This window comes from Onychomys torridus, chromosome 1 (assembly GCF_903995425.1).
Source record: "Onychomys torridus chromosome 1, mOncTor1.1, whole genome shotgun sequence".
Lineage (NCBI taxonomy): Eukaryota > Metazoa > Chordata > Mammalia > Rodentia > Cricetidae > Onychomys > Onychomys torridus.
Genome location: NC_050443.1, coordinates 87,334,565 through 87,863,164, shown reverse-complemented (window position 1 = coordinate 87,863,164; position 528,600 = coordinate 87,334,565). Strand labels below are relative to the sequence as shown.

The 528,600-nt window shown below is 44.3% G+C and overlaps 9 protein-coding genes, 2 non-coding genes and 2 pseudogenes across 26 annotated transcripts; 8 read left to right on the top strand and 5 right to left on the bottom strand.

Annotated features, from left to right (window-relative positions):
• The first annotated feature begins 6,968 nt into the window (after nucleotides 1–6,968).
• LOC118576781 lies at nucleotides 6,969–7,478 on the top strand (annotated as a pseudogene).
• A 24,897-nt stretch (nucleotides 7,479–32,375) lies between these two features.
• On the top strand, nucleotides 32,376–99,296 carry Scube2 (signal peptide, CUB domain and EGF like domain containing 2). The gene is given in 24 exon segments (XM_036190417.1): nucleotides 32,376–32,512; nucleotides 33,702–33,824; nucleotides 40,865–40,990; nucleotides 45,977–46,111; nucleotides 51,446–51,571; nucleotides 53,151–53,267; nucleotides 53,381–53,470; nucleotides 58,005–58,121; nucleotides 59,108–59,230; nucleotides 63,276–63,392; nucleotides 64,585–64,707; nucleotides 65,152–65,268; nucleotides 65,511–65,597; nucleotides 67,381–67,485; nucleotides 72,121–72,276; nucleotides 72,655–72,680; nucleotides 72,682–72,862; nucleotides 85,203–85,373; nucleotides 86,852–87,019; nucleotides 87,564–87,725; nucleotides 89,851–90,048; nucleotides 92,098–92,250; nucleotides 96,389–96,468; nucleotides 97,683–99,296. Coding segments are annotated over 24 exon segments (3,072 nt in total). The 5' UTR covers nucleotides 32,376–32,394; the 3' UTR covers nucleotides 97,836–99,296.
• Nucleotides 99,297–115,020: 15,724 nt separating this feature from the next.
• Nrip3 (nuclear receptor interacting protein 3) lies at nucleotides 115,021–137,515 on the top strand. The gene is made up of 7 exons (XM_036176537.1): nucleotides 115,021–115,307; nucleotides 131,899–132,060; nucleotides 132,614–132,696; nucleotides 134,209–134,348; nucleotides 136,036–136,088; nucleotides 136,192–136,286; nucleotides 136,737–137,515. The coding sequence occupies exons 1-7, from the start codon at nucleotides 115,134–115,136 to the stop codon at nucleotides 136,750–136,752; spliced, it is 723 nt and encodes a 240-aa protein (XP_036032430.1). The 5' UTR covers nucleotides 115,021–115,133; the 3' UTR covers nucleotides 136,753–137,515.
• Nucleotides 137,516–145,552: 8,037 nt separating this feature from the next.
• Nucleotides 145,553–162,421, top strand: Tmem9b (TMEM9 domain family member B). Of its 2 annotated transcripts, none has more exons than XM_036175263.1 (5): nucleotides 145,553–145,607; nucleotides 148,093–148,184; nucleotides 152,811–152,919; nucleotides 155,154–155,288; nucleotides 161,261–162,421. In XM_036175263.1, the coding sequence occupies exons 3-5, from the start codon at nucleotides 152,836–152,838 to the stop codon at nucleotides 161,414–161,416; spliced, it is 375 nt and encodes a 124-aa protein (XP_036031156.1). In that variant the 5' UTR covers nucleotides 145,553–145,607; nucleotides 148,093–148,184; nucleotides 152,811–152,835; the 3' UTR covers nucleotides 161,417–162,421. The 2 variants fall into 2 exon arrangements, with proteins under 2 accessions (XP_036031156.1, XP_036031150.1); XM_036175257.1 differs by lacking the exon at nucleotides 145,553–145,607 and adding an exon at nucleotides 145,919–146,137.
• Nucleotides 162,422–165,702: 3,281 nt separating this feature from the next.
• Nucleotides 165,703–169,830, top strand: Ascl3 (achaete-scute family bHLH transcription factor 3). Its single transcript, XM_036181354.1, has 2 exons — nucleotides 165,703–165,749; nucleotides 169,167–169,830. The coding sequence occupies exon 2, from the start codon at nucleotides 169,179–169,181 to the stop codon at nucleotides 169,725–169,727; it is 549 nt and encodes a 182-aa protein (XP_036037247.1). The 5' UTR covers nucleotides 165,703–165,749; nucleotides 169,167–169,178; the 3' UTR covers nucleotides 169,728–169,830.
• A 2,700-nt stretch (nucleotides 169,831–172,530) lies between these two features.
• Nucleotides 172,531–183,346, top strand: C1H11orf16 (chromosome 1 C11orf16 homolog). Its single transcript, XM_036177230.1, is given in 6 exon segments — nucleotides 172,531–172,571; nucleotides 173,050–173,231; nucleotides 174,555–174,711; nucleotides 177,669–177,903; nucleotides 179,111–179,746; nucleotides 183,156–183,346. Coding segments are annotated over 5 exon segments (1,383 nt in total). The 5' UTR covers nucleotides 172,531–172,571; nucleotides 173,050–173,067.
• Nucleotides 183,347–184,390: 1,044 nt separating this feature from the next.
• On the bottom strand, nucleotides 184,391–195,545 carry Akip1 (A-kinase interacting protein 1). Of its 4 annotated transcripts, none has more exons than XM_036176731.1 (6): nucleotides 195,454–195,542; nucleotides 195,042–195,266; nucleotides 194,185–194,265; nucleotides 191,755–191,868; nucleotides 187,196–187,276; nucleotides 184,391–184,837 (listed from the first exon to the last, which is right to left on the bottom strand). In XM_036176731.1, the coding sequence occupies exons 1-6, from the start codon at nucleotides 195,469–195,471 to the stop codon at nucleotides 184,694–184,696; spliced, it is 663 nt and encodes a 220-aa protein (XP_036032624.1). In that variant the 5' UTR covers nucleotides 195,472–195,542; the 3' UTR covers nucleotides 184,391–184,693. The 4 variants fall into 4 exon arrangements, with proteins under 4 accessions (XP_036032624.1, XP_036032630.1, XP_036032640.1 ...); XM_036176737.1 differs by having other exon boundaries at nucleotides 195,413–195,458; XM_036176747.1 differs by lacking the exon at nucleotides 187,196–187,276 and having other exon boundaries at nucleotides 195,454–195,545.
• LOC118586567 lies at nucleotides 189,303–190,657 on the bottom strand (annotated as a pseudogene).
• A 41,131-nt stretch (nucleotides 195,546–236,676) lies between the features above and the next one.
• Nucleotides 236,677–394,725, top strand: Dennd2b (DENN domain containing 2B). Of its 10 annotated transcripts, none has more exons than XM_036188888.1 (22): nucleotides 236,677–236,732; nucleotides 288,895–288,983; nucleotides 337,348–337,452; nucleotides 353,357–354,613; nucleotides 360,006–360,142; nucleotides 369,991–370,142; nucleotides 372,861–373,076; nucleotides 373,971–374,067; nucleotides 374,970–375,014; nucleotides 376,173–376,357; nucleotides 377,156–377,265; nucleotides 377,492–377,561; nucleotides 380,012–380,023; nucleotides 380,650–380,727; nucleotides 381,255–381,395; nucleotides 385,092–385,240; nucleotides 389,825–390,002; nucleotides 390,240–390,281; nucleotides 391,384–391,495; nucleotides 391,923–392,162; nucleotides 393,533–393,619; nucleotides 393,997–394,725. In XM_036188888.1, the coding sequence occupies exons 3-22, from the start codon at nucleotides 337,373–337,375 to the stop codon at nucleotides 394,029–394,031; spliced, it is 3,423 nt and encodes a 1,140-aa protein (XP_036044781.1). In that variant the 5' UTR covers nucleotides 236,677–236,732; nucleotides 288,895–288,983; nucleotides 337,348–337,372; the 3' UTR covers nucleotides 394,032–394,725. The 10 variants fall into 10 exon arrangements, with proteins under 10 accessions (XP_036044781.1, XP_036044807.1, XP_036044769.1 ...); XM_036188891.1 differs by lacking the exon at nucleotides 236,677–236,732 and adding an exon at nucleotides 236,903–237,059; XM_036188914.1 differs by lacking the exon at nucleotides 380,012–380,023.
• Nucleotides 394,726–399,863: 5,138 nt separating this feature from the next.
• Rpl27a (ribosomal protein L27a) lies at nucleotides 399,864–402,389 on the bottom strand. Of its 2 annotated transcripts, XM_036176780.1 has the most exons (5): nucleotides 402,295–402,389; nucleotides 401,874–401,937; nucleotides 401,471–401,546; nucleotides 400,763–400,937; nucleotides 399,864–400,036 (listed from the first exon to the last, which is right to left on the bottom strand). In XM_036176780.1, the coding sequence occupies exons 1-5, from the start codon at nucleotides 402,295–402,297 to the stop codon at nucleotides 399,878–399,880; spliced, it is 477 nt and encodes a 158-aa protein (XP_036032673.1). In that variant the 5' UTR covers nucleotides 402,298–402,389; the 3' UTR covers nucleotides 399,864–399,877. The 2 variants fall into 2 exon arrangements, with proteins under 2 accessions (XP_036032673.1, XP_036032676.1); XM_036176783.1 differs by lacking the exon at nucleotides 402,295–402,389 and having other exon boundaries at nucleotides 401,471–401,562; nucleotides 401,874–401,939.
• LOC118576924 lies at nucleotides 400,157–400,287 on the bottom strand. Its single transcript, XR_004944116.1, has one exon. It is a non-coding gene; the product is annotated as a small nucleolar RNA SNORA3/SNORA45 family (small nucleolar RNA).
• Nucleotides 401,185–401,314, bottom strand: LOC118576925. The gene has a single exon (XR_004944117.1). It is a non-coding gene; the product is annotated as a small nucleolar RNA SNORA3/SNORA45 family (small nucleolar RNA).
• An 11,764-nt stretch (nucleotides 402,390–414,153) lies between the features above and the next one.
• Nucleotides 414,154–468,491, top strand: Trim66 (tripartite motif containing 66). 2 transcript variants are annotated; one of them, XM_036197009.1, is made up of 20 exons: nucleotides 414,154–414,450; nucleotides 434,657–434,760; nucleotides 436,172–436,319; nucleotides 437,190–437,322; nucleotides 437,734–437,850; nucleotides 438,950–439,064; nucleotides 439,576–439,722; nucleotides 442,470–442,587; nucleotides 444,207–445,114; nucleotides 447,463–447,624; nucleotides 459,259–459,777; nucleotides 459,914–460,106; nucleotides 461,565–461,625; nucleotides 462,059–462,233; nucleotides 462,534–462,823; nucleotides 463,162–463,288; nucleotides 464,028–464,102; nucleotides 464,428–464,580; nucleotides 464,978–465,196; nucleotides 466,128–468,491. In XM_036197009.1, the coding sequence occupies exons 1-20, from the start codon at nucleotides 414,231–414,233 to the stop codon at nucleotides 466,185–466,187; spliced, it is 4,044 nt and encodes a 1,347-aa protein (XP_036052902.1). In that variant the 5' UTR covers nucleotides 414,154–414,230; the 3' UTR covers nucleotides 466,188–468,491. The 2 variants fall into 2 exon arrangements, with proteins under 2 accessions (XP_036052902.1, XP_036052911.1); XM_036197018.1 differs by lacking the exon at nucleotides 414,154–414,450 and adding an exon at nucleotides 426,351–426,375.
• Nucleotides 468,492–528,600: the final 60,109 nt, after the last annotated feature.

The following is a 528,600-nucleotide window of genomic DNA, read 5'->3' as shown; positions in this document are numbered from 1 at the left end:
GAGGCACCTGCTATGATGTCTTCCCCAACTTTGTCGTTTTCAGATTATGGCTCTGCAGTTTCTTAGAGTTTGGCAGACACCAGGGCCATCCCTGTGTCTGTGAGCTTCTGCAGGGCAGAGAGGACTCCAGCACATTTCCGTTTTCTTTCTGGCAGCTGGGGAATGCACAAGGGATGTTTTTGCAATAGATAAAGAAAAGGAGGCTTCAGGAGAGCCCCACTGTGGTGTCTTGCCAGCAGGGGGCATGAGCGGGCTGCATATTGAAACCTCAGTTCCTTTGCTCCTAGGGGAGGGAAAGAGAGGAGAGGGTGGCTCATGTCTTCAGAGTACAAAAGGAGAATTTCTGGCTCCCTAAGAAGGGTAGCATGAGGCTCAGCTGTATGTGTGCATGTTGTGAACCTAAGCCAGACACACCTAAAACCAGGAACTTTACAGACACACTCTGCAAAGTGAGTGTAGATTATCCCAGGTTTGGGAGGAGACCAAGGCCTGGAAAAGTTGAATTCCTTGCCCAAGGCCACATAGCCCATAAGTAGTTTGTGGTTATCAGAGCAGTCTCAACCCTAGTTCGTGGTTTTCCCTCCTGACAGCTAGTCCCTTGTTTGAGTGAGCGCTACATGCTTTATGATTTTAGAGAGACCTGCCCTAACTGACCCGGTCAGTCCCTTCGCTTCTCCTGCCTCTGCTTACAAGCATTACACTAATTATTTGTTCATTCTGAGTGTCAGCTTTATGAAGGTGAGACTTGATTTACTTTGTTCACTAAATTGTGCCTGGCAATATGGTAGGAACCTAGTAAGTATTTGGAATAAATGATTTCATTGGTCATAGGCTTCAGACCAAGGGCAAGCTGCATAATTCCTCCAAACCTCAGAAACAGAAACAGGCCAATAATAATGTCTGCATTCTAGGGATGCTATAAAGGTTAAATAAGTCAGGCATGGACCAGTGACATGGCTCAGCAGTAAAGGCATTTGCTGCTGGTGATCTGGGGCCCATATGGTAGGAGAAAACTGATTCCTGCTAATTATCCTCTGATCTCCACACGTGCCCTATGGCATGCTCTGTATGCACATGTGCGCACACAGTAAATGTAATAAAAGGAAATGTCAGGTGTGTGCCAGTGTCTACTGTTGCTAATACCTTGTGTTACATCCAGTCTTTTCCTGGTATAGAGATGACTGAAACCCAGAGGCAAATGGTGGTGAGAATGTGACTTTAGGGAGGATTAGAATTCACTGTGAGATCTGCTCTGGGTAGCAGGTTACCAGGGGAGTAGTCCTGGCACGCTGAGAGAACAGTGGGAGCAAAGAGGCATGAGAGGGCCAGTGGGCTGGAAGCTTGGAGCAGTCGAGAGGTCAGCCTGACCTGGGGAGGAGTGCACGTTTGTGGGCCCCATAGCCACAAGGTCAGAGACAGTGGCCAAGAGGTATGGAAGGGCACCCATCAAATGGATGCTCCACATCTGTGGACTGATGTGGAATTCCCACGTGCTGAAAACCAGTCACAACACGGACTGACGTTCTCAGCATGCGTTTCCACCCCACGAATGTTCCTGCTCTTGGTCCTCCTTGTTTCACACTGAACTGAGAAGTGGAAACTCAAGCCCTGAATGCTGCTGCAGAGCTGGGTGTCAGGAGCGGGGAGTGTGTGTCTGCCCATCAGGAGGTCACAGGACTCAGGAAAGAAGCATCTTAAGGGAGAAAGGTTTATTCAGTTCAAGTTATAGTTATCCTGGTGGGGAGGTAAGGCAACAGGAGCTTGAAGCAACTAGTTATCCGCAGTAAAGAGCAGAGAGGGAGGGAGGGAGGGAGGAATGGATGGATGGATGGACGGATGGACAGATGGCAGGGCTCAGCTTACTCCTTTTCATTCAGTACAGGATCCAGTCCATGAAGTGGTGCCACTCACATTATCGGTGAGTTTTCATGTCTCAACTCAAGTAAGATAGTCCTTCACAGGCCAGCTTAAAATATCATTCCTCACAGACGGTCTTCCCAGATGATTCTAGATTTCGTCAAGTTCACAGTTAAAACTCGGAATCACAATTCTTTATCCTCTCTCAGCTCTTAGGAGCTAATAATGTGAGCCAGTGCTCACACTGTGTGACCCCTGATGAATGTGGGACAGGCCTAACTTGGGACAACTGAGTAACAGGCTGTGGTTCTGCATAGCAACTGGAATTCGGCTGTGAGTTTCAGTGAGGGAGTTGGTGGCCTGGGTCGGCCCGAGCAGAGAGGGCTGCTGAGAAGGTAGGTGTGAATATGTTTCCTAAATTAGGGCTTTGCTGCTGCTTCTAACAGCTGATTCTGCTGTGACTGTCTCTTTCTACTGTGTTTTTATCATCCCTGGAATAAGGAGGGACATAAGAGAGCAGCCACAGCCACTGGCTCTAGACTTCAAGGACTCTTGAGTCAGTTGTATCCTGCATGGGGCCCAGTCAGGACCTGTAGCAGCTCTGGGTAAGAATGGATCCCGTTCACCCAGCACACAGCCCTGCCTGCCTCAGCATCTGTGCCTGCTCTCATCCCATGCTGTTCACACGCCAAGATTTCTGGGTAAGTGAATAAGCAGATGGACTCAGTGAAGTACTAAAAAATGGGCGCCTTGTCATCCCACACAGGTCACTCCACACCTCTGCCAGCCCCAACTGCATGTCCCTGTCCCAGTGGTCTCCCTCCTTAAAACTGCTAGACAGTTTTTAAAAACATTTTTAAATTAATTAATTAGGGTCTGGAGAGGTGGCTTAGCAGTTAAGAGCACTTGTTGCTCAGGCAGAGGGTCCAGGTTCTGTTTCCAGCACCCACATGGTGGCTTACAACCATCCAGTTCCATGGGATCCCACACCCTTCTGACCTTCACAGGCACCGGGCACGCACATAGCACACATATATAGATGCAGGCAAGCAGAATACTCACTACATAAAATAATTCTCTAAAACTGAATTTATTTTGTATGCGTGTGAGGGCACAGATGCCGCTTGTGCATGTGGAAATCAGATGGTGGCAGCTGTGAGTGGGTAGGCTTTGGTATGTGGGAACTGCGCCGCTGGTCCAGCCCAAAGGCTGTCACCAATGCTGATCTTGCGCTCAGTGTGCCCGCTCCAGGATGGCTGGCTGTAGCAGGAATCTTAAAGGTACTTGTTAATAAAATCAAATCTGAGCCAGGTATTGGGGTGAATGCTGGAAGATCAGAGAAGCAGAACATGCCACAGCTACCTCACCTCGCCAGTTCCTCAGCTGATCCTCTTTCCTCAGACTGGAAGCCTCTGAGTCCTCATCCAGAATGAATCTCAGCTGAACTGTTGCTCAAAAGCCTGAAAGCTTAACCAGCCAAATGCTTCTAGTTTCTGGTCTTCATGCCTTATATACCTTTCTGGTTTTGCCGTCACTCCCTAGGATTGATTAAAGGCTCGATTTCTGGGATTAAAGACGTGAGTCACCATACTTGGCTGTGTCCTTGAACAGATGGATTTCTGCCTCTGGAATGCTAGGATTAAAGGCATGTGCTACCACTGCCTATCCTCTATGTTTAATATTGTGGCTGTTCTGTCTCTGACCCCAGATAAACTTATTAGGGAGCACAATATTTCGGGGAACACAATACCACCACAGCTGGGCTACTCAGTTCTCAGTCCTCTTTGTGGCCCTGCTCTCTGGTGGGTGTTAATGTGTGAAACAAAAACCCCACATTCTGTGCCCTCTTTAGTGTCACCCCATGTGCCTCTCTACCAGATCTTCCTGTCAGAAACCTTTCAGACCTTTTCCTTCCCGACCCCTGACTATCCTGGGATCTGAAAGTGATAACCTGTGGGGATATATTGTGTACCCTAATAAACTTGCCTGAGGATCAGAGGACAGAGCCAACCACTAGATTAGACAGAGGCCAGGCAGTGGTGACACACACCTTTAATCCTGTCACTCAGAGGCAGAGTCTGGATCTCTGTGAGTTCAAGGCCACACTGGGCTACATGAGACTGATCCAGTATAGGAGAGAAACAGAGCCAGGCAGTGGTGGCACACACCTTTAATCCCAGCACATGAGATCTCATGCCTTTGCTTGAGAAGCACACATGCCTTTAATTCCAGGAAGTGATATGCAGGGCAAAGAAAGGTTTATAAGGTGAGAGGAAGCAGGAATTCACTTTCTTTTGGCTGAGGATTTCATAGAGTTAAGAACTAGTGGCTGGCTGTTCTGCTTCTCTGATCTTTCAGCTTTCACCCTCATATCTGTCTCTGTATTATTATTATTATTATTATTATTATTATTATTATTATTAAAAGACCATCTAGGATTCGAACAACAATAACCCTTGTTCAAAGTCGGGATCATGGAGCTTACCAGCCCTGACCCAGGGATGTGAGAAATCTCCTGTGTGCTTCTTGCTGTGTGAGAAGGTGCACAGCAGCAGCTCTGTGTGCTGGAGAGGTCTTGTCTTGTCTTTCAGGATGACCAGCCACTGTCCATTTTGGGCCCTCTACCCATCAGTAAACAAGCTTCAGCAACAGTTGTACTTGGCAAGTCTGAGTTACCCAGTCCATACAGGCAGTTCTGGAAATCCTGTCACTTTATGGTTGAGCCTGTCATCAAAAGGAGGGCCTATTCTTAAAAATCTCCTGCCACAGATGGCCCAGCTTCACTCTAGGTCCCAGGAGCTCTGTCTAGTGCCTTGCTGTGGTTTGCAGAGAGGTCTGTGTTGAATCTCTCACATTTGCTACTTCCAGCACATAGGGCTTGTTACATCTTAGGAGCCCAGTGCCAAGCCCTTTGCCCAGCCTCCTGAAGGTCTCTTCCATTTAGGGCAGCTTTCTGTGTTACCAGAGAATTCCTAGGGGTGGGATGTGCCCTCCAGAATACAAGGAGGCTTGCTTCCTTTCTAGAAGATGCAAGAGGATTCAATTTATCTCTCACTTCTTTTTATTTTTTAAATTTTTTTAAAATTTAATTTGCTGCCAAGGATTGAACTCCAGGTCTAGACTCTAGAGTATGTTCAGTGTATACTCAATCAGTTTCACTGTTCACTATGGCTTTTACCTTGAAGGGTATTCTGGCAGAGTGTGACCCCTGGCTGCCTAAAACTTCTGTACATGTCTTATCTCCTCCAGTGGAAAAAGAAGTTTTGACAAAAAGACAACAGTCATTTGATTTGGCACCAGAGCTGTGTTTAACTCTCTTGGCTTCAGGCATCATCCAGAGAGGTTGTGGCCATTTGGACGGCCTACAGAACACCAGATACCATCCTATTGGTTACATCATGTGATTGGGCAGGAAAGGCAAGTGGCACCCAGTTTCTCAGAGCTGTTTTCAAGACTCGTGCTCCCCTGTGAAGATGCAGGCACCTGCTGCTTCTGCAAAGCTTCCCAGTTAAGAGGTGACACCCAAGAGAACTACATCTTCCCCATTGAGCCCGAAAAGTCACAGAAGGTTTCCTGGAGAAGAGTGACATGTTCTGGTTAGCGTTTCGAGGAAGGATGTGAACATTCCAGGTAGGGGTCAAAGAAGGTAAATGTTTGTGGAGGGAGTTGGAGGATTCCAGAGTTGAGAGGCCGAGGCTTAGTTGGCTTGGATGTGGGGTAAGCAAATGAGTCCCCTGCCGGTGTGTCATCAAACTGTTTTGAACTTCAGTTCTTATGCTGTCAAAAGGAAGGTTGGGGCTGGCTGACTTTGGAGAAGCCCCAGGAACTGAGGGCACGTTCTTCCCTTTCACTGACCCTGAAAGTAAGCCGACGGTTTCTGAGTTTCCTTCCGGGTGGAGCAAATAGGCCCTGAAAACTTCCCCCTGGCCCTCTAGGGTCCCAGGGATCTCAGCTTCCTGAAGGCTTATTATAGGGTCTGACCTTTAACTCAGACTGGACAGTTGCAGCAGCCTTGGAACTCCAGGACTAATTCCCCTGAACCTGCACAAAGTTCTCCTAGGCTGCCTACAGCAGCCCTAACTATCCCTTGACCAAACTTTCCATCTTGCTTCAAACTTTTCTTCCTGATCAATTCTCTGTCCTCAGGAAGTGGCCCATTCTTCCCCACCCTTCAGCTCACTCTGGCCAGGCAGCTCTGTACTCTTGGTGAGGTCATCAGCTAGAATCGAAGCCAAGAATTCACTAGGGGCAGGCCTTCCAGTAAGCTGTTAGAGGCTGGGAGATGGCCCTTGGGTAAAGTGCTTGCTGCCCAAGCATGAGGACCTGAGCTCAGGTCTCTAGAACACACGTAAGCTGTATGTGGTGTGTGTGTGTGTGTGTGGTGTGTGTGTGTGTAATCCCAGGGCAGCGCCCCTAAAATGAGATGTGAGGTGGGAAGAGTGAGACCCTGGAGGTTTTGTGGGCCAGCTAGCCTGGCATAGGCGATAAGAGACCTCTCAAACTGACGGTCTGACTGAGAATGGCCCCATAGGCTCCTGTGTTTGGTCCTCAGTGGGACAGTTTGGGAATGATCAGGTGTCACCTTATTGGAGGAGGTGTGTCACTGGGGGTGGGCTTTGGGGCTTCAGATGTAACCTCTCAACTGCTGCTCCAGCACCATGCCTGCTGCCATGCTTTTTGCCACAATGATCATGGACTCACCTCTACAACTAAGGAAGACTCCAACAAAATGCTTTCTTTTATAAGAAGCCGTGGTCATAGTGTCTTTTCTCAGCACAGTAACCTTAACTAAGACACAAACCACACAGAAGGCAGGGACCTACACCGGACTCACATATGAACACATGCACATTAAAACAAAACAAACAGAGCCAGGTGGTGGTGGTGGTGGCGGCGGCGGCGGTGGCGGTGGTGGCGGCGGCAGCGCTCGCCTTTATCCCAGCACTCGGGAGGCAGAGGCAGGCAGATCTCTGAGTTCAAGGCCAGCCTGGTCTACAGAGCGAGTTCCAAAGCTACATAGAGAAACCCTGTCTCAAAAAACCAACCCACCAAACAAACAAACAACATTTACAAAGATCACTTGTGTCTTTTGGCGGAGAGTTCCCGCAGCAATGGCGAGTTAGTCACAAGGCATCCAGCAGCTGCTGCAGGCCGAGAAGCAGGCGGCTGAGAAGGTGTCTGGGACCCGCAAGTAAAAGAATCAGAGGCTGAAGCAGGCCAAAGAAGCAGCCCAGGCTGAGTGAACAGTACCGTCTGCAGAAGGAGGAGTTCCAAGGCTAAGGAGGCTGCACCACTGGGGTCCCATGGCAGTGGTAGTGGTGAGGTGGAGAGGGAGACCCAGGAGAAGATGACCAGCAGAACAGGGATGAGGTCCTGGATAACTTTTGTGTGCGATATCCGGCCAGAAATCCATGAAAACTCGTGCAGAAAGGGACTGGAGGTGGAAGCACCTGGTTGGTGCATGGGCATGCAAGATGCCGGAACAGAGCTCTTGTTCCGTTCTGGAAGGCATTCAGTTTCCCTATGCTGTTGGAGGTCCCTTCACTTGTTGAGAGTATCGAATCTAGCTTTTAGTACATATTAGTAAGTACCTGAAGTTCCATCTTTTTATCTGGTGTGTCTTTAAGGAGTGTATGTTTCCTGTGTGTTTGTGCAAGCAGCAGGTATCGTTTACTAGTCTAGTAGGGAAAAAAAACAAACCAATTCTTTGAAGAGAGAGAGAGAGAGAGTAAATTGTTTCTTTCTACTTTCTTAAAGGTCAAGGGCATTATCTATGAAAAAGTAGTAATAGCATTTGTAACTCCCGTGAAGCAGCAGCCAGCCTTACAGTAGTCCATTCTGGCTAATTTAGGACAGTGGATATGCTTGTTCAGGCTGCTGTTAGTGTATCTTAACCCAAATTACTAGATGCTAGGACACAGGAACTTGTTACGTGTTATTTGGTTTGCTTGTAATCATTTAAAAGTAAAACTTTGTCTTGCCTTTCAAAAAAAAAAAAAAAGAAAAGAAAAGAAAAAACATCTCTTGCAAGACTCTAAAAACCACTCTTGACTCTTGCGGGGCTAGAGAGATGGCTCAGAGGTTAAGAGCACTGACTGCTCTTCCAGAGGTCCTGAGTTCAATTCCCAGCACCCACATGGTGGCTCACAACCATCTGTAATGAGATCTGGCGCCCTCTTCTGTATACATAATAAATAAATAAATCTTAAAAAAAACAAATAAAAAAACAAAAAACCACCACTCTTGCCTGGCCTTTGTTTGCATTTGGGAGTTGGGGGACCCTCTGGTGAGGCTGGGAATTGAGTGGTCTGGGCTGCAGTTGAGGCCCTGGCCATTCGCATTGCAAAGCTCAAGCTTAAACCATCCTGACACTGAGTTTGTACAACTTTGTTAGCACAAAGCCACCAGAAGGTTAAGCGAACACTGCTGCTCTCTTTTATTCACAAAATATGGTACTGGGTTTGCAGCTATAAGTGAGTCTTTGAGGGTGTTCTTTATTTATTAATGTTAATGAATCCAAGGGTGGGCATTACTCTGAGACCTGAGTCAGTGAAGCTTTATCTCAGCCTGTTGTGGAACCCACACAGCCTGGCCTATCTGTTCTCCATGTCCTTTTATGTATGAAATAGCACTTCAACCCAAAGACAAAAGGATGAGCCAGTAAAAGGTCTCTGTTTTCATTGGGGTTTCTGTTGTTACAAAGAAACAAAGCCGCTTGAGGAGGAAAGGGTTTATTTTGCTCACAGTTCCATGTAACAGTCCATCATCAAAAACTGAAGACAGGAGCTCACATAGGGCAGAAAGCTGGAGGTAGGAGCTGATGCAGAGGCCCTGGAGGAGTGAGAGATGAAGAAGCATCATGGAGAGAGAAGTGTGAGGTGAAAGAATGAGTGAGTAAAATGCAATAGATAGATTAATGCTTGTTCCTAATTACCCTCAGGTAGAAAGTTAACTACCCCTCGCTACTCTGACGCATTCCTTTCATTGCCCTGAATGGATCATGGGAGCTGGTCTCTCCCAGTCAGGATAGTGCTGCTTAACTGGCTTGCTCCTCAGGGCTTGCTCAGCCTGTTTGCTTATAGAACCCAGGACCACCAGCTAAAGGGTGGACCCACCCACAATGGGTTGGACCCTCCCACATCAGTCACTGATGAAGAGAATGCCTTACAGGCTTGCCTACAGCCCAACCTTATGGAGGCGTTTCTCAGCTGAGGCTCCCTCTCTCAGACGACTTTAGCTTGTGTCAGGTTGACATAAAACCAGCCAGCACAGTCTCCAAAAATAAGCAAAGCAAATTAGGTAAGAAAATGAAATACAGGGCTGGAGAGATGGCTCAGCAGTGGAGAGCTCTTGCCAATCTTCCAGAGGACCCAGGTTGAATTCTCAGTACCTATGTGGAGATTCACAACCATCTGAAACTCCAGGTCCAAGAGACCTGACTTCCTTTTCTGGCCTCTGTGGGCACCAAGCATACACATGATTCACAGACAAACATGTAGGTAAAACATCCATATACCTAAAATCAAACAAACAAACAAAAAAACAAAAAAAAAAACTTTATTAAAGAAGAAAAAAGACTCCCAGGTAAGTAAAGAATCTAAAATGTCTATTTGCAGAGCATGTGGTTTGTGGTTGTTTAGTTTTAGTTTTCTGAGATAGGATCCCATGGAACCTAGTCTGGCCTCAAATGAGCTGGGATTACAGATGTGCTCCATCACAGCTGGTGAAGTGGCTCAAAGGTTAAGAGCACTTAACTACATTTCCAGAGGACCCTGGTTTGGTTCCCAGCACCATCATTGGGTAGCTCACAACCACCTGTACCTCCAGTTCTAAGTAATCTGACACCCTTCCTGTGGGATAATGCTCTTGTGCACTGTAAAGATTTGTCACTTGAACTGGTTTAATAAAACACTGACTGGCCAGTAGCCAGGCAGGAAGAATAGGTGGGGTGACCAGACTAGGAGAATTCTGGGAAGAAGGAGGGCAGAGTTAGAGAGTGGCCAGCCAGATGCAGAGGAGGCAAGATGAGAATGTCACACTGAGAAAAGGTACCAAGCCATGTGGCTAAACATAGATAAGAATTATGGGTTAATTTAAGTGTTAGAGCTAGTTAGTAATAATCCTGAGCTACTGGCTGAGCATTTATAAGTAATATTAAGCCTTGGAGTCAATTATTTGGGAAGCAGCTGCCAGGTATTTGGGAGTAGGCAGGTGGGAAAGAAACTTCTGCCTACATACCCTACTTTTTACCTACTGAGCCATCTTCTAGCCTCTGTGGGTACTACATGCACATGGTGTGCATAAATACATGGAGGCACACACATAACCCCAAACAGGTGTGCAATACCACAGCTAATGTTATGATGTGATCTTGTATGTAGAGAATTCCAAATGATCTACTAAAGACTATTATTAGGGGGCTGGAGAGATGGCTCAGAAGTTAAGAGCACTGACTGCTCTTCCAGAGGTCCTGAGTTCAATTCCCAGCCACCACATGGTGGCTCACAACCATCTATAATGAGATCTGGTGTCCTCTTGTGGCCTGCAGTCATACATGCTGTATATATAAGAAATAAATCTAAAAAAGAAAAAGACTATTATTTATTGGTGAAATTATTAAGGCCACTCCACGTAGTTAAAAGGGAGGTTTATTTTGTGGGGTAACTTACAAATGAAGGGGTAGGTTGCAGGGTCTGGCAAAGGTATAGTGCAGTCCGGCGGTGTTCTCTGGGGAACTCTGCTCGGTCTACCTCCAGCATCCAGGGTCTGGAACCAAGAGAGAGACCTCCTCTCGATCCTCGGTCTTCCGCTTCCTCCTCCGCCCTGCCTTGTGGGCGTGACCATTACCGAAGCCTCAATGGGGGTTGGAACTTCCAGGCCAATGCTGGGATGGCTATCCACTACAATTATTAGGACAAATAAGAGAGCTAAGTAAGGTTTCAAGATTAGTATACAAAAATAAATTATATTTTTACACAATAGCAACAAACACACTACAAATTAAGTTCCATTTATAATAGCATCCAAAAGAATAAAATGCTTAGGGAATCTCTAGAAAAAAAATACAGTATGTATACTCTAAAAACCACAAAAGATCATTGTGAGATAGGAAAAGACCTTGTTAATAGCCCATGTTCATGGATCAGAAGACTTAGTATTGGTAAGATATTACCCAACTAAGCTATATAGTCAAGGCAGTCTCTATTACAGTCCCATCCAGGGGCCAGCAGATGGATCAGTAAGTAAAAGCATTAGGTACACAAGTCTGATAAGTCAATTCTGACCCCCAGGACCCACATTAAAAACTGGATGTGGGGTGTCCACTGTAACCCCAGCACTGCTATGATGAGATGGGAGGTGGAGACAGAAGACTCTCCCAGTGAGGCTGGAATACAGCTCAGGGGCAGCAAGATGGAAACTACTGAGGTCCTTTGACTTCAGTATGCACATCATGACACCAGTGTGCTCACAGTGTCTCCCCAGTACAGTCCAATCTGACTTCTTTGTATAAACAATGAGCCAATCTTGGGCACTGGAGAGATGGCTCAGCAGTTAAGAGCACTGGCTGCTCTTCCAGAGGACCTGGGTTCAATTCCCAGCACCCATATGGCAGTTCACAACTGTCTGTTCCAGGGGCTCCAAAACCCTCACACAGATATACATACAAGCAAAAAACAATGCACATGAAATAAAAGTAAATAAATTTTAAAAAAGAAAAAGCCAGTCTTAAAACTCATGTGAAAATCAAGAGATGTAGACTAGCCAAAGCAAACCTGTAAAAGACTAAAGTTGAAATACTTGAATTTCCTCATTCTAAAACTTACTAATCAAGTTAGTGTAGTATTGGCATAAGAATAGACATACAGATATGTGAAATAAAACTGAGTCTAGAAATAAATTGCCATGTTAATGGTCAATTTTTGGCCAACGTGCCAAGAGAGTACAGTGTGGGGAAGATAAAGTTTACAACAATGGGTGCCAGGACAGCTGGTTGGTTACCCCATGCAAAAGAATACAGTTAGGTGTTAGGGATTTAGCTCAGTGGTAGAGCACTTGCCTCGCAAGCGCAAGGCCCTGGGTTCGATCCTCAGTTCAAAAAAAAAAAAAATACAGTTGGGTCGTAACTCACAACACAAATAAAAATCAACTCAAGATGGATTGAAGATCTACCTGTAATAGCTAGTGTTATAAAATTCCTGGGAAAAATGTAGTCGTAAGATTTTGTGACCTAGGATTAGACAATAATCTTAGCTATGCTATCCAAAACACAAACAAAAAAAATTTTTTTTCAAATTTTAAAATCTTATCCTTCAAAGGATTGTTGTTAAAGGGACAATCCACAGAATAGTACAAAATATTTCTAAATCATATATCTGACATAAGACCAATATCCATAATATATGAAGATCTTACACAACTTAATAAGACAATCCAGTTTAAAAATGGATAAAGAGTTCTTTCTAGGGGGTGGGGATTTAGCTCAGTGGTAGAGTGCTTGCCTAGCAAGCACAAGGCCCTGGGTTCGATCCTCAGCTTCCAAAAAAAAAAAAAAAAAGTTCTTTCTAAGCCCGTACTCTATAAGGACAAGGCCATGTTCAGCTCGAGAGCCAATATTGTGAAGTTGAACGGCAAGAAGCTGGATTAGAGTCTGGCATCTCTTGGGCACTGCTTGAGCTGGAGATGAACTCAGATCTCAATGGCCAAGGACATTGAAGCTGGTGGCTGAAAAGCTATCATAATTTTTGTACAGGTTCCTCAGCTGAAATCTTTCCAGAAAATCAAAGTATAGCTTGTGAATTGGAGAAAAAGTTGAGTGGGAAGCACATAGTCTTATACCTCAGAGGAGGATTCTGCCCAAGTCAACTCAGAAGAACCATATAAAAGATAAACAAAAACAAGTCGGGTGTGGTGGCACACATTTTTAATCCGGGCACTCAGGAGGACCTCTGTGAGTTCGAGGCCAGCCTGGTCTACAGAGTGAGTTCCAGGATGGTCAGGACTATTACGTAGAGAAACCCTGTTTCAATACCCCCAACCCCCCAAAAAGCCAGAAGCCACACCCTGACAGCAGTGCATGATGCCATCCTTGAGGATTTGGTCTTCCCAAGTGAAATTGTGAGGAAGAGGATCTGTGTGGATCTGGATGGCAGCCGGCTCCTAAAGGTTCATAAGAACAAGTGGAACATTAGGTTGAAACTTCTGGCACGTGTGCGTGTGTGTGTGTGTGTGTGTGTGTGTGTGTGTGTGTGTGTGTGTGTGTGTGTGTGTATAAGAAGCTCACAGGCAGTTGAGGATGTAGCTGAGTGGTAGACTGCTTGCCTAGCATGTGCAAAGCCCTAGGTTCAAGGCCCAATATAGCAAAAACAAAACCTATAGAGGCAAAAAATCCAGCCATATCTGTTCTTTATATCAAGATGATTTAACATGATCCAGGTATGGTGGTGCATGCCTTTAAGCTCAACACTTGGATCTCTTGTGAGTTCAAGGCCAGCATGATTTACCCAGAGAGTTCCAGGCCAGCCTGAGTACATCATGAGACCATGCCTTATAAAAAAAAAAAAAAAGACAAAAACATCTCTCATTTATGGGCAGTTGGTGCTCTTAACCATTGAGCTGAGAAGACCCAGGTTCAATTCCCAGCACCCACATGGCAACTCAAAACTGTGTAACTACAAGATCTGACTCCCTCACACAGACATACGTGCAGGCAAAACACTAATGCACTTAAAATAAAAGTAAATAATTTTAAAGAAGCAGCAGCAGCTTGTGGGCAAGGATTTTAATTTTGAATTCACAGAGTTCAGTTGTAAAGAAAATGACTGAATGAACACATTCATAGTTTGAAAAAGTGGGTAAAGACGGGCTGGAGAGATAGCTCAGTGGTTAAAGTGCTTACCACATTTGCAGACAACCTGGGTTCAATACCCAGCACCTACATGGCATCTCACAACCATCTGTAACTCTAGCTCCAGAGGACCCGATGGCCTGTAGTCACAGCTACTACAGGGGAAGCAGAGGCAGGATTGCTTAAGCCTGAGAGTTTGAGGCAGCTAACTGGGATTGTTATTCAGTGGTAGAGCATGTGCTTAGTACTCTTGTGGCTCTGGGTTTGAATCCTAGGCCCCCCCCCCCCCCAAAAAAAAAGAAAAGGAAAGGAAAAATGGAGCAGCAAAGATAGATAAATGTGTTCCTGGCAAGGGTGCAGAGAAATAGAAGCCTTCAGTGCACATCAGTGCAGCAGTCAAAAGGTTAAACATTAAGCATTAGTAAATGACCCAGAAATTCTATCCCCAGGTATCCATCCAGGAGAAATGAAAATGTACATTAACAGAAAGGCTGGACATGAAAGTTTATAGCAGATTGTTCCAAAGGTGGGAACAGACTAAAAGTGTGGTTAACACACTGCTGTTTGACCAATAGTCAGCACACACGTTAGCTGTGTGTTAAACACATTGCATACTGGATGGCACTCAGAGGTAAAGAGAACATGTGTATTGTGACTGCATTTGTCTGAATTGTCCAAAATAGACACATCTGCAGGGTCAGAAAGTAAGAGTTTGTAGGGCTGAGAACCAACAGAGAGTAACAATTATTCTCTGGACACAGGGTTTCTTTGGGGGATAGTGAAAATATTCTGAAGGCAATCTTGACAGTTGGCACAACTCTGTAAATATACTAAGACCGTTGAGTTGCAGTCTAAGTTGGTGAACTCTATGGTGTGTGAATTGTATCTCAATAAAACTGTTATTTATATATTTTGTTTAAGTCAGGAACAAGAGGCACAGCTCAGTGGAAGAGCACATGTTTAACATGTGTGGAGCCTGGCTTTGATCCTCAGCACTGCAGAAACAGAGCAAATGTCATCAATTCCTAAATCCAGTTTTACAGCCTAAAGTCCAGTTCATTCCCTTCAAGTAGAACATTATTCTGAGAGGGTCCTTAAGATGCAGGACAATCTGTACTGAAGCCCACAAATCCCAGAACAAAGTGGGATGAGCTGGATACCTTCCTCCAGGGGATATTCCTTTAGGATGGGGTCCAGCATCTGCCTGACCCAAGGAAGGTTCAGGGACTGTTGTGTTCCCAGCTCTGTTCCTGGGAAAGAGATGGAGTGGTGGAAACATTCTTCTTCACCTCCAGGCAGTAAAACAAGCCTGGTGTTTAAAACAGAGCAAACTAGAGACAAAACCTTGGAGAGAATGTTCCATCATGCTTCCAGCTGTCTCCACAGTTACATTGTCACACAATAACAACAAATGCCTTATGCAGGAAAGACTTAAACTAAATATATCCTTGTACCTCCCTACAGGTATTGTCCAATGTCCTCCAAGCTAGGTCATGTGATCAGTCCTGGTCCAGCACAAACAGGCAGGGCTCTGATGTGTTCTTGAAGGTCTTCACCGGTTCTCCCTTTAACATACATTGGCTCTGCTTCCTAGCTACCAGCACTTCTGATTTGCAGGCTCTGGGACCACCACCATGCATGGCTTAACTCTTATCCCAAAGCTCTTTGTTAATTACTCACAGTGGTTCTACAACCCTTTTACACCCTCATTGCTGCAGAGAGCAGCTGGAGAGTTGGCTGTCCTCTGGTCTAAGGAGCTGTGGCCCGAGAACGGCCATTTTCCAATTCTGTTCAAAGATGAGTTATCTTTTGGTCATGTCTTTACATATTTGAGAAAGGAAGCAAGCGCTCTTGGGTCATAAAGATGCTCATCCCAGGCTAGAGAGATAGTTTAGAGGTTAAGAGCATTGACTGCTCTTCCAGAGGTCCTGAGTTCAATTCCCAGCAACCACATGGTGGCACACAACCATCTATAACGAGATCTGGTGCCCTCTTCTGGTGTGCAGACATACATACAAACAGAACATTGTATACATAATAAACAAATAAATCTTAAAAAAATGATGCTCATCCCATTTATGAGGGCTTTGTCTCTATGACCTCATCTTAGTGACTTTTCTGTTGCAGTGATAAGACACCAGGACCAAGGCACTTATAGAAGAGTTTATTAGGGGTTTACTGTACCAGCCTATTTCTCTTGACTCACCAACCAGCTCCCAAATCATGATATGAAGACTTCTTATTAGTTAAGAATGTGCAGCCTAACTTAGGCTCATTTCTGGTTAGCTCTTTTTTTTTTTTGAGCTGAGGATCGAACCCAGGGCCTTGCCCTTGCTAGGCAAGTGCTCTACTACTGAGCTAAATCCCCAACCTGGCTAGCTCTTTTAACTTAAATAAATCTGTTTATCTACTTTTTGCCTCAGTTTTTGTTTTTGTTTTTGTTTTAACCTTTTCTTTCTGTGTGTCCTACTTTTCCTGCTTCTTCCGTGTCTGTCTGTCTGTCTGTCTGGCAGCTGCCTGGCTTCTTGCCCCAGGTGTGTCCCTCTCTTTGTGCCTCATCCTCTCTTTCTTCTTGAGCCTAGATTTCTTCTATTTATTCTCTCTGCCTGTCAGGCCCACCTGTTCCTCTTCTGCCTGGCTACTGGCCATTCAGCTTTTTATTAGACCAATCAGGTGCCTTAGGCAGGCAAGGTGAAACAAATGCAACACATCTTTACATAGTTAAACACACATCATTCCATAGTTAAACAAATGCAGCATAAACAAACATAACACACCTTTATCCAGGTAAAGCAATATTCTACAGCAGTTTACACTTTCAGAAGGTTGGAGTGCATCTCCACCATGTCAGGGAGCATGGCAGCAGGCAGGCAGGTATGGCACTGGAGCAGTAGCTGAGAATTTACATTTTGATCTACAAGCATGAGCCAGAGAGCTAACTGGGAATGGTATTGACTTTTAAAACCTGAAAGCCCACCTCCAATGACACACCTCCTCCAACATCTCCTAGCCAAATAGTTCCACCTACTGGGGACCAAGCATTCAAGTATATGAGCCTATGGAGGCCTGTTCTCATTCAAACCACAACAACTGGTTACTCCCAAAGAATGTCCCCTGTATCATCACATTAGGGAGTAGGCTTTTAACATATGAGCTTGGGTGGGACACAGGTATTTAATAATAAAATACAAGTCTAGGGCCAAGGAGATGGCTCATCCAGTAGAACAGGATGCTGTGACCCTTTAATACAGTTCCTCATATTATGGTGACTCCAACCACAAAGTTATTTTTCATCGGTTGGGCAATGGTGGTGCATGCACTCAGCACTCAGGAGGCAGAGGCAGGCGGATCTCTGTGAGTTTGAGGCCAGCCTGATTTGCCACCCCTGTGAAAGGGTCATTCGACCCCAAAGGGGTTGAGAACCACTGAGTAGGAGCACTTCTTGTGCCAGCTCGATGACCTGAATTCAACCCCCAGATCCTACAGTGGAAGGAGAGAACCAACTCCCAGGAAATCGTCCTCTGCCATTCGCAAAAGCACGTCCACATTGTCATCATCCATATCTGGGAGGTAATCCCTCCTTTGCATCCACAGTGGCCCACTGTCAGATGACACTCCTTTAACTATCAGCTCAGAGAGGTACTGAACCAAAGCCGCTTTTTGCGAAGGGGTTCATCGGCCCTAGGGGATCACTCAGAATAAATTAGTTCTTATATAAATTGTAGCTTTAAAAAATGTGTTGCTTTTTTTTTTTTTTTCCCCATGCTGGGGATCCAAACTAAGACATCTCTCATGTATGCAAGCAGTCAGCTACCAAGCCACATCCCAGGCCTCTCACCTTTACAGCATTTCCTGTTCTCCCATGGAGAGCAGTCAGCCCTGACTTCTCTCCTCCAGCTGTTCTCTTCTTACATTTCTATGAGGAGTAGGTGGTAATTCTCAAAGCTGGTTAGAAAGGATTCGTAGAGGAAGAAAACAGACGAAGGGATGTTGAGAAGCTGGCGAGGGTATGAGGAAAGACATGCCACGTGGTTTCTCAGAGGGCCACTGCTTCACGCCGAAGCTTTCATCCAGTCAGGTAGGTATTGCGCACAGCATCCTTGCTGGCTCTGCGGATAAGGATAGAAACGGAAGTAAGTGGCCCTGGCCCTATACCTAAGAAGGCATGGTAAGTGGAAATAGTAACGGCGCTGGTAACGATGGCTGACATGATTGTCCTGGTGATTTTTTTGTGAGCTTGGCACATGCTCAGGTCATTTAAGAAGAGGGAACCTCAGCCGAGGAAATACCTCCATCAGAATGGCCTGTAGGCAAACTTATGGAACATTTTCATAATAAATGATGGATGTGAGAGGGCCCAGTCCACTGTGAGTGGCTCCATCCCTGGACAGGTGGTCCTAGGTTATATAAGGAAGCCAATTGAACTGGCCGTGGTGACATGTGCCTTTAAGCCCAGCACTCAGAAGGCAGAGGCAAGAGGATTTTGAAGCCAGCCTGGAATGAGTTCCAAGAGAGCCAGGGCTACATGGAGAAACCCTGTTTCAAAAACCAAAAAAAAAAAAAAAAAAAAAAAACAAGGAAGAAGGCCAGCAAGTGGATTGAGCAATCCACTAAGCAGTGTTCTTCCATGGCCTCTGCTTCAGCTACTGCTTCCAGGTTCCTGCCTTGAGCTCCTGCCCTGACTTCTGCCCTGACTTCCTTTTATGCTGGACCATAGCTGTAACTTGAAACAAACCCTTTCCTACCCAGGCTGCTTTTGGTCATGGTGTTGATCACAGCAACAGGAAGCTGATTGGACAGTGATGGAGCACTAACCCACAAGCATGGATCCTAGTATTTTACACAAAATACTCACTTGCTTCTATCAACTATCATCCCTGCTCTTTGTAGGTGGGAAAACTAAGGCCTGGTGGGAAGTAAACAGGCTTGCCACACTGCTGACAAATGGCAGAGCTAGTGAGGGAGGGGCCCCTTGGAGAAGGCAGCCAGTGAACTGTATGAATACCAATTCCATGACACTGTTATGCGGATGTCCAGGGGATCACGGAGCTTACTTATTTCTTGGCACAGACAAAAACTGAACATCTGGGCAAGACAGAAGAAAGGGCTATCCTTGTTCTGGGCCTGGGCAGGTAATATCAATAGCGGGGAAGAGGAAGGTGTCCTGATTAGCTGGGATACAGTCCTACCTTAATTGCCTGGTCACCTGCTCCTTTGTAGTCCTGCTCTTGACGTACACAGGTTGGATCAGCAGCCCGTGGAATACGGGGCTTGTGGTAGTCTGTATATCTGAGGTGGTGCCCGTGACTTTCCTCCTTGCCTGGGGGGAAGCAGAAGGTTGCAGGGAGTCTTGGTGCTGAAGGAGGGTTAGTGGGAAGTCAGCAGAAAGCCGGAAATCTGAGAGTGGCTTCTTATCGTGGGAGACGGGAGATGAAATGTCAGGGAGGCAAGGCAAGTATCCAGATAGGACCCATAGGAAAAAGCAGAGGATCCAGGGCCCTATAAAATACCCACATCTGTTGCCAGTATCTGTTTATCCCCAAAGGGATAAAGTGGTTGGCTACTTTCCGTTCCCCTGGGGCTTGGTCTTCTGTCTTTACCTGTTCAATTTTTTGTTTGTTTGTTTTTTGTCCTGGGGCTGGGAATGGAACTCAGGTCCTCGGCAAGGTCAGTGGGGACTCTTTAACTTCTGAATCATGTCTCCAGCCCCTAAAAGATTTCTTGACAATCTTTTGGGTATGGTAAGATTTTCCTTCTGGGAAAAGGAGATTCCACAAGGGAGGTCACCTACTGTATAGAAGAAAACGAAAAATGTTTAAAAATGTGGTAGTTCGTAGTTCGGTGGCAGGTAGGGACCCAGTGGATGCAGGGTGGGTCCTTGGGCGGAAGTGAGGGGACTGATCTCCCGTAATGAGAAGCAGGTTTGAGAGAAGATTGTCCAGTGAGACACTTCCTGAAATAGCTGCTGCCAGGGCATGTACGGGGTGCTCCTGCTGATTTTAAGTTGGCTACAGCACCACGTGGAGCTGCGGCGCCTCGGGTAAGATGTTCTTTGGGGAGGGGACCCAGGAAAGGGGGCAGCGTGCCACATTTGGGTTAACTGAGGACAAAGGGAACAGCTGCAGAGAGTGGGGTGCCAGGGAAACGCAGGAAGAGGAAGGAGAAGCAAACTTGAGCATGAACCAGGAAACTTAGTGCAAGGCGGGGGAGGGCCTTGGAGTGTGCGCACTATATGGGATGTATACTTGCCAAAGGATGATCTGAAAGTCTGGAGGACTTGAGGACTCAAGGACAGCAGACAAATGAGCTACAGGCGAGCACAAAGAGAGAAGGAAAAATCCCCACATCCACCACGAGGACAGTAACTTGAATAACTCCAAACATTTTAGCGCATATTTTCTGCACATCTTTTGGCCCCCTCAGGTTCTCTCTCCCTCTCCGCACGCCCCCAGGGACTTGAAGTCCTGATCCTCTTGCCTCCACCAAGTACTAGGATTACAGGTGTGCACCACCATGCCCAGTTTATGTAGTGCTGGGATCAAACCCAGGGCTTAGTGCATGCTAGGCGAATGCATCTCTGGCCTCACCAGACTTTTTCCTATGTATACATATACTTCCATATCTAACTTAAAATTCTATCTCTGTGTGTGTGTGTGGGGGGGGGGAGTCTGGAGCATGGGCAGGTGCCACAGCCAGTATTTTGGGAATCAGTTCTCTCCTTCTATGAGTTCTGGGGAGTAAACACAGATTATCAGGCTTGGCAAATTTTTTAAAAGCTTGAGCTTGTGTGTGTGTGTGTGTGTGTGTGTGTGTGTGTGTGTGTGTGTGTGTGTGCGCACATGTGTAGGGGTGCCCTTGGAGGCCAGAAGAAAGTGTCAGACCCCTGGAGCTGGAGTTACATTCAGTTTGAGCACCTGATAGCTGTGTTGGGAGCAGAACTCCTGTCCTCATTAAGCACCCTTAGCTCCAGCCCTGCACCGTCTGACTTTGAAGTGAGATTTAACCTGTACATTTGCAATCTGCCCTTTCGACCTCACGTACTATATGCGCATCTTTCCATTTCAACAAACACTCATCTTTGGCCATATTTTCAGGGGTGTATAGAAAAAATCATAATTAAAAATCAAAATGAAAGAAAACGGTTTTACTGGCCCTGAATGGGGAGCTTACGGAAGTGGGGGTCCTTGCAGGCCTTACAGGGTGGAACTTTCCTTCCCCGGAGAGAATTGTCTCCCCACTCTTTCTGGGCCAAAAGGAACTGGCAACTTTAATTTGATACTGCAGTCTGTGCACGGAGCAGTGACTCACCAGGAAGGTGCCTTCCCCGGATAGTCCTGGCCGATCACTGTTACCAAGATCTTAGGGAACAGGTCCTGACTTTAGCTCAGACTGTGCCCAAGGTCATCTGTGTACCTTCAGTTCTTTGAATCTTTCAGTTATCCTACTTCCCACTTGTGTTAGCTTGAATACATACATAGATACATATATATATGAGAGAGAGAGAGAGAGTGTGTGTGTGTGGGGGGGGTTAGGTGTGAGTATGGGTGTGGGTGTATGTGAGAGAGTGTGTGTGGGGTGTATGTGTGTGTACATGAACCTGTGGAGGTCAGAGGATAATTTATGGGAGTTAGATGGGACTCAGGTCATCAGGCTTACACAGCAAGTGTTTTTACCTGCTGAGCTATCTCCTGGGTCTGAGATTTCTTTTGTTGTGTTTTTCTTTGGTTTGTTTTTTTGAGATAAGGTCTCACTGTGTAGCTCTAGCTGGCTTGAGATTTTCTGTGTACAGGCTGGCTTCAGACTCACAGAGATCCACGTGTCTCTGCCTCCCAGATGCTGGGGTGTGCACCACCACCCCCAACTTGTTTTGTTTTGAGCTTCTACGGTGCTGGGACGAACCGTCCTCCATAGGTGCCTGGATTCGGCAGCTGGTCCCCAGTCGCTGGTGCTGACTGCGGAGGTCTGAGAGTCAGCCTTGCTGGAGGAAGGACATCACTGGCGGTGGGTTTTGCTGTCTCTGCTTCCCATTGGTGGTTGAGGAGTGAGCTTTCAGCTCTCTGTCTTGGCTTTTATGCCTGCCACTCACTGTCACACTTCCCAGCCAGGATGGATTCTCACCCCCTGGAGCTGTAAGCCCAAGTAGACACTTCTATACACGGTCTTGGTCATGGAGTTTTATCATAGCAACCGAAAAGTAACAGTCTCACCCTATAACCCAGGCTGGCGTTGAACTCACAGAAATCTTCCGTTACAGGCTTGAGCTGTCTGTGTGTGGGTTTCTACCTATCGTATTTCCCGTGGTATGTAGAAGTTCAGCTGTGGTCTGATCGAGCCTGATTCTATTCTCTGAGATGCTGGAGGCCATCCTCGTGATAGACTTTGTCCTCAGGTTAACTTCACTCAGGGTGACAAGATGAAGTCAGGGCTCACAGAGCAGGAATGAGAGGGAAGTCCCAGCAAGATTCTCGAGGTTCATCGTGATCCTTCTGGTTTTGTTATCATGTCTGTTCTTGGGCCACTTGTGTGGCTGGAAGGACAGAACGCACTGGTTTGTCTAGTGTCCAGGCTCGGAGTGGTTTTCTAACGTGACGGTGAGAGAGACAGAGGTAAATGAGAGTCTGGGCTTTGTTAGGAAGACAGAGCGGGTGTCCCTGCAAAGCAACCGAACACTCACCACATCTCCACAGAGCACAGCTGGTGAAGGGCTCCACTGGTCTGGAAGCCTTTCCAGCACACACAGCGATTGGTCAGGATTGTCCAAGGCTTCCATGAGAGCTTGGTACAGGGATGCCTTTCTGCACTGCACAGCATGAGAGGCAAAACCACAGCGTTTCCAGGTTCCCTTGAACCTTGGTTTTTGGATGTGACTCCCTTTCTGCTGGTGAAATGTACTCAGGTGAGATGTAAAAGGTGAGGCATGTGCTGTTTTCTGACTCTTCCGATTTTGTTTGTTCCCTAGCGGGGTTGTTGATGAGCCACTGTAGGCTGCAGAAAAGCCGTGCTGGGACGAGGCGCAAGTCTTTAGAGGTTCAGGTTTTATTTTTTTCCCCCAATTTTTATTGTGTTTTGGGAAAGGGTCTATGTAGCCCTGGCTGGCATGGAACTTGCTGTGTAGACCAGGCTAGTCTCTAACTTAAAGATCCCCCTGCTTCTCCCTCCCTGCTTGGGCTAAAGGGCATGCACCACCACACCTGGCCTAATATGGCTGAGGTAACATGGCTAGCAAGTACAAGTTCAAACTTACTGTTATGATGCTCACTGGGTGAGCTCTTGAAGTTTGTCCACTGGCTGCTGATGTGGTAGTAGCTTCCATGGTGGGTCCAATTCTGTATCTTTAGGGATTCTTCCAGAAGGTCCAGCCTAGAGCTCCATCCTTCAGCTCTGTTCATCAGTATTCAGTCCTCTCTACCACTGCCTGTCTGCTTTAAATATCAAGAGCCTTTTGGTTTCCTGTGCTGAGACCTCACAGGCAGATGCCTTCTGGGATCTGGTCAGAGCTGGTTATCTCCCCAAGCCCCACGTTTCCTAATTACACTGTGCCATAGGTAGATTAATAATCATTTCTTCCCAACAAGCTGGGGCAAGTGTCTGTTCTCTGGCACAATGTGACAAAAGGGATTGCTGTGTGGTGCAGGCTGGGCTTCTGCAGGACCTGGCGGGCTTCTGTGGGTCCTGGCTCTGCTGAGGTGGAAATTCCTTTGACTGATGTCTTCTAGGTGCCAAAGCCTACATCCACCTCAGCCCAGCTCACTGCAAACCTCAAAAAACAAGGATGCTTATCCTCAGTCTACATCTGGGGAAACTGAGTCTCAAAGAGGTTAAAGTAACCTACTCAAGATGTCCCAGATAATAAATGACAGGATTAGAGTTAACATCCAGGTCTGTTTGCATCCTCTGCCTAAGCTCATTTGCATTAAAAATGTCTTCTCACTTTCATTATGAAGGTGATGCATATTCATTAGGGAAGTGTTGATAACCTGCCTTTGCTGTCATGGCTGCAAATTGGAAGCAGAAGCAACTCCCCCCCCCCCCCCCCACCCTTCATTTTTACTCTCACATGAAGTGGAGAAGGAAGCCACCCTTTACAAAACTGCACTGGTCTGTGGATCTTTAGAGGGAAGAAAACCGTGTCTGCTCATCTTTATTGAGGATGTGGGTAGTCACTAAAGGTTGACCACCACTGTGGAGGTTGGGATCTCCTGTGATGATGGAAGGAAGCCATGAGGAACTGCCATGGAGGGCTCATGTCCAAGGCCTCCCACCCAGAGTACCAAAGGAGCCTCTTCGATGATCACCATTAGGAGGACCCCCTGCACTCCCCCCTCCCATCCCCTACCCCCATCTCCCAGTCCCTCCCTTCATCCCCAGAGGGATTGGGATGCCACAGTCCAGGAGCTGGTACATCAGAGGTGGCAGGAACACTGGGGGCTGAGGGGAGGTGGGAGGTCAGCTTTGCCATCAGAGAGCAGTGACGTCTATGTCCTGGGGTCACTGTCCCAAGATCCTGTGCAGGGCCTCTCCAAAGGATAAAACAAGGGCTCACTCCTTGATTTCCTCTTGGCCTCACAGGACAGTTTGTTATCAACCCTGCAGCTCTTCAGCACATGGAAACATCTCCAGCTCTTTTTCTTGCCCCTCTAGTAGACATGCTCAGAAATAGCTCTAGACAAATGTGGTTCTTTCCCCCTCTGAGGCTGACTTCATGTTCAACCACTTTCTACTCCTAAGGAAGTTTGTTTCCCAGTCAGGTCTAAGTGGAGGGCTTCTATTTCCTGTCCCTTCGCTTAGTGCCCGGGTGTGTCTCAAGCTTCCAATCTGATGTGCTGCTGTCTTAGTCCTAATGGGTCCAGCAGAGCCTGGAATGTGGAAGGGGGTTCTGGAAGTCTCTGAATCCTGTGTGTGTGTGTGTGTGTGTGTGTGTGTGTGTGTGTGTGTGTGTGTGTGTGTGTTCGCCAGGAGAGGCTGTCTGATCACCTAGAGCTGGAGTTAAAGGTAGTTGTGAGCCATCCAACATGTGTTGGGTACCAAACTCTGGTCTACAAAGAGCACTAATCATTCTTAACTAGCCCTCTAGCCATCTCTCCAACTCTGCAAACCACTCCCCGCTCCCATGCCCACCTTTTCTTTAACAGCTTCAAACTGACAGTGTTGTTAAGGATGATCTTGAACTTCCTGTCTCTGCCTACTGAGTGGTGGGACTATGGGCGAGCTTCACCACACTTGGGGTATGCACTTCTGGGGATCAAATCCAGGGTTTCTTGCCTGCTAGACAAGCATTCTACCAACTGAGTCACATCATCAGATACAGGAGCAACTTTCCTAATAAAGATCTGTACGTAATTGTGGAGACCTCACTGCTCTGTCACACAAGCTCAGTTTCTTTTTTTGTTTGTTTGTTTTTTTTGAGACAGGGTTTCTCTGTGTAGCTTTGGGCCTTCCCTGGATCTCCCTTGGTAAACCAGGCTGGCCTTGAACTCACAAAGATCCGCCTGCCTCTGCCTCCCGAGTGCTGGGATTATAGGCGTGTGCCACCACCGCCTGGCTTTTTTTTTTTTTTTTTTTTTGGTCAGTTTCTGAAAGAAGAAATGTGAACTCCATTTTCTTTTCCCTTGAGCACTGAGATAAATAATTGACAAACTGGCTTTGCATTCACCTATTAATAAATGAAAGGCACTGACAGCGACCTGTAATGAAATTGCAAAACAGACTGACAGATAATTGCAAGGAATAGCCGCTCACACCTTTCCTTGTTATCTTATTAATTGGCTCTGAGAGGTAATTAAAAAAAGATTGCACCATTTCTTATGTGATGATTTTTATCTCATAAAATCACACTGACCAGGCGAGAGAGTTTTGATGCTTAGTATTTTCCCATAAGCTGTAGGCAATATTCTATTCAGGCTCAATCTGTCTGGGAGGATAATTCACCATGACTTCGTCAATAATTCTAAGACTACAGGAGAAAGTCAACGTGTCACTCTATGGCTGCAAGTGAATCACGGCTCATTGGGTAAGATGATTGGCACCAAGCAGGCTGACCTGAGTTCAATTCCCGGGACTTACATGGTGGAAAGAGAGCAGACTCCACATGTTGGCACCAATCCCCACACAAAATAAATACTTTTTCAAAAGAAAAGTCCCCTGTGAAGAGCACTGTGGTTCTCAACAGGGGCTGGGAGCAGGGCTCCACTCCATTCGGGGCTTATGGAATAAAAAATACCACCATTCTGGCCTTCCTGCCCTTTCTCCTCCTCCTCATCTTTCTTTTACCTTCTGGTGAACCAGTGAGTTTACTGGGCTTACTTCAGGAACATGGATAAGAGATGACTTCCAGAAAGGTGGGTGACCCCAAACTGCTGCATTGCCACACAGTCCTGCAGTGCTCCAGATAGGGACCTTGTGTCACAGAGTCCCACTGCCAGTTAACTTGCCTCCTGCTTTTGTGCTGATAGTCTCCTTGTCAGCAACTGGGAAGTGTAGAGAGATAATCACCCGGTCTCCTCCTATCCTCTGCCAATTGCCTTCTTCATATCTCACCCATCTTTCTAGAGTCTTCATGCATATATTTGCAAGCAAGTACAAATATGGGCTTTTGTTCTACTTCCTTCCACTTGCAAAAGGTCACAAACTGCACATAATGTTCTGTATCTTTTCCATTTATGGGCATGAGAGCTCTCCATATTAAAACACAGAAAGTTTTCCTTTCCATTTGTACGGCTGTATAATGCTCTATGTTCTTCATGTTTGTTATGTTTAATTGTTTATTTATTGGGAGAGCACGTGTGCTGCAGTATGCATGCCATGGTACACATGTGGAGGTCAGAGGACCGTTTGTGGGAGTTGGGTCTCTTGTTCCATTATGATGTGTATCTCAGGGGTGGAACTCAGACCATCAGACTTGGTTGCAAGTGCCCTTAGTACACAAGCCTTCTCATTGGCCCCTAATGCTCTGTTTTATGGGTGCCATATCATTTATGTTTTTTTATATGTGGTCCAGAAAATAATCTATGATAGCCATAGTTTTGGTTTTGAATGAGTGAATTTAATGAGGATATAGTAAGCCAAAGTAAAAGAATAAATAGCAAATGATAGATAGCTGATAGATAGATAGATAGATGATAGATAGATAGATGGATAGATACCATCAAATTGGTAATCAAAACATCCAGCAGAAGTCACTTGAGAAATGATGGCATCATCAAATTGGGTGCTCAAGACATCCAGCGAAATCTGGGGAAGTTGAGGCAGTCAGCTGGAGTTCCTGACTGAGCTTTCAGCTGAGCTTCCCTGCCGCAGGGGCCTTTATGTCATGGGACAAACAGCTGTAACCTCTGTTGAAGACTGTCACCTTCTAGCTGTTCTCAAGACACAGTGTTTTTACTCTTGGGCTGTTTGCCTCTTTCCCTCCTCATCCTAGAGGGACCCTAGAGGACACCCTGAGATAAATGTGTAGATCTGAAATGGGGGTGGGGGGCATGACCTCACCTCCAGAGCCCACTTCTCAGTGCTCAGACAGGGCATGACAGTTTGCCACGTGCTGTACAAGTGTCAAGTTAACCATTAAAGCTAACTAGGCCAGAGGCCTACCTGCGCACACAAGGCCCTGGGTTCCATCTCTGGGATAACTAAACAAACAATGATACGTGATAGGGTCTGTCATCTTTGTGATAGTATTTGTATCTAAGAATATGTTCTATTTGGGTTATGCTTTAGAAAGTTCCTTCACACAGGTCTTGAATATTATCTGCTAGGTTTATTTCCAGGTACTGAATATTATTTCTTATTATTATGGTTTTTAAAAAATCTATGGAGAGGATTCTGTAGTTTTCCCACTAAAAATCTTTCTATGCATCATGATTATTTACAAAGGCGCATTTCATAATATTGAACCATTCTTGCACCCCGAAATAATACTCCACTTATCATGATGCTGGATTCCCTTTGGTTTTTGAGACAGGGTTTCCTGTAGTCTAGGCTGGCCTCAAACTATGTAGCCAGAGAGTCAGAGACGTCCTTGAACCCCTGATCCTCCTGCCTCTTCCTCCCAAGGGCTGTAATTACTGGAGTGTAGCAACATACCTGGATTGATGCTGGATTCTGGTTGCTTTTTTTCTTTTCATAGGGTTTTACTTTACTTATTTACAAGGTCTAGCCTAGAACTTGCTGTGCACACCAGGCTGGCCTTTAACTCACAGAGATCTGCTTACCTGTCATTAAAAGCAAGTGCCACCATGACTGGATGGTTTCTTTCTTTCTTTCTTTCTTTCTTTCTTTTTAAAATTTATTATTTTTATTTTATGTGCATGTATGTATGTATGTATGTATGTATGTATGTATGTATGTATGTGTGCATGTATGCCTGAACATATGTGTATACTTGCAGGTGCCAGAGGAAGTCAGAAGAAGGTGGCCAGATTCTCTGGAACTGGAATTACAGAGGTTGTGAGCTGCCTCGTGTGGGTGCTTGTAACGGAATCTGGGTCCTCTGCAGGAACAGGAAGTGCTCTTAACCTCTGAGCCATCTCTCTTGCCCCTGGTTGTGAATTTTTTATTAAGGATTTTTAATTAATGGCCATCAGCGACATTGATATGACTGGCTTTTTTCTGTATAGTATCACTGAGTTTTGGTATAAAATAGGAAGAACTTGAAGGTGTCCGCCCTGCTCTGCTGTGCTGTATCACACACACACAGGTTCCTTAACTTCCCCACTGCAGCTCCGGGGGAATAGGAACTCTCGGGGCCTGTCTGTTTCTTCCATACAGACAGGCCATCATTGCTTCTCTCCTGAGACCAGCTCTGTGCATGTGGCTTTTTGCTGTTTAGAAGTCTTAGACTTCTCTTTTGTGTTGTGTCATGCTAGCCTATGATTCCTTCACTCCTCATTTCATTGCACAGGATCGATGCTTTTTTTTACGTGAGGGGAATAAAGGCAGCTTGTATTTAACTACTTTTTTCCCTTAGGAAACTGTGTTTACTCTTTCAATAAACCTTTACTGAAAGCCTGTCGTGTTCCTGACCTAGCTGAGCTTGAGAAATACAGAATAAATCAGTTAACACCAGCTCTTAGGGAGCTCCAAGTCAAGCTGGGAGAGCAGCCAGGGACTCTTACTTACACTTATGACAGTGTGGTGGCTGCAGTGGCTGTGGGGAGGCAGAGGTACCTAGGTCAGCCAGGAAGGGGCTTTGTTAAAGCTGACTCTAGAGCTGGGTGTGGTGGCTCATCCCTGAAGACCTCAACGCTTGGGAATTAGAAGCAAGAGGTGTTCAAGTTCATTCTAAGCTACATAGGGACTCTGAGGCCAATCTGGGCTACCTAAAACTATGTATATATATCTCATGATGGGCTGGTTTAAGGGTGCATCCTGGGGAGTCAGACAGAAAGGTTCCACATTTGGTGTTACACTTCCTTGTGGCCATCTTGAAACTGCTAATAATTTCATCTTCAACAACTGAGGGTTTTGTTTTGTTTTAGATAGGGTATCATTATTAAACCCAGGCTGCTTTCAAAAACACAGTCCTGTGGCCTCATCTCCCTGAGTGCTGGGATTACAGGTAAACACCATGACATTTGGCCACATTGGTGCTTTGTAAGTGAAGTCTGGTGGAATGATAGTGCACAGACATGGGTGGCTGAGATACCTGGACAAGAGTCATCGCTTCTGGGCTCAGGGTTGTTTGTCTGGCACTTGTGCATGCCTTGGGCTGAATGCACAGCATTGGGGGGCTCTTGGGCCCATGCTGTCTGAACCAGAGGCTGTGGAAACAGCAGCAGGGCCACAGAAGAAAGGGAATCTGGATGGGGGCAGTATGGAGCCTTCCCTTGGGTGTCTGCACCAATATGAACTCTCTGGTCTGAGCCCCAAGACAGGCGCTGTGGGCACTCTGACCAGAAATAACTAATAACTCATTACAAAACAAAGCAAACTCATGGACCAAGTTAGGATCGGTGATGTCTACAACTCCCACAGCCCTGCAAATGTGTGCACACTTAGAACTTGGCCTGCAGCTAAGGGACACTTGAGTCTGGAGGTTTATGTTGTGGAATCGAGGGAATGAGTGAACTTAGGAAGAGCATTCCAAGAAGACAGTAGAGAAGGGCTTCTCAGCTAGGTAAGGGGAAGGTTGGGAGTCTGGGAAAGCTCTGAGGGGGCCCATCCCCTCAGAAGCCACTCTGTAACAGAAAAAGATGGGCAAAGCTGCCCACGATGCCACATTTCACCCAGTTATAGGACACTTACGCCCTCTCCAGAAAAGCCAGAATGCTACATACTGTCTGGGCCACCTGTCCCTTCAGGCCTGGTTCATGGCCTGTAGCCTGCAGGAGGGGAGGTGACCAGGGAGAAGTCTCAGTTCAGACACAGTGCCGTGGGGACCTCAGCTAGACAACAGAGCAGAAAGCAGCTAGGGCAGGGCCAATCAGGTTGCTGGAGACACCAGCAGTGGTGACATTTAAACATCTCCCCCCCCCCACCTTGCCCCCTATGGAAATTCGAAGTCATAAACCATATTGACTTTAATCTCCAGTGTCAGAAAGGTTGCCCAGGAGTCTGGGAGCTGACCAACTAAAAACAGGTTAGTGTGGGGGCCAGAGCAAACAAAACCGGATTTAGAGCAATTTTTGACATCTGAGCCAGGAGTGTGTTTTTTCAGGAACCATAACAAACAAACAAACAAAAAAGACTGTCTTAGGCAAAAAGCACCAGGCCGGATCATTATGAATCTGTATTCCTGTTGATGCACAAACTTAGCTTGGGGCAGGGTGGGAGACAAACCACAACTGTCTTCTTTACCAGCCACAGGGGCTGGAGGAGGCTCCTTAGACTTTAATGGGCAGCTTTATGTATTTATGTGCTTTACTGGAGCTAAAGAGTGCTGGGCCACACAATGGGAGGTTTTGAGTTGGATTTTCAGGAAAAATAACTTTGATCGTTTCAAAAGCAGTGAAGCCTGATGCACGGGAGAAAAGAAGGCGGTAATTTATGGCCACCATTAAAGACACAAAGACAAAGGCTGGAGGAACGTTTCACTAAGTGAAGATTTACAAATGTGTTAAACAAAACAAAACACCACCCTTCAAACTAGAAAGAGCCAAGTGTCTCTCTCAGCACCAAACACAAAAGGAGTGGGAGGGAGGAGCCAGAGCCAGAGAAAGGGTGGAACCTGACAGCCTGCACTGGAGAGGTTAAAGAGAAAACACAGAGATGGTCTTTTCTCAGTCCCCATCCAGCAGCAGAATACATAACACTCCCAAGGAGACAGGCTCAGCCTGGGCCCTGCACTGACACCAGGGCTGGGGTGGCAGACACAGAGCAAAGGTGGGAAGCTAAGGGTGGTAGCCAGAGCCCCAAGAAGAGCTGTGTGCTCCTTCCTGTGCTTGAGCGAGGTGGGGGTTTTGATGAGTCGTTCTATCAAGGAACTAGTGTGCAGTGAGTATATTTAGACATATGTCCACACACACAGAGGATGTATGTAAATATTCACAGGAGAAAATGGAATAAGAACCATTCCGAGAAACCCAGATAAGAACATTCATATCTCTGCATATGGCCATCTGTTTCATCTAGAGCGGTGGTTCTCAACCTTCCCAATGCTGCCACCCTTTAATACTGTTCCTCATGTTGAGGTGACCCCAACCATAAAATTATTTTTGTTGCTATTTCATAATTGTAATTTTGCTACTGTTATGAATTGTAATATAAATACCTGTATTTCCAATGGTCATAGGCAATCCCTGTGAAAGGTCATTTGACTCCCTAGGGAGGTCTCAACCCACATGTTGAGAACTCCTGATTTAACATCTGTTTCTGGAATGATGCTGATTGTAGTGGCCTCGGCCACCTGTGCCTGGAAAAAGATGGGAAGGCCTGGCTGGGAGGAACAGGTGGTAGGCATTGCTTCTATTTGCAGCTCCCCAAATCTGATGTTTTTGAGTTCCTGTGGTCATAGATGCCACCTATGCCCTAGACAAAGTTGGGAGCTCTGCTCTCTGTGGTGGGCCACTCTTGACCTCTGGACCCTTTTTTCTTTCATTTCCTTGCTGTTGAGATACACTTAACTAGATTGAAGTAAGGAAACATTCTCTGAAGTGACTTTGAGCCCAGCTGTGTGTCAGAGAGACAGAGACAGACAGACAGGCAGACAGACAGGGTTCTCATAGTGGCTGAGATATCAGAGAGGCCTGACTTTATAAAGCCCGGCGCAGCTGAGTGTGTTGGACTGGGCAAAGCAACTGGGTTCACTCGCCCCACTCATACATGTCCTTGTCCTGAATTCTCCCAACAGGGTGTGTGGAACCCCAAGAAGGTGTTGTTGGAGGGGTGCTGGGCCTGGGATCCACTGTCCCATCGTGTGGGGACTCAGCGGGGACACTCTCCGGGTGTCCCGTGACTCTTTCAGGCTGGAAGGACCCGGTCAAGTTGGAGGGCGCTCCAGACAGAGGAGCGGAGGCTCAGGGAGCGCCGGGCGCTGCTGACAGCAGCTCGGGCCACGGCGGCCGCGCCCCCTCCGCCCCGGGCCGGGGAGGGGCCAGGCGGGCGGGGCGGCACCGAGGACCGTGTGAAAATGAGGCCGGGGCTCGGGGGCGGGCGGGGTTGGGGGTGTCGGCGGGCGCGGAGGCCGGGAGCCCGCACACGCCTCCCCGTGCCGCCGCCGCCGCCGCCGGCTCGCCGCCGCTCCGCGCGCTGCGGCTGCCATGGGGGTCGCGGGCCGCGGTCGGCCTGGGGCGACCCGAGCGCTGCTGCTGCTGCTGCTGCTGCTGCTGGCCACCGCCGTCCCTTCCGGCCGGGGCCGCGCCGACCGGCCGCTGGAGGGTGAGTGTGCAGCCGCGGGGCGCACCTGGCATGTCGCAGGGCAGGGTCTCCCGGGTCCCCTTGCGTGGTCCCCTGGCCACGGGAGCCCTCACCGGTCGTCCCCACCGTCGAGGAAGCCAGAGGCTCCTGCTCCGGGCTGTTGACTTCTCCCACCCTTCTCCCGTACCTGTCGTTTTCAGGGTCTCCCCAGAGTGCCTGCTGGCCAGATTGTCGCTGCCTGAATCTGGGGTTCAGCTCCCCCTTGTGTAGATAGGGAAACTGAGGGTCGGGTTCGTGGCCATTTGGCCCCCTTTTCTCCTTTGCGGCTGATAAGTCCTGCCCACTCCAGGATGAGCAACGGTTCAACAGCTACTGTGCCAAGACCAGGAATGTCCCTAAACCTCCCGGTTTGGAGCAGCCATAGATTAGGACTCAGGGCAGTCTCCTCTGATCGGACTTAAAAATTCTTCCAAAACTCTTTCGTTTTTATCTTCATATCCTAGAGTGGTGTCGCCCCCGGAAATGCTTTGGCTATAGTGGGTTTGAGAGAACTGGCAGCGTTGGGGCTGGAGCCTCAGGGACATCATTCCTGCATTGCATGGAGGCCTGAGAGCTCAGGATACAGTTTGCTCAGAGACCAGGAAAACTTTTAGCCCCACATCCCAAACTCTGAGAAAGCTGAGAGACAGCTTTCTTGGCCGTCTTCCGGAACTTTCCAGGCAGCCCTGCTGGTTGCTCTTCTCCTCTAGCAGGCAGTCTACTATATACTCATGTGCCAGGCACGGTGCTGGCTTAGCATCAAGGACCAGGCTCAGTTGTTAGGGCACTGTGGAGAGGTGGGTGAGAGCGGACAGCGACAACCCTGCATATGGTGGGTGTGCTAGGAATGAGCTAAATATATGGGAGCATGTGGTGGGGATGTCTACCCAACCTTAAGGATCATGGGTCGCTTCCAAGAGGAGGCAGATCTGAACTGAATCGTGGAGGCCAGTAAGGGATGCTTGGGTGAGTCCTCTTAGAACAGTGCATCTGGAGATGGGCCTGGACACGGTGTGGTTTATCCCGGGGTGTCCTAGCAGTCCTCGTACTCCTTTGGAGGAGTAGAGTGCGGTGGCGGGCGGGGGGGGGGGGGGGGGCGTGTAACACTAGAGAGAGCCAAGATCACTCACAACTTGGAAACTGTACCAGGTGCTTGCTGTGTTATTTGCAGATGTGGATGAGTGTGCCCAAGGGCTAGATGACTGCCATGCTGATGCGCTGTGTCAGAACACACCCACCTCCTACAAGTGCGCTTGCAAGCCTGGCTACAAAGGGGAGGGCAGGCAGTGTGATGGTAAGTGACTGGGGGTCCTCCCTGCTGCCCCTCGGCTCTCCTAGCTCATGTTGGCTAAATGAGCACTTCTACCTAGAGTAACTGGCACCTGCTCTTGGAAACGATTTTCAGATCCTCAAAGAGCTGGGACATTAGTTCCTCCCCAGAGTTGATTTCAGTTTTATCTGGCTCCAAAACGCCCTTTTGTGTAGCCTCTGGAAAAGGAAATGCGGTGCTTTGCTATCTTTTGGTTCTACTTACCAGGAGAGCCAGACTTTCAGAGCTTCGAGGATCCTGCTTCCCAGGAGACTAGACCAGAGTTCTGCCTTCTGCTGTCTTTGGAGGATCCATCCTGTCTGTGGTTTTGGGCTGACTGATTGGGACCTACTAGACTTTAGAATTATACCCAGGCATTGCCTTATTCCAATGGCAAATTCACTCTGGAAAGATATGTGCAGGGGGAGATTTTAGCTCTTTAGTGCTCCAGACCTGAAGTCCTGAAGTCTGGACTCTGCCCACTAGGGATTAGTTCAGTGTCTGAACCTAAGCTCACAACTGGATGGAAACTACTCTCATAAGAGGAAGCAGAATGCTAGCCTGGGACAGGGCTCTTCAGGGAACTTTGGGCCACTTCCATTGCTCATTTTATGGATGGAAACACTGAAGACAGGGACTTGGGGCCATAAACACATGATTAGCCTGTGGGCAAAAGTCACACCCTCATCCCCTCTCTGTCCCTGGCCTTTCATACTCAGTCTGCAGCTGCCTCTGGTTGGACAAGACATCCCTATAAAACTAATGAAAGGTATCTGAGTTCCATCTGATGCTTCTTCCTGCCACTGGACCCAACCTTGATGAGCGTATTCGGGGCCTCTTTCACCGAGAGGTTTGAAACTCTTCACAACTTGCACTTAACTCCTGGTGGGAGTTGATCTGAGCGGCTGCAGGAACAAAATCTACATAGTGAGTTATAAAGATTTGTCTAAGCGCTTGGAGGACCGCATTAACTTCTTCAGGCAGGAGAAAACTTAATGCCTGTCTATTTGGGTGGGATTTGATGACCTAGTATTCGTGTTTTGATGTTTCAAATGACCCTATCTCGTCCTGTGACCTCTGAGAAGTCCAGTTCTTTGTGTTGAAACAGTATATAACATCCAGAGGTACCTGATGTGTGTGATATATACTCATTCTTGGGTTTTGCTATTCTTGTTTTGATTTTGAATTTTTTTTTTTTTTTTTTGAGACATGGCCTCAGATATACAACCAAGGCTCATCCTCCTGACTCTGCCTTCCAAGTGCTGGGATTATAGGTGTGTACCATCACACCCAGCTGTATTTTCCTATTTATTTATTTATACTTATAAAAGATTTACTTTTTATTTTATATATATATGTGTGTGCTTTGTCTTCATGTATATCTGCATCTTATTTTATGTATGTGAGTGTCTATCCAGAAGAAGATATCAGATCCTATAGGATTACAGTTTTAGACAGGTATAAGCCACCATGTGGGTGCTGGGAACTGAACCCAGCACCTCTGGGAGAGCAGCCAGTGCTCTTAACCACTGAGCCATCTCTCCAGCCCCCTACTTATTTACATTTTTAATCATGTGTTTGCATGTGTCTGTATATAGGTATGTTTATGTGAGGGCAGGTGTTCTTGGAGACTGGAGGCGTCAGATCCTCTGGAGCTGGAGTTATAGGCAGTTGTTAAGCCCAGTCATGAGTGCTGGAAACTTAACTCTCATCCTTTATAAGAGCAGTATACATTTTAACTGCTGAGCCACCTCTCCAGCCCTATTTTTCTTTTACTTTTTTAAAATTTGATGTTTTTCTTTTTTCTTTTTCTTTTCTTTTCTTTTTAAAAGATTTATTTATTTATTATGTATACAGTGTTGTGTCTGCACACCAGAAAAGGGCATTAGATCTCGTTCTAGATGGTTGTGAGCCACCATGTGGTTGCTGGGAATTGAACTCAGGACCTCTGGAAGAGCAGCCAGTGCTCTTAACCTCTGAGCCATCTCTCCAGCCCGGTTTTTTGTTTTTTTTTTTTTTTTTTTTTTTTTAGGAGAATTTTTCATTTAGAAATACTTTTAGACCAGAAAGGTTGCAAAACCATGCAAAGCTCATGGGTGCTTTTCGCTCATCTTAGCCCAATGTTATCAGCTTATAAAAGCAAAATATAGTCACCCTAACCAGGAAATTAACAGTGGCACAATGTCATTAAAACACAAACAAACTGTAAACACCATTCAGATTTCATCAGAGTTCCCTGATGTACGGTTTGTGCTCCAGAACCCGATTCCAGGTCCCGACCCACAGAGCCAGCATCTGTGTCTCTTGTGTTTGCAGCTTGGTCTTTTTTTGTCCCACACATCAACTTTTTTTGAGACAGGGTCTCATGTAGCTCAGGCTGGCCTTGAACTTTCTGTGTAGCTGAAGAGATGATGCCCTCCAATTCCTGGTCATCCTGCCTCCACCTCCTACGTTCTGGGTCTACAGGCGTTGCACACCACCCCTAGCTTAAATAATCCTGGAGGTTGAACTCAGAGTCTCATGCATGCCAGGCCAGCACTCTTCCAACTGAGCTATATCTCCAGCCCTGACATCAACACTTTAAAAGAGGTTTGTTTATTTTATATGTATGTGCACCACACATATGCAAGAGCCATGGAGGCTTGAAGGGGTGTCTGACCCCCTGGAGTCACAGGTGATTGTGAGCTGCCTGATGTGGGTGCTGAGAACTGAACCTGGGTCCTCTGCAAGAGCAGCAAGTGCTCGTAACTGCTGAGTCATCTCTCCAGTGCCAACACTGACATTCTGATGAACACTCTTACATTCATTTGCCTTCATTTAGAGGCAAAGAATTGATAGAGCTTGGCATGGTGGCTGAGACAGGAGGATTGCCTTTGCTGTACACTGAATTTAACATAAGCCAGAAGGAAATGTCTGTCTTCTCATCATATGATCTGGTGGCATTTCAGTAAGGCTGTCACAGAAATACCACAGTTACCATTCCAGTGAACCACATCATTGCTGTATGTTCTCACTATGTCCCATTCGGGGGATGCTAATCATGATCCCCTGGTTTAAGATGGTGTCTGGTGAGCTGGGCATGATGGTGCCTCCCTTTAATCATAAATATGCAGGAGGCAAAAGTGGGTGGATCTCTGAGTTCAAGGCCAGCCTGGTCTACAGAGTAAGTTCTGGGACAGCCAGGGCTACCCAGAGAAACCCTGTCTCAAAAACAAAACAAAACAAAACAACAACAACAACAACAACAACAACAACAACAATGATGCCTGCTGCCTTTTTACTGCTCTCCCCCATTTATAGAGGAAGCATATTTGGGGGAGCCAATGCCCTACTTGCCCCTCAAGTCTTTGTTCACTGATGTTAGCATCTGACTATAGAGCCTGTCTGTAGTAGCTATCACTGTGGTGTGCCCCTCCTTGAAACTTTGCTCTGCACCCCCTTATGCTCTCCAAACTGGGGTTCTTTAAGGAAGATCTGCCCTTCTTGCTCACTTATCCATTCCTTCGTCTATTTCACTGTATGTGTACTTTTGCATATTGGCTTTATAACATTTATTTTCAAGTTGTTCCAGCTCCAGCCATTGGATGCTCCTGCTCACTGTTGTCTGTGCCATTTTTTTACATTTTTTTTGAATTCCCTAATATTGTATTGTAAGCTCCTCCACACCTCCCTTATGTTTTCTGCTTGCCCTGGGATCAGCCACTTCCCACAGTGAGCTCTGGTCCCTTTGATGGAAAAGGGTAAGAATATACAGAACCCAGGTCCTGAGCACATGGCATCCTCAGGGGTGTTATTGTTCCTGGGGTTCCTCAGGGCACCAGCTAGGATGTCCAGGCATATGTGCTGCTTATTCATTTCACTGTTGTGTTTTTCTGAGACAGGGTCTCTCTATTATATACTCCTGGCTGTCCTGAAACTTGCTATGTAGACCAGACTGGGCTTAAACTTCTAGAGATCCACCTATCTGCCTCCCAGTGTTGGGATTACAGGCATACATCGTCTCGCCTGGCTTATCTATTCTTTGTTCTTATTCTTCTGCATATATATTAAAAACTATGGGTAGCACTGGCATTTTGAACTCTGTATTAGTGCCATGTTACTCCATCCTTCTTCGCTTGTGGCTTTTTCTTCCCACAGAAAGAAGTCCAGCTCTTACTGTTGTGATGTATTTACCTTTGTTCAACCCTAGCAGATACATATTTGCAGGATTACTGATGCATGCCCTCGTGAGTTTCACTAGCCACAGTATTTACTAACTAGAGTACAATACACAGAAGTTCATGCTTTTATGACACCCAGTCTGGTTGCTTTTCAGTTATCTAGGTTAGTACTTTACTGATTTGTCCTGTTTATGTTTTAATTCATAATATATTTGTTTCTTTGTTTCTGTGTGTATCTCACTTATCTATTCACATCCCTCCTGATCCCTGCACCTCCTGGTTATTTGTTTATATTACGAACATAAACGTCACGGCATTTCTAAGAGTCAAAGCTGTACCAAATTAGTACCCTCAAACAGATGCTATGCCTTCCTGTTCCCCTCACCCTGTCCTGTGACTCCTCTTTCTACCCCCTCCCCTCACACCTGGAGTTTCCTGTTCATTCTTCCTTTATGTCTTTTATACAGATAAGCAAATAGACACCTCTTTTCTTTTCTTTCTTTCTTTTTTTCTGAGACAGGATTTCTCTGTGTAGCTTTGGAGCCTGTCTTGGAACTTGCTCTGTAGACCAGGCGGGCCTTGAACTTACAGAGATCTGCCTGCCTCTGCCTCTCAAGAGCAGGATTAAAGGCATGTGCCACCCGGTTGCCTATTTTCTTATTAACAACTTTTCAGATGCATCATGTATATACCATAAATTTCACCAGTTTTATATATACAAATCAAAGGTTTGTAATAAATTGAGTTGTGCAGCCATACATACAGAATTTTCAAATATTTTACTTTCTCAGTAAGATCCACTATGCACACTTCATTCCCAGCCTCCCCCAGCAACAGCTAACCAATAATCTACTTCCAGGTACCTTCACAGTCTCAGCTGCAGCTAACCAGCAACCTATTTCCAGTACCCTTCCTGCATGAACTCCTTGTATTTGGATTATTTCTCTCAGAGTGCTGCTTTTGAAACAGTGTCATCCTGTAGTCCGTAGCCACTCTTCATTCCTTGTACAGATCTACCATGAGCTTTGTTCTTGAGACAGAGTCTTGCTATATGAACCAGGCTGTCCTCAGACTCGCCTTGCAGCCCATGCTGGCTTCAAGCTTGTAACCGCCTGTCTTTCCCCTTTTATGAAAATGGAGTTTTCTCTCACACAATAATTCTGATTACAGTTTCCCCTCCCTCTATTCCTCCCAGTTCCTCCCCACCTCCCATCTGAATCCACTCCCTTTCTGTCCCTCATTAGAAAGCAAACAGACTTTTTAAGGACAATAGTAAAATAAAATAAGAATGAACACGTCGGAACAAGCAGAAGAAAAGAACCCAAGAGAAACAGATACAGATGCAGAGACCCACTCATTCCCACACTCCAGAATCCCATAAAACACAAAACTGGAAGCCATCATATATACTCAAAGGACCTTTAGGGAGAGAGAGAGAGAGAGAGAGAGAGAGAGAGAGAGAGAGAGAGAGAAGATAAAGTTTTTTAAAAAAGCCCTTTCATGACATTATGAGACAAGGAATCTCCAAGGATGTCATTGAGTTCATTTTCTGTTGGCCATCTACTGCTGGGCTTGCAGCCCACGTTTAAGAGTGGTTTGTTTCCCAGTGAGATTCCCCTGAGGAAACTAAATTTTCATTTACAAATATCAATTGGAGATAGCTTCTGGGTTAGGGGTGGGAAATATGTCCATGTCTCTTTTCAGCTCTAGGACCCCATCTGGTGTAGACCCATCGCAGTCTCTGTGAGAGCATATGTGTGTTGATCCTGTTGGTTTAGAGGGTCTTGTTTCCTTGGTGTCCTCTATCCCCTCTGGCTCTTATACTCTTTCTGCCCCCTCTTCTGCAGGGTTCCCCAAGCCCTGAGGGAGGGATTTAACGGAGACATTCCACTTAGGGCTGAGTGGTCCAAGGTCTGTCATCCTCCACATAGTGTCTGGCTGTGGGTATCTGTATTCGGTTTCCCACTTAGTTCTGTTCCATGAGCTCCTTATTCTCAGGCTGCTGTCTTAAGGACAGCTTTTTAGTAAGTTCCTCTGGATGTTTCCAAACAGTCTTAGCTCTTCTGAGTCTCTTCATTCCCACAGAAACTTTATGCATATTGAATTTTTGTATGCATGTATGTTTTGATGTTGTCTTGAATTTAACATATTCTAGGCATTCTTTTGCATTTAATAGTATATTCTATTAATTATTCAAGTCATTTCATAGAGACCATCTTCATTCTCTTTAAGAGCTACATAGTACCATATTAAGTGAATGTACCATGACTTAGGGTTCCTATTGCTGTGATGAAACACATTGACCAAAAACATTTGAGGAGGAAAGGGTTTGTTTGGCTTACACTTCCATATCATAGTCCATCACTGAAGGAAGTCAGAGGAGGAACTCAAGCAGGGCAGGATCCCGGAGGCAGGAGCTGATGCAGAGGCCATGGAGGGGTGCTGCTTACTGGCTTGCTCAACATGGCTTGCTCAGCCTGCTTTCTTACAGAACCCAGGAACAGGGATGGCACCACCCCCAATGGGCTGGGCCCTCCCCTATCAATCACTAATTAAGAAAATTCCTTACAGATGACCTCAATTTTTCTCAACTAAGATTCCCTCCTTCCAGATAACTCTAGTTGTGCGTCAAGTGACAAGGCCAGCCAGCACATACCACATCCATTAAACTAATCTCCTAATCTGAACTTTTGGGTTGCTTCTAGTATTTTGTAATTTCACACAGTAAACAATGAATGATTAGTGCTTGTTTCTGTTTCTGTTTGGGTGGGTTCTAAGAAGTGAGATGGCTGGCTGGTAGGTAAATGCATACATATGTCTCCCAAAGAAACAGCAACCAGTGGCTCACTCTGTTTTATTTTCCAGATGTGGATGAATGTGACAATGAGCTCAATGGGGGCTGTGTCCACGACTGCTTAAATATTCCAGGCAACTATCGCTGCACCTGTTCCGATGGCTTCATGTTGGCTCATGACGGTCATAACTGTCTTGGTAAGGAAAACATTTGGCCATGGCAGTTTTCCTCTCCCCATCCCCCTTCTTTCTGAAAACTTACCTGAGATACGTTCCAGTCAGCAGATGCTTGCCCCGCGTGCACAAAGCCCTGCGTTCCATCTCCAATGTTGCAAAACCAGGCATGGTGGTGCATGTCTGTGATCCTGGTACTCAGGAGATAGAGGCAGGAAGATCAAAAATTCAAGATCATCCTTAGCTACATAGCAAGCTTAAGGCCAGCCTGGCTACATGAGACCCTGAATACACATTTTAAAAAGATAAAAAGGGATCAAAGGATCAGGGACATGTAGGTTTTGGTCTCTTAGATAACAGTCTATGTGACAGAGAACTGGGTAGGTAAATTGCTTCAGTCCAAGGAGATGGGTGGACATTGCCATTACCTTTTATTGCCTTTCTGACATTGACTTCCTGCTGTTCACACCTTAGGTGTTCCATTGAAAGGATCCTAACTATCCCAACTTTAAGTACTATGTCTTATTCTTGCCTCAGATATGTTTTGGGTCACATCCAGGAAGATCCCCATGCTTTTTATTCTTTATTGAAAGACAAAAGCTTTCTGTGAGCATCCTCCATGACTTCCACAAAGCAGAAATAACTCACTGACACTTCCCCCTGAAATGAAGACTGCGGAGTGTTCCCACCAGTTCTGCATGTGAGCACTCGGTCAGAATCTAGAAGTTCCAGTGGATGGGGCAAAGTTGCATGGTCTGGGATGATGCAGCACACCAGGCAGGCCATTTTGCTTTGCTAGACTCACACTATCAGCTCTGCAGGAGGGCATTATGCTGATGACCCTTCCTGGGGCTGACTGCAGGCCAACTAAGGGGTAACTTGACCCTGGCTCTGTCTCTGGGGGACAGATATTCAGATCTTCCTTTATGGTGTGGTAGGAATGACCACTTGATCAAATGTTTCGAGTTTAGCTTAAAGAGCCCTAGAAGTGCCAGGGAGTTGGCACAACTGGCAAAGTTCCCACTGCGCAAGTTTGAGGACTTGAGTTCAGATCCCCAGCAGCTGGGCATACTTGCAATCCTGGCACTGGGGAGGCAGAGTCGGGCAGATCCCTGGAGCTCATTGACCGGATGGCCCAACCCAGTTAATGAGCTCCATGTCCAGTGAGAGACCTTGACTCAAAAATGTAAGTTGGAGAGCACCTGAGGAAGACACTTGACATTGAGTTCTGACCTCACACACATACACACATGCAGACACCCACATGAACATCCCTTCCTTTCTCTCTAAGTCCAGACTGAACTGTGTTTGAAAGGTTGGGCTCTGGAGTGTGGGAGAGAAGGAGAACGTTCCATTTGGGATTCAGCCCTGATATGAGATTTCAGTATTACCTGGTGTGGGCCTTTCTTGTCTGTGCCCATGAGAGAGGCCAGGCTTTGGGTGTATAGGCCATGTGGGCTTCCAGCCTGCAGCTTTCAGTCAGACATTGTGGGTGGCTAGGGGAGTAAAAACTCCTCCTAAGCAGGCAGCACCTCAAAAGAATACACTGAGAACCCTGAGAGCAGAAATAAGTCACAATGAGTTTAAAATTCAGACGAGTCAGTTGGTGGGACAACACACACTCTAGGGTTCTGTTGTTATTGTTGGTTTGTTCAGAGGAAGATTTCCCTTTTGGTTTGCCAAAAGTGTCATTTTGAGGGTTGGTATCTGCTAGCTGACCTGGTCATCACTGTGGGGTGGGAGCTCCCTGTTCAACAGGCTGAACAATCCAAGGCCTAACAATGTCAGCCAAGGCTGAGCAGGGCTTTCTAAACACAAGCATGCCCACAGATTTCCAGGCCTAGAGTCTTACCTTAGCCAATAACAGATGGCTCAGTAGAATGTCCTTGTCATCTACCTGGGGTCTCTTCATGGGTTCTGACAAACATCTACTTCTGTAGAGACCACAAGTGTCTACTGAGCCTGTATGCAAAGGCTAAAGATTCCTTAAGGGAAGGTGGTAGAGGATTGGGGATATAGCTCAGTTTGGAGAGCTTTCTTTTTAATTTTTAAATTTTTATGTGCATTGGTATTTTACCTCTATGTATGTCTATGTGAGGGTGTCAGGACAGGAGTTATAGACATCTGCCATGTGGGTGCTGGGAATTGAACTGTGGTTTTCTGGAAGAGTAGCCAGAGCTCTCAACCTCTGAGCCATCTCTCTAGCCCTTTGGTAGAATGTTTGTTTAGCCTGCACAAATCCCTGGGCTCAATTTCCAAGCACCCTATAAAACAGATAGAGTGGTGCACATCTGTCATCTCAGGTTTCTAGAGGCAGAGGCAGGAGGATCAGGAGTTCAAGGTTATCCTTAGGTACATAGTGAATTTGAGGCCAGCCTGGGCTACATGAGACCCCGTCTTAAAGAAGAAGAGAAGAAGGAGAAGCAAGAAGAGAGGGCGGAAGAAGAAAGACCCGAGTGAATGCTGGAGGAGTTAGGACCAGCACCCAGAGGGACCTCTTCAGGCCCACCCACTTTGTGACCAAAGGCTTTGTGGCAAGAAAGAGCTCAAAACCCAGATACGTCTGGAGTGGCAGGTTCCTGTGTTTTCTGGGGTGATTCCTTCCCTGTGGCCAGCCCCCTAAACACATTAGCTACAAATCCACCAGGCAGCATGCAGAGCACAAACACCTCTCAGCTTTGACACAACCTCCGGCTCCGGCTCCGTAGTCGGGGAAACAATACAACCCTTCTCTGCAGCCCACCCACCTGACTCAGTCCTGTGTATGCAAATTATGTCATGGCTAGTTGGCTTTGTAGCAGCGGTTCTTCTGAGAGGTGTAACAGGCACCACTGCCCGGGCCTCACAGAGTCCAGCATCATTGATGTCTCCAGAGGATGTAGCCGGGCATGTGGAGGCTGCTACAAGGCAGTCTGAAGATACCCACTAGCTCCTGACCCGGACTTGTCATCTGAACACATACTGTATTTATTCCATCTCAGAGTGTCACCCAGCTACACACCACATTGTTGACTGTCTGGAGAGAAGACGTAGTAAAGTGACACATGGAATGGGGGGCTGTTGTGGCTCAGAAGAGCTCACCTTCAGGCATGCAGGAAGATAGGCCTCTCTGGTTCACCCTGAGCCCTCGCTGCAGAATGCCTAGACCAGGTGTCCCAGTACGGGCTTCTGTTCTGGAATGTGCTTCCTTCACTCTTTGGCATAGGCAGGGCAAGTTTGTTAGGCTTCAGGGGATGGCTACAGTCCCATCAGTTTAGGAGAACGTTGCTCGGCAGTGTAGGAGGACCCGTGCCTGGAAGATCTGAAGCTTGAAACTAGATAACAGACATTTAAATGTGAGTTTTCTGGTTACAGATACACCCAGGACTCAGTGATAGGCACATGACATATTCAGTTGGGGAAGATTTTTTTTTTAAATCAGCTTTTTTTCTTGAAACTTTGTGATATCTTAGGTACTTTTGAAAGTTTTCTTCTTGGCTCTGGTCATCTGCGCTCTGTTGTTTGGTGCTGATCCATTGACATGACATTATGTCCAGTCTATATGAATACTATTTCATATGATATTGTATTATATTATATAACAAAAGTCTGTATCTGCCAGGAGTGCACATGTAGTGGGAACCCACAGAGAGTACTGAGGAGGCTCAGTGCAGCTGTGCCAGGGTCTCAGCCATAGTGGAAGGAATGTTCCCTAAGGGGTGAGTTGCAGGAACAGGTCAAGGGAGCCTTCCTTCCTTCCTGGCAGGGCCTTCCCAGGTTCTGGGGACTCCTCATGACTCCTCTGCATCTTCCCTGCCCCTGGCACTGTCCAGAATTCTCCACATGGCTTGTGCCATTCTGCTTTCCCACACTTCTGGCTTCCCTCCATTCACACTTCCACAAGTGAAGGTGTTCGAAGCTGTGTTCACACCACCCCACAGTGTTCTCTGCCCACTATCCCTCTGCTCCCTCATGCTGCTGGGCGCTCACACTTCAGCGTGTTACAATGTCTCTTTCTACCCTGGGGGAAGGGATTACCCTGTCTTTGAGACCAGTGTCGGTCTTTCTAGAAACCTCCTTCCTGTCCTCTAGGGAGTACTGAAAAAGTGACACCATCCTGGGGGCATCTTGTCTACCCAGCAGTTTTCTATTCCTGCCTCTCCAGCTTCCCAAGGGCAGCTGCTCTGCTCTGCTTCCTCCCACAGTACCTATGGGCTTGGGCGGTCGTGGGTACACACATGTGCTAGACCCTAGGCTTTCCCTCTTCCCCTCCACCCTACAGCCACCTGAGATTTCCCATTGAGGGGGCCTGACTGTGTCGCCACACTCCAGTGCTTCCCAACCGCCTCCCAAGGAAAACAGAAGTTTCTTGACATTTCAGACCCAGCAGCACTGTGACCTTAATCTATCTTCCTGAATGTATCTCCTGTGACTTCCCTCCACGTCTCCCAGGCTCCAGCCAAATGGAATGACTCACTGCTATCCAATATACTCAGAGCTTCCCAGCCTCTGTGCAAGGGGAGGGCTCTGGCACTGCAGCCTGAAATCTCTTTTCTCCAGGTTTATAACTGAAAGAATCCTCAGGGCCATCCCTTATCGGCTCTTCCCATAAAGGCCACACTGATAACATGCAATCAGTCACATGCCACCTCCCTGCTCTCCCCTGATCCACCCTTCCTGTTATCTTAGGATCCACTGTACGTTGTCTTTGTTTCTCCTGAAGGCATTCTCAGGAAGCTAAGCATCATCTTGCCCATCTAGCACTGTGCTTTAGAAAGTGAAGGTGTTCCATGGTTTTTATGAACTGATTATTTTGTGTTTGTCTCGGGGGCTTGTCTAAGTGAGCCTCAGACCCATGGACGCACGAGGACTGGGGGAATCAACCATAGCCTCTTTGGGCTGTAGCTTTCTGAGAGTTTCTACAAAACAGGGACAAGAGGGAGTCTCTTAGCAGGAATCCCAGAGCCCCCTGGCTGGGCGAGGTTTTTGAAACTGCTGTGAAAGCGACTCTTGATCCATCTCTCCCTCCAGATGTGGACGAATGCCTGGAGAACAATGGTGGCTGCCAGCACACCTGCATCAACGTCATGGGGAGCTATGAGTGTCGCTGCAAAGAAGGTTTCTTTTTGAGTGACAATCAGCACACTTGCATTCACCGCTCTGAAGGTACCTTAGTGTGGCTGAGGGTGGGAGGCAGGGTCTTATCAGAGTCCCCACCCCCGTCATACACGGTCAGGGAAGCAGAGTGCTAGGAAGTTTTGGAGGCTGGGGACAAGTCCAGAATGCACTGCTAGAGAGACATGGCAAGCTCTGTTACCTTCATCTTCATCACCTAGCAACTGGAAGTCTGTGGGATCCCTGAGGTCCTTGCAAACTTTCACACCCTCTGATCCTAATCTCTAAATAGAGTGCATTTCAAACACCAGAACTTGGTTCTGGAGAAATAAGGAGTATTATTTGCCAAGTTTTTCAAAAGGATGCTGCAAACCACAGTACCAGTACAAGCCTGCCCCTTTCTCTGAGCTGGGAGTGGGGGCAGGAGTGGGAGCTGCATCCCCCACCAGGACTAGCCTCTTGCAGCCTCAAGCCACATCTGGCCCTTCCTTCCCTGAGTTTTGAGTTTCTTGTATCCTACGCTTCTAGGGCTCTGTGGGGGTGTGAGGGGTGGGAGAGGGGTGAGACCCCCTCTCTGGACTGGGGGCTCTCCATGTTGCCTTCCTCTCACCCATTCAGCTGTTACCACTCTCTGATGCGCCCCCCCCCCCCTCACACTCTGAGCTGCTTGGAGCTTGGGCCTTTTATTAGTACTGTTCTTAAATTCCTATGCCTTTGAGAGTCTTGGGAGGGAGAGTAGCGAGGGCAAAAGTCATCTGTTTATTCTCTGCTTCTTCTTAGGCCAACGGCACATCTTAGTGGCTGCATTTCTCTGCTGTCGCATCTGACTATTTTTAGATTTAGGAGTCCAAATATTAGACAACTCACTTTAGCATATGATGCTTATGGAGTCCCACATCTTAAGAGTGAAGGTCCTGGGTTCGATCCTCAGCTACACATACAAAAAAAAAAAAAAAGAGTGAAGTCTCTTTAAAAGTTCTTTCCTTTATTTAATTACAGACTCATACGTTTATTGTTTATCATGGCTTTAGTGGACTTTTCACAGGTTTCTTCCTGGAAGAGGATTTTGCCCCATTTCCCAGGACCGGTGCAGTGCATTCGGTTAACCTGACTAGAATGCTTGTCAGAGAAGCCGTAGGGAAGTTCACGGCTGTTGTCTGTCACCCTAGTCTACTCATTCTCAAGGCTCAGTCGGGGAGAGTCAGAGACACTCTTCTGACTTCTTCTCACCTTCGGCGTGGCCCTTGAAGGGTGGTGATGGCTTCTTTCTTCCTGCTGGGGTCTCTGGATCCTGGTGGCATTGAATGAAGTTTCACAGGAAGTCAGAACAACATGGGACTCATTTAAGGAGTCAGGCAGAGTGTGATGGGAATCTCAGAGCACCTCGCCTTCCAGTTGCTCAAAGCTGCTTCCAGGGAAGCTGCTCTGACTTTCTCCTCTGGTGGCTGGGGAGGGAGACAATGACCTGCTGGTAAAGCCATTGCCTCCCTCCCCAGGATAGACTCCGCCCACCCACAGCAGCTTGCAGGGCTTCTGGTCTCCTACTTAGACTGTGTTCCAGACCCCTGGCTCAGCCTCCTCTCCCTTCCTACCAGCCCCTAGACTGATTTGAGATCCAGGTTTCTCAGAGCAGAGGTAAACACCAAGGCAACTCGTTCTGTGAGCTGTTTTAGAATTCTAACCCTTCCACAACTCAGACATTCTTGGATCCCCTGATGAGTACTTAACATGAACATATAGATGTCTGGAAGTAAAACCCAAATCCAAGAATTGTCTTTGTGGTCTGGAAGCACTCTGATTTTCTGTTGTGTTTCAACCTGACTGCTGGGCAAACTCCTGCCAGTTTGAACCAGCAGGTTACAGAGGTTTGCAATGGTGACTCCCTTCCTCTCTAGGATTTCATTCTTCAGCTAAATGACCTCTAAAAAAATCTTAGGACTCCCTCCTCCAAGAGGAGATTGTATACAAACAGACTCTAAAATTCACCATGGAAAGTGGGTAAGAGAAAGTTAATGTCACAGGCAAGTATTTTCTATTGATACTGTTTTTTAAAAAAATATATAATTATTTACTAAGTATTTTTCAACAAGGAGAACTAGTAGCTGATTTTGATGGAAACTCAAGCTACTACATTTTTGTTTAAAATCTTTAGAAAGCCCAAAGCTGTGGTAAAGAGAACGTGTGTTTTCACCCATGTAATGAAGGGTAGGCTGGAGAGAAACATCACCCTCAGCCCGCCTTTGTTCCTATTCAGGGGTGCTCAGGCTCTCAAATGAGCATTTCTCTTTTGTCTTGTCTGCTCTGAGGACATTTGGACAGTGTACTGATGCCCTGGCCAAGCTGCTGGGAGACATCGGGGCCATAAGGAAGAGTATGCGTATTTCTCATTTTACATAATATTTTCTGTCACATTCTCAAAGAATATCCTTATTTTTATAATTATTATTATTAATTATTATTGTTGTTGTTATTTTTCATGACAAGGTTTCTCTGTGTTGCCCTGGCTGTCCTAGAACTCACTCTGTAGACTAGGCTGGCTCCTTATTCTAAGTTTCCAGAAATATCCTAAAGTGGAAGCCTGGCAAGGGAGCAAAAGTTTGGGGTATCTCCAGGGTTTCTGAACATCATCCCTTTTGGTGAATCCTTACCTTTAGACGTGACTATCAGACCAGGTCCTAAGAGAGTTAGAGCCCTGGCTGGGCTTCCTGGTTTGAACCAGATCCATCTGCCTCCTCTAGCCATGGCCATGTTTTGAGTTGGGGTGCTGGGAAATGCTTGGGGGGGGTCACCTCTTGAAAAGCCACCTGCCCTTTTAGAGTCGTCTCAGTTCTCACCTCTCAGTGGCTTCGGGTCCAGTTTGCTATGAGGGGACACCAGCGGCAGCGTCTCTGTGTATCTGGATGGCTTCTGGTCTTTCTTATAAAAAATATTTCTTGTATAAATGAACCGCTCTGGGGCAGCAAAGGTCACTTTGCAAATGGCTTAGGCACATAAACAGAGTAAAATATCCAGAAGGTGAAGGGAAGTTGTTGGGGATCGACTTTCTATGGGTTCCTACCACCGTATTTTGAGCACTGTTAACAATTACCTGCAAGTATCACCCAGACTCAATGACTCAACCGCTCCACTGACCCAAAGACAAACACAAGACTTGCTGGGTCTTTTGGGGGAGGGAAGGCCACTCCCTCCATGGGCAGCTCTCACCTCCTGTGCCATTTCAGTACCGGGGCGTGAATGACATCTTCATAAAGGACCAGCCAGAGCGGAGAGAGCTTTGCAGCAACCAAGGGCAAACTTCTTTCTGTGCTACTTGACAGCGGCCCTTGGCAGGGGCGATGAATCCCAGCAGCATGCAGCAGATTGTGTGCAGGGGCATGCAGCTCAGAACTGTCAGACGAAAACCAAGGTGGTCTTTGGACAGACCCAAGAGAGTAGAGGATGCCCTAACTGCTGTGTCGTCTTTTGAAATAGAAATGTCTTTGGAAGTAGCTGTTCCCCATAGACATAGAGAGGAGACTCACTTACTTCACTAGAGTCTATTGGCTGTGGCTTTAGGGGCAGAATACAGAATAGTGTTCAGTCCTAGCGAAGCTGAATAAAACCTTCCAGAACTCAAGTTTAAAAACAGTCCTCCTAAGTCTAGAATTAGAAAGTCTCATGGGCTCTCTAAGCACTGAGAACCAAAACCCCTCTCTTAGGGATGTTTCTGAGTTGTACTGCACAAATGCCAAGAAACAACATGTGTGAACATCCCTGCTAATACAGTCCTGACGGAGAAGACATCTTGAGCATAGCTTGGCTTTGGTACCTAGGCAGCAAGGTCTCAGTGAACTGGTTTCCTAACGAGGCAGGCCGCTGATAACCCACACAGGTGCTGCTTCTGCTGTCCTACGTCATTTAGATCAATGATTCTCAACCCCCTTGACAAACCTCTACCTCCAAAAATATTTACATTATGATTCACAACAGTAGCAAAATTATAATTACGAAGTAGCACCGAAAACAATTCTATGGTTGGGGGTCACCACAACATGAGGAACTATATTAAAGGGTCGCAGCATTAGGAAGGTTGAGAACTGCTGCTTTAGATGTCTGTTAAACCAAGGATCCAGCTCCCCGATACATCCTCCTTCCCACCACCATCAGCACAGACTGGGTCTGATGGACTCTTACAGAGCAGCTAACTTCATTATCAGCAGCTAAAGGAGCCCACATGCATGAAATCCCCCTTCTCCTCCAATTCTCTTTGTTGTTGTATCATGCTCTCTCTGAAAGGCATACTGCTCCGAGCATGTGGAGGGAGGGGCCAAGAGAAAAACTGAGGGTCACTTAAGAGAGGCCTCTAGGCAGCCGTCTGAGTACTCCTGATGAAGGAATGTAGATATATAACAGACATAAAAATCTGGATACTGCTTTCTGGGATGGAGGCACCACCTTATTGGGAAGGCTCCTTTCCTTTATTTTTGAAGGATTATTTTATGTGTATGAGTGTTTTGCCTGCATATATGCCAGTGACAATGTGCATACCTGGTGCCCACAGAGGCCAGAAAATGATGCTGGATCCTCTGGAACTGGAGTTACAGATGGCTGTAAGTCATCATGTAGAAACTGGGAATTGAACCCAGGTCCTCTGGAACTGAAGTTAGAGATGGCTGTGAGTCATCATGTAGAAACTGGGAATTGAACCCAGGTTCTCTGGAACTGGAGTTACAGATGGCTGTGAGTCATCATGTAGAAACTGGGAATTGAACCCGGGTCCTCTGGAAGAGCAGCCAGTGCTCTTAACAGCAGAGCCATCTCTCCAGCCTCAGCGTCTCTTCTTTAGGAAAATTGAGGCATTCTATCTCTTAGGTGACAAAAGAAATCTTTCACGTCTCTGTTAATTGTCCTAGCCTGATTTTAATACATATCCATTGTGTTTATTGTGTGTGCATGTGTGTTTGTGTGCACTCCTGTGTATACCCACAGGCCGTTGTACATGTGTGAAGATCGGAGGACGACTTGTGGGGATTGGTTCTCTCCTACTGTGTAGGTGTCAGGGATAAAACCCAATTGGTCAGGCTTGGTGGTGCCTTTTACCCACTGAGCCATCTCACCAGCCAGATATAGTCTTTAAAACAGTGTGGCTGGGGTTATGTAGGGTGGCACATGCCTATAAACCCAGTACTTGGGAGGTAGAGGCAGGAGCATCATGAGTTTTAGCTAAGTCTGAACTACATGAGGAGTTCAAGACTGGCCTGGCCTACAAAGCAAGACTCTGTCTCAAAACAGAAAACTCAATAAAATATGGGACAGTAGAGACCCAGGAGGGCAAGCCTCTGGCCTTCCCCACTGTCCACCCTTGCAGCTCTCCAGTGTCAGCTGCCACATGCTGTTGTTTTACAGAGGGCCTGAGCTGCATGAACAAGGATCATGGCTGTAGTCACCTCTGCAAGGAGGCCCCGAGGGGCGGCATTGCCTGTGAATGCAGGCCTGGTTTTGAGCTGGCTAAGAACCAGAGAGACTGTATCTGTAAGTATGAACTGTCACTCAGCTGAGGTCAGAAGAACAACCATTAGGCACAGCCACAACTCAGGGACGCAAGAACAACTCGTACGAGTACTTCTTGCCTTCCACCTGGTTCTAGGGGTTGAACTCAGGTCACCAGACTCAGTGACAGGTGCCTGTGCCCTGTGGGCTCACACCAGGCCAAAAGAATCTCTCTTTCTTCCTTCCTTCCTTTCTTCCTTCCTTCCTTTCTTTCTTTCTCCCTCTCTCTCTCTCTCTCTCTCTCTCTCTCTCTCTCTCTCTCTCTCCCTCCCTCCCTCCCTCTCTCTCTCTCTCTCTCTCTCTCTCTCTCTCTCTCTCTCTTTCTTTCTCCTTTTTTGAAACAGGGTTTCTTTGTGTAGTATTGGCTGTCCTGGATCTCACTCTGTAGCCCAGGCTGGCCTCGAACTCACAGAAATCCATCTGCCTCTGCCTCCCAAGTGCTGGGATGAAAGGCATGTGCCACCACTACTCAGCTCTTTTTTTCCTCTTTTTAAATTAAACATCTTTAAGATTCCACTGCTTAAATACTGTTTGTCATAACACTTGAAGAATTTTTTTTAAAGCCACATTCCTGTGACCCCAGCACTTTGAAGGTAGAGGAGGAGGATCAGGAGTTTAAAGTCATTCTTGGATACTTGGCTATAGAATGAGTTGGATGGCATCCTAGGCTACATGAGACCCTATCTCAAAAGACCACAAAAAGAGGGGGAACATAACCCAGAATCACATAAACCTTGTTGATACAAGGTTTTTCTGTGTAGTTTTGGAGCCTGTCCCGGATCTTGCTCTGTAGACCAGGCTGGCCTCGAACTCACAGAGATCCCCCTAGCTCTGCCTCCCGAGTGCTGGGATTAAAGGCATGCACCACCACAGCCTGACGTCTTCATAGTTCTTGGTTGATGTTGCATTCACTGTGTGCAAAGAGTTGCCATTTCCTATGATTACCTTCCCTTGTAACGAAACCAGATGAACTTTGACGAGAGCTCCCCTGACATAGATGCGCAAATTAAATACTGTCAGTTGGTCCCAGACGTAGTGCTAGAGAATTTCCCAGAAGCCCTGAGTACAGCAGGGGTGACAGGCACACTTCACCAGAGAGGGAAGCAGTCGTCTAGAATTACTTGGCATAACTCCCCCTAGGTCGTGAATTGCTTCCCCACCCCAGCCTCCCATCTCCCTCTCTGTATCGCTTTGCTCAAGCCTTGCTTTGGTACTCCTGTGACACGGTGCCATTGCATAGACAGATGCGGACAGTGTCGGAATGGAAGGTCTGTCTGTCTCTGTGTTGAGTGTCAGACGTACACTAGGTGCTCAGACACCTGCAGAGTATAAACCCATTTTGGGGGGAAGCACGGTGGTACACACCTCTAATCTCAGCACTTGGGAAGTAGAAGCAGGTGGATTTCTGTGAGTTCAAGGGCAGCTAGGGCTACATAGTGAGTTACACAGGCCAGCTTCATAGTGAGACCCTGTCTCTAAAAGTAAAAAGTTCTTTGGAAACAAATCCAGCCCTGGTTGTGGAAACCTCAGTGCTTTACACATTGACTCCTTTTGATCTCAGTGACTTGTAACCATGGAAACGGTGGGTGTCAGCACTCCTGTGAAGATACAGCTGAAGGCCCCGAGTGTAGCTGCCATCCACGGTATAGGTTGCACACTGATGGGAAGAGCTGCCTTGGTGAGTGATTTTCCCTCATGGGGGAGGGGGTGGGAGGGTTTGCCTCAGCCTGTCCTCCCCTCCCCCAAACTGGATCTTTCAGCCTGACAATTGTGGCTTGGCTTCTCTTGTAGAGCAAGAGGGCACCATCCTGGAGGGGCCAGAGAGCAATGCCACGTCAGCGGCAGACGGAGATAAACGGGTGAAACGGCGGCTGCTCATGGGTACGCCACCCTCTCTGCCCCGCGGCCTGTGCCACCCTCTCTGCCCCGCGGCCTGTCGTTGTCCCATCCCTCTCTAGCTCATTGCATCAGGCCTGAGCTCAGAGCCCACGTGACCCAAGGCCAACCGCGCTGGGATGAGCAGCTTCTCTGAAGCCGGGATATGTTTTTTCTTGACCCAAAACTGTCCCTTAGTCATAGTCCAAGACCCCTGGGACTGCGCCAAGTCATTAGAATAATCAGGTTAATGTCCTAGCACTGCCCAACTAGCTGTGAGATGCGGCAAACCTCTCTGAGACTCTCCCTGTCTGTAGGTCTCTCTTTAAGATGGATGTAAGGGTGGGTTCAGTCAGAGTGCTTACCTAACAAGTGCAAAGTCCTGGGTTTGACCCTCACCACAGCATAAACTGAGCTTGATGTCCCGTGACTATAGTCCTACTCAGGACGTGGAGGCAGGAGGATAAGAAGTTCAAGGTCACCTTGCTTACATAGTAGTAATAAATGTAAGGTAGGCACAGGGGCACATACCTTTAATCCCAGACTTGGGAGACAGAGGCAGGCAAATTTTTGTGAGATGGAGGCTATCCTGGTCTACACAATGAGTTCCAGTAGTCAGGGCTACATAGTGAGACACCCCCCCCCCCACCTGAGCAATAAAGAAAAGTAAATAGGATGTAATAAAATCTATTAGGGTTATCAGGGAATTCAACTAAGATAATAGTAAGAGGTCTTCAAGATGGCTCAGTAGGAATGGATGCTTGCTGTCAAGCCTGATGACCTGAGTTTGATCCTGGGACCTCCATGGTGGAAGGAGAGAATGGATTCCCACAAGTTGTCCTCTGACCTCCACACATGTGCTGTGGCACATGCACACTACACACATACATAAATAAATAAACATAATAGATTTTTTTAAAGATAATAATATGCAGAAGTGCCCAGAGTCCGTCCAGTCTGAGGGATGCAGTGGGTGGCCATGGAATGCCAACTCTCTTCTTTCTGATTAACTGTAATGACAGAGCGTTCTGGGCAACCTCCAGCTTAGCATGGCAATTTATCTGTCTTTGTGCCCACCAGCCTTCCATCTCTGACTCAGCCAATGTCAGTGCTAGAGGGGCTGAATGGAAAAGAGTGGCTCTTGGCTGGGGACATGAGACAGCTGGCCCACAGCCCCAACAGTCAAGCTAGAGATGAGAGAGAAGAAGCAGTAGCGTGGGGATGGGGCCAGACAGATCTTTTGACACGTTATAATGGAGAGTTTGGCTTGGCTTAACTAAAACTGCCCATCTAATAGCTCCTGGCTTTACTAGTCACGTAAGATATTGACCAACCGTTGGTCACCAAGCAGGGGACTGTTCTGATCTCTTACTGCTTAATTTTCTTTTCTTTCTTCCTTTGTGCATGTATGTGTGCATACACACCACTCACCCTTGAACACAAGCATGGAGGCCAGAGCCATATGTTGGGTATTCTCCTCTAGCACAGTCTGCTTTATATTTTGAGACAGGGTTCTCTAACTGAACCAGAGCTCACCAAGATTTGGCTAGACTGGCTGACCACTGAGTTCCTCAGAGCTACCTGTTTCCTCCCAAATAAAGAGTGCTAGGGATTCAAACTCAGGTGTGTGTGCGCGCACACACACACACACACACACACACACACACACACACACTCCTCTCATGCCTTTAATATAGCTTATCGAAATTGAAGTCACTATTAAGTATTTACGTTACTGTGAGCATCTGCACACAATTTGCCCACGTCCTGTAATGCACACTGTCATTTTATGCTTTCTTTGGTTGCAAGTAGGAGAGCTGTTTTCTAAGAACCACCCACCAGTTCCTTTTCCTTTGGGAGTCTTTGGCAGGGCTTTCTAAAGCTCTTCCCAGTGTGTTCAGAGGCAGCAGCACGTCTCGGCTCCATTCTCTTCTCTGGCCCTCAGTCTCTTCTGAGGCTGCCCGCTGCTGCTGCCCCCCGCTGTGGAGCCCACTCCTGGCCTGCAGCTCTGTCAGCTGCGCCTTTCCCAGGGGCCCTAGGAACCCCCTTTGCTGATCTCCTGTTTTGGCACTTCATATTGTGGATGAGATAAAGGTTTCTAAAAAACCTCATGTCCCTCAAAGTGCCTTTATGTGCATTCTCCCTTCAGCCTTTATGGAGAATTTGGCTCATTATAGAATTCAGAGTTGGAGAGAATATTCTGTCGTCAGAATTTTGACACCAGTGCTCATTGCTTTCATCTTGTCCTGCCCCATCCTCCTTCCCCACCCTCCACCCCCATCTCATGTAGCCCAGGCTGGCCTCGAACTCACCAGAGCTAAGGATGACCTTGAACTTCTGCTTCCACCCCAGGTGCTGGGATTACACGTGCCACAATCTATGCCTTGCTGGGGTTAGATCCCAGGGCTTCATGCATGCTGAACAAACCCTCACCCAGCTGAGCCACATCCCCAGCTCTCTCTGTCTTACTCTTGATCCAGTGTGTGATACCTGTAAGAGCTTCACGCTGGACGTTTTCAGGGTCTTTTCTTTGTCCTCGGCGGTCTGAGATTTCAGATGATGTCCGCTTTGGTGCGCTCTCTGCTCGCTAGGTCTTTGAGCTGCTCTGGCTGCTTCTTGCCCCTGTTCTTTGCCTGCTGACAGTACTAACTCCGGGATCCTCTAATTTTCTTCTCTCTTCTCCATATCTTTTGTTTCACTTTCTAGATTTCTCGTTTTTTCCACCTTCTAATCTTCCTGCGAGATTCTTTTTTAAAAATTTCTACTTTCTTGTTTTTTTCCAGCATTTACTTTGGTCTTTGTTATAGGGGCCTGCTCGTATTTCATGAATGCTTCCCTTGCCCCCCTGAAGAAATTGTATTTTACTCTCTCTTTTTCCCCATATTATCTTCTTTAAAATGACTATTATTTCTAATTGTGTGTATATGCATGTGAGTACAGATGCCTGCAGAGGCTGGAGGCCAGAGGCATCTATCCCTCCCAACCCCCCACCTGGGGTTGGAGTTAGAGGCAGTTGTGAGCCACTCAGTGTGGGTACTGGGAATTGAACTCAGGTCCTCTGCAAGAGTTTGGTGCACTTTTAACCACTAAGCCATGTCTCCAAGTCCCTTCCTCTGTTATCTTTGTTTTCTCGAAGTTTCTTTTTTTTGTTGTTGTTCGATTTGGTATATATCTAAAATCTTAAATATCCTAAATATTTGGTAATCCTTGACTGGTTTTTCATATTTGATAGAGACACTAAAAAGCCAGTTGGATCTTATATTGATTGATGGGCTTTGTATTTGTGTGACCTCACATCTGAAGTCTTTCCATTTGGGCGAGTTGGTTTAGCATCTGAGGAATCCTTTAGTCTCTTGCTTGGGTATAGAAGCTTAGCTCCCAGCATTCCTGACTGAGTCTGGGCGTGTGGGTTTAACAATCCGTCTTTCCAGGCACAGACTTTCATCTCATCATCTGTGCCTGCCTTTCCTCCTCTGTGATTGCGGATGCACTCATGGGTCTGACTTCCCAGAGTGTGGACTGCAGTGTGGACTGACTGTAGCTGGGACCTGGGTGTCACCTGGCTATCTGGAAATAAGAGCTTGGTGGTGGGAGTGAGATATGGGGGCTGGGGTGGGTGTGGGGTACTGTTTCTTAGACGGACACTTCTTTCTTTTAACTCCATCCTCACCTCTGCTTCCAGAAGAGCTTCCCATCTCTAAGTCCTGGCCTTCCTGGATTCTGGGGTTCATATGTCTTTGCCCCTGTCAGTAGCCCCTCTGCAGACCTGAGGGATTCACTTCCTACTCCACTGACACAATGCTTCCTAATAGTTGACATCTCTTTTGTCTTCGCTTCCGTTTCCCTTGTCCTTGAGGAGCTGCACGTTTAAACACTTAGTCTCAGTGTAGTGAAATTTTGAGAGTATAGCTATCTGCTTAATTAGCACTAAGCTCATTCCCCTAGGCCTTCACATGAGGTAGCTATGGAAGTTTCTGGACATTTGGGTGCTAAATTGAATGTTGACTAGTACTTGCCTGTCACTGAGAAGTGAAGAACTTCTGGAGTTCATTTTCAGTAGTTATGACAGGCCTTTTCAGAGAGAGACTTGTGAGTACATTGGCATTTGCGAGGACAAAGTCATTAGTGGGTAGCTAGAAAATGGTGGGGATGGGGGATAGGCCCATCACGCAGATGAAAGAGAAGCTTCTGGAATAAGAAAGGAATATCCTCTTTTGCCATGTTCAGCACGCAATCTAGCATGCCAGGTTGAGTGGTCATACTTAGCAGGCTGTTGGCTATGGGTCACCAGGAAGCTGTGGTGGGTGGAGAATGTTTCTACAGGTTGGGAGGTATCGTCATCCCTCTGGTCACCAGTTTTCAGAGCAGCCTTTCTTGAAGAACAGGAGAAACAGCAGCGGCCATCCCTCTGTCTCACCTGCAGGTGGCAGAGGCTTGGGGGTGACCGTGAGCACCCCTCTCTGCTTTCAGGGTTGTCAAACAGTAATATCTGTATCAGCACTCCTTTAGGAAGCTAACTGCCCTTCCCACCTCTCGTCAGAAACATGTGCTGTCAACAATGGAGGCTGTGATCGCACCTGTAAGGACACGTCAACAGGTGTTCACTGCAGTTGTCCCGTTGGATTCACTCTCCAGTTGGATGGGAAGACATGTAAAGGTAGCCTTCACTTGTCCTGGAGTGGAGGGATTGTGGGGCTGGGGGCCTGGGTGGAGGGAGCCCTGCACTGCTGATGTGTGGGATAGAGGTAGTTCTGTCCTTCTACACCATTTGAGTGCTTCCAGGTTTGCTTATGATTCATATTGATGGGAGCTTTTCTTCCCTGGCCTAGTGGACGGTTATAATTGAGTAAGCTTAATTAGAAATGACTTAATTACACTAACTGTCGAGAAGGTCAGCCTCTGCAAGCATCAGATAATCCATTTCAGACAAGTGGCCTTATTAGCAAAAGGCAGTTCATGGAACATTCATTGGTAGCAGATAAGATCAACTTATCATAAATAATAGCCTTAAGATTACTATGTAAATAACGGCCGAGATTATTATCCAGGGCACTTAAGGAATAACTGTACCATTAACTTTTAGTAATGAAGACAGACCCTAATGACTTGCTGGTCTTTCATGGGCAAGAGTACAAAGAGTTTGTTAGTTCTTTAGCACGGATAAAAAGATAGATAAACTGGTTATGAGATGAAACTGGGGAAAGATAAGGTGAAGTATCAGGAATCATTAAAAACGTTGAGACCATTTGCTCATTGTGTAATTTGCCAAAACAAAAGCTCTTGTCCCTTACAGATTTAGTCATTAGGCTAGAATAGAAAGTATACTAATGGGGGTTGTCTCGTCTTTGGAGAACATTAGAGGATGAGAATAAAATAAAACATGATGTCACCACTCCCTTGCAGGCCTTCTTTCCTTAATGCTTTCAATGGCATGGAAAGTCAAAATTGTTACTGGGAGAGGGACTAGTCTTTCAGCCAGAAAGGAAAATGCTTGTAAGATTGAAACCATCAGTGAATATGCTTAAGTGCTGTTGTGGGTCTGTTTCTTTCTGAGGATAAGCGACACACACAACAGCAGTTTGGGGACCAGGGGAAAGCCTGGCAGCTATTGCTCTCTGGTTCCCCAGCGCTTGCCTGTTACAGATATCGATGAGTGCCAGACCCGGAATGGAGGTTGTAATCATTTCTGCAAAAACACCGTGGGCAGTTTTGACTGCAGCTGCAAACAAGGATTTAAATTACTAACAGATGAGAAGTCTTGCCAAGGTATGTGCTGAAACGGTAGCTGAGGTGTGTAGGGAGCCCCTGGGTGCGACAGAGAAGGTGTGAGGGAGCCCTGGTTTTGGTAGAGACCGGCTAACCCTGCTCCTGATAGAGTCATGGATTCTAGTCTCCAACCTGGATGTCACTTGCTTTATCTTTCGTTGAGTGAAAACATGGGTGTAGCTCACATATGTTTTGGAAGCTAAGCTTTCAGCATCAGAGAATACCTTAGAAAGTCCATCAGGTCTGACTACAGTTGAGCACGCTGCTAGAAAGGGAGCAGAACACATGATACAAGCAGAGTCACAGCCGGGGCTTGAGATTAGAGGTCATTTTCCTTTTCTAAAATTTATTTTACTGCAATTGAATATTGGACAAAAGTTGGTGGCAAACATCTGTAGATTTGGATAATACTTTTTCCTAGCAAAAAGTTGAGGTCAGTTCATCCAGAAGCAGCTGGTCTCTTCTAGCCCTTACAGTGGATGACTACTCTTTGGTACTTTGAGGTGAGCGGGAAGGGGGTGAGTGGAAGAAATCCTGCTTGGCTCATAGGAAGATTATAGACCCAATCCCTTTTATTTTCTTTCTTTTACTTAAAGACTTACTTTTTTATTTTTAAATATGTGTATGTGTGTGGGTGGGTACATGTAAGTTGCCCACAGAGGCCAGAGGCATCAGATCCCCTGGAGCTGGACTTACAGGTAGTTATGAGCCACCTGGTGTGTGCTGGGAGCTAAACTCCACCCAGTCTTCTGTAAGAGTGGTATATGCTCTTAATGCTGATCCATCTCTTCAGCTCCTAGGGACTCCCTTTCAACTGCATCCTTCCCACATAAGGTGAGCAGCAGTGGTCAGTGTTAACAACTGATTTAGGACAAGCATCATTCCTGTTTTAAATGAACAGCTTTCATGCCTTATTAGTATGTAAGAAGAAAGTCTCAGGAAAGATATAGTCTTATTCCATTTCTGGGAATAAGGACTGCCTTACTTATCTTAGGCATCTCAGCATCCGGGGCTCATTGAGGGGTGGAGGTATAATTCAGTTGGCAGATGCTTGCCTAGTATGCACAAAGACCTGTGATGGACTTCCAGCACTGCATTAACCCTACATGGGGGTGTCACACCCCTAATCACTTGTACTAGGGAGGGAGAAGCAGGAGGACCAGAGTTTCAAAGCTCTCCTTGGCTACATGTCAAATTTGAGATCAGTCAGGCTAGAAACCCAGGCAAAACAGACAAACAAACAAACAAAACCACAAAATCCTCAAACCAAAGCCCAGCACTGTATAAAAATCAGAATATACAATGTAACACTGGGAGCTGGGAGATGGCTCAGCAGGCAAACTGCTTGCCATTTAAGTAGGAGGACCTGGGTTTGGTCTCCAACACCCACCTACAAAGCTGAGTGTGGTGGTATGTGCCTCTAATTCCAGTCCTGGGAGGCAGAGACAGGAAAACACATACAGCTCAATGGCCAGCTAGTTTGGCAGAATCAGCAAGTTTCAGGTTCAGTGAGAAAGCTTGCCTCAAAAAATAAAGTGGGAAGCAATTGAGGAAGCCACTGATGTTGGCCTCTGGCCTTTATACTGTGCACACACAAATGAACACATACATACATACAAGACAAAAGATGTAACAATTGAAAAAAAAAAGACACTTTACAGAGTAAGCTAGGTATTTCTTCCCTTTGTTCCCAATACAAAATTTGCCTGGCAGTTCAAATCTGTTCTCCTTTAAATTCAGTGAGTTAATTCTAGATAATTATTTTGTGGTTTTTCTTTGGTTTGACTTGGAAAGCAAATTTGCTGTTCCATACAATGTTTCTTAATGTATAGGGCAAGAAATATGTTTAAGCTGTGTAAACACATTAAAAAAGAATTAGGAAAGTGATCTCATTATTTTTGGCAAAGCAGACATCCACAGCCAGCAGCCAAAGCCAGCTACTGAATGAAGGCACTTTATCAGCAACTGGCTGAAGTTGGAAACAGATCTCACAGGATGGGCATCAAGTCTCAGGGAAGAAACTGACTTTTTCTTATTTTCCATCCATTGCTCTTGGTAGAACAAATATTTGCATAGAGTGAATTTGCTGAAGAAACTGTTGGGATTGCTGGGAAAACCCAGGGAAGAAGGGCTTTGCAAGAATTTGCCCTTGTGTGTTCTGCGTTTTCATTTTTCTTGATCCATGAACCCCTGCCCTGTTTACTGTTATTATTTTGAGTGGAATCAGGTCCTGATTGGCCTGGAAACTGCCTAAGCTTAGGCTGACCTTGAACTCATGGTGATCCTACTGCCTTGGCCTCCCAAGTACAGGCACATACTACCACATCTGGCTAACATGTTTGCCTTTTATTACTATAGCTTTTCATGGCATGTTGGGTATAGAAAAAGTGTTCCAGTCAAATGATGTGGTTGTCATCTACTACGTGTGACCCAGGTTTATATATTTGCAGGCACCAGTTAAAATCATCCCAAGAGTTCTGGGAATGAGATGGAATAAACAGGATGAGGTCAATACATGCAGCTTCCAGAGGCCGGTTTGCATGGCCCCGCATGCTGCTAGGGATATATCTCCACTGAGCCAGGGACAGAGAGGGCACTGGGAAGAGTAACATGTTAATCCTCTACCATAGAAGAGTAACAAAACCAAGAGATTTTCCAAGTAGATCCAATCTATGCCTTAACCAACCTGATTTCAGCATCTTTCATAGAAAATCCCTGAGGGTATGAGTGTTGATGCAGAGGGCATTAAGACACAGATCCACTGGCCTGTTGGGGGCAGGAGAGTAATTCTGCAAAGATGAGAAAGAGGTAGAAACCAGAACTGTCTCCAATTAAAGCATTTTCTCACTTTGTTTCACCATTTACAAACAAAAACAGAAAAATAATAATGAATAGCTAGCACTTATTATTTATAGACTAGGTTATGAATATTTTTAGGTATCTTATTTGCCTTCATATATGTTAGTTTGCTTTCTATTGCTGTGACAAAACACTGTGATCAAAAGCAACATGGGGAGGAATGGGTTTATTTGGCTCTCATGTCTTATCATGGCCCATCATTGAGGGAATCAGGACAGGAACTCGAGCAAGGCAGGAACCTGCAGGCAGGAACTGAGGCAGAGGCCATGGACAGATACTACTTACTAGCTTGCTCTCCATGGCTTGCTTAGCTAGCTTTCTTTCTTTAACTTTATTTATTTATTTTTATTTTATGAGCACTGGTATTTTGTCTGTATGTATGTGTGAGGATGCTGGATCCCCTGGAACTGGAGTTACAGACAGTTGTGAGCTGCCATGTGGGTGTTGGGAACTGAACCAGGGTTCTCTGGCAGAGCAGCAAGTGCTCTTAACCACTGAGCCATCTCTCTAGCCCCTCAGCTAGCTTTCTTATACTACTCTGGATCACCTGCCCAGGGATGACACTACCCACAGTGGGCTGGATCCTCTTACCTTAGTTATTTATTAATCAAGAAAATGCTCCACAGACTTGTCTACCAGCCAGTCTTATAGAGACATTTTTTCAATTGGAGTCCCTCTTCTTAAGTGACCCCAGCTTGTGTCAAGTTGACAAAAACTAAAAAACCCACAATTTATATAACTTAAATTTCTCAGCCCTGCAAATAAGCATGAATGAGAGGGATCACACAAACTTCAAAGCAAGTATAGTTTACAGTAGAAATTACAACCAAGGGATTGGAGAGATGACCTGGTTCAGTTCCCAGCACCCACATGACAGCTCAAAACTGTCTATAACTCCAGTTCCAGGGAACCTGACACCCTCACATGGACATAGATGCAGGCAAAATGCTAATGCACATAAAAATAAGTATTTTAAAAAAAGAATTTACAACCAAGGAACCTGGGAATGACTATAGTTAAGATGGGCTCCTCAACACATTCTTTGATACAAATGAGCAAAGTGGTGGGTTGATCAGTTTCCCTTACCTGTGTTGTTTTGAAGTTAGTCATCAAGTCGTGATTGCTACAAATACCTCTACTCACACGGCAGAGTGGGCATCAGCTCCCCTCTCTTTGATAATTACAGATGTGGATGAATGCTCGTTGGAAAGGACCTGTGACCACAGCTGCATCAACTACCCTGGCACATTTGTTTGTACCTGCAACAGAGGGTACACACTCTATGGCTTCACCCACTGTGGAGGTGAGTGGACTGGCCCTCTATGGGGAGCCTGAGCCTGGGAGCAGGGCCACAGTTGAGGTTTATCTTCCCTCGACTAGGACAAAGGGTACATTCTTGGGCAGTGGCAACAAGAAAAGAATCTGTTAAAAGGAATATGCTAATATTTACCACGTGAGCACATCAGGTATGGAGCGGGGCCCTGAGCTCTGTCAGCCATGGACTCATCAGTGAACTGACTTGTGCTTGTACGTAGAGAATGGGAGTCTTGCAGGAGCTGAGACAATATCCCATTCTTCCCAGCAGAAGATAATGTTGCTGTCTTCAGAGAGGCTTGGCAGCAAACCTCTAGTTCTGCTCTGCCTGAGCACTGGCTGCAAAGCCTTGCTTCAAGCCCTATGGTTGAGGCTTGGATCCAGAAGGTGACATTGACTCTCTCTTCATCCTGTGCCCAATTAACAGTCTATGCTCGTGTCTCACACCCTTATGGTCAAGTAGACTGTGGTATACTACTTTCCTGGCAGTCAGAAGTCATTGAGAATAGATCTAGACTCCAGAACAACTTGTCTAAGGTCACCATGGTGATTCTAGGTGGGACTGGGGACCACGGGCTGGAACACTTCCTGCCTATCTTCGTGCCCTGTGTTTGAAAAGAACTGATAGTGGTGTTTTGGTGGAGGTGAGAGTGTCTCCCTTCTCTCTGCCCACACATTCTTGGCAATTCTGAAAGCATACCCCCACCTTACCCCATCCATCATGAGACCCAATGAGATACCCCTTGAACACAGATGTCAGCCTAGTTAGGAGCTACCTTCTAGCTTGGGTTCAGTCCTAAGTTATTGGAGACAGGTAAGTGCACACAATTTTTCTTCTCTCAACTATGGAAACAGTCAAGTAGGGAGTCTTAATTCTGTTTGTCTCCCTTGGTATGTAGCCCAGAGGATGGTGGAGTTTCAAGTTCAAAGCCTAGGCAGGGTCCGAGTTTGGATATCTGACAGTGGTGTGTTCCCTTCTGAGTGTTCCTGTCAATGGCTAAAACCTCCTGACCAAGGCTCAAGGCAGTGAGGAATAGAGTGCAGTCTGCAGGTGCCAAGTACATGTCCCTGAAAACGACTGTCTGTCAACCACATGACTCATCTACTGCTTCTTCCTCAAGGGGGAGGTGTCAGCCCTTGATGTACTGTTGTGACAGGGGACCATTTTTTTTGTTCCACAGACACTGATGAGTGCAGTGTCGACAATGGAGGCTGCCAGCACGTTTGTGTCAACACAGTGGGTGGCTATGAGTGCCAGTGCCATCCAGGGTTCAAGCTGCACTGGAATAAAAAAGACTGTGTGGGTAAGAGGCTCCATCCTTCCATAGTTCACATGTGGCTACAGGCTCACCCCGAGTCAGAGGTTTGAGACTCTGTATGTTCCCCTACCCCACTGGGCTCAAAGTACACCTTTCCCATTGGCTCTTCCTCCCGGAAGCGGCAGCGGCCGGTCTTTAACAAGTCCAAAAAACAGGAGATACTTTGCAGGCTCATTGACAGTTACCTCTGCGCTTCTGCATAGATTGGAGCTTCCTTCTGTTTCATGGTTGCTTCTCTGCATGAAGAGCAGACAGAGGCCTCCTTGACCTCAGTGGGAGGCGGGACTTGAGCCAGCCCGGTGAGGCAGGGGAGGGAGGTCAGCTCTGCCTTCTTTTCTTAGGGCCTTCTGTGCACTGCCTCTTCATCACACTTAGGTACTTCTGTGCATGCGTCTTTTACCTCAAGTATCTGTGTTTTGTCCTGTCTAGATGTGAAGGGCTTCCTGCCCACTAGCATGACACCCCGTGTGTCCCTGCACTGTGGTAAGAGTGGTGGAGGAGACAGGTGCCTCCTCCGATGTCACTCTGGCACTCACCTCTCTTCAGGTGAGTGGCATAAGTCCCTGGGAAGGTTCTCATGGCAGGGCCTGTAGGTTTAGATGTGCTCAAAGGGCTTCTTGGTTCTGGACCAGATACTTCGTGACACCAGAGGCCCTTGCTTTGAGAGCCCATGTCCTGGGTATTTTTCTAGTGGCCTGTGTGGAGTGGGGTGGGGTGACTTTAGCTGCTCCCAGGATAGCCTGTCATCTTGCTTATGCGTTTTGACAATTCCACATTCTATCTGTTAGGACTGCAAGAGGCCTACTCTGTCACCTGCGGCTCTTCCTCTTCTCTCAGAAGCAGACAGCAAAAACCAAATGACTCTGATTTTGGGGGTAATTACCAAACTGCGTTCTTGCAGTGGCTCATTGCATTCAATAGCTTCTCCCAATGGGGTGCTGCTCATGGGGGTGGCTTTGTCTGCTCTTTTCTTACTGGATGCTGTGAGCATGTTACTGGGTGTTCTTGCCCACAGCTCTGGGGTCTGATCTCTGACTTACCTGTGGAAACCATACTTACTGAGTGTTCCCTGTGTACTTGAAGGTCCTGCTCCACCTGGGCGGGTCACCATATTGGCAAGAGGTCCACAGAGCTCTGGAGAAAACAGTTTCATGGATCCCAAATTCTTTCTCTCCCAGAGTACTTTAAAAGCCCAGTAGGTGCCATGCCGGGGACATAGGACATTGGTGGAGGTGGCATGGACAGAATAGGGGAGGTGGGATTCTGTCTCAAGAAAGAGACCTGAACCTATTTCAATAGTTTGCTACAGTACTAGGAATAAGAGTCCCGTGTTTTCTGGAGGCCTCATCATCCCAGATAAGGACACATTTGTCATTTTGTTACAAAACTGTCCAAATTGAGAACCACATTATATCTTGACTATATTGTCTAGATTATAAAGATGTCGAGTTTGAAATCTCAAGCAAGATGGTAGTTAAGAAGTTAAATTACTCCAGTGACTGTATGCTATAGTCCACGGACTAGGCTATTTAATCCACTTGAAACTCTGCATTAAATACTGGAGGCAGGTCTCACTTTGTAACCCAGGCTACCCTGGAACATATTATGTAGTTCAGGATGACCTTGAATTCATGACAGTCCTGCCTCAGCTGTCCAAGTGTTGGGATTATAGGAGTGAGTTTACCACACTTGGCTGCATCGATTTTATATTATCCTTATTAACCAAAGAAAGCAAGGCACTGAGGGGCGGAAGAACTTACTCAAAGTGACTCAGATGACTAGAGGGGCCAGGGTTTGAACTCAAGCACTTTAAGTCTGGAGTCTTAAGTGCTGCTCTTTGCTGCCCGTTCTGGTGGATGTTAGGACCAAGCCAGAGGAGACAACACAGTCTTGTTCACCAAATCCCCCAGTGGTAATTCCTTGGTCGTCTGGGGTGCTCTAAGCATTGGCAAGCAAATAGCTAACCGTCCTTCCTATGTACCAGGCAACCAGCTAAACATTTATTTTTGCCATTATCTCATTTACTCCTTAACAACATCCTGGTAAAACAGGTGTTTAACTGTGTGCATTTAACACCTGAGGAATCTGAGGTGGGGAAGATTAAGGATCAGGATGAAGTTTTCACAGATCAGAGGGCTTTCATTAGAGGCAGGGGCTCCAGCCCAACATATGGTTAAGATCAATTTGGGGAGAACAGAAATCTGCACTCACTCCATCCCAGACTCCAGAAGTGGTAACCACATCTAATGGCAGCCCCCTCAGCCCTGTCCTCTCCAGGAAGCCACACATAGAAGAGACTCCTTCAACAATCTTATCCACATTTGAGCGGGAGGATACCTGCCCTCCTTCTCAGGAAGACACAAAAATGACCTCATCTTTCATCTGACTATGGAGACTGTTGGGGGCCCTTCCTCTGTTACATTTGAACATTGGCTCCATCTTTCCCTTGAGATAAGTTTAACTCTAAGGAGGCTCCAGGTGAACCTGTGCATATTAACAAACACTTCATGATCCAAACCTTTATTGGGTTCATCTCAAGGGTTAGAGGGGTTCATGGGCTGTAGCACATGGTGAGACCCAGCCAGTAGGAGCTTGCCAGCAGGGTGTTCTCTTCCTTTGCCTATGAAGGTAATTTCTTTTACTTATCTCTTTCTGAAGATGTCGTCACCGTCAGGACAAGTGTAACCTTTAAGCTAAATGAAAGCAAGTGTAGTTTGCAAAAGGTCAAGCTGTCTCCTGAGGGCCTGCGAGCAGTACTACCAGGTATGGAATCAGATGGCTGGTGCAGGGAGCTTGCCTGCATGATGGGTAAGGGACCTGTGACCAACTGGCTGGAAATGGCTGTCCCGGTGATGCAAGCACATGGCAGATGACACGGAGCCATTCAGAATCTGCAGGGACTTTCTTCTCTAGGAGGAGAGCCTGCCCTAACCCCTGTGCAGTTCTGGGGTTATGCCTCAGGAGATCCTTTGTGAGGTCACTGTTGAAGCTCTAGGGAAACTTGGGAGTTCATACGAGTCGTGGGCTTGAGAGGAATCAGCCACTTGTGATGACATTGGGTTAAAGTTCCTGATCTTAGAGTTTGGTTGAAGCATGAGTTCTGAAAAAAGGGGGCTGATTTGGAAATGATAACATGGGTGAACAAGGGAGAATATCCAGTGTTCTTGCTGCTCCAGTGTTTGGAAACTCTGCCTCCCCCCGGGGGTGGGGTGGGGTGGGAATAGTAGAACAGATGTCATCCAAGGATGGCTGGGCTTATTCAAACAAGCAAACTGACTGCTGTCTTCTCTAGCTTCCCTTTCCATCAGAACCTCAGAGAACGCTTCTGGAGTTTAAGATAAATCAAGACAGGTTAGGAAGGTTTTATTCCTCCGGTCTACCCTGGAACAGATGAACCTAAAGCTCATGCTGGCTATTTTTACTGCCTATGGTGAACAGCCGAAATGCATTTTCACTGCCTTCTGGTGAACAGTTGAGATGCATTTTGGTGCCTCCATTGACGGGACATGTACTCCTATTAACTATGTGTATTCAAAGAATGTTAATGACATAAGAAGGTGTTTTGTTATATGGCTGAGGTTGTATGCCTTTAGCCCCAGCACTCAGGGTTAGGAGGCAGAGGCAGGCAGGCAGATTGCTGAGTTTGAGGCTAGCCTAGTCTACAGAGCAAGTTTCAGGACAGCCAAAGCTACACAGAGAGATCCTGTCTCCCAAAACAAAAACAAACAAACAAAAAAGAGATAGAAAGGTGGACAGTAGAATTCTATATGTCTAATTAATCAAAATTGTATATAAATAAAGTTAAGGGGAAAAAGCTCTAGTAAGTTGACTACATCATTAGTCATTATGTCTGAGTAGGAGAATGGTGAGTGATTTTGATTTTTTCTTCTGTATTTTTCATATTCTCCTTTCATATTTACACTTTTCTAACTTTTATTAAATTTGTTCTTTTAAAATTTCATACATGTAAATAGTGCATCCTGATGACTGATACCTCTCCACCATCTTTTACTTCCTTCCCATCCCTATCCCTTCTCCCCTTCCCTATGAGTCAGTTTCCCACATTCATGCCTTTTCATTTGGCTTTGTGACCAACTGAATTTAACCAGGGCCATTTGTATGCCCATAGGTTTGGACTAACCATTGGAAGCTATTGGGTATGTCAGTAGGTACACAGAGAACGGCTGTTGTTCTCTCAGAATCTGTCAGGACACAGTTCCGTGGGGGTGGGTGGAGATAGGGCCCCATGAATCCCTTTGAGATCCACAATTGGCTGTTGGCAGGCTCATTGGGAGTAGCTGCAGCTGCTGTGAGATCTTGATGGCTGTGTCATGGCCAGAAGACAGTACTCCACAGCCCTTCTCCCTGTCTTCCGGCTCTTCATTCCCTTTTCTGAGCTGTTCCTTGGGCCTTAACAGGGGTGGTATGAATGTCCTGTTTAGGGCTGAGTCAATTTTTTGCACTTTTAAAGTATTTTTTATTTTAATTTTTTTAAATTTTACTTTATGTGTACAGGTGTTTTGACTTCATGTGTATCTTTGTTGCCACATGTGTGCCTGGTATCCAAGGAGGCCAGAAGAGGGAGTCTGATCTCTTGGAACTAGAATTACAAGCAGTTCTGAGCCACCCTGTGGGTGTTGGGAATCAAACCTGGGTCCTCTAAAAGAATAGCCAGTGCTCTTAGTCACTAAGGTATCTCTCCAGCCCTGGTATTACTTGTTGTTGTTGTTGTTATTATTATTATTATTATTATTATTATTATTATTAATTTTTTTTCAAGACAGGGTTTCTCTGTGTAGCTTTGCACCTTTCCTGGAACTCACTTTGTAGCCCAGGCTGGCCTCAAACTCACAGAGATTCGCCTGCCTCTGCCTCCTGAGTGCTGGAATTAAAGGCATGCATCACCACCGTCTGGCGTGGTATTACTTGTTTTTAAAGATTTATTTTAATTTTTAATTATGTGTACATGTGTGTGAGTGTGGTGCCTGCCAAGTCCAGACGGGTCAGCTCTCTCTGGAGCTGGAGTTGTAGAAGTTGGAAGCCACCCAATGTGGGTGTTGAGAATCAAACTCTGGGCCTCTGCAGGAACAGTATGAGCTCTTTTTTTATTTTTTAAGATTTATTTATTTATTCATTCATTCCTTTATTTATTTATTTATTATGTATACAGTGTTCTGCCTGCAAGTCAGAAGAGGGTGCCATATCTCATTACAAATGGTTGTGAGCTACCATGTGGTGGCTGGGAATTGAACTCAGGACCTCTGGAAGAACAGCCAGTGCTTTTAACCGCTGAGCCATCTCTCCAGCCCCACAGTATGAGCTCTTAACCATACTGTGGTATGAGCAATCTCTCCAGCCCAGGAAAATATTATTAAAAAAACTAGATTTGGTCTGGAGTTTACTTAATAGATTGGACCAGTGTGAAGTAAGATGTTACTAGGAGGGACCAAGTGGAGGGTATGCAAGAAGTCTACTTTTCATCAATTTTTCTGTAAATCTAAACTTACTTCAAAATACAAAGTGTTAAGCTAAACATGGTGACTCGTACTTGTAATCCCAGCATTTGGAAAGCTGGGGCATGTGAATGTTGTGAGTTCAAAGTTATCTCTGAGTACATAGTGAATTCTAGGTCAGCCTGAAACACAGAGTAAAATTTGTATAAACACAAAATAAATAGATAAAAATAGTGTTAGGGCCAGTGAGAAGTCTCAGCAGTGAAGGAGCCTGCTGCCAAGCCTGAGTTTGATCCCCAGGACCCACACATACAGTAGAAGGAGAGGACTGACCTGCAAGTTGTGCTCGGACCTCCCACATGGCACATGTGAGCTGTGACATGTGTGCAACCACAACATAAATGTAACCACAAATAAATAAATAATGTAAAAGTGGTTTTAATATAGATATGGGCCGGGCAGTGGTGGTGCACACCTTTAATCTCAGCACTCGGGAGACAGAGGCAGGCAAATCTGAGATGGAGGCCAGCCTGGTCTACAAAGCAAGTTCCAGGGCTACACAGAGAAACCCTGTCTTGGAAACACACACACACACACACACACACACACACACACACAAATTGAAAGGAAAACAAGTTCAAATTGAACATCTATTTAAGCTTTGAGGTTAGCTCTTTAAAAATGTAGAACAGGACTGAAGAGATGGTTTCAATTCAGAGCGCTCACTGGCAGCTCTTCTAGAGGACCCAGGTTCAGTTCCTGGCACCCATGTTGGGCAACTCACTGCCTATAATTCGAGCTCCAAGGCATCTGATGCCCTCTTCTTGCCTCCTTAGGCACCTGCACATATGTGGCCTATAGACACACATAAATAAAAATAAAAACACTTTTTAAAACTATAAAAAATATATTTTGGGGGAAAAATATAGGTAGAAAATGAATTTGTCTCTTCCTCTGGTCCTGATGGTCTATTGCTTTGTAATTAAAGACTATATATAGCACAGATAGCCTTTAGTTCAATACAGTCAGTTTTAAAAGAGATGCAAATAGATTTTGTGGCTATGTGGTCCTGCTCTGTAGTTTGGTTCGGTTCAGCTTTGTCTATTGAGTCAACAGATTCATCAGAAGCCCTGGGCAGAGGGGACACCACAAAAATCAAGAATAGGGATATACAAAGCCTGTCTCCTTTTTTGTTTGTTTTGTGTTGTTTTGTTTTGTTTTTAAGGCAGGGCTTCTCTGTGTAGCCCCCGACTGTCCTAGAACTCACTCTGTAGCCCAGGCTGGCCTCGAACTCAAGAGACCCACCTGCCTCTGCCTTCCAAGCGCTGGTATGGTATGGCTGGCATGGGCCAGCACCACCTGGCTGCAAAGCCTGACCTAGAGCAAGCATTCCACTGTCACCCCACATGGTTGCACGGTACTGTTTGGTTCTGTTGACTCTTTGTGCCGTTTGGTGTCGGTGGTTGTTTAAGATGAGACATCACTGTTGATGTCCGTTCTGTGTTTCCCTTTGGGATGGAGCTGCACGAAGGTCAGGTGGACAGGAAGCATGGGTTGGTTTCCTTTCATCCCCTGTTCGGAGCTTCAGCGTCAGGCCATCTCAGTCTAGCTTTGAGAATGCCCACGACCTTAGCTAACCATCATCAAAAATACAAAACACCCCCCAGGCCCCTGGTTCTTGTTCTCTGCATTTATGTGGCTGGCCAGTGGGAGACACCCAGCCTGTACCCGTGAGAAGAGTGTTCAAGAATTAGACTGTAAAGTTACATAGCAATGAAGATGTCCCGGGGCTCCAGGCTAGGGGCTGGCAATGGCTCTGCCTGTGGAGTGAATCACACAGTCCCTAGAGAGTTGTAATGAAATGTTTACTGAGCCCCAGCGAATGCTCAGCTCAGTGATCTATCCGCCAGGACGTGGCTTCCGATCGTTTCGTTTCTTCATACAGAGAGGCACAGCTCAGTAAAAGAGAGCTTCCAGTATGCAAACCTTACATGCAGTTCTGGCGAGCAAGTCCCGGGAACCCTTGGCCGACTGAACGCCCCCAAGGAAATATTTATCACGGTTGAGTTTGAACTGGAAACTTACAAAAAGGAGGTGACAGGTTGGTCTGAAAGCTATCTGCAACGCCAGGCTTCTCAGGACTCATTCCTTCTCTCTTTGCCTTTCATTTCCCATCATTCTTGGCGGGGGAGGGGAGGGGCAGAAACTAGTGTAAGCCCTCAAGTATCTCCTGTTTGATGTCACCCTCATAAATTACACTAAATTGGTTTAGAACCTGATGGAGAGTCTTTTTTCCCTTCCACTTCATAAAACTCAAAGCTACCATTTGGGTCCCCAAAATTTGTGTTTGAATTAAATGCTGCCCAGCCTGCTAGGTTCCCAGCTCCAGGGGACTTGGGGTGTTGGTGGGTCTAGCCTGGACATCCTTACTGCAGCCTGAGGATCTGCCCCCATGCTGCTGTCACCCCTGTTTCCACAGCTTCCTGCAATCTGAGCTGCATAGTAAAAGCGGACCGAGAAGCGGCTGCGGAAAGCCATCCGCACGCTCAAGAAGGCTGCCCACAGGGAACAGTTCCGCTTGCAGCTCTCAGGCCTGGACCTCAATATAGCTAAAAAGCCCCTCAGAGCATCCGAACAGCAGGAGGAGACCTGTGGAGTGGGTCAGGGCCAAGAAGAAAACCAGTGTGGTAAGTAGCCCAAGGTGTGATGACTGACAGATCTGCCTGGAGCGTTAGACATGTGAACAAGGGAGCCAGTGAGACCTGGGCCATCCTTCCTTCTCTGGGCTCACTCCAGAGAACACCAGGGAGGCCTTTTCTCCTCTGTTAGCTGCTGTGTATTTACCAGCCCTGGCGCTCCCCAGGAGCTGAGGTGTAGCTTACCTGTCTTCTCCTCATATCTGGCAGTGTTTGTGGAACTCAAGGACAGAAAAGCAAATGTAGGCTTGGCCATGCTGCCTGGCTAGTGTGAGCCTTCACACACTCTGTTGTTACAGCCTCTGTAGTTACTACTCTTTGGCTTGGCCCCTGGTGGTAATGAATGAACTCATTTCTGTCTGTGGTTTTGAGCGAATGCAAAGCTAGAGGCCATGTAGGTGGTGCCTTGGAGACACCTGGGCTTCGGGCTGGGGCTTCAAGCAGTGTCAGGTCCATGACATGTTGTTGGTCTAAGTGTGTGTGTGTGTGTGTGTGTGTGTGTGTGTGTGTGTGTGTGTGTGTGTGTGTTTCAGAGCAAATATCAGTCCTAAATCCAGCAAGAGACTCCAGGGTGGTCAGATGTGAGATCTGTTCTGTGCAATTATAAGAGAGACGGTCTGAGAAGCCTCACAGAGGAAAGTTGGGGTCTCCTTTTATAGGGATAAGTGTGATTGATTTGGTTCTTATCTGCTAGGAACGTAACCTTGCCCCAGCTCCCTTGATCTAGCGGTAATCTTACTGGGCAGGGACCAGCATCTCCTACAGGCCACAAAATGAATGCTGAGGTCTATGTTCTCTTGCTGAAAATCTCATTGGTGGGAGATACCTTGGGCCAGCAAAGCACCTACCATGTGAACACAAGGACCAGAATTTGATCCCTGGCACTCATGTTAAAAGCCAGGCTTGGTGGTACACATTTGTAATCCCAGTGCTGGAGAGGCAGAGACAGAATCACTGGAGCTTGCTGGCCAGCCAGCCTTGCCTAATTGGAAAGCCCCAGGTTGTCTTTTGACCTCCACATGTATGCACATGCATGTACAAGCACACATGCACATATACACTCCACATATACTCTGTGCATGCCCCAAAATAATAATGATAATAGTTTTTTTCCCCTAAAGATTGAATTTACAGTCTAATTGAAAAGCTTGTTTTCACTCTTATATAAGGTGAAGTTCAGTGACCAGGTTCCCCCAAGAAGAAGAAGCAGGTGTCTGTTCTGAAGGGTCAGGAGACTCTTAGGCCCAAACAATGGAGCTTAGGTATAGGGGTAGGATGTTGGTGTTTCTGTATGGGCATGGCTGAAGCCAGCTGAGTTCTGGAGAACTTTCACCAAGAGCCACAGCTCCAAACTGCTGCTTCGCCAAAGCTTAGGGAACTCTGAAAGTAACTGCTCACAAGGGGCCAGTTCCCAGATGGTCTTGACTCTTATTCCAGCTGATTTTCTTAAAAAGAAAAGAGGGCAATAAACCCAGCTGGCTGGCTTCTCACTTGGACTCCTCAGAGTTCCAGTCTCCATACCAAATTAGTGACAAGAGCTGGCTGTGGTGGCCCTGCTTTCTAGGGTGAGTGCAATGAACTCTCAGGCAAGCAGCCAGGCAGGTCCTCTTTCTGGCCTCTCGGAGCTGAATTGCAGCCCCTCCCTTCCCAGGCCTGTTTCGGTAGGACTGTGGGTTCATCAGGGAGACTTTGTGAAGAGTCAGGAACTCAGGAAGATTAGTGTCAAGGTCTGCGGACCCTCAGGGATCATGTTAGCAGTACTGGGTGTGCAAAGTCCAGGAGGAGGAACGGCCTTCCTAACACAGGTCTCCGGGGCACAAACCTGTGGTGGACACCAATAGAGTTAAATTGTTATGGTATGCAAATGTGTCCCTGACATGTCTATCAGCTAAATTTGTTTGGGTTTGTTTCCTTTTTTTTTTTTTTGAGACAGGATTTCTCTGTGTAATTTCCTGGCTGTCCTGGAATTCTCTCTGTGGACCAGGCTGGCCTTGAACTCACAGAGATCCACCTGCCTCTGCCTTTTGAGTGCTGGGATTAAAGGTGTTCTCCACCACTGCCTGATATGGGTTGGTTTCTTAAAGAGGCAGTGTGTTTTCCCAAAAGCTTTCTCTAACACTAAAAGTAAATTTCATATCCAACATGGGGCCAAGTCAGTCAACAGTGTTGAAGATTGTCCTGTGGGAAGAACACAGCACAGGCATGGTCAGGGAGGGAAGATGTGGGTACAAAGAAGGGTCAGGTGTACTAACTAGAAAGGACTTGGGAGGCTGTGAGATGGCTCAGCAGGAAAAGGCACTTGTAGCCAAGACCAGTGACCTGACTTTGATCTGGGATCCACTTGGTGGAAGTAGAGAATTCCTAAAAGTTGCCCAGGCTTATTGGTATTTTTGAACTCTAGTTGGCACATACAGTGGAGACAAGCCTAGGAATGTCCCTGGTTCTTTTTAGAAAATGTTTTCAGCTTCTGTTATTATTGTTCTTGTTGCTATAAGGAAACACTGGAGATTGGGTATCTTTACAAAGAAAAAGGTTTATTTTGGCTTATGATTCTGTATATCTGATGTAAAAGGTCAGGGAAGGCCCCCTTGCAAAGTCTGATGGTGCATACACACAAAGGGAAGAGAAAGAAAACTTGGGGATGCTTGGAAGTGTTTCAGGCAAAAGAATAAGAAGTAAAACAAGCCGGGCAGTGGTGACGCATGCCTTTAATCCCAGCACTTGGGAGGCAGAGGCAGGCGGATCTCTGTGAGTTCGAGGCCAGCCTGGTCTCCAAAGCAAGTTCCAGGAAAGGTGCAAAGCTACACAGAGAAACCCTGTCTTGAAAAACCTTAAAAAAAAAAAAAAAAGAAAGAAAGAAAGAAAGAAAGAAAGAAAGAAAAGAAAAGAAGTAAAACAAAAACCCCTATGGGTATCAGAAGGATGGTGAGGGCTGGGGGGCTGGAGGGCTGGGGGAATGACCTCAGGGCAGTAGCAGAAGCCCAGTTCAATCCAGGACAGAAGTCAGCAGGCTTTCCTACCCATTGTTCTAGGGCTCAGTCCAGTGCCTTACACACTCTCCTCTTCCAGCCTGTATCTAAGATAGCAGTATCTGTCAGCCCTGGTCCATGAGTAGATGTTGGCATGATTCCTAATTTTCCTTTTACAAACAGAGCTACTGTGGATAGCCTTCTTTGTGCAAACACCAATATTCTCAAAAGCTAGATTTCTGGAAGTGTAACTGCAAAATCAAGGACATGCATTTGTAAAAATTGGCAGATACTGCCAACTTACCCTACCAAATCCCCCTCAACGCGCACTGCCTCCAGCACTGCATGAGAGTGTTTAGTGCCCACATCCTCACGTACATGAACTATTTATCATTGGTCCTTTTAATCTTTGCAAACCCAATAAGTGAAAATAATAATAAAATCAATAACTGTTTTGATCAGTAAGAACATACAAATACGCAGTCTTTAATTATATTTCTTCTAAGAACATTTATAGGTTTTGTCTAGTTACATTAAATTGTCTTCCCAATATCATTAAAAAAATTAGTCAGGCATGGTGGTGCACAGCTTTAATCTTAGTACTTAGGAGGCAGAGACAAGCTGTTCTCTGTGAGTTGAGGCCAGCCTGGTCTACTTAGCTAGTTCTGGAATATCCAGGGCTACATAGTGAGACCATATCTTGAAGCAAAACAATAAATAAAAAAAAATTAAAATAAAATTTAGGGCTGACAAGATGGTTCCATGGGTGTCTTAGTTAGGGTTTCTATTACTGTGAAGAGATACCATGTCCATGGCAACTCTTATAAAGGAAAACATTTAATTGGGGCTGGCTTGCAGTTTTAGAGGTTTAGTCCATTATTTTCATGGCGGCTTGCAGGCAGACATGGTGTTGGAGAGGGAGCTGAGAGTTCTACATCTTGATCTGCAGGCAGCGGGAAGTGAAGTAGGTCTTACGCTGGGCGTGGCTTGAGCATGTAAGACCTCAAAGCCTGCCTCCACAGTGACACATTTCCTCCAACAAGGCTACACCTACTCCAACAAGGCCACATCTTCTAATAGTGCCACTTCTTATGGCCAAGCATTCCCACACATGAGTCTGTGGGGGCCCTTCCTGTTCACCCCACCATAATGGGTAAAGGCATTTGCCACTAAATGTGATCTGAGTTCAATCCCCAAGTTCCACGTGGTGGAAGGATAGAACTAGCTCCCACAAGTTGTCCTCTGTCTTCCACATATGCTGGGGCACGTGCATGCACACACACATAAAATACTTTAAACTTTTTAAAAAATAAAATTTAAAGTCACAAGTTACACCAAAGAAAAGATTCACTTCTGATCAAATAGAAAAACTTTCTCATTGTCATTTTGTACATGGTGATGAATTTGTGAATTTGGCATTTGGGGACAGCCTGTTCTTTAAGTAACCTTTATACCATCTGTGATCAATTTTAGCAAGATGTCAGAAAAGAAAAGCAGTTCTGGGGCTGGAGACATGACTGAGTCAGTAAAGTGCGTGCCGTACAACCATGAGAATATGTGTTTGTATCCTCTGCAACCATATGAAAAGCGTGGTCTGTGCCTGTAATCCCTGTGCTGGGAAAACAGAATGAGGAGTCACTGGAGAGCACTGGCCATCCAGTCTAGCTTAATGAGTGAGCTCCAGGTCTCAGTGGGAAATCCCGTCCCAAAAACTAAGGTGTAGAGCAATTGACAAAGATACATACATACACCCAACATACATGTACACAATGAACACATGCATAGATGTACATACAGAAATAAATACAAATAAGTAGGAAAGCAGTTCTATTTTACAAACTACAGATACCTGGGTTGAGACGATAGCTCATGGCAGAGTCTTTTGTTGAGCATGTGTGAGGCCCTGGGGTGGATCTTGGGGGGCTGGAGAGGTGGCTCAGCAGTTAAGAGCACTGCCTGATCTTTCAGAGGACCTGGATTTGATTCTAGCACCACACAGTGGCTCATGATTGTCTGCAACTCTGGTCCCAGGGTATGCACATGGTTCACAGACACACATGCAGTCAAAATACCCATACACATTAAATAAATAAATAATCTTAAAAAAAATAAATGTGTTTGATAAAACAGACATGGTGGTACATGCTTGTAACCCCAGAATTCAGGAGGCTGAGGCAAGAAGATTAAGAAGTTTGAGGCCAGCTAGATCTATATAGAGAGACTTTGTTTCAACAATAGCAAGAACATAATTTAGTAAATTATTGGCATTTATCAATTTCTTACAATGTGTTCAGTATTATGCTGAGTGCTTTGCCTACAATCCCTATAAGTCCACATTACGTCCTCTTATAGATGAGTAGAAGGCTTGCTGAGTGATGGAGTAGACAGTAGATGAGTGAGGGACAGCTGTGGTTTAGAGTATTAACAGCCGGGAGAGGAGAGACCACTTATTGAAAGAGTAAAGCCAGAGGCCTGAGAGAGAAAGCCCGTGGCCCTGGACCAGTGTCATTTCCAGGCAGAGGTATTGTATTATTTATTCTTCTTGCTGTCGTGACAAAATACTTGACAGAAAACAGTTGTCAAAAGGAAGAGTTGCTTTTGGCTCAGTCTGAGGATGCAGTCCATTGTGGTGGCAGGGACATAATGCAGCTGTTGCTTCGAGTCTACAGTTGGGAGCAGAAAGGGATCAACATTGATACTCAGCTCACTTTCTTCTGCTTATTCTGGGACCCCAGTGCAGAAGATGGTGCCACCCACAGCTAAGATGGGCCTTCCCTCTTGGTTTAATATCTCAGGAAACAATCTCAGTGACATATTCAAAGGTGTCTTTAGGTGATTGCAAATTCTGTCAAGTTTTCTTAGCTGACCTCTGCTTTAAATACCACTCTAGAGACTGGGCAGATGGCTCAGTGGGTAAGAGTACTTGCTTTGAAAGCAAGAGGACTTGAGTTCAAATCTCTAGCACCCACATAGAAGCTGGGCATGGCTACATATTACATAGCCCTAGTGTTGGAAAGTAGAACCAAGCAGAGCACAGGAGCTCACAGGACATCCAGGGTGGCTGCAGGTTCAGTGAGAGACCCTGCCTCAAAAAACAAGGGGAGAGTGCTAGAGGAAGATACCTGACATCCATCTCGAACCTCCACATGTGTGGGCACAGATGTGTACACATACATGAATGTGCAAACCATGTTCTCGGTAAGTAAATAGATAGATACATTAAATAAATACCACTATTTAGTGGTAACTCCCTAACTGCCCTATCCAGCTATAGGTCTGTCTGTCTGTCTGTCTTTCTCTCTCTCTCATACTCCCCACTTCCTTTCTTTCTATGGTTTAAGTGTGTATCTTTCTCTGTTTCTTTAATATATATTTGAATTTATGACTGTTTTCTGGTACTACTAGCTAATATAAGCAATAAATGATAAAAGACAGAATAAGACAAAGATTAAATAAACATAATTTGAACTGGCTTTCCTCTTCAGGTATACTCTTTCCAACGTGGCAAGGTTCACTGTTGATTGTACTGGTGTAAATCCATTTCTAAAGCAGACTTTTCATTTGTTGCTAATGCTTTGTGTGAACACCTGCCAGATTGGATTGATGCATGACTCTTTGTCTTGTGATACGCTTGATCAAGAGCTAGTGATATTGGTAGAAGATGTGTCTACCCCAGCATGTTCCTGTCTTGTCTGATGCCATTAGTAAACCTTCGGTGCGGATGGACTCGAAGGAATCATCCACAGCTGCTTTCTGTGACTTTATGGTGGCCAATCACTTTGTTTGAAACTATATATTATAATCAATTAAGTCTATTTGACTAGGCACAGTTAAACCATAATTCCTCAAAATGTATGGCAAGAAGTGAGTCTATCAGTCTCTCTATACACCCAGGGTTGTGGAATGCCCACAATTCTCTTTTCTTAGAGACTCGGAAGACCAACCCCACAACTGTCTCAAGGCTTTTGGACAGGTAGATTAACTGAGGGACCAGTCATATACCATATTCATAACCATTGGAGGCTTGTTTCTTATTTAATAGGGAGAAATGAATATACAGATATCTGAGAATGTTTTCCTTACCCCTCTGAGTCATCTAGTAAGCCCCCAAAGTGCAGTATGTGCCTCAGAGAGCACAGAGAGCTTAGCCAGTACCCCTGAGGATCAACACTTACTGTTTCCTCCTCCTTCCCAAACAAACCTGCCTTTCCTCTCCTCAGGAACTGGCCCTTCTCTTTACACAGTGGCTTAAACCCAAAGCTGGAATCTGCCTGGTGTCTCACCTGCTGTACTCCCCACCCCTCCACTGGTAAATCCTGTGAGCCCTACCTGCAGGAAGGCTCCTGAGCCCAGTTCGCTGTCACTGCTGGCTGGCTTCCAAACCACCTCCTTTCCCCTGTCTGTCCTCACAGGCTCTGAGTGTTCTCCTTCCCCTTCCGGACCTCAATCTGTTCTCATACAGCAGCCAAAAGATGGCTTAGAGACAGAAATTCTGTCACATTGCCTGGCGGTTCAGGACCTCTACACACTGTAAATCTCCTTTCCTTATCATGGCCTTTAAGACCCCATCCAACCTGCCTTGCTTGTTTTGTATTGTTTGGTTGTTTTGTTTGTTTGTTTGTTTGTTTTTCAGTGTTTCACTATGTAGCTCAGGCTGGCCTTGAACTCACAATGATCTTCCTGACTCAGCCTCCCAAGTGTTAGGATTATAGGTGTATTCTCTTTATTTAAAAGAGATAGGATCTCACTGTGTAGTACAGGTTGGCCTCAAACCTGTAAATTATCCTGTTCCAGCCTCTTAAAATACATCTCCACTCACCTTGCCCCTTTCCTCCTATTCCTGTGACACAGGCCTTCTGTACTGGACAGTCTCATAGCCAGATTGTTCCCTCCCAGAACAGTCTTTCCTAGCCACCTACTGACATGCACACACGCAGACACTGGCTCACAGCACACTGCTTACTTTGTATTACCATGCCACTGTTTGGCACGCTGCTGTGCATTCTTTTGCTTATTGTTAATAGTCTCCATGAGAACAAGGGCTCTATGAGGGTAAGGTCATATCTGTCTGCCTCCCCGCTGTACCTCCAGCTCCTAGAATAACCCTAGACACACAGTTCTTGTTTGCTATCATTATTAAATGAAGACACGAATGATTCTTCGTGAACTCCACCAAAGGAGAGGGCTGGCAAGATGACTTAGTGGGTGAAGGTGCCTGTTGACTTGAGTTCGGTCCCTGGAACCCACAGGTGAGAACTAACTGCCACTAGTAGGCCTGTGCCCCGCCCCCTAAAACACACACAAAATAAGTAAAACGTAAAAAGAGTTAAGAAGACAGAAAGAAACCCTAAGGACAGGTGACGGTATACAAAGAGACCAAGCATGGGTCCGGTAGGTGGGTGGGTGGGGGATTTAGATCGAGGGCCAAAAAGCTACTCTGAAGGAAGCGAAATTTTGGCTTCACTTAACTGGACATGAAGAGAACATAATACACACTTGGGTCCCCAGCAAGGAAGGCACCCAGCTGGGCTCATTTCTGGGCCTCATCCATGACTATGTTTTTAGGCAGCAACCTGACTGTACCTCAAAATCCTACAAAGACAATGAAGAAGCAATTCTTCAGACCAAGGAGTTGCTGTGCCCTGTTATCCTGTGGTACCCTTTTAAAGGAGGCTCTAACCAGGATCCTGAGGCCACTGCACTGCCTTGGGACTCTTGGGACTTGCCTCTTAGCTGGGTGGGACAAAGCAGCCACCCCAGGATACCTTGGGAATCCGCATGGGCTGCTTGTGGCTCTCCTTCAGAAGTCAAGACTCAATCCTTCAGACAACGGAGAGTGGCCTCTTTTATTAGGTTCACCCTCTTAGCTGCAGAGAGACCATAGTGTTTGCCCATAGCCTGAAATACTCAAAGGCCAAGGAGCTGAAAAGAGGGCAAGCCTTTAGGCCTCTTTGTCACCATTAATCCTGGTCCCTGCTGGTTTCCACCCTTTTGCATCAGAAAGGCTTTCTGGTATTTTTTTTTTCTTCTTTTTTTTCTTCTTCTTCTTCTTTTTTAAGAGGAGGAGAAACAGCTGTGTGGGATTTGAGAATAGGATTTTAATGGTCACTGACAGTACACAAAAGCTCTACTGTGATGGTGAAGTGTTCTGGGGGCAATGGCCTCCTTTGTCTGAGGGCAGCAACACAAGCAGGCCACTCAAGGGGAAGAGAAGCAACCCGGACCTGTGATTGAGGTCCCATCCAGCACACAGGCACAGCACTGTTCCCAGGCAGCCATCCTGACAGTCAGGGTTTCACTCTGTTTACCCCATGGAAGAAGCAAATGTATGTGGAAGGTATGTGCATGAATTCTTTCCCTAGGTCTTTCTGTATAGAAACTGACTGGCTAGATGGGGTTGTTTATGTGAAGCAGGCCTCTCACTGTGGGGAGAAAGAAACAAGACCTTCTTGACCACAGGGCAACCCTTTGATCAGTTAAGAAATCCCAGGTGATATGGGATGATATGAGGCCTCTTCAAGTGGAACCTTGGCAAGGGTTGGGGGTTGGGTAAATAGCTCCAAGGTGGACAGTCCTGTGTCCATTCGGGTACCCTGTTCAGTGAGACATAGGTCTAGGCCTGAACATGGGCATTGCATTTTCCTCCAGAGGAGCCAATGGTGACAGTCATGTTGATCTGTCTCTATGTGAGGGTTGACAGTGCTGCTGGGGTCACAGTTATTACCTGGATATCTGCCAACAGATCTTCCTCCAATGGAAATGGCTCAGGCCAGAGGCACTCTGGTCAGGCTAGCATTGATTTGCTTCTGCTAGACTTCATGACAACTTAGCTGGAGAAATCCATAAAAAAGTTATTTTCTTATTTACTGGCCCACTATAGACACTGGAATGGACAGGTGAGATACAGCATGATACCTGAATGTCTTGTCTGTAACTTGGCTTAGCTTTTCATGAGACATGGGTTAGAAGCAATGTGGTTGTAGAAACCATCATGCAATGAGGCTGTGTGTAGAGGGTGAGTCTGAAATAGGAACTCTGCCACAGATATATGCATCCAGTTCATTATAATATTGAGTGCCAAGGAAGCATGGTAGGTTCGCATTTAAGATTTCAGTTATAACAAGATTACAAACTCCTTGGGAGCTGGAGAGAGGGCTCAGTGGTTAAGAGCACTAGCTGCTCTTCCAGAAGACCCAGATTTGATTCATAGCACCCACATGGTAGTAACAACCATTTGTTACTCCAGTTTCAGGGGACCTGACACCTCCTTTTGGCTTCTATAAGCATGAGGCACACACATGGTGCACAAATATACATAAAGGCAAAACATCCATATACATAAAATGAAAATAAAACTTTTTGAAAAAAAAATCACAAACTCATATAAAAGCAGCCCACAAATATTTTAAGACAAAAATGCAAACAATACCAAAAGATGTTAAGATTTAAATGTAAGTGTAGATTCTATTGGTTGAGTACTGTAGAAATGATACCTAGAATATTGCATAGCCTCATTCTGATAAAAATAAAACCTCATTTTAAACAATATTTTTGAGAGAATAATGAAAAGTGGGTAATAAATTATTTTTGTTAGTTTGTTTTTGAGACTAGGTTTTACTATGTAGGCCTTAAACAATATTTTTGAGAGAATAATGAAAAGTGGGTAATAAATGATTTTTGTTAGTTTGTTTTTGAGACTAGGTTTTACTATGTAGGCCTTGAACTTGCTGTGCAGACCAGGTTGGCCTTGAACTCACAGAGATCGGTCTGTCTCTGCCTCCCGAGAGTTGGGATATCGAGCACTGAATGTTTTGATTACCGATGATAGATTTATTTAACCCTAAGATCCCATACACAAACTGCACTTCTAGGATAGGGTGGAGATAAACACCCCCCTTAGACAGTTGAGGAGTGTAGTAGTCAGCTTGGTCCTGTGGTTCTTCTATTTCCTGGAAAGTTTAAGTTTTAAAAAGAACATTTCTGTTCTAGTCAGACCCTCAGCTGCTTAACAAAGCCTGAGCTTCTTCTGTCTCCTCTTGTGGGAAGTTACCTTTTCCTCTCCTAAGTCAGGGTTCAAGGTGCTAACCATTGCACCAGAGAAATACCCTCTCTTAGAGCCAAGGATCTAAACCTTGCCAAAGATGTATTCTACATAATAGCTGTGAGTCTCTGGACCAAGTTATTCCTAGGCTCTGTTTCTGTTAATCAGAGCTAGTGACATCATCTGCTCTCCAGGGTTATGCTAAGGAATACATGGCATATTGCAGGTGTCTTGTATGGTGTCGTGTACACAGTAGGTACTTAATGTCAGAAAGGCTATTTAGGGAGCTATAAGGATGATGTTTAACTGTTGAAATAGGAAGCCAAATTGGGTATATTTACTTCACTTTCATGCAGTACAACAGGGCATAAATTCTGATTTAACTAGCACCATCAGAATCTCTAATTAACTAGCAATCAGAAGCACAGTCGTGAATTTTCTTATTGCTTATTCTTTCTGAAACATTTACAAGGGCTTATGCTTTGGAATGCATTTTATTGTGCATCTGAAGTATGCTGTTTTATGAGACCCTCAAGATCTTACCCACATAGTGACTGAAGGAGGAGCTTTAGAAAACACAGCTTCTGATGGGATTCCTCCTTCCAGATCGTCCCTCACCCACCCAAGAATAAAATCCCAAAGTCTGGAATTCAGGAACTCCTTTGATCTATCCCCAGATCTCTTTCCTTTTCTTCCACTATGCCATGCAAGAACCCCCGGGAGGGCCCATTTCTACTGGGAGATCCTCTTCATCCTTCAAGGCTTGACTCATGTGACTTCCTCTAGGAAGTCTTGCAGGATCCTGCCAGGCAGGATTCAGAACACCTTCCTCAGGCCTGGACCTGTATGGAACTCAGTGGTAGAGTGTTTGACTAGCATGTGTGAGGCTGTGGGCCCAATCCCTAATTCTTTCAGGTGAAATATACACATACACACACACATACAGAATGAGTAATTTTCACCTTTATACTCCCTTGATCACCCTGTAAACTAGGACAACCCAGAAGTTAAACAAACAAGTAAGCAAAAAAGCAAAGCAAAACAAACAAATAAACAAAAACCCCCAACATTTCATCATTAAGTGCTTCTGCTACAAAATAAGTAAGGTTCCTATGGTCCCGACTACCTGGTCTAGGGATATACAGACCCTATAGAACAGGGGTCAGGAGTGGGGAACCCAGAGACAATGCACACTCTGTCTTTAAGGGATTTGCATAGGGAGTGTGGTCCATCTTCATCTCAACACCTTCACCTCTAGTGCTCACATCGTGCTCCCTCAGCCTCTGTCTCACACTGATCAGATTGTTCCCCTTTTGGCTAGTCAGTTGCAGGGCTGGGACATATTACGATGGATCACAGGAACGCTGCATTTTATGTCCAAATGGAACCTTCCAAAATGAGGAAGGACAAGTCACTTGTGAGCCATGCCCAACACCAGAAAATCTTGGGACCTTGAAAGTCTCAGAAGCCTGGAATGCATCTGCATGTGGAGGTAAGGATTCTGCTGTCCCTTCTTACTCCTCCAATCCCCAGAGTCATTGTTCAGACTAAGGCCGGTGCCCCCCAAAGACTAAATGATGCACACTAGACCTTGGTCTTTCCACAAGCAGAGACCATGTTGGGTTCATTATTAGTTCTCCAGTGCTTGGGTTGGCACCTGACACACCAGGCTGATGCCCACACGAGCAAATGAACGAAGGTGGGGACCCAGCTCAGTTGGTATAGTTTGAACTCCAGAACTGCATTAACCATGCATAGCAGTGGACATTTGTAATCCAAGTACTTGGGTGGTGGAGGCAGGATGATCAGGAGTTCAAGGTTATCTTTGACTACATAGTGAGTTTGAGGCCAGCCTGGGCTACATGAGACCCTGTCTCAAAGATAAAAACAAAAAGATGGGGATGATATTGGCAGAACAATATAAATGTTACATTTATGTGCTTTCTTCACTCTGTAAACATGTACACTGGAGACCTCAGCCATCTCTTGGCCCAGAGGGTTCTGGTTAAATGAAATGGGTCACAAAACAAAACCAAGACACATGAACCTAGAAAAGGGACAGGTAGTGATGAGGGGGCATTAATAGGGGTGAGACAGAGAGAAACATGGATCAGAAGAGAGTAATTAGAGTACACTGGATACATGCCGATACAAAATTAATTAATAAAAAAATAATAGAAAAATCCCAAAATAGCTCAAATAAATAAATATAAATAAAAACAAATAAAAATAAATCAAATCCAAAAATAAACCCCAAATCCCACAAATAAACAGAAAATAGGATGTGGGTAGGGTCGTAGACTCTATACAGCATCTTGCTAACGGCATACTGCTTCCTAAAGAACAGAGCTTCTGTGTCTTTCATTAATGGCTGCCTCCTTCCCTAATCTTGAGAGGAAGAAAGGAACCATGCTTAAAGTCAGTGTCGCTGGCTCCTTCTGCCCATGTGGGGTGAATTAGTTGGTTTAGTAGACTGACTGAGGTAGACCAGGGCATACCTTGGTGAAGGAGATGCAGTGGAGTAAATGGTGGGATGGGAGACTCTTGAAGTCCGTTCATGCAGTTTCTAAGTGAGGTTGGGCTTCTGTGTCTAATCACAGATTGACTCAACAGCAGAGACTGTTTCATGCCCCTTACTCCATTCCCACCCCCAATGCTACCCCATTAAAGGGATCCCTGGGTAGTGTGCAGGCCAGGCTCCACACATATTAGGCCTTTCTCATACTAGAAGCAGATAGCATGGCCTCTTGGTGTCCATTTTTGTGCTGGGCTCTGTAGGCCTGTGTGTAAACCTCAGGCACTTGCCCACCTCCAAAGGATCCTGGCAAGACTGGCCAGGTGCTTCTCACTGACGTGTGAGCTGAAGTCAGCATGGGATATAAGGCTTCACAAAGGCCATTACTTCTTCAGAGAGGTGGGGAATGGCCTTCCTAGGGAGCCTCACTCACCCTGGGCCATGACTCCCTGTAGGCCTGTGTCAACCGGGTGAATATTCAGCAGATGGATTTGCCCCTTGCCAGCTCTGTGCCCTGGGTACCTTTCAGCCTGATGAGGGCCGTACATCATGCCTCCCATGTGGAGGAGGTCTTCCCACTAAACACCTGGGAGCCACTTCCTTCCAGGATTGTGAAACCAGAGGTGAGTACTTGCCCCTTTCTGGAACTCCACTTCTCTGCTGAGTTCTGCAGGGTCCAGTGAAGATGTGACCCAGTCTGGGCTACCCCTATGGCAGGGCTTTAGATGTCTCCAGCCACTTAGGCTGCTCACATTAGGTCTGATGATTGGGCAGCAATGAGCAGGTTTTACAAACAGACCTCCTGAGCTCCACCCTGCTAGTCCTCCTTTATCTTAGTGTCTGGGCCTAACTGCCCCCCCCCAGCACCCCATTCAGTCCTACCAGCCCCCTCCAGATTCCCACTTCCCTGCCTCTCCCAAGGGAAGCCAAAGTCAGCCTTAGCCTGCACCCTACATGTTCCCACCCCGAAGATTTAAGAGGTGACTACTGCTGCTGGCCACGTGCATTCGCGTGCATTTGGAGGTTATTAACCCCTCTTACTTTGGCTATTGAGGGAATCAAGTGTTAATTAATCCCAGCTTGCCCGGAAAGCAGTATTTTATTTAGGCATAATAATTTATTTCATAAACCTTGAAGCATTTGATTAAAAACTCTTTTTCTTCACAGTTCAATGTTCGCCTGGGCATTTCTACAACACTACCACACACCGATGTATTCGTTGTCCACTGGGGACATACCAGCCTGCATTTGGAAAAAATAACTGTGTTTCCTGCCCGGGCAATACTACCACTGACTTTGATGGCTCTACCAACATAACACAGTGTAAAAGTAGGCTTTTGGGGGGGTGGGGATTTAGCTCAGTGGTAGAGTGCTTACCTAGCAAGTACAAGGCCCTGGGTTCGGTCCTTAGCTCCAACAAAAACAACAACAACAAATCAAAAAAAGAAAAAAAGTAGGCTTTTCTCTAAGGTGTCCCACAGGCTGGATTAGAGGGCAAGACTAGACTTGGGGGTGTGGGGAGGCAGCTGGGGTTCCAGTTTCATTCAGGGTTATGTGTGTGATGTTAGCCCCACTCATAGGTAAGTGGACTAGTGCCAAGGGAGAGAGAGAGGCTGCAGGGTCTTGGCTGTTAAAACGGGAGCTCTAGCTATGACCCAGAAGTACTGACCTTTTTTATATGTGTGGGGCAGGGGATTGAACCAAGTGCTTAAAACACTGCACCCTCTCCCCCTAAGCCCCACTTCAGCTCCTTCTCTACACTTACAACTGTCCTTTCCCTGGAAGATAATTTTAGTTGAGCCTAGCTCAACATTGCATTGTCTTAGGGCCTGTCCCGTTCCTAGTATCCTGCTAAGTCAGCCTGGCCAAGCTGCCGGGAGCCAGGCTGTAGGGCTGCAGAAGGAGCAAGTGATTGGTCTGTGGAGGAAAGGTCTTTGGAGAGCATGGAAGGAGGATGGGGCACATAGGAGAGAGCTTCATGTTCCAGACAGCCTCAGGGAAGCCAAGGCTTAGGCAAGTGAAAAGCCTTCTGGGAGCAGACTTCTGAATCTGAGCATAGCAGAGCTGGCAGGTCAGTAAAAGGAGGCCTTGGATGCTCCACTAAGGAGTGCGATTTGTAGTGTCAGCCATGGGAACTGAACCATGTAAGGGCTTGCTAAGGTGGGTTTTTCCTGCATTACCTGCTATATGAAATTCTACAGTAAAGGCCCAAAGTAAAGCTCATCTAATAGTGACTGCCATCCAGTCTGATGAGGAAGCCTCCCCAAACTGGAGAAGCTTGGGGTTGAGAGAAGCATCGAACCAGTGGAGTTTTATGGTTAAAAGGTTATCTAGCTTTCTCTCCTAGGTTGTTTTGTTTGTTTGTTTGTTTGTTGTGTTTTGTTTTCATTTCAGTAGAGGAGATTGAACCTAGGGCCTTGTGCATGTGAGGTAAGCATTTTACCACTGAGCTACAGCCCTAGCCCTAAATGTCTTCTCTGTCTCAATGTAGCTGTAACCATAGACAGTGACATTGAATACATGCTTCAACAGTGGTCTCACTACCGTCCATGAGAGCCTCATCTGTTGGTAGACTAGACTTTGGGAAGACTCATAGTGTTGGGAAAAAGTTCCTCATACCAAGATGACTCAATTGCTAGTCTTCCCACTCTCTGCGCCTTGACTGTCCATCAGGAGCCCCAAGTCACAGTTTCTCGGGCAACAGTGGATTCCATGACTCTCCATTCTCTCTTTTCTGTCAGAAGAAAAGCCTAGTTATTATTATTATTATTATTATTATTATTATTATTATTATTATTATTTTACTACTGCTAACAACAAGTTATAGTTTGAGAAGAAAATCACCCACCCCCATGTCTCTTGTACGGGTTTACCTAACAGTATTAAACAGTAAGTCCCCTGAGGAACTCCTGACTATGTCTGTATCTGAGCCCCAGATCTCTGGGCGACATGGGTAGAGTTGAGGTAGTGAGCATGTACCCATGAGCTCTTTTCCTCTGATGCCAGATGTAAACATTCTGCATGTCCAAGTGCATCCAACAGTTAACTGAAATTTCCTTTGCCACTGAAAAGTAAAATGTGGCTTTAAACAGGAGGAAGCGTGAAAGAGAAATTGTTTTATCTTCATCAAAGGTCTTGGTTAAATATTCTCTACTGAGCTGTGAGCTGTGTTCTGAGTTCAGTGTTATGTCCCTCTGATAAATAGAATTGTAAACAAAATAGCAAAGATTAAAAGTGCCGACCTTGGTGTCTTCAGGCTAGCAAGGTGGGCTGCTTTGGGAAGTCCATGCTGCTCGGCTCCCACAGAGGAGACCATGAGCACTACAGAATACACAGTCTCTAGGTGGCATCACTTCCTTGCATCAGGGAGTCTACGGTTCTCAGCTACCCTTGGGGTGTCTATAATAGCAATGCCAGTGTTTTGCCCTCCTAACTCATGGCACTTCCTTTCCAGACAGAAAGTGTGGAGGAGAGCTGGGGGACTTCACAGGATATATCGAATCCCCAAACTACCCTGGGAACTATCCCGCCAACTCGGAGTGCACCTGGACCATCAACCCACCCCCTAAACGTCGTATCCTGATTGTGGTCCCTGAGATCTTCCTGCCCATAGAAGATGAATGTGGTGACTACCTGGTGATGCGGAAAACCTGTGCGTCTCTCCCTGGGCTTCCCTCCCCTCCCAAGGCAGCCTGGGAAACCTGATGACCCCCCCCCCCAACTACTCCGAGATTTAAATGTGAAGAGCAGGTCTAGTAGATTCTTTCCTTTGTAGTAGAACAGAGATGGGACATGAGTTTATAGCCAAGTGGGGCTGGTTTGACATTGTTCACTCTAGGTAGCAACATATAGTTTAGGGACTGTCCAAGGCCAAAGGCATGGTGCAGCCAGAAAGGAAGGTCCCTCCTGTTATCCTGACTACTCAGTCTCTGGTGTCTGTAAAGGGATGCTACCATCAATGCAGCTTGATGACAGAGTGGAGAGCAGGCTCAGTCCCAGATTCACCTCCTTCTGGGTCTGTGATCTTGGGTGGACATTGGGAGCTTCTCACTGTAGTCTTCTCGGGGACGGGGATTGGAGAAACGGCAGCCACTGCCTGTAGGGTTGTTAGGACTAAAAGAGTTCAAGTTGCAGAGTGCTTGGGAGAGCCGTGTGCTTCCTTTCCTTCCTTCCTTCCTTCCTTCTTTGAAATTTACTGGTACATACTACTTTTATAAAATAATGGGTTTTATTATGGCATTTTCACACATGTATATGATATATTTTGATCATATTCTCCTTCCATGACCCTCTTGTGTCTCCCTCCAATAATTTCCTTCCTCTTCCCAATTAGTCTCTCTTCTGTGTTTGCCTTTGGGGAGGAAGTTGTTTGTTGTTGTTTTGTTGTTGTTGTTGTTTGTTTGTTTTTGGTGTTTTTTGTTTGTTTGTTTTTTTAGACAAGGTTTCTCTGTGTAGCTTTGGAGCCTGTCCTGGAACTCACTCTGTAGCCCAGGCTGGCCTCAAACTCACAGAGATCTGCCTGCCTCTGCCTCCTGAGTGCTGGGATTAAAGGCGTGCGCCACCACCACCTGGCCACAAGACGTTATTTACAGAGCCACGGGCACCTTTCCATTGACTACGCCCTAAAGCAAACGTCTCTTTTCCATGCCACCAATAACTGTACAGATCATGGAGCAGGGGCACTGGGAGGTGGTACAATCATGAGCTCGTCCCCTCTCCAAAACAGAATATTGATAAGCTCAGTCTTACACAGACGCTGTGAGTTCAAGAGCGTAATGACCATCATTAGTGGTTAAAATGCCTGAAGCCAGATGAGGGTTTGAATGCTGTCCTTACCACATACTGGCTGGGGCCCTGGACCACAAGTCCTTATTGTAACAGAGGTAATAATTGGTCAGGCTCTATGGTTTTCAGAGGAATCAATGAGATCAAGCCCGTAAAATGCTTAGTGTACTACCAGAGAGCTACAATAAGTAGGGGTGGGTGACTCTTGCTGGGTTTCAGCAACTAGGTCTGGACGTGGGCCATCTCTCCACTCCTACTATGGATGGGATAGCCTGGGCTGTGGCTGTTTGTCTGCTGAGGGTAGTGGGGCTTAGCCTTTCCTTGGGGTTAAGTATAATCCCCCAGTGGGAACTTCTCTATTTCCAGGGCTTTCTATTGTTAGGATGAGCCTCTCTCTCTCTCTCTCTCTCTCTGTGTGTGTGTGTGTGTGTGTGTGTGTGTGTGTGTGTGTGTGAGTGAGAGAGAGAGAGAGAGAGAGAGAGAGAGAGAGAGAGAGAGAGAGAGAATGCATGTATGCACTTGTAGGTACTTGTGGAAGCTGGAGGATAACCTCAGCTGTCATCCCTCAGCTGTCATCCATTTTGGTTTTTGAGACAGGTTCTCTCACTAGCCTGGTACTTATCAAGTAGTCTAGAGTGGCTGGGCAGCAAAACCTCAGGGTCCACATGTCTCAGCTATCTCATGACTACTCTATCTGGCTTCAAAACAAAACAAAAAACAAAACATGGATTCTGGATATCAAACTCAGGTCCTCACGTTTGCAAGACAAGCACTTTACCAAGGGAGCCGTCTCCCCGACCAAGAGTTCTTGAGCTGAACTTACTGTGAGGGTTAAGTGTTTTCCAAGACCAGCATTTCCTGACTGCTGGCTCCATGACACCTCTTGAACCCCACCCCCTCCAACTTCCCTTGGCAGCTTCATCCAATTCTGTGACCACATATGAAACCTGCCAGACCTACGAACGCCCCATCGCCTTCACCTCCAGGTCAAAGAAGCTCTGGATTCAGTTCAAGTCCAATGAAGGGAACAGCGCCCGAGGATTCCAGATCCCCTATGTGACATACGATGGTAAGCAAGTGCAGCCCGTGGCAGGCGAGGTGTGGCTCTGCTTTGAACTGAAGGAATTGGCTTCTGAGCTAGCGGGCAGATGCTAACAAGCACACCCACTCAGCCAGCCAGCCAGGGTGAGGCAAAAGGACATGGCTGACTCACTGGGGCCACATTGTAAACAGATATTTGGGGACACTTACTGTAGGAATGAAAGAGAATGGTTTAGAAAAGACAGGGAAAGTGAATAGAGTCAGGTGTGAGAACATGGGCTCCTTCGGGACTTTGTGTTGGTGATTTAGCATCTCTGTCTTATTTTCTTCAGTTCCATTGGTGATCGAACCCAGGGCTTCTAACTCTGAGATATACCTCTAGTCAAACTGGATTCTCTCTCTCTCTCTCTCTCTCTCTCTCTCTCTCTCTCTCTCTCTCTCTTCTTTGAGACAGGGTTTCTCAGTGTAGCACTGACTGTCCTAGAACTCACTCTGTAGACCAGGCTGGCCTTGAACTCACAGAGCTATGCCTGCCTCTGCCTCCCAAGTGCTAGATCAAAGGCATGCGCTACCACGCGTGCAAGCCATATTTTCTTAGTGAGTGATAAAGAAAATCCTTCGAATGAACATTAAAAGTTCAACATGGACAGTTCCTGGCAGATAGTAATTGCTCAAATTTATTAATTTTATTAATATTTTTAAAGTTGTGACATTTATTAGACAGCTCCTGAGAAGGGGAAGAGGTTTAACTCCAGGTCTTGGGCCTGTTTTTGACTCTGTGATCTTGGGCAAGTCAGGTGATGTTTCTGGATCCTCTGATCCCTGGAGACCTACTTAGACTGAGACTTAGTCAACAAGTATTTATAGTGACCAGAACACAAAGGTGTGTATTTCGTCATAGATACTTTCACAGGGTGCATAGAAACAAAGCACTGTTAGTGCAGAGGGAAAAGGCAGTGGCTATTCTGGATAGGCTTGAAGAGAAGAACACTTTTACGAGGTTCGGGTCTTGAAAGAATATGTAAATTGGGCTGGGACATAAATAGAGAGGAAGAACATCCAGGAAGAGGCCAAAGGATAGAGCACCTGGCAAAACTGGGGTCTGATTTGGCCAGTGGGTAGGGCGCACAAGAGGATATGTGAGGGTGGGGTAGGCAGTGAGTAGCCTTGAATGTCAAGCTCAGGAGAGTAGACTTAATTTTATAGGGAGCTATTAAAGAATTTTAGGGAAAGAGACAACATCATCCTTGGCTTTCCTAAACTCACTTTCCACATTTATTTCTAACAAGTGACCAGACTAGACTCATTCTGTCCTAAAGTTGCCTCAACAATGTGCAATGGCCAGGGCCAGGGCTCTTGGAATCTTACTCCTGGGACTCTGCTGAAGGAGACACTGAGTCTAGTTCCTGCCTGGAAGCAGATGTCCAACAAGCTCTCCTGTCCAAAGTCAGGGAGGAAAGCAAGCCGACTCTAAGGCTTGGGCAAATGTTATCAAGGCATTGAGACATTTTCACATGTCACAATTTATTCTGCCTTTGTGACATATTAAATATCCCCCTTTAAAAATAATTAACTATTTTATTTTATGTACATTGGTGTTTTGCCTGCATGTATGACTGTGTGAGGGTGTCGGATCCTCTGCAAGTGGAGTTACGGACAGCTGTGAGCTAGGATTTAAACCTGGATCCTTTGGAAGAACAGCAATTACTCTTAACCTATGAACAGTCTCTTTAGCCCTCTAAATGTCCCTTTTTTAAAAATTTGTTTTTATGTGCATTGGGGTAAGGATGTCAGATGCCCTGGAAATGGAGATACAGACAGTTGTGAGTTGCCATGTGGGTGCTGGGAATTGAACCCAAGTCCTTTGGAAGGGCAGCCAATGCTGTTAACTTCTGAGCCATCTCTCCAGCCCCCCCCCCCCAAATGTCCCCTTTTTTAATTGAACAAATATGAAAACAAGGGCTGGTGATGTAGCTCAGTTGGTAGATTATTTGCATGACATGTATGAAGCCCACGCTCAGTTTCCCATCACTGTATAAGCTGGGTATGGTGGCACTTGAAATCCTAGCAGAAGCTGGCGGGGATGGGTGGGTGCAGGTGATAACTGCAGATGACATTCTGGAGAAGGGTAACCAAGAGTCATGGTGACAGGCATTGGGCATTCCTGGGCACCAGGTATGCACCACAGTGCCTCTTATGGGGCACATTCCTCATGGCCACCTCATGAATTGGACCCAGTCACTTTTGATGTTACAGATGAGCCCACTCAGGCTTGGAGATTTAAATAGTTGACCTGAGATCATGACATGGCAAAGTTGCAGAACTGGAATGACCCAGGTCTAGTGACTCCAGAGACTGAGTTCTTACCTATGAGCTTCTCTGTGTTTTGAAAGGCAGAAGGAGGACAGGAAACACAGGAGCTCTTAGAAACAGTGTGTGTGTGTGTGTGTGTGTGTGTGTGTGTGTGTGTGTGTGTTTTAAAGACAACATTTTGGAAGCATTTGGTATAATGGCAAAGCACAGTCTAGTTTTCTGTTACACCACAGTGCACAACAACCAGAAGCCAGTCCTCTGAGGTCTAGACACTGAACAAGAGTGCAAAACTAAAACTAAAATAAGCAGGCATGGTGGCACATGCCTGTAGTCCAGCACTTGACGGGTAGAGGCGGGAGGGTCAGCTTTGGTTACATAGCAATTTTAAGGCCAGCCTGGACTACATTAGGCCCCCTTTTTTAATAAAGAAAAACAAATAAAACTTATTCCCTTGATTTTGTTTATTGATTTGTTGTTGATGTGTTTGTTTTGAAACAGGGTCCTATAGCTCACAAAGTCACCTGGTAGGCCAAGCTGGCCTTGAACTTGTGCACTTACATTATACATTCATTAGAATGTAAGAGTGAGGACAAAGGTGCCGCATCAGTAGTAGTAATGATAGTGCGCACGTATCAAATACTAATTGTGCAGTGATGGTGTTCCATCACCATCTCTGGACTGAAGAAACTTCTTGGGAGTGCTTCCAATACCCTTCTACGGATGCTCTTATAATTCATGTGGCTTCTTAGCACATGGTATGCATGCAAAAAGGCGATTTTTGATGTGTCTTGGCTTTGGAGAAGACTGTGCTCTGCATATGCTTATTTGAGTTATAACTATGGGAAGCAAGCTAGACTTCAAAGTGGGGTGAGATTACATTTGGAGAAGGAATACATGTGCACTGCATTTAATGTGTAGCCAGGACCAAAGAAGTGATTAATGAGGAAGCAAAAAGGCCGTTCATCTTTCTCAGAGTGTCAAGTTCTCCATCCCCAACCCTATTCCACCTAAAGAGAAATCTTTCTTGGTGCTCAGAAGTTTGCTCACCTTATACATTGCAAGGACAGGAAGATAGTGGGGTGGGCAGGTGTTAGAGAGGGAAAGAAAAGCCCGGATGAGCTCAGAGTGGAGGGAGCATGGGTAGGAGCAGTCCAAGACCCTCCTACAGGAAAAAAGGCAGACAGAGGAGCGCTGAGACTCCCCAGGAAGCAGCCAGTGAGACAGCAGGAAAACCAAAGTGCAGAGTTTTCTAGATGATGAGAGAGGAACTGGATGAAGGAAGAGGGTGACCAGCCAGGTCAATGCTACCAATGGGAAGTGAGAACCAGCATTGGACTTTGGGACACACAGCATGAAGCTCATTGCTGAGCTCAGTGGGCAGTTTTGGAGGGTGCTTGGGACGAAACTGAGCACAGTGCGTTTAGGAGAAGACAAGCCCAATTGGAAACTGAGAGCCGACCCTGCTCTGGGAACAACAGGGGAGAGAGATGGGAGGTGGCAACTGGCAGGAAAGATGAAATTAAACGAAGCATCCTTCAGATCAGTTTTCGTGCTGATGGGAACTAGCAGAAAGGTTTCTGTGGAGGGGAAAGTGTAGACTTGCTGGCTGAAGTGCCCTTGACTTGGGAAGGGAAGGTGCAGCTGGTCGGGGAGGCAGACGATGGGTCTTGACTAGAGGCACAGAAGGCTCCTCTGAGGGGAGAGGAGGGAGGCAGGGCAGATGCCAGCTGAGAATGGAAAGTTCTCTGAGAGCAGCCACTGAAGGGGGACTTCCCAGGGCTTATAAAAGACAAAAGTGTGGGTTTGGAAATAATTAAACAGTAAGAAGCAAAACGTGTCCTTTATTTCAACAGAAGACTACCAGGAACTCATTGAAGACATAGTTCGAGATGGCAGGCTCTATGCCTCTGAGAACCACCAGGAAATATTGAAGGTGAGTACCAGCCTCAGCAGACAGAAAGGTAACTATGAACTCCTCACATACAGCTCTTCCTTCCAGACACTGAACCTATGGGGACCAAAGTCCTCTCCATCCTTCCCGTCTTTAGTGGTTTGTTCGTTTGTTTGTTTGTTTTCATTTTTTAAGACAGAGTTTCTCTATGTAACAGCCCTGGCTGTCCTGGAACTAGCTCTGTAGACCAGGCTGGCCTTAAACTCACAGAGATTCTCCTACCTCTGCCTCGCGAGCACTGGGATTAAAGGCGTGCGCCACCACTGCCTGGCTTCTTTAATTTTTAAAAAATATATATAACCATTAGTGTTTATATATATATATATATCATATATTTGAGAATATCATATATATACAATGTATTTTGATCTTATCTATACTTCCCCCTGACTCCTGCCAGACCCTGCTCAAAGTATTCCCTTCCTAATTTCATGTTTTTGCTCTTTTTTAAAAAATAACCCACTGAGTCCAATTAATCTAACTGTAGCACTTACAATTAGTGTATGCACATGGTTGTAGGGTCAGCCACTGGAGTATGGGTAACTTGTGAAGGACCGCAACTCTAAAGAGAACTGCGTCTCTCTCCTCCAGCAGCCATCAACTGCCAATAGCTCCTCAGTTAAGGGTGGGCTTTGTGAGCTCTTCACCCACCCAGCCTGGGGTTTTGGCTTCCTCTCGTATTGAATGTCTTCTGCTGGCAAACCTAGCTGCAGGGTTCATGCATTCAGTGGCTCTCCTTACACTGGGCATTTGTGGAGGGGCAGGTGTGTGTGGGGTGCTTGCTTAAAAATCCAAGTCATGGACATATAGTGTTTTTATGTTCAACTTGAATAGTGAAAGACCTTTGCCTCCTAGTTTATGAACTCAAAGCCCACCACATTTCAGATACTTGTGAGTAATTAATAGCAAAGACTTGCTTATCACTAACCCTAAACTGTTTTCCAAATTTTGATGTTGTATCTCATATGGTTGAGAAAAGACAGTTTTCATATGTCAAGTTTTAGTAATGCATCCTTATTATTAACAATTAAGAAAAATTAAAACTGGAAAGAAGATAAAAATCAGGGGAAACAATTTCACAAAGTATTTTCTAGCTAGTGAACTTCCCGTTGATAGTGAGTCATTATGATTCCATTGGCAAAGTGCCAGAAGGTTTGAGTGTTTTGGCCTGGTAACAAAAATTCTGTTCTCTTCAGGATAAGAAACTGATCAAGGCTCTGTTTGATGTCCTGGCACACCCCCAGAACTATTTCAAGTACACAGCCCAGGAGTCCCGAGAGATGTTTCCAAGATCTTTCATCCGATTGCTGCGTTCCAAAGTGGCAAGGTTTCTGAGGCCTTACAAATGACTCTTCCCACGTGCCACTCAGAACAGTGTCTTACTGTGGCCTCAGTGGGCTGAAGCCATCTACCCTCCACATGCCAGCAAGCCATCGGATTATCATCATGCCCAGTATCAGTGACTCCTAACAGTTCAGTTTTTATAGATAATACAGACATCTTGGTAAACTGAACTTGGGTTTTCTTTCCCAGCTTCAGGTGGCTTTGAGTAGCACCAGCTTCTCACTGTGTGGGCATGTGTCCTGGATGTGTCTGGGGCTGGCTGAACTGGCCTCCTTTTGGGTTCTCACTTCTCTGATGGTCTGTAGTGGAAAGGAGGCAACAGAAGGACCACTCTGGCTGCAGTTCCATGTCCTCCAGGCCAGTCCTCTCCCAGGGAACATCTGTACTCATGCAGAGGTGACCAGGCCGAACAGACAAGCAGGAGGCAAAGACAAGCAAGCACTCCAGGAGCCACCCAGGTCCTCTGAGTCATGGGAGGATCCCGATCCTCTCAGCCTCTGAGATGCCAGTTTAATCCTAAATGTGTTGAGTTCTAAGCAGTGATAATTTTTTAAAAAGACTAGAAAGAATTAGAAATAAAAAGGCAAGTGTAGCCCTTCTGGAGACATCAATAGTGCGTGCACACACAGCAAATGCAGAGGGGCCTGGTTGTAGTAGCATCCCTCAGGCCTTCCCACACACAGAGCACTGTGCTAGGGCTTGGAGAACTCCTGGGTGTGATTTTGGTGGATGACAGTTATCCATCATCATGGAAAGGAGACTTCATCATTCATCAGTTCAAGGTCAGCACTGGCAGGCTCCCTGAAGTGCCAGTAGTGACTGGCACAAAGTGCCTTCCCTTTTCATTCTCCCAGAGTGAAACAGTCTGAGATGAAGTGGCATCATGTAGGATACTGTCATTCTCTGATGATGGGCCACACACCTGTTCTCAGGCCACACAGTTAAGTCACTTTGGTTTGCATAGTGGGACCGTATAGTGATTCCCCTTCCACATGAACTTTGCTTTGCAATATTACTGAGCTTTTAAGCATTTTAATCTCTACCCCCCGCCCCTGGCAGGCAAAAACCTCTTTACAGTGGATGAAGGAAAGATCCTGTTGCACTAGAGTTGTAGCTTATCGGTAGAGTCCTTGCCGAAGATGTACAAGGCCCTGGGCTTGGCCCTCAATACCACTTTCTCCTCCAAAAGAATCCTGTCAATCAAGCTACTATCTCCCTAGTGGATGGACTGACTACACATAGCCATAGGGTTTTATTCTTTCTGTGGCAATTATAGCACATCATTCTGTATACCAAAGTACTAAAAAAATGTTTAATAAGTTAAAAAAAAAAACAGAATATTTCATTATTATTAGACTTGTTTTTCCACCTCAATGTTGTTTTTAATCTATTGATAACATTGACTTTTTTGAGGGGGAGACAGCGTCTTACTATATAGCCCTGGTTAACCTGGAATCTATATGTAGACCAAGCTGGCCCCAAACTCACAGAACTTCACCTGCTTCTACCTCCCAAGTACTAGGATTGAAGATGTGTGCCACCATATCCAGAGACATTGGCATTTTTAAAGCTCTAATGAACTTTTAATTTTTATTTGGATGAAATTTCTCTTCAAGATTTTGTACATCTTGCTAGGCACAGTGACACCTGTAATCCCAGCACTCAGGAAGTACAAGCAGGAGGATTAGGAGTTCAAGCTCACCCTCAGCTACATAGGGGGTTTGAGGCCAGTCTGGGATACAAGAGATCTTTTCTCAAAAAAAAAAAAAAAGTTTTTAAACATATTCAGTTAAAAAAATCATTAAGGGGTTAGAGAGATGGCTCATCAGTTAAGAGCACTTGCTGCTCTTGCAGAGGGCCCAGGTCTAGTTCTTAGCACCCACTCTAGGCAACTTACAACTGTCTATAACTCCATTTCCAGATGATCTGCCACCCTCTTCTGGCCTCTCTGGGCACCACATGCATATGGTGCACATATACCCACACACATACAGACACAATTTAAAAATAATAAATCTTTGTTTTTAATGTTTAAAAATTTTAGGCCAGGTGGTGGCGGCGGCACACCCCTTTAATCCCAGCACTCAGGAGGCAAAGCCAGGTGGATCTCTGTGAGTTCAAGGCCAGCCTGGTCTACAGAGCAAGATCCAGGACAGGCACCAAAACTACACAGAGAAACCTTGTCTCAAAAAAAAACAAAAAAACAAAACAAACAAACAAAAATGTGTATGGGTATTTTGTTTGCATGTATGCCTGTGCACCACATGCACACTTGGCCCAAAGAAGCCAAAAGAGGGTGCTGGGTTCACTGGGACTGGAGTTACAGATGACTGACTTTAAGCCAATATGTGGGTGCTGAGAATCAAACCCTAGTCCTCTGGAAAATCAGTCAGTTCTTTTAACTGTTTGCTAGCTCTACAGCCTCTAATGAATTTTATTTTATTTTATTTTTTTGAGACAGGGTCTCATGTATCTCTGACTGGCCTGGAACTGGCTATGTAGATTTGGTTGGCCTTGAACTCACTTACCTGCTCCTGCCTCCTGAGTGCTAGGACTGAAAGTGTGCACCACCATACCTGGATATAAAATAAATCTTTTAAAAATCATTAAAATGAATTTGATATGCTACGGTTTGACCTATATTTCTGAGTTTGACCACAAAGTGGAAATTCAGAGTTCACCTGAGTTGGTGACCCACCTGATCAGGAGGACGGGAGGGCTGAGCCTACTAACTTGGTGTTCGTGAGAGCACATTGTGTTGCCTTTCTAGAAGGCTGGGGGTGGGTGTAACTGGAGGGTTGGCAGGAGGCTGCATGGAACCACTGGCTTTGAAGTATCTTCCAGAAACAGACCCCCCACCAGAGCTGTGTTTCTGGTACAAGTGTGAGCCCCCGATATCCTCCAGGAGCTGATCCCCCCACCCCCACCAGAGCTGTGTTTCTGGTACATGTGTGATCCATTCAGTAGAAACTCTTCAAGTTTCTACTTTAGACATATCAGCCACCCTGAGAGATTCTGTGGCCCTGCTGGGAAGCTGTCTGGCTAGTCAGGCAGTTGGCTACCTACTAAGTCAACCCACATTGCATATCCAATCTGTGCCAGGTACTATTTTAGGCCCTAGAGATTAATCAAGGAGCTCAGTAATAAGGTAGATAGGGTCTTATGTAGCAGGAATCTTAAATGGTCTTATTAATAAAATCAAGCCTGAAGCCAGGTATTGGGGTGAACGCTGGAAGATCAGAGAAGCAGAACAAGCCACAGCTTCATCACCTCACCAATTCCTCAGCTGATCCTATTTCCTCAGACTGGAAGCTTCACAGTCCTCATCCAGAAGGAATCTCAGCTGAACTGCTACTCACAGCCTGAAAGCTTAACCAGCCAAAAGCTTCTAGTTTCTGGTCTTCACGCCTTATATACCTTTCTACTTTCTGCCATCACTCCCTGGGATTAAAGGCGTGTGTCACCATGCCTGGCTGTTTCCAATGTGGTCTTGAACTCACAGAGATCCAGAGGGATTTCTGCCTCTGGAATGCTAGGATTAAAGGTGTGAGTGCCACCATTTTCTAGCCTCTGTATCTAGTGTCTGTTCTGTTCTTTGACCCCAGGTAAGTTTATTAGGGTGTACAATATTTTGGGGAACACAATACCCCACAGTCTTAACCCTCATAGAGCTTATATTTTAGAAGGAAGAGAATGAACTTGAATTGGCTAGTGGTAAGTGCTATGTTATAAACTAAAACAATGGCTCTGTGGCTACCTTAGGTTTGGGGACTAGCCTCTATGGGGATGTGACTTCTCAACTGAAAACTACATGATAAGGAGCCAGCCTGGGGAAACTAGGGAGAAGAGCATTCCAGAGAGAGGCACCCCAAGGTCAGAGGTATATAGGCAGGGACATGTCTGTGCATGAAGTCTAGTCAGAAGGCAAGTGGCATTTGACCAGGCCAGAGAACCACATATGGGCCAGATTCCATCAGCTGTGGGATCAGGAGGAGAGATTTGGGTTTAATTCCAAATACCCTTTGAAGTCTGTGGTGGAGTTAAGCAGAGAAATGGGGTGGCTTATATTTGAGAGTGTGTGTGTGTGTGTGTGTGTGTGTGTGCGTGTGTGTGTGCGCGCGCAAGCGCGCCTTCATGCTCACAGTTTTACACACGTGTGTATGTGGTGGTCAGAGGGCAATTTTTGATGTCATTCTCGGGAGCTGTCCACCTTGTTTGCTATGACCAGGACTCTCACCAAGTATGCTAGGGTGCCATGAGCCCAGGGGTCCACCTGCCACGCATGGGATTACAAGCACACACCGAGACACCCAGCTTATCTTTTCTTACAAGGACTCTGGGGATGGAACTCAGGTCCTATGCTCACACAGCAAGTACTTTACCCTCTGACCCACCTCAGCACCCCAGGCTTATGTTTTTAAAAGGTACCATGGACTCCTAGGTGGATGGCTTTGAGGAAGCAGGACCAGAAACTGTATAGGAGGCTGATACCACAGAGCAGGCACTCATCTGGGGGGAGGAGGGAGGGCTCCAAAGTTGAGTGTCCACCTTCCTGCCACTGGAGCTGGTTCTGTGGGTGAGTTCTGAGTAGGCGTGGGAGTCTGGGGGTCCCACCTTCCAGCTGTGGGTATTGTAATGCATCCACCCACAGCCGCCTTGCCTCTGGATCCAGTGACAGTCTCCTCTATTTCCAATGCTAATGAGAGCCTGTCTTTTCACACCAACAGATGATTACCTTCCCCTGGGGGAAATTGCTTCCTCTGAATCATCCTCTGAGCTGTTAAGTGCAATGCCTACAGGCATTTGCTGGATTTAAGTTTGCAGATGATTCTCACGTGGCATGTGGGCACCTGAGAAAGCCAAAGGCTGAATGCAAGAAGTAAGGTTTCATTTGCCCTTGGGTAGAACTTTGCAGGAAGACTGGTCAGCCTGTGCACTCAGCGACCCTCCTCCAGGCCCAGCCACAATCTTCTTAACCCAGAAGAGATGTCATTGTGTAGGACTGTATGCATCTGTTTCCTGCTCCACACAGAGGTGGGTCCTGAGAGCTTTGCCCAGGTCTACACCACTTCTCAGGAGCATCTGAGAGGCAAATGGAACAACTGAGGCTAAATGGTTCCTTGTTAAGTAGAGGGAGCCTTCTTACTCATAGCTAGCTATAAGCTGTCCCCAAAGCTGATCCTGGAAGAGACCAGAGGAACTCATCCTTAGGAATTAGAGGCCACCACTAGTCCTCCTTTCTGTGACCTGTGACACAGGGGTGTGTGAACTCCTAGCATCCCATCATGTCCTTTCTCTAGGTATTCATATCAGCCTGCAGGAAACAGACTGGTGGCCCAGCAGGGCTATTCCAACAATTAAAGGCAGAGACTATAGCCACAAAGACATAATAATCTGGACATGGTAGCTCACACATGTAATCCCAGCACTTGGGAAGGCAGCCATGTTGCTGTCATTTGGAGGCCTGCCTGGGCACATAGCAACCACCAGACTGGCCAAGGCTACAGAGCAGGACTCTGAAAAATAAGACACAAGTATCTATCTGTCAAGGATCTCCTCAAACAGCACATTAGGAACAAAATAGATTTAGAAAATGAAACCACTTTAATTTACAGGCAACTTGTTCTAGTGAATTAAAGCAATACAAATTAAGCCCGTTTACCACAATGATAACAGTGCAGTATTACTTGGTTTTCAGTTTCCCAGGGAAATGCAACTACAGTCCTTAGTTACTATACTACTTCGTTGCATATTTGCTTATTCACTAATTTATGCAATGCATATTTACTGAGGGCTCAGTAAGTACTAGGCATCATAGGAGCTAGGGGTACAGCACTGAACAAAATAAATCTCTATCCTTGGTGAATTGAGAGTCCAGTGGAGAAAGGCAGAAACCAAACAAACATACAGGCAAGTGGTGGTAAGGGTTGGAGATGGGCAATGAATGAGTTTGTAATGGTTATTTTCATTAGGATAAGCTAATCATTGGAGTCATGAGTCCAGGCCCACCAAGGGCACTGGCTCCTCAAACTAAACCTGGCAGCATTGCCCTGGCAAGCTCCTTTATTTACCCAGCAAGAATTTAGCATTGTGTGGACACACCAGGCTAACCATAGCACCAAGTTAACAAGCAAGTCCTGGAACTAGTGCCACCTAGTGGTTAAAAAAGAGTTGACCTGTGTTTCAGTTGCTCATGCTATTTGCCTGAGAATTTACATGCCTAAAATTCAAAATAAAATACTACCAAATGGGGCTCTGAAGGTCAGGGCTGATCTTTGATAAATGACTGACCACATGCTGAATTGCTATAGACCACAGAGAGTATTGGTTTAGAGCCCCACTCTGCCTGGCCTAATAATTAGTCATCTGTTTAGGTGATTTTAAGTTATCAACGATACTGTCAACCCCCACCCACCCACACCATCGCTACTCATTCTTTTTTATGGTGTTGGCATTAGGGTAGGCTGAATAATATATATTGCTGAGTTGGTGAGGAATAGAAATTGAAAGAGGAGGCTACAGAGAGGGCTCTGTGGTTAAGAACACTTGCTGCTCTTGCATAGGACCAGAATTCAATTCTCAACACCCATGTCTGGCTGCTCACTCCAGGGGTTCTGATATCCTCTTCCGGTTTCCAACGGTACTCACACACAGGTGCATGTACTCAACAGACACATCTATGCATAATTTAAATCATTTTTAAAAACTGAGGAGTGTCTTAGTTTGGGTTTAATTGCTGTGAAAAGACACCATGACCACAGCAGCTCTTACAAAGAAAACATTTGATTGAGGTGGTGGCTTACAGTTTTAGAGGTTCAGTGTATTATCATCATGATGGGGAGCATAGCAGCCTGCAGGCAGATGTGGTGCTGGCTACATCTTGACCAGAAGGCAACAGGAAGTCGACTGACTGTCACACTGAGGGCAGCTTGAGCAAAGAGACCTCAAAGCCTGCCTGAACAATGACACACCTCCTCCAACAAGGCCACACCTCCTCCAACAAGGCCACACCTCCTAATGGTGCCGCTCCCTTTTGAGGGGCGTTTTCTTTCAAGCAACCACAAAGAGTAATTTGTAATCTTGCCTAATGTGAAGCATCTGCGGCTCTAGGCGCTAAGACATCCCTAGCTTGGATTGTTCTCTTATCTCAAAATATTTTCCAAGACTGAAGGGTAATTCTGAGCTACAGTCTGGTGTCTTTTGTCTCTTCCCTGTGTTATGGTTCAAACTTGAAACAGCTTCCCAGGTTCGGGTGTTGAGTGTTGGTCTTCAACTGGTGCACTATTTTAGGAGGTACAGTCTTGGAGGAAGTGGGTCCTCCAAGGAATATGCCCTTGGGGGTCTCTCCAGTCCTTTCCTTGCTTGTTGATACCTGTCTGTCCCTAGGTGAACAGCCCCTTCCTTGCTCCACACACGCCCTTCACCATGACGTTCTGCCTCACAATGGGTCCAGAGACACAGAGCCAAGTAACTATGATGTGATCCCTGCACGCCAGGAGCAGGACGATTCCTCCCTCCGTTGAGTGCTGTGATGGCTGCTCTTGGCTGTCAACTTGACCACATCTGGAATGAACTAAAACCCAGTGTTGTAGGAATTTAGCAGAGACATTAGAATGAGTAGTTGTTTTCTAGAAGTACTTTGACCTTGAAGAATCACTGTGGTAAACAGTAAAGAATTTTTGTGGAAAATAGTGATTTTCCTGCCCTGTGATTTGTAGAATTGTTTTTCTGTAGGGGTGTTGTAGTCTCTGGTACACTTGAGACTCTTGGATTATTGTGTATTGCAAACGATACACAATAAGTCATGAGGGCATGTGAAGCTTTCCTTTAGAGAGACATACAGATTAGATAGGACCTTGCTATGAGGAAATACTTTACCCAAGAAACAACTTTGTGTAACAACCAATAAATACACCTTTATATGGCTGTTTGGAGTTCAGTTCAGTTCATCAGAGGCTGAACCTTCCTGCTGCCACATAGGCCTTAAAATTTCATCTTGGAGTGACCTCTTTCTTCAACCAAACCATGCGACACAGAACACCCCAACACCCAAGCAGCTGGACACATCTTCCAGGGACTTTTTCTTAATTAAATCATTCGAAGTGGGAAGATCCAATTTTAATCTGAATTTTTTGAGGCGGGAAGATCCTCCTTTAATCCAGATCTTTTGAGGTGGGAAGATCTACCTTTAATCTGGGCCACACCTTCTTCTGGCAGCCTACATAAGATCATGGCAGAAGGAAGCTTGCTCTCTGCCTGCTTGCCCTTGATCTTGCTGGTAAGTCCATTCCTTCTCTGGCATTAGCACCTACTTCTTCAGGATTCCAATGTGCACTCAAGGCCAGCAGAGACACCTGAACAACTACTGGATCCCTGGACCCTCCAAGGGAAGACAACCATTGTTGAATCACAGCCTGGGAGCCACTCTAATAAATCTGTCTGTGTCTGCGTCTCTCTACACACACATTCACACACACTCATTCTATAAGTTCTAGTCCTCTAGAACTCTGATGAACACAGTTGCCTTCCTTGGGAAGTTGGTCCCAGCAATTAGAAGTCTGACTAATACTCCCTACAAAATTCCTGAGGCAGAAACACAAACCTGCCTCAAAGGTGAGCTTTGATGCTGACTTTGCCCTGTAACCTGACTGGAGGTGGAAAAATTGAATAGCTCCTGAGCAGAAACTGGGACTGATGCCACAGGAAGGGTAGTCACGTGTGACCAAGCACACACAGCAGAAGAGCAGGGTGCTAACAAGAAGAGCTTTGGTGACCCTGGCCACGCCTGCTGTCTCTGTGGCCTCATATATGATGACCAGTTATCACAGGCACAGGTGCGGATGTAGCTGGTGTGTGATGCCCAAACAGGGTACAAAATTGAAGACAATGTAGCAAGATGCTGATGGTGGTAGAGAGCCAACCAGAGTGATGGTTCCAGGTGACTTAGCTTGAGGAAGGCAGCTTTGAGCAGCTGCATCACACATGTGGGTATGAGAGTAAGACGCCAATAAACCTTCAGTCAGGACTTCCTAAGAGGAACTAGTGTGACTCAAGAAACACCAGTCACCCGGCAGCAGCTCTCTCAGTGTTCTTCGTGTGCTTTTCCGAGAGTCTGTCCTGTATGCTGGTCACACAGAAACGTTCCTCCTCCAAGGCTTAACTTTCAACATGTTCATCCTCAACTCCCCTTCTGTCCACTGATGTTCCTGGATTGCTAGTCCAGTTATACTCATCAGCTGTGCGGCCTTATGCAAGTTATAAACAACTTAGGCCAGCAAGATGGGGACCTCAGTGTGGATCTCCAGCCCGTATAAAAGGCTAGGCATGGGAGCTGGGAGACTGTGCCTATAATCCCATAGCTGGGAGGGAGAGACTGGAAGATTCCAGGGGCTTGCTGGCCAGCCAGTCTAGCCAATCAGTGAGCTCCAGGTTCAGTGAGAAAGCAAGAGAGGAAGACAGCCAGTATCAATTTCTGGCCTCCACACATGTCCACTCAGGTGTGTGCACACATGCACACACACACACACACACACACACACACACACACACATACACACACACACAGAGACTACACACAAAAGGTAGGAACAAGTCCAATGTTCATCAGTCATGAAGAACAAAACAAGACATGTCTACACAATGGTTTATAATTTGGCCACAAAAAAAGCACTGGTGTGTTACAAAATAGATGAACTATGAAAACATTATACTAATTAGGAGAAGCTAGTCACAAGAGACCAATCATTGTGTGGTTCCAGATATATGAAATGTCCAGAATAGGTAAATCCATGAAGACAGAAGTAGATTACAGGTTTTCTAGGGCAGGTAATTTGGGAGAAAATGTGGAATGATCAATAATGGGTATGGAGTTTCTTTGGGAGTGATGGTGATACAGCTCTGTTAAGATATTGGACACACCTCTATGTGCATCTGTGAGGATGTTTCCAGACAGGTTTAACCAAGGAGTTAAACATTCACCTACCCTGAATGTGGGTGGCACCATCCCATAGATTGGGGCCCTGAATAAAAAGGAAAACATGAGAGAGTGAGCTGAGCACCAGTACTCACCTCTCTGCTTCCTGGGCTTCCAGGATGTGAGGAGCCCTGCTGCATGCTCCTGAAGCTGCAAACTCTGCCATGTTTCCCCTGCCAAGGTAGACTCTACCCTCATAAACTATGATCCAAAATAAACCTTTCTTCCTTAAATGGCTTTCACTGGGAATTTAGTCACAGCACAGAAAAGAGCAATGGACATAGAGGATTGTATTTTTGTTGTTGTTTTTTCGAGACAGGGTTTCTCTGTATAGTTTTGGTGCCTGTCCTGGATCTCGCTCTGTAGACCAGGCTGGCCTTGAACTCACAGAGATCCGCCTGGCTCTGCCTCCCGAGTGCTGGGATTAAAGGCGTGTGCCACCACCGCCCTGTGGGGATTGTATTCTTTAGGACAGAGAAAGCTGTGCAAACATCCTAGATTAAAGAAGCTGAGGAGACATGACCTTGGGTACCTCCTGTACTAGAGGAAAATGTTATAAAGAACTTTACTACATCCCCTGACAAAAATGGAACATGAATAATTTAGATAAAAATATTATATCAATGTAAATTTATGAAGTTTCTGTCTGTAGTGTGGTTACATGAGAGAAAAGTCCCTCTCCATCTTTTCTAGTTTTAGAGATGCAGCCTCACTACTATTGAACTTTCTGTGTAGCCCAGGTTGACCCCTAACACACTCTCCCCTCTCCCTTTCTCTCTGTACAGGGCCTCACTCACTATATAGCTCTACCTGTCCTAGAACTCACTCTGTAGACTAGGCTGGTCTGAACTCACAGAAATCCACCTCCCTCTGCTTCTTTAGTGCTGGCATTAAAGACATGAGCTACCATGCCAGGGCTGGCCTCTAATTCTCAATCCTCCTGTTTTAGCCTTCCAAGTAGGAGGTAGATTGTAGGTGGATACCACCATAGTTGTATTTTTGGTAAATAGGCAATGTCGAGTTAGTGGTAAAAGGTCATACGTTATGTAATTTGTCCTTCAATGTTTCAAGAAAAAAGGTGCATGTGTAATAAAATTTTAGTAACAGGTAACCTGGGGGAAGGACATTCAGGTATTCTTTGTAGCATTTTATGCTTGTGACTTGAAAATTTGGAATTGTTCATATTTTTTTTTTTTTTTTTGAGTAGCCAGGAATGGGTCTATAAATGTAGTAGAGCACTTACTTGCCTAGCATGCTCAAAGCCCTGGGATCAGATCCTAAAATAAAGTGGGGGTGCTGAGGGGGAAGTTAGCTAGGAATGACTTTTTCCTCTCTGGACAATGCAGAACTGAGCATGAAAGTAGGTCAGAGTGAATTCTCTCTCTCTCTCTCTCTCTCTCTCTCTCTCTCTGTACATATTGACATTTCTGGGAGTCTACTTGTGATGCACAGAGTTCCTCATCTTTCTGCTGTTTGCCCCCAGGCCCTGTGGCCTGTCACCATCTTTTCCTGACAGCATGCTTAAAAGAGGGAGGTGGAACCTGAGGTGGGTATGATTACAGGCTGAGCTGCACACTCTGGCTGTCCACCAGTGAGCAGACAGGCCATGCCTAGGATTCACTGGATTCTGAGAGGTCTGTGGTTTTCATAGGTCTTCCACCCTGTGCTATTTCCCCTCAGAAGGGCCACTCATTGTGTGTCTGGATTCTGTGTGTTGAAGATGGGGAGGAAAAGAAATGGGGCTTATATTTATTGAGAGTCCACTCTGGGCCAGGCCTCTGTGCTCCACAAAACTACACAGACTCTACAAGATGGGTCTACTGAAGCTCAAACACTTCTGCAGCACGTCCCGTGTTCCACAGCAGGCAGGGGGCAGAACTGAACCTAAAGCCAAGCCTAGATGCTTCCCTTCCTGACCTTCAAAATGAACCACTGGCGAGGCGGCGGTGGTGCATGCCTTTAATCCCAGCACTTGGGAGGCAGAGGCAAGTGGATTTCTGTGAGTTCAAGGCCAGCCTGGTCTACAGAGCGAGATCCAGGACAGGCACAAAACTACACAGGGAAACCCTGTCTCAAAAAACAAAACAAAACAAAACAAACAAACAAAAAACAACAACAACAACAACAACAAAATGGACCACTGCTTTGATGCGGAGGTATGTCTATCTGTTTGTCTGTCTGCCTCTCTGCCCCCCTCTTGCTGTCTATCTGATGTGAGGTCAAAATCTGCCCCCATCTCAGGAAATGAAACCAAATCATTGCTGACAGGAACAGAACAAAAAGGCTCAGCAGACTTTGGAAAGCAGCTGCAAGGCTGCCATCAGCTCTGTATTTTGAGTCTGTCTCTGAAGGGACAAAAACAAAACCAAAAAAAAAACCAAAAAAAAAAAAAAAAAAAAACCAAAACCAAAACCCTGTTTCTGCTTTAACCTGCCAAAGTAGAAAAGGTCTCCAAGGCTAGATAGAGCCAAGACATCCCGGCACACACCTTGTAGCTACAGAGGACAAATGTGTGAGGACTCTGCCTGCCACAAGAGTGGTAAGGACACCCAGGAGGGAGCTTGCTCTGTTCCTAGCTCTAAGCGTAGGTCTGGTGACCTAAGATTGCTCCAGGAAGTGAGAAAGAGGCTTCCCAGCCTCAGCTCTCATCTGGTGTTCCATTCTCAAAGGCTTCTTGGTCGGCTGAAGAGTCAAAGAGGATTTCTGGAAGAGGAGACTGTAAGCCAGGAACTGTTGACAAGTAAGGCAGGAGCCGCCTGCGTGGCCAGACAGCAGCAGCTCAGGAGAAAGCAGGGCTGAAATGGATAATACCATGTAGCCCGTAGATCCAGCCATGCCTGAGGCCCTGGCATCTCTATGAAAGGAAAGTCTGAGTTTTTGTTTAAGAAAGTTACAATTTTTTTCACTATAAGAATAACATAAAAGTGGGGGCTGGAGAGATGGCTCAGTGGTTAAGAGCACTGGCTGCTCTTCCAGAGGACCTGGGTCAATTCCTGGTACCCACAGAACAGCTCAATCATCTGTAATTCCAGTTCCAGAAGATCTGACCCCATTTTCTGGCCTCCTCAGTTATTTCATGTACATGTTACATAGACATACATGTAGGCACAACATCCATACACACAAAATAAAAATAATTTTTTTTTAAAGAGAAAGAACATTAGAAACACCTTAGCAAAACAGTACTGGCCTGTTTGCTATGAGTTTTAGGTACAGATCCTCTGCAACAGCCAAGGTGGGGTGCAGAGAACTTTAGATGGGGGTACTATTGCTATAATGCAACACCATGATCAAAAGCAAGTTGAGGAAGAAGGGTTTATTTGGCTTACACTTCCACATCATAGTCCATCTCTGAAGGAAGTCAGGACAGGACAGACACTCAAGCAGGGCTGGAACCAGAAGACAGGAGCTGATGCAGAAGCCATGGAGGGGTGCTGCTTACTGGCTTATTCCCCATGGCTTGCTCAGCCTACTTTCTTATAGAACCCAGGACCACCAACAGCCCAGGGATGAAACCACCCACAATGGGCTGCACCCTCTCCCATCAATCACTAACTAAGGAAATGCCTTACAGCCGAAATATGGAGGCATTTTCTCAATTGAAGTTCCCTCCTTTCCAGTGGCTCCAGGTATATATCAGGTTGATATATACTGGCCTGCACACACGGGAAATCCAGAATCCAGAGACACTGGGAGAAGAAGAGAGCTGGCCAGTCTCTGCCTCAGGAGGTCTCAAACCCAAAGATCAAGGAAGATTTTTCAGGTCTGATTTATGTGCCTGGAGTTTTATAAGAAGCATTAGTCAGGCCCATTCATATCATAGCAGCCTATGGATTTTCTTGAGGTTGTCCCAATTAATAATAATATTTCCCTTTTTCTGGGCTCTTTGTACAAGCCAATATGTTATTTGGATAATTTCATGTGATCCTCACAGCAGCCCTGATAGGTAGAGATGGTCCTAGCACCATTTTCTAGGAACTATTCCATATAGTCCAGAGAATGATCTAGTTTTCAATGAGTGAGTTTATTAAGTTTAGAGTGAGTCAAATAAAAGGACACATAGCAGACAGACAGACAGAAAAACATCACCAAATTGTGTACTCAGAACATCCAGCAGAAATGGACTTCGGGAAGCCAGTTGAGTATTCGGCTGGAGATCCTGATAAAGTCCAGGATGAGTCCATTTGGATGAGGTTTCCTACTTGAGGCTCACATCTAGCAGAAATTGACTGTGGATGTTGAGGCAGTCAGCTGGAGTTCCCAGCTGAGTTTTATCAGTGAACAAGCCTTCTGTGGATGAACTGGCTTCTCTTTCTCACTGTTGGCTTTTATATACCACAGGCTAAACAATAGGAGCATCTTCAGGAAGTCATTTACCTTCCAGCTGGTTTCAAGGACACACAGTGTTTTACTCTGGAGCTGTTCTCCAACCCTTGTCATGGAGTTGGGGGTGGGCAGATCATCTCCAGATAAGAGTCCTTGAAGGACACTTTGAGACAAATATACTTGTTCTGAAGGAGTGGTGTGTGTGGGGGGGCACCTTGTTTCCTGAGCCAGCTTCTTGGTGGGCTCAAGCACATGACAATCTACCAATACATTGAAGAAACCAAATTCTCATAGTCAGGAAGTCATGTAGCTCATTAGTGACAGAGCAATGCTTTAAACTCAGTGTATTACATTCCCAAACCTGTGCTTTTAACTCCTATGTGTTATCCATGGTCTAGAGCTGCAGAGGGTTTTGGCTAGATGAAGAATTAATATCAATCTTTCCTATTGGTGCAGTCCTCAGAGTTTATAATGCAAAATTGAATATGCAATATCACTAAACTGTAGCCATTTTTGTACACATGGAAACAGACTCGGAAGTAGAAAAATGACTTGCTCCGTCATTTGAGAACCGAATATACCACCCAGAGGTGAACCTTCTCAACCTGAGGGTCCAGGCTGAGGTCTGCAGAAACTCAGTGTGTGTGCTGACATAGAGGAAGCAAGCCTCATCACATCAACCATGCATGAGAACAGTGATGGACTCCGTCTGGCAAGGAGGGTCTTTAAGAGGTAAGGGACCAATGGTACCACAGATCCAATTGCATAGCGCAAACCCCGTTACAGCAGTGAGCTCTGAATTCACACAAAGGCTCCCAGCTCCAGCCAGGGCCCACTGATTTTTCAGCAACACTTGATATGGCCAAATTCCAGTTTAACCAGACAGAATCTGCTTCCTGGTGTTCCCAGGGGGAGTCTAGCTATGACAAAAGCTCTTTTCTTCGGTCAGGACATCCTCAGCAATAAAAGGCTGCAAGACTGAACTGAACTGCCTCAAGAATTCCAACTCCTTCCCCAGAGCATCTACCTGCCTGGTTTCTTTCCTGAGGAAAGACGTCCCAATCCAAACCACACGGACCCCCGGTGCTGGGCTGTGCTGACACCCTGCCAAGCTCCAAGGCACCTGTCCTAGAGAGACAAGGCAGGATTGTCTTTCACAGTTCCCTAGCTGACCCACTAGAGGAGCAACCAGGCAGGGACCCAAACAACAGGACAAAGGAACCAGGGCAACCACTCTGGAAGCGTGCCAGAGGAGTGGAAGATGCGCAGCCTCACCTGCTCTCTGCAGGGAAAAGCCCCCTGCCCCGGGGCTTCCTCAAAGCTAGGTGAGCCGCTTTCCTGCAGTCTGTGTGCTCCCAAAACTAGGGCAGGTGTTGAAGGGAGGGCAGAGGTAAATAAGCAGCCCCAGGAGGTCAAGGTCCATTCCAGGTCTGGGAAGGCCAGCACAGGTTCTAAGGATAGACCTCGTAGCTCTGTTTCTTGTTTTCCTTAGACATAGCCTTAACATTTTGCCATGCCTATACTAGTGTTTATTGGTAGCCGTCCAGAGGATTTGATGCTAAGCAATTAGGAGAAAGCACCAAAGTCAGAGACATCCTCTGAAAGAAGCAAAAATCGGTCTAGAAGAAGCACAGATCACCGAAGAGGGTGAGAGGGGACATTCCACTCAGAGGGCCCTCCAAAGGCAAGCCACTGGGCAGCAGGGAGAGAGACTTCTCCACAGCACTGGAAGAAAACTCATGAGGCTGAGGTGCAGAATGCCACCACAGAAGAGGGGCTTTCCGTCAAGAGCAGATGCCTTTCGGGTGCTGATGGTACTTGGGGGATACGTTAGCCAGCCTGAGCAATGGAAAGGAAGGGGTGAGGGACATACGGGAGGCAGATTGGGTGGTTTGGATATTTGCCTGTATAAAGAATGGTGATGCTATCTCATAGCTGCTGTCCTTCACTAAGACGCTGCCTTGTAAGTGTTCATTCTAGTATCTAGCTCACATCCATAAGAGCTCAGTGTCTTACAGTGCTCTCAGGGTGCAGATCTTTCTGATTCATGCCTGCTCCTGTGAGGTGGAGAGAGGTATGGTGATTCCCAAACCTAGAAATGTGATTTGTATTAAGTCCTGTTTCAAGACTCCAACCCAGAAGGAACAGAACACTCCTTTGGGAATGGCTAGAAAGTATGAATGAGTCTCAAAGAAAAACAGCTTTCAATTTTCCCATAAGGATACATTCCACATCCGTCCCCAGAGGTAAAATCGAGCGTCTGCAGAGAAAAGCAGGTGCTTTCTTGGTGTTCTTAAGAGCAGGTGTACTCCCGGCCAGGTGGAGGTTTCAGACCAGACCTGCCTCCCCACCTCTGGTGCTGGTGCCAGGGGGAGGAGGGTCCTCGAAAGGCCCCGTCCAGCCCGCCCTCCTGCCCCCCTCCTCAGTCACGTGGCCCTGTTGGGTGGGGACCGACCTGAAGTTGGAGGAATCCGGAGCTCTCCCAACTTTGAGCTCCGAGGCAGGACTCTGAGAAGCCGAGCATGGCTCAGCTGTCAGTGATCCCCGGATCGGCCGCGGCGTGGACAGGTGAGCTGGGAGTCGGAGGGCGGCGGCTGGAGTGGAAGAGGCTGCTGGAGCACAGGGCGGTCCAGCCCATCCCATGCAGGGCATGCAGGGCAACGCACTCGGGAGAGGGGACAATTGTGCGAAGCGGGCCCCGCGGGACCCTCAGCGCCCCGGGGTCAGTCGGTCCACCGCGGGCTGCCCCTGGCTGGCTTTTTCTTCTGGGTGGGTGATGGAGCGGAGGGAGGTGAATGACGCTAGACACCCCGCCCCCTACCCCCCGCCCCGGGGCGCTGTGCCAGCCACGCCCTTCCCGCGCGCACTGGCTGCTCCCCGTGACGTCACGCTCGGCTATAAAAGGCGCGGGAGCCTTGCTCCCGCGGCGCTGTCAAGGAGCTCGAGGCTGAGGGTGCTCGGGGCGGGGAGACCCGGCCGCCGCCGGGCCGCGGGCGCCTCAGCAATGTTTTACTCAGGACTCCTCACCGAGGGCGGCCGCAAGGAGACCGACATGCGGGAAGCGGCATCCCTGCGGCAGCAGCGCCGGATGAAGCAGGCGGTGCAATTCATCCACAAGGACTCCGCCGACTTGCTACCCCTGGACGGCCTCAAAAAGCTGGGCTCGTCCAAGGACACGGTGAGCTCCCCACCCCCGGTCATGCCTGCCTCCGGCCTCCGGGCCGCTGTTGCCCAGGCCCTCGGGGCCGCTTTCACTGAGTCACCGGCCAGGCCTGTCGCTGCCCGCTCCCTGGCGGGTGCTGAGATGCCCCCTATCTCACATCCCTGAGGACCACGTAGCTTTCCTCGCCTGTTCTCCCTTCCCTGTACAAGGAAGAAAGAGACCCTTCCCTGCTCTACTGCCCTCAGATCTCCTTTCCTCCCGTATATTCGGAATCTCAAATTTGGCTCCCCGGGGCTGGAACCTCACAGCGACGTCTCAGCTCCCACTGCCACCTCGCAGGCTGCGTGGCCAGTCCGGTGTCCCAGACAGAGGTGACTCGTAGTGGGTGATTGAGAAACAGTGGAAAGCGAGGTTTCCTGACAGTTGCTGAATCTAGATGACTTTGGTTGTTTCTACTGCGCCCCGCTCCCTGCCGCCCCAAATCTATTTAGTTTAGTTTTGACCTTAATCTACCTTTGATTTTCTACCCTGAGTGGGGGTGGGGTAGGGTGGGGCGGGCAAGGGCAAAAGGGGTCTAGCTTGAATATTCCCAGAACTTAAACATGTCATCCCTCATCTCTTCCTCTTCTTCAGTCCTCCCTCTAAGAGTGTGTGGAGGGAGGAAGCCCTGATAGCTCCATCTCACAGATGAGCTAATGCATGTACATAGTTGGAGCTGGGGTTGGTGCAGTCTTTTTTATTTCTGGCAGGATTATTCTTGGTATTAAGTAGATGTCCAGGACGTGGGCCAGAATCCAAAGCCATATTGTCCTCTATCTATTGAATAAGGGTGAATGGCTGAGGGATGTGACCTATATTTAATTCTCATGCCTTTCTCACAAATTTATATCTAACTTTGTAGTTTCATCTGGAGTTTGCTTGTACTTTTTTTTTTTTTTTAATGAGATATCAGGGTCTTGCTATATAACCTAGGCTGTCTTGGCCCTCAGTACACAGTACAAGTTGGCCTCTCATTCTGGATCCTCCAGCCTCAGTCTCAGGATGGTAAAGATTATGTAGGCATGCACCACCACCCCCAGCTAGACTGTTTTCTTGTATCTACAATTTTCTTATTATTTGTAAAGAAAATTATGGAAGGTTAATTAAATGTCTTTTACAACAGAAATAAATGTTCTAGATAATCTTTCTAGTATTTTTATATTTTGAGCTTCTGGTACTTAATTTTGAATGTGGTTGTTGGCCCTGGTTCACTGAATTGCTATTCCTGGCCCCAGAATGGCAATGGAGGCTAGTGCTTCTGTTTTTTTTTTTTTTTTTTTTTTCAATAGTTCTAACGATTCATCAATACCAACGATTTTCCCTTCCTGCCATTAGATACCCTCATGGAAGGAAAGAGCTACTGCAGGTAACTTACTCTGTTTTTAAAGCTGTTTTTCGGCTCGAGCCTGGGTCTAGTTGATCTAGTCATGCTAGCCCAGAGTGACGAGTGATTAAAATGTATTCCTATCAGAGAGAACCTTCTCTTGCCTACTTTCACTTTAAAGCATTTTTGATTCATTTGGCAAACTCAGTCCAAATCTCCTCTCCTTCAGACCACATAATCCTATTCAACAAGGTGGGAGGTAGTATGGGAAGAATTAAAATGTGGACTTTTAAAATGCTGGGCTTAAGGCACAGATGTTTGGTTTCCAAGGGTGGCTTGTGGAGTTCCCCGATGAGAATTTCCACAGCACCCTTCTTCCTGAGATTCCTGAGTTCCCCGATACTGCTATGAACTATGTAAGGACAGTTGTCCTGACTCCCTCTGTCACAGCTAAACCACAAGGGGTGGACAGCATAGAGCACAGCTGAAGGCCACAAAGAGGCGGCTTTCAGGGGATAGCCAGGGGTGTGACACACGGCAGGTGACCGTGAACTCTGAGCCATGCTTCACACTTTCTGTACCCCATTTTCATAGTTAATTTTCTTCTTCACTGTTCTCACACCTTTAATGTGCAAGTGATTGAAGGGAGGAACCAGAGCGTATCACAGAAACCAAGGCCGGCTGAGGAGGGAAGGGAGGGCGCTAGTGCTGGGGTGAAGCATACCTGGAACTGACGTGGCAGCCTCAGTGCCACCTCCAAAAGGGTTTTAGAACACTTTTCAACTTTACGGACAAGACAGACCATGCCGACTCCGTTTTCTTCCATGACGTGGAATTTGGAGGGCGTTAAAATTGAACAGTAGTTTTGACTTGAAGTAGTTTTTCAAACAACCCCTGTAGACAAGGGGGCAAAAAAGGGCTGCGAGAGGAGAATACAAATTCAGCTTTTATTGACTCCGGGGCTTGAGCAACGTTAAGTCTGTGGATTATTTTTCATCATACAAGTACCCCATGTTTTAATGATGCATCTAGCTTTCCTGAATTATCTAGTACCTTGTACTGTGCTCTTTCTGTAATGTTTATGGTTTGATATTAACATTTTTGGTTTGGCAGATGGCACCTGTAAGGCAACCAAAGATGGTCATGTTCTCTTGGCCCCAGGATAGTGCCTTTACCCAGTTGCTTTGTGCCTGGAGTTGGCTGCTACAAAGTCTGCCATGGAAATTAATCATATTTCTTATGCCTGGTTCACTTATTTTTATCATTTGATTGTATTGGGATTTTTGCATTAAATTAAGAACTAAAAGCAGATTTATGTGCCGTATTATATTTGACTTTAAAAAACTGATAGAGCAAGGCATTGGTGGCACATGCCTTTAATCCCAACACTTGGGGGGCAGAGGCAGGTGGATCTCTGTGATTTTGAGTCCTGCCTGGTCTACAAAGCAAGTTCCAGGACAGCCAGGGCTACACAAAGAAACCCTGTCTGGAAAAACCAAACCAAGCCAAACAAAACCAACCAACCAAACAAAAAACAACAAATCTGATAGAGCTAGATAAAAGTATTGGTGAAACTATTAAGGCCACTCCACGTAGTTAAAAGGGAGGTTTATTTTGTGGGGTAGCTTACAGATGAAGGGATAGGTTGTAGGGTCTGGGAAAGGTATGGCACAGTCCGGCGGTGTTCTCTGGAGAATTCTGCTCGGTCTACCTCCAGCGTCCAGGAGACAGAACCAAGAGAGACTTCTCCTCTTGATCCTGGGTCTTCTGCTTCCTCCCTCAGCCCCACCTTGTGGGCGTGACCATTATCAAAGCCTCAATGGGGGTTGGAACTTCCAGGCCACTGCTGGGATGGCTACCCACTACATAAAAGCATCCTTATTCTTGGAGTTTTGCTATTGTGATTTTTGTTTGTTTATTTGTTTTGGTAATGAGGAAAGTTCTTTTTGTACTACTACAGACTTTACTTTTTGAAAGCAGTTATGTCATGTGATGATATGCTTAATTTCTTATATGATGTTATTACTGACCTGCTTGGCTATATCCTTCCTTGCCTAGGAGCAGAGGGAGAAATTTTCTTTCTATGTTTGAGTCTGCATATAACCAAATACTTTATCCAAACTAGCTACAGTTAAAGGCCATGGGAGAGATAGTAGAACACAGTTCAGGAAACTGACTTTTAAATACCCAAGGAGAATAGTTCTCTGTCAATTAGAGCGCCTCAGCCTGGGACCCTACAGATTAGCTACCTATAATGCCACAGGTCTAGGACTAGAGAACTTTGTAGCCTTAGAAAAGGAGTTAAATGCAGTATAATACCAGCCTCTGGAAGGGGATTGCGATGGGGAGAGAAGGAGTGGAGCTGGGGGTGGATATGGTCAAGAGACATGTATACATGTATGCAATTATCAATAAATAAATTGCTGTTTTAAAGGAATTACTTTTATGGAGAGAGTGAAGGAGACAAGGGAGTAAAATATGTCAGGAAAGAATGTTCTGGGCAAAAGATACAGCAGGTGCACTAGTCTGGCCATCGGGTGCTGCATATAATTAGAGGATCAAGAGAGGGCCAGTATGGCTAGAGCAGAATGAGCAAGGGGTGTGGTAATAGCAAATAGTAAGACAAACAATGGAGGCTAGTTCTGTTTTTTTCCATGTTGTTAGGTAAGGATCTTACCACTAAACCACATCTCCAGCCTCTGGCATGCATTAAAACAAACAAACAAGCCGGGTAGTGGTGGTACATGCCTGTAATCCCAGCACTCGGGAGGCAGAGGCAGGTGGATCTCTGTGAGTTCAAGGCCAGCCTGGTCTACAGAGTGAGATCCAGGACAGGCTCCAAAGCTACAGAGAAACCCTGTCTCAAAAAACAAAAAAACAAAAAACAAACAAACAAAAAAAACCTTCTGTGGTCACTTTTGCAGAGAATGAACAGAAGCATAAAAATCAGAAGACAAGATAGGAGGCTGTTGCATTATAGATAGAAAGGATGGTAGCTTGGTTAGATTGGAGGTAGTAGAGATGAGAAAAGGATGTAGTTTAGAGGCAGGAGCAACAGCACTTGGAAGGGGGGAATAAGAAAAGAATCAAGAATGTATATGATGCCAGAGAGATGGCTCAGTGCTTAAAAACATTTACGGCTGACTGGGGTTCAATTCCCAGCACCCACATGGTGGCTCATAACCTTCTATAACTCTATTTCCAGGGGATCCAGCTCTTCCCATCTTTGACCTTCCTGAGTGTGAAGACATTTATGCAGGCACAACACTTATGCACATAAAATAAAATAGAAAAAAGAAAGAATGTATATGAGTTGGGTATACTGCCTATAGTTCCAAGCTACTTAAGACTAGACTAGGCAACATAGTGAGACCTATCTCAAAACTTAAACAAAATCAAAACAAGTAGATGGTAGTGCCATTTGCTAAGGTTGCCAGGAAAAAGTAACTAACTGAATGTGGAGCTCAAATATCCTTTATTACTGTTAAAGAAAGCAAAATTTTGGCCTTGAGAGATGGCTCATCAGTTAAAAGCACTGGCTGCTATTCCAGAGGACCCAGGTTTAATTCCTGGCACCCACATGGCAGCTCATAACTGTAATTCCAGTTCCAGTGAATCAGACACCCTCACACAGACATCCATGCAGGTAAAACACCAATGCACGTAAAATAAAAATAAATAAATCTTAAAAGGAAGAGAAAAAAGAAAGCAAGGCTTAGTGAGATTAGTGATATGCAAAAAGTGGTAGTTTGCTAAAAGTAGGAAGCCTTGGTGCAGGGATAATTAAATAGATGAGACTGGGGAGGAGGATGACTGGTACTTAGTAGATCTTGAATGCTAAAGTGAGAATTTTTGTTTAACCCAGCTGACAAGAAAACCATTGTAAGGGGAAGAGATCATGAAGGTAATGTTTTAGGATTACAGATGCTTAGATTTAGCAGTAGAAATACAGAGTAATGTATGAGGAGGCAGAATTTCATTCACCAAGACGGGATAGAGAAGGAAAAACATCCTTTATGGGAAATATGGGTAGGACAAGTTCAGTCTGAAGCCTGTGGAATGTTCAAGTAGGGGGCACAGTTGGGGCTATGGGCCTGAAACTCAAGAGTGAGAGCTATGCTTGAGATAGAGTCCTTATAAAGGTAGTGATTTATGCAATGAAAACAGATAAAATTGCCAATGGCAAATATGTAGAGTGAGAAAAAGGCCAAATATAGAGCACTGAAGAACACTGACATTTTAAAAAGGAACAGAGGTAAAGGAACCAGTAGGCAAAGAACAAACAGAAAGAAGGCCTTAGAAGCTAGCTGAAAGAGACATTCAAGAAAAAAAATGTTGAGCTTATTGCAGAATTTCTGATGACAAATGTATAGAAGAAATCCATTATTAATTAAGTAGCTAAATAGACATATGTTTGTATAATAAACTCAAGTACTTACAGATGATAGCTCCAAGTATGGGCTGGGGAGATGGCTCAGGGTTTATGAACACAAACTGCTTTTCCAGTAGACCTGAGTTTATTTAGCAGTACCCATATTGGGTAGTTACAACCTCCTGTAACTCCAGATCCAGGGGATCCAATGCTCTCTTCTGTTCTCTGAGGGCACTTGCACTCATGTGCACACATTCCCTGCCCTGACACAGACTTATAAATAAGAAAATAAAACAATTTCTAATGAACCAAGTAGGCCAGCTGTGAGGGAAAAGATGTTAAGCAAGTGTATTGGTTATTTTGTTGATGTTGTTGTTGTTACTGTGACAACATGCCTGACTAAAGGAACTTTAGGAAATAATGATTTATTTTGGCTCATGGATTGAGGGGACAGTCCTTCATGGCAGGTAAGGAAGGCATGGCAGTAAGAACCTGAGGCCCTTGGTCCACTGTGTTGCAGTCAAGAAACAGACACACACACATGCACACATACATGCCCGGATGCATGCATATACATATACTTAGATATTAAATCTGGAAAAAAGTGTTGTATATGCAAACAAAACATATTTAGTTTTTGCATGTTCTAGCAGATGCTTCAGTTGTCTAATTGGTTTTCAGTTTTCAATCCTTTTATATTTGACTCTATAAAGATTAGAAAGCTAAATTCTGTTCCAAGGTTTCTTGCAGTGAAGATGGTTGTTGAATTTTATCAATAAGATACAGGAAAAGAAACCTTCTAAGGGAACGTCTAGAAAAACCTTTGCTTTCATGACGAAAGGGATGGATGGCATCAGCATGGTTCCCGCCCTCTTCCCTCTTCTTTTGAATATGGACGTAATACCTGCCTGGATCTAGGGCACCTTGCTTATGACCATGTGGGCATGTGCAAGAGAAATGAAGTTGTTAAATCTGCTGAGTTAATGTAGGCAATGTCCACCTTAAAATCTCCTATTGCTTTAGAAAAATAACTGTAGATGAACAGTCTTATTAAATAAGAAACACAGAGCCAATTGCAGAGTTAAAAGCCCAAGAGGTCAGAGCAGTAGCTGAGAGCTGAGACTTAAAACTGCTTTCTTACCCTTAGCTGCTGCTGTTGTCCTTCCCCTCAGAAAGAGACCTTCTTCCTGTATGTCTGTCCTTTTATCGACTTTCTGTTCTGCCTTCTCATTGGTTGTAAACCCAACCACATGTCCTCCTCATCACTTCCTGTCTGTACAAACCTCCAGGTCTTCTATGGTTGGTATTGAGATTAAAGGTGTGTGTCTCCATGCTGGCTGTATCTTTGAACACACGGAGATCCACCTAGCTCTGCCTCCCAAGTGCTAGAATTAAAGGCGTGTGCCACCACCACCCAGTTTCTGCAATGGCTTGCTATTAGCTCTGTCCCCCAGGCAACTTTATTAACATACAAATAAAATCACATTTCAGTACAAATAAAATATCACCATAAATAACACTCCACTTAAACCTCTGTAAGCGGGTATTTCTTGTGGCTTCAGTATTTCCTATGATATGGGATTACCATATTCCTTTTTTTTTTAAACCCCTTTGTCCATATGTCTTTACTTGCAAGTGTTCATTGCAAAGAATCATTGGTCTGGTTTGAGACCTCTGGTTTCTACTACACTATCAATGTTGGGCCCTCACTGGGACTCCTCTTGGGTATCCTGTTGTTGCCCTGTGTTATAAAGATCCTGCAGCTTTGGGTTTGCAGGTCAGGCCCCTTCATGTGCTCCAGCAGATCATAGATGGGGTGGATGCTGGGGCGGACCAAGTCATAACCCTGGTTTTGGGTCTGGGCAGCTGCAGGGTTGGGCAGCCTGCCACTTCTCCCTTGTCCTCACCACTAGGGTGAGCTCCTCAGCACTGCCCCAGCTAATTTTACTCTTTGCAGCAATGAACAAGAGGCAGGGTCAGTTCTTCTGCCTTTCCACCCTCAGGGTCGGCTCTCCCGTACCTACACCACCAGGGCCAGCTCTACTGTACTGCCTAGGTGAGGTACAGGGGCCACTCTCACAAATGCTGCAGCTGGTGAGGGACAGGGACAGCCCTCCTGCTCCCATGACCCCAGACCAGCTCCTCCACCTGTTATCCATATTTCTAAATAAATGGTAATGTGCCAACTTTTTTCTTCAGAAAAGGTTTCACTATATTGTCTAGACTGACCTTGAACGTGTGATCCTTCTGCTCCAGCCTCCTAATTTGCTGGGATTATAGGCATATATCACCATGCCCAGCTTCCTGATTTTTTTTTTATTTTACTAGTACATACTACTAAATTGATTTTGTTAAAATGGACTAAGATGGACCAGCAATATGGTTCAGCAAGTAAAAGCACTTACAACTGAATCTGATGACCTGAGTTCTATTCTTGGAATCCACATGGTGGAAGGAGAGAACACACTCCTGAAATTTGTCCCTGGCCCCAATATGTATGGTGCAACACATGGGTACAATAGCTAGGCAGTGGTTGTGCATGCATTTAATTCTAGCACTCAGGAGACAGAGTCAGGTGGATCTCTGAATTCGAGGTTGGCCTGGTCTACAGAGCGAGTTTTAGGACAGCCAGGGCTATACAGAGAAACCCTTTCTCAAAAAAGAAAAAAAAAGTTCTCTTTAAATGGGTAAAAATTCCATTCTCTTATTCCTTCACACCATATCCTCTCTTCTGTTATATTAATATTCTAATGAAATATCATTTTGGGACAAATCAGTATTTACTCTTATGACTATGTTCATATTGTTCATATCTGAGACAAATGTACTATGATTTTTCTTTATCATGTATTTTTCAAAAATTAATTCCTTCAAGTTTTTTCCTTTACTTGATTTTCAATATAAAAATGCTTTAAAACTATAGATGATTACAAGTTCATTAAAAAAATTTGAAACTAAAATATAATTATATTATTTCTTCCTTCTCTTTCTTCCCATGTACTCTACCTTTTCCTCTCTCATATTCGTGTCTTCTTTTTCTATGATAAATATATAAATACAACCTTCTCAGTCTGTATAATGTTATTCATAAGTATAGGATTTCAGGACTGACTACTTGGTATTGGTTTTGGGGGGAGCTCTTCCCAGGGAACACTATTTCTTCCATTCACAATTTTCCTTATTTGTCTATAGATTTTTGTTTAGGTTGGGGCTCCATGAGATCTCCCCCTTCCATGTTATCATGTCTGTGGGTGTTGTTCTTGTTCAGGTCTTGTTTAGGCAGCCATGTTGAGATTTCATGGTTGTAGCTTCCCTGACACTCCTAGAAGATGCAATCTCGCAGCAGATTCCCTGCTCCTTAGGGGCAGGAGTTGTGTTATAGATGTATCAGTTAGAGCTGAGCATCACATGATCACTTGGTCTTTGCATTTTGAAGGGTGGTGGTTTTCTGTAATGCTCTCTGTTGCAAAAAGAAGGTTCTGTGATGAGGGGTGAGATATCCAGCTGGACTCTGACACAGGATGTACTCATTTTTATTTTTGAGGCAGAGTCTCATGCAGCCCAGGCTTAGCCTGTACTACTATGTAGCTAAGGCTAACCTTGAACACTTGATCTTCCTGTCTCCTCCTCTTAAGTGTTGGGATTACAGGCATGTGACACCATGCTTGGTCCATTTCTTTCCCTCTTAAAGATCCTTCCCATTTTTTATTTGGTCTGGCTGCTGTTCATCTTATAGGCAAACGTTTTCTCTAATGCTGCTCTCAGAATTTCCTTTGCTGTCCTTCTCAACTGGATCCTTTAAAAATTTTACATCTTTATTTATTTTATGTGTATTTTTTTTACCTATGAGTATTTTGCCTGCATATATGTCTGTGTAGTGTGCATGCCTGGTTCCAGTTGAGGCCAGAAACTGGTGTTAGATCCTCTGGACTTGAGTTACAGAAGGTTGTGAGCTACCACATGGGTGCTAGGAATTGATCCCAGGTCCTCTGAAAGAGCAGCCAAATGCTCTTTCCATTAAGCCAGCTCTCTAGACTCCCTCTATTGGATCCTTTATTTCTTGGATTCCATGCTTTTTGTCTTTTGTCTTCCTCTTTTTGGTTGAGTATCTAAATATTTGTTTTTGTTTTATGTATATGGGTGTTTTATTTGCATGTGTCTGGGCCAATAGAGGCCAGAAAAAGGTGTCAACGTCCTGGATGAAGGCATCCCTGGAGCTGGACTGATAAGAGATTGTGAGCCTCCATGTGGGTGTTGGAAATGAACCTGGTGTCTTCTGGAAGAGCAGCCCATGCTCTTAACCACTGAGCCATCTCTCCAGCCCCACTGTTAGATGTTTGAAGGTATTATTCTATTGTCTATTAGCATCTGTTTTTTACTGTTGGAGAATCTTTACCATTCTGGCTCCCAGTCTTTTGGGTCATATTTTTCTCTTTGGAAACTTTTGGGATTTGTGTCATTTATAATATTCCACACTGATGTGATATCTTTTTGTCTGTTTTCTTTTCCAAGGATATAATATCTTGAGGTAGATTTTTTTCCCCTTCATCATGCTAGGCTGTGCCCTCTGAATCTGTAATTCCACATCCTTCAGTTCTTAGTGTGGTACTCAATACTATTCTATAGCTGATATATACATCTGGAAAGCCAAACTATTAACCAGTCAGAGTCTTTTAAATTGTTCTTACAAAGAGTAAATTTTTAGCATTCTTCCCTACTGTTTGGGTCAAGTGGGAGTCATGCAGATTTTAAACCAGTGGTTTTCAACCTTCCTAATGCTGCACACCTTTAATACAGTTCCTTGTGCTGTGGTGATCATAAGATTATTTAATTGCTATTTCATAACTGTAATTTTGCTACTGTTATGAACTGTAATGTAAGTATTTGATACGCAACCACCCCTGTGAAAGGGTCATTCGACCCCTAAAGTGGTCATGGCCCACATGTTGAAAACCACTGCTTTAAACTATTATGTTTCCATCCCTACTCACACCTCTGATGGCAGAAGGTACAATACCTCTAACTTCTCAGTTTTGCCAGGGTTTTGGGTTGATTGAGAAAACTGCTTTAACATCTAGAACCACTGTACATGTAATAGCTCAAACATAATTCTCTTAATAATAGTACAAGTGGCCTTTGGTATTTGTGGGTTCTGTATCCACAGATTCACCTAACTATAAGATGAAAATATATTAAAAAACTATGTTGGGGAATATTATTTTAAGGTGTGTTCCTTTTGTTTATGTTACATTTGTTAACTCTATGAAGCTGTGTTACTGCGCCTGTCTAAAACACCTGATGGTCTGATAAAGAACTGGCCAATAGCAAGGCAGGAGAGAGGATAGGCGGGGCTGGCAGGCACAGAGAGTATATAGAGGGAGAAATCTGGGAAGAGGGAAAAGAAAAAGGAAGAAGTAGCCAGAGAAGGAGGAGGACCCCTGGGGCCAGCCACCTAAATACACAGCAAGCCATGGAGTAAGAGTAAGATTGTGATGTCTAATTTCTGGAGTTCTTTATCTATTCTGGATATCAGCCCTCTGTCAGATGTGCGGTTGGTGAAGAACTTTTCCCATTCTGTAGGCTGTTGCTTTATCTTGTTGACCATGTCCTTTGCTCTACAAAAGCTTCTCAGTTTCAACAGGTCCCATTGATTGATTGTTTCTCTCAGTGTCTGTGCTACTGGTGTTATATTTAGAATTTATTTGGAAGCTGGGTGGTGCCCCCCCCCCAAAAAAAAGTAAAAAACAAAATACAACAAAACTGTTTATAGGGACTGGAGAAATGGCTTAGCAGTTAAGAGCACTTGCTCTCCAGAGGGCTCAAGTTCGGTTCCCAGTACCCATCTTGGCCAGCTCACAACTGCCTAATAACTTCAGTTTCAGGGGATTTGACACCTTTTCCTGACCTCATGTGTGTGTACATATACACATGCTCACATGTACATACATGCATACACACACACACACACACAATTAAAAATAAATAATTATTTAAAAAATAAAATAAATATTTTCAAAAACAAAACCTCTGAGCTGTAAGTGGTATTGCATACCTGTAATCTCAGCCAGAGGCAGGCAGATCTCTGTGAGTTCCAGGCTAGCCAGAGCTACATAATGTGAGCTCTGTTTAAAAGTAAAAAACTGCTGGGCAGCAGTGGTGCACGCCTTTAATCCCAGCACTCGGATCTCTTTAAATTCAAGGCCAGCCTGGTCTACAGAGCAAGATCCAGAATAGACACCAAAACTACACAGAGAAGCCCTGTCTCGAAAAACCAAAAATAAATAAATAAATAAACAAACAAATAAATAAATAAATAAATGAAATAAATGAAATAAAATAAAATTAAAATTAAAAAAAACTTTTGTTCCAACATGACTGACTTTTTCCTTGGTCTTTATTCTCTAAAGAATATAGTATAACAACTATTTACATTGCCTTATGTATTGTAAGCAATCCAGAGATAGTTAAAATAGAGGGGAGGATATGAGCAGGTTATATGCAAATAATACCGTCATTTTATATAAGGGCCAAGTATCCATGAATCTTGATATCTGCAGAGGATCCTGGGATGAATTCTGAGGGTAAATGTAGTAGTGGAAAAGTTAGCAATACTTTGCATGTATTTCCAGAGACCCAAGTTGGCAGTGACCTCTGAAAAGGTTGTGATGGCAGTCAACTCTGCTAGTCATTCAGAATTAAAAGAATTCATGAAGCAATATCTTCAGGAGCTTTTTATAGGCTAGTCTTAAAGGTATGCGTATCACTTCTACCCACATTCTATCCTCTAGAACTCAGTCACGTGGCTCTGCCAAAAGAAGGGTAGAAAGCATAATCCACTTAACTGCCCAAGATGCAAGGAACTAGGATTTTATCAACCGCTGCCACTCCTGTGGTCTGTGATGTAAAATAGTGTGAAGCACTCAAATTTTCCCTAGTCCGAGCCAGTTATTGTTTAGCTATATGCTGTTTAGTTGTCAAATTTTTCTCAAAATCTATTTTCATTTTCTCTTACTATTTTTTTTGTTATTGTTGTTCTTGTGGGATTTAGGCCTTTCTTTTTCCTTTACTATAATGTTAGGAAAATTTTGATAGGGAGTAAGGTAAATGTCAGCTGTTGTAGCCTCCTAAAATATGTAGGCATGGGGCTGAAATGATGGCTCAATGATTAAGTGAATTGACTGTTCTTGCAGAGGACCCAGGCTGAATTTTCAGTCCTCACATGGTGGTTCACAACCATCTGTAACTCTAATTTCAGAGGATCTGATGGCCTTTTCTGGCTCTGAGCGTACCAGGTATGCACATGGTGCACATACATACATGCAAGCAAAACACTCAAACACATAAAAAATGAATAAATAAGTAAAATTTAAAAATATGTACACATGGGGCTGGAGAGATGGCTCAGTGGTTAAGAGCACTGACTGCTCTTCTAGAGGACCTGGGTTCAATTCCCAGCACTCACATGGCAGCTTATAACTGCCTGTAACTCCAGTTTCTGGGGATCTGACACCTTCATACAGATATACATGTAGGCAAAACACAAATGCACATGAAATAAAAATAAACTGTAAAAAATTATGTAAACTTAAAATGATCAAATATCTAAGTTTTATATGGGTTAGTTGGCTGCTACAAATCTGCTGTGGAAATTAATCATATTTCTTATGTCTGACTCCCTTATTTTATCATTTCATTGTATTGGGATTTTTATATTAGATTAAGAACTGAAATCAGATTTATGAGCCATATTATATTTGACTTAAAAAAACAACTGATAGAGCCAGGCGTTGGCGGTGCACGCCTTTAATCCCAGCACTTGGCAGGCAGAGGAAGGCAGATCTCTGAATTCAAAGCTAGCTTGGTCTACAGAGTGAGTTCCAAGACAGCCAAGACTACAAAGAGAAACACTGTCTGGAAAAACCAAAAGAAAAACAGTAAGTATTCATTGTATGTTTTTGAGTTTTGTGAGGATGTCTTCTTCCCAGGATGTAGGAATGTTGAGTATGCTCTTTAGCTTACAGAGGAAGACTCCAAGGGAAAGAGGAAAATACAGAAGGATGGCTGTACTAGGAATGAATTCAGAATGTTAATGATTAGGTTACTCTGCAAGGTTAAGAATAAGCAGACACTCTTGTGTTCAGCAAGACAGTGTAGAAGGAAGAAGCTTTTTTTTTTTTTTTTGGTTTTTCGAGACAGGGTTTCTCTGTAGTTTTGGATGCTGTCCTGGACTAGCTCTGTAGACCAGGCTGGCCTCAAACTCACAGAGATCTACCTGCTTCTGCCTCTGCCTCCCGAGTGCTGGGATTACAGGCGTGTGCCACCACTGCCCGGTGGAAGAAGTTTTTGATGAGGCTTTGATTATATGGCCCTTAAACTCCCATCTGCAAATTCAGTTTGTCTGGGTACATCTTGCTAAGTGGGACTTGGCAGAAACCACCACTGTGCTTTAGTATGACTCAAGCTGGGATCCATCTTCTTACTGACCAAGAGTAAAGTGAGGAATTGCTTTCTACTGAGGAACAGTGTTCTCTCAGTATTGCATCTTAAAATCCGATGGGGCTAGCGCTTTCCCTAGCCACCCTTACCAAGCTAAGAAACATGCACTGCCTTCATCAGTGCTCCTCCTCTCCCTTCCTTGGGGTGTTAATCTACGTCCTGCTTTGCCAGGACCAGTGGGTTTGGGAATCTATTTCTTCTCCTGACTAGAGGGACAGTGAGTCACAGCTCTGACTCCCTTCTTCCTCTGAAATCTTTAAGATAGCTTATAATAAAGACTTTCCCCGCTATCCTTCCCCAGGAACTCTGGTTCTAGACTTCTAAGAGTAACTTCTTACTCTTTGAATCAGAAGAAGAATGTGGTAGGTTAGAATCTTGGGACTAAGTGCTATCATTTGAGAGTTTTGAAATGTTATTGTAAAGTGGGCACAAGATACATGTGCATAGAAAATTTTCCCAGGTCAAATGACTTAATCTGAGAGAGAGAGAGAGAGAGAGAGAGAGAGAGAGAGAGAGAGAGAGAGAGAATGGGAATGGGAATGGTCTGGAAGCCAGTTTGAGCAGGAATAGAGGAACATTATCTAGAAACTCTACTAAGTTCTACCAAAACTCAGACCTGTCATTCTGTTTCCTAACATTTGGTTCCTGACCCATATATAAAGTCTGTTAAATTCTCTTCTTGGTCAGTGTCTGTCTGTTTTAAGGCCCCACTTTCTTGTTCACTACACTTAGTGGTAGAGTGTTTGACTAGTATGCAAACACTAGTTAGCATACCCTAGGTTAAATCCTCAGTACTGTGGAAAGAGGGTGTTGAGGGACAGAAGACAGGAAAGAGGAAGGGGAATAAGAGAAGAAAAGTAGATAAGTGAATAACATGATAGGCCCAGTATTTTCAAGTGTACAGGTTGTCAGTGAGGACGATTCCTGTGGGGTTTGCCTGGTTCCACAATGTACATGTTAAGTTTACTCAGCCACGAATTACTGTCTTCCAATTCCATCAGCCAAGCTGGTAACTCCACCTTCAGAAGATCCAGGCCCACAAGGCACCTGCAAAATATATTTGAAAAGTAAGACTATATAGGTGTGACATTTAACATAGCAATTAGCAGAGCTTCTAAGTACCTATGACAATGAGCTTTCTATAAGGCACTGACTTCCAGTTGTCCAGGAAAACAGAGATCATTTGTTGTAGAATAAAACTTCTTTCTCCTGACTTGCCCTTGTAAAGGGAGGAAGGCACATCACCAGGGCTCTTCAGTTCTCTTAAGCCATAGTTGGTCCTATCTCCGTGGATTAGTTACTTCTCTATTACTGTGATAAATCACCATGACCAAGGCAATTTATTGAAGGAAGGGTTTATTTGAACTTAGGGTTCCAGGGATAGAGTCCATCACCATCACAGTGGGAAAGTGTGGTGACAGGCAAGCATGGTGTTTGGAGATGGAAGTTGAGAGCTGATGGTTTACATCTTGAACCACAAACAGGAAGCAGAGAGGACACAGTGGGGATATAGCAGGGCTTTGAAATCCTCAAAGCCTCCCCTCATGATATACTTCCTCCCACAAGAACACACCTCCTGGAGGCAGGAACTGAAGCACAGGCCATGGGCGAATTCTGCTTAAAGGCTTGCTCCTCATCGCTTGTTCTGGATGGCTTGTTCAGCCTGCTTTCTTATACATTCCAGGATCACCTTCCCAGGCACAGCACTTCCTGTAGTGGGCTGGGCCTTTCCACAATTGTCAGTCAAGAAAATGCACCACAGGCTTTCCTATGGCCAACTTGATGGGGGCATTTTCTCAACTGAGAGGCCATCTTCTCAGATAATATGGGCTTGTGTCAGGTTGACAAAAACTAAGAAGCACACTCCAGAGTAGTCTATTACATGTTGGTTTATAATACCTGTGCTGACAGTACCAGTGACTGTAGTGGATAGCCATCCCAGCCTTGGCCTGGAAGTTCCAACCCCCACTGAGGCTTTGATAATGGTCATGCCCACAAGGTGGGGCTAAGTGAGGAAGCAGAAAGACCCAGGATCGAGAGGAGAGGCTTCTCTTGGTTCTGGAACCTTGGACACAGGAGGTAGACTGAGCAGAGTTCTCCAGAGAACACTGCCGGCCTGTGCCATACCTTTCCCAGACCCTACAACCTATCCCTTCATTTGTAAGCTACCCCACAAAATAAACCTCCCTTTTAACTACATGGAGTCGTCTTAATAATTTCATCAATAAGTGACATCCTCACCGGGGGAAGAATATGAGGCAAAGTTGGAGCTGTTACATGAGGTTCCTTCACTACTTCTGTGGAGCCGGGGTTGGGGTGTTGGGAGAGGAGGGAGTGGCCTGGCAGTAAGAAGCCTCTGCTTTCTATCCCTCAAGCAACCTCATAACATTCTGCAGAGGCGACTCATGGAAACCAACCTGTCCAAGCTCCGGAGCAGTCGAGTCCCTTGGGCCTCTAAGACCAACAAATTCAATCAGGCAAAGTCTGAAGGGCTAAAGAAGTGTGAAGATGATGACATGATTTTAGTGTCTTGCCAGGTAATGTTTAGGGAACAGCTTTGCTAGAAGTTTCTAGAAAGTAGGATTTGGGTGCCCTTTATAATCCCAATAGTAGACCCTCTCCTCAAAACTTTATAGACAGTGGTTCTTCACATGGAATTAATAAATGAGTTTTAAAGGTCTATATATTAGAAATGCATACAACATTTTATATGTGTGCACATTTGAATGTCAATAAGTACCAACGCTTTTGTCAGATTTACAAAAGAATGTGTGATCTTTTTAAAGAGCTGGGATATAGTTCAGTGGTAGAAAACTCACTTAGCATGTATTTGACCCCCAGAATGATTTTGTTAGAAGATTGTGTATGAAATATTTAGTATATAGAATGAAACTTCCAATGATCCCTATGGGTATCAGCCTTAGAGTTAGCAGGAAAAAGAGCCAATCAAAGACAGATTTAGCAGTGAAGGACAATGGGACAGCACCAACCAACCAGTTGGATGGTTGCTCTCAAACCATGCCTTTCTGCTGCTGCTTCTTGCTCTTTGCTTCTCTAGAGCCTATTAAAGAATATCTTTCCTTTCTATAGTGTGCCGGAAAGGATGTGAAAGCCTTGGTTGACACTGGCTGTCAGTATAATCTCATCTCTTCGGCCTGTGTGGACAGATTGGGGTAAGTAGCCACTTGTGCTGGGTGCATGTCAGATGTAATTGTACTCCTTGTTTGAGTCAGGCTTAAGGTTATAGATGCCTGAATGTACCCACAGAAACACAGAGAAACACTGCAAAGTTTTTATCTAGGCCAGAACCATTTCCTTAATAGATGGAAAATGTGGCAGTTGTCAGACAGTGGAAGAGATCCAGGACACCTCGGGCCTTCTGCTAACTCCCACTTTCTACATTTTGAGCAGATTTGTAGACTGTGGGATGAGAGAGAGAAAACCCAGGGTTCTCCCGCTCCTGGTCAGAGAAAGGCATTCTGTCTTACTGCCGTTTCACTCAACCTTTCCTGTTACTTCTTTCCTTCTTCCTACTCCTCCTTCCAAAGTGCCAGATGGCCCTGAGGTATCTAGCCTAAAATGAACAGAATCAACCTAGTAGTGCTTTCCTTATTTCCCTGTAGACAGTAAATCATTCCTCAGACCAAATCTCTGCAAAGTTATTGAGACAGACCAAGTGGCCTGTTTTGAACTTCATCCAAGACAGGCAAATTCTCAAGTGGGCTTACCCAGGGCTTCATTTGGGTTCTTAATGATAGCATTGCGTACCTTCTACATCTGCCTTGTTCTCACTCCTCATCACTGCTGGGACTCCCTGAAGTTGGCGCTGTGGATTTTGCACATTACTGTTAAGGGTTGGGGTAAAGTAGATTCCAGGACTCAAGTGGGATGAATCTTAAATTTGTTTTTTTTTAAATGTGGTAAAGAGATGAGGTGTGTACAATTTGATGGTTCCAGAAAGACTAATAATGTCCTGATGCATAATTAGGCAGCAGACTGCCATGATTCTGGAGGAATTAATAACCATCTGTAAAACTGCAATTAGTTTTCTTTTGGATAGGCTGTAAAAGAGAGGAAATGGAGGAGAGCCGAAGTATTGGCACAGAAAGTCCATAATTAAGTATTTATCCACCAACCCATAATAGCTTGGGTGCTAGCTATTCTAACCAGCTTATGTAATTGTGTGAGCACTTGCTGCTATTCCTTTCTTTACTTCCCAGCAAAGGCAAGTCAAATTAGTGAGAACTTCCTCCATAATATTCTCTGCTGATAGCAATATCTATGCACTTACCAAATAAATGCCTGTCCCTATTAACCTTATGGCCTAAGACAATCTGATGGGAATAAACTGAAATAGAAAGAGGGGGAAATGGGACCTTGAATGAAGCCTTTTCTAAATTAGGATTAATTTGTCCTCTGATATCTGGTATCCACAGATGGGTAAGAGACACATTAATTAAACTATCTCACACACATATGGGGATGTTATAATGCAAGCAGAATTCTCTGAATGTGTCAACTCCTTTCTTAACAAATGCAGGTAGTGATGTAAGCTTCTTAAAAATAGCATGTTTAAGAAAAAGGGTTGAAGCAAGTACAGGCTAGCTAGCCCAGGAAGTCCCGAGAGAATCCTTATTGTCAATCAGAAACCTTTGCCAATGAGATTATATCTTCCTGTGTTTCAGACTAAAGGACCATGTCAAATCTCACAAGCATGAAGGAGAAAAGCTTTCTCTGCCACGGCATCTCAAAGTAGTAGGCCAGATTGAGCACCTACTGATTACAGTGGGCTCTCTCTGTCTGGATTGCCCAGCAGCTGTGATTGGTGAGTTAAATTGGGGACTAGATCTATAGACTAAACATAAACCTTCCTGAGGTCTCATGCCTGTAACACTGACTTCTTCAAAATCCAAGGTTCATATTTCCTTGGGCTGTATACCTTTGTGTAATTTTACCCTTCCAAATGCTGTAATTACAGTGCCACCATACTTGGCACATTTTTTTTTCAGCCAGGATCTTTCTATATAGTCCTGTCTATCCTAGAGCTCACTATACAAACCAGGCTGGCCTTGACCTCAGAGATTCTCCTGTCCCTTCTCCCTAGTGCTGAGATCAAAGGCATGTACCACCATGCTCAGCTTAGCACATTACTTTAAAATTTTTTCAATATGTATTTACTGGGGGCTGGAGAGATGACTCAGTGGTTTAGAGTATTTCCTGCTCTTGCAGAAGCCTCAGGTTGGAGGTATCTATATAGGATGGCTCACAACCACTTGTGACTCCAGTTCCAAGGTATCGGACACCTTCTGACATCCTCAGGCTCCTGTACACATATGTGGTGCACATACATACACATAAACACTAAGTAAATAAATTTTTAGAAATAGAATGGAGCTAGTGGAATTGCTCAGTGGATTAAGATGCTTGTCATCAAGGATGACAGCCTGAGTTTGATCCCCATAACCTACATGGTAGAAGGAGAAAACTGACTTTTGTAAATTATCCTTTGGCTTCCACATGTGACCCATGGCACAGGTGTTTCCACCCAAATAAATACATGTAACTAGATGTTTTGATAATAAAATTATACTTGATTATATAAGACTATTTTCACACAAGTATATAAATGTACTTTGAGCATATCCCATTTCCCTTTCTTACTCTTCTCTATCCAGTTAGTCCCCATTGTTTCCCTAGACAGCCTCACTACTATTTTATGTTATCTGTTTATATATGATTTTATGTGTCCATATGAAATCTAAGACAAGCAAATGAGAGAAAACATGAAGTATTTGTCTTCTGGGGGCTGACTTAATTTACTTCCAGTGCCTATCTCCAGTTGCATTTATTTTGCTACAGATGATATAGCTTCATTCTTCTTTATGGATAAAAAAATTCCATTGTGCATATTGGCCACAATGGAACAGGTTTTGTCTACATTTACTTATTTACTTGTTTGGGGAGGGGGTATGCTCATGTGACATGACACTTGTATAGAGGTCAGAGGTCAGGTCTTTCCCTCTACCATGTGGATTCCAAGGATTGAATCAGGTCTTCAGACTTGGCAGCAAGCACCTTGCCCACCGAGCAATCTTACCTGCCTGAAGACAGATATTAAAATGTCCCTAAGGGTACTTTTCATTTGGTGAGGGTACCAATCCTCTTCCTCCTCTGACATAAATGCCTAATTACCTACTCTCCCTCTGTGCTTCTCCTATGTTCTCTGTTAGACTATCTGCCTATTTTTTGCTGAAGGCCTCTGTCCTCTAGAGTGAAAAAGACTGGTTTGAATTTTGGCTCTTACCTTCTTTTAATGATCTGAGAAAGTACTCAATAAAAGATATTTATTGGCTAGTTAGCTGGCTGGTTTGTTGGATGGATGGATGGATGGATGGATGGATGGATGGATGGATGGATGGATGGATGGACAGGACAAAAGAACCTAATGGTGACTAGGTTGACATCCAAGCCAGCATGGAAATGTCTCAATCTTACTGTTTTGCTTCCATTAGATGATAATGAAAAAGGCTTGTCACTTGGCCTTCAGACTCTCAGATCCCTGAAGGTAGGCCCAACTCTCCTTTTCCTTTGAAACTTCCTCTCACAGGCAGGCAGGGAATGGAGAGTAGCGTCACTGACAAGTGACCAGTGGTCCTCCTTTGTTTCAGTGTATCATAAATTTGGACAAGCACCGGCTGATCATTGGGAAGACAGACAAAGAAGAAATCCCTTTTGTGGAGACAGTGTCTTTGAATGAAGCCAAGTGAGTACTGAAATTAGTCAGGGAAGTCAAATCCATCTGTCATGAGTGGGGAGTTCTCAGACAGTGCGTGGGATCATGGCCCAAATCTGCCCTTCCCCAGACCAGAGTTCATTGTCCCACAGAACTCTGTAGTTTTCATGTTATGATGCAAAAACGATAGCACACAGAATGGTGGAAGAATCAACAGCTTTTTAAGGTAGAGTATGTGCATGTGAAACAAAATTTCAGTATGTAGCCGAGGCATAGAATGGGGTGTGAAGTGGAAGTGGGGGCATTGAGATGGGGTTTTTGAATATAGCCCAGGCTGGCTTTGAATTCATAGCTTCCTGCCTCAGCCCCTAAGTGCTGGGATTATAAGTGTATGCATGAGAAGTTTTTAAGCCAGTTTATTCGCCTTCAGATTAACTTCTTTGAATTTGCTATCAATTCTTTGTTTCTTTCTCATTTCAGCACTTCAGAAGCATAATTGCAGCCTGGGGAGTGTCTGCACGTGCACACACCAGGTTGACAGACTGAGAAAACTGGGTTTGAACTAAATGCAGTGGCAACTTGCTATGGACTGAGTCCTTCCTTCCCTCCAGTACATCCTGCAGGGGCTTCTTCCCACTCAGACCATTCTAGACTATAGTCTGTGCTTAGAGATCTTGTCCAGTTAATGGCTTAAGGGTTAAACAGCCATTGTTTTTTACTCTTTGAATATTTAATTTACAGACCCTTTGGACACTGCCAGGTCTCATTTGTGGCCTATTTCTCTGCTTATTCCAAGAATTTGCTTTTATTAGTCCAGCGTAGGGCTGCCATGTTCTATTTCCCCACAGATAACACTTGCCTTTTTAATAGTAAAATATATAGTAAATAGGATTCTTTTTAGCTGTTTCAAAGAGTTATATAAACATGTCTTGAAGTTAGACTCTCTTCTAATGAAGTAATTGATTTTTCCAATGTGAACTGATCTGAGAGATGGCTCAGAGAGATCATCTAGTCCAGACATTTCACTTAAACACACAGACAGTCAAGTGAATTGTCTAAACTTACATATTAAGTCAGTAGCAGAAGCCAGCCAGAATCCGGCCTGACATCCAAGCCAAGGCTCTTGTGCTGCTTCTTTTTTCTCAAGCCTTTAGAGGAAGGCAGCAAGGTTAGAGTGCAAAAAAGGGAAGGTACTGGATGTGGGTTCGTGGTGGAGTGCTTGCCTAATGTGCACAAGGTCCTGGGTTCAATCGCCAGCACTAGAGATAGAGAGATGGCTTGGTGATTAAGAGTGCTTGCTGCGTAAGCCTGAAGACTGCCATTTGGATCCCAGTACCCACAGGCTGGGCATAGTCCTACACACACCTGTGACCCCAGAACTGAGGGGGCTGAAGACAGGATAACTGATGGGACTTTCTAGCTGTCGTCCGACCGAGAGAGGGAGAGAAATCGAGAAAGAGAGAGGAAGAGCTCTCTCCCCAGAGACCCTGCCTCTAAGGAACAAGGTAGAGAGTGACAGAGGAACAGAAGATACCCAATGTGAGTGTGCACAGGTGCACAGCTCCACATACGCTCATACAAATTCCTACACTCACCCTCTCATAGACATACCACAGAAGAAAATGAGAGTCGGAGAGAAACAACAGGTACAAAGATGAGACAGTCTCTCACAGGGAACTTAACAAGAGAAAAAAGGAACCACAGATAGGAAGGAATATTAGTTTCGGACATACCATAGACAATCTAATTGTCACTATCAGATACTGATTACCCCTAAGAACCAGTAATAATTTCTGTCTGTCTGGTTACATGTCACAATGATTCAAGTATCTAGAAAGAGAGATAGAAAGGAAGAATAAGATCCAAAGTGGGGCCAGAATAGAAGGGAGGAGACTGAGTACACTCAGTCAGTGGGAAAGCCTATCTGGAAAACTTGCCTGGCATTGAAATAGGGAGTGAAATCTCCAGGCAGGGAATTGAAGATTGGGAAACCCTCAGTACAAGGAAAGGTGTTAAGAACCATTAAGAGCTGGGTGTATTGCATGCCTTTAATCCCAGCACTCAGGAGGCAGAGGCAGAGGCAGAGGCAGAGGCAGAGGCAGAGGCAGAGGCAGAGGCAAGCAGATCTCTGAGTATGAGTTCCAGACCAGTCAGAGAGAGAGTCTTGAAAGACAAATAAACAAAATAAAACAGAACAGCCTTTATAACTGCCCAGGATTTCCTGACCAATCTCAGTGGATTGGGGAAATCATGGGATGGTTGTTGTTTGGTTTTACTAGTGTGTCATCTCAGGCGTAGAGGTACCTATAATGGAACCTCCCTTTCAGTTCAGTTACAGAAGCATTTGACTAAGTCAGAGAACTAACCAACCTGAGTATCCCTTCATGACATTCCTAAGTCTACCCTTGGCTCATAGAAGTTCTCAAACTTTGAATCTTGTCTGGTGTCCCAGCTGTCAGCCTGTCTATGAGCAGCTCCCCTTATGTGGGAGGAATGTGCCCCTTCCACTGAGGCTTCCCAGCACTTCTGCTTATCACTGACACATCAGCCTGCTTCTCATAGGACACAGCTGAAGATGTTGCCCCTTCTTTACCTACTTGAGAGTTCTACCCCAAGCCTTGATGCTTGGCTGCAAGGGAAGCACACTGCAGGCTCCTTCTAGTGTCTTATTTGGATTTCCTGAGTACCCAGTGAGGTCAGGAATTCTCCGGTTCTTGAAAGATGCAATTGATCCTGGCCCTTCTGAGTTCAGCGCTGTACGGCACCAAGATGATTAGATGGCCTTCAGTGTTCCTTCTGGTCCCTGAAAATCAGTCCAAGATTTTTAATGTGGAAATAGAAGCAACTGGGGTGAACTGGACTCCATCTCATAGTTCACTCAGCTCACTCAAATTGTCTGAATTCTTTAACCAAATTATTTTAATCCCCAGGCATAATAGAGACACCTAAAATGCTTCAAGATATTTATAAGTCTTGAGATTCATTAATGCTTGTTTTGTTTTTTGAGACAGGATCTCATTATGTAGCCTTGGCTGGCCTGGAACTCAGTGTGTAGATGAGGCTGGCCTAGAACTCATATAAATCCACCTGCCTCTGCCTCCTGTAATTAATGCTTTTTAAATGCTGCCAAATTAATTACTTTTATAGCTTCTGTCTCCCCAATGTTCACAAGGGGATACTGGCTCTGCTTTTGGGAGCTAGCAAAGTGGGAGGTAAGTGAGTTTTCTTAGTCAGAAATTTAGTGTTTCTAAGGGTGTAAGAAAGTGTCTACCACATCATAGTTCTGAGTTCCTGGAAAGTGGTAGCAGACCTGTCTCATTCCTAAATAGATGACATATCCAAGAAGTTGAAAAACATTACTTTTGGCATTTCTATATCTAATGTGAGGAAGGATTATTTTCTGACTTTCCCTTGTCCTTGCTCTGCACACAGCCCACTAGTTTGATTTTCTGTTCCTTAGCTCACAGCATCTATAGATTGGATTACCTAGCTACCCTTACTCTTCTGTAGTAGAAATGCCTTTTCGGGCTGGGGACATGGAGGAGATGAACTGGATTCCTTCTCCTTCTGTTGCCAGGTCTCTGCATTAGCACTTTATCTGCTCAGTGTTTCTGGCTGTACTGGGCTTCTTTGTGACACCGATATATCAATAAACTGGGACCTTTCCCTCTGTGTGCTTGTCTCATGGTCTCTGTACCAGGGTCCCGACCTGGAGTGGAGGAGCCAGGGCACAGCCTGGCTGCATTGGCTTTCTACTTTAGGCCCTTCTGAGCGCAAGGCTTTGTGGGTTTCAGCTCAACTGCTGCTGCTCCTTCAGCTCTCTCTTAAAGTCTTTGGAATCTCACTAGTGAATCTCACTGAACCTGGCTTTGTGTCTATAAAACAAGTAGAAAAGGGACTGAACTCATAGTAAAGTGAGAATATCCAAAGTAAAGTACAAGAACAATCTGTTATGTTGAACCAACCGGCAGTGTATGAGAGAACAGTTACTTCTAGAAACGGAAGTGTTTATTTGGATAACAAATGAGAGCAGTTTGGTCAGGGAAAGGGTTGAATTAATCTTATTATATAATTGTGTCATTAGTTGGTATTCCAAATAATACATTTTACAGATGATAGAAACTTACCTTCTAAGGATACATATCTTTTTCATTTTTCCACATTTATTTAATTTGTACGTATCTTTAATACTTAAACGTAAGGTTAAGAAGCCAGCAAGCAGGGTGTCTCAACTCTGACAGTGGCTCTCACACTCTAGAACTATGCGCTGCTGCTCAGGAGGTACTGCCGCTCCACCTCAAAGAATTTATGCTTTTTAAATTATCCTAATTATGAAAAATGTCAAAAGTTTACCAGACCAGGCTCTTTAACAATGGATGACAAGATCAATAGTCATAACTGCCTCCAGAAACCTACACAATTATTTAAATAATCTTATCTGTTTTCTCAGAGACTTTTTATTTAAGGTGTAGTGTGTTATAAAAGCCTAGAACACTAGGGTTAGAAAGCCAGGTGTGGTGTTGCAAATTCCAGGGTTTAGGAGGCCGAGGCAGGAGGATTATGAATTCAAAGCCAGCATGAGCAACATAGGAAGACTATCTCAAAAGAGGGAGACTGAAGAAGGCTGAGAGATGGTTCAGCAGTGAAGAGCTCTTGCAGAGAACCAGAGTTTGGTTCCCAGCACCCACATCACTCAGCTTACAACAGCCTATAACTCCAGTCCAGATCTTTTCTGGTTTTTATGGAAACCTGTGCATGCATGTGTACCTATGCATACACACATACACACACACACACACACACACACACACACACACACAGAGAGAGAGAGAGAGAGAGAGAGAGAGAGAGAGAGAGAGAGAAGTGAATGTTTTTTAATGGGGAGAAGACTAGTGCTGGGGATGTAATCAATGGTGGAATGACTAGCATGGATAAAACCCTGGGTTTGATCACCAGCTCTACAGAGTAATAAAAAAGGGGACATGAGGAAGGTAAGGTAAAATTATCCCAGAACAAAAGTTGTATAGTAGGCATGGAGAAATGTCATCAGTGTGAAGGACAATGAGGGATTCTGTGAAGATTCCCTAGTTAAAGTCATAAATAAAACACATGAAGCCCTGAGAGCAATCCCCAGCGCTTGGGAAGAGAAAGGGCAGACTGTCTCATGTGTTTGAATGTTCTGAGACTACGGGATAAATTATCAATACTTGAATGCCAGGTACATTAGCTTTCATGGAGAAAGAGGCTATAGTTAACTGTATTCCCAAGAGAATGCAATCATGTGCTAATTAGGTCAACTATGAATGGTATATATACCTTTATAATAAAATATTTACCTTAATAGTGTGATATAGGTATTAGGATAGAGGACGCAGAAGTCATGTTTTCAAAAAGGTTTGAGAATTAGAATATAAGTGTGTCTTACTTGCTATAATATGAAGTAAAATAATAGCCAGGTGGTGGTAGCGCATACCTGTAATCCCAGCACTTGGGAGGCAGAGGCAAGTAGATCTCTGAGTTTGAAGCCAGCCTGGTATACAGAGTTCCAGGACAGCCAGGGCTACACAGAGAAACCTTGTCTCAAATAAATAAATAGATAGATAAATAATAAACCAAAAAAAGATGTAAAATAATGAAATAATGCCCCCAAACCAACAAATTATGAAGTACTAGTACTAACCTGTAATCCCAGCTACTCAGGAGAGGCTGAGGCAGGAGGATTTCAAATTTATGGCATATCGGGCTACAGAGCACGTTAAGGCCAACCCAGACTATTAGTAGGCCTCATCTCCAAAAGACGATTGGAAGAGCCCTGCACTAATATGAACAAGACCCTAGCTTTAACCCAACTCCCAGCACCACAAACAACAAAAACCACGCTGCTCAGAAATATGGGGCTAAATCTCAGAGATGACAAAAATATAAAGAGATTTGGAGATGAGAAATTGAGTGTAGAGGGCTAGAGCAGACCCTGCTGCTGCTCTTCATTGTAAGTCTCGTGACACTTCATAAATAAAAATTAATGTTGTGCAACTTCTCCTGGGAAACTCAGAAACCCGTCTTGACCCCCAGAGAGGACATCAGTGGAACAAAGAAACAAACTCAAGTCCAGCTGGCCAACCAGTGAGCTTGTGGTGGGGACTCAGAAGCATGGAGGACTTTGGGCAGCTGTATCTGAAATTCCTGGTCCCAGTACAGTGACAACTCACAAAAGCTGTCACTGGCGTCCCAACCCAGGTCATCTTTCTACTACCTATATTCTCCAAGTACTCCACCCCCAAAACTACACCTTCTGGGACAGGATTTGTGCCTCTAGAGGCAGGGAGGGAACAGGAGTCTGGCTAGATTCTGTGAGGTCTTCCTGGGAAGGTCGGGAACAGGTAGTCACAGCTGCTCTGAGTTCAAGATAACAAAGGCTGGGGGACCAGAGAGACAGCTTAGTGGTTAAGAGCACTGGCACCAGTTACAACTGCTGGGTTATCTTAGGAACCCAAGAATTTAGCAGCCACAGTGGCATCAGCAGCTCCAGGAACAGAAGTGACATTCTGGCCCCATGATTACTGGTACTGAAGGGCACCAGTCAGTGATGGCAGGTATGGAAAGGCACACTTGACGTGCTTCACAAAGTGCAGAAAGCCTCATATTTCAGGAGACTAATAAGGGCAAACTGACAGTCATCACTTGGGCTTCCTAATTCTGACTCTAAATCTGGAGACGGCTCCTCTTGCCTTCCTAATCATTGCCCACAGAGAATTTTTTAGGCTTTACTAAGAGATAAGAACTCAGATCTTGTAGAGCACCCTGGCCCTCTTAATCAAGGGGAATGGAGTGGGGGCTTGGGATGTAGCTCAGTAGAAAAGGACTTGCCTAGCATATGTGAGATTCTGGGCTCAATCCCTAGCATGGCAGAAGAAATAACAAAGGGAGTAGGAAAACCTACTTACAGGAAATCCAGGAAACGGGGAGGGAGGAGGACGGGTGCTCACACAAGTATAAACAAGGGCTCTAAAGATCCTGGTCAGAGGTCTTTCCTCCTCTACCTCGGTTCCCCAGGTTCTGCCATTTGCACTTTGGACATCTCAGCCTCATCTCTCAGCATCAGGAAGAAATCAAACAAGGACTCAAGTAAGTACCTGTTATCCCTGTGACAACTAAAGGAATTTCTTCCCCTCCTCTTTTCTCTCCCTGGTCCCCACATGAACGCTTAGGTCTCAGTCTCCAGATCCAAGCATACTAAGACAAAGAGGTTCCTATGCTCACAAGATTTTGGTAGTGGGCGGGAGCACAAAGCCATATGTGAAAACATAACTTTACCATAATGAAGTAAGTTAGGAAAGAGATCTGCAAAACCACAGACATATACACGTGTCAAGGAAGGCTTTCTGGCATTAAAGATCCCCGACCCCCATGAAAGAGTCATACATGTATAAGAGCACAGGGCAAGGGGAGCCGAGCCTTCCGTTCTATTACTGTTAGCTGAAATTTACATTTAGTTTTGGCAGATACACTTCTTCCAAGCCCTCAGCTATACCTGCACTAGCTTCACCCCATCACTGTTCTTTTTAACCTTAAACTAAATCTCCAGTCTATGGTCAATTACACTCCACTAATGGCTGCCACATTCTGCATCCTAGAACAAAAAATTTTCTAGTAGCCATATTGAGTTTTTTTAAAGTAAAATTTAATAATTACTTTAATCCAATATATCCAAAATATTTAAATGTTAGCCCCTATTTAAAATGTTTATCTTATGTGGATGAGTGTTTTGCCAGTATGTATGAATGTGCACCACGGCACAGAGAGCCACTGGAGAACAGGAAAGAGGAAGCAATCCCTCCAGCTGGAGTTACAGAAGGTTTGAGCTGCCATGGGGGTGCTGGAAACCAAACCTCAGTCCTCTGCGAGAGCAGCAGGTGCTCACAACTGCTGAGTCATCTCTCCAGCTCCAACTTCAATCAGTGTTTTAAAATAAAGATATTTTTTTACGTTTTTCTCATGCTGTCTCTGAAATACAGTACACGATTACAGCGTAGTTCAGTTTAGATTACTCACACCTCAAATGCTCAGTTGGCACATGGAGCTCTAAAATCCATACCAAGTATATTTGGTGCATCTTTGCTAAACAGACGAGGCGGTCCTAGCTTGGGGGCTCATGCCTGTAGTCTGCTTGCTATTCAAGATGTTGAGAGGGAAGGATCACTTGAGTCCACAAGCTTGAGACAGCAAAGACAAAGAAGAACGAAATAACCCACCGGCCTGAGACACTGTTGTAATCCTCCTAGTCTCTGCGACTCCCTCAAACCTTTGAAAAGGATTTTGAAGGAGGCGCACAGGAGGGTTCCTATGCTTTATCTCAAGAGTACATACATATTCCTGCCGGGCTGTGGTGGCACACCTTTATCCCAGCACTCAGGAGGCAGAGGCAGGTGGATCTCTGTGAGTTCAAGGCCAGCCTGGGTTACAGAGTGAGTTCCAGGACAGGCACCAAAGCTACACAGAGAAACCCAGTCTCGAACCCCTCCCCCACCCACACACACAAAGAGTACATATTCCTTTTAGATGTCAGATCTACAGCTTCAAGCTGATCCAAACTAGCTAAGTCAGCTTTTAGCAATCAGGTCCACAGTGTCTCACCAACAAATTTCATCCTGACAGCAGGACACCACTTAGAAGGACTTGAATTGTCCCCAGTGTGACAGCATCTTTACAAGAACAGGTGAGAAAGCATCCAGTCCTGCTGATTTCACTCTGGGCTTGTTGCCATTTAGGACTAAAAAGAGCTAAATATTTTGTAATGCTATAGCACCTTGCGTAGGATTTTTACTAACCAGAAAAGGGCCACTTAAAAAAAAAATGGGTATCTTAGGAATAGATTTTGAAATTCATAGAATCTAATCCTCTCTTTTTGAAGAGAAATGATTTCCCTGATGACTTTCAGTAAATCCTTAAAGGTTGTTATGAGCATGCTGTATATAGATATAGATATAGATAAATTAGAGGCACCTAATTTATCCTCTCCAAGGTGCTCCTAAAGTATCAGCAGAAGACAACTCAGAGAGTATGGTCAGCACTCCCCGAACTGAGGGGGTTTAAATAGGCATTGCTTCACCGGAGCATAGCCACTGGATGGATTCACCACCTCCAGTAGTCCTGGGCGGGGGATGCTGCCGGGGCGGTCCATATCTAGCGAAGCCTGTCTTGAGCCAGCCCAGATCCACGGTCTTGGCCCACTTTCCAGCCCCAAACTGCACCAAGGCGGCCAGCCCCTAGTGGAAGCCACACCCACGTGGGCAGCCCACAGCGACCGCTGGGAACCGGCAGGGAGCTGAGTCCAGGAGGCACAGAGCGCAGGTTAGTACCAAAGTCCAGGGACTGAGTGAGCTCCGACCCTCGGCCGCCGGGTGGGCTTCCGAGCTCGGGACGCTCGGCCACTCCCGGCCAGGTCTCCACGCACAGCGCCCTCTCGGCCTCGGCAGCTCCCGGGGATGGGGCTCACCCGGCCTGCAGGACTCGGCCCGCGTGGCCTGTCCCCCGGAGCCGCAGGACTCGGCAGCCCTGGCCGGGGCAGCCCCCAGACCTTAGTGCAGCCCCGTGGCAGCGGCCGCGGCAGGCCCGGCGCACCCGGAACCGTTTCCGGGGCGGAGGCTTTCTCGCAGCTGACCCGGCGCGGACGGTGACGCGCAGGCCCAGGCGGAAGTGCGGGCGGAGGATCCCGAGCCGGATCCCGAGCCGGGCGCGGGGCTCGGGGCTCGCTGGGGCGGCTGGCTCCCGCGATGGCAAGCCTATGGCACGGAGGCCTGCTGCGGCTGGGCTCCGGGCTCAGCCTGTCCTGCCTGGCGCTGTGGGTGCTGCTGTTCGCGCAGCTGACAGGCGCCGCCAAGGTGAGTCCCGCCCCGCCCGGCTCCTGACAGGAGCTCCGCCCCTGCCTCTGGCCTGGCTGAAACTGGGGCTGCCCACTAGCTCCCCACTCCCAGGTTCTCCCAATCCGACAGCCAGATCCCCTGCTTCACAGCCCGGGCCGGCCCTTCCCAGAGCTTCCTAAACCTCAGCCCCTGTCAAGTGCCCGGAGCCGGGTCTGCAACTCCTCCACCTCCTGACATGTCCCTTCCCAGCCCCGACAGACAGCACACACCCGGAACTTGAGCTTTCCAGCCCTGGGAGCTTTGAACTTTCCACCCTTAAACTCAGGCAGCCCACTCCCGCCCTTCACCAGCCCTCAGGCCCCAACCCAAATGATGGGAAACCCTCATCTCCCCGAAGTCTTCCCTACTAAGAACTAGCTCCTCTACACTCATCCCATTTCCTCGCCATGCTGGGGCTTGTTTCTTGTGGCAACCACCCCTCCCCAGGAGGACCTACAGAGTCATCTCACCTGCTTGATACTCTCACTCAGCCCCCCTCCAGGAATGAACACACACACACACACACACACACACACACACACACACACACACACCCCTCCCTCTTCTGATAATTTACTAGGTAAGGGAAGAACAGGCCTAGAAGAGAGGGAGATTATACCCTTTCCCCATGGTGTTTCCTAACCGTTCTGGTCCCCTCATGGTCCCCTCATGTTGTTATCTGGTGCCCCAGAGCTCCCCTGACTCAAGAAAACATGCTCTCTTCCCAGTGAGCTAACTCATCTTGGGGCAAAAGAGAAAGAATTCACGGTGTGGTGGGAAATAGTGACACTGCATTTATAAAATAAGAGGTTTATAATATCTTTAAATATTTAAAGGGCTGAGAAAGACAGGTTACAGGGAAGGCAGGTGGTTTTGGTCAGAGGTTTGTTTTTTTGGTTTTTTTCCCAGTCTTTCTGATGCTACCAAAAATAGGAACAGCAGAAAGTCTCCCAACTTTTGAAATATTGTTGGCACCCTCTGCTTGGATGTCATACCTCACCATTTCATGTAGTGCATCATGATATATGTAATGCAAGTATTTGTCTATCTCTCCTTGATAGGATTTGTTCCAGTAAACAGGAGCCATGCCTCTTGCTTCTCTGAGTAGCCCTCATTGAACAGTGGTTGCTGAATACATTTAGGAGCTGTCAACAGCTCCGCCAGACATTGCTCTGTACCTAGGAGCAGTGGACATGTCTCTCTGGGGACTAATGAGCCACTGCCATCTCAAATAAACAGCCCTTTGCTGAGGAAGCATCCCTTGGATCTATCCGGCATGTAATGGCTGCTTCCTCTGCTTGCTGGAACTCGTTTTGCTAGGAGCTGTCCTCCCTGTTTCCCGGGGGACAGAGGTTAGCACGATTCGGCACGATGCAAGCTACTTCCCCTTCCTCTGCCCTCCGAGCACTGGCTGAGTGCCTCTGGGTCTTCGTCCTGTCTGTAGCCAGTGTAGCCCCTTTTAGCATGCTCCATGCCTTTCTCCCCAGAGGAAAAAGGTTAGAGAAATGAAATGAAAAGAATCCTGGCTTCCACACTTTCGTTGCATTGCAGGTTGAACTGGCCTTATGCATGCTGCATGTGCTTTAAAGCTCTGAGCTGCATCCACTTGCTTATGCGTAATTTTGAATTGGATTCTCCCCAGTCCTTTCATGTCAGCATTTCTCCTTGTAGGCCCCATTATCTGTCAATGACGTGTCTTTCTGGTGGCAGGTAGATGATGACACAACTTGATTATCATGGGTTCATAAATGTGTTTAATAAAGCACAGGTCAGGGCTTGTGGGCTTTAGGGACTTGTGTCTCTCAAAACTAAATCTTTATGATGGTTTTAGAACACCTGTCAAGATACTCAGCAAAGTGTATGTGTCCAGACTTTTTTTTTTTAAGTATTGATGATAATATAACCAACTTATGATGCTTTCATTTTCATTACAGAATTTTGAAGATGTGAGGTGTAAATGTATCTGCCCTCCCTATAAAGAGAATCCTGGGCATATTTATAATAAGAACATATCTCAGAAAGATTGGTAAGTATTTGGGTCAAGAAATCACCTTTCTATGGTTCTTACAGTTAACTCAGAATATCCATACATTTAGTTTTTTAGCAAAAGTGTTAAATTCTCTATCTGGAAAAAATGAGACCCGAGTCCTGAGTGCATGATACAAATCTAAAGGAATACTGCAGCCCAAACAGAAAGCTCTAGGCTGGGAGGTTTCATATGGAGATGGGACTGAGTTTATTGTGCCTAAACTACCAAGGTCTCTTGTGCCCTCTCTTTGGTCAGGGATCTCTTAGTTCTCAGTGAAAGATAAGTTGAGCCTTCTTTATCTGATGTGTAATTTTTAAGCACTTTAAAAAGTGTTGTATGTGTTCATGCACACATGTATGAGTGTCTGGAGACCAGAAGGGGATAGTGGACCCCTGGAGCTAGTGTTATGGGTGCTTGTAAGATGACCAGCGTGGGTGCTGGGCACTGCCCTGGGGTCCTGTTAGCACTCTTAACCACCAAGTCCTCTCTCCAGCTCCTGGCTTATAATTTTTACAAGTCACACAGTTTTTTTCTGGGAGTAGGGGGTTGTTTTGGATTGGAATTTGCTTTTGTTTTTCGTTTTGAGTCGGGATCTATGTAGCCCAGATCAGCCTAGCACTTGTTTTGACAGCAGGCTGGCTTCAGGCTCTTGATCGTCTTGCCTCTACTCCCCAGGCTACGGTTTTTAAGTTTTGATGATATATTGTGCAATATTGGAGAGTATATTTAAAAGTTTCAGAGATTCAGAGATGAATGAGAATGAAGTGTGTGTGTTGGAATGTCCTTCGGTGCGTGGCAGTGGGTTCGGAGAATGATGAGCCTGATCGTTCATCCCTGAGGCGGGCAGGCAGGCAGGCCTATATGACTGACTGCCAGCAGCTTTCTCAGTTTATCCCAGTGGACCTTAAAAAATGACAGAGTTTTCTTATGTGCCTTGAAACAAGAAGCGGCCAGGCTATACAGCAGGACGGATGTCCTTCCCCCAGTGGGACTGTGATGTCACACCACAGTGGAAATTGATGGGGAGTAGCGCCAGATAATGGGTGCTTTGGCGTGTGCCTGATTTCACAGCTCTGTAGTGAGCAGCAATCTGAAAGCAAGATTAAATTTTTCTGTCACGTTTGTTCTGTTTGACTTGGAGCACACTTAGTTGCTCTGGTGCCATTGTTTATTCTTCCCACAATACACATTTAGGTTTAGTCTGTTTAGTGTGTTGTGATCCTGTGATGGTCTGTGTTCCACTTTAAGAGATCTCTATGTTACAAAGTGATTGGAGTTGGGTTTTTGGTTGTTGTTATTGTTTTTTGGTTTTGGAGACAGGGTTTTTCTGTGTAACAGCCCTGGCTCTCTTGGAACTTGATTTGTAGACCAAACCGATCTCAAACTCATAGAGATCTGCCTGCCTCTGCCTCCTGAGTGCTGGGATTAAAGGCATGTGCCACCATGCTGGGCTAATGATTGGAGTATATATATATTTTTTTTCTTTTTTGAGCTGAGGATCGAACCCAGGGCCTTGCGCTTGCTAGGCAAGCGCTCTACCACTGAACTAAATCCCCAACCCAGATTGTAGTATATTTTTAAAGGCTTTGTACCAGCAGGTTACTTTATATGATACATGCAAGCTCAAATTCTTTTTGTACTGGAGATAATATCCAAGGCCTTGTAAGTTCTGGGCAAACATTTCCCCATTGGACAGTATCCCCAGTCCTCAAATACATCTTTAAGTTACCTCTATAATTTTCCCAAAGCTGTTGACCATGTGTACAATTAGTTTGTTTTCTTATCAGTATGTATATTTTCTTATCAGAAATTATGTATATTAGTGGAGTAGCAACTGAACTCACTTTTCAAGTGTTTAACACTAATTTTTGTTGTTAACTTTTTATTATTCTATGATGAGACAGGGCTATATCTTCATTTCTGGCTATAAATTAAAATTAGGAGCTTTGAAAATAAATAGTTGAGGAGCTGGAGAGATGGCTCAGCGGTTAAGGGCACTGGCTGCTCTTCCAGAGGTCCTGAATTCAATTCCCAGCAACCACATGGAAGCTCACAGCTGTCTGTAACTCCAGTTCTGGGGATACAACACCCTCACCCAGGCATACATGCAGGCAAAACACCAATGTACCTGAAATAAAAATAAATAAATTTAAAAAAAGAAAATTGTTGAAAACAAGACAGTAGGATTTTTCTTCCATCTCTTCTACTTTCCCTTACTTGTAAATCTTTTGCTGATGTATGTCCCCATTGACAGTGCAAATTTCTAACCTGTTTGGAAAAACAGGTAAGTTATGGTCTACCAGGATGCTATGACCTGGGTATCCGTGAGTCCCTAAATACACTTTAACCTTTTGTTCTCTGGGCCTTTTGTTTTGCCCAGTTGTTGACTTTAATCCTTCATTGACTTGGGATAGTTGGTTAAAAACAGGGAAAGCTAAGAGTGGTGCTCTGGCTTGTCTTTGGGATCGCCGGCAAAGCTGATTCTTCCTTTAAGCACTAGGTGGGGGTGTTTCCTAGTTGCTGAGAGTGGCTGAGCCATATCTTGGGGCTAGCTCTGTTTATTATGGGTTAGTCAGAAACAGCCTTCCTGCTGCTTCAGCCCTGCACAGCCCTTCCTTCTCCCTCCCCGCCCCCCCCTTTCTCTCCTTTTGCCTGCCTGCCTTTTTTGAAACAGGGTCTCATATATAACCCAGGCCTGCCTGGAACTCTGAATCATCCCACCTCCGCCTTCCAAGTGCTGGGATTATAGGTATATGCCACCGTGTCCGGCTTTTGTTCAAATTAAATTACTTGTTGTAAATACCTGATTTTTTTTATTACTTATATCATTTTGAGCTTTGTTTCTAATGCTGTAGTTCAGAGCAACAGAACATGAAAAGGTGCATTTTGGTAGGTCAAAGAAGGAGTCATCTCAGAACACCAAGTGTGCCCAAGAAGGGTGGCTGGGACAAGATAAGATGCTGACATAGCATGCATTCTCGAGGCAGTCAGAGATGACTAATGAAGACTCTACGCCAAAATGGAAGCAAGGGCTGGCGAGACGGCTCAAGCATGAGCCCGCACCTCACCTACACAGCTGCAGAATGGAAAGGAATCATTCATGACCAGTTCTTAGAAAATGACAGGTTCCTAGAAAAGATATTTTGGTAGCATTTTTTTTTAAAATAAGGTATCTCTATCTTATTTTTTGTATACTTTCAAATTTAGTTTTAATTTATATGTATATAAAATGTGTTTATGTATACTGCATGCATGCAGGTGCCCTTGGAGGTCAAAGGGCATCAAATCTTCTGAAACTGGAGTAATAGGTGGTTGTGAGCTGCCTGATATCAATGCTGGGAACCAAACCCAGGTCTTCTGTAACAACATGAAGTGCTTTTACCTGCTGAGCCATTTCCCCAGCCCCTGGATGTCCTAGAACTTGCTCTGTAGACCAGGCTGGCCGGGGATCTTCCTGTCTCTGCCCCCCAAGTGCTGGGATTAAAAACATGTGCCAGCATGGCTGGCCCAAGAATGTAATTATTTCTCACTGTGGCTTTAGGGATCCACCTTTCAGCATTTCATAATTTGCTCTTCTATTAAATGTAATAAGCCATTCATATGCTATATTGTAGTAATTAAAAATAATGTTGGGTTGGGGATTTAGCTCAGTTGTAGAGCGTTTGCCTAGCAAGCACAAGGCCCTGGGTTCGATCCTCAGCTCAAAAAAAAAAAAATAATAATAATGTTAATTGGGAGCACATACCTTTAATCCCAGCACCTGGGAAGCAGAGGCAGACAGAGCTTGATACCAACCTGGTCTACAGAATGAGTTCCAAGACAGCCAGAGATACATAGAAAACTTTGTCTTGAAAAGCCAAAATAATAATAATATATAATGATGATGATGATGTTGTTGTTAATTGGGATAGGGAAGATGGCCTAGTGGGAAAGAATGTTTGCTGTGTATGATGACCTGAGTTGGAATCTCCAGCACCCACATAAAAAAGCCAGGTGTGGCCATGTGTGCCTGTCACCCCAGAGATGTAGGAAGCAAAGGCAGGGGGATCACTGGGGCTAGCTGCAGTTTCAGGGAGAGACCTTGTCTCCAGGGAACAAGGTGAAGAGTGATATTTGATACTCCTCTCTGGCCTCTGATGTGTGTATTTGCACACACATACATGTACATCACGCTTTTTCTCACACACAAATGAAAATAAAAAATGTGATTAATTCACAAGAGATGGTATTTAAATAATGCCTTATGTCACTTTAAAGCATTTAAAGGAGTTTTGTTTGGTAACTGGGCAATTCTAAATATGACTTGTTTTGGCAAATAGTTTTATATTTTATACAGTTTGGGATTTTCTAGGGCATCTGAAACTGTTAGTAATAGCAACTTGGACATAGACAGTCATTGTCTTTTGGCTTCTTACAGTGTCTTTGGCTTCTTACACTGTTAAATCTTACCAAAATGCTAATACTGAGAGAGGAAATTATTTTACTTTGATTTATTAATTATTCATTTATTATATTATTTCTTTGGGTAAGCTCAAGGATCATTCTGAGTTTCAGGAAAAGTTTTGATCAGAGACAGGAAAATATGAAGCCAGACTTCTGCAGTATTTTGCCCTTGTTTTTCAGTGATTGCCTTCATGTTGTGGAGCCCATGCCTGTGAGGGGGCCTGACGTAGAAGCCTACTGCCTACGCTGTGAGTGCAAATATGAAGAAAGAAGCTCTGTCACAATCAAGGTGAAATATAAATATATTCACATGCACGCATGCATGCACAAACACTTGCGCATGCTCTCCAGAAAAAACAGAAACAGTTGAACTTTCCTAAAAGTAATAATAGACCTGCTCTTGCTTCCTGGATCACTTAGGATATGTTAGACAGACAAGTAAAATGGTTCTAAAATGTGCTATAAATAATTAGCATATTCTGGAAATATATCATAGTTTCTCTCTGGGGCCAGTGAGACAACATTATCAAGTCTTCTTGCCCCCTGCCCTCACAACCCTTTGACTGAATTGTACATTTGGTCACTATCATAAACATGTAACCAGGTCTTCAGGTCCTGAAATGGAGTGTGGATAACTCACCACTGTTAGGTCACTAATGAACTCAGTTACTTTATTATGGTGACGAGTGGTTGTTCTCAGGTGTGTTTGTGTTAAGATTGTGCTTTCCATTCCTTTCCTAAAAAAATAAAATAAAATAAAAACTCAGGAGGCAGAGGCAGGCAGAATTCTGTGAGTTTCAGGACAGACAGTGATGTGTAGAAAGACCCTATCTTGAAAAGAAAAGAAAAGAAGCAAAGAAAAGAAAGAAAGAAGAAAAGGAAAGAAAAAAAGAAGACAAGAAAAGAAAAAGGCCTCATAGTGAATGCAGGGCATCAGTCACAAGCATTTCAGCAGGGCCCAGCCCTGTAGGGAAATCTCATCGTGCCTTGGGTTTGTCATGTTCTGCTCTTGTCTCTCCCTGCCCTTCCTCTTTCCATCAATTTTTAAAAAGATTTACTGATTTTACTTTATGCATATGAGTGTTTTGCTTACATGTATGTCTATGTACCTTGTACATGCCTGATGCCTGTAGAGGTCAGAAGAGGGCATCAGATCCTCTGGCACTGGAGTTATGGATGGTTATCAGCCACCATTTGGATGCTGGGAATTGAGCCTGGGTCCTCTGTAAAGAGCAACAAATGCTCTAAACTTCTGAGCCATCTCTCAAGCCCCCTAAAGTATTATTATTTTATTATTATTTCATATGTATGGATGTTTTGACTGAATGTATTTCTATGCACCACTTGCATGCCTGGTGTTCATGGAGGTCAGAAGAGGGCATCAGACCCCAGGAATTGGAGTTACAGACAGTTATGAGTCTCCATGGGGGTGCTGAGAACTGAACCTGGGTCCTCCAGAAGCAGCCAGTGCTAACTGATGGGCCATCTCTCCAGCTACCTCTTTCTTTTTTGTGGAGCCCAGGGCAGTGTTTAACCACTGAACTGCAGGCCTAGCCCTTATGCTTTTTAACAGACTTTTAAATGTATAATTTATATATCCTAAAATTCTCTCACTTTTATGTAGATAATTTAGTAAATTAAAACATCTTAAATTTCAGTTTTTAAGAGATTTCTGTCCCTGATCCCAAATGGTCACTATTTAACTTTCTACCTGTACACATCTTAATATTTCATGTAAGTAAAGTTATATGTGGCCCTCTGTGACTTTTTATTTTGTTTAACTTGTAGTATGTACCAGGACTTCATGTTATTACTAAATAGTATTCAATTATATGACTGTTATTCAGTTCATGAATATTTAGATTATCTCCATATTTATATTATAATACTTTCATATGTGTCTTTGTATGGATATATGTTTGTTTTTCCCTTGGAAAAATTCCTCAGAGTGGTAAGTTTATGTTTGTTTAAGAGATGGCCAGACAGTTTTCCAAAGTGGTTGCACCATTTTGTCAGCAGTGTGGGAGGGTTTCTCCTCTCTGTGCCTTGGCCAGCTGCTGGTGTTTTCTGTGTTATTATAGCCAGCTGAATGTATGCAGTGCCCTTGGCAGCACATGAATTAATATCCTGAAAAAAAAATCACTGTCCTAACAAGTGTTTTTCATACCTCCACTGACCTGAAGGAGTGGTCTGTTGAAACCCACCTGAGTCATAGTTTCGGCTAGGACACCTTTGGTTGCTCTGACAGTGATACTGCTGAATATCAGCTGCTGTGTTCAGCTGAAGAAAGAAAACAGCTGTGCAGGCCATGCTGGGGAATGATGAGCAGTTGGTGGGGACCCACAAAAAGATCCAAAGGCAAAGCTTTGTTCCCTCCTTTCCTGCTTTGGTGGATTAGTTTGCCTCTCCTGTTGGACTCTGGTTGGCATCCTGTGTGCTGAGTGTCAGTCTTCACGTTACTGTTACCAAACAAACTGAGTTCTCGGCTTGAACAGAGGGTAACTTCTTTTCATTTTCCTTTAGGTTACCATTATAATTTATCTCTCTATTTTGGGCCTTCTACTTCTGTACATGGTATACCTTACCTTAGTTGAGCCAATCCTGAAGAGGCGCCTCTTTGGACACTCACAGCTGTTGCAGAGTGATGATGACGTTGGGGTAAGTTCTGGCCCTGCAGCTGCTCACTGCCAGTCTCTGCCCTCATCTGGGATGAGTGGATGGGTCATAGGTAGATGTTTTCATGGAAGTGCAGGTCCTCACTGAGCTGCTCACTGCCAGTCTCTGCCCTCATCTGGGATGAGTGGATGGGTCATAGGTAGATGTTTTCATGGAAGTGCAGGTCCTCACTGAGCTGCTCACTGCCAGTCTCTGCCCTCATCTGGGATGAGTGGATGGGTCATAGGTAGATGTTTTCATGGAAGTGCAGGTCCTCACTGAGGTGCTGAAATGAGTTCTAACTTTAGTGTGCATCTCTCTATGAAGAAATTGTTCTAGCAAGCCATTATATGCAGCCCACCAGGCATAGCACACAGCACCCCCTGCCCAGCCTTTCAAGGATTACAGGTATCTACAGGCATACTGCTCCACACCTAGCTTACTAAAACACATAGCTATGTTTAAAGAATTCTAAGAGGAGGCTTGGGGAGATGGCTCAGTAGATAAAGGACTTGTTGTGCAAGCATAAAGACCCAAGTTTGAATCTCAGAACCCATGTAAAGCTGGGTGCAGTAGCACATGTCTGTAAACCTAGTGTTCCTACAACAAGATGGGAGGCAGAGAAGGAGAATCCTCAAACTCATGGGCCACTAGCCTGGTGTATGCAGCAGTGACCAACAAAGGGAAGACCCTGCCTCAAACAAAATGGACACCTCAAGTTCTTGTCTGACCTCCACACACATGCTTTGGCATGCCCATGGGTCTACACTACCACACACAGATACATGCACATACACATCATACATATACAAAACAACCATTTTAACTAATAATAAATAACTCCAGGAGTAGATTGGTAGGCTGAGAGAAGGGTAAGTCTGGGTATCTGATATAATAAAATATATAAAAATTTAAAAACAAAAACATGCACAGATAGTCTGGGTATAGTGGTGCATACCTGTGATCCCAAGATTTAGGAGGTAGGAACAGGATGATTAGGAGTTGAAGATCATTCTTGACCACATAGTGAGTTCAGTGACAGCCTAGGCTACTTAAGAACATGTGTCAAATTCAAAATAAATTAAAACAAAACAAAAAAAAGAGGACCAGGGAGAGAGAGAGAGAGAGAGAGAGAGAGAGAGAGAGAGAGAGAGAGAACGCGAGCGCTTAGTGGTTATGAGCATATATTGCTCTTGCAGAGGAGAGGATCTGGGTTTCATTCCCAGCACCCATGCCAAACAGCTCACAACTACCTGTAATTCTAGCTCCAGGGGGCTCTAATGTCTTTGGCCTCCAGTCTCTGCAGGCATGTGCACGTACATATACATAATTAAAAATAATAAATCTTAAACATAATACACACATAAAGCAAACAGTAAGATTAATGCCAGGGAGAACTTGTATATAAGAAGCAGTAGAGTCTCAAATGTTTTCCATTTATATATTCTCAGCCTGACTCTGTAGATACTAGAGTTAAATTATCCTTTGTTGTGAAGAAACCTTGCCTTCAGGAAACCTGGCAGGGGACAGACTCACTACCCGTCGAGAATTACTGACATAAAATGTCTGTCAAAGGCCTCACAGTGTTTCCATTCCTAGCACAGGAGTTTATGCTGACTTTACATATACCCTTATAGCATTAATTACCTGCTGTTGACTCAGAGGCAACGTTAATGTCAAACACGCAGAATGTAAACTGGTGCAGAAATGTGTAGATGTAAACATATACCCTTACAGCATTAATTACCTGCTGTTGACTCAGAGGCAATGTTAATGTCAAACACACAGAATGTAAACTGGTGCAGAAATGTGTAGATGTAAACATGGAGGGCAACACTAATTGATAGGCTCATATGCTTAGTAACCACTTTGCTCATGGGTGATTAGTTCTTCCTGCATGCTGACCATTGGAGAACACTGTCACTAAGAGTCGCAGCTGACTCTGATATTTGTCAAATTGATTCTAGACAGAGAAAGGTTTTCCAAGCAAAGCTGTGAGTTTAACTGGACAAATAGAAGTTAAATATCAGTACATATGAACTGCTTAGCTAACATGGGAGTTCTTCAGTATGTACTTTTTAAAGGTTAACTTTAAAGGCATTTAAATTTTTTCCCAATTTTTTATTCTGTTTTAAGCAGATAAAAGTTATTTCAATTAGTCAAGAGGTTCACTTCAAACAATGGTAGGATTTGTTGTATCATATATCCAGGACACATCATCACTATTATCTAAACATTCCACTAAAGCATGCTTTGTATTCATTGTAATTTTATCAGGTGTAAAAAGAACAAACACATGAAAGTGGAAATCTCTATTTGCATTCTCCCTGTGTCTGTGAGCAGCTAGTCTAATCTTGTTCTGTAGGTGGATTGCAGACTAAAAGGATTAACTGGTTGGTTTAGTCATTTGAGTTTGTCCCTTAGGATTTCCCTTCCCCTGCCTTGAGGAGTAGTGACAGAACTGTGTAACTGAGAGGGCCTCTGATAAAGTACTTCCTTCTTGCTAGTGTTGTTTATGTCCAAATAAACCAATGGTAATAATATTTTATATACAAAATCACTGATGCACCATTTTCCATAGTAATCTACCCGAAACAGTTTGGTGTGTTGGGAAGCTGTGACACCAACTTAGGGTTAGGCACACAGAGTATTGGTGTCTGTGTGTGCTAATTTGTTAAATGACCTTGGGCCAGTTTATTTCCCTATTGGAAATCAAGTACAATGCTACAACTTTAGCTGTTTGCTTTCTTTTTTTATGTTTTCCTCTCTTTCTCCCTCTTACCTCCCACCTCAATCTCTCTCTGCCTCTTGTCTTACTTGTAACCCTGGCTGACCTAGAACTTGCTATATACACCAGGTTGGCCTCAAGCCTGCAGCAGCCCTCCAAGCACTGGGGTGTACATCACCATGCCCAGCTAACTGTCCTCTTTCTTTACCTTCCTTTCTGTGTCTGTGGAACATCTTAGACTTTATAGCATTGTCTTTATTGTTTTCATTTGTGGAGTCAAATAAGAGATTTGCAAAAGATATCACCTAAGTTAAACAAAAGTGAAGGACATTTTAATAAAGAAGACAAGGTTGCCTTATAGAAAGCCGTTGAGGTGGCTCGGCAGTTAAGCGCACTACTCCTGCAGAGGACCCAAGTTCAGTTCCCAGTACCCATGTCCAGTGGCTCACAACTGTGACCCCAGCTTTAGGGGATCTGACACCCTCTGTTGGCCTCTGTGGACACCTGCACTCACGTGCACACGCCTACACACATATACATAATTCAAAACACAGTAAATCTTTAAAAAGTAAAACAAAAAGCTTCTTTGCAGTCCAGAAAGATGGCTCAGTGGGGAAAGGAGCTTCCTGCAGAAGCAAGCCAAGCAGCTGGAGTCAGTTCCTGGATCTCAGCTACCGACGCATAGAGAAAACAGACTCTACAAAGTTCTCCTTTGACACACAAACACAAGAACAAATTAATATTTTAAAAATTAAAGAAGTAAGGGGCTGGAGAGATGGCTCAGCACTGAAGAGCACTGGCTGCTCTTGTAGAGGACATGGGTTCTATTCCCAGTACGCCCATGATGGCTCACAACCATCTTTAACTCCAGACTCAGGGGATCTGACACCCTTTTCTGCCCTAAATGGTCACTGGGTATGAACATGGTGCACAGACATATATGCAGGAAAAACACCCACATACAACAAATAAATACATCTCTAGAAAATGCTTGGGACATGTAGACATAGTAGAAGTGCCTTGCTGTAGAGACACAACCAGGTAAAACCCCAACAGTGACAGCTGTAAGATAGGCAGGTGGTTGTGCATAGAGACACAACCAGGTAACCCCCCGACAGTGTCAGCTGTGATACAGGCAGGTGGTTGTTCATAGAGACACAACTAGGTAACCCCCCGACAGTGTCAGCTATGATACAGGCAGGTGGTTGTGCATAGAGACACAACCAGGTAACCCCCTGACAGTGTTAGCTGTGATACAGGCAGGTGGTTGTGCATAGAGACACAACCAGGTAAAACCCCGACAGTGACAGCTGTGATACAGGCAGGTGGTTGTGGATAACTTTCCATGCCCACTCCTGCTGGCTGCCTACATGCAGCAGAATGGTGTTTCTTCTCTCCTGTCAACAAACCTAACTGAAGAGGCCTGGCCTGTGTTGGAACATCTAGAAACTTTGCTGACATGGGGTTGAGGAAAAACTCAAAGAAAAGGCAAAATAAAAACAGTAAATTACAATTGAAGCTGTTTGTCATGTGGGCAGCTGTGTTGACATCTCATCCATAGGTAGATTAGTGGGGTGGTTTTCTGTGTAATGACTACAAACATCCAGTTGAATCAGTTTATTTTGACAGGAGAATCTGGCTTTGTATGCAAACTAGGGTAACCTTCATTAGCCTCTTTCCTAAGATAGCAATTAACATTGAAGCCGTGGAGCTCACTGCAATGAAAGATGTAAATTTTTGTTGATTAGACATGCTGAAGTAAGCCAGCCCTCACTCTCTATGATAAGAGAAGGCACTAAAACACTGAGCTCTGTTTCACTGCAGAGCAGGGAAGAGAGAAAGCAAGAGAAAGTTCTGGAAAACAGTCCATCAGTGCATACTGAAGGCCTAGAGAGACATTAAGACCAGCCAAGATATGGCCCTGAGAGCTCCTGGCTGCTCTACCGCTCTAGGTGGACATGTCATCAGTTCTGATATAATGGGAGTTGGGAAATGGAAAGACAGAGCTCTCCTCTGCCACAGATGAGCTATTAGGTTTTGATCAATACAGAGGAAAGTCCTACATTAATATCTACATGGAGATAGGAATGTGAAAGCAAGCTTTCTTTTTTTAAAGGGACTACAAGTCATAGCTTTTGAAGGCTTTTTTAAAATTATTTTTATTTTTTTAAGATTTATCTTTTATGTACATCAGGGTTTTACCTGTATGTATGTCTGTGTGAGTATGCCAGATCCCCTGGAACTGGAGCTATAGACAGTTATGAACTGCCATATGGGTGCTGGGAATTGAACCTAGGTCCTTTAGAAGAGCAACCAGTGCTGTTAACCTCTGAGTCATTTCTGCAGCCCTGAAAACAGACTTTCTTAATTGAGGTATAAGTGGTGTATGCCTGAAGTTCTAGTCTTGGGAGTGGGAAGTTGGAGGACCACTAGTTTGAGGTCAGTCTGGACAATATAGTGTTCCAGGCTAGCCTGGGTGACATGATAAGACCATATCTTAAGGGAAAGAAAGACACAAGAAAATGATTAAATTTTTTTAAGGATTTTAAAATTTTTATATGGCTGTGTGTGCACATTTTTGTAGGTATCCTGGGAGGCCAGAAAAGGGTGTCAAATCCCTTGGAGCTGGAGTTATATGCAATTGTGAGCTTTCTTACAGGGGTACTGGGAACTGAACTCAGGTCCTCTGGAGGAGCAGCAAGCATTCTTAATTGCTAAACCATGTCTCTAGTCCCTTTTAAATTTTTAATTGCATTAAGATAATAATTTGTTTATTTAGGGGGCAGAGGTGGGAATGTGGGCACATGCATGCCTCAGGGTATGTGGAGCTCAGAGGACAACTTGAAGGAGTCAGTTCTTTCCAGCCTGTGGGCCCCAGGATCAACTAGGTCAGGCTTGGTGTCAAGTGCCTTTACCTGCTGAGCCATCTCACTGGCCCAAGAAAATAGACGTTATTCTCCCACTAACCAGGAAAGACTTCTCTTTAACGAAAATGATCATCATCATTGACTTGGTGTCTGCTCCTTAAAGAAAATGCCTTTGAAAATGGTGACCTAAGGATGTGTTTCTCATGCACTCCTTATTGCTCCTGTCTCTGGAATCCTCTGCTTCTGTAGCTGAGTTTGTCCTGCTTCTAATAGTTGAAGGGCAGAAGCCCCTGTCCCTAGTCTGGCTCACAGGCTGTCTGTTCTGTGCATGTTTTATGCAGTCCCTACCATCTCTAACAGCTTTCCACCCTGGCTTTCAGGATCACCAGCCTTTTGCAAACGCCCATGACGTGCTGGCCCGCTCTCGCAGCAGAGCCAATGTTCTAAACAAGGTGGAGTATGCACAGCAGCGCTGGAAGCTTCAGGTACAGGAGCAGCGGAAGTCTGTCTTCGACCGACACGTTGTCCTCAGCTAACTGGGAATCGGAATCAAGGTGACTAGAAAAGCCACAGCAGACGACTGGGAAGAACTGACTGGGTGTCTCTGGGTTTTAATGCCCTGTTGTTTTTACACATCCTTGCTGGATGGAGGAAGACTCAAAGTTGGAAGCAGACCCACATGCTTAGTATTTTTTCTTGTTAATGTATTAATAGAGACATTTTTAAAGCACACAGTTCCAAGTCAGCCAGTAAACCTTTTCCTACTTGTGACTTTTACTAATAAAATTAAGCTGCCTGTGCATTATCTTGAAGTCCTGTGCCTGGAACAAGCTCTCTTTCTCAACTGCACACTTCTAACTTGGTTTTCAAGATAGTTTCCAGGGGTGTTTTTCCTTCTGTTTTTCTGTGGTGGGAGAAGGAGGGGAAGCCTTGGGAGTGCTGACAGAGCTGCTCTCAAGTCTCTTTACTAGACAGACTTGTAAATACAGCAGACCTCTATTCCACTCGTTAATATTTCCAGTGTAGCCAGCTCACCAGCGTGCTGGCCTCCCCACATGAACTACACTGACTACATTACTTAAGATTCTGGTTGGCTTGTGGCTGCATTTCTTGGTAAGTGGATCTAAAATGCCTGGCGGCTCTTCACGAAATGCAGACTTGTTTCCTTTGTGCGCTGTGATGTCTGATGCAACACATCCTAGAACAAACTGGCCGTTTGCTAGTTTACTCTAATAACTAAACACAGTCTCGGTGTGTGTGGTCTTCCGCATCTTCTTCTAGTATCTCTAAGGACTTGAACATTTAGAATAAAGACATTTTCTCTTAAGCCCAAGCCTCCCTGGATGAATGGCATACACATACTGGTCAGCATTTCCTGTTGTGCTGAGAGGCAGCTATTTGAACTAATGTGGGCAGCTTTGAACTAGGACTGGAGTTCAGATTGCCTCGCTCTGAGAAGTCTAACAGTTATTGGATAACTGGCTTTTTTCTTCCTACATCCTCTTTGGAATGTAACAATAAAATAATTTTCCAAACCCCTATCAGTGTGTCTGCTGTCCAGCCTTCTCTCCTTCTTGTGCTATGTGATAACCATGGTGATACAGAGACCTTTGGGACCCTGTTGTTTGAAAACATGTTATGCAACCGAATCCTAAAACACTGACCTGTATTACAGGTGTATGGGTGCAGAGAGAAAGATGATGTATTCCTGGGCACACACGCAGTCAGATAAGGTGAGAGGCTTGAATTCATAAGCCAGGCATGGTAGTGCATGCCTATAATCCTAGCACTTGGGAGGCTGAGCAAGAGGGTTTCTTGGAATTCAGTCATCCTGGACTGTGTTATGAGACCATACATACACACATACATTAAAAACATGCATTTATATAACAACTCATAAAGGAGTGCTGATTCTGTGAAGATCTTGGCAATTACAGATTTACAGATACATTAAATTCACATTAACATTGTTACATTAAATTCCTAAGGATGAGAAATAAACCTCAGGGGCTGGGGAGATGGCTCAGTGAGTAGAAAGACTTGCCACACAAACCCAGCTTGAACTCAGATCCCCAGGACCCAGATAGAAAAGCTGTGTGCAGTAGTGTGAGAGGCTGTCCTGCTTATGCTTTCTGTCTCAGACAAGGTGGCTGACACCCACAGGTTGTCCTCTGATCTCCACGTGTATGTGGACCTGCACACACATGAAAGAACCTGGGAAGAAAGGGAACTTCCCCGACCAGATAAAGAATTACAAACTGGATACAGTGGCTTTTCCTGTAAGCCCAGCGTTTGGGAAACTGCAACTGGAGGATTGCCAGGAGTTCAAGGCCAGCATAGGCTACGGGATAGACTAACATCTCAAGGGGAAAAAACTGCAAAAAAATTGTAGCTAATATATACTGGTGAGAAGCTAGAAACCTTCCCCTGAGATCCAGGGGACAAGATGTCCTCTCGTGACACTTGAACACTACCCTGGAAGTCCCAGCTCACGAAATAAAACAAGAGGTACATGGAGTGAGAGGAAAAAGTGACACTGTTTGGAGATGACACTTTTAAGTAGAAAGCCAAACAACAAAACCCTCTGGAACTAATAAATGGTTCCAGCGAGGTTTCAAGATGACAGTATGCAAGAGTCAGGTGCTTTCCTATGTACAAGCGATAAACAAGTGGGATGGAATTGGAAATTTAACAGTACAGCTGGGTCAGGGAGATGACTCGGCAGGTAAATGTGGTTGCCTCCAAGCCTGATGGCCTCAGAATCCCTGGGACCCACTTGGTAAAAGACTGAACCATTCCTACAAGTTGTCCTCTGAGCTCCACAAGTGAATACACACACACACACACACACACACACACACACACACACACACACACACCCCACACACACACATACACACACACACACACACACAACACAACACACACACACACACACACACACACACAATGTTCACGAACTATTTAAAAGGGGAAAGAAGGGGCTGGGGTGTAGCCCAGCTGGCAGAGTGTTTGTCTAGAATGAATGAAGCCCCAGGTTTGGCCCTCAACATAAAAATCAGGTGTGGTAGTACATGCCAGTAATCTCAGCACTTGGGGGATAGATCCAGGAGGATCAGAAGTTCAAGGTCATCCTCAGCTACTTGTCAAGTTTCCCCATTTTTTTTTTTTTTTTAAAAAGACTGGTGACATGGCTCAGTGGCCAAGAGCATTGGGGAGGACCTGGGTACAGTTCCTAGAACACACATGGCAGCTCATAACCACCTGTAACTCCACTTCCAGGGGATCCAATGCCCTCTTCCAGCCTCCACAGGTACCATCTGTGCACATGGTGCACAGACATACATGCAGGCAGACTACCTATGCACATAAAATAAAAAATCTTTTTAAAAAACATGAAAGGGGGAGGGGAACTTTTGAAATACTTATGCTTGTATGTTGTTCTTCTAAATAAAAGAGTGTCTTGTGAAACAAAAGAAAATAAAATGAATATTTAAAATAAGATATAATTTTAATTACAGGTGGGCAGGAGAAAGGTCAGAATCCTCTCTGTGCAACCTAGAAGGAGATGTTCTCCAGGCTTCTTGGAGAAAGCAAACCCCCACCTTGCTTCTTTGTAGTTAAACTAATCATCTGCAGTCTGGACCAGAAAAAACATTGTATTCCATCAGGGAAATGCCACAGGGCCTGGTAGACAGTAACAGCTGCCAGACAAAGACAGAAATCTGCCCACATGTTCTAATATCAGAGGCTGGGGAGATGGCTCTGAAAATCTAATATCTTAAAAGATGTTTACATTTTTATTTATGTCTCTGTGCATTTGTGTGTGGGTATGTGCACCTGAGTGCAGATGCCTATGGAGGCCAGAAGAGGGAGTCAGATCCCCTGGAGCTGGAGTTACAGGTGGTTGTGAACAGCCCAATGTGGGTGCTGGATACTGAACTCAGGTCCTCTGCAAGAGCAGCAAGAGCTCTTAATCACTGAGCCATTTCTCCAGCTTGTGCTGGCTAGTTTTATGTCAACTTGGCACAAGCTGGAGTCACTGGAAAGGAAAGAACCTTCACTGAACCTGAAACTAGTCTGGTGGCTGGTCAGCAAGGCCCACTGATTCTCCTGTCCCCACCTGACCATCCTGAGCACTGAGGTTACAGGGACAAACACAACCACCTTTGGCTTTTTAATGTATATTCTGGGGGATTTGAACTCAGGTCCTTGTGCTTGTGAAGCAAGTGCTCTTACCTGATAAGCCATCTCTCCAGCCCCTTCAAAGCATTTTGAAACAAAATTATGCTTAACTATATTATAGAATTTGTTTTATTCATGACTTGCCAGTTTCTGTTGATTTAAGAAGCAGCAAGAACTTCTCCCCATATATAAAACTAAACACTTGTATTATGCCAATTCCTAGTTTGTTTTAAAGGAAGTTATTTTGACAACACGGCGCTATCAAAGCACCAGCTCTCAGGGTCACGTCACTGTATTGCATTACCCAGAAGACTTCATGCTGCAAAGGTTACACGGACCCTCTTAGTTCTGGTCCATCTGAAAAAATACAGTGTTTGCATATTATGAGACTATTATATTTTTCATAAAAAATTTTCTATAAAACCATATAATCCGGATGAATGGGAGTACCCTCTAAACAAAAGAATCAGACAAGTGTCCAGTTTCATAAGTAAACCTTTCAGCTTAGATTGTCAGGTGCTGTCATAGCTCCATAGTAGGTAGGGGGAAAAAAAAAAAGCTAAACCAGAGCCAGTCGGTTCTGTTTAACTATAAGCTACTTTGCATATTTTCACTAAATGACCACCTATAAATCAGGTTCAGACAGACTCAGCCCCAAATACAGCATCTTGAACTACAAAACAGGTAAGAGACACTTCCCCATAGTGGCCCATGGGGAGACTACAGAACAGCATTTTTAAGAAAAGCCCCAGGCACAGTTGATAAATTTTGTCAATAGGATTATGCTAGTCTCTTAAGAAGTCAATGATGACCCCATAAAACAAAAAGCCCAGATTGTCTGGTGAGGAAATCTGATGAACGGAGGTTCTGGCATCTGGCACCAGCATTGCTGCTGACTTTGAAACTTTATCATAGCCTCTGAGGAGGGAGGAAAGGAGGGCATCTCTAGGCTTCCACCTAGCTCTCACATCTCATGACTAAATTGTATGTGCAATGGTGACTTTATATTTTTTACAACCTAGATTTTTTTAAATTATGAAAGTTGATGTTTTTATGCTCAGTGGAGCATCAAGAATCTCTCAGGATTTTATCATTAAGACTTCATAATTTAGTTCCCAGAAGAGCTCTAAGACAGAAACCTGAGATGTTCCCGAGGTAGGTGTGTTCGTCAGCCATGCGTGTATTTGGAAGCCTGGAACAGCAGCATGAATCTCTTGCTTTCTTTGGAGATAAACTTGTACTCAATTCCCCTCCACACACATCCAGACCCTACTAGGCTTCCTGTCTTCACCCTCTTCATGGCTGCATGCTTTCATCTTCCTAAATTTTATGCTTAAATTCTCTTGCCTGAATGAAAAGCGACCACACTTAAATGCCCCTGCACAGATGGAGGACTTTTTGGAAATCCTCGCTAGAAAAGCCTCGTCATCAGTGTGTCTTCAGACATGCCATGCTCTAGGAATTATTCAAAATCTCATTAAAACTTAGAATCTTAATTACCTGTACTCTATACAAATCACTCAGATTTCATCTGGGTCAAGAGCTAAGGTACTATTTAAATTATTCTTCAGGGTAAAAAAACCATGACTCAAAATAAAATTCTGCCTAAGTGGCTTTGAGGACATCTGCTTTACTTTTGAGGAACCTGACTGTTCTGGTTTCACCTTGTTTGCTGTGATAAAAACACTCTGACCAAAAGCAGCTGAGGGAGGAGAGGACTTATTTCAGCTTACAGTTATAGTCCATCATCCAGGGAAACCAGGGCAGGGACCCAAGGAGCAGGAACTTGAAGCAGTGACCATGGAGGACCACTTGCTTACTGGCTCACTCTCTGACTTGCTGGCTCATAATTAGCTAGCTTTCTTCTGCAGTCCAGGATCATCTGCCCAAGAAATGGCACCACCCACAGTGGGGGTGGGCCCCCAACATCAATTAACAGTCAAGACAATACCCTAGGGGCTGGAGAGATGGTTCAGCTGTTAGGAGCACTTGCTACTCTTGCATAGGACCTGGGTTTGGTTCCCTGCAAAGCTGTCAGGCCACTTGCAACTGCCTGTTACTCTAGTTCCAGAAGATCTGACACCCTCTTCTGGCCTCTATGGACACCAGGCACACATGACATGTGGTGCACATACATACATGCAGGCACTCATACATAAAATAAGAAAAACAAAACAAATAATATCCCAATACCAGCCCACAGGCCAATCAGATGTAGACAATTATTCTTTTGGGTGGCTCTAGGCTGTGTCACGGTGATAAAGCTAACTAGGGCACTGGTATAGTTTCATTTAACTTGTCAGCTGTAGGCAAAAAAGGCCGTTATCAAAACTAAGTGTGCAGGCTACATTCCCCTTTGCCAGCCATTTTGCTTTGCTTTGACACAGAGGCTCATGAATCTCACTAGCCTCCGATGACCTTAGCCTTCTGGTTCACTTGGTGCTGGGGTTTGACTCCAGGGCTGAGCTGCGCGCCCTGTCCCCATTTGCTGGATCTGTGGCTTTGTCATACCTGCCCTTTTCTCTTCGCCTCTAGAATTCCTGGCTTGGGAATTTCCTAACTAGTTTCTTGCCTCAGCAACTTTTTCTTTTTGACAGAATTCTGGCTCCTGTTTAATCTTCCAGAGATTTTTGTCTTCTGTTTGTTATTGTGGGTCATTTGGTCAGTAATTTGGCCGCTCCCACTTCCCGTTCCTCTCTTTTAGTTTGCATTGGCACTGCATCACTCTACTCCCCAGCCTCTTTAGCACACGCTGTTCCAGGCATTCACTCCTTTTCCAGCCAGTTCCACCATGGCCTCCTACAACCCTCCCCATTCTTCCCCTGTGCTCCAGCCCCTGGCCCTTGGCTCCCAGCCCCCAGTCCCCGGCCCCCAACCCTGGGCCCTCAGCCCCCAATCCCTGGCCCCTGGCCCTACGGCAATTTAAGATTCAGTTTCTTATCTTTTCAGAGGCCATGCCTAGGCCTTTTCACAAGGATGGAAACACACTAGAATCTGGTCCTAAAGGCCATTCCTTCCATCACCCAGCAAGGTTTGTAGAGTTCCTGCTATGCTCAGATAGAGAGGATCCAGTGCCAAGTTAGGTTTGGTGCCACATGCCTAGGATCCAGCCTCGGCTCTCTAACAAATGTCAGGCCAGCAAGTACACAGCAAGACCCAGTCTCAAAACCACAAACAGACGGAGAGAGCGGCCCCAGCGTTATCTAGTCTTGTCCATAAACATTTAGCTAGTTTGCTTTGCTTCGCCTCTTTTCTGTGTGCCAAGCCTGTGACTCCCAAAGACACTGGAAAATTACTCCCTGAGGTCGCCCCAGAGCTGTGGATCTGCTGCCCGGGCCCCACAGATAGATCACCTGTGCAGCAATCATAAGCATGCTCAGACCTCAGCAACTGTGCTTTGAAGACACTAATGTTTTGATTCTCCACTGTGGGGTAAATGTTAACTAGGTTTTCTATGAGGTGCAGAGAAAGAGAGGCTCCATAAGCATCCATCTGTGAAGAAAAAGGAAAGCAGGTAATTCTGGGATGAGGCATTGATTTTCAGATGCAAACCTTTTAACCACTGCAGGATAGTCAACACCTCAAGGGGATATAGGAAGCAGGTGAGGCTCGGAGAGGGTTAAGACACTTGCCTGAGGACCCAGAGCAAGGGAAAGGAAAAGTCCAGGTTGAGCCCCTAAAGGATTTCCAGCAGAAACACAAGCACTCCTTCCTTGCCTCCTAGGGAACTAGTTAACAACAGCATCCCTAGAAAATCCACTGAGGCTACTTTATACAGCCAAAGGCAAAAAGGTAGTGGCCATGTAGCTCAATGCACCTACCTTGTTGATCACGTGCAAGGCCCTGGATTCAGTGCCTGCCCTCCCCATCGGGGTGGGTAGGAGAGAGAGAGAGAGAGAGTTAGAGAGAGAGAGAGAGAGAGAGAGAGAGAGAGAGAGAGAGAGAGAGAGAGAGAGAACCTCTGGGGTGCTGGAATTACAAGTCTCAGCCACCACCCCAGTGAACTAAGCAGAAGTCTCTAAGACATGAATCTCGGAGAAAGTACATTAAACCTGCTCTTTCTTAATCTGGCCAAACTGACAAGCACACCTCTATTTCTAGGTGAAAGAGGAAATGATGGACACCAGAAGCTACTCCAGCCCTCCAGACAGGCTCTCCGTCTTCTCCGAGGCTGCCCACTTGCCACTGTCCAGGCCCTTCTACCTAGACCCCATGGTCACTGTCCACCTGTGCCCAGAGGCCCCCGTGCCGAACCCTTACGCAGACGAGCTGCCTCTGCTGTCCTTTTCCAGCGATACTCTGATCATGGACAATTACGGGGACCCGTACGCCTTCCCCTTCCCCATGCCTTACACCAACTACAGGCGCTGTGACTACGCCTATGGGCCGGCCTTCATCCGCAAGAGGAATGAGCGCGAGAGGCAGCGAGTCAAATGTGTGAACGAAGGCTACGCCCGGCTAAGGCGCCACCTGCCCGAGGACTACCTGGAGAAGCGACTCAGCAAAGTGGAGACCCTCAGAGCTGCCATCAAGTACATCAGCTACCTGCAGTCTCTCTTGTACCCGGATGAGACTGAGGCCGAGAGGAACCCTCGAACCACCAGCTGCGGCCCCCTAGACCCCCCCTCTGAGAGTCATTTGAGCTGGCGCCTTCCAAAGTAGGGTCTCCTGCAGCAGCATCCAGTAGATTCTCATACACGCATGTGGTTTGGGGGAGGGGACCATAGTCCTACTACCGACCTTCATTAAATGTTGCTTACCTGGGTTTCAGATGTACTACAGTATCTCAGGCAGACTGAGAATCGCATGCTGGCCTCACTGCTTTAAGAACTCGGAGGGTACAGAGTTCCCAGGGTTCTCTGCACCTCCCACCCCACCCTTCTTACAGCCTTGGCCAAAGGCCCTCTCCAAAGTATGGAAAGGCTGAAGAGTGACGGCTCAGTGATTGTGTCACACTTGGTAAATATTTGTTGATACTATTTTCCTGTCCCAATCCTGTCACCTGTGTCAGGACCACCACTAACTTTGATCCCAGATTCTGCTCTCAACGGGCTCCACCCTCATTTTGAAGTCATTTCTTTATCTTTTTGTGCACGATACGTGTGTGTCCTGTAAGTCAGTGTGTACATACGTGTGAAGTTATTAAAATATTGTTGCTCAAACCGATGACTACCTTGGAATGTACCCACTTCGTTTACTTTGTGGCTTTTTTGTTTCCTTGCTCTTACCATGTAGCTCTGGCTGGATTCTATTTAACTCACAGAGATCAACCTGCCTGTGCTTCCAGAGTCCTAGGATTAACAGCATGTGCCACCGTGCCTGGACGCACTCGGCTTTCATCCCCACAAAAGGGAAATCACAGTCTTGCCAACACACCCTTCTCTCTTTACTCTTCCATTTTAACTTGGAATATTTTCCTACCACCACTGAACCCCTGTGGTCTCCTTCAGTAATCCCTTCTGGCTGCCCCCTACTAGTCTTTTTTAGATAAGAGTTCAAGGCATGTGTCTGGGCCACAGTCATTCTGGTGACTGCAAAACTAGCTTTAGGAGAGCATCATCACTCAAGGCACTTTGAGTTGCCCAGGAAACTCAGCCCCCCCCCCCCAAAATGCCGGGCAGTGGTGGCGCACGTCTGTAATCCCATCACTCAAGAGGCAGAGGCAGGCGGATCTCTGTGAGTTTGAGGCCAACCTGGTATCCAAAGCGAGTTCCAGGAAAGGCACAAAGCTACACAGAGAAACCCTGTCTCCAAAAACAAACAAACAAACAAAACAAAAAGCCCAAACCGTCACTGTCACAACCAACACAGAGAATGTATTCCCTCCTAAACTTCTCTCTCTCTCTCTCTCTCTCTCTCTCTCTCTCTCTCTCTCTCTCTCTCAAGAAGTACAGGGAGCTGGAAAGATGGCTAAGTGGTTAAGAGTACTTGATGCTCTTGCAGAGGACCCAGGTTTGGTTTCCAGCATCTACATCATGGCTCACAACTCTATAACTCCAGTCCAGGGGATCCAAAGCCCTCTTCTGGCCTCTGCAGGCACCAGGCATGCATGTAGTGCACATACATACATGCAGGCAGAACATTCATACACATAAAATAAAGTAAATGAACATTTTAAAAGTCAGTTCAGAATACACTGCGAGGGGGCAGTGGGCTACTTGAACAGAGTGCCTACCTAAGAGACTAGGTCTATCTCTATGACTTTCTCAGGAAGTAGCCACCAGAATCTTTTAGAATTAGATATCTCTTTATTTCTGCACAAAAAGAAGAGAGTCTGTACACAAAATTCCCAGCCACAGTCTTGAGACTCACGCACATGTCCCCGTGTGCTTTCTTGGGTCTTCTCCACTGAGCACCATGACTGCCTGGACATACAAGTCTTTTGTGGATACAGGCATGAGAGCAGAATATGGACTTGTTTATTTTTGGTTTTTTGAGACATGTTTCTCTGTGTAGTCTTGGTGCCTGTCCTGGAACTCCCTTTGTAGACCAGGCTGGTTTAGAACTCAGAGATCTGCCTGTCTCTGCCTCCCGAGTGCTGGGATTAAAGGCATGAACAAAGCACCACTGCCCAGACTTCTCATCATTTTTTAATGATTAATGTGAACTGGCGTTTTGCCTGCATGTGTGCCTGTGTGAGGGTGTCAGGTCTCTGGTACTGTTAATTGTGGAACCATTTCTCCAGCCCCAAGGAATCTGGACTTAATCCTTTGGTCACCAGTCTGTTCCCCATTCTTCTCCAGCTCATATGCTTCTACTTCTTTGGTTACGTGTGTGTGTGTGTGTGTGTGTGTGTGTGTGTGTGTGTGTGTGTGTATGCGTGGACCTGTGGAGGCTAGGTGTCTTCTTCAGTTGCTCTCCCCTTTATTTTATTTTATTTTTTTGAGACAAGATCTCTCATTGAGCCAGAGCTCCACAGTTTGGGTCAGTAGTTGGCCATTAAGCTCTCCCTTCCACTCTAGGGTTGTAAGCGCAGCCAGTGGGTGCTGGGATCCAAACTCAGGTCCCTATGCTCACACAGCAAGCAGTTTACCTTCTGAGCTGCCTCTCTAGCCCCAAGGCTACTTAGTTTTAAACTACCAGGAATGAGAGTCCCTAGGCTACTTAGTAGCTTCCCAATTCAGCCTCCTGCCTTCACTAGGTAGAGGCAGATAAACAGCCCTCAGCCTTTGTAGAGCTCAGCACCCCATGATGGGACTCCCCATAGATCCCTAAGAGGCTCCCACTGTAAGGAAGCAGCCCTTGTGATAAAAGGAGAATACAAAATTTGCCCTGATCCCCCCACTTTACCCCCGAATCTAAGTCTCTCAGTGCTTTGGGTCACCCTCTGCACATGCCCAGGAGCCTCCCATGCCCCAGTGTAGCCTGCTGGATCACATCCATAGCAACCTGCTTGGCAACCTGCCTGGGAACCAAGAGTTGTTGGGCCAAGGCCATGAATGCCAACTGTCAGATGGGGCTGAGACTGTGGCAAGGCTGAAGTCTGGGCTGGATTTGGGGTTTTAGGTAAGTCCCTTGGGAATCAGACCTGTGGCTTTGGGCCATGGTAGACCTAACAACTCTTAGGTGGCTGCTGCTGTCTCTGAATAAGTCCACAAAGGCGATGGCCCTGCGCTAGTCCTGTAGGTGACCAGGTTAGGAGGGGGACTGGTGGCTTTTGGTGGGGGTCAGGTGGCCAGAGCAGGGTGTATAAAAAGAAAGGGCATGCTCCAGGGGTTCTAGCCACTGGGGAGGAGGGAAAGCCCAATGGGAGCTTCTCATGGTTCTTCTCTGGAGTGGTAACCAGCTGTGAGCACGCAGCTTTGCAGGAGGATTAAAGTGGGACTTCCTTAAGTTCCTAGCTTCTGTTCTTTCAGCCCTCCCTAGTTCCTGAGGGACATTCTGAGATAGGTACTCCAAGACAGAAACTCGGGTGTGTGTGGGAACCCTGGGGAGTGTCCTCTGCCGGGCTGAGACAACAACTGTGATCCTGTGTTTGCTCCAGGTGGGTGCTCCGAGGGCCATGCAGCCCTCTACCAGGCCTGAGCTGCCTCTGCCCAAATACTGCAGTGTAGCCACAGCCCGGAAAGCCCCTGACCCAGATGGTGCCGGGCCACCCTGCGACTCCTTCACCTGTCCCTTTGCCACACAGGCACCCTGGCTGCCCATGAACTGCACAATCACCAGGTACCAGCTTCTGTCCTCTGTCCTTCCTTTCTCTTCTGTTCCTGGTTCATTTGAAAGTGCCTCAAATGCCTGGGATTTTCCAGAATGGCATCTTCGGTCAGCTGTCTAAAGTGTGACTATGAGATGGCCATGGAACTTCAGTCTGTAGCAAGTCCCAGGGACCAGTCTGCCTGGGACAGGGACATGCCAGCCCAAATGTTGGTTTCTCTGTGTGGCCCTGGCTGTCCTGGAATTCACTCTGTAGATCAGGCTGGCCTCAAACTCACAGAGATCTGCCTACCCCTGTCTCCTGAGTGCTGGGACTTAAGGAGTGCACCACCACCACCCAGTTTTGTTTTTTGTTTTTTTTCTCCAAGTTAAACATCTTTGTATTCATGCTTGCCCACAAAACAGCTTTTTCAAAAGCCCAGGCCCTCTTGGGCTGGAAAAGAGTGCCCTGCAGTTAAGATTGCATACTCATTCTCATGGAAGAGCTGACTTCAATTCCTAGCACCCACATCAGGCAGCTCACAAACGCCTATAACTTCAGCTCCAGGGAATCTGAACATACACACTTCAAAGAATAAATAACAAATATTTGAAGAAAATAAAAACCCCAAAGACCAGATCCTCCATTCTGCAACTGCCCCAGGCCAGAGGATCCTCAGAATTAGCTTTGCCTTCCACTACTCCTCAGCCTCTTCTGGAGCCCCTCCACTGCCAGCTCCAGCACTTCCACATCCCTCTGACCCCTGGAGCCAAGTTACTTACAGTCTGGCTCCCCTGTTGCTTCGCCATCTCATCCTAGAATCCCATGCTGTCTTTCAAGCATTGATCAACACAAATAGAGAAGCAGATTTTCATTTTGGTTATCCTGAAACAATATGCAGTCCAAAAAATGCCCTCTGTGCCCTTTACTTTCTGCTAACTCCAGAGGTTTAGCTGGTCTTACAGGAAGTCATAGATTTCCACATTCTCCCTGGATTTCTGTTGTGCACACCCTTAACATCCTCATGCAGGGAGTCTCCTCAGATCAGACCCCAAGGCATGTATCTTACTTGTTTTGTTATTTTATTTTATATTCATACATTTATCTAGCTACATACATACATACATACACACATACACACACACATACATATCTACATACTCTATAGCTCACATGTGGCAGTCAGAGGACAACCTATGGGAATCCGTTTTCTTCTTCCACAGTGTGGGGTCTGGGGATTGAACTCACACTGTCAGTCTTGGCGGCAAGCACATTTACCCTCTGAGCCCTTCCTATGGTCTATTGATATTTTTAGGGTTTTGTGCTCACTCCTTGATTTCATTTGCTTCTCCCAGGTATGTCTCTTCTCACCCATGTTCCCACACTGCTGATACACCATGGCAGGGGCTTAGCTGGCTGGGAAGAGTCGGAGATGCTGCTGGCCCCTGGGTCCTGGCCAGGAGGGAACCTGATGACTTTTATTATCTGGCTCAGATAAAGGCTGCTCCAGAGGCAAGTGCTTCTCCCCACACGCTCCTCTGGGTGGCACTGTTGCACCCGATGTGTCTTAGCTGTGTACATTCAGAAGTACATTGGTTTCTTGGCTGAGCTGTTAGGGCTGTGGGGTGAAGTGCTGCAAGATGAGCCACTTGACTAACAGTAACCTACTGTCTGCTTCCCACTCTGAGGCTGTAAGGCAGGCGTTTCAAGTTTGGGTCTTTCTAAGGGCTACAAGGATGAGTTTATTTCCTGCCCCTCTCATAGTTTTTGCTCAAAATCGTGGGGTTTCCTTAGCTTGAACAAGCAGTACCCTGATCTCTGCCTCCCATTTAACATGGTTTTCTCTATTGTTTATTCAAATTTCCTCTCTTTCCCAAATGATTTTTATTTATGTGTATAAGGGGGTTGGATCTCCTAAAGCTGGACCCACTGGTGACTATGAGCTGCCTGATGTGGGTGCTGGGATCTGAACCCAGTTCCTCTACAAGAACAGCAAGTGCCGGGCGGTGATGGCACACGCCTTTAACCCAGCACTCGGGAGGCAGAGGCAGGCAGATCTCTGTGAGTTCGAGGACAGCCTGGGCTACAGAGTGAGTTCCAGGAAAGGTGCAAAGCTACACAGAGAAACCCTGTCTCGAAAAACCAAAAACAAACAACCCCCCACCCCAAAAGAACAGCAAGTGTGCTTAACCACTGAGCGATCCCTCCAGCCCCTCAAATCTCCTCTTTGTATAAAGACAGCAGTTAGAATAAGGGCCTGCCATGCTCACTGTGACCTTAACTAATTATACCTGCAATGGCCGGATTCCTAAGAGGACATCCCATGCCGGGGTACTGGGACAAAGACTTGAATCCATCAACTTGCAGAAAGGAGAACACAGTTTATCCCTTAACAGTGAGAAAAATGTACATCAGTTGTTCAGGAAGATTCAGTGTGTTGAATCATGAGCCTGAGCCTGAAAGAGGAACCTCGATGTACTTCTCACACGTGGGCACTTGCTCTCACATACACAATCTTGTTTTGAAATGCCAGGAGCCAGGCCTGGGCTCCACTTCAGTGGCAACTTACTTGGATCTCTCTGTTTGTCAAAACAGGGTTTCTCTGTGTAGCCCTGGCTGTCCTAGACCTCACTCTGTAGACCAGGCTGGCCTCAAACTCTGAGATCCACCTGCCTCTGCCTCCCAGGTGCTAGGATGAAAGGCATGTGCTCCCAATTAACATTGCTTTTTAATTGCCACAATGTAGCATATGAATGGCTTATCACATTTAACAGAAGAGCAAATCATGAAATGCTGAAAAGTGAACCCCCTAAAGCCACCTGGCTTGGACTTCTCTCTCTTTCTTTTTTCCCCTCAAGACAAGGTTTCTTTGTATAACAGCCCTGGCTGTCCTGGAACTCACTTTGTAGACCAGGCTGGCCTTGAACTCACAGAGATCCACCTGCCTCTGCCTCCCGAGTGCTGGGATTAAAGGTGTGTACCACCACCACCTCCCTGCTTAGAATTCTCTTCATAAAATTCGTTTAATTTTAATCTTATGTCTGTGTGAATGTTAAATGTACCATGTGCGTGTAATGCCAACAGAGGCCAGAAGAGCATTCAGAATCCCCACCCCCCAACCCAGAACTGGAGTTACAAATGGCTGTGAGCTGCCCTGTGGGAGCTGAAAACCAAGAGTAGTAAGTGGCCTTGATCACTGAGCCATCTCTCAGGTCCCAAGTTTTAAATTTTTGACATAGGACCCCATGTATCCCAGGATGCCTCAAACTTTGAACTTGTGATGCTTTTGCCTCTGCCTCTCAGGAGCTGTGATCGTATGTTTCACTACCATGCTTGGCTTATGTAGTGCTGGGATTGAGCCCAGGTCTTCTACATACCAGGTTCGCACTCTCCCAACTAGCTCCGTTCCCAGCTCCAGTACTTTCCTTTCTCGAGTCAGACTTTGTGAATGTGGTTCCATGTGTGTGTGTATGTGCTCATGTGTGTACATGTGCCATGGCATGTGGGTCAGAAGGCAACAGGAGGAGTCAGTTGTCTTGTCTCCTTCCATCGTGTGGGTCCTAGGAATCAAACTCAGGTAGTCAGGTTTGGCTGCAAGCACCTTTCCCCACTGAACCATCTTGCTTGCCCCATCTTTTTGTTTGCTTCGAACAGGGTCTCAGTCTGTAGCTCCAGCTGCCCTGGCACTTGATATGTACCTCAACATGACCTGGAATTCAGTATAAAGCCCAGGCTGCCCCCAAATCAAGAGCAATTCTCCTGCCTCAGTCTCTCTTGTTCTGAGATTATGGGTACGCCACTCTCCATTCCTCTGTTGTATTTCATTCTGCTCCTCTGTTGTATTTCAATTTTTTTTTCTTTTTAGGATTTATTTTATGTGTATGAGTGCTTTGTCTGTGTGGTGGTTTGAAGGAGAATGGCCCCCTCAGGCTCATATGTTTGAATGCTTGGCCCCTAGTTGGTGGAACTGTTTAGGAAAGATGAGAAGGTGTGGCCTTGTTGGAGGAGGTGTGTCACTGGGGTGGGCTTGACGTTTCAAAAGCCTGTCTGTACCATTCTTAGCTCTCTCCACCTTGTTCTTGTGGATCACGATGGAAGCTCTGTTTCTGCTTCAGCACACCCCTGCCTGCTTGCAGCTACGTTCCTCACCACGATGGCCATGGACTCCAACCCTCGGAAACCATGAGCCCAGTAAATACTCCCTTCTGTGACCAAGTTGCCTTGGTCATGGTGTTTTGTCTAAGACAGCCCGATTACATGCATGTGTACCATGTATATATGCCTGGTGGTTACAGAGGCCAGAAGAGGGTGTCAGATCCCCTGGAACTGCAATTGTGGATAGCTGTGAGCCTCCATGTGGGTGCTGGGAACCTAACCATGGTCCTCTGCAAGGGCAGCCAGGGCTCTTGATTACTGAACCATCTCCGTAGGCCCTAATGTCAAATCTTCCTCTATTTCCTTTCCCATAGCTGGAGAGGCGGGGGGCCCTGGTTGTGGAATTTGAGGCTCCCCTTGTCACAGGCCTAAAGCTGCCAGCCCAACAACGGAGAGTGGTATTTCCAGAAGATGTCGTTCAGTTCTCACCATCCGGGCTGCACTCACTGCAACCGGGTGACAAGGTGCTGGCACCCTGGGAACCAGGGCAGCAGCAGTTCGGCCCTGGCACTGTTCTCTTGGGCTTGAAGAAACAAAAAGGCCAAAGAGGTGAGGAAGCTCCTGTGACCCGACATCCCCAGAGGGGCACTGCTGGTCATCATGGCTCCCCAGAGGGGCACTGCTGGTCGTCATGGCTCCCCAGAGGGGCACTGCTGGTCGTCATGGCTCAGCAGTCTCAGAACCACAGCAAACAGAACCCTCACACCTTCCCCGGCACCCTCACCCTGAAGAGGCAGCAGATCCGTAGTCCTATCTTCCAGGATGTGTGATGTTTAGCGTCAGGGAGGGCAGAAATGGCATGTGGCTTGTGTCTGTTATGCTAGCACTTAGGAAGCTGGGCCAGAGGATTGCTGTAAATTTGAAGGCAGCCTACAGAATCAGAGTAATGGGGGCTGGAGAGAGATGGCTCAGTAGTTAACAGCACTGGCTGTCCTTGCAAAGGACCCAGATTCAGTTCCCAGCACTCACATGGAAGCTCACATCCTTCTGGAACTCCAATTCCAGGGGACCCAGTACCCTCTTCTGGCCTCCCTGGGCACCATGTTATGAATGTGGTACACATACATATATCCAGGCAAAGCACTTATACATATAGAACAAAAATTAATAAGAATATTTAGAAAACAATGTAAAACAAGTCAAAAAGACAAAATGCATAAAATAAAATCAAGAGAAACAACTTAGAACTACCATGTTGATTACCCAAACCGTCACATCATCTGATGTCATGTGTCTCTAATTCCAGCACTCAGTGGGCTGAAGCAGGGGGATCATGAATCTGAAGGCAGCGTGGTTACATAATGAGACATATCTCAAAAATGCAAACCAACAAACCCAACGAAGACATTATGTGTGGTGGCGGGGAAAGTATTTTAGTCAAGGGGACTGGTCACTCACCAAGTCCTCCAGAGACTGACCATCCTCTTACACCAGCCAATCAGCACTGCGGTACTTTAGAGAATGATAAAAAGCCTCTGCTGAGGCTGCATTTTGGTTTTGCATGAAACCAGTTCCCTCCAGGTCCTCTTCAGCCTAGGAGGCAGGGAGATGCCAGTAAATCCTCTAGAGCTGGTGGTCAGTGTGGTACAGGAGCAGGGGACATTGCCACAGGCTCTCTGGGCACAGTGGCACATGAAGAGCCAGGAGGAGCAGAGGGATGGGGATGAGGCTTTTGGCTTTGGGGATAGGGAAACCTTTATTCCAAAGAACCAGGAATTATTAAAAAAAAAAAAAAGTCTCCCATTTCTGTTCATAGCATCTAAAGAAGAAGAGATCACTGTTCACTTCTGGAATGGCAAGACAACTAAGGTGCCTCTAGACAGGGCCAGCTATGTGCCTCCCACTGTCTGGAAGAACGCTGTGGAGAGACTAGAAACACCTCACCCCAGGAACTACCACAGTCCTTTTCTTTGGGTACCTCACTGCTCTCAGCTGGGACCTCACACTGGATGCTCCGCACACAAGCCTCCTCTGAACTCTTCCTTCTTATCCCCTCACTGCCTCTCTCATGCCCGCTGCCAGCTTCTGTATCAGAGCTGTTTCTGTGGCTGTCCTTTGGTGGGGCCTAGCTGGTGGCCTCTAACTAGGACCTCAGAGGTCACAACCAGAAAACGCCCAGAGCTGGAGCTGAAGCCCACAGCTCAGCTTCTGCCCCTACAAGGTCCTAAAGAGGAGGCCATAGCAGCGTTCAGCTGCAATATGTCCTCCTCCTCTGAGGAAGAGAATTCTGAGAGTCATCTGGAGATGGGACTTCCTGAGAGACAGATGGTAAGCAGGGCAGTCAACACTGACCCCATCCTTTCTGAGAAGCCGCGGCAGCAATTCGACCCCCGCCAGCCTGAGTGGAGGTACTGGAGGAGAAATGGGCCCGAGCCACCCCCTGGAAAACCAGGTATGTTATACTGGGGTATGGCACTAACTTCCCAGGGAGGGGCTGGGAGCTTTGGGGGTCTCTTGGGAATCTAGTACACTCTGGTGGGCTTGAAAGTAATGTATGGAATACAGGCTGTGGGGGACACTGTCAGATGTGGAGAGTGGTAGCTCCCCCAGGAGAGGACAGATAAGCTTGATCTTTGTGCTCTGATGGGTACCTCTATTTAACACCCTCCTCTTCTTTGAGACAGGGTCTCATGTAACTAAAGACAACCTTGAACTCCTGATCCTCCCACCTCTACCTCCCGAGGGACTGGGATTACAAGCATGTCCTACCATGCCAGGTGTATGTGGTGCTGGGTAGAACCCAGGGCATCATGCATGCCAGGCAAGCACTCTACCGACATCCCTAGCCACATCTTTTTTTCTGTCTCCACTCACCTGCTAACAGGGCACTGACTGCAGGTGTTGATGAGAGTCAAGACCTGAGCAAGTATAGAAACTAGACCTTAAATGTTAGTGATTAGGCTATACTGTCCACATGGGCCCCTTAGTAAGAGGGGGGTGGGCACTGCCTTTTGCTGCTCATTTTATAATAGATAGGCAGCCTCTAGCTTCACCTTGCACTGAGGACTACGAAGCACATCTTGGTAGGTTAGAGGAGATGCATCTTATTCTCTGCCCCATAGTCATCCTATCTAAATTCCCACCAGATTGCAGAAAGAGCAGAAGTCTAGGTGAGGTAACAGAGTTAGTTGCAGGAGGCAGGTGGCCTAGAAAAGATGGCCTGGGTTTCACTTTGGAGGCCTGTTGTCATTGATCTTACATCCACTGAGGAGGGATCTGTGGCAGGCATACTATGCTCTGAGTGTTAAGAACACCAGTATTCAGGGCTTCAGGGCCACTAGACACTATGCAAACTGAGACCCAGTCCTTGTTGGAAGCCATTGGCCTGTTCCTAGAACAGCTACTTAGACAAAATGGACTACTCAGCCCGTGAGTGGCTCACTCTTACCACAGGAATAAGTCTTCAGTTCCAGGAAGCTGAGATCTTATTTCTACTTTCTTGGGTGACTTCTCTAGACCCCAGGGCTGGGTACAAGTCAGTGCAGGCCTAAGTCTACTCAGACTTTTTTTTCAACTAAATAAAATGTGTATGGGTGTTTTACCTGCATGTATGTCTGTGTGTCACATATATGTAGTACCCTCAGAAGCTAGAAAGGACATCAGATTCCCCTGGGAGTGGTTACATACTGTTATGAGCCACCATGCGGATGCTGGGAATTGAACTTAGGTCCTCTGGAAGAGCAGTCAGTGCTCTTAACCTTTGAGCCATCTCTCCAGCCCCCTGCAGTTGTATTTTACAAAAGGCTTTCAGGAATTTCTCTGGCATCAAAGTTGGGGATATTTCCTCCACCCTTGGCAGAAAATAATTAGAAAGACAAGCATCCATTTCTGGTCAGCTGAGAGGAAAGGTCTGGAACTTCTGTTAAAGTGGTCTCTAGGTCTCACTATAGCAAGTCTTGGCAGCAACTGCTTGGAAACAGCTGTTTCTGGGACCCTCCTCCCAGCCAGTGACAGTATAAAGAGAATAGATCCCGAATCTAACATTCATGCTGACTGACTCTTGACTTCCACCACCTCCTGCTGGGCACAGCCTGGAGAAAGAAAGGCTGTACCTACTCTAGTTAAGAAGAACAACAGCAGTTAACCAGAGGGGCTGTGGTGATCAGACAGGGCAGGTTTCTGGGTTTGGTTTCCATTGCTGTGATTTGAAATCTCTAGAGCGGACAGAAACCAGTCAAGGACAAGCAGACTCTCTCCTGTCCTGCGCCCATGCCACCAGCTCCTACCTAAAGCTGTTTAGACCCATGTTCAGTCTCTTTCCCAATTATTGCATTAAAATATATGCAAATCAGTTTTCTTGTCAAAATAAATTCTGGGGCTGGAGAGATAGCTTAGTGGTTTAAGAATGCTTATTGCTTGCCAGGGAGTTGTGGGTGGCACATGCCTTTAATCCCAGCACTTGGGAGGCGGAGGCAGAGGCAGGCAGATCTCTGAGTTCAAGGCCAGGCTGGCCTGGTCTACAGAGTAAGTTCCGGGACAGCCAGGGCTACACAGAGAAACCTGTGCTTATTGTCTTCCTGAGAACCAGAGTTCAGTGGCCAGCATGAACATCAGAAAGCTCACAATCACCTGCTAACTCCAGCTCCAGGGGATATGACACCCTTTTCTGGCCTCCACAGACACCCAAGTACATATGACATACACTCTCATACAGACACACACACACACACACACGCACACACACACACACACACACACACACACACACACACACATATACACATACAAACACACAAATGAATCTTATTTTCTTTTTGAGACAGGGGTTCTCTGTGTAGCCCTGGCTGTCCTGGAACTCACTTTGTAGACCAGGCTGTTCTCAAACTCAAGAGACCAGCCTGACTTTGCCTCCCAAGTGATGGGATTAAAGATGTGTGTCACAGCCGGGCGGTGGTGGTGATTGCCTGTAATCCCAGCACTCGGGAGGCAGAGGCAGGTGGATCTCTGTGAGTTTGAGGCCAGCCTGGTCTACAAAGTGAGTTCCAGGACAGCCTCCAAAGCTACAGAGAAACCCTGTCTCGAAACCCCCGCCCCCCCCCAAAAAAAAAGAAAAAAAAAAGTGTGTGTCACTACTGCCAGGCTAAAAATCAATCTTCAAGAAAATAAAGTAATTCTAATAATTAATCATAAAGAAGAAGAATGTATCTTTTGGGTCCTAGGTGTTTTGTTGCAGTTCAGGAAAAAGATTTAAACTTCTGGAGTAGCCCATGGAGCAACATCAGGAATATTCTAAATCCACACGGAGAATGTTCTAGATGGTGTATGGGAAAGGCCCCTCTCCCGCCAGCTATTTCTTCCTTTTTAGATCTATTCATTAGAAGTCCCATCCCCTGCTGTTTTTTTCTTAGCAGTTTTGACAGGGTCTGGGTCAAACCTAGACTAGCCTGGTTCTAGGATTATAGATGGGAGCCACCATGCAGATGCCACACTGCCTGTCATAGTCAACTGGCAAAGATGACTGATAGGCACAAAGCCAAGTGCCAGCCAGGGCTGGAGACAACAGCAGGTAACAAAGCTTTTTCCTTTCCAGCTTTGCATCCTTGTAAGGAAATGTACTGTTTGGCGGCAAAATAGGATTAGTATTTAATCAGTACTAAGTATCAGCACTCCATCAGACAGTACTTGATGTCAGTCTGTCAAGTTCCAGAGTTTGACCAACAGCCTTCAGCTCTACCTCGTGGTCCTCTGCCCTCCAAACATGGCCTTCTGCATACCCTTACAAGGATACAAAGCTGAAAGGAAAAGACAGGCTGTTACCTCCCATTGTCTGGCACCAGCCCCACTAACTGATCTTGGTTTAGGAACAAGATGTTGCCACAATAAGAAAAAAGACAAGGACAACCAACAGGACAGAATGCCATCTGCAGTTGTGGGGATTACCCAGAAGCTAGTCCTGGAAGCCACCAACAAGAAACCACGGCAGACTCAACCAGAAGCTGAACACAGACGATGAAGCCAGGCCTTAGAACAACCAGAGGAACAATTCCCTTAGTCAAAAAGTCCTGAGCATCTGGGTAAAGCAGAATGCCTGGGCAGGGCATCTAAGGTGCTCCTTAAGTAGTTCTTCCTGGGGTCATATTCTGTTTGAGAATGGTAAAACTATGACCCCTTTCCAGAAAACCACATACCCACTGTTTTGCATATGTCAGAAGATGCAGAGGACCCACAACGTTCATTCCAGGCTTCTGGATGTGCAAGGATCCCTATAAAATGTTTTCCAAGTCAGGCAGTTCACAACCACCTGTCATTCCAGCTCCAGGGGTCAGATCCCCTCTTCTGGACTCTGAGGGTACCTATACTCCAGTACACATACACACATAATTTAAAAATTGGGGCTAGAGTGGCCTTGTTGGTTAAGAGCATTTGTTGCTCTTAAAGAGGACCCAGGTTTGCTCCTAGCACTTATATGGCAGCTAACAACCATCTTCTTCTGGCCTCTGTGGCAAAATACTCATACACATAAAATTAATCTTAAAAGGCAAACTGGGTACTGTGGTTCATGTCTGTAAATCCCAAGGTTTGGGAAGCTGAGGCAGGAAAATTATTCCAAGTGTAAGGCCAGCCTAGGTGTGTGTACTAGGTTGGTCTGCTACTACAGTGTGAGATCCTGTCTCATCTTAAAAATCAAAACAGAAACAAAACAAAAGTCTTTAAAATTACAGTCAGCCTATAAGGCTGGAGATTTTTCTCCTAGAGGAAGTTAAGGATAATGAGGTAAACACTTGAAAAGAGGCTAAAAAGAGCGGCTGACCAAGCCTTACCAGAAGGAGGCTGAGCACAGGCTGCAGGTGAGAATGTCTAATGGCACCTGCTCCCTGAGAGTGCCTGCAGGGAAGCAGCATTTGGAAGACACCTGTTGTGAAGGCCACAGGAGCTGGTGGTCCTGCATTGGAACTTCCTGCCAGGGGCCTGATGAACAGCTTAGGACACCTATCACAAAAGGGGCAGGGTGTGCCCTCTGCTGTCTTCTCATAAAGCCTACATGTACATGGGAAACATTGTATTTTTTTCTTTTTAATACCAATAAAATGAATTCTTTTTAGTTCCAAATCTCTCCCTTTATTATCATAATTAACACTTATTTGGAAAGCCAGTAGTAAGAGCTGTTCAGACAGCACCATTGCATTATTGTTTTCAGGCACACAAGGGTGGGGGACTTCTATAATCAATCTCAAGGTAAAATGAGCTCTGAAAGAGATAGACTCCGGCTCACAAAGGTTGCCCCCTGACAGCCAGCATTAAAAGCAGCATCAATAGATCATTATTAAGACAATTATAAGGTGATTTTATTCTTCTTGCTACCTAAAAAAGAGCAAAATGATGGCAGTGATGGTCAACTTCACACGGGGAAGACCAAGTCCACACTTTGCCCCGAGTCAACTTCGACCACATGAGTCTTCTTGGTTAAAGGGCTGGAGCCCACAGTGACAGAATAGGTCCCTGGATACACTTCTATGTAGAGGTCCTTAGAGATGTCCTCAGCCTGAAAGGAAAAGAGGCAAGGTGGTTTAAAGACTGATCTCTGCCATTGTGTGCCAGAGGTGGGGAGGAATGTGCAGATATGGGGTCCTGCCTTCAAGGCTCAGCTTGGTCACATGATGGCAATGTTGTTTCGATGACTCAGCCTTAATGCTTCTTGCCCTCTTTCTAAATCTGTGGGAATACCTACCCACAAGCAGGCATGTGAAAACTTCGTGAATGAGAAAGTGTTATAGGAACGTGACGGATTATAAAAAGAACACCTGCCAGGTGTGGTTGCTCACATGTTTAATCCCAGCTTTCTGGAGGCAGAGGCAGGCCTGGTCTACATAAGAGTTCCAGGACAGCAGGGCTACATAGAAAGAGAAAGACCTTGATTTGAAAAACAAACCCACATGCACGCACCCAAAGGAAAACCCTAGGTGGATTAGGAGTTAGGCAGAGGGAAAGGCTGCTTGGGAATCAGAAGTAGAAAATGGCACTTATGACTGGCCAGGTCTTTAATCATGCTTTGCCAGACTCCCTTCAGAAAGATGAGGCACTGTTTCTCTCCTAAGCTAATAATATGAATGGACACCTTCTGTCACTGAAGCACTTACTTGGAAGGTGGGTTCTTTTATGTTGTAAAGCCCTGAAAGCTGGAGTTGATGGGACAGTGTTCAGAGCTGAACTGAGTATAAACCATCCTCCAAGGCTAGAGACTTCATACCTGGCTGGAAAGTGGCTCAGGGCAGGTATATTTGCAGGGGATGGGCCTTAGTTCACACGGCAAAAAGGCAAAGTCACAAACCAGGAGAGAGCAGGTAAGAACCAAAGTGCATCTGGACTGAGCTGGGCATAGCGGCACACACCTTTATTCTCAGCACTTGGGAGGAAGAGGCAGGTGAGGATCTCTGTGAGTTCAAAGCCAGCTTGGTCTACCCAGTGAGTTTTAGGATGGCCAGGGCTACATAAAGAAACCCTATCCCAGAGGGGAAAAAATGTATCTGGGTTGCTACTTCATATCTGCTCAATGCTTGGAAAGAACCACGGGCAGAGTTGTCATTTCTTACACCACACAAGGGAGACTAATGAAACTACTGGCCAGAAAATTCTACAGCAGGAATAAGTGATATTTGTACTTTCATGAAATTTCATCCCATGTTGCCTTGATGACAGACTTGAGGTCAACATTTTCAACAGCTACTTTATGTTATCATTCTTCCACTTCTGAAAAACTAAAGGTCCAACACCCTTTAACTGTGTGTGGAAGGTGGTAATGACACTGCTGTTTACCAGAGGACAAGTGTGTAACTAACATACAGGGGCCTCAGAATCCTAGCCAAGGATATGTTCCATTCATTTCCATACAGGCAGCGTTGAGGTTAGCTGTATTTGGGGGGTGGGGTGGGGAGATGGCTCAGCAGTTATGAGCACTTGCTTGTTGTTCTTGTAGAGGATGCAGGTTTGGATCCCAGAACCCAGGCGATGGTGATAACTCACCAAACCTGTAAATCCAGTTCTAGAGAACCTGACAATCTCTTCTAGCCTCTGAGGGTACCAAGCATGCATGTGGTATACATACATACATACATGCAAGTACACACACATGCACATAAAATAAACCTAAAAAAAAAAATCCATCTTCACATTGGAACTCCAGGCCAATCAGAATTACCAAAAGCAGCACTAATGAAGATACCCACAGCTGACAGCTTGCATTTGTACTAGAAGCAAAATTTTTTAGTTGCTAATAACTCTAGAATATCTGAATCCTGGTTAGTAACAAACTCTTTACAAACAAAAAGGGATTTATTGCAGCGACATGTCTAAATTCCTTCCTCGAATTCCAGCTCTCCCAAGTCCCATCAAACTCCCTAGGTTCAAAGACTACTCACTTACTCCTTGGTTCTGAAAGTGAAAAACCCGTATCCATTTCTTTCTTTCTTTCCTTTTTTTTCTCCAAAGAAACATTTCAAATGTTTTGAGACCCAGTATCACCACATGTACACATTCTGGAATTTCAGCAATGGCTGCATTTTACAAGCAGAGGGTCAGGCCCTCCTGCTGCTTCAACAGATGGTGGAATTCTAGCAGGAGCCAATGCCAGCCCAGCTGAGCCTAGGAAGTGAGCTGTGAATACTTAACATTCTTTCCAACCACAACTATGAGCTGAGGCACACAGAGCATCCCTTAAGCCTCCAGTGAAGGAAAACACTAAGAAAACAGAATTTTGCACTGAACCAAAATCTTGTGGACCTTCAGTGTAAACCTCTCAATTTAAAGACACTATAGAGCTCCATACAAATGGAGCCCAACTGGTAACAAGTCAGCCGGCTTACAGAAGGGTAGTGAAGCCGCACACCGGAAGCTCTGTACTCACAGGCCAGGATGCCTCTTGAGAATGCTCTGATGTTTGGTAGATACTTCCTGGACCAACAGATGCCTCTTCTCTGCTGTTTCTCTGTCAAGATAATTATCGATTATGACCTGAGCTTTGACCTTCTGAAAGCAAAGACATTTTCTCTTATCTTATTAGGATTATTTCCTACGCCTTTTCTCATTTGTCACCTGTTATTAATGATCTGTTTGGTACATTTAGAACTATTTTTAGACATGTGTTTTCCATTGTTACTTATCCCTTATGTGAGCTATGGAGTCTGGCAAACTTGAGTTTAAATCCCATGTCCTGTTACTCACTAGCAGGATTCACTTAACTCAGAGCCTTGGTCTGCCTCCTGGATGAAAGGGAAGATTGAAATGCTAAAGTCATGACACCCAACACTTTCATAAACACAGTTTTCTTCTCTGCTTCTCCTAGGAATGGTATTAGCAGGAAACATGGATAAAGCCTTAGAGGTACCACTTTGTACATCACAGGAAAGAGGAATGTTGCTTTGCCATGTATACACACGTCAGTCACTTAAGTTCTCTTAGAGAGATCAGGCCAGGGTGGAAAGGGGATTTCAGGACAACTCAAAGGGTTCTTGCAGCCTGCACTGAGCCCACTCACAGCCCTGTGCTCACTCCTGTCATTTTTGCTAAACCCCTTCACTCTACTACACTAAGATGACTCACAGACCAGAGAAGTCAGGGATTTGATTCTGGATTTAAGTCTGTCAGCTTTGAGAATAATTAAAGGAGTTTAAGAAAACTCAAAACCAAAAAGCCTACTTTCTGTTGAACAAACAGAACCTTGGCTTTTGCACAACACATATTTTTTTTCCTTAAGTTTTACTGAACAATGTAATGCTTTAAATTATGCACAACTTGGATAAAAATAGCTACAATACAATCTAGTATTAGAATCTATTAGTTACAGATCCCATTAGAAAAAAATAAAATAGAACCCACCACAGTTCAACACATAGTTGGGATTCTGTTCTGTCCAAAGTACCCTAATTCAAGTTTTCAATGTACAGAATTTCTGAGGGGCTTTCCTTTTTGAGAGAGCACCTCATGTATCACTGGCTTGCCTTGCAGCCAAGGATGATCCTATTGTCTCCACCTCTGGAGTGCTGGGATCACAAAACGTGCAACCTTGCCCAGTGTCTGTGGTGTTGGGGAGTGATGCCAGGGCTTTGTACATGTACTCTATCGACAGAGCTCCATCTCTGGGAAACTTCAAACATGGCCAATCCAGACAGGTCAATCAGAAGCCTGGGTGTGGAGCACAGGGAGCTGCAGAAGCTCTGGGTAGTTCTAATGTGCAGGCTCAGAAACACAGCAGCAGGTGCCACTAGGTCACATGACAGCAAAATTTAAAGCACTAGCCCCTATACATAAGCTTACAAGTGACAATTACAACCTGATCTGAAATCAAACAGCTCAAGAAAAAACTCTGTTAGATACATTGTCCAATATGGTAGCCATCAGACATATGTGGTTATTCAAACAACAAAATTAAAGTTCAGTTTCTTAGTCTAGCTATTTAAAATTCAAGTGATAAAATTTATGTAAGGCTGGGATACAGCTTGGCTGTGAAATGCTTGGCTGGCATGCACCTAAACCCTGGGTTCCATCCCCAGTACTGTAAAAGAGGAAAAAGGTCCCTGTGTTAATGGCTGCCATATTGGCCATATGGAGAGGACAAAGGACATTTCAGTAACAAGGTGGACAAATACCAATGCTGAGTCAGAGACATCCAAAAGGAGGAAATATTTACAAGATGGCTAAACTATAAAGACACCTGTAGAACAGGGCAAGAGAATGCTTCCACAAAGATGAGGGACATTCACAAATCAAAAGGCAGGAGGTGCTTAATAACTTGATAAGAAAAAAACAAACAAAAAACAAAACAGAAACCAAGGGTTCTGAATCAGGCTTGCTGGGTTATCATGGCGTGGGTGAGCCTGCTCTACGTAAGACTGGGTCTGCACACTGGAGATATTACCTACTATGGGATTACTAAGAGACCGATAGAAAATGGCATGTAAGGAGGCTTTATTATAATGCCTACCATATAGAAATTGAACAATAAATAAATACTGTCAACAATTTCTCAACAAGTTGCTCTAAGTGTGGCATCTTTGGTGGATTGCTAAAAAGTGATTATGCGTAAAGACTTTGCCCCAGTCTTTACACCAGGCCTCAGGACAACTGGGGTGCTTTTCTGCTCCTCATATCCTCTGGGCTGAACACTGGTCATCTTCATCTCCCATGAGTCTGTAACCTTTAAGCTTGACAGATCTCTGCTATCCTGTCCATCCTCAGTGAGCATCTCCTCCACTCTAGCTGGCTCACCAGTGGGCTCACCTTTTCCTTTGGGATCCGTGCATTCAGCTCCACACCGTCTCCTTACCATGAAGTGTTGTCTATTCTGGACTGAGTTGTTCACTCTTAGCTGCATGCCTTCCTCTGAAGTGAGCTCTGATTTCTCCTCTCGCACACTATTGCCTTTTTGTTTGTTTGTTTGTTGTTGTTTTTCGAGACAGGGTTTCTCTGTGTAGCTTTGCGCCTTTCCTGGAACTCGCTCTGTAGACCAGGCTGGCCTTGAACTCACAGAGATCCGCCCGCCTCTGCCTCCCGAGTGCTGGGATTAAAGGCGTGCACCACCACCGCCCGGCCACTATTGCCCTTTCTTGGTCTTCCCTGCTTCCGTTTTAGAGAATCATTCTTCTTACTAGAAGTAACAACCACTGGAGTTAATCACATTCAGAGCCGGCAGCTTGGAGAGCTATGGTTACTCTGGAGGTCTGTGCAAGCCTTCATCAGATCACAAACTTTCAAGAACTGAGCAGTGGCCCGGATCTGTTCTGTAGTTTTCTTACTGGCCTGTAGATAACCTGTATAGACAAATTCTAGCAGAATGCCGAAGGTGTCTGCAACCATGCCTTCCAACATATAAATAGACTGGCCAATCTCGCCCTCTTCTACAAACATCATTGAAAAATATTCGCTACTGGCAGCAAGTAAGGCTTTGTGGGCTCAGAAATGTACATTCTCCACGATTAAAGTAATATCACAGAGAAAGCCTCTCTTCCTCTGGTCCTCAAGGCTAGCCAGGACAGAGTGACTGTGAGTGTCTGAGTGAACAACTAGCTGCCCAGAAGACTCTGTTGTTGTCTCTGCCATTTTCTCCAGACTCTGAAGAGGCTTAAATCTGTGGGGCCGCCCAGTGGGACCCTGCCTAGGCCAGTCCACCTGGCCTCCTAGAGGGCACCCTGCTGGCAGGGCTCCTCGTTGCTCCCCGCCCCCACTGCCAACTGCATGCTGGTTCTCAGCTAGCTTCCTTTGCCACGATTGCCAACCCGAAAGTGGCACAACACATATTAAAAGATATTAATCTTTAATACCATATACTAAAGATATTAACACATATTTAAAGATAGAGTGTGAGCCAGGCTGTGGTGGTGCACACTTCTGATCCCAGCACTCAGGAGGCAGAGGCAGGAGGATTTCTGTGAGTTCAAGGCCAGCCTGGTCTACAGAGTGAGTTCCAAGACAGTCAAGGCTATACAGAAAAACCCTGTCTCAAACAAAACAAAACAATATAAAACAAAACACCCCCAAACCAACCACTAACCAACAAAACAAGACAGAGTGTGTGATAAGGGGCTGCTAGCTCTTATCTTTATAAAAACCAAGGTAGTCTCAGCCACCCTACAGGCTGAAGAAGGATCACTTGAGACCAGTTCAAGATCAGAGTAGGCAGCACAGCAAGACCCTTTCTGAAAAATGAAAAATATTTAACGAGACAACCCCCACTCACATTTCCTTTTCAAAAATTATCAAAGACATAGCAGTATCACTATCTCAGCAAGATATAACTATTAAAAATCTCTTTTCTGGGGGCTGGAAAGATAGTTCAGTAGCTAAGGGCAGAGGACTCATGTTTGGTTCCCAGTGCTCACACTGGGTGGCTCACAACCACTTGTTAACTTCAGCTCCAGTGGACCCAACACCCTCTTCTAGACTTGTTGGGAACCTGCATTTATGTGCACATACTCATACACACATAGGTAGTTAAAAATAAAGTCTTTTTGTTGTTTTTGAGATAGTCAATATGGGCCTGGCTGTCCTGAAATTCTCTGTGTAGACCAGGCTGACTTCAAACTCAAGAAGAGAGAGCTACCTGCCTCTGCCTCCCAAGTGGTGGGATTAAAGGCCTGTGCTGCTACACATGGCTTAAGACAACAACCCTCTTTTGTATTCCTAGATGTATACGGAAATATGTGGTTCTTAAGCCTGCTCAAGAACCTCACAGCCCAGGATCACAGTGTTCAGTTGAAGATCCTACAGTGAAATAACTAATCTTAAGTGTCAGACAAACTCCTATTTTTGTAAGTTCTTGGAGGTTATGAAGTCACACATGTCTGCTGAGCACTAGAATGCTGAGTCACAGAGGTATCTGATGACAAAAAAAATCCCACAGGGACTTACAAATCTCTGTCTCAACCTTGAGAGGCTACAGGCATGGCCTGGAACAATGGAGACCCGTACCTGTTCTTGACCATGTCCTGTGTCTGAGTACTTGTACATTTCTGGAGGCTTCCTTCTGTGATAACGGTAGACGTGGGTTGCCCCTCCTTCTTCTGGCATAGATGAGTAGTATTTCTAGAGAAATAATGTGAAAGAACATTTAAATATTCTGGACAAATTTTCAGAAAGATTCTCTGATACTTGTGCACAGTAAGGTTATGGAAGGAAGCATGAGAAAAAAGGTAAATTACCTGGCCTTTCCACAGGCCTAGGCCTGAGATACTAAGATAAGGAAATTGCATTTGGCATGGTTTTGCTGCCACCTGCTGCCTTTGTAGGGCAAGAATTCTGATGAAGTAAATAAAGGCAGGCAGGATCACATTCTCTGCTAGGTAAAGGTTTTCACATCTTCCATGTCAGATATACTCACCCTTTCATTTCCTCCCCTGACAGAGTCAGAGCAACCATTCTGTGTTTATTTCCAGGTACTCAGACAAGGAAGAAGGAAGAGTGGAGCCATTTCCTTGAGTTGAAGGAGCACAGAAGGCTACAAAACATAAACCTAAAAGCCACGCAGCCTTTTGCCCCAGGGTTCTGCACAGGGGAATAATGGAAAGAGAGAGATCTCTAGTTTAAGAATAATCCAAAAGATCAGAAAAGTCACATTCTTCTTGTTTAGTTCCATCCTCCTCTTCCAAGTTAACCTTAGATTTGCCCTTGACTATGACTAATGAAAATGTCACAAGTTTGTTTGGAACATACTGTAGGGACAGCGTCGAAGGAATGTGACGAGAGGCTGGGGAGAGAACTCAGGACATGGACCTATGACATTTTAAGGCCACTTTAAAATTGTGGAGCCAAACCCAGAACACTTTTCTAAATCTTCAAAAGACCAAGAAGTTATGAAGCACCAGTCAGTAATAGGATTGAAGTGGAACATAGCTGAAAACCTACATGAAGAACACCAGTTTGCTAAGCCTCAAAGACAACTATTATTTGACTGAACCAAGTGTCTAAGTTAACCATTTTATAGTGGAGCTGAAGTTACAGATTGCTCTAATGCCTCCTTAGGACAATTAAAAACATTAAAAATGGTCTCGAAAAAACCAAAAAAAAAAAAAAAAAAAAAAAGGGCTGGAGAGATGGCTCAGCCATTAAAGGCTAGGCTCACAACCAAAAAAACAAAAACAAACAAACAAAAAAATGGTCTCTGAACCCTAGCTCCTTGGTTGAAATCCTATTGAAATCTAAAGAATGTTTGTAAAAGAGAGGGGTTGAGTATGGCAAGTGGATATCTATAATCCCTATACTCAGAAAGTAGAAGCAAGGAGATCAAGAGTTCAAAGTTAGGTAAGTAGCAAGTCTGAGGCCAGCCTGGGCTACTTGAGACCTTATCTTCACCAAAATAGGAAGCCTGGCAGTTTGAGGATCTTAACAGCTGAAGCCTGAAAACACTGCAAAATCAATTCTTTTCCATTTCGCCTATACACCAGTATCCTTAAATCCAGTGCACTTACATGAAAGCCTGGTGTAATTCTGAAAAAATAGGCTGTGTTTTCCTTCAGTGTTGGCTGGTCTGCCTTTAACATCCATCCCCTCAACCTCAGTGTATGGGTGTCAGAACCTAAAATCTGTTTCCTCATTTCAATGACTAAATCTTGCATGGTGTTGTCATAATTTGCTATTCATCTCTCAGTGGAAATCAAAGAAGTCAATAATTAAGCTTGGGGCTTCAGAAATTTGAACTTTACCACGGGAAGCTAAAGAAGAGAACGAGGGGAGCTTCATGTCCAGAAGTGCACTCCTAACTTCTCACTGCTCTGGCCACATGTCTTAGGTGAGTCTTAAGAGCGGCCAACTGGCTAGCTCAAATTTACAGAACATGGTTTGATATTTGGGAAGCAGATTTACCATTAAAAACAGCCAACTGGTTGATCTTTGGGAAGCAGAAACTGCATACCTGCACCTGTTTCACATGGCCATCTCTGTCACCAACACCTGTTTATGAACCCATTGGGACATTCACCATGAACTGGAAACAAACTGAAGGTTAAGACCTAATATACAGGCTTCCAGGTTTTGATTCGACACATTTTGAACACAAAACAACTCAGGAGTGACCCTGAGGATTTTAACCTAATTTCAAAGGGAAAAGGAAACATCTTCAGATTAGATTTAACTGTGGAATTCAGGCTATAAGCACCATATTCTTCCCCTATACAACTAAAAACTCAATGTGGGCAAAGACCTTTTCTGGTTTGTTTACTGCTCTATCTTCAACAACTACAGTTCGGATGAATAAATATTTGTTGGATGAATTCTAACTTGTGTTTACCACCTGGCTTAATTGATTATAATCTGCTCATGAAGGCCTGTAGGTCCCTGGATAGAGGAGTACTGATTGTTCTTAAGCACAGGTCAGGAGCACAGTGTGAGTTCACACCAACTTACCCCACACTGACTTGAAGTATAGTCCATGAATTCAGCCATTGTTCTGAAGGAAGCACTAAGGGTTGGGCGCCTTTCTTCTCTCTATTTGAATAAATGGCAAGTCACAGGTGAAACCTACAATTCTCTACTGGAAAAGGACATCATTGGAGAAATAGCCTTTTTCACTTTTAGGATAGCTTCTGCAAGCTGAAACTGGGAAGAAGGATCTTGCTGAGAAAGAATTCTAACTCAGTAAACTAGATGTGTAATTTAACCAAGAACTAAAATAATAGGTTAGCTGGCCTTACTATCAAGTAGAAGAAAAAAGCTGTTATTGTTGTTTAGGGTTTTTGAGACAGGGTCACATGTACACTAGGCTGGCCTTGAACCTGATCCTCCTGCCCCGATCTCCCAAGTTCTGGCACCATTCTAAGAATTGTATTTACTTATCTAGACAAGGTCTCACTATGTAACCCTAGCTGGCCTAAAACTGGCTATGTAGACCTGGCTAACCTCGAACTCAGAGATCTGAGTCCTGGGTGCTAAGATGAAAGGCGTGCACCACCACACTCCGCAAGAAATTACATTTTAAAAGTAGACAAACAGAATACTACTATCTTTTGTTACTCATAAAAGAATCGGTCACACTACGCAGGTGTACAATCCCTTTAAAACTAGAACTTGAGGTGTTGGCAGGAGTTCAAGACCAGTCTGGGCTACTTGAGACCCCTGTAAAATAATAAAAGTTGTCAAAAGAAGTTTCTAAAGGACTTTTCCACTCTTTGCCCAGATACTTTGCATCTCTTGGACAAGGAGGTTCCCTCTGGCCCAGTGGGAGGCCGAGAATGAATGGGCAGTCCCCCAGCTCGCGCCCTCACCTCTCCTAGGAGGCGCTGGGGACCGGGGACCGACCATCGTTCCTGGTAGGGCTCCTGGCGGTAAAGGACCCCCACGCTGCCTTTGGATCGCTCCGGGGAATGCCAGTTCACTGCCCTTCTCTTGGCGCGCTCCAGCACTTCCCTCCCCAGCCGAGCCGAGCGCTGCAGTGAGCGCCGGTCCACCCCGTTCAGCGTCGCGGCCGCCAGACAGTACTCCATGTCTCCCTGGGCACACACACAGACAGACACCGGCCGTCAGCCGCACCCAGGCCGGGATCCAGGAGGAAGCTTCCCCCGCAACCCCAGCTCTCCCTCCGCCCGCATCGCGCGCTCCAAGCTGGGGACTGGAAGACAGGACCCCAGTCCCTTACACTTCCGCCTCCCGGACCCGGGGTGCGGCCCCTCACCCGACCTGCTTCTCCGGGCGCATGCGCGCAGCGCTCTCCCGAACACGCCTGCGTTCCCTCCGTCGCCCTTTCGCGCCTGTTGCCGGGCTAACTGCTGGGCGCCGTGGGCGGGGCCTGGAGGTGGGCGGGGCCGGGCCCGAGGGGCACGTGGTCGCGGCTGGAACTAGCTCCTGACGCGCGCGGCGACGCGGTGCTTGTTCGAGGTCCGTCCGGCCCCGTCGGGTCAGTGTGAATCCCGGCGCTCGTTGAGCTAAAAAAAAATTGTGAGAATTACTGCAGCGGCTCTTCCGTTCCATGTTCAGGGCTTTCGCCACTCGCAAACCACTTTTGTGTGAGGACGTGATGAGGCTAGCTGAACAACAACTGAGGAGGTAGGGCTGGGAAGGGCGTTCTGTCCGAAGAGCGCTCAGGGCTGGGGATGGAGGCCAGACAGAGGCTTTGGGGCCGTGCGTATGGGGGCCAGTAGACTTCAGGGGATGCCAGAGGAGTGTCTGTGGGGTGTCTCAACATTCCCTCCCCGCGGCTTCGTCAACCCTCCCTTGGAAGGATGGATTCACACAATTTTGATTGTGATTCTTGGTGTTTTTTTTTTTTTTTTCTTTTTTCTTTTTTAAAATGTTTGAGACAGAGTCACTGTGTAGCCCTGGCTGGGCTGGAGACTCACTATGTAGACCAGGCTGGCCCCTAATCTCTTTCTCTTGGGATCTGGACCCACCACCTTTCAAGCATGAATCACATCACTTTAAAGTAAGAAATGGGAAATTTACTTTTCATAACACCACTGGGCTATGGCGACAGCCCGAAGTCTCAGTGCTAGTGACCCAGCAGCACCCGCCGGTAAGCAGCAGGGCATAAATGGGGCAAAAGGCCCACTTTATGGAACACTTCTTATCGGGGTGGGTCCCTTACAGGACACAGAGGAATTCTCAGTCTTTAGGTAGTGTCAATGGATGGGCTTGATGATCCGTGAATTCACCTGATTTAAGTATATAATTCAGTGAATGTTAATAAAATTTCAGAGTTGTACCCATATCATCACAGTCCTGCTTTGGGATATTTTAATGAACTGAAAATGCAATGTTGGGCCTGAGAGGTGATTTGAAAGGGAGCCTCAGGAGAAATGTTTGCTCTACAAGCCTAATTACCTGAGTTTGATTCCTGGAATCTATGTAAAAAGTCAGACGCTGTAGTGTGTGCATCTGTTAACCCGGCTCTTCTACAGTCACATGGGTGGTGAAGACAGGAAATTGGCCTAGAATGCCTGGACTAGCTAGCTTGGAGTATGTGGTCCAGCAATAGCAACAAATAAGACCCTGCCTCAAACAAAGTGGAAAGGTGAGAACCCACTCCCAAAACTTGTCTTCTGACCTCCACACACATTCTTTGCACACATGTGCCACATTCACACACACATAAAAAATAAAGAAAAAAAAGTAGTCTAGTATCCACCATTTATAATCGATTTCTCACTCCTGCTTCTGGATCTAGGTAACCACTATTCTGATTGTTATCTCCATAACTTTGCCTTTTTCTGGCAACTCATAGGAATAGAATCATATGATATGTGGCCCTTTTGGACTAGTCTCTTTCACTTAGATTACTTTGAGGTTCATCTGAGTTGTAGTATATATTAGTACTTCATTATTTTTTGTGGATAAGTAATATTCCACCATATGAATATATTGTATTTTGTTTGTTTATTAATCACTTAGAATTATTTCCAGTTTGAACGCTATTCTGATAATGTATATAAGACTCTACAGATATTCTCATTTCTCTTGAGCAGATGCTTTGATGTGAAATTTTTGAGGGTATTATAAATTTATGTTTACATTATAAGAAACTGCTAAAATATTATTGAAATGGATATACTGTTCTTTTTTCCCCACAACTGATAGTTTTTCCTCATGCATGCTAGCATTTGTTAATTTTTTAAACCTTTTTTTGTTTTGTTTTGTTTTTTTGTTTTTGGTTTGGTTTTTTTGAGACAGTATTTCTCTGTGTGATAGCCCTGGCTGTACTGGGCTCTCTTTGTAGACCATGCTGACATCGAACTCAGAGGTCCACCTGCCTCTGCCCCCTGAGTGCTGGAATTAAAGGCCTGCACCACTACAGCCTGCCATTTGTTGTTTTTTCATTTTTATGTATGTTGGTATTTTGCCTGTATGAATGTGTGGGACCCCCTGGAACAGGAGTTATAGACAGTTGTGAGCTGCCATGTGGGTGCTGGGAATTGAACCTGTGTCCTCTGGAAGAGCAACCAGTGCTCTTAACTGCTGAGCCATCTCTCCGGCCCCCATTTGTTGTTTTTTTAATTATAGTCATTTTACTACTGTTGTGAGTGTGAAGTAGCAGCTCATGGAGGCTTCAGTTAATATTTCCATAATGACTGGTGCTACTATAGCAGTTATTTCTTTTTCTTGTTATTTCTAGCTCTTCCTGTTCCTTCTTTGCTAAAATATCTATCTCTTCATGTCTTTTTTTTTTTTTTTTTTTTTTGGTTTTTCAAGACTGGGTTTCTCTGTGTAGCTTTGCACCTTTCCTGGAACTCACTCTGTAGACCAGGCTTGCCTCGAACTCACAGAGATCCTCCTGGCTCTGCCTCCCGAGTTTTGGGATTAAAGGCGTGTGTCACCACTGCTTGGCCCTTCATCCATTTTTAATATAGTTTGTGTGTCACTTAAAAAATAACGAGTAATAAAAGTTCAAATTCTGAACAAAAGATTATTGGATGTACGGTTTATAATATTTTCTTGTAGTCTATTCTATTTTTCACTTTTTCAGTGCTGGGGATTAAAATTCCCAGGGTCATTTGCGTGCTAGTCAAGTGCTTTATATCCCTAGTGCTTCATTTTCTTTGTGGGTAGGGTGGTGTTGTAAAGTGTGTTCTCTGAGCAAAACAGTCACCATCTTCATCAGATCAGCTGTGATTGCTTGCAAGTGTGCATATATCATGTCTGTGGACTGTTGACATTCCCTCATAGAGGGAATGGGTGAGGATTGTCATTGGACCTTTACCTGGCTCTCCTACAATGCCTCCCAGCAATATGTATGCAGTTATGCCCTAATTGCTTAGGGGCCCAGGTCTCAGGGAGAGGCTTTAGTGTATAGGCTGGGAAAGAAAAAGGGAAGGGCCTCTATCTTGTGGCTTTGAGGAAGCCAACCTCCAGACCTTTCTGGGTGACAGCTTGTGAATCACTCAGGATGCTGCCCATAACCCCTCATCTGTCAATCTGTAAGTAAGCCTAACAAACTCATTGGTTTCCCAGAATGTACTTTGGTGGAATCATATTTTGGTTTGTTGTTGGGACCTTATAAAGAAATTCTTTCAATGGAAGTAATGATCACCTCTCTCTCTCTCTCTCTCTCTCTCTCTCTCTCTCTCTTTCTCTCTCTCGTGTGTGTGTGTGTGTGTGTGTGTGTGTGTGTGTGTGTGTGTGTGTGTGTTGTATGTAGAGGTTATGGGTTGATACTAGATGTCCTTCTCAGTTGAGTTTCATCTTAGTTTCTGAGACAGGATCTTTCAATGAACCTGGAACTTACCAATTTGGCTAGAATAGTTGGCTAACAAGCTCCAGAAACCCTCTTGTCTCTACCTCCCCAGCAACAGATAATGAATGCACACTGCCATGTCCAGCTTTTATGTGGGTGCTGGGCATCTGGGTGGTCCCAACCCAGGTCCCTATGTTTGCCTGCCAAACGTTTTTTCTTATTAAGCCTCTCCTCATCTGCCTTTAATTTTTTTCTTTTAAAAAAGATTTACTGTATTTTATGTGCATTTGAGTGTTTGCCTGCATGGATACATGTGTACAATGTGTGTGCTGGTGACCACAGAGGCTAGAAGAGGACATAATATCCCCTGGAACTGGAGTTATAGACAGTTGTAAACCACCATGTGGATGATGGGAACTGAATTCCAGTCTTCTCCAAGACAGCTAGTGTTCTTAACTAATGAGCCATCTCTCCAGCCCTGCTTTCATTTTCCTTAGAAATGTTTTTTTTTTGAGATTTATTTTATATATATGGGTCTTTTGCCTGCTTGTATGCATGTGCATCAAAGGCATGCAGTACACAGGGAGACCAGTAGAAGACATAGATGTTTCGCCTGCTTGTATGTATGTACATCATATGCTTGTAGTGCCTATGGAAGATACAAGAGGGCATCAGATCCCCTGGGACTGGAGTTACTGACAGTTGTGAGCCTCCAGGTGGGTTCTGGGAATAGAACCTGGGTCCTCTGGGAGAGCAGCAAGTGCTGTTAACCACGGAATCATCTCTCCATACTCTGCCCTTTAATTTTATTAGTGGTGTTTTTTGAAGCACCAAGTCTTAAATTATGATGAAGTCCAGTTTAGTACTTTTTTCTATGGGTTGTGCTTTTGGTATCATATATAATTTTTACCTAATTCAACATTTTTCTTCTGTCTTCTAATATTTAGTTTAATTTGTGTATATGCTATATGAGATATAAATTCATCTCTTTAGATACCATTTGTCTAAGACTATCATTTTTTCATTAGATGGCATTTGTACCATTGTCAAAAGTCACTTGACTATAAGTATACAGAAATTAATTTCTGGTCTTTTAATTCTGTTTCATTGATCCATATGTATGGAATATGCCATACTCTCTTGATTATTGTAAGTTTATGGTAAGTCTAGAAATTGAGAACTATAGAAATAGTATACAAACTATGTTCTGTACTTTCAAAGTTGCTTTGATATTCTAGGTTATTTATATTTCAAAAAATATGTAAAGTTCTACATAAAGACTTCTGGGGTTCTGATAGGAATTGAATTTAATTTTTAGTTCAGTTTGGGGAGAACTACAATCATAACAGTGTTGGAAGGCTAGAGAGATAGCCCAGTGATTATGAAGGTTTGCTTCTCTTCTAGAGGATCTGAGTTTAGTTCCCAGCACCTACCCTGAGGATCTCACCACTGCCTTCTCTTGGCCTCCACAGTCACCTGCTCACACAAATGACACACACACGGGCACATACACATACACATAAATAAAAGTAAATCTTAAGAAAACATATTGGCTGGGTGGTGGTGGTGTACACCTTTAATCCTAGTACTCAGGAGGCAGAGACAGGTGGATCTCTGTGAGTTCAAGGCCAGCCTGGTCTACAGAGTGAGTTCCAGGACAGCCAGGGCTACACGAAGAAACCCTGTCGGGGGTGTGGGGGTGTGGAGGGGAAGAAGAGAAAGAAAGAAATGATATTGGACTTTTGATTCATGAACATAGAATATCTATACATTTATTTCAGTTTTCTTTAGTTTCTTTGTCTTTTTTTTTTTCCTATTAAGGGATTATTGTAGATGTAACGGTCTTATTAAATAAGAAACACAGAGCCAAATGCAGAGTTAAAAGCCTAAGAGGTCAGAGCAGTAGATAAGAGCTGAGACTAAAACTGCCTTCTTACTCCTCTCTCCTTCCCCTGAGAAAGAGATCTACTTCCTGTGTGTCTGTCTTTTTATTGACTTTCTGTTCTGCCTTCTCATTGGTTGTAAACCCAACCACATGACCTCCCTGTCACTGCCTGTCTATACAGACCTCCAGGTCTCTATAGTTGGTATTGAGATTAAAGGCGTGTGTCTCCATGCTGGTTATGGCCTTGAACATACAGACTCTGCTTGCCATGTGATCGGATTAAAGGCATGCGCCACCACTGCCTGGCTTCTGTTATGGGTTGCTATTAGCTCTGACCCCCAGGCAACTTTATTTATTAACATACAAATAAAATCACATTTCAGCACAAATAAAATATCACCACAGATTACTGTGGAGCACAGTTTCAGGGTATTACTGGGAAGTCCTGTCAGCAGGCCATTGAAGCAGCTGCTTATGTTGCATCCACAATCAGGAAGCAGAGAATAATGATTGATAGGGCTTAACACTGGGATCACCATTTTGTCTAAGCCCACCAGTGAGTTGTTTACAAGATAGTGATGAGTTCTGCATTTGAAATTTTGCACCAGGCTGTATTAGACTTCATGCTCCTATACCCTTATTTGGAAAATGTTCTTTCTGCAGCCAATCAGGACCTGACCATCTAGCCTCAAGCTTACTCCTATCCTATTCCTGATAAAGCTCACTTCTGTAACTCTCCCTGGGGCTACATCTCCACCCATCCTGAGTGCAGCCTGGAGGATTTAACAAAAGCCTGCTCAGTACCTGGTTAGCATCTCCAGGCGTATTGTCTTTCAGTGATTGCTGGTATTTAGGTAGCTGTCTCTTTTTATTGAATCTAGGGCCCAGGACCAGGAAATGGTGCCATCTACTCTTAGGGTAGTCTTGTCTCAGTTAACCCAATCAAGACAGTCCCTCACAGAAGCTGTCTCCTAGATGATATATATCCTAGGTGTCTATATTCTGACATGTTGGCAATCAGTATTAACTATCATGGTATTTATATCTTTTATCCCCTTCCTCCCTCCCCATCTCCCTTACTTCCTGCCTTCCTCCTTCCCCCAGCTCCTTACTCGATTTTTTTTTTTTTTTGAGACAAGGTCTTAAATATTCCAGCCTAGTTTCAATCCATCCTTCCTTTCCTTTTCCTTCCTTCCTTCCTTCCTTCCTTCCTTCCTTCCTTCCTTCCTTCCTTCCTTCCCTTCCTCCCTCCCTCCCTCCCTCCCTCATTTATTTATTCATTCATTCATTCATTCATTCATTTATTTATTTATTTTGAGCTAAGGATTGAACCCAGGGCCTTGCACTTGCTAGGAAAGCGCCCTACCACTGAGCTAAATCCCCAATCCCCCTTCCTTATTTTTAAGACAAGGTCTTATTATGTAGCCCTTGATTGGCCTGGACTTTACAATATAGACCTGGCTCCTTTGGAACTCAGAGATCTGCTTGCCTTTGCCTCCCAAGTGCTGGGATGAAAGGTATGAACCACCACGCCCAGCTTGTTTCAGTCTTGAAGCATAGTTGAGAATGACTTTGAATTCAAGATTCTCTTGACATCTCCTAAGTACTTGGATTGCAACTGTGTACCACCAGGCCCGTTCACTCCTGCATTTCTTGTAACAAATGTATTAGATATTTTATGCTAATATGAATGTAATAGTTTTCTGTTTCATTTTCAGGTTATTTATTGCTAGTGTATAGGAATATAGTTGACTTTTTCTCCTGTGACATTAATGAATTTACTAATTAATCCTAGCAGGGGATCTTTGTAGATTCTTTGGTATTTTCTACTGACAAGGGCAGATCATCTGTGCATGAAGAAAATCCGACCTGAGGGCCTGGTAATACACACCTTTAAATTCCAGTTATTTAGGAGTCTGAAACAAGAGGATCATGAATTCAAGGCCAATTTGGACTACATAGGTACCACTGCAAAAAAAAACCAGACAACCAACATTCATTCATTCATTCATTCATTCATTCATTCATAGATTGAGTCTCTCATTTTCCTAGAAGTCAATATGTAGGTCAGACTAGTTTCCTGCTGGTATTAAAGGTGTGTGCCCCTATGCCTGTCTCAATCACAGTGTTTCAGTCAGGATTTTTACCTCATGATACTGGCCATCAATACAGCATTAAACAGAAATGACAGGAGAACCTTGGTTCCTTGTTTGCAATCTTTTATCATTAACTATGTGATGTATGGAGTTTTTGCAGTGCTGAAGATCCTAAATATGGGCCATTGTGCCTTAGGCAGGGACTCTCACCATACTACATACCCCTATGTAGGTCAGGCTGGCCTTAAACTTGCAGTGTAGATCAGACTAGTTTCTAATTTACAGCCTTCCTGTCTTTGCCTCCCAGGTGCTGGGTAACAGGGCTGCATCACCATACCTTGTTTGGTGTTTGGAATTTGGTAGATGCTAGATGCTCTTTGTTAGCTTGAGGAAGTCCTGTTTTGTTACATTTCTTTCTTTTTTTATTCATGAAAGAATGCTGGATTTTGTCAAATGTTATTCTGTGCATTAATTGATGTAGCCATGTAGTTTTATTTTTTATTCTAGCAATATGTTGTATTAGTGTATATTTGGATAGTAAGCCAATTTCTTGTTCCTGGGATAAACCCCACAACACCACCTATAATCTTGTTACATTTTACTGGATTTGGCTTGCTAATATTTGATTGAGAATAATTTGTTTGTATCTTCATGAGGGATTTTGATCTCTCGTTTTCAGCTTTGTGTCTTTGAATTGGTACAAGATTTTGGCCTTGTAGAGTGATTTAGGAAATGTTCTATTTTCTAGAGTCATCTGTGTAGAAATGGTATCATTCTATTTGATTGAAAACATCTATGCCTGAGCTGTTCTTTTGGGAAGATTTTTAATTAATTCAAGTTCTTTACTTGTCTTAGATCTGCTTATATTTTTTGTTCCTTTTTGAGTCAATTCTCATTCTTTCTGTCTGAGAATTTGTCTGTTTCACTTAAGTCGTCTAATTTGTTGACAAAAACTTACAGTATTACAGCATAATCTTTTTCATTTCTTTAAGCTTTGAGTGTGGCTGGCTAGTATGTCTGTTTCTGTTTCTCTCTGTTGAGGCAAGGTCTCTATGTAGCCCTACCTATCCTGTAATTTGCTATGTAGATTAGGCTTGCCTTAAACTCACAGAGATCCACCTGCCACCTGCCTCTGTATTAAAGGTATGTGTCACCACATCCACTTCTTTCTCTTTCTCCCCCTACCCTATAGAGTTTTTCTGTGTATCCCTGGCTGTCCTAGAATTCCTGTAGATCATGCTGGCCTTGAACTCGAGATCCACCTGCCTCTGCCTCTCAAGTGCTGGGATTAAGGTCACGCACCACTAAGCAGGCTCCTATTCTTTTTCATAATGGGGTTACAGGTATGTAGTACTATGTCTGGATCTCCTATATATACATATGTATGTATATACTATATATGTAGTATTTATAAGTTTATAAATATATATTTAATTTTTTTATGTGTATGAATGTTTTACCTATATATATTTCTGGTGTTCTCAGGGGCCAGAAGAGGGCATCAAACCCCCTGGAACAAGAGTTATAGAAGATTGTGAGCTACCACTTAGGTGTTGAGAATTGTATAAGGATCTTTTGGAAGAACAGCCAGTGCTTTTACTACTGAACCATTGTTCTGCTCCTCTCATTTTTTGCATGAATCTAAAGTTTTGTTAATTTTAAAAATCTCCCAAAAGAACCAATTTTTGGTTTCAATTTTTTTTCTATTTCTAATTTCATTGACTTTTATGTAATTGTTATCCTTATTATTCTCTTCCTCCAGCTTTCTTTGGAGTTAGTTTGTCATTTATAGTTTCTTCTTAAAATGGTTTTTATTTTTTTAATTAATGTTTTTTGAGACAGGGTTTCACTTTCTAGCCTTAGATGGCCTAGAACAAGTGTGTGCGTGCGTGTGTGTGTGTGTGTGTGTGTGCGCGCGTGCGTGCGTGCGTGCGTGCGTGTGTGCGTGCGTGCGTGCGTGCGTGTGTGTAGGTAGGTAGGTAGGTAGGTAGGTAGGTGATGTGTACTATGTGCATTTGAATGCAGTGCCTGCAGAGGCCAGAATAGGGCATCAGAGTCTCTGGAGCTGGAGTTACAGGCGATTGTAAGTTACTGAATGTGGATTCTGGTAACTGAACTCTAGTCCTCTGAAAGAGCAATCCTTGCTTTTAACCACTGAGCCATCTCTGTAGCCTTCCTATATATCTTTTTTAAAATAAAAAAAAAAATCAGTTACTTATGTATGTGGGGTGGAGTGGGGTGCAATTTGTAGGAGTCTTTTCTTCTGCCTTGGAGGTTCTGGGCATGGGATCAAATTCAGGTCATCATGCCTCTGTATATCTTTTTTTATTTTTATTTTAATTTTATTTTTTAGTGTCTATTCAAGTTCTTTGACTGTTTTGATTTGTGTGATACTGAATTTTAGTATCTAGTCTAGATATGAATTAGTAAAATAATATGAAGACAGTTTCTCTCATTCTGTGGTTGCCCTTTTACCCTGTTGATAGTATTATTTGATATGTGAGATTTAAGCTTTTTATGAAGTCTATTTTCTCTATCTTACCCTCTGTTCCTGTGCATTGGTTACATGAAAAAATAATCGTTATCAAATTCAGTGTTTTGAAGCTTTTGTCTTGTGTTTTCTTCTAGAAGTTTTATTGCTTTAGGCCTTATACTTAGGTCTTTGATTCATACTGAATTACTTTTTGTATGTGGTATTAGATGAGTCCAGTTTCATTATTGGAACAGTGATGGCTGCTTGCCTTGCATTATAATCCATTTTCTATTACTGCAACAAAATACCTGAGATAATCAGTTCATAAAGATGAAAGATGTATTTTTACTTAGTTCAGTATATAAGGTGATAGCTACCTTGCTTTTGGGCCTGTGGCAAGATCGTACATCATGACAGGCAGTATGTGGAGGAGCAGAGTTTCTTCGTCTCTGAGTGGGTTATGCAAGAAAAGCTAGGATCTTACAATCTGCTATGACTAGAAAGCCTCCTACCGTGTCCTGTACCACTTCTTCCTCATAGCGCCAAGATGGCAACTAAGCCTTTAGCACACAAGCCTTTGATTGACAGTCCTCATCCAAACTGGCTTGTAGAAAATTTTGTTTTCTGCAGAGTTCCTTTGTTTACATTTTTGTGATCAAAAGATACAATAAATTGAGCAGAGATCCCAGTAATTGGAGTAAAGGTCTTTTTTGTCCAAATTGTCTGCCATAAGCTTCATGTAAGCTGTTCCAGGAGTATAGTCACAGCTGCCTGACATGGGTGCGGAGAATGGGCAGCTTCTGCCATGCTGTCAGTTTTACTAGTTTATTGCAATTTTTAAATTATTTTTTTATTTTATAATTTAATTTAATTTTACATATCAGCCATGGGTTCCCCTGGCACCCCCTCCTTCCCCCCAGTCTCCCCCCCCCATTCCCATCTCCTTCAAGGCAAAGACTCCCCTGGGGATTCAGCTCAACCTGGTAGATTCAGTACAGACAGGTCCAGTCCCCTCCTCCCAGGCTGAGCAAAGTGTCCCTGTGTAAGCACCAGGTTCCAAACAGCCAGCTCATGCACTAAGGACAGGTCCCACTGCCTGGGTGCCTCCCAAACAGTTCAAGCTATTCAACTGTCTTACTTATCCAGAAGGCCTGATCCAGTTGGGGGCGCCTCAGCTTTTGATTCATAGTTCATGTGTTTCCATTAATTTGGCTATTTGTCCCTGTGCTTTTTCCAATCTTGGTCTCAACAATTCTCGCTCATACAATCCCTCCTATTTCTCGCCAGTTGGACTCCTGGAGCTCCACCTGAGGCCTGGCTGAGGATCTCTGCATGCACTTCCATCAGTTTTTGGATGAGAGTTCTAGCACGACAGTTAGGGTGTTTGGCCATTTGATCACCAGACTAGGTCAGTTTGGGCTTTCTCTCGACCATTGCCAGTAGTCTACAGTGGAGGTATCTTTGTGGATTTCTGGGGACCTCTCTAGCACTTTGCTTCTTCCTATTCCCATGTAGTCTTCATTTATCATGGTCTCTTATTCCTTGTTCTCCCTCTCTATTCTTGATCCAGCTGGGATCTCCCGCTCCCCTAAGCTCTCTTTCCCTTGAACCTTGCCTTTCATTACCCTCACTCACGTCCAGGTTGTTCATGTAGATCTTATCCATTTCTCTGTCATTGGGTGATCCCTGTGTCTTTCTTAGGGTTCTGTTTTCTAGGTAGCCTCCCTGGAGTTGTGGGTAGCAGTCTAGTCATCTTTGTTTTACATCTAGTATCCTCCTATGAGTGAGTACATACCATGTTTGTCTTTCTGAGTCTGGGTTACCTCACTCAGAATGATTTTTTCTAGATCCTTCTATTTGCCTGAAAACCTCATGATGTCATTGTTTTTCCCTGATGAGTAGTACTCCATTGTGTATATGTACCACATTTTCTTTATCCATTCTTCAGTTGAAGGGCATCTAGGTTGTTTCCAGGTTCTGGCTATTACAAACAATGCTGATATGAACGTAACTGAGCAAATGCCCTTGTAGTATGATTGAACATTCCTTGGGTATATGCCCAAGAGTGGTATAGCTGGGTCTTGGGGGAGATGGATTCCCAATTTTCTAAGAAAGCACCATATTGATTTCCAAAGTGGCTGTACAAGCTTGCATTCCCACCAGCAGTGGAGGAGAGTTCCCCTTGCTCCACATCCTCTCCAGCATAAGCTGTCTTCAGTGTTTTTGATCTTAGCCATTCTGACCAGTGTAAGGTGGTAGATATCTCAGAGTCATTTTGATTTGCATTTCCCAGATAATTAAGGATGTTAAGCAATTCCTTAAATGTCTTTCAGCCATTTGAGCTTCTTCTGTTGAGAATTCTCTATTTAGTTTTATAGCCCATTTCTTAATTGGACTGTTGGGCATTTTGATGTCTAATTTCTGGAGTTCTTTATATATTCTGGATATCAGCCCTCTGTCAGATGTGGGGTTGGTGAAGACCTTTTCCCATTCTGTAGGCTGTCACTTTGTCTTGTTGACCGTGTCTACAAAAGCTTCTCAGTTTCAAGAGGTCCCATTGATTGATTGTTTCTCTCAGTGTCTGTGCTACTAGTGTTATATTTAGGAAGTGATCTCCTATGCCAATGCATTCAAGACTACTTCCTACTTTCTCTTCTATCAGGTTCAGAGTAACTGGATTTATGTTGAGGTCTTTGATCCACTTGGACTTAAGTTTTGTGCACAGTGATAGATATGGATCTATTTGCAGCCTTCTACACGTTGACATCCAGTTATGCCAGCACCATTTGTTGGAGATGCTTTCTTTTTTCCATTGTACAGTTTTGGCTTCTTTGTCAAAAATTATATGTTCATAGGTATGTGAATTAATGTCAGGGTCTTCAATTCGATTCCATTGGTCCACATGTCGGTTTTTATGCCAGAACCAAGCTGTTTTTATTACAATAGCTCTATAGTAGAGCTTGAGGTTGGAGATTGTGATGCCTCCAGAGGTTGTTTTATTGTACAGGATTTTTTGGCTATCCTGGGTTTTTTGTTTTTCCATATGAAGTTGAGTATTATTCTTTCCAGGTCTGTGAAGAATTGTCTTGGTATTTTGATGGGGATTGCATTGAATCTGTAGATTGCTTTTGGTAAGATCCCCATTTTTACTATGCTAATCCTGCCTATCCATGAGCATGGGAGATCTTTCCATTTTCTGACATCTTCTTCAATTTCTTTTTTCAGGGACTTAAAGTTCTTGTCATATAGGTCCTTCACTTGCTTAGTTAGAGTAACCCCAAGGTATTTTATATCATTTGTGGCTATTGTAAAGGGTGATGTATCTCTGATTTCCTTCTCAGCCTGTTTGTCTATTGTATATAGGGGGACTACTGATTTATTGAGTTGATCTTATATCCTGCTATGTTGCTGAAGGTGTTTATAAGCTGTATCAGTTCCTTGGTTGAATTTTTGGGGTCACTCAGGTATGCTATCATGTCATCTGCAAATAGGAAAAGCTTGACTTCTTCCTTTCCAATTTGTATCCCCTTAATCTCCCTATGTTGTCTTATTGCTCTGGCTAGAACTTTAAGTACTATATTGAATAAGTATGGGGAGAGGGGACAGCCTTGCCTTGTTCCTGATTTTAGTGGTATTGCTTTGAGTTTCTCTCCATTTAATTTGACATTGGCTGTTGGCTTGCTGTAGATTGCCTTTATTATGTTTAGGTATGTTCCCTGTATTCCTGATCGCTCTAAGACCTTTATCGTGAAGGGGTGTTGGATTTTGTCAAATGCCTTTTCTGCATCTAGTGAGATGATCATGTGGTTTTTTTCTTTCGAGTTTGTTAATATGGTGTATTACATTGACGGACTTTCATATGTTGAACCACCCTTGCATCCCTGGGATGAAGCCTACTTGATCATGGTGGATAATTGTTTTGATGTGTTCTTGGAGTATGCTTGCCATTATTTTATTGAGTATTTTTGTGTCAATGTTCATGAGGGAGATTGGTCTGTAGTTCTCATTCTTTGTTGCATCTTTGTTGGGTTTAGGAATCAGGGTAATTGTAGCCTCATAGAAGGAGTTTGGTAATATTCCTTCTGCTTCTATCGTGTGGAACAATTTAAAGAGTATTGGTATCAACTCTTTGAAGATCTGGTAGAATTCTGCGCTGAAACCAACTGGTCCTGGGCTTTTTTTGGTTGGGAGACTTTTAATGACTGATTCTATTTCCTTAGAGGTTATTGGACTATTTAAATGGTTTATCTGGTCTTGATTTAACTTAGGTATGTGGTACCTATCCAGAAAATTATCCATTTCTTTTAGATTTTCCAGTTTTGTGGAGTAGAGGTTTTTGAAGTATGACCTGATGATTCTCTGGATTTCCTCATTGTCTGTTGTTATGTCCCCCTTTTCATTTCTGATTTTGTTAATTTGGATGCTCTCTCTCTGTCTTTTGGTTAGTTTGGATAAGGGCTTGTCTATCTTGTTGATCTTCTCAGAGAACCAACTTTTTGTTTCATTAATTTTTTTGTATTTTTTTTTGTTTCTATTTTATTGATTTCAGCTCTCAATTCGATAACTTCCTAGCATCTGTTTGTCCTGGGAGACTTTGCTTCTTCTTGTTCTAGGTCTTTCAGGTGTGCTGTTAAGTCACTAGTGTGAGATTTCTCCAACTTCTTTATGTGGGCATTTAGTGCTATGAATTTCCTTCTTAGCACTGCTTTCATAGTGTCCCATAAGTTTGGGTATATGGTGTATTCATTTTCATTGATATTTAGGAAGTCTTTAATTTCTTTATTTCTTCCTTTACCCATTGGTGATTCAGTTGAGCATTATTCAGTTTCCATGAGATTGTAGGTTTTCTGTCGTTTTTGTTTTTGTTGAAATCTAACTTTAAACCATGGTGGTCTGATAGAATGCAGGAGGTTATTCCAATTGTTTTGTATCTGTTGAGATTTTCTTTGTGGCCAAGTATGTGGTCGATTTTAAAGAAAGTTCCATGGGGTTCTGAGAAGAAGGTATATTCTTTTTTGTTAGGATGGAATGTTCTGTAGATATCAATTAAGTCCATTTGAGTCATAACATCAGTTAAGTCCTTTATTTCTCTGTTAAGTTTCAATTTGGCAAATCTGTCCAGTGGTGAAAGTGGGGTGTTGAAGTCTCCCACTATTAATGTGTGGGGTTTTATATGTTTAGTAATGTTTCTTTTACATATGTGGGTGCCCTTGTGTTTGGGGCATAAATGTTCAGAATTGAAACTTCATCTTGGTGGATCTTTCCTGTGATGAGTATGTAATGTCCTTCTTGATCTCTTTTGATTGATTTTAGTTTGAAGTCTATTTTGCTAGATATTAGGATGGCTACACCCACTTGCTTCTTAAGACCATTTGATTGGAAAGTCTTTTCCCAGCCTTTTATTCTTAGGTAGTATCTATCTTTGAATTTGAGGTGTGTTTCTTGTATGCAGCAGAAAAATGGGTCCTGCTTTCTTATCCATTCTGTTAGCCTGTGTCTTTTTATAGGTGAATTAAGTCCATTGATATTAAAGGATATTAATGACTAGTGATTGTTAATTCCTGTTATTTTTTTCTTTTAGTGGTAGTGTGTGTGTATTTCTCTTCTTTGGGGTTTACTGCTGTGGTGTTATCTATTGCCTATGTTTTCAAGGGTGTATCTGACTTCTTTAGGTTGGAATTTTCCTTCTAGTGCTTTCTGTAGGACTGGGTTTGTGGATAAGTATTGTTTAAATCTGGCTTTGTCTTGGAATGTCTTGTTCACTCCGTCTATGATGATTGAAAGTTTTGCTGAATATATTAGTCTAGGCTGGTATCCATGGTCTCTTAGTATCTGCATTACATTTGTCCAGGTCCTTCTGACTTTCAAAGTCTCCATTGAGAAATCGGGTCTTATTCTGATGGGTTTGTCTTTATAAGTCACTTGGCCCTTTTCCTTTGCTGCTCTTAATATTCTTTCTTTATTCTGTACGTTTAGTTGTTTAATTATTATGTGACGAGGGGATTTTTTGGGGGGGGGTCTAGTTTGTTTGGTGTTCTATAGGCTTCTTGTATCTTCATAGGCACTTCCTTCTTTAAGTTGGGAAAGTTTTCTTCTATGATCTTGTTAAATATATGTTCTGTGCCTTTGAGTTGGTATTCTTCTCCTTCCTCTATCCCTAATATTCGTAGGTTTGGTCTTTTCATGGTGTCCCAAATTTCTTGGACATTTTGCGTCATGACTTTGTTGGCTTTAGTGTTTTCTTTGACTGATGTATCTATTTCTTCTACTGTATCTTCAACACCAGAGATCCTCTCTTCCATCTCTTGCATTCTGTTGGTTATACTTGCATCTGAAGTTCCTGTTCGTTTACTCAGATTTTCTTTTTCCAGCATTCCGTCTGCTTGTGTCTTCTTCATTTTTTCTATTTCCCTTTTCAGGTTTTAGACTGTTTCCCTCATCTGTTTCATTGCTTTTTCTTTCAGGGATTTATTGTTTTCTTCTGCTTTATTTGTCCTCTCCTCTAGTTTTTTTGTTTGTTTGTTTGTTTTTGTTTTTTGAGACAGTGTTTCTCTGTAGCTTTGGAACCTGTCCTGGACTAGCTTTGTAGGCCAGGCTGGCCTCGAACTCACAGAGATCTACCTGCCTCTGCCTCCCGAGTGCTGGGATTACAGGCATGCTCTACCACCGCCTGGCTCCTCTAGTTTTTTATAGCGTTCTTCCCAGTTTTTGTTTGTCTGTTCCTCCACTTTATTTTTTATTTCTTCTATATAAGGCTCTAGCCTCTTCATGATGTTATTCATAAGGTTGTTTTCTTCTGCTTCTTCCATCTTGTGATGTTCAGGTCTAGCTGTTGGAGGAGGGCTAGGTTCTGGTGATGCTGTATTGCTCTTTATTTTGTTGTATGTACTTCTGCCTCGAGGATTTGTTCTTGGTCTTATCAGCACACTTGGTCCAGACAGAGCTGACAGATTCAGGAAGCTCTGGGCTGGATGGGAGCTCTGGTCCAAATGGGAGTGCTAGCCAGATGGGAACTGGGAGGTGGGAGCTGGTCTCTGAGTCTCAGGAAGTGGCTGGGGTCTCGGGCAGATGGGTGTGGGGGCAGGGTGTGGAGATTGCAGGGTCTACCTGCAGTCAGTGAAAAGGGGAACCTTCCTGCGAGACCTGCTGGATGGCCAGAAACTGGGGCCAAGTTGGACAGGTCTTCCCCGGGATGGCTGGTGCCCACGGATGGGACCTAGGGGCAGGCCTCTCTGGGTATGACCCCAGGCACTCACCTCTGGTCCAGATGAGAGTTCCAGGCAGATGGAGGCTGGGGGCTGGTTTCTAAGTCCCAGGAAGTGGCTGGGGTGATGGCAGGGCGTGGAGATTGTAGGGTCTGCAGGGGGTCTTGCAATTTGAATGTAATTGGCCCCCATAAGCTCATAGGGAGTAGCACTATTGGGAGGTGTGGCTTTGTTGGAGTGGGTTTGGCCTTGTTGGAGGAAGTGTGTAACTGTGGGGGTGGGCTTTAAGGTCTCATATATACTCAAGCCATGTCCAGTGTCCAGTGTCTCAGACCACTTTATGTTGCTTGCAGGTCAAGCAAGATGTAGGATGCTCAGTTCCTTCTCCAGCACCATGTGTGTCTTCATGCTACCATGTCCCACCATGATGATAATGGACTAAACCTCTGAAAATGTAAGCCATCCCAATTAAATGTTTTTTCTTTATAAGAGTTGCCGTGGCCTAGTCATTGGGCATAGATATTGCACTGCTTTAATCCCAGCACTTGGGAGGCAGAGGTGGCAGATATCTGTGAGTTCGAGGCCAGTCTGGTCTACAGAGCTATTTCCAGAACTGCCAGGGCAACACAGAGAAACCCTATTTTGAAACCCCCACACCCCAAAAAGAAAACAAAACAAAGAGTTGCCATGGTCATGGTGTCTCTTCACAGCAATAGAAACCCTAACTAAGCCAGGTCTATCCAAGCCTTACCAGGGAAGTAGCAATCCTTCAGTAAACTCCAGAGTTCCAAAAACAGTTGCATCTAACAGATTCTGCTTATGCAGTTATTGAGGAGAAGGGTTCCTGTTGTTTTATACTCTTCTATTGTATCAAAATCTTCCTCTTCCTCATGTTGAGGAGAAACATGGAAAGCTCTACACAAAGTTTCCTGTTGCTCCCCTGTAGTAACTAAGGCAGTGAAGCCCTGCTTTGGTGGATATTTGAAATGATACCTGATGGAATGTGAACAAGGAATATGGGGGAGGATCCTGAAAAAGAGTTAGGCTCAGATTGTTATCTTAGGTGTCTGGAGTATGCTGATGCATAACAGGTACAGAAATGGATCTATTGCATGTAAATCTATTTCTTGGGATATGGGAGTTTTATTTCTTATTGTTTCTAGGAAACATTGGACATGAAGTTGGTTGGAATAGAGGACACTCCTAATGTGAGAAAGGAGACAGTGACTACAGGTGGTTGGGATTGGAGCTGAATAACACAGGTGACTGGTAGAGAAAGCAGAAAAGACCAAGAGACTTTATGGAGGATGCAGATTTCTTTGGTTGGTAGTAGGCCTTCTCAGTCAACCTGTATATTATCATCATCTTTCTGCAGCTAAAGAAAGTAAAAGTAAGTTGCAGCAGAGGAGCTCTTTAGTAAGGTATAGTTGTCAGGTATACTTTCTGGTAGACAATGAGGGCAGACAAAAATGTATTGGAAAAGGTTTTGGAGTAATTTGTTTTGGACCTGATCCTATGAATAACTTCATCTTACGCTACAACCAAATTACTCAACTGGCTTAAGTGTCAGTCCAAACTCAACGTATTTTGAAAATTTTATGGTTATGTAAAAAGTATTAGAAAAAATTACAATTCTATAATGCTAAAGTATTAAGAATTAGGTGTGGTGGCATGTATCTAACCCCAGTATTAAAGAGGCAAAGGTAGGAGGATCATGAGTAGAGACTCTTGAAGGATATATGGATGGAAGGAAGGGAAAAGAAAAAAATGCATAAAGGCAAGGGATTAGGCTCAGTTGGGTAGAGTGCCTAGTCTGCATGAAGATCTGGGTTTGATCCCCAGCACCACACTAAGTGTGGTGGCACATCCCTGTAATCCCAGCACTCAGTAAGTGAAGGCAGGAAGCTCAATTCAAGGTTATTCATGGATATATAGGGAGTTCAGGGCCATCCTGGGCCTGTGACATTGCCTCTTTTCCCCAAATAAGAAAAAAATAAATTTCTTTTTAAATCATTTTATATTGTGGTGGTGGTATATGCCTTTAATCCCAGTACTCAGGAGGCAGAAGCAGTTAGATCTCTGAGTTCAGGGCCAGCCTGGCCTGCAGAGTGTGTTCCAGGGTAGCCAGACCTACACAGAGACACTCTGTCTCAAAACAACAACAATAATAACAAAAATAAAACCCAATTTTTTTTTTTTGAGCTGAGGATCAAACCCAGGGCCTTGTGCTTGCTAGGCAAGCGCTCTACCACTGAGCTAAATCCCCAACCCCCCCAAATTTTTTTTTATATTTATGTGTATGGGTGTTTTGCTTACATGCATGGCTGGTGCATTTAGAGGCCAGAAGAGGTGTCAGATCCCTTGGGACTGGAGTTATAGACTGTTGTAAATCTGTCATGTGATTGCTGGGGATTGCATATTGCTCCTTTTAAAGACCAGCCAGTACTCTTAACAACTGAGCTAGTTCTCCAGTTTAAGAAAAATAATTAAAAAAAAACAACAGGTGTTGTGGCTTATGCCTATAATCTCAGCACTTGAGAAACTGAGGCAGGGGGATAACTGTGAGTTTAAACCCAGCTTGGTCTGCATAGTATAAGTTCTAGGACAGACTAGATTACAGAGTAAGATCCTATCAAAAAATAAAAACATTAAGAACTGCTTCTAACAGTTGGGGATTTAGCTCAGTGGTAGAGCACTTGCCTAGTAAGCACAAGGCCCTGGGTTTGGTCCTCAGCTCTGGAAAAAAGAAAAAAAAAAGGAAAAAAAAAAAGAACTGCTTCTAAAATACAAATTTCTCATAAAGCTATAATGGAAATTACTAGAAAGACAAGATTTAATTTACCATGACATTTTCACAAGACATTTTGACTATATACATGACTGTTGAGCAGTGAGATTCATGTGAAGCCCATGTAGCTGCCATGTGTCCTACAGGTATGTGGTTGTTTGAATAGGTATGGCCCCCATAGACTCATTTGTTTGAATGTTTGGCCCATAGGAAGTGGCACTTTTCAGAGATGTGGCCTTGTTGGAGTAGGTATGACTTTGATGAAGGAAGTGTGTCATTGTTGGGGCAGGCTTTGAGGTCTCAGAAGCTCAAGTCAGTACACTCCCTGCTGCCTAAGGATCAAGATGTAGATCTCAGCTCCTTATCCTGCACCATGTCTGCTTGCATGCCAACATGCTCCCTGACATGACAATAATGGACTAAACCTCTAAAACTGTAAGCCAGCCCCAGTTATATGTTTTCTTTATAAGAGTTGCTGTGGTCATGGTGTCTCTGCACAGCAATAGAAACCCTCACTGAGACAAGGTACCATCATTCAAGCATTCTCAGTGCCTTTTTCTCTTCACCCTCTGTATGATACTGATTAAATCCAGTGTATTTGTTTTGTGAGAAGACAGAATATTTTCACCCCAAAAGATGATAGTCTGTTTACCTTCATCCTCTGAAAGCATTTCCTGCTAGGCAGTTGACACAGAGCTTTGGCACAGCTTCAGGAAACTATTTGCTTCTGTTTACCCCTTACTAGATCCAACTCCCTAGGAACTGGGATGAAGGGGTCTCCTTGAACTCCTTCATATTTAGAACTTCTTCATAGAACATCTCAGCACTGTGCCATGAACCCTGTCTTGAAGGGAAAAGGCATCTGCTTTAGTAATAGGCTAGGGGAAAATGAGTTAATTTGATGGAATGTACTCGAATATTCTATAAGATTTCAGATAAGTCTGGAAGCTCAATTAGGGGCTGGTGAGATAGCTCCGTGGGTAAGGCCCTTACCACCAAGCTTGATGACCTGAGTTTAATTCTCAGGTGACACATGGTAGGAGAGAACTAACTAACTCCTCCAAGTTGTCTTCTGACCTCCAAATGCGCGCGCGCGCACGCGCGCACACACACACACACACACACACACACACACACACACACACACTAAATGTAATTAATAATTTTAAAAGGGGTGATGGTTCAAAGGTTAAAAGAACAACCATCTATGAGATCTAGTGCTCTCTTCTGGTGTGCAAACAAACATGCAGGCAGAACACATATACATAATAAATAAATCTTTAAAAAAATTTTAAAGAAGCCAGGCATGGTGGCATATGCCTTTAATCCCAGTATTCTGGAGGAAGAGACAGGTGGATCTCTATGAGTTCAAGGCTAGCCTGGTCTACATAGAAAGTTCCAGGCCAAACAGGCCTACAGAGTGAGATCTTGTCTCAAAAGACAAAAGGAGAACAAACAGTAGGGACTGTAGAGATGGCTTAGTGCTTAAGAGCACTGATAGCTCTTTCAGAGGCTCCAGCACCCACATGACAATTCACAACCAATAGTAATAATAGTTCCAGGGGACCTGATGCTCTCTTAATGGCCTCTGTGGGCACTTCATGCACATGGTTCACAGACACACTTGCAGGCAAAACACTCATACACATAAAATCAAAATAAATAAATCTTTAAAAAAAGCCAACTTGCCGGGCGGTGGTGGCGCACGCCTTTAATCCCAGCACTCGGGAGGCAGAGCCAGGCGGATCTTTGTGAGTTCGAGGCCAGCCTGGTCTACAGAGCGAGATCCAGGAAAAGGCACAAAGCTACACAGAGAAACCCTGTCTTGAAAAACCAAAAAAAAGAAAAAAAAAAAAAAAAAGCCAACTTGAAAGACAGTGAACTTGAGATACAGAAAGCCACAATCACTTAATACTACTGTTAGTTATGAACAAGTTTCTGTCTTCTTTACATAGTATTGTTAGATAAACTCAGCATTACTTAATTCCTTTATCCTGCTTGAAGCTCTAAAGAAGATTCTCAACTTGGGTAAGCACAGAACTGCAGGTAGCACTGGCTGGGGAGTGTAGTTAGAGTTTTTCTGCCTGGCCCAGTCAGGACAAATCTCTCTCACCCGCCAGTCCCACAGTCGCTCAGACCCAACCAAGAAAGCACACAGAAACTTACATTGTTTACAAACTGTATGACTGTGGCAGGCTTCTTGTTATCTACTTCTTCTATCTTAAATTAACCTATTTCTGTTAGTCTATCTATACTTTGCCACATGGCTTGTGGCTTACCAGTGTCTTTACATGTTGCTTTTCATGGCAGCGGCTGGCAGTGTCTGTCTCTCTGCCTTCCACTTCCCAGAATTCTCTTCTCTCTTGTCCTGCCTATACTTCCTGCCTGGCCACTGGCCAATCAGAACTTTATTTACACAGAGCCATATCCACAGCAGGGGAGGAAGGACGTAAGTCATAGAGATGGAAATGAACAGCATGGGAATAGTGGCAAGAGAAGGAATTTGTTGTGTGGCTTGGGCCAGAGGTCTGATGCCACCCAAATGTTTCAGACTGAGAGTGTATCTGTGGCCCAAACAAGGTCACAGACTAGAAAATCCAGTGGCCTGTGAATGGCAAGAATCAGTGCAAATGTCAGGTCATGGGAAAAAAGTAAAGGATGTAACACAAATACCAGTGGGAAGTAAATGGGAAGAATATATAAATGGCCTCAGTTTAGAGGCTCAGATGTAATTTCTACCATTAGAATCTGGCCCTGGAGCAACCTCAGCCAGGCAGTACTCTTTGGAACCCTTCGAATTTACATGAGATCATGTACACACAAATGGACAGTGGATTACCTGAGCCACTTTAGAAGACAAAAAGAAGTAAGGATTCATGTTACTGTAGTTGCACAGATGGACTTCATTAACGAGAATAAAAGTTTAAAAATATTAAGTAACTTGGGTCCTGAAAGATGACTCAGCAGGTGAAATACTTGGCTGTCAAGCCTGGTGACCTGAGTTTAGTCTCCAGGACCCACATCTGGAAGGTGGTTAACTGACTCCTTCAGGCTGTCCTTGATCTACACACACACACACCTGTACATACATATAAATAAACACACACAGGTTTTTTTTTATAAAAAAGAATTACAGCTCCTTGCTGGGATGTTGGCTAGTGGATAAGAGTGTATGCTTGCATAAGGACAAGAGCCTGAGCTTGAATCCCCAGTATTCATGTTAGGAAAAAAAAAAAAAGACATATATGGTAGTGGGGTGGTAACCCCAGTGCTGTGGGGGAATGGAGACAAGAGGATTGCCAGGGCTTGTTCACTGCCAACCTAGACCTAGTGGTTCAGCAAGAGACTCTGCTTGAAGGAATAAGGCAGAGATGATAAAGCAGAACACACAATATTTTCTTTGGTTCTGTGCACAGACCTTCACATTTCTGTCTCTTTTACCCCTCTCCAAAGACAACCACAACTAAAACAAGAATCTGTCCCTTAGGGTTTTTTTTTGTTTTGTTTTTTGTTTGTTTTAAGGTAGCATCTTACTGTGTTGCTCTGGTTCGGCTGGCCTTGAACTCACAGAGATTCACTTATTTCTGCTTGCTAAGTGCTAGGATTAAAGGCATGTATCATTATGCCCAGCCAACCTCTTAGTTCTTTTGGACATCATACGTCTCTTACATCTTTCTCCTTGTGAGATGTCAGTCATATCTATTTCTTTCACACCCTGAAACTGAAGGCTTCGTGCTTTGAGAGAAACAGAAGGCGGCATAGCTTGTTGAGTGAGGTCTCTAGAGTTCTGCCAGGGATTTAGCAAATCCTGGGTTCCCCCTAGTTCCATTAGTTACCTTGATCTTGTGGGTGGCTGCCTGGTCTGTTTATGACTTTTTACCTTTGACTTGAAGTCCTATTGACTTCTGGATCGCTTGGCCCTGCAGCCATCTGATCATGAGGACTGACTTAACCCAATCCCACAACTCTAATGTACCTCACTTTTTAAGACTTCTATCTGCATAGAGGAAATGGAGACTAGGAAATCCAAAGAAGCAGGATGACACCAGCAGATAACTGAGCTTGGTCCTTTCTGTCAGTCAATAAATTAGTATTAGCATCCTCTTAGGCACTGAACTCACCCTAGACTCCCTACAAAGATTATCATGGAAAGGGCCCTTAAAAATAGGATTTTTGTTGGGCAAAGTGATGCATGCCTTTAATCCCAGCACTTGGGAGGCAGAGCACTCTGAGTTTGAGGCCAGCCAGGGCTATATAGTGAGACCTGTCCAAAAAAAAAAAAATTGTGTGTGTGTGTGTGCGCGTGTGCAGGGATTGGCAGTGTGGCTAAGTTGATAGCGTACTTACCAAGCATACATGAAGCCCTGAGTTCAAGTCTCTAGTACTGCATGTGGTGGCATACATCTATAATCCCAGTATTTAGGTCATTTTTTATATATAGTGAGGCCAGACTGGGCTATGTGAGATGCTTTCTCAAAAAAAAAAAAAAAAAAGTTCACAAATGATAAAAATAATTGAATTGAAGCAGGAAGAAGTGAGGGAATCACTCCCAACTGAGGCAGAGCCCCAACACACCTTTCAGATACAACTACAGCTTTATAGACCTACAGAAATGTCCTAGAAGTATAAGACACAAGGAAATTATTGGCCCATCTAAGGCTTCTGGAAATGGACTGTACACAGGACGAATGGGTTGTAAAAATAATGCATAAGTCAGCCACAAAACATTAATAAAACGTTTAGGTAAGTGAAATTTTGAAGATGATGGAATTTAATTGATAACTTCCTTATAACCTACAGATAATCTCCCCTTTAAAAGGGTTAATTATAGTGGTGATTATGAAGAGAAAAAGCCCATGAGGAAAGTGTGTTAAAGGACTGTGCTCTTTGTTGAGCAAGTTAAAACAAGCGGGTCTGTAAGCAATTATTATCTTCATCAAAATTCTTAGCTCTAATGTTTTGGTTTCAATGGCCCAGCACGTATGCCTTCTCAAACAATTGGATGGATTTAAAACACTTACGAGATGTTTGTGCTTATATCTTAACATAGCATCAGTTCAACAGGAAGGTGGGGAGAGGAAGATTTGGCATTAGGGCTTAGTTTAGTTAAAAAAAAAAAACAACAAAAAACTAAACAAAAAGTCCACAAGGCCTAACCCATGCAGACAAATGATGTTCTTTATTCCGTTTTACAATGCCCATAGCAGCAAAGATCCATACCGATTCAGGGCTGTCTTTTCTTTATTCCTTAATGACTTAACATCTCTGGAAAAAGTGGTCAGCAGCTGGCATGCTTAAGGTGCTTGGGTGTTACCCACTGCTAACATATTCATATGGGGGATACTTTCTAAAAAGATTTCTCTTTGCCTCCCCCCCCTCCTTGGTTTTGCTTTTTATCTTTTCAAAAAACACATGTTCTGTCTTCTAAGTAAATTTTTGGGTGCCTGCTTGGGAGAACAAGAGATTTGAAAACTGAATTAGCACTTTAAATTCTGATTTATATGTGTGCAAGTGACTCTGAAGAATGTGTCTTTGGATTAGATTGGGAAAACTAGAAATATATATACATACGTGTGTATATATACATCTGTATGTATATATATGTTTACATTTCTAATTACATTCTGTGCTTAATGATGGATTACACTGTCAAATATTTCTATTGTATGTCACTTGAAATGCCTATAATTTGGAGCTGGCTAAGAACATGTTCTGCTCTTGCAGAGGACCCGAGTTCCCAGCATTCATGTCAGTTGGTTTACGATTGCCTGTATTCCAGCTTCATGGGATCTGACACCTCTTGGGGCATCTGCCCTTGTGTGCATACTCCTACTCCAGAAACCAACACACATATACAAAGTTAAAGATGATTTTTAAAATCTTAAAAAAAAAGAAATGACAGTAATCTGACAGCTGTAGCTATGGAGTGAATAAGAGGTAGTGGCAAGACATTGAAGGTAGAGCCGATGCTAACAGAAAGGTGACTAGCCTATACTTTCAAGAGGCTTCCAGTGTCTGCTTATTCATAGATTGGGTGACGGTGAACAGTATTGGTGAGCAAGCATCCTGAGATATGAACTATCTCAGAGAATGACTTGTCCACTCTGCCTAGGACAGGAAGAAATCAGAGAAGGCTTGACTAAAGGCTTGACATTTGTATTGAGCCTATTTAGATGTTAACTTTTGTGATATTTTCTGGTAACAAGTCATTATGAGATTGGAGCATAGAATGCTTTAAGCCAGAACAGAGATGTAAAGTTCACAGTGTCTGCTATTTCCAAGTACAGATGCCTCACATAATTGAAAGTTCATGTCTAGAAAATACAAGAGAAAAGTTAGAGCTCTAGAGATAATAGTTTGATAAGATCAATATATTTAACTGAAGATATGTAAACAGATAAAAATGCCTATATGTTTTATAGCCAAAAGAAAAATTTTCTACTTGAAAACTACACAGAAGAGGATTCAGTAATGAAAGACACTGATGAGTGGTTATAGAGCTGGGAAAAGGAGTTGATAGAGAGTCTGGGAGCAAAGAGGTCAAGTAAAGAGCTCAAATGCTAGAGGAAAAAATGAACAAGCCGAGCATTTGGAAAATAAAAACTGGAATAGTTGAAGCCAGGCATGGTACAAGCCTGTAACTGCAGTGCTTTGGAGGTAGAGGAAAGAAGATCAGAAGTTAAATGTTATCCTGTCTACATATGGACTTTGAGACCAGCCTGTGATACACGAGACTCTGTCTCAAATCAAGCAAACAACAACAAACAAAACCAAATTTATAAAACAAAAAGAAAAAGACCTTGGTATCCAGATTACCAAAGACAATGTTTGAAGAGGTACCCAGAGTACACTACATCATCTGGAGCTTCAGAAAAAGACTTCCAAAGACAGAAGTGTATATTATATTCTCAACTGCAGTATTTGAAAGCACACGTATAATTAGTAAAATGACGCATTCTACAATCTGCAGGAACATTGTATTTTTCTCTGTACTTTCTCAGCCAGACTATCAACCCAATGAGTAAATTGATTGAGGTTGTTTTCAGCCTGCAAAGAACAAAATGATATCACTGATCACCCTTCTCAGAAGACTACAGGGAAAGGTACTCAAAGAAATAAGAGGCTCAAACAAGAAAGGGTGCAAGATCCAAGAGATCCAAGAGGTCTTCTATCCCACATACAGATAATTGGGAAGGAATGTTCTGTGAGGAATTCTATATGAAGGAAATTCTATATGAAGGAAAGCTGTTTGTGTCAGGAAGTGGGAGAATGAAGGGCTGTTTTGATGTGGCAGGGAAAAGCTGAGGGAGATTACACTGTCTGTTTTCACTAAAGTGGTGAAGTCAAGATTCCCATTGACATTAAAGAGATGGTTGTTTGTTGTTTTTTTTTTAAACATTTACTTCATTGTAATTTTAACGAGCACCATGTTTATGCAGTGCCTAGAGGCCAGAAGGGGCCATCAGATCTCCTGGAGCTGGAGTTACCTATGGTTGTGAACCTGTGTGGGTACTTAGAGCAATCTCTCCAGCACTCTAGTTAGAAGTTTTGAGAATAGACAGTTGCAGAGCCAGAAGCATCTAAATCACTAGAAGTCAAAGGGTTGTTGAGTAACATTTAATGCTAGGAGGCTTACCTGTCAGTGTCTTTGCATCTTTCTGTGAAGTTTCAGAACCCATTAAGGTTCTTTTGTCAGTCAGACTCTTCCAGTGCCATCTATGAGGAATTGCTTTTTGTTGAGATGCTTTGAAAATGTGCTTCAGCCACACAAATTGACTTATCATCAGCAGAGGATTTATTTCTTCACAGTACTGGAGTATCTATATTGGAAAGCTAAGCCTCAGAGTGAGTGCATCTATTATCGTAAATAACACTTGGTAGTAAAATACACACACACAGAGGGACTTAGAGTAACAGCTTCCTAGGCACCTGCACCTTGGACTTTTTGAACATTTCTCTTAGCTGTCCAAGTCTTCTGTAGTTGAAAGTGGAATGATGAATATGGAAGGAACTATGGATAATATTGATCTTTAGTATTTATTTACTTAGTATTTATCTTTAGGATAGTGTTTATCCTAAAGAAAAAGAAGAAGGAAGGAAAAGAGGAGATTAGGTAAAGTGCTTAGCCTTCCAGGAATCTGAGAATGACCTGGTGTGTCAACCCTGTTTCCCAGAACTTTGGGGAAAAAACTACCCTGAAGTATCATGATAGATGCAGACAAACTGCCATCCGTTTGACTGATGTTTAAATTTCAAAGTCATAACTTACCATGCAGTTGTTAAAGTGAATAGTCTTTTCCTAATCCTTTATTTTAGCATCTGTCATTCCAGCTGTCAGGAGAATAATTAATTTATTAAACTACATGTGTGTTAGGACTGGAGTGATGGCTTAGTGGGTAAGAACATGCATTGCTCTTGCTGAGAACCTTGCTTTGTTTCCAGCACCCAAGTCAGTCAGCTCGTCACTCCAACTTCAAGGGATCAACACCCTTCCCACTCACATGCAGACAGACATAACTAAACCTAAAGAATAAAATCTTAAACTATGTATGTAAATTTGATCATCTCTGGACTCAGAATTTCCTTCATATAGAATTCCTCACAGAACATTCCTTCCCAATTATCTGTATGTGGTTGATATATTTTGCACCCCAATAAACTTATCTGGGGGTCAGAGAACAGAACAGCCACTATATTAAACATAGAGGTTAGGCAGTGGTAGCACACATCTTTAATCCTAATACTAGCATTCCGGAGGCAGAGATCCATCCAGATCTCTGTGAATTCAAGGCCACACTGGAAACAGCCAGGCATGGCGACACACACCTTTAATCCCAGCACTTGAGATCTCATGTCTTTGCTTGGGAAGGACACATGCCTTTAATCCCAGGAAGTGATGGCAGGAAGCAGAAAGGCATATAAGGTGTGAGGACCAGGAACTAGAGGCTTTTAAGCTTTTAGGCTTTTAGCAGCAGTTCAGCTGAGATCCATTTGGATGAGGACTCAGAGGCTTCCAGTTTGAGGAAACAGCATCAGCTGAGAAGTTGGCAAGGTGAGGTTGGCTGTGGCTTGTTCTGCTTCTCTGATCTGTCAGCATTCACCCCAATATCTGGCCCCTGAGTTTTGATTTTTTTTTTTTTTTCTTTTGAGCTGAGGATCGAACCCAGGGCCTTACGCTTGCTGGGCAAGTGCTCTACCACTGAGCTAAATCCCCAACCCGTTTTTTTTTTTTTTTTTTTTTAAACTAATAAAACCATTTAGCAATTCATCTTACATATGTACCTAGATCTCACTTCTAGGAATTCTGATTGGGAAATATGTACTAGATATCCTAAGGACAGTATTGCATTTAAAAGCTGCTCATAGGTTTTCCTCCCAGAAGGCAAATATTTTCTACTTTTTTTTTTTAAGGTTTATTTATTTTTTTACTTTTTTTGGTGTGTGTATGCGTTCATGTGTATGCAAGTGCCCTCAAAGGCCCAAAGACAATGTCAGATACTCTGGAGCTGGAGTTTCAGGCAATTTGAAGTCACCAAATGTAGGTGCTGTGAACTGAACTCTGATTCTCTGAAAGCAAGCACTCTTAGTCTCTGAGCCATCTCTCCAACCCTAAATCTTTTATTCTTTATAGAAGATAAAAAAATAATTAGAAAATGACAGTTCTCTTAGTTCCTATTTTGATGAGCACCAAGGGTTGAGAACTTGCTTTCTTTCTTGCTTGTTTTATTTTATGTGAGACGGTACTAGTAGTAGCCAGGCTGGCCTCTTAACTCAGAGATTACTTACCTCTGGCTCCCGAGTCCTGGGACTAAAGGCTTGCTCCACCATGTGCAGCTGCCACTTTTGTTCCGAACTGATACTTTACATGTATCACAGCAATCCACCTGCCTTAGCTTCCTAAGTGCTGAAATTGCAGCTGTGTCTCATCACATCCAGCTGCTTTAGAAATAAATTTCTTCTCTCTCTCTCTTTTTTTTTTCTTTTCGAGATAGGGTTTCTCTGTAGCTTTGGAGGCTGTCCTGGAACTCGCTTTGTAGACCAGGCTGGACTTGAACTCACAGAGATCCACCTGCCTCTGCCTCCCGAGTGCTGGGATTACAGGCGTGCGCCACCACTGCCCGGCTCATAAATTTTTTCTCAAATCTGAGTGAATGCAAAGCAGATTGGATTAAATAGCACTTGTTAAGGTTATGGAGTCATGGTTTTACCAGATATGACCTTTTATTATTCAGTCAGTTATCAATAAAATACTAGTACTTCAAATCCAACAGCATATGAAAATGACTGTAAACCATTATAAAGCAGTGTTTGTGCCAGGAATGCAAGAATGATCCAATATACAAAAATCAGTAAATATAATGCCTTACATCAAAAGTAAGAATTGAAAACCATATGATTATCCCAATAAACAAAGAAGGGTTAAAAATAAAATTTAACGTTCTTTCATGGTTTAAAAAATAAAGAAGGTGGGCATGGTGGTGCATGCCTTTAATCCCAGTACTCAGGAGGCAGAGCCAGGCGGATCTCTTGAGTTCGAGGCCAGCCTGGTCTACAGAGTGAGTTCTAGGACAACCAGCATTACACAGAGAACCCTGTCTCAGGAAACAAACAAACAAAAACCAAACCAAACCAAACCAAAACTAAAAAACATACACACCCAAAACCCCAACAAAACAAACACTAGAAAACCAAAAACAAAATAAAAAACAAGAACAATCTACTAAGTTTAAGAGAAGTGCCTCAACCTACTAAGAGTTATGTATGATAAACCTCATACTGAATGCAGAAAACCTGAAAATCTCCTCTAGGTAGGTGAAGACTATCCAGCCTTAAGTCTTAGTTAGGGTTACTATTGCTATAATGAAATACGACCAAAGCAACTTGGGGAGGAAAGGGTTTCTTTGGCTTACACTTCTTGTCTCTGTTCACTATCAAAGGAAGTCAGGACAGGAACTCAAACAGCGGGAACCTGGAGGCAGGAGCTGATGAAGAAGTCACGGAGGGCACTGCTTACTGGCTTGTTTCCCTTGTCTTGCGCAGCCTGCTTTCTTATAGAACCCAGGACCACCCCCAGGGATAGCACCACCAACAATGCGTTGAGACCTGCCTCATTTCTTAATTACTTAATTACTATTAAGAAAATGCTCTGCAGGCTTGCCTACAGCCCAATATTATGGAGGCATTTTCTTAATTAAGGGTCCCTCCTCTCCAATGACTTTAGCTTATCAAGTTGACTAAAAACTCTCCAGCACATCAAATGAGCCTCTCTGATCCTGTTCTCATCTCCTATGCATCCATAGCATCTGGCATGTCAGCTCCCCTGTTCTCATAGCTGATCCAACCAACAGCATCATTGAAGTTATCCCAATGCTTTCCTGAAGTGAACTATTGTTACTGTTAGCCTAGTATTTAGAATAAAATACCAGATATTGTAGCACAAAACGTAAGGACCTAGGTGTAATTTAACCTTTTCATGAACTGGTTATTCAAAGAAAACTTTGATTTTCTGTATTACATCTTTGGTATACTTTGAAAGGGGAGAGTGAAAGGTATGAATGGAGTTCTAGCCTTGGAAACTGATTCTGCTGTGGAAAGGGGCTAGAGAAAGCAAAGCAGTTGTTCTCTCATAGATGAAGAAATTAGTAACTTGTCTTAATTTTTTGTAAAACTCTCAAATGTAGTAACACTTGAAAATTATTGAAATCCAAATGAGATTTATTAGGCAAGGTTACCATTAATTCTCTCTCTCTCTCTCTCTCTCTCTCTTTCTCTCTCTGTGTGTGTGTGTGTGTGTGTGTGTGTGCATGCTATAGTTTTTCTATTCTCCTTATTAATAACCCTATAACTTGTTAATTGTAGTAACCAGGATTACCAGTTAATATTTCTTTTGAAATCTTTGTAGAGCTAAATAAAATCTTTCCTTTATCCAGTAGAAAATTTTTAGGCTATGAGAGAAAAATGTGTGCTCTTTGTGCATATCCACATACCAAAAATTTCTTACAGATTTCTACTCTTTGTCAGTCAACACTAACATTATTTGGAAGCAACAGAAATAAAAATCAGGAAGTTATTAACAAGCACATGGAGTGTTTTCATAACCATATCTGCATGCTAACTCACACTGCTTGTTGCAATTTTGTTGTCTGGAATTATACAGAGAAACACCAATAAGTAAATGCATTATCTCAATCATTGTTCTGTTGCTATGAAGAGATGCCATAACCATGGCAACTCTTATAAAGGAAATCATTTAATTGGGGGCTTGCTTTCAGAGGCATTCTCATCATGGTAGGGACCATGATGGCAGGCATGGCAACATGGTGCTGGAGAAATAGCTGAGAGCTACGTCCTGATTCACAGGCAGAGAGAGAAACTGAGTCTGGTGTGAGCTTTTGAAGCTTCAAAAGCCACTCCCAGTGACACACTTCCTCCAACAAGGCCACACCTACTACCAAGGCCACACACCCCTAATTCTTCTAAAATAGTGCTACTCCCTAATGACTAAGCATTCAAATATATGAGCCTGTGGGGCCATTTTGGTATTTTGAGACAGGGTTTCTCTGTGTAACCTTGGGTGCCCTGAAACTTGCTCTGTAGACCAGGTTGGCCTTGAACTCATAAAGATCCACCTGCCTAGGCCTCTGAATGCTGGGATTAAAGTTATGCACCACCACTGCCCAGTCCTAGCGGGGCAGCCATTCTTATTCAAAACACCACATGCAGGATGCAGTTCTGCTAATCCTACAAATTGATTGAGGTAGTGCACCACTCTTTAGCTTTGCCCTAAAATAGTTAGTTACTCTTAATTTTTTTGAGATCATGAACCTCTTTGAGAATATGTTGAAAACTGTGGACCTTTCCTCCTTGAAATGAATTCAATACATATTAACAGTTCTGCATTTTCCCTTGAGCATCTCTTGAAATGAATTCAATACATATTAACAGTTCTGCATTTTCCCTTGAGCATCTCTGGAAGAATACATGTTTTGCAGTGATTTCCCCAAAAGGGGAGAGCTGATGGTCAAGAATGAGAGGAAAGGTTTGGGGAGGGAGATGGCGTAGTGAGTAAAATTCTTGCCATACAAGTGTGAGAGTTTGAGTTCCAAGAACCCATATAAAGCTGGATGCTGTAGCATGCATCTGTTTCTAAGTGTTCCCTATGAGGAGATGGGAAGCTGATAAAGGAGAATCCTTGAAGGCCAGCTAGTTTGACCTATGTAGCAGTAGTGAACAATAAAGAGACCCTGCCTCAAACAAGGTGGAAGGAGAGGACTACTCTGGAGCTAGTCCTGTGACCACAAAGGCACAGTGGCGCATATATACTTGAACACAAATGAACAAGCACATGCATATAAAATTGGGGGGGGGCACTTATTTTCCCCTGTATATTAATTTGTATTGTTTTTTAAAGTGCAATCAGGTATATCTTACCTATATTGTATATAAAAATGCTTTTTAAATCAATGTAAAAAAAGTTTTTCATATAATTTATAGAACAGTATTCTGAATTTCCTATTTCTTGAAATTTAAAAAATGAAATCCTGGCATGGTGAGATTGCTCAGCTAATGCTCAAGTCATTTGCTACCAAGCCTGATGACCTGAGTTAAATCCCTAGAACCCAAATGATACAAAGAGAGAAGGACTCTGGCAAGTTGTCTTCTGACCTCCACATTTGTGCTGTGGCATATGTATACTCACCCACACACATACACAAAAGTAAGTAAGTAAATATTTAAAAAAAAATTAATTAAGCAGTCTTTAATCAGATATACATTTAGTTAGTTTTTCTGGATTACAGGTTAGTATGAAATAGGTAGTTTCAGTAGAGTGGTATAACAATTTCCTCAGAGTTAAAATGGACCTTTTGGAGGGGAACCCCTCCCCCCTTTCTTTTTCTTTTTCTTTTCTTTTCTTTTCTTTTTTTTTTTTTTTTGAGACAGGGTTTCCCTGTGTAGTTTTGGTGCCTGTCCTGGATCTCACTCTGTAACCCGTGCTGGCTTTGAACTCACAGAGATCTGCCTGGCTCTACTTCCTGAGTGCTGGGATTAAAGGTGTGCGCCATCACTGCCCAGCTGGAGGGGAACACTTTAAGACATTGGATGTTCTAAGAGGAGGTGAAAACATTCAGGGAAACTTCTTAAGCTTAGAAAGTAAACAATCCAAAGGCTTCAGGAAGTCCCTGAAATCGATGAGATATACTAGGTTCCTTCCTCTACAAGCACACAAACTGTAAGGATAGCAGAGACATTCTCAAATAAGCTGGAAAAGGCTCAGCCTAACTGAGCTGCCTACAAAAGATACTCTTCAATCTGTGGAGCTACCTGCAAATTGTATAGTGAGCCCCAGGTTTCCAGGTTTTGTCAGCCATGCCCATACTAGGGTGGGCTTTGGTGATGCAGCTGTCTTTGAGTCATTGTTGCCACTGTAAGTAACCCCAGTAAAACTCATTGATTCACCAAGTTAAGACTTGGGTGGTATCCTTAACATGGCTCTATTGATGGTTCTCTTTCTAGGGTGAGATGTTTGTTCAGGTCTCCCCAGAAATAGTGTCATAAGTGACTTACTAGTTCTTTTTGATTCACAAAATCTTGCTGATTCCTCAGTAGTCTATTAAAAAGTTTTGTTAAACATAGGCTTTATTTTTTTTTTTCTTTTAGAGGTAGGATGTAGAGGTAGTTGTGTCCAAATATTCTTGTGAAGGAAAGACTTCATTCTATTTCAATTCATAAAATATTTAATGGTTCCTTTGGAGAAGCTTGTGTGAGTGTGTGGTAATGGTGGGGCTTTCCTAGAAGGAAAATTATGCACTGTACAGCTAACAAAGTTAAAGAGCTTATTGTTTAGCCTAGTGTTGATTGGCCTTGGGGATTCTAAGTTAGCAGGTCTAGGCCAGAGTCTACTTGTGATAACTGCTTAGGTCTGAGTGAGAAACCAGTGACTCCACACATGCCACAGTTCTTGAGGGGCTCGGAAAGAAAGTACAAAGCCAAAGAGAGGACAACAAAGCCTTCCATTAACACTTGTGGGATCCCTTCCTGCCTTAGCCTTCCACTTGGATTATACACATGCACCACTGCATCTGGCTCTCTCTGTACTTGTCAGAGCTCTTTTCTATTTCTAAATTTTTACATGTGAGTGTGGGTGTGTATGTGCTATGGTGGATATGTAGGTGTCAGAGGACATTTTTCAGGAGTCAGCTCTCACCTTCCACTTTTTTGAGGAAGGGTTTTTGCTGGTGTGAAGACTAGATTCCAGTGAAGAAGGGCAGTTCCCATCTCCATGAGTGTTGTGATTACAGATGCATCTGGCTTTTTATTTGGGTTCTGGGGATTGAGTTGGGTTTGTTAGATTTGTATGGCTAGTGCTTTTACTTGCTGAACAATTGTGCAGGGTTTTAACCTATTTTCCAGTGTGTTTGGAATTATGAAGATTTACAGACTTGAGGTTTTGATGCCCACACTGGCCCAGAGTCTTTTTTAATTTTTTGCTTTTTAGATTTTTATTTTATTTAGTCTGCACATGTGTATGTCCACAATACATGGTGCCCACAGAGGTCAGAAGAGAGACATGGATCCCTTGGAACTGAAGTTATCAGTGGTTGTGAATCACCACATGGGTACTTGGAATTGAACCTGGATCCTCTGCAGGAGCAACTAGTGCTCTTAGCCTAAGAGCTAACTGTCCAACCTTTGCCCCAGAGTCTTAAAGCCCATGTGAAAGCCTCAAGGGTAAACATGGGCTGAATTATATGTTTATTTGTTTGTGTCTTTATTCATCTGGAGACAGGGTCTCATACAGAGCTCAGGCTAGCCTTGAATTCACTATATAGCTAAAGAGGAACATGAACTTCTAATCCTCCTGCCTCCACTTCTCACATGCTAGGATTACAGATGTGCATATCACCATACCCAACTTTTATGCAGCAGTGGGAATCAAACCTAGGGCTTCTGGGTTCTAGGCAAGCCCTCTACCAACTAAGCAATATTCCTAGTCATGTTTTTGTTCTTGAGACAGGGTTTCTCTGTGTATCTCTTAGGCTGGCTTTCAACTCACCGCAATCCTCCTACCTCCAGTCAAGCTGATGTAAGTGATGAAATTACAACTATCTCTTATCACATCCACTTGCTTTAGAAATGAATTTCTTCTCAAATCTGGGTGAATGGAAAACAGATTGGATGAAATAGCACTTGTTAAGGTTATGGAGTCATTGTAAGATGAATTGCTAAATGGTCTTATTAATAAAAAACCTGGAGTCAGATATTGGGGTGAAAAACTGAGAGATCAGAGGAATAGGACAAGCCGCAGCCAACCTCACCTCACTGACACCTCAGTCTCCAAAGAGACCCACTTCTTGTATACCCACACCTATATGCCTTTCTGTTCTGCCATCTCATTTCCTCTCTCTGCCCAGCTACATCACTTCCTTTTCCTGCCCAGCTGTCACTTCCTGTCTGTACAGACCTCCAGACCTTTATAGTTAGTGCTGGGATTAAAAGTATGTACCACCACTCCTGGCTGTGTTCCCAGTGTGGCCTTGAACTCACAGAGATCCAGACAGATCTCTGCCTCCAAAATGATAGGATTAAAGGCGTGTGCTACCACTGCCTGGCCTCTATGTTTACTATAGTGGCTGGCTTTTTACTCTGATCCTCAGATCAACTTTATTAGGGTACACAGTATTTTGGGGGACACAATATATCACCACAGAGTCATGGTTAATATTTTTTGTTTGTTTTTATGTTTTTTTGAGGCAAGGTCTCACAGTGTAGCCCTGGCTCACCTAGAACTTGCAGTGTTCATCAGGTTGGTCTCAAATTCAGAGATATTCCCTACCTTCCTAGTGCTGGGACTAAAGGCATGTGCCACTACACCTGGCTTTTTATTTATTTGACGATTATTTTTTTTTTCTTTTTCTTTTTCTTTTTTTGGTGTGTGTATGAGCTGAGGATCGAACCGAGGGCCTTGCGCTTGCTAGGCAAGCGCTCTACCACTGAGCTAAATCCCCAACCCCAATGATTAATATTTTTAAAAACCATTTCCAGATGATTTCAAATAACATTGAAGTTTGGCGGTTTAACTAAAACATTCTTAAATATTAGAAAAGGACTTTGGCTGGGCAGCGGTGGCACTTGGGAGTCAGAGCCAGGTGGATCTCTGTGAGTTTGAGGCTAGCCTGGTCTACAGAGCAAGATCCAGGACAGGCACCAAAACTACACATAGAAACCCTGTTTCAAAAAACAAAAAAACAAAAACAGAAAAGGACTTTGGAGGTGAAGCAGAAAGATGGGAGTTTAAGGTCATCCTCAGTTATATAGCATATTGGAGACTAGCCTGGGTTACATGAAACCCCTGTCTCCAAAACAACCAAACACCTTGCCCCCACCCCCAGATTCCTGAGATACCCCCAAATCTAAACAAAAAACTAAGAAGAAAAGAAAGAATGTTTGGAAACATCTGTCCTAGAAAGCTGAGTCATCTAGGCCCACCATGTCTCCCATTTTCCTGATACAGAGAAACCCAGTTGTTGTACCAGGAAGCACAGCCCCACAGCCAGGCCAATGGGGACATGTGCTAGGGGAAACAACTGCTTCATGAGTACTAGAGCTACAGATCCAAAAGTCTGTCCCTGAAAAGAAAAGCAAAATCAATATGTCAAAGTGAAATGAATGAACCCCAAACCCAGACAACTCACTCTGCTTCAAGTTTCCTTTCTTAAAACAGAAAAAGGACATAAAGCCCATCTCTGTGACATCAAGTTCTGTTTTGGTGTGCAGTAAAATAGTTGAATTTTAAGTCCCTCAGAGTTAAAAAATACAGATACTTAGCTATAAGATGTGTTGCCAGGCATCTGTATGGAACATAACCATGTAATCAAGCTGTATTGTACTTCTCCACACAAAGAGAGCCAAAGCTACTTCGTCTGAAAATTAGAAGACGTTCATTTGCCTGACAGAAGACAGTACAGAGGAAATGGCTTGGAGGCAGAGAAGTAGGAGAGAGGATGAAAGGACTGTATTCATGCTATCCAAATTAGAGTCAGGATGTTTATGCTCAAATCTTGTCTTGGCTCTGTGTTGAGGGCACGAACAACTGGGACATGGGAAAGTGTATCTCTGAAGTCCTTAATTTAGGCACTAAACAGACCAAATTCCTTCCACAAATGCTTCCTATTTTCAGCAGTCTGTGTTCTGGACATACATTGTGATTAAAGTGCACAGCTGGTTAGTGCTAACCACTGCTTCTCTTTTTGCTGCTCGCTCCACCCTATAGCTCTTCTTTCATTCTGTTGTTTAGAAGTGACATGCCTCTACAGGACTGCAGCATGGGAAGTGTTACTATTTGTGTTTCTAGCTGTACTACTACTATTTTTTTTTCTTATGAAGACTTCCTGTGTTGCCCATGTATGTCTCAAACTCTTGACTCCCTGCCTCAGCCTCTTAAGAGGTGCAATCACAGGCATTTCACCATGCTCAGCTTATTTATCTTTTATTCACTCAAACAGCATGAATACATTGTGGACTTATTTCATAGTAGGTACATAGGATGTAATTGTGAGCAAACAATTGGCTCCTGTTCTCAAAGCATACTATCTTCCTAAGAACCTTACACATAATTGGCCTTGTTCATCCAACAAAATGAATATTTGGTTAATGAAAATTAAAAGAAATTCCAGATGTCAGTGTTTCTAATAAATATCTGGCCAATATTAGCTGTTCTCTAATGCTCACATAAGTGGAACTAAGATTCAGGACTATATTTAGAGATTTTTAAGGTATGCTAATTTTCTTCCCAAAAAGCAGGTCTAGCAAAGGCTTTTCTTAGGAATTAAAACAGCTCCACACATGGGCTGGCAAGATGTCTCAGTGGGTAAAAGTGATTGCCCTAAGTTCATTTCTGGAACTTACATAAAAAGCTAGATGTAGGGCTGGATAGATGGCCCAGCGCTTGTAGTGCTTGCTGCTCTTGCAGAGGGCTGCAGTTCAGTTCCCAGCACACATGTGGGGCAGCTCACAACCACCAGTCATTCCAGCTCCAGGGGCTCCAGTGCGCTCCTCTAGACTTCATGAGTACCTGCACTCACTGGTGCACACAGCCACACATAGACACACACATATATGTAACTTCAATAATAGAATATTTTGTAAACCACCAGAGGCAGTAGCAGTTTGTGTCTGAAATCCGAGCCATCCTTCAGGGAGGTCAAAGATCAGGTAGCCTGGAGTACAATATGGCAGAAAGAAAATATAGAGCTTGTCTCAGTAAGTGGAAGAAGAGAACTGCTGAAAGTTGTTCTCTGACCTCCACACACTTTCTGTAGCAAGCATACAATTGTGGCCACACACACACACACACACACACACACACACAGGTCTACGTATGATTTGTAAATTAAATTTCAAAAAGAATGACTCATCATTACCTCTTGCAATTGCTTCAGCACACTTAAGAAGTCCCAGCAGCTAGAAATGAAAATAAGTAATGTCCTGGGTCTCAGTGGAAGAAAGTCTTGATGCCTTCTGTTCAGTTGGCTTTCTCTACAAATCACCCATGGGGAAAATGGGACGTCAGTACAAGTTGTGTTAGTTTTGGAAGTGAGAGACTGATGAGCCTCTTTACAGGGCAGATGGTGTAGCCAGTGGTACAGCTTGTGCTTAGTATGCATGCTTGCGGCCTCAGAACAGTCTCTGTAGCCCCTCCTCCACTACAACTCTGTAGAGCTGCAAGTGGAGTTTGCCAGGAGTAGTAAGCTATGAGCTTGGCTGTTGTCCATCTCCTGTGTCTCTGGTACTCCTCCCTGCTGCCATACAGGTGTTCTTTCTGTGTTTGGGGAAAAATCACCCTAATTTAAGATTGGCGATTAGTGAGGCAAGGCCATCCAAGTGTAGGATCCATGTGTCAGTGAACTCTAGTAGAAACTCACTGATTTTGAGTTTGGTATACAACATATACTGTCTTGTTTAGTTCCACGCAGTGCTTTTGTTGTCCGAAGTGTTTCAGCAGCAGCTGAAATCTTGGGTTTTCCCAGTGTAGAACCAGTTCCACTTACCAGGAATTGATTTATTTTTCACACAGGATGACTGTCACACCAAAGGTAAAGCCTAACAGACAGTCCAGACATCTTCTTTGATGTCAGTATGATGGTGATAAAGAGTTAATACTAGAATTCATGTCTGATATCCTCTTTTGGCAAAGGAACAGTAGTTTTTTTTTTTTTTTTAAATAAATTCAGTTGCCACTAATTGTGTTTGATTGTGAGCAAGTTGAATTATTTCTAGGATGAATCTTAAACTTATTATTTTTGGTGCTTGTCTTGCAGCTGAGTAAATATCTCTTTAGGATATTTGACAATTGATTTGACCTGGGTATTGAAACAGGTCTTGGTTTTAGAGCCTTCTTATATTCAAATACACACATTGGTTCTTTTGAAATGCAACCAGTCAATGTAAAACTATAAAGTGTGTGTGATTATAGACCAAACCCAGAGACTCACAGTGTGCTATACACCAGTCTTAAAATTGTAAATTTTGTTTAGTTTTAGATAAGGTCTCTTTGTGTAGACCTGGCTATCCTGGAACTGGCCATGTAGACTAGACTGTCCTTGAACTGAGTTTGCCTCTGCTTCTCTAGCGCTGGGTTTAAAGGCATGTGCCACTACTCTCCGCCAAAATTATCAATTTGAAATTCTAAATTTTGAAAGTCAATTTTTACTGTTGCTCATCCAAGATCTATTTGAAAGTGATTTATGGGAGGAGACATCAAGTTATATGGCTTTATAGCACCCCACCAAGTAAGTATGGGTCAGTATTGAACGTGACATAGCCTTTTTGAACTGGATTGCTACACTGGGTCAACAATTTTCCATCAAATTCCACTGATAAATAAGACCGTCACCAGTAACTGTTGCTTCATCATTGAATGACATTCTTCTCTACTTTTTGGTTTTGTGTGCACGTAGAGTATTTTAAATTCTCATAATTCCTGTGGAGTTTAGGCTTCACAACCGATCCCTGCAACCCTAGAGCTTTAGTTCTGCTACTGGCTGCAATACCCAGGGTAGCTTCTTTTAATGTCTTTTGGGTTTCGTATGGCTCCTGGGCCCAAAGCCAGCAGAACGGAAAGAGCACTTGGTTTGTTTGAAGGCAAGCCGGCTGTACAGGCAGTTTTTCCCAGACTTTCCCAGCTCCGGCTTTTCATGCATACCAGCAGAGCGGCTTTTTTCCTCCGGTGATTGAAACCATCTGGACTGCAGGGGATCACGTGTGTATGAGAAAATGACATAAAGTTTCTGATTCCCTTGTGCTTCTGCTGCAGATCCAGACAATCCTTGGTCTGATGGTGCGGAGGTGAGGGCGGTGCGGTCTAGGGGCCTGACTTCCCACCCTGGTTTCCCTCCCCCGTCTCTCTCCATCCCCCCCCCCCCCCCCCCCCCCCCCCGCAACATGCAGGCCCCCCATCCCCCGCGTCCGGGAGCACACCCCTCCTCCTGGCTGTAGCAGCCCACCCTTTAGGTCTCCGGTGGAGGCACGCCTCCTCTGGTTCTGCAGCCCGGGGCGCGAATACCCGTCCGCCGCCCGCCCTTTCCACAGGAGCGGCCCCTCCTTCGGGCTGGGCTGTGCGGCGCCGGGGCAGCTCGGGCTGCGCGGAACTCCCGGCCAGCTCGGGCGGTGGAGGTAAGTGGCTCCCGGCCGACCGCAGGAGTCGCCGGCCGGCCGCGCTGCTTCAGGTCCCCACCGGGTGGCGGATAGGACGCGGATTCCTATTCCGCGGCATACGGAGCCCTTCCGCTTTCCCTAATCTGGGCCCAGGCAGGGGCTCCTGCTGCGTGAGTACTTAGCGTTCGGGCCACGGCTTTCTGAGTTGCTGGGGACTGCCCTCCAGGGCGATCGTAGCCAGCCCTGCCTTCCGGTCAGGCCCAGGCTGCGCTGTGTGGGGTGTGGAGCTCCGATCTGAGCCTAGAGTTGTGCAGAACTGCTTAACGCAGGCAGCCTGGGATACAGTTGAGCTGCAATTACCTGAGCCTGTGCAGCTTGAGTGCAGCTGGATGTATGCTCACACACGCACCCACACAGACAAGCTTGCTACTCAAACAAAGGGAATTAACTTTGTTTTCTATCACTTGGACCTGTTAAACAGGGTTTGTTGCTCTATACCTTCATACACTTTCCTGTGTGAACTATCATTGAAGGAACACTCTTCAGCATTTGTGCTGAAAAGCTAGTAGCCAAGTAAAAGTGAAAGGACTGAACGTTTTCTAGTGTTTTTAAAGAAGGGATATTGCAGTGTTCTGAGGAATTTTGTATGAACATAATTTAAAATTGTTTAAATATGGATAAAATAGCTTCCTGGCCAAGTGAAAGAGTGACATTATGCTGCCTCAGTCCAGCTATTGATCTCGTTTCCAAGATGTTTCTGCTTTTGCGTTGCAGGGTCTGGGAAATGGGAAATGGCCAAGATGTTAAGGGCCACAAGGAAAACCCCCAATTGACCACATAAATGCTTTGTTTTGTTTTTGTTTTCTACAAAGGATATTTTTCAAAGGTGGACGCCTTCTTTGATTTTTTTTTTTTGGGGGGGGGGAGCAAGGTCTCATGTAGCTCAGGCTAGCCCTAAACTTATGAGCTTTCTGCCTCCACCTAAGTACTGGGATTACAGGTTTGAAAACATCATGCCCTGCTCCCTTCATGGCTTTTTTTTTTTTTTTTCCTTTCAGAAATAAGAGATTTCTTAAGTATCAGAAATAGTGTAATTCTAGAAAACTTAATCAAAAGGACTGAATTGTCCGTGGTATCCAAATCCCATGCTGAATTAGGAAGACTCCAAGACTCCAGTTTCTATTAAATGCATACTGTGAAGCAAAAGCTGTCTGGATTCTGCTGGCCTGGATGACAGTCTCTAGGAGACTAACAAATTAAGCACTCCTTTTTATTTACTAAGTAAACATTACCTTTCGAAAGACTGTAAAATATGGGGAAGAGATTGATTCAAATAAATATTGGGAGAAAGATACATATTGGAAGTGTTTCCTGTTCCTTAATTGGGCCAGAAAGGAGCCTTTTCTGACAGTTTCAAGGCAACCTTTATCATCAATGTATTTTCTGGTGTGTTTGGTTGTCAGTTTGTGTACTTGTGGAGAAAGGACTGACACAAGGAAATATCTAGTTGATTGACTTATAATAAAGAATTTTAGGTTATCAACTAGAAAATGGCTATGAGGCGGGAGCACTTCCCAGAAGCGGGGTAGTTTGAGTCAGGCCTGGAAGTGTGGTTGTGCAAATGAATGGTGCAGTGTTGCTGGTGGGGTTTTCAAGGGTACAGAGTGGACCATTGGATGGGAACTGGGGAGAAAAGTCAAAAGGAGCAGTGCTCTCTGCCGTGAGCCCTTGGATGCTTTCTAATTCTTCACTGTTAATCTTGTTTTAAGGAGAGGATCGGAGCAGTAGGTAGCCTGATCAAGATGGCACACCAGTCCCTGGCAGAGCTGCCAGGATTTAGCTGCCCAGTTTGCAGACTCTCTTAGTCTCCAGTGCTGCTTCCACAGTGAGCAAGCAATGGGAGGTCCAGCAGCAGGGACTGTGGTCAGCTTGAATTCTGGCTAGAATTTTATCCCACAGACATCATCATGCTTCTAAAGGTTTTGAGGAAAGTAATGATGGCCAGGACAATGTTTTTAGAAGACTTATGTGACATCTATGTACAGGAATGTGATGTCATAGTTCATAATCAGGAAGCTAAAAAGGAAATGTAACCAAAGTATCTGGGTATTTCAGTTTATGCCCCATTGACAGCAAGTACTCTGCAGTTAGTAGCTGGATAACTGGGAAGAAGTTAGTTGCATTGACCACAGGATTGCTGGGAAAAAGAATGAACTGAATGTTGTTAGCTGGCAAACACTGAAATGGAATGTGTGTGGAGCAATTCCACTGGTGGTTTGTCCTGTGTGTGCTGCATGAGTTTTGCAATACTCCAGTGACAGTTTTTTTTTCTTTGACAACTATCCTGAGAGGTGGAGTTCAATGCTCTGATTTAAAAAGCCTTTCCTTGCCTGCCCTCAACATTTTGAGATGTTTTCCATGTATACATTCTCTTACTTCCAATCAAAAATGCTCAATTTTAAAATAAGAAAAACATGAACTGAGATTATCTTTTTTAATGAGACCAGTACCAAACGGGACCAACTTATATCACTTGTGGTTACTGGTGGAACAGTAGGAAGCCTTTGGAGGATTGTTGTGTGGTAATGTAGAAATGATTTAGAGATGTGGAAGGTTCTTCCTATCCCTTAGATTTCTTACCAAGGGATTGTGTTTGTATGTACAGCTACAGAACATAAAGTGTCCTTGAATCCCCAAATTTATAATCAAGCTCTTTGATTCTCCACAGATACTGGACACAGGAAGGGCATCAGTGGATGAAGCTATTTCATTAGACTTTTCCTTGAATAGCCTGGAGTTCTTGCTGTTCCCTCTGTAGACTATAGGTTTTTTTCTTCTGAACTTGTTTTCTTCTGAAGACTTGGATGTTAGGCCAAAGAGTATCAGGTAGTGGGAGGTGGCACAGAAGGTGGAAACTCCCTGGAATCTAGAAGGTGACCCTAGCAAGGACTTCTAGTAATGGAGGACATGGAGCCTGAATCATCTATCTTCTGTAACCAGGCAAGGCTCCCAGTGGTGGGACTGGGACACCAACCCAGCCACAAAACCTTCCATCTGCAATCTGTCCTGCCTACAAGATGTATTGGAGTAATGGTGGCACAGAACTTGTGGGAGTAGCCAACCAATGCCTCCTCCAAGTTGAGGCCCATGCCTGACATTGCCTGGATGTCCAAGAACCAGAGGCTGGATAGCCCAGAGACCTAAGGTAGAACCAAATACAACTGGCAAAAAGAATCATTGAAATAATTCCTAATGATGTTGTGCTATATTCATAGATCAGTGCCTAGTCCAATCATCATCAGAGAAGCTGCTGGGAGTGGATGTTGAGTCCCCACAGCCAGAAAGAGAGTTCAGGCTGGAGGTCTCCATTGGGTCCCTCCTCTCAGATCTGGAGGAATCCTGCAAAAGAGGAGGAAGAGTTGTGTGAGTCAGTGGGGTTGAGGACACTGGGAGAGCATGGCCCTCATAATCAGCTAAGCAGGCTCATGGGGGCTCACAGAGACTGAAGTGACAGTTATGTAGCCTGCGTGGGCCTGTGCTAGGTCCTCTGCGTATAGGTTATGATAGTTGGCTTGGTGTTTGGGGGACTCTCTGTTTGGGAGTGGGGGTGTCTCTGACTCTTTTGCCTGTCTTCGGGACCCTTTTCCTCCTTCTGGCTTGCCTTGCCCGTGAAGGTTTGTGCCTGGTCTTATTGCATCTGTATGGTTGATGTACCTACCTGGAAAGACTGCTCTTTTCTAGGGGGAGATGGGGGTGAGGTGGGGTGTATCTGGGGGAGAGAGGAGTGGAGGGAGGGGAAGCTGCGGTTGAGATGTATTGTATGAGAGAATAATAAATAAAAGTTAAAAAATATAATAAAATGTATTGTAAATAATAAAAAGAGAGGAAAAAGGCTAATATACAAAGAACTAAAAATTCTGACATCAGGAAAACAACCCACTTTAAAAATGGGGTACGGATCTAAACAGCGAATTCTCAAAAGAGCAAACTCAAATGGTTAAGAAACACTTAAAGATATGTTCAACATCTTTAGTCACAGGGGAAATGCAAATCAAAACTACTTTGAGATTTCATCTTACTCCCATCAGAATGGCTAAGATCAGTAAAGCAAATGGCAGCTCATGCTGTTGAGGATGTGGAATAAGGAGAACACTTATCTATTGCTGGTAGGAATGCAAACTTGTACAACCACTACGGAAATCAGTGTGGTGGTTCTTCAGGGAGATAGGAAATTTTTTTTTATTATTATTATTTTTTTATGTAGGCACTTAGTGCTAGAAACTTACTTCTTAGAATCGCCTTCATTGTGTCCCGTAAGTTTGGATATGTTGTGTATCCATTTTCATTCAAATCTAGAAAGTCTTTAATTTATGTCTTGACCCATTTTTCATTCAGTAGTGAGTTGTTCAGTTTCTTCATTGATTGTATTTCTACTTTTAGGTCTTGAACTGTTTGTGTTTTCATAGATTTCTTTAAAGAATTTATTCATTTCTTCTTTCTATCATATTTATAAAGACTATTTTAAGATCTTTTTCTTGTGCTACAGCTATGTTACAATACTTAGAGCCTACTGTGGTAGGGTTGCCAGTCTCTAGTAGAGACATATTGTCTTGGCTATTACTGTGTTTTTACACTGGCCTCTAGGCACCTGGGTATGGGAAGATTGTAATTCTAGGGGCTGATATCTGGTCTTGTTTTTATTAGTTGGGTGTTTTGTTCCTTGGTTTCTGTTGCCCTCTCTGGTTCTTAGGAGAGTGTGGTGGCTGTGTGTTGCCTGGTAGGAAATTCTTCTGGTATTCTGATAGGTGTAGGGGTTCCAGGTAAAATTTGTTTCTAGATATTAGGAGCTGACACTTAGGAATGGTGATGGGCTAGGATGGGAATTGAGGGGATCCACAGGAGGGAGGAAAGCAGGTCAGGTGTTCTACCGGGATCTGCTCAGTTCCCTGGGGATGACCGCAAAGAGTTAGGAGAGGCCAAAGTAGTCTGCTGTAGAGCTACAGGGATGAGACTGGGGGATTACATTTAGAGGAGTGGAAGGACAGTAAAGAGTTGAAGTTCACGTACCTGTTTCGCTGGCCTGCTTGGTTCTCTGGCAGGCTTGGCTGGTGCCTTCTCAGATAATGCGTGATGTGCTAGAGATGGAGAGATGGAGGGTGGAGGTTATGGGGGAGGGGAAGGCTGCAGCAGGTGGTTTGCTACAGAGCTGGGGATGAGACTGGGGATTAGAGTTGGAGAAGAGGAGGAGAAAGAGGTGATGATCTACAGTTAGCTTCCCTGCTTCCCTGGCTGGAGTGCATGAAAGTCATTTAAAAAAAAGTAAAGGTGTTTTCAGCTCTCCATAACCACTTTACCATTAAGAGTCCTTAGCTCTGGAGATCTGAGTTGTTGAATTGCACTTTGAAATGACCAGTACTTCTACAGCCATGACTCAGTTTGGGATCTGGGCCTCTAACATGGTATCTCTCTTAGGGCAGGTCATTTGAAGTAAAAAACCACAAGTTAAAGTTCCAGCTTTGCCATTATTCCCAGGTTTTTGGAATTTGATGTCTGAGGGGTAGCTCAATTTTGTTTTGTTGAGACACCATCTCACTGTGTAGTCCTGGTTGGCTTGGAGCTTGCTGTGTAAACCAAGCTGGTCTTGAACTCTGGGATCACCTGCCTCATGAATGCTGTGATTAAAGGTGTGCACCAGTCCTCAATAGCTTAGTTTTTCAGCCTCTGGACCACAGTTGTCCTTTTAGGACCAGACAGGGGAAGTTATATACAAATGAGCCTCTGGTTCATTCTTCCATTTTGTGTCTTGAATATCCTGAGATCCATTTTGTTTTGTCTTTAGCCTCTGTTTACAGGATAGGAAGGAATACTGTCCAGGTTTCCTCAGAGGGTGGTGATACTCATTGTCAGTCAGTTGGTGAGCTTTTCTTTTCTTTCTTTCTGGTTTTTCTTTGAGACAGTTTCTCTGTAGCTTTGGAGCCTGTCCTGGAACTCGCTTTGTAGACCAGACTGGCCTCGAACTCACAGAGATCCACCTGCCTCTGCCTCCCGAGTGCTGGGATTACAGGCGTGTGCCACCACCGCCCGGCGAGCTTTTCTTAGGAATTCCTGTAAGAACGCTCTACAACTTAGTTCTGAGAATTGGAGGGGTCTCAGAAAGAAGTTTTTTGAAAGTAAGACATACTTGGTTGCATTGTTTGATACCTTGTCTCTTTTCCTTTCCTTTCTTTTCTTTTTGGTTTTTCGAGATAGGGTCTCTCAGTGTAGCCTTGGCTGTCCTGAAATTTGCTCTATAGACCAGGCTGGCGTTCCTCTGCCTCCTGAGTGCTGGCATTAAAGGCATGTATCACTATGCCCAGCATGATACCTTGCTTACACAGTTAACATTTTTATATTTGGTGAGCATTTGTCATTTTTATAACTTATTAGAGAAGTGATTTAAGTTTTCTGAAAGACAGGACTGGGCTGTCCTTTTGATACGCAGATGTAACTGCCTGGTACAGAATTTTGACTCTTTAAAATGACTCTTATCTCCAGATATCCCTAAGTCTTTGTTAAACCCCTTGCTCTCAAGTATTTTAACGGCTTCTCTGGGCAATGTTAAGGTATCCAGATTGACAACACAGATTATCTCCTCATAGTTAGCTAGTTTTCTTTTAGTTTGTTTGTTTATTTGTTTCCACTGTTTTCCCATCTCTCTCCTATGCACAGATGACTGCAGAGAGAACAAACTGTTTTTCCTGGAGCCCAGTGGCTATCACCAAATGTACCATTGTGCTCATCCCTTTTTTTGTCGCCCTCTGGCTAACCAAGCTGAGCTTTCTGTTTTTATGTTTTGCCTTTAGGAGTCTCACTTTTTAGACCTATGATTATGTAATACATTTGTGACTTTGTGTTTTGTTTTATACAGGAAGTCTACATCAAATGTGTTGATGATTAGAGTTTTCAGTTTGGAAGGAGCCTTTGAAATAAAGCATGTCTTCTCTCATCAGTTTAAGCAACTGGGGAGCACATGTAAACTGGAGATGGCCTTTTAAAAACTTAACATCAAAACGATTTTGCCCAAGTCTTTTAGAGCCTTAAAAAGAATCTAGTCTTTGTAAGATTGTGCTGAAAATACCAGACTAGCCTAATTAAGGCCTGTCTATAAGTGTGGGCATTATTTGTTTAAATTAGAATTTAGTATTCTGGAGCAAATATGTTGGAAATGATATGGGCCTATCCTGATAAAGGACAGTGGTTACTAGAATGTGTGTGGCTGTACCCCTGTCAGTTCTCGGAAGAAACTTCTCTGAGTGGGAAGGGTCCATTTTGGCAGCTTTTGTCTGTCTTTGATGTGAAGTTGAGATCTTAGATGTCAATTTATCTAAGGCAATTTTGAATCGAAAGATTTGTTGAATTCACCCCTTTCTTCCTCCTATTCTCCTTTTGGGGGGAGGTCAACTGGAGTAGGGTAGAGGGAATCCTTAATCAGGGAGTCATTGTCAGACACTGGTCTTGAGAGAGGTGTTCTGTTATTGTTGCTTATACACTTTTTCCTCATGTTTATCCTATATTAACTGGATGCTATGGGGGAAAACACTGGGTATCTAGGCATCTGTTTATTAGGTTTTTTTTGTTAAGATTTATTTTATTTTTATTTTATGTGTGTTGGTGTTTTGCCTGCATATACGTCTTTGTGAGGGTTCCAGAGTCCCTGGAACTGGAGTTAAAGACAGTTGTGAGCTGCCATGTGGGAGCTGAGAATTGAACCTGGGTCCTCCAGAAGAGCCAGAGCTCTTAACTGCTGAGCCATCTCTCTGGCCTCCAGTATCTCTTTATTCTTATTGCTCTGAACTTGCTTAGAATTAGGGGTTTGAATGGGCAAAATTAAGAAATGAAGTAGGACCTAGCCTGGTCTTTCATGCCTGACATCTCAAGAGGCTTAAGCAAGTTCAAGGTGAGCCTGAGAAACTTAGTTGAGATATTGTCTCAAAAAAGTGAAAATAAATAAATAAGAGTGGGAAGGGGCTGGAGAGCTGGCTCAGCTGTTAAAGCGCTTGGTCAGGACTGGAGTTGGTATCACAGAAGCCATGCAAATGCCAATTGGGTGTGAAAGCCCTGACTAATTCCAGTGCCAAGAAAGAAAGTGGAGATGAGAATTTCCCTCTAGACTAGATATATTGTGGAGCTCTGGGTTCAAGTGAATGACCCTAAATCCGTGTACAAGGTAGAGAGCACTAAACTGACATCAGCATGAGGTCTCCACACACAACTATAAAAAACTTAAAAACAAGGTGGTAGAGCACTTGCTTAGCATGTGTAGGGCCCTAGGTCAATACTAAGTACCAAATAAGGGAAAACTATGTGGGACATTAATATGGGTGTTAGATACCTCCTTACTTAAATGCTGCTATTGGTAAAGTCACTATTCTGAGCTCCACATGGGTGTTGAGATGACCTGATAAGAAGGCTGAACATGTGGGATTGTATTTTCTGTGACAAATAGGACCTAGTTAGTTATTTTTCCTATTATACATGTTAGGATACATTTACTGTTGCTGGGAAATGCGGTTAGCAGGATATCTTCTCAGAGAGTACTACACTGTGGTTAGTAGTAAGGACTGCCTGGGGGAGCTTCCATACACTGGGTCAAAGTCCAAAGAGAATGGAAGTTCTTTTAAAACTTGTGTCCTTGAACTGGGATAGAGCCCTTACCTAGAATGGACAAAGCCCTGTGTTTGATCCCTAGCACTACATGAATAGGGAATGGTGGTGCACACCTGTGCTCTAAGCACAGCAGAGGTGGAGGTAGAAGGATCAGGAATTCAAGATAATCTTCCACTGCACAGTGAGTTTAAGGTCAGCCTGGAACATATGACTGTTTAAAAAATAATGTATTGGCTGGGTATGACGCATACTTGTAATATTATCACTGAGGAGGCAGAGTGGGAACATCAAGAATTTAAGGCCATAAGCTGGGAAGATAGCTTGCCTTACAAGCATGAAGACCTGAGTTTGATTACTAGAGCCCTCTGTTATTTAAAAAAAAAAAACAAAAAACTATGTGTAGTGGTGTGCATTCTTAATACCAGCACAGAGGAGGTGGAGATAGGCAGATCCCTGGGGCTCACTGGCCAGCCAGACTTACTAATTTCTAGGCTACTGAGAAATCCCATCTCAGAAAAATAGTGTATGGTGCCTGAAGAACAACACCTGAGATTGTCTTCTGTCTTTCACATGCATGTGCACACATGTGAACCCTGTACACACACATACACACACACACACACACACACACACACACACAGACAGAGAGAGAGAGAGAGAGAGAGAGAGAGAGAGAGAGAGAGAGAATGAATATATTTAAGTTACAAATGGATTGAGTTACAAAGCAATCACTTAAACCCTAAAACTAAAAAATAGTGTTCATCTATGGTGGAGAGTGGGCATCTAAACTTTTTGCTTGAGTGGACAGTGGAATCTGTTCATAGAGACCTAGAGGTAAAGAAGAGCCAACTTGCAGAGGAGTAGTGCTTTGTGTTAGCATAGAAAAATGGGAATCTGTAAAGAGTCTCTCTGTCCCACCAGCCAGCTCCCAAATAACAACATGGAGACTTATTAATTATGAAAGCTCGGCCTTAGGTCAGGCTTGTTTTTGACTATCTCTTATAACTTAAGTTAACCCATTTCTATTAATCTACCTGCTGCTACATGGCTCATGACTTTTTTATCTCACCTCCTACATGTCCTGATTCCTCAGCGTCTGGCTGGTGACTCCCCCGTTTTTCTTCCCAGAGCTCTCTCTGTCCAGAAATTCCACCTATACCTCCTTCCTGTCTATTATATTCATCTCTTCATTACACCAATCACAGCAATTCACACGGTGTACAAATATCCCACAACAGGTATCCATTGTGACGATTTTGTTTTGCTATCTCCCCCTCCCCCCCATCTCTCTTTTGACAAGCCACTGCCTTGATTTGGAATAGTATTTAGGACCCACAGTGTTTGTACGGAAAGAGCCTTATGTGTAGTGGGAAAGGTCTGGGGGTGTAGTTCAGTGGCAGAGTGCTTTCCTAGCTGGGTTTGATTCCCAGCTCTGCAAAAAAAGAAAAAGTGTCCCGGGAGATGGGACCTTTTGTTTCAGATGGAGTTTTGTTTTTAAACAAAGTTCTCTCTGTGTGTCTCAATCTGTCTCTGTCTCTCTCTTTGTCTCTCTCTCTGTCTCTCTCTCTCTGTGTGTGTGTGTGTGTGTGTGTGTGTGTGTGTAAGATTCCCTGGAATCAGAGTTACAGGAAGTTGTGAGCCACCTGAAGTGAGTGTTGAGAACTGAACTCATATCCTCTTGAAGAGTAGGAAGTGCTCTTTAACTACTGAGCCATCTCTCCAGTCCTTGTACAGTAGTGTCCAGCTAAATACTTGTCTTTAACAGATCCCCTTAATTGAGTTCTGTGGATTTTTTGAAGGTCATCTCATTTAACCTTTGTAGCAGCAATGAGAAGTTGTTTTGTTTGTTTGTTTATTTGTTTTGTGTGTGTGTGTGTGTGTGTGTGTGTGTGTGTGTGTATGTGATCTCAGATATCCCCAGGGCTTCCCCTATTTCCCTTATGTCAGAGTTTTATCATCTGCAGTTACCTTAAGAATTTGGGCTAGAGCCACATGGCCTGCTTTGGATTATGTGATTCTTGACAAGCTTCTTACTCTCTCTATGCCTTGGTTTCCTCATCTGTAAAATGAGGCAAGAGTAGTACCTACCTTATTAAATTGTGATGAAGCTAACTGATTTTATACAGAAAATATGATATGGCAGCCTTTTGGATGACACACGGGTATCCCTGATCTTCCCATGTCCAATATTTACCTGTACACTATAAAGCTAATCTTTTTCCTTCTGTATTTCATGATATCAGCCATTCCTTTTTTTCTCTGACTATTAGCATCATATTAAAAAGCCCTTCCAGTCTCACTTTCCAGCATGTCCTTAGTTGGGTTTCCTCCTCATTGTCTTGCTGCCTCCAACCCCACTAAAACCTTGGCCTGTTCTGGCTGAACATATGAGCTTTTATGGCTCAGATGTCCTTGAAATTCTGAGGCTCCCCTAAACAAGTTTTGTAAAACATAGCTTAAGGATACTTATTCCTTTTCTTTTTTTTTTTTTATTGAGGAATAGCATGAAGTGCGTAAGTATAAGCTCATAGTAGTGGATCTCAGCGTGTGTGAAGTTCCGCGTAGCTATCATTCAGATCATGAGACAGAGCATTTACAGGACCCCTGCAGGTCCCTCCCACCTCCTCAGAAAGCACATGCATTCCTATCCCTAATTACTCTTCTGTTTCCCCTTGTTTTGCCCTTTCTGACCCTCTGTAAAGGAACCACAGCAGCTCTTTGTGGATTCTTTTTTCACTCAATAGCTCCATCCTTTTCTAAGACTTTCAAATGCTTTTGTCATTTGGCTTTTACTTCAAGTCCTCTGTGCATACATACCCTGCCCTTTCAGCCATGCTGGAATCATGTGTAGAATCAATATGGCTGACTTTTCCTTCCCATTTCTTTTGCATTTGATATTCTTTTGTTGACTTCCTTACCTCTCAAATTCATGGTTCAGCTGCAGGCAGAATGGAGCCCTTCTCTGCACTCTAGAAGCAGGGTTAGTTAGTTGTGTGTTACACATCCTTTTCTTTCACTCATTGCTTTATTGGATGGTGGGTGATTCATGCCTCAAAGATGGGACATTTCATCTATAATTAATTGGTTGAATTAAAAACAAAAAGATTTATTTACTTATTTATTTATTTATTTGTTTGTTTTTTAAAGATTTATTTATTCATTCATTCATTCATTCATTCATTCATTCATTCATTCATTATGTATACAGAAGAGGGTGCCAGATCTTGTTAGGGATGGTTGTGAGCCACCATGTGGTTGCTGGGAATTGAACTCAGGACCTTTGGAAGAGCAGTCGGTGCTCTTAACCTCTGAGCCATCTCTCCAGCCCCTTTGTTTGTTTTTTGAAACATGATTTCTCTGTGTAGTTTTGGTGGCTGTCCTGGATCTTGCTCTGTAGACCAGGCTGGCCTCAAACTCATAGAGATCCGCCTGGCTCTGCCTCCCGAGTGCTAGGATTAAAGGCGTGTGCCACCACTGCCCGGCCCAAAAAAGATTTATTTTTATTTCATGTGTATGAATGTTTTACCTGCATGTATGTATGTGCATCATATGTGTCATGTGTGTGCTTGGTGCCTGAGGAGGCCAGAGGAAGGCATTGGATTCCCTAGAGCTGGAGTTACAGATGGTTATGAGCTGTCAAGTGGGTGCTGGGGAAGGAACTGAGGTCCTTTGTAAGAGCTCTTAACTGCTAATCCATCTCTAGCCCCTAGTTGGTTGAATTTTACATAAGTGGTTAATTCTTTCTAGAAAAATTAGGAAATTAAGACGAAAAACAAAAACTCCAAAATAAAAAGCCTTAATTCACCTATGTCAGTATACAGAGAAAATCATTACTTATACACTTATCAAAATAAATGTACATTCACAAAATGCAAATGTTTACCTACTTTATTTAATCTTTTTATTCATGTTTAGAAATTCCCCTTTCCCCTCAACATACACATTGCTATAGAGATACTGTAATGGTCAGGGATATAGGCCAGTGGTTAAGTGCTTGTCTAGAAAAACTGAGAATAACATCCTTGTGCCTATGTATTTTAATGCTATTCCTCAAATATTTGGGTTACATTTCTAGAAAGAAAGTGGATAGATAAAAAGAATGGATCTTTTTAGAGTTGGTGATGTGACATGTTTAGCTAAATTGTTTTCTGGGAAGTCTTTGACTATTGGTGTGCCCTCTGCTAGGATGAGCGAGAGTGCTTGTTTCTAGCTAGCTAACTGAAAATGATGCACATGGTAAATATTTGCAAGTCAGATCATTTAAATGGTGCTCCATTGTTCTAATTTGAGGTTTTTAAAATTATTACTGTGATAGAATATTCTCTTATATGTTTAATGGCCATTTAATTTCTACAGTATTTCTTTAGTTATTTACATGTTCATGTTTTTTAAATTTAATTTTAATTTGTGTTTTGTGTGTATGTGTGCCCTCAAAGTGTGTGTGCCACATGTGTATGGGTGTCTTTAGAGGCCACAAGAGGATATCAGATCTCCTGGAACTGGCAATATACTTGATGTAATGAAAAAGAATTTACATCCAGTTGACACTATATTACATTAATCAATAGCTGCACTTTTTGCAAACTGTGACTCTGACAGTCCTGAACAAGAAGGGTTTCCTGTTTAAGCTGTAGTAACTTTTCTGACTGTGGATTATCATTCCTTTATTGGCAGATTTTTACAATTCCTCTGATGTGTTTGGGACAACTATCTCAAAGTAATGTGCAGTTTTCCTGCAATTCCTCACTCTCTCCTGATAGGAACTGTAGCCCTTTTCTGCTACCAAATATACTACTTTCACCACCAGATCAGCCACAATGATAGAGAGACTACCTAGGCATCCTCTGCTAACACTGCCCTCCTTCATGGGCCCATAATTTGATTGTGGTTGTCCACTATAATTTCCAAAATCATTGTAGTTCCCACACCACTATAGTTACCTCCACCTAAATTTCCTCCTTCATTGTAACCCTTATCTTCTCCTCCATTACCATATCTGATACCCTGGTTTCTGAATGCTGGCTCATCACCATCAACCTCTGCTACTATAACCGGGACCCTCATCATAGTCTCCTCTACTACTATGACAGGACAACCACCATAGTTTCCTTTACTGCTATAACCAGGGCTACCACCATAGCTTCTACATCATCTCCAAATCCTTTATATTCACCATCAGTATCTCCATAACTATCTCCACTGTTACATCTCCACCATCATAGTCTCTTCTACTACTATAACCAGGGCCACCACCATAGCTGCTACCATTGCCTCCAAATCCATTATATTCACCATTAGTGCCTCTATAACTACCTCTATTGCTCACCTCCACTACCATAATCCTCTCTACTACTGTAACCAAGACCACTGTCATAGCCTGTCGTTAGAGGTTTTTCCTCTTTTCCTCTTTTGGGAGGACTGACCCCCAGCTCCCACATAAATACACAGAGGCTTTATATGTATATACTTGTAAATGCCTGGCCTTAGCTTGGCCTATTTTCTAGTCAGCTTTTCTTAACCTAAATTATCTTGTCTACCTTTTGCCTCTGGGATTTTCCCATTCTTTGACTTCTGTACCTCTTACTCTTAACCCGTGGCTTGCTATGTAGCCGGGTGACTGGCCCCTGATGTCGTCCTCCTTCTCTGGCTGCTGTCTTTCTTCTATATATTCTCTCTGCCTGCCAGCTCTGCTTATCCTTTCTCCTGCCTCACTATTGGCTGTTCAGTTCTTTGTTAGACCATCAGGTGTTTTAGATAGGCAAAGTAGCACAGCTTCACAGAGTTAAACAAATGCAACATAAACAAAAGTAACACACCTTAAAATAATATTCTACAACAGTAGCCTCTTCTACTGTAACCAAAACCACCACCATAGTCCCCTCTGCTACTTTGTCAGGGATACCACCATAGCCTCCTCTCTTACTATAACCAAGACCACCACCATAGCCTCCTCTACTACTGTAACCAAGACCACCACCATAGCCTCCTCTACTACTGTAACCAAGACCACTACTGTAGCTTCCTCTACTACTATGACCAGGATACCACCATAGTTGCCACTATTGCTTCCAAATTTATTTGCTGCCACTACCTCTACCACCATAGCCTTATCTACTAAAAATTTTTTCCATCATCCTTAAAGTTGCCAAATCCATCTTCATGACCTCTCTATGATTCAGCTGACTACATCTTTTATTTCAAAAGGGCCTTTTAAATGTCCCAGTTCTGCCCATTAGAGTGTGGTATTTCTGAGCAAATTGATTCATGATCATCAAAAGTTATAAAAGCAATGACTGTAGCGATACACGCACGCCTTTAATCCTAGCACTAGGGAGGCAGAGACTGGCAGATCTCTGAATTCAATGCTAACGTGATCTACAGAGCAAGTTCCAGGATAGCCAGGGCTATACAGAGAAACCCTATCTTGAAAAACAAAACAAAAGTTACAGAAGCAGTCTCTCAAATTATATTCATCTGTTGGCAAAGTTTTTCGTCAGGACCACAGATGAGCTCTGTCCTGCCAAATAACCACACAAAGACTTATTATTAATTATAAATGCTTGGCCAATAGTTTATGCTTGTTACTAACTAACTCTTACAACTTAAATTAATCCATTTCTATTTATTTACTTGCTGCCACATGGCTCATGGCTAGTTACTTCATTTTGTACATGTCTTGCTTCCTCTGTGACTGACTGGTGACTCCTGACTCTGCCCTTCTTCCCTGACCCCCCCTCCCCATTCTCTCTGCCCTGAAAATCCTGCCTAGCTACTGGCCATTTAGCATTTCTATTAAACCAATCACAGTGACATATATTCACACAGTGTAAAGGAATATTCCACGTTCTTCTGTATCTTCTTTAATACCACCAACAAACATTTTCTTCAATGATGGGCACCAGGCTTTACAGAATTCTCTCTAATAATAGCTCTCTTTGGTTCCACCACACGCCCATCAACCTCCTGAGGTCAGGCACACATTGTTGCATCTACCTCTTCAGTTTAAGAATAAGTCAAAAAAGCCAGGTTGGCATGCCTTTAATCCCAGCTCTTGGAGGCAGAGGCAGGCAGATCTCTGAGTTAAAGGCCAGCCTGGACAATATAATGTGTTTTGGAACAGCCAGGGCTACATAGAGAGACCCTGTCTAAAAGAGGGGGGAAAAAGAGTAAATCACAAAACTATGGCCTTGGAATATTTTGTTTGGGGTTCTCTCATTACCACATAATCCATAAGTGTACATATTTTCTCAAAATGTTCTCTTAAACTATCACATGTAGTTTCAAAGTTCAGACCACCAATAAACAACTTCCTCAACTTCTATGGTTCTTTTGGGTCATGGCCTTTCGTCCCTTGCTGAGGTGACTTTGGCAAGAATCAGGCTGGGGGTTACTACTCCAATATTACCTTAATTTAGAGATCAGGCCTTTTTTTTTTTTTTTTTTTTAATTTCAACTCGAGTTCAATTTGGAATCAAGAGTAAGATGGAAATGTAAAATGGAAAATCATTTTTCTTAACACCAAAACCCCTCTATATCTATCTCTGTTTCTGTTCCTGACTCTCTTTCCCTCTTCCCACTTTTGAGACAAGGTCTCCTATGTTGTCTTACCTGTCCTAGAACTCACTACATACACCAAGCCATACTTGAACCTATTGCTACCCTCCTGCATACTATAATTATAGATATGAGCCTCTTTGCTCAGCTAAGATCAGAGTTCTTTTTATTTATATTCTTCTTATTCTTTTTTATATAGAATTTATTTATTTTTATTTCATGTGCATTGATGTTTCCCCACATGTATATCTGTGTGAAGGTGTCAGATCCCTGGAATTGGGGTTACCTACAGTTGTGAGCTGCCACATGGGTGCTTGGAATTAGACTGTTGTCCTTTGGAAGAGTAGCCAGTGCTCGTAACCTTTGAGCCATCTCTCCAGCCACCCCTCCCCCACTTTTTATAAAATAATTGTATTTTATGTGTATGGATGGGTGCTTTGCCTGTAGGTATGTTTGTTCACCCCTTGAATGCCTGGTGCATATATGGGGAGGCCAGAAGAGAGTATTAGATCCCTTGGAACTGGGTTGATAGATGGTTGTGAGCTGCCATGTCAGTGCTGGGAATCGAAACCTGGTTCTCTGGAAAACAGGTCAGTGTTTTTAACTGTTGTCCAGCCCCCAAAGTTCTTTTTACTTAATTATTTTCATTATAGTTTAATTTCTTTATTTGTGCAGAAAGTGTGGTACAGGGGTCTACCTTAGTGCTCATGTGAAAATTAGAGGACAACTTGAGGGAGCGTTGTTTTCCTTCTACCCTGTAGGTCAGGTGGTCAGGCTTGGTAATAGACATCTTTACCTGTTGGGCCATCTTAATGACCCTCAAAGACCTTGTTAAACAATTTGAAGTAAAAATAAGTTCTCTGAGTTTATGTACAAATGTAGCCTATAAATATACCCCCTGCAGAGCTTGAAGAAATTTGGATTGGGGATTTTGTAACATGTATTGTTTCATTGTTTTATATATATATAAAATGTCGTCACAGTAGTTGCCCATGGTTGTCTTTTTTTTTTTTTTTCCCTCAGGCATCTCTTAAATCTTTTATATTCAAACCAAACCTGTCTATCATTTCAAGACAGTTTTTAGCTATTAAACTTTTAAATATAGATTTGAGGCTACTTGTCCAAAGACATCTTTTGTCTGCAGGGCAGTCCTGGGAGCCGAATTCCTTGTCTTGTTTGTCATCCCATGCATCATTCCTTCAATGTTTCTTTCATTGTAGATTTAACTCTGTAGCTATAATGTTCTTGACTCTTTTGTAGCATCTGCTCTTGATTATCTGTGGATCTAATGTTTCTACCACTTCCTTTTCATTTCCATAGTCTGCTTCATCTCCTTGAGACTCGATATCAGCCATTCTGTGAACTGGTAGTATTTGTGAGGAAGGCATTCTATTTTAGAGATTAACTTTGCCCATAGTTTCTTCTGCATCCCCCCCCCCACATGCCACCTTATTCATTCTTCTAATTTTACCGTTTAATCCTCCTCCCATAGTTTAAGACTATTTTATTTGTACTGTATTGAGATACTTATTCAGACTCACTATATTTTAAAAAATACTTATTTTTATTTTATGAGTGCTTTGCTTTCATGTATGTAAGTGGAATTAATACCTGATGCTCTCAGAGGCCCTGGAACCAGAGTTGTGGGTAGTTGTAAGCTGCTACTATATAGGTTCAGGAAATGGAATTAATGTCTTCTGCCAGAGCAGCAAGTGCTCTTAACTGCTAACTACTGAGCCATCTCTCCAGTCATTCAGGCTGACTACAAAGTAGTTATGGTGAGCTTATTTTGGATGATATGTGGAGCTTTGGGTTTTTTGTTTGTTTGTTTGGGTTTTTTTGTTTTGTTTTGAAAGACAGGGTCTTATGTTGCACAAGGTTGTCCTCAAACTTGTTACATAGTTTAGGCTGGCCTTGAACTCCTAATATTCTTTCTGGTGTTACAGGCAGGAATCATCTTTGCCTAGCTATAATGGTGAGTCTAATTGCAATAAGTGTTATTCTCCCTATTTTGGGAAATAAGTGTGTAAGGGAATCCTGAATTCCATTTTGTTTTTGTTCCGATTAGCTGGAGGGCCTGGGGAGATGACTCAACAAGTAGGAATGCTCTGCAGGCATGAGGAACTGAGTTCAAATATCTGGCACCCATGTAAAAAGCAAAGTGTGACTATGCTAGCCTGTTAAGACGTCAGCGTTGTCGGGGACAGAAAAAGATTTCTGTGACTTATTATCTGCCAGCTTAGCTCTGGGTTCAGTGAGAGACCCAGACACAAAGGAATAAGAGTGATAGAGTGATAGAGCAGGACACTCAACATCCTCCTGTGGCTTCCATGTACAAACAAGGGTGCAGCCCTCAATGTACACACATACTACACACATATACATATATACTCATACACACTCACATATACAAGCAAGTACACACACACACACACACACACACACACACACACACACACACACACACCATTTGCATGAGGGGAAACCCTCCCAGAATGATTTCTCCTAGCATGCTGTTGGCTTCTGAGCGCCACAGTATTTGTTTGGCTTTGTCTCTGCAGAGTTGGCACAGGCTGCAGGCAACCTTCAGGTAGAACAGCATTTGAGAAATGGTTTTGACAACTAAAAAGTGCTTAATAAAAGTGAAACCCCAAGGACTATGAAGGGCCCACAGAGGCTTGGATGTGAGCTTTAAAATATGTAAAAGAGGTGGGCATTTGGGAGAAGATAGCAGTCCTGTAAGCTCTTAGGCATCCTGCACAGTAAGTGTATTAACACTAACTCTATGTGACAGGGAGACATGGAGGACTTAGACCTTGCCTCATTGCCTACAATAAAGAGCTACAGTTGAACACCAAGGTGGGGAGATTCATGAAACATATGAAGACCTTGTGCTATGTATGCAGTGGAAACAATTCTAAGGGCCATAGAAGAAATGGCTGGGAATATAAGGGTGTAAGAAAGCTGCATGGAACATAAGGGATTTGATCTTGGCCTTTGCAGGTCACTATTTGGAGAACTGACATTTGACTTAGTGAGAGAAAGGAAAAGGTGAAGAATATCCTAAAGCACAAAGTGGGACATATTTATAAGCAACATTTGTTACTATATGTAGATTCTGCCTCACTTTCAACAGTGATAATTGTGAGTTTCAAGGAGTGGTGCTCTGCCCAGGGGGCCCATCAATCTCCTGATGTGGGGGATCCAGCCACACTGCCTCGCACTTGCCTCCATGCACCTTGTGGAGTTCTGTCTCCACCAACCTCACTAACTAAAATCAATAATTCCTTGAGTACTGAGGTCACCCATATTGTCCTTAGTTCTTAGCCTCTAGGTCCTTGTACTTCCCAGCTCAGCTTAGAGACTGCCCAGCACTCCTTTCTCTAGATCTAGGCTTCTAGGTTGGAAATCCATAAATGTCAATGCAGACTCTAGGAATAAACTTTGGGCCTTGTTTTCCATGTGTCCTATGCTATTTTTGCCTTTGTTCCTCTGTTGGTCATGATCTGTACCAGAGTCTAGAAGCCATCTCATGTATGTGGGATGATGCATTAATATTAGGTATAGTAAGAATCAAGGCTGGAAATACGGATATTTCCCTCTAATTTTGGAGGGAATTGATTTTGTTCTCAAGGAGAACTATATAGTGTGTTTTTTGTTTTGGGAGACCCCGTATATTTTTAATATTTAATATGATTTATTGAAGGGTTTAAGTTGTTTTCAGTCTCTGCAGATATAATAATAATTAATCATGTATAAACATAATTTAGTATTTTTAATTTTGTTAATGCTGCTATTTTTGTGGGAGAGGGTAATTGGTCCCAGAGAGGGAGGAAAAAAAAATCATGCCTCATCAAGATGGAAGGAGCTGGGGAGAAAGATAAGCAGTTAAGAGCACTTGTTGCTCTTCCAGAGAACTCAACTTTTGTTCCTAGCACTCATATTAGACAGTTCACCACCAGCTCCAGGGGACTGGCACCCCTACAATGTGGCATGCATGCACCCAAATACACACACACACGCACGCACGCACGCACGCACGCACAAATCTTTAAAATAAGATGGAGAAACTTGCCTAAAATAGACTACTAGTCTTCAAATTGGAAAAATTTCCAAGATCCTTGATACTCCTGTGTCTTCCTTCCAAAGTCAATCTGTCTGAGAATTCAGTTGTACCCATGGTGTTTCTTTCTAAAGTCACTCTTCTCCTGCTTTATGAGAAGAAGCCATAGCTATTTCTTATCTTGTATCACTGTTTGCCTGGTCTGTGAAGCCTTCAAGTTAATAAGCAAAGGCACAATCAGAAATGGTCAAGAAAGTGAGTGACTGAGTAAAATCCACCCCTCTCATCTCCCTCTCTTCTTTCCTAATTAGTTCCTCCCTCCCTCCCTCCCTCCCTCCCTCCCTCCTTTCTTTCTTTCTTTCTTTCTTTCTTTCTTTCTTTCTTTCTTTCTTTTCTTTTCTTTTCTTTTCTTTTAAAGACAGGAACAAATATCACTGGCTGGCCTGGAACTCAGTGATCTGCCTGCCTTTGCCTCTGCCTTTCAAATCCTAAGATTAAAGGTGTGTACCATCATAGATGGTTTATAATTCATGCTTTCAACAAAATTTTGAGTTGTTGGCTTGTAGATAATGAAAAATAGTCTTTAATGATAAACCATTGTGTGATTTTGGTGTAACCTTGAATGAGTACAAAGACAGATATTGATATAACAATTTTCTGTTATTACTGTCTAGTTACCTAGGTAAACAGGCTTTCTTATCACTTGCACTAAACTGTGAAAGATAATGAACTTCAGATAAAAATTACCTTTTATGCTTAGTAGTGCCAAGTTATAATATAATTATTTTTTTTACCAGTTGCATAAAAAAGAGAAAATCCAATCCAGAAGAAATAATAAAATACTATATATTTTTAAAACATACACAGCATATGTTTAGAGGGAAATTTAAAACTTTGGGCACAAATAATATATATATATATATATATATATATATATATATATATATATATATATATAAAATTTATATATTATGCATTGCAGAGAAGTTTTATTGGTTGATCAGTGAAAGATTTTGAACCATAAAGGTTAGGATACAATATGAAGGAGTAACAAAAACTAAAAACTTAAGGAAAGAATGGAATGATAAAATTTGTGTGTTTTTGTTTATTTTTCTTTTATGAGTGTTTGGCTTCATGTATTTTTATACACCATGTGCATGTCTGGTGCCCATAGAGGCCAAACCCTGGAATGGTGTAGATGTAACCATCTTGTTAAACTAGAAACACAGAGCCAATGCAGAGGTGAAAGCCCAAGAGGTCAGAGTAATAGCTAAAGCCTTACCTTTTCCTGTCTTTCCCTCAGCAACAGACCTACTTCCTGTCTGTTTGTTTTTTATCAACTTTCTGTTCTGCCTTCTCATTGGTTGTAAACCCAACTACATGACCTCCTCGTCACCGCCAGTCTATACAGACTTTCAGGTCTTCTGTGGTTGGTTATTGAGGTGAAAGGCGTGTGTCTCCATGCTGGCTGTATCCTTGAATGCACAGAGATCTGCCTGTCATGTGATATGGATTAAACATGTATGCCACCACTGCCCAGCTTCTGCTATGGCTTGCTATTAGCTCTGACCCCCCAGGCAACTTTATTTATTAACATATAAATAAAATCACATTTCAGTACAAATAAAATATCACCATAGAACAGAACTTGCAGATGATTGTGAGCCACCCATATGAGTGCTGAATCCTAGTTCTCTGCAGGAGCAGCAAATGCTCTTATCTGTGGAGCCATCTTTCCAGCCCCCAAATTTGTTTTTAGATGGATGATGTGGTACTTAGATTCCATTGGACCATTTGGATTCACTTAAAAGAGTAATGCTGTGGTTTATTTCAAGAGGAAATATTTATAAACATAATATCCTATTCTAGTCTTTAATTAAAAAATGTATTATTATATGAGGTGGGGGTGGGAAGGGTACCTGTGTAGAGGCCAGAGGACAGCTCTGTGGAATCAATTCTCTCCTTTTACCTTTATATGGGTTCTGGGGATTGAACTCAGGTCAGCAGGTTTGCACGACAAACGTCTTAGATGCTGAGCCATCTCACTGCCTCTTTTCTCTCCTTCCCTCCCTCCCTCCCTCCCTCCCTCCCTTCTTCCCTTCCTCCCTCCTTCCTTTCTTCCTTCTTCTCTTCCTTCCTCTTCCTTCTCCTTTTGTTCTTGTTGTTAGGGATTGAACCCAGGCCTTACATGTACTAAGCATCTACTTTACCCCACTGATCAATGAATTAGATCCCCAGCCCAGAATTCTAACATCTATAATATACCAGAAAGTACATTTCTGTTACTGTTTATGATGCAGAAGTTTAAATACTAACATACATATGCATGTTCATATATATATATGACTGTATTGCATAAATACATGTATATGTGTACACATACATATTTATGGAAGATAATGTATTTTGTAAAATCTTTTAGGGCACATGATAAACATTTAAAGTGGAGTGTGATACAGGTACTTAACCAGAGGAAAGCAAAGAATCCCCAGTGTCAGGGGCAGTCATCAGAGGAGATGCTGTAGGAAATGAATTTTGAGGAGTGATTTTAGTCATCTAAGCAAAATAGGAATGTAAAGGAATTCCTGGGAGAGGGAACCATATCTGAAAAAGACCTGGAAGTAAAAAAAAAAAAAAAAGAAAGAAAGAAAAAGAAAAAAAAAAGAAAAAAAAAAGGCAGAACATATCGGGGTAGTGGCATGACAGGACCCTTGCATGACTTGTGAAAAGGCTGGAGGTCTGTGGAGGGAGTGCTTGCCAAGGAATGGGCGTGAGAAAGTGTTAGCAATCCATTGAGGGTGTTTCCTTCCCAGTGGCTGTTTTCCATATTAATATTCCTTTGGGCATTATTACAAATGCAGAGATTCTTGTTTATGCTCAGCTAAGGGAGGAAAATGAGGCTGGGGAATGAGTCTGTTCCTTCATAGAGTTGTACCTAGTAGCTATTGGTGCTGTAGGACAAAGGAACTCTCTGGTGGCATGGTTGTCATTAAGAAGAATGGCTATGATTTTGAAATCACAATTTGGTACCTCTTTGCCAGTAAAGGACCTTTTCTTACACTGTTATTATTATTATTATTATTATTATTATTATTATTAAATTTTGTGTGTATGAGTGTTTTGCCTGCATGTATATCTTCATGCCATACTCATGCAGTGCCTGTGGAGGCCAGAAGAGGATGTTGGATACCCCTTGGAACTGGAGCTAGAAACAGTTGTTAGCTGCTATGTATCTGGGAATGATCCTGGCTCCTCTAGAAGGGCAGTCAATGCTCTTAACCACTAAGCTATCTCTCCAGCCCTCAGGAAAGGATTTTCTGTCTCACTTTGCAAATTTATTTACATGAGAAACCTTAACAGAATTCTAAAACTTGACTCATACTCAATGAAGTGCATGTATAAAACCACCTTGATTATCAACACGTATACTTCATATGTTTTTTGAAGTCCCAGAACAGGCAGAATGTGTAGTTGGTCACTCTCCTGGACTGTCTATGACGCTGAATGATGGAGATGAGTACTATGAGGGAAGGCTGTTTGTGGTCCGGAGAATATAGACGAATGACACTTTATTCTGTGCATTTGGACATTTGCTCAGCAGGGTGATGCGCCTGAAGAGTGTTTACTTAGAGGAGATTGAACCAAGCCCAGGAGGAACCCTCTAAAGAGCTGATTCAGTACCACACAAAAGCACGGGACAGTTGGCTGAACGCCTTTTCCATACTTTCACACTTTCCGGGATGACGTGCAAGCCTTCCCTTAGAGAACCCTGAGCCACCTAATAAGTCATTGTTCCAGCTTGCAAGGGGGAAGTGGAGAATTTATATCACAAAGTAGATGCCCTGGGGTTTTGTGAGGAGTATTACAAAAGGAACTGAGGGCAGCCATAGGAATGTGGCCAACATGGCAAGGTAGAGAAAATTGTAGCACATTGATTTGCTGTGGAAAATATCTTTTGGGGGCTTCCCTCCCCCAGCACTATTTTTTAAAAAGTCTCAAAACAAAACAAAACTAGAGTTGGCTTTAGGGGAAGGGAGAGGAGATTATGCTGTTAGTTACATATTGAGATGGTATAGAGCCCTATTGTGTGCACTGTGGCATATTGTACATTTTTAAAGGAGCGCTCTATGTATCCACGGCCAATCTTGAATTTCTGATCCTTCTGTCCCACTTCTCTACTTTGGGATTCTAGGCATATTCCACAACAGTTGGTTTGTGCAGTGCTGGGCATCAAACCTAGGGCTTTGTGAATTTTACTATCTAGGTAAATATTTAAGTATTGAGCATTAGTTCTAGCTTTACCTATCTACCTTCCTTCCTCCCTCCTGCTGTTCGTTCCTTCCTTCGTTCGTTCCTTCCTTCCTTCCTTCCTTCCTTCTTTTTTTTTGGTTTTGCACTTTCATTAATCTGATTGTTGACGGTTGGGGATTTAGCTCAGTGGTAGAGTGCTTGCATAGCAAGCGCAAGGCCCTGGGTTCAGTCCTCAGCTTAAAAAAAAAAATACGATTGTCTCAGAGAGGTAGAGAAACTTGCCTAAGATCTGGAATTAGAACTTTGGTTGATTTGATTTCTAAGCCCTTCCACCTGTGATATCTCAGCCTGCTGAAATTATGTGCAATAAATTAGGGAACTCGTGCTGTTTAGTTGTATTAGTTACCTTCAAATCACTGTGCCCAAAATACCTTCATAGCCTAAATGACCAAAGGTTTCTTTTATTTCACAGTTTCAGAGGTTTTGGTTCATCACAAAAGGAGAGTGGGACAGACAACTCAGGTCTTGGTAGAGTCTGTTTACATCATAACAGACAAGGAAGCAAAGAAAGTGTAATAAGAACCAGAGGCCTGATATAATCCTTAAGACTCACCCTCAGAAACCTATTTTTACTATGTAGGCCTCACCTCTTAAATGTTCCACAGCCTCTCAAAATCCAGTTGGGGAACAACCATTTAAAACATAAGCCAGTGGAGAGATTTTAAAATCAAAGAGAACACTCACTAACTGGGTTAAAAAGCTGCACCCATTATGTGGAGCCACTGGGGATAAGAAAATGCTGGTAAAAGAGCAGTGGAAGGGGGGATCTCGCCAGGAGCTTTTGAGACTCTTCCCAGAGAAGAAATTCGGTAGTGGAAGAAATGGGGCCTGCGTTCTGTAAGAATGATAGGCGGCACTGGTTACCACATGGAAAGGTCACTGTCACGACAGAACCCAGTATCAGTATCAGAATCAGAGTTTTATTAGGAGGAAAAGAACCAGTCCTGGGGAAGGCGCATGTGCAGAGAGAGAAAGATGGTGGAGGGAAGAGGGTCTGAGTCCAGCTTTTTAAGGGTTCCCATGAACATGTGCAGGTGGGCTTACAGAGCACTGATTGCCTGACCATGCTGCACTGCGCACAAGTAGTCACCAGTGCACACTGAGACCCTTTGCTTGACTCCTGAACTGTGTATGCAGCTGAAGTGAAGGCAGAGTTCTAACAAGTTCACCTGCCATTAGTTATCCCAGGTGAAGGGTGGCCACCGAGGGATATGGGATGTCATAGAACAGCTTTCGTTTGTTTGTTTCTTATTTGGGGACTAAATAAGTCTCCTAGTATTTACATTTTTCTAAAAATAAGCAAATTTTGACCTCAAAGGGGACTTTTTGCAGACCAAAATAATAAATAAAACAAATAGTTGAAGACTGCAACTTTTGGATCCTTTTTCCTAATGGAGAAGTCTTTCTCTCTGTGTGCTGTGCTATGCAGTGTTACTTTCACTTTAATAAATTTTGGATGAGTTCTGTGACATAAACAACAACAAAAGAAGTCTGGTGTGAAAGCCAAAGTTACATTTTAAGTTTTAATTACTATGCCTGAGAGATCCATGAAACAAAAAATGCCTTTGATCTTCAAGTTCCTTGCCCAAGGACAGATAGTTTCTGAAATGCTGGAGGCAATTGTTTATGGGAGATAACAAGCCACATGTTTTCATTCCCCTAAACAAGTCTGTTTGGCCCATTTGCACTGGATGTGCGTGATCACATGTGGGTAGGAGGTTCACAGGAAGGAAATACGCCAGTACACTTGCCCCTGATTGGATGTAGGCTGGAAGTATGTCAGGATGTATGCTTGCCCCTGATTGGACCTGATGGGAAATACTTAAGCTGCAGCAAAACTTGGTTTGGGGCCATTTTTTTCTGGGGAACCAGAAATGGAACTGGCCAGAGCCTATCCCCCTGGCCAGTATTTAATTAAAGCTTGCTTCAAATTTGGATTTAAATTACGATAGTGGTCTTATTCTCAGCCTGTGGGATTAACACTGGTGGCCCTATCTCAGAAATCTAAACAAACAGAACAAACTAAATAACAAGCTGGGTGTGGTTGCTTTTGACTGGAATCCCACCATTTGGAATGCTGAAGCAGGAGGATTTTGAGTTTGAGACCAGTGTAGGCTGTATAGTGAGACTCAGTTTCAAAATACAAACAACAAAAATACAGGAAAAACAAAACAAAACAAAACAAAACCAAAAGTAGGGTAATAGAATAGATAAAGAGCTTATGCTCATCCATTACAAAATTAGGCAAAATATTTAAGTTGATTTAAGTTGTAGTGTATATTTGTTAATATATTTTCAATTTGAGAAATCTTTTTAGAGAGTGTTTTGCTTTCATGTATGTGTGTGTACCATATTCCTGCCTGGTACCTGCCCATGGTTCAGAAAAGGGCATTAGATTTGTAACTAGAATTACAAATAGTTGTTAGTCACCTTATGGTGGGTGACTCTAACCTGTTTTCTGTTTATTTATTTTTATGTTATTAATTATGATTTTAAAAGATTTATTTGTATTTTATGTGTATGAGTGTTTTGCTTGCATTTATATCAGTACACCATGTACATGTAGTACCCTTGGAGGCCATAAGAGAGGACATTGTACTTCTTACAGCTAGAGTTATAAATGATTGTGAGTAACCTTGTGGGTACTAGGAACTGAACCTGGGTTCTCTGCAAGAGCATCAAGTGCTTTTAACTACCAAGCCAATTCTCCAGCCCTTCATGTAAGGCCTAGTTCTGTGTAATGATTTCTTCATAGTGGGTTGTTCTTGGTGCTTTTGTTCCTTTAGAATCCTTGTTTAGGTCACTTGAGCTGCCTTCCAGTTTCACTCATGGTACTCTGCAAATGGGCCTCTGATGTGCTCTAGGCTCTCATATCACACTCAAAGAATGGTTTTTGTTTCTTTGTTGCCCTGAAATTTTTAGTTGCATAGCCTTTTTATTCATTTTTTTTCCCTATTGGTTAGAACTTTTTATGCTCTCTTTAATAATTCTTCCCCCAAAACAAACCTGCTAAATTTTCTTCTAGACTCTTATCTTGGTAGCTTGTTAGTCATAGATCCACACCCATTAAGTCTCTGCCACTCTTAAAAAACCATGACTTCTTTGGCTGAGCATGTCCTCAGATTAGCATCCTTTTTTCTTTTTTAGTCAGCCATCTCCTGGTCTATGCAGTGGTCTTCTCTCCCACTTCCTTGTATGCTGTGCTTACCCCTCTCTCACAGTCTTTCAGTCTTCTCTCTGTCAGAGGTCACAGAAGAAATATGTAGTTAGTCTCTGCCAAACAATTCTGGCTCTGCTGTTTTCCTTAAACTGACTTGCAGATAAATTGTTTTGCTTCTTTGTCTCCTTGCTCTAGCAGATGTTTCTCCTATAACAGAGGTCTTGTTGTCAGTTGGGGGGACTGATAGACCATGTTTGGAGAATTGGGTTCTGATCTCTACTGTGCTACTAATTTGTGGTTTGATCTTATGTAGGGCACTTTTTGTGTTTCAATTTCCTTTTGTCAAAAGTGTCCTTATTTCATGATAAAGAAGTTGAGACTTTATGGGTGTGAAATGGGAACCCAGAGAGTATGCCTGGACAGCAAGGAGTGAGCATAGACATGAGACAGAGAACCATTGCTGCAAGCACAGCTCTTCTGTAGTAGAACCGAAAGCGAATTCAGATGACCTGTATGAAGATAAAGCTGGTCTAGGTAGTCATCTCAAAAAAGTAGAAAGTGTAATAAAATGATGGATATTCTCTGACTTGGTTTACTTCTAGAGAGAACTGTGTTGGCCTCATCTGGTTTGCCCTGGGGCCTGTATCTGTTTGCTGTCACCTGGGGATGTGGGAAGCTTGTCCTTCTGTGTATCCAGATTTCCTCGTACCACCTTCCACCTCCTCCACAGACTCAACCTGGATCTTCTCCTGCCTTTGATTTCCCTATCACGTGGAGAATGGACCTTGAAAGTTGGAGTTTCAGGAAACATTAAATGTTTGATAACAAGTCCATTGTTTCTTGATGGCTCCCTCTGAGCTGTGCAATGCTGTGTTCCAAATCATAGGCTTTGGAGGAGGCAAGACTTGATTCTAGCAAGGAAAGGGAGAGTGTTTGGGGATCCTATTACAAAGAGCTATGAAATAAGATAGACTAAAGAGATGAGAGATATCACTAAGAACACCAAGGGGTCTTTGAAGAAGAGGTGGATGGTTTAGTTTCTTCTTACATAAACCTCACTTTCCTTCCCCATATACTTGATATCAGAGCTGCTGACAGAAGCAGAATCCTGCTGCTGCTTCATCTTGTTTGCTTCTGAAATGCCTTGAGATTTAGTCAGGTCTTGCTTCATTTAGACCTCTTTTCCTTTCTCTTTAAAGATTTGCCTCAGTTTCCTTCACTGAAGAATGAGCTGGACCCTCTAAGGTCTTTTGCTACCCAGTGGTTCTTTGTAAGTTGTAAATGACATAGGAAACATCTGTCTATTCAGTTAGTGGTGAGGCCAAGGGACCATATTCACTATTGATACCCTCATCATGCAGAGGCTCATAAACTCCTGAAACCTGCTAGAAAAACCCAGAGAATTTGGTAGAATAGTTCTGGAGAAAAGAGCACTTACTGGACTCCATATACTTCCCAGCAGGTCCTTTCTGCTGTTCCACAATCTTTAGTTTCTCGTTTCCCTAGGACAGTCACCACAGTGCTCATCGCACTATATTTATTTACTTTTATATTCTATAAGCCCTGATTCCATCCTGACCCTACCTTACTAATGAGGGTACCTTCTGGTATATTGAAACTGTTAGGTGACATCGATCCTTTTCTTTAGGGAGTAGGCAGTGTTATCTAGCCAGCTGTAGGAGACTAGGAAGTGAATGCTAATATGGGTTCTGTAGATGTGTTCATTGTGAAGACTGACAACATCTGATTGAAATAACAGTTTGATTTGGGCCTTGATAAGAGGCTGTGAGCCTGTCTGGCACATGGTACTTTGCTCCATTCCATTTGGTCTTAAGTTGTTTTGGGTCAGTGACCCAACGGGCAAATGCCATGTAATGCCAGATGTTCCTTGTGGCTAGTCCTGTACTAGGTACCTGTGAACCAACTAACTCATCAGCCATAGGTAGTTCAGTACTTATTTTTCAAATCCCCTACTCACATTTTTTTTGGGGGGGATGGAGGTATGGGTGTTTTGCCTATATGTATGTCTGTATACTTATTGTGTGTGTGCCTGGTGCTCTCAGAAGTCAGAAGAGGGCATCAGATCTCTGGGACTGGAGTTACAGATGGTTGTGAACCACCATGTAGGGCTGGGAATTGAACCCTGGTCCTCTGGAAGAGCATTCAGTGCTCTTAGCCACCAAGCCATGTCTCCAACCCCTATTTATGTTGTCTTTAGTCCTGCTCTTTTCTTTGATTTCTTATCTACCTGTTTTGCTTAGTTACTTCAGGAAAGGTCTTCCTTGTCTATTCCTCTTTGATTATAATTATGATTATTCTAATCCTGGCTGATAAGCATTATACCAGGAACACTTCTGAAAAGAAAGACATTTTTTCTTGAGAATGAAATTAGACAGTGTGGTACCATAAAGAAGAATGAAATTATGTCATTTGCTGGAAAATGGATACAGCTAGAGAGTGTCATATTAAGTGAAATAAAGCCAATCTTAGACAGACAAATACTGCATGCTTTCTCACATTTGTGGATCCTATGTATTTTTTATAGATACATAAAACATAAATATAACACAGAAATAGAAAAGCTACCAGGGGAAGAAAAGGGGTAGGAGAGGGATAGGGAAGAGGAAGAATGGGGAAGGTAGGAGGTAAATATGGTTAAATGTATAATATACTTGAAAGAAAGAGATTTTATGAGACCCAAAGTGGATATATTTGTACATCTATATATATTCAAATGAATGAATAATAGGTAAGCTGCACCCATGAAGTTTCAATATGGCCACCAAGACCAGCACAATGACACCCCATCAGTTGACATGCCAATGTGGATGAGGGAAATCTCACAAGGCTCTACCCCTAGATGAAGACCTACAGGTAATTAATGGCTTCTGAGAGAAGGAGAATCAGAAGAGAATTCAGGGATAAGATGCTGATAGGTTATCCAGTCCCAAGTGGTCATCCCTAAACACATTTGCATACAAGCAATGCTAAGTGGACTCAGCAAGCAAGAATAATAACTAAAGAAGAGGAGGTCATAAATATGAGAGGGAGTAGTGAGGAGACATAGGAGTTGGAGTGGGGGAGAAGGGATGGAAATGGTATAAGTACAGTTCCCTTGTATGAAGTTCTCAAAAATTAAAAAAGATACTTAAAATTAGATGGTGTAGGGTAGGAGAAATGGATTAGCAGTTAAGAATTAAACCTGATCTGATTTTCCAGAGGACTAAAGTTTGGTTCCCAGAACCCCTGTTGGATAGCTCTAACTCCAGGGCATCCAAGGCCTCTGATCTCTGCAGATACCTATGCTGATGTGCACATACTCACGCACAGGAACATAGTTAACAATAAAAAAAAAAAAAATAGATGGTAGCTCAGTGTGGTAGTGCATGCCTTTAATCTTAGCACTTGAGAGGCAGAGGCATGTGGATCTCTATGAGTTTGAGGCCAGCCAGGTCTACAGAGTGAGTTCCAGGACAGCCAGGGCTGTATAGAGAAACCCTGTTTAAAAAAAGAAAGAGAGAGAGAGAGAGAGAGAGAGAGAGAGAGAGAGAGAGAGAAAGAAGATGTTTTTTAGATGGTGTGAAGTACTAATACATTAGTGTTGCCTTGGAGAATACCCTTAAAAAATCCCTGCAAATGTCCATTGTAGGTAGACTTTTATGTCCCACCTGCTAACTCCCAAATAACCTCACAGAGACTTATTATTAGTTATAAATGCTTGGCCAATAGCTTAGGCTTGTTACTAACTAGCACTTACAACTTAACCCATAATTCTTATCTACACTGTACCATGTGGTGGTATCTTTTTTCAGCACTGCTTGTTCTTCTCCTGTTTCCTCTGCATCTGACTGGTGATTCTGCTCTCCTTCTTGTTGGCATTCTTTCACTTTGGCTCTCTCACCTAACCTCTTCCTGCCTAGCTGTTGGCCAGCTGGCTCTTCATTAAACCAACGAGAGTAATACATATTTACAGTGTACAAAAGGATTATTCACAGCAGTCCATCTTTTATTTTTGTTTTTTAAATTTGGTTAAAATTTTTTGAGTCTCATGCTGGCTTCCTATTTGGTATGTAGCTGAGGCTGACTTTGAATTTCTGATCCTCTTACCTCTGTCTTCTGAGTGTTGGGATTATAGGCATACACTACCATGCTTCATTCTCTTGGCTCTATTCCTGTTGTTCAGAGAGGAATAAAAGTACTTCCAAAGGATTCTGAGAGCAAGGTAAGGGAAGCTTGACCTTTCCTCTGAGGCAGAGTCTCTAGGCTAGAGGTGGTGGAGTTAGCTTTGCTTAATTTTCTTAAGCTCTTCTTCTCTCCCTGTTTTGTTAGGACAAGCTTTAGCTGAAAGTTCTTTGAAAATTGTGATCTGATTATGGTAGGATCATGTTCTTCAGACATGCTTAGTGGAGAGAATAAACTTATTGCCTCCTGTTTTTGACTAAGAGATAATCAGTGCTTAAATGCAAAGCTCCAAGTCTGAAGCTGAGTGCATTATCTACACAATATACATGCTGCTCACATAGACAAACTGAAGATGATCTATATGTAACCTACAGCATCTCCTTGTGGAATGAAAATTCAGGGAAAGAAAACTGCTTTTGAATAAGATTTCAAACTGTACTGGGCTTCAGGTGACCAAAACTTCCTGTTAGGATGAGAACGTTTGTCCAGATGTTCCTGCCTGGGGATTGGCCTGTGTCCTATCTGTTGTTCCAAGAAGTACAACATGGCTGATTTTATCTTTCTTCTTTCTGTGGGGCTCAGGATGTTCTTTTTGAATGCTTCTGTAGCTTCGTCTCTGAGGAAAAGCAGCATGTATTTGGGGCTAGGGTTGTGAGTAAAATCTGTGGTTAGAGGCCAGGGTGAAACTTATGTCTCCACTCAGTCACAAGTCCTTCAGTCCAAAGGCTCTATTTGCAACAGGTTAGAGATTGAACAGCCAGCTGCAGATCTTTGTTGTGCAGATTTCAGATGAGGATGGGTGAAATCCCAGAGCCCAGGAGGCAAACGTGTGTCACCTAGAGAGATGACATCAGCTAGTTTGCTGGTGCTGCAGGAAGGGGAGATTCCAGGGCCTTAGCCACCTTCCTGCATGTGTGCTGTCTGGAGCCACTCCTAGTTCTGTCAGCCGTCAAGGCCTCAGTCTGGAACAAGCTTTGTCTAATTCTGCTTCCTGTTATCTCCATGGGACCTGAAATGGAAGTTTTGGTGGTGAGTACAAACCTCTGAGGACTGATCTGACTAGTGTGACCTTGTATGCTTTTTGTGTGATGATGTTAAGATCTGCCTAACCTTGTGATATGAGTATCTTATAAGAAGTATGAAGAGAAAGTGTTGTCTGGAATCTGTATTAGGAATTGCCTTTTCCCAGGAAAGGAGAGCATCTTAGATTTAATTCATTTTCTTTATTAAATTCTGTGTAGGGAGGACTAGGCACCTGTGCACATGTGTGCCTGGAGGCTAGAGGTTGGTATTCGGTGTCTTTCTCAGTAGCTCATCACCTAATTTTTTGAGATAAGGTTTCTTATTGACCCTGGAGCATACTAATTTGGCTACACTGGCCAGTGAGCTCCCAGGATCCTCTGTCTCTGCCTCCCAGCTCTGGAATCATAGATGTGTGCTCCTGTGCCCTGTTTTTTACATGGATGCTGGATATCTGAACTTGGGTACTCAAGCTAGAGTAGCAAGTACTTAATTAACTAAGCTATTTCCCTAGCTCTGATTTAAATCATTTATACATTCATATTTTTCAATGGCTTAATATAGATATTCAACCCAGAAGAGGAGAGCATAGATAATGACTTCTTTTCTGTGTTGTGCTCCAGCTCCCATGCTTGTCTTCTAATAGAGCCTCTTAGGGCCATACGGGGTGACAATTGGGAAAGGCATGTCTGCAGGATGATCTTTCTATGCAGCCTTGCTGATGACTAGTGCAGACAGACTTCTAGGTACTATAGTGGGGGTTCTCAGGAAGCCTACAGCTAAGCAGTAGGACTCCAAGAAGCATTATAACAGCTGAGGCAATAGAGGCCAGGAGAGTTGGAACCAGCAAAGCCCAACTACTTACCAGCTTTGTTTTCCTGTCAGATTTTGGGATCTTCCTCTGGTTCCACCCATTTCCCTTGGCTCACATTCAAGTGTGGCCACTGCTCCCTCCGAGAAGCTCAGGTGTATTCTGTCTGGGTGTCTTTCTTTTCTTCCATTGGTCTTTCAGATCTGAGGGACTTTCCATCACAGCCTCTGAGGTACTAAAGTGCTTTTTGTAAGCCTAGTGACAACACTTCTGGACTTGGGAAGCTGTGGGTAAGCTCTTGGTTTCCTTCTTGTTCATGCATTTCTCTGAAACCATCTGCATTCCTTTCTGCCTAACTCTGCCTCGGGACTGTGTGAGAACTGTTGCTTCCTGCTTCTGTGAATGTTAAAACAGATCTTTGGAGACTAACTACTGAATGGGAACAGAGCTGTTGAAGGTGGAATGGCCTTTTCTTCTACTTCTGGAGCTTGGAACTATCTTCATAGGGGTATAGTATTGACTTGGGGAGAGGGTCTCACTAAGTAGCCCAGGCTGTATTCAAACTTGTGATCTTCCTACATTAACTTCCTGAGTGCTGGGATTAGAGGAGTGTGCCATCATACTGGGGTTTAGTTTTAATTTTAAAATATTTCCAACTTGCTTGATTTTTTTCCCCCTGTCATTCTGAAAGGATTAGGGTGGAGAGCAAGGACAATGTTCAATTTTCTGTGATCTTCTTTTTTGATTACATAACTGATGTTTCATTGTCAATGTTGGCACTCTAAAAAGTTTTTATAAATATCCCCTTCCCTTGCAAGTAGGTGCCATCTTGATTTGTGTTCAAAATCTTTGGAGAGCAGCAGCATTTGCTCCTGTAAAGTTGGAAGGGCCCCAAAAGACATTAAAAGCATGAATAACTGGAGGGGTGAGCCTGAATGTGGAGAGTGGAGATGAACCCTTCTAAAGAACTGGAAAGGGTAGTAAATCTAGAGGGAATGGTGGATGCTAGTTGTGGAGAGTGGGAAAATGGGATGTGTCCCAGAGTGAACTGAGGCCAGAAACAGTAGGGAGTAGGTTTGGGAACGCCTGCTTGTACGTACACTGCTGAGCGCCTTGGGTATGATGGCCAGGAATGCATCCCTCTGGGAGCAGAGTTGATTCATTGCTTGGCCTTCTTGTTCTGTACCCACCATATACCTGTATGGTTCTGGCTTGTAAGGGAAGTCTTGGCAGAGTATCCTGGAGCAGAGCTATGAGGTTTGAGAGTCGATTGGTCAGCCTGAGTCTGGTTCCCAGCTTTTTGGCTTCCTTAATGATGAGAACCTTCTTGGTAGCTACCAGTCCTTGCTGACTTGGCCAATGATGGTTTCTTGTCTTTGTAAAGTACATATTACTTCTCACACATGTCCTACATTTTTCGGATTTAAAAAGCAAGGGATACACCCAGGTGTGGTGGTGCATGCCTATAAAGTGCTCAGGTAGGAGACTTGTGAGTCCAAGGCTATCTGGTCAAGATAGCATCAAGTTCTAGACCAGCATGACCTACCTAAGAAGAACTTGGTCTTAAAAAATAAGAAGAACTAGAAGGATGGATCAGTAGCTAAGAACACTTGCTGAGGACCTAGGTTAGATTCCTAGCACCCACATGGTGGTTCACAACCATCTGTAACTCCAGTTCCAGGAGATCCAATGGCTTCTTGGATCTCTGCCAGCACCAAGCACACATGTATTGCACATACATACACGTAAGCAAAACACATATGAATAAAATGTATGAATTAAATTTTTAAAAGATGGGAGTGGTTAGTGGTGTATCTCAGTTAGTAGAGTGCTTGCCCATCGTGTATGAAGCCCTAAGTTGGATCTCCAGTACTTGGGTAAACCAGGTATGGTTGTATATGCCTGTAATCTCAGTACTGGGAAAGTGGAAGCAGGAGGATCAGAAGTTCAAGGTCAGCCTCAGTTTTATAGTGAGTCTGAGTTCATCCTGAGCTACATGAAACCTTATAGTAAGGGGCTTAATTTGAAACAGACCTTGAGGAAGGGGCTTAATTTGAAACAGAACTAGCTCAGGGGCCTCCATCTGAAATGTGTATTGGAAGACTTCTATTAGTCTTGGCTTTTCTTCTCATCACTTTCTTCCCTTATCTTCCCAACGTGGTGAGGTATTGTGAGCATCTGTCACTATCAAGTAGGCCCATCAAGATGTTAAGAATGGAGTTAGGTACAACTGTCTGCACATCACTTGGAGTGCTTTGGCTCCATCTGTAGAGCAGTCAATTTAAGCCTGGGATGGGGCCTTTCCTCCCAAGAGTGGGTGAAAGTGGGAAGGAAAGGGTGAGAAAATACTTCAAGATCAGGATAACATGAAGTCCATGTCCCTTCTCCCTCCTGTGCTTTCAGCATCATCATTGTTGATGGTCAAGTGTGGAAAGAGAAAAGCAAGACCTTGTAGTACATACAGTCTTTAAGTGGTCAAGCATTTGCTGACTTTCTCATCTTAACCAGCAGTGTAATGTAGATACTATATAAAGCTTAAATTTTGGCAAGAGGGAATTTATTATCCATCCAGAGAGACAATAGTTGTTAAACAAAGAATGTCCAAGCTTTTAACTACAAATATCTTGCAGTTGTAGAACAAGACTGTTCTTAAAACCATAGGAAAGCTTTCTTGAAAGAGGCAGGGTTTGATTCTTCCTGGTCTTTCTTTGAAAGTTGGGTTTACTTTATAAGCAAAAGAGGGGTGGAATGTATTTGTTATGCATGTGGAGAGCACATAGAGAGAACATAATATACATCTGGGTGTCACTGTGACAAGCTGCCCTGAAGCAATATGTTTAATAGGGTAGAGCCAAGAATTTCACTCTATGGGTTTGGCATTGGTGCATAAGAGATGGGAAGTTAGGCAGCAAAAGTGGAATCATTTGGAAATCTTGTTTAATTTAATATATATATGTATGTGTATAATGTGTGGGTGTCCATGGAGGCCAGAAGAGGCCATTGGATCCCCTGGAGCTGGAGTGAGAGGTGGTTGTGAACTACCCAATGTAGGTATCCTTAGCTGCCAAGCCATCTCCAACCCCTGGAAATCTTTCTGGTAGAAGAAGGTCGGGACATTCTGGAGAGGACAGACACTGTTCATAAAGTAACTAGCTAAACATGTTGAGAGAGCTGCAACAATAATAGAGAAGGAAGTGACTCCTAGAGTGTTCTGCAGTTTAGGAAATCTGTTCTTCTCTGCTTTGGGGGTGTTGGATGCTGGCTTTTACATGTCTAATACATAGCCATAATTACTGAGTCATGCTGCTGAAGCTCTGTGAAGACAGCTGTATATTCAGGTTCTTCTAGGAGAGAGATTAAAGACACCAGGCTGAAGCGAGGTTCTGTGTGCTCAATCTATGTTCTCAGTCCATCTGGTCTGTCATTTGCTTTCAGTTTGTGACCCAGTTCCCAAAGTTTCTCAAGGGGGATAACTCTACAATCTAGTTTAGTTGGAATGACTTGTCCTTGGTATCTGTCCCAAGTTCTGTATCATGTTACTTTCTTTTTCCTCTTTATCTCTTCTAGACTATATTGCTGTGGTCTGTCTCAGTTTTTCCAATTTCCTTCCAATTTAGTCTGGTGTCCTAGAGGTTTATGGAAGGGAAATGGATTATACAGGTAGTGAAGGAAGGAAGGTAGGAAGGTAAGTTTGTGGGTGGGTCTTATCTGGAAGGTATGATCTATCTGTATTTCAGAACAGCAGGTGAAGTCAATGTAGTTGAGCTATCCCAAGCCTTTATTGGGTAAGTTGAAATAGGTGGGATAGTCTCATTTATTCAGACAACAACAAGAACAACAACAACAAACCCCTGAAACCTCTTCAGGCCTTCAGATTCCCAACTGCAAGTCTCCATCCTTGCCTCTGCCAGCGCTTTCTGTTCTTCATGGGTCTCTGATCTTCAGATTGTTGCTGGCTCTGTATCTGCTGGCTCTGTTCAGAGAAGCTTAGAATCTAGAAGAGAACATAATTTAATTAAAGCCATGGTGTGCACAGAGTCAAGCCTTACTTAACCTTGCTGAATTTTCATGAATATGCTTTCTTCCTCAGACCCTGTGACCTTTTCCTTGGAAGACATGTGTCATGCATTACTGATGGCAGATGTTATCTGTGTTGATAGTAGGCTGTAGTCTTTTATCACCTTTAGGACTGAAATGGTTGACTTCTTTGTCTGGTGCTGTTTGAAGTGAGCCAGTGACTCATATGTATGCTATGGAGTAACATGGTTTGGGACAGGGAAGTCTTGGTGTGGCATCTGCTGTGCTGGGCACAGCAATTGTGTTCCCAAAGAAAGAAACGCCAAACACTGAGGCAAGGAAGGCTTTCTGAACCCTTTCTTAACCTTCAAGTAGTCCATGTGGCACTCATGTATGTTCTTTCACCTCTCTGGGAGTAATGCCTAGGAATTCCCCCAAATTTGCCGTTCCGACAGTCGAACAAGTTTCTACCTGTTTCTGTATTTCAGAATCTTGTGCTAGTTTCTCCCGTTCTTCTCCTTCCACACCCATTCCTTCTTCTCTCATCATCTCATCCGTATTCCTTTCCTTGCATCCTGGGATCTCATTTTTTTCTTCTTCTGTTGCATAGGTACCTCTGTGTTGAATGCTATGTAAGCAGACATATTTATGGGCGTCTTTTATACGAAGGCAAACTAGTTCTGCTCTGTGTTCAAAAATAGGACATATGGGGCCAAAGAGATGGCTCAGTGGTTAAGAGTGCTTGCTGCTCTTCCAGAGGAACAATTCAGTTCCCCGAACAGGTAGTTCAGAACTGCCTGTGACTCTAGCTCCAGGGGATATGACACTTCTGATCTCAGCAGGCACCAACATAAATGCTTACATATTCACACATACAGATACAGACACATACATATAAATAAGAATAAAAAATAAAATAAAAGCAGAATATATTCAGTGTCTGCATTGATAAGAGCTAATTTTTGCTGAGAAAGTTCTAGGTTTCTAACTTTGAGACGAGGGGATGAATGGCTTTTAAAACATCATCTTTGGATCTGGGTGTGCTTTAATTCTAGTACTTGTGAGGCAGGTGGATCTCTGTAAGTTTGAGGCCAGCTTGGTCTACCTAAAGAGTTCCAAGGCAGCCAGATCTACACAGTGAAGACACTGTCTCAAAACAACAATAACAACAGTCAAAATAAAACCTATCATTTTCTACTAAAGTACAGTGACATTTAATTAGTACAGCATTCTTCTAGAAACCAAGGCTGTCTATGTTCCCAGGAATAGAACTGGCCTTTGAGGTGCCTTTTGCTCCTCTGTCTTCCTGAATCTTTTTTTTTTTTTTTTAAATATTTATTTATTTTTTTAAAGATATTTATTATGTATACAGTATCCTGCCTGCATGTGTCCTTGCAGGCCAGAAAAGGGCACCAGATTTCATTACAGGAGGCTGTGAGCCACCAGGTGGTTGCTGGGAATTGAACTCAGGACCTCTGGAAGAGCAGTCAGTGCTCTTTACCGCTGAGCCATCTCTCCTACCCCTATTTATTCATTTTTTTTATGTGTATTGGTGTTTTGCTTGTATGTGTATGCCTGTGTAAGGGTGTCAGGAACTATAGTTACAGACAGTTGTGAGCTGCCGTGTAGGTGCTGGGAATTGAACCCAGGTTCTCTGGAAGAACAATCAGTGCTCTTAACCTCTGAGCCATCTCTCCATCCCCTCTCTTCCTGAATCTTCGCAAGCATTTTGCACTCTACTTCTGGGAGATAAGTTGGTTTGTACATATCCAGACAATGCCTAAAGAGGCTGCAGCTCTGAATTCCAGCCATCTAATGTTTTAACCACATTCAAACCCCAGTCCTTGCTCACAGACAGCTATCAGATGACAGCTTAGTATAGTAGGTTAAGGATCCACAAGAATTCACTCTGATAGTTAAAAAAAAATATCACTTTGTTATTCATACCACGGTGAACCATTGTTTGAAGAGACGATGTATGTTCAGATTCTTGAGCAGCTCAGTGCCCTTGATAAAACTTGGAAGGTCAGAGCCCCAATTAGGAGGCATGGGAGTAACAGAAGGGACAGTCAACCCATCAGGCAGGGCTCCGCTGTCCCTGCTTTCTGGAAGAGGTTTTTATCTTACTTTCTATGCTTTGAGTTTCTCCTGAGACTCCTGCTCAGGGACAGAAGTAGTTCTCTGCCTTCTTGCTTTTCAGGATTTACAACTCTTAAGCCAGACATATGATTGTACCTCTCAGTGTGCGGGGCTCTGCTGTCTTGATTTTCTCCTTCTTTATATACTTGCCCATAGGTTATTCAAAATTCCATTTATCTCTAGGAACAAAATATGGTGTCTCTTAGAAGCACTTTTTAAAAATTACATTTACTGGGGGCCAGAGAGATGGCATGGCAGTTAAGAGCACTGGCTGCATTTTTAGAGGGTCCTGGTTCAGTTTACATGACAGCTCACAAACATCTGTAATAACAGTCCTAAGGGATCTGACATCCTCTTCTGGCCTTCAAAGGTATCAGACATGCATGTGTTTGCAGATATACATGTAGGCAAAACACTCATACACATAAAAAAAGAGAAATGTGTGTATGTGTATGCATGTATGTGTGCATGCACACTGTGCTACTGCCTGTCTGTGGAGATCAGATAACAGTTTTTGGGAGTCAGTTTCCTACTTGCACCTTGACAGTATAGAAACATCTTTTTTTTTTTATAAAAAAAAGATATGGTCATAATGTAGCCCAGGCTGGTCTAGGCCTTGAGATCCTGTCTCAGCCTCCCAAGTGCTGGATTGTAGTGTACACTACCAGGCCCAGGGAGTGTAACTTGAAACATTTTTTGTTGTTGTTTTATTGTTGTTGTTTGGTGATCAAACCCAAGGCCTTATGTGTGCTAAACAAACAATCTACCACTGAATTACATCCCCAGCCCTGAGAAACTCTTGCATTGGCTGGATCCTGGATTACATTTAATCTGGTCACTATATTTTAGCCATTTAAACTCCAACTCATCAGTTGACTTCTGTTAAACTTTTTCTTATCTTTTTATTTATACCATCTTCATCTTGCTGTCATATGAGTTAAAAAGTTTTTTCCCAGCTGGGCGGCGCACGCCTTTAATCCCAGCACTCAGGAGGCAGAGGCAGGCGGATCTCTGTGAGTTCGAGGCCAGCCTGGGCTACAGAGTGAGTTCCAGGAAAAGGCTCAAAGCTACACAGAGAAACCCTGTCTCGAAAAACCAAAAAAAAAAAAAAAAGTTTTTTCCCTTTTTTAGATAGGGTCTTATATAACACAGAGACTGGTCTCAAACTCAGTTTGTAAGTTTGTACCTGAGGATGACCTGAACTTCTTAATCCTCCTGCCTCTGCTCCTAGTGCTTGCTTTACAGATGTGCACCATCATGCTCAGCTACAAGTCTTTACAAAGTAGAAGAATAAAATTATACATTATCTATTTCTTCCTATTATATATAACCTGTAATTAGTTTATGGAGGATTTTTAAACTATCTTTAGTATATTATTTTTCCTATGTACTTATACACACACACACACACACACACACACACACACACACACACACACAATCTTGTCTAAAGCATTCATTTAAAATGATGAGTGTGATGAGATCTAGAACAAAAAGAAAAAAGAATATTTCAGGCCAAATTCCTGATGAGCATAGATGCAGAAGTCCTCAGTAAAGTGCTAGCAAATTGAATTTAATAGCTTGTGAGGACCACACACAGTAATTAAATGGGGTTATCCCTGGGTGCAAGAATGTTTCAGTGCATGCAGACTAATACACATGATAAAGCTGTTAGGAGTGTTCACACTTTTAGGAGTTTAGAACTTTCCTGGTTGATGCATACCCATTTGCAGTCCTTCTCAGCTGTTCTGAGTTACCAGTCTATCATCTGCCTGGGCATCTGTATATTTCTGTATTATTCACAAGATAAGAAAGATTAAAGTCCATATGAATTTTGTTTCTAGAATTCTTTGGTATGAGTGTATGTTTGAATATGTGTGTAATTTGTATGCTGTAGTATATAATCACAGACAAATATATAATAAAATGTATGCAGACCACTTTTCTTTCCTTTAAAATGATATATATTCCTGGTCTGGAACTCACCGTGTAGACCAGGCTGGCTTCAAGAGAGATCCACTTTCCTCTGCCTTCCAAGTGCTAGGATTAAAGGTGCATGCTACCTTGCCAGACTTACTTATTTTCATTTTATATATTTGTTTGCCTGAATGTATGTAGTACCTGAGGAGTTCTAGAAGAAAGTTTCAGATGTTCTGGACCTGGTGTTGTAGAGAGTTGTGAGCTGACATGTATACTAGGAACCAAATCTTGAGAACTTTCTACATGCAGAGTAAAGAGGTGGTCCCTTTCAGAAGAGCTTATATATAATTAAAAATATGAAAAAAATGAACCATAGCTTAGTGGGAGGAAAGAAAGTAATAGAACTCAAAAGTCAGGTCCAGAAAGTAAGTGGGACATTTAACTTGCCTGCCTACCAAGTTCTAAGTGGAAGATTGTAGAGGCTGTCATGGTAGTCTAGTCCATGTCCAGATCTCTTCACAGGGATAGAGACTAGGCGACTGACTTATGATTTTAAATTCTTTCCCAGGTCCTTGTTGAGAGTGTCTTCTAGCATTTGCAATTAAGGAGGCAGGTTACTGGCAAGAGGCTGACATTTTTGAAGCTGGGATTGGGAGTTAACGTACTATATTTATTCTAAAGAGTACTAGGAGCTGTTGGGAGAATGAATCCGAGAAGTGCACTAAAACACAAGGCAGTGAGACACAGTTGCCATTGGTCCCAACAGTACTGAGTTGAGAACCCAGTGCAGCTAGGAAACTCAGCAATGTAGGATAGAGAATGTGGCAGTGTGGGATTACATTTCCATAGCTTTGTCCAGATACTATTTTGGGAAGCACTTCTTTCCCAGGTTCTATGTGCTTTAAGAATGCAGTTTAAAGACTAAGAAGGTTCAGTGAGTAAAAGCATTTGGCATGCAAGCACGAGGATCTGAGTTCAAATCCATGTAAAGTGCTGTAGTACACACCTCTAATCCTAATGCTCTTATTGTGAGATGAGAGGTGAAGACAGGAGAAATGCCAGAAGCTTGGAGGCCCAGCTAGCCTGGTTTATGCAGTGCCAAACAACACTGTCTCAAGCAAGGTGGAAGGTGGAGACCAACATCTAAGGTTGTCTTGTGACCTCTACATGCATGCCCGTCCTTACGCAATCAGACACCCATAAACACACACACACACACACACACACAAAACCTTGTATTCTACTTTCCCCTGAAGTTTGGTCATGATGAGTTACAATCTTGGTTGAGCTCAGTTCTAGGCTAAGTCAGCCTGAAAAGCCCATTCTGGAATAGAAAAATGGTATTAGGAGGGTCTAGACTATTGCTTCCTTCCATGGTCCTGTCTTGTCTGGTCCTGCACCTGTATTTATGTGGCTTAGTGGTAAAATGCTCAGACTTAGGGAGCAGGGGTTGGGGATTTGGAAGCTTTCATCATCTTAACTTGTATATGAACATTGTGATATCTAGCATAAGAGACTGGATCAAGCCATTGTGTTCTTTGTTCTCTGAGGATCTAAAACTGGAGCTTCATTTGTGTTGAGGATTGTGAGCCAGGAGAGGTGAACTCCATAGGACAAGAAAGCTGGCAGTACATAGTGGAGGGGAGAGCCTGGAGGAAGGTGGGCTCAACCCTACACAAAGCTGTCCTAGCTGCTTCACCACATTTGTGACACCCACGGTCATTATGAGCTGAGTCCCACACTTTAGTGGTTCAGAGTCTTAAGCTGGAGTGGAGCAGAATGAATGGCTAGAGGACTAGGGCAGGAACATGGACATAGGAGAATTTCCTAATATGAAATAACCGGCCTTAAATGTAGAGTAGTCATTTTTCTGTTTTCTTAAGAAGGCTGTGCAAGAAAAATATGTGTCTTAGTCACCAGCATACTAGGGTCCTGCCAGATGCGGCTTCCAGGCAGAGGAGGGCTGCAATTGCCATCCCTGGGGAGTAATTTATTTTGTTGATCTGAAGCCCCTACAAGAGCATGTTTGCTTTGCTGTAGACAGATTGCCTCCCAAAAAAGACTTCCGGGTGACAGCAGTTCTTTTGTGGTTGTTGTTTTTAGAGACAAGCTTTCTCTGTGTAGCCTTGACTGTCCTGGAACTTGCTCTGTAGACCAGACTAGCTTCAAACTCACAGAGTCCGCCTGCCTCGGCCTCCCGAGTGCTGGGATTGAAGTCGTGCATTATCATCACCTGGCTCAGCTCTCTGTTCTGTAAAGGCAACTTTGTTTGGGAGTGATGGCCAAGGAGAGTGTCTACAGACCCCCCCCTCTTCTTTCAGCCATATCCCAGTCTGTTTCTTCATTTGTCCATTCTACATTTGGCACCTTCTCTCTCCAGTCTCCTATAGACCGGAAGCATGAATCTTCTATCTTTCTCTCCAAGAAAAGTTGATTTTTGTTGGTGATGGTCTTCTGTATGACCGTAGGCAGATGACCCAAGAACTCCAGGTGCTGTACTAAAGGGCTGAACAGAATATGTACTACCCACCCCCCGAAAAAAAAAAAAAAAGAAAAAAGAAATTACACATACCCAGAAAAAACAAAGAATTTGTACTTTCTGAAAGTAAGAAATTGTTATGCTGCTTTCCTCAGAAAGTACATTGATGAGTTGATGAGTGGCTGCAGCAGACATTTAAACTAACATTCAGGGGTAGGGAGATGGCTCAATAAAGGGTTTGCTGCCGGGCGGTGGTGGCACACGACTTTAATCCCAGCACTCGGGAGGCAGAGGCAGGCAGATCTCTGTGAGTTCGAGGCCAGCCTGGGCTACCAAGTGAGTTCCAGGAAAGGCGCAAAGCTACACAGAGAAACCCTGTCTCGAAAAACCAAAAAAAAAAAAAAAAAAGTGTTTGCTGTGTCCACATGAGGGCCAAGTTCAGTTCCCCAACATCCATGTAGAAGTGCAGCGACACAGATTTGTAATCCCAGTGCTGGGAGGTAGAGACAGGCAGATCTCTTGAGCTCATTGGCTAGCCAGACAAGGAGCAGAATCAATGAACTGCAAGTTCAGTGAAAGACTGCCTCAAAAATAGATAGGTAGGTAGGTAGGTAGGTAGGTAGGTAGATAGATAGATAGACAGACAGACAGACAGAGATAGAGCACAGTGATTGAAGCCAAATGACCCCTGACTGCTACCCACACTTGCATGTTTCCCCTTGTACACACCCGAATTGATGTGAACATATACAGAGAGAAGAGAGACATAGAGCACACACAAGTCTGAGCATATGAGTGCCTAGTAGGATCCTTGGAGAATATCTAGTCTAGTTTGCTTTCTATATGGAAAGAAAAGCAGCATTCCTCTGAGAGATAGGGACTTGCATCAGAGTCTTACAAGCCCAGCAAGCTGATTTTGCCTTTACTCCCCCCCTATAGTGTCTCTTGCTTTTCTTTTTTCCTTTTCTTAATACTGGGAATTGAACTTAGGTCCTCACAAATTTTAGGCGAGCACACTACCATTCAGCTACAGCCTCCTAGCCTTCCACACTGATACTCATTAGTAGAAAAGGAAGAACATAAAGCCCTTTAAGGACTCTGCATTAAGGAATTGCAGCCATGCTGTCTTTAAAGAGATAAGAAAATATTGGAACTAGCAAGATAGCCTAACAGATGAAGGAATGTGCTTGCCACCAAGTCTGCTGACCGTAGTTCAATCCCTAGGATTCTTATGATAGAAGAGAACTGACCCACAAGTAAATATAAATAGTGGCTGGAGAATTGGCTCAATGGTGCACTACCTGCTCTTGCAGAGGACCTGAGTCCTATTCCTGGCACTCACAGGACATTTGATACCCTCTTCTGGCCTCTGCAAGCATATGGTGCACAGACGTATATGCTTGCAAAACACTCATAAATAATTTTAAAAATAAACAAGTAAAAACAAATGCATAGAGAGGTGTAAGAAAATGCCATGCATGTTTTTAGTTACCCAGTCTAGATTCTGGTTATCATTATCCTCTGTAAAGAATAGGTGGATATGTATTCTCTTTGTAAAGGGTAAGCCCATCTAAAATTCATTGCTGTGGAGAACAGCTGCTGCTTTTTGCTTATCTGGTGAGTCCCCGTTTTTCCATTCATCCTTCAAACATTGCACAATGAGTGAGCTGCTAAAGTCCTTGCACCTGTGTGGGGACAGGTTTGCAAGTCCTGACGATAAAGTGCTACATACATCATAGGACAAGCATCTCCGGGATGCTGTGGGGCCACAGAAGAGACATATTCTGCCAAGAGATAGAAAATCATTTCACAAAGGAGGTGTCCTTGAGGTGGGCCTTGAAGGCAGTAGGGTTTTGTGAGTGTGGAAAGGAAAGGCAGGCAGCCAGATGAAGTAACACCATGAGCAATAGAGAGTGGGAGAAAGAGAGAGGTGTGGGCAGTTTTCAAAGCACCGGTTAGTTGTAGTGTCTTGGTTTGCTGTGGTTATGTCTACAGTGGGGTGTTGGCAGCAGGGCAGGTGTGGGTTGGAGATGCATTGATCCTTCACTGTTGACTGTTGAGTGAAAATATAGGAGACAGGATTTCAGATTTTGGAGACAGTGTATCTTGTAGTAGGCAATAGATCCAATCATACAATTGGTTGTTGCTTTTATTTAATACTTCATTATTTTTCCCTGTACAGTAATTTTCTGTTTTTTAAAAAGATTTGTTTGTACTTTTAATTATGTGTATGCTTGTATGCCTGTATAGGGGTGGTATGTGTGTGTGAATGCAGGTATCCTTGGAGGCCATAGTGTTGGATCCCCTGGAACTTGAGTAACAGAGTGTTGTGGGTCACTTGATTTGGATGGTGGGAACCAAACTTTGGTCCTCTGGAAGAGCAGTGTATGTTCTTAACTGTTCAGCCATCTCTCCAAGTCTCCCACCCCCACGCAACAATTTTCAACGAATTCTTTTTTAGTGGCAGAACTCCCTGCTTCAAAATCACATTACATGTCTTCAAATTATAATCATGCATACATATATATCTATACATTCATATGCACATACATAGTTTTTTCAGTTTCCAATCTTTTGAAATCCCGACATGACCTTATATTACAAAGTTCATGCTTGAGAATTCTGCAGTCAAATTTCAAAAACAACAACATCAGCAACAACAACAAAACCCTCACGTTTTAAGTAAGTTTACAATTTTGTGTTGGGCCACATTCATAGTTATCCTTGGCTGCATATATTCAGAAATTACATTTTTATCAGCACGGTAACCTGTACTATATAGTAGAAGGAGAAGATAGTATTTCATCTCTGGATAAAGCTGACCCCAGAGAACATTGCCATCTGGAGAACTGCACCATTCCTGCAGCTTACTTGGCTTGGGAAAGATAAAGTGGTAGTGGAAAGCCTGTGAGTGGGCACTTCAGTTATGAGAGAGGCTATAAAACCCTAGAGTGCATCTGTAGGAGAAGGAGAATGACCTTACCAGGAAAGTTCTGGGAAACAAACCACAGGGAGACTTGACAGGAATTGTTGGTTAAGCCCATAGGCAAGGCATATGAGGGAGAAGAAATGTAATTATAATTTGTAAGTCTATGAAAAATGCAGTGAGTGACATGGAATAGCTTGTTCTGGGTGTCCCCTTTCCTGTAGGAAGGGTTTTTACACATTCATTCTGCAGCTATTTTTTGAGTGCCTGTTCTGTGCTGGGCCCATTATCAAGTACAGGGACTATAGTAGGAGAATAATCAAGGTTCCTGCTCTCACATTAAGCAAATAACTGCATAAAAGCATAATTACAAATCCCAGTGAGTGCTTTGAAGGTTAAGTACAAGTAGCTAAAGGAGCTGTGTTTATACTTGGAGGACTGTAGAAGTCAAGAGATGAGAGAGTCAAGTTGAGGCAAGATAAGAGTCATCTGGGCAAAGACTTGGGGTGGGTCCCAGGCTAAGCTAGACAGCCTGGAAAAAACATCTGACATTTTTAGTGAACTAAAATACCCTGTGCTCAGAGGGGGAAGGGCAGGAAGTATGCTGAGGAGAGGGAAGAGAAGGATCATGCTAGGCCCTTGTAGGTCTTGGTAAGAACCTAGATTTCATCCTAAGTGCTCTGGGAAGCATTGAAGTATGTTTAACAGGAAATGACATGATCCTGTGTCAAAGGGGGGTTCAAACAGCTGTGTGGAGAATGGATTTGTGAGGGTATGATGCTATGGAATGTATATTTGGTCTTCCTTCTGTTTCCTGGCAGACAACTCCTAAAATCCTTTGGAAGCTCCAAAGCAGGATGTCTTTTTTTTTTTTTTTTTTTTTTAAATATTTGCTTGGTGGCTGAGGGCTCCTGGATGTCCTTAAGATGGAGACTGCTTATGTTTAGAATATTGTAACTTTCAGTCTTGCTCCTTACTCCTGAGGAAGAGAGATGGGGTGAAAGTTAAGTTGGTTACCAATGACTAATGATACAATCTGTTGTGCTTATATGCTGAATCTTCCATGAAATCCCAGAGGACTGGATTTTGAGAGCTGTAGTGGAGCTAAACACTTACATTTGTAGAGAGGATTCGGAAGCCCTGTGCATTCCCCATACCCAGCCCTATGCTTCTCTTTCATCTGCAATACTGTTTATAATAAGCTAATAGGTCTAAGTGTTTTCTGAAGTTTCATGGGCCAATCTATTAATAGCAAATTCATTAAAGCCAAGGATGTAGTTGTGGAAATTCTGATTTAGATTTATACATGTTTGGTCAGAAACACAGATAAAACAATATGAACCTAGCAATTGGTATCCAGAGTGATAGAGAAGAAGTCTTGAGGACTGAGCTTCATGGGTAGCCCTCAGGAAACAGTGTCAGAATCACACAGGAGAGCATACATCTACTGTTAGACTGATGATTTGCTTGATATGTTTGGAGAAACCTCTACCCATTTGGCAACAGAAGGTTGCTGTGTTGATTGTTGAGTGACAGTGGAGAAACTGAGTTTGAGTTTTTATGATTTTCACTGAGGGCAAGAGTTGAAGCTAGTGAGGGTAGTTAAGTTTCAGTAGTAATAGACAGGTGGGATAGGTAGCAAAAGGAGGACAGATATTAAATATAGTTTTAAGTAGAATTATTGGAGTTGGTAAATGATTGCAGTGGGAAGGGAAAGAGATTGGAGATGTCTCCCAGGCTTCTGGCTCAAGTATGTCTGAACTTGTGGTTCTTTCTTTTTCCCTGTAGTGGTAGGGTTAAATCTAGAGCCTTTTGTGTGTCTGGCCAGTGCTCTCTTTCTCCCAAACACTTACTTACTTTCCTTCCTTCCTTCCTTCCTTCCTTCCTTCCTTTCCTTCCTTCTTTCTTTCTCTCTCTCTCTCTTTCTTTCTTTCTTTCTTTTTCTTCCTTCCTTCCTTTATTCATTTATTTATATTTTTATTTGTATTTTATTTGATTGAAAATATTGCATTTTTTTAATTTGTAAAGGGGGTATGTACATGGGTAAATGCATGTCATGATGTGCCTATGGAGGTCAAAGGACAACTTCAGAAGTCAGTTCTCTCTTTCCACCATATGGATCCCAAGGATTGAACTTAGGTTGTTAGGTTTGGTGGGAAATGCCATTACCTGCTGAACCATCTCACTGGCCCTTAGTTTAATTTTTTTTAAAAATTTATTTTATTTTAGGATTAGCATTTATTAGTAGTATTAGCATTTTGCCTGTGTGTATGTTTGTAAAACTATGTGTGCCTGGTGCCCATGGACATCAGAAGAGGGTATCAGATCTTCTGGAACTGTAGTTGTGGATGGTTGTAAGCCATCAGGTAGGTGCCGGGAACCAAACCTAGTTCCTCTGCAAAAGCTCTTAACCACTGAGCCATCTCTCCCAGCCCTATAACCTTTATTTTTCATTTTGAGACAATATTTCATTAAAGTGCTCAGACTGGCCTTGGATTTGCTCTGTAGCCCAAGCAGGTCTTGACATTGTGGTCCTCTTACATTAGCCTCCTGAGTAGCTGGTATTACAAGCCTGATCCACCATGCCTGGCAGAAAATGTGGGTCCGTAAAATCCCCCTCCTTCAGGAAAATTCAGGCTGGCTCTATCTAGATCCAGTTCTGCAGAGACAGCGGAGGAAGTTAGCTAGTCTTGCTTTTGTCCAGTTCTAGGAGCTCATATGCGACAGCATCACTGAAGCAAGGGTTCTGGTCTCCCCACATTCAGGCACTAACTTTGTCTCTTCCTTCTGAGGGCAAGACACCAAAGAACCGCTATAACTCCAGTGTGCCACTAGGGGGAGCATTGCTTGCATGGTGTGTCTGGTCTTAGAGGGCTTTTAAAGTTTGGATTACCTTTGTGACTGACTCTGTTTCAGTTTTGGTAGTCGGACTAGAGCTGTTTAAAAGTATGCCTGGCATGGAGTAGGGTCCCAATAAATTTTAGTTGGTATTGTTATTATACCATGCATTTTATCTTGTAGAAAGGGGTGGGCTTGCCTCATCTGGGTTTGGAGACAAGGCAAGTGTACATTCTTTGGATTCAGAGGAAAAGCAGAGAGGTGCTTGTAGTGTGTAAGAGGAGAGAGAAGCTGAGATTTAGTGATGCTTATCTTTTGAAAATTTGCAATTCTGAGACTCATGACCACTTAGGATCTGTAGGAGCCTGCCATTTCTTCTTAGGTTTTGTGACATGTTTCCTACATTATCTTCAGTATGTATTTATGATTTATAGACAAGTCAACCAAAATCTGGTTTTGAGAATTTTGTAGTATACTGAATGTGAATCAAAATCACAAGGGATGAACATTAAGGATTCCATCAGGACCTCCCTAGCATTATTTTGAGGAGCAGCATTGGAAAATGTCCTCCTCGAGTGTCATTGCCCTCATCCTCATCATTCTCCTTGCCTTCCCACATGCAATCCATTAACCATTTCCAAATAATTCTACTTGAAAATGTATTTACTATGTGGTAGCAGGGAGGTGCCAACCAGTTCAGGGGATGAGTGAAGTTCTTAGCTGAGTGTCAGATTTGAGGTGTTTTGGCGAGAATAGCATCTTGGTACCTCCCAACCCACCACCCCAGTGATAAGATATATGTGTAGAAACTAGAAGGTCAGGAAGCTGACTCAGTGGCAGGTGGCCAGATGGTGATGAGGTCAGACATTGTTGAGGTCCTGTGATTCCTGCTCTTGGTGTTCTTGGCAACTGTTCTGCTTAATGTATGCTGGAGAGTTGAAAGGCTTGGGTACTGTTTATGGATCTGTTATTTTCTGGTTCAGTAAATGGAAGCAAATAATTTTACCTTTGCTTTAGATATTCTTTAAAATGTTTTGAATTAGTATAATTACACCAGTCCTAACTTTCAGACTTACTTCATTGGAGAGATAACAAATGAACCAGGATTTGGGAGGTTATTTGGGGAAGATGTAAGGTAGCATGTGGTGTTAGGGTAGGGAATTTTCTCTCTGATTTGCAGCAGATATGCTGGATGTCATAGATGCTCTCTGTCATTGAGTCTTTAAGCTAGAATGGTGGCAGATTTACCTTACCAGGACTCAGAAGAGTCTCCACTTTCCCCTGGAAGCCCATAATATGGTTATCAGAAAACTAGCTGGTTTCCAAGATCAGGCTTCAGTGTATATAGCAAAGCCTATAACCTTAGGAGACCCTTGACTGGTCTCTACTCTTAGTTCTTTTTCTGACTAGTTATACAACCATGGGTCAGGCATCGGATTTCTGTGAGCCTCAATGATCCTGTCTGTAAAATGGTAGCAAACCTATCTGACCAGTGTGTTTCAAACAGTTAAGAGGATCAAACACAATAGTTATCTAAGACAGTGTTAACTAGTGTCCAAGTAAGAGTATACATGGGGGAGTGGGATACTAAAAGGGCCTTCTGTATCCCAGGTACTGTGCTGGCACTTGTACAGCTTCTCACTGGAGACTTGGACTTGGGCTGCTGCAGGTCTTGTGTTGGGCATAGAGGAGGCTTGTTTGCATTGTGTTTGATGCCCTGGCTGTGACTATAGACTTGCCCAGAGTCCCTCCTAGTCCTGATCTAGTTTGTTTCTTCTCCATTGCAGGAAAACAAGAGACTGCTTAGGCTCTGGCACTAGTACCATGGGACCCTATACTGGTTAAAGCCTTCTCCACGACCTGAACAGGCAACAAGGTAACCCGAGAGGCCAGTACAGGCCAGCTTCTGGGACGGGGTGCTGTTTCCGCCCCAACTGCTGCCGGAAAATCCCAGCCCAACAAACAAGTTGAGGCAACATGCATCAGGGTCCCTCCTTCTCATTCAGCTACTGCTGCAGGATTCAGAGGAAGAGCTTGCTTCCCCTCCAAGCCTTCAGCTAGTTCCCTCCCCCTTGGCAGGGATTCTTCCAAGTTATAAAAACTGAGACACTAGAGGGAGGAAAACAAGTCCACTCACTGTCCTCGCCCTTCTCCCCTCTGGGCTGTTGAAGCAAGTTCCCAGGAACAGTCCTGGGCTCCTGGTGACTGAAAGGGAGGTAGGAGGAGTGGAATGCATGCATAAACTGAGCTGATCAAAAGACAGTGCTGGTTCAAGGCCATCTAGAACTCAGGGAATATGTGTAAGTACGAGCACGCTCATGCGTGCGCGTGCTAGCTCGCTCTCAGGGTTCCGGTTTGAGGCAGAGCGCCTAGTTGAGTGAGCAAGCCTGTGTACAGCCTAAGAGGACAAGGTCTCCATGACAACCAGCCTGGCTGGCTAGCTGTGCTAGCTCTGCTCACTTGGCTGGAAGGAGTGTCTTGAAAGGTCAGAGGAAGGAGCTTGTGAGAAGCTTGCAGCAGGTACTGGAGCTTAAGCCGTGGGGGCCCTGGGCTCCCTAAGCAACTGTGGTGTGTGTGAGCCAATCTCTGCTGAGAATGGAGTGGGCAAGAAATCACCCTGACTACCAGGTAAGGGGCGCCTCTGAGCCGCTCGCTCTGAGTCTTGGACTGTTTGTGGCAGGCTGGTGTCTGTGCTCTTCACTCAGGCTTTGGGGGTCGAAAATGATGTCATGCTCCAACAGTTGGATTTTATTAGCTTCGGGAGGAGGAGGGGAACAGCCAATTTTCTTCACTTTGCAAATCTAGCTAATCGCACTCTGGCTGAATTGTAGAAGTTTAGGCTTCACTCTGCTTTTATTTAGCACAAAGCCACCGGATATTTTCACAGGAGGCTCTTTTGTAGGAAAATGAGTTCTCGTCGCTCCAATACTGTTGTAGTTATTATATGGAAACTTTTGAACGGCTTGGTTGGTTCTACTTGGTGCTGTCTCTCCCCTTGTTTCCATGCTGCTATGTCTTACCTGTAACAACAGCAATCAAACTAGCTAATAATGAAGCTCAGTGAGGAGCCTGTGTTGAGTTCCAAGTCTCTCTGGAGCAGTTAACAGGACAGAGAGACAGATTATCATGGCAGTAGGCAGTATCTGAGCTGGAGCCTTGCACTCTTTTATGAAGTAGCTTTAGAAACAGGAAACTGACCCCTCCCCTTAATGATGCTCATTACAGATTTTCTTGAGTTGTTGAAGAGGGAATTTTCTTGGGGTCTGGGGACTTGCAAATATCTGTCTAATCCAGATGTTGCAGAGCACCACAGCTGCTAGGAACTAGGAACGTGAGGGACTATGCTTATGCTGGGTGATCACTTTGGTTCATATTTTAACTGAATCCCAAGGCACATAGTGTCCATATCGTGCATGCCTTGTCCTAAATTTCAGGAAGAAACTTGTTCTGACCTACAGATGTGGAAAGGAGTGTTATGTGGTGAATTAGTATGGCCCAGGAAAGGAAACCCTCCCAGAAAGGTCATTTTATGGGTGATGAAGTAGTTGGACCATCTGTAATGTTAGAAGGAGGGTAAGTGCTGTAGACCCTCCCTGCAGGAAACCCCCTCAAGAGATGTACTTACACTTCAGCCATGTTATATCTTCAGCTTACTCCTGGCCTCAGGGAACTTTGTGGATGCTTTTGGTTTCTCAGTGGGGCCAGGGAACAGCTGTTGTTCCTGGCTCTTTGGTTTTTCCTTCTTGAACTTTCTGAACAGTGTGCCTTTTGTATCCTAGCAAACAATAAGGGGACCTTCTGATTAACTTCGGGTCAGCTTGCCAGTACAAGCACTGGCTCTAACTCTGGTTCTGGTGGCCTGAGTCTGTGTGTGCAAAACTGTATGCATCAGTACTGGGGCCTGAGGGTCTGCCAGTTTGAACTGCATGGCCCCTGGACCTCAGATAGGCTACTTCCAAAGCTAATTGCTCCTTCTACAACACTCTAGGGATTCTTTGCTTGGGGGAATATGGCCTGTGGGTTGGGACTAAAGATGGAGTTGTGAGGAACAGATGTCTGAGTCCAGTGGTACTCTGTGAGGTTCTGCTGCTTGCTGGGAAGTCCCTTAATCAATAGAAACTTCACGTTATTAGCTGTTAGATAGAAATAATGATAATAACAATATAGTACTGTTGAGAGGAAACAAATAGAATGTTTTTCATGAAAGCAGTTAGTTGTAAACAAATCAACAAATAATGTAATATGATAGAGAATGAAGCTTGAGGATTGGCTTGACTTCTCTGGAAAGTCACTTTGCCTCTTTCTTCTGGTTTCCTCATTTATAATGCACCTTCTACTCAGATGCATTTGTAAATCACAGTGAGAAAAACCTCACAAGTCTTCTTTGAGATGTTTAAGGAAATAAAAGGTACTTTCTTTGGGCGTTGCTCATGGTAGACTTTGAGCCTCACAAATGATCTTTCAGAGACACTTTAGAGACAAAGCTTCCTGTGGATTATGCAACTCATATTTTAGTTTAGAAAGGAGTCCCAAAAGACCTTTTACTTTTCCAATGTTCACAGCTCTGAGCAGTGGTGGCATCACACATTTTAATGTCTGTAAGACAGGCCCTGGTTCTACTGGGCTTCTCTGGGGAAACTGTATTGAGTGGGCAGAGGGGCCAGTCTCCTCAGCTCTGGGTTTGAAAGGTAGGCTTATAGCTGAAAGGTAGGAAGTGTTATTGCTCGGAAAGCCTCTTAGGAGGCAGGCAGCTTTTAAAGTAACTTTGTAAGGCCACAGCCCAGGGGAAAACCAAAAAGAAAAACAAGGAAGTGGGAATTCCAGGGGTAGATACTTGATATGTCCTGGAATTGTGCCAAGGAATAGTGTAAAAGGGGAGGGGAACTCTAAGCAAGGGTGTCCTGGATCTGTCCTCTGTCTTCAGTGAACCTATAGTGTGCATGGCATACTAGGTGCCCTACCCATACCCTCAACTTCTATCATAAGGCAAGGTAATACCTGCCAGCCATGACTTGGAGTGGCATGTGGGGAGAGCAGGCACAGAACAGGTTCTTTTTCCTTGAATCAAACAGTACAGCTCTCCTAGGTGGCCTCTCAGGCTTGAAGGAGAAGTTGTGAACAGTTTAGATTGGATATATCATTGTGGCCACTCAGGCCGAAGAAATTGTGCACAGCTTAGATTGTATTGCAGCTGTTCCTTTCTTCCCAGTTGTTCAGCTTCTCAAAGCTGAGTAACAAATTGGATTTCTTTATGTTCCTTAAGATTAAAAAGTAACATTCCTGTTCTCCTTTCTCTCTCTCCCTTCCTCTGCTCCCCTTCCTGTACACTTTCCCTCAGGGCTCCTAATCTTCAAAAAGAATAATCAGTCACCAAAAAAGTTGAAAGTTGGAAATCTTAGGAGAACAAGACCAAGGGCATTTTTAGTTGTCCTGGCCTGTCCCTTTCCCTGGGCTGGGAGAACAGCTTTGAGGAAGTATCAGATTCTAAGTGTCATGGACTCACTGCTGACCTGCAACTAGGGGAGGCATGCCCTGCTTCCACTGCATCTGATACTAAGAACCTCTTGAGCAGGTGGACTGGCTCCTGAGGGAAGTGGGCCTGAGTACCTGTTGGGAACTGGGCTGTTAGCCGTCATCATCCTAGCAACTCTAGATTTCCACTCTTGCGTCCAAGAGAATTTCCTAAGGTAGCCAAGCAAAGGTAACACAGTTATGAGGCTAGGCAGCAGCCTCCTAGAACCTGGCTCGACTTTCCTTTTGTTGGCTTGGGGCTTGGGGAAGAAGCTGCAGATAATTGAGTTCTTTGAGTTAGAGGGACCATGGCTTAGAGAGCACTAAGGGGCCGGGGGGGGGGTTGGGGGGGCACTGGCCATCTGGCATAATATAATAGGCAGATTTCTCTTTAAAGCCTGTGGGGAAACTTGCATTAATGTGACTTCTGTTAGAGGAAGGGAGAGAGAGGCATCTCTTTCTGCTAGGGGCTTGGCACAGTGATCCTCTGTTTGAGTAAGTAGTGTCTGTCTTAGAGGAGTATGTTGACATTCAATATAACCCTGAGTTGAGTAGAGAAATCCTGGAGTCTGTTTCTAGCCTAGGGCCCTAAAAATGTCTATGTGGTTTTTTTGTTGTTTGTTTTGCTTTGCTTTTTGAGGGGAGAGGAGGTGTTCAATGAGTCTAGACTACTGTATTGAAGAGTTTCTATAATGATCCCTTCTCTTAACTTTTTTTTTGGCTCTGATATAATGAAATATAATGAATACACTGTTGTGGGGCCTGTTGAAACTATTAAGTGTCTGAATATTTGGGCTTCTCTGAGACTGTCCCTGTAAAAGGGCGAATTGCATGCAATTAGGGTATGAAGCTGCTTCAATCAAGATGGGTCTGTTTCTATGGACTTCTCTGAGACCACTTCAGTTTCTTCTTCTGTGGGGCCTGCTGTGGCTGAAGGCTTATCTATGAATTGGAAATCGCCTTTGGAACTGTTTGAGGACTGTTTGAATATGAAAAAAGGAGATAAAATGAGGGTTATGGGAGAAAGATCTGGAAGCAACAGACCCTGAACAAGGGGGCTGAGAAAAGAATAGTTCTCAGCAGCAGCAGTAGGTTAAGAGAAAGACTGGCCTAGAAGGTCTTTATATATATGTTATGCTATATTTATCATATGTAATTGTGTGTGTGTGTGTGTGTGTGTGTGTGTGTGTGTGTGTGTGTGTTTGTGTTGCTCAGTGAGCATGTGGTTCTATCTTAAAACAGCTCTGGTGGAACCTTCCTGCTTGTTATGCAGGAACTTCTTATTCCCTGACCTATTTCTACTGGCCAGCCCAGGTAGGGCCTCTGAGGTTTTCCATGACTTCCTGTTGCAGTCAGTCAGTCAGTTTCTCTCTCTCTCTCTCTCTCTCTCTCTCTCTCTCTCTCTCTCTCTCTCTCTCTCGGTATATATGTTGGAGTATATATATAATTTTTTTTCCAGTCTGAGGGACCCAGCACCTGACATTGGGTCAGTACACTTTTTCACTTGCTCCTGGGCTCAGAGGTATCTCTGGTGCCTGGTAGTACATCTTCTTGGTCAGTTTACTCATTAAGTCAGGGAACACAGATTATGTGGGCTAAGAGCTAGGGAGGATCCAAAACGGTATGAGTTGTTGGGACTTATGTTGATGTTGTATTATTCCGACTTCCTCCCTGCTGTACCTCCTCCTACAGTGTGAGCTTCTGCTGGTGTGATTAAGAGAGAAGCCCAAACCTGAAGCTTTGGGGGTTTAGAAGTAGGGTTGATTACCATCTGGAACTCACAGGCTTGGAAAAGGGTAGAGGATGTTACTCCTGGAATAGGATTTAAAGCCAAGGAGAAGATGGTATATATGAGGAGGGTGGGGCTTCTAAACTTTTCATAAAGCTTCTTTGCAGTTGTTGAATGCTGAGATGGGGAGGGGTATAGGAAAGAAAACATTAGGAAAAGTACCATGAAGTCAGCCACTTTAGAATTCTAGATTTTTTTTTTCTTTTTTGGTTTTTCGAGACAGGGTTTCTCTGTGTAGCTTTACGCCTTTCCTGGAACTAGCTTTTGTAGACCAGGCTGGCCTTGAACTCACAGAGATCCTCCTGCCTCTGCCTCCCGAGTGCTGGGATTAAAGGTGTGCGCCACCAACGCCCGGCGAATTCTAGATTTTTTGAAGGAACTAAATTTTAGTGTATTTACCTGTGTCTTGGAACACAGCCTACCTCATGAAGTTCTGACATTTGTTTTTGTTTGTTTGTTTGAGGCATGCACTCATGTAACCTGGGCACGTCTTGAACTCACTATGTTGAGACCTTGACCCTGTGATCTTCCTTTCTCTCCCTCTAGAGTGCTGGAATTATAGGCATATACCACCATGGCTGGCTTTATGTGGTGTTGGGGATCAAAGCCAGGGCTTCATACATCATAGTTAGGCAAGCTGTCTATCAGTTGAGTCACATTCCCAGTCAGACAATTGAGCTTGTGGGTTGTGTGTGTGTGTGTGTGTGTGTGTGTGTGTGTGTGTGTGTGCCATACTATATGAAGGCCAAAGGAGGTTGGGTGTTTTGCACTATTACTCTGCCTTATTCCACCCTCCTTTAAAGGTTTATTTTATTTTTAATTATTTGTATGAGTGTATATGTATGTGCATGAGAGTGCAGGTACCTTCAGAAATCAGAAGAGGGCATTGGATTCTCTATGAGTTGACCTATATGGGTTCTTGGAACTGAATTCAGATCTTCTGCTAGAGCAGCAAGCCCTCTTAACTGTTAAGCCATCTCTGAAGACCCCTGCCTTATTCCCTTGTTACAGGATGATCCTCTTGTCTTCTCCTTGTTTACCCACAGTGCTATGTTAACAGGCAGGCAGCCATGCTTGACTCTTTATGTAGATGCTAGGATTTGAACTCAGGTCCTCCTGCTTGTGTAGAAAATACTCTTACCTGCTCAGCCATCTTCCTGGCCTCTGTAGGTCATTTTAAAAGCAAGTAAACCTGTGGAGAGTGTGCTCATTGGTGACTATTAGATAGTCAGCATGTGGTTCTGTCTTAAAGCAGCTCTGGTAGCACTCTGCCTGCTTGTTATACAGGAACGATCTTTCTAGAACTACTTATTGCCTGTCCCCTTTCTGCTGGCCAGTCCAGGCAGGGCCCCTGAGGTCTTCCTTGACTTCCTATTGAAGTCCCTTTATAGCCTGCCCTCCCTGTTGTCTTGCTGACACAGGCTTCAGCCCAGTCCTCCTTACCTCTCCAAATACTAATCCATATATTCTACCAAACCCAGCTTGTGGGGGAGCCTTTGCAGCCAGTTTGGGGTGAGAGTGGTGTAAATTGGAGTAGGGGAGTTGGAGTGGGGCGAGGAAATAGAGTGGTACAGCGTGGGGGATAAGATGAGATAAGGAGGTACAGGAGAGGAGTGGGGTTGTAGTCTGACTCTTCTTACTGCCTTCGGACTTCTGGAAAGTTACCTTTATATTCACATGTAAACTGGGGTAATCTTACTCCTCTCAAAGCATTTTTGTGTTATAGTTCTGGCCCTACGTATGCTGGCAATAAATGTCAGCTGTTACTGTCAGTGACCTCTCCTTATGATCATTTCCACTGACACATGACAGGAGAATGCTTTGGCCTGGTAGTTAGCACATCTGAGTTTTAGTTCTGGTCCTATCTGATAGCTGTCTCTCAGTTTCTTCTTCTAGAAACAGAAAGGATGAATTAAGAGTTCTCATTGACATTCTGAATTGTTAAGTGCCAGTGCTGGCTTTCCAGCTAAGTTCTCTGAAATTCTATGGAATTAAGTATATATTTCATTTCCCCAAATGACCAACATATGTATAGTTTGTACTTTTGAAGGATTTGAGTAACTTTTGAGCCAGTCAACTGGATTCTAGGAAGCATTTTTACTTAGTTCCTAAAACTCGGAGACAGGACTCTTGTTCTCAGGTGCATAGGTGCTTAGGTGCTTGCAGAAATTACGAAGAGTAAGCTTGAAGCCGGCCAGGTAGTAAGGAAGACGGGGTTTACTTGGTGCTGCTAGTAGTGTTTTCATCAGTAGGTGTTTAAGGCACTGACTTTTGGTTTGCTCTGAAGACTGAGTAAAAGTTACCATCACTCCTCTAGAGAGAGGAGAAACTGCAGTGTTGTCTGAAGGACTCTGTCAGAGTTTGAATGACCAGTTGGAGACTAAAGACAAAGCATATTGGAGAAAAAGCCATCCAACCAGAGCGATGGTGGAATTCCAAGTACCTGGTAATTTAGCCACATTCATGGTTTTTAGTACTCCCTTGCCTAGCTTGTCCACAGCCCCTCTGTTCTGTCAAACTGAGGCAGTAAAAGACTTACCTGAGAGTGTTATAGTGAAGCCTACATGTGAAGGCATAGCTAGTCCTACCTTGTTGATGAATAAAATGTTAGCTACTTTTGTATTTATTACTCTAAGCAATATTTGTGATGTCCCCTTCCTTTACATCACGGGCAGTTTTAAGAGTCCCCTGATGAGCAACAGATCAAAATTTTTGTACTTTGCTTTTGTAAAGAAATGCATAGTCTATGGTGCAAGCCTTTAGTGCCATCATTAGGGAGACATAAGCAGGCAGCTTATGTGAGTTTGAGACCAGCCTTATCTACAGAGCAAATTCCAGGCCAGCCAGGGCTACACAGAGACCCTGTCTTAAGAAAAGAGAAATACATAAACCAAAACAGGTTATGGTGAGTGGTGGTGCATGTAATCTCAATATTTGGAAGGCTGAGGTAGGGGTTTGAAGCTATCCTGGCTATATTGTAAGACACTTCTTCAAATCAAACCAACCAAATATGTCAAATGGGGGAATCTGGCCAAACCAAAGAACTGTCCAGGCTGAGAGGCCTCTGTGAGGGCTAGCACATGTATGACATTAGGGTGGGGACATGCCATGGCCTGTATGAAGGACCAGGATGGGAAATGGGAGAGCTGATGGGAGATGGATGAAGAGTAGAGGGAGAGGCAGTGAGATCTAGGAATTGACAGGTGCCAGATGCCTGGACAAGTGGCTATGACTGAGACAGTAAGTGGCATCAGGATACGCCCTGGTACTTTTCCTTCCCAAGAAATTTCTTGATTCCTCCCTAGGTGCCACTTGCCCAGCACTGACTACTCTCAGGGGAGTGGGAGGTCTGGATAGGAGGTTCTAATCTGTGTCTAAAAAAAAAAAAAAAAGAATAGCCCCTTATCTACACTGTAATTATAAAGAGATTTCCTTTTCCAGCTGCAAGAAACAGGAACTTTTGCTGCCAAGTTTAGCAGTGTGTTTTAAGTACCTCAAATCTCCTTCGAGTGCTACCAAAGCTCTCAGCTTTGTTGTTATCTCTTGCTGAAATATCGCCTGGAAAGGTCAACTCAACAGTGCCAATTCATGGGTCTGCTGAATTCAGGCAGGGGAGCAGAATGGGGAGTCCCTGGGAGTAGGTGCCTCACACATGTTCTTTTTAAATAAGACTACTTTTAATTTAAGATGGGTTTCCCCCTTTAGAAGACCAAACTTTGCAGAGCAGGGCCAAATATTCCACAGTTACTTCTGAAAGCTCTCAGTGTCCAGAACCTCAGTCTTACTCAGCAAAATTATGCCCCCTACTCCTTGTTGACGTGAAGTTTCTTTGGCACAAATTTAACACCAGGCTTTCTCTCTTCTTCGTTTAGTTTATTATCTACCCTTGTTCTTCTGGAATAATTAAAAGATGAAGCCTTGGGGTGTTGGAGCCACACATGGAACTCATTTTCAAAGGTTTGAGGACAAGTAGGTCAGAGCCATGTGCATATAGATTTTGACCCTTGAGAAAAAGGAGTGCAGATGGAGAAAAGAAATTCAAGAATATGACTGACCCTGGAAGTTGTAAAGAAGTGGATGTGTGAGAGTGACAGGAAAGTATCTAGAATAGTTGACATTATTTATTCGTTCATTCATTCATTCAATAAGTATTTACTTGAGACAAGGTTTTACTAATATGGAACTTGAGATTCTCCTGTCTGAGCCTCCCCAGTGCTGGGATTGTAGGTGTGTGCCACCATGCTTCATTCATTTAACAGCTATTTATTTAATCTTTATGTGGATTTGTGTGTGTGTGTGTGTGTGTGTGTGTGTGTGTGTGTGTGTGAGAGAGAGAGAGAGAGAGAGAGAGAAAGAGAGAAAGACAGACAGACAAAAAGAGACACACAGACTCAGACATTTCTGAAATGTGAGGCAGAGGTACATCCACCCTCTTCTTTCTCTTAACTAATGATTAACAGTAGTGGATGGCCCCTAAGGAAGAGATGTGGATGAGGAAGATAAAAGGCTAAATATCAACCCCGGGAAACATCAATAAATAAAGTCGCCCCAGCTCCCCCACTGAAAAACATTAAATGCTGCTAGGGGCTCAGGAAGTTCCTAAGTGCTCTAGTCCCCAGAGTTTTCTGCCTTAAACTTCTTCTAGTGAACCACATACTTCTGACCTTAAGTTTTGCAGCTGAAAGCAAGTCTAGACAGTACTGCTTTTGAAACTCACCAAGATCTGCCCAACAGTTGTAGGTTATGAGATAAAGAGAGGGGGGAGCTATTAAAATTCTACTAAATGTGATTTAAATACAACAAAAATTCCCAGTTGTTTTCTTCTTAACCTGATCCCTACCCACTTTGGGCACTAATTTAGAATTAATCAAACCCTTCTTCCCCCACTATACTCACAGCTGGCTCTCCCAGGAATTGTAAGAATAACAGCTGGGCAGCAACAGTTCTGGGCAGTAACAGTTCTGGGCAGTAATGAATACTCATACGATGTTGCACAGTCCATTCAGGTTTGAACCCACAGAGTGAGTAATAGGCAGGGAAGGGAGTGGGATGGAAAGAGGCAAAGAAAATGAGGCAGTTCTGCACTTTCTACCTAGAATTCAAAGCCTTAATCCTCTGAACAGATCAGCTGAGTTAGTCAAGCCAAGGCTGAAAACCAAGGTCACTGCCACTGCATTTAAAGTTTTTCAGTGGGGGAGCTGGGGAGACTATTTATTGATGTTTCCCCAGGGTTGATATTTAGCCTTTTATCTTCCTCATCCACCTCTCTTCCTTAAGGGGCCATCCACTACTGTTAATCATTAGTTAAGAGAAAGAAGAGGGTGGATGTACCTCTGCCTCACATTTCAGAAATGGAATTTATTTATTTATTTGTTCATTCATTCATTCATTCAATAAGTATTTACTTGAGACAGGGTTTTACTAATATGGAACTTGAGATTCTCCTGTCTGAGCCTCCCCAGTGCTGGGATTGTAGGTGTGTGCCACTATGCTTCATTCATTTAACAGCTATTTATTTAATCTTTATGTGTATTTGTGTGTGTGTGTGTGTGTGTGTGTGTGTGTGTGTGTGTGTGAGAGAGAGAGAGAGAGAGAGAGAGAGAGAGAGAGAGAGAGAGAGAGAGGGAGAAAGACAGACAAAAAGAGACACACAGACTCAGACAGACAGAGAGAATATGAGAATGTGTTAGTTGAGTTAGTTAGTTCTATGCTTCTGCATATGCCAGACTAACTGGCCCAGAAACTTGTGGGGATTCTCCTGTCTCCACCTCCTGTCTTGGTATAAGGAGCACTTGGATTACAGGTGCACATTTCCGTGTCTGATTTTTTATATGCTATGCGTTCTGAGGATTTGAATTCAGGTTCTCACACTTGTATGGTAGGTGCTTTACCCACTAAACCCTCCCTCCAGCCTTAATAAATATTTAGTGAGTATCCATTTTGTTCTACCTACTATACTATATGTTAGGGATGTAGAGATAACAAAAATAGTAGAAGTCTTTTTCATGGAGCTTAGTGTAGAGAGGATTTGGTAAATAAGTAAACAGATTAATACATGGGATAAAGGCAGTGCTGCTACAGAAGAGAGGATAATGACTCGAGAGAGGGTAATATGGAGACTGGAGAGGTTAGAAAAGGCTTCTTAGAGAATGAGGTTTGAGCTGTGATCTCCAAGGTAAAGAGAAGCCAGGAGTATGCAGACTTGGAGAAGTACCTTCCTAAAGTAAGGAACCGCAAAGATAAAACCCAGAGGTGGAGATTACTTCATGTGCTGAATAACTATGGTTGGAGTATAGGACAAAGTGATTCTGAGGCCAGTTGAGATTGAGCCCGATGGCCATTGTCAGGGACTTGAAAACCCAATGTGAGAGGTACACATTCTAGATCTGTCATTTGGAGTGAGGTGTAGAAATTTGACAGAGATGGCTAGCTTATAACAGCATTGACTCTAATGAAGAGGAATCAGGAAAAAGAGTTAGGAGAAGAAGAAGCAGTCTGGAGTAGGGATGGACATCAACAGGCCCAGCTAGCAGAAGTTAAGTGGATACATTCTTGGGATCAAACAACAGGTGTCCACAATTTTCTGAAGATTTTTAGGTCTATGTTATTTTATTAGTAGATGTATTATTATACCATGCACTTTTATTTGTAATTTTGTCATTCTAGTAAGCCCTCATGACAATCTCTGACATAAATTCATGACAATGAATTTATGATATCCTGATGTCTTCAGAAACTCAGAGCCACTAACTTGCTTAAACTCTGGATCTAAGTCTATGTGAACCAAAGTATGTGCTCTCTCTACATCCCCATTCTGATTGACATACCCAAAATGTGCTTCCTCTCAGTTACCTGAAACATTTAATGAGTTTCCTGCTCAGAGTTATGTTTTATTGATGACTTATGTTCTCCTTTCAATCCATTGGAAGTTTTGAGTGTGGAGTTGAATGGAGTATTTTCAACTTGTTCTGAAATGATTACAATGTAAACTACCAAGACTGTCAATCAGAATGAAAAAATGAGGCAGGAGGTTGGGATGTGTGCAAGACTGGAACACAAATAACCTGAATTACCTTTCTCTTTTTTCCTTCCCTCACCCCCTATATTTTTAATTCATGTGTATGTTGTATGGTGTGTGTGTGTGTGTGTGTGTGTGTGTGTGTGTGTGTGTACACTTGAGTGCAGGTGCCCTTGGAGGCTGGAAGAGGTCATCAGATTCCCTGGAGCTGGAGTTGAGAACTGTCAATTTAGGTTCTGGGGGCAGAGTTTGAATCTTCTGCAAGAGCAGTACATACTTTTTTGTTTTGTTTTGTTTTTGAGACAGGGTTTCTCTGCATGTAGTGCTTGCTGTCCTGGAACTCGATCTGTAGACCAGGCTGGTCTCGAACTCACAAAGATTTGCCTGCCTGTGCCTCCCAAGTGCTGGGATTAAAGGTGTGCACCACCACTGCCCATCAAGAGCAGTACACACTCTTTTTTTTTTTTTTTTTTGGTTTTTTCGAGACGGGGTTTCTCTGTGTAGCTTTGTGCCTTCCCTGGATCTTGCTTGGTAGACCAGGCTGGCCTCGAACTCACAAAGATCTGCCTGCCTCTGCCTCCCGAGTGCTGGGACTAAAGGTGTGCGCCACCACCGCCCGGCGTGCAGTACACAGTACACACTCTTACCCATTGATCCATTTGTCCTGACCAGCTGCACTCCCTCTCTCCTTCCCTCCATCCCTCCCTCCTTGGTCTCAAACTTGATGTTTAGTTGAATGTGACCTTGGACATCTGCTGTTCTTCTACTTCTGGAGTGCTGAGATTACAGGCACACACCACCATACCTAATTTATGTAATCCTGCAGTATGCTTTCCTCACATTATTTTCAGTTATGACTTCTTGGATTTTTATAGTAAGAAGATGGAATTTGTTTTTTAGAAAAAGTAATTTATCAGTAAACTAGTAGTTGCAATAAACAAACCTTTATGCTATAGTTTACAATTTTTTCAAGTCTCTGAGTTTGTTGGAAATGTTTGAAGAAAGAAATTTATCAGGTCACAACTTTGACTTCTTGGAAATTGAACATTGACTACATTGAATTTATAGATACTTCTTTTTCTGAAGAGACTAAACCTGCCTGGCTTAAGGTGCAGGGTTCAGAAGTGAAGGCGTGTGTGGGTGCTTCTGAGCTTTTACTCCTTGGAGTTCATGTGATCCATGTTTCACCTAGCCGACAAGCTGGGATGGATCAGTTTGTAAGGGACAGAGCAGGGCGAGAGTGAGCTTCAGGTAAGCGTGGATGTGTGAGACTCAGAGGAGTTTCTTTTGTGAGTAATGGGTTTCCCGCCCTACTTCTCATCCCTGTCTGATGTCTTCTGAAGGAGAGATGTGCGGTTTGGGGTGAGGGTGGTTTTTATTTTCAGATTGAATTTAACACCAATTCACTGAACAGAAATTTAATTCTCACTCACCTGGAGCAGAGATGCAGAGATGAGTTCCAGGATGAGGCTGAGAAGATAGCCTAAGGTCAGAATTTGAAGAGCTGGACCACCAAGAGCCACGGAATCACTGCTCTAAAAGCAGCAAAGAGCATCTTTGGAATCAGTTTGTGGAAGAGCAGCCTATGAGGCCATGTAGAAGACACAGCTGGAGTGACAGAGATTTTGCCCATCTCATTGGATGTATTATCATGGATAGGCAATGTTCCTGTCTATCAAAATTGGTTTAGAGTAGTAGAAAGTCAGGGAAGTCCCCTTGCAGAGCTCTTGGGAGCCTTTGATCAGAGGTCCAGAGACTTGAACATACATCAAATGTACCCAGAGAGCTTGTTTTCAGTTCACTAAAGCCAAAGTGGGGCTGAGAGTTGGTGTTTTAGACAAGTTTATAGATATGTCTCCAGTAGTTATTGTTGGTGCTGATGGTGTGGTGGTGTATGATGGTGATGGTGTGGGATGGTGTTGGTGCTGATGGTGTATGTGGTGGTTGTGGTAGTGGTGTGTGGTGGTCTTATGTATGATATTGATGTTGGTGGTGTGTGCTGATGGTGGAGGTGGTGGTGTGGTGTGTGGTGGTGATGATGATGGCAGCAGCGGTTGTTTTGGACCCTCACTCTGAGAAGCGCCGTTTAAGATGCTTGGCGGTTGAGATGCGGTGGCTTATTCTCTTTGACTAGCCTAGAATTTCATGTGTACAAGTCTAACTTTCAGAAGTTTTTGACAGGTTTGCCCTGTAACATCAACAGAGACCGGTAAAAGTCTGGGCCCTTCCTAGTCACTTTTCTCATGGTGTCCAAATCATCCCCAGGTGAGGTTTCAGGTGGTGTGCTTGTCTCTAAATTGCTGCTTGTCTGATTTTCGGAACATTCCTATCCTGTGCCCTTTATTTCATTAGGATAGCTGACATTTCTGTCAGGAAAGGTTTCCTGCCTGCCCTTGAGCACAGCCACTTTTGACTGGGCTGGCTCAGGTGCTGCAAGCAGGCTGAGCATGTGTGTGCTCTGTCTGTTAGCCAAGTTTACACAGGGAGATTATCTCTTCAGCCCAGGAGTTGAATTTCAAGGGCAAAGTCTACGGTTGGCTGTTGAAAAGGTTGAGAACACCAGCTAAGAGGGTTTCAGTGACCCAGTCATAGGGGTGCTTCCCACAGAGGTCAGGTTTTTCACTTGTGAGACTTTCTCTCAGGCAGCATGGCTCCAGATGCCATCACCTTCATTCGGTTTGGACACCAGAGGCTTCAGGTGAGACACTTGAGTCAGGACACAAATCTACCCTCTCTTCTTTGTCATTCATGTTTCCTGAAGCCTTCTTGGGCTTGCTCTTCCCTTTGAGGAGAGGTCTGGGGCTTCTTTTCTCTCCTTGCTCCCTTTTTTAAAATTTTATTTATTTATTTTTTTTTTATTTTAAAGATATAAGGACAGGGTCTTGTTTTTTAGTGACTCTGTTTACATAGCATAACACCAGCAAATGATATGGCAAAATAATAGACAAAAAGAGCATTACTCACCTGGAGTTAGGAGAGAGGTGACAAATAGGAAGTTAGTGCTTGGTGTTGAATGTTTCTGGGGGAAATAGTGGTGGTGTTTGTACAACTTTGTGATGTGATATGATGCCACTGAATTGTACATCAGTGTTCAATTAATGAGTAATTGAAAATTCTGAATTATATGTTTTGCAAGAAAAAACTACCCTCTACTAAAAAATGTCTCACTTGTGCTTTACCAAGAATGTTTTCCTTTGTTAGTACAGTAGCACTATGCCTTTTTAGATGGACTCTCATAATTTACTTAACTAAGCCCCTAAGTTTGAGTTGTTATCAGTTTCCCCTGCTGTAGGAAGTGGGAGCACTCAGCGTCTTTGTATCAGTGTTCTAGTACTTGTGTTCCCTTAGGCTAAATTCCTAGAAGGGAGGATTTGCTGATTAAAGGGTATACTAATTTTAAAATGTTAATAAATATTGCTAAACTGCTTTCCAGAGAAGTTGCATCAGCTTAATTCTCATGAGTAGTATAGGAAAGCACCTGTTCCCATCATACCTTTGCCAATATGTTATTAGCAAGTTTTTAAATCTTTGCCTGTCTGATAGGTGAAAAAGAATTTCTCGTTTAAAATAATTTTATTTTTTATTATATGTATGTGTTTGAAGTGCCAGTAGATGCCAGAAAGCATTGGAGTTTGTGGCGTCTGAGCCATCTCTCTAACCTCTGAAAAGGGACTGCATTCTGACACTTTATTTAGGTTTCTGCCATTACTAGCAGAATTGAACATTTTTTATGTTTACTGCCAATTTTTTTTATTCTTTGGAGACTTTTATGCTTAAATATGTTGTTCACTTTTCTAATTGGTCCCTTGTGGATTTGTTAAGAATTTACACACACATATCAGGTCTAGGCCAAATGTTTTGATGGTATTTGTTTCCTCCTTTCTCCTGTTAAATTGATTCTTTTCATAAAATTGATAAACTTCATTTTACTCTCTCTTTTTTTTAATGAGTTGAGGTCCCACGTTCAAGTTCTCATAGTATATCTTCTATTTACGATGTACCGTAGCCTTTATAAACATTTTTGCAAAACTGACCATGATGTAAAATAAGTTAATTTAAAAAAATTTTGCAACACTTACAAAGAAACAAACACTTCCAATACAAACTGTGAAGGCAGCAGATTGACAGTTCTATACAAGTTTTCCCAATTTTGAAGACTGTTTATTTTCTATTATCCTGGATATGGTAGTACCATATTCTTTTTCTGTGTGTTTGGGGATAATCACATCTGCTGTCTTGGAAAAACTTCAGAGTGAATTCCTAGATGCAACTGTATGATGCTGGAGACCTAGATATTGTGACACAAAGCTGCTCCTTTAAGTCAGATTTGGTTGAATGGTCTCATTCTAGCAGAGGTGGCCCGTAGGTGGGTATTGACATCAGTGACATAGTGGCAGAGTGAGTGAGCCAAAGTCCCAGAAAGCATTAGGATCCAGAAAGGGTGTGACCCTGGCATAGGAGCAGCAATAAAACATGAACAAATGTGTCTTCTTCAGGGACTAATAAAGAGCCAGGTGTTGTGGCCCAAGCATGTAATCCTAACACTTGGGAGGCAGAAGCAGAGTCAGGGGGAGTGCCACGGTTCAAGGCCAGTCTAATTTGTCTCTTAAAAAAAAAAAAAAAAGAAGGAAGGAAGGAAGGAAGGAAGGAAGGAAGGAAGGAAGGAAGGAAGGAAGGAAGGAAGGAAAGGAAAGGAAAAAGGGAAGGGAAAAGGAAAGGAAAAAGGAAAGGGAAAAGAAGAAAAAGAAAAGAAAAGCTAGTTTAGTCCCAGCACTTGGGAGGTAGAGGCAGGTGGATCTCAGTGAGTGTGAGGCCAGCCTGGGCTACAAAGCGAGGCGAGTTCCAGGATAGCCGAGACTGTTACACAGAGAAATCCTGTCTTGAGAGAGAGAGAGACAGATAGACAGACAGACACCCTACCTTGGTGAATAAAGTGGAGAGTGATTAAGGAAGACTGTCAACTTCAGTCCTATACATGCATGTATACAAGTATACCTTCATACATTTCCACTCACACACGTACATATACCATGCATACATATACAAGAGTGAGGGCCAAATCAGGTGTTTGGAGGTAACACAGTAAATAAAAACTTTCTTCTTAGTCTAATAAGACTAGGAAGAACTGAGAAGTGTGTGACTTACTGCACTGTGATTCCTGCCAATGAGTGCTGTGCTGAGTGGGGTGCCATGTCAGATGTCATCTGTTCTGGAAAGTTGGGAAAGTACTGTGGAACTGTGGAAGTAACAAGAATGATGTGCAAAGAAGGGCATAGAGTAGATCTGAAGAATCTGTTGAAGCTTGAGGTTGGTTTTAGTTGTTACAGTAAACCAGGTGATTGCTGGTAAAGTCACAGGTATAGTGGGCCAGGGAACAGAGGAAGTGAGTGTAGCCAGAAGTTTTCCTGTGTCCCACAGCCACTTGATCCCAAATAAATACACAGAAGCTTATATTAATTATAGACTGTTTGGTCTGTGGCTCAGGCTTATTGCTAGCTAGATGTTACATTTTAAATTAACCCTTTTCTATTAATCTATGTATCGCCACGTGTCTCGTGGCATTACCAGTATTCCATTACATCTTGTTCTCCAGGAGGCTCTCAGTGTCTCCCCCAACTCTGCCTTTCTTCTCCTCGTATCGTTGCTTGGATTTCCCACCTGGCTATAACCTGTCTTGCCATAGGCCAGAGCAGCTTCTTTATTAACTAATGATAGCAATACATATTCACAGCATACAGAAAGACCATCCCACAGCAGGTGAGTCCTAGAGCAGGCAGAGTATGCAGGACTTGCCATAGGTTGAACATGAGTGAAATATTATGTTCAGGGGTCATTTATAGAAACATACAGCACTCTGTGGAAAAGCAGATTTTGTGTTTTATTAGGGGTGTTAGACATTCCTTTTTATTTTCTGACATGAATTCAGTTGGTAATTAAGGGATTTATCTGGTTGTTTCTTTGGAGTATTGTTTGGGTTGTTGTTTCTCCTGTGTATTTTCTGTGAACTGTAAATTAGATATATAGGCTAGAACTAGGCTTGGCATTCTGGAAGGGACCCCTTTATAAGCAGTGCAGAGGATCCTAGGCATATAAATCTAGATACTGCTGTTAAATTTGGTTACTGCTTAAAGTAGACCAGCCAGATATATCCATTGTAAAATTATAGTTTTCATTTTGTGAAGGTCACCCCTGGCTGACCTTTGGTACTGCTCCTCTTTAATCTTTGACTTAAGTGGTTTTATTTTTTAAACTTAGCATTATGGGAAATGTCAAGCATACCCAGAAGTGGAGTTGAAGATGAATAGCCCTATAACCACTCTTCAACATCAATTACTATCAGCACCAGACTAGCTGGCTTTGTTCCTATGTGTGTTCACCCCTCCATTACCAGATTTTTGAGGCAAATTCCAGGCATCATACTTTTTTTTTTTTTTTTTTTTTGGGTTTTCGAGACAGGGTTTCTCTGTGTAGTTTTGTGCCTTTCCTGGAACTCACTTTGTAGACCAGGTTGGCCTTGAACTCACAGAGATCCACCTGCCTCTGCCTCCCGAGTGCTGGGACTAAAGGCGTGCGCCACCACTGCCCGGCACATCATAGTTTTTAACCAGTGACATTTCAGAAGAATCTAAAACACTTTTAAGATACCTTTGCTGATCTATCTGGATTGCCTAAGGACAAGACTTTGAGGTGTATAGTCTTGAGTGCTAAGGTCCAAGGGTTACTGTGGTATGATAACTAATATAGGTCAGGGTTTCAAACAGTAGTAGGTGTTAATTGGGGGAAAGAAAGAAAAGAAGTCCTCTTAGCTGAACCAGCATCTCCTCAGTGGTGAAGTAAACAGGAGTCTGTGCCCAGGGGAGCATTACAAGTGGTATGATTTCTCACTGAATGTCAAACACATCTGTTTAAGAGTGACTGACACTTTCTTTAATGACTTTGTGAGTTTCAATGCTGGGAAACAAGTTAAGCTATGTTTGGAGCTCATTTCCTCATAATGTTTGTGTATGTGCATGCATGTACATGTGCATGTGCACACATGTATGTAAAGTGGTACATTAGCTCTGCTGTGTTCATCTTTTCCAGGAGGGTAGTAGCTATTATTTATATATCAATACAACATATGAAACATTTTTGCATAAGCAAACCTTAAAGCATATGAAACATTTTTGCATGCCTTATTTCCTTGGATTTATAGTCCATCCTTTCAGAAGAGGAATTGAAGTGGCTGGCTTTAGAAGACCCAGTAAAAGCAACACCCACTGTATTTTCAATGGAATAGTATCTAGAAGGGGGATTTTGAAGTTAGACCCAGTTTGAATTCTGGGTCCTGTTTTGCTAACTATACTTTGGGCTTTGGTTTTCTTGCTTGTTAAAATAAATAGAATTGGTAACACTTACCTCATGGGATTGTTTTAGAGTATTAAATGAATTAGCATAATTTAATATGTGGGAACAATGCTCTGCATACAAGATGACTGGTAAAAGAAACCTTAACCTTATTAATAACAGAGTAACAGGTAATTGGCACCAAGGAAGTGTGCGCAGTGGCCTAGTCTTGCTCATTTCTGAGGCTTCGAGCAGCCTTCCACTATGACAGCAAGTCCTTAGCGGTCTGAGTCTCAGAGCAGATCAAGGTTTTTCTTTTCTTTAAGTTTCATATTGTAAGGAAATTTATATGGATAGCTAAGGTAATGTTGAGTGATATATTGGATGTAATTCTTTTTGATTTTTACTTTGTTTAGCGTTGGTATATGTGAGAGTATGTGGGTGTGCATGTGACATGGCACATATGTGGAGGTCAGTGGACAGTTTTTCTTCATCCATTATGCATTCTGGGTTGTCAGGCTTGCAAAGGAAACACTTTTACCTGTTGAGTAATTTTTATATTAATTTTGAGTTGTTGGTTTTATAGTTAAAGCTACAGCAGTTTTCTTATCAGTTTTACAACAGCTGCTTATGCATTATTAGTTTATTATAGTTTTCCTGTGCAGACTCCCAATAAAATTCAAATGTATTGTATAAAATTGTAACTTGTCAAAAATCACTGCATAAGGAACTAAGCTAAATAGGCACCTTCTGGTGACCTAACTGATAGAAAAATTGGACTTGACATATCAGGGGCATTGGTACCCCTGCACACTTTGTGGTAGAATTTTGTTAAGAACTGTGCTATAATTCAAGACCCTGAGTTCTGTATTCTATACTTTGTATTCTGTATTTCCAACTAAATATAGAGCCATATTCTTCAGAAACTAGGTTAAAAAGGTTGGCTTCCTATTATCAAGTTAGAATCTTAGTAACATATTTTTGCTTGCATTAAAGGAGTATTCTGAATAAATCTTTTTCTTTTTTCATTTGGGGGGTGGTTGTTTTTGTTTGTTTGTTTGTTTTTTGAGACAGGGTTTCTCTCTGTGTAACAGCCTGGCTGTCCTGGAACTCTCTATGTAGACCAGGCTGACATCAAACTCAGAGTTCTGCCTCTGCCTCCTGAGTGCTGGGATTAAAGCATGTGCCACTAACACCTGGCTTAATAAATCTTTATCATAGCCTTGAGAGCCCTGGGATCTTGTAAGTACTTTTCTTTCACCTTCCAACACTGCTGAGAGATCAAGCAAGCCTCTTGCATTCCTTACCCATCTCTACCTAGTTTTAAAGATTCATAAATGTCCGGCAGAGATTGCTCTTTGCCTTATCTGTGTGTTTTTCTGATTGGGACATAACTCACCATTTCTAGATAACACCAGCCCTGGGCATTTCCTTAATGAAGCCCATTCATGTCACAAATAAATCATGAGATTACAGTGACTGGGGAGAGGCCCTAGCTGGGAGGAGTTGATATTATTCCAGAAGATGAAAACAACAAGACAGACAAGTGGCTTCCTTCTGGGGCATAGGGTATTTCCTTGTCTAGTCACCCAGCCATCCTTGTTTGTCAGAGGCAGGTAGAATGATAGGTTTGCATGCTTGTCATTGTACCCTCTTGAGCCTTTTACTCTTTGTAACAGGAATCCTGGAAAACAGGTTGAACTGCCACATTGATCTACTTTTGTTGTAAAGAAAGAGCTGATGATGACTTTGCATGTCTCAGGGTATGTTCAGGCTTTGTGGTGTAGGGATGGAGCTGATAGTAGAAAAGCAGTCATCTGGTTCCTTAGGTGATAGCCACAGTCCAAAAATAAAAAGATGGCTGAATTTCAGCAGACATGGTGGCATTTTAGGTGGTTTGCTGTGCTGTGGGGGGAAACCATACCCAGAAGAAAACACTGGCTGGGTTAGCTAGTAGACACCATACAGTCAGTACTTGTTGGTGAGTTTCTGTTTAAGTATATTGCATTTGCTCAAATGCAAGATTGGCTTGTGACTGTTAACCTAGTGCACTGGTCAGTGTTGCTTGTCATCTTCCTTAAGGTTTGTTAGCTTTTTTATTTGGAACTTATGTAGACCAGGCTGGCCTTGAACACACAAAGATATGCTTGCCTCTGTCCTTAGACTGTCATAATTAAAGGTATGTGCCATCACACCCAGCAAATTTGGCAGCCTTTATCTTATTAATTCCAGAGAAATAGAGTTGCCACTTATGTGGACTTGACACAAGCCACTTTGCTATAATTGCTTTTGTTTTCTCGGTCACTCTCCTCATCACAGGTACAGTCTACCATTCTAGCTGCACCCAAAGGAGCTGGGCTCCATGGCAGGTTCAGAGTCTCTTAGTGGAGAATGAATTCGTGCCACATTTTCGTGTGGAATTAGGGAGCTATGCAGTTCGTAGACCTTCTCTTCTTCAGTCTCCCACTAGGCTCTTGCTTGTTACCTTTTTGTTCCTGCTCTTCTTAATTCTCAACCTGCTCTAGAACCTCTAAGCCCAGCTCTTTCTCCAAACTCTCATTTTATCAAGTTCTGTCCACACCACTGTATCTCTCTCTTTCTCTGCTACAGTGTGCTGTTATTCCAGCTAAATCACACCTGATACTGGCAGGACCAGCTCACTTTTATTTCTTTTTATCCTCTTTTTCTATTGTTTTTATGAAAAATTAATAAAAACATTAGGAAGAAAATAAAAACATAATTTGTTAATACTTTGCATATATTTCCTTATGGGTGGTTTTCATGTGAGACACGCACACACATAGTATTTTCTCAAATATGGCATCAATTGCATTTAGGTTTTGTAACCTACTTTTTTTGCTACTAATTTTGATTGAGTATCTCTACAAATACTATTTAGAACTATTTGGTAATATCAGTCCTGCATAGGATTTCATTGTATGAATGAATCAATTTGATAGTATATTTTTGGGTTGTTTAGAAATTGGCAATCTTTGTATTTCTGTTTCCAGTGGTGAATCTGCCTGCTATAATTTCAGGATAATTATTTCTGTAAGTTTCTATAAGAAAATGGAATTGCTTATCTAAAAGACATGTAGCATATGTAAGTTATTTAGTAATAATAATAGTATCTTTTTGCTTTTTAAAAAACTATCTTTTGAAGCTTAGATAAAAATATGGGTAAAAGGTTAATATAAGAAAATATATGCATAAATTAATTAAACTTAATTGGTGTATAATTTGTCGTTGTTTAACAGTGAGTGAGGGCTGCTATCTTGTGTGTCCTCTAAACATGCAGTAAGTAGCACAGCCAATATCTTTGGGCCCCATCACTTGGACCAGTTCTACTTTCTAGATTATAAACTTTGAAAATTGCCCTCTATCATATCTCCTCTCTATGCTTCCTTTCATTCTCCCTCATTTTTCCTTCTAACACCTTCTCCAGCCCTTTTTTCTCTACCTGTAAGCTTCATAGCTGCCTCCAAGGACTGTCCACTTGATTTTCTCTTCAGCCTAAACCTGATTAACTCAGGTCACTTCCATGTCTCTGCTGGTCATGTTCAGACTCTTCTGCCGTTGCCTCCAGACTGGAGAATGACTTCATCTTTTACTAGAAGCACAGAACCTTGTCTGTTGTTTCTTTCTTAAGTATTTTTGTGGTTCTCTAGAGTAAAGATCCTTACTTTGTCTCTTGAAGACTTCTGAGACCTGGCATTTCTTCTGTATTCCCATCTGTCCTCCTTCCTCCTCTCCTTTCAACTCAGTAGCCATCAGCTTGAACATCTCTCAGCTGTTCATATTTTCTACTTATCTTTCTCCAGACTTTGCTAATGAAGTTCCATCTGCCCAGTGGTGCCTCTATTCTTGTACCATTGACTGGGCCACTTAATTCATCTCTCTACTGGCATTTAAAATACTTGTCTCTGTATCCACCTGCTAGACTATAAGCTCCTGATGATGGACTTTGTGTCTCCTGTATCTTGGTGCTTTATCAAAACTGAACACGTTTGTGTGTGCTTGGCCGGTGTTTGGTAGGTGTTAATTGAATACACACAAGAGTGCAAGTATCAACGAAGAAGGAAGACTTACCTGGGCTTATCAAGAGCTGATGCCTCCTCCTTCTCTTGGTCTCATAAATAAGACTCAGGGTCATAGTTTGATCTGGACCAACACAGGGCTATCCAAGCCTCTGTCCCCAGTTACAACTAGGGAAGCCTAAAGTTTGGCCTGGAATGGAAGTTTTAATTATGTATCCCTGGCTGACCTTGACCTTACTGTATATAGACCAAGCTGGCCTGCAATTTACAGAGATCTGTCTGCCTCTGCCTCCTGAGAACTGGGATTAAAGGTGCATACCATCCCACCCAGCCCCAGCAGGAGTGGGAGTCTTAAGTGCCAAAAGCTCCATCAGCGTATGGTAGGGTTTAGGGATTTAGGTTGGGTACACTCTTGCACTGCAGGGAGGGGATCTTTGAGTAGCACAGTCAAAGGAAATACTGAGCATGCTCTTGGCAGAGGAGAGAGCACAGAAGGGTAGGAGAGCCTGAAGACCCTGAGTGAAGGTTGTATTTTTCATTAAGAGAGGTCAGTTTCTTTCATTCTTATTGCCTGCCTGAAGTTGAGGCCAGTTAGCTCTGGGGAAACACTGCAGGTGTAAATTTAGTAATTTGCCCTGTCTTGGGACCTTGCTCTTCATCTCTGTCTTGTGTTTTATTTTGTCTCATTACTCCCTGTTCCTCCCTAAAAAGGCCTCCATTTCTTCTCTCATAGAAACCCACTTGAGCTGCTCCAGCCTCTGAACTTCACCCACTGTAAATACTTTTAGTCTGTATCCCCAATTTGAGTTTTTGCTGATAACCTTCTCCCCGCCACCCTAGTCTGTGAACTCCTTAAGATATTCTTCCCACTTCTGAAAACAAAATAGTGATCAATAATTCACACTGATTTTGCTGAGCAGCCTGATAGCAGAACTTAGGGGAGAGTCTACAACATAAAGTGGGAAAAGATGGGAAAGCTGAATTCAGTCTTAACTGGTTCTGTAGAGTTGGTCTTTGGAGCAGTGCCTATTCATGTCTCAGTTTTCTGCCTCCACGGCTGGAAGTATCTTTCCCTAGATTTTCTTGAGCTGTGATTTCCCCCCAGGTGGTGGTGGTGGTGTGTGTGTGTGTGTGTGTGTGTGTGTGTGTGTGTGTGTGTGTGTGTGTGTGTGTATGGGAATTCAAAAGACTCCTAAGCTACTAGAGCTGGCAAAGTGAACTAATTTGTTCACAATATATTTAGTTACATTGGTGCATAAGAACAAAACTGTATTTCTTGATGTCATTCTCAGTTCCTTCCATCATTTAAAAAACCTGTATGTACCATGTTTGAGACAGGGTCTCTTAGGCATTGCTTGCAGTGACTCTCCTGTCTTCACCTCCGTCTCCCTATAGGGCTATACTAGGGTTATAGATGCATGCTCCTGCATCCAGCTTTTGTATAGGATCTGAGGATCTGAACTCAAGTTTTCAGACGTGCATGACAGACACTTTACCCACTGAGCCATCTCCCCAGCTCAGGGACTTATTTTTATTTAGTTCTCCTGCCTGTCCAAGTGGTGAGGGCAAGGGAGAGAGTGGTTTCCTGAATTTTGGCACTTGCAACAGCATTCAGCACACACACACAGGTTAGGGGATTAGGTATCCGTGTGGGCTCCAGAGAAGAAGAGGGACCCCAGCAATAGTAACAAACTTCAAGTAAACCTTGTCTCTTGGCTCCCCAGGACATGGGAGCTGACGGCACAAACAATTGATTGTGGCTGGAAGGATCCTCCACCAGCTCCTTTCTTGAGCTGGAAACAGGGTGCAGAGCAGCAAGCCAGTTGGCAGACTTGCCTATTCTGCCTTAAAGTACTTTGTTTCTGTTGCTAACAACAGACATGGATAGTGTAAATAAAACACAGTCTCATAGGCACAGAGACACATGGAATCAGAACTGAGGGGACAGGGGGAAGGGCTGAAGTGGACAGAGACTGAAAATACACAGATGAATCTCTGAAGGTTCTGTGTGCACTGCACCCTCTCTACAGCCTCGACAGTGGGCCTATCGTAGGGCTGGCTGTGTGGGAGACCCTCCACTGCTAGGGAGCAAGAAAGATTTGGATGACAGGTTTCAAAGATGAAGTGCTGAATACAGCTGGCTATGCTTTGCTCAGGCTGACACTCCTGCAAGCTAGATGCTGATAATCTGAGGCCAAATGGTGGCTTCTTTCCTCTCCCCTTTCCTTTCTTTGAGACTTTACTCACTGGTCTCTGTTAGTGTTAATGCTGGTGATGGGCAGTTACCAGCCCTGAATGACAGGATGGTAACTGTTATTTATGACTAGGGAGGACTGGAGACTGGAGACTGAGGGATAAAGAGAAATAGTGATATATATATCGTCTTGCATTGGGTATCTCCTCTGGGTTTCATTCAAGACTGCTCCCTGAAGCCAGAGTCAACTGGTTAGGAGGCAGTGAAGGGGGAAAAACTGTAAAGAGCACAACATAGTTAACTTCTTTATAGTTCACTATATTTGGCTCTTACTCATACATGTAAGAAATGGCTCCAAGGACATCTTGGGCCCCTCTTCCTAAACTTGTCCTTGAAACCTCTGGGGCTGCTATCTGGCTTGGTTGGGCTGCTGAAAATTTTTGCTTATTCCTTGCCAGGAACTAATAATGTCCTTGGGCCTCAGCTGGGGTGTATCCCCAGTCCAGCCATCTGGAAGGTCAGAGTTATTAGCCACTAGAATGTGCCCATTAGCTCTTGGAGGGCTTACAACCTGTTAGTGGAATCCTAAGCCTGGGAACTGCTTCTCTCACAGGGCCTTTCACATTTGGAACAAGCTAACTGGTGTAGTACTCCCTTATTTGGACACTAAATTTTCTGGGTGAGATTGCAGTTCTCTTTTGTCGTGGGTGAGTTTTTAGAGTATCTGACATCCTTGTGAGTGGTTTCCCAGGAGATAACTTAACACCATAGCATGTACTGTTCTTCACCTGAGCCTTTCTGTGGCCTCTAGTCCATTTGCTTATGAGATCAGAAAAAGGTTCCCATATTCAACATGCTCGTTGGCCTCCCTAGGTAAGGAGTGGAGAACACCACCATAGAGCCAGAGGCAGTAGAAACTTGAGTCTGGCTCTAGGGCTTGTGGGGAGCTTTGTGTCTGGCACTAGAAACATATCTGGGAGAACTTTCTGTGCTTTGAGAAACTTGCTGTGCCCATCAGCCTGGCTTCATATGTGGCCAGGATACCAGGAGCAAGGGGCAGGCAGGGATATGGGCTGGTGATGGTGGGTAGTAGTGGTGCTACCACAGGTAAAGAACCTTTGTGGGACTCTGAGAGCACATTTCCCCTGACCACCCCACACTCCTCTGAGACAAGCTAACCCTACCAGAAGGGCAGCTCTGGTAACCTTTGGCTGCCTCTTTGATTGTTTCCTGGCAGCCTAGGAGGTGATTGCTAGTGACAGTGACATTGGATCCTAGGGCAGTCAACAAAGGTGTGCTTTTCCAGTTGCAACTTGCTGAAGCAGCCTTTTAGTCCAGTGGGTGAAAGCTTTGGGCTTAAAGAGTGATGCCAAGAAGGCATAAGGCTTAAAGATTGGTAGGGCTGAGGAGTGGAGCTGAGGCCTCCTCATGCTATCCTCAAGAAGCCTGAAGGCTGACCAACTGAAAACTGCTGCTGCCCACAAGGAAAGTGTTTTCCTAGTGGGAAGGCCTTCCTGTGCAGTACAGTATCACTCAACCCCCACACAAACTCTTGGTACTTAGACTGCCTCCATCCTACGGATGAGGAAAGTGTAGCTTAGACAGATTAGCTTTCCTTCAAAGCTTTGTAGCAATTGGGGGAATTTTATAACCAGATTTCATTAACTACTTGAAATTACTCCAAGACTACTCTTTTTCCCATTATTCCTTGTAGAGGAAACCACAACAAGCTATTATTTTAAGAAAGCTTTTAATTTTAGAATAGTTTCAGATTTATAGAAAAGTTGCAAAGAGAGCACAGAAAGTTCCCATAGGTCCTGTAAGCCATTAATATTTTTTTAAAAAATCTCTTTCTGGTCTATTTATGAGGATTTATTGGGGGCGGGGAGCAGATTTGGATTGAGGACATTTTTTCCAGCTTGATGATTTTTGTGCTAACATTTTTTGAGAGTCCATTAGGGTATAATAACTTTTTCTAGGATCCATTTTGTCTCAGCTGGACTGGGCTGGACCTGGCTTTGCCATCTAGTTTCAGAGTCAAATTTTCTGCTTCTGCTTGGTGGGACCAGGTGGTAACTGAGCTCCTAGGAGTTGGGGAAGGCAGGTAGTTGTTGGGAGGCTTCTGTACTGTGTTATCTGGGAGGGTTCCTTCAAGGCAGTGCTCATATTTTCAGCTGGTGTTAGCTGGCTTAGAGCCAGAGCTCTCCTGAGGGGCAGAAGGAGCATCTGGGTGATGAGGCCTGTTTTCATTTTGCCTTGAGTCTGTCCTTGTATGGTGCCAGGGTTGTTCAAGGTGGTCGCTGCTCTGGGAATACAGACAGTGGGTAGTAGTGGGATGTCTACGGGCAGCTGCTGTGCTTTGCTTTGGGGCCCAGGCACATTCTCCATTTAAGGGAAAGGGGTCTGCAAACTTCTTGGCTGTGGGTGTGAATGGGCTGGCCTGAAGTCTGCTCATGGCCTTTGCTGGATGTGCTTTTTCAATGAGATCATTTCAGAATTGCATTCCTATGAAATTATATTTTACTCAAGAGGTGAAGCTGGATTTGTGTAATAGCACTGGCTCTAACACACAGAGCTTGGAGAAGGCAGAATGAGTAGGATAAGCAACTGTCTTTTGGTGGGGTAGAGATTGAATTCAGGATGGTACATTGTGAGTTTACCCAGGAAATGAAATTGCACTCAGTACAGGAAAGGGAAGCTTGGGATGTGTTTTCCCAGCTGCCTGCCATCCTGAGGCAATATGAGCTCAGAAAGGGCAAGTAGTGAATGATGCTTACGGCTTGTATGCCTGTGGTTGCTGGACCACTCTGTGGTGTTATTGTATTCCCCAAAATATTGTGTGTTCCCTGAAATAAACTTATCTGGGGTCAGAGAACAGGATGGCCACAATATTAAACATGAAGATAGGCAGTAGTAGCACACACCTTTAATCCTAGGATTTCAGAGACAGAAATACCTCTGGATCTCTGAGTTCAAGGCCACATTAGAAACAGCCATGCAGGCCTTTAATCCCAGAAATCTAGCCTTTAATCTCAGGGAGTGATGGTAGAAAGTAGAAAGATTATATAAGGCGTGAAGACCAGAAACTACCAGCATTTAGCTGGTTAAGCATTCAGGCTTTGGAGCAGCACAGTTCAGCTGAGATTCATGTGCATGAGGACTCAGAAGCTTCCAATATGAGGAAATAAGACCAGCTGAGGAACTGGCAAGGTGAGGTAGCTGTGGCTTGTTCTGTGTCTTCCAACATTCACCCCAATAACTGGCCTCAGGTTTGCTTTTATTAATAACACCTTCTAACAGTTCTGCTACATCACTCTGGAAGCAGAAGTGTCCCTATGTTTTGTCATTTAAAGCCCATCCCTGTTCTCACCTATTTGGCCTACTTTCCTTCATCTCATCTCCCACCACTGCTCCCCTTCCTCCTCCTCCTCCTCCTCCTCCTCCTCCTCCTCCTCCTCCTCCTCTTCCTCCTCCTTTTCCTCCTCCTCCTCCTCCTCCTCCTCCTCCTCCTCCTCCTCCTCCTCCTTCTCCTCCTCCTCCTCCCACTATCATCTATTTCTTCCCACAACATTTGTGGCATCAAATATATAGTGAGTCATCTTCCTGCCCCATCCACAGCAGCCAATTTTGCAACTCTGGACACCAACTAGAGGTTTTATAATCTAATTTAATGTTGACACTGACTACTTAAAAGAGTCAGCATAAACCCTACAGTTTAAGGGCTTAGTCTCATATGACTGCCTCCACTCACTAGTCTAACCCACCCATATTTCTGGCCAACTAGCTATAATGTTAGGGGCTTCCTTCTCCAACTCCTCCCACGTGTTTGATAATTTGTGGAATGGCTCACAGAACAGAACTCAGAAAAAGTGTACTTACTTGTTACCAGTTTATTATTAGGGACACAACTCAGGACCAGCCAATTGAAAGACCTGCATTGGGCAGGATATTGGGAGTGAGGAAATGGTCAAGTCTCACTCCTCCTGGGTTGCCCTCCAGCATTCTGATATGTTTACCAACCTAAAGTTCTTTGAATTCCCAAGGTCAGGGGTTCTGTGGAGTGTTTGTTATACAGATGTGATGGATTATGTCATCTGGGGTTCAGTGGAGGGTTTGTTATGTAGGTGTGATGGGTTGATTATGTGATCAGTACTGGTGATCAGCTCCATCTTCAGCTCCCTTCTCTCCCCAGAGGCTGGGGGATGAGGCTTCAATCTCCTTAGTCTTTCTGGTCATTGGCTCCTATCCACCAAGAGTCACCTCATTAGTATAATAAACTCAGGTGCTGTTGAAAGGTGCTTGTCTGTCCTCTTCTGCTGTCCCTTGGATATATCATTCCCAGGGTGCTTAAAGCTCTGTCAGGAGTCAGGAAGAAAACCAACTCTTAATTCTTACTGTATCACAATACACACACAGCCCCTGTGTGCTGGTGAACCTTGATTATGCTGCTTGGTATGGTGTTTTGTATTTTGCTGTATTCACTCTTAGCTCAGAATGTCCCACTCTCCTTCTGTGGAAGACAGAACTTCAGCTATTGTAAAACTCATTTCCAGCATTGCCTTCTCCAAGCAGTTTTGAAACATTGCCATCAGTTATTTTCTGGTACCTGTGTGTTCTTGTTGCCTTTAGTGCGTCTGGCTGTTCCTTCCCTGCTCATGTTTTAGAGGGCAAAGACTATTTTCATGGCTGGTGAGATAGCTCAGCAGTTAAATACCTTGCTGTGCAATCCCGATGACCTGATTCAATCACCAGAACCCACAGGAAAGCAAATAGAAAGAGCCAACTCCACAAAGTTGTCCTCTGATCTCCACATGCATTTTATGGCACACATGCCCACATGCATACATCATGAACACACACACAATAATAATGATAATTTGATTTTTAAAGAGACTGTTTTTCTTTGTGGTACCTAGCACAAGGCTTGGTAGGTACCTATGAAATGGCTTTAAGGTAGAGTTGATGTTGATACTATAGTCATGTTCTAGTCATAGAATGGTGGCTAATGTAGTGACTTCTGAGGCCAGAAAAGGTGGTAGGTGTCTACATCTCTTGGTACTCAGCATAGGGAAGTTTGTGAAATAGCAAGACAGAGGACCCAATAAGTTCTTTGTTTCATAGACAGATTATAAGGGTTGGGCCTGGACCCATTCAAGGTTACATAAAACTACTTCCTGAGCATCTTTGCAAAACTTCAGGGGAGGAGAGGAATAAACTCTAGGTTTGGAATTGGATTCTGGTGGTGGTAGTGGTGGTGATAGCTTAGTAGTAACAACTGTGTAGTAACTACATAGCCCTTCCTAGGAGGCAGATGCCATCACTTTCTATATATCAAGTCATTTGTCCATAGAGTAGCCTGTGAGGTAGCCATTATTAGTTGTTGTTGAAGGAAGAAATTGAGGCTACAAAGCTACTTGGTAGTTCTAAATCTGGTTCTGTATATAGTTGGGTAAGCTTTTGGGCAAAATATTCTGTTATGATTTATTATGGGGGCACGGACCCTGAGGGCATCCGTGCATGCAGGGAATCATGCTGGCATGGTGGGCAGATGCAGCGGCGCTGGCGGGCGACTCTCTACATGTGGGTGACCCACTTCATGCAGGCATGGCGGTGGGGCGGCAGGTGGATATTCACAGCCCAGAAGCTACATCCCCACAGAAATGGTTTATTATAATAGAGAGATGAAGAGAAGATAGGAAGGGGGGGGAGAGTTTTTCCTTAAGGTGAGGCTTATAAGTCAGGACACAGGGTGGCCCCAGGGGGGCGAGATCAGAATATTAACATATTCCACCTCCCAGAGCCCCAGCCTCTTTTGTGAAAGGGAGGAAATACCTACTGTGTCTAACCTCCGGGGGTTTGTTGGTGGACCCACATGAAAGAACATGGGAACATGTTTTTGAAAAGAATATAGTACTATGACTCTAGTTTTCAGGGTCAGAGCTTGGGCTGCTGCAGTTCCAGCAAGGCTTAGCATCTATTTCCAGGATGCTTGTTAAAGAGAGTAATAATAATTAAAAGCAGAGAAAGGAGAGTTATCCCACTTGGCCACTGGAAAGAGAAAGTTAGGGGTCCAATGGCCATCTTAGGGTTCCTGAAATGAGGTTTAGGTTTAAATAGAGGACAGTAGATGGGCAAAATTAAGCAGTCCTGGACAAGGCATGGCCTATCCATCATGGACCCTCTTATCATGGACCCATTCTTGCCTCTTTTCTCCACTTCTGTCAGCCCTACTAGGTGGTCAAGTAAGTTGTCAGGGCTGTATGACAACTTCCTCTGGCTGGCACCAAGGCTTCCACCTTTCTTTCCATTATCATGGGATTCCTGGAGAAATTTTAATTCTTTGAGAACCATTGTTTCAATAGTTTGATAAAACAAGTGTTCTTTTGATAGTTTGATAGTTTTCTTTTCAAAGTACTTTCTCTCCTGCCAGATAACCACAATACCCTGAAGTCCTTCACAACCAACATCAGCCAAAGGAAATTTGCATAGTGAGGGTAGATATGGGTTTGTGCTCAGTGTCTGCTGTTCTGTGGTGTGGGCCATCCTGTACTTCACAGCTGCTCTAGGCTAGCTAGTGGTAGAATCTTTGCAGGTGTTGAAATCAGGGTTTGAGCTGCCATTTAAAAATACTTAAGAAATGAATTTTTGTTGGAGTCCAATGTTGCTTGAGGCAGTTTTCTGGCTTTTTGTTGTTGTTGTTGTTGTTGTTGTTGTTTTTAATTAAACCAGCCTTTCCCTCCCAGCCAGGGAGGTTATAGGATAGTAGAAGGTCGCATGAGGGCTTTGTTTTCTTGGCCTCTTGGGAACAGTGAAGCCACTATAACCAGTGGCAGAAAGGCTGTCTCAGGATGATTGTGTCAGCTCCCATATCCCAGCTGCACACAGCTGACTGCAGATTTTATGGGTTGTTGGGTGTGACAAAGTTTTTCTCTGTAAGTTTAATACGTTGCTTTGCATTGATATTTCCTTTATATTGGAGATTGTGTCCAAAAGAGTGGTCCACTGCTAGCCCTGGCACACAATTGTGCCCACACTTAGCCATGGGGAGTGATTGGTGATGAGCCTGGCAATGGGGAAGGGAGAATAAGGAGTGGGGAAGTGTCTCTATGAACAGCCAAGGACGGACAGTGTGAAGTTTTGTAGAGCTTCCAAATAGCCTCTCCCATGAGGTCTGTACTCATAGTGCCTCTAGGCCTGAGAGTTGTCTGGGTTGACTATGATGTCTGTGTGAATAATTATAGGTCACTGAACAGAACCACTAGTCAGCTACATCCCTCAAGAATGCCTAATTGTAGGCTACAAATATGAAAATATATGAGGGCTTAGATACATGTCGTACCTTATTTCAAAGAGCAGTGACATGAGTCAGCTATGACTTGGGTGGCTTTCAGTATGTTGGGAGCAGCTTGTTGAGCATGCTGGCCAACCCAGAAAAGGGGAGGAGGCCCATTCCCCACATTTCCCACAGAGGAATGTTGGGAAAACACAAGCTGTGGCCATTGTCTGCAGTTCTTCAGCTACTGAATCTGGTTACTAAAGGTCCAGAGCAGTTTATAAACCATGTTAGAAAAATAACACATTTGTATGAACATTTGTGAGGTAGGACTGTGTGTGTGTGTGTGTGTGTGTGTGTGTGTGTGTGTGTGTGTGTGTGTGTGTGTATCGAATATATGCTAGGCTAGCCCTTCAACTTGCTATGTGGTTGAGGGTTGCCTTGAACTTAACTGATTTTTCTGTGGGATTATAAGATGCTGTGCCTACCATACCTGGTTTATATGGTGCTGGGGATCAAATCCTTGCCTTTGTGACAGGAAGCAAGTCCAAGTCTAATATTTCTAGATGCACTATTTCAAGTGCTTTTGAGAGCCTATGATAACATGGAGTAGTTATAAATCATTGACAGTGAAGTCTGAAACTCAGGAGAAGAGAGTGCCTATAGTCAATGAGCTTTTCTTGGTGCTCAGCATTGTATATCTGCTGAGCTGTGATGGGAGGTCTCTGAATGAACAGACAGAAGAATTTTGGGAGTGTATGAACACTAAAATGGTAGTGAGGAACCTTAGTGCATAGAAGTTTTCCATGGAGGTTCTTGGGTCTAACAGATATCTAAATAGCTCTGTAGCTAGAAAGGTGTGGAGACTTGTGATGGTCTCATATGTCTCCCCTTTGGAATTCTGCAGTGTATTTGACGGTTATTGCATACTTTCACCTGACATAGTAGTCTCAAGTTTGTGTATATGTTTTGTCATTTAGCTCAGAATGAATCGACACCCATAAAAGATGTAGCTTTTTTGTGGGGGGGGGGGATTCTGATAAGGTTTCAGAATCTCTGAGGACAATTTTTAAACAGGAATTTCAGAAGTGGGTTTGAGGATGTGTTAGAATAAATGTGTAGGCCACTGAAAACCACTTTGTTGCTGTATTTGTTCATGTTAAATTTCTTTTTGCCAGACTCTCATGTTCAGCAATTAGAACCAGACTGATGGCCCTAGTACAACCTGGAATTATTTCTTTGAAAATTGTTCTGTAAACTCTCCCTCCTCTGGGCCAGAAAGCAAACCCTTACTAACCTAACAATTCCAATACTTTATACTGTACTTCTGTCTTTCAGAACTATAGAAAACTAAATTTCTTTTAATTAAAAATATGGCTCCATAGCAACTAGGTTGGCTCTTAGAATGATGGGTAATATTTAATTCCTTAAGAGAAGCAGGATATCTGCAATGCTGTATCACCTAATGGGTGGCATTTAGAGCTTGGTTGTTATGCTCTGGCCTGTCAGTGCTATCCCAGTTGAGGAGAAAGCTAGAGCTAGGTCTATGTCACCAGGGCTTATGACTACATGTCTAGGCCCTGTGAATGCATAAGGGGGTTTTTGTCTATTGGCCCTGGGTGGGGTCCTCTTTTCTCTCAGTTTAAGTTTTCTTAGTTCACCATGAGATTCAAAGATTTTCTAGTAGTAGGGACATTTTATACCACATTTGTCCATCTGCAAAGGGGAAGGGGACAGGCTAACCTAATCTGCCTTTTCACTGTGTATTCCCAGAAAACTGAGGATGGCATGTGTGCTAGTGTGAGCAGGATAGTCTCTTGAAACTGCTCCTTGCTCACCTTCCCTTTTCCCTTTTCCTCCTGAGAGAACCCCTTTCTTGGGGTCCAGTTATCTGGTGACAGGAGTTTGAAGTCCTGCTGCGTTTCCTCCAGAGAAAAGGAAAGAAGACACACCTCGGGATGGCAGAGGTCTTGCTCTGCATGTCAGCTTCCTGCCCATTGTTTCACTGTGCCTCCTTTGTGCTACTCAGGACTCCAGACAGACAGTGTCTTCTTCAGGGCAGCTTTGAGTCGACCTGCATCTTCCTACCAACTCTGTCATTCAGATTTCTGATAGAGCAGAAGGAAGCCTGGATCATAGATTCTAATGACAGTGTGGGGTTCAAAAATAATCATGGAGGGGCTGGAGAAATGGCTTGTCTGTCAAGGCTGCTCTTACAGAGGATCTGGGGTCAATCCCAGCACCCATGTAGTGATTCACAACTATCTGTAATCTAGATCCAGGAGATCTAATGCCTTCTTCTGCATTGCCTTTTGATTCTGCGATGAGCCAGCCATCAAGATGCTCTCAGTCTGGCAAATCCCAGGCCTTCTCCTTCCATCATCTACTCCCTACATGCAGAGAAAGCAGAGTGAAGCAAAAACATGGCACCACACACATGGTGCACAGATGGCAAAAATGCAGGCAAAAAATACCTATACACATTTAAAAAAAAAGAAAATTAATCCTAAAACAAAACAAAACAAAACAAACAAACAAACAAACAAAAAACAAACTTAGCCAGGTGGTGGTGGCACATGCCTTTAATCTCAGCAATCAGGAGGCAGAAGCAGGTGGATCTCTGAGAGTTCAAGGCCAGCGTGGTCTACAGAACAAGTTCCAGTACAGTACTACACAGAAAAATACTGTCTTGAAAAAAACAAAACAAAACAAAAAACACCTTATGGAGTTCTGGTTTTTAAAAAGAAAAAAAAAATTCCACAACTGTTGCTATCATTTAATTTATCCATTTCTTTGATTCATATTAATTGGTCCTTGTTATATGCTCCTTACTTTAAATTCTGGGATGCCATAATGGACAGCCTGATCCTTATCCTCAAGAATACAGTTTGTAACTGAGAAATAAGGGACTAAAAGAAAGTTACAGTCTGTGGGTCTCTAGAGAGATGAAGTTCTTATCAGTTTGGCTTCTGGGTCTTCTCATTTTCTGAGATCCCTTTAGTGGACCCTAGAAGGCTTATGGGATCCCTTCTGCATGTTAGAGCTTGTCTGAATTCTCAAGGCAGTTATTACCCTTCCCCAACCCAGCCTTCTCTTCTCCAGGGTAAACACTCTTGGTTCCTTTAGTCATTTCCCCTATGATGGGCCCAAGTGCCTTTTCTATCCTGGTCACTATCTGTAGGATGCAGCCCAAACAAATAAAGCCTGCCTCTCTGTCAGTGTGGAGCCCACAACACAATGAAATGTCCCAAACATTGATTTCCAGGGAGCTGTACAGGCTGGAGCCACTCCCATGTTTCCGCTTTTCTCTGGTTTCCTTGCACCCATGGAGTAGATGATGGAAAGAGAAGGCCCTGGCATTGGTCAGGAATCGAATGTCTTGATAGTTGACCCATCCTGGAATAAAAAACTCCTTTCTTTTATTCCCCCACCCAAGTTGTCCTCTTATCCTCAAACCCCAGTTGATATCCAGACATATTCAACTCTTTTGACACTGAAAATGTTGTCATCTACAAAGTTCATACTTAAGAATTGTGCAATAGTTAAAAAAAGAGAAACATCACATACACACAAATGTCATGTTTTACCCGAGTGTCCAGTTTTGTGTTAGGCTTTAATCATTCCTAAATTTCTGGGGCTTGCCCTTCCTTTTCTGAGTGATTGCTTTTCATTCCTAGGGAAAGTAGCATGAAAAGTCAAACTCTAGTATAACTGTATTCTATTCTTGTCTTCTGTCACATTCTCTGCCCGTTTCCCTTACCTCTAGACCCAAAATGGCAAAAGTTGAATCCTGTGACATCACAACAGTTGGCTATTGTATCAAAACTGTATATCCAGCAAGAGAGGATTATGACTTTAGGGAAGAATAGAAGGAAGAGTGTAGCTTCATCTGAATAAAAGAGCATTTTTATGCAAATCTTCACCCAAAAAGCCTGGATTGGCCTTTCAGTGCCTGACTGCCCTCTCTTTGGTTCCCACTGCACCCTGTCTCTATGGAATAATGGTTTGGCCTGTGGGCATTGCAATGCCCATATCTGAATGTGTGGAAGTCCCCTGCTGGCTGGTTGGCTTCTGGGCTGGCTTTGGGTTTCATTTAAGAGACATATGCTGAATAGAACTGTTCAGGGGTGGGGTTCAGAGGGCAGCCTGGGAGCCTGGGATGAGCCTGAGGCAGATGTGCATAGTCTCTAGGCTGAGAGAAAGCCACTGGTGCAGCTAGTTTTCTTTGAGGTTATGTGGCAGTTCTGTTCTTGAAACATGCTACCCATAGACTTGGAGTGTTGCAGCCTGCTGTTTCTGAGGCAGATTGCGGCCTGCCTGGGAACTCTTTCATGGTTTCTTAACACTGAGATTTAGAAAAACACCTGCCTCAGCGAATTCTAAACCTCCTTAGTTCATGAGTCTTGGTGTTTTAGTAACTTTTTTTTTTAACAGTACCCATAGGCCCAAAGAACTAGCTAAGTTTCATTTATTAAGTCTTTAGGTTTAAACAATTTTGTATTGCTATATATTTATTCTAACAAAGTGAGTAGCTGTCTGGGGAAAAAAAAACTACATAAATTGAAAGAAATATTTTTATTTCATTCTTAAATAACCACAATCACTTACTATGCTGTGTGGTATCCTGGATTCAGCATTGCCACCCACATTTCCTTTCCATGATGCTCTTCATGTGATACTTAACTTTTTATCATAGCAACTGCTGACAACCAGCTTTACAAAGACATGACATCATTTAAAAGAATGTAGTGCAGTCTGTTTTCAAACATAACTTGTGTGGTGTCTAACAGATGTTGAGGATTTCTTTTCTCCCCCAAATTTATAATATGTGGCAGTACTCCTGAGTTTTCCAGGTTGTTCTGGGGTACCTTGGCATACAGTTTGAGAACCATAGACTCACAGCTACTGAGTAGCACCTGCCCTCAGATGTTGGGCAGATGGGTGGACAGACTCCTTTTATCTATTTTCTTAGCCCTAGAAGGACCTCACTATAAGGAAAAGGCTTGCTTTGACCAGAGTCTGTGTTTGTGACTAGGCTAGGAAAAATGATGAGTACTTCTCATTGATTTTATGTTGATTGAAAGCCTTCTAAACTAGATAGGTTAAAGAAAAACATTGTCATGACATCAGGAATTCAAGAGCCAGGCATTAGATTAGTTGCCAGTATCTAAATAGACCTGGGCTGCAGGCATATACATGAGGTGGTGGAGGGTGGTTTCCTGCCACAAAGCAGATAATAGAAACTTAACATGCTCTACTACCAATTACAGAGCTTACTTCCCACCTTTCCAGACTCTGGTTCTACCATTTACAATGAAACTCAAGGGAAATTAGCCTCTTTGAACCCTAGTTACTTTGTCTATAAAATAGAAAAAAAAGTGATAGCTACCTCTTTACAGTGTTACAGAGATAAATGAGATAAAATGCATGCATAGAACTAGAAGACCATAGCCACACCACTGCACTTTCTGCTTCTGCTTTCCAAATTTGAGGAACAAGAGGTGTTCGCCCAAACCTAATAAAGTTGAGCCTTTATGATCTATATAGAACTTGCAGTTTGAAAATTATTCTTTATTACCACTTAAAAAATTTTTTTTGGTGGTACTGGGGATTGAACCCAGGGGCTCAGACACGCAAGGGAAGTGTTCTACCTTAAATTACACATCACAGAGCCAGGCATAGTGGTGGCACACACCTTTAATCCTAACACTCAGGAGGCAGAGACAGGAGGATCTCCATGAGTTTGAGGCCAGCCTGGCCTACATAGTGAGTTCTAGGACAGCTAAGACTATATAGTGAGACCCTGTCTCAAAAACAACAATAACAACAACAACCTATATCACCAACCCTTTTTAAGTATTTTGTGATAGGATCTCACTGTGTCATCCAGGCTATTATCACCTGGATTCTTTTTTTTTTTTTTTTTCTTTTTTTTAATGGGTGCTGGGAATTGAACCTGGGTTCTCTGGAAGAATAACCAGTTCTCTTAACCACTGAGCCATCTCTCCAACCCTCCCCACCTTCCCACCCCCAGGCTGTTCTCACATTGATGTGCTCCTGTCTCAGCCTTCTAAGTTCTGAAGTTAGAGATGTGTGCTACCATACTTGGCTCTTTATAATTTCTTGGTAATACTGTTCTGTAGAACACTGTTCCAGAGTTGCTGAGTTCTATTTTGTATGCCATGTGAAAACATTTTACTGAGATATGGTATAGACATGGCATTATATATGTATCCAGGTACAACAGAGTTTTTAGAAATGAACCCATGTAACCAAAACCTTGGTCCAGACACAGAATATTAGAAGTATCCCAGAACTGCATCTTCAGTTTTTTGTAGAGTTATACCTCATGGATACCCCAACATCCTGATTTCTAATAGCATAGTTTCTTTTTTTTTCGACTTTTTTCAGATTTATTTTATGTATGTGAGTGCTTTGCCTGCATGCATGTATGTGTACCAGGTAAGTGCTGGTGGAGGCAAAGAGACAGTATCAGAAGTACTAGAACTTCTTTCAGATGGTTATGTGCCACCATGTGAGAACCAAACATAGGTCCTCTGCAAAAGCACCAAATGCTTTTCTTGTTCTTTGTGTCTTTCATATCATGCCTCCTGATCCTACCCATCCCCCCACAAGTAAAACAAAATAAAATTTAGAGAAAAAGAAGAAAGAAAAAGGAAGAAAGGGAAATCTCATCATGAAAGCTGCAATATGACACAGTGAGTCATGCAGTAAACTCCCTTATCCATATATTTTTACATGCAGGCATTTATCACAAAAAATCACTGGTCTGGTTCAAGGCCCTTGGTCTCTGCTACACCATTGATACTGGGACTTTTTCTGGGCATTCTCGTTGCTGCCCTGTGTCATGGAGATCCTGTAGCCCTGGGTCTAGAGGGCTCCCCCTCCTCTTCCTAACATGTTCCAGCAGATCACAGGTGGAGTAGATATTGGAGTGGGCCAACACATAATCCCAGTTCTGGGCCTATGTTGTTGCAGAGTTAGTCAGCCCTCCAGCTCTGCCCTTTCTTCACCACCAGGGTGGAGCTCTCCTGCATTGCCCTGGCTAGTTCACCCCTTACAATGATGAGCAAGGGACAAGGCCAGTTCTCCTGCTTTCATAGCCTCAGGGGCAGTTCTCCCATACCTGCACTTTCAAGATCAGCTCTACTGTGATGCCCAGGCAAGGTGCAGGGCCTGTTCTCCTGAGGCAACAAATGCTCCAGCTTAAATTTATTAGGCTGCTTTTGTATTTTCCACATACGGAATTATGCAGGATATTTAGTATCTTTTTATTCACAATATTTCAAAGATTTATTCACCTTGTGGGTAGCTGTATATCATACATCCCCATTGCTGTATAGTATTCCATTATATAATATGCCATAATTTACTTTAGATTCTTCTGACAGTGGTCATTTGGGTGGTTTTCTTTTTCAGCACTATTATGAAGGATGTTGTTTCTTGTACTTATTGTTAGTGTATGTGTGTTTACATTTCTGTTGGAGAGATGTGTGTACATGTGTGCATGTGTTTCATTGCATCTCTTATGAGTATAGTATGTTAATCATATTACATTGCGATTATAGTTTGCATTCCTTGATGATTAATGAAATTGGCTGCCTTTCCATATATCTCTTGGCCAGTTGTGTATAATCTCTGATGAAGAATCTGGATTAGTTTTGTTGTTGTTGTTTGTTTCAATTGATTTGTTGAAGTTATTTATATATCCTAAATATGAGTCTCATGCTGGACACACACATACACACACACACACACACACACACACACACACACACACACACACACACAGATATGAACCATCTTCTCCTACTCAGTGGCTTTCTTTTCCACTCTCCACATGGTAATTTTTAAATAAACAGCTCTTACTTACTGCAGTCTACCTCGTCATTGTTTTCTGTGGTGGCTCTCATTCTCTGTCCTATTTAAGAACTCTGTGCTCTCCTCCAAGGTCTCCTTGGCTTCTGTTTGCCCTGGTTCTTCCTCTTGCAATTCTTCTCACACCCTACCTCCTGAAGACTCCTCAGTCACCTCAGGAGCACTCTGTTAAAGCTCTTACATTGTGCAGCATCTGTACCTGCTTGTGCATAGATGTGCAGAGCATAGTGTAGGAACTGGGAAGACACCTTCTGAGGGTTTGAGCAAAGGGAGCAGTGGAGGCCTTTGGTGCCCATACCTTTTTCTATTTCCCAAACTTATTTCAACCTGTACTCCTTTTTGATAAGCATAAAGATTTTCCACACCTGTGGGGTCTTCTGCAGGTTGAGAGTTATATAGTGCTGCTTGGAAGACTGACCAGTAGTTTCCAAAACACTAGACATTAGAAAGGAAGCCCAGCAAAAAGTTCTGTGCACTTTATAGTTGGAAAGTCTTTTCAAAGAGTAAATGTGGTTGAGTTCTTGGGGAAATCCTCCCCTGCTCGTAGTGTTTGGGGTGTTCAGAAAGCATTAGCCCTATTTGAGGTTTTTTTTTTTTTTTTTTTTTTTTTTTTGCCAGAGCTGAGGATCAAACCCAGGGCCTTGTGCTTGCTAGGCAAGCGCTCTACCACTGAGCTAAATCCCCAACCCAAACATTTTTTTTTTTCCTGAGACAGGGTTTCTCTGTGTAGCTTTGTGCCTTTCCTGGAACTCACTCTGTAGACCAGGCTGGCCTCGAACTCACAAAGATCTGCCTGGCTCTGCCTCCCGAGTGCTGGGACTAAAGGCGTGCGCCACCACCGCCCAGAGTGTTCTTAAAGGGTCTGATTGGTACAGGTGACTAACACTTCATTGGAAGGCAAAGAGATGGCCATGGGTAATGGAGTCCAAAGCTGCCTACTCTATCCAAGAGTAGCCACACTGAGGTGATAACAAATATTTTTCAAGCGCCTGCTGGGTAGTAAGAATTGTTCTAGGCATGGAGAAAGGAGCAGTAAGCAAAGACAAGAAACAATGCCTAGGGTCACGGAATTTCATATACATAAAGGTAGAAAATGAGTGTGTTGGATAATGGCAAACGCTGCAGAGGAAAGTAGAAATGGCGAAGTAGAGTGCTGATGGGGTAGCAGGAAATGGTTTCAATTTTGTGCAGTATGCTCAGGAAAGCTTCATTGGGAAGATGGCATCTAACCAAAAGGACTTGAAGTGGAGGGGAAAACAGACTTGTTGGATAATGTGTTATAGTTAGCAATGATATGAAGGTCCCTACCTTAGGAATGTATGTGCGAGGCATGTTTGAGAACATAATAAGGAGACAGTGTGGCTGGAGGGAAAAGGGTAACCAGAATGAGGTCACAGGCATAATAGGGATCCTGGTGGTGAAGGGCCTTTTAAGTCACTCCAGCTTTGACTTTGAGAATGGGAATGGGAGCTATATATTTTAGTCTTTTTTTTTTTTTTTAACGTCTACATCCATGTTGGTGGAGTAACAGTGGTGGAGGTAGCTTATCAAGAGAAACAAAGTCATGTGAAGAAATGAGGACAAGCACCAAGGTGTCAGAATGGGGAAAGCTCAACCCTTGCAGCATGTCCTTCCTCTGATCTTCATAGGTGGAACTCACTAGTGTTCAGCTTCTCACTGCAGAGGTTTCCTTGTACTGAAGATAGGTAAGTAGAGGAACCTAGACTTTTCCAGTCCCTTAAGCCATGGCTGTTTCCTTGTCCTCCTCTGAGATGGTGCAGCTTATAGGAGGTATGATTTTCCAAGGCATTAGTCAGCTTAAGCTCAATTAGATGGGAGAGCATGGGAAGGGTGAGTATGAGGTCAAGAATTAGGGGGCAGGAAAGGCTCCAGAAAAAATCTGACATCTGGCCTGGGTATTTAAGAAAGAATGGGGGCAGAGGACATGCCAGAGAGAAGGACTTGGCTGCATAAAAGCTTAGAGGCATCAGTATTCCTGGAATGGAATACAGGGAATGGCATTCTCTGTAGTCTGATGTGGCTGCCCTAGGAAAGACACTGACTTAGATTAGGACTGTGACCTCTGCATCACTGTCTTGATTATAGACCTGCTCCATTCATCTTGTCCAAGTGAGGGAAGGCTTGCAGTACAAGCCTCCATTCTGTTTTCTTTCCTGAAGTGGTGACAAGTCACTAGACAGTGTGGGCTCAGTTGTCTTGCCAGTGCTAGGCAAAGCTGCTGGCTGAGAGGCTGTGTCCAGATTGGCAGCAACAGCTGTTAGGAAGGCTTTGAGACTATCTTGGCACCAAGTAGACTTCTTTTGGCCTAGAATTGCCTCATGATCACTCACCCCAATTTAAGTTATCGGGAAGTGTTTAACTTCAGCTTAAAATCTACAGAATCTGTGTTCCAGTGGAAAAGGGCCATCTGGCAGGGACAGGGATTGAAATTGGTTGAGGTTGAAAATCTAAATGTAAAGAGTTTCCTTTGAGGAGGAAGCTGGGAAAGCAGTGTAGGAGTGACCAGAGGACTGTAAAGAGTTCTTCTTTTTTCTTTCTCATTCAACAACAAGAACAACAAAATCATTTTTTCCTGTGGCTGGTTCTTCAGCCTCTTTGTGTCCTGTAAAAAACCCCTGGCAATCCTTTAACCTACTAGCCGACAAATCCTGGGTCCTTTCTTATCCTGATGGGCTCTCTGCACTTTGGAATAGATGCAAAGTATAGGATATGTGGATAGCGAAGGAGAAAAAAGTCTTTTGGTTTGAAAGGGATTGTTTCAGTGTTGAGAAGTCCCTCCTGGTGCCCTTTCTTAGACGTTTTATTCCCTCCCAGTCATCCCAGTATGTCCACCTACTCCCTTTCCCCTTGCTCATTTATAGGCATAGCACAGCCAGAGACCCAGTCTAATGTTGACCTTTTCTGTGTCTAGGTGTGGCAGGTGGAGGCATGGATGAAGAGTCAAGCCCCAAGAAAAGACCAAAGGGGTTTTTTAAGTTCCAAGTCTATTTCTTAGGATCCTTTTTATCTTTCTGAGAACCAAGAAGAGGGTTGACTGGGAAAGAATATGGGGAAGGAGGTGCGTAGCCTCTTCCTAGGAACAAGAGAGCTTTTCCACAGGGAATTTAGCAGGGGTCTTCCTTGCTTCCTGGATGGCTGATTATGTGGGGATGCAGGAGACACTGAAGTGCTGAGAATGAGGGTGAAGTCCTGTGGAGCAAAGGCTCATCCTAGTTTAGCGGTTGTTGTTAAGCTTCTTCCAGAAGGAGTTCCAATGTTAATTACTAGGGCTCTTTGGAAAAATGTAAAATGCTAGACCTCCTTGGGAAGCTGCTGGACTGTTCCTCTATCTCTTTGTACAGGGCCTGTGGATGAAGAAGTCATTGGTAAGTGGGTACAGAGAGTCAGAGTAGGTGTTTTGTGGACATAATGAGTTGGCAGGTGGGCCCTGGGGTCAGACCATAGCTGTGCCTTGTCTGGTGACTGTTCTGTAATTTTGTTGGTCGCAGTGTCCTGGCTGTAACCAAGTTCTTATACCACACGTGAAAGCTCAGGTTCCTTTGTCATCTTTTCTGTCCCTTTGGGCTGCTTTGTAAGTTATAACCTTTACACAAGCTGATTGTAGGAAATTAGAGAAATTGAGGTGTTAGTAGAACTTTTCCAGTGTTTAGAGGCTTCTTTTGTTAGATGTCTTTTTAAATTTTATTTGTGTATATATGCACATAAGTATATGTAAACATGGCCAGAGGTCAAAATTGAGTGTTTTTCTCCATAGCTCTCCATCTTATTTTTCTGAGTGAGGGTCCCTCACTGAACCTGGAGCTTGATGATTAGCTAGACTGGCTGGCCAGCAAGCCCCTGGGATCCTCCTCTTTCTGCCTCCACAGCATTGGATTATAGGTGTGTGCCCCTGTGCCCAGGTTTTACATATGTGCTAGAGCTCCAAAACCAGGTCCTCATGCTTGTGCAGCAAGCATTTTACTCACTGAGCATCTCAGCTTTGTTAGATGTCTTGACTACTTACTAGTAACAAGAAAAGAAGAATGATGGGAAATTTCTGTTTCCTGTCAGTGGTTGTTCTAACATCAGCAGAGGGGAGGCTTTCCCTCACATGCTCGTTTCTTTTCCTTACCATTCTCAGGGTTCTGCAAGTCATGCCGCATGTACAATTATGTTTTCAGGAAGATACTGAAGGGACATTAACCTCATGGGGAACACAGGTTGTTTTTGTTCATTTTCAGAGGCTGAGCGTCCCTGAGAAAGCTCTCCCTTCAGAGATGAACATTATTATTATTATCATCATTATTATTACTATTATTATTTATTATGGTTAGTGTATGTGTTAGGGTATTATTTGTGTGTGTGAATGTGGGTGCTCCTGTATAATAGCTTGTGTGTGGAAGTCAGATGACAACTTTCAGGAATTGGTTTTCTCCTTCCACCTTATTGTGGGTTCCAGAGATTAAACTCAGATCATCAGGCTTGAATAGCAAGTACCTGCTGAGCCATCTCACTGACTCCCTTTTAGACTTTGGAAATCCCTCTTGGATTGTGGACTGGGTTAGATTGTATTTATTACCTGTTTGTAGATGTAACTATCTTGTTAAATAAGAAACAGAGCCAAGTACAGAGTTAAAAGCCAAGAGGTCAGAGCAATAGCTTAAAACCTCCTTACCCTTCCTGCCACTGCTGTCCTTCCCTCTGCAAGAGATCTACTTCCTGTGTGTCTGTCTTTTTTATAGACTTCTGTTCTGCCTTCTCATTAGTTGTAAACCCAACCACATGACCTTGTCACTGCATGTCTGTACAGACCTCCAGGTCTTCTATGGTTGGTATTGAGATTAAAGGTGTATGTCTCCATGCTGGCTGTATCCTTGAACACACAGAGATCTGCCTGTCTTGTGATCTGGATTAAAAATGTATGCCACCACAGCCTGGCTTCTGCTATGGCTTGCTATCAGCTCTGACCCCCAGGCTACTTTATTTATTAACATACAAATAAAATCACATTTCAGTACAAGTTGAAGGCTGAACTGGGCAAAAGCAGGACCCTTGCAGAAGGTCTGGGGATTTCAAACAGCCAATAGGCTGTACCGTGCCCTGGGGTAAGCTTCTCTTCCCTGCACCACTCATACCCACCGTCTAAGAAGTTTCATGTGGTTGTGCTGTGGCCCAGCTTCCTAGCGCTCCCTGCTGAGATGCAGGCCTAGGGCTGTACACTCACCTACTGGCTGGGGAAGCTAGCCAGATAGAGGCAGAGGGTTATGGGTATCAGTGCTGACATGGAGAGCAGTTTATATGGGACACTTTCACTCAGCTCTGGCCAACTACTGTTACAAAGAAATGTCAGTTTTTTACAGGTTTTCTAATTTCCAAGAGAAGCTAAAAACCTCAATTTTTATTGACACTTGACTTCTTAAATGTTTGACAACTAATTTGGGTTATTTAAAAATAAAGGGAAGTCTGGATGAGACTTAGCTTTATTTACTCTTGTAGACTACTAGTTTATGCCTTCCAGTGTAAGCTCCTTTTCCAGGAGTTTGGAAGTGAGGACAAAGCAAGGAAAGAATGTCTAGGTACTAGAGTGGATGGCAGGAAACACTTGGTTTGAAGTACAAGGAGTACAGTTAGTTGTTGGCTGAGGAAACTGTTAGATGGAAACTAATGCTTGCATGAAAGCCAGTTCTGTACATGTCCTTGGTTGAGGGCCGGACGTTCTGTTTAGGGTTGAAGAAACTATGGGTTCCGGAGGAGGGGACAAGTGTCCATCTTCTATTTGTTCGCAGCTGAGCAAACTCTTGGGAAGAGTGAGTAATGACATCAGACCTTTCGAGACCTCACTTTGTTGTAGGACACAGATTTTCTAATGTAAGGTATATAAGATTAGCCTAAAATGCTTAGTAGAAATGCAATTTCCTGGTCCCATCCCTACAGATGCCCATTGAGGTGGTAGAAATGGAACCTAGGACTCTGCATTTTTTAAAATAATCTTAAAGAAAGTAGACAGTAAAACCAGAGAGATACAGTAATTTGGGAGTCACTTAATTACCCTGGAGCTAAATTTCCTAATTGGAAATATAAGGCTATATTACGCCTACCTCATAATCCTTACATGGTGGCTCTCTTCACTCTTGGTAACATATTATTGCTGTGTATGATATACAGATGGACATTTTTTCATGTGTATGGGTGTTTTGCCTACACACCACTTGTATGCCTGGTACCCATGGAGGCCAGTAGAGGGTATTGTAACTCTAGAACTGGAGTTACTGACAGTTGTGAGCCTTCATGTGGGTGCTGGGAATTGAACCTGACGTCCTCTGTAAGAACATCTGGGGCGCTTAACCACTGAGCCATTTCTCTAATCTCATCATAGACTTTTGGTTTTTTGTTTTATAAATATTTAAATACCTTATGTATATTTTATTTTAGTAGATATTAGGAAAACATGATTATTACTTCTAGCCCCTGATTGTATGATGTCTTTTAGATACCACATTATCAAAATAGCCTTTCATGAACATGTCAGACACCAAACCCTCTTCCTCCTCCTTTCTTCACCCAGGCTTCAAACTACTTATTGTCTCATATAATAATGTGCACTTAGTAGTCATCTAGGACACCATGTGATTCTTATCTGTGCTGTTCACAGGACGTGAGCTCAGGAGGACAGACTTTATTTTGCTGGATCACCATTTGCTTTGGGTAAAGTTTCTCAGCAAATACTTTTTGGGTGAATGATGGTTTATTGCTTAGAAAAAAAGCTAACTTTTTTTTGGTGGGGAGGAGCTAAAGATCAAACCCAGGACCTTGCGCTTGCTAGGCAAGCGCTGTACCACTGAGCTAAATCCCTAACCCCAGCTAACTTTTTTTTTTTAAAGAAGAGGAAATATTTCAGTTTTATCAATGAGTAATGAATGAATAATAGGACAAAGGGTAGGAAAATACAGCAAAATGATGAGTACGATGAGCGATGATAGGAGACTTGCAAATGAGAATAGAAATCATTTTCTGTGAGGCAACAAATTATCTGCCAGCTCACAAACTCTTCTCCACCAGAGGCCAGGGGTGGGAAAGTGGTTTTTGCCACTTGCCACAGGAATGCTTGTGGCCTTGGTGGATCTCTCTGGAAGATACTGAAGTGCTTCTGGCTGTCTGTGGAAACTTGGTTTACAGGAGTGTCTTCTTTGCAGGGCTCTGGGTTTGCAGAAAGCCGAAATGACCATGACTGCCAACAAGAACTCCAGCATCAATCATGGAGCCGGAGGCACTAAAGCCCCTCGGGAGACTCTGAGCAGGTGGGTAGGGGTAGGAGATGGCATCAAGAATCTGCCACATAGCCTGGCACCCAGTTAGGACCTTTGCCAAAGTATAAATAACTATTATGACTGCTGATCATACTGTTTACTTGTTTAGGCCCAGCTTTTGCTGACCATTAGGAAGAAGTCTTGTCTGACACACAACATTTTCTAGTTCTAAAAATCTCTGTTTGGGAATGGCAACTAGTAGTCTTAAAACAAGCTCTGCTTTGTATTGTGGAAGCCCTAGCATTCCAAGAACAGAACAGTAAGAAGTAGCTTAGAGAAGATGGGAGCATCTTTGAGCCTGTGGTGTGAGGACCACACTGGGGTTGTGGTGGGTAGGCAGTTACACATATTAGCATAAGTTCCAAGCAGAAGTCTAGGTTCTGTAACAACTTAGGCCTGGCCACAAAGAAAACAGCTTGGGGAATTTTAGTCAGTGTCTGCTATTATCCACTATCTTGTTCTTTTTATCCTCTTTGCAAAGGTAAGAATGTAAGACTATAGAAAAATGAAAGATTTGGAATCTTACAGAACCGGCGTCAAATTTAAGCTCTAAGTACTTAACCAGATAGTGAGATGTCAGAACATTTTGTGGTACTCTAAAATCTTTGCTGACTCAGCTGTAAAATCACAGAATAACAGCACCTGACTGTCAGAGTTCCTGTGAGGATTCAATGAGGGACATGGCAGTGCTTAGCTTAGCATAGGGGCTAGTGTGAAGCTGCTGGAATAATGGCAGCTTCCACCCTGTGATGAGATACAAAGCTTCTAGAACAGTCATAATGATGTGTGCCTCTCTCCAGTGCTTCTTAAGACTTGGCCAAAGCTGCATGTTGGTGTCCCAGAAGAATTTTCAGGCTTTTAATAAAGCCACAGATATTTTCACAGCCTCTTCTGTAAATCTCAGATGGATGGATTTGGCTGGTAGGCTCTTATCACTAGGCGGGGCAGGTGTGAGAATACTAAGCTCTGCTTGGGATAGCACTAGCTCTTTCCTAATGTCTGGGCTGAGCCCGGTGAGAAATGGCACCTTATATTTGGATTGAGGTGGTGGTAGATGTTTAGTTCACTCAGAGTTGGTGTCCAGATGTAGCTAGTTGGGTAAGACCCAAGATGCAGCATGTGAGGAATGACTGGTATGAATGAGGCAGGAGTTCCCCCACACTGTGTATATAAGACTTGATCCTTGTTCAGTCTTATGGACTGTGCCAGTCACACAGGGTTTGGTAGGCTTACATTCTTATCTACAGCAAGACTGGTAAGAACTGGTCCCTGAACTAAACTCTTCCAAAGCATTAAGTGACCAAGACATTCTGCCTCTGGGAACCACTCTTCTGGGCTTAAACCACATAGATGGTGAGTCTTACCCAGTGTGTGTGCCCACAGGTTTGTAGTCTTGATCTACAACCCCCAATCCCTCCATACATACCACACACTTTTGCACTGAACATTATATTAAATGTGCAGTCCTCCTTCCATATCTTCCTAAGTGCAAGGATTACAAGCTTTCACCACTGCACATGGACCCACTTTTTAAAGAAGAGTCACTACTATGGGAATTATATACCCTGTGATTATATAGTACTATTCTTATATGTAGTTGTGCCATGTGCATGCCTAATGCACACAAACACTAGAACATCAGATTTCCTGGAACTAGAGTTATAGACAGATGTGAACTGCCACATAGGTGCTGGAACTGAATTCCAGTCCTCTGCAAGAGCATCCAGTGCTCAGAACCATTGTGTCATATCTCCAGCTCCCTATTTTTATTTTATTTATGTGTGTGTGTCTCTGTGTTAGATATACACATGCACGTGGATGTCCATGGAGGCCAGAAGAGGACATTGGATCCCACAGAACTAGAGTTACAGGAGGTTGTAAGTTTCCGTATGTGAGTGCTGAGAACTAAACTCTGGTCCTCTGGAAGAACAGCAGGGCCTTCTCTGCCCCTTAATTTTTTTCTTCTAATTTCCAACATGTTGAGATTTCAGAGGTGCAGGATGTTTGGTGTTTACATAAAATTGCGAAGCAGAACTAAGACTGCTGACACATTCCCCAGTTTCTATTTGTAATACACGCCTACATGTTTCTAAATGTTTTCAGGAACTGCTTTTCCTTTAGTTTTCCAGCACAGTTGCCATCCAGACATGCTGCACAGTGTTTGTAAATATCTGAGCTTCAGATGTACCTTTGAAAAAGCACCTCTCCAGCCTCCCTTCTGTGGTTTCACTTCCTTCCTGCCACATTTCCGCTGCTCTCCCTCCCTTCATTTCTGGGAACCTGGCTTTGGCTTGGAGTCACCCACCCCTGTGCTCTTCATTCAGAGGTTGCCCCTGAACTGTAGGGTTACTTAGACACTGTGATCTGATGGTTTCTGTGGTTGGCTTCACCTTAGCCACTGTCTCTGTGTATTTGGGCTGGGTGAAACAGGAGGTTGCTGGTTCATTTAGGAAATCACTGTCAGTGAACTCTGAGGGCTCTCTTGAGTGCCAGGTTCTATGCTGAACACTGGGGAGCAAAGAAAGGATGATCTACTTACAATTTGATGACCTTGGCGTTTGAATATTGTGTAGTCTGACTTTTCAGTAGCTTGTTGGCAGTGATCTGGGGCCCTTTTATCATTATCAGCTCAAGAGTCTAAGGAGGGGAACATGTTGGTGTGGACAGAAGTTTGATTGGAGAGAGCAGGGGTACAGTGCCTTGCAAAGCTGGGTGTTCACACACTGGCTGCTTTGGGAAACATGAATGCAGTAGAACCTAGTAGTACTAAGAGGCATTTGTATCTGGCTCTGGGACAGGGGTGAAGGGTAGGGAAGACTCTTGGAATTGGAAACTAGTGGGAATGAGCATGTGGGACCCCAGTGCTACTGTTCATTCAGATCTTTATTTGCAAGGCTTTATCTTTAGCTTGCTTATGGCTGTGCCTGATGCTGCCCCCAACCAATCTGAGTCAAAGATCCTGGATTTATTACCAAGGTTTTAATTAAGTTTTCTGCAGATTTATTCCTTTTGCCCCTTTGAAGTCCAGGCTTGATTAAGCGGGAGCCTATAGTAGGAAGAAAACTTAAGCTTTGCCATTTGCTGTATCCTGGCCTCCTGGAACAGATTTCCTTTTCTCTTTGTGGGTGAGGCCAATGAATACACTGCCTCACCTCACCTTACTGTACAACCCTGTAGGCTGTTCCCACTCTAGCATCTACAGTTTGATGCCCAACTCAGCAGGAGGAGGTTGGGGTTCTCAAACTTCTCTAAATTGCAGAGGTCATAGTGTGTTGGTGCTGATGTTCTGTAATGGAGTCAGAAGCAGCTTGGTGACTTGCAGATAAGGAAATGTTCTAGTTAGAGCTCATTCAATAGCTTTGATGGGGGTCAATTCGGCCACTTGTGCTGTAGGACCTGAGCTTTTAGTACCTTGGTCATAGCAGTGTAAAAGTTAAGCTGCTAGTCTCCTGTTTGGTGGCCTTGATTCTGGTTGTAAGTTACAGGAAACCTGGGTATCTGTAAGGAATGTCCATTTCTTGAGGACAAGGACTTTGACTTTATCTGGATTCCCAAAGCCTGGAGCATTTCCTGGCTTATAGAAGGCACTGCCTATCTGTTGGTCATTCCGTTAAGGGGGATAGCCTCCTTTATGGAGCATGTTCTGCTGGTAATGTCTTAATGGTCCTTCTCTACTTTGGCTACTCTTCCCATCCATACTGTAGATTTTTAGAAAATCAGAGCTGAAAAGATGGCTTGGAGTTCATCCATACCCCTGCTTGATTTATACACTGGAAAACTAAGGCACAGAGAAAAGGAAGTGTCCTCTGCAACACTGAGCTGGAGAGATGGTTCAGTGGTTAAGAGCACTTGCTGCTCTTGCAGAGGACCTGAGTTCAATTTCCAACATCCTCACTGTGAATCACAATCATCTGTAACTCCAGTTCCAGGTGCTCCCACACCTTCTTCTGTCTCTACTCATCAAGCATTCATGCACATAGTGCACATGTGTGCAGGCAAACCACTCATATTCATTTTAAAAAACATCTGAGGGTAATAGGGGAAAAGTGTTACAAAGCCTGTCCTAGCCATGATAGGCTACCACACCTGTAGCCTCAGCCAGCCTGCTACTTGTGACGCCTCCCAGAATCTAACTAGGATGGTCTGTTTATTTATTGGTGTATAACAAATGACTACAGACTTAGTGGCTTTAAAAAGTATGTCATTTATTTTGTTCAAAAATTGCAAATTACACAGGGCTCATCTGGTAAAGTTTGATTTTATTACAGTATCAGATAGAGTGGTCCCAAAGGTTAAAGGTGACTAAACAGTTAGAGGTTAGAATGATCTGAAATGATAGTCAGTACTACCAGTCATGATGCCTGAGTACCAAGAGTAAGTTTTTACCCTAAGAAATCACAGGCACAGGGCCTGGGTTTTTGTTGTCTTGTTTTGTTTTTCCTCTCCCTTGTAGTCCTTTGGATAGAACCCAAGGCCATGCACATACAAGATGTGGTGGTTTGAATAAGAATGCCATCCCCTCCCACCATGGGCTTATATATTTGAATGCATAGTCTTCAGGGAGGGCACTATTAGTGCACTCTTGTTGGAGAAAGTGTGTCACTGAGGGAGGCCTTTGAGGTTTCAGAAACCCAAGCCAGGCCCTATGGCACACTCTTCCTGATGCCTGAGGATCTGGATCTGGGATTCTCAGCTACTTCTCCAGCACCATGTTTGCCTGTGCAATCCCATGCTCCCTGCTATGATAATGAACTAAACCTCTGAAACTATAAACAAGACCCAATAAATGGTTTCTTTTGTAAGAGCTGCTGTGGTCATGATGTCTCTTCATAACCATAGAATACTGTCTAAGACACAAGGCAAGCCTTCTTCCATTGAGCCACATATCTAGCCTGCACAGTGTCTTTTCTATTGAACTTCATTAAGGTCACAATTCAGGGGAAGTGCTGATGGTTATCACCACTTTATGAGAGAAGCATCAATATCTTATCATAAGAAGCATGTGTGTGTGGGAGGACATTATGATTGCCATCTTTGGAAGTAGTCTTTGTTTGCCCTCTGGTTACAGTTCATATTCTTTCCAGATGCAAAATATACTCAATCTCTCTCCAAAGTTTCAGGTCTTATTTTCTTAATGGCAGCAGTCTGAAGTCTAGGATCTCCTCATCTAAATTGGGTCTAGGTAGAGAAGAGAACTTTGGGGTGTGATTCCTTTCATTGTGTGTAGCTTCTTGAGTACTGTGTTTCTTGCCATAAAAACCACAGGTATATGGGTAAAGGGTGATCATTGTTGATGCTTCTTTTCCTTCCTTCCTTCCTTCCTTCCTTCCTTCCTTCCTTCCTTCCTTTCCAAAATTTATTTATTATGTATATGGATTCTTTTGTCTGTGTGTACATGTTCACACCAGAAGGCATTGGAATTCATGAAACTACAATTATAGACAGTTGTAAACCACCAATCAGGTGCTGGGAATTGAACACAGGACCTCTGGAAGAGCAGCCAGTGCTCTTAACCACTACACTATTTCTCTAGCCTGATGTTTCTTTTTAAAAAGGAAAAAAATGAAGCATCTAGCGTCACCTACCTGTTTGGGTTCTTTGATTATATCTTGTCCTGATGCTTGGGAGTCTTATTTCTACCTGTCTCCTGGCCTTTTGATTCTAACCTCTAAAATACCTTTTTGTTTGTTTGTTTGTTTGTTTTGGTTTTTCAAGACAGGGTTTCTCTGTGTAGCTCTGTCTGTCCTGGAATTCACTCTGTAGATCAATCTGGCCTTGACCTCACAGAGATCCACCTGCCTCTGCCTCCCTGAGTGTTGGAATTAAAGGTTTATACCACCACCACCCAGCTTAAGTTACCTTTTTAAAAAAATAATAATAAAAGTAGCTCATTCTATGCTCAGTGCTAAATGGACCACTTTATCATTTCCTCTAGTGAATGGAAAAAAGATGTAAGAGCTAGAGGACTAGAAGAAGCACTGTGAAATGCTGTTTTCTAGACACAAGTAGCCTCTGCACTCATGAACTCACAGCATCTGGGAGTCCCTGCATAAGACTCATACAAGACTGAGCCTATGGACATTCTAAGATGGATAAGAGTGGAGCTCATGAGCCCCTGATTCCCCGAGGAGCTATTGTAGTTGGTAGTTGCTGAGGGAGGGGTGTTATTTTTCTTCTGTGGTATAGCCCATGTTCCTAAAATAATCTCATACCCATGCTTATGCAGGCAGCCCCAGTTAACCTCAGTGATCTTTTTTTTTTTTTTTAATGGAAGTAGGAGGGTGACTTGTAAGGAAGATGGGATTCAGAGGATGTGGAAAGTGATAAGAGAGGGCAGTGTGGGGGATATGATCAAATACATACAATTTATATATGAATGAAAAAGTAGTTCATTCTGGCTAGCAAGGTGCCTCAGTGAGTAGAAGAACTTGCCACCAACCTCAATGACCTGAATGATCTGAGTTCAATCATCCCATGTGGTAGAAGGAGAGAAATGATTCCCACCAGTTGTCCCCTGGACCTCTACATACCTCTACATACAAGCATACATGAAAACATACAAACACAAAATTAAAAAGTAAAATAAAGTAACTCATTCTTACAGATGATTAATTTTCTCGGCCTGCTTTATAATATTTCAGAGGTCCAAAGTCTTCTTTCATTTTGTAATAGCCTCTTCTTTTTTCAGTCCAAACTGTTGTATTTCCTTTAAAAACTTCCTGTCTTCCTTCTAAGACACAGTCTCACTGTATAGCTCTGGTTGGCCCAGAACTTGCTATATAGACCAGGCTAACCTTGAACTCTGTCTGTCTTTGCCTCTCAAGTGCTGGAATTAGAGGCATTTACTACCATGCTGGCATGGTTTTCTTATAAATCACTATGCTCTGTTGTACTAGTTAGACAGTACACATACTATCACTTGAAGGTAAATTCCCTTTTTTCATTGAGTTTTCTGTGAAATTGCCATGAGGTGAAAATCATAGGATTCTTAGACACCTTGGTTGTCTCCAGAGAGGGCCTGTGAGACCAGCCCTCTGGATACTTACAAGGCTTTTGGCTGTAAGATTCTGGGGGCCAAGGAGATCCTTAAAACTAAATGAAAAGGCTTGGTGATTCTGTCGGGGAAGAGCTAAAGGTACCATCTGACTTCTAGCTGATAGTAGAAAAAGAGATGGGATAGTTTAAAAGGAAACCATCTAGTTTTTACACAAAATTTAAAGGATAGATAAATAAGAATTTATTGGGTCAGAAAATAAATCTGTTCTTCATCACCAGCCTCTCTAGATGAGAAAAAAGTCTTTAATGAAGTAATGGCTTCCATTATGATGATGGTTTAGTGAATATGTATATGCATTAATAAGTGTGTGTGGCAGGAAAGCCATCCACCTGAGCACTTCAGATGAGCAGTTGATTATACCACAATGAGTCTAAAAAGCAATGCAAGGGAAAAAACTGGTGGGTCTAAAAAAACCCCAAAACCATAAATATGAATTAAATAATTTTTATGCAGCCTTTAAGTTTGGTATGAAAACTGGATAGTTCTTCTTTAAATGTCTCATCTCTATTACTACTGTCGGCTAGAAGTCTGATGGCGCCTTCAGTGCTTTACCTGACATAATCGCCAAAGCTTTCAGTACAGTAAGGATCTCCTTGCTCCCAGCTTTCAATAATACTTTCCTTACTTCCTTTTAAGCACCTACTGACAGTTCCTAAGTCACTAGTTTTAGAATTTTGCTTTAGTAGTATGTCATTTATAGGCTGGCCTTGTTATTCTACTGCCAAGTAACCAAAATGGTAAATTCATAGTATAGAATACCATTTTGTCAGACTCTCATCTTTTGTGAATTAGGAATTCAGACTGAGGACTGCCTGGAATGATGCAGTGGCAGAGACTATATCAGCTGGTAATGTCTTGACACACATCAGGAGGGTACTGGAGGTTACTGGGACCTCCCCCAAAGTCTTTGGGCCAGAATTCTTAGGCATGCCTCTCCACTTGTCCTGGTTTTACACATAACTTAAAAGACAGAAACTAGAAGCTCTTCCTCTCAAGGGCTTGGCACAGATTCTTTTCTACTATATTCTGTTGGTCATGCAGTCACAGAGCTCAGGTACAAGAGAAGGACCACTTTGGCAGGAGACATGGATGAGAATTTGGGGACCATAGTCTAAAACCATCACATGTGTCTTTGGCACTGTCTCCTGGAACTTTGTTTCTGTCCTCCTTGGCTTTGCATAAAGCCAGCTCTGCTTTACACAGCTGTGCAATTTGTACTAGACCAGGGTATTAGCCTTTCCCTGTCTGCCCTGTGTCCTAAGAGACAGCTTCTTTGTTGTAAGAACTGTTTATTACTTTTTGTTTTGTTTTGTTTTGTTTTTTGAGACAGGGTTTCTCTGTGTAGCTTTGCGCCTTTCCTGGATCTCGCTCTGTAGACCAGGCTGGCCTCGAACTCACAGAGATCCCCCTGGCTCTGCCTCCCGAGTGCTGGGATTAAAGGGATGTGCCGCCACCACCCAGCTGTTCATTGCTTCTTAAGGGGCTGAGATTCCCACTGGGAGGAAAATTTACCCTTCTTTTCTGTGCTGCCTTAGAAGTCAGCTGGGGATGAGGCACAGTTATGGCTTGGATATGTTTGTGGAAATGAAAAGGCCTCACAGTTTATTCATAGACCCACACACCTTTTGCTTAGATTGACTTTGCAAGTTTCTATAGATCATGGCCTGCTTATAGCCTCACTTGGAGGCTGAAGATTTCTGGACCCTTGAAGATTTCTAGTCATTTGAGATTGGCTGGGGAGCAGGAAGGCTGAGTTATGTTAACCATCTTTTACCTCTCTATTGGAACTCTCTGGAGTGGGTTGTCAATAGGAGTTGTGGAGATTTTAGTCTAAGGAACAAAATACTGGTTCTGCTAACAGGACTCAGGCTATGTTCCTTCCTTTTCCTCCTCCCCTGTACTCACAGTTCAGAGGAGCACATTGAGAATGCAATCCTGAGTTGAGGCCATCACTGAGTAGTGGGAGTCAACAGCACATCTCAATTGAGCAGTCCTAGAATGGTTAGTGACCAACTCCAAGGCAGTTTTGTTTGAAGCAGACTGAACACCCAATTGAGTAGACCCCAACCCACCAAGAAGGCTCACTTTCTAGTGTTCATAGCACATCCTGATGGCTCTGGGGTGGTTACATGGGTGCCTAGAACTTTCTAGCAAATGCTTTTGACTTGGCCTCTTACTTAGTTATAGTAATACCCCTGGCTATCCCCACAATTTCTTCCCCCCAAAAAAATCCACCTGCAACTTCAAGCTTAGTTTAGAAATGTACTGATGATCTTCTCTTCAAAAAAGTTTGTGGTGCACTTAGCAATATGTAGGTTATCTTTTGATACAAATGCTTCCTGCTGTGTGGCTTAAGAAAATCAGGTGCATATGCCTATAATTGCAGCACTTGGAAGGTGGAGGCAGAAGGATGAGGAATTGAAGGTCAGCCTCAACAACATAGTGAGTTTGAGGCCAGCCTGAGCTACAAGATACCTTGTCCTCAGGAGAGAGAAGAGGGAAAAAAAAAAGAAGGCACGGGACCCTCACTGGGGTTGGGCTATATTTGTATCCAAAGGTGTAGTTTTCATTTTAAGGCCAAACTTCTATCTTCATTTATGGAAACATGTACGTACATTACTTTCTCTTTAAATTTGTTCTATTACCATACTTCAGTCCATACCCCTTTAAAAAAGATTACTTACTTGTCTTAAATATTTATCTCCATGCATGTGTGTTTATATTCTTACATTCTTTTAAATTTCCTGTGTACATTCCCCCACCCCTTTGCTTTTATCTGTTTTTCTAACTCTCTGTCTCCTGAAAATGTTTATTTTGGCAAGTTGTATGCCATCGTGTTGGCATCTGTGTACGTGTCAAGCAATAGAACTGGCTGCCGCTGACAAGCTGTGGTACATCAGGTACCCAGTTCCACAGTGGCTGCCTCCTCCTGGGTAGGCTCTGAGACTCAGAACAGAGTGAGCCATCAAAGAGCAACATCTTGGCTGTGTATTAGTTGCTTTGTATTTGCTTTTGTCTTATGTTTCTCTTGCTGTTTGGGAGTTATTCATGTTAGGTTTCAAACCCAGAACAAATGGCTGAGGCACCTACCTACCATATCAAAGTGGACACTGGCCACCAGATTCTCCCTGCATCCTTCAGTCCCTGTTATGGGGGTCCTCCTGGCTAGCATAACCTGTAACTTCTCCACCCCAAGTGCTGGGTTACTTTTCCCTAAGCTGCTCTTCCCTGCATAATCCATCCATTTTGGTTATCTGCTTTTTTGTTTTGTTTTGTTTTGTCTACACTCCTTTGGGACTCCTGACTCCTGCGTCTGGTTCCCCTCTCTCCCCTTCTTCTCACATGGCCTCATGTCTATTCTGGACACTGCCAGATGTCCCTGTCTGGCTCTGCTCTCACACATATCTATAGTAAACCTTCTCCTACACCACTTTTATGTATTATGTATGTATGTGTGTATGTATGTATGTATGTATTATGCATCTGGTGCCAAAACCTGGGACCAGTCATGTTCCTTTTCTTTTTATTTTTTTTCCCATTCAGTTCATAGTGTTTACTTTTATAAATTGACATCATCTTAGTCACACAGCTAATGCCTGTAGGTAATCAGAGAAAGTGTTTTATTTTTTATTTTATTTTTTTAGATTTATTTATTTATTATGTATACAGTTATTCTGTCTGCACATATCCCTGCAGGCCAGAAGAGGGCGCCAGATCTCATTACAGATGGTTGTGAGCCACCATGTGGTTGCTGGGAATTGAACTCAGGACCTTTGGAAGAGTAAGCAGCACTCTTAACCTCTGAGCCATCTCTCCAGCCCGAGAAAGTGTTTTATAAAGAACTTGAGATTTAGAGAATATAGATAACCTGCCCATGAGCATACCAAGGAAGTTGACAACTAGATTCAGATCTCTAGGCAGATGGCTGCTATCCAGTTATTGCCATACGAGGGAAGCCTGTGGGCTGACAGCCTTACTGGGTTGCATTAGGCGTTTTGTGTATCTTTCTGTGTTGAGCAGGGACATTTGCAGACAATGGCGTGGGTAGGCATAAAGGAAACTAAACTTTTCACTACTTATCTTTTCATGCATTCCTTCATTCAATCACTCAGTAATTCAATATAAAAAATTATGCCAGGCGGTGGTGGCACATGCCTTTGATCCCAGCACTCAGGAGGCAGAAGCAGGTGGATCTCTGTGAGTTCAAGGCCAGCCTGGTCTACAAAGCGAGTTCCAGGAAAAGCACAAAGCTACATAGAGAAACCCTGTCTCAAAAAACCAAAAAAAAAAAAAAAAAAAAAGGAAAAAAAATTTTAAAAATTACATTTAGATGCAGAGGATATCAAAATTTAATAGGATAGTGTCAAAAGCTTCAAGTAAGTCCATTTGTAATCTAGTTAAGAAGATAAGAAGATATGTTGAGAAACAGTCTGATGCAAGCATGTCCAGCCTGTAGCTTGTGATCCACTGTATCTCAAGATACCTATGAATGTGGTCTAGTATATTTGTAAATTATAATATCATGTTGTAATGTCAGGATTGGACACCCTTGTAACTATTATACCACAATAGATACTTTTCCAGCCACGGTAGAGGGATTCAGAGTTGGCCATTTCCACCTGGGGGTAGGATGCAGAAAATCTAGGAGTTTGACATACCTTTAGATGAGATGCAGGATTGGATGGAGGGAAAGATAGTGTGAGATGATGAAGGTAAACCTAAGTAGAAACCAAAGTACTGGGTCCTTGTCAGCCTTGCTTTTAGTCTGTAGATAGTAGGGGGTTTCAGTGGGTTTTGCACTATATAAAGATGTCAGAGATGAGGACCAGACCAGGATTGAGACTGAAGCAAAAAGAAATCAAGATACTGTTTTCAGTCCTGGTGCAAGAAGAGATCTGAACAAAGGAATTAGCAGTAGCAGTGGGGATGTGGGTAGGGATTGTGCAAGGTGTTAGGGAACAGAATTGATGAGATGTAGTTGTGGAGTAGGTGGGTGTGTTTGGGAGCAGGATGGATCCAGATGTGTAGAAAACGGGGAAGAACACAGACTTTTCATCCTGTCTTTTTGAGACAGGATTTCTCTGTGTAGCTTTGAGCCTGTCCTGGAACTTGCTGTGTAGACCAGGCTGGCCTCGAACTCACAGAGATCCACCTGCCTCTGCCTCCCAAGTGTTGGGATTAAAGGTGTGTGCCGCTGCTGCTGCCACCGCCGCCGCCGCCACCGCCGCCGCTGCCGCCGCCACCACCACCACCACCCGGCATTTTTAAAAAGTTTTTAAATGATTTATTTTACTTTATTTTTTTTTTTATGTGCATTGGTATGAAGGTGTCAGATTCCCTAGAAATGTCTATGAGCTGACATATGGGTACTGGGAACTGAACCCAGGACCTCTGGAAGAACAGCCATCTTAACTGCTGAGCCATCTCTCTAGCCCCCTTTCTTTACCTATGGTGGTAAAACCAGAGGTAAGGAAGCACAAAATAGTGTAGAGATGGTTCAAATGGGTGATGAAGAAAAGCCAACTCTGTTAGGTGGTATGCGTGCAGGTGTGCGACACACACACACACCAAAAAAATAAAAGAAAGGAAAAGAGGCTTCGTCTTTCTGGTCTCTGCTGATTCTTGCTGCTGAGAATAGTTATCTGGAGTGTATCTACTACACAGTATACCAAGTGGATGGAGAACCAAACCGTGTCTCAGCTTAAGGTGTGTACACATGCACATGGAGGTCCCTAGGGAAGCTCTCTGCTAACCTTTTCTGAATCTGAACCATAGAAGCCACTGGATATAGTGTGCTTGAAGAATGATAGCACCAGAGTGGGAGATCAGACACCAAAGAAGGGTTTGCTCAGGGGGTTGGCTTTGTGAGAACATCTAGACCCAAGCAGTATTTTTTATCTTGGCCATCATTTTCTCTCACTTGACAGATGAGGAATTCTCATCTTTCTCTCTCAATCTGAAGGGATAAAAGACAACTAAATGAAACTGAAGACTAAGACTGAGTAAAATCTCTCATGTTAGCAGATACTATGTGCTGTGCAAATTCCTTGTCACAAAATCCAAGCATCCTGACATCTGCCCACAGCCCTGTTGTATCTTTTCTTAAGCTTTCTGTGAGAAGTAACAAATTCTTCTGAGCCTTTCCCTAACCTGGGAGCACAGACCTGTGGAGGCACTTTTCCCATCTCCAATGAGAAAAACCAAAACAGAGTCCTCTGAGGAATCCAAGGACTTATCTTTGTAGGTGGCTGAATTGATGCCCTTTTATATCTAGGGCTTTATGAAACAAGAGACACTGGGGGGCCCTGGATGTTGTGTGTAGGCTGGGCTCTCCTTAGGTTCATTACTCTGCTAGTGCCTACTACAGAGGGTTGGGGCTTCTGTCCTGCCACCTCACTGAGTAGGCTCTTTGGTTAATGAGCTTGGCTGTACACTACACTTCTCTCATCTATGCCCATGTACACCTGCAATGGCTCTTGTTTGACTTGCCCTTTTAAAAACAACTTAAGCATTTGAGATTTTCTGTTGATCAGGGCAGTCAGAGGCTATGACCCAACAGGGAATTGTCAGCCAGTCCTTACCAGAGGACTTACCAGAGCTCCAGCTTTCTGTATGTGAACAAGTGGTGACAGCCACTTGGCTCAGGGACAGCTGGCTGCTGTCCTGGAGAAGGCATGGCACTTTGAAGCTGGGCAGCCCAGCCTTTGATCCAGTAGACCTTCTCTGGGTTCACTGTTAGCAAACTCCTGCCACCTGTGAACTAATATTGTTTGGAAAGAGTTCTTGAGCCAGGCATAGTGGTCGCACACCTTTAATCCCAGCACTTGGGAAGCAGAGGCAGGGGGATCTCTGTGAGTTTGAGGCCAGCCTGGTCTACAGAGTGAATTCAGGACAGCCAAGGTTCTTACACAGAGAAACCCTGTCTTGAAAAGCCAAAAAAAACCAAAAAAAAAACAAACAAAAACAAAAAAACAATAATCTTAAGGTTGGCAGTGATTATCATAGTAGATGCCAGAAAAATGTGCTGAAGAGGAAGCTTACTCATAGCTCTCTTCAGCAAGTCCACTCACCTTTACCTTTTCCTCTCATTTTTGTTCAGCATTCACAGAGTGCTTTGTAGATACTGACTACATGACTTAGACAACAGCTCTAGCAGTAAATCCCTGATGCTTATAAAAGCTGTATTCTAGCCTGGGCTATGTCCAATGCCCAGGTGAAGGATTTTGGTGAGCTATGCTTGGGGACCTGAGTGTTCACAAAGAAGGAAGAGGCTACTGTTTACTATTTGTTTCTCATTTCTTAGCCATTAAAAAGTTTTAACATTAACATACAAAATAGTGGGTTCCATTATGGAATTTGAATAATACATGTTTTCTGTTGCCCTCTTCTCCTACACTAGACCTCTTTTTCCTTTCATAGTCCTTTTCTAGTTTCATGGCCCTCATAATGTATATATTATATCTGTATGTGTATGTAAATCTTGGATCTGTGTATGAGAGAAAACGTGGTTCTGTGTCTGGATTACTTTGCTTAATATAAGAATTTCTAATTCCATCTATTTTCCTACATTATTTCATTTTTCTTTATGGCTTGGTAAAACCCCACTGTATATATGTACCACATTGCCTTGATCCATTCATCTGATAGGCTATTTCCACTTTTTTTCTTTTCTTTTCTTTTTTTCTTTTTCTTTTTCTTTTTCTTTTTTTTTTTTTTGCCAGAGCTGAGTACCGAACCCAGGGCCTTGCGCTTGCTAGGCAAGCGCTCTACCACTAAGCTAAATCCCCAACCCCTCTCCACTTTTTAGTTATTGTAAATAATGCAACAATAAGCATAGATGTGAAAGTCTCCTTGTTCTAGGACTTAGAGTCTTTTGCTACTGTTTTCTCTTTAGAGAACAACATAGTGTAATGTAAATTTATATTGTGGCTTCACTACTTACCAGCTGAGTGAGATATGTAATTTAAGTCATTGTGTCGTTTTATTTGTAGCACGAAAACAATACATAATAATGACCTAATAGAATTTTCATGAAGAGAGTGGAAAGGACTCTTTCTTGAGGGGCCTGCCTAACCTTGGGGATCCTAATTCTGGTCAGGATAGTGGGATTTGTATCTGGTAACAGTCTTAGGGAAGACACCCAAGGATTTAAAGGCCAATTAGCTTGGGCATATATATTTGGGAATACTTAGAAAGTAGTGTGCTGGACCTGTTTTGCTGCAGCTCATGAAAGTTGGTCATTAGCATTGTTTCTCATCAGCACATTCATTGATATCATGTTGATAGTACAGGAATATTTATACTTTAAAGAACATTTAATTTATAACATATAACATTTAAAGTATAATTTATACTTCTACGGAGAGCCAGTTAGCCATTTAGCTACACGTTACTGGTCTTGCTGTTCTCTAGTTGACAGCTACAGACTTTTGGGATTTTCTAGTCTATTGTAGAACAGGGGTCTGCTCCATACTTTACTCAGTGTCTCTTGAGGATGAGCTAGACAGAAAGGCTCATGGAGGTTGGCCTGCTGTGGCTAAAGAGCTGTTCTCTACTTGACAGCCTTGATGATATACATTACATGATGAGTATACTTTTTTTGTTGTTTTGGACACACTATCCCAGGCTGGTTGGCCTCAGACTTACTGTGTAGCTAATAACCTTGAACTCATGATCTTCCTGCCTCCATCTTTCAAGTGAAGGGATGGGGGCAGTGCAGGGTACTTACAGAGTATTTTTGGGACTTCTACAGGAATAGAACATCAAAATGAACCATGGCCCTCTGGTTTTTAGACCACTCACCACCATTTTCTTTTCTTTTTTCTCCTTTGTTCTTAGGTCTCAGTCAGTCTCTCCACCTCCAGTTTTGTACCCTCCAAGAAGTCCCATCTACCCACTCAGTGATAGTGAAACCTCAGCCTGCAGGTACCCCAGCCATTCTAACTCCCAGGTGCTCCTCAAGGACCGGCATCCTCGAAGTCCTTCACTCTTAGGTCCTCAAGATCCCTCTCCAGAGACTTCACCACCCACCTGTACCTTCAAGGCCACCAGCTTCAGTTATTTGGACAGAACCCCTTCAACGCTCAAGAGAGAGGACCAAAAGGAGACTGTCCAGGGTGCAGCCCAGGATGTGGAGGGTGTGACTGCTTGCCTCCCCCTTGCCCAGAGCACCCCATTCTCAGGGCCAGCGGCTGGCCCGCGGAGTGTCTTACTGACTTGCACTGGTACCCGAGCCCATAACCTGGGCATCCGGGAGAAGATTTCAGCATGGGAAGGTCGCCGAGAGGCTTCACCCAGAATGAATCTGTGTGGAGAGAAGCGGGAGGGCCCTGGGAGCGAGTGGGCAGCCAGTGAGGGCTGCCCCAGTGTGGGCTGTCCCAGTGTGGTGCCATCTCCCTGCAGCTCAGAAAAGACTTTTGATTTTAAAGGCCTCCGGAGGATGAGCAGGACCTTCTCTGAGTGTTCCTACCCTGAGACAGAGGAAGAGGGCGAGGCACTCCCTGTGCGGGACTCTTTGTACCGGCTGGAGAAGCGGCCAGGCCGGAATGAGCCCAGTGCCTTGCTCAGGGGTCATGGCAGCAGGAAAGAGGGCTCAGCACTGCTGAGCCGGATCCAGAAAATTGAGCAAGCCCTAAAGGAGCAGCCTGGCCGGGGTCTTCCCCAGCTCCCCAGCAGCTGCTATAGTGTAGACCATGGGAGGAGGAAGACTGGAATCGTGGGTACCTTGGAGGAGCCAACAGGGAGTACAAGTTTGAGCTCCAGCAGCAGGGCAGGAGGAGTAGCTGGAATTGTGGGGGAGGCAGGTCCACCTCTGGACAGGGAAGGCAGTGGTTCCATGAAGTCAGGGACCCCTGGAAATAGCCCTAGCCCACAGCTGCTGCCTTCAAAGAGCTCTCCTGATCCTGTGAACCCTGTCCCCAAACCCAAGCGTACCTTTGAATATGAGGCTGACAAGAACCCCAAGACTAAGCCAAGTAATGGTCTACCTCCTTCACCCATACCTGCTGCTCCACCCCCCTTGCCTTCCACACCAGCCCCGCCAGTCACCCGGAGACCAAAGAAGGACATGCGTGGTCACCGGAAGTCACAGAACAGGTAAGGCATGCCCTCCTATGTCAGGTAGCAGGACTCCATGGCGTTCTTTTAAATGGAAGAAGCAAAAGCAGATTGTGCTTGGGTCACAGGAGTGTGCTACAAGTTCTGAAGTGCTGAAGAATTGTTAGTTTGGCAGCTGTGACAGGAAAAATGGAAGGTTCTCCTGTGTTCTCGCTCGTGCCCCCACCCCTCTCCCCACCTCCATTTTGTAGCTGGCCTGGAATTTCCTATGTACTAGGCTGGCCTTGAACTCACAGACATCCTCTTGCCTTGGCCCCCTAAGTGCTAGGTTTAAAGTCATGTACCACTGCCAGGCCTGTTCTGCTCTTGAATGGGAGACAGAGAGAGAGGGTGAATGCCACTCTTGACAGTGCTGGGTACTGAAGTTATTGGCTAGGTTTGTTGGGGTGAGCTAGCTATATTAAAGATTCCTTAATTCATCACTGGAAGGTTAAAGCTACCTTCATTTTAGGCCTTGTAAAGAAGAGAGTCTGTTGAAGGACTGATAGGATATTAGCCTCCAAACTACATGAAATGCCTGCACTGAAAATTAATTTCTTTTTAAAAAAAATTTTAATGATTTATTTTACATGCATTGGTGTTTTCCCTGCATGTATATCTGTTGGATCCTCTGGTACTGGAGTTATAAACAGCAGTGAGCTGCCATGTGGGTGCTGGGAATTGAACTCAGGTTTTCTAGAAGAGCAACCTGTGCTCTTAATGGGTAAGCCATCTCTCCAGACCCTTGAAAATTAATTTCTTAAAGTGATACTGTACCAGAGAATTGCATTTTATCATTAATAAATTCATTATGTTGACAAATTCATTATGATTTCTTTCTCTTGAGGGCCTCCAGCCTATACCAATGCCTTGGTTCTGTTTCAAATGGTGGTTCTTGGGTCCTGAAAGAAAGACATATGAGGAAACATTTCACCAGCTTCTTGGTCAAATCCAAAAAGTATCTTTTCTGGGAATTTTCACTGCTTTCTGGTCAGTCTTGGCAGTTTTGGCCCTGAACTAGCAGGGGCAGCTCCTGGGTGTGACTTAGAATCTGGAATGGGTGAAAGTTGAAAAATACCTGTTAACCTAATTCTGTGGCAGGTTAGAAATAAGCATTCTTTGGAATCCTTACCTTTAACTTAACATATTCCAAGACTACTTCCCTTCTAGGAATCTTCTAGTATGTTATCATTCTTTTTTTTTCCTTTTTTAATTACTATTAAGAGAGTCTCTATTCATTTTTACATACCAACCACAAATTCCCCTCTCCTCCCTCCTCCTGCCCATGTTATCATTCTTAATGCTTCATCCATCATATCCCATCTCAAATACAAACTTTCCATGTGTAGAAGGAGAATCACAATGTTTCATACTCATGAGCCAGGGTACCTCATGGCTATGTCCAGTCTTCTGTTTTTGCCTATCCCAAGAATGCTTATTGGCTTCTTAATTTATTTACCAGCCCGCCAGGTAAGCTAGCTTTGTCCATATTCATCCATGTCCGCTAACATCCAGCTAGAGCTATTCACCTAATCTTGTGCTCATCTAAGGGACCCAGAGACAAGTAAGACATGATTCTTCCTTCAAGGACTTGATGATCTGATACTTAGATAAATCATAGATACCATGATATTCACAATGACTCCTTGCAGTGCAGAATGCTGTGGAGACTCAGAGGAGAAGCATCTATTTCAGCTCAGAAGTGAGGGGAAGCCACTCCTGGAGGTAATTACTGAGCCAGAGTTAGAATAGCAAAAAACAGTTGGCTAGGTAGCAAGGAGTAGGGGAGAGTTGATCGACCTGAAGGTATTATATGTATTCCCACATGTCACATTTGCATGTAATACACACACACACACACACACACACACACACACACACACACACGAATCAGGTGTAGTCTCTTAAAAATTTTTTTCAGATTCTAACCTGTGCATTTGGAGAAAAAGAGGAACAGTTCAGAAAGTGTAAGCTGTTATGCTTGCTTGTCTGAACCTTGAGCATTTTTCCCCTGAGGAGAACGTGTTAAGTTTGTGTTTTGTCAGGTGTGCTTCTTACAGACATATTTTAAAGAAATGAAAACCAGATATTTATTATATTCAATCAAGGGGGAGTAAAATTTCTGAGAAAGGGAGGCTGGGGAGCTGGCTCTCCAGTTACATGCTTGCCACACAGGAATGAAGATCAGTGTTTGTATCCCCAGCACCCATGTAAAAACTGGGCATGATACATGTCAGCTGGTGGGAGTGGAGTCAAAACAGGCAGATCCCTGGAGCCTGTTGGCTATTCAGTCTAGATGAACCAGTGAGCTCCAGAGACTGTTGGTGGAAGTATTAAGACAACTCCACGTAGTTAAAGGGACGTTTATTTTGGGGGGCAACTACAAGTAAAGGGTTGGTAACAGGGCCTGGGAGAGGTGAAATGAGGTCCAACAGTGTTCTCTGGAGAACTCTGCTTGGTCTACATGCAGTGTCCTAGATCCAGGAGCCAAGAGAGCCAGCATATCTGAATCTTGGGTCTTAAGGGCTCCTCCTGTCTCGGCCCACCTCATAGGCGTGACAATTACCAGAAGCCTCAATGTGGGTGGTAATTCCAGGTCAAAGCTAGAACAGCTGCCCACTACAAGACACTGTGTCTCAAAGAAACAAGGCACACAAGAATGGCACATGCCTTTCATTAATCCCACCATTTGGGAGGTAGGTGGATCTCTATGAGTTTGAGGCAAGCCTGGTCTACATAGTAAGCTCCAAGCCATCCAAAGCCACACAGAGTGAGACCCTGTCTCGAAAACAAACACAAAAAACAAGGTGAAGAATATTCAAGGAAGATAACCATGTCTGGCTTCCACACCTACATGAACATGTACATACATGTACACAACAAAATCCTGGGAAAAAAATAGACTGTATTTATCTTGATGAGAGGCAATGTGTTGGCCTTCAACATGGTACTTGTATAAGATGTCCACTCTACTCTTATACCAATGAAGACTTAATCTCACATAGAATTTGACCATTTAGTTGGGAAGTCTGGCCCAAGACAGAAATTTATGAGTCATCAGGAATAAAGGGCTTGGCCATGGATATTTGTACATACGCAGAAAGGAGACCTAAAGACAGAGTTCTGAGACACGGTGGCATTTAAAAGGCCACTTAGAACTGCATATGGTGGCACATGCTTTCAACCCCAACACTCAGAAGGTTAAAGGCAGGCAATTTCTATGAGTTTGAGGCCAGCCTGGTCTATATCATCAGTTCTAGATCAGCTAGGGCTACATAGAGAGACCCTGTCTCAAAATAATAAATATGAGAACAGCCTTTTAAAAAAGAGAATCCTAGCCAGGCTTCATGGCACACACTTTTAATTCCAGTACTTAGGAGGCAGAGGCAAGTAGATTGAGGCCAGCCAGGTCTACAGAATGAGCTCCAGGATAGCCGGAGCTACACAAAGAAACCCTGTCTCAAAAAAAAAAAAACAAAAAACAAAAACAAAGACAAAAAAAACCCAAAACCAAACAAACACACACACACACACACACACACACACACACACACACACACACACACACACAGAAGGGGGAGGGAGGGAGAGAGGAAGAAAGAGATTGATTCTTTCATTAGAGCCTGAAAAATTATTTCCAGGGTTGTATGAAAACATGGGAGTACAGAAGGAGAGTCCCAGGATAAGAAGTGTTGTGTTAGGTTGTTTGGTTGAATGCTGCAGAGAGGCCAGGTGAGCCTAAGAGGGTGGTGTAGCCAGTCTTTGACTTGCAACCTAGGGCTCTCAAAATGAGTATTCAATAAGCAAGCAAGAAAGGATGTCATTGAAAGAGGAAGGCACTCAAGGATAACAAGGATTCAGTCATGCTGTCTCTTTTCTGCCCTAGAGACATGAGAGGGAAATCCAGAGGACCTGTGTGGTGGAAAGAGAACCAACTCATAAGTTGTCCTCTGACCTCCACATGCATGCCTAAAAATAAGTAAACATAATTAATATAAAAAAGAGTCAGGAGCTGGAGAGATGGCTCAGAGGTTAAGAGCACCAACTGCTCTTCCAGAGGTCCTGAGTTCAATTCCCAGCAACCACGTGGTGGCTCACAACCATCTGTAATGAGATCTGGTGCCCTCTCCTGTATACATAATAAATAAATCTTAAAAAAAAAAAAAAAAGAGTTAGATGCCATGTCAGATGTTCCTGTTCATGTATCATCTTGTTGGATTTCACTTGGAGGGACAGGCCTTGGATAGAGAGAGGATATAGCCAGCATCCCAACTCAGATGAGGGGAGAAGAAGAAGACATCTTAGGATCCAATAAGCTGTGGTTCCAATTCTGCAGGGTAGGTTATACTGCAGTAGTTTCTACGCGAGGGTAGAAAGGAACAGTGGGCTGGCTGGAGGGACACTACAGCAGATTATCCTCCTAGCTCTACTGAAGAAGAGGAATGACTTTTTTGAGGGTTCACCCCTTGTATCAATAAACCATCCTGTACCAACTATTTCCTATACCCCTCTAATAGCCCTGGACATGACCTTCCATTGTAGAGCCCTTATGGGTGCTCAGAGCCCTTGCTAGGAAACCAGCTCTAGGAAACCGACTGATCTCTCTATTCCTTTGGAAATGGTCAACTCTTCTCAAGAAGGATGCTTTCTTTCTAGGTCTGAGAGGCCAGAATTGTGGTTGGAAGCTTAGATTCTGGAAGCAGGCAGCCTTGGAAAAATCCTGCCTGTCTCTCCAATCCTCTTGTTTGTAAATTGCGCACTACCTGCCTGCTCTATTGTAAGAACAAGAACAGGTATATTTGACATGGCATCTGACCACTTTTTAAAAATTTTGATTATATTTATTTATTTTTGGCATGTATGTGGAGGTCAGAGGACAGCTTATAAGAATTGGTTCTCTTTCTACCACATGGGTCCTAGGGATGAACTCGGGTCATTAGGCTTAGTGGCAAGCGCCATTTCCTGCTAAGCTATCATCTCACTTGCCCAGACGGGATGTTTTTAAACTATGGAAGTTATTGCCTCATTCTGGTATTTTTTTTTTCAAGACAGTGTTTCTTTGTGTGGCTTTGGAGCCTATCCTGGAACTCACTCTGTAGACCAGGTGGGCCTAGAACTCACAGAGATCCACCTGCCTCTGCCTCCCGAGTGCTGGGATTAAAGTCGTGCGCCGCGCTGCCACCACCACCTGGCTCATACTGGTATTATAAAAGATAAACACATTACAGTCACTCAGACTGGGGTCCTTTAGACTTTCTTGTCTTCTTGTTCAGAGGTATAGCAATAAGTTTGAGGAGGAGGAGGGCCTCTGATCATTACTGTTTCCTATGGCTGTTCCCAACAACACAAAGGGATCTGGTCCAGTCAAAATGACTCTTACTCTTGTCCACAGAAAATCCTTTGAGTTTGAGGATGCATCCAGTCTCCAGTCCCTGTATCCCTCTTCTCCCACTGAGAATGGTACTGAGAGTCAACCCAAGTTTGGATCCAAAAGCACTTTAGAAGAGAATGCCTATGAAGATATTGTGGGTAAGCAGTGGTAGAAGTGGTGGGGGTGGCCTTCCCTAGGGGCTATAGAGCAGCTACTAGGAGAAGTTCATAGAGTCACCTCATGTGGAACACCATGGTTCCTTCCACCCTAGGTAATTACTGGAAATGGCAACAGAGCAGCTGAGGAGACTAAGCCTAACCCTGAGTGAGCTAAAATCCAAAGGGCCTTTGGGACCACAGGAAGGGGCAAATGACATCGTTCCTTTCTTGTGTTTTTGGAAGAATTGAGAGACCAACAGATACTCTTCCTTAGCTGTGTACCCTTAGGCAAGTCACTTAACTTTTGCAGGGCTCTATTTTTCTGTAAAACAGTGGCAATATGAGGATCTGAACAATAACACTAGTAGTAATATTACTTTCTTAAGATTGTTGTTAGGGGGTTTGGAGAGATGGCTCAGTGGTTAAGAGTACTGGGCACCCTTCCAGAGGACCCAAGTTCAATTCCCAGCACCGATGTGGCAGCCCACAACTGTCTGTAACTCCAGTTCCAGGGGCTCTTATGCCTTCTTCTGGCCTCCACGAGTACTACACACACATGATGCACAGATATGCATTCAGGCAAACACTCCTATACATAAAATACAAATAAATAAAATCTCAAAAAATTGTTGTTAGGATTAAGTGAGCTAAGACTATGACACTGACAGATTTGGTGTCTAGTATAAGCCTGATTCCTGGTTCAAAGACACCTGTTATTTCTCAGTGGCTTAAGAGGCAAGAGAGTTCAGTGGGGTTCCATTTAGATGGTCACTAATCCTTTATGAGAGTTCTTCCTTTTGACCTAATTCCCTCACAGAGACCCATTCACAAGGGTTTCTGGTATGGATTTTGAGGGGACAGACATTCAGGTGCATGTCCCAATTTCATAGATTCTAGAAAAAGACAGAAGACTCCTGTGTCACAAAGGACTTTGTTATTTATGGCAAAGCAGGCACCATGATCTCCATGTTTCCCCCAGGCTCCCTCTCCTTGGCCACAGTGGCATGAGACTTTGGGAAGAAGGCCTCAGCAGAGGTGTCAAAACCCATATTTATAGCAGACACTGGGTGTTTCAAGACTTCTAGTAAATCTGCTCAACCATTGCTCTACAAGAACAGTTTCTGGTCAGAAAATAGATTGCCTCTGGCTGGGCTGTAGGTGCTATCTCCACCTTCCAAGGCTGTTTGCTGTATAAACACCTGGAGAATGTAGTTTGGAACCATTCCTTCCTTCCACCCTGAATAAGAGCGACAGTGGAGTTAGAGTTGCCTCCCAGCAAGGGAGTAAGCATGGTGGGAGCAGGCTTGATTTCAAGGGTCTACAAGGGAATGGACCACATAGTCTCGGGTCTGGGTTGTCTGGGGCATTTATGTTTGTTTTTGAGATGTGTCTTTTGCTCTGCATCGCAGATTAGTCTGGAACTCTTAAACCCTCCTGCTTCAGCCTTTCAAGTAACAGGGTTATAGTAGGCATGTGCTGTCCTCTGGCTGGTTTTGATGTTCATTTTAATTCTGTCCTTATCTCCTTCGAGGTGGGGCTTTGATCCAGTGTGAGAAGTCTCTGAGTAGATAACAAAGCAGGGAGGAGCAGCATGCTGTCCTCATTTCAGCACTGTCTTGCTCTGTCTCAGGTCCTGAATTCAGAGAACACAGTCTTAATTAACATAAGGGAGAGTAGTGAGTGACCACAGTGGATTCTTAGGATATGAGAAGCTTATGAAGAAGGGGCCGTCGAGTTTCCCATTTGATCTGTGTCATCTCCTAATAGTTTCCTCCTTATTTCGGTTTATCTTTATTTTTTAATGCATTATTATTTTATGCATCTGAGTGGTCTGCATATATGTGTGTGAACCTCTGGTGCCTGTAGAGGTTGGAAGAGGGCATCCAGTCCCCTACTAGAAATTGAACTCTTGTTCTCTGCAAGAGCAGCAAGCACTCTTAACCACTGAGCAATTTCACTAGCCCCCATAGTTTTCTCCTTAAAAATTACTGGGCTAGCACTTTGTGGGATATAGTAGCCACAGTCACACCCGCAGATATACTGCTTTCCTGTGTATGGGCATGTAGCATGTGTCCATGAAGAAGTGCATTGCAGAAGTAAGAACGCAGGAACAAGAGCTCTCTGACAACAGGGAAGACTGGGGAGGGAAGCCTTTTCTCTACTACTTGGGAAATGATAGCTCTGTATTCAGAGCTGACACAGAGATGTGGGGATTAGAGCCAAAGGTCCAGAATTAAGGTAAGCAGTTAAGAAAGATGCTTCATCACCTGTTCTGTTTTGTACAACTTTCATCTCTAGCTCATCTGTCAGAGAAGCATCCAGGCTGCTGTGTTTCCTTACTTCCTCATACAGTATCCCAGAATGGAAGAACATTTTTAATGAGTGAAGAGACAGCTCTATTGCTTCATCTTTCCATCCTCATCCTATCTCACTGCCTCCTATCACAGGGTCTATTTCAGTCAGAAAGAATTGTAATGTTATCATCACTGCTCAGGGCTCTTGAGTATTCACTGTGACTGCTATATGATGGCAGAAAGCTGTAGTTTTCTGCTATCCCTGTAGCACAACTGGCGGGAAGAACTGTTTGCTTACATGCCTTGGGAGGCCTTTCTGTGCTGCCAGAGGATTCCAGGAATGGATCTATTCTTATAGCAGCTGAACTAAGAAGAGACAGATGACCCACCCCCTCCTCTCCCCTCTCTTTAGAGGTATGTCTTAGTTAGGGTTTCTGTTGCTGTGAAGAGACACCATGACCATGTCAACTCTTATAAAAGAAAACATTTAATTGAGGTGGCAGCTTACAGTTTCAGAGGTTTAGTCCATTTTCATCATGGCAGGGAGCATGACAGTGTGCAGGCAGACATGGTGTTGGCTACATCTTGATCAAAAGGCAACAGGAAGTGAACTGTGACACTGGGCATGGCTCAGGTGTATATGAGACTTCAAAGCCTACCCCCACAGTAACAGACTCACTTCCTAATAGTGCCACTCCCTATGAGCTTATTGGGGCCAATTACATTCAAACTACCACAGGGTGTTTTGGGGAGAATGTTTTTAGGTAGTGTCCTGGGCACAGGATTATTTCCTGGGCTTTCTTAGGAGAGAGAGTATCTGCCTCTCATGTGTTAGGAAGACTTTTCTACTTTGGGATATTACATGAAGAGACAAGGAATGTAGGGACTGCTTGGTTGCTTCTTGGCTGGATGAGGTAAAGCTAGGGGAAGTGCTGTACATGGTGGAGTTGGGGTTGGACATCTTCCTTATCAATTGCCTAACTTCTGGATTTTTGGAGCCTTGGGAAGAAGGAAGAGGAGTGTGGTGTAGGAAAGAGGGTAAGACAGTCCCCGGCACTGGTTTGGGTGTTTGTGTTTTGCAGGTTAGGGTGGAGATACTGAGAGTCTTTTAGGCCAGTGCCTTGGGTATATTTTTTGGTTTTTAGTCTCCCACAGCAGCTCAGTCTGAATCTTAGAACCTAACCAGAGAGGCTTAAGGAAAAAAACACAAGGGAAAACATTTTCTTTCTGTTACTAGATTCTGGTTGATTTTTCCACACACTCTCTTCAAAGAGGTTTAAGAGTGTGAAGACCTCTCAGAGGCTCCAGAGCGTTCTTGTTGCTGAACTTTGAAGGTCACCTTCATTTTTTTGTTTAGGATTGGTCAGTAGTTCTGACTTCTAAAGAGCCTTGTTCTTACCCAGCCTCTGCTTTGTGGGATTAAGGCTGTTTCTGCTTCCAACTGGATTATCCAGCTTTGTGCAGCTTCAGGTCCACTGGGACAAAGGAAGCTGTATTCTGGGCCTGTGATGATAGATCTATGAGGGAGGCAGAGAGCAGCCATGCTAAATTTCCATCTTGGGCACATCCCTTTGGCCCGATGTTCCTGGACTGTTAAGAGATTGTAGCCTATTGGCCCAGAGGCTATTTATTTGGTTATCTCGGTTAACAGCAAACATGAGCAGGGTACTTTGTGGTATTTACTGCCTCCTGCCCACATCAGGCACGATGCCTGAGGTATTGAGTGGGCTACTCAGAAAGGCTCAGATTTAAAAGGCTACTGGTTTGCAGTAGTAGGGTTCAAAAAGAAACTTGTTGCCTTGCTATTCCTGAGCCTGACAATGGAAAATGCACCTTAAAAAGCAGCTTGCTTTGGAGCTATGTAGAGTGGCCTCTTCCTAACCAAGGAGCCTGGGCTGCATTCCTGTTGAGATTCCCACTCCTATCAGTTAGCTAAGGCCCGGCGAGAGTTTCCGGGATACTGGAACTTCAGTGGGATACACGTCAGGACAGAGTCAATAGGCCGGTAAAACCTTTTCAGCTTTTTCTCTGCCTTCTCTCATTCACCCCAGGCTAGGCAACAGTAAGGAATAGAAGGGACCTATCAGCATGGACTGTGCTAGAGCAGGAAGCAAAGCAGCCAAGAGGTGTGGCCCAGGGAAAGGTGCCCAGGGCTGTTGGGAATTGGTGTCAAGCCTTGGAGGATGGGTAACAGCAGTCCCCAACGGAACTGGCCCCCTAGCCTGGCCCTTTCCCCTCCTGTTTGAGGGAGGGAGAAAGGTGGAGAAACAGCCAGTTGAAAGCCAGAAGATGGCTAGGAAGGGAAGCTATAGACCTAAGGCCTTAGCCATGGTTGCAGCCCATGAAGCTTAGAGTGTTATGGGTATCTTGGATAGATGCACTCCTTCCTAAACTGTTATTATGAGGGAGTAGGGAATGAAGAAGGCAGTTTTCCTGTGTGATATCCCAAAGAGCTGTGGAGAACAATGGGACTAGGACCTGGTGAACCTGGAGTCTTCTTCCAGAAGGATCGGTGTGCTGGGATTGGCTTTACTGGCAAGCCTCTTTCAGAAGCATGCAAAGCAGAAGTGACTGGGGATGCCTCTGGCCCTTTTCTTGTCAGCAAATTTGGGAAAGGTTGAAACCTCTGGTTTCCTGATCCAAGATTGATGAGATGGGACTGCTCAGAACAGTCTTGGCTTACTACTCTATCACCCTCCAAATGCTGGATGGACTGCCCGGAGGGAGCCATGTGGTCAGGGGTGCAAATGAAAGTTATGCAAATCCCTGTCTCACATCAATACCTGGCAGATTGTCCCCTTTTTTCTTCATTCAGGATCTGGCCTCCCCAGCCTTTGCTGTAGGCTGTTCTGAGCACTGTGCCCCAGCCTCTGCTTTAGTGTTTACTTGCTTTCGGCAAATTCAGTTTAATGGCTCTAGAACTCACCATCTCTTTGCTCTTTGTCTATCCATACCTTTGGACGTCTTACCTGCCTACAGAGATAGATAATTGGGATTTTGTCAGTGAAATAGTCCTAAGAGTCACTAGGAGTGGATGACAGGTGGACTGCAGGGATCAACCGAGGCTGTTAGTGGGTTACTTAGAGAAGAAGGGCACTAGGGCTGGACAGGAAGAAAAGGCACCTGAGGCTTCCCTCAGCGGCAGTCCCAGCATGCAGAAGTGGGTGCTCTCCAACTGCTCTTCCCAGATTGCCACCAGCACGTAGCCACACTGTGCACTGACTGCTTCTCTGGGTCTCCTCATCTTACACCTTTGTCTTGGAACTTTAGATATCATAGCAGTCTTCAAAGCTCTGATTTCTTGGGAAAGAAGAAAGGAGAAAGAGGAGAGAAGGATGGAGGGAAAACAGAATTAGACCTAGGACTCACAGCATGGCCCTCAGACACTATTTTTTTTATGTTATTTCTTTTTTTTATATTTATTAAAAATTTTTTCATTTTACATACCATCCCAGTTCCCCCTCCCTCCCTTTCTCCCGCCTCCTCACCTCCCTCCCACTCTACCCCCATCCACACCTCAGAGTGGGTAAGTCCTCCCATGGTAGTCAACAAAGTCTAGCATACCAAGTTGAAGGAGAGCCTAGCCCCTCCCCATTGTATCAAGGCTGAGCAAGGTATCCCACCACAGGGAATGGGCTCCAAAAAGCCAGTTCATGCATCTGGGATAAGTCCTGGTCCCACTGCCAGGGACCCCACAAACAGATCAAGCCACACAACTGTCACCCACATTCAGCGGGCCTAGTTCGGTCCCATGCAGGTTCCCAAGCTGTCAGTCCAGAGTCACTGAGCTCCAACTAGCACCAGTCAGCTGACTCTGTGGGTTTCCCCATCATGATCTTGACCCCCTCTTCTTTTTTTTTTTGAATGCTGAATGCCGTTTATTGAAGGAGGGAGGAGGTCTTAAATACAGGCTTACAGCACAATGGGAGAACCCTGGAGGGCAGAAATTCGCTGTGTTTTTTTGTAGTTAGAGTTTTCCTGCCTGGCCCAGTCAGGACAAATCTCTCTTACCCGCCAGTCCCACAGTCGCTCAGACCCAACCAAGAAAGCACACAGAAACTTACATTGTTTACAAACTGTATGGCCATGGCAGGCTGCTTGTTATCTACTTCTCTCTTAAATTAACCCATTTCTGTTAGTCTATACTTTGCCACATGGCTTGTGGCTTACCAGTGTCTTTACATGTTGCTTTTCATGGCGGCGGCTGGCGGTGTCTCTCTCCAACCTTCTACTTCCCAGAATTCTCTTCTCTCTTGTCCCGCCTATACTTCCTGCCTGGCCACTGGCCAATAAGAACTTTATTTACACAGAGCGATATCCACAGCAGTTTTTTTTTTTTTTTCTTTTTCTTTTTTTTTTTTTTTTGAGCTGAGGATCGAACCCTGGGCCTTGCACTTGCTAGGCAAGCACTCTACCACTGAGCTAGATCCCCAACCCTGCTTCTGATGTTTTACAATCTTGCATCTAAGCTGTTAATGCCCAATATGCTGGATACACAGACAAGGAACATCCCTTAAGCATTCAGGAGGGTGGAATCTCGCAGGGAATTGGCATAGGGAGGATATCAAGGTCAACGTCTGCAAGCAAGGCAACAGTTACCCAAAACGGGGCCAGGGACCTACAAGTCTCCCCCTTTTACTAAAAAATGAGCTTCTGACTTAGGTTGTGTGGGACATCAGCAGGTCACCTTACCCGTCATGGAGACACCTGTCCAGGCCACACAGGCGTCTCAGACACTATTAGGAAGTTTAAAAATACCATTGGTTGTGGGGTGGGGGAAAAGTCTGTCCTCCTCCCTTGCTGTGCCCATCCTTTCTCCTTCCCTGTTCTAGGGGGCATTTGATTATGTATAAACATTTTTGGTTGTAACTGAAAGAGGCTAATGTCAAGCTAGTATTGAAAGGCCAGGATTGCAGTAAACATCCTATAAATGGTCAATTCATCAACCCAAAGTGTTCACTACTTAGAGAACCTTGATGGAAAGGGATTGAGATGGGTCTTCTTATAGGTTGGAGATAATAAGGATTCTGGCCAATCATGTAGCCTAAGACAATTTGAATGAGCATGAAATGAATATAAACAAATATTCTTCCCCAATCTGGACAGTAATGTGTAGCTAGAGTTTTTCTGGTCCTCCCTGGCCCACGGTCAGGACAAATCTCTCTCACCCGCCAGTCCTGCAGCCACTGAGACCCGACCAAGTAAACATATAAAGATTTATATTGCTTATAAATTGTGTGGCTGCAGCAGGCTTCTTGTTATCTAGTTCTTAAATCTTAAATTAACCCATTTCTATTTGTCTATAAGTTGCCACGTAGCTTGTGGCTTACCAGTACCTTACACCTCGCTTGTCATGGCAGCGACTGGCAGTGTCTCTCTGCTCCTCAGCTTTCCACTTCCCAGCATTCTTCTCTTCCTTGTCCCGCTTATACTTCCTGCCTGGCTCACTGGCCAGTCAGTGTTTTATTTATTAACCAAACAGAGCAACACATTTAACATACAGAACATCCCACAGCAGTAATGCACTGGTCCTGTTTTACAGATCAGGAAGAATTATGCCGTGGCATTCTTTATCACCTTCACCTTTCAAACTTGTGAGATATTTGTTAGGTAGGAACCAAGGAGTAGAAAGTCCACCCCATTTCCTGCTGACATATACCTCACAGTAGAGTAGACTGGAAAAAAACATGCATGGGATGCTGGACTTAAGACTTGAGACAGACAGGGCCACTGAGCCAACTTTACTTAGTCAGGGCCCTGGAATGGAGAAGAGTCATTTTAATGGCATGGCTGTTACAGGAAAAGATCTGCTGCATTTCTGGGACCCCGTGGTGTTACAAATCACTTAATCCACCTCAACTCTTTTCTTGACCTATCCTTGACTCATAAGTTTACAAAGATTTGTATTGCTCCTGCTACAATCTATAGCCTCACTCTCCCACCTCTGTAAAGGCATTTCCTAAATTCATTGTGGTTTCTTATTTAATAAATAGATGCTACATTTTAGAAGAACCCCAGCTTCTTGAGGAATCTCTAAGCATACTGGGTTTGGGTTTTCTCCTGCACCATGTTTAGGGAAGTTGTAATTCTAGCAGCCTCTGTTTCCAGTCCTATAGGAGTGGGGTCTGAACTACTGTGGGGCTAAGACACGTGCAGGCATCTTAGGTTAGGCATGGGGCTCAGCATTCGCTGAAGTTCAGTCCTGTTCACAGTGCAGGAGCAAGTTCTTCCCTAGGCATGCTAACTGCCACAGAGATCCCAGACAGTGGCATTGGGCAAACTAGGGCAAGAATACAGAAAGACAAGGGGAGGGAAGTGAGGGTTGTATTTGTAAGGAGTCTCTTGGGATCTCGTTACCACCATGATTTTATTGATGGAATTAAGCCTGGACTGATGATACACAACTGGTTGGTATTATTGTATATTAGAAAAGCCTCACTACTTTAATCCCAGCACTCAGGGCAGAGGCAGGTGGATCTCTGTGAGTTTGAGGCCAGCCTGGTCTACAAAATTGAGTTCCAGGACAGCCAGGGCTTCACAGAGAAACCCTATCTCAAAAAAAAACCATAAATAAATAAATAAATAAACAAACAAACAAATAAATAAGCAAGTAAATGAAGGAAGGAAGGGAAGGAGAAAGGAAGGAAGGATGGAAGAGAAAAAGACCTCATTATATATCAGAGAGAGGGAGGGGCAGGGGGTGTAATTTAGGAAAGGGTATACCTCAAGAATCTTACAATCTTTAAGGGCAGGGACTGTATTTGGGGCTTTTCTGAGATTTTTTCTGGTAGTGTCAATACAGTGCCTACTGCCAGAAACTGGTCCTGAGGCACAAGAATTCTCCCCCTTTCTTTTGGCCCAGGCTCCTTCCAAACCTTTCACACACTCATGTCACTGCAGAAAAGTCTGTGCCAAATGGGGAGTCGTGAGGGTTCTCTTTTTGCTGAGATCAGCAGTAGAGAAGATAGCCGACATTGTGCTGAGAAAGATAGATGGAACAGAGTTTCACTGAATACTTGTTGTGGCTGTTTGGCCCTCTGGTTGCCTAAGACAAGATCCCTTCCTGGAATACTTGGAAAGCAGAGGAGTAGGTTAGAGAAGGATCTGGCAAAGCCCTGGTCCCTGGAGTTCTTTCATGCTCACCCCTGAAACTAGATCCAGAAAGACCCATAGGGAGTTGAGAAAAGATATAGTTATGGAATCTCTGAAAGCCTTTCCAGAAGTGCCAGTCTCCAGAGGCTTTACCCAGCACAAGGGCTAGAGCCAGGGGCAGACTCGTGGTGTCAGCTTTGTCCTCTGCCAGTCTTGTGCAATCCCTAAATTTATAAAGCAGAGGCCAACAAGGCTGAGCTGAAATGAACTGGAAATGGGGAGTAGAGGCCTCAGCTTGTAGACTTGGAGCCAGGATCTGTTTGTGGCCTCCTCAGTGCAGACGGGCAGCCGCATGACTCATGAGCTGAAGGACTAGGCAGAAGCTATTCTCTGTGGTTCTCAGGAATTGTACTTGTATCTCTCATTCTCTGCTTCCCTTCTCTAACTTCGCCTCCTCTGCAGGAGAGCTTCCCAAGGAAAACCCCTATGAGGATGTGGACCTAAAGAACCGAAGAGCTGGAAGAAAATCTCAGCAACTGTCTGAGAACTCCTTGGACTCTCTGCACAGGATGTGGAGTCCCCAAGACAGGAAATACAACAACCCACCCATGCAGGTAATTCGGTTCTGGCCTAGGCAGTGTGAGGGCCTAACCTCAAGGGATAGGGTCAGTTTTCACTTACGCTCTCATCCCAGCTGGCAATTGGCAGAGGAAGTTGCCTCAGGAGAGAGCTGTGTGCCTATTGCCTTCTGCCATGTGGAAACTGCTATGGACAATTGAGATGTGCCCTTAGGGAATCCTGTCTTGCCTTTTTTTTCCCCTTACCATCTAAGTTCTAGCAACAAACCAAACCAGGAGCTCCCAAAGACTCCTATCAGTATTCCTTCCTTCAGTGACAAACAGGAGGACAGGGCTCTCTTTAGAACCTTGACATTCTGCAACTCTGCCACAAATCATCTTGGCCCTGGCATTTGAGGGTCCATGGCCAGACTTGGAGAGCCAGCCAGTATCAGGAGCCTCTCAGTGAGAGGGCCCATTGAGGGCCTGTGCTCTCAAGGTGGGTTCCAGCTTTTCTTAGTCTCTGTTCTCACTAGCACTTGGTGGAGGGGTTGCCTCAAGAAAGAATTGTGTACCTAGAGACTCCTACCATGTTGAAACGCTTTGTGGACTGGCAGGTAGGATATCCTCAGGGATGCTTGCCTTCCTAGCAATGTGTGGAATCCACTGCCAATTACACTCTATACTGGAAAGCATCAGTGTTTATGGGCAAAGGGGTGGGGGATATAGATTGGGGCTGGAGAGAGAGGTAGCCCAAGACGTTGTAGTGAGGGAGCTACTTGAGTATGAGGTCCACCTTGCTGAGCCCTGGTGGCCAGAGCCTAGAATTCTGCTCTCTCTCTCTGGAAGAAGTGAGCGTGGCAAGTCTTCCAGAATCACAAAGCAGAGCAGACTGGCAGGAGAGCATAAGGAGGAGTGTTTGGGACTGAGGAGATGGGTAAAATGCTTACTATACAATGTGAAAATCCGAGCACAGATTCCCCAGAACCCATGTAAAGCCAAATGCAGTAGCATTGGTCTATAATCCCAGTGCTCCTATATCAAGATTGGAAATGGAGAATCTGAAGAAGCTAGTGGTCACCTGGCCTGACATATGCAGAAGCAAATAACAAGAGACCCTGGCTCAAAGAAGGTGGAAGGTGAGGACCAACACCTGAAGTTGTCCTTTGTCCTGCTTGTGTATACCCACATTCAAACAGGTACACACACGCGTTCAAAACAGAAATGGGCTGGAGAGCAGTTAAGAGCTCTTACTATTGCTGGGTGTGGTGGCACATGCCTTTAATCCCAGCACTTGGGAGGCAGAGACAAGCAGATCTCTGTGAGTTCAAGGTCAGCCTGGTCTACAGAGCAAATTCCAGGACAGCCTAGGCTACACAAAGAAACCCAGTCTCAAAAAAACAAAACAAACAAGCAAAAACAAAAATTACTATTCTTATAGAGAACCCAGGTTTGGTTCTCAGCACCCACATGGCAGCTCACAACCATCTGTAACTCCAGTTTCAGGGAATTTAATGCCCTCTTCTGACCTCCACAGATACTAGGCGCAAATGTGGTATACATAGATACATGCAGGCAAAGCACTCATACACATAAAATAAATAACTCTTTAAAAAAATTAGCAACACAATAAAGATGTGTTTGAGAAGAGAGAAGAAAGCTGAAAGGCCTAAAGAAGCTTTTAGATAAGCTCATTCTGGTCTTGTCCAGTGTGCCAGGAAGCAGGGTGAGTCAGGAGGTAGGGAAACAAGTTGTCTCTGACCTACCCAAGTAACTCTTTAATTGGACAGATGAAAGGACCTGGATAGTTTATAGTGTTGAGCAGAAAATACATAAAGGGTTTTCTTCTGGCTTTGAAATCATGTGGTGATTCTGATAAAGCATCTATGCTTTTGATGCACTCTGTTCAAATAGGCTTCCATTGGATTTGTATTGCTAGCTTGATTGGCTTGGAGAAGATATTGGCTGTGGAAAGGAAGGAGGATTTGTTGAAAAGTAAGGAGAGACAGAGTGAGACAAGACTCAGGATTCCTCAGGAAGTACCTGCTTTCCCAGAAGTCCTGCTATCAATTAGTCAGTTAGGTGTTCTATACTGAAGAACATCAGCTGCTGATTGGGGATATACAGGGCCAGAGAATGAGGCAATCCAGGGTGGCATGGTAAGAGGGAGCTCCTTGAATGTGAGGTCTGCCTTACTCAACTTTGGTGGCCACTATCCAAGAACCCTGTTCTCTGTAGGAAGTAAGCATAGTCAGGCTTCCAGGATCCCATAGCACAGTAGGCTAGCAGGTAAGTCATGGCCTCTTCCAGCAAAAGGATTTAGGACAGAAGAGGTAGGAAGACTGGCTCCCTCCTCCATAGTCACTAATCCTTGTCTCAAAGTTCAGACAATGCCTGGAGAATTCCTCTTTCTACTAATAATTGATCTCAAAATTCTTTGCTTTATTCTTTTCTCTCAGAAATAGTGAAACTTTCTTTGAGGAATCAAGTATTTAATCTAGCCCTTAACATGGCCAGTGAACAGCTAAGGTCTTAAAAGAGGAAACCCTGGGTTGGGGATTTAGCTCAGTAGTAGAGCGCTTGCCTAGCAAGCCCAGGGCCCTGGGTTGGGTCCTCAGCTCTGGGGGAAAAAAAAAAAAAAAGAGGAAACCCCAGCATAGAACTGATGAGAGCTGAGGATGCCAGCCTTTTAGCTTCTATCCCCATATACCAGCAGATGGATACTGACAAGACATTGTGATGAGCCACTCTCTCATATCCTGTCCCCTATGCCAGCTGTCCCTGAAACCCAGCAGTCAGTCCCTGCGCAGTGGGAACTGGTCAGAAAGGAAGAGCCATCGTTTGCCACAATTACCCAAGAGGCATAGCCATGATGACATGATGCTGCTGGCTCAGCTGAGCCTGCCAGCTTCACCCTCCAGCCTCAATGAGGACAGCCTCAGCACCACAAGTGAGCTGCTGTCCAGCCGCAGGGCCCGTCGAATTCCCAAGGTATCCTCCCTACTTTGAGCCCGAGGCACTAGGCAGGTGGGTGGGCAGGCAACCAACTCTTCTCTGGCCTTCCTTCCTCCTCTAATCTGGGCTACTTCCTCAGTTCCCTTTGAATAGACTGACACACACACACCCCTTCTTCCCCTGGTCCCTTGCCTTATCAATAAGATTACACTAACTGCTTCTCAGTACTCCGGTGTTGGGGGTGTGGGGAGAGAAAAGACTAGCTGAGACTCCTTTACTAAGTATCATAGATGAATTTGGGTTCTTTTGCATATAAACTCTTTGGCCTTTCAGGGACCTAAAGAATCAGTCCAGCTCTTCCTATGTCTTGAAATCAAAGAGCTTTCAGCAATAATTTGCACATGTGTCCATGTGTCCAATCCTCAGCCCAGAGCAGCAGGATTTAGCTAAATGGTATTTTTAGCTTGCAAACAATGCTCGGGTATATTGAGAATTTAGCTTCTTCCTGTCAGGCCCCAGGTTATGGCCCAGAGAGGAAAGGCTAGAATCCTTGTTCCTGTTTTTATATCTGAGAAGCTCTTTGTCTCAGTTGGTTCAATGACTCTTGGGACCCAGGAGCTCCCATCCTGTCTAGTTTGATCACAGTTCCTTCCTTTGGGGAGCTAAGTTTAGTGTCCTTGTCTTGGGGCAAGAGCCCACTCCTGGGGCACAGGGTAGATGGAGAGCTACCAAGCATGGCTGGTAAGCCTCCATTGGGGTCATTTCAGTAGGAAGATCAATGCTGGACCTAGCTGGACCAGTGCAGAAAGCTCTTGCATGCTGTAAGGGAAAGAATGGGCTCATAGTCCATCTTCATGGAAGTAGGGGCAGCTGGTGTTAGAGTTACCTTACTCTCTCTGCTTTTTTTGTTTTGTTTTTGTTTTAAACCAGCTTGTCCAAAGAATTAACTCTATCTATAATGCCAAGAGAGGAAAGAAGAGGTTAAAAAAACTGTCTATGTCCAGCCTTGAGACAGCATCGTTGAGAGGTAGGTGTTGATATCTAAGCTGGGTGACCTTTGGGGGTCCATGAACATCAGGAATGGGGTGAGATGTGGTCTAGTAATGGAATCCTTCTACCTTCTAGGAGGGTGGAGCCCTTCCAGGAAAATGTCTACATAAGTGGGAGGTCCCAAGAGGAAATTAGCTCTGGGGTGGTTTCCTTAGGCTTTGGGGCTATGAGGCCCTGAATTAGAACATATAGGAATCTGCTCTGGGCAAAAGGAAAGGCCAGGCTTACTGGGCACTGTGGTCTGTTTTCCATTTCAAATCTTGAGCTGTCTGAGACAGGGCCTTTGTATTCCAGGCATCTAGGCCTCTGTGCTGACTCCAACTCAGGCCCTCAGCTTCACCCACATCAGCTCTGGGTAGGTGTTTGTATATAGATTAGCATTTGAGGTCTAATCTCTGAGGTATCCTGGTCCCAGGCCACTTACCTCATGTCATTGGACCAGAGTAGCCCAGACTAGGTTTAGGTCTATCCCTCATAAGAAAAATTGGGAGGCAGGCAGGTCAGCAAGATAGCTCATCAGGTAAATGCACTTGCCACCAAGCATGGCAACCTATGTTTGATCCACAAAACATACATCAACTCCTGCAATCTGCCCTCTGACCTCCACACGAACATGGTTACATGCATATACTCATATACATTCTCTCTCTCTCTCTCTCTCTCTCTCTCTCTCTCTCTCTCTCTCTCTCACACACACACACACACACACACACACACACACACACACAGACACACACACACACACACACACACACACACACACACACACACGATAAATGAATATAAATTTTTTTTTTTACAAGCTGGGAAGTGGTCTCCAAACTATTTGTTGTAGGCCAGGGGCTCAGCAAGTGTGTATGCCTATTGTTACTTTTCCAGATGAGAACAGTGAAAGCGAGAGTGACTCTGATGACAGGTTCAAAGGTAAGGCTGACACCCCTCCCCGGCCCCAGGGAATCAGCCCTTCCTTCTGCATGCTTGGGCCCAGGGTCCCAGACTGGCCCTGGGGCATGGGGAAAAGTCAACAGGAAGAAGGTCAGCTTACAGACAGACCATCAAAGCAGAAGGTTGTAGAGAAATTCTTCGAGCTCAGCCCTTCTGTGTTAAATTCAAATGTTGGTCTCTCATTGCCAAATTTAAAGTAGTTGACTTTGTCCATTCTTCCCAAGCCATTGTCCATGGAGACTGGCTACTACATTTGCTTGGTAAGTATTGTAAATCTGGAGGGCCAGGCATAGGTTCAGATTATAATCAACTCTTTTGGTCACAAGAATTGTTCCAGCCGGGCGGTGGTGGCACACGCCTTTAATCCCAGCACTCGGGAGGCAGAGCCAGTCGGATCTGTGAGTTAGAGACCAGCCTGGGCTACAGAGTGAGTTCCAGGAAAGGCACAAAGCTACACAGAGAAACCCTGTCTCAAAAAACAAAAACAAAATAAAACAAAATGTTAAGAGTTGTTCCATAAACTGAGAATATTGTCCTCTGGCAGCCTTGAGGCCACCTGTCTCTTCTGTGACTAGAGAGGAGACTGAAAGATCTACCTCCCTGAATAGGTTCCTGGGCCTTTAGTGTTTCAGACAACTTGGGAAACCCTTCCTAGATATTCCTTAGATAAGTAACCTAGGTAGGAGCTTGCTCCCTCCTTAAGGCCTTCACTGGTACCCAGACAAGCTGACTTTGACTTCAAGATAGAGACAAAAGGTCCAACTATAAGGACTCCAATTAAGGGTTCAGTATTAAAGCCATTGTGCATATTTTACTTCCTAGTTCATACCTTCTGTGCCAACAGTAACTACAGGTATCTGCTAGTGGTATATCCCAAGGTGAGCCTGGCTTACACAGTACTGTTAGCCCCAGCTCAGCTTCCAGGGCCTCAGGAAGATCAGCACACTAGCTCCATTGGTTAGCACAGTCATTGTGCAGGTTCAGAAATCAATACTCATCTATGAGATCTACCTTAGGGAAAAGGCAGGTGATTTATGCACACAGAGGTTATCCAGAGTCGTGAGTCAGGTGAATGGGGCTGATGGAGGTCTTTGAGGAGCCAGCCTGCTTGTCTTCTAATGTGAGACCTGCCCCCAGCCCACACACAGCGCTTGGTCCACATCCAGTCCATGCTGAAGCGAGCGCCCAGCTATCGGACACTAGAACTAGAGCTACTTGAATGGCAGGAACGGGAGCTCTTTGAGTACTTCGTGGTCGTGTCCCTCAAGAAGAAGCCATCCCGGAATACCTACCTCCCTGAAGTCTCCTACCAGTTTCCCAAGGTGAGTGTGCCTGCCTGCCCTGCCCTCTTCTGCTGGTCGGTCCATCTGGGAAGAGGAAGTATTCTTCCTTCTTAGCTCTCCATGTCACCATACCCCTGCACCTCTGCATAGCTAAGAGAGAAGACAGGGCTCCTGGTGCTGTGGGTATTAAATAACTCCTCTCATCATGGTTGCAGGGATCCAAGAAAGCATCCGCAGATGTTCCTCCTGTCACTCTTTAGCTTTTCTTCTCTCAGCCACTTTATTAATAGATAATTCACCCATTCAGGTTTACTTCAGCATCCTTTAATGTGTTCTGAGAGCTGCACAGACTACACTCAATTTTAGAACATTTTATTATCTCCTAAAGAACTCTTCCTATTCACTGGCAGGCAATCCCTGTTCTCTCTCATTTGTTTGTATCTTAAGCACCCCTCTGCTCAGCAGCCAATCTGGCCCCCTTGTGAGCCACAGGCAGCTCTCTGCTCTTGCCTGTGTGCAGTGTTCTTTCTCCTGCTCTGTACCTGGCTGCTAGCTCCTTCATGCTTTCAAACAGCACGAGTGCCACCTCTCTGGGGTCTTTTCAGAAGCCTTGCACACTTTCACTTCACTTTGCTTTCCTCATTTGAGGCACCCTCTGAAATGTTGTTACCTCACCTCCTGACCAGATGTGCAGGTTCAGGGATGAATCTTGTCCATTTTGTTTGCATCCATAGCCCCAGAACACAGGACGAGATGCTTCTCAGTCCCTGGACCCTACTATTGCTAGGGTCCTTGTCTTCTCTCGGTTATCTCTCCCCATATTCTTCTTCCCTGCAGCTGGACCGACCCACCAAGCAGATGCGGGAGGCAGAAGAAAGGCTCAAAGCTATTCCCCAGTTTTGCTTTCCAGATGCCAAAGACTGGCTCCCTGTGTCAGAGTACAGCAGGTGAGGTCTGGCCTGGTCTAGCTATAGGAGGGAAGAGGACATAGACTCATTTTCCCCCATAGTGGTGGATAACCGAATGTGGCTTGTCCTGGTCTCGGCCTACTTTCCTAAAGTAACCTGAGTCTTTATCCTACACCTGAGATGACAGTCCCTATTTGGGGAGCTATGTCCTGAGCCTTCTTCATAACTTCTTTGATGCCAGACCTCTCCCTCTTTCCTGTTTCAGTGAGACCTTTTCTTTCATGCTGACTGGGGAAGATGGCAGCAGGCGCTTTGGCTACTGTAGGCGCTTACTGGTGAGTAAGACCATTTCATTTCTCAGAAGTTGGTGGGCAGAGGAGGGCCAGGGCATTTGTATCTTTGTTTACCCTTCTGCAGCATTATCCTGTGTGAAAGCCTGTGATCTGTTGAACCTTCCCCGGTACATTTACTTGCACAGATGAGGGACTCCTGGGATAACAGTTCAGAGTAGCCTATCCTGTTGGACCCTGGGATCTAAGATTACATGCAATAATAGATGGGATGCATTACCTTCTGCTTGGTTGTTATATCGTTTTAGCTTTCTGGACTTCCCTTTGTATTTTTTGCTTGGATTGTCAGCTTAGTTTGCTGACCTCTAGTTATGATCATGTGAATCCATAGTTTATATTTGTTTATCTAAGTAGATGGAGTACATCCTTATTCATTCAACACCTGGCCAACCTGATATTGGGAGGAACCCTGTCCATGGTCTAGTAGGGCTGCAGTCTGAGCAGGGGAAGAGATGCATACCTTCTCTGGTATCCTTGGAGAGATACTTTGAATTTAGGGGCAAGACATTGGGTTCTGAAAATATAAACCTTTTTTTTTTTCTTTTTGTTTTTTTTTCAAGACAGGGTTTCTTTGTGTAGCCTTGGCTGTCCTGGAACTCGCTCTGTAGACCAGCCTGGCCACGAACTCAGAGATCCACCTGCCTCTGCCTCCTGAGTACTAGAATTAAAGGCATGTGCCACCACTGCCTGGCTGAAAATAGAAAGCTCCCCCTGCCCCCCAAAAGCAATTTCTGTTTCTGTCATTCCAGGGAAAGAGATTGTGTTAGAGCCATAGAGAACCGGAGAGAAAACAGACCCCAGGGCCTGTCTTCCATTTCATTTTCCTGAAAGGTCATTCATTAGGTTGTTGACAATGTTCTTTGGTTTCCAGACATTAGAGGAGAAAGCCTTGTCAGACACTAGTCTAGGGATGGATAAAGGAGATCCTAGACAGGAATCTTGTATAGAAAGAGTTTAAAAGAATTGTTCTGGGCCATCCATTCATCCATCCATCAGCATTCATCATACAACTGTTGAAGGTGGGGCCACATGCTAAAGCATATAAACAAATTTTCAGCACATATCCTACCCTCAGTGTACAGTAGCAGCTAGTCTAGTAGAGAAGGCCAACTTTTAGTGTTTAAGGAAAGGACTATGAAAGTAAAATTTTGCTTAGGCTCTTGTTATTTCCAAGAGAGATGCTTCACTGGATTTGTGTCTCTACTTTTAAAATCTGCATGATAGCCTGTAAGGTATTATTATCTCTGACCTGTAGACTAGGAGATTGAAACTTCAAGGTGGAATGACTTGCCCAAGGTCATGCAGCAGTGAGGTAAGAGCCAGAACTGACTCTCAAGTCCTTTATCACCAGTCTGGCATTCCTAGATTCCCCACTCCCCACCCAGAGCATGGTCCAGGGAGAAAAGGTTATGTGGCTATTGAATGCTTAGTGTGCTGGACTGAATAACAAGGGAGGGGTCCAGATGCCAGGCTGGCAGCCAGGCAGAGGCTAGCATGTGCCTGGGTCCTGAGGACCCAGGAAGGAGCGTTCAGAAGGCTGCCTCTGCCAGCACATGGATGGAACAGAGCTGTGCTCTTCTGCAGCAGGCCTGCTGCCCCCAGGGAAGAAGAGCATGTTTGTCCTGGCGCACTCAGAGAGGGCCTGGGCTGGGTCCCTGCCAAGGGGGCTGGCACTGGCTCGGCATTCCTGCAGATTGGACACAATGATTCTAACCCAAATCCCACATACTTGATTTAATCACTTGGGGCTTTAGGGGAGGTGGGGAGTCAGGGAGGGAAAGAGAGAGGAGTAAGTTTCAAACCTAATATGGACAAAAACAGATTCTGCCTTCTCTTTAGATCTGTGGCTGTGGCCAGCAGGTTTGGAGACTGAAATAGCCCCATCTGCATTTGCTTAGCAGCCTGTATGAGGGGCCAGCACCTGCTGCTCTGCTCCCTCCCCACTAGGCTTTGCCAGGCACTCCAGGCCTCTGAACCCAGAGGCATCCATGGGTCTTGCCAGCTCCTTGCTAGAGATTGGACTCACCCTAGTCTACTTGTGGGGCTCTAGCTCTGGGGCGCTCACAGTATATATCTCTTTCTTCAACTACATACCTTTTAAATCCCCCTTTTTTGTTCTTTTTCACTTCATAGCATACCTCTATCCTGTGTTTCTGTGTTCCTTTCCCTCCTTCCTATCAGAAAACAACATGCTTTGGAGGTAAGACAGCAAGATGAAAGGCAGCACAGACTCCCGGCTATAGCCTTCTATTTATTTGAGCTCAGGCCATGGCTTAATCTTCATGAGCTCAGCTGTAAAACTGGGTGACAGTGTGACTCTTACACTCTTTCTGTGCATAGTACCAAGGCTAGGACTCTTCTAGGAAGCATTTAATAAGGAGTCATTCCCTTTTCTTGTCTGTTTTCATTTTTGCCTTCCTTGGGCATGGATCAAGGGGAGAAAACAGGTATTTTGCAGAGTGTCCCTCATGATGATGGGGAGCGGGGGATAAAGTCACATGTCTTGTGCCTAAGAGTATTCACAAGTCCTTTTGGGGGCTGGAGAGATGCTCGGTGGTTAAGAACACTTGTTGCTCTTCCAGAGGACCAAGTTTGTGTCCTGGCACCTACATGGGATCCAGTGCCCACTTTTAGCCTTCATTAGCACTAGGCATACATATGGTACATATGTAAACATGCAGGCAAAACACACATAAAATAAAATGAAAAAAAAAATAAAAAATAAATTAAATTTTAAAAAATGTCACAAAGTCCTTCTTGATATCACATCCTTTCGGGTGGCATCCTTAGGGATATTAATCCACAGATCACCCTGTAACCTCTGACATGCTGCAATGTCCTCTGCCAGCCACTGTCTGTGTTTTCCTGGGATAAAAGATGGAGCTTACCTGGAACTTGGCAGGTCTGCCCCCGGGAGTGGTGGCCTTTCTTTGGGGACCTGGTTGAGTTTAGAAGATTTTTATCATCATCCTCATTTGAGGGATTGTACGTAGTGCTCAGTTTCCAAGGAAAAGGAGCCAGATGTGGTATTCATGCATTCCGTCTTTCCCTCTTTCCTACTCTTCCTCTCCAGCCAAGTGGGAAAGGGCCTCGGTTGCCAGAGGTGTACTGTGTCATCAGCCGCCTAGGCTGCTTCGGCTTGTTTTCCAAGGTAAGGGATGCTGTTGTCCTCCCCATCCCCCAGTGACAGCCCTCATAGGAGTATCTGCAGCTAGCCTAGAAGACAAAAACACCTGTGGAGATGGCACACTGCAGAGCAAGTCCAAGTGGGCTCTCAGAGTCTTAGATTCCATCGGCTAGTCTACTCCCCAGCTGGCTGGCATTTCCCCAACTCCTATGTTGATGGTGACTGCTCTGTATTGGCTCAGCCTGGGCCATGGCCAGAGCTGGAGTCCTTGGGGAAGCCAGTAGTGCTCAGGAAGCTGTTTCACAGGTGCTTTTTCTTTTGCCCTGCTGTTGCCTTCTTGGGGACTAAAGCAGGGCCAGAGGGGGAGCTGAGTGGTCACTGAGAGCCAAGAGAAACAGGAAGGGTACAGAGATCCTGGCAGGGCAGCTTTCCTGTCTCCAGGCTTCTAGTCCAGTTTGGTCAGAAGCCAGGCTGCCCTCTTCTCAGTCAAAGAAGTAGGGAAGGCAGTTCCCAACACTCTTTTCTCTTTGGGCTGCTGGTGGTGGGCACAGGTCCTAGATGAAGTGGAGCGCCGGCGTGGGATCTCAGCTGCACTGGTCTACCCCTTTATGAGAAGTCTCATGGAGTCGCCCTTTCCAGCCCCAGGGAAAACCATCAAAGTGAAGACATTCCTGCCTGGTGCTGGCAATGAGGTAGGGAATTGCTGCTGCTTTCATCTCTGGCCATGGACTGGGTCTAGAGAAGAGCCTGGCTAGCCAGAGTTGCAGTCTCCGGGAGGTGTAGAACACAGACAGTTCCTTCCTTCTTACCTTGTCCATACCCCTAATCAGGAATAAAAAAAAGTGGACCCTGGAGCTGTAAGTGTTGCCCCATTCTCTTCTGTTAGGGACTTTAGCTGACCCACAGCCTGCATTAACTATACCCCTATTCATTTAGTAAATATTGATTATGAGCTTTCACAGCTGGAGATTATACCAGACCTTAGATGCAGTCATGAAGATAAAAAGTAACACAGCTCTGTCTTCCAGGAGTTTCTTACCTGAAAGGGGACCTGATGTTGAATAATTATATTTACAAATAGTTAATTTCTAAGTGTGTGTGAAAAACAGAACAGGATCCTATGAGAATGTATAACAGGGGGTCTGCTTTAGGTTAAGGGGCCAGAGAAAACCTTCCCCCAAGGGGAAACTGCCATTTTACCAGAGGCCTAGCAATGCATAGAAGGTAGCCAAACCAAGTGGGCGAAGGGAGAACGGTATGGGTAGAGGAAGATTATTGCAAGGGTGGGAACAACAGGTACAGGACAGGAGCTAGAGCAGAACACATGCTGCTCAAGCACTTGGAAGAAAGTCACGATGACTAGAAGCATGGTGAACAGGCATAGGTGGGCAGGCAAGGACCCAATCAATCTCAGGGTTTGTGCCTGCCTGGTCAGGTTAAGAATTTGGGGTTTTATCTAAAAGAGGGTTAAGTGTCACTCTGATGGGTCTTTAAACTTTCTAACTGCTGTGCAGAGAGTGGGCAAGAGAGGAAACAGGGGGACAGCTAGAATACAACTGTAGTAACACAGGCAGAAGAGATAGGAGCCTGGGCGAGAGGCTGGTGGGGAAAGTGAAGAGAAATAGATGGATTAGTAATGCTTGGAGTTTGCTTGGAAGTAGAAAGTGCGATAGAGATTCTTAAGTCCAACCCTGCAGTTCTCTGTCCTGGGGAACAGGGTAGGTGATGGAACCATATCCTGAGATGGGAGCCTATGAAGGATAACAAGGAGAGATCTGTCTTACAATTTAAGTTTGAGGCACCAATGAGAAGACAGTAGCGAAGTGTGTAGATAGGGACAAAATGAAAGCCTAGTCCTGAGGAACCCCCAAGAAGAAGCCCTGTGGTAGAGAGGTAGCAACCCTGAAGTTGGAAGACAGAAAACGGGGAGAGGAAGTGGCTTGAGAAGCCAAAGAAAGGGACCCCTGAGGAATACGGAGTAACAGGAGGTGTGACAAGGTGTACTGACAGAAACAGACTTGGGGTAGAGCCCGGGGTGGCTGGGCTGACTGGGGAAGTAAGGGTGAGACAGCTCTTGTGGACAGCTCTTCAAAGGGCGTGGCTCTGGAGAGAGCAAGGAAGTAAAGGTGAGCTGGTGGGGGCCAGGGTGTGAGGTGTAGAAAGGTGTTATTGAAGATGGCTGTTTGCATGCTGATGGGATTGGCCCTGGATGAAGACATTAATGATGCAGGTAGTATAATACAAGGTGCAGGTAGTGGTCTTCATGGAGGCTGTCTCTCTTATGAGAGGGGAGGAAGATGGTGCCTTGCACACTTGGACTCTCCTGAGATAGCTTTGGTTTCCCCAGAATAGAAAAGCAGGGGAGGGCATCTTCTTTGGGGGTGAGAAGATGAAAACACTCGGCTGCTGCAGAGTGGGAGGACTGACCTAAGACGCAGAGCTGTGAAGGCAGTGGCACACCCCTGTTGAAATCTTCCCAAGAGTCTCTACACCTCCCAGGGTAAGAGAGACTTTGAGTTTGATGAGTTCTCTGGGACAGTGTAGCTGGCTCAGCCCAACAGCATGCCCTGAAGTTCTTCGGTTCTGCTCTGACCACTTCTTAGGCCTTGCTGCTTCTCTCTCACCCGGGTTACTTCCTATGCCCTGAGTCATCTTGGTTTTGCCTGAACGGTATTTTCTTCTTACAGATTCCAAGTCACTTTTGCTATAATTTACCTCAAACTCTCTCTACCCGGAAGGGGGCAGGTGCCAGCTTCCTTTCCTAGATGCCCTGCCAGCCCTCTTTGCAGATACTCATTGGACCGTACTGCCAGCCTTGGGCTGCCTCACTAGGCTTCTGTCTGATTCCCAGCCTCTAGAGGAGGCGCAGCATGGGGCTGAGGGCTGAGGGCTGGAAGCTGGAGAACAGCACTTACTGGGGCTGCTTGCAGGGCCCTCAGGAGGTGGGGCTACAGAGTTTTGTTATGTTGTTGTCTTCTTCCTCCTCCTTTTGTGGTTTTGTTTTTGTTTTTGTTTTTGTTTTTGTTTTTCGAAACAGGGTTTTTCTGTGTAGCCCTAGCTGTCCTGGAATTGACTTTGTAGACCAGGCTGGCCTTGAACTCACAGAGATCTGCCTTTGCCTCTGCTGGGATTAAAGGTGTGTGCCACCACTACCCGGCCTTGTTATATCTTCTTTTAGGATGGAAATAGATATCAGGCAAGATACAAGGTCCATGACATAATTGTGCAGCATGCCTTCAGCACACACCCACTGAGCACTTAAGGTATCCCCTGTATTGTGCTGACCACTGGACCTTCCTGGAATTTAATGCCTGTCAAGAAAGTCAGTGCATACTACTCTTGCAGCCTCCTGAATCCCTGTTGATGTTTTTCAGAACGCAGGGTGGTAAACACTGCGCTAAGAATTCCTTCACTTACAAAAGCAAACTGTGCTTAGGGGACTGGAAGTAACCCAAGTCAGAGAGAGAAGAAATAAGGTCCTGAAGGTGACTGGAGCAGATCTGAAGCAAGAATAGTTGAGACACGTGGGGACAAGTCCCTTGAGAAGGGTTAGCTATGACACCACGAGGCCATAAGGGATAGTTTATTTCTTACCCCTAATTCTCAGGAAGCCTGCATATCACTGCCACCCCACAGATGCAAAGAGTCAGCAGATCCTCTACCTGTCACTGCTGGGTCACTTGCAACCCGCCCCCATGCCTCCAGAGAACGGGCTTTGGGAGCTGTCATGCCAACCTTGGAATGGTTCTTAAAGGGGAGTACAGCTAGACCTGGCTTCATAAAGACTGTCGTATTTCCTTGCAAGATTTTTGGAATAGCCAGACCTTTCTTAATCCTTGGCACAGTGCTTAGGGTGATAGAGATAAAGGACAGGATGGCAGGACAGCCTTTTGAAGGAAGTCTTTATAGCAGGAAAGGGAGGGGACATGGCAGCAAGGATAACAGCATTGCCTCTGTACAGGTGGCTGAGGCCAGAGTCCCTAGGTGCAAGACTGCACTCTTCCTGTGGCCTAGGGAGCAGTGGTTGATTGTGGGGTCTCATCAGTGTGCTGAAGAAGATGGGAAAGAGGGCAGGAGGCTCGTGCAAATGGGGCTGTGTGACTCCCTGGTTCTCCTTATCCATGGGAGCAGTTAGCCCTCCCTGTCTTCCTCAGAGCCTAAGTCTGGTCCCTCAGCCCTGTTGGCTAGAGCCTTCCTGTCTTTACACTTAGCCCTCACTGGGGGGACGGAGCTATAGTCTGAGGGAAGGGGAGAGGGTCTCCTGCATCATGAGAGGGTTAGAGAGCCATGGAAGGAGAGAGGGCCGGAAGGGAAAGCAGCTGGCAGCTGTGTGTGCAGCATGGGCTCTCACCTAGCCTGCTTCTCCCACTGCCTTCCCTTCCCTGCAGGTGTTAGAGCTGCGGCGGCCCATGGACTCACGGCTGGAGCATGTGGACTTCGAGTGCCTTTTCACCTGCCTCAGCATACGCCAGCTTATCCGAATCTTTGCCTCATTGCTGTTGGAGCGCAGAGTCATTTTTGTAGCAGATAAGCTCAGGTAGGGCCCAGAAGGCAAGGAAGGGGAGGGTGGTGGTATTCCCATTAATGAATTCAAGTGTTTATGCCACACATGTGGTATCGAAGTGCTTGTGTGCGTGTGTGTGCGTGTGTGTGTGTGCGTGTGCGTGTGCGTGTGCGTGTGTGTGTGTGTGTGTGTGTGTGTGTGTGTGTGTGTAGCTAAACATTATATAAAGAAAGGCTAACAGGCCTGTGAAGAGAGAAGTAGGGATTGAGAACCCAGCTGAGGACTGGGCCTGAGGAAGAAAAGAAGTGACACTTCCTGTGCAGTAGCCATGTGTGTACAGAAAAGTGACACTTCCTGTGCAGTAGCCATGTGTGTACAGAAAAGTGACGACACTTCCTGTGCAGTAGCCATGTGTGTACAGAAAAGTGACACTTCCTGTGCAGTAGCCATGTGTGTACAGAAAAGTGACACTTCCTGTGCAGTAGCCATGTGTGTACAGAAAAGTGACACTTCCTGTGCAGTAGCCATGCGTGTACAGAAAACTGACACTTCCTGTGCAATAGCCATGCGTGTACAGAAAAGTGACACTTCCTGTGCAGTAGCCATGTGTGTACAGAAAAGTGACACTTCCTGTGCAGTAGCCATGCATGTACAGAAAAGTGACACTTCCTGTGCAGTAGCCATGTGTGTACAGATGCAGGAACAAGTGTATGAAGATGGCAAGTGGCAAGCAGCTCCAGCCAACCTGCCTGTGCAGGATGCTAAGTTTCAAGGGTGATGGACCCCAGGAAGGACTGCTGTGCGAGGGCTGCTAAGCTGTTCTGTGGGGCTGGCTGAAGGAACCTTGGAGAAGTAGGGTCAAAATACTTGAAGGCTGGTTCCAGGGAGCTGTGGAGACGGGGCCTTGAGAGGATAAGGAGGATAGAAGTTACAGTCTGTTTAGACAGGAGAGAGAGAGGAGATCCAGAGACTGGAGGTATGGGGAGCTGGGATGACTAGTTCACAAAGGCGAAGTGTAGTTGGTGATCTTCTCTCCAGGTGTAACCACCCCCCCCCTCCCCGCGGTCCCACAACCCACATATAAAATAACCACTCAGATGCTTATATTATTTATAAACCGTATGGCCGTGGCAGGATTCTTGTTATCTATTTCTTTTATCTTAAATTAACCCATTTCTATTAATCTATAAGTTGTCATGTGGCTCGTGGTTTACCAGAACCTTACATCTTCCTTGTCATGGCGGTGGCTGGAAGTGTCTCTGCCACCCAGCCTTCCACTTCCCACAATTCTTCTCTTCCTTGTCCCGCCTGCCCTATCCTTCCTGTCTGGCTACTGGCCAATCAGCACTTTATTTATTTTAACCAATCAGAGCAACACATTTGACATACAGAACATCCCACAGCAGCTAAGAGCTGGATGGGTCATAAGACTTGGTCCAACAGATAGGCACTTTGAATTTTACAGGTAGATATCTGTTTGTGACCATAAGGAGAAGGAGAAGTGATGATCACCGGACCTGAGGCATTTAGGAAGGAAAAAAATGAGATTTCTCAGCAGCTGAGGTGTTTTGTTGTTTGTTTTGTTTAAGAATATGTAGAGGTGGGTCTACAGAGAGAGAATGGGATGCTGTGTTTAAGAATATGTAGAGGTGGGTCTGCAGGGAGAGGATGGGATGCTGTGTTTAAGAATAACTAGAGGTGGGTCTGCAGGGAGAGGACCAGGATGCTGGTGATACCTCATCATTTAGTCTGTGAAAGATTCCACCAAGAAGCCACAGCAGTGGTTTTTCTAGCATGACATTTGTTCTGTTACTTAGCCAGTAAGCTGCATGCTGTGTGCTGCTGTGCCTTGTGTCAGGTGCTAAGAGGAGGGCAGCAAAAATTGTTGCTGGCTTGTCCTCTAGTAAGTATCAAATCCCTAGTGTATTTTCTTCTGTATGCATGACAAAGTAGTTGAGAAGAATAACTCTCCTAATTGCTCTGTCTGGTAATGGTGCAGGAACGCAGGCCAGTGCTCAGCTTAGGGAAAGGAGAAGGAAAAACTAGAATGGCTGGCTTTCTTTGGTGGTTGTTGTTTGGAGACAGGATCTCACTGTATAGCACAGGCTGGCCTTGAACTTGCAATCCTCTTGCTTCATTCATGAGTGTTGATGTTATAGGTGACTGTCACCATCCCTAGCTGAGCTGCCTGCTTTTCCAGAGATGGTGAGAGTTTAGTGATGAGCAATACCTTTCTCATATTCCTTTCACCACTGTGGAACTCTGGGTACCACAATCTAGGTCAGTGGTTCTCAACCTGTGGGTCACAACCCCTTTGGGAGTCCAGTGACCCTTTCTCAAGGGTCTCCTAAAACCATCAGGAAATAGATACTATTGTGATTCATAGCTTAGCAAAACTACAGTTAGGAAGTAGCAACAAAAATAATTTTGTGGTTGATGGTCACCACAACATGAGGAACTATATTAAAGGGCCACAGCATTAGGAAGGTTAAGAACCACTGGTCTAGGTATTTCAAGGCCCCTCTTGCCTTTGTGAAGGGGCTCAGTCTGGCAGCTGAGAATAGCCATGAGTGGCAGCCTGGCATGACCTGGCCAGATTGGAGTGGTCCTTAACAGTACCTAGTCCCTGAGTTTTCTTTTCCAGAAGGTGTCACACACAGACACCCACATCCCTTCTACTCCAGGCCCAGCCTCTTCTTTCAACCACACCACAGCCCAGCTCCTATAGGACTATTGAATACAGCTATTGTCTCCTATGTTGCAGCTGCCTCTAAGCACATTCCAGAAGGAAAATACCCCAGAGTTCTATTTTTTTGGTTCACTTGACATTCAAGTTTTATCAGTCTTGGGTCTTAGAAAAATCCGTCCTTCTCATGGGAGGCTGCCTGACTGGTGGCTCTGCAGTGAGCCACAGACCAGAACTAGGGCGGCTTCAGCACAGCTCCTGCCCTCGCTCCTTTTAGGTGTTTCAGAAGTCTTTTTTTTTTCTTTTTTTTTTTGTGGTGGTAGTGGTGGCAGGGCTCTCTGTGGGTTGGCCCTAGAGGTTTTACAATATCTTCTACCTCCCAACCCCCTGGCACATTGGAGAGGGTTGTGAAGATAAGTGTGACCCTTGACCTGAAGCAGCCCTTTTCCAGATCTTTCCCAGATTACTTTTCTTGCTGTCCTCTGGAAAATGGCCCTCAGGGTTAAGGAACCTAGGTCCAGCAGTATTTTAGGTGCCCATTGGGTGACACGTTAGTCACACAAGGTTCTGGCTGACAGTTACCTGCAACTATTCAGAGTCCTTAGAGAAAAGGAGCAAGGATTGTTTTTTGTCATAGATAGGTCCCAGTTTTTCTCTCCATTAGGGTATTAGGTATAAAAGTGTGAATCCATGCAACAGCATCCCAGGGAGAATCCAGATACTTTTGGGGTGTGGAGTAGACTTCATAACATAATCAGGAATGATCTCAAACTTGCTGTGGTATGTAGCTCAGGCTACACAATCCTCCTGCTCCAGTCTCCCAAATGCCAGTATGGCAGTTATGTGCCAATATACCCAAGGGACCCAGCCAGGGCTTTTCTGTATGATATGTGAGGCCCACTAGTACAAAAGGAATCAGGTTTGAAGTGAGCTGGGCTCTACACCTTTGTGTCCTCATCTGTAATATGGTCCCTAAGGGGAAGGTCTTTCCTTTAAATGGAGGTCTTGCTGTGCTGTCCAGGCAGGCTTTAAATTCTTGGGTTCAAGTGGTCATTGGTCGTAAGCCTGTAGCTAGCTGCTTTTAATGTACTTATTACAGCACCGGGCTTATTTAGAAGTCCTTTGGCTTTTTTCCTGACAGACGGGTTCTTCAGGCCAGCTGTGGCTTTGTGTTTACTGGCACCCCACACTAGGCCTCTGCACACTCTGGGTATGTGTATTCAATTTTGCCTGTGAACTTTAGGATTGCCCACTGTGATTGTCCTCCTACTTTCCCTTTGGTCATTAGGTCTGGAGGCCTGGAGCCCCCTCCAGGACAAGAAAGGGATGACCCCAATGAGACCTGAAAGAAGACACTTTCCGTTCCTAAGAATGGTGTAGGCCACCACACACCTTCTGATTTCTGTACTCCCCCTCAGTCAGATCACTGTTACCATCGAAGGGGGAAAAGAAATAGAAGGCCAGAGGGCAGAGCAGTACTGGGCTGAAGAGGGCAAAACTGGTTGAGTACTGGCTGCCACTCATGACCAAACAGAGTGTCTCACAGATCACAGCTGTGAAAGGTGGAGCAGATTGAAGAGCTTCTGTGGGACCTTCCAGCTCCTGTACACTGTAGCTTTGTGATAAACTCCTACTGACTTACCCTTTGTTCTTCGTAGCCTGATACTCCCACTAGCTCAGTCCTATACATCTGGGGGTGAGTGTGCATGCATGTATGTGTCTCTCACACACACACACACACACACACACACACACACACACACACACACACGCCTGCAGAATCCCTTGTATGTTCAAGTGTGGTGCTCACATACCTTCATGGCTGTTTCTTGGTTGATCCCCTTACAGTGCAGCACATCCCTGAGGGTGTTGGCCCTGGGCTTAGGTGCAAGCCTGGGCTCAGGTGCCCTGTCTCTCTATCTGTCCATCAGTACCCTGTCCAGCTGCTCTCACGCGGTGGTGGCCTTGCTCTACCCCTTCTCCTGGCAGCACACCTTCATTCCTGTCCTCCCAGCCTCCATGATTGACATTGTCTGCTGTCCTACCCCTTTCCTGGTTGGCCTACTCTCCAGCTCCCTTCCCAAACTAAAGGAGCTACCAGTGGAAGAGGTAAGCCATCTGGGGATCTAGCTAGGGGCTGGGGGAGGAAAAGAGAAAGACTGTTGGGATCTTCTTGCCTCAGGCCTCTGGTCTTCAGACAGCTTCTGTCCTTTTTTCTGGGAGGTTTATTTATCTTTGGCTGAGTCTTTCGTGTCATCTGTCTCTGGGAACTCGGGAGGTCTAGAGGCCTGGCAAAGGGCATTGCAAGACTCAGTCCCCGATCCACTGCCTCTGACTCTTTCTCAGGCACTGATGGTGAATCTGGGATCTGACCGATTCATCCGACAGGTAAGAGCAGCATGCTACAGAATCTGGATCTGCCCTAGTGCAGGCACGCAGGCACGCAGGCACGCAGGCACGCAGGCACGCAGGCACTAGGAACTCAGTCACTAGTCAGCCTGCCTTTTGAGCTCTGGATTTCAAACTCACAGAATAGACAGGGGTGGAAAGAAGCTGATTGGAGAACCCTTAACCTCAGTGGGGTCTGCCTTTCTAGTTTTTGTTGTTGGTTTTTCTTGGATACCATCTCACTAGGCAGCTCTGGCTGGCCTGGAATTGGTGATGGTTCTCCTCTTGGGTGCTGGGATTATAGGCATGTATCACCACACCCAGCTTTTCTGGGTAGCAGTGTGCAAAGAATAGGACCTCAAAGACTCACCTCTAGGCTTTGTGGGTCATGTGGACTTTTTTTTTTCCTTTCTTTTGAGATAGGGTCTCAGTGTGTTTGAGCACATGATCTTGAGAAAGAAAACAGGCCTCCAAATTTCTCTGAGCTAGTGCTTTTATCAGATAACACTTCTAGAGATATTCTGGGGATTATAAACAACACTGAAATGTGCTTTGTAATATAAAGATTTACAGTCATTTGTCTGCTGCAAAAAAGCCTTTGTTAGTCATGGAATCTTCTTTGCTCTCCAAAAAGGAGCATAACTGATCATGTCCCCTCTGGGAACAGAGAGTCTACTACACTTGACTGACAGAGGTAAGGACTCTCAAGTGTAAGGCACCAGGATACAGCTACTGCACCATAATATAGAGTAGAGAACAGCAGCCCAGTGTCAGACCTGGGATGCAGGATAGGCCAGTTTCCCTGCTCCAAGTTCACTATTATTCCCACCTGTGGCAGAAGTAGAAGAATCAGGGAAATGGAGTAGGAATTTCTGGTTGGTCCAAACCACAGTGTGCAGTGAATTGGCTGCTCTTTAATCTGTGTAAATTTGGGCAGGTTTCTAACCTTTCTGAACTTCAGTGCACTCATGATAAAATGAGGATGATAATGTCAATGCTATTAGAAGTATGGTTACCTTTCTGAGCTGTGGACCAGACTAGCACACAGTCAGTGGTCATCAGTGTGAGCTGTGGTCATCCTTGCTGTCTTTTCCTTCTGCAGATGGATGATGAAGACACGTTGTTACCTAGGAAGTTACAAGCTGCTCTGGAGCAGGCTCTGGAGAGGAAGAACGAGCTGATCTCCCAGGATTCTGACAGTGACTCTGATGATGGTAAGGGCAGAACCCTCCTGTTCTGAGTCTGGGCTTCACAGGCCTAGGACCCTGTTCTATGCACTGGCCTCTTTCTGGCTGATGAAGCTTAGGTGTAAGAACTGGGTCTGCCCCAAGACACAGCACCACAGGAAACGAACCAGTCCTCTCTCTTAGGCCTTGTTTCAAGCTATTACAGGAGGTGTAGGGACCTTCCTCATGTTTGAGGGATGTGGAAAAGGTGGTGATTTGGTCTCCAATTTCTAAGAAGTTTTTGTCAACTTCTATGTTTAGAGCAGTTTCTGACCTCCAGAAGCTCGTGGGCTAGGTAACAAGGACAGTGTGTGGGTTAGCTAATAGTTTGTTGGGAAGAGACTAAAGCAGGAGATTGGAGATGGTCTTACAGGATCTTGACTTAAATAGCAGTGATTTTTCTTTTCCCTTCTAGAATGTAATACCCTCAATGGACTGGTATCAGAAGTGTTTATCCGGTTCTTTGTGGAGACTGTGGGGCACTACTCCCTCTTTCTGACACACAGTGAGAAGGGGGAAAGAGCCTTCCAGCGAGAGGCCTTCCGCAAGTCTGTGGCCTCCAAAAGCATCCGCCGTTTCCTTGAGGTTTTTATGGAGTCTCAGATGTTTGCTGGCTTTATCCAAGACCGGGAGCTAAGAAAGTGCCGGGCAAAGGGTAAGGCCACAGGGGCTGGGATGGGGAGCTGTAGGCCTTCTTCAGAACTCAGTATAACTAGGCCTTATAGGGCACCAAGGGCCAGACCTCCTTTCTGCACGTTTCTTCTGATAGAAACTTCTAAATTAGTTCTTTCTTTATTGATTTATTTTTTTGAGACAAGGTTTCTTTCTCTGTGTAGCTCTAGCTGTCCTGGAACTCGCTCTGTAGGCAAGGCTGGCCTTGAACTCAGAGATCTGCCTACTTCTGCCTCTCGAGTGCTGGGATTAAAAATGTGCATCATTATCCCTGGCTGTCTTTTGTTTATTTTTGAGAAAGGAGCCTGGCTGGTCTTGAACCCTAAAGAATGTTACTGTCTCAAGCTTCCCTGTTTGGGGATTACAGATGTGCAATACTACTACAACTGACTTAGAGCTCTATACTTTTTTGTCCCAATAAACCTTCACAAGACATGCCCAGCTGGGTATGGGAGCCATGTCTGGAAACCTAGTACTTGGGAAGTAGAGGCAAGAGTTCAAGGTCCTCTTCAGCTATATGTTGAGTTTAGGACCAGTGTGGGCTGCATGCAACCATCTCAAAAGAGAAAAAGGCAGGCATTGGCACAGGCCTTTAATCCCGGCACTCGGGAGACAGAGGCAGGAAGATCTCTGAGTTGGAGGCCAGCTAAGATCTGCATAGTCCCTGTCTCAAATAAAACAAAATGAAAAAACAAAAGAAAACAACAAAAAGATGAACAAAACACAGCACAAGACATGCCCAGGTGGGAATTCATCTCCAGTTGAGAGCAGCAGGCATTGGTTGCCCATTCCTGTCTTCACGTCTTTATTCCTGGAAAGGGACCAGACTGAGCAATCTAGGGGCTTCTGAGGACCCAGGAGTTGTGAAGTCCCTTGAAAAGGCCTGGGCTATCTGCCTTGGGTTGCTGGTGGTTCCATTTAAAGCTGCTGGTTACCCTGCCTCTGAATATTATACTAGCCAACTGGGTCTTCCTTATCTCAACAAGAACTTTACATCTAACCTGTTTCTTTTCCCCACTACTGTTAACCATTTAGCTTAACAAGGCTTTTTGGAAGAGCATGGTGGAGCAATCTAAAAGAAGGTAGAGGTTTCCACACGGGCCATTCTGAAACACAGAGCAGCTTTACTGCAGTGCGCATCAGGCACAGGCAGCAGTGGGAGTCAGGCTATGGAAGACTTCATGTTCTCAGTAGTGAACACCTGTGAGATGTGTCACTTAGAATCATTGTAGTGAACCAGCAGCCATTAGACTAGATGTTTGCCTTTTCCCTTTTGCACCTGTACTGCGTGGTTCATCGTACATTCACGTCTCCATTGTTCTCTCCCTCGTACCTGCTGTTCGTTTCTCTCAGGCCTCTTCGAGCAGCGAGTGGAGCAGTATCTAGAAGAGCTCCCTGACACTGAGCAGAGCGGGATGAACAAGTTTCTCCGTGGGTTGGGTAAGTTACTTGTTACTGATGGAGATAGCCAGGGGGAGCTGTCCCCTAAAATACTGTGAATCTATGCTCCCATAAGTTGGTTCATGTGAGCCATGAGTGATAGCTATCTTTGTTCCTGGAATGTCCACAAATTTTCATGCCAGAGTGCCAGTCCTACCAGGTCCTTCAGGGAGCTTAGCAAGTATGATCTCAAAGCCAGAGATGCAGGTTTTGCCCAGTCACCGTGGCTGGTCTCAGTGTCCTAAAGTAGTGTTTTCCCTACCTTACCAGAGCTGTCTCTCCAGTCCTTTTGCAAAGAGAGGAAGGGAGGCAAGAAGGCATGGAGGTTGGAAGGGGTGTCATCAAACATCCTCACCTTTGCCCTCTCTGGCCCATAGGCAACAAGATGAAGTTCCTCCACAAGAAGAATTAAATGCCTTTCCCAGTATCAGAGTTTAGTGCTTTGCAGAGCCTGGGGAGAGGACCTAACCTGGGACCCCATGGGCTGCTGTGACAACTCTGGCCCCTACAGATGGCACCTCCAAGCTAGTCCACCTCTGCCTTCACCATATCCCAGGATACTGTTTGTAAATAATCTGCTGTAAGCTTTCTTAACTGTTTTTGTAACACGCAAAGAGAATCCGGTAAATATTTGTATATTCCCAAAGGGCCGGTGCTTTCCTGCCTTGTCTGAGCACGGATGGAGTCTTGCTGGGTGCTGGTGACTGGCCAATTATGTGCAGCTGACTGTCTCAGCCAAACCACTGTTTCCTGAAGGCTTCTGGCCTGCCTCCCTGAGGCCCCTGCTGCCAGTCTCAGGCCTGGAGAGCAGGTGCTGTCTGTTATGTACAAGACGACTATCTTGTTTTTTTAATCCTAGAGTTTCTAGCTTCTTAGTCGTTTCCTATCCCCCAAGCCTGTTTCTGAAAGGCAAGGACCACTCTGCCCCTACTTGCGATGTAGAGCCAGGTACTTGGGCCTGGTCCTCTTGTTCCTTCCACCTTCTGACATGGTCAGTGAAGTCGTGGGAAGCACAGCTCCCAGTCAGTGGTGGCCATGATGCGGTACAGGGCATTCTTCCTTCCACCATCCACAGATGTTCTCAATAAACTGTACATTCATTTGTGCCCAAGAGTCCCATGTGTTCTTTGGTTTCATTATCTAGAGTTCACTCCGAAACAGGTAAATCAGTGGGTAAAGGGATTGATTTCATGTGGGTTACTGGCCATTCCTGAGCTTGAGTTCTCAAAGTAGAAGACATCTGTCACAGTTCTCCTTCAGCTTCCTTCTCTGGTAGCCCACTGCTCACTTGGGTGTTTCCAGTGATGGGAAAAATGCTCTTTGTCCTTAGATATCAAAATTAAGTGACATTATTGGATAGCCTGACAGTGGACAGTTAGTAGCCCAAACACTGCTAACACTGGGCTTGGATTCAACCCTCACCCACTACCAATGATTCCTCCATGTCACTCTGAACTTTCTTCCATTAGCATCCTAAGTATGCATGAAGTAGTTCAACTACAGTCTAGGGAAGAGGAAGGAAGCAGGCTGGGGAACAAAGTGGCTTTACTTAGGTTTCCTACCCATTAAGGCCTTTGTAGGGCCTTGAATCCTGAGACTGGGTTTGGCAGGATATGAACTATAACATTCCCTGACCGCGCACCCTAACCTGTTTAAATGAGACAATCCCATCCTGGGTTTCTTTACATCCTCACTTCTTTTTCACTGACGCCTGTGCAGGCCCCAGCCTGTCCATGGGTGCAGCTGCTACTTGCCTTAGAAAAGTATGTGGAGGGTTTGTCCTCTGAGAAGGCAAAAGTATCTTCTGAAAAAGCCTCCTACATAGTTGGCTTTGTCAAGAAAAAAAGGGAAAGATTGTGGCCACAAGTGTGGGTTTCCAAACAAGGCCAAGAGAGTATAACTGGAAAATTCAGAGTTGGGTGTAGTCACCTCTAGCCCTCAGCTATTAGCTCAGCCTGGGCTTCCTGACACAGTAGATTCCTTAAGAAAAACACCCAGTTCCCCAAAGGTGCTTTTGCTGTCTGCCTGTCCCAATTCCCATTTCCTCCCTCTTTGATGTGCCCAAAGAACCTCCAGACTATATAATCAGACTGCAAACTGGAGGTGTAAACTTCTTTCGTTAAGTTTTGAAACTTTTATTTTCAAAATATAGTGCATTTTAGGGCTGGAGCAATGACTCAGCAGGTTAAGAGCACTGGCTGTTCTTCAGAGGATTCAGGTTCAAATCTCAATGCCCACATGGTGGTTTCAAAGGCTCTGTAACCAGCTCCAGAGGATCCAGTGCCCTTCTGACCTCCAAGGGCTCCAGACATACATGTGGGCAAAACACCCATAAGCATAACCTAGAGCGCTCATCTAAATCCAGAAAATCCCATATTGGTGATGTCTTGGGATGGACTGTGCAGCAAGCCTGGTGTGGGGCTAGTGGAACATACTGAAGGTTCTCCAGGTTCTGATTTCACACACAATCTGGATTCCTTAATTCAAGGATTCTCAATCCTAGCAGATTATCAGATCCAGCTCCTTTTTTTTTTTTTTTTTTTCTTTTCTGAGACAGGATTTCTTTGTGTTAACAGCCTAAACTGTCCTGGAATTCACTCTTGTAGACCACACTGGTATCAAACTCATCACCATCACCACCACCACCACCACCACCACCACCACCACCTCCCGGTTCAAATCCAACTCTTAACAGCAATTTTACAATCACATGAAACTCATAGCTAACATGACTTATATAAATATCTTACTGAAATATAAGTGTTTTGTTATAAATACCTGTGTTGCCGGGCGGTGGTGGCGCACACCTTTAATCCCTGCACTCGGGTGGCAGAGGCAGGCGGATCTCTGAGTTAGAGGCCAGCCTGGTCTCCAAAGCGAGTTCCAGGAAAGGCGCAAAGCTACACAGAGAAACCCTGTCTCGGAAAAAGAAAAATTAAATAAATGAATAAATAAATGTGTTTAAATATGTACACTAGGAGGTAACAAGCCACATGCCTAAAACCTGTACATGGAATTACTGTGATGGTTACATAGACAAATATATTACAGATCCTACTGAATAGTCACTGATTAAGGTTCTGAAATGAACCTGAAGCTTGCTGATTTGTCAAGTCTGGTCAGTGAGCCCAAAGACTCCGTGTCTGACCCATCATTGCTGGGATTATAGACATATACCACACCTGGCTTTTAACATGAATAGGGGAGAAATTTGTTCATTTCAAAACTTAATCATAACCATGCACAACACAATGTACAACTCTTTATTAAATTAAGGCTCTTGGCTAGCCAAGCATGCTGACATACACCTGTGAATTCTTGGGTACATAATGAATTAAAAGCTAGCCTGGGCTACATGAGACCACCTCAAGGTCAAAAGTGGGGTTTGAGGAGAGGCCTGTGGCCCTGTCTCCTGTAATGTATGTCAATTTCTAAAATGCAGAGTAGTCTGCACTAGCTATTTGCAATGTTCTGCTTTGTTAATTGAATAACCATGCTCTAGTAAACTGTGTGGGTTCTTTAGAAATGATGTGTTTATTATTAACAAAAACTGAGGAGTCAGTTATCAGGGTAAGAATCTGAATGATCAGAGCAGCAGAAGCAAAGCAACCTGTGACACACATACCCTCATTGTTCCTCCACCCAAGAGCTCAGACCTTCTCTAAGCTCTGCCCTACTACCTGTCCTCAGTGCTCAAAAACCTCTATAGTTAATCTTGGTCAGTCAGTAGCTGGCACCACACCGATTCAAAGCAAATTTTGACAATCTTGGGAGCATCAGCATCAAAGTATCACACAACAGATTAAAGTACAGCTTAGTGATAAGGGTACTTGCTAGGTACAGTCCCCAGCATTGTTCAAGTTACAGATCCTTGAAAAAGAATCAGGAATTCACCGGGGGTGGGTGGGGCGTTGTTGGGGCGCACACCTGTAATCCCAGCACTCGGGGAGGCAGAGGCAGGTAGATCTGAATTCAAGGCCAGCCTGGGCTACAAAGTGAGTTCCAGGACAGGCTGCAAAGCTACAGAGAAACCCTGTCTCGAAAAACCTAAATCAGGAATTCCACAGAAATTTAAATGAACAAATGACAAGAATGGCACAAGCTGACTCAAATGAGAATAAAGGCTTACCACACGGACAGGGTAGGGTCTGGCTTTTAGATGGCATTGCAGTTAGAAATAATCTAGCCTTAAAAAATTATATATACAGGATTCAGCCTGCACGTATGATTTATGACAGAAGAGGAAAGCAGATCTCACTGTAGATGGTTGTGAGTCACCATGTGGTGGCTTGGAATTGAACTCAGGACCTCTGGAAAAACAGTCAGTGATGTTAACCTCTGAGCCATCTCTGCAGCCCCAAATATTCTAGCTTTACACGCTCTCCATTACAATACTTCATGTGGTACACTATAACCTTAAGTCTGTCTTCCGGTATAACCTTCAAAATGGTGAGATAACTATTTCTACAGTATACTATACCTTAGTGACCATTCTGCCAATGCTTGTGACCCCTCCCTCACTCCTGAGGAAGGAGTCTTTTACAGCAAGCTAAGTTAACTGCCTTAGTATATTTTCAGAGAGGCTAAAGTATTTCCACTTCATATTTCCATTTCTTGTTAACTTTTTAAAAATGTAGAACTCCAGGTGGTGGTGGTATACACCTTTAAAGTCCCAGCACTTAGGAGAGAGGAAGGCAAAGTTCAGGGCCAACCCAGAGTGAATTCCAGGGGCTATTGCAGAGAAATGCTGTCTCAGAAAAAATAAAATGTAGAACTCATAGCCCTGCATTCTGTGTAAGCACTTCATCAGCTAACTCCCTCATTGCTTTTCTTAGTTTAGGTCCCATAGCAAACTTCTTGACCAGCTTTTAAATTACATCGTTTTGTTGTGGGGGTGAGAGGCACATGCTATAGCTGGTGTGCACATCAGAAAACTTCTGGCCTGGTGAGAGTGGAACATGCCTTTTATCCCAGCACTTGGGAGGCAGAACCAGGTACATCTCTGTGAGTTCAAGGCCAGACTGGTCTAAAGTGAGATCCTGAATAGGAACCAAAACTATAGAAAAATCTTTGTCTCGAGAAACCATTTTAAAAAAAAAAAAAAAAAAGGACAACTTCTGTGGGCTGGTTTTCCTTCCACCATGTGGCACCCAGGGCATGGAACTCATACCAGCCAGGTCAGCTTTCCCTCCGTTAGCTTTTTTTTTTTAGTTCTAAGGCTGCCCCCTCTGCCTGTGTTTTGAAGGAATTTAGAAAACAGTATTCAAACTTTGGTTCACATTGCTCTATGGAATTAGAACATTTTTGTTAAAAATTACCCTTATATAGCCTACTTTGTATCCACAAATAGTGTGACTTAAAAGTGGAAAAAGTTAAAATGGGCTGGCCAGATTGCCCAGCAAGTAAAAATGCTCTCCCTATGCAATCCTGATGACTTGAGTTAGTTCTAGGAACTCAAGTACAAGACTACAAAATTTGTCCTGACGTCCACATGCACCCCATCATACACATACCACTTTAACACATTCTTACTAGCGGTGACATACACTGTCATTGGTAAGAGTCAGTGGTTTATGCTCCTAGACTTGAATTTTTAAGAGAACCTATGTTCATCATTGAAAAGCTTCTGACACCCTTTTCCCTATCAAGTTCCCCCTTCCAAACCTGCATCTTAATATGCAGTCTGTACTTGGTTACTGAGGTAGCTGGGCATCAAGCATTCACAATCTCCTTTACTCCCCAAACTGGTTTAACATCCCAGAAGATTTACAGGTATAGACAATTTTGCTTTTTTAAATGCAAAGTATTCTGAACATAAGTGCTTTCATCTTTTGGATAGTTCAGACTTCACTTGGGCAACACAGTAAGCCCTTGCCTTCTGCCTGCAGGAAGCTTATTGAACTAGAGGAAAATGGTACCTGTGACACTTCCTGGCGGATGGGCAAAGTGCTGCAGTGTTTGAGACAATGATGGGGGCTGAGCCACATGCCTAAAACCTGTACGTAAAATTACTGTGACGGTTACATAGACCAATGTCACAGATCCTACTGCTGGGATCCAATCCACCTACACACACACACACACACACACACACACACACACACGTTTTGAGATTGTGAGGTTGGACTGCTTATGTCTACCATACTGTGACTATATGAAGTCACCTCTTCCTAGGACCTGTTAGGCAGGTCCCAGCATGCTGACAAGGACGTATAGAAATGAAACTGAGGAACCCACACTCAGACCACTTGGAAAATGTTAGCATTTAATTAACCTCCCTTGGTGGCTTGAAGCCACCAGGACACAGGCACCTCCAACACCCTTTATCTTCTCTTCAGCTCTTCTGCTGAAAAATCTGGCTTTCACAATGACAGGCTGCTCAGGAAGCTTTCCCTTCCCCAGAACTTTGTAGTAGCCCTAGATGAAGACAAAAAGATTTTTAATACACTACAATGGCCTCATAGAGATCCACCCAACACATTTCCATAATGCTGGAATTGGAACATGGAACATGCATCATGCGTGGCCCCTGGTAGGACATGTTTCTGATCTGGGCACTAACAGGGACACTGAAGACCCCTACCAGTGAATCAAGACCAGCAGATTCTCTTCGAGAACTCTAGCACACCAGGACAAGCACCATGTCAGGATGTGACTCTAGTCTCATACATACCTCCCCAATCCCTACCAGTTACCTCTACTAAATGTGGATCACTAAAGAGGCTGGGAATGGAATGAATTAGTTACCAGCCTATGATTTCGGTCTCTGCACTTAAGCCATAATGGGGGTGGGCACATTCTTTCATAGACAATATAGGGTCTTGAATTAACACTGGGACTTAGTTAAGCTGTGCCTTAAGAACATTCTGAACCAACCATACAGCTCAAGTTAAAAAATAAAAGCCAAACCTGTTAGGATCAGCATAACTGTACTGAAACTTATTTCCCAAAAGCAATACTCTAATTTTTTGTTAGAAATGAAAGCAAATACTTGATGGATGTGTTCTCTGAACTCTCAATCCACATGTGGGGATTAAAGGGGAGTTCTATTTGGGACCATTTCAATTACCTGCAACAATTCTCCTAAAATGTAGATATATAAGTTTGACTCCAGAGGAGACAAGGTGGATAAAATTCACTCACCGATCGCACAACATCAATGATGGGAGCAGCTCCAGTCTTGTTCTTTGCAGCGTTGACGCGTGTCTGCTCACTGACCAGTGTCCACAATTTATCCAGGTTGACAGTCGGACAGAAGCTCTGGTTCCTCTTTAAGTGGTAATGTCTCATACCAACTTTCCCAAAGTAACCTGGATGACTGGGAAGGGAAAGCAACCATCTTCAGAGCCTCACTCCAAGCAAGCTGATCTTAGTAGTTATCTCTTCCTAGTCCAGTGCAAATTTTCCCTGTTGTAAACTTTGACAGGACAGACACCTGATACAAACTTTTAGCTAAATCGTTAAGTCCCTGAAGAAGTCATATCATTCACTAGCATCCCCTTAAGAGATACCTAAATGGCATCCTCTAATGGCTGGATAAAATCCAACCTAACCTTGAATCTGATGCATGTCACTAACCTGGTGACTGACTGTGCCAGAAAGTCCACAGCCAGTGAATAAGGTCAGCAGTTATTCTTCGAGGGCTCTAGCACACTAAGGCAACAACCAATACCTGAGCGTGACTCTAGCCTCGGACAGACTCAGTTCAAATCAAGCGTTTACTTGCTAAAGCTAGCAATAACCAACGGCAAGAAACTAACTTCCGCAGGGAAGCTGTTTCAGGTTATCCCTTCTGCCTCTACCTCCAAAGCCGCCGCTGCCAGTTAAAACCCACCTCCAAGAAACACTCACTATTTGTCGAAGTTGATTCTGTGGTGATGCATGCCTCCAGCATTCCCACGGCCTCCTGGGTGCTTGCGGTGTTTACCTGCAGGCATGCAAAGCTACATGGCTATCAGCCGTCTCTAGGTGGTCACGTGCCCCTGCCCTGTCCTCGGTCTACAACCCATTTTTAAGCATGATTGTCAAAGTCTCAAGGATAAAAGAAACCTTTTTTGGCATTCCACCATCACAGCGCTGTGTTTATGTTTCACTCCTCTACCAACATAAAGTTATCAAACTGGATTAGAGGGTCTTCAAATAGGGAAGCTGACAGGCAACCAATGTTTTCCTCGACTCACTGCTGTTTATTTTCCAAATAAGTACCCGAAACACAGCTCAAACAAAAACCTACCACGAGAGGAGGCTCACTTACCGATGCGGCCGTGGCCGTGGCTCACGTGGCCCCGGAGTTTCCGGGTCTTCCTCAGTCTGGATGGCTGCATGGGAAAAACAGAGCAGTGGTTAGGCCTATGGAAAGGGAAGGCAGGGGTGAGCAACGCTTGCTGCCTTTGACTTGCTTGCAATCAAGGACTTGCCTTCTGGAGCATTCAGCAAGGTTGAGGTTACCGACTGGGACGGCGCCCGGACGCCCAGGCCCGCGTGTCCCAGCGATCCGAACCCCGGGTGGAACACGCGGCCCCAGGCTCCTCGCCCCAGACCCACGCGTGCCATCCCGCCCCGCAGGCTACGCGCTGCCACGAAGGCGCGCTAAGATCGGGGCAAGCAGCTGAGAGGTAGTGAGGCAGAGCTCCGAACCGCCGCGAGGAAGCGGAGGCCAAGAAAGGAAGACCTACCATGGCGGCAGCAGAACGGAAAGAGGGAGCCACCCGTGAATTCTCGCGAGGTAGCGGGCTTGGGGGCGGGACCAATACCTCATTTCCGGCCAGGAGGCTGGTCTCGGGCGGGGCTTCGACGTCGCCGGCTTCCGCCGCCCGCCCACCCGCCGCTTCCTTTTCGTATGCTAGGGCGTGGTGGCGTGGGGGCTCTTGTCGCTCTGACCTCCGAGCTGCCGGAGCGAGCGGCGCCACAGGCCGGCGTGTTCAAATTGCCTTGTTCTTTTCGGGTTTTGTTGGTTGCTGACTCCTGGCCGTGTGAAACAAACACACCACATTTGAATTTTCTTCAGGCCGGGCGGTGGTGGCGCACGCCTTTAATCCCAGCACTCGGGAGGCAGAGCCAGGCGGATCTCTGTGAGTTCGAGGCCAGCCTGGGCTACCAAGTGAGTTCCAGGAAAGGCGCAAAGCTACACAGAGAAACCCTGTCTCGAAAAACAAAAAAGCAAAACTTTTTTTTTTTTTCTTCAGAACCTGGCAGCTACACTCTTTGTCACTTATATCCGAGGTTCCCAGCTCAGTGTGCTCCTGATGCTAGCAGTTCTGGTGTGGGTGTTGGTTACTTGAACCACCACACAATCTTGCACGTAACTCTCTTAATTACCAAGTTACATTTGTCTTCCCAGTTGAGCCAAAATCTTTTAAGGGTACAAGGACTGGCCGTTTTTGTTTGTTTTTCCTATTTAAATACATGAGTTCCATAGCGTGTAGTGTGTTTACTAAGAGTTCAAAAGTGCCCCCAAATCCCCTGAGTGCCCAAGATCCTAGCCCTTAAGTCTGTTATTTTTTATTTTATTTTATTTTTGTCTTGATCTGTTAAAGAATATTCTGGCCGGGTGGTGGTGGAGCACGCCTTTAATCCCAGCACTCAGGAGGCAAAGGCAGGAGGATCTCTGTATGTTCGAGGCCCGCTGGGGCTGCAGAGTGAGTTCCAGGAAAGGCACAAAGCTACATGGAGAAACACTTTTGAAAAACAAACAAACAAAAAAGGAATATTCCCTATTAGGACCCTTTCCTTTTCCTTTTTTAAAACATGCTTCCCAAAAGCAGAGCATGCAATGGAAATCTTGTCCATTTGCTAGATTGTTCTTCAGTGTTATTGTTGTTTGTTTGGGGTTTTTTGGTGTGTGTGCTTTTTGTTTGTTTTTTGAGACAGGGTTTCACTGTATAGCCCCGACTATCCTGGAACTCACTTTGTAGACAGGCTTGTCTCAAGCTCAGAGAGATCTGCCTGCCTCTGCCTCCCGAGTGTTGGAATTAGAAAGGCATGTACCCCACACCACTTGGCTCTTGTTCACTGTTTAATACATTACAATCTGGGCAGTTTGGCTTTATACCAATTGCTCAAGATTATTTTTTATTTGCTTGTTTTGAGATAGGGTCTTACAGTGTAGCCAAGGCTGACCTGCTTGGGCCTCCTGGCTTCTGGAATTAACATTCTTAAAAGGCTTGATAGGCATGATGATCTATAACTTTCTTACTTGGACCATAGTAGCACATCTGTTGTCCTTGTTCAGCTCCTGTTTAGGCAGGCATATTGGTGAGACTTTAGGAGTACACCTGACATTCTTGGAAAACGCTCCCAGCAAAGCCTCTGGTCTCTGGCTCTTACAGTCTTTCTGTCCCTCTTCTGCAATGGTCCCTGAGCTGTAGGTGTAGGAGTTGTTTTATAGATGTATCCAGAGGAACTGAATTCCACAAGCCTATGTTTTGATTGGTTGTGATTTTCTGCCTCAGTCTCTCTTTGCCTGTTGCAAAGAGAAGTTTCCCTGATGAGGGCTGAGGACTATTCCTATCTGTGAGTATAAGAACAAATATTTAGAACTACCCATATCTTCACTCGCCCTAGGTAGCTAGCTTTCCAGTACCAGTCATGATTACCCTTCACTTAAACTTTTGATCTTCCAGTCTCAACTTTTCATGTTCTAAGATTTATGCATGTACCATCCTGACCAGCTCTTCCTGAACTCTTAAGATTCTGCTATGTCCAACAGCACTCCAGGCACAATGGTGTGAGCCCCAACTTCTTCAGAGTGCTTTGAAATTTACAAAATGTATTGGCCTGAGGATTCAGGACTGCTAGCTTCATTGTATGCATCAGACAAAAGACACAGAAGAATTATATGACTTGTCAAGGTTATATAGTTGATAAGAGACAGAGCCTGGGCCTAGACTTAACCTTCCTCTCTCCAGATCCCCTGTTTTTACCTCAGTGACCACTGCCTTTCTGACCTCACAACATTATGATCATCTCTCCCTCGTCTCACAGGCGTTAATCATGTACTGCCTGTAACCAGCAGAAAGAGGGGTTTGAGAGCAGGGATCAGATCTAAGAAGAGACCTTCCACTGTCTGATAAGTGTGCAAGTGATGAGCCAAATTACTTAGAGACTACCACCGGGAAAATGACCTGTCAATGGAGGTAAGCTGGGCAGAGCCTTGAGAATGGAAAGTAACAGCATCAAGTAAACTTTAATGGGCCCTGGATCAAGGCTCAGGTCAGGGCAAAGGGCAGAGATAGAATCCTGTTTCTGAATAGTTTGCCAAGTTCTTTGGTTATAGAGAAGCTACAATCTGTCCTAGGGACACCTGGCTGAACAGAACCCCTCCTGAGTGAGTATAGGACTCACTGTTAGCTTCTGTACTCACTCACCTAACAGTCTTAGTGATAGTTTGCTCTCTAGAGGGAGTATTTTGGGATGTGTCCAGCTGTGGTTTTTCTAGACAGATCCCTTTCTTCCTCACAGGGTGACTGGTCGACTCATGGCTCCTGAGCTTGTTCAGCAAAGTCAGCTTCAGGTTTACCAGCCCTGACAAACAGAAAAGGCTCAGTTCTGTATCCGAAAAGTTGTTTAGCAGCCAGATGTTAAGACATTAGGTCACCTCTCCCTCCCCACCAGGAAGATGGGACATGACCTTAAATGTGACCCATGAGAATTGCCCTTTGTGACAATTCTATGAAGTACAGCACAGCCTTGTGACATCGCAGACATTGGAGCTACTTGAGAGGGTCAGGGCTCAGAAAATACTTGTGAAATGAAGCGAAGGGAGATGACGCCAGGCAGCAGTCACCTGGTGAGCCAGGTAAATCTCAGACCTCTCTCCGAGTGGTCTTGGGAACACACTGTCATCTGAAAGAGTGCCCGGGTAGCCTCTTTCTTTGTCCTATCTCTGGGTTCCTGATTTTCCTGTGTATTCCTGACAGTGGCTATTCTTCTTCAAAGTATGAGCACTTCAGACCTGCTGTCTCTGCAGCTGTCAGATCTGTTTTTATCTGTGTGTGTGAATGATGTCTCTGTGGGCAGATGACCTGTGCAGGTGTCTGCGGAGGCCAGATGGAGACAACACATTGCCCTGGAACTGGAGTTCCAGGTGGTTGTGAGCACTCCAGTGTGGGCACTGGCAACTGAACCCTGGTCCTCTGGAAGAGCAACCCGTTCGTTCTCTTAAGCACGGAGACATATCTACAGCCCCAAGCCTTGTCTTTTTTCATCTTTAATTGGACATTTGGAAAGAATATGTTGTTGTCATTTTAAAAAGAGACCACTAGCCTGGCGTATACCACAAGTCTTCTTTAGTCCCAGTACTGGGGAGGCAAAGACATGTGGACCCTTCAGGGCCAGCCAAGGCTGCATCGTGAGATGAGAAGGGGCGGGGGCGAGACTATTAATTTAAAGTAGGGAGAGCCAGGGCCTGTCACTTTTTTTTTTCTTTAATGTGAGAAGTACAGAAAAACTTGGAAGTCCAGATTTATTCTATAAGGAGTTTGAAAATGTATATGTAATAGGAAAAGTACAACATTAAAAGGAATTCTTAAAAGTATAGACATCTCATATCATACTACCTCACAAAGCTTTATATCATTTCAGGACATGGTTACATGAAAACATAGCTGCCTGCAGAGTTGATGAACACAGTATGTTAATGTGTGTGTGTGTGTGCGTGTGTGCGTGTGCGTGTGTGTGTGTGCGTGTGTGTGTGTGTGTGTGTGCATGTGTGTGTGTGTGTAGGGGTGTATACTACATACATGGAGGTCAGAGGAGTAGTTTACCTATAGGTGTCTTCTTTTTCTCTCTGCCATATTCTTTTGAGACAGGTCTTTTACCGGACCTGGAGCTTGAAGTTGTGACTAGGCTTGGCTGGCCATCGAGCTCCTGGGATTCACACATCTTCATCCCCCAACACTTCGGCTATAGGCATGCATGACCATTTATAGCTTTTGTTAATTTGTGGGTGCTAGGGAGTCAAACTCTGGCCCTCAGGCTTTCACAGCAAGCACTCTGGACCACTAAGCCATCTCCACTCACCCTATGTTAATCCTTTTGTAGTCTGCATTTTATTTAATTCCTTGACGTTTTCTGTATCATTGCCCAGTAATGAAGATTTGTTCAACTTATTTCTCCTGGTGCTAGGAACTGACCCCAGTGCCTTGAGCATTCTAGATAAGCATTGAGCTGCAACCTCAGCCCTTCAGATTTGTTTTCAACAGCTGAAAGGAATTTGCCTTCAGCATGTGCTATAATGTTCTAAGCTATTTTCTTATGTATTTTGTTTTTGTGTTTTGTGTTCTTACTATATTGGTTGCTAGAGACAAAGCTACACTGAACATTTTGTATAATGAACTTTATTCTTTTGACCAATAACTTGTCTAGAATAAAATCCCAGGAGAGAGATTACTGGATTATAGGGTATGAACATTTTTGGGATTCATCTTATGTTGCTGTTTTTAATATGGATTATACCAATTTGTACACCACCAGTATGTACAATTTCTAATTCTGTTTCAACTTCTTGATGCTCAGAGCTTTGGTTTGCCCTTTGAGTAGTTTTGGATATGTTAGTATTTAGGGGGAAATCCATAGGCTTAACAGGTAGAATTTTCTAAAGCACAAGGCAAAAACCAAACAAAAGTCAGTTTGAGGATACTGACTACTAGTCACCTTTCCTTCCCATGTTGAACTGAGTTTGTCTTTAAATCTTATTGTACTACCTGACAAATACATTTCTATAAACTTGTCGGAAGCTGGGATGGAAAACGCTGCCATTCAAATCCACAATAGTAAACTGTGAAGAGAATTCTCATATCTTAGAGACCAGTTTATCGAATAGTCCAAACAAGAGAGGCTTAATAGTTAGGTTTGAATTTAATTTCACAGGATTCAATTACTGCAAACACAGAAGCATGGTTTTGTTTCCCTGCTCTGTTTTCACTAGCTGAATTCTGTTGAAGAAAGGGCATGGTCTCCTTGAATATTTTTTTTAAATCTTTGAATGAAAAAAAATTAAGTATTCATTCAGTCGTTGGTTTTACAAGTGTTGATTGGGTGTGTACTCTGTCCTGACACTATACACAGATGCCAGGTGCTTAGGGGAAGATAGAATAGTGAACAAGGAGGACCAAGTCTTGCTCTCGGACTGTGACCACAGAATTGTATCTAAGACAGGCAGCAATCAAAGGAAAAATGTGTGCTCACAGTCAAGCAGAGTGTGTGTTCTCACTAATGTTTCTCACTGACTTTACCACTGACATAAACACTATGTTTGGATGAGAACTTGAATGTCTTTACCGAGCAAACAGTCTTCAGGGTTCTCATCCCAGAGTGATGTGGAGTGGTTTGCAACACCTTCCCTTGGAAGGTTAAAGATGTCCAGTAACTGTTTCCCTTACCACACATGTGGTGAGGTGTTAAAAGCAGGTGGTTTGTGGTAAGGTAGAGTTGTATATGAGGCTTCCCCTCCTTCTACACTATCTGGGTGAGCTTTTATTTAGCTTAGGTTTCTCCACAGCTAAGAACAGGGCATAAACTGAATGTTGTTTGAGTCATGGTGTTTTCTTATCCTTTTAAAACTTAATGTGTCTGTATCTTGGATCTTTGTTGTTATTGTTTTGTTTTTTTGAGATGGAGTCTCACTGGGTAGCTCCAGGCTGCCCTGACTCTGCCTCCAAGTGCTGAAATTAAAGTCTTGCACCACTATACCCAGCATTGTGTGCTCCCCAGTTTATGCTATTGGGGAAGAAGTGGGACCTTTGAGACAGGGAGAGGTCATTAGAGGTGTGCTCCTGTCAGACTCCTTTTCAGCTGGTCACACTCTAGGATTGCTAACACTGTGAGAGCTTGAGTAGGTATGGCCGCCATAGACTAGTGTTTGAATGCTTGGCCCAGGGAGCTGCATTACTAGAAGGTGTGGCCATGTTGAAGTAGGTGTGGCCTTATTGGAGAAAGTATGTCACTGTGGGGGCAGTTTTGGAGATCTCAATGCCCAAGCTATGCCCAGGGTGGCACACAGTCTCTTGCTGTTGCCTGGGGAACTCTCAGCTCCTCTCCAGTATGATGTCTGCCTGCACGCTGCCATATTTCCCGCCATGACGATAATGGACAGAAGTTGCCATGGTCATGGTGTTTCTTTACAGCAATAGAAACCCAAACTAAGACACCCTTTTATAATATTATTATTTCAGGTTACATTGATAGGAGATGACTGAAATAGGTGCTGACATTTGCTTTCTGTGTGTGACTGTGTGTGTGTTTCCTCAATCGCTTCCCCACCTCATTTTTTGAATTAGCCAATGAGCTCCCAGCTCTGCCTCCCAGCACTGGGGTTATAGGCCAAGACCTCTCTGTCCAGCTTTTATATGTGTTCTGGAGATTTCAGTTCAGGCCTTCATGCATAGCAATGACTTTACCCACTGAGCCACCTCCTCTGTCTTAAAGGGCAAATAAACACCTAGATTCTGATGTCTTGAGAAATGACAGTCACCTGTGTTCACACGCCTGTAATCCCAGCACTCGGGAGGCAGAGGCAGGTGGATCTCTGTGAGTTTGAGGCCAGCCTGGTCTACAGAGTGAGTTCCAGGACATCCAGGGCTACACAGAGAAACCCTGTCTTGAAAAACCAAAAGGAAAAAAGAAAACTGAAGATTTGGTAACACTGGACACAAATTCTTTTAGGTGAGAACTTTACATAGGAAGACTTGTAGCTTCCTGCAGGAACTGGAATTTGGTGTCCCTGGCTTAAGTATACTCTTGCAAACTGTTATCTCCTCCACTCTGAGGTCAGGAGTAAGGACCAAGGAAAGGGGTATGCAAGGGCTCATCTCACTTTTCCCACCCTCAGAAACTTCCTGTTTAGATGTGCTTTGAACCTTCCGCTCTCGTGGAGGTGCTTCACCTGCCTGTTGAGGAGAAGAGCAAAGCAGCTTTCTCTCCTCACCCTGTGAAGTGCTCACTGGTGATGGTGCTCATCTCCCCAGATGCCCAGGATTATCATGTGAGGTCTGAGACAGCGGTTTCTCCAAGTGTGGCCTGTAGACCCTGAGGGACCCTTTTAGGGATTCACAAGTTCAAATGTTTTTCATAACAATACTAACGTGATCTTTTTACTGGGTTAACATTCGCATGGATGGCATTATTGGTCACATTTCATCTGTAGTCATGGATCTGAGAGGTGAGTCAGATTCTCAGGTCATGGTCTCTTTTATTCAGTTCAGGACCCCAGCCTGTGGCATGGTGTGACCCATGTTTAGGAAGTCATCTCTGCTCAGCCAACCTTTTCTGAAAACACCCTCAACACAGAGATGTGTTTCCATGGTGATTATAAATCTCATCAAGTGGATGATGAAACTTAACCAATAACAGTTCCACACCTTGTCCTTTTTTTTTTTTTTTTTTTTTTTTAAGATTTATTTGTGTATTATGTATACAGCATGTATGACTGCAGGCCAGAAGAGGGCACCAGATCTCATTACAGATGGTTGTGAGCCACCATGTGGTTGCTGGGAATTGAACTCAGGACCTCTGGAAGAGCAGTCAGTGCTCTTAACCTCTGAGCCATCTCTCCAGCCCCACCTTGTCCTCTTGATCCCCAACCACATCATTTGAAATTTCATTTTCATCTCATAATGCAGCATTTATCCCATCTCTAAATATTCCCATAGTCTTCAACAGTCTTCAGTCTTTAACATTGTTCAGAAGTCCAAAGAACAAAATCTCTGCTAAAATTCAGGGCAAATCCTTAACATGAGCCTCCATAAAATCAAAACAAGATGCATTCTATAATTCCAATGTACATGACACAGACTAGACATCTCCATCCCCAAAGGGAGAAATGGAACATACCAAGAAAAGGTCAGACCAAAGCTGAAACCCAGCAGAATGAATTCTTCATTCTGCAGCTCCATGTTCAGTATTTAGAGCTTGTGTGGGAATCATTCTGGCTCCAGACGACTTGGGTAGTCTTGTCCCTCTGGCTCTGCTACCTGTAGCACATAGACCTCTCCATTCCCTGCCTGCAACTTCCCTTGGCAAACTCCCAGGGAATCACCAACATTCTTGGATTTCCATTGCAAATTAGGCTTCACCTTTACAGCTTCATGTAGTCGTCTCTCAGGGCTTCCTCCCAGGAGTTCTGATCCTGCCACACATTGCTTGGCCTCTGTCCTTCAGTAAACCTGGCACAAGCCTCCATAGCTCCCTACTTTGGTATCCTTCATGACTACAAAACCAGTAACACATGGACAGAGCTGCCAGGTTCTGGTGCCTGCTATAAAGTGTGTTACTTTTGTTTATGTTACATTTGTTTAACTCTGTGAAGCTGTGTTACTATGCCTGTCTAAAACACCTGATGGTTTAATAAAGAGCTGAGCAGCCAATAGCAAGCCAGGAGAAAGGATAGACGGGGCTGGCAGGCAGAGAGAATATATAGAGGGAGAGATCTGGGAGAAGAAGTAGTAGTAGCCAGAGAAGGGGGAGGACTCCAGGGGCCAGCCACCCAGCTACAGAGCAAGCCTCGGAGTAAGAGTAAGATTTACAGAAGTAAGAGAATGAGGAAAAGCCCAGAGACAAAAGGTAGATGGGACAATTTAAAGTTAAGGAAAGCTGTCAAGAAATAAGCCAAGCTAAGGCCGGGCATTCATAAGTATAAGCCTCCATGTGTGATTTATTTGGGAGCTGAGTGGCAGGCCCCCTAAAAGAGCAAAAACAACAACAGCTGCCAAGTTAAGCCACCTTGAACCACAATTGCACTGGTGCATGTGTGCTGATCCTGGACAAGGACTTCCCTGGGCAGCTGTATTGGGCAGGAAACCCCTTCTGCATCTTTCTCAGTCCAGGTTCTCTCTTTTCAAGTGAATTTGCATCTGCACAAGATGGAACCTTTCTTGGGTGGATTCTTGTCTTCAGGGCATGTTGTTGACAGAACAGTTTCTCATTAATGGTGCTAATCTTGTCAACAATTGCAATGGCTTCCTAGCACCTGTTTTATAACTTACAATGCCTCTTCCACCCACATGTTCTTTATATCCTTCTGCACAGTTTGATGCATACTCTTTGTCTCTATCTCTGTCTCTCTAAATCTGGTTTAAAAAAGGAAACAGCAGCTGGGGATGGTGGCACATGTCTTTATGAGTGGCACATCCCAACCCTCTGAAGGCAGAGGCAGGCGGCCTCTGTGAGTTCAAGATTTTGATCTACATAGTGAGTGCTAGGCCAGCCAGGGCTGAGCAGTAAGGCACTATCAAACATAAAAGTTATTTCAAGCCACAAAGTTTGAGAACCACTGATCTAATGAAATCAACTCATCCACATACTTAAACTTCCTAGGAGACCCCTTGACCTCTCCTGGAGCTGCTCTGGTGGTTTTTAGGAAATAACTACCCTGACAGTGCCCACAGAAATGGAACGACATCCATCCTGTTGGGAGCACAAAGGTCCTTGTGCTCACAGACAGCACTAGGGAAATCAGGAATGTTAAACACTTGGGTTGTCTTTTCAAGGGAAAAGAAGTATAATCTCTTTTCCACCCAGAGGGCTGGGAAGAGAAGTGCCTAATAGCCTAGGTAATCCTTGCACTATTAATATGACTAGGGGCTCTCCCAAGCTTCCTTCCACAAGCAGGACCAGAGGCACTCAATAGTCTAGGTGACCCTTGCACTATCTGTATGACTGAGACCACACCAGATCTTCCCCTAGGTCCTGAAGATAACGCGTGTAGCCTATCTTCAGATCTCATCTTCATGGAAGAAGTGACATATACTTTGAGTACTTTGAGTTCTGATGTAATCATACCTCCTTGTGCACAGGAGATTGTGTTACACCAGGAAACTTTTTCCAAGTTGCACTGTACTGAAATATGCCTAAAATAAAATGCCAAGAGTCAGACTCTAGACGTTTGAACCAACACCAGCTATTGCGTCAGACTTGTTGAACCGGATTTCCTTGCCTTACATTGATCATTGGTGTTCGCAGTGACCCCCACCACATCTGTTTCTTCCTGGACCCGAGAGGTCTAGCCTACCGAGTCTTGTCACCCTTCTTCCTCAGTGGACTTGGCTCTTAAAGATCCAGACTTACATAACTGCAGAGCCCCAGCCAGACTGGATGAAATAATTATTAATTACAAATATAAAAGTAAACACAAGCTCCTTTTGGTCGGAGCTCTTCTGTGATTATAGAACTAGTCTTCAAACATGATAAAACCTACAAAACCCATGCAGCCAGATTAGCAATATTAATTGCATATCCAGATGAAGTTTTCATTAAACTAAATTTACCATTGTGATTTAAACATGCTACCCACTTGTGTGGCTAAGTTTGGTAAACACACAATAAAATAATGTCCTACAGTGTCATTTAAACTCCATGTGGCAAGACTGCAGCCTTGGCATGCCTGTACTTCTCCTCATTAATCTCAGAGAAGTAAAACTGGTGTGAGCTGGATCTTAAGTTCAATACTGCCCCTAAAATCTTAGGGTAGACCTTAGCTTTACTTTTAAAAACACCACTATTAGAGTGAAATAGTAATTAAACAAATTGTTAGAGGGCCAGAGAGATGGCTCATTGGTGGAGCTCACAGGCTGCTCTTCCAGAGGTCCTGGGTTCATTTCCCAACACCCACCTGGCAGCTTATAACCCTTTATAACTTCAGTCCCAGGGGATTTGACACCATCTTCTGGTTTCTTTGGGCACCAGGCATACATCTAGTACATAGACATACATGCTGACAAAACACCTATACACACACAATAAAAATTTTAAAACCTTAAAAACAACATCAACAACAAAAACGGGGCTGGAGAGATGGCTCTTAAAGAGGCCCAGGGTTTGGTTCCCAGCACCACATCAGGCAGCTTTTAACTGTATGTAATTCCAACTTCAGGGAATCTGTTGTCCTCTTCTGGCCTTGGCAGGCAACTGCATTTATGTGCATATACAAGTACACACACACACACACACACACACACACACACACACACACACACACACACTATTTAAAAATTAAAATATTAAAAAAGATTATTAGAACTCATGAAAAATCCGTATAAGGCTCTCAGCCTGAGAACTCCAACAATTCAGAGTGTGGTGACCTGTGTTTGAATTTGAACTCTGCCTCTTTCTGTCTTTGTGCATTATCCTGCTTCTGAGAGCCTCATTTCCTGCAGCCTGTACCTTCTGATTTAATTCGTGAAAGTGTCATAATCTCTACTTCCAAGAGTAGTTGTGAGGATTGATATGAGCATCTCAACTTGGCACTTAGTACATTTTCAACCCTTTTCCAAAAGTAAACTTGGATCACCCTTGCCCACCAGTAAAGAGAGGCACAGGCAGTTTGGGGCACTTTTGAAGCCCATCAAACCTTGTTAGACACACAGAGCCTAGCAAACACCCCTGGGATTTGTGTTCACAGTGAAGATGCTGGACCCTCTGTAGGCTTAAATGCAGTTAAGGCTATGGGTCATGGATCTCTGAGGCTTTCTCCTCTTGTCCAGGAACTTCTGTCCCAAAGAATAAACCCCTCTGCTCTGTGCTTCACTTGCAGGGAGTGGAAGTTGCTCGCTCTGCACGCTGCTTCACCCCTGAGGATGTCAGTGGAAGAGCCAAAGCCCCAGACACAGGCACGGACATGGGCGCAGGCCTGGGTGTGAGCTTTCCAAGGCAGTCCTTCTGCTCCACAGATGGATTCATGGAGGCTGTGGCACAGACCTGCTGTCTGTGCCAACGGGACCTACGGGATGAGGGCTCTCGGCTTCTACCGTGCCAACATTTGCTCTGTAAGGACTGCTTCCAGAGTTTCATGCGGGAGTTAGGCCCTGTTACCAGGGCCTACGGGACAGTCCCAGATGGTAAGTACAAGAGCATCACATCTCAGTCTGTGGGTCAGGCATCTTCCTGTTTCATAGGAATCAAGCTTCAGGTGAAGAGAGTTAGAATTTAGATGCCCGAGGGATACTCACTGCTGAAATCATCTCTAGGGAATCCAAGAGACAAAGTAAACCCTCTGGGATTTGTAAGGTGGGGACTTTTTCTCTTTGGGGTTCCCTTAAGTTGGTGGCAGACTAAGAAGCCTGTGACAGTTTTGATTCAGGGTTTGACTGCTTCCATCTAAAGATGGAGAGAATGTGCCCTAGTATATGTAGCCTTCCTGGCAGAGAGAGAAGGGTTGGCTCCTAGTGCTGGTCAGGGACAGAGTTTGAATGGAACCATGCTGAACTATCCACTGTTGAAACTGCTGCCCTGCAGGGGGGAGCCAGTGCCTTACTCCTGAATGTCAGGTTTCCTAGGAAACACTCTCACTGAGAACTGTGAAGTCCTCAGGGACCAGAAGCAAGTCCTTCCTTCCTGTGTTCCTGGCAGGGAGTGTGTGAGGCCCAGCTGGTATGAAGTGAAAATGTACAGGGAGTAAGGAAACAGGAGCGGTACCTTGACACCGTCCTTCATCTTTACTGTTTACGTTTTCCACGCTATATCCAAAATGATTTGTAGCACAAATCTAGGTTTTCTTTGAAGCATCTTGGCTAAAAGTGGACTTTAAATGTGGATTTTGATTCTTTGAACTCATGGCAAGAAGCCTAATCATTTTTAGTCTGCTGTGAGTTTAGAATATCGAGAAGATAGGGTATATTTTTAATTTTTCTTTTTTGAGTCAGGGTCTCATGCTGCTACTTGACCTGGGGTTACACCTGGGCCCCAACAAGTCAGGTTTGGCCACCCATCTTCCATAAGCCAGATTAATAGTGAAAAGCAGAAACAGATTTATTCAATGTGGCATAAAGAGATCGAGTCACTGACCAGAGAGTGGTAGGGTTTAAATGCAATGCAAGGGATATATGTAAACAAGCAGTCTGGTCAAGATGTTGGGCTCCTGCCCAGCATGGTCTCAACTCCTGTCTCTCTTGTACCCCCTCTGGCTGCCCCAGGCTCTCCTCACCCCCTCTGGCTGCCCCAGGCTCTCCTCACCCCCTCTGGCTGCCCCAGGCTCTCCTCACCCCCTCTGGCTGCTCCAGGCTTTCCTGCACCCCCTCTGGCTGCCCAGGCTCTCCTGCACCCCCTTCTGGCTGCCCCAGGCTCTCCTGCACCCACTCTGGTTACCCCAGGTTCTCCTGCACCCCCTCTGGCTGCCCCAGGCTCTCCTGCACCCCCTCTGGTTGCCCCAGGCTCTCCTGCATCCCCTCTGGCTGCCCCAGGGCTTCAGTCATTCTTGGCGCTGGAGATTCCTAGAGAAATTCTGATTTCTTAGGGCCCACTCTCTCAGTAGTCTGCTAACCAAAGAGAGGGCACAAGTATCTCCTTAGAATATCTTCATTCTTGCCAGAATGCAGTCTACAGTGCTGGCCATGAATCTCAAATTCATGGCAATCCTCCAGCCTCAGCCTCCCATATACTGGGGTTATAAGTTTGAGCTACCACACCTGGCTGTGTACTTTCATTTTTAAAACTAATATATGAGTTTTAAAATTAAACTTTATTCGCTAAAGGTTTCCTAGTGGCTGTACCCAGCAGGACTGCACAAGAGGTTAATTGGATCACAGGCCGAGCATCAGGTGTTTGGAAGGGTCTACACTTGACTGTAACTAGCAATGGGGAGGTCTTTTGCTCCACCTCTTGACATTGTTATAAATAGACCTTAGGAATAAAGATCTGGGCTGGTGGATAAGGATCCAGGCCCACCCGAGTCTATCTTGTGTTTTCTCTCCCCTCTTTATTTCTAAGTCTTTTATTACTCATTCCTCAAGAGTCCCTGGGATAAATAATGGTGGGGGCTGGTCTGCCACAATTAAATGTTAAAAACATATCGGGAATGGTAGTATACGCCGCCATTAATCCTAACACTTGGGAGGCAGATCTCTGTGAATTTGAGGCCAGCCTGCTCTACATAGGGAGTTCCAGGACAGCCAGAAGTACATGGTGAGATCCTGTATCAAAACCAAACCACTTGTGTGTGTGTGTGTGTGTGTCCACATGTGTGCGAATTTGTGTGGATGCCAGAGATTGACATTAGTTTATCCTCTTTTGCCCTCCACCTTAGTTTTTGAGACAGAGTCTTCTCTCACTGAACCTGGAGCAACTGATTAGCTAGACTGGCTGGCCAGCAAGTCCCAGGATCCTCCAGTCTCCACTCCCAATGCATGGGTTACAGGTGTATACTGCCATGCTCAGCTTTTTCATGTGGGTGCTGGTGTGCATCTTTAATACTTGTTTTCATCTTTAATAACTGGTAAAATTATATATACCAAAGAATTGTTTTAAATAATTTTCTTTATAAATTATTATCAGTAAATGTTTGATTTATATGCACTTTATATCCCAATATACCTGGGGTTATATAAAAATTTCTCAGATGAAAGGAAAGAATTGAACAATTCTGGAAATACAGTAAATTTATAAAGACAGAGAATCTGGAAAGTGTGTTGCTGTCTAAGCTGTATATAAAAAACTCCTCACAAGGCCAGATGCTGCTGATTATGGCACCTGCAGTAGCCAAAGTCATAGTGTCAGAAAATACTGAATGATGGTTCCCAAAAGCATGAGGGTCACAGGAAGCTGTTGTTTAGTGGATGTAGTGTGGCAGTATTGTTGTGTTGCCAGAGTTCAGCATGTAGTCTGGTTATCAATCTTTTATCAGGTGTGTGATTTACAAATATTTTCTTCCATTCTGTAGATTGCTTTTTCATCTTGTTGATGTACCAGTTTTGGATTACAGTGAAATCTTTTTTGTTGCTTATGTATTTGGTTTCATTTCTAAGAAATCATTACCATATCCAATGTCATAAAGCTTTTTATTTTTCTTCTAGGAACTTTATAGTTTTATTTCTTGGTTCTTTGATTTTATTTAAGGATTTCAATGTGAACTGTACCTCAATGATTTTTTTAAAATGAAATTAGAACATTAGTCACGAGCTATGGTGCACACCTTTAATCCCAGCACTTGGAGGCAGAAGCAAGTGGATCTCTATGAGTTTGAGGACATCCTGATCTACATAGTGAGTTTCAGGACAGTCATAGTTACATAGTGAGACCCTGTCTTGAAAAAAAACCCAAAAATTATAAAATTAGGACATTAATATTACAATCACAGTGTTGTTTTCCAAATTATTTTATGGAGAACCAAAACATAAGATTTGATGTCAGCATATGTGGGCATCTGAGTGTTGGTCCTAATCTGCCTGCCACGTAATGATTGCATGACTTGGGTGAGTTACTCCATTTCTTCTTCCTCTTCTTTTCATTACAGTGATAGGCTTCATTTATTTTTTTTATAATTATTTTTCTGGCTTTTCGAGATAGAATTTTTCTGTGTAACAGCCCTGGCTGTCCTGGAACTCACTCTTAGACCAAACTGGCTTCAAACTCCGTTATCCATCTGCCTCTTTATTTTTATTTTATGTGCATTGGTGTTTTGTCTACATGTATGTCTATGTGAGAGTGTTGGATCCCCTAGAACTGGAGTTACAGACAGTTGTGAGCCTCCATGTGGTTGCTGGAAATTGAACCTGTGTCCTCTGGAAGAGCAGCCAGTGCTCTTAACCTCTGAGCCATTTTTTCCAGCCTTAATTTTCATACTTTTAAAAGTTTCTGAAATTAAAATATAATTACATCAGTTCTTACCTTCCCTTTCTCTCTTCTAACTCTTTCTGTATACCCTGCCAGCTCCCTCTCAAATTCATGGCCTCTTTAATTATTGTTCTTTCTTTCTTTCTTTCTTTCTTTCTATCTATCTATCTATCTATCATCTATCTATCATCCATCCATGTACCTACCTACCTACCTACCTACCTATCATCCATCCATCCATCCATCCATCCATCCATCCATCCTAAATATATAAATACAACCTGATTAGTCCATATCATGGTCCTTGCACATATGTATTTTCAGAACTGACCATCTGGTATTGGATAATCACTTGGGGGGCTCTTCCCGGGGGAAGACCATTTCTCCCACTTTAGCATTCCTTGGTTGCCTGTAGTTCTTTGTCTAGGGTAGGGGCCTTGTTATAATTCCCCCTTCATCTTGGTATGTCTGTTGGTGTTGTCTTCATTCAGGGCTTGTTTAGGCAGGGTGTTGGTAAGACTTCAAGGGTATAGCTTCTCTGGGCATTTTTAGAAGATGAAATCTCACAGCTGACTTCCTGTGCCTCTGGCTCTTGCAATCTTTCCACCCTCTTTTCTGCTGTGATCCCTAGCCTTAGGTGCAGGAGTGTGCTGCAGGTGTAGCAGCTGGGGCTGGCACTACACAGTCTCTTGCTCTCTGCATTTGGATGGGTTGGGCTTCTCTGTAATGGTTTCCATCTGTTGCTGAGAGGCATTTCTTGGATGAGGGGTTCTCTGTGCTTGAAGGGTTTGTTTTTGCCTATATGATGACTGTAGGAAAAAAAAACCCATAGGAATGTTACGAAGATTAAATGAGAATATGTACATAAAACTCCTATATTATGCGTAGTATACAGTAAAAAACTAAGATATGCTGAATAATGCTGATATATAGGAGTCTAAAACTAAAATGGAAGGAAAAGACCTATAGATATAAGGACACTTGATTTGGAAACATAAAGGCAACTTATTATATATGTAGTATTTTATATTATTTTTAAAATAATTAAAAATTATGTGTATGTATGTGTGCCTGAGTGTACGTATGTATTCCACATGTGTGCAGGAGCCTGCAGACGTCAGAAGAGGCAATCAAATGTTCTGGAGCTGGAATTATAATTAGTTGTGAGCCAGCCAATGAGGGTGCTGGGAACTAAACCTAGGTCCTCTGTAAGAGCAGTCAGTGCTCTTAATCCTGGGGTCCTCTCTCCAGCCTGCATCTTTTTCTTTTCTTTCTTTCTTTTCTTTTTCTTTTTTCTTTTTTTTTTTTTTTTTGTATGTGGAGCTGAGGATCGAACCCAGGGCCTTGTGCTTGCTAGGCAAGCACTCTACCACTGAGCTAAATCCCCAACCCCAGCCTGCATCTTTTTTTTTTTTTTTTTTTTGGTTTTTGTAGACAGGGTTTCTCTGTGTAGCTTTGTACCTTTCCTGGATCTCGCTCTGTAGCCCAGGCTGGCCTCGAACTCACAAAGATCTGTCTGCCTCTGCCTCCCGAGTGTTGGGATTAAAGGCGTGTGCCACCACCGCCCGGCTGCATCTTATATTCTCATGACATGGTCATTGTTACCTTTTGTATTTGCATTTGTTGACAAAGAATGGAGTAGATTTTCTCTTCATTTCTTGGAGTGACTAAGACTACGTATTGTAATGTTTGTTGGCTTGTATGTCCATCTCCTCTACAGTGATACATTGACTGTGGTGTATGAAACCCTGTGACATTTACCATTCAGAAATGAGAAGAAAGGCCTGGGACTTCAAAGAATTGTTATTCTAATTGAAAATGGACCAGGAAGCAGATTGCTTAATGTTCAAGCCAGGGAACAGTAAGTCAGGAGGCTCTCTGTGTGCTTGGGACTGTTGGGCATTAAGTTGATCAATGAATATTTTGTGAACGACTAAAAAGCAAGCTGTGTGGGGGAAGGCAGAGCTGTTACGCCCTCTGGCAATTCTTGTGAGAAATGCCATATTTGAATCTGAATCCTTAGGAGTAGTCTGAGAAATCATGCTTGAGGGTCTGGTTCTTTGGAAAGAGATGATAGTGCTGCCATTTTATCCAGCAGGCTCACAGACATTCTAGGAGGCCAGTCCCCTCCTGCCAGCTCTGTTTGTAAGCTGGAGTGGCTGGAGGGACGACGGGAGGGAGAGGAACAGAGGCCGTGAAGTAATAGTTCCCAGTCACTGCCTCCAGCCAGCCAGAGTCATGTTGACAGGGACAAATCCACTTTAATGAGTGTTTCTCCCAGTTGCTGAGCAGAGCAAGACGTTGCTTGTTGAATGAAAGAAGGCCTTTGCCTGGACTCGGGCATCTGTCTAGTTGGTGCACGACTCTGATCCTCAGTGGCAGTGAATCCTTCCTCAGGCCTGTACCAGGGCTTTCCAGTTCTGCCACTCCACGACCCAGCAAAATGTGCTAGAGGCCCAGGACTTAAATGAGCGCTCATGAACTGAGTAAGTGGCTGTGAGTCCTCAGACCTCCCATGGCTCCGTTTGTAAAGGGGCATTCTTTTCATTCTTAACACGGTGGTGGGACTGTGTTCCCTGAAATACTGTGCACACTAATAAACTTATCTGGGGTCAGAGACAGAACACTCACAGTATTAAACATAAAGGCTAGGCAGTGGTAGCACACGCCTTTAATCCTAGCATTCCAGAGGCAGAGATCTACCAAGCTTGGTGACTCACGCCTTTAATCCCAGAAAGTGAGCCTTTAATCCCAGGGAGTGATGGCAGAAAGGTATATAAGGCGTAAAGACCAGAAACTAGAAGCTTTTGGCTGGCTAAACTTTTAGGCTTTGAGCAGCACAGTTCAGCTGAGATTCATTCTGGATAAGGACTCAGGCTTCCACTTTCTTCCAGTCTGAGGAAACAGGATCAGCTGAGAAACTGGCAAGGTGAGGTGGCTATGGCTTGTTCTGCTTCTGTGATCTTTCAGCATTCACCCCAATACCTGGCTCCTGGGTTTGATTTTATTAAAAAGACCTGTTAAGATTCATGCTACATAACACTGCTCCTTTCTGCAGGTACAAAGTATCAAACACCTGATTGGTGCACACTGGACTGGACTCTTGTGCTTATTGTCTGTTCTAAATTTAACAGTTTTGTAAGGTAGATTAAAAAAAAAACCCACAGATTAAGGATTATATATTTTTCTCTATTGAGACAGGTCGAGGAGCAGCTCAGGCTGTCCTTGAACTATGTAGCTAAGGATGACCTTAAACCTCTGATATGCCTGTTTCTACCTTCTTGAGTATTGACAATGGAGAGGTGTGCCACTATCCCTGCTAGACAAGGTTTAAATAAAGGCTATTATTCATGGAGACCAGATCAAAGGCAGGAGTGTGATGAGTGCATAATGGCTAGGCATGCAGTGGGGTGGCTGGTGCTGTAGACTGCAGAAAGACTGGATTTGGGGAAGTATCTGCTCATACAGTAAGAACACTGCCTGAGGGTCGAAGAGAGATCTTTATCTATGCATGTTCAGCTTTGTGATTGTACAAAATACCCACAGAGCACTCCGCTCTTCCTTTCAGCAGTGTGCTCAGTGAGTCACACAAGACACTGAATACTTTATGTAAAAGAATGTTAGTATGAAGTGATATGCTCACCTAAGGGCTGATCCGAGTATCCCAAGCACGTTTGAGGAGGGCTAAGGGAGCTACGGTGTTCAGTAGGCTAAGAGAACTGGATGTATTTTCCATTTATGGTATTTTCAACTTACAGTGGCTTATTGGACTGTAAGTTCATCATAAGTGGAAAAGCATCATCCATGCTTTCTTTCAAGTCTCTCATTGAAAATAGTCCAGTGTCAAACTCCACCTGGAGAGTTGTCTACTGAGTACTAAAGCAATACTTTGAGTAAAAGTAGCTGGCTCTGCAGAAATTTCACCACAACTGACATTTACCAAGCCTGGCTCTGACCTCAAGATTCTGAAGGTTCTGTTGGTTCTAGTTTTTGCGTTAGGTCAGGGAGGATGTTTCCTTCCCCAGGTGAGTAAAATGAACATTACTTTTCTCTTCAAAGAAACTAAGTAACTTGTGACTGGGAGACTCTGCTTTTCACACCCAAATTTTAGAATCTACCTGTTTGGAATTTCACTTTCCTGATTTTCAAAGTAGAAGACAGCTTCAAGGTGTAGGCAGAGTCCTGGTCTGGATTCACATCTCTGGAGCTCATCTAGACCCCAGCACTGATAGACTGAGCAGTCCCAGCTCCTCGCTGGCTTTCCAGGACACCAGATAGTCACTGCGGACAGGCCCATATTTCCGGGTAAGAGGCTTTCTGGTGAAGGGTAACAACGTGCTCCTCATGGCTGCCAATGCTGAAAGGGGGAAGTAATCACTGTCCCCCGGTGGGCAGGCCTTAGGGGCTTTGGGAAGACCAGGAGACAGGGACTGATGCAAGATGCTACAACCTCCAAGTCAGAGAGGGAAACAACTCCAGTCTTAATGAGCAGCTCAGCTGGAGGGGCTCTAATGGCCTTGGTGAGCATCAGAGACTTCAAAACTGGCTTCAGGAGCCAGGGAGGGAGAAGATTGCTGCTTGCTTATTACTCAAGGCGTTGAATTGCATGTCCAAACTGATGGGGTCTAAGGCAGGCAGTACCCTAGGTCTCCTAGGTGGAGGGTGGGCTGCTGACCTGAATGGAGCCAGTGTATGTGGCAGGTGCAGAGGCTAGACCCCTGGAGCCCTGTCAGCTGGGTGGCTTTTTAATTCAAGAACAGTTTCCTCACCTTAATTGGCTCTCTAGGGCCCTGGGAGTAGCATTGGCACCTCTGAACAGCCCGTTACTGGGAGAGCAATTCCCCTGCTGGTTGCAAAGAGGTAGGTTGTGTTTGGTGGGGATGTGTTTGCTGCACCTGGAAAACCAAGGCTAGAAAAGTCTTGCAGGGGAAGTTCGAAGTAGCAGTGACTGATAGGCAGTTTCTGAGTGACTCCTTGTCACTGGGTCTTTCATTGAATGGGAGACTAGTTGTGGCTAAGTGTTGTGGAGGCCAGACAGCAGGAAAAGCCCTTTGAGTTCATCTCTACCTGTTTACTGCACAGATGCAGTGTCAAGAGTGGTGCAGAAAGGGCCTAGAAGCCTGGTGAGGGTCACATGGTCAGTCATTTGCAGAGCTAGGGATCAGATCCCACTCCCTTGCCTGATAAGCCTGGGCTTGTTTGGGCTTGCAGGCTGCAGAAGCTACAGATCTATAGTAGGATGTTGCAGTGGGCTCCCTACGGACCCCCTTTCAGGCCCTGTTGTAAGTGGGGCCAGTGGCTTTGCAGGCAGTGTGTCTATATAGCCTCCTTTGTATCAACTCCTGAGATTTTGTGTGAAAAGAAACAGAGGTACTACTAGGTCAGTGAGAGTCTACCCACTAAGACAAGCCCAGACTCGGTCTGCAATTGCATCTACTGTGAATATTCCTTGGCACAGAAAGCTGGCATCACACGCAGGTACTTCCTCAGAGAATGAAGTTGTGAAGGCCAAGGGCCGATACTTCATACATTCATTTCCAGCCTCAGCCAGTCACCTGCCTGTCAGGCTGAGTCTGGATCTTGCTTCAGATCAGCTGCTGGCCCTGCCTCCTAGTTCCTGGGTATTGTAGCTTACCTTATTCTTTCCTGTAATGATATTTACCCTGCCATTGGGGGTTATGCTTCAAATCCTCTATTTCAAACCCAATCACTCCTCCTAACTCTAGGCCTACACTATGGGCTACCTAAAGGCTAGGCAATGGTGGAATACATCTTTAATCCCAGCACTCAGGAGGTAGAGGCAGGCAGATCTCTCTGAGTTGGAGGCCAGCCTGGTCTACAGAATGAGTTCCAGGACAGCCAGAGCTACACAAAGAAACCCTGTCTTGAAAAACAAAACAAAACAACAACAACAAAAACAATGACAAAAAAAGAGAAGTTGGGCCTAGTGGTACAGGCCTATAATCTTAGCTTGGAGACAGAGATAAAGGATTGCAGATTCAAGGCTTGAAAGGGCCACAGAGGGAATGCAAGGCTAGTGAAACTCCATTGCAAAATGAAAAATAAAACAAGGGCTAGGTATATAATCCAGGAAAGGGGCTGTCTAGCATGCACAAGGCTTGGGTTCAATCTCCAGTACCACAAAAAGAAGTACAAAGAGGAAGAAGATACGACTCAGCATTGCTGCAGTTCAGAGCAGAACTAGCTTGGCCTTCAAGGCTCTTCCTAGTTGCCCCGAATTAACTCCTACATGTCCTGGAGGCCCCTCTGTGTGTGATTCGCCCTCCTCCTCTCAGTGACATCTTACTTATGTTTGAAGGTGTGGCCTCCGAACCATTTACACAACCAAAGCTCACAGGTGGGAGTGGGTTTAGCAACAAGCAGGACTCCGGAATCCGAATTATCCTAGTATGGAGATGGAACTATGGAAGGAGCTGCTGTTTTGACTAAGGATGAGCTTTTTCAATCTAAAAAGTGCCAGGTAGTAGTTTTGGCCTGTCATACAGTTTCTGTAACAATCACTCAGCTCTGCCACTGTAGCACAAAATTGGCCATGGTCAATGTGGAAACCAATGGCCCTGACTGTGTTCTAAGAAATCCTTCTTTCCTTCCTTCCTTGCCCTTCTCCCACCCCTCTTTTTGAGATAGGGTCTCTTGTAGCTCTAGCTGTCCTTGAACTCACTAAGTAGCTAAGGATGACTTGAACTTCAGAGTGCTGGGGACTGAACCTAGGGCCACATGCATGTTAGGTAAACACTGATGTACACTTCCCAGTCCAAGAAGCTGATTCTTGACTGTGTTCTTTATCGACAAAAACAGGCAAGCTAGGGTTCTGACCTTTTTCTCAGGGGTCTTGACAAATGTTATTTCTGTTGAGTGAGAGCCATTGAGATCAGTGAGGCATGATCAAATCTATATTTTAAAAAGTCATTCTGAGCTGAGTGTGGTGTGGGTACACTCCTTTAATCTCAACACTCAGGAGGCACAGGCAGGTGGGTCTCTGTGATTTTGAGACCAGCCTGGTCCATATAGCAAGTTCTAGGACAACCAGGGCTACACAGAGACCCAGTCTGAAAACAAACAAACAAACAAACAAACAAACAAACAAACAAAGTCATTCTGGCACATTTGTTCTCACAGCCTTTAATCCTGGCACTTGGGAAGTAGAAGCAGGAAGATCAGGAGTTCAAGGTCAATCTCAGGTACAATTGTGAGTTTGAGGTTAGCCTGGGCCACATGAGATCCTGTGGTATACACGCACACACCACAAATGTGAGGGCTAATTTGATGAAATGCAGGAAGATTGTAGAAAGATTATCGGTAGGCCACTGTGGCTGTCCGATTGTTGTGCTTCCAGATTGTTAGTTCTTAAGCTGTCTGGATGTCTAAGAATGATTTGGGAACCTTGCTGAAACTCTAGTTCCTGTGTTTGAACCTAGGAGATTTGATTTGGTAGACTGAGGATTTCTAGAATGCACTTCAGATTTGGAACTCATTAGTCCAGGTAGGACAGGATGCTGTTTGATTTAAGAGGTGTAGATATCAGAGAAAACATGATTTACAAAAGAATTTGGAAGTGGCCCTCTCCCTCTTCCCATACCTGTTTCTGTTCAGAACAGCCCAACCTCTTGACTCCTCACACACCACCACTACCCCGATGTCTTTGGTCATACACTAATGTTCTCTTTAGAACAACTCTTTTGACCAATTTTGACATGTCTGTCCACATTCAGGATCTCATTAATGTTCAACTGGATAAACTTCTTTTGTGACTTCCCTATCCCTAGTCATAAAGTCTAGCTCAGTCAGGCTCCTAGAGCCTTCTGGGTGGCCTGTCCTTAAGGTCAATGTCAGGATCTTTTGCTCTGCATTCGGGTCCTTCAGGAACGTCTGCTCCTCCTAGGCTTTTCTCACTCCCAACTCTGCTCTGTGCTGCTGTAATCATCCTGTTCCTTGCAGTATTGTCCTATCCTGAAATCTTCCCTCCAACTCAGCCCTGTTTTCCTTCCCTCTTCCTCCTGCTTGTGTGTGACTGTGTTTCCTCGGGGGACAGAGAAAGCTGCCAAGGGACACCTGCCCAGGACCTTTGTGCATCATAAAATATGTGTCTTCTCCATCTGAAGTCCTAATCCTCTGCTTGTGACGGACAATTGGTCACTATGGCAACCGACTGTGACGTCACAGGATAAGGACTTCAGGTGAAGTAGCAGGAGCAGGTGAGTGTTCAGGAGAGAGATTTTAGTATCTGTTGGAGGTTCCCCACCCTCTGCACTTTTTCTGCAGCACAGGGGGCTTGGAGCGATCTCTGTGGCTCCTGCTGATTTTGAAAATGATGCGGTGAGAGTGTGTGCTTGGCATCTGCGTGCTGCAGCAGTGTGGGGCTGACAGAGTGTGTCAACTTGAGCTCTGGCTGTGCAGGCACCGCTGCTGCGGGAGCCTGTTATTCCATTCTGGATTGCTATTTTGATACCCAGATTGCATCATTCTTCCTACGTATAAACAGGGGGTCCCCAGGGCCCTGCAGCTACTCACTTCTCCACCAACACTGTTGTTGTGATGAGCTCTATTTAAATGAGCTGCCGGATTGGGGCAGGTTCCAGCCACACATGAGCACTGTCATTTTGGGGAACATGGAGGGCTGAAGGATTTTTGTGGATCGAGTCCTAAAAGCCTGAGAGTGACGGCCTCCCGAGCTGTGAGCTGTGCAGAGGGCGACAGAGCTAGTTCCTGAAAGTTGAAAATCTCGTTTTCTTCCTTCTGAGCTTCTATTCAGAGGCACCCAGAGGATTAGGAAGGAGATGCAGCTAGGAAGAGAGTCGCCTCTTTGAGGTCTCCCTCTTGCTGTTCAGTTTGGGAAAATTGCTGCAGAGACTTGGAGATAAACAGGAACAGGAGGAGTCAACCTCGCTCTTTCTTGCAGGAGCATCTCAGGTGAGCTAGAGAAACAGCAGCTGTGGCTGAGGATGCATCACAACAAGGAGAGGCTCCAGACTGCTCCCCAAACCCCACCCAGAACCCAGCTCCCCGAGCCTTAGGCCCTGTGGCCCAGCTGGCTTGCTGCATGCGGGGTGGGTGCTCCTGGGCTCCTGGGGAGCACCATCCTCCAGGACTGGTGGTGGTCTCACCTGTCGCTCTTCCTCTGACTTCTCTCCCAGGTGTTGCTCTAATTACAGGGCAACAGGGTGACAGGTAAGCCTGCTGGCAGCCAGGGGCAATATCGGCAGCCAACCTAGGTGTGTCTTGAATCAAAATCTGTCTTTCTAACAGGTACTGACATCTGAAGAGTGGGTGCAACCTGTTTGTTGAAGGCAACGTTGCTCTGAGCCATGGGGGCAGTGGAAGGTTTTGAAGGCTTCAGTGGGGGCCTTACTTGGTGCTCAGCATCCTGAGGCTGCTGAGGGTGGGAGGGTATGAATGATTAGTGAGGCTGGCCAGCCTGCCTGAGATATGGGTGCTTATTTCCTTGCTTAGTGTCTGGCAGAGGCAGAGTGAGGCAGCTTGTCTTAACCTGTGGATACAGAGGCTGCTCAAGGCTGCTCAGTGGTTTGAGGTTTTATAAGGGCAATGCAGTTTTGAAGCATGTCTCTGTTTCTCTTGAGGCCATCATGTCATCCTCCATGTGATTGGGAATTGGGAACAGAGGAGGTCTGTCCAGCTTTGGACACTGGCAGAGATACTTGAAGCTGCCTCAGTGGATCCCACTGCTGGTCAGAGAGATCTGGGCCTCCAGCAGCAGTTTCATGGAGCCCTGGATGAGCGCTGAAGAGTGAAAGGCTTCCCAACCCGTGAAGATTGCTTAGCACTAGGTCCAAGCTGGGCTCAAGGTGGCCATGCTCACGGGTGGCCTGAGCTGACCCATGCCTGATTTTTGGGACCTCCTTGGGGTGTCTTTCCCATTCTCTTCATCTGATGCACATTCTGCCTTGGCTGTGTTGTTCATGCCGAGGGCTAGTTACCCAGACTATGCCTCCTTTCCCTTTCTGGGCTCAGCATGCATTCCAGCTTCAGTAGCAGGTCACAGATTACATCTTGGTCTTTTAGTTGAGTTGTGAGTCAATGTAGCCTCCAACTCAGTGCCAACCCATTGGGTGCCTGGGGACCAGGACTTACTTCTGTGTGTTGGGAATCTATCCTTATGTCTGTCAGAGGGGAACTCCGTCACAGCTACATGGAGAGTTTTCTGGACTTTCTGCCTCTCTTAGCTTCATGACCCAGAAGACACAGCTCTCAGAGGAAGAATACTGTCCAGGGTGCTGGTTGTCAAAGAGCTATGCATTGTAATCTTCTGAAGAATTAGTTTTGAATTCTGATGCCTGGACTCCACCTCCTGAAAATCTATGAGCCACACCTCTATCCCATATCAGGATGGTTAAAAGTCCCCTTATAGTTCAAATTTGTAACAAAGAATGCACTGTCTCTACATTTGTTTTCTTTAGGCACAAAAGCTTCATTCCATTTGCTTTCCTCAAATATTGTATTTTTCTGGGGGGGGGGGCGGGGTTTCAAGACAGAGTTTCTCTGGCTGTCCTGGAACTCACTTTGTAGACCATGCTGGCCTCAAACTCAATGAGACCTCCTGCCATTCCTCCCAAGTCCCAGGATTAAAGGTGTGCGCTGCCCAACAGCAAATATTATATTTCTTACAAACACAGCTGGAGAATTCCAGATTTCAGAGCTGGGTATGAGCTATTAATATAGTTGGGTAATAACTGTGGTCTTATCATTATTATGAAATATTTTGTATATGGTGAAACTGTCTAGTTAATTACAGTAAAAATATATCATTTATTGATTATTGCATTAGGAAAGAATATAGCATGATGACAGGAACATGGTTTTATCTCTGTGTGTATGTGTGTTGCACATGAATGCTGTGGCACATGTATGGAGGTCAGAAAACAACTTTGTGTATATCGGCCTTCATTTTCCAGCTTGTTTGAGGCAGGCTCTTTCTGTTGTCTGTGGCTGTGCTGCATAGTCCTGGTTGTCTGGCCCGTGGGCTTCTGGAGATGCTGTTGTCTCCACCGTCCATCTGTCTGTCAGCCTATAGTTGTTCTGAGATCACAAATGCCTGCCATAGCCGGTGTCCCGTGAGTTCAGAGAATGTGAAGTAGGCTCTGGTGCTTGTGTGGCTGGTGCTCTGCTCAACCATCTCCCTGGCCCGAGGACGCAGTTTTAAAGGTAAACAGACTCAGGTCTCAGGTTGCCACAGGCTCTTCTAATTTAACTTCTTGGAGTCTTAGTCTCCACAATAAAATGGAGATAAGGCCTCTTCTTAAGAGATGACTGGTGATTGAATGAGATAACACATGTGTGGTGCCAGTTCCCAAAGCAGTGCTAAGTAAATGTCAATTTATATCACACCTCCTAGGGACAAGACATGTATTTATTTTGTGTCTGAGACAGGCTATCCTGGAACTCTCTGTGTAGCCTAGTATGATCTTGAACTTGAGATTCCCCTGCCTCAGTATCCTGAGTGCTAGAATTACAGCCTTGCATCATAGCCCCGTCCGACCGTCCATCCGTCCGTCTCAGTTTTCACTCTCTTAATAGATGGAAGGAGTGACTTTGGCTCCCAGAGCTGTTCTCCCAGGCCACAAGGGTGCCACAGGGAGACTCTGTTGCCTTTCTCATTGTGGAAACAGAAGCCCCACCTCCTTGGTGGTCTTTGTGTCATGGTCCCTTGTGTCTTAAGAATGAAGTTTCTGGTTCTGAAACAAACAGTAAAATAGGTGGGCTTGCTGATGCATACCTGTAGTCCTAGCCCTGGGGAGGCTGTGGCAGGAGAATTGCTGTCAAGTTCAAGACCAGCCTGGTCTATGTAGACTAGGAAGGCCAAGGCTACATCCACATCCCTCATGTAATGAAGTTCCGTTGGTAGAGTGTTTTCCCAGCATGCACGACACCCTGGATTGAATCCTCAGCACTGCAAACAGAAGTCAGGCATGGTGTCAAACACCTGTAACTCTACCTCCCTAGGAGTTCAAGGTCATTCTTGGGTCCATTTTGAGTTTGAGACCAGCTTGGGCTACATGAAACCTTGTCTCAGAAAAAGCCCTTCCCTCCAAAATAAGCATTCTATATAAACGACATCTTACTTATGGCACAATTTAAATATGTAAGTAGTGAGTCTTTTGAGCAGTGCAGTTATTCTCTGGCTCTGCTAGTTAGCAGCCTCTTCTCAGGGCTGATCCCCTGCCTCCAGCCTCCCCTCAGCCACAGCCTGTCATTCAACTCTGGTTTTTGTTGTGTTTGTTTGACACAGTTTCTCACTGTGTAGCTGAGGCTGGAATCAGAACTGGCAATCCTCCTGCCTTGATCTCTCCTGGGCTGGGATTACAGGTGTGTGCCCACCTGACTTTCTGACAAGGATGACAGATATAGCTCCGTTGCCATTTGGTCGACTGTTGCCTCTTGTTCTGCCTCAGGGAGTTTTCCTGAAGCTTGACTGCTAAGGGCACATGGAGAGGTCAGTGTAGTCAGCCCTCTCCTGCTATGCCTAGTCTCCTCATCTTAACAACTTCAGGAAAAGGGGGTGCTCACCTAGGGTGACAGATGGTAGCAGCAGAGCCTTGTCTACACACCATGTGACTGTCATCTCAGAATGGCTTCCCCCCAACCACCAAGTGGCTTCTTCCAAGTGGCCACGAGTTCAAGGAATACACATGGAGTACTCCATCTAACGAAATGCAATTATCCAATCTTCTAAAAACCATGCACCGTCCTTTGATGCTAACTGTGGATAATTTCTGCATGTAGACATATGAACAGGTAGTTAAAATGCAGTCTGGTGTTTCTTACACTGGAAGCACTAATTAACTGATCCTAGGGGAAATCAGCCCTGTTTCTCAAAGGTGGAACATTTCAGGTTTGAAAGGATGCATAGGAGTTTATCTGAAAAGGACAGAAGCAAGGAAAAGTATTTCAAGAAGGAACAGCACTTTTCCAGACAGCCATGCAAAAGTTTGGCTGTTCCAAAGACAGCCGAGATACTTGGCATGCCAAAGACATAGGCGTCTGGCAGCTGAAGCTAGAGATGGGGCTGGAGGGAGGTAAGGTCAAGGTGAAATTGAATGCCCAACAGGGGTTTTGTCTTTAAGGCCAAGAAAGGCAGATGATGTGCCATGAGGCCTTATTTGAACCATCCGGATCATCCTCCTTTCCCACTCTGTTATGTTAGTGTTTTTAATGTTTGAGCACTTGGTACCAGGAGTCAGGAGTCTTGTGGAAGTAACTTTCAATACTCAGATCACTGTTGTGAAGGTGTATGCACCTAGTAGATGGGAGAGACAGTCACCTGACAGTCACCTGTGGAGAGTGTTGATCAGTAGGAAAATTACCCAGGGGGTCCAATGCAGCTCTGTCATTCAAATTCGTGGCTCTGCAAGGGCTATTGTTTTTTGTGATTTTGTGGGTTCTGCGGATGATACTGATTGAACTTTGCTGCACAATTGTCCACCCCAAAGCTTAGTGATTAAACCAACTTTCTTTGTTGTGTGGCTTTCCAGGTTGGTGATCTGGACTGGAATTCTCGGGGTAGTCTGTGCTGAGTTTGCCTGATCCTGGCTATACTCCATGCCTGCATTAGATTGGTGCTGAGTTTGCCTGATCCTGGCTATACCCCCATGCCTGCATTAGATTGGTGGGTCACTTGGTCTGGCTGGTTTAGGGTGGCCTTATGGAGAATGTTTGAAACAACTAAGGTCTCTTTCCTCAAGGTCTGATGTCTTCTAGCAATTTGAGTCCCAGGTTCAACTTTTCATAGAGCAGCTGGAGAATTCTAGGAGCGAGAGCAGAATTGCACAGGCCCCTGAGGTCTAGTCCTAGATTCAATGGGTGGAGTTAGAGAATCCTCTGGCCCTCTCCTCTCCTCTCCTCCTCCTCTTCTCTCTTTTCCCTTCCCTTCTTCCTTCCTTTCTCTCTCTCTCTCTCTCTTTCATGTGTGTGTGCAGTGTTCATGTATGTGTGGGTATCATGCACATGTGAAGATCACAGGTCAACATCAGGTGTCCATCTCAGTTGCTCTCTATCGTATGGTTTGAGACAGAATACCTCACTGAACCTGGAGCTAACCCAGTTTGGTCAGGCTGGCTGGGTAGAGAGCTCCAGGAACTTATCTGTCCTGCCCCTGCTTCTTCCTGTTGAGCCATCTCCCCATCCCCAAGAATCCCTTTTATTGGTAGGATCACAAGAGAGGCTGGGTGCAATGGTAAACGTCTTCAGTCCAGTGCTTGGGAGGAACAGGCAGGTGGAGCTCTGTGAGCGCAAGCCCAGCCTTGGCTACATAGTGAGTTCCAGGCCAGCCAGGGCTATATAATGGAAGCTTGTCTTTAAAAAACAAAAGGGGGAGTTGGAGATTTATCTCAGTGGTAGAGCACTTGCCTAGCAAGCACAAGGCCCTGGGTTCGGTCCTCAGCTCTGGCAAAAAAAAAAAAAAAAAAAAAAAAAAAAAGTAGCAAATGCCTCAGACTTTTATTTAGAGCTGGGCGGTGGTGGCACATGCCTTTAATCCCAGCACTTGGAAGGCAGAAGCAGGTGGATCTCTGTGAGTTCGAGGCCAACCTGGACTACAGAGTGAGTCCAGGAAAGGCACAAAGCTACACAGAGAAACCCTGTCTCAAAAACCAAAAAAAAAAAAAAAAAAAAAAGAAAGAAAGAAAGAAAAAAAAAAAACAAAACCAAAAACAAAACAAAAACCCAAAAGAGATCACAAGGATTCGAGAGAGGAAGAGTTTATGGCTAGTTTCTCAGTGTACCACTCTTTATCTGCTTTTCATCATACCATGGATAGGATGTGAGAAATGTTTTGAATTCAAAGTCAGCATTCAAGGAGAACTGTGCTTTCTCAAATATTAGCTAATTTAATTCTCACAGCAGCCCTATTGTGTGTGGGGTGTGTGTCCATGTGTGCATTTGCATGTGCTAAAGCACACATGGAGAGGTCAGAGGACAACTTGAAAGAATTGATTCTTTCCTTCCGCCTGTGGACTCAGAGGACAGAACTTAGGTCTTCAGGCTTGGCAGCAAGCACCTTTACCTGCTGAGTTAGCTTACCAGCCTATCTTTTTGCGACAGGGTCCTGCTATGTAGCCCCCACTGTCTTTGAACTTGTGATGCCTTCTGCCCCAGATTCCCAGGTGCTGGCGATTAGAGATGTGTGCCACCATGTCTGTCTATCAAAGCAACTCTCATTTTCCCTTCCTATTTTACATATAATGAAATAGTCAGTTGAGACAAAGCAACCTGCCCAAGGTCACTGGGTAGCAAAGCTGGTGTTTGGGCTTGCATTCTTCTGAGTGCACTGTAGAGCATTGACTGTAGCATTTGTTACTGCATTGATGAATGAGGCAGAGAAGACTGTGACAATATTGCCTCAAGCCCTGTTACCACCAGTTCCTTTTCACACCAGTCTTATCCATGGACACAGGTCCCTGCCCTCCTCAGGAGACTCATTCCCAGAGGTTTGACTGTTTTTAGAGTTGTCTGAAGAGTCACTGTTGTCTCCAGGGTGGCAGTCTCCTGCTGGTTATGTAATTTAGATGCCCACTATGCTAAGGAATGTGTTGGAAACTGTTGCATTCTTCTGGGAGAGGGAGCGAGTTAAGCTGTTCACAGGTGAGGTATGTAGTGTACCTAACATGGTCTAGGACTCTAGGTGGAAATAACCCAGCAACAGGTGTCTGAGTCCTAGGAGCAGACTTATTAGTATTAGTTAAACCAGTAGAAAAGTACCTCCTATGTGAGCAGGCAGTGGGCAAGGCTGTTCTTCCTCTTGCTAGAGAACTCCTGGAAGCTCTAGCTTTGAGATCTCTGAAGTAATCTGGGTAATATGGTAACCTTAGTGACTAATGCTGTCCTCTGGGCTACACTAACCCTCCTAAGCCCAGGAACTGGGACCTCAGGGCTGTAGAACGAAGAACTGGAGCAGCAGAAGGCAGAGGCCTGGTTCCTGGGGAAGAGAGGAAAGTAGATTAAGTAAAGACAGGGATGGGAGGAGACTAGATTGATGGTCTATAGGGCTGACCTCTGGTGGGATGGTCATGTTCACGCTAACTGTAGGCTGTGTTACTGAACAGGGATCACTTTGGCTAGGAGTGGGTATTGCCCATTATTGGTTAAATTATTAAGGCCACTCCACGTAGTTAAAGGGGAGGTTTATTTTGTGGGGTAACTTACAAATGAAGGGGTAGGTTACAGGGTCTGGCAAGGGTATAGCGCAGTCCGGCGGTGTTCTCTGGAGAACTCTGCTCCGTCTACCTCCAGCGTCCAGAGTCCGGGAACCAAGAGACAGAGCTCTTCCCGATCCTTGGTCTTCTGCTTCCTCCTCTCCCCCGCCTTGTGGGCGTGACCATTACCGAAGCCTCAGTGGGGGTTGGAACTTCCAGGCCAATGCTGGGATGGCTACCCCACTACAGCCCATATGTTGGTGCTGGGTATTTGAAAGCCTCCTTCTAGGCCTTATGTATAATAATTCTGTTCTCTGTCTTTCCCTTCTAGAGCTCATCTCCTGTCCTGCATGTCAGCGAGTGTATCTTACCAGAGATGTAACTGAACATATTTTTCTTCAGTGCTTTCCTTCTGGGCAACCCACAATGGCCAGGGTAAGTCAGGACAAGGGAATAGGCAGGTGGTGGCTTACAGAAATTGATGAGACCACTGTCTGTAGGTCTAGGCATCTATCACTGACTTGTAACTCCACCATCAGTTTTCCCATCCACCCATCCTTCCACTCATCTACCTACCCATCCATCCACCCATCTATCCACCCATCCACCCACGTATCCATTCAGCCATCCACCCAGGAGGAAATAAAAAATGTTTGAATTAGGAAAAACAGCATAGTTTTCTACTAGGTGAAAATTACATGCTTTGAGTGGAAAGGGAAGGTATCTTAAGGTACATTAAGCGTTACTTTATTTCAGTGCCCCCCCCCCACCATGGCTCTTACAGAAAATATCAGCATTAGGCTTTTCTTCCCCTTTATCTTCCCCCTGAGTTGAAGATTTACACACCAGCTTTGATTTAATGGGCTCTTTAATCTCGTCTGGAACAGCTCTCAACCGTTTCCCCAAGTTTCTGATCTCGCATTACTTACTGACTGTGCCTTCTGCTTCTCTACGGCATGTCCTTGTCACTGCTTTTCATTAACTTCCTGGTTTATTTCCTTTTTCCTGTGTCTAATCCTTACTGAATGTCTGTTACCTCCTGGGACTTACCAGTGCTAAGCAGACAGACTCGTGTGTTCTACATCTAAGACATTCATGGGGAAATTCATAAAGCCTGCTGAGCCCATAGTAGTTTAGTGGCTTGCATGAGTTAGGCATGGAACAGATAGATGGTTTTTCCACACCTCCTCATTTCATGATGGTTCCCATCGGACCCTTATATCTGCTGATGAGATGACCAAACTTTTGGAGGTGAGGAGGGGATGTTAGCTGGTCAGACTTTAGGTGGCGGCACGGATCTGAGGCTGGCCTCTCTCCTGGATGGATGTACTCATCTCTTAGGGTGCTCTGACATCTTAGCCTTTCTCCCTTTGAAGAAATTAAATGCTTGGCTTTTGCTTGAGTTTGTCCTCTGTTGTAATGTCCCCTCCATCTACCTACTTGCCATTCAGTGTTAACGTAGACATTTCCTATTGATGAAAAAGTCCCCATCACTCTTAGGCCTAGTTCTTGGGAACTTCCCTTGGCGTGTGTCCTTTGCACTTGCCATGTGTTTTTACCACGGCATTACCCTTTAAAGGGTGTCACCCTGTCATACTGTATGTGCCTTGATTGGGGGAGCCTCGGCTTACTGGGTTTCCTTACCTTTAGTGCAGGATAGCCACTGTTCCTTCTGTCACAGAGGGTACTTTCCTGCACAAACCTTGCCAGGCAGCCCTCCAGTAGATTCTACTCCTTGGTCCTGGGGAAACATTCCATCAGCACCCTAGTCCCTAGAGCATTTGCTGCTTGTAGCTCTAAGCCTCAGTGACAATAGGGTCACCAATTTTGGCCTCTTTGCTTCCAGAACTGCTCTGAGTGCAAGGAGAAGAGGGCAGCACATATTCTCTGCACCTACTGCAATCGCTGGCTGTGCAGCTCTTGCACAGAGGAACACCGGCACGTCCCAGCCCCGGGGGGGCCACTCTTTGCACGGGCACAGAAGGGATCCTCAGGTACCAGCCCCTCCCCCCACCTTTCTTCTGTGCTGAACCCTCAGGTGCCTGGAGAATAGCTTTCTGACCTTGTTTCTTAGCCAAGGGAGACAGTGGGGATGGCTTCTGAGTCTTGCAAAGGAAGAATGTCTCTCTCAGAGTCAGAGGGGTGACTCACTCCAGCCTTTCACTGTTGGGCTGGGGGCGGGTGAGTGTGGGTGAGCCGGTGCTGGGAGCATGATCTTGAATCATGGAAGCCAGCTGAGCTCCCACCTTCCACTCCTATTTAGAGCAATATGTCTCCCATGCAGAGACTTAGCAGTCTGGTCCACTCTTGCCCTTTTGTCCATCCTGCACCATCTGTTTTAAGCAGCAGTCTTTTAGAAAATCTTCTGGGGCCGGTGACTCTGTGTGTGTGTGTGTGTGTGTGTGTGTGTGTGTGTGTGTGTGTGTGTGTTGATATGTTTATCATCCCATGAACTAGATGTAAACTAGTCTGGAGCCCAGCAAAGCTGAGTAGCTGGTTTTAGCCCCATCAACACAGAATCCTGGTTAGTGAAGAGGCTTGGGTTCATTTGGGAGGGTTTCCCACTGTGCCAGAGATCTACCTGGAGCAGGTACCAGTGCCTTCTTCACCCCTAGCAGGTGCTGGGATACTAGGGCTTGAGGGTGTGAGGTTTCTGGACAGCTGAGCGAATCTAGCCAGGCTAAGCTTGAATTTTTCCCCGTGCCCTGAGTTTCACTGTTCCCAAGAGAGACCTCTCCTGTTCGAATCTCTTCCCCCAAGCTCTGGGTCTGTGTCATGTCCCTCGAGGGCTGAGGGCTGCTCAGCAAAGCTGAACAGAAATGTCTGCATGAACAGAAGCCCACATCTTCTGTCTTCTCTGGCAGGGGTGAATGTTGGCTCTGGGGACTTCGCCTTGTACTGCCCTCTGCACACACAGGAAGTGCTCAAGCTTTTCTGCGAGACTTGTGATGTGCTCACATGCCACAGCTGCCTAATGGTGGAACACAAAGAGCACAGGTGGGACTGGTGGACTGTCTGAGTGGGCTTGGGAGGCTCTGCATTGTTTTTTGTGAGAGCTCTGGCCTCTCTGAAGCAGGGTATGGAGGTAATCAATTGTAATCCCAACAGTTGGGAGGCTGAGGTAGGATGATGGGTGAGTTTAGGGAACAGCCCAGGCTACATAATGAATCAGAGGATAACTTGCTTACATAGTGATGCTGTCTCAAGAAAAAAAAAAAAAAAGAACCCTCTCCCTGCCCAAGCCAACCTGCAGCTGCTGGACAGAGGTGTTTCTCTTCTCTGTGGACCAAAAGACTTGAGTGCCTTTGTCTCTCAGTGTGTAATCCTTGCCTCTGAGGCTGAGACAGTGCACCATGGAGATTCCTGAGCACCATCACTCCTCAGCTCTTGCTTTGTTTCCTCCTTTAGGTGCAGACATGTTGAAGAAGTTCTACAAAACCAAAGGATGCTTCTAGAGAGCGTGACCACGCAGGTGGCACATAAGAAGTCCAGCCTGCAGACATCTGCGAAGCAAATCGAGGACAGGTAGCCTAGGGTAGATCTTGCTAGTGCTGAAAATGCTCTCCTCTCTCACCTCCTGGGCTCGGGTACCAGCCCCTAGTGGGTCCATGGAGGGGGATGCGGTTAGGCAGATAAGCACGTGTGTCCATTCCTCAGAGGTTGCAGTGCCAGTGAGGTGTCTTTGGGGTATCAGTTGATAACTAGGGCCAGGCTACTATAGGATGATCAGAGTGAGTCTGGGCCAAAGTTCTGTGCTTTATGAATTATCCAGAAGTGGGTACCCGAGAACAAGGGTACATAGTAAGTAGCTTCCAGAGAGGAAAATGCTGTTTATTGTGGGATAGCAACAAATTAGTCATAATCTGTCTATTCTTGTTTCCTATATAAATAAGTTAAGTGGCATGGTATCACTGGCACTTTGTATAGCAGGAGTTAGGAACTGGGACCTGGTGGGTTGGGAAACATATACTATTTTGTTCAGTTACTATAATTCCTTCAGTCAAGGCTTATCTCTATTTTACTGATGAGGAGGCAGAGGTTCAGAGAGGTTAGGTGACTTATCTGTACTAATATGGCTAATCAAATTGGAAGCTAGGGCTGTGGTGACTTCAAAGCCCATCACCTTTCTCTTTTAAATATTTTTAATGAGATATAATAAAATAAAGCCTTTAAAAATATATAATTAATTGGTTTTTGGCATTTTACAGAACTGTGCAATTTAACATTTTCATCACCTCTAAAAGTGATGAAACCCATATATGTTATTGATCACTTCCCTCCACTTCCCACGCTCCTCAGTCCTCACAAGCCACTAGTCTCTGTACCCACACTCTCTTTCCCTCTTCTTGGAGCATCTTCCTTTTGGACAATATACCATATGCAATCATATCCATATATCCCACGGTACTGTGCCACCTGGTGAGCTACTGGGTGGACCTGGCTGTGGACTTGAGGTTTCCTAGAGGAAGCCCAGTTAGATCAAGGGGTCTGGGAGGGACACTGAATGGGGCTGAGAAAGGCCTCTTTTTCTTTGATGCCTGCTTGGCCCTGATCTCAAGGCAACTTCCAAGTTGTCAGCCTTTCTGTTTGCCAAATCACTGTGTTTGTCCCATCCTGTTTCCAGGATTTTTGAAGTAAAACATCAGCATAGGAAGGTGGAAAACCAGATCAAAATGGCCAAGATGGTCCTCATGAATGAGCTGAACAAACAGGCCAATGGACTCATAGAGGAACTTGAGGTATGTGTGTGCAGATGGACCGGGGATGCTTTCCTGGGTCAGAAGCCAGAGCTAGGATTCAGATACACAATCTTTGTAGCATTTTGTTGCATGCCGTCTTTCAAAATTTCTAGTCTAATTTTGGGAGAGTGGCTTGTTAAGGGCTGGAAAACCAGTTCAACCTCTCGCTGATGCAATGTCTCTCAGGTAGCTGCCATCCTTAACTATGTCAAGGAAGAGTCTAATTGCACCTTCTTCAGAAAGTTGTATGCAAGAGATGTAGACATTCATTCATTCATTCATTCATTCATTCATTCATGTTTTTCCATTTATCACCATTCCACATTTGTACTGTAAAGTCTCTCACCCTCTTTTCTCCCTTTCTTTGTCTATCAGCAAACAGCTCAAGGCTGTTTTCAGAAGTTCTCTTATCTGATGCCATCAGTGTTCATACTGATACACAATGGCCACTAGACTTCCCAGATAGGTTCATGAACAGCACCAGGGACTCTGTCTTTTCTCTGTGCACCAGGGCATTACTAATGAGAGAAAGCGGAAGCTGGAGCAGCAGTTACAGAGCATCATGGTTCTCAACCGTCAGTTTGAGCATGTGCAGAACTTCATCAACTGGGCTGTCTGCAGCAAAACCAGCGTCCCTTTCCTTTTCAGCAAAGAACTGGTAAGAGGAAGCTGGTCCCTTCAGCTAGTCTGAAAACAGATCAGAACAGAGTCTGTATCACAAGGGGAGAGGCTGTCCTCAGAAGTGCATGTTTTTAGGTGGGAAGAGGAGTAAGATAGCAGGTCCTGAGTTCTTCAGACCCAGCCATGGTTTTAGGTTAGTACAAAAACCTATAGCACAAGGGACCCAGCTGCAGAAATGATCTTGCTAACCCAACCAGGAAGGCCTGTTGTTTCCATGTATTCACATATTGTCCTGGGCCCAGGCAGTGTTCAGAGATCTCACAGAAAGTTAGTTACTGGGCACCAAGTGGGGGAGCCAGAGAAAAACAGGGGTTGAAGAAGATTTTGATGTTTTGGGCTTGTGAGGATGGTTGATGCCTAGAAGGAAGTGTTGGTTTTATTTTCTGACAGGATCTTGCTAGGTAGCTCATGCAGGCCTCAAACTTGAGACCTTCCTGTCTCTTTCCCCTGTGTGCAACACACTGGGCTGGAGGAGCGTGGGTTTTGAGAGACGGTTGTATTGACTCTGAGGTGCCTGGAGGACATCTGGAAAGAGATGTCCAAAAAGCTAGTTTGATAGATGGGTCTGGACGTCAGAAGAGTCAGAGCTGGAGATTAAGAGGTAGCATTACTGGGACAGTCACCATGGGAGCACTGTGGAGAGAGAAGAGCAAATCTGCAACCAGGGAATGCCATTATTTCTCCAGAGGGGAGAAGATGATGCCGACTGAGGCGCACAGCTAGAGTGTAGGGGGAGGCCAGGAAGTAGAGTGCGCACATGCCAGCGGAGTTCAAATTGAAGTCTGTGCTGACTGTACCACAGAGGCGAGACAGGATGGATAAGCCCAGCCATCCACAGGTCCCTGGTGACCTTATAAGGAAGTGCCAGTGAAGCAGGAGGATAGAAGCCAGATGAGTGTGAGCACGGAGGTGAGGACAGAGGTAGGTGTGAGAAGGGACCAGTAATTGGGAAGGAGGCAGAGCTGGAGGAGACTTTTTTTCTTTCTAGGTCTGGCAGACATTTGCACTTCCATATGGGAGAGAGGTTGACAGTAAAATAGAGAGGGTGGGTGGAGTGAGCACCCTGGAAAAGCTGGAAGAGTGAGATCCAGAGGGTGCCGCCTGGCCTTGGACAAGGGCGGTGCATATAGCTCAGTGTACAGAGTGAAGGGAATCTGTGTTTGCAGAGTTTGGATTTTTGTCATTTCTAAGACAGGATCCAGCCTGGCCTCAAACTCACTATGCAGCCCAGGATGACTTGATTCCCCTAAATGCCGGTATTACAGGCACGCACCACATGCTAGGTTTATGCAGTGCTGGGTGTTGGACCTAGGGCTTCCTGTATACCAGGAAAACACTATTAACTGAGCTACATCTTCAGTTCCTAGAGCATTTGCTTTTTGTGGTCTCTTATCCTCTGCAAACTACAAGTCATAGACAATAAGAGGGTTAGTTTGGGTGAAATGGCAGAGGGGGAGACCAAGCAGTGGAAGAGGAGGGTGATAAAGGGAGTAACTAAAAGGGAGGCTGAGCGTTCACTTACACAGCCTTAGAGAACAGAGCTGAATAACAAGGCTTTAGCATAGCAGGATTAACCTGAAGTCAGGAATTGGTGGTGGGGAGAAACTTAGGCCACTAGGGACCTGGGACCCGAAGATGATGGGAGCCGCTGGAGTGGCACTTGAACAGTTCAGTGATACTGAAGAGCATGTCCCAGGGGAGTAGGAGCACCTTATAATCAAGAATTAGGTTGTTGGAGTTTATGGCCTCATGGGTAGAATGAGTCCAGATGATGAATGGGATGTAGGTGTAGGAACTGAGCTGAAAACAGGTGGAAGTTGATTGACATTAAAGAAATCAAGAATGGTGTAAGTAACATTATATGGACTTAATAGGTTGTATTTGGGAATATATATGTATGCATGCAATAACGATGAAAAAAAGAAGAATTTGAAGGAGAGCAGGGAGGAGTATATGGGAGAATTTGGAGGGAGAAAAGGGAAGGGAGAAATCTTGTAATTAAAATATAATCTAAAAAAAACCAAAAGGAATAAAAATTGGGAATTGGGGATGTAGCTCAGTTGTAGAGTATTTACCTCGTATGTGCAAAGCCCTGGGTTTGATTCCTAGTACTCCATAAACCAGATGTAGTGGTGCATGCCGGAGATGAGAAGTTCAAGGTCATCCTTGGATATGTAATAGATTTGAATAACATCTGGAATATGTGAGACCCTGTCTCCAAAACAAAACAAACTGAAAAAAAAAAATCAAGGACTTTAAGAGGCCAAGATGTCAATTGGGCCATTAGTTATCTAGAACCAGATGATGGCAGGGTGTGATTGGAATCTTGGCAAAGCCCCAAGTGATGGGAGTGTGGTGAAAGGCAGTAGATGAGAGCCCTGGCAGAGGAAGATGGCATCTGGGAAGGATGGAAGGGGCTTTACATGCTGTCAGGAGCAGAGCATTGGCCAGGTCTGAGGTCTGCACAGCTTTTAAAGGAGGTGATGGTAGGATGACTGGGGCTCACTTGAGGCCTGGAAGAGTTACAGATGTAGGGGTTCCAGAGCCCAGGGAAGAGGAAGCTCATTGGCTGGGAAGACTGGAAGGGAACAGGGAACTGAGACTATGGAGGATGACCAAAGGCCAGAGGGACACAACTTGGGGCCCTTTAACCTGCCCAAAGCACTAGAAAGTAGTAGGACTTATCACGCAGGCAGATGCCCAAATAAATGGTACTGTTGTCAGATTGTGTTCCAGATGCAGCGGCTGCTGGAGACGAGTTGTAACACCGATCCTGGCTCTCCTTGGAGTATCAGATTCACCTGGGAGCCCAACTTCTGGACTAAGCAGCTGGCTTCCCTTGGTGAGCTATGACCTTTGGCCTGTCAACTAAGAATAAGTATAGGTAATCTGCTGTGCTTTCTAGATGGGCCAGCATATTCCCAAGAGAAAGTGTTCTCAGAGACTGCCAGTGATCATGGAATCAGCCATCAAACCTCTTGAGTACAAGTGGGAGGATGGGCTAAAATGGCAGGGTGGGACTCAATGCCATCTGAAACAGCTCCCTGTTCTGCATGAATGTTGCTCCTTTTACTCAGCTTCATTGCTGGAGAGGTGACGAGACAGTGACCCTCCTCTTCTGAATACTGTATGGCAGTTCAGGTGAACATGTCTGTGTGGTGACATGGGGCATACATGTGTGGGTACAAGCTACCCACTCCTCCTCTGGGGCTGAGGTGCAGACGGAAGATTAATGGCCTTGTGCATCTTTTCTTCTCTTGTGTAATTTCTGCCAGTCAGTCTCTATGCAGTGTAGACAACACGAAGATGTGCTGTGTTGACACCATAATGGGCTTGTTGAACTAACTCCCCACTGCCACTTTGATTCTAGCCTGTTAATCGCATTGAAAAAACGTTGAACTTGGCAAATCAGTGACACCAGATGTGTTTTTGCTCATTTGCTTGGACAGGTGTCATGTAGCTTAGGCTGGCTTCCAATTCACTAAATAACAGAGGGCGGGCTGGAGAGATAGCTTAGAGGTTAAGAGGTTAAGGACTGCTCTTCCAGAGGTCCTGAGTTCAATTCCCAGCAACCACATGGTGGCTCACAACCATCTGTAGTGAGATCTGGTGCCCTCTTCTGTGTACATAATAAATAAATAAATCTTAAAAAAAAAAATAACAGAGGGCCTTGGGCTTCTCGTTCTATTGACTCCACCTCCACTTTTGAGTGCTAGGCTTGCAGGTGCACAGTTCATGGTTCTGGGGAATCGAACCCAGGACTTTGCATATGCTAGGCCAGCACTCTACCAAAATGACAATATCCCCAGTCCCAGATTGAGTTTTTGCTGCTCCCTCCTGTTTGATTTAATTCAGCAGTTGCCCTGGGTGAGTCCTGGTGCTGAGTACGAAAGGTCCAAAGGTGAATCAGATACATCCTCTGTCTTCAAGGAGCTCAGTCTCCTAAGCCAGCTTCGTCAGAACAATGTGTGAAGGAGCAGTAGACAGCACTCAGTATGGTGTTCTCACCGAAGGGCTCAGAAACCCCAGGGCAGTGCTGGTGTCTGGCACCAACCTGGCATGGGATCTTCCATCACACTGCCCAACGGTTCCCAGATATGTACCTAGAGGCTCATTGTGTACCCTTTGCTATTTTCCAAAGCCCTCCCTCCCCAACCCCGTGTGCATTCTTTTAGTGAGTCTCCACTGGGCTGTTAGACTAACAGGAGTGTACAGAGCAGGTAGATTTCCCAGTCAGGTAGAAAGGCTGGTCATTTAGTAAAAGCTGACCCAATCCCTCAAATACCCATGGCCCCTAGAGCAAGCTCCTGGAGGTGTTGTTCCTGGTAGCGTTCTAGACAGTCTTGGAGGTCAGGGTTGGAAGTTTTTTGTCTCCATGGCTGACTGGGTTTGCTGAATGGTAGTACCAAAGGGGAGCAGCTGCATCTTACCTTTGGGAATCTCTCTGCTCTCGATCTCCAGGCTGCATAACCACTGAGGGTGGACAGCTATCCCGGGCAGATGCTGCGGCTGCTTATGGGAACTTACAGGGGGCATCCTCCTTTTATCAGAGCCACCAGGCCCCCATGGCCCAGCAGGAGTCTCTCAGCCACCCCTCACACAAGTTCCAGCCTCCAGCACTGTGCTCCTCGACTGTCTGCTGTTCCCACTGCTCCCCAGTCTCACCTTCCCTCAAAGGCCAGGTCGCCCCACCCAGTATGCACCCAGCTCACAGTTTCCGGCAGCCCTCTGAAATGGTGTCCCACCAGCTGGGGTCCCTGCAGTGTTCTACCCTACTGCCCAGGGAGAAAGAGCTAGCCTGCAGTCCTCATCCACCAAAGCTGCTGCAGCCCTGGCTAGAACCACCACCACCTCCCGCAGAACAGGAGAGTACATCCCAGCGGCCAGGACAGCAGCTGGTTTCCCAGCCTGTATGCATAGTCCCTCCACAAGACGTTCAGTCGGGAGCTCATGCCCAGCCCACCATACAGACACCCTCCATCCAAGTTCAGCTGGGCCACCACCAGAAGCTGAAGCTCAGCCACTTTCAGCAGCAGCCACAGCAGCAGCCACCACCCCCTCCTCCACCCCCTCCACCCACCCAGCATGCACCCCCACCCTTGCCTCCATCTCAGCACCTAGCTTCCAGTCAGCATGAGAGCCCTCCTGGGCCTGCCTGTTCACAGAACGTGGACATTATGCACCACAAGTTTGAGCTGGAGGAGATGCAGAAGGACTTGGAACTTCTCCTGCAGGCTCAGCAGCCCAGCCTGCAGCTGAGTCAGACCAAGTCTCCTCAGCATCTTCAGCAAACCATCGTGGGGCAGATCAACTACATCGTGAGGCAGCCAGCACCTGTCCAGACCCAGAGCCAGGAGGATACCCTGCAGGTGAGCTGTCATCCCAGGACTTCTCAGGGTATACAACATCCGTTCCTTCATCTTAGTGTGGGCTTCAGCTTAGCCTGCACGTTACCCCTGACCTCCACGCTCAGCAAAGCTGTGGGGGATATAGTACATGGGCTCTATAGTTATTTGGGCTCAGTGTTCTCTAGAGTTGCCTAGCTTAGCCCTATGCCCGGGGGTCCATTGGGCATTTTGTCCATAGATAGTACCTTTGAAAACATAAAGGTACTGGGGGAGTAGAGAGGAGAGGAGAAGAGAGAGAGGAGAGTGAGTCAATCCACATAGAAGCTAGAGGTTGATGTTGGGCATCTTCCTCTGTTGCTTTCCACCTTTTTTTGGCGGGGGGGGGGGGGGGGAGGGAAGGGGGGGAGGGACGGGCAGAGTCTCTTTCTGAAGTTGGAGCTAGCCAATTTGGCTCCGCTGGCTGGCCAGCAAGCCCCAGGGATCCACCTGTCTCCACATTCCAAGCACTGGGATTATAGACACCCACTGATATTCTTGGCTTTTTTTGTGTGGATTCTGGAGGATTGAACTCAGGTTCTCATGTATTCACAGAGAGCATTAGTGTTACTCAGGCCCAATAGATGGTACCATCAGAGTGTTGCTAGACCCCTTCCAGGGCCAGGATAAGGCAGGCCGTCTCTCCTATCTGTGCAGCCTGCCAAACTCCCTGGACTGGTAGGCGAATGGGAGGGTTCAAGGGGTAGAGTGAAGGTGGCATTAGACTTCGCTGTTGGCACTTTTACAACCCTCCAGGGAGGATTTCAACTTTATGTCTGCACAGCTACATACAGAGTATCATGCCAACAGTGTGTTCTGTAGGGGGTGCCATCTGTAGGTGGTAGGTGCAGTGGGGTTGCTGGAGGCAAGCAGTTTGCCTAGAGACCATACAGTGTTGAGAAGAGGAGCTAAGACCAGGCAGGGCCCAGGTCTGATGATTTGTCTAGAATGCCACAGAAGAGGCTTTGATCTCGGCTTAGGGAATATTGGAGTATTGAATGCTGGTCCTCTCTTTTCTCATTTAAGATGATTGAGTGCATTTGCATCTTTGGGATCTTTGCTGTTCCACATCTTAATTCATAGTTCCTGATTTTCCTTTTTTCTAGATCTTTTGTCCCAGCTTATTTCCCCATCCCTTCTCACGTTTCCCACAGTGGTGTCTCCTTTAAATCTATGATTACACATCTTCAAAGAGTCTCCAGAGACTTTTATTATAAAATATAAGGCTTCACATTCATGGGTCGTCACGGATGACTTTAGGTAATACTTCAGGCATCATCTCCTGAGGCTCAGTTCCTTTGAAGAGATGTAAAGTAGTCCCCATGATGGCAGAACAGAATCCAGTGTTCATAGAGGACCACAGCTAAGTATTAGTATAAACTGTTAGAGATTTGAGGGTGTCTCAGTGGTAGGCTGAGTGCTTCCTACCATGCACAAGACCCTTGGTTTAATTCCTATCACTGTAACAATAGCACTAATGAAATAAACTCAGATCAAAGCCAAACTAACCAACCAGCTACCCAACCAGCCAACCAAACAAAAACCACGTGTTATAATTGTTAAAGTGAATATCACAGAGTTTGCTCAGAAGTCTTGGTTTGGCTTCTATCCTAAGACTATGGTATTAAGATACAGTTTCAGGAAGAGTTTAGATGTGTGTGTGTGTGTGTGTGTGTGTGTGTGTGTGTGTGTGTGTGTGTGTGTGTATTGTATGCACACGTTTGTGTGGGTAAATAGATGTCTGGGGGGTAACATGAGGGTGCACATGCATTTGTGTGCATGTGTGCATAGAGGCAAGCTGCCTTGTTAATGCTCTGCCTTAGTCTTTAAGACAGGCTCTCCCATTAAACTGAGAGCTCACAGATTGGCGAGGGTGGCTGGCCAGTGAGCCCTTCTCTGCCCACTGCCTTGGCTCTGGGGACTGTAGACCGTGCTTCATCCCCAAGTTCTATGTGCATGCTGGGACTCGGAACTCAGGTCTTCGGCTTGTGTGCCAGGCACCCTGCCGACTGTGCCATTCCCCAACCCAGATTTTTTTTTTTTTTTTTTTTTTTTTTGAGACAGGGTTTCTCTGTGTAGCTTTGCACCTTTCCTGGAACTCACTTGGTAGCCCAGGCTGGCCTCGAACTCACAGAGATCCGCCTGGCTCTGCCTCCCGAGTGCTGGGATTAAAGGTGTGTGCCACCACTGCCCGGCCAGATTATTTTTCTTCTTGAGAAAAACTTAATCTGTTATGGTGTATAAACAGTAACATGGGCAAGGCTCAGTGGGCCTTAGCCCCTGCTGCTGCTCTCTGTGGGGAAACCCATCCAAGGTCCTTATTTCTTTTCTAGGTTACAGAGGAGCCACCAGCATCTGAGGGCCCAAAGCCAGCTCTACCTCTTGACAAGAATTCTGCTGCTGCCTTGCCCCAGACATCTGGGGAAGAAACTCCTCACAGTGTCCCCCCAGTGGACAGCACCTCCCAGCACTCCTCTCCAAATGTGGTGAGAAAGGTACTAACACAGCCTAGCATGAGGCTTGTGTCAGCCCAGACACCAGGCACCTGGATGAGGGTGATGGGGGCAGGGAGGTGTGTCCCTGTTCCACCCCTGATGGTCTACCCCTGGATGCTAGTCCATCCCTGGATGCTACCCAGCCCTGACTCATGCCTTTTCCCTCCTGAGTCAGCAGCGTAGGTCTTTCCTCATCTTTTGCACTCCCACATGGGCCTGCTGGCCTTCCTTTCGAGTGGAGAGGGCAGGGGATGGGAAGGAGTTTACTGTGGTCAGAATGGTATATGGTACTTCATGACTGTGATCTAACTTCGCCTTCCTAATGGCTGTCTAAGGTGGGCATCACTTCCAAGTAGCTAAGGAAAATGAAGCCTAGGGCCCTATGGCTGCCAGAAGAGCTGAGCTTTACTTAAGAACCCAGTGCACAGCTTTTATCCTTTTTCAATGTAAATGGGGGAAGATATTTTATGTGGCTCCCCACTACTCGAAGTTATTGGCTTTAGAATTAGATCCAGTGGAATTGCCTAGGTACATGGTCTGCAGAGATGTCCTTGCAGAGGCAGTTGAGCACCACAGATATGGAGATCCTTTGAAGATGAGCTATCTATCAGAGTCCTCTTGTTTTGGTCACCTTCTCATTTGCTAGGGGCCCCACACAACTCGCAAGCTGGCTACCTCCTGTCTTCTTTTCCTCTCCACTGTCTTCCTTCTACCTGGACTCTCAGCATTGCGCCATCTCTTCCACCCCAGGGCCCTGTTCCTTTGATTGCCTGCCTGTCTTCCTGGTCCTTCCCCAAGTTCTGACTCTAAAGCCCTAGTCTTGGAGTCTACAACTCCAAGCTTGCCCACCGGCCCCATGGTATCCCTCTGGCAGAGTCTACAACTCCAAGCTTGCCCACCGGCCCCTCGGCATCCCTTGGCTTGCAGCCTGGTTCTGCTAGTTGCTCCAGGTACAGCCTCTCATTTCTCCAGCACTGCTGCTTAGACAAGCTGTCTCACTGTCCTTGAGAAGAGTTTAGAAAAGGAAGCAGTGGCAGAAATGAAATGCTGACTGGAAGCTTCTGGTGACGCTCAGACTGGGAAGACCTCTGATACTAGTAGTCTTTTGTCTGTGCCTGTCCTGTTCTGTCCTACCTACCCTGTTGAAAATGGTTTGGTCTACAGGTGCCATAAATAAGCCCTTTTTAGATCTTAGTTGTTTAGCTACTTATATATGGGCCATCGAATTCATACATTTATTTATTCATTTGATGTTAACATTTTATACATATTTGCACAAATGCACACATATGTCCTAGAATTTCAAATGTTGTAGGTGCTCAACACATACTGGTGTGTAAGGTCATCCACCTCACTGTAGAGCTGCTGTCTGGTGAGAGACAAACATTCACCAACAGTAAGTTACGATGGAACACTACAGCAGTCATTGAGGTGTGCCCTCCTGGAGCACTTACTTCTGGGAGAGGAGGCTGCTCCCAGGACACCTCTTGGAAGTTTATTTTACACCAAGATGTGAAGAAGTTGGGCTAGTTGAAGGAGAAAGGATGTAGTGGAAGGAATGGCAGTCTTGGAAGGTCGAAGTTGAGAGACAGCCCGGGGCTTTCTTCCGGGTTTCAGATGAATTGTCTTGACAGGAACAGGAGTACACCCGGGAATGGGTGTGATTGGAAGGCCTCGCCTATTATGCTTGGAATTGGGATTCAGGATTGGCGCGGGGGAGTTGACGGAAGGATTTTTCAGCTAGGAGGGTTATGGCTTGAATTAAATTTGAAAGGTCACTTCAACTAGAGATCAGTGGTAAGAGAGACCAGACTAGTACAGAGGAGTTGAATGAGGTAAGTTGCCATGGAAGGAAGAGGAAGCCAAGATTTCAAGGGCTATCAGATGACAAGAGCTTTGAATTCAGTATCTGTTTGATTACAGGAGGTGAGACAGAGAAAGTCTTTTGGCTCAGGTCTGTCTTGGTCCTGGGAATGGGAATATAGGATAAAGAACGTACTGGAAGGGAGAGGGGATGTTGTTTTGAATTGCTGATGCTCTCCCATGGAAACCACATTAGAAGATGACTCAAGGCAGCCATTTTCAGTGTCCAGAGTTTAACAGGAAGCACTGCTTCTCACTTGGTGTGGGTGCAGCCGTGTTCTTATACATAGTATGGAGGGAGGGAGGAAGCTACATTCAAGCACAGAGACTATGTTGCCTGTGTGAGTGGCTTTAGGGCTCTCTGAGTAACAAGGGGACACTGGGATCATTCTGGGTGGCCACAGGTTGGCAAAGGTTTACTGAAGGCTCTGGGAACTGTAACTTATTGTTATTCTGAACTGTCATGACTTGGTCATCATGACTTGGGGCCCATGTTGAGGTTTGGGGCAAGGGTCGGGAGGATGGTCTAGCATTTTCAAAGATGTGTTTCTAAGGCATTGTGTCTGAGGCTCCCGGAAAAGGGCCTGTTACTGTGGGCCACAGGGAGCTTTGGGTTGTAGAGAGGCTGCTGCCCTAAGGAAAGGTGCTTCCATTTTGAAGGAGTATCATTACTTTTAAGCTGCAGTTGGGCAGAATAAAAGGTATGAAGTTTGAGGGATATCAAATATTTTTAACACCTCATTACTAAAGAATATTTTGTATGAATTAAAATGAAACAAATTTCCACAGGTTTTTACATGATGATTCCACTTTGTGTCTTTGTTTATCCTAGCAATACTATGAGGAAGCCACTTTCTTATTCCCCTTTGAAAGATATGGAAACTGAGACACAGATTAAGTGACCCACCTAAGAGTTATACAGCTACCTATGGGCAATGTTAGGACCAGAACACAGGCTCCTGACTCAACCTGTCTTCAGTGACTGGGTTCAATGGCCTCTCTGTGTACTGCATGGGGAGGAAGAGGGCTCCATTTTGGCCTCTCACCTACTGGATTTTGTCTTGGAAGTAGCTGGGGAGAGTCCTTAGGACCCAGCTTCCTTTGACCTTTGTTGTCTTTGTTAGAAGTGTTTGGGTCTGCAGCCACTCTGGTCCATGGGTGCCAGGGAAGTGAAGTGGACTCTGTGGCACCAGGCTCTTTTGTGGGCATTCCATGCCAACTCTGTTGCCACTAGAAGGGCTTTGATTAGAACAGAGCACCTGTTGCCGCTAAATGACGTTATGGTGAAGACATTGCAGATGAAGATGAATTTTCTAGAAGGATCACCGGCACTCCCATTTGTCCTGCCACCTTCCATGCAGCCAGCAGGATGTTCTGACTTTAACCACCTGGCACTGGCTGTTGACCAAACTTCCTAATCTTGATTTAGCTACTCTGAAAAGCACCATGGTCAGAACTCCACAACACATCCTTACATTCCTGGTGAATCTGGAAGACATTTTTAATGGCTACTTTTTGTACTTGTGAAAGAGAGCCCAGCTGAGTCCCTCATAACCTGCAAGAGAGCTCTCTGCCACACAAGGGGTGCTCATGGCTTAAGAGGAGTCTGGGATGTATTTTCACCAAAGGATGCAGAAGCACTAGGCATTCCTGTGACCCATATTATTAAGGAAGATGCAGATAAACAAAGGATAATAATGGCTGAGGTGGAAAGCAGTTATACCAGTATCAAAGCACTTTGACACTTAAACTCCTGATTTAACTCTTTAACGGCTTCATGAGTTTTCTGTCAGCCTGTGGAGGAGGAAATTCCAGCCCAGAGATGAGAAATGACTCATTTAAATTCTTACTGTAACCCTGCCATGTGTGAGAAAGTACATCTTGCCTTCACAGTCCCCAAATACAGGGTTGCAGACCAGATCCTGGATCCTCAACCTCAGCTATGATCTTATAGTCATATAACATGGCCCTGAAAGTAGCCAGAATGTTCCCAGGGTGATGAAGCCTTCTTAGGGCATGTCCTGTGTCCCAGTCAGCACCTGCTGGACTGTGCAAGGATCTGTTCTCCTGCTTAGGAGGCAAGTCAAATACTCTTCAGTCGCCTCTGAATTGATCCCCTTAAAGAAGCTCTCTCTTTAGTTCTCTGATGGTTTCCTTCACAGACTAAAACTGAGACCCTTGCCCATATCTCCTGGTCCATGAGGAAACTGGCACTTATCAATAGCCTGAGGGTGTCCTCCAGTATCCCGGGGAAATCCCTCTGACCATCTCTCCCCAGCCTCCCAAGGTTTTGTAAGTTTCCCTTAGCTGGCTCTCACTCCAGACTTCTAGAATTCCACTGCACCCTTCCTCATCCTCCCACCTCAACCTCTAGGATCCTCTGTGCCTCTTTGTTTCTCTCAGATCATCAGGGCACTGGGTACTTTTCAATTCTTTTCTCTTTATCTCCTATGATCCTGTTTGGCTCTGGTCAGCAGGATGTCTGTGTACCCATCAGAGTAGCCTTAATTAATACGGGAGCCTCTTGAGATGGATGAGCTCTCACTGACAACCAGAGCAACAATACTACTATTAAAAACCAACTTGTAAAAACCACTATGTGTGGTGGCGCACACAGGAGGCAGAAGTAAGTTCAAGGCCAGCCTGGTCTACAGAGCAAATTCCCGGACAGCCAGGGCTATACAGAGAAACCCTGTCTCAAAAACCAACAAAACAAAACAAAAGCCCCCAAACAAACAAAACACAATAAAAAACCCACTAGGTGACGCCAGTTACCAGACAGGTTAGTTGCTTCCTTCCCTGCCCTGTTGGGCTGTTTTGCGATCTACTGTTGAATCAGCCTGCCTATCTGAAGCCATTGAAGCATGCGGATATCCTGAGCATTTAGTTCATACGTCAGTTTACCTCTGTAAGGTAAATTACCTCTCCTTACCTGCATCCTCAGCTAGAGTGAGAGTTTTCAGTGAATGTCTAAGATGCAACTCCCAAGTCATTGGTCCCCTTTCCTACCGTACATCAACCCCTGCTCTTTGGTGATTTTCAACCACGGTGAAACAACTTGAAACCAGAAGTCAGCAGGCATAGCCTTGGAGCAACAACAGAAACAGATGTCACAAACCCAGGGCATTATATCATGTATGAGATCATAAACCCAGACACAGGATATAATTAGCATACTTGATCAAGCAAGTTTAGAGACATGGTTTTCTTTATAAGTTGCCCATTTCCTTTTTTTTCTTTGTTTCTTTCCTTTTTTTTTTTTTTTTTTTTTTTTTTTTGGTTTTTCCGGAACAGGGTTTCTCTGTAGTAGTTTTGGTTCCTGTCCTGATCTCACTCTGTAGCCTAGGCTGGCCTCAAACTCACAGAGATCCACCTGCCTCTGCCTCCCTAGTGCTGGGATTAAAGGAGTGTTCCACCACTGCCTGGCTCGCTATTTCTTTCTTTCTTTCTTTCTTTCTTTCTTTCTTTCTTTCTTTCTTTCTTTCTTTCTTCCTTTCTTCCTTTCTTCCTTTCTTTCTTTCTTTCTTTCTTTCTTTCTCTCTCTCTCTCTCTCTCTCTCTCTCTTTCTCTCTCTCTCTTTCTTTGGAGACAGGGTTTCTTTGTGTAACAGCCCTGGCTGTCCTGGAACTCCCTCTGTAGACCAAGCTGGCCTCAAACTCAGGGCTCAGGGATTCTCCTGCCTTTGCTTCTTGAGTGCTGGGATCAAAGGTATGTGCCACAATGCCCAGCTTAAGAAGTTGCTTATTTTCAACATTCAAAGAATAAGCAGATTAGAAGTGGGGAGTTAGGACTTCTATAACGGAATCTCACAAGACAGAAGACAGCGACTTCGCCTGGAGAAAGGCCACCACGGGAGATTGCTGAGGCGACAAGTCACGCCCTCTACTCTTAAAAGCCTCTGAGACCATCACTGGACTCTAGCTGCTCGTTTCAGCCATTCATTTATATGTTAGGCTCATTAGTTCTGCTTGAGGAGACCATGTTTTAGTTAAGTTTATACTCATCCCTTCCAAAATAATGTTCTTAAACCAATTCACTTTGTTGTTGGAAAAAGTATGTTTCAGCTATCTGGGAATAAGTTGATGAGAAACATCACGCCATCTACCTTGCTGGAAGAACCACAGACATAATAAACTCAGGACATGTGCATTATGTGTCTGTTTATTATTTCACAAGTACTTCCTACAAAGACACAAGATTTTTAGCCAATGGCACAAAATTAAGTCCAGACAGCATATTTACCAGGCCAGACCACAATTCCTAGTCTTGGGCCTAAGAAAGACTTAAGAAGTCTGGGTAATCACTCTGTGTCTCAGTTTACCTTCCTGTTAAAGTGATAGGAGCAATGCTTTCTCTGGATTTTGAGAACACCTTGTGGCACACACTACAAGAGTAATGTCCATACATTGAACTCCAGAAGGAGATGTAAGTGGTGACGTGGGGAGAGGGTGGGAAGCAGGTTACAGTCCAAATAGAAGTCAGACTAGCTGGGTAAAGGGCTGCATGGGTGACCGACAGAAGAGGCAGAAGTTAGAGAGGTCTCAGGCAGGATGGCAAGTCAGGTGGTAAGGACAGATAAAAAGGTGAGTGGCTCACACAGGCAGACAGGCAGCAGAGAAAGAGAAGGAGAGAGAGCTGGGCTGGAGCTCAGTTGCCTGTTTAGCATGCACAGCACCCAGAGTTCTATCCTTAGTGCCTCATAGAACTGGTATAGCCGTATGACACTTGAGAGGTGGAGGCAGGAAGATCAGAGGTTCAAAATCATCTTCAGCTACATAGCAAGAGCCAGTCTCAACAAACAATAGATTGAAATAAGAAAGGCAAAGAGGAAGAAAGGGACAGAAGTGTGGAGGAGGGGGGCAATTAGGAGCAAGTGAGGCCATGCTAATTAAGTGTGTTAAGAATGGGTTCTTAGGCTCAGGGCAGTTTCCCCTCATCCTCTAGAGACCTGAGTTCAAAAAACATTCAGTAAATGGTTTTTGATATTTTGACTCTTCCTTTCTGAACTTGAAAATAGTTTACTTTCACTTGCAAATTTCAGAATACATACTTTATGAAGTCTGAAGGTTTTATGTGTGATGAAGTTGAGATATCAGTTACCTGTTAGCAGTTCAGATAGTAGTCATGATTCTGTGAGGCTTTAGGGCAGGTAATGCACTTTGGCTCTCTCATTTGACCTCTGAACCACACCACCTGCTGCAGAGGGCAGGCACTCTCTTCTCCCCTGGCAGTGAGTGAGGCACTGGCCACCAGACAATGTGGCCACACTCCCCAGCCCTTCTCTAACCCTAGTGTGCTCTTTAGAAGCCCTTTCCTCCTCCCTGGCTCTCCTTTCCTTGAGAACCTGCTCCAGCCTCCTCTCACTTGGGGTACTGGCAGCAGAGTACCATGAAAGCTTCATGATTCTCTACTTTCTTCCTGCACATGAAATAAGTATTCTTTAGTTTAGTGGTTGGTGGCACTACATTCCACAGAGCCAGAAAAGTATCAAAAATAATTGACATGGTGTGTATAAATTCATGTGTGCACACACACACACTTGCCCATGTTTTAAGAGTTATGTGTACAGGTGTTTTGGTTGTATGTATGTCTGTGTACCATGTACATGCCTGGTGCTCATAGAGGCCAGAAGAGGGCATCAGATCCCCTGGGACTGGAGTTACAGATATGTGTGAGCTGCCATGTGGGTGCTAGGGTTCAAACCCAGGTCCTATGGGAGAGCAGCCAGTAGTGCCCTTAGCCACTGAGCCAGCCCTCCAGCCCTGTCATTGTGTTTTCAGCCTATAGAAATGGGGTCAGTGCGAGACTGCTCTGACAGTGCTTTTGAGTTCCTTCTCTGTGGGCGTCTCCCATGTGACCACAAGCAGCACTCACTCCTGCTAGCACTGGTGTCCTCCTGGCGAGTTATGGCAGCCCATCACCGGCAGACTTGCTTCCGTGCTAACTGTGGTTCAGTCTGCCTGTTCTCTTCCTAGTCTGTCATTGTTTGAACTCGTGTCATTGCATGGAGCGAGGGACTTGATGTCCTCAAATAGGGTATGTTCGTTGAGATTTGGCTTTATGCCCAACTCAAACAGTTAGGTGGATGGTCTAAACAGATCCTGGTTTAGCATCAAGGATCTCACCAAGAACTTGCTGGAGCATGCACAGAGCCCCAAGTTCAATCCTTAACTACCTTATAAAATTGGGCCTAATGGCATATGTCTTTAATCCCAATACTTGAGAGGAGGAGGCAGAAGGACCAGAAGTCCACAGTCACCCTCAGCTATGTATTTATGTAATATCTGTTATGGGCAGACCAAACGAACATCAGAACTAGGTTAACTATGTCATGTGGGGGAAAGGAGGAATAATACAGTTGAAAGGATTTGTTTCTTCTATATTACAAAGTGCAAGGCATTAATCATCAGATATTCTGTCTGTAGATAAGAAAATACAGGTTATGAGAGAGCTCTGGCAGTGTATCACCAGGACAACTAAGAGACAGCTCGCCCCTGCAGTGTCTCATGGATCCCTCACAGCACAGGACAAGGCTAGCTGTAGACTCACTGAGAGGCTCACAAAAGACCCCAAAGTGAGTATTCTGGCAGTAGCAGAGAAAAGGAGGGCCAAGATAGAGCCTGGCGGACACACTGGAGAACTCAGCCACACTCAGTCACCAGGCAGAAAGCCGCTGGATTCTGGCCTTGATCCTTCTTGTTGGGCTGTATGCCTAATTCACTTAGGTTGAATGAATTCATCCATTCATCCTTGCTCTATAGACTACTTAGCAAGTTAGAAAGTTTTTACTAAAGACCAAACCACCAAGCAACACACACAAAAAGTACTCTTTTTCGTGGAAAGATAAATAAAAAGTGCTTAAATCATATTTTTAAAACTGAGAAGACTAAGGAAACACAAACTTTAAAAGCTGATAACTACTAAGGAATAGGGTAGGGAGAAAGGAGAAAAACCCTGGTTAACACCAGAGAAAAGAAAAAGGTGAAGGTCATAAGAGACAGAACGAGGGATAGCAGAGAGGGAAGGATGAAGAAATTGATGTGCAGAGGGTGGGATGTAGGGAAGAGGAGTCGGGTGGATTCAGGCCCCCCCTGAGCGTGATCTGAAGGCCAGATCTGGACTCACATCTAGGAAGAGCCCCCTCCAGTGTCAGGGTAAATCATTGAAAGGGTCCTCGGTAGCAGGATGACTATACAAAGTCATCTAGAAGGGCCAGCTATTGGCAAGAAGCCGGAAACATGCAAAAGAAGAGAAAGAAATGGTACTACTTATAATACATCACCTAGCATGTGCACAGAAAATCCAAAGTGAGTCTAGAATCAGGGTACAAGATCGACACAATCAATTGTATTTCTATGTACAATAAAAAAGAGAAATGGAAAACATTAAAGATCATGTTTTATGGAAACATTAAAAACTTGAAATTTGTTTATAACAAAGGCCTCTGCAACACAATACTACAGTGGACAACCAAGGTTTACAAGGGCTGCAGTAGCGTACCAGACATTCTAAGTGTTCACACAGATTGTCTTCTAACCTTCACAGTAACCTCTTAATGGTTACTGTGAGGATGAACTGAGGCAGTATGTGTAGAACCCTAGCAAACTGCTTTGTATGTAATAAATTCTTACTAAACTTCAGCTCTCCAAAGCCTGTCATGATTTTAGGGAAAACTCGAAACCAGTCATGAGTGGAACCCAGCTGCTGTTTACTCAGCCCAGCATTTGTAGAATCTACAGTCTCACAGCACAGCTTTGAGATCTCAATTAGCTCACTATTTCCTGGATTCACCCAGACATTGCTCTTGGGTCCAGGAATAAAGGAATAAAGTGGGTAAACAAAATAGACCAAAGTTTATGCTTTGATGGAGTTTAGTTTCATAGGGAACAACATCTGGTCATTGTATCATGGATGTGCCTTGAGGTTGAAAGGACCAGTGTTCTGGGAGCATCAAGTGGATGGGGATATGGTCTGCACTAGAGGATGAAAGAACCTTTGTCTCACACGCACACACACACACACACACACACACACACACACACTGGCAGTGGGGAGCTGAGCTCTGAAGGGCAAATGGAACAGGGATAGAGTAAGGAAAATATTCTGTACAGAGAAGGCAGACTCTCTGGAGGGGATGAGGGCTGCCAGGGGCATCTGACTTGTTTCAGGAACTAAAGACAGTGTCTGAAGGCCTGGATTACAGAGAATAGGGAGGGGGTTGTTCTTTGATTTGTGGCTGCTAAGGATGAGGGCACAGGTCACCTGGGTCTTGGGAGTCTCTTCAGGATTTTTGTATTCATCCTGAGGAAAGTGGAGCACACTCTGCAGGGTTTAATGAAAAGGCATGCTGTGGTCTGATGTGTGTTTCCAACTGTCTGCACTGAGGAGACCACTCCTGTTGTCTAGGGAGATAGTAGGTTATGCTTTGTCACTGTCTGTAGAGAGGGAATAATGGGTATATTTAAATTACAGGGCCTGGTGTTAGCTGGGGAGCAAGGAGGGATGCCCTATGATGCTCCCTCTAGTGTCTGTCTTACAAAGCTGAGCCACCAGTAATGATATTCACAGTGAGGAAGGCCATCTTTCTTACTAGGGAATAGCTTTATTACCCTTATATTGAAACCTGAGAATGTAATGAAGTGTTTACTGCCCTCAGGAAATTTGAACACTTCACACATTGGGGAAAGAATGGCACATTTGGGACACTGATCTTGAAAGTTTAGAGGTGCATCCTCTAGTGTTTGCCCTTTGATTTTCGAAAGTAGACAAATTGGTATATATTCAGTCTTTCTTTTTTTCAAGAACAGGCTTATTAAGTTCTAAATTCATAAAAATTACATTTAAAACTGATCTCCTTCCTTCTCATCCCCATCAGATCTGTTTCTTCAACCTGAAAAACTATACACAATCAGTGACCCAAATCACCCATGTCTTCAACTCCTTTTCAGTGATGTGTTAAGTCTTTCTTCTGAGGGACCTGGGTAGTCAGAGTTCTGCTGGGAACAGCCTCACCCCTGCTGAGGGCTGCACAGCTGGGGCCATGTTAGGAGTTGCTCTGAAGCCCCCTTCCGGTGGTTTGGAGTGATGTTGGCAGGTATACCAGCACTAGAAAAGACCATCCACTACCTTGATGAAAGGCACCATTCAATGCTAGTACAAGCTGCAAGCTTGCTGCAGGCTCTGGAATTGAGCTGGGTTCCCTCGGACAGAATGAGACCCCCTGGAACCTTGCCATGCTTTGGAGGGAGCAGCTCGGAAGCAGATCACAGTTCGAATTTTTCATAACTTCTAGCCAGTTTTATGTGGGAAAATATCTCACAAGATCCCTTAAAGGGAAGGATGGGAAGCCACAGGCAGTATTAGTCAAGACTGGAAATGTGAAATTAGAAAGTCCCTATTAACCCTCTGCTTAAGTAGAGGACTATGGTTGGGGGATAGAGCCCCATGAGGCATGCATGGACCTCAGGTCAGGTGGTAGATTCTCTCCTTTTCTCGTTCTGTCTTTCTTGCACACACACACACACACACACACACACACACACACACACACACCCCTTAGCTTGCACCTCCCTCTATGTCATAACCTATGTCATAATCTGGTAGCTTCCTTGGTGGTGGGAACTGGGACAGGACTTCATGAGCTGCCTTAGCTCCCAGTGGCAGCCCCTAAATGCAGGCGAATGGAATTTCAGTGCTCTTGTGGGCTGGGTCTCGCCCCTCTTCCTACATTCCCAGTTGACAGCCCAACTCTATCCATGCCTTTTTCTGCAGCACTCCACCTCAGTGAGCATCATGGGCTTTTCCAACACTCTGGAGATGGAGTTGTCATCTACCAGGCTGGCGAGGACCATAGAGCCACAGATGCACAGAATGAGCAGCCTGACAGCTGGTCCCACCCACACAATTCCAAGCCTGCTGAGTGGCCCACCACAAACTGTGTCCAACCTGATGAGTGTTTCAAGCCATGCCGTGCCCAGCTCAGCCAGTCACCTGCAGCCTGTGCCAAACCTTGTGCGTGGCACATTCCAGTCTATGCCCAACCTTAGGGGTGATTGCTCCCAGGCCATTACCAGCCTGGCAAGCAACCACTCACAGGCTGGGTCCAGCCTAGTGTCTGGGCACACCCAGGCTGTGCCAAGTCTGGCCACTTGCCCTCTGCAGGGTATGCCTTCAGTTTCTGACATACATTTGGAGACTAGATCTACTTCCAGTCCTGGCTCTGGCCAAATTGCAGAGAGCCTGGGCCCCAAGGATGGGTCTGAATCCTCCCTGGGGAATGCCCTGTGTAAGGTAAGTCTCGGGAAAGTGGCATTCAACTTTTGTTTATTGTGAAGTAAGAAGTTGGCCATTGGCAGCCTTATCTTAGCAGTTTTGCTGATGGCCAGAATGTCTGATTTGATTCTTGTTGACTGTTCACCTTTGACAGATGGAAAGTGAGGAGTGCACTCGCTTCACAGACTCAGTGGGACAAGGCTCCACAGCCTCCAGTCTGGATGTTCCCAAAGATTTGGCTATTCCCTCAGAACTGGAGGAACCAATTAACCTCTCTGTGAAAAGACCTTCTCTAGCACCGATGACCAACACATCTATTGCTCTACAACAGTACAAGCACCCAAAAGGTGAGACTTGAGTAAGTGGCTGCTTTTCCTGTTGGCCATAGACTTGAGCAGGCCTCTCAGCACCTCCAAGTGAGGTGGAGGCAGGTAGATGGGCTCAGCCTGGGAGATGCATCTTATAAGGTTGAATTTGCTTCTGTCCTTTGGAAGTGATGTACATGATTCTGCTTCCCTAACCATGGGCAGCACTGATCTGTGTGGCCTCCTTCTAATCTTCCTCATAGAACACATCCTGGGGAGTCTGGCTTTGTATATAGGCCCACGTGAAGAAATCACTCCAAAAGAGCTAGCCTTGGTAAAATGAATGAAAAGGTGCGTCCATTGGATCTAGTTAGGACATCAACTCTGTCCTTTGTGAAATGGGTAACTTCCGCCTGCCTCAGCAAAGGGGACTCACCAAACTGCTGCATAGGGTAGGGGGCAAACAACTACAGAGAAATCCCTTAGCCATTTACTCTGTAACAGCAAGAATTTCCCATGTACTCAGCAGTCACGTGGATTTGTGCAGTGCCTCGTTAATAAAGGGAATTTGGACCACTGGAGATAAGCTCTGAGTTTCTTCTTAGGGAGTTGGTTTTTTTCCTTCCACCACATGGATGCTGTAGATCGAATTCAGGCCGTCAGACTTGGCAGCGAGCACATATACCCACTGAGCTGACTCACCAGCCCACCAATATCCCTTCTTAAGGTGATTTGTGGTTTGTTTCATCTGATAAGGGCTAGTCAAGAAGTTAGAGTCAAATACTGACCAATTAACCTTTTTTTTTTCATGTGTGGTGTTATTGCTTATTTTGAAATGGAGCAGTCTATTTCGTAGGCACTTAATACATAAAAGAACAATGATACCACCAAATGAACTATTTTTCTCTTTTATTTTCTTTATACTGATAGACCAACTGAAAAAAATATTGCTCCTTATTACATAAGTAATATTACCTTATATTTTATGCAACTAAATCAAAATTTTAGACCCAGCTTTGCCCAAGGAAAGTACATAGGGCAGTGTTAGTAAATGGGCGTTCCTGTGTGCGCCTCACCACCGTTCCCTGCCCATCTGTGTGGTCTGTGCTGTGCAGAGGATCTGGTCCCCAGGGGTGGTGCTGGAATCTCCACACTGGTGAGGCTGCAGAGAATGACAGAAGGTCACACCAGTGTATTGGAAACAGGTTATTTATAATCTCTTAGAAGATGGCTCTCAGTGCCTGACCCAGCGCTTACCCCTCAGCAGCCTCTGAGTGTTATTATCTGTGCTAACATTTGCCAAAAAGATGATGGCTTTCATCCTCTCTCAGGAAGGAGACCTATTGTAGGGTTGTCCCCACCATGAATGAACACACTTGGTAACAATTATGTGGCAGGTGTATGACCAAAAGTCCAAATAACAGAAATAAGTGAAAGGTCTAAATGATATTTGTTGCCACAAATGTATGTCATAGCTATTTAATTTGTCTTTTGTCTTAGAATATGAGCATTTTGAACAAGAAGCCTTAGAGCTGGATACAAAGGAGAATTCAAGCATCAGGTAATGACTCTTGGCCGACCGTCTTGCAATCAACTTCCTGTCCTGAGAGGTTGGCACAGGAAGTAATCCTATATAAGAACTAGAAGCAGAAATTTATCTTTACCTGCCATCACCACCTGCTGAGCCTCAAGTGGGGTCCACGGGTTGGGTGCCTACAATAGTTATGGGAGAGTTCCAGGCGTTGTCAGGTGTTACACTCTGTGTGTAACAGTCCTTCCTCTTCAGGGAGCCTTCCTTTGGCTACAGGTGGTACCAAAGATCTTTCCAGTGTTTGACAGGGTTGGCTGGGCTGAGCTTGACATGAGAAAGGATGTGGACCTGTAAAGGGTTAACTGAGGAGGCTGTTCATTTGTGGGATCATGAATGAGCCTAACTTGGAGATCGAGGTTATCCGGGGCTCCTGATGAGATCCAGGGTGTCTCTCTTATCACAGAGCCCTCAGTAGTGAGCCCAAGATTCCCTATGTGCGACTGGAGAGGCTCAAGATCTGTGCTGCCTCATCAGGAGAGATGCCTGTGTTTAAGCTGAAGCCCCAGAATAACAGCCAGGACGGGAGCTTCCTGCTGGTGATCGAGTGTGGCACTGAGTCCTCTAGCATGTCCATTAAGGTACTACTTGGTTCTGCTTGGTCCAGGCTAGGAGCCTCTTGTTTTCCTTTGTTGCTGCTAGAATACTTGCTTTAGGGCCTTATGTGAACCTCAGTGGGACTGTAGCTAGCCTCGTCCTCTGCTGCATGGGATCTGGGAGATACAGCAGGGTTGAGCTGGAACTTGGCTGGCTTGTGGTCCTGGAGTAGGAGGTCCTCATAGTAAGTGCTTAGTCTCTGTCAGTTCTCCACCCCCCACCTCACCCCTGCCACCATTTGCCAATTCTGTGCTCCAACTGCTCAGACTCACTTCTTCTCCAAGGTCAGCCAGAACAGCCTGCCTGATGCCACCCAAGGCCCAGGTCTGGGGGGAAGGAAGGTCACTGTCACCTCTCCGACTGGGCAGCGGCTGCCAGAGATGGACAGTGCATCTTCTGAAGAACACAGACTCATTCCCCGAGCTCTGGGAGCCAAGAAGTGCACCCCAGCCCCCATAGAGAACGAGGACTTCTGTGCTGTGTGCCTCAATGGTGGGGAGCTGCTGTGCTGTGACCGCTGCCCCAAAGTGTATCACCTTTCCTGCCATGTGCCAGCCCTGCTCAGCTTCCCAGGGTGAGTCATCCTCAGGGTCAGAAGGCCACAGTGCTCCCAGGGTGGGCTTACCTGGGCCGGCACCAAGTCTGGTCCTGTGGGTTGGTGGGCCCTGTAATTGTGTGCCTTGTCCCGTACCTAGCCCTAGCTCCTCCCCAACTACCGTTTTGTTTCCCCCTTGTCTTCAGGGCATCTTGGTTTATCTTATTTCTTTCAAGCCTGTGGCTAGCAGGCCATTCCCTTCACTGAGGCAGGGCTGGGGACAGAGTTTCTTACTTCATCACCCCCTTTTCTGTGCCTGTCTTGGGCAGAGGGTCAGGGAAGGATGCTGAATTCTAATGACCTCACCTGCTGTGCAGGGGAGAGTGGGTGTGCACCCTGTGCCGCAGCCTGATGCAGCCTGAGATGGAGTACGATTGTGAGAATGCCCGCTACAATCAGCCCGGAGTGCGGGCACCTCCCGGCCTGAGCATGAATGACCAGAAGGTAGGGAAGGGTTTGGGGAGCAGAGTTTTCTATGTGAGGCAACCCTTTGTGCCTACAGAGGTTGAGTTTTTCCCCCAGGGGGATGGTGAGCCTTTTTAGGGGGTGGGCTTTGTGGCATTCCTGTGACAAAATGACTGAGAAAATCAACTTCAAGCAGAACAGGTTATTTTGACTCATGGTTTCATTCCATGGTCACTTGGCTTCATTGTCCCCAGGTCTGTGGTGAGGCAGAGACACTACAGTGGGGAGCATGTGGGAGAGCAGAGTTCAGAGAGAAGGGGGCTCCAGGGACAAAATATACCCTGCAAAGATGTGATCCAGATGACCCACTTCCTCCTGCTCGCTACCACCCCTCAAAAGTCTCACCAGCTCCCCACAGTCCGGAAGTGGATTGATCCCTGTGCAAGGCTGGAACCTTCCTGGTTAAGTCAGCTTCTGAAGGCCCTGCCTCTGCACTGCTGCCCTGGGGCCCAGCTCTCAGTCCTCGAGCTTCAGGGAGGGAGAGGGATGGGGGACATTTAAGGCTGTGTCCTGGGCCATGCCTGATGACGTGGCCTGTGGGACTTTATGTTATTGTCCTTACCCCAGCAGTTTTCCTCTGGCCTGGGAGCCCAAGCTGCCTTCTTAGGGTGGCTGGCGCCTTGAAGGTCAGAACCAGACAGCTCCAGGGTCACCATCTCTAGTTCTCATTGAGGTGGAGTCAGAACTGTGTGCCACTTGCCACTTGTGATTTCTGCAGAAGTGTGAGAAGCTGGTCCTGTCCCTGTGCTGCAACAGCCTCAGCCTGCCCTTCCACGAACCAGTCAGCCCCCTGGTAAGGAGGCCCCGTGCTTCTGCCCTTCCTTCCACGAACCAGTCAGCCCCCTGGTAAGGAGGCCTGTGCTTCTGCCCTGCCTGCTGCTCTCCTTTCTGCTGAGGGAATGCCTAGGGGTCAAGGCCATTCCTGCCTCTTCCTCTCCCTCACAGCTGCTACTGCATTGACTTAGCAAGCGACACCTCTTCCTCTTCCCATACCTTCAGTCCTCCTTTCTCCCACCCTTTCCCTTACATTCTCACTCTCCATTTCCTCCTGTTTCTCAACGAGCCCTACACTAATTTTCTCCTCTTCATCTCCTCCTCCCCTTCTCTTCCTCCCCAAGGCCAGGCATTATTACCAGATTATCAAGAGGCCCATGGACCTATCGATTATCCGGAGGAAGCTGCAAAAGAAGGACCCAGCTCACTATACTACTCCAGAGGAAGTGGTATCAGACGTGCGCCTCATGTTCTGGAACTGTGCTAAGTTCAATTACGTATGTTGGGTTTGTTTTCTCTATTTCATAGTGACCCTACTAAGATTGTCATGGCTGGGGGCAGATGTGGGCAAGAGAGTCTGGGAGCAGAGTCCTGGGGTTTGCTATGGCTTAAAAGCCCTCTCTCAAACGTGGCCCTAAGCATGGACTCAGAAGGATGGGGGAGGTACTAGTAACTGGCCAACTGTGGGTATCTACCAAGATTACTTCTCTTTAAGAACGGTTACCAAGTGGGTTATCTTGAGTCCTAGGAGAATGTACCAAGCTCCAGGTCTCTCAGGATGAGATTCCAAGATGGGCCAGTCAGGTGTGTGCTCCCTGTATCCCTTCTGATGGAGGGGCATAGAGGAGATGGTCTGGTAGAACAGGCTGGGCCACCGCTCTCTCCTCTCCTCAGCCTGACTCGGAGGTTGCAGAGGCTGGTCGCTGCCTGGAAGTATTCTTTGAGGGCTGGCTAAAGGAGATCTACCCAGACAAAAGCTTTGCCCAGCCCCAGCAAGAGGACTCAGACTCTGAGGACGTATCTGGCGAGAGTGGCTGTCCCACCCCTCAGGGCTTCCCGTGGCCTCCCTACATGCAGGAAGGCATCCAGCCCAAGAGGCGGCGGCGACATATGGTAAAGAGCTGATGCCAGCCAGCGGGCAAGGCGGGTGGGTGGTGGTACTGGCAAGGGGCATCTGAGCAGCATGCGAAGAGTACAAGATGGAGTTGTGTTGGTGAACTCTCAACCCCTTAGCATAAGAGAAAGGTAGGGTGGTATGGAGATCACCAACTCCAGTGATTAGTGAAGCCTGCAATTCAGAGGGGTCCGTGTTCCTGCCCAGGGTCCTCTGGCAAGGTCATGGACCTAGGGTGAGGAAGAGGTGTCCTGCCCCCTGGCTCAATACTGGTTACACTACACAGTGGCTGTCATGCCCATAGAAAGAGAGCTCTCTGACATTAGTGCCTGAGTCCCCCTGGGCTAGAGGGAGAAAAGAAGGGACCCTTTAAGCTCCTGGCTATAGGAAGGAAGCAGAGGGCTTGCTTGCAACAGAGAGACTCCTAAGACCTCTGGCTCTCTCATCTGTGTAGACATGAAAGATCAGTCTCCTTCCCTCCCTCCTTGTGGCGTCCCCCCTCCCCCTGCCCTCTCCTTCCTTCCCTCTCTACTTCTTTCAATCCCTCTTTCCATCTTTCCTTTTTGAAATAGGGTTTACTCTATAGCCAGGCTGGATTGGAACTAACTAGAGAGACCAGACTGGCCTTAAACTTGGGACAGTCCTACTTCTTCCTCCCAAGTGCTAGGATTGCAGGCATGTGCCACTACATGCAGCCATTCTGTTAAATTCCATTGAAATGTGCTGCTGGCCACCTATGTGCCAAGGTCTCTCCAGAAACTGCTGGTTATTTACAACACTTGGTGCATAGTATATGGGGCCCTTAGTGGGCGCCGCTCTTCCATTTCAGGATAGAATACATCAGCTCTAGGGAACCCCAGTCCTGACCCTGGTCCCCTTTGGTTTAATAAATCCAAATTTGAGTATTCCGATTTTTTTCTTTTATCTCAGGAGAATGAAAAGACAAAGAGAATGTCATTCCGTCTGTCCACCAGCATCTCGCAGGTGTGAGACCCAGAAGGAGACGGGGCACGCTGGCGGCTGATGTCCCGCCCTCTCGGCCATCCCCCCATACTTCAGCTTGTTCTCTTCCGAGTGTGGCTGTGACATGAGTCTCGTCCGCGGATCGCACCTTCTCATCGTTTACGTCTCTAGCGTTTATTCGGAGCCATAGTGCACCCACCATAAAGAAGATTTCAGTAAAACAGGGCAGACAGGGTGTTCCTCGCTGCTAGAGTAACCGACATACAGGTTCCATGCCATGAGGCTCAGAAGGACCTGGCTTCCTTATGAGCTCTTTCAGATGGGGAGAGCAGACTTTGCTCACCTCTCAGCAGCCAGGGCTCAGGAGCACTGTGTGTGTCTTAGAAGTGGGTCCAAGGAAGAAAGCGAGGTTTGGATACATGACAGGCCTGTGGTCCCTGTCCCAGCACAGCCAAAGATGGTCACTGTTTGCCTTTGCTCGTCCTGTTGGGACAGAGGCATCTGCCACTGGCAGAATAATGGAGGCTTCTCGAGGCCCTAGGTCTCAATTGGTGCCTATTTGGGTTCTAACGGTTTTCAGGGTATTTGCTGTTTACGCCCCCTTTCCTGAGTAGGACTTAGGCGGTCACTGTGAAATGCTGTGTGTGGTTTGGCACTCTTGCCTGAGCTAGGTAGCAGTGTAAAGACCAGACTGCACTCACATCCAGAAGATGCCAGCTTCCTAACTCTGGGCTGATAGCACTTCAGAACCTACCTTCTCGGAAGTGACTATTATGTGTGTCAATGGCTCTTCCTTGATCATCTCTATTCAGACATCTGCATCTTGAGTTTTACTTGGGAGAAGTGTGAGGTGGTGTCTGTTGCAGGTACAGAATTCCCTGGCAAGAACAGCCCACAGGTTAATGCAGTGTGCTGGGCCTCTTCTCCTGCCCAAGATTCTAGTTCTCTACTTTTTCATACAACCAAAGATCAGAATTGTGGCCATGCTGCTTACAGCCCGGAAGCAGCCAACACGCTGTCACCCTTTTTGTTGGAGCTCGGAGAAGGCAGTGGTGACCCATAGGAGTCTAATCTGGGCTAAGGGCAGAGAAGGGGAAAATTGAGAAGTGAGAAGCCAGTGTCCTTGAGTGACCCTGGTAACTCTAGGGTTGTAGTTCTTACAGAATGCGGAAAGGCATTCTGGAAGCCATGGGAATAGAGCTGTGTAATAGAAAGCTGCAGGTCACATTGTAGATGGATCTCCACAGTGTAGGCAGGGTGTTTGGGAGGAAGCCTCTGAGACATATACAGGGACAGGCTTCTTCCTAAGCAAAGGCTTGTTTGAGGAAAGACCTATTGAGTATATTGCTGGTGGAGATGGCATCTCAGTGGCCTGTTCCTGAGGCATGGCGTGGTTGATTTCAGGGGACTCTCAGGCCATGGCTTTGTTTTTTTGAAGAGGTGCAGTTTAAAGAAGTGATTATTCACAGGGCATTTGCTGGGAAGCAATTTTCTTTTTACCAGAAAACTTTTCTTCTCTCCCTGTGAGTCAGCAACAACACTCAGTCCCTTCTGCATTGGACTGAAGGAGCTGCTTCACTTGGAAGCCCCGCCCACCACCTTGCAGTTCAGCAGCACTGCCAAGCTCTCTTTAGTACATGTGTTTCCATACCCTGCAGTCTAGTCCCAGGCAGCTGAATCTTCAGTTCATTTCTAGTCCAGGAACCTTTGAAAACAGGCTTTGCTCCTTAGGTTCACAAAGCTTTTTGCTTTTTTGGTTGTGGCCCTGGCTGTTTCTACTTTGATTTTTGCATCTTTTTCTCTGATTGGTCTGGTGAGGGTCCTTCTGTTTGTACCTTCCTAATTCTGCTTTGGGCATCTTTCCTTTTGTGGCTCATAGTCCATACTTCATGGTGTTTGGCCCTGGAAAGCCACTGAACACTATGATAGCCTGAAACCTGACACAGCCTTTCCTGGACCAGCTGGAGACTGTGCCTATGATGTGGAAACGCCTGGTTCAAAGCCTTGCTTCCCCTTTCTTGATATAGCATGTAGCTAGAGTGTGTCCAGTTGGAACAAGGATCAGCTTCTGGGCCCAGAGATCTCGGAAATGTGGTAGGCAGTCCTCTGTTCCCTTTCCACTATAGAGCCCCTCTGTGCTGAGAGGCTCCCTCTGGGCATGTGAGCAGGGCAGAGAGGAAAGAGGGATGCCCTTTCCTTCAAGGATGTAAGGCCCTGAGCCATCATTCCTTCCCTACACTCACTAGCTCATGGAATTTTTCCTGGAACCAAGTTTTTAAAGTCATCTTAATTTTTTTCTTTGCATGCACAAACAAAACAAAACAAACAAAACAAAACAAAAAACAGAACTGGAAGTTCAAGAAATTTAAAACAAAACCAAATACTTGTTCACTAAGTTAAGTTTTGTGCTTTGGTTCTTCAGCATTTTTATCAAATCCTGCATTGACTCATTTCCACATGGTCCCATCATAAGGTCAGTTCAGCTTTTTGGTCCCGGACAAAGTCATGCAATGGCAATGCAGAGAGTTCTGGTTGTTCTACTTCAGTGTGCAGCCCTAGAAGACAAGGAACTTCCTTTTGCATGCTGAGAAATGTGCTAGTGGGATGACTCCCATAGCACAAGGGGATTTTAGTGCGGGAATCGGTACAGCATGGACTTGGAAAGCATTCTTTCACAGAACTTGGGTAGGGTGATCCTCCCGAATTCTAGCAACAGGTACATGCCTGCTGTAGGAACCTTGCTGAATGGCAGCCACCAGGCCCTCCTTGGACCCTGCTCCGTGTGTGACATTGTTGGAAACACAGTGAATGTCAGCTTTCTCTCCCTAGTTTTGCACAGGTCTTTGTGCCTCTTGACATCTAGGGCCCTCTTTGCAGCTGGTCTCCGCTGCACCCCTGCTTTTACTGCATTGTTCACTTAGTAAAGTTCTTTGCTCCTGTGCCCCTTCTTCTCCAGCCCCATTCACTGCTGTGCACATTCCCATTCCCTTTGTCCAGATCCGTGACCGCATCCCTCTCCCAGACCTTCATTCTTCTCCAGGATTTCCTCCTCTTCCCAGCATGAACCTAGGGCCTAGCATATAGGTTCTTATTAGCATCTTGAACTTTCCTAACCTCCTCACCTTCCACTTTCTCCATTTTTTACATCAGCCTGCTTTCTGTTCCTTTTTGGCTTCTAAGAGCCACAGCCTCAGTATTGATTGGAAATTCTTGAACTTGGTGTATTACTCTACTTTCTGATACATGTCCTTCATCTTTGCTGTTAGCCAGTGACTTAACCTACCATCTGCTTTATTGAAGAACACTCCTTAGGCAAGGGCTTCCTTCCTCTGCACTTCTTCCAATTGACCAGGTTGTGTGTCCTGCCTCACTTACTTCCTTGTGCTTCTAGTTCTATATTTTCTGAGCCCTGATATGTCCTCCAAGGCTCTGTTTTTCCCTTCCTGGGCTCTGCAGGCTCTCTCCATTGCTTACCTCTACACAGCCTACCAAAGTTATCTCGAGATTAAAACAAAACTGTCATATCTGTGTCATAGACCTTTTTCCCTGTTCATCATTTTTCTTTTAAAATAGACTATTTGGCTGGGCATGGTGGCACACATCTTTAATCCCAGCATGTGGGAGGCAGAGACTGGAGGATTTCTGGGAGTTCAAGGCTAGCCTGGTCTACAGAGTGAGTTCCAGGCCAGCCAGGGCTACATAGTGAGACCCTGATTTAAAAAACAGACAACAGAAAGAATATTTTACTTTGATTCTTCTTCGCCTTCAGTCCTCTGTAGATTTTCATAAGAGGCACTAGTGACCACCCAGTTGCCAAATGAAATGAATGCCTTTCATTTCTCAACAGTCTCAAACTCTGCACAGCACTCACTCCCCCACCTTTCCCCTCATGAGCACTCCCTTCACTCAGCTTTTAGGATATTCCAGGTTGCTACATTATCTCTATCTCAGCCCCAAAGGCTGAGCTTATTTGAAACCTAGACCGAGGGATGTGCCTGGGTGTCGTCATTTCCTCTTCCAGAGTCTGGGTAAGCAAGAAGAATCACAGCTGTTCCCACATCTTCCTCTCTGTTTCAGTCCCTTCTTCCTGGGTTTGCTTCTCCTCTGGCGATCTTGTTCATGAGCACCTGCAGAGTTTTCTGCATCTGTGAATCCTTCTCTCTGTTGCTCCCTGGAGAACAGAGAGACAGCCCATGGGTTAAGAGCTCCCATCTCGGTCAGCCTAAGTGAGGGTTGGATTTTGTAGCATGCAATCTGCCATCTGACTCAACTGAGTTCCCACGCTGGTGGACAGCTCACCAGTATGATCCGTATCAGTTGGAACCTGCCTCAGTCAGCAGGGAGCCATGGATCATGGGAAGGCATGCTTCCATGCATGATTCAATGATGCAGCCAGGAGAGTCCTGGCAAGGTGGGGGTCTGTCACAATGACCTTCTGAGGGAGGGAAGACTGGGGAGTGTTGTGGTTTCTCACTTGAGCTGAACCTAGCTCACCTAGACCCCTCCTGTGGGTCTTTCTCATCTGTGTTGATCATCCTTCATCTGCTTACTTCAAATGTTACTGGAGCTGGAGGCAGATAGTTGCTGCCCTCTTGGAGGTATTGTAGAAGGACATCTGACTTGAGAGTTTGAGGATCTCAATTTTGGCATTGTCAGTGATGAGTGGTGTGACCTTGGGTGTACAGTTCCCTCATCTGTAAAGTTAGAGATCTCTCAGATTCTACAGCTCTAAAGAGAACAACTGTGATTCCAACTCTGATGCCCAGGCCACAGAGGAACAGGGGATCTCTGGGGGTGGGGAAACAGCTAGAGTCCCAACCAAGCAGGACAACAAACTCTGCAGGCCAAACTGCACTGCTTCGAAGAAACTCTTCATTGGTGGTGCCGCTTCTAGAGCCGTATGCCCACACCTCAAGCTGTACACTTCTCGGGTGTCTGGACACGTTCCTCCTAGGTCCTTCCTAGACATGGTCATTTGATCCAAAGTGGCTAGGGGCACAAGGGAGGGATTTAAGGGTAGCATAGTTCATTTTAAATGGACCCACACATTCAAAAATCAAATAAAAAATAGCACTTTCCTTTACCAGCAGTTCTGTCCTAGAGTGGTGTCTAGTGCTTCACATCCTTTTGGATCCTGGATTCCAACAGCAGTAAGAGCATGGACTGAAGAAAGCCTTCTAGAAGCAGGAGAGAACAGCTGCTCTTACCGCATGAATACAGGCTCCTCTTCCAAACGCAGGCAGTAGGCCTGAGGGAAGAGTTAGGGAAAACATAGTCAAGAGAACCTACTTCTCACTGCTAGGCAAAAACACTTCAAGAAAGTTTTTGTGTCTGGTGTAGTGGTGCACACCGTTAATTCCAGCACCACGGAAGCTGAGGCAGGAGGATTGGCTCTTCTAGGCCAGCTTGGGCTACATAGTGAGATCTTGTCTCAAAACAAACACTAAACCAAACAACGTCCCCCAAACCAAGCAGCCCTCCAAACTGAATATGTAACAGGAACAACACAGCTTCTTGATAGAGTGACATTCCTCACTGTCTTCTCTGCTCACACTGCATTCAGTTGCCAGCAGTTTGCTGGGGATAGTTTGTGGTGAACTCTCAACCCCTGTGCTAATTAATTTTTGTCAATTTGACACAAACTAGAGTCACTTGGGAAGAAGAACCTGAAATGAGGAATTTTTCCATCAGATTGTCCTCTGGACATGTCTGTGGGCCATATTCTTGATTAAAGATTGACTTGGGAGGGACCTGGCCCAATGTGGGCAGGGCCACTTCTGGGCAAGTGGTCCTGGTTTGTCTAAGAAGACAGGCTGAACAAGCCAGGTTGAAGAATCCAGTAAGCAGCGTTCCTCCAGGATTCCTACCTCTACTCCTCCTTGAGTTCCTGCCCTGCCTCTCCTTGGTGATGGACTGTGACAGGGAAAACATAAGCCAAGGAATCCCTTCCCTCCTTAGGGTGGCTTTGGTAAGTCTTTGATCACAGCAACAGAAAGCAAATTAAGGCAACTCCTTTCCTATTTTGGTGGATCCCCACCCGCCTGCCCACCCGGGAATCTTGAATGGCACAGCTTACCCTTCACTGTAGAAGCTAACCAGAGGGACTGGAAGGTGTCTCACTTGGTACAGTGCTTGCTGTGTAAGCACAGGGAACTAAGTTTGAATCCCAGCGCCCATGTAAAAGCTGGGCATGGTGGACTGTATGTGTTATCTCCATGCTGAGAGTGGCCAGGGTGGATACAAGAGGATTCTTGGAGCTTACTGGCCAGGTTCAAAGAGAGACACTGTCTCTGGAAAAAGAAATTTAAAAAAGTGGAGCGTGATTGAGGAGGACACCAGCTGTTGACCTGTCCAGTCTCCACACACCTACCCACATGAACACATACATGCAAACATACACAGAGGAGTGGGAGAGAGGGAAAGAACAAGCATGAAACACCTCAGGATCTTGATTTCCAAGCTTCTCTTCAAGCTTCTGATCATGATTCAAGAAGTAAATAAGGATCTGGAAACGTGGTCCCATGGTTAAGATCTTGTATTGCTCTTCCATAGGACTGAGTCCCAGTACCCAGCACTCACATTCAGCTGCTCACAACCTCTAGGTTGGTGATGTGGCTATGGGGAGGTGGGGTTTTTGTATGGCACAGTAGCAGATGAAGCACTCACTGGGTGCTGGTGGTGGTGATGGGTCCTTCAGCAGACCAGCTCTATGCATGACTCCAGCAACTGTTCCTGGGCTTGGCGGAACTCCAGGCTTAACTCTCTGGCCCTCTTGACCTGTGAACTACCTAGAAAGCCCTTTTAATAACTCCACTTTCGGTTAAATTAGTAATAATTGGCTTCTGTGCCTTCCTAATTGCCCTGGTGCAGGAATCCTGAGAGTCTGATAAAAAGTCATGGACCCACTCTTCTGAGCTCCAGACCCACACATCCCATGATAGCCAGACACTCACTTGAATGTCCCAATGTCATCTGATGTCACCTGGTACACTAGCCCTCCCTTTTAGCACATTCTTCCTCTCATCTTGCCACAGCAGCCAGGCAAGGGGAGGCAGGTAGGAGTGTGCTATCAGGTGGGTCACAAAACCTCATGGCTTTTAAGGTACCAAGTGAGGCCTGGAGATCTCAGCCCTCCCTCTCCCAGCTGTGCAAGAGCCTGGCACTGCTTCCTTCCCTGTGCTGCTGTCTGTGTTTTGTTCGAACTCATTTCAGCATTGCTGTTCTCTAGGTTCCTGGGACACTGAGCCTTTTGCTCGCTGATACTTGGTTCCATGGCAAGCTTCTAGCTATAGCTGCTCCTGCCCCAGTACACAGGCCTGCAGCATGTTGCCCTCTGCCTCCGCACCTGGGCTATGGATTATTTATGTAATGAGCATAGTATCTAAGCAAGATAGAGCTTGTCAAGGACCATAAAAAGTTCTGAGAAACAATAAAAGTAGACAAGGGCCAGTGAGATGGCTCTGTGGACAAAAGCACTTGTTCTGAGTTCAGTTCTCTGGACTCAAATGGTAGAAAGAACTGCTCCTAAAGCTGTCCTCTGACTTCTTCATGCATGCTCTGACAAGCATGCACCAACCCAGACAGACAGACAGACAGACAGACACACACACACACACACACACACACACACACACACACACTGAATGATTTTTATTGTTTGTTTTTGTTTTTGATTTTGAGACTGTTTCTCTGTGTAGTTTTAGTGGCTGTCCTAGAACCCACTCTGTTGACCAGGCTGGCCTGGAACTCTCAGAGATCTGCCTTCCTCTGCCCCCTGAGTGCTGGGATTAAAGGCATGCGCCACCACAACTCGGCTATGAATGTTATTAAAAATGGAAAAACATAAAGAAATGCCTTATTAAACCCAGAGTGGTGGTACATGCCTGTATTCCCAGCATTCAGAAAGCAGAGGCAGGAGGGGATTTCTGTGAGTCTAAGGCCAGCCTTGACCTAATAGTGAGTTACAGGCCAGCCAGAGCTACATAGTAAGATCCTGTCTCTCTCAAAAAATTTCAAAAAGGTGTAATTATATGTCTGTAAGCTACACAATTACACTAAACACATTAATTGTTAAGGCTGGAGGTGGTGGAAAATGCTTTTAATCCCAACACCAGGAAGGCAGACACAGGTATATCTCTACATAATTAGTTCTAGGTCTACATAATGAGCTCCAGGACAGCCAGAGCTATGTAGAGAGATCCCATCTCAAAAAACAACAAAAAACAAATTATTAAGAAACCCAACCCAGTGTAAATTGAATTACTTCTGGCCAAATTAAAGCACAAAATTAAAAAAGCCTTACATGTTTGAAATAAAAACCAATTACTACTGGCTATAAGTACATTTTCATTTTTTTATGTATGTTTTAGAGCCTCTTGGAGTAAGAACTGACAGCATGTAACTGTTCTCTAGTGGCTGCCTTCCAGTTGTAGCAGAGGCTGCTTGCTAATTAATGCCAGTATCCATCATCATCATCATTACCGCCGCCACCGCCACCACCACCACCATCGTTATCACCACTACCATCACTGCTACCACTACCATCATCATTACCACCACCATCATCACCACTCCATCACTGCTACATCACTATTACCACCAGCACCACCACATCATTATCATTATCACCACTACCATCACCATAACCAGCAGCAGCAGCACCAATGCTACCATCACCACTACTAATACCATCATCACCACTACCATCACCATCATCATCAGTACCATCACCATCATCATTACTACTGCCATCACCACTATCATCATCAGTACTATCACCATCATCATTATTACCATCATCATCACTACTGCCATTACCACTAACATCATCATCATCACCAACACCATCATCTTAATTTTTTTTTTTTTTTTTTTTACTGAGGATCTCACTATGTAGCTTTGGCTGGCCTGGGACTCACTATGTAGACCAGGCTAGCTTGGAATTCATAGAGATCTATCTGCCTCTGTCTCTGCCTCCTAAGTACTGGGATGAAAGGTGTGCACCACCACTCCTGGCTATATCTTCTTAATTTTAGTCATAACTCTTCCCCTCAGATTCTCCACCTCTGCTGAGGATGTCTTTCTGTATGCTGTGAATGTGTTGCTATGATTGATTGATAAATAAAATGCCATGCAGGAAGTATAGTATAGGCAGGATAAGCAGAGAGGAGAATGCTGGGAAGTGAAAGACTGAGTTAGGAGACGCTGCCAGCCATGGTGATGAGAAGCAAGATATACAGATACTGGTAAGTCACAAGCCACATGGCAAGGTATAGATTTATAGAAATAGGTTTATTTAAGATGTAAGATCTAGTTAACAAGAAGCCTGCCACTGCCATACAGTTTATAAGTAATATAAGTCTTGGTGTGTTTACTTGGGTCTGAGTGGCTGTGGGCCTGAGCAGGACTGGAGAAAACTCTAGCTACACACCTCTATGACTGGATAGTGTCTTTTGAGTAAGTTTTAGCCAGTTGATTATGAGCAGCAATGAGGTATCCACTCTAGGATGTGTTTTATGTGAAACTTCCTGTCCTTCAGGCCCCTCTTACCCATCCTTCAGACAAGACCACTGTAATTCTACTGGTCATATAGTCTCAATCATGCTTGCTTTGAGACTTCTTCCTTCCTTCCTTTCTTGTTTTATATGCATATATATCTTCCTGCATGTATGTCTGTGTGAGGGTGTCAGGTCTTGGAGTTACAGACATGTGTAAACTGCCATGTGGATGCTGGGAATTGAACCTGGGTCCTCTGGAAGAGCAGTCAGTGCTCTTAACCACTCTGCCATCTCTCCAGCCCCAGATACATAGCTTTCTTCTGCTTCTTCTCCTTCTCCTCCTTCTCCTCCTTCTTCTTCTCCTTCTTCTTCTTCTTCTTCTTCTTCTTCTTCTTCTTCTTCTTCTTCTTCTTCTTCTTCTTCTTCTCTCCTCCTCTCCTCCTCCTTCTCCTCCTCCTCCTCCTCCTCCTCCTCCTTCCTCCTCCTCCTTCCTCCTCCTCCTCCTCCTCCTCCTCCTTCTTTTCTTCTTTTTGTTCGAGACAGGATTTCTATGTAATAGCCCAAGTGGTCCTGGAACTAGCTCTGTAGACCAGGCTGGGCTTGAATTCACAGAGATCCACCTGTCTCTGCCTCCTGAGAGCTGGAATTAAAGGTGTGTGCTACCACTGCCCAGCTGCTCTGAGACTTCTATACCAGGTCTGGACTCCAAAGACATTCAGTCACTTGAGCACTGTGACACACAATGTCTTGACAGAAATGAATGCCCCCCACCATGTGTATGTGACAACACTCAGATTTCCCGTGTGTGTGTGTGTGTGTGTGTGTGTGTGTGTGTGTGCTTTTTTTTTTTTTTCTTTTTTTGGACAGAGTTTCTCTGTGTAGCCCTGCCTCTGACTTCCAAGCCCTGGGATTAAAGGTGTGTGCCACCAAGGCTCTGCATGATTTCCCATATTTTAATCTCAACAAAAAATGAATTGACAAAAAGTTAACATGGAGAGTCTCAGTCTGAGCAATAATCATAAGCAACAGCAAAGCTCAGACTGGAGCGCCAATGAGGACTGGGACACAAAATAAGGAGTGAAGCAATACAGAAGGTTGAACAAGGCTCTTTTAGTGTGTACATTTCTGTTGAAGTGGGGAGAGGAACGCTGAAGAGCATGTCTGAGAACTTTGCAGGAGTGCAAGGTCTAAGCTGGAGAATACAACACAGTGACTAAAAAGCATAGCAAACAACACAGCACTGAAATCACAGAGTGCAAAAGGCAGAAGGAAAAAGCTCTGTCGTGCAGCAGAGGGGAAGACATGGACTTTTCAACATTCGAGCATTTTCCCCTCTTCCAAGAGCCTGGGTTTGCACTGCTTTGTAGCCTTTATTTTAGATGTGTTTATGAGACTTGGCCCCAGATATACATTTATAGGATGAGAATATTTGATTTCTGAGTTTTCATTTATTTTCTCTTTCCCAGTTGGGATAATTTATGAAAGTGCATATTGATACATCAGTGCATAAAGTTTGGGCAGTCTGCTATGCTGGGCTGTATGTGGAGACTATGTACTGTGGAGTATTGCCTATATCTCTAGCAGATTTTGCATAGTGCAGACTTCTGTTAAGTTTGTGAGAATTGAGGGGTATCCATTAGTATTGCACAAACTAACCTACAGCACAGGCAATTTGACTTTCTTTAGGGGCGGGGAAAACCAATAACAACACTCTAAGATCCAAGGTATTGGCTTTGGTGTGTAGCAAATTAGTTGTTGGTGACTAGAAAGATGGTGGCTAAGGTTATGCAGCGGTGAAACATTTGGTAAAACTGTGGCCTGTGCTAACTTGAAAGACAGTTATATTCAATGAGTTTGAACACTGGGACAGAACTGGGAAAATTGAACTATGTTACCCAATATTCTGTTTATTAAGACATGGGTTCAGAAAAGGATTATCTTGCCTTCATGCAGAACTGAGAGAAAATAGAGTTTGAGAATGGAATTGCCTTTGACCCCAAAGACTGAAAGATAAAATTGAAGAAGTCTTTGAGTAGTAAAGGTCTGTTAAAATTCAGCCTTGAGATGAGTGTGGACATACAATCCTTTGCTGAAGCATTGAGTGGTTTTAAGCACATCAGGGAAAATGTAAAATCAGAGCATAGTGCCCACTAAATCTTTTAGATGGATATGGCTTTCCCACCAAAGCCTGGGGACTAGAAAGAAGAAAGGGAAAGAGGTGTGCCATAGCTTTTGGCATGCATGCTGTCTGGGTAGAAGGTAGAAGATGGATGGGTTTTTGTTTTGAGGAGTGTTTTTCTTCCAGAGGAGAGCTGACCTGAGACTAATGGAGCAGTAACTGTTTAAGACTTCAGGTGGCTCCTGATGACCACAAAGGACTGGGGAAATGGCCCCGTGCCCCAAAGCAGCTCATTCCTTTACCCTCATTATTAGCTGGGGCACTGAGGAAGGAAGAGCCTCTTAGAAGATAGAACCAAGGGCTAAGTGGCCAGTGAACATATTCTCAGGGACTGGGGTCTTCCAATAATGAAGATTCCGGACACACACTGGGAGCTTTTGAAACTGATCTGGCTGGACTTCTGAAGCACCCTAGCCAGTGGCTCCCGAGTACCATCCATTTCTTCCTTCTCTATACTGTGTGGAATGTTATATTAGTTTCTTAAAATGGTCTTTATATTTTATGTGTATATGTATTCTGCCTGCATGTATGTGTGTGCACTATGCGCATGCCTGGGACTCTCAGAGGTCAGAATAGGGTATCAGATCTCTTGGAACTGGAGTTATGAAAGGTTGTGGGTCATCATGATTGGAACCAAACTCTAGTCCTCTGTAACACCAGCAACTGCTCTTAACCACTGAGCTATTTCCCGGGCCTTGGTATTGGGTCTTTTTTGTTGTGATAAATGCCATGACCAATATCAACTTAAGGAAGAGCTTATTTGGCTTATAGCTGCAAAGAATTAAGAGTCTGTCATGGAGGGAGAGCCATGGCAGCAGACAGTGGGGGCAGAAAGCTGAGAAATTAATCTTCAACCACACAGAGAAAACAGAGCATGCAACCGGAACTGGAAGGTTATGAACTCTTAAAACCTGTCCCCAGTGACACACTTCTGCCAGCAAGGCTGCACCTCCTGAAGGATCCATAACCTCCCCAAACAGTACCACCAACTGGGGACCGAGTGTTCAAACCCATGAGCTGTGAGGGACGCTGCTCATTCAAAGATGGTTTTCTTTGCTCTATAGTCTACCTTTCCAAACAGGGCATTTATTACTTTTATTGTATATGCATATGTGCACGTACATGCACATACAAATGTTGTGATGTGTGTGAAGGTCAGAAGACAACTTTCAGGAGTTGGTTCTCTCCTTCTTCCATGTGGGTCCCAGGAGTTGAGCCCAGGTGGTCAGACTTGGCAATAGTGCTGAGCCATTATCCAGTCCCTACCTTTCAAAATCTTAACTGCTTGCCCAGAGGGGTCATCAAATTTTTTTTAAATGTAGATCACCCCTCATGGGTGTCTAGAGTTGCTCAACAAATATTGGAATGAAGTAATGTGTAAATGTGTAACTCCATTCTTGTCATCCAACCTCTGGTGGCACTGGACACTCGAAAGTCATGAGGACTTGTTCAAGGTGCCTTCATAAGTTAATGGTAGTGTTGGACTAGAACCCAGCCTCATGACACAAGATTCTTGTAGGCTCTTCTTTCAAAATGTCTGAGACGGAAATTGTTCCTGAGCATCGGACAACAGGCAGGTATGACAAAGTTCATGGTTTGTTGTCCTGTTGCAGTGTGATGACAGCACCGTAGATGGCGCCCACGGCGCTTTTCTTCCATCCCCCGGAAGGCAAGTACTGCTTGGTAATTCTAGGGAGAAACTAATGAGCAGCAGGGCATTTGCATAGTCTTAAATTGGCTTCCCACGACTGTTTATTAGTTTTGAGGGAGGAAAAATTACAGAGTGGATAAACCAGGTAAAGCTCTGACTGTGTGATCAAAATTGCATTACCAATCAGGACCAGGTGATACCCTCAGGAATATGTAATGTTCCCTTCACAGGCTTGTGGCTGAGAATGAACAGCCTGAATTTGACAACAGAGTACCATCAGGAAAACAAACGCTGTATTAAATGAATGCAGAAGATAGGGGCCTGTCCTGGAACTCACTCTGTAGCCCAGGCTGGCCTTGAACTCACAGAGATCTGCCTGCCTCTGCCTCCTGAGTGATGGGATTAAAGTTGTGTACCACCACTGCCTGGCTCTTACTATTTTTAATTGTTTGTTTGTGTGCGTGTGTGTGTGTGTGTGTGTGTGTGTGTGTGTGTGTCCGTCCGTCCGTCCAAGTGTGGGTATGTGAATGTGTGTACACATGCTGGAGGAGGCCAGAGGCCTTGGATCTCCCTGGAGCTGCAGTTACAGGCTGAGACATGAACTCAGGTTCTCTGAAAGTGCAGAACATGCTCTTAACTACAGAGTCATTTCTTTCTTTCTTTCTTTCTTTCTGTCTTTCTTTCTTTCTTTCTTTCTTTCTTTCTTTCTTTCTTTCTTTCTTTCTTCTTCTTCTTCTTCTTCTTCTTCTTCTTCTTCTTCTTCTTCTTCTTCTTCTTCTTTTTTGGTTTTTCAAGACAGGGTTTCTCTGTAGCTTTGGAGACTTTGGATCCTTTTCTGGACTAGCTCTGTAGACCAGGCTGGCCTCGAACTCACAAAGATCCACCTGCCTCTGCCTCCCCAGTGCTGGGATTACAGGTGTGCGCCACCACCACCCGGCTAGAGTAATTTCTTTTAGTCAAATTATCCCTGTTGTTTGGGACAGAGAAAATTGTAAAAATGTTGAAGCCTAATGGAGGATAGAGAGACATGATGACTGTTGTTAGTTTTTGTCAATTTGACACAAACTATAGTCACCCAGGGAAAATGGACCCTCAGAATTGCCTTTATCAGATTGGCCTGAGTGCTGGGTATTTTCTTGATTAATGATTGATGTGGGAGGGTTCAGCTCACTGTGGGTGATGCCACCCCCGGGCAGATGGTCCTGGGTTATATAAGAAATCAAGTTGAGTAAGCAATGGAGGGCAAGAGAGTAAATGGCATTCCTCCATAGTCTCTGCATTGGCGCCTTCCCTGACTCTTCTCAGTGACAGACTGTGACAGGGAAATGCAAGCCAAACAAACCCTTTTCTCCTCAAATTGGTTTTGGTCAGTGTTTCATCACAGCAATAGAAGGCAAATTAATATATCAACTAAATGCAATATCTGACTCCAGACTGGGTCCCGTGATGGAGGAGGAAAATTACTAAAGGATGTTATTGGGTCAACTGATGAAAAAAAGGATTCTTTCCTCCATTGTCTTTGCACCTTGATCAGTCGACAACAAATGCACAAATTTACCTCTAGGTTCTTGCTCACTGACCTGTATGTCTGGCTTTGTGCCAACACGACTCAGTCCTGATTACTGTAGCTTTACAGTTAGTTGTGAATTTGAGAAGTGTGAACCCTCCAGCTTGCTGCTGCCTCTCCCCCCCCCCCCCGCGTCCTCCTCCTCTTTCTCCTCTCCCTCCTCTCCCTCCTCTCCCGCCCCCCCTCCTCCTATTTCTCCTCCTCCTCTCCTTCCTCTCCCTCTCTCCTCCTCTTCCTCCTCCTTCTTTCCCCTCCTCTTCTTTCTCCTCCTCCTCTACCTCCTCCTCCTCCTCCTCTTCCTCTCCCTCCTCCTCTTTCTCTTCCTCCTCCTGTTTCTCCTCTTCCTCTTCTTCTGATTGCCTGGTCTCATTTCATTTTCATATGGATTTTAGGATCAGATGTCAATTTCAACAAAAGAGACTAAAATGTAGCTAGCTAGCAGTGTGTTGTCTTTGTGGCTCTCCGGGGGAGCATTGTCATCTTAATCACACAACACCATCCCAAGGACTCAGTGTGCACCAACCTGAATCTCATTGGTTTAATCTGATGAAGAAGGCTGGGCCAGACATTCAAAACTGACCAGAGAGAGAGAGTTTATGGACAAATATTTATTTCACTTTGAGCTTCGAGGATAAGGTACTATTCTATTTATAAAATAAAAGTGGACAGACTCACATAGACTGAAGAGCCTCCTAGAAATAAGAAAAACTTTCATTAGGAAAAATTACATTTTGAGTTACACATTTTCCAAATACAAGTCCCATTAAAAAATCTTAGTAGGACATAAAATAATCTAAACCTCTCTGAATTTGTTGCAACAGAAAAATTGAGTGATTTGTGATATAGGCTCAAGTATCTTTTGTTGTTTTGTTTTGTATTTGTGCAGTGCTGGGGGTAGAAAAGTACGTTAGCACTGTGCTAAAATATTTTGAGGAAAAGATAAAAATTTAATTAATTAATGCATAAATCAGCTGGGCTTGGTGGCATGGCTTTAGAGGCTCAGCACTTAGATAGCTGAAACTGGAGGGTCAGGAGTTCAAGGACAACTTCATAGTGTGAGATCAGTCTGGGCTACAGGAGGTCCCATCTCAAATAAAACAAGAGCAAAAACTACATACACACACATACACACTCACATACTCTCATACACACTTCTAAAACAATAACACAAATCGACCGTTTCTTAACAGAACAACAAACAGAAATCTACCTCTCTGTATTACCTAGTTTTGTGTGTCAACTTGACAAAAGCTAGAGTCATCAGAAAGGAAAGAGCCTCAGTTGAGGAAATGCCTCCATAAGATCCAGCTGCAAGGCATTTTCTCAATTAGTGATCAATGGAGGAGGGTCCAGCCCATGGTGGGTGGCACCATCCCTGGGCTGGTGGGCGGCACCATCCCTGGGCTGGTGGGCCTCGGTTCTGTAAGAAAGCAGGGTGAGCAAGCCAGTAAGCAGCACCCCTCCATGGCCTCTGCATCAGATCCTGCCCCCAGGATCCTGCCCTGTTTTGAGTTCCTGTGTTGACTTCCTTTAAAATGAACAGCAATGTGGAAGCATAAGCTGAATGAACCCTTTCCTCCCTGACTTGCTTTTTAGTCATGGTGTTTCGTCACAGCAATGGAAACCCTAAGACAACACCCAAACTCTGGTGCTTTTATCAACAGGGTCAACAAAGGCTGGAACAAGCTGTGCCCGTTGCTTCTGTGTTTTATTTTTTTTATGTCGACACACTTCAATTCTGACTCCTCTCCCCTAAATGCCAGCAATTTGATACTCTGTGGTACCTAACATTACCCTGAAGTGTTTAAGTAAACAGCAAACAACACTTGCTGCCAGTGGTTACATTAATAACTACAGAACAGGAGGACAGCACACTGTGGTGTTGAAGTGACTCCTGGACTTGAGTGAGGTCCTTGGCGGTGTCTAGAGTTTGTTGTGTTCATGGTCATGGAGTTGTAATGCTTCACCTCCCTGAGAACTGAGGACCTCAGCTCTGGAAACTAGCCACAATATTTCATGTGGCTGCCTTTAGCTACATGAATACTCGGAAAAATGTTTTTGTCTGGCATAACATCAAGGGTTTCCTAAGAAGGTCCAGTGTCTCTGTCTGTATTTTGCATCAGTTTCCTGTGTCGCTTCGCTGGTTTCTCTCTATAAATGTTAGTGACATTTGCACATTGGAAATGAATATTTGTCTATTTATCAGGCTTTCGCTCCACGTACTTACCTATCCATCTATATTTCACCACACCCTATACAAATAGTCCTTCCTTTCTCTCTTCCTTCCATTACTAAGGCATTAGTGTTTGTGTGTTTGTTTTTATAGCTAGGCTAGGCTCTGCAAGGCACTGAAAGAGGCAAAAGCCAGAGAGGCTTTGTAATTGATGCTGGCCTTGAACTCCCGATCCTCCTGCCTCATCCTCCCAAGTGCAGATTAGAAACCTGTGCCATCAGGCCCACTTGATTAGACATTAAATTCTATCTGTTATTCAAAATATTTTAACAAAGTTCTAAATGCCTGCAGCTTTGAACAACAAAATAAAGTTAAAAGACTCTATATCACACACACACACACACACACACACACACACACACACACACACACACATACACACATCACTCAGTTTTTCTATTCTCTAAGACAAACTCAGAGGTGTTTATATTATGTTGTATTAAGATTTTTTTGAATGGGAATTTGTTTAAAAATTATGTAATTCAAGGTGCTGGAGAGATGGCTCAGAGATTAAGAGCACTGACTGTTCTTCCAGAGGTTTTGAGTTCAATTCCCAGCAACCACATGGTGGCTAATAACCATATGTAATGAGATCTGGTGTCCTCTTCTGGCCTGCAGCCATATATGCAGTCAGAACACTGTATACATAATAAATAAATAAATCTTTTAAAAAATTATGTAATTCAAAATTTAACTTTTTCCTAATGAGACTTGGTTTTGATTTCTGTTAGGTTCTACCACTCCAGATAGTGTTTGTGCTGGAAGACTATGAAATGGGGCAAGGTGACTGCGGGGTGGGAACCCTTTAGAGATGAGATCTTGGAGGGCTTTCTGAGGAGGAGGCAACTGAACTGTCTGAATTATGAGAAAGCAGCCTTGGGGAGCTATGGGAGCAGAGCATGAGAGGCAGAACAAACAGCAAGTGAAAAGTGTTTTAAGTAGTTTAAAATAAAAATCAATACAATAGACAATAAAAAATTAAAGAATGAGGGAAACATGGAAGAAAATGAAAGAGTTGTAATGTAGGCATGTGAGCTGCGAAGTTGAATCAAGTTATGAAAACTGAGCTGCAAATTTGAGCCCTGTCTTCCTGGAAGCCATGGTAAAAGGGGAAATGAGATTGATTTCATGGTTTTCCCTCTTCATAGGATAAGGTATATCTTTTTTCCTAACAGAACTGAAAGTTTCTTTCATTGACCTTCCTATGTGGGGCATAGAGTGATTGTATTAAGTGTGGCAAGGACTCTCCACCCATAGTTATTTCTGTGTAGAAGTAGGGGATTATTGTGAGCTTTGGGGTGGACCTAGTCTAATCACATGGGTTGTTTATTTGTTTTGTAGTCCTGGGACTGAACCCAGGGCCTTACACATGCTAGGCAGGTCCTCTATTGTTGAGTTATTATCCTCAGCCCTTACATGGGTCCTGCAGAGCCTAGACCCCTCCCCAGATGGAATTAGAGGCCAACAAAATCTCTGAAGCATGATCAAAATGTTTCTGGCTTTGAAGATGGGGGAGAACTGGGAGGCAGAGACTGGGAGGTCTCTAGAACTGGGTAGAACAAAGAAAAAGAAGTTCTCTGAGAGCTCTGGAAAGTAGTACATCCTTGCTGACAGGGGCTATAGCTCAGTGACACTGGGTGGACTTCTGGCCTATAGAATTGCAAGATCATAAATGTGTTGTCACTGAGTTATAGGAATTTGTTATGGTAGTTATAGAAAATGATAACATGATATTGGTCACAATAACAGAAAGTCACCTCATTAGCTAGTCAAGAAAAAGGGGCTGGAGAGATTGCTCAGTGGTTATTTTTTGTTTTTTGTTTTTTACTCTTTTGGGGGGCCCCACCACCCAGCTCCCAAATAAATCACACATGGAGATTTATTCTTATTATGAATGCCCAGGCTTAGCTTGGCTTGTTTCTTGCCAGTTCTCCTTAACTTTAAATTAGCCCATCTATCTTTTTCCTCTGAGCTTTTCCTATTCTCTTACTTCTGTAAATCTTACTCTTACTGCGTGGCTGGCTGTGTAGCTGGGTGGCTGGCCCCTGGAGTCCCCCTCCTTCTCTGGCTACTTCTTTCTCTTCTTCCCAGTTTTCTCCTTCTGTATATTCTCTCTGCCTGCCAGCCCTGCCTATCCTTTCTCCTGCCTTGCCACTGGCCATTCAGTTCTTCATGAGACCATCAGGTGTTTTAGACAGGTGCACTAACACAGCTTCACAGAGCTAAACAAATGCAACACAGACAAAAGTAACACACCTTCCAACAATATTCCACTTCAGGAAGCAGTGCATCAGCAAAACAAGAGTTAAACACATGCAACACAGACAAAAGTAACACACCTTCCAACAATATTCCACTTCAGGAAGCAGTGAATCAGCAGAACAAGAGTTGAAGAAACGCAACACAGACAAAAGTAACACACCTTCCAACAATATTCCACTACAGGAAGCAGTGCATCAGCAAAACAAGAGTTGAAGAAACGCAACACAGACCAAAGCAGCAAACATGCACTGCCCATGCCCAGGACCCGGGTTCAGTTTTCAGCACAGTCCACAAACTGTCTGTGACTCCAGCTCCAGGGGATCTGGCATCCTCCTCTGGCCTCTGAGGGCACCTGCATTCAAATATGCACGTCCATTCCTACAGCACACATGCACATAATTAAAAGCAAGTAAATCTTTAAAGAGAAGGACACTTCATTCTCAAGATCTGGAAATAATACATTGGATTTGAAGGCACAGATGCAACCGACCCAAGAGAATGCTGGGACAGGCTGGCGCTGTCTCTGTCTGCACACCCCTTTTCTTTATGCTCTCTTTCCGTTTTCTCGGAAATCTGGTTTTCTCCATGTTTTTTTCAGCCCCTGTGGTAGAAAAGCACGTTTGTGGACAGCTCCTCTGCTCCCTCCTTCCTTCCCACCTCTCTTTCTTCAGGCTCTGACTGCATAGGCCAGGCTGGCCTTCAGCTCACCCTTCTCCTGCCTCCACTTCTCCAGTGATTGTGCACCGGCTCCTAATTTTTAAATATTAACTATGCCATTTGCCTAATCTCTAATCTAATCTAATCTAATCTCTCAGCTGCTATTTCGAATTTCTGGGAAAGGGATGCCACTGTCTTGGCATAGTATTGGAACAGTCACCCACAGCCAGGAAGCTTGATGGTCTGAGACAACAGGGTTAGTGTCCAGAAATATCTGCTTATACTACTGGGTTTTAAAATGTTGTTTGAGACAGCATCTCATGTAGCATGTTGGTTTTGTGAAGCTCTGTCTGGCTTGGAACTTACTGTATGACTGAGGCTGGCCTTGAACTGCTCATCCTCCTGCCTCCACATCCCAATGCTGGGATACAGGCATGTGCTACCATGCACTCCACAGCTTTATTCTGCTGATTTTATTCATTGATATTATATATATATAATTTTATTTATGTATTTATTTAGAGACAGGGCCTCACTGTATAGCCCTGGCTGGCCTGGAACTCACTATGTAGACCAAGCTGGTCTTGAACTCACAGAGATCTGCCTGCCTCTGCCTCCTAAGAGCTGGGATTAAAGATATACACTACCATGCTCATCTTATACTGATTTTAAAATGGAGCTTGCAGCTTATCCCATGACCCCAAAATCTCTCTCCTTCCTCTCCACCCTCCCCTCTGTGTTGTGTATATATGTAGTGTGTGTGTGTGTGTGTGTGTGTGTGTATGTGTGTGTGTAAATATGGGAAAGTGAGCTCACCTGTGCATGAGGCCAGAGATTGACTTAGGTAGGTTTTTCTTTTTCATTAAATATGTTTATTTATTAAAACTTTTTTTCCATTTTCCATACCAACCCCAGTTCCCCCTCCCTCCCTTTCTCCTGCCTCCTCACCTCCCTCCCAATCTGCCCCCATCCACTCCTCAGAGTGAATAAGGCCTCCCATGGTAGTCAACAAAGTCTGGCATACCAAGTTGAAGGACAGCCTAGCAGCTCTCCATTGTATCAAGGCTGAGCAATGTATCCCACTGCAGGGAATGGGCTCCAAAAAGCCAGTTCATGCATCTGGGATAAGTCCTGGTCCTGCTGCCAGGGACCCCACAAAGAGATCAAGTCACATAGCTGTCACCCACATTCAGCAGGCCTAGTTTGGTCCCATGCAGGTTCCCCAGCTGTCAGTCCAGAGTCAGTGAGCTACAACTAGCACTGGTCAGATGTCTCTGTGGGTTTCCCCATCATGATCTTGACCCCCTCTTCTTTTTTCTTTTTTCTTTTTTTTTTTGAATGTCGAATGTCATTTATTGAAGGAGGGAGGAGGTCTTAAATACAGACTTACAGCACAATGGGGGAACCCCGGTTGGCAGAAGTTCGCTTCTGATTTTTTTTTTTTTTTTTGAGCTGAGGATCGAACCCTGGGCCTTGCGCTTGCTAGGCAAGTGCTCTACCATTGGGCTAAATCCGCACCCCAGCTCCTGATGTTTTACAATCTTGCATCTAAGCAGTTAATGCCCAATATGCTGGATTCACAGATGAGGAGCTTCCCTTAAGCATTCAGGAGGGTGGAATCTCACAGGGAATTAGCATAGGGAGGATATCAAGGTCAAGGTCAGCAAGCAAGGCAACAGTTACCCAAAATGGGGGCCAGGGACCTATAGGTCCCCTCCTTTTACTAAAAAATGAGCTTCTTACTTAGCTTGCATGGGACATCAGCAGGTCACCCTACTTGTCGTGGAGACACCTGTCCAGGACACACAGGTGTTCTGTCTTAGGTTGGTGAGTGCCCCCCAGGAATTACCCGTCTCCGAATACTCATTATCATATAGGCTCAATTGTGTGAGAGCTGCAGAGTTGACTGTTGCCAAAGATCTCCAAATGGTGCTGGGCTTGCAATCTGTGTGTTCGACACAGAAAAGACCAACAGAAGTCTTAATCTACCCATAGCCAGTAGGTTAAAGGCAACTGAGCCATTCCCTTCCTTAACGAGTTTTACTGCAAATTAGAGACCTTGTAAGATGGTGTCCTGAGACCAAGTGGAACTTGAGTTTGTAAATTTATAGCTTTCAAGGCCAATTGAAATGTATATAACTGTTGATTTCAGAGATTGACTCAGATAGGGTTTTTTTGTTTGTTTGTTTTTGTTTTTGTTTCTGTTTTTGTTTTTGAGATCAAGACTCTCTGGTCAGCAACTTGTCACTTCATCTAGGCTGACTGGTCTGTGAGCTCGGGGATCTACCTGTTTCTGCACCCAGCACTGGGGTTACAGACACGAGCTGCTGCCCCTGATCAAAAGCCATTTAGTTGGTGGATATCAGCAATAGACAGACAAAAAGGAGGGGCTGGAGAGATGCCTCAGTGGTTACGAGCACTTGCTGCTCTCCCAGAGGACCGAGTTCGGTGCCCAGCAGTGACATGGGGTGACTCATAGCTGCTGTAACTCTAGCTCCAGAGGGATCTGATGCCTCTTTCTACTTTGGATATCAGCACACATATGTGTGTGTGTTTAGGCCAGAAGTCAGCTTCAGGTGTTGTTCTTAGGAACTGTCTACCTTTGTTTTTGATCCAGGGTTTTTCACTGCTCACTAGCCTAAACTTATCAGTCTATGATAGCTGGCCAACAAGCCCCAGTGAGTCTCTTGTCTCTACCTCGTTAGTGCTGGGATTCTAAGCATGTACCCCCATGCCCAGTTTTCTTTTGAATTTATTTTCATTCATTCACTCATTATTTATTTATTTGTTTGTTTGTTTGTTTTTTGAGACAAGGTTTCTCTGTGTAGCTTTGGAGCTTTTCCTGGATCTCACTCTGTAGCCCAGGCTGGCCTTGAACTCACAGAGATCCTCCTGGCTCTGCCTCCCCGGTGCTGCCTGGCTTTTAATCAAACTCAGGTACTCATGCTTGGACAGTAAGTATTTTACCAACTGAACTCTCTCCCCAGACTACAAACACAGTGCTTTTTGATGGGCTGACCCAACTCAGAACTAAACCTAGCCCACTGGTTTCCAATCAGTGCTAGGAAACAAAAGCAGAAACTGAGATGTGTTTAGCCAGAGTCTCGGAGTGAATGGCTTGCGAATCTACATTTAAATGCACAAGAAAGCGAAATTAAAGCCACTCCCTAGAGATGTCTCCGATGTTTAGCAAGTCTGGGAACCAGTGACACACAGGCTGTGCATCGGAGGACTCTTCTGCATGCCTTTCCAACAAGTCTTCCTGCCAGTGTCTTCCCTTAACCAGGCTTTGTGAAATGAGAGGCAGATAGTTTGGAGTTACTTTTTGGGAGGGTCTGGAGTGTAAAAGGCCTCAGTGGTTTTTCAAAGGCGGATCCATACACGCCACAGTCAAATGAAGCAGATGGTGGAGTTTGTTTCCTTTTCTGGATATTGTGGTAGGGCACTCCGGCTTGTTCTTCTGCTTGGATGCACAGTCATGCCATCTCATAGGTGCAAGGAGAACGAACATACGGAGTAAAAATCCTCACATCTCTTCCAGACTTGTTAGACAAAGTTCTGTAATTTTCCAGAACATTTCTTGGCCAAGATCCCAAAGTTCTATAATATAGTACATGGTGGGGAGTATTTGTGCTTGAAAATGGTTTTCAAAACGAAGTTACCAAGTACTCATGACCATTTGGGTGTTTTTTTTTTTTTTTTTTTTATTATTATTCCTATGAAGGGAACAGGATGAACTAAGTAGTTGCCAAATGTACACCTGTAAGCAATAAAATTAATTGCTCTGCTGTACTGTTACTGGCTACCAATCACCTTAATTTTAGCAGACATCTGCCTTGAATAATTATGCTAGTCCAAGTAGAGTTGAACTTCCTCCCCGCAGCTGCTGGAGAGCAGGACCCCGCCCACTGAAGCCATTCCTGGTTCAAGTCAATAGAACATTAGCATACAGCTGGAGCCAGCTTTTCAAGTCTCGGTTGCTTGCGACTTGCATTGAGATGGGGCCACAGAGGCTTGGGACACATCTAGAGATATGTTCTGTGACTCGTCACGGGCCGCTTCAGCCTTTCTTTGGGGACACACACCCGCCTCTCAGCAGAGACTTTCGAACCGCGTTCCTGTCGTGTTCTGCCCTCTGAGAGTATGTCTGGACATCTCGTCATGATAGCGACAGTGCGTTCAAAGGCGTTTTACTGACCCCGCGTTGCCCTGTGCCCAAGGCAGGCTCTCCTGCTGGGTTCCTGGAGTGCAGCCGGTGGGGACCAGGCTCTGGGGCACGTGGGCGCCGTTGCGTGGCCCGCGCTCCCCTTACAGGCTCCACGCACGCGGCAAGCAGGGGCTTTGCACTTTGTCCCGGTGAGGACCCCGTCCAGCTCCTGGGTCGCCTCAGCCGGCCTGAGAAAAGTTAAGCGTCTTTAGGTGTGGCGTTCGGGGCTGGGCGACCACCCGTGTCGAGTGTGCTCCTTGGTCAGTGGCAGCCCGCCTGCCCGCGGTGAGTGCCCCCCAGGGTCGCCTGCCGGGGCGCAGCCGTGCTGCCCAGAGGGAAAGGGTGGGCAGGAGGGTTAGGCTGCGGAGTGCCGTTGCTATGGCAACCGCGGGTAAACCGGCCTCGGCCTCCAGCTGCCGGTCTTCCAGACAGCCAGCACTGAGGAGGGACCTGGCGATGACCACAGACCCTTCAGGAGCTTCCCGGGGCCTAAGCAGTTGGGATCTCATTTCCCCCAGGTCTGGTGTTTGGGGTGGTCGCTGATTACGACCATCGCTGTCCATCCACAGCTCCTCACCTCCATCCCACTTTCACTATGGGAAACATTTTTGAAAGTTTTATGTGACCTCACTAAGGGTAAGTGTGTGGGGGGAAAAATCCTAAAAAACTGGAGTTGTAAGGGTTTGATTTTAATTTCCTAAGAGCCTGACACCTAGCAGGACCTCATCATGTGGTAGCAGTTTCTTAGGGCACTTCCTTGCACAGAGTGGATGCTCAGGAGATAGGAGGATGTTAAGAGCTATCAACTGCTGATTCTGAGGGTAGGGAATTTCAACCACCTCCTGTTCCCTAGACGCACCTTAGAATTTCTCACACACTTGTGGGCTGAAGTGAACCTGCATGTGGTATTGCCCTGTGAGTGACTAGTGAGTGACAGAGTGGTTAAGTTAAAGTGTAGGGCATAATTGTCCATTGCGGGGGACTCCTCATTCCTGGCCACAGCTGAGTAGGACCCTTGTTTGTTGGTCTGTCCACCTATCTTCAGCATCAGACCAGGATCTTGCCAGCCCTAAAGAGGAGGAAGGATCTGGGAGTGGAAAGCAAATCAACAGATTTTGAACTAAAGCTTTCTCTCCTTCTCTAAATTGGCTTCTAATTGTGAGCAATATGTAGAGATTGTGCACACTGAAAATTCTAGGCTGTGTAAGCCACCAGTGTTCTTGCCCTAATGAGCCGTACATCTATTTAGTTTCCAAACCAGGAATCTTGCCCTCATCAGTACCATTTCCCTTTCTCCCATGCCCATATCATCATCAATTTGTGTTCATTTTTGTCTTCATACCAAAGATCAGATCTAACCACTTCCTCTGGTCTGTTCTTCTATGACCCAAGAACAGGCTACCATTACCTCACCTTATCTCTTGTAGTTACTTCCTAATTGGTCTAAAGTCATCATCTCATTTTAAAGCATTCCTGCTTTTCTGCTTTGCAGTGTGAACAATATTTAAAATTTGTAAATTGATTATGCTGGGTCAGAGAAATGGCTAAATGGTGAAGTGCTTGCCACCAAACCAGATGACCTGAGTTTGATCCCCAGGACCCACATGATAGAAGGAGAGAGAACTGACTCCACAAATTGTCCTCTGATATCCACACATGATTTCTAGTACCTCTAAAAATAAAATAAAATAAAAAAAATCTAGGCTGGGCATGGTGGATAGCTTCTAACTCTTCCTTATATAGCCTCCCAAGTAGCTGGGATTACAAGCATGCACCATTGTGCTTGGGTCTACATAGTTGCTCATAATGATTTTGTGTCTCACTTCAGGACCTTTATACTTGTTCCTCTCACTGTTATTGCTCTTCTTTTTATTAACTCTGGCTCACCCTTGATCTCTGAGGCCAAATGTTTCCTCAGGAAAACTGTATTTGATTACTTTGTGTGGAACACACCTCAATATTGTCTCTTCTAGTAGCATGTGTGTGCATGGCACACAGTGTGCCATCAATAAGTAATTGAATGCTTGAATTGTAACTATTTTCCCATGGCATTCAGTAGTGTCTGAAAATATCATGCTGGAGTTAGAAGCACAGACTACAGAAACAGATAGTTTACATGTTAATTCTAGCTCTGTCACAGTTCTATACCTGAAACCTGATGTTTTGTTTTATTGAAAGGTGATATGGTGTGTTTACTGTACCCTTGTGGCAGTCTGAATAAGAATGGCCCCTTATAGGTTTATATATTTGAATGCTTGGTCATTAAGAGTGGTACTACTTTTGAGGGATTAAGAGGTGTGGCCTTGTTGGAGAAAGTGTGTCACTGGTGGGTGGGCTTTGAGGTTTTGAAAGCTCAAGCCAGGCCAGTCTCTCTCTCTCTCTCTCTCTCTCTCTCTCTCTCTCTCTCTCTCTCTCTCTCTCTCTCTTCCTGCTGCCTGTGGATTTGGATGTAGAACTCTTAGCTACTTCTCCAGTACCATGTCTGCCCGTGTGCCACCATGCTTCTGCCATGCTTTGCGACATCATGATAATGTGCTAAACCTCTGAAACTGTAAGCCAGCCCCAATTAAATGTTCTCTTTTATAAAAGTTACTGTGGTCATGGTGTCTCTTACATCAAGAGAACACTGACTAAGACAACTCTGAATGTCATCAATTGCATTAACTTCTCTTTAGTAAACTGAATCTTAATTGGGTAAAGGTGATGCATAGTTTGGCCTTAGTTCATGGCAAGGTTTAACAACAAATGAGTTTACCAAAAAGTTATGAAAACATTTTGTTTCCATAGCTTTTTGGATGTTTGAATTTCATTCTAGAATGTTAGAATTTGTCTTAGTGTGACCTTAATTAAGTCACCTTCTCAGTGCCTAAGATTTTTCACTGGGAAGCCAGATGGGAAGCCAGACATGTCACTAACACAGTCTGCCTATAGGTTCAACATCATATTGCTTTGAACTACTTGGAACAGTGAATGGTGCTTAGTCCGTAATATGTAAGGGTCCACTCTTATGCCATTTTCTTAGCCACATAATGACACTACAAATAAGGCATTATTAGCTATTATTATTATTATTATTATTATTATTATTATTTATATGTTAAGTACCAAATATAGTGATGAATGGCTTCATAATTTAATCTTTTCATTATATCCTTGTTGCTTAAGATCAATTTCTCAAAAATGGAATTACAAAGGACAGGAGTGCTGTAATGTTCTTGAATCATAGGGCTGCTCTGCTCTCTAGAAAGACAACAGCCCCATCATCAACTGTAGGATGTGCATGCTAGCACTTGGCCAATTTCACAGATAAAAATGATTCCTCTTTATTTTAATTTGTATCTCTATTGTTTATTTGTTTAAGCAATTGCTGTGAGCAATTTCTTTTATTTGAATTGCCTATACAAACTCTTTGAAGGATTTTCTAGACATAGTAATTGTATACATTTATGTAGTTCAATGTGGCATTTGAATGTATGCACATAGCATGTGATGATCAGATCTTGGCAACTGACATATCTATCACTTCAGGCATTTATCATTTCAAACCAGAAGTTTTAAAGTCATTGTTATTGACTACAGATCTCCTATTGTGCTGAGAACATTAGAAGTTAGTCCTCCCATCCAGCTGCACCCATGACCTACTTACCACACCCTGTCTGTATTTTCTTGCCGTTGTTTGTTTACTCTGTCTTCCTTGGCCAGGGCAGTAACCAGTGTCCTGGGCTTTGGCAGGAATTAGATAATGTGTCACGAGCCCAGGGTAGGTTCTTACTTACCTGTAGGCTACTGAGTAAGGTAGAGACGATGTTTCAGAAGCTAAGTCTTGGGTGAAATCTGAAATCTGGACAACGTGGACCTTCAGTGCAACAGGGACGAGAAGAAAGAGACATCCAGGTGGGAGGCAGAGCCCCAAGGGAGATAATTGGTGGGTGAGTGGCTCGGAGCTGGGAGAGGTTTCATTGCCTTTCCATAGGAACATTGCAGATCCATCTGTGGAAGAAGAGGGCTGCTGAAGGCATTGTGCCTGTCACACACTTGTTTGTGAAAGCTATTGATGTAGGAAGAATATTTCTTGTCATACAGGGTATTTTTTTAAGCCATAATTACCTTTTCATTTATAATGGCTTTTGGGGAGTCTTGAGTGAATTCAGGGCCTCATACTATGTACAGACCATGTACCATGACCATCCCTTGGCTCCTATGTGATTTTATACTTAGAATGTCCTTATGCAGAGACTGGACAACAACTTACACTTTCTTTAAAAAATGTAACCATATTTTAAAAAAATGTTATTTTGTGATACTAGTATGTAGACAAATTGCTAAATGGTCTTAGTAATAAAAAACCTGGAGCCAGATATTGGGGTTAAAACCTGAGAGATCAGAAAAGCAGAAAGAAGCCAGCCATGTTCTCACCACTTGGAGATCCTCAGCCAAAGAGACCTACTTCTTCTATACCCATGCCTATATCTCATTTCCTCTCTCTGTCTATACAGACCTCCAGACCTTTATGGTTAGTGCTGGTATTAAAGTTATGTACCACCATGCCTGGCTGTGTTCCCAGTGTGGCCTTAAACTCAGAGATCCAGGCAGATCTCTGCCTTCTAGTGATAGGATTAAAGGCGTGTGCTACTATTGCCTGACCTCTGTGTTTACAGTAGTGGCTGGCTTTTTCCTTTGATCCTCAGATAAACTTCATTGGGTTACACAGATAAAATATCACCACACAAGTAAATCGAGAGGTGATGACTTTGGGCATAAGAAAGCTGAGAGCCTAGGGAGATGGTGGAGTGAGTAACAGCCCTTTCTGTACAAGCATGATGACCTGGTTTCATATACTAGCACCTATCTAAGGCTGGGTGTAGTCATTCAATGGAGTGTCTGTAACTTCAGAGAGTTGGGATATGTGTGCTGAGACAGGAGGATCATTGCTAGCTTCTAGTCTAGCTCCAGGTTCAGGGGCAGACCCTGTCTCAAAGGAAAAAAGTAGAGCTCAATGGAGCAGGACACCAGACACCCTTACCTGGCCTCTGTGAGTGTGCAAACAGGCCATAGATGCACATACACCATACACACATTGTGTATGTGCACACACACCACACCTGCCCACACCCACACCCAACACACAGAGTTGAACACTGCACTTTCTCATAAAAATTCTAAAAAACGATGCTACAAAGGTTGGTGTTCATGTCATCATCTCCCTATGCTGGGTAGGGGAGCATGAAGAGGGATCTTTCTGAAGTGGCTTCCAGATACTGTAAACCTGTAGAACTGTTTCTTTATTTTAGACCCTGAGAAGTGGCTTCTGGAGAAGATGTAATCCCAGAGGCATTTTCTATACTCATCTGTGTAATGATCCTTCATAGTGTTTCATACACTCACAGCTGCTACATACTGAGAAATGTCCATTTTTAAATAGAAGCTTAAATATGGACAATGTAACAAAACTGATTGCTGCCTTTCTGGTGTACTTTAGAGTGTGTTTCTCTCCCCTTCCAAATTCTGCTACATATTAGTGAGGCTAATTATGTTTTGCTTGGATTTATCTTTAGGGCTCTAGAATTGAATAATGGGCACATTGTTGTTAAACTGTATTAATATATCCGCTCTAAATTTATTAACAAATAAATTGTAGAGTGCACAAGAAATAAATCACCTCCCAAATGTCTGTGGTTTCATTGGCTCGAAGTTGTTTTTAAAAAGGATTATAAGGTGAGGGCAATGACTTTAATAACTAATTAAAATATTCTTTCTATGTATTGTAAACTACATAAAATTGCCTTTTAAAATAATTATTGATTATATACATATGTATGTGGCATGGAAATAGAGACAAGACTATTGTGGTGGGGGAGAGACCAATGAGAGGCAGAGTGAGGAGAAGGAACTTAAGGAGGGCAAATAAAGTAAACATAAATGAAACTATCAGAAGGAAAACATTGTGTTTTGTACACTTACTGAAAAACCAACAAAACCAACAACCACCACAAAACATTACAGTTATCACTTTGAATTCCAGTCAGGATGAATAATAAATTGGAATAAAATAAGAAAAAAAAGACCAAGGTTTTTTGTTGTTGTTGTTGTTTTGGGTTGAAGATAGGTTTGATGCTGTTAACCAAGTTTGGTGTGGTACTGCACACCGATAATCCTAATGAAAGACCCCCGGAGAGGTCTCCCCTCAGGAGAGACCCCCGGCTCAAGGAGCACGCAGCGACCACGGATCAGATGCAACAGCACGAGGTTTATTTAAACACAGGTACCTGGGGCAACCAAGTCTCTCGGAAAACTTGCGCGCCTCTGGGTTGGTAAGATGGGTTTTTATAGCAAGAAGCGCGGGAAAGCATTAGTCAAAGGGTTCTGATTGGATAATTTAAACAAGGCGCGAATGGTTACAAAGCTCTGATTGGACAATTCAAGTGAGGCGCGAATAGTCAAAGGGTTCTAATTGGACAAAGCTCTGATTGGACAATTCAAAGTGAGGCGCGAATAGTCAAAGGGTTCTAATTGGACAAAGCTCTGTCAAAGTGAGGCGCGAAAAGTCAAAGGGTTCTAATTGGACAAAGCTCTGATTGGACAATTCAAAGTGAGGCGCGAATAGTCAAAGGGTTCTAATTGGACAAAGCTCTGTCAAAGTGAGGCGCGAATATATGAGCATAAATCAAATGGAGCGTGAACTCAGGCTCAGGGAGGTTTGTGGGTTTTTCCCTTGGTAACCAGATATGTGTGTTGACTCAACCCCTATCTAGAATTCCAGCTGCTCTGGCCCTCCCGCACTGACGCCAGGCAGTCTGCCCCTGACATCCTGCTTATCTATCGGCTATCTGGGCTGCGGTGGGGCCATTCTATTTCCTGGAACTGTCTTTTGTTCCCTTATAAGCCTTGCAAACATAGCATTACTATAGGGGTGCCGGGGGGTCTTTCACTAACACTTTAGAGGCTGAGACAGGATTAAAAGTTTGAGGCCAGCCTGGGCTCCAGAGCAGGTTTTGGTCTCAAAAAAAAATTGTTACCATTGTCTTATTTTTGGACATGAATTATTTAGTATGCAACATTAACCATTATAAACATTTATTAAGCAAATATTTATTGGGTGCTTATGATAGGTACCCAAATATAGAATATTGAACTATGTCTTCACATTTGCTTGTGGTTCAGTATTTTTAATATGAGCTGGTCGTTATTTAAAGAAGCTGATCATCTGGACCCATATTAATTTTGGACCCTATTAATTAAAGGATTCATAACAAAAGCATCATGGAAAACTCATCTAATCTGCAAGACTGAGATGGCACCAACATGGGGTACATATATCCACATAAAATCTGAGATTAAGAGTCTCATGCTCCTTTTCAGGGCTAGTTGTGTCTCTCATATGGGCTGTGGTACAGAGATGCTGAGTCATTTGAGCTTGAGCACAGCATGGCAGATTCCTGCTGCAGTACACAGAGTGCTCTCCAAGCCTCACAGCTCCAGCTGTTTAGTGGATTTAGCTTTTATTCATACAGAAAAAAAAGGTTTGTAGGCTGCATGCTACTTGGTGGCAGCATGGACCCACTACTCCTAAAGTTGGGGCAATGCATGGCTCTTAGAGCTGTCGGTAAACAAACCTGCACCATGATGGAAAGCTGAACTAGGCAGAGCCAGTAGCCAAAGCTGCCACTTAGCAATTTAAAAACACTCCAGGTCAGAAAAGTCTGAACATGTTACAATGTATGTAAAAATGTATGTACGCTTGGAAGAGAGAGGAAAAGGAGTATAGTCAAGAAATAGTTTAAAGAGACAGTAAAAGTAATATAAAAGTCAAGCCACATAAAGATGGAAAATGCAGAGAGTCTGAGTACTGTATGTTATTGTGTTGTCTTTGAATTATTTGACAGCTGAGGAAGGAGCAACAGCTGCTAAGAGATATTTGATTATCATGAATGTTGGTGGATTAATCCAACCTATATATTTTGAAAATGCCTTAACGTCAAAATTTAAGTCAAAAGATTTGTTACTTTGGAGAAGAGGTTCTGCTTTTATTTCCATAGGAAATGAGAGTCTGTGGATTCATTCTGTGTTAAGGAAAATCAGATTTGATTGAGCAAGACTCCCTGAAAAATCTTCAATGGGAATAGGTGGCCCAGATAATCCAACATTTCAGAGCACCTCTGTTGCAGTTTCCTCTGAGTTCTGCATCCAGAAAGGGTTCAGATCTTTACTGCCTGAGATTTTTGGAAGAAAGTCTGTATTTATTCTTGAATGTTTTTCATGGAAGTCCAACTCATTTTCTTCTCAAACTTCCTTTTTAAAAAACAATTATTTATTATTTAGTGTGTGTGTGTGTGTGTGTGTGTGTGTGTGTGTGTGTGTGCATGCATGTGCATGCACATGGGTGTATGCACATGCTTGTGTCATGGTGCATTGTGTGAAACTATTCCGGGGAAATTGGACCAAACCTTTACTTATTCAAGATGGGGAACTGATGACAGACCAAAGTAAGGATACCATTGGAGTCCAACTTGGTGAACCAAAGAATTTTTATTGGGATACTAGCTTGAGTATGCTGAGGGGCTAGAGAACAGGGGTGATTCAAAAGCACCTGCAACACCAGAAGCCCACCCTAGCATGGGAGGTGGCTCCCAGAAGCTGGAACATGGAGCTCATTATATGACTGACAGGAGACTGGGCAGATTGGAGAGTGTCTCTTGCAGGCAGCTCAGGTGGTGTCTGCCTTCTTAGCAGTCCTTATTGCTTAGTGGGGAGAGGCCTAGTGCACTTGGTCAGATTCAGGGATTCCCTGAATCTCTAGTGCTGGAAGCCTTGCTCCAGATGGGTTCAATGACTTGGGAGAGATGTGTGAAGTCAGTGCCAAGAAGAGACTATGACTGCCTGTTGTTCAAGCAAGTGGCCCCAATAGCCTGGGTTGTCTTTATTAATACAGTTTCAATAGTTTGCATGAGTAGTTTTACAATCAGTTTTTACTTCCTAAGCTTCTAAGAATGGTTACAACAATTGCCAGTTTGTTCTTTGCTTCTTTCCCCTTTCTGTTCCCCAACTCTCCCACCAGTAGCCATTACCTTTTTGAGCTATATCTCTGTAGTCAAAAGTATAAACAGTTTTGCAAGCTACAAAGAAACTTTTCTGATTAGGCATGCCTAAAGGTAGAACAGTGTGCCCAATTGGCAGCACATGGGGTTACAGCATCATGCAGGGTGAGAGATAGTTTTGTCTATTGTAGTTAATATTCACATTGGTAGTCTGGAATCTTATGATTAACTCACCAGCCAAAGCTGAAACAACCCATTTTACATTTTGTACTGCTCTATCTCCTCTGGGGATATACTAGGTTTTTTTCAACATAACTTGGAAACTTACTCTTAATAGTTGGCACCATTTATCTTATATCTGTCTCTCTTAACTTCTTAGGATATTGGCACAGTTATTAGAAATGAGAGAATGGTAGGTTTCTATAATTCTGCTTTATTCCCTGTTCCTAGAATGTTCCCATTAACTCTTGATACCATCTATTTAACAACATTTCTTGGTCGGAGATTTAGCTCAGTGGTAGAGCACTTGCCTAGCAAGCGCAAGACCCTGGGTTCGGTCCTCAGCTCAAACAAACAAACAAACAAACAAACAAAAACCAAAAAACCAACAACAACAAAAAAACAAAAACAAAAACAAAACATTTATTTAAAACTCTTATGGTTAAAATCATTCTTTCCAGAACAGTTATGCAAATATGTAATATTAAACTTCATGACCTAGCGTGTCTCATTCAGGCCAGCAGTGTGGCTAACATAGTGAAAGCAGGGAGAGCATGTAGCACACGCTCACACACTCACACACTCACACACTCACAAGTCACGCCCAGAATCATGCAGTGAACTGTCCACAGATTCTTGCCAACTCGGTTAGGATCTCCAGGGTCTGCTATTTTCAGGCCTTGTCCACTGAAGAAGTCACAGGGCTCCTGCCACTCTAGAGTTGTTTACTCTCTGAGTCGTAATGAGGTTCCCCTCAGAATGTTCTGAGTCTTTAGAACTGAGTTCTACACAACACAAGCATGTGGAAGTCAGAGAACAACTTGTGAGAACCCAGTCTTTCATTCTGCCATGTGGGTCCTGGGGATCAAACTCAGGTGTAGACCACTTTGGGCACCAGATAATGTGGGGATTTCACAAGGCAACTCCATGTAGTTAAAAAGGAGGTTTATTTTGGGGTAACTTACAGCCAGTAAAGGGGTTGGTTACAGGATCTGGAAGTGGTGAGGTGTAGTCCAGTGGGGTTCTCTGGAGAACTCTGACTGGTCTGCCACCCATCATCCAGGATCACCAGGAACCAAGAGAGCTGGCACATCTGGATCTCGAGTCTTTAGAGCTCCTGTCTTGGCCCCACCCCAAGGGCGTATCATAGGAAGGCATGGCAGTTACCAGAAGCCTCACTAGGGGTAGTACTTCAAGGTCAAAGTTGGAACAGCTACCCACCACTACTCTCAGGTCTTCAGGCTTGGCAGCATGTGCCTTTAGCTATGATCCATCTTACTTCCCCTCAAACACATTCTTCATTTATAACTATCAACTAATGGTCATTTGTGTTTTCTTTCTTGAGTATTGAGAATGATGCTGCTGTTATTGTGTATGTACAAGTGTTGGCATGAACTTGTATTTTAAGTTCTCTTGGGTATGAATTGTATGTATGAGTGGAATTGCTGGTCTTCTGTGAACTCTTAACTTTTGGAGGAACTGTTGAACCCTATCCCAAAGCCATTGTACCATCTTACATTTTTTTCCCAGCAATTTGCAATGTCCCCTTTTTCTCAGAGTAAGTTGATACTGACACAATAATGGGAAATGATGACTAGCTAGGCTAGCAGGGCCAGCCTGTTTTGCTGGGTTCAAATTGAAAGTTCCTTGTGATGGAGAACACAAAAATGCAATTTGTACTTAGGGGTTATTATCTGTTTTTTTATGCTTCTTATTCTAGAAAAAGATATATTTTTCCTGTTATTTTTAGCATTTTATCCATGTGTCTGCTCCTTTGAGTTTTTGCTTTCTTAACTTCCTGGATGTTACACCTCCACTTTAACATTGTCCGCATTTACTTGCATATTTCCTTTGGAATCATGACCTTTTGTCACTCATGGGAAGTGGTGCTGGAGAGGATCTGTCTTTTGTTTATTCAGGCCATAGCCACTAAGAGACTCGTCAGGTTGACTGTGGCCCAGTGGAAACACACCCCTTAGCTGTAGGTTTGTCCTCTGCCCTGGATGGTGGCCCAGTGTAATCTTTGGCCTTCTCTACCCTCACCTATGATGAGCCTTGTTCTAAGGCTTGGTAGAGTGACTCAGGATTGAGGTGTGGCCCAGCAGCCTGGTTTTCAGTCTCATTGGGGCAGTCTGTGTCCATACATTCAGTTGTTTATCCCCTCAAGGCACAGCCCAAGGTGACTCTACAGACATGAAAGAACCTGTCTTGAGTCCCAGAAGGTACGTACATAGAAGTTTGACCTAGAATCTTACTATGCTAAGAATTGTTGAGGGAGCAAGGTATAGTTGTGCATATCTATAATCCCAGGACTTAGAGGCAAAGGATAGCGGGAATTTCAAGGCCAGATTGGTCTGCATAGGAAGGGCCAGGCCATCCAGGGCTGCACAGTGAGACCCTGCCTCAAAACCAAATAGTCACTGAAGGAACCTTCCTAAAAGGAGATCGGTTAGCTATGGGAAGAGAGGGCAAGATGGTTATTTTATTATACAATATTTGAAGAGTTGTTCAAATACACTTGACAGAGGCCCACATTTTGATATTATGTTCTGGTCTTGCCACCGAGTAGCTCTGTTTTTTCCATCTACATTCCTTTCAGCCTAAAATAATTCTGTCTTCAGAAACATAACATTCAGTTCTTGTACTGACCCAGATCTAGATTCTTGAGCAGACTGAGTAGCAGCATGGTAGCTTTTTGAGTTGAGGCATCAGAAAATTGAAATTATAATAACTGTATTTATTATATTCAGTTCTGAATGAGGTATTACTAAGCCTTTCCTTGGTCCCATATTATCACTAGTTTACAGGCTAATTTGTTTTTTAGTGGGATTTCCTTAAATTCTATTGGATGTTTTATTACTAGAATGTTTAAAATGGCTGATTGCTAGACTTTTCAGGGAAACTAAAGCCTTAATTACATCTAATATTTTTATTTTAGTTGATTATTTAGATGAGTTCAAAAGCAACTTATTTTAAAGGAATGAATTTTTTTATATAACTAAATTTCTTGCAAATTTAGAATTTTTTGGCCACATTTTACAGTTATTTAACTTAGGTTGTAGAAGAGCATAAGTGTTGTTAACTACTTTCACACTGAATAGCATGATGATGTTATATCTTAGTATTCTCACAATTAATAGCATGATGACACATTGTATCTTAGTACATTCCTCTATGTTTCTTACGGTTGTCTTTGCCTAGTATAGATTTATATATTTTTTATTTTCCTGGCACTATCCACAGTGCTCATCAAGCCCTGCCATGTTGGAAACAGGGAGTTCCTGAGTTTGAGTCTTTTCCATGTGACTGTTGCCTAGTGAGTAAATAAATGTTGATCAGATTGTAGACATGACATTTAGTTCTAGGTGCCAGTTTTCAGTGGCTGTATTGAAAAATTAGGCTTCAGCTGTGGAATTAAAGATTGAGAGATAGCTGGGCGGTGGTGGCACATGCCTTTAATCTCAGCCCTTGGGAGGCAGAGGCAGGCAGATCTCTGTGAGTTGGAGGCCAGTCTGGGCTACAGAGTGAGTTCCAGGAAAGGCTCAAAGCTACACAAAGAAATCCTGTCTCGAAAAAACAAACAAACAAACAAACAAACAAACAAACAAAAAGATGGAGAGAGAGACAGAGACAGAGCGTGGCGTGCACTAGCCGCCCAGCCCTGGTCCTGCACCACATCTGGCATTGCACATGTGTTCCTATATATACATTTTTAATTGAGTTATGTTTTTAGCTTTGCCTTCTGTTACTATTGTTATAAAGGGATATTGGTAGGCTATAGAGCCTCTGAGTATCATAGAAAATGCTTTTTATTTTATTGATCACATTGATTTTCTTAAAAATACACCACTGCTAAGTCTTCAAAATAGAGCTCATAAATAGCTCTGATAGGAGTAGCAATTGAAAACTGCTGGTTTACTGAGAGGTTATTTCAGGAAGATCTATAAATGAAATAGTATAGAATTCAGTTAGTGCCTTTGATATTCAAGAGTAGGAAGTGGGGGCACTCCAGTCATTTTTGAAAATTGTGTTTTCAGAGGCAGTTACTAATTGGATTGTAGAGCACTGTATTAGTGTATTAAATGGCACCACAATTCACTGCAGTTCTGACCAGAGATAATATATGTGCAGGTAAAATGAAATCATCTTCATGAAGAGCGACTGGTTATACAAAATGGTTCAATCTGATTTTAAAATAAAGCAGTAAGTGAAAGCAGTAAGAGTTCAGAAAATACTTAGGGCCAGGAAAGAAGATTTAGTGCATTCAGCTTTCAGTTTCTCCCTGTAGACGAATGCCTTTAAATTGATGCAAGTTATCAAGCCATTAGATTAATAAAGCCAAGGAAGATTCCTATTTTCTCTTCGATAAGGATCCTGACTTGAGGGACAGAGAGCTCTCTTTCAGGGCATCTTCCTTCTTAAGTGGTAAGGTTCTGTCTAAACCTTTGGTTCTCTTCCTAAATCAGTGGAAAAAAAATCCATTTTCTGCGATGAGCCTGTGCTCAGTGTGAGTGCTATTAAAGGCATAAGACAATGGCTAGGCATGGCATGGATGGCTAGGCATGGCATGGATGGCTAGGCATGGCATGGATGGCTAGGCATGGCATGGATGGCTAGGCATGGTGGTGGATGCCTGTAATCCCAGAATTTGGTGTCAGGGGATGGAGGCTGGAAGATAGAGCTCAAGGCCATCTTTGGCTACATGGCACATGTGGCCAGTCTGGGCTACTTATAGCCGCATTAAAATTTTTTAAAGTTTTGATTTGATATGGTGATCACAAACTGGGAGACATTGCCTAGTGACAAGGATATAAGTTTTATAGACCTCTTTAGAATTCTTTACTATTTTCCATCCAAAGAGCTTGAAACATTATTATGATGGATCAGTTTACCTTCCCTGAACACCTATGTAACAGGCTCTCGGTGTTAAAGAATGTGAGAAATATTTTCAAGTTCATTGGAGAGTGAGAGAAATATTTGTCGACCTTAGAGAATAAGCAGGTTCATTCCTTCCTTCCTTCATTCTGTGTCTCTGCTAAAAATGATATTGATCTTTCATGGGTGATCTTCAAATTCTAGCATGAATACTGTGTAATATAAATTGTGAGTTTTAATGTTGAAATAATGATTTAAAAAAATTTGGGTATCTGATGTGAATACCAAGCAGAGGATTTTCTCACTTTATGCCTGGACATTTCAATCATATTTCAAAATAGAAATATGACAAAGACTTTTCTGTTGAAAATATTTAACATTTTTCTTTTTTCCACATGTTTTTCTGAAAATATAGTAAGATTGACTGTGGAGCAATGTTTTTTAAAGTGTGTGTGGCTTAGCCACCTAGCTGGGGCATGGAACCAATCCGTTCCTCCTGCTCTTTTGTGGCCTCTGCTTCTACACAGATTGTATGCTACATTCACAGAGCTCCTTGCCTTGTGTGCTTATTGATAGAGTATGGGGTAGGAAGAAGAGTTGGGTGTCCGCTATCTCTGTTGCTAATTCACATTAATGTACAGTTTCTGAATTACCTTATTTTAAGCAGTTTTGCTTCTGTTAGACTTCATTGTGTATAGGGGCTCTTTTTAGACTTTAAATTACACTTTGTTCAGAAGACTGGGGTAGGAACTCTTCATGGTCTACTTGCTAAGTTTTGACAGATTTATATAACTAAATTATACTCTGTCTTCCATTACTGTTTTCCCTTCCAACAAACACTGGTCACCTAAAGCATGCATTGTCCTAAGAGTCAGGTGGGGAGCCATACTGAGTAAAAATGACTGAGTATGATAAATATAATGGTGGAGAAAGGCGCTAAGTAATTGAAGTTAAGTATGATATCAGAGTCATTTGTAGAGTGCTACCAATACAGAGGAACGTATTTGTATACGAGGCAGGAAAATTTGGAAGCCGGGAATTGACTGTTAAGATGGAGGTGAAATTTAATACTTAATAAATATTTTGATGCTTAACAGGATTGTTCAGTCTGCGTAAGTTTTGGGCATTGATTTTTCATTGCATTGTGGTACAACTTACAGTCATTCGGAGTTTGCAACATCATTTCCTATCTCTAAAGGATCTCCTATGATAAGTTTTGAGTGTTTGTCTTTGGAAGCTTAGAGGGAAATTCCATTGCTCACAGTCTCTCCCTTGTATTAACAAGCATCTTTGTCTCTCTGCCTACCTCTTTGTTTTTGAAAGAATCTGACCCAGTTACTGGATAGTCATCATGATTAAATTCTGTGCCACTTTGAATGTTTTCCTAAAGCTTTTGACTTCTGTATCAACTATAATGTTATTTAGTTTCCATTTTAAGAATCCTTATACTTGGTTTGGTGAGCTAGCTCAGTGAGTGAAGGTGCCAGGCCTGGCAGTCCAAGTTAGATTCCAGGGTCCCACATGTTAGAAAGGAGAGAACTAGCACCCCATCTATGGCAGCTGCCCATCTCCTTCCCTATGAATTTGCCTTTTCTAGATAGTTTACATCATTGAAACCTTACAGCATTTAGCCTTTTGTACCTAGTCTTTTTCACTTAGCGTGATTTTGGTCTTACACATGTGCCCATCAACTAGAGGCTCATATGGACCTTTTCTGTAGATCTTGGTTTCTGTGCTCTTTTCCCTCAACTATGCTAGACTTCTGGGGAAAGGATCCAAGACCTATTTAGGAAACTGCTTCTGGGTGTTAAGCTGGTATGATAGGATTCTGAACGTTTCTTTTCCCTTTCTTCTTGTTGCCTGTCATGTAAAGTTTGAAACTGTGGTATTGTGTCTGTCCAGCTTTCTAGCAGTTTAAAGCATTAATGTAAATGTTACCCTTATTTCTTCTTGACCAGAAGCAGAATCTTCTCTCTCTGTCTTTGTCTCTGTCTCTCTTTCTCTCCGATCTCTCTTTTTCTTTTTGTGGTACTGGTAGTTGCAGCCACATGTTGGGCAAGTATTTGATCTGTGATCTAATTCCTAGCCATTTCTTTTTTATTTTGAGAAAGGGTCTTGCCAAACTTCTTAGACAACTGCCTCAGACTGGCAGTCCTCTTGCTTCAGCCTTTTGTGTAGCTGGGATTATAGGCATATGTTATCAGGTGCTTCTAAAAATGAGTTAGACTAGCAAATACTCAGATCTTTGCCTTTTCCTTACTCATTTACATGTCCCAGTTATAGGTTGTACAACTGATAGGCTCTAAGTGTTGATTTAGTACAAGAAAAACAAGATGACCCCATGTCATTGATTAAGTCTGACTGCAAATGATGTGTAGGAGATTATTTTTCCTCTGTGGTGTCACATTTGACCTGCTTCCGCTGACTAGAGTGCCTATATAGGCATTAGGGAAATATTGGTGGGTGTAGTTTAACAGCACTGCACTTGGTGAAATACCAAGTCCTACAATAATAGATTTATTGTTTTTTTTATACTTCCAAATATAAAAGAATTTTCCAGAATCCTTTTTTGCTATCATGTTGAAATACATGTTTGAGTAGTGTTATAATTGTTAGTGGCCTTTAATGGCAGGGAGAATTATGTGTAGTCTGTATGTCCTCTGGAATCTATCTAACTATATTGTAATTATTTTGTAATTATTTTTTAGTTGTAGTTTAATAAATTAGTATATTATCCACAATTTACAAGTGCAGTTACATAAATCTCTCCCTTTTCTTCTCTTGTACTGAGTATGTGTAAATGTTATGAATAAGATTTGAGAGGAACTTTCATTTCATTTTAATGGGCTTATGCATATATTGAATAGCTGAACTGCAACTTTTAATTTCAGCTTGGAATAAAGAATTTGAAATAGTGAAATAAATCAGGGCACCCAGGACAGTGACAGAAGGAACTAAACTATGTTCATTTTATTTGAGTGATCATATTGTTTTATGGTAAAAACAGCCTGTTTTACTCTAAGTGACAATTATTTTGTAGTGAAGAAATATCTTGAAATTATAGGTCATTTTTCAATTTTATATGCATTTTGTCAGCCTAAAATAATCGCTGATTTGGACTTTCCATGGGAAAAGAGGTGAAGATTATATTATTAACTTTGTAGGGAAGTGTTTTTAGGTCATTAATCAGATATATTGCTTAGAAGCAATAGAACATTATAAAAAAGGGTTTAAATCCTGTAATATAAGCTCAGGCAAGAGATAAATAATTGTAAAGTGCTGGGTGTGGTAGTGCAACTCTGTCGTTCCTATGTGTGGGCATTGAAGGCAGGAGCATTGAGAATTTGAGGCTAGCCTGGGCTTTAAGAAACCCTTTTGCTGAGTGGTGGTGGCGCACGCCTTTGATCCCAGCCCTCGGGAGGCACAGCCAGGCAGATCTCTGTGAGTTCAAGGCCAGCCTGGGCTACCAAGTGAGTTCCAGGAAAGGCACAAAGCTACACAGGGAAACCCTGTTTCGAACAAACAAAACAAAACAAACAAACAAACAAACAAAACAAAACAAAACAAAACAAAACAAACAAACAAACAAAACAAACAAACAAACAAAAAGAAACCCTTTCAGCAAACAGACATCCAAAGAGACAAACAGATAGACAGACAGACAGACATTCTGAAAATGAATTGCAAACTAAAACAAAACAAAAAGCTCCAGAGAAATAAGTTAATTGTAGGGAAAAAGTAAAATCTGTGTTGCATGATTCAGAGAACCAGAGAGGTTGTGCTGTGCAATGGGTGCTGGCTGGATATACTGGCAGCATGAGATGCAGACCGTGTTCAGAGCCTGGAAAGGGCTAGAGCTGGGAGTTTGTTTTTGGCTTAGGAGACATTATCTGGAGATACTCATCATGCTCATACTGGAGTAACATATAAACTTCCCAGTGTTTTCCACAAAACACCACTCAAATGTAGGCCCTGCTCTGTTACACAGGTGTAGCTCAGATACTTCTGGAAATGGGAAAGCTAACTGAACTGGTTACTATAGCTAAACCTCTGAAGAACTGTATCCTGATAAAGACTTTTCTTATTTCTCATACTGTCTGAAATGACTGTCTTACTCTGGCCATAGTTTCTCCAGTCACTGAACTCTGTGCCACATGGTGTTAAGGACACTCTTCATATTTGTGCTCATTGGATCTTCACATGGATTTCACCAAGTCAGTCATACAAGTCTTCCCATTTTATGGACATTTGCCTGACACAGCTAGACAAGCCACATACCATAATCTCTTTAACCCTATTTTGTGCTGCCTTGTTTGAGTTTAAAGAATTATCAATGGTTTGTTTGTTTGTATTTGTTATCAATGGGTTGTTTGTGTTTGTTTCAATGGGTTAAGTTTGTTGTCAATGAGTTGTTTGTGTTTGTTGTCAGTGGGTTATTTGTGTTTGTTGACAGGTTGTTAGTTTGTGTTTGTTGTCAATGGGTTGTTTGTATTTGTTGTCAATGGGTTGTTTTTTGAGTTTCTTGTCAATGGGCTGTTTGTGTTTGCTATCAATGGGTTGTTTGTGTTTGTTGTCAATGGGTTGTTAGTTTGTGTTTGTTGTCAGTGGGTTGTGTTTGTGTCAATGGGTTGTTTGTGTGTGTTGTCAATGGGTTGTTAGTTTGTGTGTGTTGTCAGTGGGTTGTTTGTGTTTGTTGTCAATGAGTTGTTTGTTTGTGTTTGTTGTGAATGGGTTGTTTGTGTTTGTTGTCAATATGCTGTTTGTTTTAGTGCTGGGGATTGAATCTAGAGCCTCATGAATACCAGATGAGCTCTCTACCACTAAGGTGTATCTCCTTGCCACCCCTTTAACTTTGTATTTTAAGGCAGAGTCTCAGGAAGTTGCCCAGGCTGGGCTTAAATCACCCTGTAGCTCAGACAGGCCTTGACCTTTCAGTCCTCTTGCCTCGGCCCCTGGATATCACGGATTCCAGGCTTGAACCACAGGCCCAGTGTTTTCCGTGCTGTAAATAAACTGTTTCAACAACGTTACAGGTTATACAGAGCTTTAACAGTCAACAAGAAGCTTGTTCAGTAATTTAAAAAATTCCACTAGAGGTCAGTCTATCACCTGGGAATATAGATACTGTTGCTTTCTTGTCTTAAAAGTGAAATTTCTGTTAATTTAAGCAGTGTGTTATAGAAGAGACTAATGTGGATGAATAAATTTTGAATTACAGACATAATCAGAGAATCATTTTTCGTGTGTGGTGCTGGGGATCGGACTCAAAGCTTTACAAATGCTAGACAATCATTCTGCCACTTAGCTGTACCCGCAGACCTCAGAGTCATCTTTACAGAAGCAAAAGCATGCATGGCTATTATAAGATCCAATATTGGCTCAATAGATTGTATTTGCAGAGTTCAATCAAGATACCCCAGTGAAATGACTTCTGGGATAGAAAGACTACTTATTGACCTTGATCTTTGTTTTCTATAAATCACTCATACATTAAATATTAAACTAGTTTTTCATTACTAGTATTTCAGATTCCTTCTCTTGACTCATTTAATTCAGTCAAGGCTGTAGGACATACCCAGAGGGTAATGAAGCAGTAAAATTATTTGGTACCCACTAAAAGATTCTCGTAATTTTAGCGCAACATGAATATAAGCTTTTTTTCTTAAAAATAGCTTGGAGAATTTTATTTCTCACTACCTAGGTTTAAAAAATAACACGGTATTGGATTAAGAATTTAACAGTCGCCAGGTGGTGGTGGTGCATGCTTTTGATCCCAGCACTCGGGAGGAAGAGCCAGGTAGATCTCTGTGAGTTCAAGGCCAAGCTTGGTCTACAGAACGAGTTCCAGGACAGTCACCGAAACTACACAGAGAAACCTTGTCTCGAAACAAATAAACAAAACAACAATAGCAACAACAGCAACAACAACAACAAAGAATTTAACAGTATTTATTTAGAAGCAACATTTTGAGCCTACCTCTGTGCTTGTGAAAGCAGGGTCTTATTGTGGAGGAATTACACATAGTTATTTGTAGGGTCTAGTTGGTACAGAGTAATTACCCACTTGGCTCATGACGTTAGTGAGAAGTAAGTAATGGTTCTGGCTACTGTAGGTTAAATAAAGCCTGTTAGGCAGCCTTCAAACTAAGTGAAACAATCTGACTCGACTCCAGATTTGTCACACTGAAAATGAATGGCAGCATGAAGAAGAGGCCAGAGCAAGGAGGGGAACCACACACAGGAGGGTGGATTAGCACAGCTTGTAGAACTGGACAGGCAGGGAGTCAAACCTAGTGCATGAGGGATGAGAACTACGGACGGAGAGCTGCAGAGCAGACAGGATGGTAGAGCTAGGGCTAAACAAGGTGCCTCTAAAGCCAAGACGTCTCCAGAGGCAGCAGAGAACAAATGAAGAGGAAGGCAAGAGCCCGTGATTTTTCACCAGACTGCTCCCTGGCTCTGTAACTGCTGTGTGCCAGCCCCTGAGCCAAGGAGCTTTAGGGCACTCCCTTCTTATCCTTCCAGTAATCACATGGGATGCTAATCCCGTTTTACAGACAAGATAACTGGAGCTGAAAGAGCTTCGACAACTTACTAAACTGCGATTTGAACCCAGGGCTTGTGATGCAGCTATGAAACTCTGCTTCCTGATGCAGAAAGCGTCCATGCTCATCCCCTTTCCTTTTGCTTCCGTTTTTCCCCCCTGCCTACAGTGCAAAGACAGCTGTAGGCTTACATCCAGTGGGAAATTAACCCCATAGGTAAACCTCAATTACAACAAAAGCTGAGGGTTATAACTCCCAGGGAGGCAGATTGGAGGTATTTTGTTAAAAATTGGAAGTTTCTCAACCTTTGCCTACGAATCACCATGCAGACCTTCGCTCTGATTAGATGGTGATGCGTGTCACTTCTCAGGACTTTGTTATTTCCCTCTGCTGAAATCCACTAATTACCGTCCGAGGCGTCCCCTCTGTTGGCTTGGGTTTTCACAGATGGGCTCCTGGAGGTGCCTCTCAAGGACTTTGCAGAGTCTAATAAGCAGCACAGTGGGCCAGCCGACTGGAAGTATGGGGAGCACAGGTTTGGGCTGTCCGTATGTCTTTGTCACTTTATTTTTACACCTGCAGGCAGCGTGCTTCTGAGACCTTTCCATCTTTTAAAGATAGCTTTGATCCTAGATCTCTTTCTGCTTGGGATATGTTTTGAAGAGGTGAGGACAGAATGTCAGCTTTCTTCTCCTAAAGGCTGGTCGCTGAATTTCCCCTATAATCCAGTACTTTCATCATTCCCTCCATCTTGATGGTAACACTAGACCTGGAGAATAGCATTGATCTTTTGTTTTTGACCCAAGTGACTGGTTAATGGTAAAAGGTCCATCATCAGCTGAGAATGCTTTTAATCAGGCTCCCTTTTTTTGTGTTTGAGTGAAGGTCTGTCTACGGTCAATTCCAAAAGTCTTTTGCAAGTTTCTCTCTCTTGTTTCTCCTGAAGTTGCTTGAAGGTGATATTAGGAGGAATACATCCGGTCACACAAGGCCAAGCAAACGGAAAGCTCTTCTCTTTAAAGATCTTTTAATCTCTTGGATAAAACTTTGATTTGTTTTGACAAAATAGCACAGAATTCTTAACCTAGCAACATGAGGTAGCACCAGATCCCCAGGTGCCAGAACTTCTCAGCAGAGAAGGCCCAGCCGCAGCCTCAAGGCCAGAGTGCCTGCTTTCTTCCCGAAGGAGTTGGGGATGAAGTTGCTTATATCTGTTTTTAATCTGCAAGTGCCCAAATCTTCCTTTTTCCTCTTTGCCAATTCATAGGAGAGAAGCAGCTACACATGGAATAGCTCCACCCAATCTGTCGTCTCACTTCCACCCGAGCCCCCCTCCCCCCTCCCCAGTTGTCTCCATACTAGCCTTCCTGCTTACCCGGCTTCCATTCTGCAGCTGAGGCCATATTACAAACACGAACCCGATCCTACTACTTCTTACTCAGAACTGATTTCTCGCTTTGCCTTGCTCTTACAGTACAGCTCCCATCTTTAGCTCATGAGTCCTAAAGATCTGGTCTTTCTGTCTTACTGAAAACCTTAAAGTCTGTAGTACCTTTTCATAGTCCACATGGGAACTCTTAACTTCCTCAGATCCACGCACTTTCCATAAAACCGTTCTTTCTTTTCTGAAGAGAATTTATCATTGTCCTTTGCATACCTGCTTAGATAGCTCTTTTTGAGAAATTCAAGTGTAATCATATCTTTAATTATTAGATTCATTGTATTACTATTACATACCTTTTTTTTTTTTTTTTTTTTTAGTTTTTCGAGACAGGGTTTCTCTGTGTAGCTTTTCGCCTTTTCCTGGAACTCACTTGGTAGCCCAGGCTGGCCTCAAACTCACAGAGATCCTCCTGCCTCTGCCTCCTGAGTGCTGGGATTAAAGGCATGCACCACCACTGCTGGCTACATTTTTCCTTTTATTATAAGTAGCTTGTTTTTTTTTTAAAGAACAGTAGCATTTGGTTTTACCCTAGGACCCTGGGCTATCTAGTCTCAGATTCTTGGTCACCCAAGCAGTATTGGGTAAGGGTTCCATCAGTGGAGTGGCCTTAAGTCCAATCAGACATTGGGTGGTGACTCCCACAGCTGTGTACCACCATTGCACTAGCATTTCTTGCAGTCAGGACACCATTGTATATAAAAGAGTTTGTGGCGGTGTTGGTGTTTACATTTCTCCTTTGGTAGCATGCAGAATACCATCCTTTACCAAAGACATTAGCCCATAGTGGTGGAGGCTCTGTATAGGCACCAGCTGGCCTTCTCCATGTTCAATGATTTGTGTGGCTGTTGTTTTAAGCAATGGGGCCTTGTTTCAGTGTGTGGAGAGCAACCAATACACTTGGAAACAGCCTGAGTTGTTTGGGACTCCTGTGGCCAATAACTCAATTAGATGTAACCCAATTCTGGTACTGGGAGCTTCATGTGGTGACAAGAGATGGCCAGTTGGGGCTCTTTCTACCCTGTTATTTATTTGATGGTTTCATTTAGATCCCCTTCATATGTCTGTATATTTTAGAAACCTTCTACTATATTAGGTTTTCATACTACTCCTCAAATGGCCTTCACTTTGAGCGGTTTCTCTCTGTCCTCCCTCTCTTGTCCTCCTCTTCCCTCTCCACTTGGGCCTCCCACTCCGGTCATTCCTTCACCCATCTATAACTATTTATTCTATCTCCCTTTCTTAGGGCGACCTTCCTGCCACTCCACCTCCCACCCAGGCTCTTACTCTATACCTAACCTCTGTACTTCTGTGGGCTGTAGCTTGGTTATCATTGACTTAGCAGCCAATATCCACATATAAGAAAATACATGCCATGTTTGTCTTTCTGGGTCTGGGTTACCTCACTCAGGATGATTTTTTTCTGGTTTCATCCATTTACCTGTAAATTTCATGATTTCATGTTTTTAAATGGCAGCTGGGCGGTGGTGGTGCACGTCTTTAATCCTGGCACTCGGGAGGCAGAGCCAGATGAATCTCTTTGAGTTTGAGGCCAGCCTGGTTTACAAAGCAAGTTCCAGGATAGGCTCCAAAGCTACACAGAGAAACCCTGTCTCAAAATACAAGAAAAAAATCACAGAGTAATATTCCATTGTGTAGATGTACCACATTTTAAAATCTATTTATCTGTTGAGGGACATCTAGTTTTGTTTTGTTTTTGTTTTTTTCCTAGTTTCTGGCTATTATGAGTAGAGCAGCAGTAAACATGGTTGAGCAAGTGTCTCTGTGGTAGGATAAAGTTTCCTTTGAGTATATGCCCAAGAGTGGTATAGCTGTATCTTGAGGTAGATTGATTCCCATCTCCCTGAGGAACTGTCACATGGATTTCCATGGTGGCTGTACAAGTTTGCAGTCCCACCAGCAATGGATGAGTGTTGCCCTTATTCTGTATCCTTGACAGCATGTGCTGTCATTTGTTTTATTGATCTCAGCCATTCTGATGGGAATAAATGAAATCTCAAAGTAGTTTTGAAATACATTTCCCTGATGACTAAGGCTGTTGAACATTTCTTTGTTTCTCAGCCATTTGAGTTTCTCTTTTGAGAATTCCCTGTTTAGATCTGTGCCCCATTTTTAACTTGGGTATTTGTATTTTGATATCTATTTTTGAGTTCTTTATATATTTTGGATACAAATCCGCTATCAATGTGTAGTTGGTAAAAATCTTCCCATCCTGTAGGCTGCTGTTTTGTCCTATTGATGATGGCCTTTGCCTTATAGAAACTTTTCAGTTTCATGAGGTCCCATTTATTAATTGTTGATCTTAGTGCCTGTGCTATTGGTGTTCTGTTCAGAAAGTCTTTTCCTGTGCTGGTGAGTTCAAGGCTACACCCCACTTTCTCTTTTATCAGGTTCACGGTATTCTGGTCCATTGGGGTTGAGTTTTGTGCAGGGTGGTAAGTATGGATCTATTTGCATTCTTCTACATGCAGCCATTCAGTTTGGCCAGCACCATTTGTTCCATATGCCTTTATTGACAGAAAGTTCAGTATTTCTCTTCTTACTGTGTGAGAACCTGGAGATACTTAGAAGGGTTAATTAAAGCTTGTGTGCCCTGTGGAGAGTGAACCAGGAACATGGTAAATTCAGTTTACATACTGGGAAAGGTTGCTGCTGTTGAAAAATGGTCCTAAAAACCCAAAGGGATACTTATGCACTGTTTCAGGTGACCTTTTCAAGCTGTAGAATACACAGCTTGCATTCATATTCATACAGATTTACATTAACATATTTAGTCATTTTCCCAATGCATAACCTTGCATCAGGAGAATTCCATTCTGAGCTAGAGTTCCTTTTCCTCATGACCAATTGGACGGGTTTAAACTCAGACTTGGTGAGAACTCTGTGCCATTTGTGCTTCTTCTTGCCAGAAACCACTGATCTGGGCCATGCCAAGTTTATCTGAATAGGTTTTACTAGCTTTGAATCCCAAGAATAATCCAAGAGGGCTAATAGGTGGTGCATTCCAAGAGTGAATGTGGTTATTACTGGGTTGGACACCCAGGAAAGGTCTTGTGACATTCAGAGACAGGGTCATTTCTTATTTTTCAGTCAGTCACTCAAGGTGTGCAGGTCACTTAAATGACTCTTTACAAAATGAAGAAAATGAGCTCAAGGAAGACTTTCCTCTCCTGGAACTGAGGAAAGAAGATCAGGGATTTTCCACTAATATCTCATCTTCACTTCTTGAGTGTTCTAATCTCTGCTTAAACTACCACCTTGTGTTCACTGTCCTGTTATCTTTGTGATCATTTGCTTCTGAGGATGTTCTGCATCCTCCATCACAATATAAGTGCTCGGAATATGGGGTCTAATCTCCATTGCCGCATCTTCAATGCAGCTGGAGTGCCTTGTGCATAGTTAGCATACCAGGTATATTTGATAGCGAGCAGTTTCTAAGTTTCATGGTAGATAATCTAAGAGTTCAGAAGGTATTCAGAAAAGGAAAGGGATGTCCATCAAATTTCCTGTTATGAAACCAATACAAAATCAGCAGATAGAATGAACATGCATTTTATTCTGTTTCAATGCAAAAAAAAAAATCCATAAACTAGGAAGTAGCTCAGTTTAAATTATGGAATGGTTCATTAGAAGTCTGTAAAATGTGAGCCAGATGGTGGTGGTGGTGGTGGTGGTGGTGGTGGTGGTGGTGGTGCATGCCTTTAATCCGAGGACTCGGGTAGCAGAGGCAGGTGGGTCTCTGTGAGTTCAAGGCCAGCCTGGGCTACAGAGTGAGTTCCAAGAAAGGCACAAAGCTATACAGAGAAACCCTGTCTCAAAAAACAAAAACAAAAACAAAACAAAACAAAACAAAACAAAAAGTCTATAAAATGTGGATTAAATCTATGGAGGAGGCTAAAAGCTGATGCTTCTTTAGATTGTAAACAGTGCAAATTTCACTAAAACCCAAGTGTTTTTTGTTTTTTGTTTTTGTTTTTGTTTCCCCGAGACAGGGTTTCTCTGTGTAGCTTTGGTTTCTGTCCTGGATCTTGCTCTGTAGACCAGGCTGGCCTCGAACTCACAGAGATCTGCCTGGCTCTGTCTCCCAAGTGCTGGGATTAAAGGCATGCGCCACCACCGCCTGGCTGAGAAGACCAATTTTTTTCATCCTGTGAGGTATGAGAGTTGGGGAAGGTCCTGGGGAAAACTGGAAAAGCCTCAACAGAGTGGTGTAGAATCTCAGTAGTGATACTACTAGTGAGGCTAAGAGGCAGTGTCTTTTTATACTTGTCTTCTAACCTTATGTACAAGAGGAAGAAATAAGGAAACATGACAATGAACATTGTACAACTTGACCAGACTCAGATGAGCAGAAATGAAGGAACACAAAATTAACAAGCCAAAGTTCACAAACCTGTTATTCTAACCAAGAAGATGACATACAGTTTAGACTAAGAATTCTCTGAACTGGAAGTGACACTCATCTGCAATCTCAGCACCTCAGGAGGTAGAGGCAGAATGAGCAGCAGCAGTTCAAGGTCATCCTTGGCTGCATAATGAGTTTGAGGCCATTTTGGGACATATTAGACTCTGTCTCACAAAAACAAAAACAAAAATACCAAGACAAACAACAACAACCAAACAAAACGAAAGTCTGGAAATACATCTTAGTTGGAAGAGTGCTTGCCTAGCATGCACAAACTCTGGGTTTGATCTGTAGTACTTCATGACACCAGGCATGATGGTGCATGCCTGTAATATTAACACTCAGGAGGTAGAGGCAAGAAGATCAAAAATTCAAAGTCCATCTCAACTGTGTAGGAAGTTGGAGGCCACTATAAGCTAGAGACCCTGTTTTAAAGGAACCAAACAAAGCCTAATCAACCAAAACAAAACAAAATAAAACCAACCAACAAACAACACCCCCAAACAAAACAAAACTCACAACCACCACCACCACCAAAATAATAATAAAAACAGATTACAAACTATTTTAGAAAACACATTTCAGAAAAATATTTATTTAAAGAAATTGAAAAGAAATATAATATTAAAAAAAACTGGAATGAAGGATTAGATAGGGAGGGATGGAAGTGAAAGGTTAAGAAGAGAATGTGGGGAGGGACTACGAACACTAAAGGCCAATTAATAACCATATGGAAACCTACTACTGTAGAAGCTTCCTGAAATATACGCCTATATGAAAGGAATCAAAAGGAATCATGCTATGGATATGGCTCTGTATAAATAAAATGCTGTTTGGCCAATGGCCAGGCAGGAAGTATAGGCGGGAGAAGAGAATTCTGGGAAGTGGAAGCTGGGGGAGGAGAGGCACTGCCAGCCGCCGCCATGACAAGAAAGAGATTAATTAATGGTAAGCCATGAGCTATGTTATAGACTAACAGAAACGGGTTAATTTAAGATAGAAGAAGTAGATAGCAAGAAGCCTGCCACGGCCATACAGTTTGTAAGCAATATAAGTTTCTGTGTGTTTACTTGGTTGGGTCTGAGCATCTATGGGCCTGGTGGGTGAGAGAGATTTGTTCTGACTGTGGGCCAGGCAGGAAAACTCTAACTACAAAATCATCTAATAATAGGGAACCAACTAGACATCTTATGCTACCAAGTAAAACCTCCAGTGTCAGAAATGGATTATGTCTCATTGAGTTGTTGGCCAAAGGGGCTCCATGGGAAACCCCAAACATCAAGGCATTGGTTACTCTCCACAACCTAATGGTAGGGTCCTATTTCTGAAGACAACACTTACATATGTCATTGCATACAGAGCAGTTGAGCTGGTGCCTAACTGGAAGCTTCATCCTTTCCAGTTCATGGTACTGGAAGGTACATGCAAGATACTGGAGGATAATTATCAATGTCTTCTAGTTACAAACCTGTGACCTACAACAGTGACCTGTCTGCAAGATATACTGCAGCACCAGTAGCACGACCGGTGCGGGAGTGAGCTGTAGCAGGAATCTTAAAGGTACTTATTAATAAAATCAAACCTGAGGCCAGTTTTTGGGGTGAATGCTGGAAGATCAGAGACACAGAACAAGCCACAGTTTCCTCACCTCGCCAGTTCCTCAGCTGATTTTGTTTCCTCAGACTGCAAGCTTCTGAGTCCTCATCCAAAGGAATCTCAGCTGAACTGTGCTGCTCAAAGCCTAAAAGCTTAACCAACCAAATGCTTCTAGTTTCTGGTCTTCATGCCTTATATACCTTTCTTTTTCTACCATCACTCCCTGGGGTTAAAGGCGTGTGTCACCTTGCCTGACTGTTTCTAATGTGGCCTTGAACTCAGAGATCCAGAGGTATTTCTGTTTCTGGAATGCTAGGATTAAAGGCATGTGCTACCACTGCCTGTCCTCATGTTTAATATTGTGGCTGTCCTGTTCTCTGACCCCAAATAAGTTTATTAGGGTACACAATATTTTCGGGAACACAATACCACCACAGTGAGCAACTACTTTTTAATTAGATTTGAGGCCTCTCCCATGAGATGGAGCCCATACCTGACACTACTAAAGTGGCTAAGAACTTGAGACTAGATAGGTCATGGGCCTAGGGGAAAAACCTACTACTATTATTCTGCCTAAGAACCATAGGAATAAAATAACTCCTAATAGCATATTGCTATACCCATTGATCAGTGTCTTGCTCAGTCTTCACCAGAGAAACTTTTTGTAGTAAATGGGAACTAACACAGAGACCCACAACTGGACAGTGTGCAGAGGGTGAGAGACTATGGAACACTCAGTCTTAAATGGGATGTCATCATCAAAGCCCTCCCCTCAGGGCTCAGGGATCTGTGAAGAAGAGGAAATGGAAAGACTGTAAGAGCCAGATGTGATAGATGGCTACAAGGACACAGTGAATTCCAGACACAACAGGACAGCTGCACATATGAACTCACAGAGACTGTGGCAGCATGTAGAAGTCCAAACTAGATGGAATCCCACTAATGAGGGGAGGAAATGGACATGGGCTCCCAAACTAACCAAGTAGTCATCTGTAACTGATACCTGCTGGCAAAGGAAAAAAAATCAATTTTCTCCAATGGAGTCTCTCCGGGTACATTAACCACAAGTCATGGCAGGCCCTATGCCCAGGAGTAGTTGGCCAACACAAAATAAACTCAATGGTATTTTTGTAGACTTTCTGTCTCATTTTTCTTTGGATATTTTTGATCTTATTGGTATTTTGATTGTTTATTTTGATCTCTCTCTCTCTTTCTCTCTGTGTGTTTATTTTTTAACATTGAGCATAAAGTTGGGTGGGTAGGGAGATGAGAGGGATCTGAGAGGAATTGGAAAGATGAAAAACATGATCAAGATTTAATGTATGAAAAACCTTTTTAAAAAAACCAACAAAACTGGAATCAAGGATAACAAGGTGGGATGTGAGAGTTCAGAGCTTTGGAAGCCATATTCCATGCATTATAGAGGCAGATAGTCTGTCTGCAGTAGTGAGATCCAAATCAACACATCAGTGCAGAAATAAGGGATTAAATGCTCTTACTTGAGGTGATCTTCAAGTTTGAACTTCTCATTTTCCCCAGGCCCAGCTGCTCTTTGTGCATTTCCTAGAGTCATATGAAACACTCAGGTGTCCTTCCAATAAAGTCCTTAACATAAGTTCAAATTAGGCTTCTGCCATGGATGTAAGCTAAGAGTTCTACTTAATAAACATAGATAAAGACAGACAGAGAAAATGCAATTTAAGTGTTATGGAACCCATACCTGATACTGCTAAAGTGGCCAAGAACAAAGAGAGCAGAACAAGTGGATAGCAAGGCTTTGGATACACGATGGAGGAAAAAAAAACCTTCAGAAATTAAAGAAATAGTGTTCCAGTCAAAAGGACAGAGAGCTCTAGAAAAACTGCATATTGGAGTAAAGTAAACTGCAAGATTAAAGAATCTTGTAGGTATTCAGGCTGAAAAATTGAGGAAATCAGACTGGCTTTACATATCATGCTAACAAAGTCAGGAGCCAATGAAGTAGTATCTCCAGTGTTTCTCTCTTCATCCACCTCCTCATCCTCCTCGTCCTCGTCCTCCTCGTCCTCCTCGTCCTCCTCGTCCTTGTCCTCCTTGTTCTCCTCCTCGTCCTCCTCCTCCTCCTCGTCCTCATCGTCCTTGTCCTCCTCGTCATCGTCCTCATCCTCATCCTTCTCCTTGTCCTCCTCGTCCTCCTACTTGTCCTCGTCCCCCTCCTCATCCTCCTCCTCATCCTCCTCCTAGTCCTCGTCCTCCTCCTGCTCCTCCTTCTTCTTCCTCTCTCTCTCCCCTCTCTCTCTCTCTCTCTCTCTCTCTCTCTCTCTCTCTCTCTCTCTCTCTCTCTCTCTCTCTCTCTCTCTCTTTGCTGAGGTGGAGGTGTATGGGCAGAGAGTATGTCCCACAGATTTGAGGACAATGCACAAAAGTAGCAATCAGTGTTCCAAAGCATTCAAAGACTACTCTCTTAAAAACCACCTTCATGAATAAAATGCATAGTCTAAGAAGAGATACTTGGAAATGGAGAAGTGGAAGTATGAAAGGACTGTCAGGGCACCTGGAATCTTTAGATGTCGACTAACTCAAGTATAAGTACCCTTAGTGAAAACAGGAAAATGTAAAAACTCTAAAATTAACAGTGAGGAAAGGGTCTATACAACAGATAAAAAGTGGGGGATATAGAACAGGTAGAGATTTGGTTATGGTGTATTTTTCATTTATGCTAGCTGAGTTTGTAGATACAGCCCAAGGATGATGAATTTGCTTGTATGGAAGTCATGACTTGGCCTCAGACCAGCCTGTGAATCCTGTGAGGCTTGTGTAGTTATAGAATCTACACCTTGTAGGTTGTTGGGAGGATTAGATGCAGAAATGTATGTGAGGTGCTTAGAACTGTGCCCACAGTAACCAGTCAATAACAAGTTATTGCTTAGTATTGACATTTTAACAGTAAAACATGAATTGATAGTTTTGTAATCTTGGGACAGAGAAGACCTTTTGTAAACATAACACTAAACCCAATAAGGAAGAAATAGAGGGAAAGATTAATAATTTGCCTTCACAAAAATGAAAAGCTTTTACATGGTAAAATCACCATGATAAAAATCAATGAACAAGTACTCCAGAGGGGAAGAACAGTTGCAATGTATTTGACAGAATAGCAATTGGAATCATTAATACTGAGGGATCACTGATAAGTTGACAAGAAGATGACCAAAAATCAATGTGAACAGATGTTTTACAGAAAATAAGTTGAAAAAAGTATATATATAATAATGAAGGAGATAGCAATTTAAGAAGGGAAAAATTAAGGAGGTACTATTTTTCATTCCTCACATTGATAAATATGAACATGCTTGGATCTATGGTGCTGTGAAGGAGGCACTTGTACTCATTCTTTCTTTATATTTAATAAATGGAGATAGGGGTTGAACCTAGGGCCTCGTGCATGCTAGGCAAGTGCTCTACTGATGATCTGTAGCCCCAGAACTCCCCCTTTTATTTTGAGGCAGGGTATCAATAAGTTACCCAGGCTGGCCTTGAGTTCGCTCTGTCTCAGACTCCCAAGTGGCTGATATTACATGCCTAGGCCACCGGCAATGGCTTCATATCATTTGTTGAGGGCAATTTTAAATTTGCCAAAATTGTGAATGCTTATTTTTTTAATCTCTGCAATTCTACTGTTAAGAATTCTCCAAATACATTCATCCTAATATACAAAGATATAGGTAAAAGATTATTAATAACAGAAGCAAATTGGAAACAATTTACTTGACAATTGAGATGACTTGTTAGAGGTTTTGTACAGCCTTAATGAGTAGATTCAATACACCAGTCTATATACTTTAAAGATGTGATGACCTCAGAATGGAAACCAGGATCTGTGTTACATTGGGGATGAGGTTTTGCTACAGAAGATAAGCTGTGGATTCCATCAAAATTGATATTCTGTTTGAACAAGAGAGACCTCTTAATTAGAAGAGGTGGTAGTTCATCAACCAGCATGACCATCCAATTTAAATTAACTTATAACACTAACAAATGCTTTCCATTTAATCAGATATAACTTGCCAAAAAGGAACCTCCCCAAAGTTAGGCTTGGGGAAGGATTTTTGGTTTTGTCTTTCAGGAGAATGAAGGCTAAGGAATCTGAAGAACACTGGACAAATAAGACATCTGAAAAAAAAAGGACAGATCATCTAGAAAAAATGTCCCAAGAAAAGGAGTAAATTGGTCTATTGGTATATCACATATAAAATTTCATAAGTCTTCCTAAATGTTTGTTTCTATTCTTCTCTTCAGACACCTAACACAAATGGTCTTTATGTAGTCCCAGTTCAATTAAAAATTTAAGCTGGTTTTGGAGTTGGAGAATGGCTCTCTCCTCTAAACCCAAGCATGTTTGTTAAAAGGAAAATGCAAATCTCTGTATCATGTCAGAAGAAAGAGCCACTTAATATGGGACAGAAGAAAACCAAAATTAAGGGACTATTCTATTGCCACTAATCTCAATTCTTTGGTTCCATTCTTTAAACTTTTCTTAAGTTATGAATTTTATATCAAAATTTATTAGATTAATATATATGTATTTTAAACTTTTGTTATGATATTAATGGTCATATCGAGTACTAACTAATTGTAGAAAAAGGCTTCATTTAGATGCCTATACACATTTTTGTGTTGGAGTCTCTATCAGTTTTCTGCAGGGAATCATGACCAGGCCTAACAGCAAATTTGAAGTCTCCAGAAAGATAATGTGGCCCCCCAATTACTATTTCACATGGCAACAATAATACCACTAAGCTGACAAACATCACCCAAAAGTCAGCTTTGGACTACAAACTGCTCAGGACAATTTCGAGATGATTAACTGAGATGATCCAGTTTCACAGACTATTTGGGCGAGGACTTGAGATAAGCCCTGCACTTTTGCATTATGCAGAGAATGGACAATAAATGATATAACTACCTTTCCCAGGACTTGACTATTAACCCAAAATTTTTCTTTTCAGGATCCCCTAAAGATGCCTTTGCCCACAAACAGCAGGAAACAATTTTAAAAACATGCCCACATTCCCAAGAGGTGGGGTGGGTGGTTTTTGGTCTTTCAATGGGTTTTGGGTTTGGGATAATTGTCATTGTTTAGGATGGTTGTTTACAAGTTATTATTGTTAATGATCAGGAAAAATACTAAACAAAGGAGATTAGATTTAAGGTTCTTGTTTGAAAAAAAAAGGAAAAGGAAAAAAAGAGGATATAGATAAGAGATAGATTATTGAATCTACTCAAAAATATAGAAATGATAGAATAAATGCTAGATTATTGAATCTACTCTGGAAAGAAAAAAGAGAGGATATAGACATGATAAAAAGGTAGATTATTGAATCTACTTTTAAAAGGCAACTACTAGTTTTAAGTATTTTACATTGGAATGGATTTTTTGTATATTATATACAAATTATATATTGATACATGTTTGAGATTGATTTTGTTAGAAAGCACTGTACACATATTTCTAATCTTGTTCAAGATATTGTATCTATACAGTTCACTTAACAATGTAATGCAATTAGTTAATCCTTGAATGTTATTATTACCAACTATTGGGATATAAAGAAATGAAAGTTAGTAGTTAGACATTACAATCAAACTTGTAGTCATACTAGATATGTTTTCAAGGTCAAGCAGAGATATATTTTTAGATAGACAGGTCATCTTCAAACCCTTCAGAGATCTATAGAATATGGCATTTAAAATGTTTTAATAACATAGTTTTTTTTAATGATTATGAGACATTTCTGCTCCTGGCAGCACAAATCTACTTCAGAGAAGATATGGGCATTGAAGAAAATGCATATGGAGTTAACTTTCATTGTGGCAAAAATTAGCCACTGGGCAACAAAGTGCCCTCTCATCAACTACTGACAGTAGGCTATCCAAAATGGACAAACAAGACACAAAACAAAAGACTACCCATCCTTGCCAAAATAAGTGTGGTTGCAGCTCTGGAAACAAGTGTCCTCTGAGGCCAGGACAATATGGTATACCATTGCTGAAGTGGCTTTGCAGTCCAGAAAAGGTACAGTGCCCCTTTCCTTTGAAGGCATCTGAAAAGGCAGTGGGCTGATGGCTTCTGGTGTGCAGTGGAACAGTAGCTGAAACAGTTATTCTTGAAGGAGTAACTAGGCTGACAGAGTCTACCCTCTCAGTGGTAGACTGGCATTTAATAAAGAAGATGAAGCCACCCACAAGCCGAGAAGAATGGGAAGCTGAATTCCAAAAACACCAGCAATTTCCAGAATTTAAAATCCTGAAACATGACAGGATACTGGAGGAATTCAAGTTTATCTGGTACATGGAATACTTGCACTGAATGTGAGGTTGAGCTGTGGGTCTTGCATACATCCTACTTCACAACTGAGTCTGTCAGATACGCTAAGTCTGTGGGTCGAAGATGATGCCCCAATGTGCAGAGAAACCTTGGGTGACTGTCCAAGCAGCTGGCCGTTTCTGTTGTAACTCAATTTTTAGCAGTCGCTTGTTTGCACTTTCTGTTTTACTAAGTAATATTATTTCCTTCTTGGGTCTCTGAGGGAGTTGAAGATTAGATAGTTGTAGTAATGATTTTCCTTGTTAAAAAATTCAGAAAGGAAACTATATAAGTTTGAAACATCATAAGATAGTTTTCTGGTGGTAATATAAGTTAGGTTAGAAAGTGAATTAAGTACATTTTGGACTCACCAAAATAGAATAGATAATGGAATATTTTCCCTGAATTTGTCAAATGCAAATGGACTAGACATTGTTGATGTATTTATTGCTTGTATATATTGTACTTATTGTATATAGTTTTTCTTATATTAGTTACAACTTTTTAATTATTTTTATTAGACAACAAAGGGGAAATGTGGTGATATTTTATTTGTGCTGAAATGTGGTGATATTTTATTTGTATGTTAATGAATAAAGTTTGCCTGGAGATCAGAGGAAATAGCAAGCCATTTAAAGTAAACAAAGAAGTTAGGCAGTGGTAACACATGCCTTTAATCCTATCACTTAGCAGGCAGGATTTCTGTGTGTTCAAGGCCATACTAGGGAACAGAGCCAAGTGTGGCCTTTAATCCCAGTACCAACCAAAGAGACCTAGAGGTCTGTATAGACAGACAGAAAGTGACAGAGCTGTGTGGAAAGAGGAAGTGAGGTAGCTGGGCTAAGAGAGCCAATGAGAGGTCAGAAAAGCAAGAAATATAAAGCCTGGGTAGACAAGAAGTTGTGCCATTTGGAAGCTGCAGAGTTGGTGAAGTAAGGTTAGCTGTGGCTTTCCCTATTTCTCTGATCTAAGGTTTTCACCACTATATTTGGCTCCATGTTTTTTTATTTAATAAGACCATTTAGAAATTTGTCTATACCTTAAAACATGTGTAAATATATTCAGTTGGTCCTCTGTACCTGTGTCTGTCTTCTATATCTGAGAATCCTGCATCTATGAATTTAACCATATGGAATGTACTTGAGAAAAAGTCACATTTGTAATGACTACGTGAAGACTTTCCTTATTCCTTAAACAACACAGTGTAACAACCATTTCTATAGTATTATATTGTGTGGGTATTACAAATAGCCTATAGAGAATCCAAAGCATATTGGAGGATACAAATATTATGTAATTTTTTATGAGACTTGAGCATCCACAGATTTTTGTTATAGGGTATTCCTCATGGATACTGAGGGATGACTGTATACTGATAATAGTAAAATAGTTAGTCTCTAATGTCTAAGAGAAAAGTTGCATCAGATTAGGTAAAGCATGGACTTATCCTCTAAAAATAATACACAATTTATACATTTATATATGTCTAGAACATTTCTATAATGTTATACGAGCACCAGAGAAAGCAGTGGTCCCCGAGGTATGAAAAGGAATGGAGATGCTGTGGACTTTTATTTTCATTTGATATGCTCTGGACTTCTCCATCTCTCTCTCTCTCTCTCTCTCTCTCTCTCTCTCTCTCTCTCTCTCTCTCTCTCTGTTTGTATTTGTGCAAGTGTGTGTGTCCAGGGTGTGTGTCCATGTGCATGTAGAGGCCAGAGCTTGATGTCCTGTGTCTTCCTCAATCATTTCCCACTTTATGTTTTGAGACATGGTTCTTACTAAGTCTGAAGCTCACCAACTCACTCACCTAGGCTGGTTGTCCAGGGAGCTCTAGGGACCCATCTGTCTCTGCCTTGTCAGCACTGGGGTTTATAGACATGTGCTGCCACACTCAGCTGTTCGTTTATGTGGGTATTAGAGATCAAACTCTGGTCCTCCTAGCACTTTATCTACTGAGCCATCTTCTCAGTCCAACTTTTATTATAATAGTTCTAATTTTATGATAGCACAAACAAAACAAGAATACTGTTGCAATTAGTGGTGTCTATGCTGACTTTGAAAATGAAATTTACTACTTAGGGAAAAAAATTATTTAAATATCAAAATGAGTCAATTGAGTAAGACTTAACATTGTATGAAACACTCAAGTGAAAGCTCTCAATATGTGTGCTACACATCATACTTCATAGTTCTGTCAACAGAGGTGCAGGCATGTCTCCTGGAGGTTAGCTTTCCTAATTAAAACCAGATGAAGCGAGATCTAGTGAGGAGTATTTTTACTGCTTGGCCACTGTTGTGTTACCATGCCAGCAACTAGCACCAAGGTCAGGAAAAATCTATTGCTAAGGTATTTAGTTTGGCCTCACCTCTTGTTTGCTTGGTGCTTGGTGCTTGGTTTATCATGACAGTGGTTGCTGAAGGTGTTGGAAATATTTAAGTAGGTGTGTTGGTGATGACAGACAGCACCAGGGAAAGATCAGCCTTCCTGAGAAGAAGCGTTGATCAAATGATGTTTCCCTTTGATGTTTATACTTGTGGTTGTGTAATAGCCACAATCAAGGCAATGACCTTACAAAGAATGTGCTTTCACACATGCAGACCTCAGCATTTTCTAGAATTTGCCCATATGATCTATATAAATCTATTTAGGAATTTGACTTTTTTTTTCCATTTAGAAAGTCTGTTATTCTTCAAAGCTTGGTGATTCCATTCAGGATAAGACATCAGAACATGGGAATAATTTCGGTATCTACTTGTAATCAGCAATTTGAATCTGAGGCTCTTAAAATATTTAAAAAAAAAATGGTGACTTTGTTGGAATGCATCTGACATATTAGGAAACAATTTAAACATTAAATGAACTTAGGTTTGCTTGTACGCAATTTCTTCAGTGAGGAAATCCCAGCTGAACACACAATACTAGGCCTAGTAGAAACCAACAGCCTGAGAATACAACCCATACCTACAGGGACACATACAATGTCTGCAAGGAGCCTCTCTTCACTGCACATTGTAAGCTATGTTCACTCCTTCTATGGTATTACACCTTTTCTTTGATTTCAGATAGCTTGCTCTTCTTCCCGCACTTCACAATGAACTCACCCCACACCTGACATAAACATCATATCTTTTTTTTTTTTTTTTTTGAGACAGGCTTTCTTTGTGTAGCTTTGTGCCTTTCCTGGATTTCACTCTGTAGACCAGGCTGGCCTCGAACTCACAAAGATCCGCCTGCCTCTGCCTCCCAAGTGCTGGGATTAAAGGCATGCACCACCACCGCCCAACTAACATCATATCTCTTTCAAGGTAAAATGCTATATTTTTTGTTTGTTTCCTAACCATTTAATGTGCTTAAAGCTGTGGTATTATTTTATTCAGTTTCTATGCAGCATGTGTGCTTCCAACACCAGCCTGTATTCCTTCCTATCTGCCTCCCCCATGAATCCTATGTATCTATTGTGTGATTTTTTTTTTTTTTCAGAGTATAATGATTATTGGAACCAGATGTCTGCTTGCAGCAAAGCTGACTATTTTTTTTTTAAACAAATGTCTGCTGGTCCTTTCCCCTTTTCAATTGAAGTTTATGTATTAAACCTGATGTATAAAATCCAATCTCACAAACATCCTTAAATGAGTGATGGAAATTGCATTTTCCCTTTGGTGCAGGCACTCTGTTGTGCCAAGTTAGCTCAGCATTTCCA

Coding starts and splice junctions, on each gene's coding strand:
- Nrip3 (XM_036176537.1), top strand. CDS start 115,134: ATGTTTTACTCAGGACTCCTCACCGAGGGCGGCCGCAAGGAGACCGAC. Junction 132,061..132,613: donor TGATTTTAGTGTCTTGCCAG/GTAATGTTTAGG, acceptor TCCTTTCTATAG/TGTGCCGGAAAGGATGTGAA. Junction 136,089..136,191: donor AGACTCTCAGATCCCTGAAG/GTAGGCCCAACT, acceptor CCTTTGTTTCAG/TGTATCATAAATTTGGACAA.
- Tmem9b (XM_036175257.1), top strand. CDS start 146,030: ATGGCAAGCCTATGGCACGGAGGCCTGCTGCGGCTGGGCTCCGGGCTC. Junction 152,920..155,153: donor GAAGCTCTGTCACAATCAAG/GTGAAATATAAA, acceptor ATTTTCCTTTAG/GTTACCATTATAATTTATCT. Junction 155,289..161,260: donor AGAGTGATGATGACGTTGGG/GTAAGTTCTGGC, acceptor CCTGGCTTTCAG/GATCACCAGCCTTTTGCAAA.
- Ascl3 (XM_036181354.1), top strand. CDS start 169,179: ATGATGGACACCAGAAGCTACTCCAGCCCTCCAGACAGGCTCTCCGTC.
- Akip1 (XM_036176731.1), bottom strand. Junction 194,266..195,041: donor CCCAGCGCCTCCTAGGAGAG/GTGAGGGCGCGA, acceptor TTATTCAAATAG/AGAGAAGAAAGGCGCCCAAC. Junction 184,838..187,195: donor CTCAAGAGGCATCCTGGCCT/GTGAGTACAGAG, acceptor TTTTCCTTTCAG/GCTGAGGACATCTCTAAGGA.
- Dennd2b (XM_036188876.1), top strand. Junction 354,614..360,005: donor CACCGGAAGTCACAGAACAG/GTAAGGCATGCC, acceptor TCTTGTCCACAG/AAAATCCTTTGAGTTTGAGG. Junction 385,241..389,824: donor TTTGTAGCAGATAAGCTCAG/GTAGGGCCCAGA, acceptor TCTGTCCATCAG/TACCCTGTCCAGCTGCTCTC.
- Rpl27a (XM_036176780.1), bottom strand. Junction 401,547..401,873: donor CCACGGCCACGGCCGCATCG/GTAAGTGAGCCT, acceptor GCATGCCTGCAG/GTAAACACCGCAAGCACCCA. Junction 400,037..400,762: donor TCATTGATGTTGTGCGATCG/GTGAGTGAATTT, acceptor GTCTTCATCTAG/GGCTACTACAAAGTTCTGGG.
- Trim66 (XM_036197009.1), top strand. CDS start 414,231: ATGGGCGCAGGCCTGGGTGTGAGCTTTCCAAGGCAGTCCTTCTGCTCC. Junction 436,320..437,189: donor GGCACAGAAGGGATCCTCAG/GTACCAGCCCCT, acceptor CTTCTCTGGCAG/GGGTGAATGTTGGCTCTGGG. Junction 461,626..462,058: donor AAGGAGAATTCAAGCATCAG/GTAATGACTCTT, acceptor CTCTTATCACAG/AGCCCTCAGTAGTGAGCCCA.